Raw genomic sequence first — 514,472 nt, 5'->3', positions numbered from 1 at the left:
AGTATTATATTTTGTGGTCTCTTGTGGCTATCATAGTGTCTTGTTTCATAAAGTTGTTAATGCTCAGGAGTCAAGGCAGAAACTTTCTTTTTATTGTGTCTTAAATTTATGGATGCTGTGTGAGGGCTGAGGAATGGTTCCAGTAACAGTTGTCTCCCCTGATTATCTTCTCTAGTGGAGATTCCGTGGAAGGGGAGAGACCAGAGCCGTGGTTGAGCCATTTCGCATTTCACCCGCTTCAGTGCCTTCGTCTTTAATTCCAAATCATTTTATTTCCTGTGGCCAAAACGAGTCTTTGAACTTTGCAGTCTTTAATCAGAAGATTCATTATTCCAGAAACATGCCTAGTTTTATGATTAAAATAAGTCAGGCTGCACACATTTAATTTTTCCTGTAAGAACCCAGCAGCAGGCAGTAAAGAATCTGTCAAAGGTTTGCTTTTAACAAATATGGAGGCCGGCTACTTGGAGCCCTGAAGCTGTTGGAGGGAGTCCAGACTTAATGGATTTATGCATTAAACTTTCTTTCTTTCTTTCCTTTTTTTTTAAGTGCAGAGGGATTTTTAGGGGAACTTTGGAATTCTGCTTTTCTAAAAGCTCCTCTCCCTAGATTGGTTGTTTTCTACTGAAAGTAGAGTTTCATAATCCGGCACCTGTATTTACTTTGTGATGTGCTTGTTATTTTCCTATTCTTTTCTCTTCTTATAGGTTCCCTGAAAAATGAAATGGATTTCCACAGCCACTGAGGGGCTGTGGTCTGTAGTCTGAAGTCTGGGTCTTGTCTAGGTGCAATGGCTTTCAAAGGATATGCAGTCCTTGTCTTTGGGGGGGAACCTGGATCAAAATTTACTGGTCAAAATTCACCACTAGTTGGCAGCAAAGGAGCATTATAGCTTCTTACCCATAAAGGTAGGGGTTTGGATAGGCCTTGAGAAGGAAAATCAAGATAGGATTGTTGCTTGGGCCAAAGTCTCAAACCTTTGGTAGTGCTATAGATTTCAGTTTTCAAAAGGTCAGAAAGAATTTCTGCCGAAGGTACCTGTTTCAAATTACATCATACAATATCTTATTAAACATATTTTCGAACTATTTCTTCAATTAGCTGATTTTTATGACCTATCACTAAGGGGAAAAAATCAGCTAATGTAATAGTATATATAGTGTGATCCTGTTTGGTGGAACATTAGCATATATGTATAGGAAAATATTTGTATTGTGTATATATGTATATGTATGTGTGTACATCTATATGTATGCATACATAAATGTATATATGAGACTAATGGGATGTAGATTTTATTATTGCCTTTTTTCTAATGAGGAACATTATTACTAAAATGCAGATATTTACATGTTACTTTAACTCCACAAACTAGTCTCAAGCTTTTAGTGCCCTCTGACACTCTGTGAGGAATACAAAAGTGGCCTAAGTGGTCTAGATGGTGCCATGTCCTGCTTTCAAGAGAGCCTACAGCAAGCACAGGGAAAAAAACAGAGTTGTAGTCCTGCTTTGAGATGTGACTGGTTTTGGCTTGTGCAAAATATGGACCTCAGCCCCCTTCCCTGACCTATCTTAGCATTAGTGAGAAATTGGTCCTTTCCTATATGGTACCCTGGTGCTTACCAGCAGAAAGGCTGTTCGTGCTTGGGCATTTTATCTTAGTCACAGACGAAGGTGAAACCAAGTGGCACACATGGGGTCAAACCTTGACCTTGGCTCATTAGCATCTTGTACCACCAACAGATTTAATAGCTGATGTGAAATTTGTGAGTCGGTGGGAACATTCTGTGTATGAATTAGCACAGCTCACTGATCTTCATTCTTGCTTCAGTATTAGACTTTGGGAAGGTTGTTCAGTGGAACCACTCAATTCAAAACACCAAACGGTTTGACAAGGTTATTATAATCTATAAACTAGACTTAGTTAAATTTTAACACACCTAATCTATTTTTCCCTCTAGTTTTTAGATGCAACATCTTATCACATTAGCTTCAGATGATTGACACAGCAAACAGCTGCTAATTTATTCGTGTCGTGTCACTATCTATTTAGAGAGACTTTAACATACAGCTGTTGACACAATACAAGTCAGCACCTCTGTTGAAACTATGAGACTGTGACTTCACAGTATCTCTCCAGGGAATCGCTCACACTATGCCCTTGATGTAACGCACCATATTGGTTCCTTGGGTGTAGTTAGGGTTTATTTTGCCAATTTGTATGTAGAAATCACATAACATCCTGGTCCGTGTGAGCAGAGTAATAACAAGTACTAATGATTCCCGGGCACTTTGCTGAGTGCAAGCAGTTGATGGAAGTGCTTTAGGAAAGCGGCAATGTGTGGACCTGGAATGACATGCACCTTTTCCCAGGCTGCCTTGTGACAATAGGGGTGTCTCATCTTTCAGCTCCCATGGTGCAACAGATCTCCATGTAATTAATGTCACTCTTCTCTGTTTGGACTAAGGTGGTACCTGCTTTCTCAATAGCGATGACCTTGGCATCTTTATGACTATGCCTGATAGCAGGCTTTGCATCGACCTGAACTTGCTTTAGGAAGCCATTGGCATTTCTCCCTGTCCTGTGTGTGAGGCCATGCTCTGGAGAGCCTCTGGGCCGAGACCGCTTGCCAGTGACCTCCAGCAAGCTTCACTTCAGCTGTTCCCAGTATCTCTACTGCCACAACTTAACCATCTACCGATGTATTTTTTCAATTTTTACTTTTGGAAGTTGATAGCAAAAGCATGCTTTATCCGGTCATAAAATATAAATGAGCATACACATGTTAGCATCAGAGAAATATAACATAAAGTGGGAATTATAATTATGAGGAGTATTTTTTCTCCCAGAAATCTCTAACCTTTTCAGTTTTGAACCACTTTGGAGTCTAATAATAGCTAAAGAACTTCTTGTCAAAAAAAAAAAAAAGTGCACACACCCACATACACGGCAATTGTTGCCAACAAATCTACATTTTTTTTTTAAGATTTTATTTATTTATTTGACAGACAGCGATCACAAGTAGGGTCTTCGTGCATTCTCTGAAGTCGAAGCATGAACCAATAGTAGTGCACTTGGACCCATGTTAAGACCTTGCTTAAGACCTGCTTTTGTTTGTAGGACATTAACTGAGGTGAGGAGACTTGTCAGAGAGAGTACATGTCCTATACCAACACTCGTCAGCATGTGGGCTTCTTGGTGCTAAGAAGGACTGATCTTTCATGTGAAGGAGTATATGCAGTGACCCAGACCCAGATCGAAGGTGAATAGGTGTTATTTTCTGAATTGGGGGCAGATATCTTAGCGATTGGCCTTGGTGATTTATTTGCTGAATTGAGACACTGATGAACCTCAATGGAGGCGATGAGTGGTCATAAAGAACTAAATACTCAATATTGTAACCTTTCTTCCTCTGTTTCTTAATACACCACAGCTTTTTCTTTCTCCATGATTACTGATTTCCCTAAGTCATCTGGAAGACGTTTCAATTGCAAGTTTTCCAAAATACAGCCTCTCCTTTGGGAGGAGAAACTTTTACTTACTATTCTCTCCTTCCCCACATATTGTAGAATAGGTATAAAGTAACAGGTATTGGGGTGGCAAAAGGATTACTAGCTTTACTACCAGACAGAATACGTTTTTTTTTTTTTTTAAGATTTTATTTATTTATTTGACAGAGAGAGATCACAAGTAGGCAGAGAGGCAAGCAGAGAGAGAGAGAGAGAGAGAGAGAGAGAGGAGGAAGCAGGCTCCCTGCCGAGCAGAGAGCCCGATGATGCGGTACTCGATCCCAGGACCCTGAGCTGAAGGCAGAGGCTTAACCCACTGAGCCACCCAGGCGCCCCCAGAATAAGTTTTAAAACCTGACCTTGCCACGTAGTAGCTGTGTGTGACCTTGGTCAATGTCATGGAATAGCTCTGAACCTTACGAAGTAACATATATAAACAAGTATGTAGTTAGTCTCCAGGGTCCAATACATAATAGCTTTCCAGCCTTCCTTGTCTTTCTGAACCCTTCTGCTTTGAAGGCATAGGACAATTCGCCAATGTCAGGGGAAAAGGACTGAGGAATTCATTTGTTCATCTGTTCATTCATTAATCTGTTCCTTCAGTTCTGCAAACAGGCTTTGAGTCTTTACAGGTGTTAGGTACTAAACAGAAGGGAATAAGTTATGGTTTCTTTTCTCAAAGGAATTATAGCCGGGAGGCATATTCACAAGTGATTAACCCTAGTTGGCATGTAATTGATTCCCTAAATCCCCCACTGGGTTGAATCTCTTAACTAAGCCCTTTCCCTCTGGAAAGGTCCTTACTCCATTTTTAATAGCTAGGGTTTAAGACAGAAGGAACAGGGGGACATTCAGATTGTATTTCAGTCCTACAACATAGAGTGGGAAAAGGAATTGACAGATCCATTGTGATCAGATGGAAGGCTTGAAGCGAAAACGTGGCCTGTATTCTGCCCTGTAGTCTGATCAATGACTAAAACAACATCTAATCAATTAAAAAGTCAAATGATTAGTTTAGTCTAATCACATATGGATCTAAATAATGGGTAAGTTGAGTTTGCATTTAGTCTCAAAGCTTACTTCATATAAAAGTGCATGTCTGTGGTGAGAAATATGTAAATAGCGACCATTAATGACTTTGGTTCTCAAAATTCTTCTGGTTTTGAGTCATTCCTTTTGTGTGGATGGCTCCCTGGTAAGCATTTAGATACAAGTAAAAGAACATTAATTTGGCCCTCAGGGTTTGCCTTTTAGTCTGTGTTAGCTTCGTTAGTCATTTAACTTCAAAGAAATTATATATGTTCCAGGGAGAGTAGAGTACATTATTTTTAAAGACTTTAGTTGTTACTCTGTATATTTTTTTTTCTTAAAAAAGGCTCACAACTAGTAGTTTCTTATTTTCAAATGTTAATAAACTCAATTACAATTCCTTGCATTTGAAATGAGAAAATTATAAAAACCCTCCAGTTGCTCCAGAGAATGTGAAGTTTAAAATGTCAATGGAAATTAATGGAGATGGTTTGATTTTTAATTGTGGTAAAGCAAAAAAACATCTGGTATCTCAAAAAAAATTAAGAAGAAAGAAAAAGCCCTCTAGATTTTGGTGTTTAGAAGCTCTTAGAGAAATTGTGACTATTGATGAGAGTTTCACTAATTTTTTTTGAAACATTGTGAAACAGAGTACAAGAATCAACATTGTGGTTTTTTCCCCTATGATATTCTTCCTATAAAGAAGAACCTTGTAATGTAAAGGAAATCTATGCATGTAACTATAATATGGTTATAACATCATCAGATTTTCATTATTGAACACAATAAGGAGGCAATAAGAAGGAAAATAAACATTCAAGAATTTGTGACTATTTTTGAACTCTGAAAAAAAAATGCTTACCAGTTCTTCATTTCTAGTTTAGTCCTTTTCTTCACTAGAGTATACAATTTCTTTTTCTTCAATGGCTGTCCTTTAGGGTAAAGTCTCAAAGCTCAGTTTCTGGGAATTTTTTTCTCACTAATGTCTGATGGAGTTCTCACGGCGCTCCTCTCCAGGACTCTTTTCTTCCTGAGATAATAGAATGGTTTGCTATCTAGGAAAACACATCATTTTTGCTGAGAAAAGGACAGAACTTCTATACTTGGCAAGGGAAAACAATGTAAAATTCTAGGATTTTTCCTGATGAGGCCAATTTAAAGGGAGGGCATTTATACTAAATGCAAACAGTTGACATTGCCAGTAAACATGATAGATTTCTCCTGCTGTTATTACTGCTGCTGCTGTTTGAACAAAAGTTGTTCTGGTCACTATCCATCTTTCCTATTTAGAAAAAAGGATCCAATAGCTATGTACTAAGATTTGAAGCACCCTACTAGAGAAAGTATTTTGGGGCTAGGTCATTTTGGCCACATGGGGAGGCTGACAGATTCATAGTAACTCCAACCAAAAGTGCTCCTATGAGTCTAAAAGATTTTTACAAATCTATATAGTCAAGATTGACTTTCTTGATTTATGGTAGGGTTATATCTCAAGAAACTCATTTTAAGTTCAAAGTATCATAAATCAAAAATGCATTTAATGCATCTAACTTACCAAATGCCATAGATTAAGCCTGGCCTACCTTAAATGTACTCAGAACACTTCTAATAGCTTGCAGTTGGGCAAAATCATCTAACAGAAAGTGTACTTGTTTAAAAATTTGGAGAGAGAGGGAGTGCAAGCCAAGGGAGAGGTAGCGAGAGAGGGAAAGGAAGAAAGAGAACATCAAGCAGCCTCCATGCCAAGTGTGGAGTCCAATCCCAGCTGAAATCGAAAGTCAGACACTCAGTAGACTGAACCATCCACGCACCCTCAGAAGGTGTATTTTAATAAAGTGTTGATTACTTTATATAATTTCTTGAATACTGTACTGAAAGGGAAAAACAGAACAGCTTTGTGGGTGCAAAATGGTGGTGTGTGTATTGGTTGTCAGCCTTGTGATTTATGGAAGCCTGGGAGCTATGTGGGTTGCCACTGCCCAGCATCATGGGAGAACATCAGACCACCTATCTCATGGTAAGTGTTCCTGCCACAAAACAAACAAACCAACAAAGAAACAAAGGGCCACAAGGAAACTTTGGGAGCTGCTGGATATATCTATTACCTTAATTATGATGATGGTATCCTGGGCGTTTACATTATGTCCAAGGTCATCAAATTGTACACATTAAATATGTGCAGTTCTTTTATATCAATCACAAACTCAATAAAACTGTTGAAATGTTAAGTAAGAGAAGTAAGGTACTACTATGGACAGCAGCAGCAGCAGCAATAGTAGAGAAAAGAAAATTGAGAACATAAATGGCACCCTTCAACACACTCCGAAGATGAAAATCAATATAATTCAGTGGGAGCAAGAAAAACACCAATACTCATTTTAGAGAAGAAACTATGTCTGTTTGTAAAATCTCCCCAGTGAGTACTTGGTTTAGGAGAGGGAACCCCAGGAGGTGTGTAGAGTTGATCAGCATGTGGCTCTGGGAGGTTTCTCTTCTGAGGCTTCAGAGGAAGGATGTGTTTTGGAAGAGAAAGAGAAATTGGTGGATGAGGAGCCAGAGAGATTGCTAGTTCCATTCCTTCCTGCGAATGTAGGTTATCAGTACCTCTAAAACATTTCTTGTGGAGCTGATGATGGTGACCACCAGCCCAGATGTGAGTGGTGTGGAGGGGAGAGAGGAAGGGGGGGGCTCATGGACTCCAGGTGGAACTCCTGGTGAGTGGTTTTGACTTCAATGGTTTTGAATTCAGGTCAACTCTCAGAAGTTACCTCAAGGGTAGCTAACATCTCTGGCTTACATGACAAACCCAACTCACGTCTTGCCCCCAAATATCATTTTCCACTTCTGCCAGGAGCTTCACATTATCTTTATCACTTTCTTCTCTTGCTTCAGGTCTAGCCAGTGCTTGAGCCCTGGCAAATTTCTTATTCAACTATCAGCAGAAGTTATACATAATATCCCCAAACCAGGCATTTCTAACCCTGACATTTTTTTCCTTGCCAATTTAAATTGGTTTCTGGAGAGTCTGGACTACATTTAACATTTAAAGTTATTAAATACAGCCCACTCATGATCTTACTAACATCCAAGCTATTTAAAAAATATCACTGTCATTTCATGCAGAATTGTAGATACCCCCGTCCACTATTTGTTTAGGACAAACAGTGTCATTTTAATGGGCTAGTCATTAATCTTGCCTTCAGGGAAGGTTTAGTTTTACTTACATATGCTACTAGGAGAAAAAACGAGGTTATGCAGGTTAGGGGTGATTGATGAGGGAGTTTCATGGGCACAGGGATCCCCAGTAGAATAACCTGAGTTCTACACAGGGGTTCAATGTCAACCCAAGGTTGTTTTTAGACTAAACGACAGCCCTGGTTTTCATCAGTTGTTGGATCCTTTTATTATTGTTGTTTGCTTGTTCTGGCAGGAGATATTCTGCTGGTTGTCTGGGCTTTGTTTCCTGCCTTTGTTTTAATCAGGTCTCCTAGAGAAGGGAAAGGATTAGGAGATTCTAAGGCAGTGAATTAAATGACTCTTGTTCCACAGGTTCACTGCTAAGGGAAAAGGCAACAGTAATGGAACCAGATTCCATGTCTTTCTTATCTGCTAGTATCCTTGAAAATATTTCCAAGGAATTTGTCATTGGGATGTTGATGACTCTCCCATACCTTCTTGTTATTTAGAAAACTTAAAAGTCTTGTATTAACTAAAATTGTCTATTCTTTTAAAAATACATGCTAAGGGATTATCCTGATCAATGTAAACTGATCCAGTTATTCTGCCCAATTAATTTGGGTTTAGATCTTCTAGTTTGGACATTTATTATAATCAGATTCATTATGAGACAAGTGATGGTGCCAAAAGCAGGGGAAAATGGTGGAATGGAGAATAGAAGATAGTAGGAAGCATGCTAAATTAATAAGAGCATGGAGTTGATGGGGCAGGATCAGCATTGTCCATGAAAGGGATAACCACCTGTCCAGGAAGACATATGGGGCTGCGTAAACACTGGTGTGGTCACACCGTGGAGCAGGGGTCAGAGACAAGAAGAGGGGAGGCATTGACAGGGCTGTGACAACAGGTGGGTCTGAGATAAACAAATCACATCTTGGTGAGGAGAGCAGCTGGGCTAATCTTATCCAAGGCCTCTATCCAAGCTGGGAACTGGGGACATTTGTGACTCTAAAGACTCAAAGAACAGGCAACTGGTGAACACTCAGGCAGGCAGATGAGCAGCTTAACACCTTAACAGTTTCACAGAAACAATAGCCTGGTTTTTGGAGATGTCAGGCAGTCTCAGGCAATGAGGCAAATGTGCATTAGGGGAGAATGGAGGTACCAGTTCACTAGTGCTATCTACTAGACATGGCAGTGTGTCATGTTCCCTCTTGGCTTGCCTGTCTCCCCTGCACTACACTTTCTTGAGAGCAAGGTTGTCTTATTCTCCTTTGTCTCTACCTCTCAGGTACCATTCTTAGCATGGGTATATATTTAGGAAATTTAATTAAATGGATTCAAGCATGGACTATTTCAGGGGCACAACCTGGCAGCTTCAAGAACCAGAAGTCCCGTATCAGGGGCAGGTGGGACTCACTGTTGGCCATGTGCATAATTACCCTAGGGCTATGTCAACACTAGGGTCAAAGTTGGGCCTACACTCTACTTCCAGATGTGTGGTGGAGAACCCCTTAATAGGGTTTGGAGAGTAATGGCAGTGGGAATCTGGTCATTAAGTACATAGATTTTTTTTTTTTGGGGGGGGGGTGACTATCTCAGAAGGAATAAAAAGCATCCCAAAACTTAGTGACTTGAAAGAACATTTACTATTTCTCATGATTCTGTGAATTCCTCCAGCGATTCTTCCAGTGTGGGCTGGCCTGGCGGGGACTGGGTGGTCTGCAGTGGCTTCACCCACATGTGTGATGTTTGGCAGACTGTTGATCTGGGAAGAACCTCTGATAAGACAGTTTATCTCTGTTCTAAGTGTCTTGTATCCTTCCGCAGCCTACCTTGGACTTTGCACTTGGCTATCTCAAAGTTCCAAGTCTCTGCTTGCATTTCCTATTGTCCCATTGGCTGAGGCAAGACAAAGACCAAGTCCAGACTTAGGGGAGGAGCAATCAGTCCAATCCTTGATGGGAGGAACTGCAAACATCACACTGCAAAGAAAAGAATATGGAAGAATGGGAAGCACATGGGGCCATCTTTGTAATCTACTGCAATCATTTTCCAGATACTGTGTTTCCAGATATTTATGTTTCCATTCTATAGGATTATAAGGGATGGAAGAAAAAGAAGAGCAAAGAAGTGGGGACATTAAAGTAAAGCAAATACTCTTTTGGTGGGAGGCAAATTAATAATCCACAAAAATATATTTGCCATAGAGGGACAGGCATGGTTTTTGAATCTTCTCTTTGCTAAATAACAGATTTGTGTTAACCTGTGAACCATTTTTGTAATTATGGGCTAATCACCTTGTGTCTGCCAGGCTTTTCCAGTGTAAAGTTACTTCTTTCCATTGTCATACTCTGTTCTTTGGAATTGCGTCACTAAGACCTGCTTACACTCAAGAGGACAGGAATTAAGGTCCACCTTTTATGGGAACACTATCTACATATATTATATGGAATTCTGCTATAATGAAAACTTGTCCCCTTTTCTTATTTTTTAAAAATATTTATTTATTTATTTTAGAGAGATGCAGAGAGAGAGTGAAACAGAGTGAGTAGTGGGGAGAGGGAGAGAAGCTTCAAGCAGACTCCATGCTGAGTGCAGAGTCCCTACATGGGGCTCAGTCCCCATGACCATGGGATCATGACCTGAGCCAAAAATCAGTCATTGGAGGCTTAACTGACTGAGCCACCCAGGCACTCTTCCTTATTTTTTAGATGTCTTTTGGGTGTTACTAATGTCCCCCTTCTCATTCCTGATACTAATTATTGGTGCTTTCTATCTTTTTCTTGATTAGTCCTGTTGGGGTTTATGCATTTTATAAATACTTTCAAAGAAACTACTTTTAGATTTTTCCCTGTTTTATGTTCGTTTTCCATTTCGACTTATTTTCTTTCTTGTTTTCCTAATTCTACAGTCCTTACTTGTAATTTGCTATTTATTTTGTAGTTTTTTGAGATTGATTATGAGTACATTTTTTTTCAGTCTTTCTTCTTTGCAATATATTTATTCAAGGTTACAACTTTTCCATAAGTATGGGTTCAGCTGCAGGCCACAGTTTTGATATGTGTCCTTTTTACCTTAGCATTTAGTTGGAAATATTTTCTGATTTTCATTGTGATTTTTCCTTTGACCCATGGATTATTTGAGCTCATTACTTTCTAAGTATTTGGAAATTTTCTAGCTTTTTATTAATGTTTCCTAGCTTCTTCCGCTATGGCTGAAAAATATAATCTATGAGATTTCAATATTCTGAAATTTTTTGAGATTTGCTTCAGTCCTAGTCAGTGGCCAGTTTCAGCAAATGTTCCATGTGCAGGTTAATAGAGCATGTATTTTACACCCATTGGTTGTTCTGCCCTGTGTTTGCCAGTCATGTCAATTTGTCAGTTGTGTTGTTCAGTTTTTATGTGTCCCATCTGATTTATTGTTATCAGTCATTGAGAGAGTCATGTTAACATCTCTATAAATGTAGATTTTCCCATTTCTTGGGGTTTTGATATGTTTGACTTTATATATCTGTAGGCTATGTTATTAGGTGAGTATCAATTTCAGGTTGTTACATTTTTATTTAGCATTGACCTCTTATCTTTAGGAAATGTGCCTTTTTTTTTTTTTTTTTGAAATGTGCCTTTTTTAACCTAGTTATTGTGCCTTCCTTTCAAGTCCATAGGTCTGAATGTTAGTAGGGTCCATATCAGCTTTCTTTTGGTGAGTGTTCACATAATATACCCCCTGGCTTGTTTCTGCTTTTAAACTTTCTGAATCTCTCTTGCTTGCAATATAGTGGGATTGAAAAAATATCTTGTTTAAGAGTCTTTTTAATTGGGGCACTTAAACATTTATATTTAAAAACATATGGTGCATTTGGGTTTATATATATTATATATTATATATTATTTCTTTTCTCTTTGTCCCATCGGTTTTTATTCTTCTTCCCCCTCGTTTCTTGACTAATTTTTATTTATTTATTTATTTATTTATTTATTTTTAAAGACTTTATTTTTAACTCATCTCTATATCCAACGTGGGGCTGGAACTCACATGTGATCCCCAAATCAAGAGTTGTACATTCTACCTACTACCAGCACCCATTCTACATTATACCAGCCCAGCACCCCTTGACTTATTTTTAGATTAACCAAATTTTTAAAAATTATTCCATTTTACCCTTTATTTGCTTTATAATAAAGCAAATATGCTTTTGTTATATTTCTAATGGTTCCAACAGGAAATAAAATACATATCTCCTTAAGCATTTTAGGTCCTTTTTGGAACTATATATGGTACACTCATAGGTAGGGTGATAAAAACTTATGGTTCAAACCTATAGCAGAGAGGGCACTCTTCATTTTTAAAAAAGATTTATTTGTTTATCTGAGAGAGAGAGGAGAGAGGGACAGAAGGAGAGGGAGAATCCTCAAGCAGACTTCCCTCTGAGCGCAGACCCTAATTTGGGGCTTGATCCCAGGATCCTGAGACCATGACCCGAACCAAAATCAAGAGTCCACCACTAAACTGACTGAGCTACCCAGGTCTCCCGGCACTCTTCATTTTTGAAAGTGAGAGGGAAACTATTTGTGGTCATGTTGGAACAACAGCTATAAACCAGGTCTGTCATGGGCCAACTTTTTCCCAGGTCATTCTCTGAACAGGACACCCATTGTTAAAGACACAATATAAAATCACCGAGCACTTACTTTAACCGAGTGCTAGTTCTAGGTGTTGGAGAATCAAGTAAAATATGGTTTTTCCTTGTAGTTTTTTGTATTATGCTTTTCTACCTTCAAGTCCATTTATCTGAGTCTTTTCCTCACACCCATAAAACAAGTGCATGTGTTAGATGAGCAGGGAGAGAAAGGAGTATTAGTGTAGACAGAGCATAGAAGGTGGGCAGAGGGTCAGAGGATAAGGAACCCCAATCTGCATCTTGTGAGCAGATAGAAAATAAGGATGAGAAGAAAGCACTGAAGACGGGGGAAAGTTTTTATAGGCTGAGGTAGATGTTATCTAGAAGGAAAAATGAAACAAGTTACTGGAGAGGGAAGAGTTGAGGAGGCTCCTGTGGCGGGGAGAGGGGAAGGCTGAGACTAAGATTAAGATCCTTTAGGGAAGAGAGAGATGGATATCAGCATGCTGAGGAAGCTCTACCGTCTGTTTAAACACAGATGATGCCCTCCATTTGGAGCAATACACAGCAGGAAGACTGTATCTTTGTCTTTGGAAATACTGTTTTCCTTCCCCAAATCATTATTTGAGCCAGTCGGTTATGAGAGATGCTTTATTCATTACACTGGGGATAGCAAATAAGCTGTATCCATTTACAAAACTCTTGTCTGCCTCAGGAAACATAAAGAACTTGTGATCAATGTTCAGTGTAAACAGATTGGGAAGGAGGCCCTGAGCGATGTGATGTGTTTTCAGAGTTGTAAACTGTCAGTGAATTTTTATTGTGTGGGGGGTGTCTGTGTGTGTGTGTGTGTGTGTGTAAGTGTGTGCTGGGTTTCTTTTTTTTTTTTAGCTCTTTCATTCCCTATATGTTCGTAGTACTGAAGAATTCATAATAGCAGCAGTTTTCATGTGTTCAATAACATTATGAAAAACCCTCTTAGCTAAATTAGATAAAACTCAAGTTATCAACCTTCTACATCCACCCTGAGTCCCACCTGCCACCAGCCAGAAGGCCAAGGACTATCGTGTCCCCACATGTCCTATCAGAGAAGTTGCTTTTGAGAAAATGTACTTTCACAAAAGTGCCCAATTTAAATTGGCTTTTCTTCTCCCCCAGAAAAAGAAAAAAAGAAAAAAACAGCTTTTGTCAGGTTTTAGAAAAATGCAATAGTCTGAATCAAATAAAATTGCTTTGAATCAGTTCCTAAGAGATATATCTGCTGCTTCAATTCAGGCCAACTGATAATCTCACCTGAAGCGGGAGACAGATGGCGAGGGCAGAGCTAGATTGTTCTACTCTGCTTCCAGGCACAGCATTCCCTGGGAGGGTCCTGTGAGGGTTGGTGTGGGAGGTTTAAACTGATGCCTGCAGGATTAGAGGGTCCCATAGGACCAGCCAAGAGGGTCTCTGGTTACACAGGATAGAAGTCACGGGATAGAAGTCAAATGTGAACCAGCAGGAGGTGAGAGCACCTTATTCAGGGTATAGAGAGAGTGCAGGTAGAGATGGAGACTTAGAAAGGAAAGGAGGGAGTCTTTGTGTGGGGTCTGGGGTTTTTAGTGAGGGCCATTGTCTGGTGTATGTGTCTCCTCAGGCATCCAGGAGCCATGAGAACAAAGATGGGCGTTATTCTTTGGATCCAGGGGTCTTGCTGTGGAGATGACTAGCTCTGGTGGTCTGTAATATACGTATGGTAACTTCTTCAGGTCGCTCTCACCTGGTCCTTCCTTAGATTTTCTCTATTCTGGAGAAATCACTGACTCCTTGTCCCTCATGGGGAGGACATACATAATTCGCCTTACGCAGCATGTATAAAGTGGGGGTGTATGTTCTAGCAAGAACAGAAGCAAGGAAAGGAGCAAAGAGCAGGTTTTTGTGGAATGCTTCTGTTTCCCTATCTCAGTACTGCTGAGTGTCTCTCTGCATTCTGATAAAATCATTCCTGTTTCCTTTCATCTGCATTAAAATCACTGAAATCTTAGTCACCTCAGAAACATTGCCATGCAAACAGAAAGACAGAAACTCAAGTTGTCTGCATTTTCCTCTTCAGTTTGTCTCTAAATGCAGCTGTGTCACAGAGAGCAGAGTGTAGGGAGAAGGGGAGAGAATGGGATAGGGCAGATGGTCTGTCAAAGGATATGGATGCCAAGCTATAAAAATTATAAAGCATATTTTTTCATGACAGTATTAATTCCTTGACAGAATCCATGAGCCTTGATGTTGGCAGCTGTGAAAGTCCCTCTGGGGCTGTCACATGAGCGGCTGTTACCAAGAAGGCCCAACTGTCTCCCCTTCTCTTTCCTGATGGACACGCATAGGGTTCTGGTAAGTAACCTGTGGCTTCAGAGACCAGCGTCCTTTTCACCTTGGCAACTAAGCCCTCCCACAAGATTTCTCAGCTACAAAACAAGGTCTAGCTAAAGTGTGACACAGGCTCAAAAAGTTCCAAAATTTTCTGCTTTCTTGAAATAATTTTAAAGTGATTGGGACTTGCGTGTGTCTGTGTGTGTGTTTCTGTGTATTCTGTGGTTCTTCAAACAATACGAGCTTATATGTATTGACAGTTTTGTGGGTAAAGAAAAATCGGACAAAGACATAACTTGAGAATTTAGTTTTGAAATTCCGTGCTATTTCTAGCTTCTGAGGGACACTTATCAGTAGCATTTGTGATAATATTACTTTGACATCGTGCAGGACTTACATAGGAGAAAAGATTACATGGATCACTTTTCTATAACGGAGTTCTTTCTTGAGGATCCTACATTTTGCTTGGATACTCTGGCTGTTAGACAAGTGTGCTGTAAATTAAATGTTTTATCACAAGCATTGCATATTGTGAGGTAAGAGAATGCTAACATTTTAGTCCTTGTAAAGTTATAATTTTGGTTACAAATGATAAATCTCAACTCAAACTTTGAAAAAGGGATGCATTTGCTGGAAGCATATTTGGACATTTCGTATATTTGAATGAAGGGTTGAACGACGATGTCATGAAGTGTTGAGATACAGATGGACTTTCAGAGTATCTGACACCAGAGGTCTGAACACCCCCAGAAAGTTCTGTCACCAGTATTTTCTTCTGTTTCTCTCAGTTTGCTTAGTTCTCACCCACTGAACCAGTTTCCTACAGATGATCTTTTCTTAGAGACACTGAGGACCTGGAATGGGACAGCAGAGGGCACAAAGATGGTACCCCTGGTCTCCCTGTGTTCTGAAGAGGACTGTAGCCTGCCCTGAAATGTGTGTGTAATAGGAAGCCTGCCACTCTGGTCACACCTATGAAAAGAAGGTAAAGGAAGACTGGGGATGAATTCCAGCCTGTTGTCTCCACGGTGTGCCCTGGGGTGGACACAGCTGTTTTCCCCATGCGTTTCAGTCCTGTGGGACCATGACTATAAGCCTCGCTGGCCACCAGAGCCAGGCAGTCCACTGAAGTGCCTGGATAACAGGCCCCCAAATTGGGGCACCATAGGAGCATACGAACTCCCTTGTTGGGGATACCAGCAATCTGGAGTCAGGTAGCAAGAAGGTGTGAAAACAGCTCCTGCGGGCTTCAGGCTTTTGAGAGTCTCTCGGGAAACCCCTGCATGTGTGTTCGGTTAGATGCCTGCCCCTCAAGCCCAAGTTTTAAGATAAGTCAGCAGGCCTCTTTCACAGAAGAATTGGGAGCTTTTCAGTTGGCTGCCTCTGTGCTGAGTCCTGGTGGGTGAGTCTGTGGAAACTCTGTAAGAACTATTTCTTAGGGTTCCTGGGTGGTTCAGGCAGTTAGTCTGACTCTTCATCTCAACTCAGATCTTGATCTTTGGGTCATGAGTTCAAGCCCTGGGTTGGGCTCCATGCTGGGCCTGGAGCCTATTTTAAAACAAAAACAAAAACAAAAACAAAACCCCCACACAGAACTGTTCCTCGTTTCAGTATACCATTGTGGATCTCGTGGACAGAAGCACTATTGGTTTTCAAAGCTGGGTGTTTTGGAGTCTCATTTCTCAATTACAGATCTTAAAAATTGGGATATCAGATATGGGATTCAAACCCTTCACTCTTTAGGGAGAAGCTCAGAGTTGTGAGTTCCCTTCCAGGTGTGGGTTATTGTACCAGGGGTGTGATGTTTCCATAGAAGGAGATGAGTTCAGAATCCTTTTATGTTATCATTTTGAACAGGACTAATGTATCTGATTTTAAGTGCTGGAGAAAGTAATCATTAATGGAATGAAAAAAATAGGTAGAAATTCTAAGTTACTTGTGGATTATTGCCCCAACAACAACTATTTATTTATTTATCAAATGAATTTAGGGGAATTATGTCAAATGATATATTGGCAAAGAAGGTCAGGCAACCAAATAACAAAAACAGGAAAAAATAATATGAAATAAGATAATAATAAAATCACCTAAAGAAGACCAAATGTGAATTCTTCAACTGAAGGAAGAATTGATAGGCTAGTTAATAGGAGCTAAGATTACCTACACCCACTGTTATGGATCCAATACTAGGATAAACAAGCCTGTGGGGATAGAGTTATATCCGTCCATGAGATAATGTAGAACAGTTTTCTTTTTCTTTTGTGTCTCCTTTCATTCCAAATAAATTCACCTTAATTTGGGTGTCCTGGGGTCTTGTCTTTTTCTCTTCTTCTTTTTTTCATCCCTACCCATGGCCCCCTCAATCCTGCCCCCAGGGCCTTGGCTTTGTCCTCAGTGCAGGACCACCTACATAATTTGTGGAGCCCAGTGAAAACAAAAATGCAAGTCCCCTAATAAAGATAGTAAGAATTTCAAGTTACTGATAGCAGAGGCATTTATGTTAAACACAGGGTCCATCTGAGTCGGGACCCAGTGTGATTGTGTGGGTAGCTTGCCCAAGAAGCCAGACCTGCTTCCAGGTTCTGAGCACTTTTCCTACTCCATCCTTGAGGAGAACTGGTAGGATCATCCCATGCCTCTGGCTCTCTGAGACCAACCCAGGTGGGAGACAACTCCCTAACACTGGCCACCTCTCCTCCTGCGACCCACTTGAATTATTATGCTTGACTCTGTCTCCCAACAAAAGAACCACCTCCTCACTGGGCTTGAGGGAGGAAGAAAAGAAATATTAAGGTGAAGTCATAATTCTGTTTTGCTGAAAACTGTAAGATGGGAGACTAGATCACATAGGATTTTAAGCAATATAGTCTCCATTTCCGGGGGGTAATTAAATGAGCCCGAGGAGGAGGAGTCAAGTTCACTTTGATGATGTTATGTTTGGCTGTTACAATGAGATGTTGTTGAGTCGCAGCAGGTGTTCATTGAGGTGAAGAAAGAGTACCTTTCAGGTTTATAAAATAATTTTATGTCAATTCCTTTATCACTGACTAGAGATATTCCATAAAACCAATCACAACACCTGATAACTTTATCTTGTACACACTTCACACATGAAAAGCTCAGTTATTTAAGCCCATCACAGAGAAACTTTGCCAGCAGTGCCTCAGAGTAACTAATCAACTATCAAAGTCTGTGCTAACACTGCCACGCTGTAGTTGTTGGTTGTGTAGCAATCAGCATCCTTCACATTCAGTAGATGAAGTGCTTGATGGCTATTCTGTGTGTTGAATCACAAAGCAGCACACTGTTTTTCCCTTGAGGTCCCAGACAATTTTCCCTTCCTCCAGGATTTCCAGCCATGCGGACTGATTGTCCAGGAAGTGTACCACAGAGTCACAGGTGGGACTGGTTTCTGTGGCAGACAAATTGTTTACAGGTCAATCCTGGTGTGCAAACAGTGCAATATAATGTAAAAACGTGAACATTAGAGTTCTAGGACATTGGCTCTGCCAGTTAACTTCCTTTTCCCCTCTTGTTTGGGAATTTGACAAAAATTTAAATATCTTAGCAAATTCTAAAATAAAATAGCAAAAATCTCCTGCCCCCATCCTAGTCACGTGGCACAGAGATGATCCTCTTAATTACTTATTGGTTTAGTTCTTCTGGTTTCCTCCAGGATCCTAAGTGTTATTATTATACATTTAGGTATCTGTTCATCAATTGTAAATGTTATCTGTTGATTACCCCACAAAACTTCTCTCCCTGATTGTTACTCATTTTATTATTTATATTAGTTCTTTGGTCTGATAAGCTTCTTGCCTATCCAATGGAATCATGGCAGTAAATACCATATAGACTTGCTGTAAGAATTAAATGAGGTGATCCATGTAAATATTTACCACATTTAGTGCCTGGTACAAACCCGAGTATGCAAGTAAACATCAGTGCTGTGCCCACTCGTGACCTGTCTGTCCTGAGGCCCATCCTCACTCTCCCTTTGAGGCTCAGTCACCCTTTTCAGTCTGTGCTCCCAGAGCTATGTGTCTGCCAGTTTCTAGCTGGGGAGAGAAGCCAGCGAGAAGCCAGGTGTTTCTCCTCCCCTGTTTCTAAGTCAGGTGCACTTTTGACAGTTCTGTCTTTCCATGGCTTCAACCCCAAAGATGATGTATCTGTGCTTTCAGATTCTTCTGGTAAGGAGACCCGCAGGTTCCAATAGCACCACCTCATCTTTGTGTGGATAGCAGTGACCTCCCGAGATTGCAAATTTGTGGTCTGATTATTCCTTGTTTGGCTGTCCGGACACTTCCGTCTCCTCTGAAACCAAGTCTCTGTATTAAATGCCCTCATTAATAAGAAGCTCAGATGGTTTTGTTTCTCTAGTTGGAGGCTGACTGTTAAGATGTTACAAGTAGAAGCCTCTTCTCTAGTTTTTGTTTCATTTGGAGAAGCTTCCATGTGTATAGCGTTCAGGGGGTCTTATCCCCAAGGGGGACGGGTGACGAGTCTGATTGGTGACTTTGTGAAGAGGGAGAGTGATACATAGTTCATTCATCTCCTTCCCTTCTCTTAGTTCTTTGGGGCCAGCCAACCTGTAGAGAGCATGCATTTTGCTCTGCTCTCTGGGAAGGGGGGCCGGCCCCAGGGAGTGGTCCTGGCAGACCTGCCTGATTCTGGGTTGTAGTACAGCCAGGCTCATGGGTGCTGGAGACCTAACTCAGGTTTCCCAGTTGCTTTTTTATTCATAAAGTTAGTATTTTGCTCTCTTGTCAGACGACTCCCTACTGGTTCCATAATCAGGCAGAAACCGAGGTTAGCACTTGTTCAGCCTCCACACACAAGGCATGTTAGCTATCATTTTATTACAGTGGTGATGGCGACAGAAAGACTCAGCCTCAGCCTACTGCACCCTTCCAGGGCACTAACCCCCTTTCATGACATACAGGTTCCACTTGAGAGCACGGAGCTGAAGGGAAGGTAGGCTGGGGCAGCCCCACAGCAGAGGAGAGAGGGAAACGGATACTCACAAGAGAGGCACTAGCCCTCCCCTAGATAATCATTCAATTGCTTTAGAAGACAGGCTCCCAGGAGTTGGGTGTGATCTGCTGTGCCAGGTGATTTGCAGGTATGGTGAGGTTTCTGGGTGGTCTCACAAAGCTGTTCCTTAGATTTATCTCCAATGAATCGTGCTGCTCTGTCATTCTTTCCACTCCCACCTCCATGCCTGAATATTCAGGCTCTCGGGAGCCTCCCTTTCACTCTGCTTTATCAGTTCTTCTTTAGTTTCAGAAACGGCAACAAATCTCTCCTCCACAATCTCTCTCTCCTTTTCGTGGCCTGATTATAAATGTATTCCCTTTTGTTCTTTGCTTTCATTTCGAAGACTTTAGAAGGGATAGAAACTAAATGCATGTTCTTGGTATACAATCTTGAACCTGAAGCCTTCACTGAAACTTCCAGAATCTCACATTTCTTTCTGAGATGCAGGGAAAATCATACTGAACTTTAAAAAAAAGGAATCAGGGGTATTCTTTCGGCTTATTAGGAACTCAGTAAATGACAACTTTCCTTCTTATTATGTATGTGGTGCAGTTGGTGGTTTGGATCACTTTGGTGGTAATAAAAGCAACACTCAAGTGAGCTTTCATTATATGGGGACCGTTAGGACTGCTCTCAGTTATTCTAGAGAGTCTGGCTTTCTCTACTTGCAGGCTCCTGGGAAGACCACACTCCATCACCCTTTCCTGCCCCCATGCTTGCAGTTAGAGGTGTCCAGAGCACTTATTTTAGCCAACTGAATGTGCTTGGGAGATATGTTTGTTCATATTGCAAATGTGTTCTCAAGCTCTCTTAACCCTTGTCTTGGTGGCCAGAATATATCAAGGTAGTGGCTGCTGGATTTTCCTGATCCCTAGAAAGATGATTGGACCCAAGCTCACTCTCAGCTATAGTTTAGGAAAAAAATTAACCTTTGTGGTTTTAAACCTCTGAGTTTTGGGGGAATATTTGTTACTCAACATAATGCCGCCTATTCTAAATGATTCATATTACATCAAACCCTTCCTCCCCATTCTGAGCCTCCCTCCTCTTTGCAAATGTCCCTCTTTGTTCTCAGTGTTAAATTTCACTTTCCTCTTACTGACTTATATTCCAGGCACAGACTTAATTATCACCCTGCTTTACAAGTTGGGTACTAGGTTTTGAGCGTGGGTGTGACTAAAATTCTTATAATTTCCAATGCTTTAAACAATGATGACAATATCGGCAGCTTTCTGAGATGCTGTTTTGTAACAGAAAAAGTATGATTTTGAAATCAGACCAGAGTTTGACTCCCAGACCTACCAGTGGCTGTATTATCTTATGCATCTTTTTTTCATCTCTCCAAAACTTAATTTCATCATCTGAATGAAATAAGGATAGTAATATTTCACCCCTAAGGATTAGACCCTTTATTTTGGAAAGCACAGCCTCTTTGCATTCTCATTGTTCACAGGCATCTTCATCTAAGTTAGTGTTATTTCTGACTGTCATTGTGAGCAGACACTGAAGTCATATATTGCATTGAAGGTGCTCCAAAAGGTCTTGTCCTAAAATCCCATCCCTCTCAGCAAGCTAGAGGCATGTCACGGTCACCACGTTTTTGAGATAGGGTCAGCATTCTAAGATGCCTTGTGCGTATTTGGAAAAGAGGATAATCTGGTCATTTGCTCCCAGGCTGTAGAGATGGTTGTTCTTTCCTCCTGGTGATGTGATGAGGCAAGAGAAGTGGACTGTTCTACTGATGGAGGTAAATCAACCCAGAAAACATCCTGTTACACCCTAGCCCAGAATCATAGGTATCCACCTGCCTTAACACTCAAGTAATCACACGCAGAACAAAGATGTATTTGAGAGTGACTTGCTATGGCCTCTCTTGTACTGGTTGTGGACTGGGTCACGGCTTTGGTAAGGCTCTGTCTCCCTCTTGATTGACCCTGGTTCTCTAGGATTTGCATCTGAGAACTTGAAAGATTTTCCAGAATCCTTTCCCACCGTGGGCCACTAAATTTCATCTTGGTCTCAGGAAACCACTGAAAACCCCATTCTGCTTTTCAAATGGTTTTTGCTAAGGAATCCATTGTGCCACCCCACTTACCCCTAGATATGGCAGTTGGCAAGGGGAGAAAGTGGGCTGCTGAACTTGGACTGTTGGAATCTCTGCCAGAGCCTCCCTGACTATAGACCCCTTGAGGGGGCCAAGCCCTGATTCTGATCCTTGTGTCTGTGCTCCCAACTGGCAATTGCTTTGCAGGAGAAGCAGCTGCGGAGTCAACTCTTCCCAGTGTCCACATTTTCCCTTAACTCTCTACTTGTCCTGGCACCTCCCTACTGCCTTCACACGTATCAACTCTGTACATTATGTGTTTTTCACTCTTCATTTTTAACTTTGGCTTTTTTATTTATTCTCAGTGGGAGGCTGGTCTGTCCTAAGTTACCACTTCCCACCAGAAGAGTTACACTTTTGCTTTTCCTACATCTCTTTCATTTTGACCTAGTCACATTCTGCATGTCTAATTTTGCAATTACTTATATTACTTAGAAGTATGTGTTGATAATCTTTGGAAAATTGGAATCTTTGGATCCATTTTTGGAACTTTGGACTTTTGCAACCTCAATAATGTAGCTTATAGATTCCATATCCAATATTTCCAATTGTTCTTGATGATCTTTTTTAAAAAATAGATTTTATTTATTTATTTGAGAGAGAGCGAGCTCAAGCTGGGAGGAAAGGCAGAGGGAGAGAGAGGGGGAGAAGCAGACTCCCCAGTGAGCAGGGGGCCTGATGCACTTAATTCCAGAACCCTGAGATCATGACACTTAACCAACTGAGCCACCCAGGCACCCCTCTTGATAATCTTTACACACACACACACACACACACACACACACAAACACACATACATTTGGTATGCATACATGGTGATCTGTCCATCTGTCTTTCTATTTATATAGTTCTCTTAATGTGAAATATAGTATTACACATTACGGCTGTACTCCAATTCTTTTATACTTTATCTTTTGATTGATATCAGGGTGATTTCATTTTCTTAAAATTTTATTTATTTTAGAAGTATAAACAAGGATAAAGCACTATAAGATTGGTAGTGTACTAAAATTTTTTTCAAGTTTTATTTATTTTAGAGCAAGAATGAGAGCACGAGTAGAAGGGGCAGAAGGAGAGGAGAGAGAATCTCAAGCAGACTGTGCACTGAGCACGGAGCCCTGTGTGGGCTCTGTCTCATGACCCTGACCCTGACCCTGACCCTCTCAGAACCTGAGAGGAAACCAAGAGTCAGAGACTTAATTGACTGCATTATCCAGGTGCCCTCCTGGTATGTTAAAATTTTTAATAAATATTCTAAATTGCATTACACCATGTTAAAAAATAAAAATGAAAGATCATTTACTTTCAAAATTACATCACATGGTAGCAGCAACAAGGGAAAAGGATGAGGTCCCTAAGAGGTCTAATTACATTTTCTGGTTTTCTCTTCATGAGACACAGATAATTCCAACTACTGAATAAAGACTGAACTACTGTTCTTGTTCTTACTGAAAGGATTAGTTGGAGGAGAAATGAATTAGACTTCGCTTATGAAGAAATGCGATGATGATGTGAAAAAGACATTTAATTGATGACCTTGAATCATGAGGGGTAATAAGGAATATCAGTTATATTTTACCTGGACCATAGAGATCTGTTTTATATACTCCTAACATTTTCTTCTAAGTTTTGTCTTTATAGCTACTTTGGGTTATATTTTATCAATAGTTATTACTTAAATGGATCGGATATTAAAGGTAAATGATGTTTTAGATTTATGTGCTTTGTCCTTAGATCATGTATCAAAAGAGTCACCATTTTTACTGGACAGTTATAACTAAATTTTTTTTTAAAGATTTTATTTATTTATTTGTTAGAGAGAGGGAGAGAGAGAGAGAGCATGAGCACAGGCAGGCAGAGTGGTAGGCAGAGGCAGAGGGAGAAGCAGGCTCCCCACTGAGCAAGGAGCCCGATGTGAGACTGGATCCCAGGACTCTGGGATCATGACCCGAGCTGAAGGCAGCCGCTTAACCAACTGAGCCACCCAGGCGTCCCATAACTAAATATTTGTAAAGATGTATTTATTTATTTGAAATAGAGTAAGAGTGCAAGCTTGGGAATGGCAGAGGGGAGAGGAAGAGGAAGAGAATCTCAGGCAGACTCCCCATTGAGTGTGGGGATTGACCTCAAGATCTTAGAACCCTGATATCATGACCTGAGCCAAAACCAAGAGTCAGTCACTTAATTGACTGAGCCACCCAGGTGCCCACAGTTATAATTGAATTTGAGCAAAATATCCGAGAGTGGGAAGGGAGAGAGAAAATGAGATAGAGAAAATGAAGGAAAGAGGGGTAGAAGAAGGACCTAGAGACCGAGAGATGGATTTGACTCTATATAGATCATAGGTGAGAATGGAAACCTTTCTTACTGTTGTAATCATGAGGATGTCATTCTCTGTGTCCAGCATTAGAAGGCATACGAAATTCCTTAGACTCATTGCTTGATTGTGAAAGCATAGCTTTTTAAATTGATAGAAGAAAGTCTTAGTAGGTTACATGTCTATGGAACATGCCAATTCACTTAGCACTATGTATACAAAGTTTTCTTGAATGCTACATGTGTTGTTTCCTTCCCCAGATAATTATAAAATTGATCATCATGTATTTCAAATCAATGAACTTCTTTTGAAAGTGTTCTTTAGTAGGTCAGTATAAAAGGGAAAGCTAGTAATAGTACACCCATTGATAGGACATTCTAAAATAGAATGCATAAGGTCAGCATTATCTTCTTAGGGAAAAACCTGTGTGTAATGCTTAATATGTCTTTTTGCAGTAGCAAAAAGGAATTTTTGAAAATAATAAAATCATACCCTCTTTTCTTTCCTTCATCCAGTCCCTCTGCCTTTCACTTATTTTTCACAAAGGGTATATTTCTTTCTAGAAAGTACTTTAGGGGACGCCTGGGTGGCTCAGTTGGTTAAGCAGCTGCCTTCGGCTCAGGTCATGATCCCAGCGTCCTGGGATCGAGTCCCACATTGGGCTCCTTGCTCAGCAGGGAGCCTGCTTCTCCCTCTGCCTCTGCCTGTGCTTGCTCTCTCCCCTTCTCTCTCTGATAAATAAATAAAATCTTAAAAAAAAAAAAAGAAAGTACTTTAGTTACTTTAAAGTACTAGAAAGTACTTTAGCTTATTTTATTTAAAAAATAAAAAATAAAATAGCTAAAGTAATTTTATTTTTTAAAAAAGATGTTATTGATTTATTTGACAGAGAGAGATCACAAGTAGGCAGAGAGAAAGAGGTGGGGAAGCAGGCTCCCTGCTGAGCAGAGAGCCCGATGCGGGACTGGATCCCAGGACCCTGAGATCATAACATGAGCTGAAGGCAGAGGCTTAAACCACTGAGCCACTCAGCCCCAGTTATTTTATACTAATAAATGTTAATATGAAATTATTGAGCCTGAAACCAAACTTGGTAATTTTATTTACATTTTGTTCATTTTGATCCCTTTTTTCCTAAAACTGTAAAGGGTTTTAGGTAAGGTAAAAGTAAAATATTTTGGTTTTACTGGTAATAATAGGAAATGATGAAACTGAAAAGATTGAAACTAGAAGGTGAAGGAAGGAATAGAGTGATAGAAAAAAGGGACAGGAGTCCTTTGGTTCAAAATGACATGCTGAAAAACTTCTGGAATTAATAGGCCATTATAACAAGGTGGTAGGATACAGGATTAATATATGAAAGTCAATTGCTTTCCTAAATAGCAAAAATGAACATGTAGAATTGAGATTAAAAAAGTTTACATTAGGGGTGCCTTTGTGGCTCAGTGGGTTAAGCCTCTGCCTTCAGCTCAGGTCATGATCCCGGGGTCCTGGGATCGAGCCCCACATCGGACTCTCTGCTCAGCGGGGAGCCTGCTTCTCTTCCTCTCTCTCTGCCTTCCTCTCTGCCTGCTTGTGATCTCTCTCTCTGTCAAATGAATAAATAAAAATCTTTAAAAAAAATAATAAATAAATAAAAAAGTTTACATTAGAACCTTCCAAAATGAGGCACTTAAGTATAAATCTAACAAGATATGTACAAAATCTGTAAGAGGAAAACTAATAAAACTCTAATGGAAGAAATCTAAAAAATAAATAAATGGGGAGATAGTCCATGTTTGTGAAGAGGAAAACTCAATAGTCTCAAGATGTCAGTTCTTTCCAACTTGATCTATTGATACATTGCAATCCTAATCAAAATCCCCCCAAATTACTTTATGAGTATTGACAAATGGATTCTAAAATTTTTATGGAAAGGCAAAAGTCCCAAAATAATCAACATAAGATTGAAGGGGCAAAACAAAACGAGAGCCTCAGGTTTTACTCTACAGTTACTGTAAACTAATTGAGACATTTTTGTATTGGCAAAAAAAAAAAAAAAATAAATAGATATGCCAGTGGAACAGAATAGAGAATCTGGAAATAGACCCACATAAATATAGTCAAAGACTTCTTTTGACAAAACAGCAAAAGCAATACAATGGAGAAAAGACAATCTTTCTAATATATGGTACTAGAATGACTGGATATCCACAAGCAGGAAAAAAATATATATATAGACAGACTTCACACCCTTCACAAAAACTAACTCAAAATGGACCATAGTTCTAAATACAAAGGGCAAAACTATAAAATTCCTAGAAGATAACACAAGTGAAAATTTATGTGATGCATTGAGTAGGCCTTTTTATTTTATTTTATTTTATTTTTTTAAAGATTTTATTTATTTATTTGACAGACAGATATCACAAGCAGGCAGAGGCAGGCAGAGAGAGGAGGAAGCAGGCTCCGTGCCAAGAAGAGAGCCCGATTCGGGGCTCAATCCCAGGACCCTGGGATCATGACCTAAGCCGAAGGCAGAAGCTCCAAACCACTGAGCCACCCAGGTGCCCCGAGTAGGCCTTTTTAGATAAAACACCAAACACATCCACAAAAGAGAGATGGGTCGAGCGGTACTCCATTAAAATTAAAAGTGGCTCCGCAAAATAGAATATCAAGAGAATAGGAGACAAGACATAGCCTGGGAGAAAATATTTGCAAAGGACACACCTGGTAAAGATTGTTATCCAAAATATATAAAGAATTCTTAAAGCTCAACTATAAGAAAACACATAGATCAGCTGAAAAATGGGCCGAGGAGCTCAACAGACACCTTACCAAAAAGGACATGGAGATGGCAAATAAGTATATGGAAAGTATATGGACATCCTATGTGATCAGCGAAATGTAAATTAAGGCAATAAGATACCATCAGAATGGCCAAAATCTAGAACACTGACAACATCACACCCTGGTGAGAATGTGGAACAACAGGAACTCTCCTTAATTGCTGGAGGCAATGTGAAATGTTACAGCCATTTTGAAATACGGTGACAATTTCTTTAAAGAAAAACTCTTACCATATGATCTAGCAGTTGTGCTCCTGGGTATTTATACAAAGTAGATGAAAACTTACATCCACAGAAAGCCTGCATATGGACACTTGTAGTAGCTTTAATTATAATTATTAAATCTTAGAAGCAATGAATATGTCCTTTAGTAGAGGAATGGGTGAATGAACTGTGGGAAATGCACACAATGGAATATTATTCAGTGCTAAAAGAAGTGTGCTGTCTAGCTATGAAGAGATATGGAGGAAACTTAAATGCATATTACCAAACGAAAGAAACCCATCTGAAAAGACTTCACAGTGAATAACTCCAACTGTAGGACTTTCTGGGAAAAGGCAAAACCACGGAGTCAATAAAAAGATGGATGGGGGTGCCTTAGTGGCTCAGTTGGTTGTGTCTGACTTAGGCTCAGGTGGTGATTTTGGAATCTTTGGATAGAGCCTGGTGTTAGGCTCCCTACTTACTGCAGAGTTTGCTTCTCCCTTTCCCTATACCTCCTTGCCCCTCCACTGCCATGATCTTTCTGTCTCTCAAATAAATAGATAAAGTCTTTTTAAAAAGGTGGGGGAGCTCAGTGGTTGCAGGTGTGTATTTTTATATATGGTGGGGGGAGATGAACAGCAGAACACAGAGGAATTTTAGGGTAGTAAATATATTCTATATGACATCATAATGATGAATTTATGTCAATATACTTCTGTCCCAAACCATAGAATTACGATACCAAGAGTGAATTCTAAGGTAAACTATGAACTTTGGTTGACTATCATATGTCAGTGTAGGTTCATCCTTTATTTAAAAAAAAAAATACCATTCTGAGAACACTGTTGGTAATGGGAGAGACTATGCATGTGTTGAGATAGGGTGTATATGAGAATTTTCTGTACCTTCCTCTCTGTTTTGTTGTAAACCTACACATACTCTTAAAAAGTCCAAGAAACAAACTGAGGGTTTTGGAGGGGAAAAGAGTGGGGGGTTAGGTGAGCCTGGTGGTGAGTGTTAAGGAGGGCACGTAGTGTATGGAGCACTGGGTGTGGTGCATAAACAATGAATCTTGGAACACTGAAAAAATAAAATAAAATTTTAAAAAAATACCAAAAAAAGAAAAAAGTCAGGTTAAGAACAGCTGTGACTCTCCTTCCTTCTTAAGCAAACAATAAAATGATTTAAGAATGGAATGACCCATGTAGTGAAGTGGATGAGTGGTAGATTATAAATTTCTGGAAGGCTGAGGCAGATGGAAGCTTGTTGGAAGAGAGAAAGCAAAGAAACTGCTGCCAAGAACACACAGGATGGGGAATAGAATAAAAGAGAAAGCTGCCCAGGGAATGGTGAAAGGCTCTGGGTCAAGACGGGGTGGAGACCAGGGAGGCTGAGAAGTGTGAGGAAACACGGCCACCATGTTGCTCTGTAAACACATAACTGGAGAACTCCATTATCTTACTAAATTCAATGATGTGTCTTGGGAAAATAAGAGCAGCTAAATAAAGTTGGTACATGAACGCCAAATAAAGTTCTCCTCCTTCAGACATCTAGAGCCCACAGTATACAGACACACTCTGTGTCCAGGGATATACAGCTCCGACCTGACTTCTTCAGGGAAGGCAGACTACCCAGGAAGTAGGCTTTCTGCATGCTTATGGTTCATTGTTTGCTCTTTCTACCTGCTCACAAATCATGAGCAAACAGTGTATGGTGTTCTCTTCAGAGAAACGCCTCTGGTTGTTGGATCTAGAATATTATTGGAGTGATGTCACTCAAACCTGTAGATTTCTCAGGGTTACAGGGTGAATCTGTGTAAAATCTGCTAGAAATTGAGACTTTTTCTTTTCAATAATAAAGTTACTAATCAGTTTTTGTGGAAAATATACAATTCATTGAAATAGCACTACATAAAATAACTCTGTCTTTATCCTGAGGATAAATCTAATCAAGTAATGCAAATTAGCTTAACTAAAGAATATTGGTATCAAAATCTTCATGCTAAGCTATTCACTGATATTACCATTGGGAAAATTTTCTGAAAGCTCCAACATGATGAGATAATGTCACTAATAATAATGTGACAGCATGGGATTAATTGTAGTTAGGCAATAAGAGTGAAATGTAAATATTAAATTTATAATATGTGCGTTATGACATCAGTGACAAAATTCTGTACATAGAGATTTTACAGCTGTTCTAAAGCATTTCCTAACATTAAATATGGTTAATTCTCTGGAAATCCAACTAATGCAACATTTTTGTAATGGAGGTAGTAGTTTGAAAATTATTTAATTTTTTTTTCTTTTTCCGATATCATTAGTTCAAGAACCTGTAGGGGAATGATACTCGTTTTCTGGCTCTTATAAATAGGATTTACTATAAGAACATAAGATTGAGGGACAGGCATTCCTGGGCGAGAACTGATTTTCTAAATTCCTTTATCCCTGCCTCAGCATCTCACCATCCAAGGGGGGGGTCCTACACTTAGGGTCCTCTATAAGAGTTGTGTGGATAACTAATTTTTTATCTCACAGCTTTTGCATCACAGAAGTGGATTGATTTATTTTTGGAAAGTCATTGGTATGCAATCGCTGTTCAATGACAAAACAGAACAGTTGACCCTTGAACAACATGGGTTTGAACTTTACAGGTCCCCTTATACTTGGATTCTTTTCAGTAAATACAGAACAGTATTATAAAACTATTTTCTCTCCCTAATGGTTTTCTTAATAATATTTCCCTTTCTATAGCTTATTTTGTTGCAAGAATACAGTATATAATACATAAAACATACCAAAAAAAGTGTTAATCAATTGGTAATTCATCAGGAAGATGTTTAGTCAACAGTAAGATATTCATAGTTAAATTTGGGGGGAATTCAAATTTGTGGGTTGGTGCCCTTAACCCCCACATTGTTCAAGGGCCAACTGCAGTTGGTAATTAGTTACAGTGCTTTGCTATACATGAATCACAATAAACATCATCAACTTATGTTGTCCAGAAAATTGTAGGTCTTTCTAGACTTCCCAGCATTGAGTTTCTACCAGTTGCTCAAGGTGAAGAAGATTAAAGACAAAGTTTGACTTTTGGGCTTTCATAATGAGAGTGTAAATTGTGACCCCCTAAGATTGTCTGTGGAGGATTTTAATTGGATTCTAATCACAGTTGAGAACTTCATGTTAATTTAACTTACAAAAGGAAATGCAGCCCTAATTATGAAGATCTAAAAGCTAGCAGTTCCTCATTTAAGCCATGTTAATAGAATTATCTTTACTGGCTTATCATCAGGATCCCCTTTTCAAATTATAGCTGAATTCTATTAGTTTCTCTTTTCCTCTTTTCCTGCCTCTCCTTTCAGAATCAAGCTGTGGGCTTATTGCCCATCAACCATTCACCTACAGGTTTTAACATCAATTTTTGCCTTAATCAGTAATTTTCTTAGAATTTGAAAAAAAAAGATACCATTTCTTTTTTTTCCACCTTAAATATATAGAGTTTTTGTCAGTTATACTTCAGTAAAGCTCTATTTAATAAATCAATGAAGATTTTGTATTATTGAAATAATACAAAGGCATAGACATGAAAAATGATATCATTTCTTAGACATTTAACTGGAATTCTTTTAAAGAGGTTTTGCTGGTTAACAGGGGCCTTTGGTTATCCTGAAATTCAGTTCTTACTGAATAACTGCCTTCTTCTTTCCCTTCAATTGCCAATTTTCAGGTTGAGGGGTTGATTTAATAAATAGGCTTTTGAATAGAGAAAGAATAGATTTTTCTGGCCTTTGTGAGTGGACATAGATGAAATGTGTTATCCTCCTCTTCCTTCTCATGTTCATGTCATTATAGTAGCCCCTGGGCACGTCTTTGGGCTGGACACGATGTCCCACTGACACAACATTAGAAGTTTCTTTGCCTCCAGACCCACCCAGATGTCCTAAGTCCATCTCTGGTCTTCCCTGTCTTAGGCACAAAATCAGCACTTTATCCAAAAAAGTTCATCTTGTCAGTGTGAATGTTACTAGAAAAATCTGCATGAAGGAAGCTCATTGCTGCTGGGGTGGCATTGCTTGGGTACCATTTCATGGAATGTAGTCAGAAAAGAGATAGTTTGGAAATCATAAGCTCACCCTGATAATTTTTTTAAATTTATTTTTTATTTTCAGCATAACAGTATTCATTATTTTTGCACCACACCCAGTGCTCCATGCAATCCATGCCCTCTATAATACCCACCACCTGGTACCCCGACCTCCCAGCCCCCGCCCCTTCAAAACCCTCAGATTGGTTTTCAGAGTCCATAGTCTCTTGTGGTTCACCTCCCCTTCCAATTTCCCCCAACTCCCTTCTCCTCTCTATCTCCCCATGTAACTCCATGCTGTTTGTTATGCTCCACAAATAAGTGAAACCATATGATAATTGATTCTCTCTGCTTGACTTATTTCACTCAGCATAATCTCTTCCAGTCCCGTCCATGTTGCTACAAAAGTTGAGTATTTGTCCTTTCTAATGGAGGCATAATACTCCATAGTGTATATGGACCACATCTTCCTTATCCATTTGTCCATTGAAGGGCATCTTGGTTCTCTCCACAGATAATTTTGTTTCATTTGAGTATTAGTATTCATTAGTATTAGCATTTTAATTCTTTGATTTCTCAGTTGTGCCTTTTCGCCTAAGCTGAAAATCTTGTTTTTGACATTAGCCAAATTACTTATTTTCCTTGTTTTCATAATGTAAAAGAATAGTATCAAAATAACAAGATATTATTACTAACAATAACTCTACAAGATTTACTCTAGTAAAACACCAGTGAAATTTGAAATTTCTGGATCGTTCTTTTCAATCCTACACAACATCCCTCTAACTATGTATACGGTATTAAAAAAACCTCTCTATTATTAACCATTAGATATATGATTACATTGATTTGTTTTGAGTTGTCTTTAATTTTTAGTTTTTTTTATAAAGGTAACTCTTTGGCTTTTTTTTTTTTAATTTTTTTTTTTTTTATTTCCAGCATAACAGTATTCATTATTTTTGCACCACACCCCGTGCTCCATGCAATCCGTGCCCTCTATAATACCTACCACCTGGTACCCCAACCTCCCACCCCCCGTCCCTTCAAAACCCTCAGATTGTTTTTCAGAGTCCATAGTCTCTCATGGTTCACCTCCCCTTCCAATTTCCCCCAACTCCCTTCTCCACTCTAAGTCCCCATGTCCTCCATGCTATTTGTTATGCTCCACAAATAAGTGAAACCATATGATAATTGACTCTCTCTGCTTGACTTATGTCACTCAGCATAATCTCTTCCAGTCCTGTCCATGTTGCTACAGAAGTTGGGTATTCATCCTTTCTGATGGAGGCATAATACTCTATCCCCAGGGGTACAGGTCTGTGAATCACCAGGTTTACACACTTCACAGCACTCACCAAAGCACATACCCTCCCCAGTGTCCATAATCCCACCCCCTTCTCCCAAACCCCCTCCCCCCAGCAACCCTCAGTTTGTTTTGTGAGATTAAAAGTCACTTATGGTTTGTCTCCCTCCCAATCCCATCTTGTTTCATTTATTCTTCTCCTACCCACTTAAGCCCCCATGTTGCATCACCACTTCCTCACATCAGGGAGATCATATGATAGTTGTCTTTCTCTGCTTGACTTATTTCGCTAAGCATGATACGCTCTAGTTCCATCCATGTTGTCGCAAATGGCAAGATTTCATTTCTTTTGATGGCTGCATAGTATTCCATTGTGTATATATACCACATCTTCTTGATCCATTCATCTGTTGATGGACATCTAGGTTCTTTCCATAGTTTGGCTATTGTGGACATTGCTGCTATAAACATTCGGGTGCATGTGCCCCTTTGGATCACTACGTTTGTATCCTTAGGGTAAATACCCAATAGTGCAATTGCTGGGTCATAGGGCAGTTCTATTTTCAACATTTTGAGGAACCTCCATGCTGTTTTCCAGAGTGGCTGCACCAGCTTGCATTCCCACCAACAGTGTAGGAGGGTTCCCCTTTCTCCGCATCCTCACCAGCATCTGTCATTTCCTGACTTGTTTATTTTAGCCATTCTGACTGGTGTGAGGTGATATCTCATTGTGGTTTTGATTTGTATTTCCCTGATGCCGAGTGATATGGAGCACTTTTTCATGTGTCTGTTGGCCATCTGGATGTCTTCTTTGCAGAAATGTCTGTTCATGTCCTCTGCCCATTTCTTGATTGGATTATTTGTTCTTTGGGTGTTGAGTTTGCTAAGTTCTTTATAGATTCTGGACACTAGTCCTTTATCTGATATGTCATTTGCAAATATCTTCTCCCATTCTGTCAGTTGTCTTTTGATTTTGTTAACTGTTTCCTTTGCTGTGCAAAAGCTTTTGATCTTGATGAAATCCCAATAGTTCATTTTTGCCCTTGCTTCCCTTGCCTTTTGCGCTGTTCCTAGGAAGATGTTGCTGCGGTTGAGGTCAAAGAGGTTGCTGCCTGTGTTCTCCTCAAGGATTTTGATGGATTCCTTTCGCACATTGAGGTCCTTCATCCATTTTGAGTCTATTTTTGTGTGTGGTGTAAGGAAATGGTCCAATTTCATTTTTCTGCATGTGGCTGTCCAATTTTCCCAGCACCATTTATTGAAGAGGCTGTCTTTTTGCCATTGGACATTCTTTCCTGCTTTGTCGAAGATTAGTTGACCATAGAGTTGAGGGTCTATTTCTGGGCTCTCTATTCTGTTCCATTGATCTATGTGTCTGTTTTTGTGCCAGTACCATGCTGTCTTGATGACGACAGCTTTGTAATAGAGCTTGAAGTCCGGAATTGTGATGCCACCAACGTTGGCTTTCTTTTTCAATATCCCTTTGGCTATTCGAGGTCTTTTCTGGTTCCATATAAATTTTAGCATTATTTGTTCCATTTCTTTGAAAAAGATGGATGGTACTTTGATAGGAATTGCATTAAATGTGTAGATTGCTTTAGGTAGCATAGACATTTTCACAATATTTATTCTTCCAATCCAGAAGCATGGAACATTTTTCCATTTCTTTGTGTCTTCCTCAATTTCTTTCATGAGTACTTTATAGTTTTCTGAGTATAGATTCTGTGTCTCTTTGGTTAGGTTTATTCCTAGGTATCTTATGGTTTTGGGTGCAATTGTAAATGGGATTGACTCCTTAATTTCTCTTTCTTCTGTCTTGCTGTTGGTGTAGAGAAATGCAACTGATTTCTGTGCATTGATTTTATATCCTGACACTTTACTGAATTCCTGTATAAGTTCTAGCAGTTTTGGAGTGGAGTCTTTTGGGTTTTCCACATATAGTATCATATCATCTGCGAAGAGTGATAATTTGACTTCTTCTTTGCCGATTTGGATGCCTTTAATTTCCTTTTGTTGTCTGATTGCTGAGGCTAGGACCTCTAGTACTATGTTGAATAGCAGTGGTGATAATGGACACCCCCGCCGTGTTCCTGACCTTAGCGGAAAAGCTTTCAGTTTTTCTCCATTGAGAATGATATTTGCGGTGGGTTTTTCATAGATGGCTTTGATGATATTGAGGTATGTGCCCTCTATCCCTACACTTTGAAGAGTTTTGATCAGGAAGGGATGCTGTACTTTGTCAAATGCTTTTTCAGCATCTATTGAGAGTATCATATGGTTCTTGTTCTTTCTTTTATTGATGTGTTGTATCACATTGACTGATTTGCGGATGTTGAACCAACCTTGCAGCCCTGGAATAAATCCCACTTGGTCGTGGTGAATAATCTTTTTAATGTACTGTTGAATCCTATTGGCTAGTATTTTGTTGAGTATTTTCGCATCTGTGTTCATCAAGGATATCGGTCTATAGCTCTCTTTTTTGGTGGGATCCTTGTCTGGTTTTAGGATCAAGGTGATGCTGGCCTCATAAAATGAGTTTGGAAGTTTTCTTTCCATTTCTATTTTTTGGAACAGTTTCAGGAGAATAGGAATTAGTTCTTCTTTAAACGTTTGGTAGAATTCCCCCGGGAAGCCATCTGGCCCTGGGCTTTTGTTTGTTTGGAGATTTTTAATGACTGTTTCAATCTCCTTACTGGTTATGGGTCTGTTCAGGCTTTCTATTTCTTCCTGGTTCAGTTGTGGTAGTTTATATGTTTCTAGGAATGCATCCATTTCTTCCAGATTGTCAAATTTATTGGCGTAGAGTTGCTCATAGTATGTTCTTATAATAGTTTGTATTTCTTCGGTGTTAGTTGTGATCTCTCCTCTTTCATTCATGATTTTATTTATTTGGGTCCTTTCTCTTTTCTTTTTGATAAGTCGGGCCAGGGGTTTATCAATTTTATTAATTCTTTCAAAGAACCAGCTCCTAGTTTCGTTGATTTGTTCTATTGTTTTTTTGGTTTCTATTTCATTGATTTCTGCTCTGATCTTTATGATTTCTCTTCTCCTGCTGGGCTTAGGGTTTCTTTCTTGTTCTTTCTCCAGCTCCTTTAGGTGCAGGGTTAGGTTGTGTACCTGAGACCTTTCTTGTTTCTTGAGAAAGGCTTGTACCGCTATATATTTTCCTCTCAGGACTGCCTTTGTTGTGTCCCACAGATTTTGAACCGTTGTATTTTCATTATCATTTGTTTCCATGATTTTTTTCAATTCTTCTTTAATTTCCCGGTTGACCCATTCATTCTTTAGAAGGATGCTGTTTAGTCTCCATGTATTTGGGTTCTTTCCAAACTTCCTTTTGTGGTTGAGTTCTAGCTTTAGAGCATTGTGGTCTGAAAATATGCAGGGAATGATCCCAATCTTTTGATACCGGTTGAGTCCTGATTTAGGACCGAGGATGTGATCTATTCTGGAGAATGTTCCATGTGCACTAGAGAAGAATGTTTATTCTGTTGCTTTGGGATGAAATATTCTGAATATATCTGTGATGTCCATCTGGTCCAGTGTGTCGTTTAAGGCCTTTATTTCCTTGCTGATCTTTTGCTTGGATGATCTGTCCATTTCAGTGAGGGGAGTGTTAAAGTCCCCTACTATTATTGTATTATTGTTGATGTGTTTCTTTGATTTTGTTATTAATTGGTTTATAGAGTTGGCTGCTCCCACGTTGGGGGCATAGATATTTAAAATTGTTAAATCTTCTTGTTGGACAGACCCTTTGAGTATGATATAGTGTCCTTCCTCATCTCTTATTATAGTCTTTGGCTTAAAATCTAATTGATCTGATATAAGGATTGCCACTCCTGCTTTCTTCTGATGTCCATTAGCATGGTAAATTCTTTTCCACCCCCTCACTTTAAATCTGGAGGTGTCTTTGGGCTTAAAATGAGTTTCTTGGAGGCAACATATAGATGGGTTTTGTTTTTTTATCCATTCTGATACCCTGTGTCTTTTGACAGGGGCATTTAGCCCATTAACATTCAGGGTAACTATTGAGAGATATGAATTTAGTGCCATTGTATTGCCTGTAAGTTGACTGTTACTGTATATGGTCTCTGTTCCTTTCTGATCTACCACTTGTAGGCTCTCTCTTTGCTTAGAGGACCCCTTTGGCTTTTTTTTTTATTTTGAAATAATTTTAGACTTACAGAAGAAATTTAAAAATAGTGCAAAGAATTCCCATATATCCTTCACCCCAATTCCTCATCTAATATGAGTTTCTCATATTAGAAACTCATCACTTTTGCTTTATTATTTTGAGAATTCTTTCTACACATATGTTTAGACATTTTCCCCCTCGATCCATACAAGATGTAATGCCCCTTTACCACTAAATATTTCACATTGTTTCCTAAGAAGGACATTCTCATTCTGGCTCCATGTTCGCTTGTTGACTCCATCGTATTGTTCTTTCTTCTGTGACTTCCTCATTGTTTTCTTACCTCCATGGTCTGAACATTTTTGAAAAGTACAGACCAGGGGCATCTGGGTTGCTCAGTGGTTGGACCTCTGCCTTCGGCTCAGGTCATGATCTTAGGGTCCTGGGATCAAGCCCTGCATCAGGCTCTCTGCTCAGCAGGGAGCCTGTTTCCTCCTCTATCTCTGCCTGCCTCTCTGCCTATGTGATCTCTGTCTGAAAAATAAATAAATAAAATCTTAAAAAAAAAAAAAAAAAGAAAGAGAGAAGAACAGGCCACTTATTTTGTGGAGCATCCTTCACTTTGGGTGTGTGTGATGTTTCCTCATGATCTGATTCATGTTATGTATTAAACAAAACTCAGGAGTACCATACAAGTGCCATGGTGTCCTTCCAGTATATGGATGCTATCAGAAGGAACATGGTGGTTTTTGTCTCATCACAGTTAATGCTAACTTTACTTGGTAAGGGTTAAGTCTGCTGGGTTTCTGTACCACACACTAATAACTTTTTCTCTTTGGTGATTAATAAACACATTGTGAAGAGATATGTCTAAATGTCCTATTTATCATAGAATTTTTTCACTACTTTTAGCAAAGATTGGTGCTTCTTCTCTAAAATAATTATTTATTGGTTGCTTGATAATGAGTTTATAATTTTACCATTCTCTCTACATTAGTTAGCATTCTGTTATAAGGAAGATATTTTTCTCTTCCTTTCTCCCTTCTTCCCTTCTTTCCTCCCCCTCTGTCTCTCTCTCTCTCTTTCTTTCTTTCTTTCTTTCTTCTTGTTTTCTTCAGTTTGTAATACTGTGTTGTCACCATTACTTATTTTGCTGCTCATATTGTCCCAGACCGGTTAATGGGAGCTCGTTCATACTGACATTTGTGACCCTCTGCAAACCCCTGTTACTTTTTTAGCACTGTCTTTTAGTATTAGCTTTTCAGCATATCTTTGTTTGGGACCTGTTCCTCTTACATCACATGTAATTGGATCTTACTTTGAGAACCGAAAGGAAAATATTTTTCTTTTAATGGGTTAAGTTCTGCCCATTGATATTTATTGATATGACTGAATCATGTTGTCTCAGTTCTGTCTTATATTTTATGTTAGAGATATTATGGTATATTTGGTATGTTTTTTTGTGTGATTTATTTTCTGTGGTATTTTATTTTAAGAATTCTTTGGGTATTCAGGAAAGTTTGTATTTTTGTTTTAGTGATTATCTTTGTACTTATACGGTTTTTAATGCCCCTGGTCCCATATCTTTTCATTTCATCTTCTAATATGATTTATAAGTCTTTCATACAATGTTTAACTCCCTTCTCTTGTCTATACAATAAGCAATAACTTTTCCTGCTTCTTTCTACTTGTTAAAATTTGCTTTATTTCTATTTAACAGAGCATATAACACATGACATGTTACTTACAATATAGAACTTATTGTTCCTACTTTATCTCTACTAATCTTAAATAAACTTCCTTCAGTTTGTTTTGATGTACAGACAGATTTGAAATCCATTCAATCTTCTCCAAGCTGAAACTAAATGATTATTCAGCTCTTTATGGACATAAGCTTTGAATAAGATCATTTGCCTCCTGTGTATCTAGTTATACAATAATCTACCTTATATCTTGCTCCATACAGGTTTTAAAGGACTTATTGCCAGGCAAAAAGGGAGTAAAGAGAAAAGTTGAAGGTACATTGTCTATGTGAATGAAGTAGGTTTTAAGAAATAGATCTCAGTGAAGAAACTGAGAGTTTATATAATTTTATAACCTACGTGGATTCATACATCTTGGAGTCTTAGTTATGTGTATATTGATAAGGGGGGGAAAGACAGAACAGATAATTATTGAGCAGTTATGATCTGCCGTAGGTGCTGGACTATAAGGATGAGAAAGACATACAATATTCATGGCTTAATGAATCCTTATTCTAACGAAGAGCCAGACAACATAATTAAATAAATAAATATTGTTTGTAAACACATACACCATCATTATAAGAACAAATATGGAGGAGGAACAAGTAATAGGACACACTGGAAAAGGAGAGACAAAAATAATTGGTGGGAAATAGAACCTATTTAGATCTTAAAATCATTTGAACTCCTTCCAACATAAAATCTGAAGTAGCCATAGTGTTACAGTTTACTTGCAGAAAATATTCTTCTTAAACATTTATTAATTTTTTGCAGATATTTATTGATTATTAATTGTACAGAAATCATCTTTATTTGATCCCATTTAGTTTATGTTTTTTATTCACCAATAAAAGTCTTTATCATTTTAGATATTACATATGAAGAAGGTAGCAATTCATCACAAAACTAGCCAGGATGTGGAAAACAAACACATTTGTTTCTCTTTCTACTACTTGAATGTGCTCATAAGAAATCATATTGAGAATCTTAATTGTTCTTTCTTTATGAAAGATTAGAATGATTTAATATGATCACACTTACCGTGCCTAATAGCAATGGGTAAAGCTCTGAACGGCTAAGGATAAAGAAGAATGAATTTAATTTCATGAATTTAAGGCTGGCTCTTTGTTTTCAATAACTTACTGGTGATACAGTATGACTGATATTCAGTCATATTGAGCTTTTGGTTTTATTGAAATTATTGATGTAGCATGTAGCAAAGCCCAGGCAGAAAAAAAAAAAAAAAGCCTAATGAAGGCAGAATTCTCTTAGGATTGCCACTTACCTTGACTGTTATGATATAGTAGATGTACTGAATTCAGGCATCGATATATTTTGTAACATTATTTATAAGATGTTCTTTAACTTGGAATCTTATGAACATTATATATGATTTAATGTGAATGGCTAAATCAAACTCTGTAGTAATAAAATATAAATTTTTTTAAAAAATGGATTATAAAAGAGTGGATTCTAACCAGACTAGGTCCATGTTTTTGAGGAAAATCAGAAGGAATTAAAATTATGATTTTCTTTCAGGCTTGTGTAAGGCTAATGACATTTCAATACATGTACAACTGTCAAAAATAGCAAGTGTGGGGCATCTTATTTATAAATGCATAATTGGAAGAAGAAAGAACATCTATAATTTTATTACTAGAAACAAGTTTGTTAATATTTTGTTATACTTGTATCCAGTTTTTTAAAATAGTTAAGATGGCTATTATGGAGGGCACTTATTGCATGGAGCATTGGGTGTGGTGCATAAACAATGAAATCTGTTACACTGAAAATAAGTTAAATTAAAAAATTTAAAAAATATAATTTGAGCTTTTGTCATTTCATTTATTTATTTATTTTTTAAGATTTATTTAGGAGAAAGAGAGAGCAAGTGGGGGAAGGGCAGAGGGAGAGAGTCTTCAAGCACACTCCCTGCTGTGGGCGGAGCCTGGACTAGACTAGGGGGTAGATCTCAGGACTCTGAGATCACAATCTGAACTAAAATCAAGAGTTGGATGCTAATCCAACTGAGCAACCCAGTGCCCGTGAACTTTTGTAATTTTAATTTAGTGTCACACAAGAAACCTTTCCTCATGTTTATCGTATTTATATTTTGAATGGAGTTTCTTAAAGTTGCTACACTATCTCTTTATAACTATTCTTCCCATGAAAAATATTAACTTGAAAAACAGAAGCTAAGTTCAGGAGAAATATAGGTGACAAACAGTCTCTGGTGTACAATATTGGTAAACAAAACCCAAGAATTAATTGCAATAAAAATTTGTCTGTGTTGAAAATTAGATAGAAAAGGAGCTTACTAACAGAACAGAACTCAAGGGCCTATGACATACAAGGTCATTTTGAGTCGTGTCTAAAGCAATATTAAATGGCTTTTGCAATATCTTATCCTTTAATATCAAAGGTATATTGGTTGTACCATCTTGGTAAAAACGTCTGATACTATATGACATAAATAAACAGGATTAACTTTCATAATCTCCTGGATATGATTTCATGATAAAATGCTTATGTAGATGACAAAGGTGTAGAAAAGAAGTCAATGAATTTATGTATTTTTTCAATCTATTGTTGTCACTGCATTGAATTCCTACTATTAAATCTGACTTCAAGGAACTGCAGGATATTCAAGAACAGGACAAAATCAACATTCAGGGATGTAAGATCTTTGGCAGAGCTTTTTAAGAAATGAGATACCATCTAATTGCCTGTTCCTTAGCTGTTCATCTCTTGAAGTTCACATTGCATAGTTTTCTGCTGTGGCCTAAAAACAACTGTAATATGGGACTCAATCTTGTCAGCTAACTGTACAAGGCAAAAACATAGCAACTCTGCTGTTGTTAAGACCTGAGATTATCATCAAATTGAACAGGGAGATAAGATTGTTTTGTTAAATGAGAGAAGAAAGAAAATCAAGCCCCAGGAGAGAAGAGGTGTTGGAAATTGTTTTTGTGAAGAACAGAATCACTTCAGTTAACTGGAGAGAATTAGTGCTTCTGGTAAAGACATGTGCAGCTAGAGCCTGGAGAATGAAGGCCCTTGGGCAACCCTAGGAACCAGCTTTTCCCTCCTGGCCCATCTCTCACCCTCTGGGTGTCTCTTTCATTTTCTTCTCCAAGTTGAATATTAACTCAACTGTAGTCCACATCTTTTCAGCTTCTGTATACCTTCCCCTTCGGAATGTATTTGGCTCACTAGGGTCCCAGCTTGCTCTTTGGCATCCTTTTACCTTTGATTTCCAACTGCCTTAATCTCTTTAGTTCCCAATTCCCTATTCCTGTGAGGGTAACATGAAAGGCAAAAATCACATTTTAAAGACTGGCTACGCAGATGGTAGGTTTATTGGCCATTCTGTGATTTGGCTATGCTTGGGTCAGGTGACAGACATAAACATCATTATGTCTTTGGGGCTGTGGTGGGCTGTCTGTATTACTAGAGATGGGCAAGGAAACCTATAAAATGAGGTGCACTATATTTACCACATGTGCAAAAAGAATGATATCATGGTCAAATTGATTGATTTTGTACTGGGCAGTGGACAGACATTCATTGCCTCCCAGTGATCCCCACTTCCTGATATTCACACCGTTGTATAATTTCTTCCCCTTGAATGTGGGTGGGGCTGATAATTTTTTTCAAACAATAGAATATAGCAAAGGTGAAGGGATGTCACGTCTGTTGCTGCAGTATACAATAGAAAAAATTGTCTTGCTCACAGACTCACTTTAGGGCCTCTCTCTTTCTTGCCTGCTTTGATGAAGGAACTAGCCATGTTGGGGGTTTTGGATGATAAGGAATTGTGGATGGACCCTAGAATCTGAGGGCCATCTCCAGTACAGCCTGCAATAAGCCACAGCCCTTGGTTCTGTAGCTTCAAAGAAACAAAATCCTCCATGATCCAAGTGAGAAGTAGGTGGACTGTTTCCCAGGTGAGGCACGAGATGACTGCCTGATTACTGCCTTGCAGAGAACCCAGCAGGACTGTCCCTGGACTGCTGACCCATGGAGACTATGATATAGTACATGTGTGTTGCTTTACACTGCAGAATTTGTGGTCATTTGTTATGCAGCAACAGACAAGGAATACACACTGCTTCCTGGTTTAAAAGGCAACAGAGCTGACATAATTGGGATGCTAAAAACTTCAGAATCAGAGCCATCATAGAAGAGCCATGTTTCCTCTGCTTTTTCCACCATTTGTAACCTAATGTAACCTCTGTTACTCTCCATTTGACTCTCCGTATCTACCTCCCACACTGCTCTCTACCCATTTAGGCTGACCCATTGCCATCTGAGTTCAGGTTCCATTTAGGTTATGGGGACCCCAGCAGATGATGTACTGGCTGAGAGGAGAGGGAGCCACTTCCTTCTTTGATTTCCTCCTGCCAGGTCTTAGCACCTATTCCAAAAATCACAGTCTTCTGAGGTCACTCATTCTTTTTTTTTTTTTTTTTAAAGATTTTATTTATTTATTTATTTATTTATTTGACAGATAGAGATCACAAGTAGGCAGAGAGGCAGGCAGAGAGAGATAGAGAGAGAGAGAGGAGGAAGCAGGCTCCCTGCTGAGCAGAGAGCCCAATATGGGGTTCGATCCCAGGACCCCGGGATCACGACCCAAGCTGAAGGCAGAGGCTTTAATCCACTGAGCCACCCAGGTGCCCCCAGCTCACTCATTCCAACAATCTCTTTTTGTCCCTTTTGCCTCTTCAGGCCTGGGGGTGGTGATGGCTCCCGCTGTTCTCAGCTCCATAGTACTGGCTCATACCTTGATGCTTTCCCCAAACCCTTGATTCCTTCTTTGTAAATAGTCCCCCTATTAAAGTAACATCAAATTATCCACTTCAAGGGTGCTGTTTTCTGGTAAATAATACAATTTTTTCCATATAACCTTGCCCAGCACTAAAAGTGGATGTTTCTTTATGTAGATTCTGATTTGGAAGAAGGAGCTTTCTAAGGGAAGGAAGATGAGGGGGAGTACTGGTACTCAGTGCCTGCCCAGCTTGACAGCTATGTGTGAGTGGGGCATGTCAGGGGGTGAACCAGAAACATCTTCCTGGGGATCGTGCTTTGCACACTGTAGGCCTCGAGTGGAGAGCATGATGGGCTTCGGTTGTCATTGAAACCTGTGTGGAGAGCACTCCATTCTTTCCTAAAGAACACTGAACACAGGCTGACGAGGATTAGGAAGAGAAACTGAAATATCTCCTTCTCCAGAGACACAACCCCATGTCTGGACAGGCTGAGGTACAGGGCTGCATGGAGGATTCTTTGATTCATTTTTTTTCTCAGAGGTTTGGAACCAAATGCTAAAATGGCTGAATGCCACACATGGCATTCTATTTCAGATGTGTATGACACACAAGATGCGTCTGGGAACTCAACATGATATTTAGATTTTAAAAGAATCTGGCTTTTTCTTAAGTTCACAAAAGGTGGGAACGAGAGCAAGTCCAATTTAGAGGAGCTTTCTGATGCCTTGGGAAGAGAGTATTTCCCTCCAGTGTAGTACAGCTATGGGATTTGAATAAGCTGGGAGAATGCCATGTTGATGGAATAAAATATTTAGGGAAGCAGATGGGCTGGGAAGGTGTATATGCCCCTGCCCCCCCCGCCTTAACTTCCCACCCCCCGTTCCCAATCAAGGGTTCTGCTTAACCTTGATTATAGAATACTGGAGCCGAGATGGACCTAAGGGATTGACTAATCATCATTTATTCATCTTCCAGATGAGGAAACTAAGCCATTGCAAATTACATGGATTCATCTCAACTCACATGCTGTGTGTGAGTTTGGTTAAGCCTAATTTTCTATATCTGAGCAGATTCTTCTCCATCAGAATGAACTGGACCTTTACATAGAAATGCACACTCAGAAGTTACAGATGAAACTCAAACTAGCTTTAGGCCACTTTCTATGTTTTCTGTAAATCTGTAAGGGAAGAAAGGAGAGGGTCCTTAGCTAATGAGGAGAGTAAAATGTCATAGTGATCACTCTCCAGGCAGGTTACACAGGCCACAGCAGTATTACAGAGATTATCAAAGTGACCCAGGGGGTCCTGAGGGAATCTGGGCCTTCCCATCCCATTCAGGGAACAGTAACTGCTCAGCCTTAATACCATATTTTGTCTTTGGGTGGATGGTGATTGGGCTCTATTTATGTGTTCCTTTGAGAATGGTCTTGAGTCTCTCTAAACCTGGCATGACCTTCAGGACCAGGCTGCCCCAGGAAAAGTAATTCATCAATAATTTCTAAATATGCTGACAAAGTCTTGTCATACACCTAGATTTTAAACACTGTGTTTTGGTTCAAATTGCTAAATTATAATAGTTATTGGAGCAAGTTTTATATTTAATACTAATACTAACATCTAATTAGTTTTGAAGACCAAAGAGAAAAGATTTGTTACAGAGTGGTAATTTTATGTGAGGCTTGGAACTCCTCCCTCCTGAATAAGTTGCTCCAGAAGTACTTGCTCAAGATGTAGCCCCAACACACTCCCCCTCATACACACAGACACACACATATACACACTCCCTCTCACACATAGACACTCCCCCTCACATGCACACACACATATACACACTCCCCCTCACAAACACAGATGCATTTACACACTCCCCCTGACAGACACATACATATACACACTTGCCTTCACACATACACTCTCCCCCTCACACACACATTTACACACTCCCCCTTACATGCAGACACACACATACCCTCACATAGAGATACATATTCTCTCTCACACATACACACTCCCTCTCACACACCCAGACACACACATATACACACTCCCCCTTACACACACTGACACATACATTTACACACTTCCCCTCACATGTACACACACACTCCCTCACAGAGACACATATTCCCTCTCACATACACACACTTATACACATACTCCCTCTCACACACAAAAGTACTACACACTCCCTCTCACACACACAGACACATGCATATACACACTCCCCCTCACATACACACACACACACTTAAACACTCTCCCACTCCCCCAAACCCCTCTCACACACAGCCAAACTAACACATCCTTGGACTCACACTTTGGTGCTCCCTTCTCAGTGCAATGTTCTATCTGGTACATGAGAAAAATGTAATATGGTAAAAATACTTTCTTCTAGGCCCAAGCTAAATTTTCAGATAAGATGGATTATTAGTTGCTTATCTCAGTCTACAGCCTGATCTGTGTAAGGAATAGAACTGTCTTGATATTGAAAAATCAGTTAAATTTTATTATGACTGTCCATGTCAGTAATCAGAGTCAGTTCAGGGGAGAACTTTCCTCTGGTGCTCCTTGTGTCCTGGGCATCAGGGGCAAGGGGTTTTTCTCTATCTTTGTCTGTCCAAGCAACCTCTTTCACATCTGCCATCCTCCCAGGTCTGCCATTCTCCTGGGTCACATCTGTGTCATCCTTTATACCTAATCACAAGACCTCTTCTACTGAGCCTCTCTGCTACTTCAGGGACCCCCTCAGGGCACCTCGTTGTCCTTATGCCACTTCCTTCCACACTGAGGCACAGGAAATTTAGTGTGGCTATCTTAGGACCAAGATACCTACATTCTCCACATTGCTGTTTTTCTTCCAGAGCATTTCTCTTGGGAATAAGCTCATATATTCCTGAAAGTTTTCAGGATTTCTGTCAGACCCTACATTCCAGAAGCAGGTTGGTCCCTTCTCAGACCCCAGTCAGATCTAAGCTCTCCTTGCTCCTCCTTTCCCCATTCTCTCTGCTGCTGTGCCGCAACTTGTGGACTTTTTTAGTCTTGGGACATGGAAGTCCTGTCCAGATGCATCAGATATTCTCCGAAATCTATTGTTTATGCTCACATTGTCTTACCAGATTTTAGGCCTCTCTGTTTTGTCATCCATCTTTTGAGTTGGTGAACCTGTGTTGCTTAGATGCCCTGGGGAAAGAGCCAGAGGTAAAAGGAAATACCAAGAACAGAAATCCTTGATAGTATTTAAAAAATGTAATACCACCACAGAGGTATTACCCAAACATTTTATTTTGAAAAGTTCAGACTCCCAACTAAAAACAAAATAGTGTACACTAAAAAATGAGGCTTACAGAACTTCTAGAGTTGGACATTTCAGTATTTTAAACTGGGACACTGACTTGAGGTTATGCCATTACTTTTCTTTCAACCTGAGTGTTTAATAGGCACTTTAGACTCATAGTCCAAAAAGTTTATTTTTGTTCTCCCCTCAACAAAAGGGGGAAAGGCAGAGGCAGAGATTCTTCCATTAAACCCTTGTGTAAGTATCTCCAGGTATTGGGAAGGATGTGGAGAAAGGGGAACCCCCTTTCACTGTTGGTGAGAATGCAAACTGGTGCAGACACTCTGGAAAGCAGTATGGAGGTTCCTCAAAAATTTAAAAATAGAATTATCTTGTGATCCAGAATTGCACTGCTAGGTTTTTGCTCAGATGATATAAAAAAAATACAGACTTGAAGGGATATACGCACCCCGGTGTTGATAGCAGCATTATCTCAATAGCCAGATTATGGAGAGAGCCCAAGTATCCATCCGCTGATGAGTGAATAAAGAAGAGGGGACACATATACGATGGAATACTACTCAGCCATAAATAAGAGTGAAATCTTGCCACTTGCCATGACATGGATGGAGCTAGAGGGTATTATGCTAAATGAAATAGGTGAGCCAAAGAAGGATAAATACCCTATGATTTCACTCATATGTGGAATTTAAAAAACAAAATAAATGATCATGGGAGAAAAGAGAGAGAAGGAAGCCAAGAAACAGGCTCACTACAGAGAACAAACTGATGGTTACCAGAAGGGAGGTAGGTGGGAAATAGATGATGGGGGTTAAGGAGGGCACTTGTGAGGGCACTTGTGATGAGCACCGGGTGCCAAATCAATGAATTGAAACTAATATTATACTGTATGTTAAATAGCTGGAATTTAAATAAAAACTTAAGAAAAAAAAAGCTCCATCTCAAGTCCTGCTTCTGGGGAGTCCAAATTAAGACACAGATGGACAGTCATAGGATAAGGAAGTCTAATCCTGAGTGGGGGTCAGACGATCCTTCAGGTGTCGCTGGCATCCACCACGAGAGCAGTAGCTGTCACTCTGGGCAAGCATCGAGTAGACATTCTTTGGGCTAAAACACAAAGTCCTGAGGGACATGAGCTTTAGGTAATGAGTAAATGAAAGCGGGAAAGGGACAGGAGACTTGCATAGTCAAGTCCAGAATAAGGAGGAATGTCACAGAGGTCTAGGGAGGAGAGAATTTTATACGAAGTTTCAATTTACTCATTTAAAACAGAGGAGTTAAGAGGTGCCTGGGTGGCTCAGTCAGTTAAGCGTCTACCTTTGGCTCAGGTCATGATCACAGGATCCTGGGTCCTAGCCCCACATCAGGCTCCCTGCTCAGTGGGGAGCCTGCTTCTCCCTCTCCTGCTGCTGCTCCCCCTGCTGCTTCCCCTGCTTGTGCTCTCTCTCTCTCTCTCCCTCTCTCTGTCAAATAAATAAATAAAAATCTTAAAAAAACAGAATTTAAGAAATAAGAATTGATATGACTGTTTGACAGGTGGGATGTCACTGGTGATCGTTGTCTGAGTGGTTTCAGTGGAAAGGTAGAGTGCACAAGAACCAAATTGCTGCCAGTTGCATGGGAACTCAGGAAGTGGATACAGTGAGTGCAGACAGCGGGAGCCTTTAGTTACTTTTTTTTTTTACAGCATTAGAGAGACTTGGGAGCCAGAGGAAAGAGAACCAGAAGAGGATGAGAACTGAAAAGAGAACAATGAGACGTGAGTGGTTGTGGGATCAGAGGAGATCATAGACGCTAGCGTCAGGACTGTATTCTCCCCACTGAGCTGGGTCTAGCAGTCTCCTGGATATCATATTTTTAAAATATTTTTCATCCATTTCTCCATCCACTCACCCATTCATTCATTCATCAAACATGTTAAATACCTGTCATATGTCATTTTAAGCCTACTTTTTAAAAAAAGATTTATTTGAGAGAAAGAGGGAGAGAGAGAGACAGAGTGTGTGTGTGTGTGTGTGTGTGTGTGTGTGTGCATGAGTGAGGGGAAGGGCAGAGACAGAGAATTCCTCAAGCCCAATGCAGGGCTCCATCTCATGACCCATGAGATCATGACCAGAGCTGAAACCAAGATTCCAGTGCTTAACTGACAGCCACCAAGGTGCCCCAGCATACATTTTTTTTTTTTTTTTAAGTCAAGGTCCCAGTCCTGCAGAAGTTCATAACCTAGTCATTAGACTTTAGTGCAAAAATAGAAGCATAATCTCAAAGCAGTGCTGTAAGAAAGGGTGGAACGTGCTGCAGAAGTGCAGGGGTGAGGCCAGTGATTCTGATGGCGGATGACAAAATAACTTGCAAAGGAGATGAAGTTTGACCCAGGAATTGAGGGGTGGGTTTTAAATGTCATTTGGGCTTGAGAAGTCAGTGTGTGGATATGTGAACTGGGCCCCATGAGTATGATTAATTAGTTTGTTAAGAAGTCCATATTCTGTGTCAGGCATTCATCTTTCCCCTTAATATCTCAAGTACAAACTCTATTTGGATGTTACTTTTAATAAATGCTTTCTTGAAAAAAATCTATTACTAAGAACAGTAGAGAGAAGGTAAGAGAAGGAGAAAATGAGTAATTTTTCTTCTGGCAAGAGATCTTACAGTATTGTTTTCTTGGGTGGAGTAGGAAGCCTGGCCTATTAATACTTTTGAATGTTTTTTTTTTTAAATTTTTTAAAGATTTTATTTATTTATTTGACAGAGAGAGATCACAAGTAGGGAGAGAGGCAGGCAGAGAGAGAGGAAGGGAAGCAGGCTCCCTGCTGAGCAGAGAGCCCGATGCGGGACTCGATCCCAGGACCCTGAGATCATGACCTGAGCCGAAGGCAGTGGCTTAACCCACTGAGCCAGCCAGGTGCCCTATTAATACTTTTGAACTAAGCGGACACCTTTGCATGTTGCCTTCAGTAAACAACAGACAGATCTGTAAAATACTCAAGCAACTGACTGCCCCGCTCAGGCATGCCTTCTCTAATCTTTTCTTCCTGTGAAAATCCCACTTGTGCTGAAAACTCCATCAAGTTTCAGATCTTCCTTAAAGGCATTTCTGAAGTTACTCTCTCATTTCTGGTTCTACCAGAACTTACTTTCATTGTCATTAACTCAGGATGTTTATGTGCTTATGTTAAGACATCCTTCTACTGTGTCCGTTAAATGTGTTGATTGGCTCCTTAATGGGTTGGGGTGTGAGTAGTAGTGACTTTAAGAATCAGGCATTAGGGGCAGCTGGGTGGCTCAGTCAGTTGAGTGTCAGACTCCTGGTTCTGGCTCAGGTCATGATCTTGGGGTCAAGGGCTTGAGCCCCGAGATGAGCTCTGTGTTGGGCTCACGTTCAGCATGGGTACTGCTTAGGTTTTTCTCTCCCTCTCCCTCTGCTCTGTACACTATGTGTGTGCTCTCTCTTAAACAAACAAATCTTTTTAAAGAAGCAGGCATTAAACACATATTAATTAGAGACTCAGATATTATTTACTTGGGTATCAGATTATAAACATTTCCTTTCCAGTGATTTGGCATGACTTAATTCTGTTAAAAAGAATAAGAGAAGCAGCCAAGGTCCATTTTGTGTGTGTGTGTGTGTGTGTGTGTGTGTGTGTGTGAGAGAGAGAGAGAGAGAGAGAGAGAGGCAGAGAAAGAAGCAGATGGAGAGAGAGAACCATTTCCCTGGTGATTTCTTTCTTCCCTACTCCATCTTTTCTGTTCTTAGCTACTAATTATTGCCATCAGCTAAGGGATGAGAAGAGCCAACAATTTAAGAAGCGGTCCTTTTGTATTGGTTGGAATATGAAAGAGGAAAAAAAATTAAGATTTAGTTCTTATTTTATTTCTTCATCTCTCGTACATTTGTTTCTCAAATTCAGTGTGCATAAAAATCACCTAAGGTGCATATAAACATGCAGTGCCTTCGGGAGCCTCTTGGGTTTTCTTATTCTTAGTGTGGAATTGAAGTCCTAGAATTTGAATTTTAAAAAAATGTTTCAGGGAGGGGTACCTGAGGGGCTCAGTCGGTTAAGCATCCTGAGACTCTTGATTTCAGCTCAGGTCATGATCTCAGGGTCCTGAGATAGAGCCCCAAGTCAGGTTCCAGTCTTAGCAGGGTGGCTTTTTGAGATTTTCTCTCTCTCCCTCTGCTCCTCTCCTACATGTTCTCTCTGTCTCTCAAATAAACAAATCTTTAAAGAAAGGAAAGAAAGAAGGAAGTCAGTCTCAGGAATTCTGAGTGTTCAGTCCAGAGTCCAACCTTGGTGGAAACAGCTTCATCTGTTTCTTACTTCTTCTGAAAGCCCAAAGTGGACCTCAAACCCAGGAGATCAGGGAGGCTTAGTAACGTGGACCTCAATTCCAAAATTCAGAAATTTTATTCTTGAAGTTTGAAAGGAAATGGAATCCTAAATGTAAATACCATTTTTCAGCATTTTACCAGTCCAGCAGTATTCTTTTTACCTATGGTCATAGCTTAATCTCCAGTTGGTAGAAAAGAGTGTGCAGAATCTTGGCTACAGGAGATGAAGTGAGCTTGACATTGTTTGTAAAAAGGCAATTGAGACATTGTTTAAGATTGTGAGAAGCACCAGTCTGTTTTATTCAATGTGCATTACTCTGAACTGCCAATTTCTAGTTGGGAAGGGAGAGAAACAAACAAACAAACAAAATCACCATTAAAGAAAATTATGTTAAATGGACTTTTAAGAGCATACCCATTCCTAGCAACATCTTCATTATTTCAATCTCACAAAATTGTTTTTTGAGTCATCAGGGAAGAAAGGTCATGTGCCTGAACAGTGAAAGCCATCTTTCATTGAAATACATTTCTAATAATCAGACTTTACAACTAGAAACATTTTTAGCGTGTTTCTGAAACCAGCTCAGATCACGTTTAACGGTAAAATGATGCAGTGTAATTCTGGAAATGACTTTTTCAACAACTCAGAATCTCTTTTTTATGCTGTTTCATTTAAAAAAGTCACAGAAAATATTATTTCTTTTCCTTAAGTATCTTTCTTAAAAGAAACGTTTGAAGGAAACTTAGCATGCACAGTGTCGAGAAGTTCATCTAATACATTGTCAGTGGAGAGTCAGTGAAGAGGAACTGATGAGGGCCCATCAAGGAAGGATTCCCTAAGTTGGGGAAAGTAGGGGAACAGGGCTTGTTTACAAGTGAAAAAAAGACCCACATGGAGGCAAAGACACTTCACCAAGTAGTTTAGAGCTCTGCGCTACGGAGCCGTCTTCCTGGGCATGGTGTTAGAGAATGTGTGTGTTGACACAAACTCATAGATTCACTTAAGTGCATGACATTTGATTTCAGGAGACCACAGAGAGAAGCAGTGAAAGATCTGTAGCTTGTGCAGAAGATAGCTATCACAGATAAAGGAATATCTCTCACTGACATGAGTCCCGAATTACCAAAAGATACAAAGAGCCATTAAAAATTTTCTCCTTTCCGTAAATCTTCCCAATTTATCGAACACGTGGCATGTTCCAGATTCAAATGCAATTGCCAGGAAACCAGGCTTTGTTGTCTTAGCACTTGACCTCCCAGTGCCTGGAACAGTGTGTGGAAAACTCTAATTGCCCTGTAAATATTTAAGCCCTTGAAATAATTGGTGAACGCAGAACTCCATGCTGTGGAGGGAAAAAAAGAGGTCGGTGGCATATAGTTCTTATCTCTGTGAAGCTTACTGCTCTTATTTTTAGGGACTGGAGCAATTGAAGGGTAGATTATTTTTGAAAAGTGCACTCATGGTTTTAATAGAGTCCCTGCAGTCGTCAGTGTGCTCGTGGCTTACCCATGGGATAAGCCCATTTCTTCCTTTCCGCCATTCTGCAGCCCACTAGCATCTATCCTTGCTTAATGAGGAGCTACTGAAAATGAGATTAGGGTCCAGAATGTATTTGTTGGAGATGCTCAAATAGGCCCTGTGTATTTTAATGTGCATTTTAAAGTCTTATTAAATTCAGAATAAGAATCAATGTTGGGGAAGAAATCATACTAATAACACAAATTTCCTTCCCTTCTCGTAGGCAGTGATGTTGCCCTGCAGGCATTTCTGTTGGGTAAAACAATTTCTTTTCTCATAAAAAACCAAGAACTCACTTATACAATTGAGCAATCACACTTTGCTATGCAAATGGCAGTCTACGCAGTAAGTGAGTGAGTGTGTACCATATATTAGAAATACTCCTGTTATAATGGAGCCTAACAAATCATAGTGGGATAATGAGAGCCTGCTTTAGTAGAAGTAAACACTCTTAATATCCAAATACTAACTATTATTACTGCTGGACCATAGCCTATATTTATGCTATATTTAGAAAAGGATTCATATGTTTCGTTCTTACAGGGTTTCTTGCCAGTATTCCTGTCAGATCTCGTTAATTCTTACGCATCTGTAAAAGCTGGGTTTGCTTTAGATAATGGAGGGAAAGCCAATGTGGGAGAAAGAGAAATAATTCTCACAAAATTAAGAGTAGCCTCATCTTCCCTTTAGCTTGGAGCAGAAACCGGTTGGCAACAGTGGAGGCTGGGCAGATTGTATGGTTTAAAGTGGGAAGAGCCATTTTTATAAGTTATAATAAGAAACACATAATGTAAAATTTACCACCTTACCCATTTCAAAGTGTACGTTTCAGTGGCATTACATACGTTCACACTGTGGCGTGACCATCACCCCTGTCCATCTCCAGAACACTTCTCATCTTGCAAAACTGAAACTCAGTCCCCATTAAACAACAGCTCCCCATTCCCTTGTCCCTGCAGCCTCTGGCCACCACCATTCTACTTTCCGTCTCTATGAATTTGACTCTTCTTGGTACTTCATTACATGATTACAAGTGGAATCATACGGTATCTGTCTTTTTGTGACTGGCTTATTTCTCTTAGTATAATGCCCTCAAGATTCATCCATGTTGTAACCTATATCAGAATGTCCTTCTTTTTTAAGGCTGAGTAATATTCCATTATATGTGTACATGGCATTTTATTTATTTGTCTGTTAATGGACAGTCAGTTTGCTTCTACCCTTTGCCTCTTGAATAATACTGCTACAAACATGAGTATACAAACATCTGTTCCAGTCCTGTAATTAATTCAGAGGTGGAATTGCTGGATCATATGGCAATTATATTTTTAATATTTTGAGGAACTGCCATCCTGTTTTCCATAGGGACAGGAGGAGCTCTTCAGAGAAACTCAAAAATATCTAATAACCATGAAAACTTTCCTTTCCTCTTTTTCCTTTTTCCAAATTTAAAACTACCTTTATTTGTGGTTGGTCAGACTTTGATCAATCAGTAGAATTATGAGATTGTACAGGAGGTACAAAAATATGCCATTTAACTTAATTGCCCTCATATCATCAAGCTTTAAAAATACACATAAAAGTTCTACAGTCTTACAGTTTATAAAATATGAAGCTAAAGAGAGGATTTTAGGCTCCACAAAAAGCATTGCATCATACAATGAACACATACCCATTAAGCAATGATCTGTCCACAGAGAAGACACAGTGGTAGAGCATTTATTTAAAGATCACTTAAAAGTGAACATTTTTACCCACACCAAAATATCACTCTTTAACAACAAAACTGCTGGAAGGAGTCCATCCTGTGGAAGGACACAGTGAAACTTCTTCCCCAGTTTTAAAATGACCAGAGGTGTCACCCACAACAAATCCGATAGGCTTTTTAAGCAGGTTACAGTTGTAACTGGATACATTTCAGATTAAACATTAAATAAACATAAATAGGTTAAATAAATATGTCACTGCAAAAAGAACACTAAGTAGGCTTCCCCTTCATTCTTAGAAAGGGACACGAACTGGCCTACAAATGGTTGGTTTGTTTCACTGGGGCTATTTCTATTCATTTTGTCTGGAGTGGGTCTGCACGCCTCCTTATTCCCCCATCTGAGGAACTCTGTTACATTTCAGACGAGATCGGGCACGTTCAGGGTGGTATGGTCGTAGACTCTATTACATTTCAAATGAAAAATGAAAGCTGGTTTATGGGCTGCTATGGAAAATGCTACTTTCCAGGTAGTATTCTTGATAAGAGGGTAAAAAAATGACAGGGAGTAAAGTTTATTTATTGTTATAATGTCATGTCACCTTTTATAAAAATACCTGAGTATTGAATACCTACTGTGTGCCACCGGCTTTGTAAATATGGAACAATGGAATTTGTTTTGTGTTTTAAAATTAATATCTTTGATTCACTTATTTTTTAAAAAATATTTATTTATTTATTTGAGAGAGAGAGAGAAAACAATTATGGGAGGGGTAGAGGGGAGAGAGAATCTCAAGCAGACTCTGTGCTGAGCTCAGAGCCTGATGTGGGCTTGATCTCATGACCCTAATATCATGACCTGAGCCAAAACCAAGAGTTGGAAGGTTAACTGACTGATCCACCCAGGTGCCCCTTGATTCACTTATTTTATGTTTATTTCCATAAATATCATACTTACAAATAATGTCTGAGCTTACAAAGAAAAAACCATGCTCATATAATATACTATCATAATTTCTAAGTTCTCATGTTACAATATGTTATAGTAAGATCAAAGAGGCCACAATTAGTAGGTTAATTTTCAAGATATATATGAGAAAGCACACTTTTTTTTGACAAAATGTGTATTTCGAATGCTGTTCTAATTTCTTCTATGACTCATAAGTTATTTATCTGAATTGTTGATTTCCAGTTGAACTTCATTTGGCTGGATAATGTGAACTGTTAGATACTAATTCTTTGAAATTTGTTGAAACTTCTTTCATGTCCTAAAACATTGTTCTCAATGGAGATGATCTTGATTTCTTGTCATTTTGGCAGTTAAGACTTTTTTCTCCTCTATTCCCTGATTCATTGTAGGTGTAATAATTGAAAACTTAATGTGAAGATCTAATTTCTTCCTTGTAACATTTGTGCGGCCAAGATTTTGTCTTCTGTGCTCTGAGTGGTTGTGTGGTGGTAAATGTCTGCACATCAGGCTTCTGGCTTTGTCACATCTCCTGGGACAGCTGTGGGTTCATTGCTAACTCACTACTGGATTTTCAGCTCCCTCTTCATTTTTGGTCCCTGAGTTGTGTCTTATATTCTTGGAAGCTGAACTATGTATTTAAAGGACACTCGTTGAAATATTATCCATCATCTAGATGTTTTCCAGCAGGAAGGATTATCAGAATATCTATTCTACCATATTTCTGGAAATAGAAGATTCTTATTCTCCTAAACAAAGGGTTGACTCAATGTTTTGCACCATCAAAAGTAGTTATGAGTAGTTTTGTCTTTCCTCATTTCTTGTTTTCTTTTTTAAAGATTTTATTTATTTATTTGACAGAGATCACAAGTAGGCAGAGAGGCAGGCAGAGAGAGAGGGGGAAGCAGGCTCCTTGCCAAACAGAGAGCCTGATTCAGGGTTCGAATCCAGGGCCCTGGGATCATAACCTGAGCCGAAGGCAGAAGCTTTAACCCACTGAGCCACCCAGGCGCCCCTCTCCTCATTTCTTACTGATAATGATTGCTTATGGTTTGAACCATCATTTTATCCAAGGTAAAATTCACGTAATACTGAGTTTATGATAATGTTACTTCATTTGATTTTATGTTACCTAATGTCACATTACTTAATCTTCATGCTAATTCTTAAATATACCAATGTCATCATGAATTTTATTCTATTATCTTCTCTTCTCTTATGTTATCTTATCATGGTAAGTGTACTCTTTAATCCCCATCTCCCCACTTCCCTCCCTTCTGGTGGCCATCAATTTGTTCTCCATAGGTAAGAGTCTGTTAAAAAAAAAAAAAAAAAAAAGAATGTCTCTCTTTGTTTCCTTTGGTCATTTGTTATGTTTCCTAAATTCCACATACACATGGATCATATGGCATTTGTCTTTCTCTGACTTATTTCACTCACCATTATACTCTCTAGCTCCATGTTATTACAAATGGCAAGACTGTATTCTTTATTGGGGCTAATATTCATACACACACACACATCACATCTTCTTTATCCATTCATCCATTAATAGACACTTGGGCTGCTTCTCTAGTTCAGCTATTATAAATGATGCTGCAATAAACATGTACATGAATCCCTTTGAATTAGAGTTTTTGTATTTTGGGGGTAAATACCCAGTAGTGTGATTACTGGATTATAAGGTAGTTCTATTTTTAATTTTTAGAGAAACCTCTGTATCGCTTATCACAATGACTGTACCAGTTTACATTTCTATGAACAGTGCAAGAGGGTTCCTTTTTCTCTATCCTCACCAACACTTGTTTCCTATATTTTTAATTGTAGCCATTCTGACAGGTGCTATCTTCTTGTAGTTTTGATTTTCATTTCCCTGATTATCATGATGTTGAGCATCTTTTCATATGTCTCTTTTTTTTTTTTAAAGATTTTATTTATTTATTTGACAGAGAGAAATTACAAGTACACTGAGAGGCAGGCAGAGAGAGAGAGAGAGAGAGAAGGAAGCAGGCTCCCTGCTGAGCAGAGAGCCCGATGCGGGACTCGATCCCAGGACCCTGAGATCATGACCTGAGCCGAAGGCAGCGGCTTAACCCACTGAGCCACCCAGGCGCCCCTTCATATGTCTCTTTTGACCACCTGGTTATCTTCTTTGGGAAAATGTCTGTTAATGTCTTCTGCCCATTTTTAATTGGATTGTGTTTTGGGGGGTTGAATTATCTGTTTTTTATATATTTTGGACACTAACCATTTATGAAATATGTCAATTACAAATATCTTCTCCCATTCTGTACATTGCCTTTTAGTTTTATTTATTGTTTCCTTTGCTTTGCAGAAGCTTTTTTTAAAAATTTTTAAAAAATTATTTATTTTTTATAAACATATTGCAGAAGCTTTTTATTTTGATGTAGTCTCAATAGTTTATTTTATTATTTCCCTTGCCTCAGGAGACATGTCTAGAAAAATGTTGCTTCAACTGATCTCAGATGGATAACTGCCTATGCTCTCTTATAGGATTTTTATGGTTTCAGGTATTGCATTTAGGTCTTTAACACATTTTTGAGTTCATTTTTGTGTAGTGAAAGAGAGTTGTCCAGTTTATTTCTTTTGCATGGGGCTGTCCAGTTCTCCCAACACCATTTATTGAAGAGATTGCCTTTTTCCCATTGTGTATTCATTCCTCCTTTATCAAGGATTAATTGGCCATATGGTTGTGGGTTTATTTCTGGGTTTTCTATTCTTTGCCATTGATCTATGTGTTTATTTTTATGTCAGTATCATTCTATTTTGATTACTACTGCTTTATAATATAACTTGACATATGGAATTATAATACCCTCCAGGTTTTTTTTTTTTATGATTGCTTTAGCTATTCAAGGTCTTTTGTGGTTCCATACAAATTTTAGGATTATTTGTCCTGCATTATTTTTATTTGAGTTGTGAGAAATAAGGTGCTGCCCCAATATCCATAAGCAGCAAAACCAAAGTGGATCCCATGTATATCTGCATTCAAACACTATGTTGTCTTGTTCTTCAGTGTGGTTGCACCTTTCAATCTCAGTTTTGTGCCACAAACATTTATTAAATGTCTATGATATGGGAGCTATCATTTATTGTGTTTATATGATTGTGTGTGGTGCTGGGGGATAAAGATATATTAGAAACAGTCATTACTGTAAAAAAAACCAAAAAACAGAACTTTAAAACAATTTGGTAAATATCCAGAGATAAACATAGATCCTAGGATTGATATATCAACCCCCCCCCCCTTTTTTTTAAGTAAGCTCCACACCCAGAGTGGAGCCCAGCATGGGGCTCAAACACATGACCCTGAGATCAAGACCTGAGCTGAGATCAAGAGTCAGACACTTTACTGACTAAGCCACCCAGATGCCCCAAGAATATCAGACTCTTAATTATGCCAGAGCACTGCCACTCCCAATGCCCCTTTGTAAGTTACATCTTTTGGCTACATTGTCTTTTACAGATAAATATGACGAAGGAAAACAGAATTCCAGTTCCCCATAGAACAGTATTTCTCTCCATGATGTCTACAGTGGTTGGATACTTGTGTTTACACAGAGTGGTGGTCATGTATCTAGAACTGATAGTTGACACTATGGAAAGTTTAGATTAGAATGATGAGAACTGAAGATAGAACTTTGGGCAATGCCTAATCATTAAGGAAAGGGAAAAGAACAGCCTTTGAAAAGATGATCAAGATATGAGAAAAACCGGGAGCTGGTATCTTAGAAATCAGTTATGGAAGGAATAGTCAAGAGTGTCAGAGCAGATGAGCTTTTGACAAGGGGATTCAGCTTGTACTGAGAGAGTAGGAGAACAGGAGAAATGGAATGGAAGAAGATGCAGGTCAGGTTGTCTGCAGGTGTCAAAAGAAGGAAATACATTATCGTTGGAGGAGTGAGTCTGTTACATAGTCATGATTAAGGTTTTGATTTCCAGTGATACATCTGTTTACCTTGTGCTATAGTATGTGGATTTGGAATGAAACCCAGATCTCGTGCTCCAACTAGGCACACATACCTACCATATGTCCCTTTTCCTTATTTAATTCTGTTTTTGTTTCACTGTCATGACTGCTAGAATTGTGTGTGTGTGTGTGTGTGTGTGTGTGTGTTATTACATCCAACTAGAGACAGCTTGTAACCTAGGTGGTGTTCTATTTAACAGCCTGTTTTCCTCATGCTACGTGAAAGCATATTTTCTAAAAACAAATTGATTTTTTTTGGCCCAAAAGTTGTTCATTTTGTAATCTCCAGGTTTTTTCCTGTTACATTGTGAAAATGAAATAAATTAAATTCTGTCCGTAATTTCTTTCTTTCATTCTTTTTTTTTTTTAACTTCTATAATGCTACTCTGGTTTTATGTTGGCTAATCTCATGTTATTTAATCTTCATGCTAACTCTAAGATATACACAGCATGATTTTTATTTGAGTTGAGAGAAATAAGGCGTTGTCCCAGTTCCCCTAAGCAGCAAAACCAGAGTGGATCCCACATATATTTGAATTCGTGCACTATGTTTCATTGCTTTTCAAAGTGCTTGACATCTTTATATTTCAGGTTTGTTCCATAAACATTTATTTAAGTTTCTCTGATATGTGAGTTGTCATTTATTATGTTTATTTGACAGTGCTAGGCGCTGGGTGATAAAGATATATTAGACTTGTTATATGTTAACTGGAATTAAGATAAAAACTTTAAAAATATATATTAAAAATAATTTAGCATGCCTCTATTTTCCTCTGTAGACATGCAAGACAAAGATGTCAGCCATTTATATGAATACACATGGATTCTGGAAGAACCTTTCCTTAAACTTTAGTTTTCTATTTAAACTTTCTGTAGGTCAGTTCTGCTCTTCAGCTCATCTGTTGCTTTCTTAAAACATTTTGGCCATCATATATTTAATTTCCAAAACCAATATTTTTTCTTTATATCAACTTCTTTGGATTTTTGAATAAAGATGTATTTTGGCTTTCCCTGAGAATACAAATTAATGTTATTTTTATGTTTTCTTCTGTTTACTCTGTTAACTCTGAATCTTTTAGTTCTTTTCCTTGGCTTTGGGGCCTCTCTTGCAGTTCTTGATTTTCCTCAATTGTTTGGGCATATTTGAGTGACTATTGGCATTTCTCATTGGCCATTTTTGTTTGCTTATCGTGGAATATAGATTTCTGGTGATGGGAGCCTCCTTGTAATTGTGTAGGAAGCCTGGCAAGGATGTGAAGTCAGAAGCACAGGTACAGAAGGCTTATCTTCTAGATTTGGGTGCTCCGACCTCCTGTCTCCTCTGATCTGTGACAGTTCCCCTGTCTTCCTTTATCTCTCCTGTGACAGGTTAGAAGAGTACTTGGAAGCTGGACATGTCTGATGTTCTCCTTGTGACTACACTGGGGCTATGAACAGTTGTCTTTGTACAGCTAAAGAGCCCTTTTCTGTTTTCTGCTTCTCCACCAGCTGGCTAGTGTGGGGCTTTATCTTTTCCTGATTGTAATTCTTAAGAACCCAAGCTTTATATTTTAAGTTACTTGCCTCAGGGGACTCATTATTATTTTTTTAACACGCAAATCAGTGAGAATATCCTTTGTGTTGGTGCAGGAGACTAAATTTTGATAGTGTAGAAGTCAGAAATGAGATGATTTAGTCATTAGGGAGAAGTCCACATTTCACTGACTGTCTGATAAAGCAAGATGTTAAATAGCCCCTGTATATTCTCACCATCAGTGACCATTGGGCAGTTATGATTATAAGGTAGGTTATTTATGATACAGAAGTTGCTTTCCTTACCCAAATATGATTTTCCAAGCCTTTGAAACAGTCCATAAACCACCTGATAATTTGCTTCAAAGAATTTTCTGTAGAAAATGTAATTTAAAGAGAGAACAATCGTTAAACCCAAATCTCTCTCAACCTGATAGACAAGATACAGTTTATTTCCAGTGAAGTAATCTGAGTTAAACCAAAATACCATTTTCCAATGTTCACAGTAACTTGATTCAGCATCTTGAATGCAAATGGATTAGAGTGATAGAAGGGAAATAAGGCAATAAATTTAGGTTTTTGAAGAAGATATAAACTACGCATAGGCAACAACTTATGGATTCAGAGCCAAATTGATTACTTTTTGATATAGTAATCAAGTAGCATAGCTTAGCTTTTTGACAGCTCTTTTTCTCCTTTCTCCATGCGAACCTGAAAATTTATTTTTATATGTATGCAAGGAAATCACACAAAAATTCAAGCTGTAATTTGATCCTAGTCCTGATAATGTTAGGTGAGCAAGCAGTTTCCAGAGTGTCAGTTGAGGTAGATGGGTCACTGGGATATCTAGTTGTTGTGGTTGTTTCTGTAATATAATGATAGGGGCAACTTTATTACATTGTGGAGCAGAAGGTACAAGCCCACTTGATCTTTACTTGAATGACACAGAAAGGGTGGTGAACTTCAATTACTAAAAGAAACACAGGGTTCTCTCCAGGCTTTGTTTCTCACTGAGTCCTGGGACTGGGATAGCCACTTTCCTTGTGGGTTTGGAAGACTGGGCAGGAGACCCTGCTCTTCTATGGTGAGAACTATAGCGCCTCTCTGGCATTCTACCTGCCTAAATGGGGTTGTGGGTCTCTATACACAGTAAATTCGACTTGTAGTCATGTAGATAACTTGTAGTCTTGACATTTTCCCAAATAGTGCAGAATGTCTAAGTAACACAGCCATTGAGTGGCAATCTATCACATAGATGCAGACACTAGACAAGTAAAAGGTTTATTATGGTGCTCATACATCAGCTTTAGACTGAGAATTTTCCATAATCAGAATAGCTAAGGGTTATGGGTGCTGTGATCCATAGTGGATCCCCTAAAGGCCAGAATCAATGCTGATGTTGTCAGGGATGTAGCAGCTAAGAGCACTGTGTCAGCAATTCCTTGAGACTTCTGTTGAATTAAGGTGTGTGTGTGTGCATGTGCATGTACGTATGTGCATTTAAGTACGGGGATGAAAGTTTAATAATTAGCTATTTTTAGAGGGATGGTGATAAGGAGAGAAGGCTATATCTAGGCCAAAGAATACTCATCCCAGAAGTTCTTACTTACAGGAAGTTGTGTGCATCCTGTTGCTGTCCCTTAACAAAACCAATACGGTTACTTGTTGGACGTCTTGTGGACTAGAGTTGGCTTTATGCAGACAGTGCAGAAGCTCTTGGAAATAATAGATAAGGAAGGAAGCCTAAGATAGAGAACAGGGGAGGGAGTGGGAGGAAAAGTTTCCTGTAGATGTGTGGGGAAAAAAAACAGAAGGAAAAATATTGGCTATAAAACCTCAAAAGGAAGCTATTCTTAGCCGTTTTCCAGGTAATACCAATATACTAATCTGTGTCTACACTTAATTTGCATGTGTAGCCCTAGGTTTTAAGCCTTTCCTAGGAAGAAATTGAAGGTCTGAATGTAAAGCTTGGATAAAAAAATTAGTAATAATAACAAAATCAAAATAAAAAATTTGAAAGACCATGTTATCTGATGGAGAGCTAGATGGGATGGTGTAACGTAGTTTAGGTATGTAAGCATGTGGGTGCTAGTCCCTATATTAGCAGCTTATGAAAAATCCATCTCTGGTAAGTGTTATACTTTAGTTAATTTTGAGGGGCTTGTTTTGGGATCTCCTCTGTTATTAACATGGAGCACCGTAACTGGTCTTTAATTGTTGGTCAAATTCCACCTCTGTGAGTGGCCAAATACTTTAGGCAATGGCTTTGTGAGTCTCGGAAGCATGCAATAGCAAGTGGTATTAAAGCACACGTAGAATCCGAGAAAACCAATGAAATCGCCGTCTAATTCTAATGTCTTTTCTTTCAAGTGTTAAAGATATTTTCTTTTCAGTCCTCCTAAGTTGGTAAAATTCAGAATTACAAAATAATAAATGACTCTAGGAACAACAGTGGGAAACTGTCCCATGTTCCAGCTATTGGGCAAGGGTGGAAATGTACTCTCTGGGAGGAGACAGATCTGAAAATAAATGGTGACATGCAATGTGACAAGTTAAAATGTTTCAGGAACCTAGAAGAGGAATCCAGCAGCCTGTGGAGTCAAAGAGGACGACGCTAGTGAGAGTCTGAATGCTGAATGAACAAAGGGGAAAGGGCATTTGAGACCGAGAACATGGAAATTTCCTTGGACGAATGGCAATGGAGTTGCTGTGGCTAAAAGAAGTTGCAGCAAGGGGAAGAAGTAGGCAGTGAGAATGGAAAGGAAGACTGGGGCCAGTTTCCAAGATGTCTAAGGAGTCTGTGCTCTGTTGTGTAGGTGGTGAGGCAGTGAGACATTGGTGCCTGTTAGAGGTACAACTGTGCAAACAGAGTTGGGTCAGAGGAAGGAAATATCAGAGACAGGAATGCCAGTTGGGAGACTGTGGCTGTAACATGGTTAAGAAACAATGGAATCTTGAAGCAGGGGAATGGTTGTGCAAATAGGAAGAAATGGATGAATAACACTTTGAGGTAAAAGAGCCAAACTTGGTAAAGGTAGGTGAATGATAAGAAAAGAAGAGTAAAAATTAAGTATGAATTCCTTTTTTTTTTAGCCATTAGTAATTTGATGAAATAAAAAAATTAATAGATGACAAATATCTTGATTTTTTAAAAAAGTATATACTCTCCTTACAGAGAGTAAGAAAGTGAGGCTCATTAATGTAAAATGATAAAAATAGCTGAGTGTAGGTGATGGATAGAGGAGCGCTTATTGTTCTATTTTCCACTGTAGTTTAGACATCTTTTCTAAATTGCAAAGTTGCTGATGATTTGAGCTATTGATGTGTTTAAACCACATGGAACTAAGGGGTCCGTGGCAGAGGATGACAAGACGTTGCGGTGTTCCTTCCAGCTCTCCTCTTGCCAGTGCCAGAGCCCGGCCACTCCGTGTATTTTCTAAACAGACTGATGAAGAGAAAGCAGATTCAACACCTAGGTTTCAATTAACAATTCACATAACTTCACAATTAGACTATTTTGATCACACATTAAAAATCATGACAACTTCCACATACCCAGTACAGACTCATCCCCAATGATTATATTTTCACAAGATCCTTCTGGGCTTGTTTGGCCCTTCCTAATTCTATCTTGTGTCTCATCAAGTGATTCCCACCTATATCCAAATAATCAAAGACACATGATCAAACTCTTACATAGCTTTGTTTTACTCTTTAGTATTCTACTGTAAACTGCCAGTTTTTTAAATAGGCTGGCATAAATAATTCCTGCAGCTGAAATGTAATGAGTTCTGAAAATAGAAGTATCTCAAAATGTGAAGCCTTGACACTTCCATGTTTTTGAAACTTGTATACAATGATAGTTTGTTTTATATTTAATTTAGTTTGTTTACAAGTCACATTAAGGTGTGTATGTGTATGTGTGTGTGTGTGTGTGTGTGTATAATATATACAAAACTATATATACAAATAAATAATATATACAAAAAAGTCTTTGGAGGTATAGATATAAATATAGATAAATATAGATATGTTTATATCTATATATCCAAAGACTTTTTTTTTTAAGATTTTTTTTCATTGTGGCAGGGAGACACAGAAGGAGAGGGAGAGAATCTCAAGCAGACCATGCACTGAGCGCAGAGCCTGGTGTGGGGCTCAATGGATCTCTTGACCCTGAGACCATGACCTGAGCTGAAACCAAGAGTCAGATCCTTAACTAACTGAGCCACCCAGGTACCCCCAAATCCAAAAACCTTTATCTTAGTGTTAATATGTCCACAAAATGTGTTATACTATATTTTTTTAGGTTTTTCTTGTACGCCTACTTTAATGTAGGAGTGAGATTTTTGGCTTTTTGGTAACCTGAGATTAGGATCGTGTAGTATTTACTTGTAGCTCCCACTTCAACTTCTTTCCCACCCTCAAACTGTGGTGTTCTGCATATGATAGAAAGCAATGAGCCTATAGAATTCACCCAAGTTACCAGCTAGGATGGCTGAACAGAGATGAATATGATTGAATGTCCTAATCAAATAAAATAGCAACAATGCAGGTTTGGACCATTTCTCATGCTACCCATAATTAGATATAAATAATAAGTCATTCAGAGAGATGGTGGTGATTTTTATTTCATTCCTATAACTGAAACAAGTGGAAGTGAGATTTCTTAGGAGGTAGTATTTTTTTCTCCCTTCTTTTTTCCCTCCTTTTTTAACCTTTTCCATTCTTCTAGTTAAAAAAAATAACTTCTATTCACAGTTTTCATTTTGAGTAGTTGGACTGCTAATGTGGGCATCCATCTTTTGTTTGGGGGTGACTCCTACTTCTTTTTGGTCCCGCACTGTCCATTGATATTGACCCAGAGCCTTGGCATCGGTTCTGTGAATAGACTGAAGTTACTTCAATCCTCATTTCTATTGATGTATTAAGCATGAGAGTTGCTGGAGAAAGGATGAGAAAAATAGCAGAGGAGCCCAGGGGTCTTCTGAGAATGGTTGTTATTGAACAGTTTGGGTCACTGTTGCACTATTGCAACAGTGTGAGTCACTTTGAGTCATGTTGAGTAAATTAGAATGGCTCCATCCAACACTGGTTGTTGAGAAAGGACAAAAGGGACTTGAGAACAAATACTCCACTTGAGATGGAGAGAGTGTGACAGGAAGGATGGCTGTATTTGGCCCATGCCTCTGACATAGGTCTAGACTGTCGTATGTGTCTTGTTGTGTGGCTCAAGGCTAGACTCCTCCTGCATCAGTCTCGTCACTATGGGCATGATTCTGGGACAGTGATTGCTGTGTCAAACTTGGCAGTCTAATGTAGAAAATGTTTGTGAGTTTTCATTTTGTGCTTTCATCCTGTTTTGATTGAAGTTAGAAAAAATCTTAACCATTATCAGACATCAGATGTGAGCTGAAAGTATGGATTTTCTACCCTCCTCTTAGCAGAGATATTTACATAGGGAGCTGCTTTTATGTCCACACTCCTGTTTCTCTGGCCTCCCTTGAGAAATTCCTGTAGCTTACTATTATGGAGACCCCAGATAAAATAAGATTGGTTAATTTAATGAACTCATTATTTAAGGAGCCCACAGTGGGTATTGTTGGTTCTTTCCCCATCATCTGCCTAATTTTCTCTTGAGGAATTCACTCACTCCCATTTGATTATGTGGTTTGAGTGGCCTTGAAGTAGTCTTCAAGCTCCAGGGCTTGATCTTTTCTCCTTTTCCTCCTTCTCTTTCTTCTTTCATTTCTTCTTCTTTTTTCTTTTTCTTTCAGGGTTAGATCTTGATTGGCTTCAGAAAATTGAGATACCACAACCCCCAGATCACAGTGGCTGGGTCAGAGATAGGCACATAATCTACCCAGAGCCAGTGAGATTTTAGGACACAATCTCTGAGGCAGTCTCCCCACCACCCCGCACTGTGAAATCAATCAAAAGAGACTTTCCTTTTCCCAGTGCGTAAGAATGAATAAAGCTGGCTCTGGAGATAGGCAGCCACCAGGGACTGTAAGAAGAGAGTCTACTTAAGGTCTAAAAGCAATGACATTGACCCCCAAAAGGACAGTGGGACCCTGGATCCTTGCCAGATTTAAACTCTGTCATAAGTATTGAAATACTTCTTTTTAAAAAAAGAATATTTATTTATTTATTTGACAGACAGAGATCACAAGTAGGCAGAGAGGCAGGCAGAGAGAGAGGAGGAAGCAGGCTCATTGCTGAGCAGAGAGCCCGATGCAGGACTCGATCTCAGGACCCTGGGATCATGACCTGAGCCAAAGACAGAGGCTTAACCCACTGAGCCACCTAGGCACCCCATTGAAGTACTTTTCTATTCAAACCATTGTTTAAGCCCATTTTAATTGGATTATGAGTAAACCGAATAATAAACGCAAAATGTTTCCTAGGCTCAAGAAAATAACCCTTCACAGAGTTTTACTAGTGACAATAACATTTAAGAAAAAGGAGAATCATAGTCACAAGGAATGTAATCAATACATGCATAGGTCAGAGTTGGGAAAAAAGGGGAAAATATTTTTAGATAGTACATTTGTGCAAAGTGAGCAACTTACCTTGCCTCTCGTGGGGTCAGCATATGGTTGTACTTTTCCAGAGTTCAGATAAAACATACCCTTGAGATAATTATACCTTTGTTGTTAGAATGAAGGACCAGAGAGCAGAGTTGTGAGAAATAATTGAGGATTTGGGTATCTTGGTTTGCTGAGGACAGGGTGTCCTGAGTAGGAACTGAAGCAATACTGACCATGAAAAAATGATAGGTCTACTGCCAATTAGCTTTTCACTTTATGTACCATTTTGGGATATATTTAGTTCCTGTCAGTATTTAGTTCTGAGTTATCAAGTGCCTGAAGATACAGTAAGAAAATCCAGGGTGGTGAAGTGAGAGGTTGGGGACCAGATTCTGAAGTATGGTACCCTCATAGAAGTACAGATGAAGATATCCTGTCTGCCCTCCTGAGAGTGTTATTTTGACTCTGGGTTTTATGACTCTGTTTAGAACCAAGGTATGCTTTGCAGAGCAGAGTAAAAATAGAAATTTGTGTGTTTCAAATACAAGGTATGAATTATGACCTCATAGGCATGAACCCTTAATTTAAATTGTGGTAGATATGACATATAATGCTATCTCATTAATTTAGAAGTTATTAATCTTGTGAATCTCTCCAGAGATCATCAGAATTGAGACAATACAGACACAAAAAAGAAAAAGAAAATTTCTTTTCTCTTTGGAAAATAGAACAGTTTGACATGGTAAATACTATTTATAAATAAGTAATAAAAACTTTTAGTGGAAAATTACATATCTAGAATTATATTCTCCTATTCCAACTGTCAAGGCACATCTCTCTGGTTTAATTTTAAAATTCATTAAAAGTACTGCTTCCTTAGCTTAGGCATTACCATCTGGAATAAAGTTTGTTCTGGTATGGAATAAAAGGAAAACTTTTTTATTGTTGAAGAGTTAGACTGAAGATTGCTAATTCTAGAGTTTCATTCTTGAGAGAAAGAAGAAATGAAGGCTTGAGTTTTTCATGATAAAGCAGTTATTTTCAAGTCTGGTATTTAAAGTTCTCAGTATATACTTCCTAACTTTCCGTTTTACTCTATAATAAAAGTAGTACATCCATGTTGAGATTTTCTAAGCAATAAGAATTCCCTCACAAGATATATGGATATCCGTGGGGCCAGAGAATTTTACAACTGGAGTCTTAACCTCCACCTAATGGTACCAGCCATTCTTTATATCTCCATTGAGAACATACAGGAAAGGCTCTTTCAAGTGTCGTTTATGGGGCACTTGCATCAGTGAACTGGGGAGACTTCCTTTCTGGCTGGGTTGTAGGAAGCCACAAGAGACTATTGCTTCTACCCTGAAAATAATAAACCAGATTAGCAGCAAGCTATAAAATCATAGTTTTAAAAAAAATCCATCAGAGGACTGAGGATAAAAATGGACTTACATGAACTAAAATCCAGGGAGCTATTAAGTCTTCTGGGAGCTAAGAGACACATTATTCCTTTCATGCCTGGCAGAGTGCTGGGCATGCAAAGAATGTACCATGGACAGGGGCAGGGAGAAAACAGTAGAAGTTTGAACAAGTTTTTAATATATATGTTTGGACTGACAAGATAAGGACTGAGGAAAAGCAGCCACCGGAACCTGCAGAACCTGCACACACTCACTATTTCTTTCTTGTTACCCCTCACTTAGTGGGTATGGATGCCAAATGCCGGAGACAGGCAGGGGCACTGAGATAGAATCTTTTCAGAGACTTTGAGGAGACCACCATAGATGCAGAGAGGATAAATAAGAGAACATTATGGGCAACCTTATGCAATACGTTTAACAAATTAGATCAAGGACTTAACTAAGAAAATCAATAGGCAAATAAGTCCCAGACCCAGAAGACATAGTCAGAATCCACACGTATGATGTAATAATCAAATCTAGATATATTTAGAATTCCTACACACACAAGGCAAAAAAGCTAATATAAAGATGGGCAGAAGTCTTCAACAGACACTTTCCAAAAGAAGAGAATATAATGGACAATAAATACAAGCAAAGGTACTCAAATTATGGTTATCAGAAAACACAAATTAAACTATAATGAAGTACCATTTTATACATATTTCTATGGCCAAAATGAAAAAGACTGCTAATATAGAATATTGGGGAAAATATAGACCAGTCTTGTATATTAGTACTATTGGGATAAAATTACATAATTAGTTAGGAAAAATATTTGAAAGTATAAAGTTTAAAAAAAAAAAAAAGCATCTACCTAGGACTCAACAATTCTACTCCTAGGTGTTTAAACCAAGATACATGAAAAACATATGTCCACAAAAAGACTTATACACAAATACGAATAGTAGTCTTTTTCACAAGAGCCTCAAATTGGAAATGTCCATGACTAGAGAACAATAAATGAATTGACAGTACATTCATGTCACAAAATGTCACTCAGCTACAAAAACAAACACACCAGCGTGCCTGGGTGGCTCAGGCAGTTGGGTGTCTACCTTTAGATATGGTCATGATCTCAGGGTTCTGGGATCGAGCCCCTTGTAAGGCTCTCTGCTCAGCAAGGAGCCTGCCTCTCTCTCTCTCTCTGCCTGCTGCTCCCCCTGCTTGTGCACTCTTCCTCTCTGTCAAATAAATAAATAAAATCTTTTTTTTTTTTAAAGAAACATACCAATGATAGATGCTACTACATGGATGTCTTTCACAAACATCGTGAGACACACAAGATGGAATATATTGTATGATTCCATTTATAGGAAGTTTTAAAACAGTAAAATCCAATCTCTGGTTTTCCCCACTCTCCTCGATGTGGGAAAACTGAACTGAGAAGAGTATCAGGAAGTTGCTGAGAGGATTAAAATGTTCTATATGTTGTTTGGAATGGTGGTTTCACCAACTGTCAAAACTCATCAAACCAAACATATAACATCTGTGCGTGTTATTGTTCTACATAAATTATATCTTAATTGAAAAAATGGTATCATTGAAGAGTTTGTTTACAATGCAGATTCTTAGGCCCCACTCCAGAGAGACTAAATTAGAATCTTTGGGAATAATTCAAATGAATATGAAATTCTAAAAAGTGTCCCAAAGGTATTTGACATAAAGCAGAACACTCTCTTAGATGAATATATATAGAAATGGAGAGAGACTTCTTTTTTGAGACTTACTTATTTTAGAGAGAGAGTGTGTGGCAGGGAGAGGCAGAGGGTGAGGAAGAGAGAGGCTTAAGCCTACTGCGTGCTGACCAAAGAGGCTGTCGCACGTCTTGATCTCAGGACCCCCGACTGGAACTGAAACTAAGAGTTCCTGCTTAACTGATTGTGCCATAGGCCACCTCTAAAGGGATTTTTTTTTTTTTTAAGATTTTATTTATTTGAGAGAGAGAGTACAAGCCAGGGAGAGAGGCAGAGAGTCAGGGAGAAGCAGGCTCCCTGCTGAGCAGGGAACCCCACACAGGGCTTGATCCCAGGACCTTGGGTCATGGCCCAAGCCGAAGGCAGATGCTTAACCAACTGACCCACCCAGGCACCCCAGAGGGACTTTTTCTTAAGTAGACTTAGAAAGAGACTTATTTTTGTATAACGCTGGATGATAACCAGTGACAACTGTTATGAATTTCTTAACTCTTCCTCTGCCAGAGAGAGGAGTATATTCCAAGGCACACAGGATCTATTACCTTGAGGAACCAGGAATAGGAATAGGAATGAATGGTGGTTTTGTGGGACTGAAGTGCTCTAAGGTAGTAGATTTAAGTCACACCACTCTGGGTTAAATCTAGTGGGCTGGACTGGGACCTAATCAACATCATCTTAATTGCTAGTTTGAGACAATATATTCCCAGTTCTCAGCAATTGACTTACAAATGAACTTGGGAAACACAGCCAGTTTATTAAGTGGAGGGCAGCTCCTGCTGGGGGAAAAAATCCTTATTTACATGACAATTGAGAATGGGCGGGAAGAACAGGATGTGGAGTATAGATTTGTGAAGTGAGAAAAATTAGTCCACTGCAGTTTTGTAAGCTAAAACCCATCAATGGCAGTAACAATGTTCGGCTAATACTAAGTAAACTCTCCTTATGAACTCTCTTTCCCCTTGTGACAAGGAAGAAAAAAGCTTCCCAGACCTTAGTGAAGTGGATAAACTTCCAAATAATTGCAGTTGGATTCCTTTCTGTTCTCAGGCATAAAACGTGCAATGGGTAATGGGTAGAGACCTTTGGCCAAGCTATGAACCTAAGAACTTGCTGTTCAGGTTTTCCCTTCCACAGGAATTTCCAGCCTTTGGTTTGCCTTAAAGAATTTCACACAGAAAACTAGCCTCGTCTAGTATTTTAGGAGCATGGGGCTATGCTCAGACCTCAGCGAGCCAAACTTTAAGGAACAGACAAGAATATTTCAGGAATTCTCTTCCTTCTTTGAGGGGAAATGATATGACTGTGGTTGGCGGTTGTTATAAGTCCAGTAACCCCCCAGATCACTCTCCATACTGTTCCAGAGAATGTTCCAAGCCACATGGCTCACCTGTCATGTACCGGCAGGTTCTAGAGACTGGGAGTGTGAATTCTGGGCTCAAACCCCAGCACTACTACTTACTAGCTCTGTAACTTTGGGTATGTCATTTAACACCTTTCTCTACCCCCCTCCTCAGTTTCCTCTCTATAAAAATGATTTAATGCTGAGTACTACAAAAGGCTGGGAAAAAGATCTGGAAATTTCCTTCCACATAGGAGTTGTTCAAAAGACAGAGATGTTGACCCTTACCTCCTAAACACAGTGTTGATGGCACTTCCTAATTTGGCCTACATCCATCCTCAGCCCATCGCTTGCTCCCTAGAGTCCTACCTGAGCTACAGATGATTCCTGAATATTCTAGGGTGCTTCAGTACTCCAAGTCTCCGATCCTGCCTTCTTCCCTTTGTGTTTCTTTGGAACCGTGAGGAGACATTTGATTAGAGCATCTGCTTTATGGCACTCATTTGTCTGCCTGCCTCTCCATCCTAGATGAGTTCCATGGAACAGGGGCCCTCTGAAAGTCGACTTAGTCCAGACTCAGACCCAGTATGACATATTAGTGGCAACAGGAGTAGTTGAAGTAGTAGTGGCAGCCATAGTAGTAATGGTAGTTACAGAAATACTGTGCCATGAAGAGCAAACCATGACAATGAACACTTCTTACTAGTGATAAGCTCTTTACTTACATTATCTCATATAATTATCGCAATAACTTTATGTGGCATTAATTATAAGTGTCTTCTTCTACAAATGAGGAAATGAGACAAAGAGGTCTGGTATTTTGTGCGGTGTTGCCCCCTTCAGTAAACAGAAGCTCTGGGACTTGTCCATGGCTGGTTCAGACCTCATGCTCCCAGTCCTTGGTGTGTACTGTCTCTAGTACTCATTGAAAGTACTCATTGTAGTGGTAGGGGGTGAGGGGGTCAGTTGTGGGTAGACTGCCAAACCCTTTCCCCTTAAAACTGGCATTTAGAGCCAGTTTGGAAAACATTGGTAAACCATCTCTTCAGGTATATATCTTAAATCGATGAGGAAAATATGTGAGTGACCCATTTATGACAGTGATTCAAAAATGTTAGATTGCTGACCCAAGGTTAAGTCACTGGTAGAGTTCATATTCACCTGTAGCAATGGCGGTATCATTGTTTACAAATGATAAATTCTGATGTACAGATTTTCCTTGTCCCACCAATGAGCATAGTGACAAAGCTGGACATACATCTTGTCTTCTGTGAACGTACTCTGCTTTCTGTTTCTGTGAAGGGTTGGTAAACCTGTAGCTGTGTGGGACCCCATCAGTCTTTGGGAGGCTTCAGGCTCACCCGAGGTCAAGACCACAGAGTAGATGTTAGAAGTCACCTTGGAAGGTGTTCATTACTTGATTTGTGACATCACCAACCATATCCTGTCACTGCAGTTTAAAGGTCATTTACAGCAAGCAGTGAGGCTAGATTCCATTTGACCCTGAATATTGTGAAGAATTATGGAAACTAGACATTGATGCCAGAGGGAATATCGAGAGACAGCACCAGGAGAGAAATGGCAGAAGTCATTCAGAGATGCCTTGCATTTATAGTCTGGCTAGGTTTCCCTTATTGTTCAAGTCAGGAGGATAGCAGTCCCAGTCCCCGGCTGGCCATGGTTTGTAGCTCATGTAGTTTCTACCATGTATTCAAGACATTTTGATAGTTTTATTCCCTCTTAATTTTCTCCCTATAGATTGTATATTTAATTAGCTAACTTCTAATAATTCTGTCTCCTGTATTTCTATCTCCTATGTATTTCTACACATACACATGTGTGTAAATAATTTTACAAATTTTGGATTTTATTGTATAAAAATAAAGATATATACATATGTGTGTGTGTGTGTGTGTGTGTGTGTGTGTGTGTGTGTATTTCTTTTTCTTTGACAGCATATTCAGACCACAACTGATCGTCTAACGGATGTTTTACTTATTGAAAACACTCAAAATATTTCACAACACTAACTGTGTGCCATTACAGGCAAGGAGTCTAAAATGAAGAAGTCTGTCTGAGGTCTCTTACTTCCCTTTTATCCAAACTCGGTGTTAGAATTGACTCCAAGTTGTGGCAAAGGTTTCCCCTCCTCCGCTCTCACCTCCCTCTCTGAGTGTATCCCAGTACTTCAGCTGTGTTCCTTTGAGGAATGCTAATCCTGGTCCTTGCTTCCATCCACTTCATCTGAAAGTAACTCAAATTTGATTTTCCCTGCATTAGCAAATCAAATTATCAAAGCTCATCACATTTATTCTGCGATTATTTTTGAAGGTTCCAGGGTTCTCCTTTTCTCATTGACTAAGTTTTGCACTGTTAGTTTTTACTGTAGCATCAATTTCCAATTTTTTATCTATTCTTCCCTTTCCCAGCTCGTGAGTTTTATTCAATGCTCTAGTGTCATGGGGAGGTCAGATAAAGAAAGAAGAGAGCTCTAGACTGAAGACAGGAAGAATCAAGAGAAAATGTTAATATGGTTTAACTGTTTCTTACTCGACTAATTTCTCTCCTTTGAGGTTAGTCGTCCCTTTGTTCTGCTGCATTTCATTGGCCAGTTGATTTAAGTGAAAACAACTTTTATCAGAGGGTAAAGAAAAATAGAAATGTTTTCATGAATGATACCCCATGCTTAGTATCACAATTCAAAGGGCAGTCAAATAGCTCACTGAAAAACAAGTAGTGGCCTACTACTACTACTGTACACTACAGTGTGCCTGGGATTGTGCTGCAGCTGGAGCACAGAGTGAGGGAAACTTGCTTTTCCCTGACTCCAGGGACTAGTGAAACGAACAGGTAACACAAGGGCAATGGTGCAGTATGAGTGCAGGCAGGAGGGGAGCACAGGTGCTATGGAAGACGGAAGAGGGTTATCTGACCAAGCACCAGGATTTCAGAATAACGGTGTTATGGTGGTGGTGAATATAAACTCTTCTTGGACAGTCATGTTATTATCCATCAATGTATAGGATCTTTATATATAAATAAAGGTACACAGGGGTGCCTGGGGGCTCAATCATTTAAGCATCTGACTCAAGTCATGATCTCAGGGTCGTGGGATTGAGCCCTACACCGGGCACTGCACACAGCACAGAGTCTGTTTAAGATTCTCTCTCTCTCTCTCTCTCTCTCTCTCCCTTTGCCCCTCCCCCTGCTTGCTCTCTCAAACCCACAGATATATCTTTAAAAAAAAGTACACCAAGATGGTGTGCATAGAACGAATAGTTTTCTAGCCAAAGTGTTTGAATTTTGCTCCTTCATTCATATGTCCATTCTTTCTTGTTTATTTCTTATGTTTTGCACATAATTGCAACTCTTTAGATGTGGGGACTAGATATTTATTTCATACAAGAGCCATGAGACAGCCACCCAAAAAGGACTGTTTATTTTTGAAAATGCACTGGGAATTAATGACTCTGTGTCATTACCTTAATCTACTCAGAATTCCTTCGGCTAAGAGTATCCTGCTTATACTTTTCTGGGAATTATCATCTTAGAAATTAGTTTTGTTGCACAATAAGCCAGCTCAGAACTTGGTAGTTTATTTTTTTAAGGTTATTATTATTATTATTTTCTTTTATTTATTTTCAGCATAACAGTATTCATTATTTTTGTACCACACCCAGTGCTCCATTCAATCCGTGCCCTCTTTAATACCCGCCACCTGGTTCCCCCAACCTCCCCCCCCCTCCCCTTCAGAACCCTCAGATTGTTTTTCGGAGTCCATAGTCTCTCATGGTTCACCTCCCCTTCCAATTTCCCCCAACTCCCTCTCCTCTCTAACTCCCCATGTCCTCCATGCTATTTGTTATGCTCCACAAGTAAGTGAAACTATATGATAATTGACGCTCTCTGCTTGACTTATTTCACCCAGCATAATCTCTTCCAGTCCCATCCATGTTGCTACAAAAGTTGGGATTCATCCTTTCTGATGGAGGCATAATACTCCATAGTGTATATGGACCACATCTTCCTTATCCATTCATCCGTTGAAGGGTATCTTGGTTCTTTCCACAGTTTGGTGACCGTGGCCATTGCTGCTATAAACATTGGGGCACAGATGGCCCTTCTTTTCATGACATCTGTATCTTTGGGGTAAATACCCAGTAGCGCAATGGCAGGGTCATAGGGAAGCTCTATTTTTAATTTCTTGAGGAATCTCCACACTGTTCTCCAAAGTGGCTGCACCAACTTGCATTCCCACCAACAGTGTGAGAGGGTTCCCCTTTCTCCACATCCCCTCCAACACATGTTGATTCCTGTCTTGCTAATTTTGGCCATTCTAACTGGTGTAAGGTAGTACACCAGTCAATGTAGTTTTAATTTGAATCTCCCTGATGGCTAGTGATGATGAACATTTTTTCATGTGTCTGATAGAAGAGTCTGTTCATATCTTATGCCCATTTTTTGATATGATTATCTGTTTTGTGTGTGTTGAGTTTGAGGAGTTCTTTATAGATCCTGGATATCAGCCTTTTGTCTGTACTGTCATTTGCAAATATCTTCTCCCATTCCATGGGTTGCCTTTTTGTTTTCTTGACTATTTCCTTTGCTGTGCAGAAGATTAAGGTTATTATTATTATTTTTTAAAGATTTTATCTATTTTTTTGAGAGAGTGTGTGAACCAGGGGTGGGGTAGAGAGAGAGGGAGATACAGGCTTCCTGCTGAGCCGGCAGCCTGACATAGGGCTCAATCCCAGGACCCTGGGATCATGACCTAAGAGGAAGGCAGAAGCGAAACCAACAGAGCCACCCAGGTGCCCCTGAACTTGGTGGTAGTTTATGACAACAAATTTTTCTTTTATGCTCAGGGACCCACACAGCAGCTTCTTCTTGTCTGGACTTAACTCTAGGTTCCAAAGTGCTGGTTGGGTCCAGGACTCTTCCACCTGCCTCTCCTTTTGGGGTCCTGGCAAGGGGGAGCTGCTGTTTCAGGCCAGCTCTTCTCTGCCAGTGAGGTGGGGATATTTGGGACGTCCGGGAGAAGCATGACAGTGGCAGGGAGGGAAGGAGGAATCCCGGAGAAATAATATTACCTATCCTAGGAATAACGAAGCTAGAAGAGAACAGCGTATGTGTGTGTTGAGTGTGGCAGTGTGTGCAGTGAAGCACTGGAGGCGTGATCAAGAAATAAAGATGATACTTTTCAGTAAAATCCGAGTACATACCTGGAGGAATATGTAAAGTGAATGAATGGTCTTTTTTTGGTAGATAGGTGTTGCTGAGTATAGCTTGCCCAGTGACCAACATCGAAATTATGTCTTCCTGGGACGCCTGGTGGCTCAGTCAGTTCAGTATCTGCCTTCCGCTCAAGTCATGATCCCGGGGTCCTGGGATCTGAGTCCCGCATCAGGCTTTTTTGCTCAGTGGGGAGCCTGCTTCTCCATCTACCTGCTGTTGCCCCTGCTCATGACCTCTCTGTCTGACAAATAAATAAATAAAATCTTAAAAAAAGAAAAGAAAATGTCTTCCTCCTACTTATGTGAGCCATGTTATCACCTGTTTTTTAGTAACAATAACTTAACAAGATTTGCAGCAACACAGTTAAGGGTTAAATAAAAGCTGTAATCCCAAAATGCTATCAAATGATGCCTGAAATTTATGATGAAAACTTCAAATAAGACAGTAGCAACCAAAGAAATAGAATGAGAGCAAAAATTTATATTATTTCGCCTCCCTGGAAAGACTTCCCGTGTCCCCTTCAATGTAGTTTTCAACCAAACAGCAATTACAGCTTATTTTTTAACTTCCAGAAGGGACTGTATGAATTGTAGGTCTTTCTGAGCTTGTTAGAGTCCTTTGTTCAGCTTAAATTTGAGAATCAGCAGGATATAATAGTCTGTGTGTCTGATGGAGGATCTTTGTTTTGTCACTCAGTCTTCAGTAACTTAACACTGTTTCCACATTAGTAAAAGAAGGAGAAGGTTTCTGCCTAAGTAGCGTATTATAATTTTGCCATGTGTCTTTGTGGCACTATGAAGTTATTAAAACTGGTGTCCAGATAACCTCAGCAGTTACAGTTTTTAACTTCCATGGAAGAAACCTCATGATAAATGTTTTGATCTTTTTAACTTGCTTTGAATGGTGTAAATAATTCTGCGTACCAAGACAACCTTTAAAAACTACAGTAAGAGATGTTTACAAGATCAAACTATTTTATCTGCTAGGTCATGTCTATTTACCATCAAAACAGGCTCAGTGTGGGAGGAAAGAATCCCTTCCTTCTTTCTTGTGCCTCTTGGAAAGATTGGAAGTTGTTTATTTTATTTCAATTTTATTTCAAATAACTAATTTACATTAGTACTGTTCATTATTATTCAGTGCACTTAGACTAGAAGCAATCAATTTCATTTAAAATGGTATTATTATTGCATTTTATACTATTATTCATTAATATCCTGAAATTAAAAAGCAAAGAAGCAGAAAAAAAATAATCTATAATTCTATCCCCAAGAGTACTTGGTAACATTTCAGAGTATAAACTCCCAGATGTTGTTCTGTGCCCATGTTTAGAAGATTTTATCTGTTTATAGGTGCAGATATATTTACAAAATACTAACCTGCTATCTGTGCTGTTTTATAATCCATTGTATTCACCCAATCACATGTATAGCACAAACATTTTCCTTATCAGTGATCATGTTTCCAAAGTAATGCTTTTGATATATTCTAGCAGTTCCATTCTTCAGATATACTTAAGTAACTGGAAAATTTGTTTTTTCTTTGCTCTTCTATGATGTACACTGTGCATATCTCTAACAGGTAAATATTTGCAAACATCCTTATTTATTTTACTTGGATAAATCATTGGTGGTTGAATTAGTACCTTTATTATAGTCTAATTCATATATATATGTTTTCATCTTGTCCAGAATTTTCTAATCTGTTACATTGCTCTCTCAGTCCATTTCTATGCTGGTTCCTCACTCTTTTAACTATTATCAATATTATATTATCAGTACACAATTTTTAAAGGTGGTTTTCTCTCAGTGTTACCAGATTCCTCAGCCTTACCCAATAAATTAATTTATGTCAGAAAACCCATAGGATCAAGGATATTTATTTCTAATGTTTAACCTGTTTTGTTGTTATTTTAGTTAATGATTCATTAGTCAGTGCCCCCACAAAAGTGGGTAATGGCTAATCATCAAACTGTACATGCTGTTTTTCTTCACGAACTCCTTTAAATTTTCTTTCCTCTTTCTGCCCTCAAGGGTCATTTCGCAGTTGTCTACATTTTGATCCAATTCTGAAGCTCATTTGTTACCAGTTGTGCTTACAGAGATGTGATTTCCTCCTTCCCCTCATCCATATTGCTTTCTCATTTCTACCATTTATGCTGCTATGTCTCTCTTCATTTCAGTGAAGTCAAGTTCAGAGGAGGGTAGAATAGTAGACTTCCAATGGAGGAACCAACTGGCAGAAGACCCAGGGACAGGAAAGAACGCTTTCTAGGAGACTATAAACAACACGGTTTATGCAGAGTACATAGTGCATATTATATAGAATTGCAGAGAGATATAGATGCAAAATGAAGAGATTTTCCTTTAAGTCCCCTCCCCCGTCAGATCCCGTTTCTTGAAATCTGTCTCAGTGATACACTGGCAATGACAAATGTATATAGCTATCTGCTGAAGCATTGTTTTAAAGCACAGAATTGGAAGTGGCTGCAATGTTGATCAAAAGCAGATTGGTTGAGTGAGAAAATGGCATATCTGTATAATTGAGAAATATTCAGCAATAAAAGGGAATGAATGATGTCCAAGATCTGTTTTGTTTAAAGATTTATTTATTTTTGAAAGAGAGAGAGCAGGGAAGAGGGGTGGAGGGAGAAAAGAGAGAACATTTCAAGTAGACCCCCTGCTGTGCACAGAGGCCAGTATGGGTCTAAATATCACGATCCTGAGATCGTGGCCCCAGCTGAAACCAAGAGTCAGATAGGTGCCCAACAGACTGAGCCACCCAGGCACTCCAAAGATCTATTTTTAAGTAAAGACAGCAATTTGCAGGGGCCCATGGCTGGCTCAGTGTATTAAGCAGCTGCCTTCAGCTCAGGTCATGATCCCAGGGTCCTGTGATAGAGCCCCACATTGGGCTCCCTGCTCAGTGGAGAGCCCTTCTCCCTCTCCCTCTGCCTGCTACTAATCCTACTTGTGTTCTCTCTCTCTCTCTCTCTGTCAAAATAACTAAAATCTTAAAAAAAAATAAAAAAGACAGCAATGTGCAGAGTATTTATAGAAAGCATCTTTTTACACAATAAGAAAGTACACCTGTCTATTTACCTACCTACATATTAAAGAAGTATAAAATTAAAGTTAACATGTTAAGCTATGGGAAGGAACAGAACAGAAAGGACAAGTTTGGAAATGACATTTGTGTACATGTTCCTGGTATATAATTTTAACTTTGAAGTTACGTGAAAGCTTTATATAAAAAAAATCAAATCAAACCTAAATTTAAAAAAGCAATCCATTTTTTGGTTTGTTTTTCGTTTTTGTTTGTTTGTTTTTGTTTGAGAGAGGGAGGGAGAGATTGAGCATGTCCAGGGCAGGTGGAGATAGAGGGAGAGAGAGAATCCCAAATAGGTTCCATGCCCAGTGCAAGCACAATGTGGGGCTCGATCTCACAACCCTGAGATCATGACCTGGGCCAAAATCAAGAGTTGGACACATAACCAGCTGAGCCACCCAGGTGCCCTGAAAGGAATCCTTTTTATTTCTGGATCAGATCTTGAAGAAGTAATAGATTTAATACCTACTTTCACAATGTAAACAATTATAAAAGTGGAGAAAATGTATGAAGCAGTTACTTACAGGTACTGAAAAACAGACAGGGTATGGCTGACAGCTGCCATCTTGGAGGATAAGGGAGACACATGAGATGGGATCCACATTCACTCCAGCTTTCTACCTGCAGCAGTTTCCATAATGCAGCAGTGGGCAGTAGAACCTAAGCAGAGACCAGTGGGTGTCACTGAATTAGGAAAAAATAGATTGGAGCTCAGGGATTCCCAGGTTGCTAGAATTTTTGAGACAGGATATAGAAGGGAGAGCTCTGCAGAGTAAAAGTTCCAAAAATCCACATGAGTGTCCTTTGGAACCTTTTTTTTTCTTTTTTTCCTTAAGATTTCATTTATTTATTTTGAGAGAGAGAGAGAGAGCATGCACATTAGTAGAGGTAGAGGGAGAGAGAGAATCTCAAGCAGTCTCCATGACGCAGGGCTTGACACAGGGTTCAGTCTCACGACCCTGAATTCATGACTTGAGCTGAAATCAAGATTTGGCCGCTTAACTGGCTGAGCCACCCAGGCACCCCCTTTGGAATTTTAGACTGAATACTAATTTCATGTGTATCATGCAATTCCAGAAGATTGGTCTGAGAAGAGTTACTGGAGGATGGTGAGCTAAACAGGATATAAGAGGTTACACAATGCTTGGGACATGAGAATTCAGGGCAGTCAGAGTAAAGAAACCATGCTGAATATCCCAAACATATGTTTGAGACCACAGAAAGTTTATGCCTAAGGAGTAGGTTTATTCTCAAGTCTTAGAGCTGTCTGGTTCAAAATGGTAGCCTCTAGTCAGAGGTGTTTATTTAAATTTAAATGAAGTAAAATGAAACAAAATAAAAAATAGTTATTCAGTCATAGTAGCCACATTTTAAAACACTCAATGGCCACATGTTACTAGTGGCTATACTATTAAAGAGTGAAGATACATTTCCATCATCATAGAAATTTTTGATGGATATCATTGATTTAGAATAATGGTCACTTTAGACCTGTCTTGTCAAAGTGTAAAACCAAGTATTGAACAAAATACACCGTTCCATCAGTAATGAGCTGTCCTCTAGAAGAAAACACAATACTTTTTAATGGAAGAAGAAAACATCCAGACTTTCAACAATGTAGCACCTACAATATATAGTATCTAATGAAAAAATAAAATTGTGTATGCTAGAATTAGGAGAAAGGACTTAAAAATAGCTATTGCAAATATATTCAAGGGTTTAAGTGAAAGTATGGATTTTCAATGCGAATATAGTGACTACAAATGGGATCCCAGCTGAGAGATTAAAATTATAAAAAATAAACAAATGGGAATTCTAGAAATAAAAAATTCACTAAGTGGGTTTAATGACAGGTCTGGCCCAGTGGAATAAAAGAAATTAACATGAAGACGAGATGTTAGAAACTCACTGAAGCTAAACCACAGAGAGGAAAATACTGGGGAAAAAAAAAAAAAAAACAGAGACTCAGTGACTTGATCAAATACCATGTTTAACATACATGTTATTACGGTTCCAGGGATAAAAAAGACAGAAGGAAATTATAGCAGAAAAAAAAAATTGAAGAAAAATTTTCTGAAAAATTACTGAATTTGATGAAAACAATAAGCTCACACACCTAAGAAGCTCAGTTAACCAGAGATAGGATAAATACAAAGACAAACACACCAGGTTACATTATAGTCAAATTTCTAAAAACCAGAGATAAAAAGAAAATCAAAATTACCTAGAGAAAAAAAAAACATTATATACAGTAAAACAATGAAAGAATGATGACTGAGACATAATAAGAAACAATATTTAAGAGGGGAGACAATTCATTTTATACCTATAAAGTGGAAAATAGAGGGGCAACTCGGTTTCTCAGTGGGTTAAGGGTCTGCCTTCAGCTCAGGTCATCATCCCAGGGTCCTGGGAATGAGTCCCGCTGTGCTCTCTCTCTCTCTCTCTCAAATAAATAAATATGAAACCACAAAAACCCTGTCCATTTAAATTTTATATAAAGGAAGAAAGAGTCTTTAGACAACACAAGTTAATGGACTTCTATACGTCAGAACATCTTTTCTAAAGGGGACTTTTGGGCCTTCTGATGCAGCCTTTTGTGTTGGACAGTTGTGTTTTAATTGTCACATATTGGACCTTATCTTAATATAATGTAATCTAATATGTCTTCCCTGATGTATGAAGATAACAAAAAATGCACTTGAGTCTTTCTTTGATCAAGCAAAGAAGCCTCGTGCCTTTAATAGTTCCTCATGGGACCTGGTTCTAAAGCCTTCAACATTCTAGATGGGCTTTCATTTGTTCACATCCTTAACATACTTGTAGTCCCAGAAATCGATTCCATTCTCCAAGTACCATCTAACCAGGACCTTCCTTACAAATTCTGCAAAATAATGCTCTATAATAATCTGTTACAGCAGCATTAGTTTGTATAATTTGCAACTACATATATGTAATCATATACATAATATAATTTATTTGTATGAACGAGTAGTCAACTAAACCCCCTTAGTCTTTTCAAACGTAGTTTTGCCAAGACCTTTTTGCTCCATCCTGTTTTCTGTATTGCTTTTAGATGTCCGAAGTGCTAAATCTGAAACTGATTCTTCTACATTTCAGTCTTATAAAATGTAGCCCTCTTGTTGTGATCTGCATCTCTGTGTTTTCCAGGAAGTTTCAACTTTATTGTATCCCAAGTAAGGGATGAAGTTTCGTTTTGTTTTTAATGTACATTTCCTACTTTTCCACAGAAGTGATTTCTTTTTCTATTTTTTATATGGTATCAATGAAGAGTGTCGGTTTTAGGATATATAGACCAGATGCCTGTCCCGAGGTTAAGACATGAGGAATTATTTTAGGAGTCTTGATCTGTCCAGTTAATTGAGGAAAACAGATTTCCTTTAAACTGTGACCAACACTATCAAAGTTGATGAAATTAAAGGCTTCAGAAACAATGTCTTCTGGAAGCCCAGGGCTTCACTGGAACACCCGTCAGCTGCATCTGAATGAAAAGGAATTAAAGAGCCAAGACATTCTTTCCTAGATCCATTTCCCTTTTTTCTTTTACTCTGAGACTGTTAACTTGCTGGCTTAGCTCTGTTTGAACTGCTGTTGAAAGCGCGCTCATCCGACAAAGGCATTTTTGTATTCACTGTACAGATTTTTAAAAAGAGATTGATTTTTTTTCCCCCAAAGGTGAGAAACAAAAACCACAAAGTCTTTGCAGGGACTGCCCTGCCGTGGGTAGTCTTTATGGCAGCAGGCTTTTCAGTAACTCACTGTCAGGTTACCTCACACCTGTCAGCTGAAAAGCTCCACGGTTCCTTCTGAGCCCACAGTCATTACCCAGCATGCTGTGGGGCCCCCATCCTCTCTCTGGAGAGCGGCTCTGGAAAGAATCCGCTACCTGGGCTTCAGGGCAGCCATACGATCCTTAGGAGGAGTGGTGAAAGGAACATCAAAAGTTGTTCCCAAAAGTACTCTTCACTGAAAAACAGTGCCAAGGAACTAGTAGGGTGCCCGACTGAATAAAATTGGAAAGTAATGCACTCTCCAAGGCTAAAACTCAGTATCACAGGCTGAGTTTAGACTTTGTGGCTTGGAGGCAGCACGTACGACATATAAATCCTTATGTTCTGTGAATGTTCAATTAACACAAGGATGGAATTTTAAAATAGCCTTCTTTTAAGATAAATTTAACATACAGTGAAAAGCCCAGATCTTTTTAATATTGTAGTTAAATATACATAAGATGTACCATTGGAACCAATTTTAGGTATATGATTTTTTGGCATTAAGCACATTCACATTGTTGGAAATGCATAGATCTGAAGTGTACAACTTGCTGAGTTTTGCTAAATGCGCATTATCTGGGAAAACAGGATCTCTCTTTATTGTAGTATACGTTATGTTAGTTTCAGGTGCATAAAGTAGTGATTCCACAGTTCTACACAGGATGTAATGCTTGCCTAATCTACATGACAAAACCAACCACCAAACAAAAAACAGGAAGCACTTATAAATACAGAGAACAAACCAGTGATGGCCAGAGGGGGAGGGGTGGGGGTTGGGTGAAATAAATGAAGGGCATTAAGAGGTACAAACTTTCCATTATAAAATAAGTCACGGGGATGAAAAGTCCAGCATAGGGAATATAGTCCGTAATATTGTAATAACCTTGTATGGTGACGGATGGTAACTACACTTATTGTGGAAACCAGTATCTCTTTTGAGATATTCACATTTTTTTTTTAAAGATTTTTTAAATTTATTTATTTGACAGAGAGAGAGATCACAAGTAGGCAGAGAGGCAGGCAGAGAGAGAGGAGTAAGCAGGCTCCCCGCTGAGCAGAGAGCCCGATGCGGGACTTGATCCCAGGACCCTGAGATCATGACCTGAGCTGAAGGCAGCGGCTTAACCCACTGAGCCACCCAGGCGACCCGAGATATTCACATTTTTATCACCCTAGGAAGTTGCCTTATGTCCCTCAAGGGTAAAATTCAAATAAGAACTTATTTTTCTATTAAATGCTCTTTTTCACTAAAAAAGTCTCATAAATATAAAAAATATCAGGAAAAATTACTAAGATAAGTGTTGATACACTGAATCTTTAAGTGGACCAATGACACAGCGTGAGACAAAATTGAAAAGAAATGAGGTTTTTACAGCTGTAGTGCAGCTAGAAATTTCTTTTATGGTAATAGAAAGATTTTGAGGGTGCTATCCACCCCTATCTCCCACCCAAGTTTTTTTTTTTTTTTTAAAGATTTTTTAATGTATTCATTTGAGAGAGAGTGCACAAGCAAGGGGGGCAGCAGGCAGAGAGAGAGAGAGAGAGAGAGAGGAAGTAGGAGGCTGCCTATGGAGCAGGGAGCCTGATGCAGGACTTGATCCCGGGACCCTGGGCTCATGACCCAAAAGGATGACAGACACTTAACCAAATGAGTCACCCAGGTGCCCCTGACCTTGTGGTTTCAATAGGGATCATGGAAACACTAAAATAGTGGTGACAGACCCCACTTCTCATTATTAAGCAGGATCAATAGATGCCCATGGGTTAGGTGGGGCCTTACAAAAACATAATGAATGTGCTGGGGAGGTAGGGATTGAGCTATTAGGGCCAAGGAACCATTTATGGAGCTGATGACCCCTCAGGAAGGGAGTTGTTCCTATCTGTGTCATCTGGTGAGGACAGCTTTGGAAGCTTGGGGAAATGTTGGGGATAGGGCATGCTGGAAAATGCAGCCAACCAAGGCCAGTGGTGATTATGTAAGCTGGGTCCTTCCTTTGGATAGCCACAGCTGTGGTGGATATTGTGGCTGTCTCTGGGCCTTTCAAGAGGCAGGATCTGCCCAGCCTGGATAGACGCCTCCTACTACCCAGTTGTGCCATACTGCGTTTCCATCCGGCCCCAGTGCTTTCCTGGCTGCTGACTTGTAGATAGGGTAGACCAGGGAATCCTGTTTACTACTACCGTAATCTGGCCTGGTCTTCAGGGCTGCAGCTACTAGATGGCCCCACTGAAGGGATATAAGCTGCCCTAGGGTACCCATCCTTGAGAAGCAGCCTTCCTGAAGCAGGTGATTCAGGGTACGCTGACTGAGTGAAGACAAGAGAGGCCTATCTCTGCCACCATGTTCACCAACCAAATTTGCAAAAATACCAGAGTGATTACAAGTAGGAATTGGGTCAAAATTACCACCCTGGCAAGTTTTAACATCAGGAGAGTAAAACGTTGGCTTCTAAGTGATAAGAAAGAGATGTTTTCATCACTGGCATTTAGTAAATCAAGTGCCTATCATTCCAGGTGACTCCCTGTTCCAGCGTGCCCATGCGGAGGCCAGCAACCCCAGGGGTTCACTGTGGGGATAGATAGACTAGGAAAGTGGATGCAGTACCTGTCTACTCTTTTATCATGGAGATGTACCTCTGTGTGAGGGAGTTCCAAGGATGGTTAGACTGGCTCCCGCTGGTGCCGGTAGGGGCTCCTGGTGCAGCATGCTGGGCTGCCCCCTGAAGCCCTAGTACGTGGACTGCATAGAGCTGCGGGGGGTCTGGCCTACATGACAGGTGTTGGCTTTGCAGGGGCCCGTGCTCGCTATGGAGCGGCTGCACTGAGGGCTCTCAGTGGTTTCCCCATGACCCTTTGTGTCCCTGGTCAGCCACATGGTTCATTTTCTGCCTCATTGTTCAAACTAAAGTTTGTGAGAGCGGCACAGCTGAATGCCTTTCTTTGCCAATGGCTGAGGGAGTTTCTCTGACTTACTGGCAGCCACGCCTCACTTTCAGGGTGTCCATATCCCAGGAGGTAGCGTGGGTCAGGACTGGCCAGCCAGAAATATTCAGTGTAAAATCGTGGTGCCCAGCCGCCTGTCCACTGGCAAAATGGACATCAGGGTATTACTAAATGTATCCCCAGGGGAGGTGAATGATGGAAGTTCTCTTCTCCTCAGTGACTACTTCTTTTGATGAGTGTGAAAGATAGCTTCTGAAAGCTTTGGCTTTGAGTTATGCCGTTATTTTTGGCCATCAGCTTGGTTTCAGCAAAGAGCAGTGGATAGTCCAAACACACATGACGGTTGGTACAAAACACCAGAGAAATTTTCTTGAAAGAAAGTATTCTGTCTCATTCTTTTTTTTTTTAATATTTTATTTATTTGAAAGAGAGAGAGAGAGCATGAGTGGCAGTTGGTGGGGAGGGACAGAGGGAGAGGGAGAAGCATCCTCACCACTGAGCAGGGAGCCCAATGTGAGGCTAGATCCAAGGATCCTGAGATCATGACCCAAGTTGAAGGCAGATGCTTAACTGACTGAGTCACCCGGGCGTCCCTCTGTCTCATTCTTAAAAAGAAAAAGAAAATTCCAGAATTAAAGGTCATTTTCCAATATATTTGAATGAAACTGAGTGGGGCAGATAAGTTACCCTTACTACATCTTACTGTCAGTCCTCAGAATGAAGGGATGGGCATGGAACTATATTATAAGTGCTACTTTATTATTTATTTTTTTTCCCATTTTCATGGCCTCTACTTTGGGGACTATGGGACTGACTGTCTCGATCTGAGAAAATGGCAGATTCTGGGCAGGTTCCCAGGGTCACCAGCAACTTAAAATCCCCCACCATCTGGGTTCACTTGAGAAAATCCTCTTGTGCTTCAGAGTGAGGGGTGATGGCAGGGTGGGAAGGGGGCTGATTAGTGTGGACTTTTGGGGGATGTGAAGTTGATTGGGGGTGGGCCATGATGATTGTTTTGATGCGTTAGCTTGGCTAGACTGCAGTCCCCAGTTTCTCAGTCCAACACTAATATCTAGGTTTTATTGTGATGGGATTTTTCAGGTGGAATCAAAATCTCTAATCAGCTGACTTGAACTAAAAGAGATGGTTCTGGATAATCTAACTGGGCCTGCCCTTACCAGTTGGAAGACTAAGGTATCCCCAAAACAGAGAAGGAATTCCTCCTTTGTACAATAGCTTCCATTTGTACATGGAATTCCAGCTTCCCTCCCTGACCATTTGACCTATGGCTATGATGAAGTATTCCAACTATTACCTCCAGCTGGAGTCTAAATTGACTCAATCTAAGTAACATTTGCAGATACACAATGATATAAATATTGCCCATTGCAAAGTTCTGTGATGAGTTTGGAACCATAAAGAAAGGAGTATGGTCCTCTGTAACCAAACTCCTGACAGTGGGTGAAGACAATCCCACATCTCCCACAGGTTCTTGGCTTGTTTCTTTTTCATTATCATGTATTTCCTCAAGGTGAATTCTAGTGATGCTACTTTTTGTTTCTCATTTTGTGCTGTTTTTTTTTCCTTCTTCTTCTTATTTATTTTTTATTATTTTTTTTTGTAGCTCTGAAATTAAGGTTTTAGGTGTGGCAGAGTTCCAAACTGACATCTAACAAGTAAATGCAAAGACATGGGGTGGTGTAGTGGGCTATAAAATGGGCAATTATCTAAAGAAATAGAGCTGAAATAACTGAGAGTAACTTTGTTGTGGGATCCTGAGAGAGAAGTAAGCAAAATTTGTCATAGCTCTCGCTCTTCCTAACAAACACAAGTGAAAAGAAGAAGAGAAGCAGCTTTGGTGATACACCTCAACTGTACTAAGTACCCTATTGTATGTATGGAGTCTACCTCCTACTTCAGTATTACGTGTATGTTTTCTGAGAGCTTGTAGAAGTCAGTATTTAGGTCCGATTGACCTTTGATTTCAGGCCCTACCTCCCCGCATCTTCCCACCCCCACCCCGATCCTTATCCCTTGTCTGTCTGAGAATTTGTTACTCTGTGTTGTACAAAGTGGTCACAGGACAGGACACTGTACCCAAGACAACAGACTATGTCCCACTAACTACATTCTAAAAACGTTGTTGCATTCTTAACAAAAAACAATGTTTCTTCTAAAACATATCTCATTTTTGGAAATAAGCTCTTTCAAACACAATAGCAATATGATACCTAACAATTTCTTTACCTGTATAAGGAAATAGCATTTGTGGTTATTCTTTATAAAGATAGGATAGAATAATTTATGGTAGGAATAAAGTTGCTGTTGCAAAATCATTTAAAACTTGATTTTAGTTTTCAAATTTAATCAGAGATATTGCAATTACTACAGCTCAGGAGAAAAAAAAAGAAGGACCTTTAAGAGACTCTTCTTGCTAAAATTGTGATTACAAATAAATAAATAAGCACTCTTGAATTGATAACAAGGTTTTGAGATATTCAAAACAGGCTTATCTCAAAATAGGCTCTTGAGATATTTAAAAATAGGCTTACCCCATTAAGATTATTACACTCAGAGGCATATTCGAAAAAGAGTTTGGGAAAACGGATTTCTTGCACACTGTCATCAAATATTCATAGATAAAATAATTATGTGGAACGATAAAGGGATGATGGAAATTGAAGAGGGCTGACAATAAAGGAAACTGGACCAGATGATTATTCAAACTTTGTAAGAGAGATATTTCTCAGGGTTGGCATGAGGCTTAGACATGAGAATGGGAGCTTCTCTTTTTTAAGATTTTATTTATTTATTTATTTATTTATGATTTTATTTATTTATTTGACAGAGATCATAAGTAGCAGAGAAGCAGGCAGGGAAGGCTCTTTGCTGAGCAGACAGCCCGATGTGGACCTCGATCCCAGGACCCTGAGATGATGACCTAAGCCAAAGGCAGAGGCTTAACCCACTGAGCCACCCAGGTGCCCCTATTTTATTAATTTTTTAAAAGATTTTATTTTTTTATTTGTCAGAGAGACAGGGTGAGAGAGAGACCACAAGCAGTGGGGAGTAGCAGGCAGAGGGAGAAGCAGGCTGCCCACTGAGCCATGAGCCTGATGCGGGACTCAACCCTGGGACCCTGGAATCATGACCTGAGCTGATGTCAGACACTTATCCGACTCAGCCACCCAGGCACCTCTGGGAGCATCTTCTTTTGTAGCTTCTTCTAATTCTTGCCCCATTACTTGGCTGTGGTGGAATTAACTCCAAAATGGGTTTGCATCCTAGTCTCATTGCTGCTCTGTGGTCAGCAGTGTTCTCTGCAGCCTCTGTAATGCCTAGCCTAGTTCAGAATAAGCAAGGCCAACCGATCAGCTGGTGTCTGAGAAGGATGCCATTCCTTGCTAAAGGCCCCAGCATGCAGACATTTGAATTTTTGTGGTTTTATGGCTAATTCTGATGGGAAAGAGGAGGATTTGTGAAACTAACAAACTTCATTTATATGTGAGTATTTGTGGTAGAATGTAGGAAATCCATTTCCAAAGGGACTCTGTAGAAAGTTCTTCCTGTATGTTTCTATTTCCTAGTGCCTTCCCTGGGTGTCTGCTCCTTAGTCTCATTTGCCAGTTCTCTTATGACCCCACATTTTGATACCATCAAGGCTTGGTGAGTGAGCCTGGCATCCCCCTCACTGAAAAAGGCCTCCACACCAAATGATATAAAAGATCTCTGGCTTGCCCATGGAGTGGTTACTGTGTGAATACTTCCTGATCTAGACACCCGAGGGAAACCTACCTGAGTCAGTGCAGTTGTGGAGTAGGAATTCCTTTTCTGAATTGGCCAAGATCCCTATTATGCTACAGAGAAATAGATTTATTCTTTATATCGTGTTATATCTTGTAATGTGTAGATATATTCATAAATCTATAAAGTATGAATATATTTTAGGTTGTATATATACACAAATCACTGTATATAAGTAATGGCCTAGTAACTAGGTTTTATTATTTACTAGACAATCAGCTATGGATATGTGAGGGTAATCCACACAAATATGCCTAAAAAAGGATACTAATCATAATGAACGCAAACATGGTTTAAAAAAATCAATCACATGATATGATACTATATGTGGAAAACCCAAAAGACTCCACTCCAAAACTGCTAGAACTTGTACAGGAATTCAGTAAAGTGTCAGGATATAAAATCAATGCACAGAAATCAGTTGCATTTCTCTACACCAACAGCAAGACAGAAGAAAGAGAAATTAAGGAGTCAATCCCATTTACAATTGCACCCAAAACCATTAAGATACCTAGGAATAAACCTAACCAAAGAGACACAGAATCTATACTCAGAAAACTATAAAGTACTCATGAAAGAAATTGAGGAAGACACAAAGAAATGGAAAAATGTTCCATGCTCCTGGATTGGAAGAATAAATATTGTGAAAATGTCTATGCTACCTAAAGCAATCTACACATTTAATGCAATTCCTATCAAAGTACCATCCATCTTTTTCAAAGAAATGGAACAAATAATTCTAAAATTTATATGGAACCAGAAAAGACCTCGAATAGCCAAAGGGATATTGGAAAAGAAAGCCAACGTTGGTGGCATCACAATTCCGGACTTCAAGTCTATTACAAAGCTGTCTTTATCAAGACAGCATGGTACTGGCACAAAAACAGACACATAGATCAATGGAACAGAATAGAGAGCCCAGAAATAGACCCTCAACTCTACAGTCAACTAATCTTCGACAAAGCAGGAAAGAATGTCCAATGGAAAAAAGACAGCCTCTTCAATAAATGGTGCTGGGAAAACTGGACAGCCACATACAGAAAAATGAAATTGGACCATTTCCTTACACCACACACAAAAATAGACTCAAAATGGATGAAGGACCTCAATGTGCAAAAGGAATCCATCAAAATCCTTGAGGAGAACACAGGCAGCAACCTCTTCAACCTCAGCTGCAGCAACATCTTCCTAGGAACAACGCCAAAGGCAAGGGAAGCAAGGGCAAAAATGAACTATTGGGATTTCATCAAGATCAAAAGCTTTTGCACAGCAAAGGAAACAGTTAACAAAATCAAAAGACAACTGACAGAATGGGAGAAGATATTTGCAAATGACATATCAGATAAAGGACTAGTGTCCAGAATCTATAAAGAACTTAGCAAACTCAACACCCAAAGAACAAATAATCCAATCAAGAAATGGGCAGAGGACATGAACAGACATTTCTGCAAAGAAGACATCCAGATGGCCAACAGACACATGAAAAAGTGCTCCATATCACTCGGCATCAGGGAAATACAAATCAAAACCACAATGAGATATCACCTCACACCAGTCAGAATGGCTAAAATAAACAAGTCAGGAAATGACAGATGCTGGCGAGGATGCGGAGAAAGGGGAACCCTCCTACACTGTTGGTGGGAATGCAAGCTGGTGCAGCCACTCTGGAAAACAGCATGGAGGTTCCTCAAAATGTTGAAAATAGAACTGCCCTATGACCCAGCAATTGCACTATTGGGTATTTACCCTAAAGATACAAACGTAGTGATCCAAAGGGGCACGTGCACCCAAATGTTTATAGCAGCAATGTCCACAATAGCCAAACTATGGAAAGAACCTAGATGTCCATCAACAGATGAATGGATCAAGAAGATGTGGTATATATACACAATGGAATACTATGCAGCCATCAAAAGAAATGAAATCTTGCCATTTGCGACAACATGGATGGAACTAGAGCGTATCATGCTTAGCGAAATAAGTCAAGCAGAGAAAGACAACTATCATATGATCTCCCTGATATGAGGAAGTGGTGATGCAACATGGGGGCTTAAGTGGGTAGGAGAAGAATAAATGAAACAAGATGGGATTGGGAGGGAGACAAACCATAAGTGACTCTTAATCTCACAAAACAAACTGAGGGTTGCTGGGGGGAGGGGGTTTGGGAGAAGGGGGTGGGATTATGGACACTGGGGAGGGTATGTGCTTTGGTGAGTGCTGTGAAGTGTGTAAACCTGGTGATTCACAGACCTGTACCCCTGGGGATAAAAATATATGTTTATAAAAAATAAAAAATTAAAAAAAAAATCCATCACAGTTTTAGTAACTACCAAGTGATAACTCTTCACAAAATTTTACCGGATGTTTAATAGTAGAAGAAGTATGGACCAAAACGTTTTCCTTGATCTTTCAGCAACATAATATGGATTATCTTGTGTACATTAAGTACCACCATTGTTTCTAGGAACAAAAATTTTTCATATAGAATAACAATATCTGTATCCAAGGTGCCAGGGAAACAAAGGGCTAATGGTGCCTTAAATACTAGAGTGTAGAAGACCCAGAGTCTGAGGGCATCACTGGGAAGGCCACTTAGTCCAAACAAGGTCTGAATGCATTCAAGTGAGTTGATGTTTGAACGATGTCCCTCTGTTCTCTTTCTGAGGCACGGAAGTCTTGGGTCCCACTCCTGGGGAGTTCTAGTTTAGTCAGTGCAGTGTTTGTGTTAAAGAGCAACATGAATAAATGCACAGTAAAGTGTTAGTAGTTGATCATGGCTTCATGTCATCTGTTTATGCCTTTTCATAGAGAGCCAGAGATCCTGTGTCTAGTTACTATAGCTAACACATTAATAGTTAATGATGAACTTTCAATCTCCCAGTAGTGCGGTGAATTAATTTAGGTAAACTGTGTTGTCTTAGCTCCTTCAAATTACAGAGACTCTTGGCAGATAATGCTGCCTCTTCTTGCATGTTTCTTCTCTCTTTAGCGGCTACATGCTCCCCCAATCCCCTCCCTCACCCCCCATAGAATTTTAGGAAATTTCCAGTTCTCTGAGATGGATCTTAAAATCTCCTGAGCTCAGATGAGATTAGCTTTTAAAACCGATTCAAAAAACAGCCAGCAGGGTCCCCTGGGTGGTTCAGTAAGTTAAGCATCTGCTGTTGGCTCAGGTCATAATCTCAGGGTCCTGGAATTGAGTCCCACATCAGGCTTTCTGTTCAGTGGGGATCCTGCTTCTCTCTCTTCCTCTGTAGCTCCCCCTGCTCATGCACTCTCTCTCTCAAATAAATAAATAATTTTTTTTTTTAAAGCAGCCAACAGATGTCCAAGGAAACAAGGAGTTTCAAAAAACATTATTTTCAAACTTTTAAAAATTTTTTATTTTATTCTATTTTTTTCAAGTGTTAAAAAAATTCATTGTTTATGCACCACACCCAATGCCCCATGCAATACGTGCCCCCCTTAATACGCACCACCAGCCTAACCCAGCCCCTTAACCCCTTCCCCTACAAAACCCTCAGTTTGCTTCTCAGAGTCCATAGTCTCTTATGGTTCGTCTCCCCCTCCAATTTCCCCCAACTCACTTCTCTCCATCTCCCCATGTCCTCTGTGTTATTCCTTATCTTCCACAAGTAAGTGAAATCATATGATAATTGACACTCTCTGCTTGACTTATTTAACTCAGCATAATCTCCTCCAGTCCCATGCATGTTGATACAGAAGTTGGGTATTCATCCTTTCTGATGAGGGCATAATATCTATAGTATTTTAAAAATAATTATAGCGAAGTTTCCATTTGTTCTTCACGAACCACCCCTCTCTGTCAAATTAATATCTTATGTCACTGTAGCACAATGATTAAAACCAGGAAGTCAACATGGATACAGTAGCATAAACACAATCATAGACCTTATTCAAATTTCACCAGTTTTTTCACTAATATCCTTTTTCTGTTCTGGGATCCAGTATAGGATAACACATTGAATTTCATTGTCATTGGTCTTTAGTCTTTTCTAATGTCTGACAGTTCCTCAGTCTTTCCTTGTCTTTCATGACATTGCCACTGTTAAAGAGTGTTGTCAACAAGTCAGAATGTCGGTTGTTTTGTAGAATGTCCTTCAAATTGTGTTTGTCTGGTGTCTTGAAATTTGATTGAGGTTAGACATTTTTGTCACAAATGCCCAGAAATGATGCTGTACAGTTAGTACATCGTATCAGGGGTACCTGAGGTCTGTATGTCCTATTGCCATTGATATTAACCTGAGTCATTTGATTAAAGTGGTGTCTGTTAGATTTCTTTATTGTAAAGTTTCTCTTTTCCTTTTGTAATTAATAAGCATCTTGAGGGAGATACTTGGATACTATGCAGATATCCTAGTTCTCCTTGTTGTGATACCTCTAATTCCAGTCCCAAACCACAGGTTTATTTCTAGCCTTCCCTTATTCTTTGTTTACAGGAAATATGTTCCCTAGCATTGTTTCTTTAGTCATGAGAAACTTGGCTTTCATTATTTCATATACTTACTTATTGGTTTAATCCGAATATAAACATAAAATGGCTTCAGAATTGCTAACCAATACCCCTAGGAGAAACAAAATTACTAATTAGATTACAGTTTTTGAATAGACTGGTTTTTGTCTATAGCCTCATAATATCTAATCAACATATTGTTTTCTAAAGTTAGGTTAGTTCTTTTTCTCTCTCACTCCCTTTCGTGTGATTAAAATATTCATTTACTTAGGCTTATTTGTTATTGCTGACATTTCACTTGGGAATACCAACATTCTGGCTGGTTTTAATTGTTCACCTATTTTGTAGTATATGAAACATGAGGTTCTAAGAGTCAGAGCTGTACAAAAATATATGTTCTGAGAATCGTCACTACCTGTTCTTATTTCTTCCTTCCTTCTTTCTATTCTCTTAGCTCACACCTTCTGCTAACCTCTCTTTTCATGAAGTTTCAGGTTTATCCTTCCTGTGTCTCTTCGCACAAATGAACAGATCCATATTTATGGGCTCATATCAATTTGTTTCTCACTTGAAGGATAGCCTGCAGTCTGTAATATTTTGGACATGGCTTTTTTTACCTGACAGTATGTCGCAGAATCATTCTGTATCAATTTATAAAGATCTTCCTCATTATTTTCTGACAAGTGTATAGTATTCCATCATGGGATGGGCTGTACTGGATTCAGTTGCTCTTCTACATGTGGACATTTAGGTTGTTCCCATCATTTTGCAGTTACAAATAACACTGCAATGAATAAATATGTTCATATATTTTGATATGGTTGGAGGTATAGCTTCAGGAATTGATTCTTAGAACCAGGATTGACAGATTGAAAGGTGAATGCCTGCTTCTTTATAGAATGTCCAGTGGAATGTTTTATCATACTTGTAAATTGTTCCAATCTAGTAGGTAAGAAATGGTATCTCAGTATTGTATTAATGTATTATTTCTCTAATTATGAGCAACTTTGAGCCTTTCTATTTAAATATTTGAAGGCCAGTTTTATATCTTTCTGTGGTGAACTATTGTTTCCTATCCTTTTTGAAAATCACATGTTTCAAAAGAACAGTTTAAGGAATGCTTAAGAAGAGTGGTTTTGAGTTAGTCTTTACTCCAGTCCCATATGTAACATTGGTTACTTCAAAGATGAAGGAAGTTTCACTTTCAAAACAAATCAGTATATAGGGTTGGTTATAAATGTATTTTATGCATATGGTAATATAATGACAGTGTCATCCTCAGACTCAGAAAATTGAGGCCCCTGTTTTTGAGTCATACATTTTTCCAGGCTCAGAGTAGGCCCTCTTCCTGCCATGCCCATCTTCTTGGAGTAGGAATTCCATGGGGCAAGAAGGACAAGCCACTCAGAACTGGCAGACCCTTTCTAGACTATGCATGGAACACTTCAAGTCCATGCCCCAATTGTCTCGAATATAGCTACTAGGGCGGGCCCGGATCAGCCTATACCGGAAGCTAGCCTCCTAAGTGGAGACCATGCTTGGTCCCAAGGGGCTGGGGACCGGGAGGCAGACTGTGATTAGATATGCAGCAGTGGTGTGTACACATTTGTACATAAGGTCTCTCACACTGTGGGGTGGAGCTTGGAGTGGGAAGCTGGCTGCAAGCTGGAGTCCTCACACTTGTATCCATCTGCAGGCCTTATAAATGTTAGCAGCAGTTCCATGTGTTGAAATAGTCTTTCAGTAATACTGTTTAAAAAAATTCCTTGTTTAATTACTTAAGAAAATTAATAAGACATCTGCATGTCCCAAAGTGTGAAACATGTGGGATAAAATAACAACCATTTGAAAAAATTGCAGGGAGGCAGTGTCTTCAGGGAAAGCCAGGTTTTAACGAGCGCAAGAACGTTGACAGGAATGTTGAGAGCAGATGAAGAGAAAGCAGGTTTTGTGATCACCTACGTCTAATTCCAGAGGGATGGGATGGCATGGGATCCAGGAGGGATGGGATATGGGGTAAAATAAGTCAAGAACACATTTGAAAGGTGAGCATAATGTAAGAAATGAATTATGAATTTGGAGTGCTGGGCTTCTGCCTCCCTCACCCCTCCCTTCTTTCTTCCCTCCCTCCCTTCCTTCCTTTCTTAAGAGAGAGAAGCAGACAGAGACTGCGAGGGGCAGAGGGAGAGGGAGAATCTTAAGCAGGCTCCATGTCCAGCTGAAAGCCTGACGTGGGGCTTAATCTCACAACCCTGAGATTATGACCTGAGCTGAAATCAAGAGTCAGATGCTTAACCGACTGAGCAACCCAGGTGCTTCAGAATGCTGGGCTTCCTATGGTGATTTTTAAATAACTGTTGAGATATAAATCACTCATCACAACACTTACCCATTTAAAATACAGAGTTCAGTGGTTTGTCCTGCCTTGTATTCACAGAATGGTACAATCACTAACACAATCTAACTTGAGAACACTTTTATCATCCAAAAGACGTCCAGGACCCCTTAGTGCTCACTCCCCATTCTTCTCCCCTCTAGTGAATTAGTTAATTTATGGTAGTTTTCAACTGCAGAGCTCTGTGCATGCCTCATGATTTCTTGTTGAAACCCGGACATTTTAGATAGGAAGTTGCAAATCCTATCAAGCGAATCCCCCTTGCCTTCCCCCCAGAGTTTGTTTTTGTTTGCTGGCTGTTTGTTTTTCTTAATTTTATTGTTGCTGCTCATTTCTTTATGGACCTTCCTAAACTAATTCTGTGGATTCTGTATTCTTTGTAGTATAATATATAGCGTGCATTCTCCATTAATTTTTTTTTTAAATTCATGTATTTATCTTCATGCCTGGCTTCCTAGGGGTCATCAGAGATCAGCCAGTGATTGGCAGATTTCCTTAAATGCCTTGCCCATGTTTCTCCCAGCATATCTGAAGGTGTTCCATATGAGAAAGCAACCTTCAAATTTCAAGCAGTACACAAGACAGTTTTAGCTCTCACTACCTGCTTTGACAGGACTTTTATGCCCGCCAAGGGGTGACTACAGCCTTTCCTGGGTATGCACACAGCCTTGCATAATGGAAACAGCCTTCAGGCTCACAGGAGTATATTGGAGCTTCTTCAAGTTCCTTCTGCTCTTTTTATTTTCTAGGATATCCTTGTAAATTCACGGCCTGGCTCTTGTTTGCACCAAATGACATCCCAGCCAAAAGCTGTGATGTTGTCAGTAGACTCCTGTTGCTCTGTGAACACCATGGAGGTAGGGACTTGGTATTTCTGCTGAGCTGGGTTCTGAGTTAAGTCAAATAACCAAGTTTCCTAGGAACAGAGATTTTCTAGGTGTCTAGAAGGTTGGATAAGACACTGAACTTCAGCTTTTCTTAGAGCTCCAGGAGTGGGCAGCTCTCTGCTATCTGTGAGACCACTGAGTTTTCATGAGGCTGCTGAGCCACTGGACAGCACAAAGAGGAGTGAAGGGAGTAATTACATGTGAAAATGTTGTAGACCCCACGGTCTTACTGAGGGTCAGTGGTTTCTCTTGCATACATAATTTTGTTTTTCTGTGGCTTTGAGTAATTTTCAGATTTCTGAAATGGTTCATTTTAGTTTTTTTTCAGCATTTTAATAGTTTTTGTAAGAGAGTGATCTACCGAGATCCTCACACTCCCAATCTGGAAATGGATCTTTCCTACGGTAATTGACAGGGGCAGGCAAAAATGACATTAGGAGATAAGTCTCAGTAATCCCCAGATTAAAAAAAAATGTGGGAGAGTCTCCAAGTGTCAAGAGAATGGAGAGGAACCTTCTCAATGGCTGGATGAGCTCTGGGGGGTGGGGGGTAGTGTTGTCTCCATTTGACTCCACTTGGTGAAGTTATGGAGTCTTACAGATGAAAACATCTCTAGAGCGGGGTGGGAGGGATGAGGTGGCTGAATGATGGATGCTGGGGAGGGTGTGTGTTGTGGTGAGTGCTGTGTGCTGTGTGGGACTGATGAATCATTGACCTGTAGCCCTGAAAGAAATAAATAATATAATATATGTTAAAAAAAATAATAAAGTATCAAGATAAAAAAAAATCTCTAAGAAAATTCTGAAAGGAGGACTGGGAATTGTTTGCGCAGTTTAAAAGTCCATGGATGTGGCAGGGCTTTCTGGGTAAATCCACAAAACCCACCTTAGCTTTTAATATGCTTTTATTTGGGGTGGTAGCAACATGAAAGACAGAGATGCCTGCAGTGTCCTACTCGGTGTAACCCTAATCTGGTGTTAATATATTAGGGGGCTGTAGCATCTGGAGAAAAGATTTCCAGTTGGCAGAGGTGTGTTCCTGGTCGACTGGCAGAGGCCTCCCGTGTTTTAGTATACAGTCCTGTGTGTGGCTGAAGCTGCTCTAAGTAGAAAGGGGTTTATATTTGGTGTCTAGATAAGTTGTCTGAAATCTTACAATGAGTGATCACGTATCTGGTATTGGCTAAGGATGCATTTGATTTGATAATCAGGGAAACTGTACTGGGGATATTTGATTGTGGTTAAGTATATTTTGTGTTGACAGAATCACACATGGAAAGGGCAAATGGCTTTGTTAAAGCTGGAGAAGCCTCCTTCCCTTAAAACACGAAGTGGATGGTGTGCTGGGTGGCTCAGTCAGTTAAGCGTCTGCTTTCAGCTCTGGTCATGATCCAGGGGTGCTGGGATTGAACCCTGTGAGGTAGGGCTCCCTGCTCAACAGGGAGCCTGCTTCTCCCTCTCCCTCAGCCCCTCCCTCCCTGCTCATGGTTATTTTCTCTCTCTCTCTCTCTCTCAAAAAAAAAAAAAAAAAAGTGGATTAAGGTATTGATTTGTTCTCCCAGATCGACTGTAACAAAGTAGGCTCCTCTTTACTTCCTTGTGAACTGTATCCAAGCCTAAAGCATTCCCCACATTGTCATGTTTCTCCTTCTCCCCTCTGTTTTGAATTTGGGTTAGATGCCAATTGTGCTTTGGAATATAGAGTCATACATCAAGTTCTTTGCAGTGGTTAAAATATTTCATCAATTTATGGCTAATGAAAAATAGGGGCCTTTATTCCATAGGGCATTTTTCATCTTAGGAAAAAAAAATCTCAATAAAATTATTGTAAAATTAAGTGCCAGTGAGATTAAAATGACCCAACTAAGTGGCTGGGTGAAATCAAATTCACTTGAAATCAAATTCACTCTTAGGCAGAAAGAAATTTTACTGTAAGAAACTGAGAGAGCTTTGGTATTTAACATAAGAAAAGAGCTTTAGAAGAAACACAGAATTTCAGGAAGAAAGAGTGTCTTACCCTTACAGGCAATAAGAATATTGACAAACAAAAAGGAGCGACTGGTATGCTCCTAACAGGAAGAGATGGGCCTTATTTGTGGTAGAGTTGGAAGAGGTCCCTGGCTGATCTCTTAAAGGGAATAAAGGGATGAGAGAGGTAGATACCAGAGGCATCTCCCATGAATAGAGAGAAATAACATCAGTGTAGGTTTCTGCCATTACTAAAATGGCCCACATTACCCAAAGCCTGGAAAATTAAAAGATGAAGGGGAAGCAGGACAAGAGCACACTTCAGAGGACACAACACCCTGCACTGAGCCCTGGAAGGGACCAGCCTCTGAAGCATGAAGACCTGTGCTTCATGGCAGGCGTATGTTGAAGGTGACTCTCTTGCAGGATCAAACATGAGGACCAAAAAGAACATTCTCTTAGGACACAGCCTTCATAGGTTTACAGAAACCAGAGCGAGAGGCTTGGACCACAAGGTAAATACGCCTTTGTTAGGGTTCTGGTTGGGACATAAACACACAAGAAAGGGCTAGGCTGTAGGAATTGGGCTACTCTTCTCACAGTAGAGCTTTTCAAGTAGACTTCTGACCCATACAGTTTTGTGACACTAGAGAGCCATGGTTCAAGGTGACACAGAAATAAAGGTAACTTGAATATGCGGGCTGTGTCCTGTGATAAACACAGGGTCACTCTGGTGACCTGGCTTCTTCCATTTAGCAGTTATAGTCAGTTGCATTTCAAAAGGCAGGGGCATGTTGAATGCTACCCTCTGACAAAGGAGAAACCATGTACAGGAGGATATTCACACCACCCCCCCCCCAGGTTATAGGAAATTTTAATCACAATTTCCTAATGGGAGGTTCCTTCCATTTCTATTTCAATTCACAGATTTTAGAGCAAACATTGATAGAGTGATTGATAACTAGTGAAAGTAAGAGTCATTTTTGTGTAAGAGTCATGTTTCTTTCATTTCATAATTTTTTCTTGTTCTTCCAGATAACACTAAATTTCTCTATGGTGTTTATGTCTCTAGATTATGAAGAATATGGGTTTATCAGGATAATTCTGGCTAGAAGTAAAAGACCACAACTCAACAGACATTGTCTCCTAAAAATATACTTTTTTTCAGAAATAAGACATCTGACAGGATAGTTCTCAAAGTCGGTGGATACAGCAGCTCACTGATGTAACCAAGAGCCCCAATTCCCTCCGTCTTTCTGTTTCCCAATGCAGTGGATTTGTACTATGATATAGCAAAGCTGAGAGTGTATTTCTGGGAATTCCCTTCCCTCTATAGTTCCGCAGTGAAAGGTGAGGCAGCAACCACTTGGTTGCGAATATGCTGTGGTTGATCACACCTGTTTTCTCTGATCTGCTGACCCGAGTCCTCAGGGGAAGGGCAGCAGGTAAGTCAGCAGCTTCTCCAGCACAAATCATCTCCTTCTTCAGCTTTGCTGAGTCTCTGGGTAGATGTGTATGGCTCTTTGGTGATGGGTACCATCTTCTATAGGTTACCTGCGTGCAGCCTCAGGCTCCGGTGCTGTTAGAGACAGATTTTAATTTGTTTTCATGGATCCTGCTGTGTCTTTGATTAGCCTCTCTTCACATTCAGCTTTTCATCTTATTGATTTTTATTTTTTAAGATTTTATTTATTTATTTGAGAAAGAGAGAGCAGGAATGGGGCATGGGGAGAGGCAGAGGGAGATGAGTAGGCTGAGCAGGGGGCCCCTGGATGTGATGTGGGGCTCTATTCCAGGATCATGAAATCAGGACCCTAGCCAAACACAGATGCTTAGCTGACTGAGCTTTTCTTCTTAACTGCCTACCCTGATGACCTGCACTGATTTCACACCCGTGACCAGGTGCAAAGGAAATAGACCTCTTGCAAAGACTTCTTCACTTACTTTTTGATGATCCCTTAACCATTCCCTTCTGGATAGTTTTCTCCCCTAGCCTCTCCTAGAACTGTAGATGATTGAATCCCTACTATAAGTTCCTTATTCTGTAGCTCATATCAGTTTTGCTTCTCTGAATGAACCTTTACTGATAAAACCATTATCAGTGTCATGATTGGCTCCCCTGGTGGTTGCAAGTTGGCTGGTTCAGAATCAGGTGTCACATACAGACATGATAATACACAGTGGGGCAGGTATGAATGGTTGGGATTCATGTCCCCTAAAGCACTTGGCTTCACAGGGAAGGCTGGACACTGGAACAAAGTCAGGGACGTGCCAACAAGAAGGAAGGAGTTAACAGCTGTTGGGCAGGCTACCAGTGGAGTTGCTGGTGTTTTATAAAGGCTATGAAATTGGAGCTTGTACTTGAAAGCTCTATGTGTCCTTTGGATTCTGAAATTTTGCAAATACAAGATACATGAGAGGTTTGGAATTGGATTCTGAAAAAGCTACATCACTTCCAGCAGAAGATGGCATGGGCTGCTGAGGGTGATAAAGCAGGAAAGCAAATCAGCCAGGCATTTGACTAAGGATGTTTGGGCTCACATGAAGAAATAGAGAAATTGGCCAGAGAAGATTTTATAACTTTAATTTTGGGGGGAATTTAATTTCTTCAATGTGATAAGTTATTTTGCTTAGGGATATTTCCCTCTTCATTTTGTAAAAACAAAATGAAACTTCCATATTTGAATTTTCATTTGTAGGAACTTAAGATCAGGAGTTAATTGTTTTTTAATTTTGGAAACATCTGGTGCTTGGATTGTCTTGTGTTTATAGTCATTTTTGGTGAATTATGTTAGGTAACATAGCTAGGTATGCTTTAAGAAGGAAATAGAATATGAATTGAACTTTAAGACTAGTTGACTGTGTAGCCTTCAGATTAACTTAATTACTATCTTCTCCTAACCTATAGCTGAAGAGCTTCTAAGCCAATATTGAACTCTCATCTTACTCGTCCCAGGAGGTGCACACATAGAACTATAGCCCTGGAGACAATCCCAAGGGTCAGGCAGATCTTCTATAGCTTCTCCCTTGAGAGGAAGCCGTTCTCATGGTTGGCCATAGGCTTGGCTCTTACACATTAGGATATGGATCTGACAATAGGAAATGTACACATTCCTCTACCTCTGAGATTTGCCCTTCTTTTTCCACCTCTTCCTTCTGAAAGGAGGAGAATTAGCTAATGTGTTTTATTATTTAAAGACAAAGGATGGTAATAATAACAAAAAGTATGACCATTTGATAAAGATTCCCTCTGATAATGGAAGTGATGAAGCTTATAGATGTAGATCAAAAAGGAAGAGAAGTCAAATAAAAATGTGAAGACTACATAGAACAGAAAAAGAATGTGTAATTTTTTTATTTTTGTGCCATACTTCAAACCAGGCCATGTTTAATTAACAATGTTTATATTATGATGATTTTATAGTTGAATGAAGCTGTGGGTGCCTGTTTGGGGCACAGTGGGATAACTCAAAATCTCTGTGGCTTCAGCCATAAAGGTTTATTTTTTGCCCGTGACACAATCCAGTGTGGATCAGGGTGAGTGGCATTCTGCATTCTGCAGTCATGTGAGGTTCAAGGTTGTTCCAGCCATTGGCTCTACCATGTTTAGTGGCCTCTTCCATTGGATATAGGTGATGTAGAGAAAGAAAGGCATCAGAGGACTGCATGGTAGTTGCTATAGGTGGGTCAGAAGTGTTATAAATGATTTCTGCTCTCATCCTATCAGCGAGAATGGCTTCTATGGATGTCTCTGTCTGCTGTGGAGGCTAGAAACTCTAGTGTAGCTATGTAAGGAAGAAGAGGGAATGAGTCTGATGAGTGTTATAGGTTGAATTATGTTCCCTAAATTGTAGCTCAGAATGTGACCTTACTTGGAAATAGAGTAAAAGCAGATACTATTAATTAAGATTAGGCTATAATGGAGTAGGGTATGTCCTTAATCTAATATCATCATTGTCCTAATAAGAAGAGGAGAGCCACACTGGGAGAAGATAGCCAATGGGTGACAAAGTCGATATTGGAGTGATGATACTTCTATAATTATCCATCTAGGATTGACAGCAAATATCACAGGCTAGAAAAGGCAAAGTTGGATATTTCTCTATAGGTTTCAATGGAAGAAACTCTTGATGTGAGCCTCTAGACTCTAGAATTGTTAGACATTGTATTTCTGGTTCTTAAGCCACCCATTTGTGGTAATTTGTGATAGCAGCCCTAGGACATTAATAAAATTAGCACCTAGGAAACTCTGACAATTAATTTTGCTTTTCCTTTGTCAGTGTGTTCCAAGAATTATTTAATCATAGGTGATAGGAGAGACAATGGTTATAATAACCCCAAGACAGGAGTAGTTAGTACTGGGAAAGAGCTTTATCTCCCCACCTTCTGCACAGGTACATGGACCCTCTGTCATGTTCCCCCTAACATGTCACTAAGGGCTCATGAGACCCAAGTGAGACTCACCTGGGCTCTGTCTGCTATCCAGGTTTGTGACCATAAAGAATTCTGTGTGTGGAAAATGTACAGAACCAATATCATAAGAACAGGGGCAACACATTCTGTGTATACTAAGCAAATACAGTTGACAATGAAAGCAAAAATAATACAAAACTTCCTAATACCCTCCTGAGAGTCCCTGCTCCTGAGTTGTGTTACAATGAAAAAACACACTTGAGTCCTTTGCTCACAGGAACTAATTAGGAATGTTTTATGAGTATAATACTTAACCAAAACCATAATAGAAAATTCTGAATAGTTTTAAACAACTATTTTACTTTTTTTCTGAGAGAAAAAAAGCCTATGGGTCCCTATATACTTTTAAAAAATAACATATACTTATTTGAAAAGTTTAAACTTTAAGATTACTTATCAAATTATGTATATCCCATTCCTAAAAACTTATCATTATACATATGATTTTAGCCACTATTCTCATAAAACAGAGAAATCTCATAATGTCATTTAATGAGCACTGATTATTGTTCTATACAAGGAATTGTTCATGCATAGTATTTCCTGGAAAATTCCTTTGATCAATATGAACTTTCTGGTCATGGTATGATTTAGCATTGATAAATTGAAGAACATTAGTTTATTAACAAAATACACTAAACCTTTCTTATTTTTTTGTCCAGTAGAATATGTTTTTTAAAGGTCTTTTTACACTTAAAAAAAAAGATTTTATTTATTTATTTCAGAGAGAGAGAGAGAGAGAGAGAGCAAGCACAGGCAGGGAAAAAGGGGGTCCAGAAGGAGAAGCAGACTCCCTGCTGAGCAAGGAGCCCGACATGGGGCACGATCCCAGGACTCTGGGGTCATGAGCTAAGCCAAAGGCAGACGCTTAACTTACTGAGCCACCCAGCCACTGAGCCATCTACTGGAGTATTTTATACCGAGAGCAAAAGTCATTCTTACGGACATTTTCTTTATTTCTGTGAAGCTGTCTGATTATTTATTCTGAACTATAAAGAAGGATCTAATTTTAATATTAAGAGTATTAAATGCTGGATGAATAAAAGAAAGCGAAAAACCAGTCAATTAATCTTTATTTTAATATCCAGATATTAATTTGAATTCTTAATATTTTATTCAAGAAATTATAGTAATTCCAGGATGCCTGGGTGGCCCAATAGGTTATGCATCTGACTCTTGATCTCAGCTCTGGTCTTGATCTCACAGTCTTGAGTTCAAGCCCTGCATTGGGCTCTAAGCTGGATATGGAGCCTACTTAAAAAATATATATATCTATATATCTATATATCTATATATCTATATATCTATATATAGATATAGATAGATAGATGGATAGATAGCAATTCCAGTAAATCCAGAATGGAAATGTATGCATACAATATTAATACTAACAAATAATATTGTTAATCAGCTAGTCTACAACATGACTGGTTGCAACAAAGACACTCCCATGATCCCTGCTCTTACGGAGTAAATATTGGTGCCACCTGTATGTCCCCTGGGGATGGCATGGGTGCTGCTCTGTTTGACAGGCTTCATCTTTCCCAGGCCATTATAACAAAGTTTTTGCTTCTTCCCATTCCTTCCCGAGAACTTCTCTCTTTCTTCAAAACCCAGTAAGCACTCTGGGAAAATAAACAAGGAAATGACTGCAGAGATATAGTGAAAGGGAAACATTATCAGGAAAAGAACTAAGTCAATCCATACTATGTCTATAATCCTGCCATTAATCCAATGATTTGCACATACTTAATGTCATTAATAGTTTCCTGTATGTTCAATATTATAATATACATTCATTTAAGGCAAATTTCCTATACATTTAAAAAAAATGGGGTGTCTGGGTGGCTCAGTTGTTTGGCATCTGCCTTCAGCTCAGGTCAAGATCCCAAGTCCTGGGATGGAGCCCCGCAATGGGCTCCCTGCTCGGCTGGGAGCCTGCTTCCCCCTTTTCCTCTCCATCTTCTTGTGCTCCCTCTCTTGCTGCCTCTCTCTCTGTCAAATAAATAAAATCTTAAAAAAAAAATTATTAGTGCTTAAAAAGTTCTAGAGAACCCAGCATATATATGGATGCGTACATGTATTTTGTCACTGAACTTTTTTCTACTTATTTCCTCCTGTAAAATGGTTGAAATACTCTGAAGCAATAAAGTTTTCAGGGTGCCTGGGTGGCTCAGTTGGTTAAGCGTCAGACTTTTTTTTTAAAGATTTTATTCATTTATGAGAGAGAGAGCGCAAGTGAGGGGAGGAGCAGAGAGACAAATAGAGCCCCCGAGCTGAAGTTAGATGCCCAACCAGCTGAGCCACACAGGCACCTCTGTGTCAGACTCTGGATTTCTGCTCAGGTCTTGATCTCAGGGTCATGGGATGGAGGCAGGAGTGGGGCTGTGTGCTCAGTGGGGAGTCTGCTGAAGATGATTTCTCTCTCTCCCTCTGACCCCCCGCAACTCACTTGCATGCTCTCTAGATAAACAAATAAATAAGTAAATAAATAAAATCTAAAAACAAAACAAACAACCCCCCCCCCAAAATCTTGAAAGTTCTTTTCTCTTCATATTCCGAAAGCACTTAGCGCAAAGTGTTCTATGTGGCAGCCTCTCAGTATCTTTGCTGAGTGAATGATATGCTCGCAACCTGGTAGGCTTTAAAAAAATGTTTGTCGAATTGCATTACAACACTGCAAGGTTCTAGATTCTCTGGAAATCAGCTTATCCCTGCCCTACTTCCTTGGATGTGATATTGGCACTGTAAACTGAAATATGTCTTTATTGTTAAATTGCAATGAACACTTTATTGAAATCTCACTGGCAGTAAGCATTCACAGATAAAATACCCAATTGTTATGAGTCTCTCTGGAGTTGATCTTAACCAAGATACTTTCCATCATTTCAACAAAACTTAATGGCTTTAAATATTTTCACTTATGCTCCTTAGCATAAATAAAAATCATTCCAGAAGATGGTTTCTCCCCAGCTTAATTCTTTGTGCAATGAAGGAGTTATTCCTCTATACCATGGTCCATGGAATTTTTCCCTATATCACCTCAAATCGGAAGGCTTGTTTTGTTTTTATATAAAATAAATTATTTAAGAAAAAATTGCTCCTTTATTGTATCAGAATGTGTTCATTATAATAGAGATTTTTCTCTAGTTCATGGTGGAGGTTTGGTTATATAATAATAAGGAAAAGTGTGTCAGTCTTTATTTGCATGGATTTATTCTTTGCTGTGAGAGAAACTAGTGTTCAGCATATATATACTTATATTTTTCATAAGAGATAATTTTTATGTCTCTGCAAAGCCCCAACTAAATAGGTTCTAAATGTGAGAACTACAGGACCATACCATAAAGAAAACTGTGTGACTTTTCAGCTCTCTTGCTTTTCCTCTGCAGAAAAGAATAGGATTACTGGATACAGTGAAATGATGTGACACTTTTGCAACAAAACTAGTGACTTAATAGAGAGAAAGCACTAATTATTTAAAAATGTGTGAAATTATAGAATTTTTCTAAATTTTATTTATTTGAGAGCAAGAGAGCCAGAGAACATAAGCAGGGGGAGCAGAGGGAGAGGGAAAAGCAGGCTCCCCACTGAGCAGCAAGCCCCATGCAGGGCTCAATTCCAGGACCCTGGGATCATGACCTGAGCCAAAGGCAGACACTACCCGACTGAGCCACCCAGGCACCCCTAGAACTTTTGAATTAGAGTATCCCTTGGCATTCTTCTAGTCTAATCTCATTTTAGTAGATGGGGAAAATATTACCCAGCTGCAAATAGGCAGCTCATGAATTTGAGAATAAAAAGAGGTTTAAGGAAGATAATATGTATGTGAACTGCCTAGCCTCAGGTATCTAGTTCTTCCAGGAGTGAAGGTGGTGTGACGTTGGGGAAGAGATAGTTTAGAACCATAAGAAACTTCCAGGACAACTACTGTGAAGGAGAACAGATAGAGAGAAAAGGTGGCTGCAGTGGGAAAACAGACTTTTTTTTTTTTAAGATTTTATTCATTCACTTGACAGCGATCACAAGTAGGCAGAGAGGCAGGCAGAGAGAGAAGGGGAAGCAGGCTCCCTGCAGAGCAGAGAGCCTGACTCAGGACTCAATCCGAGGACCCTGGGATCATGACCCGAGCCAAAGGCAGAGGCTTTAACCCACTGAGCCACCCAGGCGCCCCAATAGACATCTTCTTGCTGAGTGCTTGGGGCTGACTGAAAGAGGTTCCTGCTTCTAGTTACGGTGGTTTCCTGTTTGTTCAACCATGTGGAAGAGATGAAGATATTTAAATTGAGTTTAAATTAAAATTAATTTAAAAGAAAATTAAATTCACCTTGATGGGAAAATGTCTCCACTTTTAACAGAAGTCAAACACTTGTGGGTTTTTTTTTTTTAAGACTTTATTTATTTATTTGACAGAGAGAAAGATCACAAGTAAGCAGAGAGGCAGGTAGAGAGAGAGAGGGAAGCAGAGAGCCCAATGTGGGGCTCCAACCCAGTACCCTGAGATCATGACCTGCAGCAAAGGCAGTGGCTTAACCCACTGAGCCACCCAGGAGCCCCTTGTTTTGTTTTTTTAAGAATTAAATCTAGCTGTCTCTGAAAATGGCAGACTTATGTATACTGACATCACTATCTTTTGAAGGCACATCTTGCCTGATGTGTGTGTACTCTGGGTCTCAAAGTTTTGACTGAAATTTTAAGTTGTGACCCATCTGATCAATGAACACCTGTTGTACACTCTGAAGGTAGCATGGAATGGTCTAGCTGGGGACAGAAGTGCCGCAATCCACCCACCCCTCCTAAGAATTCTGGCTAACATTTGTAATTTATGACATCTAAAGAGTATGTTTACCTTCTTAGGTATATGTCCCCAAGGACCTGCTCACACACATTCATAAGGAAAACAGTTGCGGAATTGTGTGTGGTAGTAGGGAGGAGAGCCTACATCCCAGAAAATGGTGCTGAATGAGAAAAAAAATCAGAATGAGATCTGTAGTAAAATGTGCATAAATCAAATGTATACACCAAGTCCGCATATTTTACAAATTTATTTATACCTATTAAATATATGAGGTATGTACCTCTCAGGGAGGTTTGGGAGACATGAAAGGATGAACAATGAATGACAAAAAATATTCTCAGGCAAGGAGCACATCTTGCATGAATGCACGGAGATTATCTGAGATGACTGTAGGAATTGGGTTTATTATAACTTTCGTATCTGAGGTCGCAAGAAAGAACAGAGGGGAGAAAGGACAAGAGAGGGAAAGAGGGAAGGTGGGAGAAAAAGGAAGAAAGAAAGTTCTGTAATAACACATAAATGTAGTCTTTGCAGAATGAGATGAATTGCAAGATTCCAAACATACCCCGTGGGATTTTACAGTTTACTGAACAGTTCACAAGGAGGTGCTATATACTCATTGTCTTTGCTCCCTTGCGCTTGTCTTCCTGTCTCCGTCACATAAAAGAAACGACAAATAATCCTCCATCAATCATTACTGAGATGGAAAGGAAAGCATGTAAGGGAAATATGTGAGTCCAAAGTTGAGCTTTTTCTTGAGAAATAAGTTTTGTCATTTGCAGATACACTGATATTCTGGATGTGCTGTTACATTTTCTAATTCACTAAAAATTTTGGCTAACATTTGTCATTTATGACATCTAAAGAGTATGTTTACCTTATTAGAGAGCGTGTCCATGTACAGCTCAGAATTAGAATAACTGGAAACCAGACGTCAGCTTGTTTAGAAATATTTAAAACACAGGCTACATACTTGCAAGCTCCAACCGCACAAAATGAAAACCAGGGGAGGAAATTGTTTGGAAAATTCATGTAGAAAATATTCTGGCAGATGTCGTGCCTGGTCCTTATTCCCCTTCAGAGCAAAGACATTGGTTTCCCTGTGGCTGGGAGATTATTGAAATCACAATGAATACTTTATTTCAGTCTTACTAACAGTATTCAGGGAGAAAGTACCCAATACCTGAATAGTTAAAACCCAGTTGCTCAGAGTCTCTCAGCTGAGTTCCTCTTGAGGCCTTGCCTTAGCTAGAGGGAGCTGCTTGTCCCCAGTGAGGTGCCCCTCCCTGGATCCGCCCGCATCCAAATGCCTGGTCCTTGAGGGCCAGGTCCCCAGGCCTCAGGGAAGAGCAACTGGGAGGGGCCTTCCCAGCCCAGAGTTTACTATGGGATGGATCTGCTGAGGTCTCTGTGGACACCAGGCATCCCAGTTTAGCTTCCTCCTCTGCCCAATCTCTACCCCCCAGGTGTACGTAGATCCTGAGCACCTGCCCCATTACAGCTCCTGCACCTGATTTTTCTCTGGAAGTCTGTTTCTCCGGGGACCCCAAACTGAGATAGCTAGAGAAGGACTTCCAAGTGAAGACAAACACTTGAGATGACATGGTGTCCTTTTACCAACATGCAACACTCACCACCTTCAGTCTGCAAAGTAATAATAATCACAACCATAACATTGATTCCATTCATAATAGAGTGCCTTCTTTGTGTCAGATTCCATATGAAACAACGGAATTACAGAGACCAGTAAGACATGGCTCTGGGCCTGGAGAACCTTGGGACAAGTGAATTTCTGGACAATTGTTAAAACTGAAATTTCCTTTTATCTGTGTATATATGTTTTTCATTTGACTTTTCTTACTTAGTCACAAGAATGTTGAGACAGTATCTGGAATATACTAGTAGTTTTACAACCACCTTTTAAAGACTGGAATCAGTGGAGAAGATAATAGGAAAATTTTGTATTTATATTGCCTGGAGTAGAAAAATCTAGCATTTATTTATTTTTGCCACCCATGACATGCTTTCAGATTACTTTTCCTTCAATAAGGCTCTGTCAGCTTAGGTTGCTAAGACCCAGGCAGATCTTCCAGGGAGCAAAATATCTACCAGGGATGAATAATTCAGAGGTGATCAAGGTTGAAATATTTGTATCAGGTTTTCTTCCTAATATTTAGCACTTTGAATGCAGCATATTCCAGAAGAGAATTCTATTGACTTTCCTAAGACTTCTCAAGAAAAATTGTTAATGAAAGTATCTCTCTGGGAAATAAAGAGGCAGAAGACCTTATGGAATTTATAATCAATCTGGTTGAAAGGAAAAAAGAAGATATAACCTAGAAAATTCAGAATACAGTTAAGAAACAGTACATGATAACTGATATATAATTATATGTATACTTATATATAATATGTAAGGTATAGTTCTATATTGAAAGTGTTAACTTTTTCAATATATATAAGGTCAAATATAGAATGAGGTCAGGTTATTAATTGAATATTTAATAAATCAATTAATCCCAGAAATCCCTGGGAAAGGGTGTAGGACAAAATCGTTCTCACTTCAGAAACTACAGGTGATGAAGGGGATGGTCGACGTGGCTGAGATAACTGGTCATTACAGTTGAAGGGACCCAGGGTATCAGACGGTGCAGTGGGGGCAGGGAGGAGTCTCTGAAATGCTGGAGTTCACTGGCGTGCTTCAGAGGACTCCCTTTCCTATGGCAGCCATGACAACCAAGGACACAGGCCCTTCAGGAGTGGAGATTTTAGTCATCCTACTCTGCAAGGGACAAGGACCACCTGGAGTTTCTGCTGGCAGCAGAGGAACATGGAATGTGTAGGAGAAAAGCAATAATTTTTTAAATATTATGACCATACGCCTGGTTTCAGAAACAAGGCCTAGAGCAGTATGAGTACTTCTTCCTTCCCTTTGCTGTGAATATATTTGCATATATATTAACAGTTCTTTTTTTTTTTTTAATCTTCCTTCTGTCTAACATGAGATACATTGATATAGATAATCTTACATTGAAGAGACCAGATACCAGAAAGGGAGTGATGAGTGTAGGGGCTACTTGGGCAATAAAAGTTACTTAAGAAACAGCAGGGGCAAGGACAGTCAGACCCCACTCTGTTCCCCGAAAGCAGGAAACAAATTTTCCACACTGGTCCATGATAAACTACTTACTGTAATAAATGTAGTTCAATTCTATACATTTTCAGGCATCTCTACACAAATGTATCACAGTGAAGAAATATGGGTGACTTGCGATACCTTACATAAAATAAAACTATTAGTAAATTTCAGAAAGTAGAAATTCATCTGTCCCTTGAAATACCCACATGCCCTTTTTACAAAGGCATAGCAAATGATTTATAAAATGTGAGTTTATTTTATGTAACTCTGCTGTTACACAGGGCATCACATTTTCACAGGGCTCTTTAAGGAGACAACAGGGAATGATAAACCGCAGGCAGTAGTGGTCCAGCCCTCCACATGGCCATTGCTGGACAAACCAGATGCTCCCTCACAGGTGTACACATCTGCAGGGGAAAGCACTGAAGTTTCAGAGGTGGACATGTGGGCCTTATTTCCCATTTCTAGTGTCTTAGGGAATGACGTGGCCTTTCATTTGCCGAAAGCAAGGCTTGTATTCTGGTAGCCCCATGTTAACTCTTTCACATGGTAAAGCGAATACCAATACCAGAATGACAAAGACAGGTTGTCTGCTTTAACCACAGCCAGTGAGGAGTGACTAAGGAGACTCCCTGTTGTCACAGACAGACAAGACCTCCTTAATACACAGGAGGCTTCTCAGTTTGTGACTCCCGGGCTAGGAAGGTCAGCTGCTTTTCCATTCAATCTAATGCTTCTGGGTTCCTACTAAAAATAAATCATGAAAAGCACAGGAAAGTTGTTTACTGAAGGGAAGTCTTAAAGAAGAGGAAAGAAGTGAATGTAGAAATTGCGAAGTTATATAGACCACTCTTTGAATGTAATTAACTGTCTTTCCAGAACTTGACAGCAATATAAGACAATATAAAACACAGCTACTTGCCAACTGGTTCAGATGATACTTCAATACCAGATGCACTTTTAGTCCCGTACATGAAACGTTTGGATGTTATTTGTGTCTATATGAATTGAAGCCACTAATACTCTTCTAGAGCAGTAACTGCACACCAGGAAGGACAAGACAAACATTAATCAAGGAATAGAGTTTCCCCAAGCTTGCAGAATGGAAAGTCTGTTTACACATCGTTTCCATACGCCCGAATGGGCTTCTTCACCAGAAGAGATGGAATAAGACATGGAGAGGTATGGAAAGGTTTCTGGAGGGGGAGAAGGATGCCCCCCACACCCCTGCATTTAGTCTTCTGCCCGTTCTACTTTGTCACATGCTTCTCCTGCTCTGTCTGGTGTCAGGGTTGTCTCTAAGAGACTGCATGAGGAGGGTGCTGTTTGTCATGACATCCTTTGGTGTATAAGTTCTCTGAAGGCCTCCTAGAAGGCTGTTTTAGTCCATGTATATAGGTAAGCTCCGGGTTATTAAGGAGCTCCTAGTAAAATACAGAAAAATGAAGAGCCAGCCCCAGGCAGAATGGTGTGTGGGTGGCTTCTCTTTCTGACTTATATCAAATGCCTATTGGTAAATTTCTTGAGAATTATCTGTCATTTGTTTTTCATCATCACCACATGCAACTTCAGCTACGTACTGGGAGTAATCTTCTACTTTTAGATGCAGGACATTCCTCTGTGTTAGTAGCATTGGCTACTCAGTACCCAAGGATTCCAGATGGGGTGCAGATAGATCTCAGTAAAGATGATGATGACACTTTATTTCAATAGTCCTTAATCAGCTGTACCTTCTCAATAAGGGTGGCCATCCTCTGCTCCAGAGACCCTCCAGGTTCACCTGCCCCTTCCTGCTCTGGAACAGCTGGGTCTTCTTTGTAGCAGCTTGGGGGTGGACTGGGCTGGCAAGAGGGAAGCACCCAGGGCAGGGCACCATCAAGATGGGGTGAGCCCTCTGCCAGAGCCCACCATTCTCGTCTACTTTTGGCTCTATGGGAGGATCCTTCCTTCTCAGACCTGGTGTTTTTTAAACCATTTGAAATTGTTTCATGAGTGTCTTCCAGATAGTGAAAAGCCAAGCTGAGGATAGAGGATCAAATTAGGTAGTAAATGGGTATGAATAAGAAAAAAATTAGTATGTAAATTGTACCAAAACCCTGTTTAAATGAATGTGCTTAGGAATGAAAATCCAATATATGTGAATATTTTTATATATATTGCACATACTGAATTTTTGTGTGTACATATACATATATGTACACATATTTACCTGTATCAATATACATATATTACACACACCAACAGAAGGGCTCTGAGTGATGACCCAAAGAAGAAATTTTAAGTTGTTCTCAGGAAGCATGGCCTCAAAATAGTTCTATAGCGTAAAAGCTTAATAAAATATGTAGTATCATGAATAAGGCCACTGAAACAATTCAGAAGAAAATGATTTAATTCTAAAAGTAAAGTTTGCAACATTCTAGAATGCTGTGCATTTGCTATTAATTGAGCAAATACTATATGCTCCGTGCTCTTCTAAGGGCTCTTCTAAGGGCTGAGGTAGAACAGTCAACAAAGCAGACCAAATCCCAGCTCTCCTGGAGCATAGGTTCTAGTGAGAAGAGAGAGGGGACAAATGAGCAAGTGTGTGATACAGTGTGAAGTGGTGATGTGCCCAAGGTAGCCAGTGAAGGGAGTGTTAATTCCCTACGTGTGGTTAAACTTTAAACAGGCTTCTTCCAGACGCTGGGCCCCTGACCTCCTTTGTTTTGGAGCATTGACTTTTCAAAGTGTAAATTATACACTGCCTCTTTGAGTTGTATAAATCTTTAACCAGCTTCTTGCCTGTTTTACTAGCCACAACTTCCTTTCTCAAGGACCTGAGAGCCATCCTTCGAAATGAGATTGTCCAGGCAGACAGTACCCCTAAATCTCAGTCTCTGTGGGACAGAGGAAGCTTCACCAGGGTGGCCGCCTTGCTCCAGCTTGTAAAACTCACCTCCTATTGCAAAGTGGAAGTTTTACTTTTCCTCTGGGTGAAGCCAATTAGCAAATACAGATGGCCTCAGGTCTCCCCGACCCAGCTCTAAGAAACTCTCCTGACCTCTGTTTCTGAGGGGATGCCATCTAGACTTGGTCTGTGTTCTCTCTCCTATCTCTGGAAATAGTCTCAGAATAAAATGAACTTCTGATTGCTCATTTTGTTTGGTGCAATTTTTCTTTAGCAAATAGATGATACCAGGTAAGGGAGTTTGCTAGGTCAGGGTGTGTGTGTGTGTGTGTTTAAAGATTTTATTTATTTGAGAGAGAGAGAGAGAGAGAGAGAGAGAAAGCATGAAAGAGGAGAAGAGGGAGAGGGAAAAGCAGACTCCCTGCTGAGCAGGAAGCTCCAGGCAGGGCTCGATCTTGGGACCCTGAGATCAGGACCTGAGCCAAAGTCAGGAAGGCAGATGCTTAACTGGCTGAACCCCTCAGGGACCCCTAAGGGTGTGTGTTGTTTTCTAAGAAGGTGATCAGAATAAAACCCTTTGATGGGTACTATTTGGGCAGAGGATTAGATGCTGAGAGTGAGTGAGCTGTGTGGATCTGCAGTAGGCAGTATTTTGTACACAGGGGATTATTTGCAGGTGCTTCTGGAGGTGGCAATGAAGCCCCTATGGCAGCACAGAATGAAGGAGGAAGACAGTGGCCGGCCTTAAGTGGTGGAGAGCCAGTTCCCATGAGGCCTTGCATGCCCTTGGAAAGACTTCAGCTTATATTTTGAAAGGGGTGGAAAGCTCTCAGAGGAAGGTTTGGGATAGAGGAGTTTAAAGGGATCTGGCATAGACTCACATGTAGCTGCCGCCCTGAAGAAAACAAAACGAGACTTCAGGGAAGCAGGGGGAGCAACCGGGAAGCCAGTCTGGAGCTGTTGCAGTGATGTGGGCAGGCGTGATGATGTCTTAGACAAGGGTGGAAGTCCTGGTGATAGAGAGAAGGGGCGGTGGGTGGAGAGATTCCGAAGGTGGAGAGGAGGCTTGGCCACAGAACTGGGTGTGGGGTCCAAGAGAAGGAGCCAACTCAAGGACGACTCCCAGGTGTGGCCTGAGCACACGCAGGAATGGCATAATCAAGGTAACACCCCCAGAAGGGCTGGTCCCGGGTTAGGCCCTTCCCAAGAGTCACCTTCTTGGGCTCTTTCAACATGCCTGTGGATTGTCTTATTTTTAGCGCTTTGAGAGGGGGAAAGAGAATTCCAGAGACTGTGAGTCATTCTCTAGAGACTGCACAGCTAACTATAAATGGCTGCCTTCATTTGGGTTTCCCAGAGAACGGAGCCTGGGACAGGACGTGGGTGCAAGGTGGTTTATTTGGGCAACAACTGAGACCAAGGATAGGTGTGAGGGATTGGGGAGAGTAAGGGTGGGTCAGGAAGAGCCAACGTAAGGACTTGTTACCGAGTTTGTGGGCTCTGATGTCTCCTCGAGACCTCTAGAACGCCTCCATGAAGTGTCTGCTGGAGGGATGGAAGGGGGATCTTTCGTCCATCCACGTGGCTCCATTCCTCACTAATTAAAGGGTGCAGGGGTGGGTGGGGCGGGTGGGACACTCTCCCCTCACTTCTGAACTTTGCCTGCATGTAATTCTAGAGTTCATTGTCCATGCCTGTTTGTCTGGAGAATCCCAGGGCAGGAAAAGAAGATTCTCAGCACCGTGCTAAGATCTTGATATATGTTCTCATTTAGTTTTCACAGAACCCAGGGTGTTCTATCTCACTCTGTGTCTCATATGTTTATATCTATCTATCTATCTATCTATCTATCTATCTATCTATCCATCTACCTATCCATCTATCATCTATCCAGCTGTCACTATCTATCATCTATCTATGTGTCTATCTGAACCTGAGACCAGTGAAACTAAGCAATGCTCACTTTCACCATCAGACTCACTGTTCAGGCCTCTACATAGTCCCACATTGCCTTGCAATCAGGGCAGGATAACAGGTTATAATCAGCGAATCTGGCTGCCAAGGGTAGCTCACTTTCACCTCCAGGATGGACACCTTGTTTCGCACGTACCCTGCCTGGATCCTTAGAGTTGACAGGGGACAGTGTAGATTGGGGAAATCAAGGTGATGACCTGTTGGTGCGGGGGTTGTTAGGAGCTCCATTCTGGGACCCCCCGGGGTGGCTCAGTGTGTTAACTGTCCTACTCTCAGTGTCAGCTCAGGTCATGATCCCACGGTCCTGAGATCAAGATCCACGTCAGGCTCCAAAGTCAGTGAGGAGTCTGCTCCAGATGCTCTCCCTCTGCTCCTCCCCCTGCACTTGCACGTGCTCTCTCTCTCTCAACAGCAACAGCAAAGAGCTCCATTCATTCTGAATCTCTCTGAGGTATCACCTTGGCAGGTCACCTCCACCTTGAGCTCCCAGTTTCCCCACCAATAAATGAGGGGTTAGGGGATGACCTGCAGGATCCTTGTGATTCCAATATTCTGTACTTCCTTAGCAGTTCTAATGCGTGTGCAATCCTAACCAATATATCTTTGTAGTGACAAAGAGGAAACTCCCAAGCTTTAAACAAAACTGGGGATTTTCTGAGTACTCTTCTCTGTGTAGGGTGCTGCATTCCTGGGGAAATCCATGCATAATCATGTGACTGTTTCCAGTTGTTTCTGTAAATTCACCTCCTTGAAAGCAAAGCCTATAACAGCTTTACCTCCTGTATTGTGAAAGTAACAAAAGCAATTGGGATGATGCCAGAATTTTTAAATGCTGATTATAATCAGTATTTGGGTACACACTTCTTTAGCTGGAGCCAACATTTTGTCTTAAAATTAATGATGCAAACCTCCAGCCAGAAAGCAAGCATAGAAAATATTCCTTCTTTTTTCTCCCATCTCACTCAGCTGTAATCTCTGTAATTATTTTTGTGATTCTGAACATTAATCTGTTGTATCAGAGACTAGAGGTCGGGATAGCGAAACAGTACACCATTTTCATAAAGATTATCAGACAAAACTGCAGTGGGTTCACACACAACGGCTTTTAGTATTTTGGCATGATAACGATTATAATATATTATTTTCAGTTAGCACCTTCAGCCAAGACATTTTCATCACTCAAGCAGGTTGAATCTGTGGGCTATTGAGTGTAAAATATGTTGTACTAAAAGCTTGGAGGAATGTTAATTTCTTCAGTTTAATTTCTAAAAGACAGCTCGGACATTTACTTGACAGGGGAGATTGCTAAATCCAGTCAAGCAAGAAACAATTATGTGTGTTTTAAAATGCAGAGGAAAGATGGATCAATTATCTCTTTGTTATTCCTCGTGGTCCTGCACTGACTGCCACTCAGGATTCAGAAGTTCATTCTGTCCATGTGAAGAGGGCATAATCTATCCTTATAACTGATGCCTTTGCTCCATTTCTTTTCCCATCAAGATTTCGTGTGAAAACCTGCTCCACCTGCCACTTGTCAGGGCCAACATAAAATTGTAATTAACTGTCAAGTATTGGTGAAAAAGGAGTGAATGCATGTTTCCCTTAAAATATTCAGAGATTTCAAGAGGTAAGCTCTGTGATTTCCGGTATAGAGATGGGGCCGGACAGTGCTCTGACCAGAATGGTTTTTGGTCTCGGTGCCAAAAGCACTTTGGAGCAGAGGAGGAGGGAGACCCTCTCTGGACCTGGCCTTAAAATATTTGGGACCAGAACTTAATATTTCCTCTCAATAACTATAATATTGGAAAAAGGTGTTTTGCGCTAAAGGGTGAAATTTTTCCAAATGTGGAGTTTCTTTCTCTTCCTGGGGATTGATGATGGAATGGTTGTACAACAATGTGAAAGGTTTAATTTCACTGAATTGTACACTTAAAAATGATTAAAATGGTACATTTTATATTATCCATATTTTACCATAATAAAAAACATTTCTCTCTACCTTTTTCCAAACAACAAAATAATGCAGCAATATATGAAAACTGAGTTAGATTAAACCTATTTGAAATGCAAGAGGTGGAAATTTTTATCCATTTAAAGTTAAAACTTGTCATTATGGACTGAATTTTATGTAGTATCTTGCTTTTTTGTAATTACAGTATTGATTTCTCTTCCATTGTTATGCTTTTATGCTGTGTGGTGTTTTTTTTTGTTTTTGTTTTTGTTTTTTTAAAGATTTTATTTATCTGACAGACAGAGATCACAAGTAGGCAGAGAGGCAGGCAGAGAGAGAGGAGGAAGCAGGCTCCCTGCTGAGCAGAGAGCCTGATGCGGGGTTCGATCCCAGGACCCTGAGATCATGAACTGAGCCGAAGGCAGAGGCTTTAAGCCACTGAGCTACCAAGGCACCCCTATGCTGTGTGTTATTATAAGGATTAAAACCCTAACAAATTTTCTTCTTCTTCTTTCTTTCTTTCTTTTTTTTTTTTTTTGAGAAGAACCTAACACTTGTTTCTTGGAAAGAAGGAAAGCCCCTGAGAAACACTTTTCTGGTTCTTATTCCAAAGGAGTGGATATGGATTGTGGGGATGGGCAAAATAAAGATTAAAATCCTGATATGACTGTAAACTGTAGGATGAATTCAGGCATCTTTTAAGTAACTGCTTAAGCTGATGAAGATTCCTGAGAAATGCAAGAGGACCAACTTTGGGTAGGGATTTGAATATTTTGTTGATATTTTAAAACTACCGTAGTGTCAGTTTGGGGCATCATTTTTTATTCAGTCAGAAGAAAATACTAAAATTTATTTACTAATATTAATGATGTATTTTTCATGTTTGTTTTGTCAGCACGTATCACTTAGATCTTGGCAACCCAAAGGAGAAATGCTTACAGTATCACCAGGTAGAGAGTGAATTCTTCTTCCTAATTGTAGAGTCAGTCATTTCCATCCAGAGTCAAATTGTTTTCACATTGAGATTCATGGTCTTTTATTTTTGAATTTGGAGCAGAAATCTGTGGTCTGGTCAGTGTATTGTCTTCGTCTGGAAACCTTGTCTTCTCTGGGAAATGTGTTCTCTCTTTGGTTTATGTTCTTCTGAGTCTTCATTCTCCAGCTACAGTGGACTGGCCCAGAAGCAGATGTCTGTCCTGATTTTTCCTATGGCTCATTGGCTCATGTTGGGCAACTGCCCCAGGAACAGTAGGAGAGTCTGTTTTTCCACGGGATGGGATGTGTAGGGATGGAAATGAATATGTGGAAAGCGTCCTTATGACCTGTAAGTCACTGGTTTCAGCCACCCTGAGACAGCTGTCCATCTCCTCATTGAGGCCACACTATTCTGTCAGTTATAACCCAGTTTCCTTCCATCACATTCCTGTTTGTGAAAGCCGTATCTCAGTTGACTTGGCTCTGGCACTTGCAAGTAGCAGTCTTGACTAATCCAAAGGCAAACCCTCTTCAGACAGGTAAATGAATTTTGGAATCAGAGTCCTTCGTCTCTTTTGTACCATGAGTAGAAATCCTCGGAAAATCAACATTTCTTATTTGTACATCCTTTGGGAAGATATCTAGATGCATAGTGCCAACATCTCTTATTGGAGGAAGCCCACCTTTTGGTCTTGTGGGCAGGATAGCAGGGGTGGTGAGGGTTTCAGCCCCTGCTGTTTGGGTTTCTAAGAATGGCAACAAGAATAAGTTACGTAAAGTTAATTTTAAAACAGGCAGAAAAGAAGTTTAATATTTTGATACAATCTCTCCGCGTCTATTAAGTCCTAGGATTTTTTTTTTTTTCCTGGTCGAGATTTAGGAATAAAAGCAAAGGCATTTTTATAGCCCCAGCATGTTAAAAATGTTCCAGTTTTTGAACAGCTAAAAGGCAAGTAATGTTATATTTTTCAACCCCTGTCACTTTAAGATGAATGTTCTTAGGATAAGTAGTGATTTTCACTCTAGAAAGAAAAGACCTCTTTTCCCTTGACCAAAAAAGGAAAAACAAAACAAAACAAAAAAACCTTCGAGGATAATTTTAAGTCTGTAGAAAGGAGGTTATACACTATAAGTTTCTTATATGCCTTCAAAGTTTGGGCATAAAGATTTGACCCTGTGAGATATTTAATTGAAAGAGATGAACAAATATCAACAAATAAATCCAATATTTTAAAAAAAACCACACACACAACTTTTCTTAGCAGTACATGGGAACAACAGTATCTCATTGTGCCTACCAATTACATAGGTTCCTTCTCATAAAAGCTATCATAGAAGGGTTTCTTTCCTCAAAAATCTGCTATGCTCTGAGACATGACCTGGGTACATTGGCCACCACTGTCCGGATGGGGGACTTGGACCCACGGTTGCACAGGCATGCTAAGACGAAGCACGGGATGTTTGGTGTGGGAAAACTTCCAGTAGTATGCTCTCTGTTGGAAAGAGACTGATGATCTATGTCAGGTCTCCTTTCCTTGGGATTTGGAATATGAGACCCAAGAGCACATAGCAGTTCAGCACAGTGAGATTGAAGCTGTTGTAGCTTCAGGTCTGCTAGGAGAGGACACACGGGATAAGCTGGGTCATGGGAATGGAGGAGTGACTCTGGTTGGGAGCAGAGTGTGTGGGCTCCTGGCTCTGGCTATATCCTGACTGATTTTCCTGTGATGCATAACACCAGTGAGCCCAACTCAAAAGAAGGTTTCCTCACTCCCTGAATATTCTTATACTAAGTCCATTTAACATTAAGGTGTCTTGAACAAGTCTATGCCATAGATTCTGAAAGACGCTGGCCAAGAAAATAATGCACATAGTTTATAACCAGCCACTTCCTAGCATGCTTCTAGAGGCAGAGAAATAGCAAAAATCAGTGAAATCTATTATCTTCAATGAAAATTAATAATAAATAGCAAATATATGGATAATACTCTATTGCAGGCACTATTCTAAAGATACAAATTTATTTACTCCTGATAACCCATCCCTATGAGGGAGGTACTACTATTGCCCTGATTTCATACATGAGGAAATTTGACCACAGAGGGGTTGAGTGACTTGCACAAAGTCACACAGTTGGCCAGTGGTAGGGGTTAGCCCGATACAGGGCTCAACCCAATGACCTGAGATCACGACCGGAGCCCAAATCAAGAGATGGACGCTTAACCGACTGAGCCACCCAGGTACCCCATGATGTTAACCTTTTCTTTTTTTACTTTTTTTTTTTTTAAGATTTTATTTATTTATTTGACACACAAAGATCACAAGTAGGCAGAGAGGCAGACAGACAGAGAGAGAGAGAGGTGGAAGCAGGCCCCCTGCTGAGCAAAGAGCCTGACTCGGGGTTCGATCCCAAGACCCTGAGATCAGATCTGACCTGAGCCGAAGGCAGAGGCTTAACTCACTGAGCCACCCAGGTGCCCCATGTTAACCTTTTCTTAAGTAATGCAACTCAACTAAGAAAAAATGACTCAACTAAAGAAAGATAAAGAATTTGTTTCAAGTTTCTAAAGTCCTCATGCCCTGAGGACTGTTAGGTCACAGATTTGGACACTTAGAGGTAAAAGAAGTATTGCAGATTAAATGTAAAAGAAAATTCATGGTGAGTATGAACCCTCCTGTCCTCCCAAAGATGGGTCTGATGCTCTTCCCTGGTCCTTATTAGCACTTTTTGATCACCCTAATTAAAGTGCTTGGCACCTCTTACTGTAACTACTGTCTCTGTGTTGGCTCTTGAGATGGACTTGTGGAACATGCAGGGATTGTAATCATGTTTTTCTTGTCTGACTGAATGGAGTTGGTGGTAAAAAAGGAGAAGAAAGTTAGATTTCTTGGACCCCTGAATTTGTGACTGAGATTTGAGTCCACTGCCTGTGGTGAACAATGTGAGATTTCTCAGAGTACCCACATGTGGCATTTTTCTGAGCCCCAGATTAAACACAGCCCAGTAGTAGAGTTGGGTGCCAAGTCACTTGGAGCAGTAACTTTGACGTGGTAGGAAATTGTGTGTAGCAGGGAGGGAGCATTCAAAACTTACAGCCATTGTGTGCTCCCTTCCATAGGAAACATTAAGATGTCCTGAGCTTCTTGGGGCTGTGGAAAGGGATGCCTGCTTGGTTTTCCCATTTTTCTTTCTTCTGCTTTCACCTAAATGGACTGGGGGAAGTCTGGGGTCTTGATAGCTTCTTGGAAAACACTCTGTCCTCTCTGCTCCATGAGTTCCAAGACTATCTAAGCTTCTATCTATTCCTCCATGCTGGGAGGAATGGGCACAACTCAGGGAGAAACTGTTATCTACAGAGTAGACATTCCCTGTCTTTCTTTTTAGCAGAAAGCTAATTTATTTGGGAAAACAATGTATCCAGCTAGAATATTACATTTCTTAACTCCTCCACTCCATACTCCTACCTAGAGGTGGCAATGAGATATAAGTAGAAAAGTCCTTGGATAAGACTTGTGGGGAAGTATGCAAAGACAACTGACTTACCTGGGAGGCTTTCCCCTTTTTGGAATGCAGAGGTGATGCCTGGAATGTTAGCAACATTCTGTGCTTGTGAGGCAAACTTGAATGGAAGCCAAAAACTAGGGATGGCAGAAGGATGAAGCAGCCTAGGCCCCAGATGGAGCTGCCCTAATAACCCTCTATTGCCTACTACTACTATTTTTTCACAAGAAAGAGGAAACTTTTATTCACAGGGTCACTTTACCTTGGTCTCTGTCTCTTGCAGGAAGATAGAGGTCCTTGTTTTATTTCCACATCAGTGGAACTAGATGTTCCACATCAGTGGAACACTGGATCAAGGTTCTAGTTCACGGTTCATCAAGGTTCTAGTTCCACATCAGTGGAACACTAGATCAACGCAGACTGAATGAAATTAGGGCCTACCATTAGAGAATTAACTACATAATTAGTGAGAGTTGCTCCTTTGGACATCAGACACCCCTAAATCTTGTAGCCCTGCTTCTTACTTACTCTTTGTCACCCAGTTGCTGGGACCTGTTCCGATTCAGAGAGGCCCATCCCTTTCATTTCTTCCCTCTCTTCTCTATCTGGTCCTCATGAATGGAAATGAACTGAAAATACCTTAACATACAAATGCATTTTCTGCAGAAATCCATCCAAGCCCTTATTGGGTCATTTACATAATTTTGCATACTTAATCAGAATACTTCTGTTCAAGTCACAACATTTGCATTTGGATTAATTCACAAGTGCTTGGGATTCCCCGTGGACAGTAATTAAACAGTTGACTTAGTTCTCAGTGATCAGGAGGCTCTGCCAAACGGTCCTTCCCAGAATAGGAGAGTCTACACCCAACCCTGTAAAATCCAATTTTCACCCTTATGCTCTTGGAAGCAAATGCTGGTCATTTAAAAATAAAAGTTGCATTTCTTTCTAGCTGGCCAGCCTTCAGTAATAATGAAGTGCAGTCTTAGAGCACCCCTCCACACAAATATCTTGGGGGGTGGGAAGTCCTAAGGCATTTTTATTGGGCAAAGAATGGAAAATGGGAATATCTGTGTGCACTGATCAAATAATACAGATTTAAAATGACAGACCATCACTTTGATAAATTTGGTGAAGGATATAATTATATTCCATTATATGAGAAAGAATAATTCCTTGTTATGCATGGCCATTGAGAACCTACCCCACTATCCCTTCTCTGCGGCACAAAAACTCAACTACCGATTCATCTCCTACAGGTTTTTTAATTCAGTGAACTCTTTTTTATATTTCTCCCTGATAAAATGTACTCTCTGCATAAAAAAATTTTTTCACATTGATTCCAGCCAAGATCCAAGAGGAGGTGAAGGAGAGGATAGCACAAGTAATTCATTTCAACATTAATAATATAAAGGGAGCCCATTGTTTTATACACTAAGAAAATTAAAAACAGTCTTCACTGAACTTGGTTCACCACTGAAACCTGCATCACACTGGAACAATAAACGTAAAATCTCTTAATGACAAGTAGAGGGAAAGAAAAAAAAAACAACCTAAATTCTTTCTAATTTGCATCCAGTACAGAAGCGTAGTATGCGAAGAAACAATAACACTGGCAAAAATACCCTGTTAGGCAGCTTTCTTTTATTTAAAATTTTCAAACTTAAGATGCTGTTAAAATTTAATTCAAAAATGTGACTATGAACTATCTCTAAAGACGAGGAAGTTACCTCAAACATGACCCAAGCTACAATGAAAAAAGGAAAAAGAATGAATGTTAATTTTATTTCTTTTGTAGGCCAGGCTTTTTGCCTTAGTTATTCCATTCAATTTTTCAGCAGTTGCATGAAAGGAATGACATACTTGTCACTATCATGCATGTGAAGACAATGAAGCTGAATTAGAGAGTTTTTCCAAGCGCGCATAGCCGGTAAGTGGAGGAGGTTGGTATTAAAACTATGCTGCTCAGACTCTGTAGCTCTTTTCACCATTATGTGTTCTGCCATTTTCCTATCTTGAAGGGAACGTTATTGTGTAAGTTCAAATAATTTTACAAGGTGATCTTGTGCAGACCGGTCCTCATAGACAGAGGGCAAGGAGAAACCAAAGAAAGAGAAGGATCACTCCAGACTGGTAGGTGGCAGTTTTAATAAGCAAGAGAACTTTAATAGGAGCCTCTCCTGGGTGGCTGCAACATGAGTCGATTCCACATCCACACTCCAAAACCTTAGAACTTTATACAAAGGCCTTCACGGAGCTCAGTCATGCATTCAGTCCAGGCGGTCTCAAGGCATCAGCCTTGAATCAGCTCTGGCTCTGAGAACGGAGAGCAGAATGTATGTATTCCAAGGACAGGAGAGCAGGTAAGGAGCCTCTGATTGCTTGGCTCCAACTCATGGGTCAGCTGGTGGTCATGTCCTCTCAATGACTTCTTCCAATGGACGTAAATTCTCTTAGGCTAATGCATAATCCAAGAAATTAGAGGCAAAAACAGAGAATATTGAAGGTTTTCCATTCCTAATATAACTCAGCAGTTGATTCTAGGTGGAGCACAGGGTTCTAGAACATGGCATAAGGCGCAGTGACCTCCGTCAGCTAGACACAGAAAGCTAGCTTTCTCGCACAAATCACAGAAGTATGTAAAGCCAAAAATAATGGTTGCAACTTCTGAAACAGGGGGCCCTACCTGTCAGACTGGTTGGACTTTCCAAATTGTGTTCCCATGTGTATTAGGGTTCTCCAGAGAAACAGACCCCGTAGGAGATAAATACTTCTCACGGGGTTGTTTACACCATCTTATAGGAAATTTCTTGGCTTTTAAATCATTCTGAGAAGCAGAGAAAATAGAAATTCCATTCAGAGGAGGCAGCATGTGGCACCACAGGACTGTGGCAATGAGAAGTTCAGTCAATAGCACGTCGCGGGCTGTGGGTGTTTTCTTGTAGTTCTTTTTTTGCATCAAAACAGCTGAAGTAAACTGTGAGCTGAATCACTTTTTGGTTGTTGTCAGGATGGACATGTTTTGATATATACTGATGTTTTAGATCTAATTTCAGAATTAGACCTAGTTTCCTCTTTTGAAGAGATAAATTTTTTAATGCTGATTTTCTCTAGGTAAAAACCACACAAGATACTAAAATGTGTGTTTTTACAGAGTCAACTTGAGAGGTAGCTGTTATATGTTAAGTGTAAATAATACATTTTACCAAGTCTAAATCTCAGGAGTTTTTTTAGATGCTTTTAATTTAACATTCTACTTCATTTTCATCTTGTGGCCCCCATTTGGGCCAGATGCCTGACTTTAATCTCCTTAGATTGGGTTCTAATCTGGATTTTAAGTTTCAGGAGATCTCTGTTTCACCAGGTATGGACTAGGTGCTGGAAGTAGGGGTGAGGTGGGGAGAGATGAAGGTGCACTTAGTTTTTGGTATCATCTGGCCAATCAGGTATCAGTTGAGGTGACCATCTCCTTATCTAAGATCTCTGTACCAATCAGTTGAGCTGCTGTCTCTTCCTCTTCTGAGTTACTTCAGGGCACTTATGTCTATCTGGGAAATGAACATAGTTTGTCTCTGTTTGATCTGACAAACGTATTTAAGAGATACTTTAAAAACATTTTTTTTTTTTTAGTTTAGAATAAATTTCAAGCTTCCAAAAAAAAAATTGCAAGAGTAGTACAAAGTACCCTGTATACTCTACCCAGTTTCACTAATTTTTAATATCTTGTCACACTTGCTTTATCTTTCTCCCTCTATAAAAACATATTTTTTCAATCATTTGAAAGTAGGTTGCTTGGATCATATCACTTTACCCCACAATTTCAGTATTGTGTATTGCAGAAGAAGAATATTCTCTTACATCTCCATAGTTTAGCTATTAAACTCACGAACTTTAACACTGATGCAAAACTTTAATCTACAGTCCATATTCTGATTTGTCAATATTTTATTTCCATCAGTTGTCCCAATTATGTTTTTCATAGTACTTTTTTTTCCTTGCCTGGGATCATGTATTGCATTCAGGTGTCATTTATGCTTACTACCATTTAATCTAGAACAATTAATCAGTTTTCCTTTGGTTCTCATGTTATGGGTATTTGTGAAAAATCTGACAAGGTTGCATCCCTCTATCTGAGATTCTACAAAGTACCCTCATGATTCAATGGTTTGTCTGTGTTTGCCTAGAATCCTGCATGGCTGACATTGGGCCCTACTGGGTGTCACATCCGGAGAATCATGGTTTTCATGTGGCCCTTGTTAGAGATGATAATTCTGAACATATGATTAAGATTTTGTGCTATTTCCCCATGACATCATTCTTCTTCTTCTTTACATAATTAATATGTATATCTCAAGGAACTATTTTGAGATTATATAATATTCTGTTCCTGATCATACCTACCCTCCCACCTATTGATGATGCTTGCCCGAATCAGTTTTAACCATGACACTTGCAAATGGGGATTTTTTGATCCATTAATCTTTTTTCTAAGTTGATATACTAGAGCAAAAGAGAGCTTTCCTGTGTATCTATCATCTACATATCTGTCTGTCTGTCTATAATCTGTATCCTCAGTAGAGACTCATGGATCATCATTTTATACATTCTTGATGTCCTCATTTATTTTGTTGATCAAATTGCCCTACATTTGGCCAGCAAGAGCCTCAAGCTTGTTTCTGTATCTTTTTGACATATTTCTTTCAATTTGGGGGCACTTTTAAAATTTGTGGCATAAGATGTTCCATTCTTTTCTTACACCTTCCTTGAACCAGCCCTGTAATCAGGGAAAAACGTTTCCAAGGATGCTTCTTATTTTTCATTAAGAATGATACCTAGAGGGATGCCTGAGTGGCTCAGTCAGTTAAGCATCTGCCTTCCGCTCAGGTCATGATGTCAGGGTCCTGGGATCGAGTCCCGCACTGGACTTCCTGCTTGGTGGGGAGCCTGCTTCTCCCTCTGCCTGCCACTCTCTTTCTCTCTCTGACAGATAAAATAAATAAAGTCTTAAAAAAAAAAAGAATGATATTTGGAAATCAATATACTCTGCAATATACTCTTCACTTCTAGTACCTTACAAAGAACAGTTAGAAACACACACACACACACACACACACACACACACACACACACACACACACAGAACTGTGAACTAGGAAGTGTTTTTGCTCACCTAATCCTTTGCCGTAAGTGTGACTGCTTTTCTTCCACAGTGAAACCTTGACTTTCAATGACATTAATACATTTACTCAATCTTCTAGTACACACAAAACAGTCTCAGAAGTGTCATTCCTACACTACTCCAGAACATAAACAAACCAATCAAGATTAGTTTGAAGCTCTTTATTCCTCTTTAGATGAGGGTAGATAGAGTCAAAACACAATGTCCAGAAGTTACTTCGATTGAATCTGTGGTTATTCCCTCAGGGTAGTCATATATTTCCTTGAAATAATGCATCTCATTATGAGTTCCACCTATTCTTGTTGACCTAATATTATTTTTATATGTTGAACATAAATATGATTCAAAAAAGCAAAACCACACCAAAAAATGCACTTAGAAAAGGATTTCTCCGTTTTCCAGGCTTCATGCTATTTTCTTTTTATCCCCAATACCATAGATTAAACCAATTGCATTATTTTCTAGTTTATCTGCATTTCTTTTGAAAAGTGAAAAAGAAAAAGACCATGTATTTTTTTTTTTTTTTTTTTTTTTTTGAGAGAGAGAGAAGGACAGCAAGAGAGGGAACCCAAGCAGGGAGAGTGGGAGAAGGAGAAGCAGGCTTCCCACTGAGCAGGGAGCTCGACATGGGACCTTGATCTCAGGACCCTGGCCAATCCCAGGACTCTGGGATCATGACGTGAGCTAAAGGTAGATGTTTAACAACTGAGCCATCCAGGTGCCACCCACGAATGCTCTCTTATTTTCCCTTTCATTTTCATATATATCTTAAAATCTTCAGGCTGTGAGTCATACTTAATAAGAGCCTCTAACAAAGATCACTTAGCTCTGGTTACCGCAATGATATCCTATATATCCTGGAAATCACTCTCATCATCTCATCATTTCATGAAGATATTTCTTATTCTTTTTTCACAGTTGCACAGTATTCTAACCATCATGTTTTCCCCTTTAGGTAGTTTCCAGTATTTTATAGTTTCAGAGAATGCTGCAGTGAATCTCCTATTGCTCAGGTATTTCTGTATTGTTGGAAATATAATTTCAGTGTAAATTCTTAGAGGAAGAACCAGGTCTCCTTGGGGAAATGCCTGACTTTGGGCTTGGAGCAGGGAAGATTTGAAATAATTTGGATATCTTGTGACAGAAAGTAAGAAAGTGCCCTGAGAGTGAGGGAACTACGTCAGGAAGACCCAGAAGTGAGCCCAAATGAGTTCCCTCTGGCCCCATCTGGATCAATTGGAGTTTCTAATAAATAAGCGTCCAAGGGTAATGTGAGCATAGTTCTGTTCCATGTTGACAAATTCTTGTCACAAAGGCTGTGTTGTGTTGGGTTGTAGTCCCACAAGCAAGGCGTGACAACGTGTGCTTCTCCTCTCTTTGACAGCAGATGGTATCGTTGGGATTTTGAATTTTTGTCAGTTTGATGATGAGAATTGCTCTATAGTTTTAATTTGCATTTCTATTACTCTCTAAGAGTTTGAACATCTTCTCATAGGTATTTTTACATTGTTTTTGTTTAATGTTTTAGTCTGTTTCCCAATTTTCTCTAGAATTTGTGGTCTCTGTTTTCTTAATTTTTGAAGTGTCGTTCTTTGTGCAGTAGGATATGAGTCATTTACCTGTCATATGTGTTGCAAGAATTTTCTTCCAATTTGTCATTTGGCTTTTGACCTTGCTTATGTCCTTTTTAAAAAGATTTTAGCCAAAATAAAGTACTTAAAACTTTTTGTATAGTAAATTTATCAATATTTTTTCTCTCCTTTTTTTTTTTTTTTTTTTCATATCTAGAGTTTCTGTTATCATTAGAAAACCTTCTTCCACTCTCAGGCCGTAGAGAAATTCACTCATGTTTTCTTCCAAAAATACATGTCCCCTGTATTACATTTAGATTGCTGAGGGATTGGGGCCTACCGGGAGAGTTCTTTTTTTCTCCATTGCATTGCATTAGCTTGTTTTATAATCCTCTTCCAATTTGCTTTCTAACATCTGCATTCTTACTGACAGTCGTCATTTCCCTTTTATCCCAGCATGATTTTCATTTCCTATTTGTGTCGAGGATGGGGTCTAGAAAGAGCTCCATGGGAGTACCTTCCGCATCTCGCCATTTAGGGCCTAGAGCAGTATAGTTGCTACAAACCAATAAAAATGTAATGTGAGTCAGGTAGTGTGTACATTTATGCCCTGTGCTAACCACATAACACCAAAAGTCAAAAGAAACAGGCAAAATCAATTTTAATTGTGTATTTAATGTAACCCAACATATCCAAAGATTATCATGTAGTACACACAGATCTGCTTATCCTGCTTAACTCTGCTTATCCTCATGGAAGATACTGTAGGTCAGAGCAGTTTATCTAGCATCAGGAACTTAGGACACTTGGTCCAGAAGGAAGATTTTAAATGATGATTTGTCAATTCTGTGACAATTTTGGAATCCCTTGATGAGACCCATGAAGGCATAAAGGCATAGTACTCCAAATAAGGGGCAAAGATCATACATGTGGGTTCCTTTTTTTTTTCTTGCAAGTGTTAGGAGTCTTCACGGTGATAGTTGGGACAGTTGTTTATGTGTAAGCCGAAGCTTTTGTACATTCCTGATGGTGGAAAGCTTACTTCTTTGGTGTGTGTGCTGACAACATCATGAGCACATATTAAGATTACACAAACCTGATTGGTTTTGGGTACCTTGATAATTTCAGGAAGGTCGTGGCCACTAGAAAGGAATCATAACGTGGGGGAAAAGGAGGAGTCATATTTAAATCAATCCTAAAGTTTTTAGAGAGATGACTGGGTATCATTTTCCATGTGGGTCAATTTCAGAACATCTACTTCTTCAAAAACAGTTGACTAGTCATTCTTAACTGACATAACAAGATTCCAGAATGAAGATTGTGTGCTGACACTGAGCAGTGTTTGTCCTTTGACCACTCTGTAGTCCAGGACACACTTAGAAAATGGACCATGGGTAATAAAATCACTGTAATATAGAATATCACAAATTGGAGGACAGAAAAAACAAAACAAAACAAAACAAAACCTCTTGCTGATAAATTCTAAAGGAAGTTCTAAGGCTCACAGAGTATTCTGTCTTGCATCTACAGTCTTTTGGGAATTAATAAAAGCTAAGGACACTGAGAAAGCTGCACATAAGCACATCTACACAATATTTGGTCACCATTTCAGGGTCAACTGAAGCCTAAGTGTTCAGGAACCCCAGGATGGGATGGGGGTAGGGCACTGATCCAGTGTTGTATCTTACTTAGAGCAAAATGTAACTGTAGTCTTTTGGCCTAAGAGAGACAGAGACAGCAAACTTCTAAGGTCAGAAAGAAATAGCCATCTTTACTTTTAGCAATTAAGGAACTAAGATCAGAATCTTGAGTCAACTTTTTTATTAAATACCCCTTCTGCCCAACAGTGTGAGGGGAAAGCTGTAAAGAAGAGAAATAAATACTTCTCACCCTCAAGGAAGAAAGCAGAGAATATGATAACATAGTCTGAAATCAAATGTGAACTGTTGTAGCATAGATTTACAATTAGACCAGACTGCAACATTATTTTTGTTTGTTTACTTTTATTTTTTGCAAATAATAAAAATAGTATTTTTAATGCTAAAAATTGAAATTTTAAGTATTTTAAGTACTAAGTATTCTTAATTTCTGTTTTATATAGAATATATTGAGAGGGCTTACATGGTATTACTTCTGATTTTCCATAAATAAATTGATAATCAAGGATCCTAAATTCACAGTGACGTTTTGCTAAAGCAGCCACCATTTAAAACTTACTTGCCTAGTTCCTAATGCTGTTGCAGAAAAGTTGCTTTATAGTCCGGAAAGAGCAGCTGCAGGTGAGCAGTCAGCTTTCCAAAGCTGTCTCCAAAAGGATGCTGTGTCTTTGGGCTAAGATATTCTGGGAATAAAAGCCTATTGACTTTGGCTGAACCTGATGAAACAATGTGACTGCTGACTGCAGCATGAACTTCTCAGAACGTCCAACGTTAGTGCTTGTGTTGCAAAGAAAGGCATTTTGTTTCGTTTTCTGACAGCTATGGATCCTGGAGAGTTGGTCTCCTGGGTCACTCGTGCTGAATGCAAAGTGAAAGTATTTTCTCTTTCCTCCTGGAACTTTACACAAATAAAAAACAGTGTCACAGACTACAGTCCCAGACAACCCAAACTCTAGCTCTAGTTACTTTGCATTTTCATAGAATGGCAATTCCCTGGAGAGACGTGGAGCACACTTGTCTTTTGTTAGAGCAGAGATCTTAAAAAAAACCTTCTGTGGAGAGAAGATACTGTTTGGCAACATAAGGACAAAGAGTGGGGAGATACAGTTCAGTTCAAACTCTACCGCTGGCTGCGTGGCCTTGGGCAAGTCTTTCATCCTAGAGGATGCTACTGTGTGCAGATTTAGTGGGAGGGTGAATGATTAAGGGGTCAGAGAGGTGTTCTGAACAGTGACGGATACAAAGTAAATATTAGCTTAATTAGACTATTTCTGGGGAGGCCTGGGTGGCTCACTTGGTTAGGTGTCTGCTTTGTCTCAAATCATGATCCCAGGACCCTAGGATCAGGCCCCACGTTGGTGGGGTGGGGCGGGCCAGGCTCCCTGCTCAACAGGGATTTGGCTTCTCTGTCTGCCCCTCCCCCTGCTCATCTTCTTTCTCTGTCTCTCTCTCTCCCAAATAAATAAATAAAATCTTTTTTAAAGGAGAAGAATATTTCTGGGGATGCCTGGGTGACTCAGTTGGTTAAGTGTCTGCCTTTGGCTCAGGTCATGATCCCATGGTGCTGGGACTGAGTCCTGCATAAGGTTCCTTGCTCAGTGGGGAGCCTGCTTCTTCCTCTGCCTGTTGCCCCCCCCCCCACTTCTGCTTTCTCTCTGACAAATAAATAAATGAAATCTTAAAAAAATTAAAAAAATAAAAAAAGAGCATTTCTGGAATTTCTCTCTTTCCCTTCTAGTGAACCATAAGAATAGCAATGCCTCCATAGTAATATGGAAATAAAAGAAAAAAATACAATAGCACCATAGTTGTTTAGATCTGCCTAGCATTGATAGGATGGAAATAGCCACAAAGGGTTTTCCCCAGTCTCGTGCTCCTTCTTCCAGAGAGGCTGCCTTTCCTTCTTCCAGAGAGGCTGCCTTTGCTGGTGGCAGCACCCATCAGCAGTAGCTGAAATAAGCCACAATAACCCCAGGGCGGGAAGTGTCAGCTCTCCATGGCAGAGCGGCACAGGGGACAATCGGGAAGGGTTGGGCTGGAGAAGACATCAAGGCAACAGGCCAGGGCATGGGCTGGAATGAGGCGGTCCAAGAAGGGCAGAAGCAAAGGGACAAGTGATCTGAGAACTGAGTGGCTGGGTATGGGACCCTGGGTTGAGTTCCCCTGCAGCGACACTCAAAATTTTGCAAGTCTGGAGTGGCGTTTGTGATGATTTGTGATGAAGGTGCACGTTAGCTTCTGTGGGATGCGATGGAAGGTGACAGATGAGGTTAGAGAGCTTCAGTACCCCTCGCTGCACTGCGCCCCCACTTCCCTGCACTACATTACCCTGGGGGATAGGACGCCCTCCTGCCAGGTGCTTGGCAGAGATTTTAGCAATATTGGGACTATTGGACATTGTTCTTAACTGCACCTTTTTTTCTTTTCGGCTTTATTTCATCTCATCTCTCCTTTTCTTCTTGCTTGGAGGAATTCACATGTTTAGATAAACTATTACAGGTAAAATGATCATCCCTGCAAATGGCCTGCTCCTTAAACAGGAACTCTATAAATATTTTTGTATCCTGTTAATAGCTTTCTTGAGTGCTTACTCTATATTAGGCACTGCATGAAGTCCATTATTTACAGTAAACAAGCCATTTAGTCCACATGGAACCTTATGATTGTATCTGTTGACGTGGTGATTTCTACAGAGGAGGATAATAGAAGATTACATGAGATGTAGTCCCTGAAAGGCAGAGCTGGGATGTGAATCCCTTGGCCTCCGAGGCCGCCGAGGCTCAAAGCCACCCTAACCTGCTTGGCTCCAGTCTGGGGCTTCTTGTGTCTCCCACAACAGCAAACCAGCCAGCTGGAGCAAAGCCCTTTTTCAAGGGATTTTACTAAAGCCCTCCATTGTAGCAGGCTGTAGATTCAGAAAACACCTTGTTTCCCCATCACTTTTTTTTTTCCTATTAAAGATTTATTTATTTATTTTGAGAGAGAGAGAGAGTGAGAGAGAGAGAGAGAAGTTCAAGTGGACTACCCCTGAGTGCAGAGCCCCACAGGGGGCCCATCTCAAGACCCAGGGATCATGGCCTGAGCTGAAACCAAGAGTCAGACGCTCAACTGACAGAGCCACCCAGGTGCCCTGCTTCTCCATCACTTTTAATCCCACTCTCTGAATGCATCACGCACCCTTACTCTCCCTGTTTTCCATTTTTATACATCATTAGTGTCTAAAGTCCACCTATGCTCCCTTCCCCATGCAGGCTTTTGGGCTTTCTTTTCGACTCTATTGTTAGGACTCTGCCCCCTTGTGACACCATGCTGGTTTTCTCACTTGTGTCCCCTCCGTAGACTTTGTCTTGTTGGCTCTTTGGGATTTGCTTCAGTCTGCTTGATCTCTCCACTCCAGGACTTGATCTACTTTCCTCAAGCAAGCCTCAGACCCTTCAGCTTGACCCTAGAAGTGAACCCCATATCTATCTCCCTTTCCTGATAGCATCCTTTTCAGAAAAGCCACCATTTCTTATGCAATCAGTTTTATTATTTCATAATTAGGAGGTTTGGGGTTGTTATAGAATCCACTAGTTAGGAAATGCATAGTGCTTGAACATGAAACCAGACTGTGTACATCTTGTATTTTTACTTTTTAGAGGCATGTATGGTGGATTTTTGTTCTGCCGCCTAATATTTTGTATGGTCTTGGGCATATTGCTTACACCCTCTAAGCCTGCATGTAAAACGGCAGAAAAAAGTCCTACCACACAGGGATCTTAAAAGATAAAATAATGCATTTAAAGCACTTAGCACAGGCCCTCACTAATTATACGCCATCAACAAACTTTTACTGTTGTCAATATTAATATTAAAAATTTCTGGCTTTATCTGACTTTCTTATAAGCCAGAGTTTGCAAGTCCCAATGACCTTAGTCCTTACAAACACATACACATGAGCCTCTACAGGAAATACTGATGTGAAGCAGCATTTTACCTTCTGGCATAAACCATGATAGACAAATTATTTGGACCTCTGATCCTGAGGAAAGTTAAAAAAATCTGTGAAATCTTCTACCTTGTATCAGAATCTTTCTAAGTAATAAGCTTCATTTCTCTCTATTTTGTGGGCTCCTATGAGTGGGAGGGGAGTGTTTTTGAAATCCTATCATCTCAGTTAGTTTCTGAAGAATATTTTCATAAAAATGAATCTTCAAAGATTCTCCACTAGCATATAGCTCAAGTTAAAAATTTAAGAGGTGGGAGGGGAAGACATTGAAAAGGGACCATAGTGATTAGTCAAATCCATTCTGTTCTGAATTTTTTTTTAAACAAAGCTCATTTTTGAGATAAAGGAAATAAACTTAAGGTAAGAAGACGAAGAGGTGACTCTTCAGGTAGATAACTTATATATGGAGATAGATGGATAGATGTTGCAGAGATGGGGTTGAGGGGGGAAAGAGGGGAGAGACAGAGAGAGGGGAAGACAGAGCTTCCAAGGTAGAATCCTATAGTAACTTCCTGAGTGTATCAGACGCTTTTCCATGTGATGTATGAGCACTGCATCTGACTCTGTAATGCTCTTTTCATTCTTTTTCTGACTTTGAAAAGTCTAATTCTATACCCTATGTATTGCAGGGAATGGATGATGGAATAAAACAAGAGTCTATAACACTAATTGAAGGCAGACCTGTGTACATGTTCAACTTTCAGATTATTTTTTGAATAGAAATACTAATACCCAAACATTTCTACTGTAGAGTTAGGTAGTAACTGATCATTTGTGAAAACCCTTTGTAAGCTTTATTACGTAGATAACAGCTCTATTCCTTTCCTTCTGGAATGAGCCAGCCTCCTTCCTTCCTTCCCTCTTCTTTTCTTTTTTCTTCCTCTTTCTTTCTTTCTTTCTTCCTTTTTCTTTTTCTTTTTTTCTTTCTTTCTTCCTTTTTTCTTTTTCTTTCTTTCTTTTCCTTCCTTCCTTCCCCCTTTCTTTTTTTCTTTCTCTTGTTCTTGCCTTCCTTCCTTTCTTCCTCTCCCTTTCTCTCCTTTCCCATCCCAGACATACGCCACTTTCTCCAGACCCCATGGCATCAGTCATGCTTCCCCCACCTTTTTTAGAATGTCTTTCAATCCTTGCCCATTTATCCAAGACTCTTCTTTTGAGACTCAATTCAAATTCTTGTTCTACAATATTGTCATTCTCTCCCTAACTCCAAACTCCATAGCATTTAATATCTGAACCATATGAATCATGTCATTTTTAAGAGCCCATGCTCTTCATTTGCTCTAAAATTCTGGCTTGAGTAACCCTGGATTAGGCTGATCATGCATTATGCATCCCACTGGTGATTATATGATTATTTTGTATGTTGAGTACAATGTTTAGTCTCCCCAACTAGATCATCATCTACTCAGAAGTAGTGACTACATCTTGTGTCCTTCTAGCAGTGCATACTCCGGCTTCTTCAGCTTTTCTTTTGTTTAGCAGGCTGGTAGACTTCAAAACACCCCCGACAAGCCCAAGTTAGTGAAGTGTATAGGGCTTCAATTCACTATTTTGTTTGTTGGTTTCCTTTTGTTATTTATGCACCACTTGTCTCTGTTGGAATCTAATCTCTCAGAAACACTGTTAAATAGCCAACACATCTTGGAAGAATGGCTAGCATTGACTATATGGGCTGGGACACACCTGGCTTGTGTCTTAGGAGCCAGACTGACCTACAATTGATTTCCCCTCTATTACTTCTTAGCTCTGCAATCCTGGGTTTAATCTTCTTAAGCCCTGCACAACATTCAAAATTTTAGTAGAGATTATCTTCCTAAGGACAACCTTTAGGGTGGGACAGAAGCTCTGAGGAAGTCCAGATGTATCTCAGAACTGGTGTTCTTCATTATAATTCCTCCTTCACCTGCACCCAACCCCAGGGGTAACTATTAAAACGAGGATTTTAATTGTAACAATTTCAGAAGGCTACTTGGGATCTTTCAGTAAGGGTTCTATGAAGAATAAATGATGTAGTACATGAAACATGCCAACAGTAGCAAGAGCTTACTACCACCCAGGCATGGTTCTCAGTGCATGCTGTTCATATCCTAGCTCATGAGAGGTTAGAAGAGTTTACTACAGCAGAGGTTAATGTAGATGGAGTCACACATCTAGGAGGTGGTGGAGTGTGGACTTGGATGTAAGCATTGCACTCTAGAATGTGCACTTTTAATCACTGTGTGCTCAGTATAACTGTGACTCAAACCTTGAAAGCATTGGAAATGTTACCTTCTACTCTTGTTGCAGAAAGTATAAATCCCCTCAAAACAAAATGAAATGAAAGATTTATATAAAAATATTGATGATTAAGGAGGACAGAGGATCTTTTTTTGCTCAGTTTAAGTAAGTTAAAGATAGACAACTCTTTTTTTTAAGATTTTATTTATTTGAGAGGGAGAGAGCATGAGCAATGGGGAGATGCAGAGGGAGAGGGAGAAGCAAACTCCCCACTGACCCGGGAGCCTGGTACCCCAAGATCATGACTTGAGCCAAAGGCAGATTCTTAAGTGATTGAGCCACCCAGGTGCCTCAAGATATAAAACCTCTTAACTGGGAAGACCATGAGAGCAGCATGGGAGACTCTGCCTTGCTCTTGCCTGGCAGCAAGAGAGGCTCACTTTGGTTGAAGTCATTTTATTTACCTCATAAGTAATGACAGCTTAGTAAGGAAGGCTTCACTCTTTGCTTATCAAGGTAAACTTGGCTGTAGTGTTCTTTGAGGTCAGGCAAAGGTTGAAGAGCTAATTCTTTTTCTGTTAAAAATAACCTTGTTCTCACAACTTTAAAGAGGTGATCCTCCCTGGGCTTAGTTATGAAGGTCCAAAGCTAATCTTGAGCCAAGTTTGAAAACTGTGTCTTTATTGATAAATAGCTCCTGTGCTCACCAACAATGCCTTGCTGCCTGTGAGCTTGCTAATATGTAGACTTCCAACTACTGACTTTAACCCATTAATTTTTGCTTTTGTAAATTCCCTAGCAATTTTTGGGGGGAAAAGTGTTAACAGATAACAGTGTTGAAGTTTATCAACTTGAAAGGCACTTTTCCATTGCTTATGGTGACCAGGTGCTCAGGGGAACCCCAGATGGACAACCATCTCTGGGGAAGATGGGAACAAACCCTGGGCTGCACCCACTCTGAGTTCCGCACCATGGTGCAGCCCTCATTTGAACATAAAACTATTTACTCTTCATTATTAAGGGATTGCTTTCAAACAGACATTTGAAATAAATGTCTTAGGACTGTCCCTCTATCTCTAGTTACAGCCTTATTTTTTCCTGTCTATTTTTTCTCCTTGGCTCCTCTGATCTGTTCTTTCTCATGGCACCCAGTGTACATGCCGTCAGCTAAGGAGGCCTCTCAGCTTCATGCTTCATGCTCTGGGCTCCACCTTCCCTTCTACCACCGAAAGGTACCTGTCACACTCTCTTCCCTGGGAACATCACCTTCTGCTGGCAAATCTGACAAGCTGATAAGGATTTGAGGTTATTAAGTGATAGCACCTAAGAGCTCACTCTTCCCAATGAACATATTTACATATTAATGGTGGCCTAGTGGTGGGTATTATAGAGGACAATTATTGCATAGAGCACTGGGTGTGGTGCATAAACAATGAACTCTGGAACACTGAAAAGAAATTTTTTAAAAAAGTGATTAGTATGCAAATTTCTGAAGAGTATCAAGGGACAGGAGGTGGGGGAAGCTATTTGAAGCACAACATTCAAAATTTTAGTAGAGATTATCTTCCTAAGGACAACCTTTAGGGTGGGACAGAAGCTCTGAGGAAGTCCAGATGTATCTCAGAACTGGTGTTCTTCATTATAATTCCTCCTTCACCTGCACCCAACCCCAGGGGTAACTATTCATTTGAAACCACTCTCCTGGCTCCAATTAAACATGGGGGTCATACGTTAACTACTCCCAAACAGGTTTTCAGTAACTGATAAGGGGAGACCCCCCCAAATTACAGAAAATAAAAACAATTTAAATAGTTATTATTTTTTTTTTCCAAAATAGAGGATTCCTGTACTAAGAATCTATATTATTATATGCTATTCCTAAAGGACTTGGTGACGCTTGGCAGGCATCTTGCTTAGTAGGATAGACGTGCTTGGTCCTTCCTAATCTTCCCTTGCTACCTCATAAATGCTCCTGTGGCCCTTGCCAATGGAGTGGGCATAGGTCGACTTGATTGAACCAGGTGACTCCTCTTTCTCCTGGCCCTAAGTGACTGGATCAAGGACAAACAATGACCCAAGGATGCCTTTCAAAAGAATTTGCATAAGAAGTGGGAATTAAAGACAGCTGGTGTTGTACACTGGAATCACATGGTGGCATAGAGTTGTGGTCAGAGCTGATGTCATGGAAACTAAAAGTCAGGAACAAATCAATGTCAGATAGAAGCAGGTATAATAAAATAGCTAACATTTTTCAGGTACTTACTATGTGCTGTGTAACTTATTTTATCCTCATGACAATTCATTTCATCCCCATAACCATCTTACAGGGCAAGTGTTGTTATCTCCATCATTAGAGTCTTTGAATGATTTTCCTAAGGCCACACATACACAAGTAAGACTCACCAGAACTTCAAATCCAAGTAACCTCTGGTTCCAAAGAGAGCTCTAGAATCTTCTAGACTATGTTGCCCTTCTGAGCCTTCATGGAGTGCTAACGACAGCAATAACAACAAAAAAGAGGACTTGTTCAATGAGGGATAGGGAGGAGCTGGACTGAGCAGATCAATTAGAAATTTATTGTAATGGTTCACATGAAAAATGATGAGGGCAGGAAGACAGAGATGGATGAGGAGACATCATTTTGTAGATAAAATAAATAAGAGCTAGTGATGAAGTAGTTATAGGAGGAAAAAGAAAAGAGTTTAAACATCATTAGGAGTTTCACATCTTGGGGGACTAAGTGAATGGGCTTATTTATTACACAAAATAGCTTTGAACACTGATTATATGCCATGAAGGAGAATGAGAGATGAAGTCTCTGCCAGAAGGAATTTCCCTTCTAGCAGGGGGTTCAGATGGTCCATAAATTCATACATGAAATAATTTCAGATGGTGACAGAATGCCAAGTCATTCAAACCGATGATGGGAAGAAAGTTGCAGTAAGAAGGATACAAGAGCTGCTTTAGGTGGGATGGTCAGGGATAGCCTGTTCTCAAGGTAACATTTGAGAGGAGACTGAAAAGTAGAGAAGCAGTGAATTGTGTGGAGGTCTGAGGAAATACATTTCAGACACGGATGGGGGTGCTATGAGAGGGAGAGAGGCAGGTGCATTTAAGGATCCCCAAGAAGGCCAGTGTGGTTGGAATACCATGAGTGAAGGAGAGTTAGCAGCACCTGCCATCAGTGAGTGATGCAGCAGCCAGATAATGTGGGGTCCTGTAAGCTTGAGTAGAAGTTGAGTAGCAGTACAGTGGAAGAATTGAAGTAGGAGAAAGACACAACTTGACTTATGTTGTGGAAAGATCACTCTGGTTGTGTTGGTGAGGAGCAGACTGCAGAAAGATCCAACTGGGAGCAGACAGACTATTTTATTGGCCATTTGTAGAGATGAGTGTGGTTTAGGCCAGGTGTTGGGAAGTGTGACACTGGAATATACTTTGAAGGGGAGCTGAGGGAACTGGTCAGTGCATTGGATGTTGGGGACATGGGAACATCAAAAGAGAAAAATGCGGAGTGAAATCAAGGTTGGCTCTTAGATTGTTGGTCTACGCAATGGACAGAATGATAGTGTCATTCACTGAGTCAAGGAAGTAGTTTTGGGGGGAGAAAATCAAGAGTTCTCTTTTGCCTATCAGATCTCTGAAGAGTAGCAGAGTATGTCACCCCAAAATAAGGCACTTTGACAGAAGGGTTATTGTGAGCTGTAGGCAAGTGAGATGAAGGAGATATAAGAAAAGCTCTCTTCATCCTACTATTTGCTTAAAGGCAGGACATACATTTTAAAAAAGTGTTCTTCTCCCCTCTACCAGGAAGGGACAACTTAATCCCCCAAATGACTTTAGACACTATCAGCCTGGTGAAGGCATGAGATGAATCTATGCAACAGGCTCTACTAACTAGCCTTTATCTCCTGCCTTGGAAGTCTAAAACTGCTCTCCTTTGTCCCATCTTTTCTTCACAAATGTATTGTTCTTTGTTGAAGATGATATACACATTGGAATTCTAAGCCTCTTCAGGAGTTGTTCGTTTCTTTCCTGGGTATCCCCTATGTGTACATAAGGCACATATGTTAATGTATCTGTGTTTCTCTTGTTAATCTTTTATTAAAAGAGTCCCATTCAAGAACCTGAAGTAGAAGGAAAATTATTTTTCCTCCCTACATGTCTAAACAAGTAGGCGGTTGGATATGTCAGGGTATTTCTGAGAAAGATGCAGACTGGGAAACCCCTATGTAAGTCATTGGAATACAGTTAGAAGTTCAAGTCCGGAAGATGAATGAGTCCTAAATTTAGAGATGGAGAACAGAGGCTCCATTGACCCCTGGGTCATTCCAGAATTTAGAAGTTCTGGAAGAGGAGGGAGTATGGCATAGAGCTTGAGAACGAAGCAGCCAGAGAAGCAGTTTCTGAGAAATGAGTAAGAGGGAATAGGGAAATTAAACACCAGCCAGAATAATGGTTAAATCTCACACTAGATTTAAAGTTTTCAATGACAACCCCCTAACAATAGGCTGATAACCAGAGCATAATTTTTCACAATTACTAAGGTGTGAAAATATTGTAGTGTGACATGCCCATTCTTTCACAGTGAACGTTGTGACAGTCATGAAATCACACCGAAAAGGCATTGGCTCCCGCACATCCTACAGAGCTTTCTCTCTTGTGTGGAGGGAACACAGCTTCCAGGTGTCATCTATGAGACCTAGGCTTTCTGTTGCCTCACATGGGATTCTCCAGTTACAGAAGGAGGGAGAAAGACAGAAGAAACTAGTATTTTTGAGCCAGGCATTATGCTATGTACTTATGTATTTTATCTCACTTTTACCCTTCAACAAGCCCATGAGGGAGGTATTGTGACCCTATTTTTATGCAGTAGGAACTCTGTGCCCAGAGAAATTAAGCAAATTATCCAAGGTCAAAAATTTATCGTGGCAGAGCTGGCATTAATATCCATCACTCTGATTCTTGGCCCACTTTTATTAACACATCATGTTACTTTTAAATGTACTTATCTCACAAGGCCCATTTTTCAGTACCTTTGCCTTGATGAATGAGAGAGATAAAAATATTTCATTTATTAGCAGTCCAGTATGGAGTTTTGTTTTTCCAACCAAATATTCCTCAGGAGGCATTCACTTCCCTGGAATAAGGCCTTTGGGTCTGGGATAATTTTGTGAGTGAGTTTTATAAAAATGTGCCTCAATTAAAGTAGGCTTGAGTCTCAATTTAATTATTTCTGCTAAGACACTGAAGAACACTGAAGCTGTCACTATAAAACACTCTCTTTCCCACTTTAATGCTATTCTTTGCCTCTCACTGCATTTTGACAGGAGTGGGTCCATTTTAAAGTAACCAACCTAAAATTTTAACAAAGCCACTGTGTTCTGAGGGAAATTGTTAATTTGAAAACCGAAGTTCATCTTGAAAAACTCTGAAAGATACTTCGTAATAATTTCGCTTAAAACAAAAATTGGAAGCCTCTTATGGGAACTGTGAAATGAGATTTCCTTTTGCAACAGAGCAAGGACCAAACGGTATCCAAGATTATTGCACCGCACTCCTGATGCTAGAGAAGTAACAACATCTCAGGTCATGGTAAGAATGTGGGGACTCATGAGCATTTTAATTAAAATCACTTATGTAAGTCTTTGAAATTCTGAAAGGCAAGGATGGAGGCTAGAAATCATCTAAGAAAATTGTTCCAACTTAGAAATCATGCAAGCAAGCACAGGATGGTTGTTTGAGTAAAAGCCTGGGTGGTGGGAACTCCAGAGGGAGAAGTGAAAGGCAGGGCATGAACCGGAAGCCAAATGTTGATAAGACGGAATTTGCATCCAAGATGGCAGCAACCATATTTGACTTTTTTTTTTTTTTTTCACTGCCTTATATTCCTGGCACACAGCAGGAATTCAATAAAGAGTTGTTGCATGAATGATGGAGGAAAGCAGTTCTTTTGAGTAAATATATTAATATATCTAAAAATACATTCAATTCAGAGAGAAAAATGTAGCTTTTTCAAACCATTAAAAGCATTTTCACACTCAATAAGTGATCGGACTTGAGTTTCAAGTGCTGTATCATGTGGCTCAGCTGTGTGAGGGGCACCAAACACTCTGTTTTCCTATTTCGGGGCACATCTCCGGTTAATGTGAGGATAGGGAGGGAAGGATTGCAAAAAGACATAGAGACAGAGAGTAGTTGCCAAGTTCTGAATGCAAGTGGACTGAAAGACCTAAAGGGGAGGTAGATCATATGACCCTGCCTTTACATTTACAACCAAAGAGACCTTTATCAGAGGTACTAATATACTGAAATTATATTTAGAAATATTACAGAATAAAGTAAAAATCTGTTGAATAGGAAAGATTTTAAGTAATGATTTTTTTTATTTATTTAAAAATTAATTATTTCTGGTCTAGTTTAAAGATCCCTTAGGATTTTCAGAAATCACAAAAAAACTTTTTCCTTCTTTCCTGCTAGGTTCTTGGGCTGGTCTAATAACTAAATCCACACAAGACAGTATCAGGGTAAAGGGCAGGCTACCCAGAGTGTACCACAAGGGCGTATTGATTATTTTGAATTGAAGCTTCTTGGGAAATAGCCTGTACAAGGACACTCGGACCCTCCCCTGTCTCTCTGAAAGCGTGAAATAAACCTACCATGTGGATTTGTCAAAATGGCATATTTTGAGGTGATGTATTCTTCTCCTCTTCAGGAAAAAATTCAAAATGTATACATAACCATGGCTTAACTTGGAAAGAAAAAATAATGCTAATGAGCATTTCAGAATTAAATTATTCTTTAGAACAAGAGAATTTTATTTAATTTCCTTTTTTTAATGATGAGATTTTGACAGTTGCCATCTTACTATTTTTTTAAAGGTTTATTTATTTATTTGAGAGAGAGAGAGAGAGAGGGCATGGGTGGGGAGGGCAGAGGAAGAGGGAGAGACAATCTTAAGCAGACTCTGTGCTGAGCACAGAGCCCAATTCAGGGCTATATCTCAAGACTCCAAAATCATGACATAAACCAAAACCAAGAGTCGGATGCTTAATTAACTGAGCCACCCAAGTGCCCCAGTTGCTATCTTACTATTTTAATATCATTTCAGTTTTCACAATTGGCCTACAAAATACCAAGAAATGATATTTAAAATCAGTAACTATTTATCTACTATCATGAAAATCAGGAGCTAAATTAAGTGCTAAATCATTATTCCAATTGATGCTGCAGATAAATGTTAATATTTGATTTTGTTGGAAGAGGTAATTGGAAAGGACATGACCTACAGTTGACCCAGTGGAAGGCTCCTCACCCCTCCCCTGTCCTTGAAATGTGCCTTTCACCCCCATTCCCCCAGGGGGAGCTGATCCAAGGACAGCCTTGAGAGAGTGAGGTGTTGTGGAGATCATCTGGATAACAGAGCTGACTAAACACCTTTAAAAAGGCTTCTGGAAGGCAGGTGTCTCCTCTCTTAAGTTCCCTTAAATATCAAACTTGCTACCTGCAGATCTGAAGACGTCTGCTTCTCGTCTCATCTCTCCTTGCCCTTTGTGTGTGGGAGACAGTCTGTGAACCAACAACTTTATGCCTAACAATGAAGAAAGTTGTTTTTGATGCTGTTGGACCTTATGCATTGGTTTTCAAGTCCTCTGAACAAACTCCTGACTTGTCAAGATCTGTTTTCTTAGGTTCCATTTCTTTTCTTTTTTTTTTTTTTTTAAGATTTTACTTATTTATTTGACAGACAGAGATCACAAATAGGCAGAGCAGCAGGCAGAGGGGGGGAAGCAGGCTCCCTGTTGAGCAGAGAGCCTGATGCAGGGCTTTATCCCAGGACCCTGAGATCATGACCTGAGCTGAAGGCAGAGGCTTAACCCACTGAGCTACCCAGGTGCCTCTTGGGTTCCATTTCTATACATCTTATTCTTTCCTAGCTAACAACAATCCTAGAGGAACCATCAGGTAGAGTTCATAGAAATGGCATGCCTACCTGGAAAAATGGCATTTTTGCGAGGCTCTTTCAAACCCAAAGCAAAATGATTGAATGGTGTTTTGTTTGTTTCTTTGTTTTTCAGGAACTATGAATGGGTTCCATCTCTGTCACTCTAAGATTCTATCCCAGTACGAATGAAACCTGTGTTTTCTGGGCTCCCTTTAACACAGAAAATGATGACTAGCATCACTTTTATAAAAGAAGTAAGTCTCATGATGGGAAGTGGACAGTCAGGGAGAGATTTTTGAGCAGGAAGGCTTACCTACGAATTCTTAGGCACTTTTTGGCAAAGAGATCCATAAAGATGGATGTGAACTCAAGTAAATAAATCTATACTTTGATTTTAAAGTTCACATCACAACTTGGTGACAAAAGATGATAGATTGGGGTCTGCAAGAAAATTCATCAACACTATCAACTTGCCTCATTTTACTCACATGCCACATTGTCGGTCTGCTCTCTGAAGAAAAAGTACTAGATTGATGATTCTTTGAAACTAAACATTTTAAGTGAATGTATTTCGGAAAGGAAATACCAATGTCTGACCAATATGAGAACCTTCATTACCTTAGTTCATAGTGACCTTCTAGAGCATGAAAGCCAATTATTTTCCATGATTCCCTCAAATACCATTATGGAGGGAGTGCTTTATTCCTTCACATCCCTAGATTGATTCAACTTTGACCAATATTTCAAGACCTGTACTTTTATTTCTTTCTACTGCCTATTCCACATAGCTGAATCTCAATGCACCTCCCACCAGGGACCCAGAGAGCCAGCTAGCTTTCCTGGACTTGAAATCAGGTAAAGTGCTCCTAAATTGGGAGATGTTAGCCACAGGGCATTGACTTCTAGTTAGGTGAATATGTTCTGGGGATCTAATGTACACTAGGGTGATTATAGTTAATACGGTATTATATACTTGGAAGTTGCTGGGAGAGCAGATCATAAATGTTCTCACCACAAAACAGGGATGATAATTATGTCAGGTAATGGAGATGTTAGCTAATGTTATGGTGTTAATCATTTTTCAATATCCAAATGTAGCAGATTAGCACCTTGGACACTTTCAACTTACATAATATCACATGTCAGTTGTATCTCAAGAAAGCTGGAAAAAAGTAAAATATTCCTAAATAATGATTCTGTTGGTCAGAGACATTTCTGTTTCTCAATCTTGTACTATATTTCAGAAACTCTAACACAACATGCAAAACATTTTTTCAATTTGTAGCTCTTTGAAATCCATTTTGTTTGTTTGGTTTATTTTTTTTATAAACAATAGCATCTGCGATTTGATGGAATATGGTATCTTATTTTATGAATGTTATTATGTTCTATTTATTTCTGGATTTACAGTGTTGACCTTAAACTCTTAAAGTTCATTTTTTTTGGAATGTAGATTTCTGTTCATTGCTTCAGTTCCTAAACCTGACTGTCTACTTATCACCTCCTATTAATAAATTTGAAATTCATTTTTTTTTAAACCACCTGCTTGAAACTTAACTCTTTGGTCTGTGCGTATTTTGCACCCATGGGGGAAGTGAACTTGGTGCTCTAGAGTCCTAGCTACATTCCTCCTGCCTCAATTCCCAAATATAGAAATGCCTTGATTAAATGTCCAGTGATGGTCAGGGATGGATGTGCAGAACTGAACAAAATTTAGGAATTTCGTGTCACTTAGATATGTACTGTAGAGTATAGGTTATATGTGCAGAATTAAAATAATCCTATATATACAAGGGTTGCTTCATGGATAAATATAAATACAGATGTAGATGTATTTTAATATATTTAGGGGCTCTTGATTAACGGGTGCATTTCTAGGTAATGTTTTTAGCGAAACAGTCAAAACAGTCATTTGTAAAGCAGACACAAATAGGCTGCATTGAAAATTTTCACTTTCATTAAGAAGGTGATTTATCCTTTTCAAAATGCTCTTATACTCATTAACTCCTTTTACCCTTAGCCATTACACTGAGCCACATATCAGCGCGGCCCACGCCATAGAGGAGCAAATTGCTCTGTAGGAGATGCTGAGTGCTTTGGCCAAGGCTATCTGGCCGTTAGGAGGAAGACTGTGCTATCAGAACTTGGCCTTATGGCATGTCACCCAGGAGCAACACTGCTCAGATGCCCCAGATATTCTCAGAAAGGACTCATAGAATTCACAAAAGTGACTAGAGAGTGCAACCTAAATAGGCCTAGACATTTTTCCTTAAAAAAAAAAAAAAAAAAAAGTCCCATTTGGGCACCTGGATGGCTTAATCGATTAAGCATTCAACTCTTGATTCCAGCTCAGGTCATGATCCCAGGGCCCTGGGATCAAGCCCCAAGTTGGGCTTTGAGCTCAGTGGACAGTCTGTTTAAGGATTCTCTTTCTTCCTCTCCCTCTTTCCATGCATAGCATGCTCTCTCCCTCAAATAAAGAAAGAAATCTTAAAAAAAAAAAAAAAAAAAGTTCCATTAAGTAGTTAGTACCCTAGATTTTAATGAATGGTGCTTTGCTATTTCAGACCACTAATGTATTTACAGATATATTGTCACTGTTCAGGGCTGCCTGGGTAAATGTTCAGTCAAGCAGCCGATTCTTGATCTCAGCCCAGGTCTTGATCTCAGGGTGGGGAGTTCAAGCCATGTTGGGCTCCACACTAGGTGTGGAACCTACTTAAAAAAAAAAAAAAAAGTCATTGTTCAGTCTGAAAGGACATGCATTTTTTCAAGCCTGCCTTAGACTTCCTGTCTTTGCACTGGACCCTTCAAACTGAAATAGAGTTGATTTTTATAAATTGAATGCATGTTCCCAAGTGTGTCCGTCTCTTGCCAACCCTCTAGGGAGCCATCCCAGCTGCTGGTAGCTGCACTGAGGGAAAGGAGGGAATACAAAGAGCTCTATAATGCAGTTACAATTGTTGCCCAAACTAAGAAACAGTTCTTGCTTCTAGAAGGGGTTAGTATTATGACAAAGACAAACAGAACGTTTTGCTTGTTGGAAAAAAAAAAAAAAAAAAGATAAAATAAACTAACACATATCGGGGCAGGGGGTTGCTTTAGTGAAATGGGTCCATTTTAGTGAAATGGGTCAAGGAACTCTTGTGCTATTTACTTTATTCTCTTATGTTGAGATAGTGTGACCTATTATGTATTATTTATGTAGGGGACCCTTTATTGATAACCCCCTCTTTTTACTAGTAATATAGTCCTTAAAAAATGATAGCATGACTGTGTAATAGAAGCTGTTTCCAAACATAGCTAATGAGCTCAGCTTAGCAACATCTAATGAATGATGCTGGTAAGTACAGGTGATCTAAGTGAATTTCTCAGCTTATCACTCAGCAGGCATTTGAGTGCTTTGCCCATGTTCCTAAATGCTCTGCTTATGTCATCAGGGAGAGCTACCTTTGGAAGGGAAGCCACATTTTTTTTTTTTTGAGTTAGCACATGAATTTCAGAAGTTATATGATCTCAGACTGTTAATCTGATCATAGGATAATAAAGCACTTCCAGTCTCAGAATCGGGTGAATGAATAAAATAAGCTATAGGTCTCAGAATTTCTGACTTTTAACTTTGGTTATGAAATCTACTTTCTCTACATATTCTCTGCCCTTATTCATATTTTATCCCTTTCAACATTGTAACTGTAAGATATAGTGTTAAACTATCACATTCTTCACATCAGTCAGCCTAGTCGGCAAACAGGTGTTGTGATGCCCAGATCTTGGTGGAATTCCAAAAGAATTTAGATACAAAATGGTTTTAAATTTCAACCCAGGGGGCACCCGGATGGTTCAGTCAGTTAAGCGGATAACTCTGGGTTCAGGTCGTGATCTCACAGTTGTGTGATTGCTCAGGGCAGAGTCTGCTTGAGATTCTCCCTCTGTTCCTCACCTCTCTCATGCTTGCTTTCTCTCTCTAAAATAAAATAAATAAAATCTTAAAAGAAAACTTCAATACAGAAATAAAGCACATTAATTTAGCAAAATTATACTGTATCTACTTTCCTCTTTCCTTCCTTCCTTCCTTCTTTCTTTACAATTTATTTGTGTGCACTTCCCTTTATACCAGCCAGGGCAATCAGATGGTAGTCAAAGGGTTATAAATACCTACTAGGGTAAAAGTAACTAACTAGGGAGAGCAAGGTCACAGATAGTAGGGAAGAGAGGAGCCACAGAATAATCAGATTTAAACACTGGCTTTATAGGGCAGGTTCAACTAAACACGAATATTTAAATTGAAAAGCAGGGCTTCTCAGCATTTTATTTCTATGCACTAATACAAGACTTGCAAATGATGAAATTACATGCACAATGAGCATGAATAACTTCCATTACTATCAGGGGCTAATATCTACCCTCAATTAACATGGGTGATTCTCTCAGGAAGTAATGTGCTAATCTTTGCCCTCAGATAATCAGGTCAATTTTGTGAATGAATATCTAAGGGCAATGTTTGAACCCTTTTTTAAACTTTAATTGGAAAGGTATAATATGTAAAAATGGAAAAGGAGTTAAGAAAGATATTAACAAATCAAAAGGTTCAGCTTTTGATAAAAGATTTCTGATTGTAGAGCTATTGCATTAATTACATTTACAGGATTATATGCTAACATGTCAACTTGAAATGTTAAGCGGTAAATTCACGAAGATAGAATAATTGTCTTCACTGATTCCTCCCTAAGCCACCATTCCCCAAATATCACAGCATTGTCAATACCTTGAAAAAGATATTGTTCTAGTGTAGTGATTAGGAAGTGGAAGTAGAATGAGACCAGGTGCAAGGTATAAATTTAAATATGAAATCAACTCAATGGCTCATGTTGATCTGAAACATTCTGGAAAATGTATTTGTCCTTGAAAAAATAATTTATGTAGATCTCTGGGATTGAAAAATTCTACCTCCCTTTCAAATGTGCCGGAGTTGGAAATACTCTTTGAGTATCTGAGTTTTCTGGTATAAATTATTCATGCTGAGATTAATAATTTATTATGTCTATAAATATTACTCATTCTAGATTAAGAAACATCTTATTCTGTCTGAATTATTGCTTACATTTGAAGGGCTGAAAGTGACACTTTAACCAGTGGTCTGGTATATTAGAATCAAAACATCCACATGAAAATTTGGTCTTTCAATTATCTTGTCTACATGGCAATACCAAACCACACCAAACTATTAAGAAACAATTAAATAATGATTGATGCTTAAATTTTCATCTTGACATTATTTATCTTTAAATAGGCAGTTTTTTTTATTAGCTATGTTTTCATTATATTTATTCTGTACGTGTGTCATTTTGATCAGTAGACATTATCTCTATCATTTGCCCATTCTAATTTTCTGTGGAAATAATCAGATCTATTTCATGAGAATAAGACTTTTTATTTTCACTTATCTTCTTGGCTTAAATTTTCTTGAAATGGGACTATCGGGAAAAAAAAAAGTCTTCTAAATGCTTACAAGTATATTATTGTTAAATAAATATAAATGTAACAATATAGATCATATTAAAGTATTATTTTTATGTAACATGTATTTTTATTAGAGAAAAGTGATTAGGTATTTGTAAAATCTCACATGAGGAAAAACGCCCTCTAAGTGTGAAATAGAAAACTATTTCTATTCTATTCTGTTCTACAAAACAGTAATGTTCTGTTTGCCAGAAGGCTTATCCAGTTGTGCAGGTGATAAATCACATTATTAAATGATGTATATGCCTGTGACCAGCACAAGGGCACTAGATGAAGGTACTGAGGTGGTTCTTTCTTATTTCCAGTGCATCAGTCTAATCTGGGAATGAGAAGAACACTTCTCTGGTCCCTCAGTCATGGTGTAATACATTCATTAGATGTAGTGTCCTGGCAGAAACATTTAAGATCCCAGTACTCTTTATACAAGTGATCCCCCTCACCCGCAATTTGGGCAGAAAACAGATGGTATTCGCAAATTGTTACTGTTGTCTTTGTTCTTAAATTCACACTAAGATCTGTTTGTAACTCTTGCAGAAAAATAAGTACATTTATTAGAACAAAGGGAACATACAACACTTGCTTGTTGTTTGGGATTCTGAACACTGACTAATTTCCATATTAGTACATGTATCTGTAGCCTAAGTGCAGTAGCAAACACCTCACATATCTCGGAGACTTAACAATAGAAAGTAATGCAATGTTTATTGTTTTCTCAAGTTTCCATCCAGTGTAAGTGGTTGGAGCAGCAGGGAAGCTCTGCTCTTTGCAGGTTTCTTTGTCATTATCACTAGGGTTGCTGCGGATGAAGAACAGAGGATTTTAATGAACTGGATCCAGATGCATGCCCAGCTCTTCTGCTTGCACACCGCTAGCTAGACTCTAGTCCCACAGTGATCCCATTTGCAAGCCAAGCTGAACGTGTAGCCTGACTGTAGAACCATGCTCTGAAGAAAAGGAAATAGGTTTCTTAAACTTTTAACCAGGTGCTGCCATCATTTACCGTTCTAATGACCAAATCTCTCATTCTTTCCACACAATCAACATCTCTTTAAGAGAGACAAACTAGAGGGCACCTGGGTGGCTCAGTCTGTTAAGCATCAGTTTTTAACTTGGGTCATGATCCCAGAGTCCTGGGATCAAACTCCACATTGGACTCTCTGCTCAGCTCTTCCTCGTTTTCTCTCTCTCTCAAATAAATAAAATCTTTTAAAAAGAGAAAAAAAGGAGACAAAGTAGACTGTCACCAATAACTTTATTCAGATCGATATCTATGTACAGCAGAGACCGCTTCATCAGATAACAGATGTGACTCCTTTATGAGTGTACAAAACCAAAAAATTAAGATACCAGTATTCCCCCTTGTGCACCCCAAATCTTTTCAATAGTGGGTAAGACATGTATAGGATGGTTATAATAAAAACTCTCATTCTAAAGATGCAGTGGTCCCCAGTACTCCTGGAATCCTGTGAATCCAAGAGATGGGTCTTTTTGGGTCTTGGGAGCATGGTTCTTACTGGTTACTGGTTCAGTTCTTAGGGAGAAACTCTTTCTTTCCTTCTTCCCTCCCTTCCTTCCTTCCTTGTTCTTATTGTCTGGTTGGTTGTTTTGCCCTGGCTGCTGCCTTTGCCTGGGGGGTGGAGTGAAGTTTTATCTTGCCGGTTGTCATCTGGCCACCACATCTGGGCATTGGCACGTGTTCCCTCTTAGGGACTGCATAGGTTTTGGAGTTTATTTACCATTTGTGGAAGGTTGGAGCCCATGGGATATTTTAGCTCTTGAATAGTCTTAAGTTTTTGTTTTTGTTTTGTTTTGTGTTTTTTGGGGTCCAGCGTTCCTTTAAAATGGAATTTCCTGAGCAAACTTAGAAGGCTTCTGATATATTCCCTTCTAGACAGTTACGTTCTTAATAAGCGCAGCTCTGTCAGTTTCCAAACCCAGCCTTCTCACTGGCTCGCCTCCCTCCATCCCTGTCTTCTGCTTTCCCTTCCTTCCTCTTTCTTTTATCTCCCGCCTCTCCTTCGTGTTGTCTGTTTTCTTTGCCTTTACTTCTTCCCCAAACCTAACAGTGGCTACGCCAAGGCTATCGGGCCTGAACAGAAGGTCTACATCCTTAATCCAGCCTTTGCTTGAGTTTAGCCAGGCTCTACCAGGTCTTTGCCTCTGAAAGTCTTTTAAAATCCTATCTTTTGCTGTGAAATTCAGAAGTAGTTAGCTTTTCCAAACCTTTAAATATCCAAAATTCTGGACTCTTATTCTATGTTACATCTGAGTATAACTTGTCTACTCTTCCCTGAACTTATCTTTTTCTCAAAAGGCTTTGCCAAACACAGCCAGGAGTAGAGTAGGGACTATGGCATATAATCTTCCACGGTACCATGGATGATAATTTTGCTGTCTGACAATACAGAACACAGACCACCATTTTTTTGAGCCTCCCAACATTTTAGAGCCTATCTGTGTTGTCCAGACAGCAGTCTCCTTCAAGTGAAGTAAAACATTTGGACTGGGGATCTCTCCAGCACCTTCTTGCTCTGAAGCGGTTGCCCAGCCATAGGCAAGACCCCTTTCCTGGCATGCCAAGAGGGGGGTTTTCAGAAACACATTCACTTCAAAATCCAAAAGAAGATAAGCAGAAAGCTGAACTCTTTGTAGTATCATCTGAATCTATTTTCAAAATTATCTAGAGTAGAGAATAAAGGGTCGATAGAAAAATCTTTTTGATTCACCTCATTCTTCCATCACTTAAAATGTCTTTTTCATTTCTTATTTTTTTAATTTTATTTTTAAAAAAAGATTTATTTATTTGACAAAGAGAGAGAGAGAGAGAAAGCACAAGGGGTTGGGGGTAGGGAGAAGCAGGCTGCTTGCTGAGCGGGGACCCCGACGCAGGACTCCATCTGAGGACCCTGGGATCATGGCTTGAGCCAAAGGCAGATGCTTCACTGACTGAGCCACCTTGGTGCCCCATCCATTGCTTGTTTTAGAAGAAACAAAGGAAATATGGCTCAGGGAAGGGAATTACACATGACTATGTCAAACCTTAAAGCACATCAATGGAAGTTAGAAAGGAAGAAGGAAAGGAAAGAAAGTTAAAAAAAGAAAGAATTATTTTTTTTATTTTTTTTTTTTTTTAGCAAAGCTCCATTTCCTGAACAAGTTGAGATTGAACTGCTCAATGAACTAGGAGATTAAATGTTTTGGGAAGAAAAGGAATAGTTCTCTAACTTAAAAATTGGCAGAGCATTTAGTTCCTGCAGAATACACAATGGGGCCATGTAAGCAGACCCTAGGAAGAGAGTATGATGTGGAAGAACATTAGTAACAACCAGTAAAAAACACCGTAGCTAAATGCAGTGGAGTGCAAATCCTGACGCAGCCCCGTACTACCACTAGCAATCACTAGCGAGTTACTGAACTTCTCTGTGCTTCAGTTTTCCCATTCATAGTATGGGGCTGATAAGGAGCATGCATTTCATAGGGTTGTATGGAGATTAAATGAGTTAATATTACTGAAGCATTTAGATCAGTGCCTGACATGCAGTAAGCACCTTATGTGTTTTTAAATTAGTGGAGTCAGTTGGAGACTGAGCCAAGATGAGAATTTCTGCACTGTCTTATCACTACAATTCCCGAATGAAACAGAAGTCAGGGAAGCAGCAAAAACAAACAGCCCAGAAATCCCAGAGGGTGAGCAGAGAGAGATGGAGGAGCCACTCTCAGCTTACATCAGAACTAAGGGAGGCAGGAGCAAGCTGACCCTGGTGCCACTGAGGCAGACCAAGCTCCCAGCTGTCCCCGGGACCCAGTGTGCCCATAAGTGGTCCTCTTCCACCATTCAGCAACTGGGCCTCCCACCCTTGCAACATGCTGGGAGGCAGTCACGGGACCAGCTCACATCATCAGGCTTTGCACCAGCCAAGAAGAAAATGACCAAAGAAGAGTGAAGCCGTCAGTCAGAATGTGGGGAGGGAACACAAAGCAGAGTCTAGGTGAAAAGTTTGGAATATATTAAAACAAAGTAAAACAGGATGCTTATTTTTAGAACTTCAGAGCTCTTAATTTACTAATGTATATTGCACATCTCTAAGAGAAGAGTATATGGTAAGCCGTGTTTTTTAAAATATATTTGACCATGAAACCCTTTTTAAAATTGACTATGTTGTGACATAGAAAACATATTTTGGAAATGCTGTCATAATCAATATGTCCTTCTATAAATATAATGATTTATTTTCAAATCCATAAAATTCTATTAAAGCATGATTTCGATCAAATGTCGATTCAGTTGTCACAATTAAATGATAAAGTTTAGTGCAAAATAATTTATATTTAAAGAGAGCCCCCAACATTACTAAAACAAGAGTCACCCTGGAAGATTTTCTCATTATCTGCTACATTTGAGTAGGCTTTGTGAACTTTTCATGCCAAGCTACTGTTGTTAAAACTAACAAAATACCATTTTTCTTCACAAAGTTGTAGATTGTTTGATGTGTTTGTGCCAGTCTACAAACCTCTTTTGTTCTTAAAATAATGTACCCTTTAGCAGTAAAAATTTAAGAATTTGATTGATATTTTAATAGTACACTTGAGAAAGTTTGATCTTGTAAACAATTCTGTTTTCACTTGTGACTTATTGAAAGCACGTCTATTTGACATAATCCTGAAGGAGAATTGATGTTACTCACAAAAAAGTGAATTACATGGATGCAAATTACTGTTGTAAGGTTGTATGCAAATTACATAGAATTGTATATATAGCTTTTCTCTTCTGTTTAATGTGATTTTATAAAGAATCAACTATATTTTACAGTTGTGGTTTTTCTACATATTTGCATGCTTATTTTATACCATTATTTTCTCATAAATTACTTGTAATAATTTTTAAAACAATAATGCTGGTGAAGGTATGAATAGCAGATTTCTCCTGCTTGTTGTTGGGTGGAAATGTAAGATGGTACAGTTTGCATGGAGGACAGTTTGACAAATATACATAAAATGTACATAAATACACATACAAATATACAAAAAAATACCCACACACTTCAGCCCATTAATAGTTAAATAGTTATTTGGGGAGAATAACTAATAGTCTAATACTATGAAATAGACTAAATGAATTCTAGAACGTTTGTATGTTGAAACACTAGATATGTAGATTGGGTTGTTATATAGTTATTTAAGTAATTATGCAGATTGTGTGTTTTTACATGTAAAGATTATAAGATCTCTATGATCTATTCCTAACTGGTAATAGCAGGATCAGTCTGTGAAAACACATATACATAGCCCACATCCAGCACCGTCACCAAAATAGTAATAGTAGCTTACCAAGCTGAAGTTGTTAGGATGGCTGTACAGTATTGTTGCTTTGATCATCTTCTATAATTTTTCCATGACGAACTTGGGTTATTTATGTGAAGACCAAACGAACAAATTATTATTTTAGGAAGAAAAATAAATCTTTTATAAAATTGTTTGTTTGATAGCCCTTTGCAAATAAAGCTTCCAGAGATGTGTGTTTTTAGTCAATAATTAGAGATTCATTATTCTCATATTGTTAGATGAACTTTTCTTATAACAGTGATTATGCTTTATAGAAAGTGAGATTTTGACATCAAAAAATGTACTCCTGCTTATGCTTGTGTGTTTCCTGGACTATGAATTATTCAATTTGCCCATCCTTCCATGTGATAAATGATTTTTAAATGGGTGATGTCCTTCTTTAAGGAGAAATTTTTGATAAAGAGGAGGTTTGGATCTCAGTCTAAGTGGTGGGAGTTTCTTCTTAGCACTTATTCTTTTTTTCCTCTTTAAGATCTTATTTATTTGACAGAGAGAGAGAGAGAGAGAGAGAGAGATCATAAGTAGGCAGAGAGGCAGGCAGAGAGAGAGGAGAAGCAAGCTCCCCACTGAGCAGAGAGTCCGATGCAGTCCCAGGACCCTGAGATCATGACCTGAGCTGAAGGCAGAGGCTTAACCCACTGAGCCACCCAGGTGCCCCAATTAGCACTTATTCTTGCTGGTCTTCCAAGAACATTGATTCTTTTTCACCTCCTAATATAAATTTTCAAATGTGGAGATTGTGATCTTGCCATATGACATGAAAATTGGCTCCTGGCCCACTGTAAACACGCAGTAGATGCTTTGAAATGATGATAGATTCAATAGTTTTTGATTGATGACCCACATCTTAAAGTAATCAGGGATTGTATTAGCCCCTGAGAGATCTGCCATAAAGGGTGGAATGCCTTTGATGGTCATAGTCTTCCTGTAGACAAAAGTCTTCTGAGGTTAGAAGACTGTGCTAGGCATTACAGCAAAAGTTACAGTTTATTTCCCTTCTTTCTTTATCACACTCATTTTAGACATAAGTAACCTGAAGTTCAGAGCATTACATGCTCCTAATACACAGATACGGGGTGAGAAAAGCTGGGTTGCTAAGCATTAAATTTGGTTCTTCATTGGATTTGTTCTCTGCCTTCTTGGTGTACCCTTTCCATTGATGTTTTTCCATTCCAATAATCCAGTGTCCATATATTATATTATGTGTTTTTTTCCCCTGGAGGACTTTCTCCTGACTTTAATTTCCTTATATCCATCTGACTCTAGACATGCCTGCTTTGACATCAACTAAACTTCTCATTTCCCCATTCTTCTTAATCCTTAATCATGATGCATGGGCACTATGGGCAAATAGTTTCCACACACAGAAACTTAATAATCACCCTGATTCCCTCCTCATCCTTGATAACTCTGTAATCCGTTGCCACATCATATCAATTCTATGTTACAAATATATCTTCCAAACCCATCCCTTCCCTTTTGTCCCCATTAGGAGACAGCATTTGCTATAATCCAGTAATCTTATTGTTATTTATATATTCTGCATACAAGCCTTTTATCAATCAATATATGATTTGCAAACATTTTCTTCCAGCCTGTGGCTAGTATTTCTATTTTTTAAATGACATCTTTTGAAGTGCAATAGGTTTTAATTTTTATGAACTCCAGGTTATCAGTGTTTTCCTTTATAGGTCATGCTTTTAGTTCTGTGGCTTTGCCTAACCCAAGGTCGCAAAGATTTTCTCTGTTTCTTCCAAAGCTTGTATAATTTCATTCATACATTTAAATCTGTGATCCATTTTGAGTTGTTACTATTGTCATTCTCTGTGTGTGTGAGTTAAATATTTTTGCATGTAGATATCCAATCATCTCAACACCATTTATTGAAAAGACTTGTTCCCCCATTGCATTATCTTCATACCATTGTTAAATATAAATTAACCACCACGAATATAGAGAACTGTCAATTTTGTTGTCTGTGCCTCTCGTGGTACCTATATGACATTGTCTTCATTACTGTAGCATTGAAGTAAGATTTGAGATCAGATAAAGGTCTCTGATTTTTTTCTTTTTCAAAATTGTTCTAGCTGTAGTAGGTCCTTTGAATTTTCTTTTAAATTGTTGTATCAACTTGTCAATTCCTCTAAAAAAGTGATGTTGGATTTTGATGGGGGTTGTGTTGAATTTATGGATCAATTTGTAGGGAATTACTATATTAACAATATGAGTCTTCCAATCCATAAACATGGAATGTCCCCTCTTTCATTGTGAGTTTCCTTAATTATTTCAGCAAAATTTTGTGCTTTTCAGTGAACAAATCCTACAATCATTTTGTTAAATTTATTTAACGACTTGATTATTTTTGGTCCTATTGTGAATAAATTTTTTTTCTTGAATTAGTTTTGGATGTTTGAGATGCTAGTGTATAGAGATATAATATTTTAGTGTAGTTATCTTGTATCCTGTGAGCTTGCAAAACTCATTTATTAGTTCAATAGGTTTTTATGGATTCCTTGGTGTTTTCTACATTAGGATTATATTATCTGTGCATAAAACCAGTTTTACATCTTTCTTTTCAATCTAGATGATTTTAATTTTTTTTTTCTTATTGTAATGGTTATACAATCCAGTACAAAGTGGAATGGAAATAACAAGAAGTCATTACCTTATTATTGCCTTGGGAGAGAGCATTCAGTCTCTTACTATTTAGTATGAAGTTCCCTGTGGGTTTTCTTAGGTTAAAGAAGTTACCTTCTCTTCCTGATTTTTGGGAGTTTTTTTAAAAAGTCATCAGTGATGTTAGATTTTTTTTTTCTTTATTTTATTTACTTATTCAGAATTTATTGATTTGATGGGGGTGGAGAGTGGTGAGGGAGGCAGAGCAGAGTAGGAAGGAGAGGAAAAGGGAAAGAATCTGAAGCTGACTTCTTGCTAAGTGCAGAGCCTGACACAGGGCTGTCTCATGACCGTGAGATGATGACCTGAGCAGAAACCAATAGTTGGATGCTCAACTATCTGAACCACCCAGTCTCCCCCGTGTTAGATTTTTAAAAATGAGTTTTCTGCATCTAGTCAGATGATCATTGCTTTTGTCCCTTTTGTATTTATTTTCTGTGTATTGCATTAGTTGAGTTTTACATGTTAAGCCAGTTTTATATTTATGGGATAAATCCCACTAAGTCATGGTATATGATCCTTTTTGGTTTTACTGCTTTATGTGTGCTAATATTTTATTAAGGGTATTTATAAATGTCATGAGTGATATTCATCCTTGGTTTATTTGTTATGTTTTATCTAGCTTTGCTATCAGGATAATACTAGCTTTATATATTGAGTATGAAAATATTCCTTCTTCTGCTTTTTAAAAGAGTTTGTGAGTTATTGGTATTGTTTCTTACTTACATGTTTGATAGAATTTACTAGTGAAGCCATCTGGGCCTGGACTTTTCTTTGTGGGAAGATTTTTAGTTACTAAATTAAAAACTTTAATTGTTAAAAACCTATTCTATTTATTCCTGAATTTATTTTGGTAATTTGTGTCTCTTTTTTAAAGATATATATATATATATTTTTTAATTTGACATACAGAGATCACAGGTAGGCAGAGAGGCAGGCAGAGAGAGAGGAAGGGAAGCAGGCTCCCTGATGAGCAGAGAGCCTGATGCTGGGCTCGATCCCACATGATCTGAGCCGAAGGCAGAGGCTTTAACCCACTGAGCCACCCTGGTACCCAGTGTCTTTTTTTAAATCAATTTTTGTGTTTCTTCTAAATTGTCCATTTGTTTGCATAAAGTTGTTCTTACTATTTCCATACATCAATGGCTTTATATGGAGCTTATCCCACATCACAGGTCATGATCTTGGGGTCGTAAGATCGAGCCCCACATCAGGCTCCATGCTTAGCACAGAGTCTGCTTGTCCCTCTCCAACTGCTCTTCCCCCTACTGGTGTGAGCTCTTTCTCTCTAAATAAAATCTTAAAGCAAACAAAAAGACCTTCATTTTCTGAAGTAGGCTTTTAAAGTTAAAAATTTCCATTTAATCACTGCTTTAACTTCATTTCATATATATATTTTTTTGGACCCATGGGTTATCTAGAAGACTACTGTTATATTCCAAACATTTAGTGAGTTATTAGTTCCCTCTGTTTTGATTTCTAATTTAGTTCTGTTGTTACTGGAAAACATACTTTATATGATTTCAATTCTTTGAAATTTATTGTTTCATGACTTGGTATGTGGTATATTCTAGAAAAAAAATTTCATCATGTGGTCATTGGATTAAGTGTTCGATATATGTCAGTTATGTGGTTTAAGTTCTCTGGATCTTTGCTCATTTTCTACCAAGTTGTTTTATTTATTTTTAACCCTGACTTCCTAAGGGTCGCCCCATGTCTGGATAGCTGGTTGTCGGCCGGTGATTAGGCAGAGGTTGTGTTCAGATAGCTGAAGTCGGGAATGCTTCTGTCCTCTGCCAGTGGATTTATGTGTGGGCAAGGGAGTGCATTCAAAGTTCAGTCTATTTTCAAGCATGCCCAGCTTTTACTTTCCTTTGGGTTCTTTTGTTTCTTCTCTACATTTGTGTAATCTTAGGGTAAACCAGAAAAATGTGGACACCTTGGTTCCCTTTTGGTCTCTGCTGTGTAGCCTGCTTTATCCAGGAATAAACCTACCCCAGCTATAACTGAAACATCAAGATAACAGAGTCATTGGCCCTTTTTTCCTACCCACCATCAAGACTGTCACTTTCACAGACAGTAGAAGATGCCAGGCGTAGGCATCTTCTTCTGTTGGGTGAGACCCTTCTATTGGGTTGACCAGTGCAGCAAAGCCACTGGTCCCAGTGGCCTGTTCAACTCTGGCAGAACCTCCGTGCTAACTAAGCGGGGGCTTGGTGGGAGACTGTAGCATGAATGCTAGAGCCTTCCAGTAATCTCACCTGAAGTCCAGCAGTTCTCAAGCATATGCTCTTTTCAGATTGCTGTACGTCTTTGGTCCATTTCTGCAGCACCAAAATGGTGCTTCTGTTAATTTTTCTCACCTTTATAGTTGCTCTTGGGGGAGAGGATTTGCTGACCTCCTTCCTCAGCCATAACCAGAAATCAGAGTGCTCTTTAATTTGAAGACAAAACATGAATAAGGAAGAGGCAGGATTTTCTCTCCCTCTAACTTCTTAGGGCTGTGGCAGGGGGTCGTGTGTCTGTAGCAGGAACGGTGTTTGCCAGAAATTAAGGAGAGAACAGATGGAAAAATCAAAATTATGAGTTCAAGATCGCACACCTATTTGAAGTGTAGGTGCAGGAAGGATACAAAGAGATGCTTCTGATGTATAATTCATGGGCCTCTATGGAAATGACTATGCAAAATGCTTAGAGAAGGCAAGGAAGGGATTCTTGCAAATGATAGTGCTCCTAGGCTGTCACTTGCATGACTAGTTCTTGTCAAGTGGGAAAAAGAAAACATCCCAAATGCCCGACTCTTAAAGATTTTATATTCCAGGCACAGAAGTCTGTGACCTTGGGCTCCCTCTTACATTTTTCTGGGTGACTCTTTCTACATCTTTCAAATGGGAATATGATTATATTAATAGAGGTGATGTCAGTCTGCCTAAAGTTAATGTTGGGAAAGCATTTTTAAGACCCTAGAAAAAAATAGGTCTCAAGTTATAGACTTCAGAGGATGTATTATTTAAACTGGCATTTTTAGATGCTTCTCAGTTTCTAATTTCAATATCCAAAATAAACATCCAAACCCTTACCACTACTTCTGTCCAAAAAATGGAATACTATGTAATAAATTAAAATGTAATGCCATAGCTACAGTTAGTATAAAAATACACTTTTATATTTGTTTATCATTTATAGATGGACCAAAATAAATGTGGTAGGGTGTGGGTGTGGGGCTCTGGGGGTGGGAGTGATGAAAGACGGAAGGAGGATCTCAGCTTTCCTTACTACATCCCCTCCAGCCCTCATCAAAAGGAATCTAGTCTTTTATGATGTTTCATGAGTTCCAAGGGGTACATTCGACCTGTAGTGAACTTCAGTGAAGTTCTTTTCTCTAATGTTACTCTCTTCTCGGATGAAAACTATAATTACTTACAGGTAGAATTCTCTTGAGGGTATGGCTTTGGGTGAGGGAAAATGAGAAGGGCAATTTCCTTTGCAGCAGGAAGGACATTTAAAAGATTATATATATAGATAGATATATAAAGAGATTTACTATCAGGAATTGCTCATATAATTATAAAGCCTGAGAAGTCCAAGATCTGCAATTGTCAAATTAGGGACTCAGGAGAGCTGATGATGTAATTTCAGTCTAATCTGAGTGTGTAATTAGGATAAGACTGATATCCTAGTTCAGAGACAGTCAGGCGGAGAGAAAGAATTCTTTCTCACTTCGTCTTTTATTCTATTGGTCTTCAATGGATTGGATGAAGTCCATCCATACTGGGGAAGGCGATCTGCTTTATGTAATGATTCCAGTATTAATCTCATCTAGAAACACCCTCAGACACACCCAGAAATAGTATTTGATATCTGGGCACCCTGTGATCCTGTCATGTTGACACATAATATTAATTACCACACTATTTCCTGAGTATCAAGGGACCCCCTCCCCAGAGACAGTCATAACCAGATAATTTTCTGACCACTTCCATTATGGGTACTGAAGGTTGTGGCACCCACCAAGGCATAGGGATTCTATTAATTATCCATTGCTATGTAACAAATTACCAAAAACTCAGAGACCTAAAACAACACACACTTATTATCTCATGGTCTATAGTTCAGGAGTCCAGACACGGCTTATCTGGATCCTCTGTTTTGGGTCTCCCACAGAGCTGTAGTTAAGATGTCAGCCATACCTGAGGCCTCATCTGAAGAGCCCCATTGGGGAACTGCCTGCTTCCACAATCACCTGGTATTTGGTGGGATTTGTTGTTTTCAGTTGTTGCACTGGGGTCCTTGTTGCTTGATTTCTTTGGCCATAAGCTACCAACAGTTTCTTGCCACATGTCCTCTCCAACATGACCTCTTGCTTCATTAAACCATGCAAGCCAAGAGGGCAATAGAGAGTCTGCTAGCAGACAGATATGGTAGTTTTGTGTTATCTAATCATGGAAGGGACATCCACCACTTTTTAAATATTCCATTGGTTGGAAGGATATCACAAGTCCCAGTCACAATCAAGGACAGCAGATAAGGCTAGGGCATGAATACCAGGAGATAGGGTCGTTGGGGTACATCTTGGACTCCAACTCTGTGATGTTATGACTTGTAATAAGAAATACATATTTGGTCTTCACTCCTGGTCCTGGCACAGAGCTCCCAGAACTCTTAGAATTTCCTAAGTGATAAGAGAGGTAAAGATTCATTTTGTTGTTTGTAACAAATCCCTATCAACCACACCTGTGTTTATGTTAATGAGAGGACTTTGGGATGGGGGCTGGCTGCCCTGGGAACCAATCAGGGGATTAGATAGTTGGCATTTTCAGCCCCCAAATTCTGGGGAGGTAAGAAGGGCTGGGGATTGAGTTTAGTCATTGATAGCCAATAAACTAATCAATCATGCCTATGTAATGAAGCCTCTCTAAAAATCCCTAAAGTGTGGGACTCAGAGAGCTTCCAGCATGATGAATGCATTGAGGTGCCAGGAGGGTGGTGCACCCAGAGGGGGCTGGGAAGTTCCAAGCCCCCAAACCCTTCCCCAAACCTTGCCCTATGCATCTCTCCTATCTGGCTGTTCCTGTTATATCCTTTTGTAATAAGTTGATAATAGCAACAAAATTAAGTTCTTTGAGCCATTCTAGCAAATCATCAAACCTAAGGAGGGGTTGTGGCAACCTCTGATTTATATAGTTTGGTCAGAAACAACAGGTGACAACCTAGACTTGAAATGAGAGTTGGGGGTGGGGAGCAGGGAAGAGAGGGCAGTCCTGTGCCACTGAGCCTTTATCCTGTGGATTCTGTGCTAACTCCAGGTAAGTAGTGTCATAACCAAGGTACATTTGTTGGATACCCAGTGAGTGCTGAAGAGTTGAAAATTTCTTAGTGTGGACATACTGCTACATGTTTGATGAACAGAAGTGTAGAGTTGTAGTAGAGGAGAAACATGGGAGAGTTTTTCCTCTTAAACTCCCATACTCTGTCAGGAAGGACCAAGGAAAATCATCAGCTCTGCTTCTACCTCATGACACTGCAACTCCTAAAGTGTGTTTTGTGTTTTCTGGTAGCTTCTCCCATCTGCCATGGGCTGGGATGCCTCACATTCCAGCTCCTCCCAACCTTTTCATCTTGCTGGGTTCCTCCTTACCCTTTCATTTAGCTTACCCCCTTATCTCAAACCAAACCCCTTCAGATTGTTAATGATTTTTCTGTGTCTTGCACAAAGGAACACATTTGCCTCAAGGTACATGCTCTCAGGGGGAGTGGTGAGACTGTGTCTGTATTTTTTTTTTTAATTTTATTTTATTTAAGATTTTTTTTAATTTGTTTATTTGACAGACAGAGATCACAAGTAGGCAGAGAAGCAGGCAGAGGAGGAAGCAGGCTCCCTGCTGAGCAGAGAGCCCGATGCGGGGCTCGATCCCAGAACCCTGGGATCATGACCTGAGACGAAGGCAGAGGCTTTAACCCACTGAGCCACCCAGGCGCCCCGAGACTGTGTCTGTACTGACGTCAGGCCTCCCTCTTCTGAGTGGGCAGAAGGCTCACTGTCAGCATTTAGCTTCTGACTTTTCTAGGGTACTGCCAGGGAGGCCAGATTTTGTTTGCATGTGCAAATCCACAACTCTGGTTCTGAATTCCTGTTTGTCCTGCCTGGAGGGCTTGATTACTCTCCTCATAATTTTTGAAACTTCTCTTGGAGGCATCTCACTCAGAGCAGCTGGGTGCCCTTCACATCACCCACCTTTGGTGGTGCTGGAGGGTACCTATGCTTGGCAAGTGGCTCCCATGAGCCAGAGTCTCACAAATATCCCCCATCTTTGTTCTGGACTTCTCAGATAATTTCATCAACTGCTGCCTATCGGTAGGTCTTGACTACTCCCATCTGCAGCATCCTTCTGAGGCAGCCATGATTATATGGATTATGCACCAAGACTCTGAGGACTTTTAACCCATTAAGTTGAAGAAATTAGTATTTGTCATCAGTGTATTTGACTCAAGTATGGCATTAATCTGTAGGTCATTTCTCATGACTCTAAGACATGCTTTAGTGTTTACTGATTTGTTTACAGTGGAAATACATTTGCTTCAATCTATTTAATCTTTGCATTGACAGGGGAAATCGGTGTTTTCCTAAATATTTACAATAATTCTTAAAAACTACATGGAACACCATTCTTATTCAAAGTCAAATATTGATTACTCACTAAATACAAATTGCTGTGTTGACTGATGTGAGCAACACAAAAAGGTATAGCTCTTTGTGTTATGGTTACAATTAGTTGTATCCATACAATTAGTTGTATGGTAAAAAACACACTCATAGTAAAAAAAAAAAAAGTTCACCCTGTAAGTTCAGGTTGCCTCCCTTGGTAACCCAACCTTCTTTGACAACCGGTCTCCCTGCAACATGAATCTGTATGTATCCATTCTTTCTTCATCCTTAGAGCTGAATCCAGTGGATTCCTTCTAGAAAACAGAATAACTCAGTATAATCAGATTGAGAATATTAGCAGAGGCAAAAAGAAACCAAAGACCACGCCTACGGAGGGGGGGCCAATGGGTTCTTTCCCTCCCCATTATCTTCTCTCAGCCCAACAAATGCTGAAGAAATCTGACGTGGAATGAATGTCTTTGATATGGCAGGGGGTAAGCACTGTCACACTGCCCCCCCCCGCAATTTCCATTACAAAAATTACAATTTTGATTCACAAAAATCATGTATAGGATGCATTTTACTGAAAATTCAAAATGGGACTCAAATCAGTGATACTCTCTCCACTGACGTTTGTGCATCAGCTGGGTCCTTCTTTGTCCTCTTGAACAGGCGGCTTCTTTTCATTAGAAGCTCTCAGTCGTTTGGGAGGAGCAGAATCATTTTTGTTGTGTAGATGTTGATTTCTGTGTTAGGAAAATTCTCTGAGAGCCATAGGGTGAGAGCCAGTCGCAGCCTTCAAGACATATTGTTCAGGCGCAGCTGGTGTGTGTGCACAGAGGGGTCATAGGGAGATGTTGTACAGATGTCGTTCCCTCTGACCTTTAGAGAAGTCTTACATTACTTTGTTGAGCGGAGCTGCAAATGTAGAATAGGGCTGGTTATTGCTCACGAAAACTGTGAAATAATAGAGCCAAGTGCTTGTTGGTGTCTCCTTTAGAAGAGGAAGAAACATTTGGAAGGGTCAAGTGAGTAAAGAAAAACGCAACATTTAATGAAAAGAGGCCGTTTCAGGCATAATTTCATGTGGATTTTCATATCTGCAGCGCTCTCTTTAGAGATTGGAGTTCCCTGATGGAAGGATTATATATCCCCTTTGGGGGACCAGAAATCAGGCATCTCAAAAGGAAAATCAAATGACTTTTCATCTTGCAGTTGAAAATCCTTTATTAGGAACCAGGGTCTTTAGAAGTGCCTTTCTCTGAATTAATTTTCATTTTCCAAAAACATGTGCAGGTGTCTGAGTCAGACTGAGAGAAAGCAGGTGTGGGGAAAAATAATTACCTGGCACCTCTCCGCACTTAATCTCATCTCAGAAGGATACCTGCAGAAGCCATTTGATAAAATTGTTTCTCAGGCCCAAGATGAAAGGTTAGGAGAGGTGAAAATCCATGATTTGATTTTTTTGTGCTCTTATCTCTCTTCTTTTTTTCCCCCTGTAACAATAGAACTTCAGTTATCAAAGGGCTTTCAAGTTTGAAAAGACAGCTGCTTTGGAAAAGCAAAACATTGGCTCTAGCAAATGAACATGAAAATGCTAGGCATCAGCTCCCACTTGCCAGAGGGAGTCAATATTGTAATTGCTTCTTTCAGAAGCCTCACCTGTTGGAGTGTCAGCCAGAGTAATACCTGAGCTGGGGGACACTAAGGACCATCGTTGATCTAAGGCATTCATTTAGAATCTGTGTTGTTCAATAAGGGGAAAAAAGGAAAGAACATTCTTAAAATACCATGCTGGGATACATTGCTACATGATAAACCAAAAGCGAAGTTAGACAACCTAAGGACCAATGTTATGTGGTAGGCAAAACCTTGCTAATAGGGAGTTTACTTAGTATTATGACTTTATATAATCTTACCAGGCACATCTCCGCCAACAATGTGTTTACTGGGTTATTTTTCAGGGCTTTGATCCATCCTTGTGTTGATGATATAGATCAAAAGATCCGTGATCATGCAACCACTGTTCCTTTCTGATTTCACTTTACAGAGATTAGTGACTGCTCAGGAACCTGGCCCCCCTCTTGCAGGCTCGTCACTTCTTGCAAGTGAATCACTGAGTCATGGCCGAATTGCAGGAATAGTGCAAGAATTTGCAGAACATTTAACAGGTTTACTGCAGATGAGCTAAGCATTCTAATTTGATAATGAGGCCTCTAAAAAAATTATATATGAGACAACATCCAGCCTCTTTTGTGTCTAACTTCATCGCTGGTGCATACTCTGTGCCAGCCTATGGCACTTTTCTCTCTGAGCATTTGCTCCTGTGGTTCTCCTCTGCTCACAATGCCCCAAGCTGTAGTCACATTCTCAATTATTAAAAATTTAAGGCAGCATAAGCTGCCTTCGGCTCAGGTCATGATCTCGGGGTCCGGGGATCAAGTCCTGCATCGGGCTTTCTGCTCAGCAGGGAGCCTGCTTCCCTCTCTCTCTCTCTCTGCCTGCCTCTCTCTCTACTGTGATCGCTCTCTGTCAAATAAATAAATAAAATCTTTAAAAAAAAAATTTAAGGCTTAGCATTTGTATCAACTCCTTCAAAAGGCAGTCCCTGTCTTTTTCAGGCCTGGGGCTTTGTGCTTCTTCTCTGCCTCTTAGCCTCTTGTACTCTCCACCACCAGGACACTAATGCAGTTACCTGTTTGCCTCTGTTTCCCTAGCTTTCAAGTTGGTCTTTCGAAGAAAAGCAGACATAATGTTACTCGTGTTTTTGTACTATGTCTGGGCAGCTAACACACAATAGGCACTCCATAATCATTTGTTAAAAGAAAGACTAAGGTGCCTGGGTGGCTCAGTCAGTTACGTGTCTGCCTTTGACTCAGGTCATGATCCAGGGTCCTGGGATGGAACCCCACATCAGGCTCCCTGACCAGTGGGGAAGTCTACCATTTCTTCTCCATCTGCCTCTCCCCCCCGCTCATGCCCTCTCTCCCTCTGTCAAATAAATAAATAAAATCTTAAAAAAAAAAAGTTCTGTTAAATCTGAAAACAATTAAAAAGTTATCACTGGAGGGCACCTGGTTGAGCATCTGCTTTCAGCTTAGGTCATGATATCAGGGTCCTGGGATCGAGCCCCACATGAGGCTCCCTGCTCTGCAGTGAGTCTGCTTCTCTCTCTCCCTCTTCCTCGGCCCTGCCCCCCCACTTGTGCTCACTCTCTCTCTTTCAAATAAATAAATACATAAATATATAAATATATAAATATATACATATATATTTTATGAGCTATGTGGCTGGTATTTATTTATTGTTCCTCTAGTATTTGGTTACTTTTCAAGAGGCTAACATTTTAATCCGTTTCTTTTAGTCCCCATGACTACACAACTTGAATATATGATCTTCAGTTGAACTATAATATTTAGAAATTCATTGATATTTCACTTTAAAAGATGACTCATTTCATCAGAAATTTTTCAAATAAATACATTTTTAAAAACTCTTTAAAAAGTTATCACTGGAAAGCTATTATAATAGATATTAATAATAATAATAAAACTTTGTAACATGACAAACTTAGCCATTTCTTATAAAACAATATAAAGCAATACTTTTATATCTTTAATATGTTAATAACAATATTTTTATTGTAAATTAATTTTTTTTCTGTTTTAAGGTTTTACTCTGATATTATTCTATTAAAATATATGCTGCTTAATTAAAAAAATTTTTCTTCTTTTCACATCATAAACTAAATCCTCAAATATTACCTATGATTGGAGATAGTAATGATATAATTAGGGAGTAGCTTTGTTCAAGCAAATCTGTAAGAAATAGATTCCTCTAAATGATTCCACCAAGTTAAAAGTATTCTGTCTACCCTGTGAGAAGGAATGACTTGTTTTCTTGGCATACATCCCAAATTTGATGTTCTACTTCAGTAACTACAGCCCTGAAGAACTTAAAAGAAGTAGCCATGCTATTTCTAGATGTACAGCAGTCTACTTTGTGATCTCAAGTAATTAAAACACAGAGTGAAACCTTTCAAGCGAAAGAAGCCAAATGTATGGTAGCTTTTTGTGAAATAAAAAGGAAATAGAAAAGCAAACAAGACTGCTCAATTGATAAGATGTCAGCAAAACAGTTCATTAGAGTGTGAAAGATATAGGCAGCATTTTTTTTTTTAACTGCATACCATACTACTTTTACCTTTACTCTTTCATTTCATTTTGGATTAAATTGGTCAGAGAGGTGATGTCATGCAGACATATATGTGAGAGATCATCTTTCCTCCTGGCCTCAGGAATTTTGTGGAATGGCTTCAGCGATGGTAGCACACTCACTCACTCGTCATTCAAGGAGGGAATAAGCAGCATCAGCTTTGTCTTTTCTTCTGACTCTTACTAGATCTGCCTGACTGTAAAGGGTGTACAGTCTGAATGTGGTGATTTGAATAAAAAAATGACCTACTTCTCTGCCTGTCCCTCTATCCATGTCCTTGCAATGTAACGTTCCATCTCTTCCCCTCAAGAGGTGAAGTCTATTTTCCCACTCCCTGGATGTAGGCTGGTTTTGTGACTTGCCTAGGTTAGCAGAATACAGTAGAAGTAAAAATATGCCCTGTTATCTTTGTTCTCTGTGAACCCTCACTGTGTGATAAAAGTGAGCCCAGACAGGGCTGCTGGGGGATAGGATTTGCCCCAGTGGAGGGCACCCTAAACCAGCCCACTTCCGTCCGACTGACCAGTCAGCTAGCCTTGGCTATATGGGTAAGCCCCGCCAAGTTAAGCAGAACTTTTGGCCACCCCACAGACTTGTGAACACAGATAAATGTTTCTTGTATAGGTCACTAAGATTCTGTAGTTATGTGTTACCCATCAGTGAGGAGACAGTAGAAAACAGAGACATCCTGTGTGTTTTCTCAATTGGCTGCAAACTCAGAGAGAGCAGAAATAATGTGATGAATTGATGCCCTTAAAACCCATGTCCAGACAATATTGTTATGGAAAGAAGTATTTTGCATGAATTCCATAAATTATATAATGTGTAGTCATGTATTGTCATTTAAACATATAATTATTATCTTAAGTTATAACAGCTGGCCTATCTACTACAATGTTTGGTTCAATTGTATCCAAAATTAAAAAAAAAATTTCCAGTAGACAGCAGAAATCTTAATGAATAATTGGCTAATTTATAAATTGGTAATATATATCCGTAAGTGCTTTTGAACTCATCATGAGGAAAGTGGTTCCTCCCATTTGTTGATGTATCCCTGGCAACCGATGAAAATCTGACCCATTTTAGGAAGAAAGAATTACCCTAAGTCACACATTTGTTTGTATTTATTTTTTAGATCACTTGGTAATATAGTTTTTTGTTTTTTGTTTTTTATTTTTCCCAGAGATACGTGTATTTTGCATCATTCACTTATTCAGTCCATCAGCATTTATCCAGCATCTGCCGGGGGCAGGCTACTACTATTGTTAGCTAAGGAACATGGCAGTGAACTATATATACAAAGTCATGGCCTTTACGGAGTTTATATTCTGGTGAGATCAGTAGACAATGAACAAATCTTACAAATAAAATGATTTGAAGGAAAGAAATAAGATAAATTTAGAGTGTAATGGAGAGGGATAGCCACTTTAGAAAAGGTGGTCAGGGTAGACTCTGCGAGGAAGCCATATGTAAGCAGAGACCAGAATGAAGGGAAAAGGTGAGCCATCCCATTATTTGGGGGAAAATGTGCTTCAGCCAGGGGGAACCACAATGTAAAGAAACTAGTACTTTCACAAAGAACATAAGCAGAGATGGTTTTCTTCTTACAAACTCAAATTGTTGCTCCCCTGATATATCTGACTCTTTGGGAGGAATAAGAGAGAAGCAAAATGGTGGCATGAGAAATAAGAGGAGAAACTGGGAGAGGTCTACTAGGTACTCATTCAAAAAAGAGCATATCAAACCCTCAAGGGAAAAAAAAAGAAAATAGTTACCTAGATATTTGCTTATCTACAATCATTGGTAAAGGGCATTTATTACTCGGAGCTATTCATATTGCAGAATTGTGATCGAGTGGTTGCCTATCATGGGATAAAAGCTGTCTATTGATTTTTAACCAATCCTTTGCACAACTTCTTTGATAAAGTTCAACTATCATTAAAGACTATCATTGCCCATTCTATAGACCAATATGTTCTATCTAGTTTCTTCAACTCAGACATAGTCTTTGTATTAATAAACAAATTCATTACTAGATAAATAAGTCAAATAATTAATAAGTAATCCTCTGTTGACATTAGAGTGGCAATACTAACCTGAGTACACTAACCTTCTCTTTATCTGAGATACTGAGTTGAATAGGTATCCCACAAAATTCATATCCGATGTCTAATGACAATGTGTGAATGTGACCTTATAGTCACAGTAAGTCTTTAGGGTCAAATGAGGTCTCTGTGATGTAATCAACTTAAGAAGAGGTCCCCCTGGACTTGAGTGGACCCTAAATCCATGATATGGATTGTCCTTCAGAGTCCCCAGAGGGACCATGGCCCCACTGATAACTTGATGTTGCACTTTGAGCCCTCAGAACTGCAGGAAATAAATTTCTGTTGTTTGAAGCCACCAAGTTTGTGGTGGTATTTTACAGCAGCTCTAAGAAACTAATATACCTGTAATTAAATTGTGGGGATACTCTTCCTTCTGGTTAGGTGACAGTGACTGTGCTTAGTTAATGGTTTTTAGAGCATGATAATATGATTAAATGCACTGAAAACTGAAGTCATTTTGAATGAAATATAGCATTTCATGAAAGAATTAGAAACATGGTAGGACGTTTCAGAGTCATCGTGAAAATGATGTAAATTTTCTGAATTTATGTTAAGTTTTGCTGTAAATAAACTGAAAGTAAAATGTTCTATAAAGCAGTAAAGAATTATAGTTTGGAAGGTTCATTTGTTTAACAGAAGCTTATTGAATCAGGCATAGCGCTGAGTGCTGAGATAAACAAATAAATATTTTTAAGTTCAATCTTTGCACATATACTTCGGTGTACTTCGATAATTCTCTGAATATTTCCTAGTTGTTTAGAGATATTTGTAGATTTCATAATACAACTGGCTACGCACTTGCCTTTCCCCCATTCTCCATGGGTAATTAAGGAATGAAGTAGAATGTCAATGAATATGCTGCCTCAAGAATGTCATGGCTAATTTTATCCCAGATGTTGTGACCCACATGTCAAAGGCATTTAAGAGTGGGGTAGGAAATAAAACTTTAGGCAGAGCCAGAGAGTAATTAATGCCGTGGTGTATGTCCTACCATGTCTGGTGAGGATATTAAAGACCTTTGGTTAAGTCAAAGGTTTGACTAATGTTCAGAGTTTTCCTGTTGGCTCTATAGCCCAAGCTAACAATATAGACCATTTGTCATTGTCGACACCTGAGGCAGCATTTGAAAATGTCCCTGACAGCAGCAGCAATCCCCTGAATAAAATGCTGTGTTTCCCAGCAATAATTCCAATGTCTCTACATTCTCAGTTTCTCAGGTCTCAGCCTCTCCTCTCAGAATACTTTTCGGAATACTTCAGCGGCAGGGAGCCGAGGTTGTGTGTACCAGGCTTAGGGCGGGGTTTGAATTTTACTAGGGCTCACGAAGATTTTTCTGTTTTGCTGTAAAGTGGACGGGTTGACATGGTGATGGTGAGATGCCTAAATTATAACCATAACCGCTATTTCTGCTTCTGTACCTTTGCTTGCTAACCCATGAGGAGATGGAAAATTACCAGCAAACTTTCTATAGGCACTCTGTAACCACACAACCCCGGCCCAGAATCGAACCTAGCAGAGTGGCCGCTCCCGGACCCCCACCCGGCTCTGGGCCGAGAGATAATATCCATCTGGCACCAGAGAAACCCCCACCCAGAACTGGACATGACAAAGTGACTGCTCCGGGACCCCCACCCAGCTTTGGTTACAGGAGATAATTACCATCTGGCACCCTGCGGCTTGACAGGGAGACCCCGGCCAATCCTGAGGAGACACATACCCTAGTGGTGCCAACCAAGCAGTTTGAAGAATGACAGCCCTTTGACCTAACTGATAATCTGTTCCCAGCCTTTTCCGGCTCTGTAGCGCACCAGTCATATTATAGAGTTGCTCTTTGATTTTCCCACGGTATGTAGTGATTTGTTACAAGATACTATGATGTATGCTAAGTCCCTGCCTCCCCAAAAATAGTGTATAAAAAGTGCTGTGATCCTGAGCTCAGGACCTCTTAGCGTCACCGGCAACGAGTGCTCCGGGGTCCGGGTTCGAACTCATAATAAACGACACTTGCTGTTTGGCTTTGACTCTGGACTCTGGTGGTCGTCTTTGGGGGGGTCTCAGAATTCGGGCACAACATTGGATCAATGGCAGCTACCATTATTTCCATGCTTTCCATATATCATGAGATCCTCGAGACTGAGGGTCCTGCATTGTTAATCTTTGTACACAATAGCATCCTAGTTCAATGCTTAACCCACGGCAGGAATTCAATATGTGTAAGTTGAATTAAAATGCAATATACATGATCGAAGTTAGATATAAAAGAAACTTTTTGTTTTGGATGAATTCTGCTCATTTTTGGGCTGAGTTATTGATGAAGTTCTAGAACCTAGGTGAGGTTTGGTGGGCTGAGGTCCGGAGCCGATGACCAAGAAAGAATTCTTGAGACATCTTTGGTGCAAAATGGTGGTTTATTAAAGCGCGGGGACAGGACCCAAGGGCAGGAAGAGCTGCTGCCCCAGGTTGTGAGGGATGGCAGGTTAGGTACCCTGGGGTTGGGGGAAGGTGAGGGGAAGGAAGGTTTCAATGGAGTTTTCATATGCTAAAGAGGGCCTACAAGGTGCCAGGATATCCAGGGCCTAACTGAGGCCTTGCCCTTGCCGCTTGATCAGTGTTGTCTTTAGACCAGCCATTAACATTAAGATAGTTGGGAGACTTTTTGGTGGGATGTCACAATCCTGCTATCAATCGTCTTTGTTAGTGAGATTTAGGACATTTGTAAGCCAAGGGAGACTCCTATCTAGCAGGATTGTGAGCTCTGCAAGTTAACTATTTGCTTATTGTTCATGGCAGTCAGGGCTGCCTAAGGGATGCTACACATAGACTGAGGGGGACTGAGGGGGAGCGGATGGAGAGAGGGGTGCAAGGCGCCAGCTTTTGCTTTGTCTTCAGCATTATCCTGGAGGAGAGTAGAACATTCCTTTTTTTTTTTTTTTTTTTTTAAGCTTTTAGAAATAGGAGATTTCTATTGTGCTTAGATGCTCAGGGACATTTTAACCTCTTCACCAAGTAAGGCTGCAAATCTGTTTTAGGATTCCATGTGACGGAGCGTTGGGGCCATTTGGTAATGTCTGTAGGAATGGAGTTTAAAGAACCGGAGCTCCTGTGCTACCCAGGTTTGGCCATTAAGGCACATTTGGCACCAACCTGTTTTGCCCTTTTGCTTTTTTTAAAGAAAAAAAATTGCAAGAGTGATTGCTTACCTGAGAAGTTGAAAAAAAAAATTCTAGAATTGGGTGGAAGAAATGGGAACATAGGAATGTTTAATATTCATTATGTCTTTTGAAGACTGTGGGAAGGCAGGCTGTTATAGGGACCACTTTTCTTTTTCAAGGGAATTAGGACCCAAACATAGATTTGTGTACTCTGTGTGTAGGCACATACTGAAAGTGGCTTTTTTCCACCTCTAAATAAATGGAGTTTAGGAGATAGAGAGATTTGGTCTCTGCTTTTACCAGGCAACAGCTATATATTTCAAGTTTTGAGATCATCAATGCTTGTCCTTGGGGCTGACATCCCAAGCAAAGTGGTGTCTTTAATGATGAACTCTATAGCCGTAGAGGTAATAATTAGCCCATTGAAATATGTTCAATGGGCTTTTTCAAATGTGTTTTTATAAAATTTCCTGAAGTTCTGGCTTTTATACTGCCCCAAACCTTAAAAGAACAAGAAGGAAACACAAGGCAGAGCAAGGTATTCTGCATATCGGCATATCTTTATTGTCTCTGCAGCCTACCTCTGTTCAAGCCAGCAGCTGAGCTCCCACTGTTTGTTTTCTAATTCTGTATGTTTGCAAGCTCTTGAAGAATTTTTTTTTTCTGTTTACCTCTTTGATTGCTCTGAATAAGATAAAATGGATTCTGTTGAATGCCAACACTGTGTGATTCAATGGATAATTGAATATAATTCCCCCCTCCTTTTTTTCTTTCTTCTTCTTCTTCTTTTTTTTTTTTTTTACTTTGCTGATAATCATTCCTCTTAACTAAACATTGTAATTAGCATTCTGTGTTTCTTAACAGCTGTTTTCCCGCTAGTCATCTTAAAAACCATAAGAGAAAAACTTGTATTTTTCTTCAAGTCATTTTTGTCTTCAGATCCCTGGGTTTAATTGTTTTTCTCATCTGCTGCGCTTCAGAAATAATTCTATTTTCATGTAATGCAACTTTAAATAATTTTTGAACAGAAATTTTCCTTCAGTATTTGTTTTCCTTCCAGTTTTTTTGCTCTTTTATTTCAGCACATGAAGATAATCTTCTGGAAGATTTTCATTAAACAAATAAGTTCTATGATTTTAACAGCTGCACCTGACTTGAAAATATTAAATTATGAGAATATAGATGAAAGTCATCATGTACTTACCAAGATTCTTTATAAAGACCATTCCATAGGTACTTTTACACAGTGTCTGTCTGCTGTATATTATTACTAGAGTCAGAGAATTCTAGAAAGATGTTATGATTTATCAAAATGCAAACTATTTAAGGCTTCATGGAATATACTTATTCCTAGAAATAGGTAAACCAGAATCAATTAAGAATTTCCGCAATATGATTCGATGCAGAAAACATTACTTCAGATAAATCTTTGCTGATTTTGTAGCCTAATGCAATGAGAGATCTATTTGGAATAGGCATCTAGTTTCATGCTTAAAGAAATTCATTTTATGCCATGGTTTACTTTGAGAAATGTTACAGATGAATGCATTGCACTATTCCTCAGCTTTTCTAGCTTTGCCTTGGTGTTCATGAATATTAATCACCTTACTTCCTCTTTGCCCAGTGATAGAAGTTACCAGAGGTCAGGCGTGTGGAAGGTACATCAATGCCTAGTGGAATGTGGAAAGTGAATCACGGAATAACAATCCACAAGAGTACCCTTTCCTCTGAAAAAATAATGGCCTCTCAATTGTGTCCAGATTCGACTTTCTAGAATTTATATGTATATTATAATTGGAAATTTACATTATCATGTATAGACGAGTATTTCTTGGCCCTTCTTCAGCTGCCTCCAATCACTTGAATTTGTTCTGCTTTCTAAGAAGCTTGGGTGCCTTAAATGTGATAAAAAAGCATTTGTGTGTTGGTGAAAGAATTCAAGAGCATAAAATGAATCAGAAAAACTGTAATATATTGCTTTAGGTAACAAATACTAAAAATAACAATTATATACATGAGACAAGCACAGTTTCATACTTTTAGACTCTTAGCTTAAATATTATTTGTAGGTTTTTTTTGTAGCTCATATTAAAATCCATGGACCTCGTTTAAAATAGTAAAGAACTATTGTGAAAAACCAATGTTTATAAAAATGTTAAACACAAAACTGAGGGTTGTTGGGGGGAGGGGGTTTGGGAGAAGGGGGTGGGATTATGGACATTGGGGAGGGTATGTGCTTTGGTGAGTGCTGTGAAGTGTGTAAACCTGGTGATTCACAGACCTGTACCCCTGGGGATAAAAATATATGTTTATAAAAAATAAAAAATTAAAAAAAAATTGTTAAACACATAAGGTGATTCTCTGATCTAGAAAGTTGGTAAAAACATTTTTTTTAAAAAAGATTATTTATTTATTTATTTGACAGAGAGAGATCACAAGTAGGAAGAGAGGCAGGCAGAGAGAGAGAGAGGAGGAAGCAGGCTCCCCGCTGAGCAGAGAGACCGAGGCGGGACTCGATCCCAGAACCCTGAGACCATGACCCGAGCCGAAGGCAGCGGCTTTACCAACTGAGCCACCCAGGCGCCCCGGTAAAAACATTTTTGAAAAAAACTAAGTAACCATCTTTCTCCAGTCCTATTTTCCAGGAGATATTTTTCAGCCTCTGAAGTTTGATCCATCTAATATATTGTCATTTAAATTACCACCTTAATAAACATATTCCTTGACTGACCCTATAAAAGCAGATTAAAATTGAGGGGGGATGGAAGGAAAAAATACAAAGAAAATGAAATAAGTCTTGAAATACTCCATTTGGACTTGGAGATTACTTGTATACATTATGATGCATTGTGTGTTCCATCAGAATTATCATGGAAAGGGGAGGGAATATTTAGCCTGATTCAGTTATCCTATACATTCTAAAGACAAGAATACAAATTCTGTCTATACCATTTCAAGTAGAAAAAATACATTCAAATCAGCTGCTGATGATTTTGCTCTCAATTATCCTTGTTTTTAAGAGTCACATGGTTCTGTTAGGGAAAAGTGCACCCAAGTTTGGAGTTGGGTGCCCAGGCTCACATCCTCTTGTCTTGGGAAAGCTGTCCAATTTTCTGGTCCTCTCTCTCCTCTGTGCAAAATGGGCATAGCAAGAGTATTATATGAAGTAATTCATAGGGTTGTTTGTATTAAGTGACACTGAAATGTATGCAAGGGCATTCTGAACATTGTAAGACAATATTATTACTATACAAATATTTTATTATTACTGTATGTACTAAAACAATCTCCAAAGGCAATGCATCATGAAGAAACTACTAGAGAAATGATCATACTGATATTCAATCCTACTTCTCTTTAGGAATCTGAATTTTATAGTGGATGAGACAAAATGATTAAACAATTTATTTATAATTGTATGGTCACTTAATGGCAGAACCATGAGTGTTTTTCTTATATATTTAGTGAAAGAGCTTAGCTACAAAGAAGTAATGGTGTGCTACAAAAAGAAAATTCTAAGAAATCTTGATAATCTGGCACTAATGAAATAAAATTATTGTCCGATTTTTAAATAAATACCAAAAAAAGTTATGAGGAAGACCTCTTTTAAAAAAAATTTTAAAATTAACATATAATGTATTATTAGCCCCAGGGGTACAGGTCTATGAATCGTCAGGTTTACACACTTCACAGCACTCACCATAACACTTACCTTCCCCAGTGTCCACCATCCAACCACCCTCTCCCTACCCCTGGTAACCCTCAGTTTGTTTTGTGAGATTAAGAGCCTCTTATTGTTTGTCTCCCTCTGGATCCCATCTTGTTTCATTGATACTTTTGAGGAAGACCTCTTGAAGTCCACACATTTTCATTCATCCATTTACTCAACTATTTAATGATAAGCTGTATATACACCTAGCAGTGTGCTAGAGAATCAAATGTTAATAGTATACAATTCTGCCTTAAGGCACTCACTGTGCAGTGAACGTGCTCCTTCACTTTAACATGTAAAGAACTGATAGTGAAAGGATATTTAGAAAACTTCCCTAAGACATTCTATATCCCTTCGGTCCAATACTGACTGCAAAATATCTTTGCGATTAGACAGATCAGTAAGACAAGATCGCTGCCTGCAAGGAACTTGCAAACTAGAGGCACTAGAAAATTCATATTTTTGCTCATGTATTTTAGGCAGATTTTTTTCCAGTGGAGTCAGGGACATTTCTGCTAAACCAGTGGTACTGGAATAATGCATTTCCTTAATATTCTGCTTCAACATTTACTGTAATTTCTAGAGAGATAATATAAATTCCACCACATTTCTGAATTGCATTTTTTCATTTGACTTTGTTTCCCAATGGAAATGGTGGGAGTAGACTAGTGATTTGCTTTATGGCAGTGAGACAGGGTTTACTTCTGAACCCACTCCTCCAGCCTACATAAAGGAGAACTGTTTATAGCTCTTCTGGATATGAGCTTTTAGAAGATTTGAATTGAACATTGAGCCCTCCTGATTAAAAACATGAATGCCAATTTTTGTCAGCCGAGTTATTAAATGTGGGATCAGGGGTGAGAAATGTCTAACTAAACAAGAGGTCATTAGAGTGGAGATGGTTCTGATGCCTTGGTAGACTACGTGAGCAAACTAGAATTAAGCCAGAGTCAGTGCACTTGAATCTGAGAGAAATGAAACATAAGAACAACCAATCACAGCAGCCAACCAGGCTTTCTCAATTAAGTCAACTGTTTAAGCTGCAGACAAACAAAAATTTCTTTGCACTGTAAAAACCTCCTCTCTGTAAAAACCTCCCCTAGTTCTGGCTGATAGAAGACTCCTAACCCACACCAGGTTTGGCAGTGCCCAATTCAAATAGGTGTCTGTACACACATAAATTATGGAACATTTTAAAATCTTTCACTTTCTCTTTTAATGGTTGGCAATACGTATCCTGATAAATAATTGAAAATGAGTATGATGTAAATTGGGCTATATCATTGATATTTCCTTTTCATTATGATTTTTTTCATTTGAACTTTTTAGGGAAGGTATGGCAAGTAAGGCAAAGATAATAAATGTAATTATACAAGGTGTTTTACCTAGAATGATTTAACTATCTTGTCAGGGACGCCTGGATGGCTCAGGCAGTTTAGCATCTGCCTTTGGCTCAGGTCATGATCCCAGGATCCTGGATCGAGCCCAGCATTGGGCTCCCTGCCCAGCGGGAAACCTGCTTCTCCCTTTCCTTCTGCCCTCTGCTATTGCCTCCACCCATGCTCTCTCTTGTACTCTCAAGTGAATAAATAAAATCTTTTTTTAAAATTAAAAAATTAAGTATCTTGTCAAATAAGTGAAATATAATTTTTGTCTTTGGGCTATATACATATACATATATTTGTGTGTATATATATGTACATATGTACATACATATATGTGTATATCTATAAAAATGAATGACTCTTTTGAGTGATCAATCCTGATTTTTCTAGATGTCTGATGTCAAAATACTGTAGTCAAGGAGGGCTAGTATAACATTTTTCAAGAATCACATCAAGTGTGACCTTTGTGTTAAGCCTTCTCCAGCTCCCATAGACAACTTGGTAGTTTTTGGCAATATGGTCTGTTATAACAGTTAAATTTTCAAGTTTAAAGAATGACGCTGAAACAGTTTTGCCGCTCCGATACTCTGTATGTCAGTAACCCACAATATGAAATTTCATCCTTGTATTTTATAAGAAATGCCACCCCCATTAGCTTACCAAACGTTCTCATTATTGATATGATTATCAATAACCTCTACTCTTTCAACCTCCTCTCACAGCCTTTTATTGCCAATTTTTTTTTTTTTTTAAGTTACATGAACATCATTCTAACTTTCTCAGGACCACAAATACATTCTTCATGCCACTTACTAACCACCAGCAAAACTGGTCTCCAAATGAATTGCATACTGTCATATCATGTCATATGATGATATGGTATTTTGAAATATTAGGGACATGTATGTGTGTGTGTGTTCTCATTATTTCCTATTTCCTCTACCTTTTCCTGGTTTAAGAGTCTTTAAACCAAGTTTTGTGTACTTATGCTTCCAGGTGGCATTGTTTTAATAGATAAATAAAAATGGAAGTCTTGATGATTTGATATTTACTTACTTTCAGATGGATTTTTAACGCACAAAGAAATTTTCTTGAGAGAAAAGGTGGTCAGAGTTTTGCTTGAAGACCCAAGGATTTTAATCTTTAATCTCCTCATCTTCATTTTATATAAAATGTCTCCTTTCTGATAATTTTTTTCTTGATTTTTCTCCTTTGGGGCAAATCTTTTTAAAGAAAACATTTACTTCAAGACTTAAATTTAGGTTGTTGCCATTCTACTCTCAAGAGTGGTTCCATTTTAAGCTTACTTTGTTCTTATGGAGGAAAAGTTATCAAATCTAGGGAGGTGTTTTGAGGTATGTTGAGTGCCAGAACAGTGCTTCTTTATTTCTAGACTTCCTGAAGTCATGGAACACAATGTGGCCCTTAATTCATTTAACTCTAATTTATTTAATTCAATTCAATGGATGCTAGGTGCTGAGTGCTGTGTAAGGCACTGGGAATACAATGATAACAATAAAAAAAAAATGGTGTTTTGGAAGGTGTGTGCTCTCTGTAGATGTGTGGAAATTTCCTCAATACGCCATAACCCTGAACGGTATAAAGGTCAGTCCATGGTCTGGTTTCTCCCATTTTCACTTAAAGCAAGGAAAGCTTTTCTCCAGAGCTGAGTGGGCTAATGCCTCCAGTTCTGTTCTGCTTCTTTTCTCAAACCCAGTGTCCCTAGGAATATGCCTTAAGTAGATGACCTACATTCTTCTCAAAGCAGGTCTCAGAGTTCTTTACTTAAGAGGGAGGCTTGAGCCCCTTGAAATGGAGGCTGCCTGTATTCTTTCTTTTTCTCTTTTCCTTATTTTACATTAAGTCTAGTGTTTCTTGGGCTTCATTGAGAAACCCTTATAGTTCTAGCTTTTGTTCTCCACCCCCCCCCAGAATATTATTAATCATTTAATTTGTTGCTTTTTAAAAGCCCTTAGTGGTCAAACAGTTTATACTTGTTTTGGTATAAGTAGCGCAAAATTAATTAATTAATTAATTGATTTAAAGATGTTATTTATTTATTTGACAGACAGAGATCACAAGTAGGCAGAGAGGCAGGCAGAGAGAGAGAAAGGGAAGCAGGCTCCCTGCTGAGCAGAGAGCCTGACGAGGGGCTTGATCCCAGGACCCTGAGGTCATGACCTGAGCTGAAGGCAGAGGCTTTAATCCACTGAGCCACCCAGGCACCCCAGAAGTGCAAATTGAAATTGTGTGTGTGTGTGGTTTTGTTTTTTTTTTTAATAAATTAGCACTGGATACTTTTTTTTTTTTTAAGGTTTTATTTATTTATTTGTCAGAGAGAGAGGGAGCAAGCACACAGGCAAACAGAGTGGGAGGCAGAATCAGAGAGAGAAGCAGGCTCCCTGCCGAGCAAGGAGCCCGATGTGGGACTCGATCCCAGGACACTGGGATCATGACCTGAGCCGAAGGCAGCCGCTTAACCAACTGAGCCACCCAGGCATCCCTTAAATTGTGTTTCTGTTTTTTGGTTTATCTTTGTCTGTTAGATGTCTAATTTGTGACTTTTATACTAGAAAATGATATTTTATTCTGAAAAAGATTTTTTTCAGAAAGTTGGCTGTGCTTTAAAAATACGTAAACAGGGGGTGCCTGGATGGCTCAGTGGGTTAAGCCTCTGCCTTCAGCTCAGGTAATGATTTCAGGGTCCTGCGATCGAGCCCCGCATCAGGCTCTCTGCTCGGCAGGGAGCCTGCTTCTCCCTCTCTCTCTCTCTGCCTGTGTCTCTGCCTACTTGTGATCTCTGTCTGTCAAATAAATAAATAAAATATTTAAAAAAACATGTAAACACATTAATGGATTTTATGTCGTTAGTTGACTAGATTTCACATCAGACACTATACTGTTGCCTACCATTGAACCATCACCAGTTTAATAAATTTGATCCTTCAAAATTAGTATTTTCTGTTCTCATAGTACTTTCCTGTTTGGGATTTTGAAACAAAATCATCTTTGTTCCCAGATTCACTGCTTTCATCTAAATGTGTCCATTCCATATTATGTATTATGTTCAACATTCACGTATTATATATAACATCTATGTCATACTCTAATATGTTTGATTTCAGAAATATTACATGGTTTGTACACACTTTGAAAATAATCTTCTTACATTTAAAGTCATCACCAGGAATAACGATATAATGCAGGAACAAAGACTGCCTGGAGAAATGAACCAGTCCTCCTACTATAACAAAATAAAACAAAGAAAGCTGAAAGAACGGAAAGTGAATTCAGAAAAGGTTATACTGTAAGATCATTGTTGGAAGACACTGGGTAGATTGCTGGGTGAATACAAAAGACATCAAATCGAAGAGAAAAAACACTATAAAAGAATGAATAAAATTATCACTTTTGTTGATGAAATGGTTGCATCTTTAAAAATCCAGAAGACACTATTAAAAATCAAGTAGATTTAGTAAAGGAATTTTATAAGATGCCTGGATGCAAGATAAGTACACATATCAAATAACTTTGCTCTTTTCACCAAGAATACCAATTCATCTGGAACTAAAATTATGAAAATAAATTTTTCCATAATAGTCTTACAATCATAATATAATTAAAAATCAAATAAACAAAAATATAAAAGCCTCAGTGAAGAAATATATGACATATAAAATGTATACATGTTAGTAAGTTATTCTTAGTTAGTAAGAAATATGACATATAAAATGTATACATGTTAGTAAATGTATACATGTTAGAATAATATTAACAGTAAGAACTAACAGAAATATATGCCAAATTCATACGTGAGAAGACAATATCTGAAAATGTCAATTCTCCTAAAAGTGATATAAAAACTCACTACAATTAGGGTTTGTATTCATTCCCCACTGCTGTATCACAAATTGCCTCTTTATCAGCTTAAAACACACTTACATTTATTGCCTCATTTAACGATTGTAGGTGAGGAGTCTGGCAAAGCTTAGTGAGGCTCTCTGGGTGAGTTTTTCACTCAGCTACTATTGACAGGTCAGTTGGGGCTGCGGTCTCAGCTGGGCAAATGTCCACTCTTTTTTTTTTTTTTTAAGATTTTATTTATTTATTTGACAGAGAGAAATCACAAGTAGATGGAGAGGCAGGCAGAGAGAGAGAGAGAGAGAGGGAAGCAGGCTCCCTGCCGAGCAGAGAGCCCGATGTGGGACTCGATCCCAGGACCCTGAGATCATGACCTGAGCTGAAGGCAGCAGCTTAACCCACTGAGCCACCCAGGCGCCCCCAAATGTCCCCTCTTCATCTCATTTTGATTTTTGGTAGGATTCGTCTCCTGTGGCTGGGGGACTAAAGTCCCCTCTTCTGTCTTCATTTTTGTGTTTGTTTTCTTTTGCTAGTTGTTGGTCAAGGGGAAGATTTTGGGCAGCAGAGACCTTCCATAGCACCTTGCCATGTGGCTTTGTTCCCTGGGTTCTCTCAGCGAGGCAGCTTCCTCTTTTGTGGCCAGCATGGGAGTCTAGTCGACTATATGTAAAGGCATAATCATGAGAGTGACTTCTCATCACCTTTGACATGAAGCATAACCGAATCATAACAATATTCCAATACTTTGGCAAATTGTATTGGTTAGAAGCAAGTCACAGGTCCCACTTACACTCAATAAGAGGATGATGATACAAGATGTGAATATGGGGGGCACAGTCGGGGCTGTTTGTCACACAGCTCAAAGAACACTTAAATTAAAATGATGCATCCTATTTTTAACATTCGTTGTTTTAATCACTAGCCTCACTGATGTAGCACAAATGAACTCAACCAGAATAAACGTCTGGCAGATTGTTTTTAAATTAAGGGCCTACCTATGGGGTACCTGGGTGTCTCAGTGGGTTAAGCTTCTGCGTTTGGCTCAGGTCATGATACCAGGGTCCTGGGATCGAGCCCCCCATCCGGCTTCCTGCTCAGCAGGGAGCCTGCTTCCCACTCTCTCTGCCTGCCTCTCTGCCTACTTGTGATTTCTCTCTCTCTGTCAAATAAATAAATCAAATCTTAAAAGAGCATATCTATAAGGTATCTTTGTAATTTTTTTTCGGGTAAAATAAATGAGGAAGAAAGATTATCTTTAAGTTATAATGCAGAATCCTGATTTTCCATAATGTAAAAAAATTTTCTTTCTAATAAAACAATTTGGGTTTTGCTAAAAATTGATTAATTTCTTTAGTAAATTGAAATTTAAGCAATCATATTTTTTGAAACTCAAATATTCAAATATAGACAATGCGTACTGAATTCATTACCATGCAATTGATATAGACTCGTGGCTTAATTATTAAAATCTTTTTTTAAAATTATTTTTAATAATTTAATTATTTTAATAAATTTTTAATTATTTTTAATTATTAAAATCTGTTTTTGCTATTTATTAGTTATGTTTTCATCTTGTAGTAAAATTAATTCTAGGGGCACCTGGGTGGCTCAGTGGGTTAAGCCTCTGCCTTCAGCTCAGGTCATGATCTCAGGGTCCTAGGATCAAGCCCCACATTGGGCTCTCTGCTCAGCGGGGAGCCTGCTCCCCCACCCCACACCTCTGCCTGTCTCTTTGCCTACTTGTGCTCTCTCTCTGTCAAATTTAAAAAAAATCTTTAAAATTAATTCTAGCTAAGCTCTAATTTTTTAATATTATAAAACTCAAGTGAATTTGTTTCATGCTTCAAATAATGTGACTTGCAGAAAGTAACTAAAGTCTTTAAGAAATTAAATGTCAGGGGAAATTATTATGCTTAGTTTCATATTAAACAGATCCACTAAAAAATGCATGTTTTAAAAAAGGTGAAACTATGCACTATTTCACATCTCTTGTCATGTCTAGGGCAAAGATTTTCATGGTGGCAAAATTTGCCTCTATTCCCCTCATTCCACAGTTTTCATTGATATGCAGAATCAATAAAATAATACTTTTGTCTCCTATTGCAAAGTCAGAATGTATATACGTAGAAAGCGTTAGATGGTGATTTTAAGGGATAATAGTACACTAGACATTATTATCGGTTTGTCTATACTGTTTCCAAATTAGTTACCTTGTATTTCACCTGTTCCTGGTGGATATCTTGACTGTTCTGTTACCAGACCAGAGTGGGTCTTCTCCTTGGTGAGTTAGACACAGAGACCACACCAGGTAGAGTTGCCTCACAGAGTCATAGTTATCTGTTCCAATAAGGAGATTGTGGGGAATAAGTTCCCAAGCTATAACTCCTTGAACAAGGGAGAGTAGGCTCCTTTTATTAGGGCTTGGGATGCATATTTAAGGACGGGTTTTAAGATTACAATGAGGCTGAGGCACATTCTGATTCATCTGCTCAGGTGTCTTCGTCCACTGTTTCATTCTGTTTCAGTAGTTTCTTCCTTAGTTCATTTCTAAAAGGTAAGATTGACAGTTAAGCACAAGTTTCTAGGTGTCTCCTGAGTTGGGAAGTCAGTTTGGAGTTCAGGGATGTCAGGCTGGTGACAAAATCCGTCCTCTGATTTTATTCTTCCTCCTCATTTCTTCACATCTCATGGGGAAAAGGTCCGTCTTCTGCAGCTACTTCCTGCTGGACATGGCTGTTGTCTTGGGGGTCAGCAGAGGAGCAGAACTGCTTCCCAGCTAGGCTGAGCCATGTTCGTATGTCCCGAGGTTTAGCCCCGAGGTGTTTGTGCCCTTGTGTTACTACCATCCGTAATTCTGTGGTCTCTGTGCCCTTGGTCACAAGTTGGACCAAACAGTTAAATGCATGAAGTCCAAAAAGTAGTAAGAGTAGCAGGATTATCAGCGGTGCCAGAAAGGGGAGAGACCACATGATGTATGTAGTGCCCTTTTGATAGCATGCCCGACCTCACCGGGAGGTCCTCCTCTTTGCATACCTGCTGAAGGTATGCAGCCAAGCTGCCTGATCAAAGATTTCCTTAATATGTACTTTTACTGCACCTGAGGTATCAATCCAGGTATGACATGAAATATTAACTAATGTTCAGACAGTAACTTCTATTGACAAGTTGTCCATGGTCAGTCTAGTGTAAGGTCATTCTGGACCAGAGGATATGTACACAATCCTTTTTTGATCTATGGGTGCTAACAACACATCCAACAACTTTTCCGCCCATGCACCCTGCTCTGATACTACCTATTACTTGTGTTCACTAGGGATTGTAGCTTCCAAGTGGTGCTTTAGTGTGCTACAGCTTTGGCACAAACTATGACACAAACTACTCTCAGCAAAGTGTTCATTTTAATATCTGAAGAGCTAAATCTTTGTACCCTGCCTCCAGAACCTGGTGAGGACCAGAAAACTATCCATTCTGCCACATAGACTCTACCCTGTACAAACAGTGAGCTGTGGAATTCATTACTGAACCGTCACAGAGAAAACGATTTAACCCAGGTGCAGCAAACAATAAGACTGAAGAAACCAGAAAGCAGAGCTAGTGCTAAATAGGCTAAAATTGTTACCAGATAAATCTAAGTTCCCCTGCCCATCTTCGAGTGCCACTGGAACAGAAGCTCTAGGTCAGTGAGTGTCTCACAGTTGTGTTTGTTGTTATCTAGCGTTGGTTGCACGTCTTCTGGAGTTTCTGGTCTAAGTGCCTTTTTCAGCCCAGGATGGTGGGTCCATGACCCAGCTCTCTCTACTTTTAGAGAAGAATGTGTGGTTAAGGGTATTAGGTGGGGCCCTTTCCACTTAGTTGATCTTGTGGTGAACCACTTTTCCAAGATTTGAGATTCACTCAATCCCCCAGGTTTATATGGGAGAAGCCTGATTTCAGTAGGCAGGAAGGCAAAAGTTACTATACTTGTTGAGTGCCTCCACTACTTGCAGATAGTATATGATAATTTATGATTAATATATATATGATTAGTAGCCAAACAAACTTTCAGATCTGGCAACAAGAAGGGAGTCAGAGCCTTTAGGAAGATGCCTCCCATAAGCCGTTTTGAAGGGGCTAAATTTTAATTTATTCTTTGGGGCAGCTCTTATCCTGGTTGAGAATTACTGATAATAGTTCTAACCAATTTCCTGTGTTTCTTGGCACAATTTTGTGAGGGTATTTTTCAGGGTTCTTTTAGCCTGTCCTTCCAGAATACCAGTTCAGAGCAGGCAGTGGCGCCCATTCTTGGCAGCACATGACTCTGACCCTGATAATAGCCCAGTTCAGAGATTCCCTGTACCTCTCAGTTACCTGTTCTAGTATCTGCAGTCACTTCTAGGACAGGGTGTCTCCAGTTTATCCTTCTGAGCCTTATGCCTTTCCCCAATCTTGGCTCGGTAAGTCTTTACTATCTGTTGGCTCTAGGATGCTTTTAAGGGATTGCTTTTTAAACTAGGTCTAGTCTTTTAACTTGTTTTCAGCAGATATTATCAGTTCTATGTTCAAAATACATCCAGAATTCTACCCCTTCACCACACTCACTACCCCTCCCCTGCCCTCGCCATCTATCTGAAATGTAAACCTATCTCTCCAGACCTCTTCATTGGATGGGGTTTCACTTTCTAGATCTTTGTGACTGGAGTGGACTTGATCACATGCTTTATCCCACTCAAACAGGTCGCTCTTGGGTCCGTCCCTGAAGCTTATTATAAAGGGATTTGCAATTAACCCAAAGTTAGGAATCCAAATATGGCAAAATCCAGACAATCCCCCCAAACCCACACAATGGCTTGTTGGCCCTTAGTGAGGCTAACTGACACGTTGCTATTTTCTTTTCTTGTGGAAGACCTCCTTGTCTCCTAGACACCCAGGTGCCCCTCAGTAGTACCATTTTCTTTTTCTTTTTCTTTTCTTTTTTTAAAAAAGATTTTATTGGGGTGCCTGGGTGGCTCAGGTCATGATCCCAGGATCCTGGGATTGAGTCCCACATCGGGCTTTCTGCTCGGCAAAGAGCCTGCTTCCTTCTCTCTCTCTTTCAGCCTGCCTCTCTGCCTACTTGTGATCTCTGTCAAATAAATAAATAAAATCTTTTAAAAAAAAAGATTTTATTTATTTATTTGACAGAGAGAAATCACAGGTAGGCAGAGAGGCAGGCAGAGAGGGGGCAGGGAAGCAGGCTTCCTGCTGAGGAGAGAGCCTGAATCAGGGCTCAATCCCAGGACCCTGAGATCACAACCTGAGCCGAAAGCAGAGGCTTAACCCACTGAGCCACCCAGGTGCCCCAGTACCATTTTCAATAAAGCATGAAACATATTTACTAACAAACCCAAATTTATCTTTAGTTTTTCTGTAATGAGATAAAAGTAAGTAAACCTATGTTTAGTTATCAGTGATTCAATAATTCACTTAAATATGAATTCAACCTGTTTTATCATCCAACCCAGCAAAACCTTAAAGTTTTAGGTCACCACACATTTTGGAAGCTTTATAAATTCACCTATAGACCTTTTTATCTATTCAGTGTACTTGTTCTTAACAACTACCCAAACAAAATCAACCACCATCTTAAGTCATTTTTGCTCACAAGTTTGTAATAGGTACACCATGAATTGAGATTGAATAGAAGTGGATTATCTGATTGTATTTGATGTTGATAATTCCCAAAGACATGCCAGTGTTCGACCAACTTGAACATACTAGGGATTATCCCAGATCATTTGAATTTAAAAAACATTTGGGTTAATTCCGATCTTTGTGTTTTTTTTAAATTTTATTTTTTGATCTTTGGGTTTTAGATTATCCAATCCTTACAAGTGCTTGCTTCAAACCTATTAAATAGAGTTCTTTTATGATATAATTTCAGCAATACCATCCAGAGGTTGAAATTACCAGATGGAGACTGACACAAACAAAAGCCTTTTAGTTGAGATTTGCATTTATTCTTTTTTTTAATTAAAATTTTTTCAGTGTTCCAAAATTAATTGTTTATGTACCACACCCAGTGCTCCATGCAATACGTGCCCTCCATAATACCCACCACCAGGCTCACCCAACCCTGCACCCTCCTCCCTTCCAAAACCCTCAGTTTGTTTCTCAAGAGTCCACAGTCTCTCTTAGTTTGTCTCCTCCTCCGATTTGCATTTATTCTTGACAAGTAGCCTTACAGAAGCTGCAGGGTAGATTTTGAGCACAGATTCTTTTCTAGATGCTTATCTTTTAAAAGGTCTTTTGGTCCCTGAGTGGGGGCCAGGGACACTCACCCACAATGTCTTCCTTTCTTCCCCTGGGTTGCCTCCTATGGACTAAAGAGCTATTGCCAGAAGGGCAGCTTGCCTTTCCATTATCTTGTCCTCTCTTCTGTTCTCCACCACACCCTAAAGTTTATCTGTATTGGCTGAGCAGAATTAGTGTTAGGACCAATAGCCAGTGTTTGAAGTCCTCTGTGGATATCTGGAGCATTTTGAGATAAGAAATAATTAATAATAATAATGTTATTATTATTATAAGTAATAATATTAATGACCACTTGACTCTTTTTGGTCTTGGGATCCCATTTCTATAAGAAAAGAAAGAAAGGACAAGGTACACAAAGGTCAAGCCGACAAGGTAGAGATTCAGTCTCCTGAAAGCAGGACAATTGTTTCAGGCATCCCCAACAGACCAGATATCGAAACCAAATGCTGACCAGGTGGGACAGACATTTCTCCCTAGACTGGTCACTGTCTGATGCCCCCATTTCACTGGGATAGAGCAACCAAGCCCCTGAATGGCCAAGTTGCATGGTCTTCCAACCCCTGGGGGTGTCTAGATTCTACTCCAATGAGCATTCAGTCCCTCATAGTATTTCCTGAAGGGCCCTGCTCCTGACTGTTTCACCACCTTGCCCAGACCTTGTGAGACGACTCAAAGTGGTAACACTTTAACAGCCATTTGGTGGGATGGGTGTCATATGCCTCCCTTGGGAGATCCTCTGAGCAAAAGGTCCGTGTGGTGCTAGGTCTCCCAGTAGGCTACAATGCCAATCTGGCATCCCAGGTGCCAAGAAGGGAGACTACCTGGAGGAGCCCACTCCTGCCAGAATAGCTTGAATGGGCTAGCCCAGGTACCCACTACTCTGACCACTAGAAACCAGGGGACTGGAGGGCAAACCCTCAGAAGGACAGCTATCCCATCTGGGTCACCAAATTTGTTACTGGACCACAATGAGTCCAGTCCTTAATGATCTATGGACAGAGACCACACCAGCTTGAGTTGTCCCCCAAGGTCATTTTCACTTCTACAAGCAGGGAAATCACAGGGAAAGCAGATTCCTTTTACTAGGGTTTGAGATGAAGATTCAGAGGGGTCTTAGTACAGTACCGTATATATTATTGATTTTTGAGTTAATAATAAGATTTCTTTAATTCTCATGCAAAACACACCTCCAAATGTCTACCTCTATGTGTATTACAAATGACATGACATCTCATTCACACTTTTTATGGGTGTATTTGTGTGCTGATGCCATCTTACGATCATGTAGAATTTCATCCTTTTGGCGAGTCACATCTTATGGGTTGGTAGTCTCTTCCATTGAGTTATTTTATGGGCTAGCTGTTCAGCTCTATCTGTGGATTTTTTAAAGTATATTTTATTTATATTTTATATGTATATAAAAATATATAAATATATATAAAAATAAATATATAATATATAAATATATAAAAAATATATAAAAATATATATGTATATTTATAAAGTATACACATTTTTAAAAGTATAACATGTATAAACAAAATTCACAAGTCATAAATGTGACAGATCAGTGATTTTTTACCTGTTGACACACACTCTATAATATAGATCAAGAAGTAGAACATTGCACTAGAGATTCATTCTTCCTGCTCTTGTTTCTATTTAAAATCACAGAATAGGAATCTTTTGTGTAAGGCTTCTTTCACTCAAAATTATGTTTGCAGGAATCATCCGCATCATTACCTACAGCAAGAATTTGTTCATTTTCCTTGCTTTAGTGTATTCTAGACAATTTATTTGGCCATTTTACTACTGATGTGTGTCTGGGTTATTTCCAGTTTGGAATCATTATGAAAACTGCTACTAAGATATTTATGTACTTGACTTTGGGTGTTCGCATTTATGCATTTCTAGGTGTACTTATTCCCTGGCCCTGAGGGTGGAATTGCTGCGTTTTAGGGTTGATGTATTATGAGTCCTCTTTCCCAGGTTACAATATAAACTCCTGCCACCAGTCTGTCAGTGTTTCGCCACCTTTGCTAAGACGTGGTATTATTAAAATTGACCTAATTTTAATCATTTTGATGTGCGTTTAGTTGTAAGTCATGCTTTTATATGCATTTTTCTGGTGACTGATGAGATTAAGCATCTTTTTATATCTTTACTGGATATTTGCATATATATTGTAAAAGTTGTCAGTTCATGGGGCAACTGGTGGCTCAGCCAGTTGAGCATCTGACTCTTGATTTTGGCTCAGGTCATGATCTCAGTGTTGTGAGATTGAGCCCTGAAACAGGCTCTTCATTGAGCTTGGAGATTGCTTGAGACTCTCTCTCTCTCTCTCCCTCTGCCCCTTTCTCCTCCTTGAGGACATGCACGCACTCTTAAAAAAAAAATTTCAATACAAATATTTTGAGTACTTGTCATTCTTACTAAATTAAAAAAATATATATTCAGGATATGAATCTTTAGTAAAGTAGGTAGACAGCAACTCTGTTTACCAGTCAGTGACTTGTCTTTTCTCTCTATTGTTTTCTTTTGATAAACAGAGGTAATTAATTTTTATATATAGATTAATTTTTTAGGTTTATTTAGGTTATAAGATTAATTTAGTAATGCTTTTTTTATGGTATGTTTAAGACATTGTACCTATCCCAAGGTCATGTAAATATTTCCTAATGCCTTCTTGCTGAAGGCCTTTTACATTTAGGTTAACAGTTATATGAAATTGACTTTTGATTATGGTATGCGTTAAGAAATCAATTTTAAAATTTCCACCAAATATCCAATTAACATCCAATTAATTAATTAATTTAATTAATATCCACTTAATATCCAAATGACTCAGCTCCATTTATTGAATGTAAACTCCTGTACTCACACGTTGGAATTGTCAATTTTATCATAAATCAGGTGTGCCTATAAGGTTTGGTTTGTTCTAAGATACTCAAGTTATTTAAAGTTGTTTAAAATATTACCTTATTAATTTCTATAGCTTTCAGTTATTCCGGATATCTGATATTGTAAATCCTCTGAATATGTTCTTTTTCAGTGTTTCCTTGGCTGTGTTTGGCCCTTTGAATTCTTGTAAGAATTTTAGAATGATCTTGTTAATTTCTACTTAAAAACTTGCCAGAATTTTTAATTGAGAAGTTGTCAAATCAATTTGGGCAAAAATCAATGTTTTTGCAATATTAAATCTAATCCATATATATAGAAGAGCCTCTCATTTATTTGAAACTTTAAATTTTTCTAGTTTTGCATACAGAGTTCTATTGCATGCTACTTTAGAATGTTCTTAAGTATTTGATGTTTTTCATTCTACTGTCAATTATATAACTTAAAAAATTAATTTTTGTTTATTGTTGGTATTTGGAAATTCAGTTGATTTTTATTCATTGGTTATATCATGTGATTGTGCTAAAACTATTTATTATGTTTAGTGTTTACCTCTATGATTTCTGGGGGTTTCTACATATAAAACACTTTAGAGCTCATGTCTTTTCTACAATCCATATACTCTTCTACTTTTATTTTATTATTGAAATGTCTAGGGGTTCTTATTTAATGTTGATTAGAAGTATTAATAGTGGGACTCTATCTTGTTCCTGATATCTGAAGGAATGTTCTATAACATTAAATATGAAATTTGCCTTATGTGTTGTAGATACATTTTTCAGTTTTAGGAAATTTGTTTAATCTATCCCTAGTTTGTTGGGTTTTTATTTAAAAAAACGTGTTAAATTTTATATTTTTCCCTTTCTGGATTTGATAAAAATTTTCTTATAGCAAAATAGCAATGCTGTAAGAAATAAGATTTTTACCTTTAGTGAATAAATGTCACGAATATGTTGTCTAATGATTTCATGTAAAAATAACCTGGAATAAGTCTCCTTTTGAGATGATATGTTATCCTTTTTATATATATTATTGGATTCTATTTGCAAATATTTTGTTTAGGATTTTTGCCCTGGTGTTTATGAGAAAGATTGGCTTATAATCATTTTTTCTTCTAATATTTTTGTCAAATTTTGGAATTGAGGTTTCATTGGTTTCCTAAAACAAGTTAGTATTTTACTTTTTATATTCCCTGGAAGAGATTTTGTCAAATTGGTCAAAATCTGGGGTGTCTGGGTGTCTCAGTTTATTAAGCACCTGCTTTTGGCTTGGGTCATGATCCCAGGGTCCTGGGACTGAACCTCACATTGGGCTCCCTACTCAGCTAGGAGTCTGCTTCTCCCTCTGCCTCTCATTCCTGCTAGTGATCTCTCTCTGTCTCAAATAAATAAGTAAAATCTTTTAAAAAATGGTCAAAATCTAGTGCATCTTTCTGAGTCTGGATTTTTGTGTGTATGTGAGAGAAAGTTTTTAATTATATATGCATTTAATTAACAGAAACACATGCACTTAACGTTTTCTATTCCCCTTGCATCAGATTTATTATGCTTTGCTTATTATATCACATTTTCAAATTTGGGTTAACTACATTTATAATAACCTGTTATGCTTTTTCTGCCTGTATGGTCTAGAATGATTTCATTTCTGATAATGGTGATTTTTCTTTTTTCATTTTTTTTTTCTTGCCAGGGGTTTATCTACCTTTTCAGTCTTTTCAAAGAACCACCTTTAGGTTATGTTGATTTCCTCTATTGTTTTTTTCCATCATTGATATCTGCTTTTACATCTGTTATTTCTTTGATCTACATTCTTGCTTCTTGAAATGCATGCTTGAATCATTGCCTATACTTCTTTTCATGTTTCTATTATGTACATTTCTAGCTATAAATATTCTCATTATACAGTGGACAGCTACATCATACAAGTTTTGTCATACTGAAATCACTCCGTGATTTATCTTTCACTCATAAGATATACACAAATAGATGTCTAATTTCCAAACATCAGAACTTTCTTATACCTTATTGTTGCCTGTGTCCAGCTTAATTACATCATATATAATTGAAACCATATTTTATATGACTGAAATCATACAGATAATTATTCGTACCCCAGTACATGATGAATTTTGGTAAATGTTCCATGTGTACTTGAAAATAATATGTATTCTGCCATTCTTGGGTGTAATATTTTATTTTTATAATTAGTTCACGATTGCTTATAATGCTATTAGTATCTCAGATGCATTTTCCTTAGAGAAAATAAATGGTAGATAAGAACATACAGTAATAGCATCAATAACTGTATCACCACCATACAAATTATGCTATGTTCTGTCTGCTTGTGGGTCCCAAAGCAATTTAACAAAGTTCACAGAAAGTATCTTTTTCAAAATCTGTTTTAGGAGGAGCTACTCCTGAATAGGATTGATCCTCTTATTCAGGTTTATAATCCAGAGCCCATCTTTGCAGGAATGGATACACTGTAATTCCCTAATTTGGGGCAGGAATTGACTGACACAGTAGGGATGACTGCTGGGGCCCGCTATTAAGTGGAAGAACTCAGGTTATACATGCTGAAGGAGACTTACCAATGGCTCAGTCCAAATCTCACACAAGATGAAGAAACTGAAGTCTCAAGTGCTCAGATCTCACTGTTACAGTGGGAAAAGCTGGACTAGAAGAAGACATCCTAATGTTCATTCCACTGATGGAGCCGAAAGCAGACAGAGAAGGGGGTAGTTATATAGATAAAATAAATATGTAATATGGTCCTCGGCACAGAATATATTAGGCATTCAAAAAATGCCTCTCTTTCCCACTCTGTCTTCTTTCCCATCCAAGGTGGTGTTTCTGTCACCTTCTATATGGAAAGGTAGACTAAAGTCACTTACCACAATTTCAGACTTCATGCTATCTATTTCTTTGGGAATATACAAGTTCACTCTCATGGTCTGAAACCATAAATAGTTTGTCATTAAATAAAGGTGTGTCCAAAATGTAAAATAAATCCTGTAGAATTGACAAAACAACTATACAATCAGAAATAAATGTAGAGCCTGAGTTTAGAAATTCTCTGCCACATACCAGGTTTAGAACTGCTTTTCTTGGAAAGCTTACATAGTCACATAGACAGAAAATTTGGCATATCATTCATTCACTTATTTTCCAGAGTCGTGCTGATAATTTCAATTTGTTTTAACTGCTGAGTTGAATTGATTAGTGTTTCTGATGCTTGAATAGGTTGCTAGCATGTAAGCAACAGGGAAGGAGATAAACAATGTCATGGATTGTTATGTCTTTGTATTTGATATATACTTAATTCTCGTTAATACTTTCCAAAGAAATCCTCACAGGTAATGCTTCTGTCCAAGTTTTATGCAAATAAATTACAACTATGGAATAAGTGAATATTTAATCCCTAAGTGCTTACAAAAAGGATTTTAAAGAGTGTTATTTTATTTTTTTAAAGTTTTAATTTTAATGCCAGTTAATATACAGTGCTATATTGGTTTCAGGTATAAATATAGTGGTTCAGCAATTCCATACATTATGCTGTGCTCATCAGGACAAGTGCACTCCTTAATCCCCATCACCTATTTCACCCATCCCCACCACCACCTCTGGAGACCATCAGTTTGTTCTCTGTAGTTAAGAGTCTGTTTCTTGGTTTGCCTCTCTCATTTTTCCTTTTGTTCATTTGTTTCGTAAATACCACATATGAGTGAAATCATATAGCATTTGTCTTTCTCTGACTGACTTATTTCACTTGGCATTATATTTTTTCTATGCTAAGTAATATTTTAAGCTCTTTTTTAGTTTTCAAAGTTGAGTTACTTGTCATTTTATCTCTTTACTTTAACATTACTTTAATATTTAGGCTTATTTGAAATAAGTCGATCAGGAAAAGACAAATACCATATGATTTCACTTATATGTGGAATTTAAGAAATGAAACAGATGGACAAAGGGGAAAAAACAGAGTCATAAAATGGACTTTTAGTGGTAGACAACAAACGGAGGATTGATGAAGGGAGGTGAGTGTGGGATGGACTAGTTGGGTGGTGGGCATTAAGGAGGGTACTTGTAATGAGCACGGGGGTTATATGTAAGTGACGCGTTGCTAAATTCTACTCCTGAAACTGTTATTGCTCTATAAATTACATAACAGGAGTTGAAATAAAAACTTGAAACTAAACTAAACTAACTAACTAAATAAAATTTAGGCGTATTGAAGAGGTAATGGCGGCCCTCCAGCCAGGTATTGTTGCTCGTGGTAGTGACTTCCTTTACATTCCTCCTTCCCTTTTCCTTATTTTCTCTGTCTACATTGCCCCCCATATTCGAAGTGGATTCTGGGGGAGTTATTATTCTGTGTCAAAATATGAAAAGAGGATTTAGAGGGCAGTATCTAGTCTTTTCTATATCAGCAATAATGAGAATGGTACACTGCAACTGTGTGAAATAATAAGGAAAACAATCATAGCAATAGAACTCAAAGGTCAGGATGCTTAAAAGGAGGAAAAAAGGAAGAATAGAGTAATTCTGCAGGCTAACTGACTTTTTGACTTTGGCAAGAAATTTACCCCTTCTGGACCCATTTTTTTGTTTATAAAGGAATTAGAATAAAAAATCCCAGGGACGCTTTTGACCGTAGGAGTCTATGATTCTCAGCTGAATAATGAAAACCAACCAGTATTTGAGAGTATAATAGGTGAATTATACCAGAGAGCAAATGTCTTACTTATGGCATTTACCTTTAATCAGACCCTCAACTCTTTTGAGTAAATGCTCAAGTAGAACTAAAGTTAATCTCTAATATAATTTGATTCTATGTGAAATTCTCACTATTATCTGTTTTTCATTTTTATGACATACAAGCAAAAAGGAGAAAGAAGACAGATTTCTTACTCTCCATCCAGTCTCTGGAGAGACAGAAATGGAGGCATGGAAGACATTTTGATTAGCAAACATAGCACATGTCTCATATGCCAACTGGTCTACCCCCAGCATTTTGTGTTCACATTTCTCTAAAGTAAGAATTCAACATTAGGTATATATGTAGTAGACTGGAAATGAAACTCCCAAAGACATCAGATCCTAATCCCCAGAATCTGTAAATGTTACTTTATTGGAATAAAAGGTTGTTTCCACATATGAATAATTAAAGATCTTGAGATGGGGAAATTCCTTTGGATTTTGGATGGGCCCTAATGCCATCTCAAGTGTCCCTAGAAGAGAGAGGCGGGCTAGATTTTACAGACAGAATAAGAGAAGCTCATGTGAAGGTAGAGGCAGAGGGAGTGACTGACAAGTGCCACACTTCAAGAAAAGGAAAACTGACTCTGAGGGCAAAGCCTTGAGCCCAGATGGCGGAGCTGTTGATGGAAAGGGCAGAACTGTGAGCCACAGCGGATTTTCCTAGGATTTGAAACTTTATGGAACTTTCCTTACTGGATTTTGAAATTACGTGGAAATGATGACTCCTTTCTCCCTTCCATTTTCTCCCTTTGGGAATGGGAATTGCTCTGTTGTACTATATACGCGTTCCACTATTGCATTTTTGGAATGAGAAAACTTTGTTTCTAGTTTCAAGGGTCCATAGATGCAGAAAAGTACCCCATGATGGATCATACCTAGTCTTTCACCTATCCTTGGTTTAATAATTTAGATGGCATTTGAGACTTTGGAGCTGATGACAATTGGATGCACTTTTACTTGAGTTGATGATTTTGAGGGATGCTGGGATGGGGTGAATGCATTTTGTGTGGGAAATGCATGTGAATTTTTGGAAGCCAGATACTGGCTGTAAACTGTGGTAGGCTGAAAAATGAGCCCCTTAAAATATCAATGCCTAATCTATGGGAGGTAAATGTCATCCTATTTAGAAAAATGTCTATGCAAATGCAATTAAGATAAGGTTCTTGACATGGGGAGATTATCCTAGATTACCTGGGTGGGTCCTAAATGCCATTGCTAGTGTCCTCATAACAGAGAAGCAAAGAGAGATCTGACTACAGAAGAAAAGAAGGTTACGTGAAGTCAGAGCAGAGAGATTGTAAGATTGGAATGATGTGTCATAAAACAAGTAATGCTAGAAGCCATTAGAACTGAAAGAAATAAGGAACAGATTTTCTCCTAGAGCTTCTGGAAAGCATGCAGCACTGCCTACACTTTAATTTTTGTCTGTGGTACTTATTTCAAACTTCTGTCTTCCAGGAATGTGAGAGAATAAATTTCTGTTGTTTTAAGCCACCACGTTGGTGATAATTTGTTACAGCAGGCAGAAGAAACAACTAAAAGTGCATAAAGAGACAAGCGATTCAGTTAGGCTAGACAGAGGATAAATGCTGAGATGTAATAGTCCCCCTAAGCTTATTTCCAGTCCCTAAGTCTTCACTAAGACCTCCAGGGTACCTGGAACTAACTCAAAGGGAACAGTAAGAAGCAGGGTAGACTTGAATGACCCTTTCCAATTAGAAATGTCTTGTTGGTTTTGTTTTCGACAGTTCTGGTACTTTAGAGACCTCTGTGGAGTAGAAGACTTTAGGCAGTTCTGTGAGAAACAGTTGGTAGTGTGACAGTTGATGGGGTGCATGGGGGTGAGACTATGGAGAATAAGGTTTCTGAAGACCAGACTAGAAAGCTTTTTTTTCCCTTAAGTTTTTGGAAGTCAGAGTCTGACCTAAATTCTTAAAAAATTTATCAGAATAGATTTGCTGAATGTCTTTATGTGTCCAGGGCCACGTGAAATATATACACACAGATTTACATGGGCTGGAGCAAGTTTCTTATTTATTTACAAGCTGCAACAAGTAACCTAAATGTAGGCATGTAAATAATCATTTGCTGGTGCAGTAGAGACTGTTAGCTCTTTACCACAGAAGCAAAACAAATCACTTCTTCTTGGTCTAAGTGTGGATAGAGTACTACACAATCTAGTAGTAGATTCAGTGCAGCATGACAGGGAAGAAAAGTACTGAAAAAATAGTAAGAGAAGGGCCAACTGTGGGGTGAGGTATGGAGGAAATCAGCTCTGGGCCTCTCCCAGCTGTCTGGTTTTATCATCCTTTTAAGTGACTTGCCTCTTGTGAAAATATAAAACATTCATCCACTTGAGCTTCCTGGGGGTTTCAGTGAAGGAACCAGTGGGAAACATTTAAAGTAGTAGACAGCAAGTTTCAGTGAATCAGATCCAATTATCAGCAATTTCAGAGTGAAGGTAAGAATTGTTGAGAGAAGCACATCAAAAGGAAAATAGGAGTTTTCATCCATAGAAGAGGTATTGTGCACTTCCTAGAAATTTTTAAAAAAGCCAAAGGAACTGCTAAGTAAATAAAATTTCCATCCTCAAATCCAGAACTTCTCTCCTATCTCTATAACTGTGCTCTTCTTGATTTCTCCATATAATATCTGCTAATGGCATTACTATATTCTCAGTTGCCCAGGCATGAATCTTAGAAGAAATTTAATTTTTATTTCTCCTAAGCCTCTGATATCAAAGAAGCAATCTGTTCTTTGTAATGGTGACCCCATGCCAGACACATTGCCAGGATGTGTTCAGCACCGGTGCATACACGCACAGGCTGCCTGCCCTTGGCTTATCACTTTCATGTGACCTTCAACCCAAGCTCACTGTTTGATGGCTTTTTTTTTTTTTTTAAGATTTTATTTATTTGACCAAGAGAGATCACAAGTAGACAGAGATGGGGAGAGAGAGTGAGGAGGAAGCAGGCTCCCTGCCCAGCAGAGAGCCCTATGTGGGACTCGATCCCAGGACCCTGAGATCATGACCTGAGCTGAAGGCAGAGGCTTAACCCACTGAGCTGCCCAGGCAGCCCCACTGTTTGATGGCTTCGCACACCAGTCTGTGGCTCATGCTGCCATTGGATGAAGCTAGCAAAGCCAGCTGTTGGTTATACTTAGTGATCCAAAGACATCCCTGACTCCCTTCTGCTTATTAATTGATGACTGAGCCTTTTGGTTATACATTTAGGATCCTCCACCATCTGAATCTAATTGCCTCTTCCAGCTTCGTCATAATGGTTCCTAAAAATAAAGTTGATGTTGTGCCAAATTTGAGAACTCTGAAGTTCAACCAAATTTTCTCTCTTATCTCTTTGCATTTCTTGTCACTTTACTCTAATTAAATGCTCTAATTTTCATGTAACCTTTGGAATTGTACTTTCTTAAGACCTAGTTTAGGTGCCATATCCTCCATGATAATTTTCTAAATTCCATTTATTTGAAAGAACAGTAAAGTCAGTGGGTTCTTAATTATTCTCACATTTGTAATCATTGCTTGTAAATTGTCCGAGCTCCTTTAATGCATTCTAACCTGTTTTGGGGCAACCCTTAGTCTTAATCATTTAAAATCCATCAATGAGCTTAATGGCTTGCACAAAAACTTAATAAATATTTGCTGAGTAAATTGGTTGTTGGATGAGTGAATGAGTAAATGTTTGAGTGAATTTAGTGAAGGCCAGTGTTTATGATTCTCAGATGCAATCAGGCATTGTAGTTGTATGTATGTGTGTTTGCATCTATGTGTGCAGGTGGATACATTATATACATATACATATACATGTAGTTGGATGTATACATATGTATCCACATACCTGTTTCTATATATAAATAAATACATACAGGCCTACACACAAACCCATATATAGTTTTAAAGTGACACACATTGAAGAAATTCAGATTTGACAGATCTCATATTGCAGAACTCATATATTAAATATGACCTGTACTATATATATATGTAATCTTAAAATTTTAATTGAATTTGTTTTGATAAACAGTCTGTAAAACAAACACACACACATATTTAACATTTTATTCCTTTTCAGATGGTACCTTTTAAGCACTTCTATAGAGAATCACACCGAAGACATTGGAATTAAGGACCATTCTTCCCTGTGTCCTGCATTCTCACTTTTTCTTGATTAGGGGAATGGGACTTATTTATTAATCCCCACCCCCTTTTCTCCCTCTTTTGGAAAATGCAGCATTTGTAGCAAATAATGATGTAACAGAGAAGTAACTGAAGCTGAAACAGAACATATAACCCATTATGGCAGTAACAGTCTGGAGGTCTAATGCAGTCCTGATATAATAAATATCAGGAGATGGTTGTTTTTCCGCATCACACCAAATGCGAGGTTCACTTTCTATAGGAATAGATGAACTTATAGCCTTGTCTATCTCCTTGCTGCTTTTCCATTCAGTTTACCATGTAGTGATTGTCTAATACAATGAGAAACAGGATATCTCCCACTGAGCAATGCCATGCTCTCACCCAGCTTTTTTCAAGGAGAAAATTGGACCAGAAAAGGTTATTAAAATGAAGTAGTACTATTATATATTGGAAAATGGTGGCGATATAGAATGTTTTTCAGCTACATTACATGAGTCTCAGTATAAAACCTCCAGCTTTCCCCCCAGCAGAATGATTTACATGTATGACTCACTTTTCTAATGATGTGTCCTATCTCCCTTTATCTGCTTGAAAACAGATGACCTAAAACAAGAAAACTGGTTATAACAGACAGTAAATACATGTCATAATTAGGGAAAGCAAGAAACACTGAAATAGCAAACAGACCGGGTTTACCCTTACTTTGAATTGTTATTTTGCAGAGACGCAAAAATAATTTTACATTCTTTAACATGGAGAAGGACTGTAAATAGTTCCCTCTTTTCTACCAAATCTCCTAGAGCCTGTGGAATTTTACAACCCATAAGGTATTTACATGCTCTGCTAATCTGATCCAAAACTAGGGCTTCAGTCCCTCAGGAAGCATTCATTAGCATTATAAATTAGCCCAGCTCTCAATTTATGTGTTGATTTACTTGTCTTTTAGCCTCTCTTTACTTTGAGAAGTAATTTGAAACCATTTACAATATAAACACACATATGGAAGTTAAACATGAGGACTGAAGTCAAGAAAATATGGAGGGGAAAAATGTAATAACATAAACACCAGGACATGCTAAATTTCACCATGAAATGGGGGTCCAAGTAAGGGATTATCTTCTTCTTGGAAGAGGCTGCCCCAAGGGAGAGGGGTCCGAAGACCTTAGGAGCCAATAGATTTTGGTAGAAGCTGAAACAAGCACATTGTAAGAGAAATTGCTATAATATTTTATTTTCTCTTTGTTCTTTCTGAGCATCTAGTTAATTCTTCTAATTGAAATATCCGACATGCCCAGTCTCAAGCGTGGTGAACCAAGAAAATAGTAGTGATAATGAGATGAAGTCAGCAAGTCTAGTCATCCTTCTCTTCCTGACTCCGGAACCTATTTTCAGATTAAAATCTGAAGGGTGTGGATTTCCTTATGTTGCTAGAGGCCACATTTCCCCTTAGGGAAAGAGACTACCACCAAGAGATCCCTAATGGCACATTTTTAGGTCTAAGCTTCCTGGTAACTAACACAGAGAAACATGACTTGTTGGAGAGTTTTCTTATCTGGGAAAATAAACAAATCCTACCACTTTAGAAGAGCAAACCTTTCCTCGGCACTACATTCTAAAAGGATTGACTTTATATTTTATTTACATTATACAAAAGATTTGAAATATCAAAGTTGATGAAATTTCTAACAGCAGGTTTGCTGGAGATGCAAGCTATTGTTTGATTTTTGTTTTAAACATAATAAAGCTTCAGGTTACAGTGTTAGATTATAATTTGCTAACCTCCTCTGCTCTGTGATTATTGGGGGTGTTGTTCGCCACCTGATCCTAGAAGCATGTGATTCCTGGATACTTTAAATGGTCTTTCTCATCTTTCTCAAGTAATTCTGTCAACTCAACTTTGGGATATCCTATTTATAACCCTTAGAAGAAATCAATGGAAAATGAACATTTCTTTAATTTTAATAAGGAACACATATTTAAAAAAGAGTTGGAGAAAGTGAAAAAAAGACAGATGGGAAACAGGTTGTAGTAACATTTACATTTAAGTTTTTTGCTGACCCATGATAGCCCTTTCTTCAAGTCTGCTTTCTTTTCTTTTCTTTTTCTTTCCCCTGGGATGTCCTTTTGGTATGATACTCTCCTAGGATGATTAATAATAATAACAATAATAATAAAATTCCAAAGAGCTATGGATAATATAAATTTTGACTAAGTGTTGATTATTTCTGAATGAGGACTTCCCTATTACACTGGCTCTTTCCATCACTATTATCTGAAGCCCATTTAGATGAATATTCTTTCCTTAGAGTCCCTAACATGAGCTGCATTAAAATGTAACAGCTTCCCACCTCTCTAAGACTCTCCACAAGGTGAACATAAATAAAATCAATTTAAAGTGTAATCAGTGCAGTTTCACAGCTTAGGCTCTCCTTTGTGTCAAGCTTTTATTTCTTAAAGAACACGAATATCAAAGTGATCATATAATGATTATTTGGTAAGGGCCCAGATATTATGCTTTTGACATATCATGGGGTTAATGACAATGTTATACAAGAGGTGTCAAAAAAAAACCCCAAATTTATGTCAGAGTTGGTTCCTCATCAACAGATCTCCTAATAAGTTTAGTTTTCCCTGAAGATAGTGAGCAGTAGGATACTAATTTCATACTAATTTTGATTTTGATTCCTCTCTATCATTAATTTATTCATCAGCAGTGACATGCCCTAAACTTCAGAGTGAATTCAGACCTCCAGAGAATGAATTAATTAGGCCAACACAAAGGAGAGTATGTAAAGCTTAGTTTTATAGCTCCTTTAAAATAGCAAATACTCATAATTAAACTCATTTATTTTAAGGATACTAGTATTATTTTTTACTTTATAGATAGATTTCAAGATGTGTTATTTAAAATATTGGAATAATTGTTGTTTCTTTATAAAATCCTCCCAATAAAAAGTAGTATTTATAGAGGTTATTGTCAGTGGCTATAATAAATAGCATTTTTCTTTTGTTCAATTTTTTTTTCTGCCAGGGGACAATGTATGACTTATGAATGGGTTTCAATATGACAGATTTGGGCACAGCTTTCTCTGTGTATGTGTGTGTGTGTGTGTGTGCCTGTGTATAGTAAAGACTTTAATTTTATCCATGGAGTGCTTTGACCTTTGCCTTTGATCACTGTTAGGTAATCTCTAAACATTTGGAATGTCATTCCTTGATGTGAGTGTTACAATTATGATTGAGAGTGGGGCTTGGCCATACCAGGTAGTCTAGGAATGTGATGTGGAGTAGGGGCTTTGGGTCACAGTTTCAACTTGACCTTTAGAGGGGCTGGAGATGGAGCTGAATAATGTGGACAGTCAACCATGCCTAAGTAATGGAGCCCCAATAAAGTCTCTGGACACTAAGACCTGGGTGAAACTTAGTTGGCATCATGATCATTGTCACTCAATGATGCTAGAAAAATAATGCTGCCCATGACTCCACTCTGAGAGGACAACTGGACATTCCACATTCAGAATTTTCCTGGACTCTGCCCCATGTTCCTCTTCCTGTGACTGACATTAACCAGTATCCTTTAGCTGTGATAAACTATAACCATTAGTATAACCAGTTTATGGAGTCCTCCATTATTTACCAAAGACTGTGCTTAAAGATATATAATTTCACTCTAAAATAACCTTCAATTTAGACTGGGATGAGTATTGTTGAGGTACTTCTATTCTTACTTCAGCAAATGTCATAAACTAAAGGTTAAAAAGAATGGCTATTAAGAACTCATAACATTTCTCTTATAGCAATAATGCCTTCAGTTGAAGACATGAACATTGAGATTCCAGACATAATTTCAGGCAGATGAGAAGAGATATGAGATACCTCTGGTGTTTTGTGTATTTGTCAAGTATTCTTGATTCTTCTACTTCCAAGCACATGGCTTTATTTTTTTCTATGCCTGCTGGGGTAGTGAGGGGCACTGATCTGTCCTGGCTCTGGAGTTGCACATTCAGGAGTCTTGTGTCACTTAGTGGGAGCACTTAGTTACCAGGGAAACTCTGCAGCACTCTGTGTCCCTCTTAGGTATTGGCTGCTTCATCCCTGTAGGTCCCTGAGGAACTATAATGAGCAGTGCACCACTTTCCCCCTGCAGTAAACTGGAAGTGGAGAGAAGAACAAGGTGTTTAAGCCATGACACTTTTTGGCTGAGTGTAACCTAGCCTATCCTGACTCATCGTGTGGATGGGTGGGTGATAGGGAGGGTGGGTGGTATATTTAACTGCTCATAAAGTCCCACTTCCTCACCCAGGAAAGAGTAGTAGTGATCATTATCTGGTTATTGGGACTGGTGGAAGGATTAAGTCATCACAATGTGTATGAAGTCCTTCATATGGAGCTCTTCGCACATTTAAGTTCTCAATCAATAGTCATCATCAGTGTGGCACAATTTGACATTATAGCAAGTCCTCCTGGATAGCTAACATAGAAAGTTTATACCATACATCTAATCATGCATTTCCAGATGAATTCATCATTGTTCACTGTCAAGTTATCAGTAAATTTTTAAATATTAATATTCAGCTAAGAAAGCAGTAGTAAGTCAGTCTGTTGAAAAAAGTCAAGATATTCTGCACTTCATGGCTCGATTTATCCTTTGACTCATCCACATCTATTCCCCTATTCTCTGTGGAAAACAGCATGACAAAGTTGATTTTAGAAGCTTCAGGATGAGGCATTCAGATGCACCTCCCCAAATTAACAGGTTTGTGATGCTGGAAAGTTACTTAAACCTTTTGACCATTAGGCTCCTCATTTAAAAAAAAAATGGCTAACACAACTTGGCTGATTAACAATGTATTTTGAGGGACTAATAACATCTGTCCCTATATTTATCGAGATCTAATCTCTTTATCATCTAATGTAGGAAGACATTAGGGTTCGAAGCTGGCAACCAAGGAAGAGTTCTTGAGATGTCTTTGGTGCAGAAAGGTGGTTTTATTAAAGCACAGGAACAGGACCCGTGGGCAGAAAGAGCTTCACTGGGGCCATGAGGAGTGGCACATTCTATACTTTCAAGTTGGGAGGGGGTTAGGGATGGTGTAAACCTCCCAGATATTTTGGAAACAAGGTTTCCAGGATCCTGAGGAGGCTAGCTATGGATGGGAAAGGTCATTTATTACTGTTCAGTAAAAACTGTCATGAGACCCTTCCGATGTATATCAGTGGGTCATATGCTTGGGGGATGACTGCCAACATGTATCTTGGGGGATAGAGATCAAGGAAGTTTCCAAAGGTATTTTTATATGTCAAAATAGACTTACATGGTCCTGGGGGTTGGGCTAAGATTGTCTTTTGCCCTTAGCAAAATATCAGCTTCCAGGCAGTTGAGTCCCTGGAAGAATGTCACTCTGCCTGTTGTCAATGGGCTATAAGTAGTAAGGATACTTAGTAATTTTTCTTCTGCCTTTGTTTCCCACATCATCATCTACGTAGTAATGGGTATCTCCTTATTTTGCCAAGAACTTCTCCTTTCTACTGAAGGCAACAACTCATATCACTTTTGGGGAACCATTCCTCTCCCTAGTTCAAACAGAGGATTCTAGTGGGCTCTGCCAATCCCATGCCATTCCCATCTCTACCTCTTCCACCCAATCCTAGCCATAAAGATGGCATATTACCCAAGATTATGCAGTCTTTGCCTGAAATTTTTCACATTAGAACTGGTAATGGAACACTGTCTCTTTCTATGTGATGACAGAGTTAGAAAGATGAGCCAGTACCTGCCAGCAGCCAGGGTCCCAACTTCATGGGAAGAATTGGTCAGAGAATAAAGCCATCACCACAAGGCCAGGAAGAGAGATGGAGTGGCCTGATGATGCGTGTGTTTTCAATTTTGATTGTTCTTGAATTCTTGTGACTTCCCTAGCCTGATCTGTTTGTTTATGTGAACCAATACAATTCCTTTTTGTCTTAGCTAGTTTGTCAGTTTTAGTTTTGTTTAGCTGCTTTCATTTTTTGATCATTTTTTAAGGGCACTTTTTTTTTAAAAAAATTTTATTCATTTATTTGAGAGAGCATGTGTGTGAGCACATGCACATGAGTGTGGGGGAGGGGCAGAGGGAGAGGGATAAGCAGACTCCACACTGAACAAGGAACCCAATAGGGGACTCAGTGCCAGGACCCTGGGATCATGACTGGAGTCAAAGACAGACGCTTAACCAACTGACCCACCCAGGTGCCTCTTGATCATTTTTAACCAAATGAACCTTAATATGTTTTAGTCCCTAATGCATAATGGTTGCTCAGTACATTTTTTTTTCCCTCTGTTTTTGTTCTTCTATCTACTTCATAATTTTACACAGAATAGCAGTTCCCAAAATATGGTACCCAAGACCCTTTCAGCTCAAGATCAAAACTGAGAGTTATTTGCTCTTTTTATTGTGTTGGCATTTGTACTGATGGTTCGAAAAAAATGGTGGTTAAAACTGCAGGTGCCTGAGACCAAATCAGGGCAAGGGCACCAAACTTCACAAGGAATAATTGTGTCTTTTCCTTCACACACTTGCAACTTGCAGGGGGTTAAAAAAAAAAAATTAAAATTAAAATTTTAAAAAGGAGTTAGCTAGTTTCATGTCATAATGTCCTTGGTGAAGCAGCAAAAATTACAAATTTTATTAAATCTTGACTCTTGAGTCATGCTTTTTGAACTTTCTGGATGATGAAATAGGAAGTACACAGTGAGTATTTCTGCTTCATACTTAAGTAGAGTGGTTTTCTTGAGGAAAAAACACTTGTAGGATTGAGCTGCAATTTCTCTTATTTTCTGGAACATGCTTTTTGTTGGAAGAATAACTGACAAACTAACTATAGGTATTCAGATTTGGCTTATTGCCTTAAGGACAATAACTGATAAAAATCCAAGCTTTCCAGCAAAAATTGGAATTCTGGAAAACTTTAATCCAGGACTGTGAATGTGACAGCTTCTCAATGTTAAAAGACCTTCAGGATGAGATTAGTGGTAATATAAGTGGATGTGATTTTTGGTATTGTATAATAAAATGTGTCAACATTTAGAAGATCTATGTGACTTATTGAACCAATAGTTTCCAGATCACCGAAGTACGCTGTTACAAAATCATCCATGGGTAAGGGGGTCATTCGCAGTGCAGGATGTATCAGCGGATTTTAATGTAACCAAGTATGATGTCTGTTAGTACAGTTTCAGATTTCTCATGGCAACAAACCTTTAAGAAAGTGCCACTTGTAGAATTGTTGTATAGTATTAAAGAAGAATATGTACAATTATCTTTAAAGACTATTAAAAATCTCATTCTTGGGGTGTGTGAGTGGTGCAGTTGAGTTTCTGACTCTTCCTTTTGACTCAGGTCATGATCTCAGGGATGCAAGATCAAGTCCAGCTTTCAGCTCCATGCTCAGTGGGGAATCTGCTTGAGATTCTCTCTCCCTCTGCTTCTGTTCCCTGTGCCCCACTCTCACATGTTCTTTCTCTCTCTCAAATAAATAAATCTTTTTTTAAAAATAAAAAATAAAAATCTCTTTCTCTTTCCAGTTACCTATCTCTGCAAAGCCAAATTTTTTTTCATATTCTTCAAGCAAAACACCATAGTGCAATTGGTTGAATGGGGAAGTAGATATAAAAATTGGGAGGGAGACAAACCATAAGAGACTTTTAATTTCACAAAACAAACTGAGGGTTGCCAGGGGGAAGAGGGTAGGGAGAGGGTGGTTAGGTTATGGACATTGGGGAGGGTATATGCTATGGCGAGTGCTTTAAAGTGTGTAAGCCTGATGATTCACAGACCTGTACCCCCAGGAGAAATAATATATTATACATTAATAAAAAAAAATTAAAAAAGAAAAAAAATGTAATGGTGATCTAATAACCCAGAAATTAAAGAAATTTTCAAAAATACAAAATAATAGTCATCCTTCTTACTGTTGTTTCATTGTTTAGAAAATAAAATTATTTTCATGAAATATTTGTTGGCATGTTATGTGTCTTTTTAAATGAATTAATACATAAACATCTTTTAAATATCTCAGTTTGAATTTTAAGTATCATGAGTACAGATAGGTAAAACCTACATACAAAAAGCTCTTTGGAATTCTCAGTAACATTTAAGAGTGTAAAGGTGTTCTGGGGTGCCTGGGTGGCTCAATGGGTTAAGCCTCTGCCTTCGGCTCAGGTCATGATCCCAGAATCTTGAGACTGAGCCCCGAATATGGCTCTCTGCTCAGCAGGGAGCCTGCTTCCCTTCCTCTCTCTCTGCCTGCCACTCTGCCTACTTATGATCTCTGTCTGTCAAGTAAAAAAATAAATAAATCTTTAAAAAAAAAAAAAAAAAGAGTCAAAAGGTGTTCTGAGACCACAGTGTTTGGGCAGCCCTGACCTTGAATGTCCCTTGTCTGTCTATTCATTCATTAGATGCACGTCTAGTGCCTATAAATACATTTTGATACTTGCATATATTTGTTCCTTCCTGGAATAATGCTAGCTCACTTTTGTAGCTGGAAGAACTCTGATCCTTAAAGACTCAGTTAAAAGCTTGTTTTTCCAGATTCTACCCTATTTTCCTTCATAATTACTTATAGAAATGCATATGATCATGCTACAATTAAATATTTTCTGCATGTCTGATGGCCCACTGTTCTGTGAGGGTTTGAAGACCAGGCATTCTCTTTTAATCACTGGTGCATGGGCACCTAGAAAAAGGTCCAGATCATCATGTGTACTCCCTATAAATTTTGTTCTTGAAGGCCTGAATTTTTAGGCTCAAGAGCTCCATCCTCTTTTGTTCCCCTGCCATAGAGCCCAGTTAATGACCATGATATTGGCAAAGTCATGTACTAACAAAGCCAGATGCCAGGAATTGAAGCTCATGGCCAGGCTTCAAGGGGAAACCAATCACAAAAGGACAAATGCCATATTGTGGTTAGAGGGAATCTGGAGATCTTTAAAGATTTCCGACATTTCTCAGGTGCCCATCATAGGCAGCTTCTACTTTCCCTTCACAGACTTTACCCATGAAGTTAAAACAAACAGGAGTTATTCTGAAGCACTCGGTCCAGGTAATGAAAAGAAAACCGCCAACTGGCATGATCTGTTGGAAGCAACAGAGACACATGGCATGAGGGCTTTTCCAAAACTTTTCTAATTGGATGAAAATGGGAACATTTCTCAAGATTAATAAGAGTGTCAAATCATGTCCAGCTGGCAACCCCAGGATCGCACCGAGTGTTTAATCACACGACATGTGAGTGTCAAAACAATGTTAAGCAGCATCCTGGAAACTCTGTTTTGTGGCAGGCAGCTCTTCTCCCAGAATGCCAAGCCTCTTCTCACCTGTGATTGCTGACCATCACCTAAGGCTAAAACTGAGAATAAATAGCAATGCCTTTCTGTAGAAAGGCTTATCCAAACGAAGCAAACATTACTTAGAGCCACAAGCCAATCTGACATCTTCCATGCTGTTCCCATCTGCTTCAGATATTCATACTGGACAGTTTTCAAATGACAGCAGATGTCCCAGCTAGAAAAAAAAATTAATCAGCTGAAAAGTATGTCATTACCTAGCTAATTTTTTAGTTTCAGAAGCCAGAAACTGTATTGCTTTTGGTTATTGCCCTGATGCCTCAGTGTCAAACCAACTCTCTTGTAAAATGAAGTGGTGTTTGCTTAGCTAGCTACCTAGAATTTGTTATATGAAGCATCTTTTAAACATAACTCTTCAGAGGAGGAGGTTGCATAGAAATTTTGGTCTTTAAATAAGCTCGGGAGAAAATTCTTCAGATTCATAAAAATCCTGTGCAGTTGACAAAAGAAGGCAGTGCAGTGTCAACTGTAAAAGACTTGAAATTTTCATCTTTTTTTAAAATCACTGCTCGTGCTTAGTGATCAACCGCAGAAAACAGTCTTTCTGTTTATTTATGTTCATCCACCGTTAGCCAATTTGTGTTCTGTATAAAATTAAAGGGAACATCAATAGGCCAAGGTCACTTATCCTTCTACCTCACCTTGTTTTTTGCATCAGATTGGATAAGAAAGGTATATTGCAACAGTAGACCCCAAACCTACCTGAAGCATATACTCGGTCTTAATAACCTAATGTCAGATTATCACAGCTTTGTAACTAAGGAAGATTTTTAAATATCTACTAGTTTTCTATCAGCCTGTGGTCTGGGAACTGGCAGAGAAGACCACAATACTTTCCATCAAAATAGTGAAAACCTTAGAATTCACATTCTTTTCTTTTATATTTTGTTTATTTGAGAGAGAAAGACAGAGATAGTGACAGAGAGCACAAGTGGGGAGGAGAGAGACAAACAGACTCCCTGCTGTGTGTGGATCCTGATACAGGGCTGGATCCCAGGATCCCAGGATCATGACCTGAGCTGAAGGCAGACACTTAACTAACTGAACCACCCAGGCGCCCCTCCCTTCCCTTCCCTTCCCTTCCCCCTTCCTTCCTCCCTCCCTCCCTTCCTCCCTTCCTTAGATTTACTTATTTTAGAGAGAGAGAGAGCATGGGTGTGAGAGGCAGAGAGAGTCTCAGGCAGACTCTGTGCTGAGCATGGTACCCAATGTGGGGCTCCATCTCATGACCCTGAAATCACGACCTGGGCTGAAAAAGAGTCAGACACTTAAACGACTGCATCACCCACATGCTGCAACATATGTTCTTTTCAAGTGCTCATAAGAGTGTTTACTGATTTAGAATCGTATTTCGGGACATAAAAGTCTCAATAGATTGATAAGAATTGAAGACATATAAAATGTGTCCTTGGACCACAGCAGAATTAAACCATATTTTCTCCCAGGACTTTATGGTGTGGGGTTGTATGTTCAAGTCTTTAATCCGTTTTAAATTAACGTTAGTAAATGGTGTGAGATAGTGGCTTAGTTTCATTCTTTTGCATGTGGGTTTTTCTAACACCATTTACTGAAGAGACTGTCATTTGCCCATTGTCTATTCTTGGCTCCTTTGTCGTAAATGAATTGATCATATGTGTGTGGGTTTATTTCTAGGCTTTCTGTTCTATTCCATTGATCCATGTGTATGTTTATGCCAATATCATACTATAGCTTTGTAACATAGTATGAAATCAGGGAGTGTAATGTCTCCAGCTTCGTTCTTCTTTCTCAAGATTGCTTTGGCACATGGGGTCATTTGAGGTTTCATACAAATTTTAGGATTGTTTGTTGTTTACAGTAGTTTAAGAGTGATTCCTCAGTTTGTCATAGCCTTGCAGATCTCGTGGCATGCACACCATTGCTCTTCAAAGCCAAGACATTTGGGGGGTTCATCTCAGGTGCTAGTCTTAATGTTGGGGCACCTAATGTGGGAGGAATGCTTTGTTCCTCAGGGAGGACCTCTGGGTTTTGAGTTTTCCCCAATGGTGAGTTACTGCAGTGGAGGTGGAATTTATGGACAGATTGTGTCTCAGCCTTTCTTACCTGCTCTAATGTGGTTTCCCTCTCATTTTCCTGATGAGAAGGATTTGCTCTGCCAATTTTAACAAAGGAAGAACTTTAATCTAGTCTAGTATTTGAAGTTTTGTCTAGGATTAGCAGCATAAAATCATTTGGGAGGTTGTTAGAGATGTGGAATCTTGCCCCATCCAGGCCTCCTAAAGTGGAATCTGTATTTTATCATGATGCCCTAGGACAGGGGTGAGAATCAGACCTGAGAATTGTTTGTAGTGACGGTGAGTAATTGACTGTGGTTCTCTGTAGATAGATAGGGCTCAGCCATACTTAGGAATGGACATACATTTGGGCTTACCTGTTCCCTGCCCACAGAACATTTCCCAACCTTCTGCCTTGCAAAATTCCCGAGAGAGTGGCTAGGTTCTGTTCTACTTTCTTGTTTTAAATTCCCTTATCTCTTTTAATATATTTAAAGTAATTTAAAATTGCTGGTCACTTTGCTTCAGAGACTCATTTGATAAAAGAGCAGAATAAATTACTCCCCATCCCAGAGATACACTTCTCCTTCTGGGATAAAATAGCTCACAAAGACATTGGTGGAGCAAAATCATTAAAAAAGAAAAAAAAGTCTGCAGGATTACAGATCTGAACAGAAGCAGACATATTAGAACAGATGGACCATGTGTTTTAAATAGAATTAAAATAACATAAAAGAGATTTATGCATCCAGCAATGAAAGAATACACACTTATTTAAGCACACATTGAATATTTATAGAAATTGATTATTGGGACTTAAAAAAAATTCACAATACATTTAAAAACATAGATCTCATGCAGATGAAGATCTTTGGTATCAAGATCTTTGGCCATAAAATCATCAATTTAGAATTAGATAATAAAAAAGTTGCTTTAAAAACCTTGAATATTTTGAAACAAAAATAATAATAAAAAAATCCTAATACATGGGTCTACGAAGAATTAAAAATATAAATTTAATCATTATTTAGAATTGAATGACTATGAAAGCTGTTTATCTCAAAAGGAAAGGTGTAAAATGGTATGATGAAGAAAATTACAGTTCTAAATACTTTATATAGAAGACAGCCTCAAAATTAATGATCTCTGTACTTTTTTTTTAATTTTTAAAATTTTTTTATAAACATATAATGTATTTTTAGCCCCAGGGGTACAGGTCTGTGAATTGCCAGGTTTACACACTTCACAGCACTCACCTTAGCACATACCCTCCCCAATGTCCATAATCTTGCCATCCTCTCCAGACCCCCTCCCTCCAGCAACCCTCAGTTTGTTTTGTGAGATTAAGAGTTTCTTATGGTTTGTTTCGCTCCCGATCTCCTCTTGTTTCATTTATTCTTTTCCTACCCCTCAAACCCCTCACGTTGCATCTCCATTTCCTCGTATCAGGGAGATCATATGATAGTTGTCTTTCTCTGATTGACTTATTTCGCTAAGCATAATAGTTCCATCCACATCATCGCAAATGACAAGATATCATTTCTTTTCTTTTTTTTTTTTTTTAAAGATTTTATTTATTAATTTGACAGAGAGGAATTACAAGTAGACGGAGAGGCAGGCAGAGAGAGAGAGATAGGGAAGCAGGCTCCCTGCTGAGCAAAGAGCCCGACGCGGGACTCGATCCCAGGACCCTGAGATCATGACATGAGCCGAAGGCAGCGGCTTAACCCACTGAGCCACCCAGGCGCCCCGTCAAGATATCATTTCTTTTGATGGCTGCATAGTATTCCATTTTATATATACACCACATCTTCTTTATCCATTCATCTGTTGATGAACATCGAGGTGCTTTCCATAGTTTGGCTATTGTGGACATTGCTGCTATAAACATTCGGGTGCACATGCCCCTTCGGATCACTACGTTTGTATCTTTAGGGTAAATACCCAACAGTGCAATTGCTGGGTCATAGAGTAGCTCTATTTTCAACTTTTTGAGGAACCTCCTTGATGTTTTCCAGAGTGGTTGCACCAGCTTGCATTCCCACCAGTGGTGTAGGAGGGTTCCCCTTTCTCTGCATCCTCGCCAGCATCTGTCATTTCCTGACTTGTTAATTTTAGCCATTCTGACTGGTGTGAGGTGATATCTCATTGTGGTTTTGATTTGAATTTCCCTGATGCCGAGTGATGTAGAACATTTTTTACATGTCTGTTGGCAATCTGGATGTCTTCTTTGCAGAAATGTCTGTTCATGTTCTCTGCCCATTTCTTGATTGGATTATTTGTTCTTTGGGTGTTGAGTTTGCTTAGCTCTTTCTAGATTTTGGATACTAGCCCTTTATCTGATATGTCGTTTGCAAATATCTTCTCCCATTCTGTCAGTTGTCTTTTGGTTTTGTTAACTGTTTCCTTTGCTGTGCAAAAGCTTTTGATCTTGATGAAATCCCAAGAGTTCATTTTTGCCCTTGCTTCCTTTGTGTTTGGTAATGTTCCTAGGAAGAAGTTGCTGCAGCTGAGGTCGAAGAGGTTGCTGCCTGTGTTCTCCTCAAGGATTTTGATGGATTCCTATCTCACATTGAGGTCCTTCATCCATTTGGAGTCTATTTTTGTGTGTGGTGTAAGGAAATGGTCCAATGTCATTTTTCTGCATGTGGCTGTCCAATTTTCCCAACACCATTTGTTTAAAAGGCTGTGTTTTTTCCATTGGACATTCTTTCCTGCTTTGTCAAAGATTAGTTGACCATAGAGTTGAGGGTCTATTTCTGGGCTCTCTGTTCTGTTCCATGGATCTACGTGTCTGTTTTTGTGCCAGTACCATGCTGTCTTGATAAAGACAGCTTTGTAATAGAGCTTGAAGTCCGGAATTGTGATGCCACCAACGTTGGCTTTCTTTTTCAATATTCCTTTGGCTATTCGAGGTCTTTTCTGGTTCCATATAAATTTTAGGATTATTTGTTCCATTCCTTTGAAAAAATGGATGGGATTTTGATAGGGATTGCATTAAATGTGTAGATTGCTTTAGGTAGCACAGACATTTTCACAATATTTGTTCTTCCAATCCAGGAGCATGGAACATTTTCCCATTTCTTTGTGTGTTCCTCAATTTCTTTCATGAGTACTTTATAGTTTTCTGAGTATAGATTCTGTGCCTCTTTGGTTAGGTTTATTCCTAGGTGTCTTATGGTTTTGGGTGCAATTGTAAATGGGATTGACTCCTTAATTTCTCTTCCTTCTGTCTTGTTGTTGGTATAAAGAAATGCAACTGATTTCTCTGCATTGATTTTATATCCTGACACTTTACTGAATTCTTGTATAAGTTCTAGCAGTTTTGGAGTGGAGTCTTTTGGGTTTTCCACATATAGTATCATATCATCTACAAAGAGTGATAGTTTGACTTCTTTCCCGATTTGGATGCCTTTAATTTCTTTTTGTTGTCTCATTGCTGAGGCTAGGACTTCTAGTACTATGTTGAATAGCAGTGGTGATAATGGGTCCCTGGTGTGTTCCTGACCTTAATGGAAAAGCTTTCAGTTTTTCTCCACTGAGAATGATATTTGTGGTGGGTTTTTCATAAATGGCTTTGATAATAGTGAGGTATGTGTCCTCTATCCCTACATGTTGAAGAGTTTTGATCAAGAAGGGATGCTGTACTTTGTCAAATGCTTTTTCAGCATCTATTGAGAGTATCATATGATTCTTGTTCTTTCTTTTATTAATGTATTGTATCACATTGATTGATTTGTGGATGTTGAACCAACCTTGCAGCCCTGAAATAAATCCCACTTGGTGGTGGTGATTAATCATTTTAATGTACTGTTGGATCCTATTGGGTAATATTTTGGTGAGAATTTTCACATCTGTGTTGATCGAGGATATTGGTCTCTAATTCTCTTTTTTGATGGGATTCTTGTCTGGTTTTGGGGTCAAGGTGATGCTGGCCTCATAAAATTAGTTTGGAAGTTTTCCTTCTATTTCTATTTTTGGAACAGTTTCAGGAGAATAGGAATTAATTCTTCCTTAAATGTTTGGTAGAATTCCCCCTGGGAAGCCGTCTGGCCCCGGGCTTTTGTTTGTTTGGAGATTTTTGATGACTGTTTCAATCTCCTTACTGGTTATGGGTCTGTTCAGGTTTTCTATTTCTTCCTGGTTCCGTTTTGGTAGTTTATATGTCTCTAGCAATACATCCATTTCTTCTGGATTGTCAAATTTGCTGGTGTATATTTGCTCATAATATGTTTTTATAATTGTTTGTATTTCTTTGGTGTTGGTTGTGATCTCTCCCCTTTCCTTCATGATTTTGTTTATTTGGGTCCTTTCTCTTTTCTTTTTGATAAGTCTGGCCAGGGGTCTATCAATCTTATTAATTCTTTCAAGGAACCAGCTTCTAGTTTCCTTGATTTGTTTATTGGTTTTTGTTGTTGTTGTTGTTGTTTCTTTCTATTTCATTGATTTCTGTTCTGATCTCTATGATTTCTCTTCTCCTCTGGGTTTAGGCTTTTTTTCTTGTTCTTTCTCCAGCTCCTTTAGGTGTAGGGTTAGGTTTTGTATTTGAGACCTTTCTTGGTTCTTGAGAAAGGCTTGTATCACTATATATTTTCCTCTCAGGACTGCCTTTCCTGCGTGCCACAGAGTTTGAACCATTGTGTTTTCATTATCATTTGTTTCCATGATTTTTTTTTTTCAATTCTTCCTTAATTTCCTGGTTGACCCATTCATTCTTTAGAAGGATGCTGTTAGTCTCCATGTATTTGGGTTCTTTCCAAATTACCTCTTGTGATTGAGTTCTAGCTTCAGAGCTAAAATATGCAGGTCTGAAAATATGCAGGGAATGATCCCAATCTTTTGATACCAGTTGAGACCTGATTTATGACCCAGGATGTGACCTGTTCTGAAGAAAGTTCCATGTGCACTAGAGAAGAATGTGTATTCTGTTTCTTTGGGATGGAATGTTCTGAATATATCTGTGCTGTCCATCTGGTCCAGTGTGTCATTTAAGGCCTTTATTTCCTTGTTGATCTTTTGCTTGGATGATCTGTCCATTTCAGTGAGGCAGGTGTTAAATAAGTCCCCTTCTATTATTGTATTATTGTTGGTGTATTTCTTTGATTTTGTTATTAATTGGTTTATATAGTTGGCTGCTCCTATGTTGGGGCATAGATATTTAAAATTGTTAGAACTTCTTGTGGGACAGTTCCTTTGAGAATGATATAGTGTCCTTCCTCAGCTCTTATCCTAGTTTTTGGCTTTAAAATCTAATTGATCTGCTATAAGGATTGCCACCCCAGCTTTCTTCTGATGTCCATTAGCATGGTAAATTGTTTTCCACCTCCTCATTTTAAATCTGGAGGTGACTTGAGTCTAAAATGATTTTTTTGTAGGCAGCATATTGATGGGTTTTGTTTTTTTATCCATTCTGATACACTGTATCTTTTGATTGGGACATTTAGCCCATTTACATTCAGGGTAACTATTTAGAGATAGGAATTTAGTGCCATTGTATTTTCTATAAGGTGGCTGTTACTGTTTATTGTCTCTGTTCCTTTCTGATCTACTACTTTCAGGCTCTCTCTTTGGTTAGAGGACCCCTTTCAATATTTCCTGTAGAGCTGGTTTGGTATTTGCAAATTCTTTCAGTTTTTGTTTGTCCTGGAAGCTTTTAATCTCTCCTTCTATTTTCAGTAATAGCCTATCTGGATATAGTATTCTTGGCTGCATGTTTTTCTCGTTTAGTGCTCTGAATATATCATGCCAGTTCTTTCTGACCTGCCAGGTCTCTGTGGATAAGTCTTTTGCCAGTCTAATATTTTTACCATTGTATGCTTACAGACTTCTTTTCCTGGGCTGCTTTCAGGATTTTCTCTTTGTCACTAAGACTTGTAAATTTTACTATTAGATGATGGGGTGTGAACCTATTCTTACTGATTTTGAGGCGGATTTTCTGCACCTCCTGGATTTTGATGTTTGTTCCCTTTGCCATATTAGGGAAATTCTCTACAATAATTCTCTCCAATATCCCTTCTGCTCCCCTCTCTCTTCTTCTTCTGGAATCCTAATTATTCTAATATTGTTTCATCTTATGGTGTCACTTATTTCTTGAATTCTCCCCTCTTGGTCCACTATTTGTTTTTCTCCTTTTTGCTCAGCTTCTTTATTCTCTGTCATTTGGTCTTCTATATCACTAATTCATTTATCCTAGCAGTAAGAGCCTCCATTCTTGATTGCACCTCATTAACAGCTTTTTAAATTTCAACTTGGTTAGATTTTAGTTATTTTATTTCTCCAGAAAGGGCTTTTATCTCTCTGGAGAGGGTTTCTCTAATATCTTCCATGCCTTTTTCAAGCATGGCTAGAACCTTGAGAATCTTCATTCTAAATTCTAGATCTGACATATTACCAATATCCGTATTGATTTGGTCCCTAGCCTTTGGTACTGCTTCTTGTTCTTTTTTTTGTGGTGAGTTTTTCCACCTTGTAATTTTGTCTAGATAAGAATATATGAAGGAGCAAATAAAATACTAAAAGGGTGCCAACGACCCCAGGAAAATGTGCTTTAACCAAATCAGAAGAGATCCCAAATCATGGGAGGGAGAAGGGGGATAAAAAGAAGTTCAGAAAAAAAAATTTAAAAAAGAAAACAAATAAAAAGTATAAAAAAGAAAAAATATATATGTATATATTAGACTGGTGACTAGAACAGGGTCATCCATTTAATTTTGGGAGTATTTTGGTCTCTCAGAAGAAACTACCTCCCAAAATTTTAAAGAAAACACAATGAAGGGATGGAATATGCCTATAAAGATGAAAAAAAAATTTTTTTTAATTTCTAAAAAAAGAGTTGATTAAGTAAGTTGGTTGGGAGAATAAAGAAAAGGAAAGTGGAGAGAATTTGCTCAGACTGGAGACTAAAACAGCCTGGAGCTAGATTTAGGGTATATTTTGATCTATTAGAAGAAGTTGTACCCCAAATTTTTTAGAAGAAAAAATCCTATGTGTATACAAAAAATAAATTTAATACAATGAAGGATAAAATATGATTATAATAATGAAGCTTCAAAAAAGATTATTTTTTTAATGAAAGGTATTGTTAAGATAAACTAGTTAAAAAAAACGTTAAAAGAGGGGCGCTTGTGTGGCTCAGTTGGTTGAGCAACTGCCTTCGGCTCAGGTCATGATCCTGGACTTCCAGGATCGAGTCCCACATCGGGCTCCCAGCTCCTTGGGGAGTCTGCTTCTCCCTCTGACCTCCTCCTTTCTCATGCACTCTCTCACTCATTCTCCCTCAAATAAATAGATAAAATCTTAAAAAAAAAACACATTAAAAGAGGAAAGGGTAAAAGTTAAAAAAAATTAGCAGAAGAAAAAAATTTTTTTAAATTAATTAACTGCAAGACTAAAGAATCATGGGGAGAAAGCCAGGAATTCCATGCTTTGCTTTCTCCTCCTCTGGAATTCCACTGTTCTCCTTGGTAAGTGAACTTGGTCTTGCCTGGATTTCTAGTTGATCTTCTGGGGGAGGGGCCTGTTGTAGTGATTCTCAAGTGTCTTTGCCCAAGGTGGAATTTTACTGTCCTTACCAGGGGCCGGGCTAAGTAATCTGCTTGGGTTCGCTTGTTCCCTGAATGCTTTCCGTAGAGTTCCAGAGGACGGGAATTAAAATGGTGGCCTCCCAATCTCTGGCCGGGAGGAGCCAAGAGCCTGGGGCCCCACTCCTCAGTGTGCCCTCAGAGAAACGCGCCCAATCGCTCCCATCTCCCTGGCCTCTGGCCTTGCTCTGAGCTCACCCAGACTGGGACCGTTTCAAGGTAACCCTGAGCTGAGAGCTCACTCCTTGGCTCTGTCTCTGTAGCTGACTTCCCTGCTCTAATACCTGCGAGCTCTGTGACACTCAGACACCCTGGTCCTTCTGTGACTCCGCAGGACCTGGGGCCATGTTGACCCCACATGGGCTTCACCCGGGTTTAGCCTCTGGAGCCATATCTGTCAGTGGAGGAGACTTTTAAAAGTCCTGATTTTGTGCTCCATTGCTCTGCCGCTTGCCGGGAGCTGGCCCCTCCCGCCGTGGTCTATCTTTCCGTGGCTTTGGTTTCACTTCTCCGCCAGTCCTACCATTCAGAAAGTGGTCGATTATCTGTTTCTAGAATTGTTGCTCTTCTTCTCTTTGATCTCCTGTTGGATTTGTAGATGTTTGAAACGATTTGATAAGCTATCCAGGCGATCTCCTGCTACCTGATGTCGTCTCAGCCTGCTACTTCTCCAGCATCTTGACTCCTCCCTGATCTCTGTCAATGTTTAAGTTTACATTGAAAACCCTAAGGAATACACAGATAAGTTATTTGAGACAGTAAGAGAGTTTGCAATAACAGCTGGACATAAGATTAATGCAGAGAGGCACATGGGTGGCTCACCTGGTTGAGTGTCTAACTTCTTGGGTCATGATCTCAGGGTCATGGGATCAGGTCCTGGGTTGGGTTCCATGCCTAGTGCGGAGTCAGCTTGGACTTCTCTCTTCTTCTCCTGCTTGCTCTCTAAATAAATAAATAAATAAATAAATAAATAATTTCAAAAAGATTAATGTAGAAATAGTACTACATTTCTACATATCAGCTGTAAATAACTAGGGAATGTAATAAAAGGAAGTGCACCATTTATGAGATGATCAGATTAGATATTCAGTAATCAGGAATAAATATAACAGAGTATGTGTAAGACCTATACTGGGGAAATTATAAAATCTCTATTGAGAGATACTGAGAAGAATAAATAGATGGGCAGGTATACCATGTTCACATTTAAGAAGACTTCATATTATGAAGTTGTCATTTCTTTCTAGATTGATCTTCAAATTTCATGCAGTGTTGAACAGGATTGATCAGGGAACTTAGAGATGATTCTAACATGTCCAAGAAGTATGTACACATGTGTATGGATGTATGTGCACACATGTGTATATAGAAGGAGAATAGTTACTATGACTTTTTACAAAGTGACGGAAATATGACAGGTTTTTTTTCATGGAAAGCGAACTAACCAATAAGATATCAGAAACCAACTGACGTCTGTAGGTATAGATATTAGATTTAGGCCAAAGGTAATATGTCCAATGAGTGGGGAATGAATGAAGGGATATTTCAATAAATTTAGTTGGAAGAATAATTTATACGGAAAAATGTTGAAATTGGATTCCTACCACACGTTAAAACAACCACCTCCATATAGATTTAGGACTAAATCTAAAAAACATAACATTTGAACACTAAAAAATATTGTAAGTGAGTATTTCTAGGACTCAGGATATGGGTGTTGTCTTCAATAAGGCATGAAAACAATTTTCTATAGAAGAATTTACAAAACTTAAAATACTGAGACTAATCACTTTTGTTCACCAAACTATCAAAGATTAATTTTCAAATTAAAGAAATCTTAAAATTAAGTTACAAACCAGAAAAAGATATTCACAATACACATAACTAGATTAATATCAAGAATATATAAGCACAAATAGTCCATCAGAAAAATTGGCAAAGGGAATAAATAAATGAAGAGCAGTTCAAGACTACTGGTCATCAAGGTAATGTAATTCAAAACCATGATTAAGTGGCATTTTATAACCATTCTATTGACAAAATGATACATTTTGTTTATACCAAGTGTAGCAGTCCACAGAACCCGCTATACTTTGCTAGTGGGAAAAGTAAATAGAAGTTTAAACCCACTATGCAGCCACTGTAAAAACATTTTTGGCATTTCCTTCAAAAGTCAATCATTTACATATGCAATGATTTAGCTGTTCAACATCTAGGTAAGGATCTATGAGAAACTCGCATATGTTAACAGGAGATATATGTAAGAAAATTCATGGAAACATTCTTTTCATAAGAGCAGAAGCAATTCAGTTCTTCTTGGTGGGAAGATGGAAGCAGAAACGGTGTTACATTCCCACAATGAAATACACAGGCTGTCAACATGAATAAGCTACAGTGAAACATAATGTGTGGTAAGGCTTAGTCCATAATAGTCAGTGGGGAGACTCCGAAAGGAGGAGGTAGAGAATGATACCAGTTTGTTTGTTTTAAAGATTTTGTTTATTTGACAGAGATCACAAGCAGGCAGAGATGCAGGCAGAGAGAGGGGGGGAAGCAGGCTCCCCGCTGAGCAGAGAGCCCAATGTCGGGCTCGACCCCAGGACCCTGAGATCATGACCTGAGCTGAAGGCAGAGGCTTAACCCACTGAGCCACCCAGGTGCCCTGAGAATGATACTGTTTTTATGAAGCTACAATTATGAAAAAAATCCTCTTAACTCTCTATATAGACATGATCTAACTATATATCTAGAAAACAATGATGCTCTGATGAAATCATCTATGGGAAGCGAAAACAATGAAATGATAAGCATGGCATTCAGAATGAGGCTACATCAGATAGGAAGGTCAAATGTTTAGATACAGGTCAAGATCTTGGCATTGTCTTTTGGTTGGAGGCTTTAGGCATGTTTGTTATATTATTTAAAATAATGTAGTAAATAGCTAATTAATTAAAATAGGCACATGAATGGATTAACAATGAGTCTGTATCATGGAAAAGGCTTATAATGAGTCTAACTTGATCCTAATCAAGGTCCAAAACAACAAGAAAAATAATCACCTTCAATTAGAATGAATCCACTGACAGTGAAAGTTTGAATGTGCAGGAAATTGTAGAGATACTATAGGGTGAGATCCATGAGAAGGCAAGAGAGCATTAGATGCTAAGTATAAGTCGGAGGATTAATCTTTCGTGGGATCAGTGCCATTCACTTTATTGACACGGAAGGGAGGGAGAATAAGATGTTCTTAGAATTGAGTAAGTTTGGCTGTTTGGTATATGAAGATACAGAAATGCCCACTACCAGAGGTTAGAAATTTAGGGTCTCCCCTACACAATAAATTAGTTCTCAGTCACTGAGGTGAATGGTGTAGTTTGTGCCTTTGGTTGGTTTGGGAAAACATGAGTGTCACCACTAAAGAAATGGCATTTCAGTGCATATACATACAAAAGCATACTTGATGGGAAAGAAAGGGTTTAAAATTAAGAAACATGCATATATACATTTTATTTTGGTTAAATTCAAACTTTTAGGAGGGGAATTATTTAAATTACTTATTGCAAAGAAAATCATTTGAACTAGGGTTTTTGAATATAAAATAGCGCACAAATATTTGCATATAAATTAAAGAGGTAAAAAATAAGATATTGAATGTGTATTTTATATATTAAAAAGGGAACAGCAAAGCTTCAGGCCATATGATTTTTACTTTCAAACTTTTATAAATATTTATATATTAAGGAAATAAGTTTATTTATAAAATTAAGACTTTTAAAAAAGTTAAATTACTTCAATCAGTATTCTCAGAATCAATCAGGCATTAAACCAGACATGCAGATTGAAAAGAAGGAGACAAAATTTTTTCAAGAAATGGTTTTAAAGAAGGCAAACACTTATTAACATATAAGATATCTTGGTGCTTATTTCAAAAAACTCCAACAGAGAATATAACAGTTTTACTTCATGTTATTAAAAAGTGTTTTCTCAAGATAAAACAAATTCTCTGTTACTTTGGGATATTTTGTTTATTCATTTGAAATGACAAAATGTCACAGCAGACTTAATTTAGGAGAATTTTATTCCTTATCATCTATTTTTGAGGTTCGTTACAGATTATATCTAATCAAGATTATTGTGGGAAGAAAGGTGTCCTTATTGAATGACATCTACGGTCTAGGCAAAATATACCCTAATGGCAAAATTCAGCCTGCTCTCTCTTTTGGAATACTCCAGTATTCAAGAATGATTTTCTAAAAATCAAAATAAAAGTAATATTCTGACATTCAGAGATTCAACTTCCATTGTCCATAGAGGAACTTCTATGGGTACCGAGCAATCCCCACTGTTGATGGTTTTTGTTTTGCTACTAGAAAGTAGAGACAGAGACCATGTGATAAGCAAGGCCCCAAATATTTACTCTGTGGCCCTTTACTGAAAAAGTTTGCCTACCCTGGATCTAGGGGATTGGATGTCTAGATATGGTACATAGAAAATGTTGTTATTATTATTTTTGTAAGAGAGATCATGAGCCTAGGAGCAGGGCGGCAGCGGGTGGGGAGGCGGAGGTTAGGGGGACAGGGTGGGGAAGAGGAGCAGAGGGAGAGTGGGAGATAGAGAATCCCAAGCAGGCTCCACACTCAGCCCGGAGCCCAAAGCAGGGCTGAATCTCCTGACCCTGAGGTTATAACCTGAGCCAAAATCAAGATTCAGATGCCTCACTGACTGAGGCCCTTAGGTTCCCTGAAAACATTAAATTTTCCATTGATATTTTCTCCATTTCAGAAGATAAGTTATCTTCTTACTTGTTTGAGGACTGCCCTTTAATCCCCTAAATGGCTGAGATTGATGGCAGGGTGTCTCACCCATCGTCATGCTTCAGACTTGATAACCACAATTTTATACAAATACTTCCTCAATCAGTATCTCCATCCCAAATACATGTATCTGTTTTTAACCACCTTCCCTCTGCTCGTGTCACTACACAAATTCTTCCTCTCTTAGCTGTGATTATTACCACCCAAATGCAGCCTCAGTTAACAACTGCAAGTGTCTGTCAGGATCTGGCATGTCCTACCTCCTCCATCAAAGTCTTTCTTCAACAGCTAAGTTCACACCTCGATTTTTCTTTTTTCCCATCCTTTTATGACATCTGAAAAATAGAATTATAATCATGATCACACATTTCTTACGGGGGCTTTAACATACATGTGGTATCAGTTGCTGATTGTACCCTCCAGATGTCCTGAAGATACTGTTCACTGCATTATAGTATTTTTTTTTAACACGAAGTTCCTAGAATAAATATCTGACTCCAGACTGAAAATAGTTGTTTCTACTTATCAGTTCATCTGTTTTAGCCTTATGCACACTGTTAAGTACCCAATTTTATTTCCTTTTTTGCTTTGAGTGCTAGAAAGTGTGTGAGTTCATCTTACATCTGTTCGTTGAGAACACTTCTGTTCTGACATCTATTCATTTTGACATATTAAAATACATATTAAATACCAAAATACATATACATATTAAAATATGTATAAACTACCATGTATCCTTGCTGGAAAAACATATTGTAAGTAAACAAAGCCTAAGTAAAAATAATACATTTATGGACTGCCAGTAATGTGCTAGACATTTTCTGTAGGTTGTGTATAATTTCTTTCTCTGATAATACTAATTATAAATGAATGGACAAACTCACAAACAAGTTTCGTGGGACCTAAAGCTTATTTAGGAACCCTTTTAATAAAAAGAATATGAAAAATATGCTACTCTTATAAACATCAAAAAACTCTGAACCATGTTATCCCTTTGATAGAAACCCACCCAGAACCTTGGAAGGAACAATTGCAAATGAGGCACCCTAAGTTTTATTGGCTCAAGGTCAGTCTGCTTCTGCATGTATGAATTGTTTATGCTGTGTGAGTCACTCTTTATATACACTATACCATGTCATGTTGGAATAAGCTTACAGGGAATTAAAATTATGATCGTCTGAGAGAACAGGATGGTTAACTTTATGTGTTCACCTGACTGGGCTAAGGAATGCCCAGAAAGCTGGTAGAACATGATTTCTAGATGTGTCCATAGGATGTCTCTTGAAAAGATTAGAATTTGAGTTGCTAAACTCAAAGGAAGGTCACTCAAAGGAAGGTAAGGAAGATCACCCTCTCAGTGCACATAGGCATCATACAGTCTGTCCAGGGCCCGAACAGGACACAAAGGCAGAGGAAGGGTGAATTCTCTCCTCCGCTTGAGTTGGGATGTTCATCTTCTGCCCTTGGCCATCAGTGTTGCTGGTTCTCAGGCCTTTGGGTTTGCACGGGGGCAAGGCCATCAGCTATCCTGGGCCTCCAGCTTGTGGATAGCAGACTGTGACTTCTCAGCCTCCATAATTCTGACCCAGTCCCTCATGATAAACCTTTCTGTATTTCTAAATATACTCTACTAATTCTGTTTCTCCAAAGAATACTCACTAATACAGAAAGGTCACTAATTTTTCAAGGTCAAAAAATTGATAGGTGTGTATTCGAACACTGATCTGTTTGAATCTGAAGCCCATCTAGTAAAACTTCATGTTTTGAGGACCTTGCATACCAGGAATTCTGCTAAGCATGGGGATGCTGTGACAAACCAGACAGATGGTATCCCTGATCTTATAGAACTTCTTGTGCTATTATTTCTATGAGAGGAGCTGGTCATTCAACTACTGATATCTTCCTTAATCTTCATGTTAAAAAAAGTAACAGGTTTACTATCTTGGTCTGAGGATACTACAGAAAGTAAGGTTAAAGATTTTTAGAATCAAACCTCATGTCTTTCCAACTGGTTTTCACTTCCTCTCCTCACTTGGGGAGCTCTTAGCCCAAGCTTCTTGTAAGACAGTAGGTTAAGATGTGTAAAGAAATCTGGAAGGTTAAGAAACTCACATTCCTGGATCTGCATCCCAGACCACTAGCTCAGATTTCAGGAGATGGAGGTGAATTTGAAACCAACCTCTGAGGTGGCCAATGCATGCAGACCCCATTCCACAGTCAGAAGAGCACAGCTTAAAAAAAAAAAAAAAAAAAAAAGAGCACAGTTTAAAGATAAAAATGAGATCACAATTATTCTGATATTTCAGAGTCAAAACCCAAAGTCTATTATTTACATTTAAAATTATTAACTGATCTGATCTTATAAAGAGGTTGTGGAAAACTTCCATTCCTCTCCTTCTTTCTGTGTGTTTCCTCTCCCTTCATTTGCTCAGCGCCATTCTGTCCTTGACACCCTTCTGCTGTCACTCATCGTATATTGGCATTCTCAGGGATCCACCCTCAATTCTTACATCTTATTACTATCTATGGATAATGCTGCCACTGCTGTGTGTTCTCCTAGGCTACTGCTCATAGACCATATCCAAGTTTTTGTTTTATACCCAGACCTTTTTTTTTTTCTTTGAAGTTTGAACCCCCTATCTCTAGTCAGTCCTCGATGGTTTGAATGACTCCAAAGACCTCATTTCCAAAGTTGACGTTAACATTTCCAAAGTTGAAGTCAGTGTTGATCTCCCAATACAAAAAATTTATTCCTTCTTCTAAATGTTCTGTTTCAGTTTTAATGAACTCACTACAATACATCCATTCACTCAAACCAGATACTGGGAAGTTACTGTTTTCTTCATATCCTCTCATTCTATATGTCAAATCCATTGGAAAAAATCCTTTTGATATTTGTTCAAGAAAGAAAGAAAGAGAAAGAGGGAGGAGGAAGGGAGGGAGGGAAAGAAAAGAAAGAGAAAGAAAGAAAGAAAAAAGAAAAAGACAGACTTATTTTTCCATAGCTTCTGTGTCCAAGGCCTTATGATTTCATAGTGATGTTATAATGGCTTCTTATTTGGGTAACTTTATTCTGGTACTATTTTCCTCAAAACCATTCTTCACACTGCTGCCAGGTTGATCTTCCTAAAATGTAATTCTGATCACTTACTCCCTTGCTTAAAATTCCGTAACAGCTCCCCACATCTGCCAGGAGAAATCCAAGGCCTCTGGCATGACAAGGTCTCCCTGCTGTGTACCTGTCTGGTCTCATTTCTCACCCTTCCGCCTTTGACACTCACACTGAATTCCTGGAAGGTTGTGTTCAGCATGCACTACATTTCAGAACTTGGCACATTTTATCCCCGCTCCTGTTTTGCTCTTATCCCTCTCTTTGTCCCCCCAACTTTCCTCTGTCCTTCCCTCTTCCTGAATCTGGCTTGTGTGCTGTGGAGAGTGTTTGAAGATTTGGAGGCCGATCAAGGAAAAAGATGATTGGAGGTGGCTGAAGCTTGCCAAAGCTTTATTTGGTTAGGTAGGCATAGAGAGCAAGCATCCCACACCATGAGATACTTCTGTGCGGCAGCCACCATCTAGAAAATGTCCTCCTTCAGCAGGACTCCCAAAGAAGAGGGTTCACGTGTCTGGGTGATGTTGCTCAGCAGCCTGGCAGGAAGTTTCTTTGTCAGACTGCTCTTAATGGGAACATCTGTTTGGGGGTTTTGATGGCCCTGTGGTTTTAGCTTATCTGTGGCTGACAGGCATAGGGTACAATTTTGCAAGACATAAAACAGGGAGACTCTAAAAATCTGAGTAATTTGATGATGTTTAATAACTGATGTGTAAAAATCTGAGTTTGCCACTGGTGGGCAAATAGGTCTCAGAGCACTTAAAGAAATAGGTAACCAAGGGCCAATAGACAGGGAGCGACTTTGGTTCATTTATATGATGGTATCTCTGGGAAGGCGACACCTTTATCACATTGTATTACTATTAGATTTTACTTGTTTGTGTCTCTGATAATATGAACTTCTTGAGAATAGAGGTGAGTTTTTACTCTTTCTTTCTTTCTTTCTTTTATTTTTTAAGATTTAATTTATTTATTTGAGAGAGAGACAGTGAGAGAGAGCATGAGCAAGGAGGTCAGAGGGAGAAGCAGACTCCCCAAGGAGCTGGGAACCTGATGCGGGACTCGATCCCCGGATTCCGGGATCATGACCTGAGTCGAAGGCAGTCGTCCAACCAACTGAGCCACCCAGGCATCCCTATTTCTTTCTTTGTATTTTATTTTATTTCATTTTATTTTGTTTATGTATGTATGTATGTATTTATTTATGTATTTATTTATCTATTTTATTTATTTATATATTTTAGAGAGCAAGAGAGATCAGGGCCGAGATGCAGTCAAGCAGACTCACCCCTGAGCTCAGAGCCTGATTCAGGGCTCAGTCTCAGACCCTGAGATCATGACCTGAGCTGAAATCAGGAGTTAGGTGCTTAGCCAACTTAGCCACGATGCACCCCAGCTTTTACTCTTTTAAACATGGACTTTGTTTGATACAAAGTGGGACACTGATACATGTCTGTGTCATGAATGATTTCATGTGTTCCCAAATTTACCCAGAGGTGATCATCCAAATGGATGTCTCAGGAAAGTTTCATGTATGTGGAGACACATGATTTAAGCTAGCTTAAGATTTGTATTCACGCAAGATCTACTGATACAATTTCAGTAACTGAAATCTTTAAAATTGAAGTAAAAGCAACTCCTTCCTGAAATACAATGTGTTTATAGAAATATTATCTTAAACTCAGAATATATACCAACAGGCCAAGGATATTTTGTTCAGATTTCAATCCCGCTACATTCTGGTAGAGAATGTTTCATACTTTGTAGCTACTTGCCCCAGAGACAACAGTGTCAGAGAATATTCAGCCTGAGGCCAGAGTGATTCCATGAGCAATAACCTGGCCTGTTGATTCATTTGGCATACTATGTTGTGTCGCTCATGATTTCCTTACGGTGGGAGGGTCTGAGAAACTTCTGAGGCCAGAGAGATGGAAGGAAGTTTTAAGGCTGGAAGAGGAATCGATTGTCTCCATCAAAGAGGGAGAGCAGACAGTTTACAAACAAGGAGCTGAGCCATAAACAGAAGAAAATTTAATTAAAACATGTAACTCGGGGTGCCTGGGTGGCTCAGTACGTTTGGTGTCTGCCTTCGGCTTGGGTCATGATCTCAGGGTTCTGGGATCAAGCCCCACATCTGGTCCCTGTTCAGTGGGGATCCTGCTTCTCCCTCTGCCTCTGCCTCTTTCCCTGCTCATGCTCTCTCTGTCTCAAATAAATAAATAAAATCTTAAAACAACAACAACAACAATAACCCATAACTATTTAAAATAGGAATAGAAATTATTGTTTCAACTCAGAGGCCAGAAACTCAAAGGAACAGAACTGGGTGATTTCATGCATGATTTGATTAAGATTCCAGCTCGTAGATTTGATTCACTTAGCTCTTGCTCTGGCATCATCCTTTCCCCATGTGTAAAAAAATAATTTTAGCAGTTCCAGTCTTCATAGGTCACATTGGTCATAAAAGTGAGCTTCAGGCTCCCCAGATTTCCAGAAAAAGTTCCAAAATTAACTTCTTGGACCAGTTTAGATCACAAGACCAACCCTAAACTTACTATTCTGTCAAGAGGAGTAGAATATTCTGCTTGGCCTCATGTGGAGCCCATCAGGATTCCCCTCAACTATTGTGAAATCCCCTATAGAAATCTGGGGTTGTGGAGATGGTTGCAGGGAATGGATGGGGCAAAGCAACCAGTGTTCCCTACAGAAGATGTGACAGGGAGGGGTCCTTGTGTCAGTTCAAGCAAATTCACTAACATTTTATATAGAAAGTATTACAATAAGCCTCCAGTTGGTTTGCTTAGTTCTTATCAGCATTTTATTTTAGATTAGTTTTTTTAAAGATTTATTTACTTATTTTTAGAGTGAGACAGAGAGTGCTAGTAAGCGGGGGGGGGGGGGGTGGGGGGTGGGGAGGAGGCAGAAAGAGAAGGAGAGAATTCACAAGCAGACCCACACTGAGCTGGAGCCCAAGTATGGGGCTTGATCCCAGGACCCTGATATCATGCATAACCTGAGCTGAGACCAAGAGTCAGGCTCAACCAACTGAGCCACCCAGGTGCCCCTTATCAGCATTTTAAGTAACATTGTTCCCCAAAACTATTTATACATTGTGTCTTTTATCTTGTTCATCATATGATTTTCCAAGCACACTGGCTTCATTTGGATAAGTTAAACTTTATTACCAGTCCAGTCTCATCTCAGATTTGAACTTTGCGTTGTCTCAACAACATACGGCTTAATTTTAGACATACTCGATATGATAATATACAAAGAGCTCATCAATTTAAGCTCTCATCCATATAGTGGTAGTGGCTAGTTCTTTTGCAAACTGGTTTTCAGTTAAATGCTTCTTCTTCAGAGATATATTTTAATCACCTCATCTAAGAGAAATCTTCTTATTATCCTTTATCTCAGTTCTTTGTTAAAGTTCTTATTACTTATCAGTCCATTTTTTCTAAACCTGCGGTTTAAGTTTGTGATTTTTCCCCTCTTCCCTCCCTCCTTCCTTTCTTCCTTCTGTCTCCCACTAGAATATAGTTTTCATCTGTCTTACCCATGGGCATGTTTCCAGCACTCAACACAGCACCTATCCCACAGGATATCCTCATCAATAGTTGTTAAGGAAGCTTACTGCAATTCCTTTTCCTGCTTTATTAGTGTGTATCCTGCTTGACCATGACTTACTAAGTAGTGGACCAAGACTCAGGTTTTGAAGACCATAGTTCTGCAAAAGAGAAAAGCTCCCATAATGCACGGGGTCTGGAGCCCATGAATGTAGCTCTTTGCATTGAGTTTTAACCAATGGAGTCAACCTTCACTGACATTTACAATGATCAGTTCTGAATAATGCAAATAAATTCTTCCATGGAGGAACATCTTATGTGAAAATGGAATGTATATCTCACTTTAAGTCTTAATATATGAGAAGAAATCATCTTAGAAATTGAAACTTTGCATTTGAAATATTATAAACCTGTTTAGTTACGGGGCTGCTAGGTGTCAAGAGAAAACACCACACATAGTTATTTTATGTTCCGAAGATGGTAATTTGACAGTCCCATTCTATCTGATTTTTCTGTTCTATCTTTATCAGTTCATGTCACATTTTATTTCACCATCTTACTGGGACAAATATATATGAGATCGTGTTCAACAATCTGCACGACCTTGTTCAGCAGATGAATACTGAGGAAAAATGGAACCTTGACTTTCTAGACAAAATGAGCTTACTGTAGCTATTTGTGTTATGGTGGTTCTTTTTAAGAGAATGTGTCACTTTTTATCGAATGAAGATGAGCTACATGAATAATGTTCAAATTCAAAAGAGATTAACGTCAATAGAGGCAGCTTGATTATATCTACCTTTTTTCTTTGTTCTTTTTTTAGATTTCTTGGGATAGTAGAAAATAAAATTTTGAAATATCTCTTCTTCCTTTTTTCTTTTTTCTTTTTTTTTTTTTAGATTTCTTGGGATAGTAGAAAATAAAATTTTGAAATATCTCTTCTTCCTAAATTCCTTAGATGTAAGAATATAAATTTGATAGAAGTATGTGAATTGGGAAGTAGATGGAGTCAGTGATGAGATATTTTCATGCCTGAAAGAAGTAAGATTTTGATAAAAATTCTTCCTACCTAAAAAATTCAGAAAGAGCATAAAAGAGAATTTTCCGTAATAATTCTAACATAAGTCATACAAACTAGCTAGGACCTGAATATATAGTTGTATTTACTGATGAAAAAGTGTCACATTTTAAATCTCTTTTATCTCATGACTTATATGCTTAGAATTTAGTTTTGATAATGTCATAATACTTTATTCATATTCACCAACAGTGGAAGAAACATAATGAATTTTATTTGTATAACAGATGACATGGATTATAGTTTTTATCTTATTTGGTCCTCTGGCCATTGGCAGCACAGATATTACTATCATTTTATTTCATACGAAGATATTCAAGGTCAGAGACAAGCCTGAAATGATAGTGGGCATGAATCTGGAAGTTTTGATTCTGGGGTCACCCATGAAGATGCTGTGTGTCCTTCTGGATGAAGTTCTGTGCATTAGAAGCAATCTGGGATGCCCTGATTTCCCAGTGTCACTCTGCCTGCTGTGTGGACAGCTCTACTGTGGTCTTTATGTTTTATTCCAATTTGTCTGTCCCATGCTCCATTGTCCATTGTCTCATATTCCTAGACACCATCTTCCAGCCATCTGGAGAATGTCTTCCACTGGCCACAGCCAGCCCCTTAGCCATATACACTTTGTTTCCTTCTGCCCTGCATCTTTACCACATGAGTCATCCTTTCATATTTGCCCTTGACCAAAAATAAGGAAGGTCTACATGATTTGTATTTTTGCATTCGAGAAAGCAGTGAATGATATCATATCACACATAAAAAAGAGGCTTTATTCCACTATAAGAATTGTCAGACAAAATCTGGGCTGCCTAGGTCAATTTAAATTTCAGATAAAACAGCAAATTTAAGTTTTAGTATAACTATATCCCAAGGATTGCATAGGGCATGCTTTGACTAAAGTACATATATATAGTTTATTTGAAATTAGAATAGAACTATGTATCCTATATTTTTATTGCTTAGTCTAGCAAAAACTCTGTTAAAGAAATAGGACTGTTTTCCAAGTCACCTCAGATCTCATTTAATAGTTTTAGTGTAGGAGGATTGTACAGATAGGGTTGGAATATGGGAAGACGACACACATGAGGTATTCACAAGTAGTCATTTTCCATGTCGAAAAAAGATCTTTGTTTCCTGTCCAGCAACTAACTGTTGGAGGATTCACTAAGATCACGTGTTGAAGCAGAATGCTGTGTGACAGACAGGACATTAGCCTGCTCCCCATTATTAACCTGGGAAGTGAGTATGCTGTGGAGTTGAAAATGTCCGTGAGAAAATAAAATCATGTTTTTGTGCCTCCAGAGATTTCAAATTATAAAATTTATGTTATGCCCCATGGCCGCTCTCCTGTACCATGTTAATTTTTTAAATTATTGGGTATCCTTCATCTCAATTTCTGACTTCAGTAAAGAAAATGTAAACATTGGTTGCATTTCAGGCTATCCTGCATTACTTCAGTACATCTGTGTGGCACTTCTCAAGTGTGTGACCCTGGGCAGACATCATGGTAGATGCAAGCCTGGGGTTTGCCGTGGAAGGTTTATAGTTTAGATGGGACTCATAACCAAAAAAGTACAGAGTCTTTGTTAAGTAGGGTGTCAATGAAAGACCTGATCTGCCTATTGTCTTTTCACTTTTCCGCCCCTTCTGTGTTGTGCGTATGAGCTCCCCATTTTTGTCTTCCTTCACTATAATTTCATTCTACTTCTTAAAAAGTTTCTTCACTTGAGATGCCACCTCCTTCTCAATCCTATTCTGAACACACTTTACTGTACAGTACAGTAGTAGATATAGGAGACTGTATCTAGTCTCCTTCGTGCAGCTTCCGGTGTGGCTTTTATTTCTGTGAGGATTATTCTCTTACACTAATTCAATCATATTTCACTTAGTGAGATGGACTGGCTTGTTCACTTACTGAGTAAGATACTCTTTCTCAGCATATCTATTGTTGTTAGGATGAATAGGCATTTTTAATCATTAAAAATCTGACATACTTGTGTCAATAATATATAAGTAATCTTATGATATTCACCAAGAAAGATCACTGCCTAGTGTTTCCCTGAGGTCGTTTGTAGGTATGAGTTAACAAGTTTCTTTTCTAAAATGTAGAATGTGGTCAATTTAATTACTTATTAATATTTATTTTGTTTCCTTAGAGGGATCCTTAGCACATGAAAAAAAAATGAGCCACTTTTTACTTGACGGTTATAGAATTAATTGCCATTAAAGCCCACACTTGGGAGGCATCTTAACAGAAATCTGAGTCCAGAAATGACAAAAACCAGGAAGTTTACATATCATTACATTATTAGTTCTGTTGGGGCTAACTCATTAGCACTCTGTATGAGTGGGGTTCTCCAAAACAACAGAACCAATAGGATGTGCATTTATTTTTATATATTCAAATATTCATACATACAGATATTGTAATAAATACAGATTTATTTTAAGGAATCAACTCATGATTATAGAGGCAGGTGCATCTCAAGATGTGCAGAGTCAGGTGGCAAGCTGGAGACCCATGGAATCAATTCTTCATTCCACAGGCCATCAGATATGAAGAATTCTCTTCTATTTGGAGGAGGGCCATTCTCTTTGTTCTCTTCAGTCCTTTCACTGATTACATGAGGCCCACCCACATTAGGGAGGACAATCCGCTTTACTCTATCTAGCTATTAAATATTAAACTCATCCAAAAACACCCTGACAGACACACTAAGGATTATATTTTAGCAAGTATCTGGGCATCCTTTGGCCTCGTCAGGTTGACCATAACATTAATCGTCTTACAGGTGCCAGAGTCATTCAGAAATACAATAAAAAATGGTTGCTGGAAATCTTTTAATGGTTGTCTTGTGGGGGACTTGTTTTCTGTATGACTGCAGAGCACTAAGTATATTACAAACATTCAACTTAACTTTGTGGGATTATACTTTATATGCTAAGAGCTAAAATCTAAGCAGACAGTGGTAGGCCTTGCCAAATTAATCAACTAAAATACCAAGAGAACTGGCCATTTTTTCCCCATATTTTTGGTTACAGCAGGTTATAAGTTGGATGACATGGTGAAATTATTCAGTCATTTTAATGATAGGGACTAAACTGTGTATGACTAGTACAGTTTCATTGTAGATATATAAATTTACACAAATAATACAAGGCATCTTTGTATTAATCATTTTTTAAAAATTTTCTGTACTTTGAGATGCTTTGACATTTGAGGCATTGCCTACCTGGGAGACTCTGGCTCTCCCAGGGTTAGCTAAGCCACCCAAAGCCCAACTCCCTCATCCACCTCCTTTACTGGATTCTCACAGGGCTCTTGCCTTCAATCTGTCTGGTATCGCAGGCCCCAGTACCAGATAACTCGGGATAGTCCCTGTACCTGAGAGCCCAGAGCAGTTGTTCAACCTAGCCAGTCTTCAATCCACCGTCACTTACTTGCCCATTCTCTCCTCCCAATAAAGGCTCTGCTGTGCCTTTCTTCCTGTTCCCCCTGCCTCCTGACCCAGTCTGGTTCTTCCCTGTGTGGCCACCCGAGGCATGGCCTCTCCTCTTGGGAACTGTAACAAGCATCTCTCAAGGGCAGTCATCTTCTAATCTGTTGGCCTATCACAACTGAATGATAGCAAAATCTACACTTAAAAATAGTCTTTTTTATTTTAAAGATTTATTCATTTATTTGAGAGAGAGAGTGTGTGGGAGTGTGGGAGTGGGGAGTGGATAGAGAAAGAGAGAAAAAAAACCACACTCCCCACTAAGCAGGCATTTTCACCCCCTCCACCGATGTGAGGCTGGATCCCAGGACCTTGAGAACATGACCTGAGCTGAAATCAAAAGTTGGTTGCTTAATTGACTGAGCCACTAAGGCACCCCTAAAAACAGTTTTATATAATTATATATTATGCATTTACATAAATGTGTGTTTTTATGGGTGTGTATTTGTAGTCACACTTTTACATAAAATGTCTCCAGTATTGGAATCACATGATATTCTTGTGCTGATATTACCTCCAGCAGAATTCCTTGAAATATTAAAATACAGATCCATAATTCTCCAAACAAATGCATATAAAGGCATTCCATTATATGAAATAATACATGAAGAATATTTTTAAAAATTGACCTGGGAATCTTTAGATAACATGAGTCATCAGAGAATTTATAAAGGGTCCTCCATAGGAAAGAATTTTAAAAATACAAGTACAAAATTAAGTCCAGAAGAAGTAAATACTTTAAATAAAAGCCACAGGATACCTAGGTGGCTCAGTTGGTTAAGTGTCTACCTTTGGCTCAGGTCATGATTCCAGGGCCCTGGGATCAAGCCCCACGTTGGGTTCCCTGCTCAGTGGGGTGTCTGCTTCTCCCTCTTCCTCTGCCTCTCTATCTCTGTCTCTCATGAATAATAAATAAAATCTTTAAAAATAAAATAAAATAAAAACCACAGCAAAGTGTAGATTTTGAAAAACTGTCAAATTCTACAAATATCACCCAAATCCAGAAAATAACAATAGTTTCATTAATTGCCTGACTCATCTCCATACATTTTTCTCTATGTTTCTGGAGAGCATATGTTTCATTGGCCTCCTCATGCAACCATGATGTTGTAATACCATTTTGGTATGGGGATTAAAATGATCACTCAGTCTTTGGAATAGTTTATCAGTAATGTTTTCATTTGTGAGAGTTTAGAGAATTTCACCTTTGTAGCTAACTATTAAGTGTTGTAGTCAAATTTGAGAAAAAGCATATCAAGTTTCTTTCATATGCAAGAGGTTTCAGGGCATTACAAGATTTTGTGCAGAGAACAGTTTTAAATACTCTTTCAATTAGCTACATTCATTAGCCAGTTTTCTATCAATATCCTCATTGTAGAGATATATTATGAATTTTATGTTATTTTCATCAGTCAGTATTGAAAATTAACCTTTTCTATTGTGTTCATATGATTCATTCTTCTCTATTAATTGAATTTATGGAACAAGCCCAAAGCTTATTCATTACTTGTGTTCACAGTTTATCTCTTCTTTTTCATGCATTGCTACTTTTGGTATGACCCGAAAAAAGAAAATTTTGTTATAATTTGCTTCCTGATATCAAACCATTTGTTTTAATTTCATCACTCATTTTTATGACCTTTATTTTGTCTTTCAGTTTTTCATCAGAATTTTGTCTTTGTTCTGTAAGAAATGAATTTAAGGATGACAAAAGAAAGAACTCTAAACCTCTTAAATTTTCTTACATTTTAAACAATTGAAATGCCCCAAATGTCCTTCTAAATTGCAGTTAAAATGGCATATTCCCAGTTTCCTTTTAGCTGGATTTCAGAAATGCTTGTGGCCACCTCAAGCCTCTTGATATGAGGAAAGTGGAACAGGAAGTCCAAGTGGAAAGAGACAGTAGCATTAGCCAATTGCAGCAAAAATATCTTACATTTGGGGGTTCCTGGGTGGCTCAGTGGGTTAAGCCTCTGTCTTCAGCTCAGGTGATGATCTCAGGATCTTGGGATCAAGCCCAGAGTCAGGCTTTCTGCTCAGCAGGGAGCCTGCTTCCTCCTCTCTCTCTGCCTGCCTCTCTGCCTACTTGGATCTTTCTCTCTCTGTCAAATAAATACACAAAATCTTTAAAAGAAAAAAAGACTTTAAAAAAAATATTACATTTGCCAGTTTTACAAAAACATGAGCATGTGACTGCCTCATGAAGGTTCTTCCCAGGGGCTTGGAATGGGACCTATAGTTTGGAGACCTAAAGGCTAGGCTACATTAGCCTCATAGGAAATCTCCTCTGAGTAAGACATGATATTTAATGAAAAAAATTCACATGCATCATTTACTTAATATCTTCAACTGTTTCAGAGGAAAAAGAGGTCACAGGTACCATTCCCATCTCAGTCCAGACTTGAAGAAGTTTCTAACCCCCACCACACTCTAGTTACACAAATTAACTCAAAAATGGATCAACAGTCTAAATATATGTGAGAGCTGAAACCAGACAAATCTTTGAAGAAAACAGTGATAAGTCTTCATGACCTTGGATTTGGAAGTGGATTCTTAGATATAATGGCAAAAGTGTGGAAAACAAAAGAAGAGACAGAAGAATGGACATCATCAAATTAGAAACCATTGTGCATAAATGTACACTATCAAGAAGGTGAAGAGGCAACCTACAGAATTTGAGAAAATATTTGCAAATCATATCTGATAAGGATTTAATCCCAAATAAATAAACATACCTGAAACAAACAACACAAGACAAACAACCCAAACAAAAAGTTCGTGAAGGATTTAATAGACATCTCTCCAAAGGAGATATCCAAGTGGCCAAAAGTACACTTATTAGTCATTAGGAAAATGAATATTAAAATCATGACATGCAATTCTTTTAATGGCCATACCTACAAATACATAAGTTTTTTTTTTTTTTTTTTAAGATTTATTAATTTTAGCGAGAGAGAGCACATGAAGTGTAGAGGGAGAAAAACTCGAGCAGACTCCTTGGAGCCCAACATAGGGCTCCATCTCGTGACCCTGAGATCATGACCTGAGCTGAAAATAGTTGGACACTTAACCAACTGAACCACCCAGATGCCCTGTATGTAATTTTTTAAAAAGAATGTGACCAGAGTTGCCTGGGTGGCTCAGTGGGTTAAAGCCTCTGCCTTTGGCTTGGGTCATGATCTCAGGGTCCTGGGATTGAGCTCTGCATCAGGCTCTCTGCTCCGCAGAGAGCCTGCTTCCTCCTCTCTCTGTCTACTTGTGATCTCTATCTGTCAAATAAAAAAATAAAATCTTAAAAAAAAAAAAATGTGACCAATGTTGTCAACAATGTATGAAAAAAATGGAAACTTCATGCATGGCTTATGAAAACGTAAAATGGTACAGTTGCTCTGGGAAACAGTTTGGTGGCTCCTCAAGCTACTAAACACAGAATTACATTAAGATCCAGCAGTTCCATCCCTAAATATATTACAGAAGCATAAAAAATGGGGATTCAAGTAGAGAACTGTATACCAATCTTCAATGCAACATTACTCACAATAGTTAAAAGATAGAAATAAGCCATGTACCTGTCAACAACAACTGAATGGATAAACAAAATGTGATATATACATACAATGGAATATCATTTGACCAGAGAAAGAATGAAATTCTGATATATGCTACCACATGGATGAACCTTGAAAATATAATGCCAAATTAAACACACACACACACACACACACACACACACACACACACACACGGACATATATTGTATGACTCCATGTATATGAAATATCTACAATAGGCAAATTCATAGCAACAGAAAGTAGAATCAAAGTTTCCAAGGGCTGGGAGAAGGGAGGGAAGGGGGAGTTATTGATTAATGATTAGAGGGTTTCTATTGAGGGGGATGAAAAGGTTTTAAAAATAGTGATGAGAATCTTAGGATCCATATTCATCAGGGATATTGATCTGAAATTCTCCTTTTTTATGGGGTCTTTGCCTGGTTTGGGGATCAGGGTAATGCTGCCTTCATAGAAAGAGTTTGGAAGTTTTCCTTCTTTTTCCATTTTTTTTTTTTTTTTTAAACAGCTTCACGAGAATAGGTATTATTTCTTCTTTGAATGGTTGGTAGAATTCTCCAGGGAATCTGTCAGGTCCTGGGCTCTTGTTTTTTGGGAAGTTTTTGAACACTGCTTTAATCTCATTATTAGACATTGGTCTATTCAGGTTGTCAGTTTCGTCCTGATTCAGTTTTGTTCATCATCATTAGCCATCAGGGAGATTCAAATCAAAACCACACTGAGATACCACCTTACACCAGTTAGAATGGCCAAAATCAACAAGATAGTAAACAACAAGTGTTGGAGAGGATGTGGAGAAAGGGAAATCATCTTACACTGTTGGTGGAAATGCAAGCTGGTGCAGCCACTTTGGAAAACAGTGTGGAGATTCCCTAAAAAATTAAAAATAGAACTTCCCTATGACCCTGCAATTGCACTACTGAGCATTTACCCCCAAAGATACAGATGTAGTGAACAGAAGGGCCCTCTGTACCCCACTGTTCACAGCAGCAATGGCCACAGTCACCAAACTGTGGAAAGAGCCAAGATGCCCTTCAGCAGACAAATGGATAAGGAAGATGTGGTCCATATACACTATGGAGTATTATGCCTCCATCAGAAAGGATGAATACCCAACTTTTGTAGCAACATGGATGGGACTGGAGGACATTATGCTGAGTAAAATAAGTCAAGCAGAGAGAGTCAGGAATCATATGGTGTCACTTACTGGTGGAGCATAGGAATAATACAGAGGACAGAGGGAGATGGAGAGGAGAAGTGAATTGAGGGAAATCGGAGGGGGAGATAAACCATGAGAAACTGTGGACTCTGAGAAACAAACTGAGGGTTTTGGAGGGGAAGGAGGTGGGGGAGGATGGGTGAGCCTGGTGGTGGGTATTAAGAAGGGCACATATTGCATGGAACACTGAGTGTGGTACATAAACAATCAATCTTGGAACACTGAAAAAAAAATTCAAAAAAATATAGTGATGATGGTTGCACAACAGTGTAAATGTAGATACTCCGGAATTATAAATTTCAAAATGGTTGAAGTCACGAATTTCATATATATCAATATATATATTTTAAATATAAATACAATATATCAATATATATATTTTAAATATAAATACATACATATATACATACATATTTATATATATATATTATATATTTATATATTTATTTATACTACCACGCCAAAAGAAAATTTAGAAAAGAACTTTGCTCAGGGCACCGGGATGGCTCAGTCAGTGAAGCATCCAACTCCTGCTTTTGGCTCAGGTTATGATCTTGAGGTTGTGAGATCACGCCTCAAGTTGGACTCTGTGCTTAGCGAGGAGGAGTCTGCTTGAGATTCTCTCTCCCCTGGACCCCTCTTCTCTCCCTCTCTTAAAAAAAAAAAAAGGAAAGAAAGAAAGAAAGAAAGAAAGAAAGAAAGAAAGAAAGAAAGAAAGAAAGAAAAGAAAAGAAAAGAAAAGAAGGAGCTTTGCTTCTTGGCAATTAATGAGCATGGAAGCAATTCTTATAAAAACATACTGAAATACCTCACTTTGTTTTCCTCTTAAATGAGAACCAAAGAAGGGTCTTCAGAGGCCTCGATGTAACCCTTGAGAGTTGCAGAGTTTCTCAGGGTGATATCAGTCACTTGACTTCTGTGGTCCTCAGCCCATAACTCGGCTGCCTCTCTCCCGCATTCAGCGCTGTGCATATAACGCCATATTCTTTTTGCTGCAGTAGTCATTGTGGTTTTAAAGATGAATGCTAAGGGCAAAGTTTCAAATGTGCTTGATTCTTTTATTCTCTTAGCAAATTATTATGATTTATACAAAGTTACTTGGGTGAGTCTCTGATGCTGTAATTGACAATTCACTGTAGTTTCTTTGTGGAGAAAAATGAACAAATCAGGAAATATACTTTCTTATTTTCCCCCAGATTGATACATACATACACACACACACACACACACACACACACACACACACACACACACACACACACATATATAAAATATGTATCTATATATATATACATATATACACACACACACAATACCTGTATTTGTTTTTTAAAATTATTGTTTGATTTTTAAAATTACAAACTTTGTTATTTGAAATTAAGAACTGTTGCGACCCTTAATTTTTTAAAGTGTGATTGGGTCACCATATGAATTCGCATTTGTTGCAGAGCTTCTTACCAAGTGGGACTGTCATATTTTTTTTTATTTTTTATTTTTTTAAAATATTTTATTTATTTATTTGACAGACAGAGATCACAAGTAGGCAGAGAGGCAAGCAGAGGGGGGAGGGAAGCAGGCTCCCCACCGAACAGAGAGCCCAATGTGGGGCTCCATCCCAGGACTCTGGGATCACGACCTGAGCTGAAGGCAGAGGCTTTAACCCACTGAACCACCCAGGCGCCCCTGTCATATTACTTTGATATATATTTCCTCTATTAAATTAGGTTCTTGGGATGGGGGAGGGTTACCAGAATCCTCTTGTTGCCAATTTGTAGAGAAAGCAAGCACACATCTTGGGAGCTGGGTTGAGGGGTCCCAAGACCACCCTCACACTCGGTGATTCGCTAGGAGGACTCACAGAATGCATCATATGGTCATACTCATGACTAAGATTTATTCATTACAATGAAAGGATTCAAAGCAAAATCAGGAAAGGGAAAGAAAGGCACATGGGGCAAATTCCAGAGGAAACCAGCTACAAACATCCAAGAGTCTTCTCCCAACAGAGTCATGAATAACATCCTTGAGCACTGAATTGTGACAACAAATGAGAAGTGTTGCCTCCTGGGGAGGCTGATTAGAGACTCAGTACCCTGAGTTTTGTTGGGGGCTGGTCTTGTACGCGTCCACTGCTGAGCATGTACCAAAACTCCCAGGAGGAAAGCAGCATGCAGCACAAACCATATTGTTCACAGCGATGTTTCACTACCAGGAGCACAGTAAGATGTTCTTAGCACTCAGGGAATGCTGGAAACCCATCTGAAACCCAGGCTCCCTGTCACCAGCCAAGGGCTCACCTTCCTTGCAAACAGGCCTTGCTCAGCAGAGCAGTCTTGGGTCTGCTAGGGAATGCTCCATGGCACAGGCGTGCCATGGATCACTCCGTTCCCAGAGCCTACAAGATAGATCAAGAATAAAGATCTCAGCGGTGCAAGTGAAAGACACTTTGCAGGTGGCTTCTTCAGTATATCCTGACAAAATTCCTCTCGTTTTCTATTTTCTGTGGATTGTCAATTGCTATGGTGATAGAACTGAGCAAGTGGGCAATGCAGACTTTTTACCAAAGGACACATTTTATTATATTATAAGTCTTTGTTTGAGGTAGATTTCAGGTCTTATTCAGCTTTATTCATGGTAATTAGCACACTTTATGTATTATATGTTTTACAGGTTTATTCATCTGGTTTTTTTTCAAGTGCCATATTCACAAGTAACTAGATCAACGTCTGACCCATAGTAGAAAATAAATATGTATTGATTGTTAAATGAATGACATGGACCATTACCATGACAGTACTTCATGCATTTAATATGAGTATTTAACATATCTTCAAATTGGTGTTGAACTGGTTTTTTGAACACATGCATTTGTTTTGTTTTGTTTTTCTTTTTCCTCTTTTGTTAGCTCTTGTACTTTCCAAGGCAGCTCAGGAACAATGATAACAACTAATTTATTATACTCAAACTCCTTAAGAGTAGGCTTCTTGTAGTCTGCAATGAATTACTAAGGATGGAGATACACACACACACACACACACACACACACACACTTATAAAAATCACCAATACACTTTTTTTTTTTTAAAGTTCTCAATGGCCGTTCATATCATAAGTTGAAAACAAAGTCCATCAATGTTGAGTGGTTTCTTCTCACTTATTATTCTATTCCCAGTTTGTAACAAATTGTCAAGAATATGGAGGAAGCTCAATGACATTTATAAAAGATTAATTTAAACCATTATCTAGAATCTTGTGCCTTCTCCTTAGGCTAGGCTGGTATATTCTTCCTAGCTATAGTCTCAAAAGAGAAGTGGTACTAATACCATCTTCTAGCCCCCAGGCATGATTGAACTAAGTTTCAGTGATTGAAATCACTGTGCCTTCAGTATCATGGAGCCACATAATAGTTAATAAATAATAATTATAACAGTAATAATAATAGCAAACACATACCTCTGACTATATATCACTGTTATACACCTTTTTAAAAAATTATTTCTATTAACATATATTATTTGCCCCAGGGGTACAGGTCTGTGAATCGTCAGGCTTACACACTTCACAGCACTCATCATATCACATACCCTCCCCAATGTCCATAATACAACCATCTTCTCCACACCCCCTCTTCCCCCCAGCAAACCTGAGTTTGTTTTGTGAGATTGAGTCTCTAATGGTTTGTCTCCCTCGCGATTGCATGTTGTTTCATTTTTTCCTTCCCTCACCCCCAAACCCCCCACTCTGCCTCTCAAATTCCTCCTATCAGGAAGATCATATGATAATTGTCGTTCTCTGATTGATTTAATTCGCTTAGCATAATACCCTCTAGTTGGCAAGATTTCATTTCTTTAGGTGGCTGCATAGTATTCCATTGTATATGTATACCACTTCTTTATCCATTCATCTGTTGATGGACATCTAGGTTCTTTCCATAGTTTGGCTATTGTGGACATTGTTACTATAAACATTCAGGTGCATGTGTCCCTTTGGATCACTACATTTGTATCCTCAGGGTAAATACCCAGTAGTGCGATTGCTGGGTCATAGGGTAGCTCTATTTTCAAATTTTTGAGGAACCTCCATGCTGTTTTCCAGAGTGGCTGCACCAACTTGTATTCCCAACAACAGCATAGGAGGGTTCCCCTTTCTCCACATCCTCGCCAGCATCTGTCGTTTCCTGACTTGTTAATTTTAGCTATTCTGACTGGCGTGAGGTGATATCTCATTGTGGTTTTGATTTGTATTTCCCTGATGCCAAGTGATGTAGAACACTTTTTCACATGTCTGTTGGCCACCTGGATGTCTTCTTTGCTGAAATGTCTATTCATGTCCTCTGCCCATTTCTTGATTGGATTATTTGTTCTTTGGGTATTGAGTTTTCTAAGCTCTTTCTAGATTTTGGATACTAGCCCTTTATCTGATATGTCGTTTGCAAGTATCTTCTCCCATTCTGTCAGTTGTCCTTTGGTTTTGTTGACTGTTTCTTTGCTGTGCAAAAGTTTTTGATCTGATGAAGTCTTAATAGTTCATTTTTGCCTTTGCTTCCCTTGCCTTTGGCGGTGTTTTTAGGAAGAAGTTGCTGCAGTTGAGGTCGAAGAGGTTGCTGCCTGTGTTCTCCTCAAGGATTTTGATGGATTCCTTTCTCACATTGAGGTCTTTCATCCATTTGGAGTCTGTTTCCATGTGTGATGTAAGGAAATGGTCCAGTTTCATTTTTCCTGCATGTGGCTGTCCAATTTTCCCAACACCATTTGTTGAAGAGGCTGTGTTTTTTCCATTGGACATTTTTTCCTGCTTTGTCAAAGATTAGTTGACCATAGAGTTGAGGGTCTATTTCTGGGCTCTCTATTCTGTTCCACTGATCTATGTGTATGTTTTTGTGCCAGTACCATACTGTCTTGATGAAGACAGCTTTGTAACAGAGCTTGAAGTCTGATGCAACCAACTTTGGTTTTCTTTTTCAATATTCCTCTGGCTATTTGGGGTCTTTTCTGGTTCCATATAAATTTTAGGATTATTTGTTCCATTTTTGAAAAAAGTTGATGGTATTTTCACAGGGATTGCATTAAACATGTAGATTGCACTAGGTAACATACACATTTTCACAACTATTTTTCTTCAATTCATGAGCATGGAATGTTTTTCCATTTCTTTGTGTCTTCCTCAATTTCTTTCTTGAGTACTCTACAGTTTTCTGAGTACAGATTCTTTGTCTCTTTGGTTAGGTTTATTCCTAGGTATCTTATGGTTTTGGGTGCAATTATAAATGGGATTGACTCCTTAATTTCTCTTTATTCTGTTTTGTTGTTAGTGTAAAGAAATGCAACTGATTTCTGTGCATTGATTTTATATCCTGACACTTTATTGAATTCCTTTATGAATTCTAGTAGATTTGGAGTGGAGTCTTTTGGATTTTCCACATAAAGTATCATATCATCTGCAGAGAGTGAGATTTTGACTTTCTTTGATGATTTAGATACTTTAATTTCTTTTTGTTGTTTGATTGCTGAATCTGGGACATCTAGTATAGGATAGGATAGCAGTGGTGATAATGGACATCTCTGCCCTGTTCCTGACGTTAGCAGAAAAGCTCTCAGTTTTTCTCCATTGGAAATGATATTTGCGGTAGGTTTTTCATAGATGGCTTTGATTATACTGAGGAATATATCCTCCATCCTACACTTTGGGTTTTGATCAGGAAGGGATGCTGTACTTTGTCAAATTCTTTTTCAGCATCTATTGAGAGTATCATATGGTTCTTGTTCTTTCTTTTATTAATGTATTGTATCACATTGATTGATTTGCAGGTGTTGAACCCACCTTGCAGCCCTGGAATAAATCCCACTTGGTCATGATGAATAATCCTTTTAATGTACTGTTGGATCCTATTGGCTAGTATTTTGGTGAGAATTTTTGCATCTATGTTCATCAAGGATATTGGTCTATAATTCTCTTTTTTGATGGGATCCTTGTCTGGTTTTGGGATCAAGGTGATGCTGGCCTCATAAAATGAGTTTAGAAGCTTTCTTTCCATTTCTATTTTTTGGAACAGTTTCAGGAGAATAGGAATTAATTCTTCTTTAAATGTTTGGTAGAATTCCCCTGGGAAGCCGTCTGTCCCTGGGCTTTTGTTTGGAGATTTTTGATGACTCTTTCAATCTCCTTACTGGTTATGCATCTGTTTACGTTTTCTATTTCATCCTGGTTCAGTTGTAGTAGTTTATATGTTTCTAGAATGCATCCATTTCTTCCAGATTATCAGATTTGCTGGTATATAATTGCTCATATATATTCTTATAATTGTTTGCATTTCTTTGGTGTTGGTTGTGATCTCTCCTCTTTCATTCATGATTTTGTTTATTTGGGTCCTTTCTCTTTTCTTTTTGATAAGTCTGGCCAGGGGTTTATCAATCTTATTAATTCTTTCAAAGAACCAGTTCCTGGTTTCCTTTATTTGTTCTGTTATTATTTTTGTTTGTTTTTGTTTCTATTTCATTGACTTCTGCTCTGATCTTTATTATTTCTCTTCTCCTGCTGGGTTTAGGGTTTCTTTCTTATTCTTTCTCCAGCTCCTTTAGGTGTTGGGTTAGGTTGTGTATTTGATACCTTTCTTGGTTCTTGAGAAAGGCTTGTTATCACTATATACTTCATCTCAGGACCGCCTGTGCTGTGTCCTACTGATTTTGAACAGTTTGTTTTCATTTTCATTTGTCTCTATGAATTCTTTCAGTTCTTCTTTAATTTCTTGGTTGACCCATTCATTCTTTAGTAGGATGCTCTTTAGCCTCCATTTATTTGAGTTCTTTCCAACTTTTCCTCTTGTGATTGAGTTCTAGCTTCAGAGCATTGTGGTCTGAAAATATGCAGGGAATGATCCCTAATCTTTTGGTACCAGTTGAGACCTGATGTGTGACCCAGCATGTGACCTGTTCTGGAGAATGTTCCATGTGCACTAGAGAAGAATGTGTATTCTGTTGCTTTGGGATGGAATGTTCTGAATATATCTGTGATGTCCATCTTGTCCAGTTTGTCATTTAATGCCTTTATTTCCTTGTTGATCTTTTGCTTGGATGATCTGTCCATTTCAGTGAGTCAGGTGTTAAATAAGTCCCCTACTATTATTGTATTATTGTCGATGTATTTCTTTGATTTTGTTATTAATTGGTTTATGTAGTTGGCTGCTTCCATGTTAGGGGCATAGATATTTAAAATTGTAGATCTTCTTGTTGGACAGATACTTTAAGTATGATATAGTGTCCTTCCTCATCTCTTACTCTAGTCTTTGGCTTAAAATCTAATTGATCTGCTATAAGGTTTGCTACTCCAGCTTTCTTTTGATGTCCATTAACATGATAAATTGTTTTTAATGCCCTCACTTTAAATCTGGAGGTGTCTTTGAGTCTAAAATGAGTTTCTTGTAGACAGCATAGTGATGTGGTTTTTTTGTTGTTGTTGTTTGTTTTTTTGTTTTTTAATCCATTTTGATACCCTGGGTCTTTTGATTGGGGCATTTAGCCCATTCAGAGCTAAATTTACATTCAGGGTAACTATTGAAAGATATGAATTTGATGCCATTGTATTGCCTGTAAGGAGACTGTTACTGTATATTGTCTCTGTTCTTTTCTGGTCTACTACTTTTAGGGTCTCTGTTTGCTTAGAGCACCCCTTTCAATATTTCCCATAGGGCTAGTTTGGTGTTTCCAAATTCTTTCAATTTTTGTTTGTCCTGGAAGATCTTAATCTCTCTTAATCTCTCCTTCTATTTTCAGTTATAGCCTAGCTGGATATAGTATTCTTGGATGCACATTTTTCTCATTTAATGCTCTGAATATATCATGCCAGTTCTTTCTGGCCTGACAGGTCTCTATGGATAAGTCTGCTGCCAATCTAATATTTCTACCATTGTATGTTACAGATTTCTTGTCCTGAGCTGCTTTCAGGATTTCCTTTTTCTCACTGAGACTTATAAGTTTCTATTAGATGATGGGGTGTGTACCTATTTTTATTGATTTTGAGGGGAATTCTCTGTGCCTCCTGGATTTTGATGTTTGTTCTGCTTGCCATATTAGGGATATTCTCTACAGTCATTTACTCCAATATACCTTCTGCCCCTCTTTCTCTCTTTTCTTCTTCTGGAATCCAAATTATTCTGATATTGTTTTGTTTAATGGTATCACTTATCTCTCGAATCCTCCCCTTGTGGTCCAGTAGTTTTTGTCTCTCTTTTGCTCAGCTTCTTTATTCTCTGTTATTTGGTCTTCTATATCACTAATTCTTTCTTTTGCCTCATTTATGCTAGCAGTAAGAGCCTCCATTTTTTATTGCACCACGTTAAGAGTTCTTTTATTTCAACTTGGTTAGATTTTAGTTCTTTTATTTCTCCAGAAAGGGTTTCTCTAATATCGTCCATGCCTTTTTTTGAGCCCAGCTAACACATCGAGAATTGTCATTCTGAACTCTAGTTCTGACGTTTTACCAATGTCTGTATTGATTAGGTCCCTAGTTGTTGGTACTGCCTCATGTTGTTGTTGTTGTTGTTGTTGTTGTTGTTGTTGTTTGTGGTGAGTTTTTCCACCTTGTCATTTTATCCAGATAAGAATATATGAGTGAGAGAATAAAATACTAAAAGGTTGGCAAAGACCCCTCAAAATGTATGCTAACAAAATCAAGAGACCCAAAACCGGGGGAAGAAGAAAGAGGAAAGAAAGCAATTATATATATATATATATATATATATATATATATATATATATATATATACATACACACACACACACACACACACACACGCATATATATATATGACTTGTGAATAGAATAGAGCCACCCACTTTATTTGGGTGTATTTTGGTCTCTTAGAAGAAACTACCTCCCAAAATTTTAAAGAAAGAAAAACTTATATACACACACACACATGCACGCGTACGCACACACACACACACAAATAAGGGTAAACATGATGAAGGGATGGAATTCGACTATAATGAGGAAAATTTTAAAAAATTTCTAAAAAAGAAACTGATAAGAGAAGTTGGTTGGAAAAAAAAAAGAGAGAGAGAGAGAATGTGCTCAGGCTGGAGACTAGAAGAAAGCCATGTGCTAGATTTAGGGTATATTTTGATCTAGTAGAAGAAATTTTATCACAAAATTTTTCAGAAACAATAAAAAACCCTATATGTATACAGAAAATAAGGTTAAATACAATGAAGGGATGACATATGACTATAACAATCAAGGTTTAAAAAGATTTTTTTAAAGAAAGGTATAGTTACGATAAACTAGTTAAAAAATGTTAAAAGAGGAAAGGAAAAGTTAAAAAAAATAAGAAAAAAATAAAATAAAATAAATTAACTTTGCAAGAGTAAAGAATCATGAGGGAAAAGCCATGAATTCTATGCATGGCTTCCCCTAGCTCTGGATTTCCTCTGTTCTCCTTGATCAGTGAGCTTGGTCTTGGCTAGATGTTCTTACTGATCGTCTGTGGGAGGGGCCTGTTGTAGTGATTCTCAAATGTCTTTGCCCAAGGTGGAGTTGCACTGCCCTTGCCAGGAATCCGTGCTAAGTAATCTTCTTGGGTTAGCCCTCGGAGCTTTTGTTCTCTGATTGCTTTGCATAGAACTCTGGAGGATGGGAATGAAAATGGCAGCCTCCCAGTCTTCGGCTTGAAGGAGCCAAGAGCTCAGGCACCACTCCTCAGTGTGCCCTCGGAGAAAAGCAGTCACTCCCATCTCCCTGGTCTCTGGCCCTGCTCTGAGTTCACCGGGCCTGTGACCAAGAACTTCTGTCTCTGACGCATGGTCCCATTAGGATTCTCTAAACCCAGCAGATTCCTGCCACGCTTCTCCCCCGGAGGAGGAAGGTGAGTCTCCCTGGATCTGCCACTTGTGAGGTCCCTGCTAGAAGAGCAGTGGCCTGTGGAGGTAGGGATGTTTTTTATTTCCATTTTGTAGGTAAGGAAACTGAGGAATCATGTGTGAATAACTTACTTGCTCAAGGTCACACACTATGTTTTTGAGTCTACTTTTAGAATCCACACCTTACTGCATGGTTGTGCTGTTTTTCTTTAATCTCCATGTTAGGGTTGTTAAACTGGATCTATGTTGCCCTTAAGTTTGGTCAGGCCAAGAGGTACCCATCCCAAGTTTGAGGTTTGGAGGAGGTAGCAAGCTTCCTTTAGATCTATGATGTGTTTTCTCATTGCCCTTTTATCATACTCTCCACTAGGTTCTTGGGGGGAAAAAAGAAAAAGAAAAAATAATTTTGGTGGGCTTTTTTTTTTTTCCCTCTACATAGTAACCAATGCATTATACTTTCATATTTCAGAATAGTTAGAAATTTATGTGGAGCTATGAAAGGAAAATAAAATCATTTTTATCCTTATTTTTGCAATTTAAAAGTATATCTACCTTTGATACAGACTTATTGTAGGTTTCTTTCATATTTCTGCATTCTATAAAAATGATATTTTCATCTGTGACATCTTAATAAAACACTTACAGTTGAAGTAACCATTACTTTTCCAAACCCCCAATTTTTAAGAGCTTTGCCTTGAGTGACAGAATAACCAACATTACTTATAAAATGGGGAATTCTCATAAAAATATAGTAGCTTTCTGGGTTTGTACAATTGTAATAGTTGTGACTGTTAAAAATAAGATAATATCTATGCTTCTCTCCCTTTCAAAATAATATTTTGGAGGGAATTGGAAGAGAGAAATTTTCTGTGTGATGAAAACTCAGAACAGTAAAGACAATGATCATCCCAAATGATGTACAATCATCTTGTCATACTTGAAGTTTGGATGGCTCTATTTATAGCTGACAAAGAACAAAACTCTGCCTAATATTTTCTTATGATATAAAACCATCATTTCAAAATATAAAAGAAATGGAAAGCTTTATTTATCTCTGTGGCTTACTGATGTGTCTTCTCTCTTGTTGGTAGACCTGTGGGCAGCTCAGGCCACCTGTCAGTGAGTCCAACCTCTGGGGTTATCGTATGAAGATAACTGAACAAAATAGTGTCTTCCAGTTTCTCAACCATCCATCCGGAGAGAGGAATCCATCATTGTCTATAACAGGATCCTTTAAATTAGGGCTGGGCTGGTCAGTTTTAACCGGGTGCATTTCAACTCTACTGGAAAGTACTGTCAACCTGGAAGACTCTTCACCTGTGTTACTGTGTATGTTGTTCTCTTGATCTAGCTGAGTAATGTACACAGGTGGGAAACCTGGTAACTCTTGACAGTTTGGGCATTCTGAAAATGGCTGGGGTCATAGGAGAAACAAAGATTCCTGATTCAAGCAAAAGGCCTAGCCTGCTGAATTATACTGCATTTTCTTGTTGGGAGCCATGGTAAATGACTGTGCTGTAAATCTGGATGCTCGCAGTACTGGTAATGGTTGATAAGTGTGTCACAGCTTTGGGATATTCAGCACACTGGTCTATGCTGGAGTGTCGACTGGGGTTCACAGTGTATTGAGGATTGAGGGCATCAAATTATAGTTTGCCATTTCTTTGAAAAACATAGGGAAGTGAGCAAAAATGGAATGCATTTTTATTGTGATACTATAACTTAGACTGTTTTGGAACTGATAACCTATACCTGTGCATTCCTTCTTTTATTTAGATTATGCCCCTATTTGACTACCTGCTGTTAATGTTTATTAGACACAAGAAGATGATGCTGAACACAGCATGGAGTAAAGTATAGGCTCTACACATAGCCAGACCTGTGTTTATTCATGTTTATTGATTCATTAAACAGACATTTGTGGCCATTTTATTAAGGGCAAACATTATTTCATATATAGGATAGAGCAGAGGAAAAAAAGGTTGCCATATCCCTAATTTTGGGTTAGTCATTTAACTTTTATGAACCTTTATTCTGTCATAAATATGGAACTATAATACTTAGTATCTACGTGTTATGGGAATAATATAAATAACAAATTTATTTGTCCCAGCATATACTAGGTAACCAAAATTTAGTTAAATTGTATTATTTATTTACTTATTTAATATTTTATTTATTTATTTATTTGACAGACAGAGATCACAAGTAGGCAGAGAGGCAGGCAGAGAGAGAGAGAAGAAGCAGGCTCCCTGTGGAGGAGAGAACCCGATGTAGGGCTCGATCCCAGGACCCTGAGATCACGACCTAAGCCGAAGGCAGAGGCTTAACCCACTGAGCCACCCAGGCGCCCTGTAAATGGTATTATTTAAATAATACTATCCGCAAATCATTTTATTATTATTTTTAATGTGCTAGGAATGATACCAGTAACGAGAGGAAAATTTAAAAATGTAAATTATTCACATAAAAGTGGTACAAATGATTTGTATCTATTTGCTTGTCTTATTAGATAGAGCAGGGACAAATTCAGAAAAACTCATTTAGGATTATGTTATGTCACTTTAGAAGGAGGATTTTTGTGTTTCAAACGAAAGGAAAAGTATTGTAATTTGATTTTTCTTCCTTGTGTTATTTCCACCCAACGCAAGGCATAGTGATGTTATAGTAAGTAGATTAAGATGGACCACATTTTTATATCTGCTTCAGTCCTGTGTTGCTTCTTGGTACTCAGTTACAATGATTTTGTAAGACATCAGTTGATTTTGAGAACTTGCAAAAGTCCTCCTTGTACCGATTTCTCCATTTGGGTTGAAACACATTGATGTTCAGTCACGTTGCTTTTACAGATATTGCCAAAGACTGAGTAACTACAGGAAACAGACATCTAGATTAGATCACAGACTCAGAACTGGACAAATCTGTATCCCATACAGACGCTTCAGGAGTTACGTCCAGCATTATGAAACAACGGACCTTCACAATCCCAGGGCTACACTTTACTTATTCTCATCCAACCCACTGCTCTGAAGTTGGGAAGCAAAAGAAAAACTGGATGTAGCAAATTATTTCCCTACGAGTGAAGTGAAAGCTTATCTCTCAGAAACAGAAGTTCTGTGGTCATACAAGAAAATGAGTCTAAACTAGACTCTTGTCGAGGCAGGAAGGTAAACAGTGGGAGATGAGGAGCAATATGGTGGTGAATGTGGGTGAGGAGAAAGCGTAGGGTGGTTTAGTGCGGTGGCGGGGGTGCTGCTGAGGACCAGAAGGGAGGTGACCTGGATGAACCTCTGAGTAGAAAGCTATCTCAGGTAGCAGTTTTTAAGTCTTCCCAGATGGCGTGATTAGCGGTGAGCTAGACTCATTGAAAGGGCAACTCTAAAGGACCACAGATTAAAATTTTCCTCTCAGATGGAGTTCCTCAATATTGTCCACCAGGTTGACCTAAAGTTTGACGGTGACCCTGAGAACTGCAGCCGGCATTTTTTATGCCTTCAGGGGTCTTGCAGATCTAGCTCCTTCTGGCTGCTTCTTCTGGAGAGCTCCACCTCCTTCTGGGTTTCAGGAATCCTCTCTGGAAATCCGATTTCATCCTTTTCCTTTTCCCAGTCGCATTTCAGTGACAATCTACTTAGAACTTAATAATCATCTCAGCTCTGCGACTTACACCATTGACTATGGAAAAGTTACTTAATCTGGGAATGAGTTCCTCAGCTGCTGGGGAGTAGTTCTATGGGATAATCTCCTGGATCTTTCTAAACAGTGAAAAAACAATATCCTAATGATGTATTCTTAGGATATTTTACAATAAATTGTTTATTATCCTATAATAAAGTGATTTAACTGTTATTCATCACTTCTTTTTTTTGTCATTCAGAAAAGAATTCTGAGAATTTGTTAGTATTTGTGAAGTTTTCAATCAACTGTAGAGCATTATACAATTGTGAGTTATTATTTTAAAACCAGGGATCTATTCAGATTTTGTGAAGATTGATGTTTATAGAATTTTATAAACAAATACAAAATGATAAACACTAAATTAGGAATAAAGATAAAGGTTTATTTAAAATGAGAAAAGAAATCGCAACAAATCACAAATACTAAGTTGCTGGCAATTACTACAAAATATACCAAATTCAAAATAATAACATAATAACTGTTACTACAGCATCATTATATATTTTTTCTTCTATTTTTAAGGTGAACATATTAGATTGTCTTTCTGTATAGCAACAATTTTATATTATTTTAAATAAAGGCAACATAATATTATTTCTAAAGTATAGAGAATAGAGTGATTCTTTTAGTATGATCATTTGTCTTTTAAAAAATTATTGATATTTGAGTAGTATTTCAATCAACTTTACAACATGTTATTGGCAACCACTGTAATTTTTAGGATTGTTTTAAAATTTGAGACAATCCATGTTCTCTATTTTTTTTTCCATACAGCTTAATCTTATACTGTAAGATTTGAGGATTTCAACATTTCTCCCCTCCCATCCCTTATGCCATTACTGTGAAATTTTAAAGGGATGTTGTCCTATCTTTCTTTCCTTTGTGGCAGTTTCCATTTCTTTGTGTAGATCTAAGTTTCTGACTTAGATTGTTTTTTATCTGCTGGAAGAACTCCCTTTAACTTTTCATCAGAGTAGGCCTGCTGGCATCAAATTCCCTGTTTTTGTCTATCTGTGAGTCTATTTCTCCTTTACTTCTTTTCTTTTTTTTTTTTTTTTCTCCTTTACTTTTAAAGACTATTTTCACTGGGTAAATAATTCTGGGTTAACAGGTTTTTTTTTTCTTTTATCTCTTTAATGTGTCTTGTCTTCTCTCTTGCATGATATCTGGTGAAAAGTCCATGGTAATCTTTATACTTGTTTCTCTTACATGATGTGTTTCAAGATTCTTTCTTTGGACTTGATTTTCAGTGGTTTGAATAGGTTATGCCAAAATGAGCCTTTCTTTTGGGGTATTTGTCCTGTCTGGTGACTTTTGAGCTTCTTGGATTTGTGGTTTGCTGTCTGTCACTAATTTTGGAAAATAGTGTGATGTTTTGGTTAATAAGAAGAAATTATGCATTTACTCCCCACATAGAGCTCCTAAAACTCTTGGAGTTTCCTGAGTGCAGAGCTAGTAGGGCATCTTTTGTTATGTTTAATGAGGCAACTTTTGGAAAGCTCCTAGGCAACCTAAGAATGGGGGCTGGTCATCAGAGGAACCAACCATGTGATGAGAGGGTTAAAATTATCAGTCCCACCCCAGACTTTCAAGGAGGAGAGAGAGGCCAGAAATTGAGTTCAATCACTAATGGCCAAAGATTTATCAGTCATTCCTATATAAGGAAACCTTATTACAATCCTAAAAGGAGGGTATTCAGAGAGCCTCAGGCTTGGGGAGCATGCTGAAATTTGGGGAGAGTGGCCAGCTCAGAGAGCACGGACATTCAACATCCCTTCCATGTGCTTTGTGCTATGCATTCCCTCCATCTGGCTGTCCCTGAATTATAACTGTTTCTTATAAATTGGTCAACTGGTAAAGTGAAATGTTTCTCTGAATTCTGTGAGCCATTCTAGCAAATTAATCAAAGCCAAGGAGGGGGTCTTTAGAACCCTGATCTATAGCAGGTTGGGCAAAAGCACCGTATTGACCGGATTAGCACTGGTCTAAAGTCTTACAGGACTGAGAATTTCACCTTTCGGATCTGATGCTATCTTAGGTAGACGGTGTCAGAATAGAATTAATTACTTGGTCTCATGGAAAAAAACACACACGCATTGTAATTGGTGTCAGAATCAGATCCAGCCATTGTTTCCTGAAATATTTATTCTGTTTTGTTCTCTAATTTCCTTTCAGGAGTCCAATGACAAGTATGTAAGACCTTTTGATACTGTTTCATCGCTTTTGGGTGATCTGGGTTTTGTTTTGCTTGTTTACTCTTTTTTCTCTTTGCATTTCAGTGTAGGTTATTTCTATTAACTCATCTTCAGCCCCTAATGATTTCCTAGCTGAACCATCTAATGAACTAGTCAAAGTTATTATTTTTTTCTTTTTTTTTTTTTAAAGATTTTATTTATTTATTTGAGAGAGAGACAGTGAGAGAGAACATCAGAGGCGAGAAGGTCAGAGGGAGAAGCAGACTCCCCTTGGAGCTGGGAGCCCGATGTGGGGCTCGATCCCAGGACTCCGGGATCATGACCTGAGCTGAAGGCAGTTGCTTAACCAACTGAGCCACCCAGGTGCCCCAAAGTTATTATTTATCTTTGTTATTATTTTCATTAATCCTAGCATTTTGATTTGAATACTTTCTTAGAATTTTCATCTCCTGGGCTGAAATTACTTATCTGGTCTTTAATGTTGCCTTTTTTCCCCATTAGAGCATAGCCATTTTAAACTCCCTGTCTGCTAATTCCAACATCTGCATCATAACCTGGTCTGAATCTGATGGTTGCTTTGTTTCTTTAGACTGTGCTCTATTTTTCCTACCCTTTTGTGTGTCACATAGTTTTTGGTTGAAAGGCAGACATGCTAAATAAGACAGTAAATACTGAGATTTATATTTTTTATGCTTAGAGATGAGCTTGCCTTTCTCTCTGCTGAGTCTTTAATGTGTGGGTAATGATTATTTGTAAAGTGAGTAAATATAACCATTTAGAATTTTGTGGGGTGATCTTCATTACTTTCTAAGTAAATGATGTGTGTCGTGTTGAGTATAGTGTACAGACAAAAACATACATGAACTTTAGTCTTGGAATATAACAGACTATACCTAACGACAGTTTAAATATTACAATTTAAAAAAAAGAAGAAAAAAGGAAGGTCTGTGTTTGACCAGGAATTAGAAGTTGGGGAATGACAGCAGGGGACAGACAGTATACAGTATGGAGTTTCTGTTTGAGATCATGGAAGTCCTGGAAATGGACAGTAGCGATGGTTGGACCACTTGCGAATGGATTAATTCCACTGAATTATACACTTTAAAATGAATAAAATCACAAATTTTATTTTATGTATGTTTTACCATAATAAAAAAGTAATTTAAAAAATAGCACATGTGTGAATGCTTGATTCTCTGTGGGACTTATTTTATCACAATTAAAGAATCACAAACTGTGTTTTATGAAAACAAACTGTGTAGAACGGAATGAGGTCATTGCTTATAAAACCAGGCCTTGTTCAATGGTCATAAAATTTACTGAAGCAGAACTGAGGCTGCTGGTTCTCATTGTCCATACTCCGGTTGCTTTACAACCTTGTGCTCACACCTTCATGTTCGGTTTGTTAGTTTTCTGCCTGGGAATATTCTGATTTTCTCAATGCCTTTATTTCTTTGGTTCTTATTTTATGTGTCCAGTTTTGTCTTATCATGCATGATTCTTTTTTTTTTTTCTTAAATCCATGATTTGGACAATCAGAGGTTTTAGTTTCTACTATGATCAAAGAATTTTTGACATTTTGAAGGTTTTGTTGATCTTCTTCATTTTTCTATATATTTCTGGCTTCTACTAGAATACCTCTCATCATATTTGACTCTTTGGATTAATTTATAATTCTGAAAATATACAAATATAATCTGAAAATAAACATACCCCCAAATAATACAAATGCATCTCAAGATTATTATTTTGTATTGAGCTATGTAATTGTATATATGAATTATTATTATGCTACAAACATTGGTCCTATAATATGTGTGTGTGGAGATGTACAGATAGATTTATTTTTCCTGTCTTTAGTTTTTTTTTTCTTTTCTAGCCTCACTGAGGTATAAATGACAAAGGAAAACAAAATATATTTTAAAGTGTACAACGTGATGATTGGATTTATGTATATATTGTGAAATGATTAACAATCACGTTAACTATCACATCTGGTACCTCACATAATTTGTGTGTGTATATGTGTGTGTGAAAATACTTAAGATTTATAGACAGATTCTTTCTTATACTCTTTTGCTGCATTGTGGTTCAATGTTGAATGTCATTTCATCTCAACCATCAGAATTTGTCCTTGTTTTTAAGAATTTACATTCTTAAATATAAAATTAAATATAAAAATAAAAATCTTCTTATTGTATCTGAAGTATCACCTTTTTTTCTTTTTGAGGATCAGAGGAAGAAGGAAGGAGAGAATCTTTTTTTAAAAAAAATTTTGAAAGATTTTTATTTATTCATTTGATAGATGGAGATCACAAGTAGGCAGAGAGGCAGGCAGAGAGAGAGGAAGGGAAGCAGCCTCCCTGCCGAGCAGAGAGCCCGACGTGGGGCTCAATCCTAGACCCTGAGATCATGACCTGAGCCAAAGGCAGAGGCTTAACCCACTGAGCCACCCAGGTGCCCCAAGGAGGGAGAAAATCTTAAGCAGGCTCCATGCCCAGTGCAGCGCTCGTCATGGGACTCAAACTCAAAACCCTGAGCTCATGACCCGAGCTGAAATCAGGAGTTGCATGCTTAACTGACTGAGCCACCCAGGGGCCCCTGAATTAGCACTTATTCTTAATGACTTGTTAAGCTTTTATTTCTTCATTTTTTATGATATAATTGTACTGAAATTGCAACAAAGTCTAAGCTCATTCGCTTACTACCCAAAAGGCCAGTAAGTTAAGAGGCAAGATGTTAGGACAAGGAAAATGACTCTCTTTTTTTAAGGAGAACCAAGGAAATGATGGACTATTGTCCCGAAGAACCATCTCTCCAGGCACAAGATGTGAGCTCCTTTCATGTTAGGAGGAGGGGGAATGGGGGTTGAAATCAAAAGGTGCCTGACATCCGTAGACATTGGGGAAGGAGGAGTAACTTCTTTTCCCTTGATCAGTTGATCTTTGTGTACAGGAATCCGTTCAGGTCGTTCCTGTAACTCTTAAACATGGCATGGTCATTTCTGTATATACTTCCTTATCTCCTTCAGTCAGGTTGGTTTTGGGTAAAAACAGATTTTTTTTTCTTTTCAAATCTCAACTGTAAGCAAAATTCCTTCAATGATTAACATGCCTATGTACAGGGCTAAGCAGAAGTTTCTAAGCTGTAGGTTATGGCAGCAAAGAAAATAGTGTCAGACATGCTAAGTTTATCCCTGTTACAAAATAGAGCAAGCTGTATATAATCCCCTTAAATGCTTCAATATCTTTAAAAAACTATTTAGAGCAGAATGGGTTATTTGTCTTTTATTTACAGGAGAATTACTTTAGAAACCTCATGCCTTAGGATAATCTTAAATAAAAATATTTATTCAATAATGTTTTATATTCGAACAACTGGATATTTGATACCTTTTTTGTTCTTAACAATTTGACTTTGACTAAACTTCAGCTATTATTTGATTAGCAATACTATGGAGGAGATAGAAAAAAAGACAGGATAAGTGGCCAAGATTGGGGTGGGGTACAGAATTAAAACATCTTAAACAACATATTCCAGATATAGAAGAGGTTAGGAACTTACAGTCATCTGCTATGAATTTGAGTAGCTAAATTTACATTACACAACCTAATGGCCATTGCTGTGGAGCAATCTGTAGGTTCACAGAGCTTTTGTTCACCAAAGTAGGACATAGTCCATATGCTAGAAAGGAGCTCATATTTACATTGTGCCTATGCCATGTAAAGCGTATTTCTTAATTTACCTTTCAAAAACAATTCTGCTATGTAGGTATCACATTTCTATTTTACAGGTATTGCACTGGGCCCAGAAGTGTTAACATACTCTGTGTTTCAATCAGCAAATGGTGGTGGAGACGAGAGCCCAATGCTCACATGTGCTACCCCAGGAAACCTTTCCATCTGTGGACACCCTCCATCTCTGTTTACAGATCATGGAGCATTAACCAAGTGAGTAAATTTTTGGTATAGAGAAAAGTGAGTACTAGAACCCTGTTATGACACAACCAATTATTATATTCTGTTGAGATATAATCATAAAGAAATCTGTTTCTCGATATGCCTTTAAATCCTACATTTAACACAACTTTCATAGAAGGGTTCTATTATATTTGACCATGTAATGAAATGCTTACATCTTTGATTATCAATTTATTAGTCTAAAAAAAATTAAGATTATTTTTTTAGATCTTTTTAGGTTTATCACAAAATTTAGAGGAAGGATGAAAGATTTACCTTATACCTTTACCCCCACATGGATATGTCCCCAGCATCACTCCCCAGAGGGGTACATTTATTGCCAAGGATGAACTTACACTGACCTATCATAACCACTGAGTGCACAGCTTACTTTAGTGTTCACTCTTGGTGTATAGCCTATGGTTTGGAAAAATGTATAGGGTCCCATACATTATACAGAGTATTTTCACTGCCCTAAAAAGCCTCTGTGGGGGCACCTGGGGTGGCTCAGTGGGTTAAGCCGCTGCCTTGGGCTCAGGTCATGATCTCAGGGTCCTGGCATCAAGCCCTGCATCAGGCTTTCTGCTCAGCAGGGAGCCTGCTTCCTCCTCTCTCTCTGCCTGCCTCTCTGTCTACTTGTGATCTCTCTCTGTCAAATAAATAAATAAAACCTTTAAAACAAACAAACAAACAAATAAATAAATAAAAAGCCTCTGTGTTCTGCCTATACAGCTCTCTCTCTCTCTCATCCCTGGCAAACACCGATCTTTTCGCTGTCTCCATAGTTTTGCTTTTTCTAGAATGCCGTACAGTTGGAACCTTCAACATCTTTTTAAAAACAAATATATTCCGTTCTTCACACTGATCTTTCTCTCTTTTTCTGCAATATTTTCAGTCAAATAAATACTCTAAGGCCTTTGCTCACTGATGTTTTATTCCCAAAGCCAGCTCACTATGTGTTTTATGAAAGTGAGTCATAATAATCTTAAAGTTTTGGGTGAAGATGGAAGATTTCACACTGCCTGTGTGAGTATCCTTCTCACTTCTTCGCCCTCCCCTCCATGTTGAGTTAAGCATCAGGCTTCACTTGACAGGTTCTCTGACAGTTTCTTTGGCGTAGAGAACTGAGTCTATTTGGAAATTCTTGAAGTGCTTCTTGAAAAAGATAAACTGAAATCTACCTACCATCCCAATAGGTCTGGGAATATACACACTTGCTACTTACATATGTTTTAAACAGTGTCTTCAAAAATCAGAACATTGTATTTGCATTTTGGGACTTCCATTATAAATTTTAACAGGAAGATATAGTTTTAATACAGTAGCACATGCTTGCTGTTTTGAATCTTATTTGCATCCCAGAAATGCAGTGAACTGTTTACGATAGTCCCTCCTGAAATTTTGAGACCAGGTAACTTCAAAGTACCTATAAGTTTCCAGGTTGGGAAAAACAGATTAAAAAACAAAGTGCAGGTGAACCCTACTGGTTTGCTTTCTGCTTTGCGTTAAGACTGTTTTCAGTGATGATTCATATATTACTTGAAGGCAACGTGTTTGCATCAGTGACTTGACGTGCAGTAAGCCCTTGAAATTATAGGGAAAAAAAAAAGAAATTGCTTATTTCCAGCTATTATTGTTAAACCATTACTAATCTGATTTCATGTGGCGGGGTTGAGAGAGGAAGCCAAAGGAAGATGAATGGAGGGTAAAATGAGTGGAAGAGTGGAATTAAGGTCATCGACATAAATGTGTTACAGCATTTAAAATAGCACATCCATAGTGTGTGTGTATATAATTACTGCATATATTTATGTTGATGCTGTTGCTTTGATCTGAAACTATCTTTAGAGGAGTGTAGATATTTTCATCCAGAAACTCTTTGATAACGTGTTCCAGTCCTTCTCTAAAGTGCTTCTTCCTCAGTTACCTCCAAGTAGACAGATGTCTTCAGAGGACGCTGTACAGTACCACATTGTAGCCAGTTGCTAAATATATCCTTTAACATTTTTATCATATTCTGGATGAAATCTGGGAATTCAGGACGTCTGAACAGACATTCAAGGATCTCCTTTCCCCAACTGTCAACTGTACCAGAGGCACTGAATTACTATAATTATTTATTCTCACCATACAGATTACAAGGAACAATGTAATCTGCTCCTTGAACTATTGACCCTACATCAATTTTCTAAACTAACAGCACACAAGACATAGCAGCATTGTTGTAAAATAAGACCTTCAGGGAATAGACATACTTATCATTGTGCTCTGTTCTTAAAGACTGCAAGATGTGATTTTGAGATTTATTTAGGAGTCCATTCCTTAGGAGATACTTGGATACAATGATAAAATCCTCTTCCCAAATGGCTCATAGAACTCGAGATATCTTTACTCATTGCGTGTGATGTGTTATAGAGGAATAATGGGGTCGGAACCCTATTATCATTTAATAAATAGATGGGAAAACACCTTTGCAAGGTCACCCAGACAGTGTAAAAATAGTATCTTTTATTTCTCCACTTACAACTTTCGCCTTTTTGTCATTTGTCAGTGTCAAATGACACTGATATGGTTAATATGTCTATTTATTCATGTTTATATGCCAAGAATAATTCTAAATCCCCAAATTAAAAAATAAAAAAAACACCAACTCTGATTTTTGATTGAAGATTTAAAAAGAGTGACCTCATCATTTTCACAGAAAATACTGGCAGCTAATATATAATTTTGTCTCAATTCCTCTCACGTTTGAATAATTGGTACAGAACAATAAAAGAAAACATCACCCTTGAGAGCCATTGATATTTTGCACTCAGCTAATATCGTGAAAGCATCTTAATTATATACAAAATCCTCTCAATCAGGAGCTTGCACTTGAAAAGAAATACATAGTCAACTGTTTCTGTGTTTATGAACCAGGGCAACCATAGGCTTATCTCTGTGTGGCATTGGAGTTTTCACACATGATACAATTGCACATTTCTTTTATCTTCATAATTATTCTCTGATTCTTTATTGACAGACTTGAAGGTTTTACACATAGGGATCCTGAGAAATGCTGAGTGGCTTATCTAAGGTGGCAGGGGTACTCTCAATGCCGTGGAGAGGGCTGCTGAAATTTGGTGTTGCTTACGTATGAGTCTGGGGGAAGTGTCCTATGAATGAAATAACGAATGTGGAAGGGCTTTGGAAAATGGAAAGTTCTGTACAATTTTCTCTTTTTTATCTTTTTCTCTCCCCTTTCTTTATGAGTAATACATATGGATTCCATCGCAATGACAAGCGATGACCTCGTAAAGAAGGGTAGGATACCATTTCCTGCTTGGTATCAGGGTGAATCAGGGTTGTTGAATGTAGGGGAGATGACCTGGGGAGGGGGTACTCCAGCTCCCCCTTCCCTGGGTGTGACTGGTGTGAAGCTACAAAGCCTATCTCTGCTGGATGGCCAAGGAGCAGCCAGTGAACAAAGCCAGCAACCACATGGCAGGAAAATCAACTTCCTCTTCTTGGGCGTCCTACAGCAGGTCTGTGGGTAGCCGGAGAAGGCTGTTTTAATGCGGACTGTGAAGTCCTCCTGTGTGGAGAAAGCTCTCTCTGTGAACAGAACAGCAGCCCAATCCAGCAGACGCTTCTTCAGAGGGTGGGAATTAGGTGGAAATGCACCTTCTTTCTAACTTTTCAGTAACATTTACTCATACCTATTTTTATTTTGCTTTGCATTTGTCCATTGAGAATTAGTTTTACCAGAAGATATTGTAGAAGGTAGCCTTATATCTTTTGAATAACTATAAATACTGGATGTCTGAAGCAGTTCCCTCTTTCATAGTAGGAGAAATTCTCTTGACCTTGCAATCAAAAGAGCTCCTTTATTTTTTGTTTGAGCTGCCAAGTAACAAGTGTGATTGTGGAAGATAACTTTGAGGAGGAGTAGAGTCTAATAACTAAAAAAAAAAAAAAAAACAACAACCACCACCTACAATTTTCAATATACTCTATATTACTTCCATTTCCCCCCAATCGAGTTAGCATACTCTTAGCTTCACAGGCATTTGTGTATGTCTCAGCTTTATAATAATAATAATAATAAATAGATAATGCTTTTATAGCGCTTGCTTGCTACTGCATGCCAAGTCCTTAGCCAAGCATCATATATAGAGGGCGTCACTTAACTCAATAGTTCCTGAGGTGAATATTGTAATTATCAAGCCCCTTTTACAGAGTGGGAGACTAAAGCACAGACAGTTTTAGTAATTTGCCCAAGGTCACCCAGTTAACAACTTCAGAGTCAGAACTGGAAGCCAACGAAAGACCAGGAAGCCCTGGTCTTACCCTCTGTGGTATGCTGCTTTTACTGCCTTGGAGAACTTCCATTCTGACAACACATGGACTAGGGATTTTGAAAGCTAAACACTTTAAGAGAGTTACAATGTAATGTGATCATCAACTCAGTATGGAGCAGATTAAATTTCAATGAGAAAAAGATATTTGACCATTATGTTCATTCTGTAAGCCTTTTTTTCCACGTTGTCAAATGATACTGTATTTTCATTATCATTGTTCCACTTTCATGCAATATATACCTCTACTATGAAAGATTTGAGACAAACAATAAAATCAACCCAAATGCAGTCACAGTAACGTGGAGATCACTGCATAAATCAGTTCTTTTTTAAAATTTTTTGAAAAAATTTTAAAAGATTTTATTTATTTATTTGACAGAGAGCGAGCACAAGTAGGCAGAGCAGCAGGCAGAGAGAGAGGGGGAAGCAGGCTCTCCACTGAGCAGGGAGCCCAAGGACCCTGAGACCGTGACCTGAACCGAAGGCAGATGCTTAGCTGACTGAGTCACGCAGGTGCCCCATAAATAATTTCTTTGCAAATTTTACATATCATGACATACAAGGAAATTATATTTGTACAATTAAGTATAAATGTTTCAGCCTATTTGGAACATTTTCATAACTCATACAGTAAGTATACATATAATAAGTATACAATAAGTATACATACAATAACATTTTCATAACTTATACAAGTTGGGACAGTCTGTCCTATGTTAATACGATTTCATATACGCTGCTATACATTTTTCATCATTATTTTTAGTCTATATAGTCCTGTATCAATTATATGCCATGCTTAAATTAACATTTATTGATGACAGTTTTGATGATTTCCACTGTGTGTGTGTGTGTGTGTGTGTGTGCACACGTGCATGCAATTGTGATAGTGGGTGGGCAGATGGAGAGGGAGAGAGAGAATTTTAAGCAGGCTCCATGCCCAGCATGGAGTTTGATCTCATGACCCTGAGATCACGACCTGAGCTGAAATTAAGAGTCGTACACTTAACTGACTGAGCCACCCAGGTGCTCCCATGGTTTCCACTTTTTAAAATATGCAAACAAAGTTTCAGTGAACAACTGCAATCATAAAGAACTTAACGTTAAAATTTAAATTTAATTTTAATAAAATTAAAATCTTAGAACACATTTTCTTTAACTATATTTCCAGAGGTGATAACCCATTCAGAGTTATGAATTAGAATGTTTTTATTTGTAAGTAACAGAAATCTAAGTAAGCTGGCTTTAAGAATACAGATGATGGGTGTTCTTGGAGAACCAAAAATCCTGTTTGATTAAAGTTCCGAGTCTGGCGACCTAAGTCTATTTTTTTCTTCCCTTTCTTTCCTTCCTTCCTTTTCTTCCTTTTTTCTCTGGCAACTTTTCCTTAGTCTGGATTCCCTTGAGGTAGAAAATAGTATTCAGTAGTTCTAGATACCTCAGCATATACAACTATATCCAGAGGAACAAAAAGGCTTTATTGCTATAATTCCTTGGAAGAGAAGGAAAAAAAAAAATCTTTCCTTGAAACACCCAGCAAATGGGTCCTTTAGTCACACTGGCATGTGGCCATTCTCAGGCCAATACCTATGATCAAGGACTGGGACTAAGATGATTCTCTTGGTATAAAAGTTAGTGTTTGGTCATGACAGCACCAAAATTAAGACAGATTTTTGATTCATTCGTGTACTAACAGTGCTGTAACAAACCATCTTAAATATACGATGGCTGAGGTGTAGGTGCACCTGACTGGTAGTTAACTCTTCACTAAGAAGTGTGTCAGGAACCCACGTTTCTTCCATTCTGTGCCTCTTCCACCTTCAACATGTGGTTTCTAAGGTCACCGTGCTCACTTACCATGAGCCAGCTGACACAGGGAGGGAAGTCTGGAGAATCTAAGGACCAAGTTTATGAAGCCATATAATTTCCATTTACGTCCAGTTGGCTTGGACTCAGTAACTCAGCCCCATCAAGCAGAAAGGAGACTGGAGCAAATATTATAGCTGTGTGCCTGACAAGAAGAAGATGCAGGTTTGGTGAAGAGCATGGCAGTCTGTGCCCCACTTGGGCTAGAGAATTACTCTGGACACCTATAGCTAGGATGGTGACATCTTTCCTCAAAGCCCATAGTCTGCATGAAAATACTGATACTTTTTTCTTCTCTTGTTTCTGGTGTCCTTTTCAAGAGAAAAAAGTATCAGTATTTTCATGGCTGTCACTTACACACAGACAAATTGATCTCTCCAGATTCCATTTCTATAATTTTTAAAGCTATGTAGGCCATTCATTTTACCCCATATGGTCCTTCTGTATTTTCCCTTATAGTCCTTCTAACTACACTCTTAGTGGCATTGAATAAATGTACTATTTTTACTTCATCTAGACCAATCTTGTAGATTGTAATTCAAATATTTTTAGTAATTTAGCAAGTTAAGAAATTGTAGCTTTTTATTGTTTGAGTGCTCATTTCTTTGACTATTAGCTAAATATATATTGTTGTTCATGCCTGCTTCTGATACTAATTCTATTTTTCTTATGTACAGTGTGTTAATATTCTCTTCCACATATTAGAGTTTAGCTAAGACCCATAGTATAAACTATGTTTGGAACAAAACTTAACAATTTTCAACTGTAAATTATAATTATACTGAATATTACCCCAGCAATGCTATTTGCTAAATATATCAATCATATAAATTAACTATTTATTACGGTGATTTATTAAGGCATATTGCATTTATACCCATCTTCCCTAGATCTAAAAAAAAAGACATTTTTCTCTTTTTTTTTTTTTAAAGATTTTTTTTTTTAATTTATTTGACATGGACAGAGAGAGAGCACAATCAGGAGGAACCTCAGAGGGAGAGGAGAGGGAGAAGCAGACTCACCGCTGAGTGGGGAGCCTGATGCGGGGCTCGATCCCAGGACCCTGGGATCATGACATGAGCCGAAGGCAGAGGCTTAACCCACTGAGCCATCCGGGCACCCCAACATTTTTCTCTTTGTCCAGTGACAAATTCTTTTGGTTCTAACAAGGCATGAATTGTTAGTTATCCTCATTTATTATTTGTCCTCAGCCTTGTCCTCTTCCTTGTTTTCTTTGCCTTAGGTTAGAAAAGCTAAGACTGTCTGGCATATGGCATATGTTCCCCATATTTAACAACAGCAAAAACTGAAAACCAAAGACAGAGTTTCTTCCTAGCTCTCTGTAGCCTTCTCTCCTCCCCTGTTTTCTTCCTTCCCTTCCATGAACAGTTTGCAGGCACTCTCTTTTTGACTTAACCTCCTACTCACAGTCTACTTCAGTTTCCCTTCTTACCAAACTACACAAGGAAAGAGATCTCAATATATCGGTCACTCACTCTTGACAGCCATTCTCAGTGGAAGTGGTTTGGTCCCACACCCCTATGGTTATCATGGTCTACTTTCTGAAGCTCTAGTTTTCAAAGGCTAATGGGAAAGCCCTTTTCTTCTGCTCTGCCTTCTCTCAAGGCCCTCGTTCCTCTGTAACTACTATTTGAATGGACATGGTTCCATTCTTTCCTCGACTGTCATTTCTTCTGACTACATAGTCCCTGGGAAAACATTCCACTTTTACGGCTTTAACAACCTCTTTCTCTTTATTCTCAACTCACTCCTTTACTGATATCCTTCAGTCTCCTGGCTTTAAATATCATCTCTAAGATTCACACATTCCAGATGTATATTTCCAGCCTCTCTTGCTCCCACACACTTGTAAATTCCACACTCTTGTAAATTACATTGCCCCATGATATCTCTGTGTAGGATATCTGAGTTTTTATGATGGTTAATGCAGTCTTAAACTAAATAGGTCCAAAGCTAGATTCTTCATCTGTTTCATTCTCCAAATATGCTCCTCCTTCAGTCTTCCTCATGCAAATATAAAGCAGTCCCATCCTTAAAGCTGCTCTGAAAAAATACATGGTACTGTCCCATATTCTTCTCACTGTATCGCATTACACACCCATTCTGCTAGCAATTTCTGTTCTATTACCCTCAAAATATGTCCAGAGATTAACATCTTATCAGCTCCCTGCTATCATCCTGGGGATTAAGCCACCAATACTTTTTGCCTGGATTTTAAATGCAATACCCTTCTAATGGGTCTCTAGCACCTGCCGTTTCTGCCCTTCAGTTGATAGTGTCTTAAAGATAGTCTCTTTTAATGTCTTAAAATGATCAGTTCCTTTCCATAGAGCAAAAGCTGAGGTTTTGTTTCTTGTTTTGTTAGTACCACCAACTGCAACTGCAACTCCCACTGCTCATTCTCTTACCTGCCTTCCTTTGTTTTGCACCAGCCACAGGGTAGATGAGAAATAGTCCCACCTCAGGAGATTGTGTTCATTGCTCTGTCTGCCTGTAATGTTCTTCCTCCCATATCATTGCTCATTTCTTCCTTAGTTCCTTCAGGGATTTATTCAGACATCTCTTTCTCAGTGAGGTCTTCCCTCTCGCTAGATTGCAAAGCAAGGATATTTTATTATTTTACTATTGTATCTCTAGAGCTTAATAAAGGAACTTCCCCATAAGAACAAATGCTCAGTAAATAAGTGGTAAATGAATTGATCCTATTCACTGATTTTTCATTGGCTTCTATTCATACGCACATGTACATGTATATATGCCTATATGTGTACATATATACACACATAATATTTACACACACATACATACATATGAATATACAAAACTTACCTTTTCTATCTCATAATACCTCAAAGTGAAGATATTCTGAATTGAACTCAGTACCATTTGCCTGATATGATGCTTCTTTCATTTTTCCTATCCAATATGCCAGAAGTTGCTGTTATTGGATGAATATGTTCTGGAAATCTGCTGTATGGTATGGTGACTCTCGTTAGTAATCCTGTATTGTGTACTTGCAATTTTTTAAAAGAGTAGATCCTGAGTGTTCTCATCACACACACAAAATAACTATGCCAGTTGATGAATATGCCAATTACCTTAATTGTGGTAATCATTTCCCAATGTAGATGTATATTAAATCCTCACATTTTATACCCTAATATATACAATTTCTATTTGTCAATTATACCTCCATAAAGTTGGGGGGTGGAGAAAAAGAAAGAGGAATGAAAAAGTAGCTTTAGAATCCTGCTTTACTCCTTCCCCAGGATACCAATAACCAAGCATTGTTGACTCTACTCCAGAATATCTCTGAATTATTAGCTACCCCCTCTTCTGCCACAATTGCTGTAACTCGGGCCTTCCTTTTCTCCAGCAAATAGTAGCTTCACTTCCCATTTGCTTACATCCCTCTTCATGATGCTGGAAAGCAGTGTATGTAACAGTCTTACGAAGGGGAAGTGTCCTAAAGGAGGCTTTGCAGAAACGTCTGCATTGGAATTTTCAGAGGCAGTCGAAAAACACTGCCAGGGACCCGATTGAGTGGTACATTGGGCAGCACAAGAAACCAAAGGAAGCTCGGATCTTTCACTGTTACCAGTTTGGGGTTGGTTCTGTTTTCAGGGAACTAGCAACAAGTGATCTTTGAGTAAGTGAGGATGAAGGAAGACATTTTGTAACTTTTGTGAAATGGATAGAAGCGAGTGGACAAAACATTGATCCAGGTATTTGAGATGATAAAGGTCAGAACAAATACACAACATTGAACAAAATGTAATCGTTTCTGCCCTCAGACAGCTTATGGTTTAGTGAAAGAGACAAGTAAGGGATTGCACGTACCAGCACACGGGCAGTGATGACTAAGAGCTAAGTTGCTATGAGGATAGAAACAAAACTGGGGGCCCTGGGTGACTCAGTGGGTTAAGCCCCAGCCTTTGGCTAGGTCATGATCCCAGGATCCTGGCATCAAGCCCCGCATCTGGCTCTCTGCTCAGCAGAGATCTTGCTTCTCCCTCTGTCTCTGCCTGCTGCTCTGCTTACTTGTGCTCTCGCTCTCTCTCTCTCTGTCAAATAAATAAATAAAATATTTTAAAAAGGATAAAAAGAAACAAAAAGGGGGAACAGCCAAGAAGTGGGGCATGAATTGTATGTGGATTTTAGAAAGAGCTTCTCTGAGGAAAGTACTCAAATTTGAGCAGAACCCAGAGCATGAGGAGGAGTTAGTCAAATGAAGAGGGAAGGGAAAGGCCATTCAACATGGAAGAAATGTGTGTGAGGTCCTGGAGATACGTGAATGGAGGAAAATGAGCTCCAGAGAGCGTTGCTCTGGATGAAGTAGGAAGAGAGCCAGGGACCATGCCTGTCAGTACCTTGGAGCTCATGGTAAGAAGTTTGGAATTTGCTGTAAGTACAGCAAAATTCCATACATAAGTCACCCCTACTTAATCCCCTGGTAATCCCTCTGGTGGCTACATGGCAAATAATTTGGGTGAGGGAGAGTCAGCACTCTACAACACTCTGGGGCTTGTGCATCCCTTGTGGATATTCTGAAAATCCAAAGTCTTTTCCAAATATCTAGAGTTTCTACCTCATCGATCTCAGCTCTAATCTGTATTTCTTATCATTTCATTTCTTCTCTTTTCTTTTCTTTTCTCTTTCCTTTTCTCTCTTCTCTTCTCTTTTCAGAAATTTTATTTTGTTTATTTGAGAGAGAGAGCTAGCAAGGTGGTGGCAGGATGGGGGGTAAGCTTAGCAGACGGACAGGAAGAGGAATCCTCAAGCAGACTTCGTGTTGAGCTTGAACCTGATGGAGGGCTCATCTCAGAACCCTGAGATCACAACCTAAGCCGAAATCAAGGGTCTGAGGCTTCACCGACTAAGCCATCCGTGCACCCCAGAATCTGCATTTCTGTTAAGTGCCAGCGGATGCCACTGCTGCTGTTCAGTTTAACACATTTTGCATAGTGAAGTGATGATGGCAGCAACAGAGAAATTTTTCTGTGAAGACCTTATTTTCCTGTTTATTAAGATAAAAGCAGCCATTTTTTAATGGAACAACTTTTCAGTCAGTTCCCTAAGTGATTTGATCCTTTCTATAGTTTTATTTCTTTATTTTAAGAGATTTCTTACATGATATCCAAGGAGGAAAGACAGATTCCCTCTCTCTTAGGCAATTTCTTTTCTTTTCTTTTCTTTCTTTCTTTCTTTCTTTCTTTCTTTCTTTCTTTCTTTCTTTCTTTCTTCTTTTTTTTTTTGAGATCTCAAAGAATGCACAATGTTTTGTCTGGTTCTCATTTCATTAAAATTTGAAATTAAAACATAGCATTTATCCCCCCCCCCTTTCTTGTTATAAAAATGTTCACTTACTCAATTCCCTGCCAACATGGAGATTGTGGTTTAGGCTTTTCTTTCTTTCTTTCTTTTTTTTAAAGATGTATGTATGTATGTATGTATGTATGTATGTATGTATTTTAGAGGGAGAGAGAAAGAGCAGGATGGAGGGGCAAAGAAAGTCCTAAGCAGACTCTGTACTGAGTGCGGAGCCTGAAGCCAGATGTGGAGCTCAGTCTCATGACCCTGAGATCACAGCCCTGAGATCATGAACTGAGCTGAAACCAAGGGTCTGGCACTTAACTAACTGTGCCACGTAGGCACCCTGTGGCTTAGGCACTTTTGACAACTAAATTCAAACTCCCCATAGCAGGAGAGATGCAGTGGTTGTATAAATAAACATCCCATGTACGAAACTAATTGCACATTGTGAGAAAGTAATTGTGTTTCCTCCCAACACATGACTTTAGTACCATTATTACGTGCATATTATGCAAATGCGAACTATTTGAGAAATGTCATTTAAAAGAAGTCCCGTATTTACTTAAAATATGTTTTTGATCACTACATATGTCACCATATTAAGAAGCAGCAGTGTTGGTAGTGGGTAAGCAGCTCAGTGTGAGGATAAAATGAAAAATACGTCCATGTATACACTACCAGTGTCACGGTAACTCTATATAATTATTTTCTGTTTTCATTACTTTAACAGTTTGAGTCTATGGTTGTAATTAAGAATCTATATCTAAATTTTACCTCTTAATATTTGTTATAAGTAAAAAGCTGCTCTACAAGAAAACACTTACTACAGTTTAAAAATATTATCTTAATGATTGTTATTTAATGCTTAATTTGGCTGCTCAGCAGTATTTTTTATAAATTAGTCCAAATTAGTTGCAAACACTGATCCTCTCACTATCACAGAAAGCAGAAACTGACCTGCATCCAGGTACTCAAAAACTTTGATAATAAATATGTCTCGCATATCTTTATGTGATTCTGCTTTTCATTATGCAATCTGAAAAATCGTAAAGAAAATCACTGGTGCATGTGTATTTACCTTAATTAATCAGAGTAGAGTCATATTTTTAAAGTACTCTAAGAGAGACCGTGCTTCCTACAAAAGTCCCCATGTTTGAAAGACATTTCATTTTTGTGTGGAAAATTGGTAGAAATTCCACCAATGACAGATTCATTTAATTTTCCTTTTTTTAAAGTGAGGTGTAGTTGACATACAATGTTATAGTAGTTTTGTGGGTACAATGTAGTGCATTGACAATTTTATATACTGTGTGGAGATAACCACAGTAAGTGTAGCTAACATCTGTTACCATACAATGTTACTACGATATCACTGACAATTTCTCCTATCTTTTCATCCCTATGAGTTATTTATTTTCTAACAGGAAGTTTATGCTTCTTAATCCCCTTCACCTATTTTACCCATTCTCCCACACCCCCCTCCCGACCTTTGGTAACCAACACTTTGTCCTCTGTGTTTATGAGTTTTTTTCATTCTTTGTGGGTTTTTTCCTGTTTATTTCTTTTGATCGTTTTCCTTTCAACACCTAAAGAAGATTAATCAAACTGCAGGAAAGAAGGGGTCAGGGGAGGATTAGGTAATGAGAAGGAAAGGCAAGGCAGGCCAGGGCTCCTTGGTGAGGCCATCTGGGCTGACGGAGAAGAGCATAAGGCGAAGGAATGCCTGGAGCTGGGAAGGGAGAGGGAGGCCAGCACATCAGAAAACAGAGGAAGAGGGTTAAGTGGTGTCAAAAATGAGCTTTTCTTACAATTCAATTTTACCTAAGACAACCTCTCTTCTTTTATAGTTATCATTTATTTTCAGCTATACTGGGCCTTCTCTCTTTGGCCTGGAGGGTCTGGCAGCATAATGTTAGCATGGAGGAGCATGGCCCAGAGGCCCATGAGATGAAGAGAGGTAGTCTGCCCAGAGATGCCAGAGAGTGGGGTGCTAGGTTCGGAGGGCATGCTGACAGGTGTGAAGGTCCACCAGCAGTGTGCCTGAGGATACAGAATGTTGGGGTATGTAGGGAATCTGCTTGGCTTGAGCAAATGAGTATACTGATCACATAAGTCAATACATTGACAATGATGAGGAAAACCAAGTTTACCATTGTTGAAGAAGGTGTTTACAAATAAAGCTAAAAAGAATCATGAAGTGTTGGATTGAACTTGGAAGTATTGGTATGAATCAATGGTTAAAATAATCCATATTTATGTTTATGTCTGTATCTATATGCAGAATTAGAGATGTATGTAGGTACCTGTGTGTATGTGTGTACATGTGTGCATGCACATATACATGTATTTCCTGGCTGTGTCCACTGAATAGGCCTAGATACTTAAACACTCTCGTAGCAGTGAGCACAATAAGTACATTGTACTTGGTTTCTAAATACAACCCTACAATGAAGGACCCAAGACTGGAGAAATTGTTGAGACCCATTTCTCTTAGAATATCTTGTTGTGCCAGAAAGTGAGGAAATGCTTAACAAATGATAAGAACAGGTCACAATACCTGTTTAGATACTCTCACTGGCCAAATTGAGGAAGTTGGAGCTTCAAAATGGATAATAATATGATGGATTACAACCTATTGAATAAAAATTGGAATTTGTAATTTGTAAGTCTACACTGATACTGACCAACTGAAGGAATCAGTAGGCACTTGAGAAAAAGAAAAGCTTTTCCTTACAGAAGAATGCTAATGATAAATGTAAGAAAAATAATGGAATAGATAGACACCATGGGCCCACTATCCCTGTGGTAATTGATTCAGGAAGGGTGGTCAGTGGGAACCCAGCAAGTGGATGGTGGTTTGATGGCAAGTGGGATATTGACATAATCCTGGGCTATCTCCCTATACCTTGAATATATCAGTTACAAAAAGAGAGAGAGGAACGGGACTATGTGGAGAAGCCTGGTCGGAAGAACATGACCAGGTGTTAAAGGTTAACCTCCTCCACTCGTAAGCTATTTCACCATCATGGGCCTCTGATGGGAAGCATGGAGAAAAGTGTGGGATTTCTTTGGTTTCCCTACCAAGAAAACATGTTTTGAGTCTAGTAATGAGGAAACCTTAGGTGGACCCAGATTCAGGGTCATCTGACAATATTTAAGATCTATATTCTTTAAAATTGTGAGGCTCAAGAAGAACACAGAAAGATGGAGGAGGTCTTCTGGTTAGGAGTCATGACAAATAAATATGAGAGGTGTTCTTAAATGGAATTCTGAACCCGGAAAAAAAAGAAAAAAGATTTCACTGGAATCATTGGTGAAATTTAAATTAAATTCTAAGGATTAGAAGATAAAGTCGTGTCATTGATGATGTCCTAATTTGCAGGGTTGTATCACGAGAATAATGAGACATCAGGACTATAACTTGCTCAGATGATCCAAAGAAAGGCTAGTAACAATGGTTATATACACACATACATTATGTGTGAAAGCAAAGAAAGGTAACAGCTGGGGAATTCTTTGTATATTCTATTTAAAATATGGTGGTGTTGACTAAGATCTATAGGTGCGATTGTGACTTGAAAATCTAACTCAGGATCAATAGTCATTACCACATTTCAGCACACCGGGGGCTTTTTGCTAGCATTTGCACTGTTCTCTGGAATGCCTTTCCTCATTTCTGACTTGGCTTTTAAATTGGACCCGAAGTCTTCTTGACAATGTGACTCTATTTCTCAGACTTGTGATGTATCAGCCCCTAGCCTTTCCCAGCCACACAGTCAGGCCAGAGCCTGTGAAGTTATTTCTGAGGACCTATCCCAGTGTATTGCTGCCTTTGCTGCTAGTGATTCTAAGCGAGAGCCCTAGCAGAATCACTGGAAGTGAAAGGGTATTGGCGTTGGAAGAGACCTTGCGGTATGATGCCATCCAGCATCATCATTTATATTTGTATTCGTTTTAAAGCTGAGCAAACAGGACCCCGGAGAGCTCAAGTAATCGCTCGCATTTCACCTACGTAATTGGTGGCAGAATCATTATGAATGCCCTGGTGTCTGACTCCTCATTCAGTGCTCCTCAACAGCTGCTATGTTCACAGCTTTCAGTTCACAGCCTCATAAATCTAGCTGTTTGACTGAAAAGCCAACATGCAGTGGCATGCATTTAAACTTACTTGGATGGCTTGAACTGTCCAAGACTGCGAGAATTTTGAGCCCAATGGCCTTGGCATTGTGTGGTCTATGCCTTTAGGTCACCACACCTGATTCTTTGTTGCTTCTCTGATGTTCCAGGAAAACTCCAGCCCAAAGGCTTGTCTTAGTTGCTGCTGTAGTAAGATACCACAGGCGAGTGGCTTAAACACAAATATTTATCTTCAGAGTGTGGAGGCTGAAAATCTGGGATCAGTGTGCCAACATGGCTGAACTCTGCTAAGGTCTCCCCTCCTGGCTTGCCTCTGGCTACTTAGTTATTGTGTCCTCACATGGTAGAGACAGAAAGAGCTCTGGTCTCTTTACCATCTTATAAGGACATTAATTTCATCACGGGAGCTCCTCTCTCATGACCTCATCTAAAGCTAATTACCTTGCTAAGGCCCCACCTCCAAAAGCCATCACATTGGGAGTTATGGCTTCAACATATGGATTTGGTGGGAGACACAGACTTTCAGTCCACAGCAAGTCCTTTGTTTGGTCCTTTGTTCTTATCGTTCCCTCTGCCTGGCGTACCCTTCCTCAGATAAGTTTTGGCTGACTTCCTTTTAGTCATATCTCCCCCTCTTGGTATAATATACACTGACTACCATCTTTAATTCTGTAAACTGCACCACCTACTTCTCCACCTTCTCTGATTCCCTTAGTTGGTCTACCTTTTTTTTTTTTTTTTAAAATCAGCTTAAAATTTATGTATTGTGTTTCTTATTTATTATATGTTTCCCCTATTGTAATATAGGATCCAGAAAAGGAAAGATCTGTGTTTTATTCACTGATGTATCCCAAGTGCACAGGTCAATGTCTGGCACATAATATATGCCCAATAAATATATATTGAGAGAGTCCATTGGAATTATTCCATCTATCTATGTCTAAACCAATCGCTGGAAAAGGAAATAGAATTACTCTGATAGGTTTAGTCAGGTAGTTCTCAAAGTATGGCTCCCATTACCTTCGAACTGCTTAGAAATACACATTCTTGTGCCCCACTCCAGACCTACTGGATCAGAATATCTGGGTTTGAGGCCCAACAATTCGTGTGTGTGTTTAAGATGGATTCATTGGTGGGCTGGTTGATTTGTTTTCAGAGGGTGGGGGCAGAGAGAGAGAGTGAATCTCAAGCAGACTCCATGCTGAGCACAGAGCTCTATCCCATGACACTGAGCTCATGACCTGAGCCCAAAATCAAGAGGCAGTGGCTCAACTGACTGCACCACCCAAGCGCTCCCAACAGTTTGTGTTACAGCAAGCTATTCATGTTGATTCTGATTTAGGCTTAAATTTGAAAGGCACTGCTTTTTGAAACCACTGACCCCTAACAGCTATCTGAACTAAACCAGGGGCAGGTGGGTAGGCAACGACAATGTGTGCCACAAGCCTTTCCATGTTTTTAAATCTGTAGCTAATAAGTACGCTCTTGAGAAATGAGAAAAATCCTGCTCTGCAAAAAACAGCCGGACTGCAAGGAGCATCTTCAGGGTTGTGGCAGTGGGGAGAAATCTTGGCTGTGATGGGAGAATGGCTGGGCTAAAACTGGCCTACATCTCTCTCTCCTACTTCTCCAGCTTGTCCTACACTATAGGAGGCCTAACCTTTGTCCCTCTCACTCAGAGAGAGTGGCCACTGTGGCTCTCAATCCGTCACTTCATATCTCTGTGCCCGCATTCTCGTTTTATTTATTTATTTATTATTTTTTATAAACATATATTTTTATCCCCAGGGGTACAGGTCTGTGAATCACCAGGTTTACACACTTCACAGCACTCACCAGAGCACATACCCTCCCCAGTGTCCATAACCACACCCCCCTTCTCCCAACCCCCCTCCCCCCAGCAACCCTCAGTTTGTTTTGTGAGATTAAGAGTCACTTATGGTTTGTCTCCCTCCCAATCTCATCTTGTTTCATTTATTTCATTTTATTTTTTAATTAAAAATTTTCAGGGTTCCAAAATTCATTGTTTATGTACCACACCCAGTGCTCTGTGCAATACATGTCCTCCATAATACCCACCACTAGGCTCACCCAACTCCCCACCTCCGCCCCTCCAAAACCCTCAGTTTGTTTCTCAGAGTCCATGTTCTCTCATGGTTTGTCTCCCCCTCCAATTTCCTCCAACTCAATTCTCCTCTCCATCTTCCAATGTCCTCTGTATTATTCTTTATGCTCCACCAGTAAGTGAAACCATATGATAATTGACGCTCTCTGCTTGACTTATTTCACTCAGCGTAATTTCTTTCAGTCCCGTCCATGTTGATGCAAAAGTTGGGTATTCATCCTTTCTGATGGAGGCATAATATTCCATTGTATATATGGACTATATCTTCTTCATCTATTCGTCTGTTGAAGGGCATCTTGGCTCTCTCCACAGTTTGGCGAGGTGTGGCCATTGCTGCTATGAATATTGGGGTACAGATGGCCCTCCTATTCACTACATCTGTATCTTTGGGGTAAATACTCAGTAGTGCAATTGCAGGGTCATAGTGTAGCTCTATTTTTAGATACTTAAGGACTCTCCTACACTGTTTTCCAAAGTGGTTGCACCAACTTGCATTCCCACCAACAGTGTAAGAGGGTTTCCCTTTTTCCATGTCCTCTCCAACACATGTTGTTTACTGTCTTGTTGATTTTGGCCATTCTAACTGGTGTAAGGTGATATCTCAGCGTGGTTTTGATTTGAATCTCCTTGATGGCTAATGATGACAAACATTTTCTCATGTGTCTGTTAGTCATTTGTATCTCTTCTTTGGAGAAGTGTCTGTTCATGTTTCTGCCCATTTTTTGACATGATTATCTGTTTTGTGTGTGTTGAGTTTGAGGAGTTCTTTATAGATCTTGAATATCAACCCTCTGTCTGTAGTGTCATTTGTGACTATCTTCTCCCATTCCGCGGGTTGCCTCTTTCTTTTGTTGACTATTTCCTTTGCTGTGCAGAAGCTTGTGATCTTGATGAAATCCCAGAAGTTTATTTTCGCTTTTGTTTCCTTTGCCTTTGGAGATATATCTGGAAAGAAGTTGTTGTGGCCATGTTGAAGAGATTAGTGTCTATGTTCTTTTCTAAGATTTTGATAGATTCCTGCCTCACATTGAAGTCTTTTATCCATTTTGAGCTTATCTTTGTGTATGGTGTAAGAGTATGGTTGAGTTACTTTCTTCTACACATAGCTGTCCAATTTTCCCAGAACCATTTATTGAAGAGACTGTCTTTTTTTCCCACTGTATATTTTGTCATGCTTTATAGAGGATTATTTGACCATAGAGTTGAGGGTCCATATCTGGACTCTCTACTTTGTTCTACTGGTCTATGTGTCTGTTTTTGTGTGAGTACCATGCTGTCTTGGTGATCACAGCTTTGTAGTAAAGCTTGAAATCAGTCAACATGATGCCCCTAGCTTTGCTTTTTTTCTTTTCAACATTTCCTTAGCAGTTCGGAGTCTCATGCAAATTCTAGGATTGTTTGTTCCAGCTCTTTGAAAAATGCTGGTGGAATTTCGATTGGGATGACATTGAAGGTATAGCTTGCTCTAGGCAGTATACACATTTTAACAATGTTTATTTTTCCGCTCCATGAACTTGGAATGCTCTTCTATCTCTTTGTGTCTTCTTCAATTTCTTTTTATGAGTGTTTTGTAGTTCCTTGAGTAGAGATTCTTTACCTCTTTGGTTAGGTTTATTCCCAAGTATCCTATGGTTTTTGGTGCTATAGTAAATGGAATCAATTCTCTAATTTCCCTTTCTATAATTTCATTGTTAGTGTATAAGAAAGAAACTGATTTCTGTACATTGATTTTGTATCCTGGCACGTTACTGAATCATCATATGGGTTCTAATAGTTTGGGGGTGGAGTCTTTTGGGTTTCCCATATAAAGTATCATATCACCTGCGAAGAGAGAGTTTGACTTCTTTCCAATTTGAATACCTTTTATTCCTTTTTGTTGTCTGATTGCTGTTGCTAGGACTTCTAGTACTATCTTGAACAACAGTGGTGAGAGTGGACATCCTTGTCGTGTTCCTGATCTCAGAGGGAAGGCTGTCAGCTTTTCCCCATTGAGGATGAAAGTTGCTGTGGGTTTTTCATAGCTAGATTTTATGAAGTTGAGGAATGTTCCCTCTATCCCTATACTCTGAATCATTTTAATCAGGAATGAATGCTGTATCTTGTCAGCATTGCTTGTCAAATGCTTTTTCTGCCTCAATTGAGAGGACCATGTGGTTCTTCTCTCTACTCTTATTGATTTTTTCTGTCACATTGATTGATTTGGGAATGTCAAACCACACTTGCGTCCCATGGATAAATCCCACCTGGCCATGGTTGATAATATTTTTAATGTACTGTTGGACCCTATTAGCTAGGATCTTGTTGCGAATCTTGGCATTCATATTCATCAGAGATATTGGTCTGAAATTCTCCTTTATGGTGGGGTCTTTGCCTGGTTTGGAGATCAGGGTAATGCTGGCTTCATAAAAAGAGTCTGGAATTTTCCTTCTGTTTCTATTTTTTGAAACAGCTTCAGGAAAATAGATATTATTTTTCTTTGATGTTTGGTAGAATTCTCCAGGGAATCCATCAGGTCCTGGGCTCTTGTTTTTTTGGGAGGTCTTTGATCACTGCTTCAATCTTGTTATTAGATATCAGTCTATTCAGGTCAATTTCTTCCTGAATCAGTTTTGGAAGTTTATAGGTTTCTAGGAATGCATCCATTTCTTCTAGGTTGCTTAACTTATTGGAATATAGCTGTTGATAATAATTTCTGATGATTGTTTCTATTTCCTTGGTGTTAGTCATGATCTCCCTTTTCATTCATAATTTTATTAGTTTGGGTCCTCTTTTCTTTTAGATTAGTTTGGCCAATGGTTTATCAATCTTATTGATTCTTTCAAAAACCCAGCTTCTAGTTTCAATGATGTGTTCTACTGTATCTCTAGTTTCTATCTCATTGATCTCTGCTCTAATCTTATTATTTCCCTTCTTGTGTGTTGAGTTGACTTAATTTGTTGTTGATTCTCCAGTTCTTTAAGGTGTTAAGAGAGCTGGTGTATTATGAATTTTTCAATTTTTTGAGTGAGGCTTGGATAGCTATGTATTTCTCCCTTAGGACTGCCTTTGTCATATCCCATAGGTTTTGGACCAAAGTGTCTTCATTTTCACTGGTTTCCATGAATTGTTTAAGTTCTTCAATTTCCTGGTTGATCCAAACATTCTTAAGCAGAGTGGTCTTTAGCTTCCAAGTATTTGAATTCCTTCTAAACATTTTCTTGTGGTTGAGTTCCAGTCTCAAAGCATTGCAGTCTGAGAATATGAAGGGAATAATCTCAATATTTGGTATTGGCTGAGCCCTGATTTATGACCCCATATGTGGTCTATTCTGGAGAAAGTTCCATGGGCACTCGAGAAGAATGAATATTCTCTTGTTTAACGGTGGAATGTTCTGTATATATCTGTGAGGTCCACCTGGTCCAATGTGTCATTCAAACCTAAGGGTGTATCCTTAGGTTCCAAATGGATCTCTTGTAGACAACCCTGTGCTGTTTTATGGGAGTGTTTAGGCTGTTCACGTTGAGAGTAATTATTGAAAGATACATTTTTATTGACATCATGTTGCCTGTGAAGTCCTTGTTCCTATAGACTGTCTTTGTAATTTTCTGTTCTCTGGCACTCTTGGGTTCTTTCTTCTTTTATAGAACCCCCCTTAATATTTCTTGTAATGTCATTTTGGTGGCCACATACTCTTTTAAATCTTGCCAGTCTTGGAAGTTCTTTATCTCTCCAACCATTTTGAATGTCAGCCTTGCTGGATAAAGTATTCTTGGTTGGATGTTCTTCTCATTTAGTGCCCTGAATATGTCTTGCCAGCCCTTTCTGGCTTTCCAGGTTTCTGTGGACAGGTATGACGTTATTCTGATGGACCTTTCACTGTTCTTAAGGAATCTTTTCCCTCTAGCTGCCCTCAGAAGCTCTTGTCTAAAATTATGATTTGTCAGTCTCACAATCAAGTGCCTTGATGTCTTTTTAGATTTATTAATCTTGGGGGGTTTTCTTTCTGTCTCTAGGGCAGGAATGCTGGTTCTATTCCTCAGACTGGGAAAAAGTTTCATCCAGGGTTTCTTCAACTTTTTCTTCTAGTCTTTTTTCTCCACCCCCCCCCCCCAGGGATTCCAATAATTCTGACGTTGGAATGTTTCATGGTGTCACTTATTTCCCTAATTCTGTTTTCATGGCTTCTAAGTTGATTGTTCCTGGCATCCTCCTGATCCTTTTTCTCTATCAATCTGTCCTCTGGATCACTAATTCTATCTTCTGCCTTGGTTACCTTAGCTGTTAGAGTATTTAGATTAGATTGTATCTCACTGATAGCATTTTTAATTTCTTCCCCGGTGGCTTTCACTTCTGCCCTTAGAGATTCTATGTTGTCACTAATAGTTTTCTCCAACCTGGCCATTGCCCAAGGAATTGTTACCCTGAATTCCCTTTCCAACATACTGTTTATGTCCATATCCTATAGTTCTGATGGAGAGGGCACAGTCTCTGAATTTTTCCTCTGTTGGGTGCTCCTCCTCCTAGTCATTTTGGTGAGAGGTGATCGAGGAGATGTGTAGCTGAGTATATCAACCATGATCCAGGCAAGGTAACCCCTGGAATGCTTCTGAGCAATCGGAGGTCACCACCAAAAAGAAAGAAAAAAGAAAAAAGAAAAAAAAAAGAGAGAGACAGAAAAATAAGAAGAATAGATCCAGGCAGAATGGGCCCCAAAGGTAAGATTTATAAGGTATAGAAACAAAAATGGACAAACAAAAAGACTGACAAAAATAAATGGCAAGAAAAAAAAAAAAAAGAACCCAGCCAAAATGAACCCAAGAATAAGATTTATTATATAATACCAGAACAAAAACAAACACACAGAAACACTGACATAAGAAAAAGACGGAGGGTGGTTATAAACCCTCGATGTGGGTGAGGAAGGTTATATTGGTTCTTCCTGAGTGTATGTTGATATCTTTGCTAAAGGACTCAACTTTCCAGAGATAAAGGGAGATTAAAACTGGTTTAAATATAGGGATAGTATTGATTAGGGAAAGACGATTACCTTGAAGTTTTTTCCAAATGTATATTAAGAAAAAATAGAAAAGAAAAAGAATGAAAGGTCCCCCAATGATAGGTCCGTGATCAAAGGAGTGAGACTGATACAAAGCGAAAGTCAAGCAAAGCTTTATTTTGCGCCAAGCATCAAGAATCAAACCTACTGTTCAGGGCCGCCTCTTACAGAGACGGCGACCCCTCCCTGCCCTACAGACTAACTTTTATAGAGCAGAGGCCATGTGGTTGAGCCTGGCCACACGCAGGTGGCCAATGAGATTGTAACACACAGAGAAAGCTGCACAGTCATGCTAGGTCACACACAGGTGGCCAATTGAATTACAATTCACCCCATAGTAGCTATTTGAACTAGCCTATCACCTTGGTCAGAATTAGTGCCCAAATGGTGGGGCCCACACTCCTTGGTAGCTAGGGAGAGAGTATGCGCGCCCCACTGATTGGATGTCTTCACCTGGCCCAACTCATCCCTGCATCCGGGCTCTGTTATGTCTACCTGACCTGACCCACCCTTGTATTTGGGCTCTGTTATCTGGGACTGGTCGACCATATTTTACTGGTTTCCTGGACTTGCTTTTAAGTAGGTTCCCCTGGGGTCAGGGTCAGGGTCAGTTTAAGTTTTACTACATAAACAACAAAATCACTGTTTAACCAGATGGAATCACTCTGGCTAAGTAGTGATACAAAGAACATATGTACATATATGAAAAAATTTCAAGTTAAAAGGTTATTATGGAATATGTTGTATTAAACCTCTAGTTGTAATGGTAAGTAGGTTAAAAAAATTAAAAAGAACATGAATAGTGGGGACAAATTAAAAATAAAAGTTGTATCTATGAGATATACAGGTTCTAGGGCAATAGTGGGAACTTAATATATTGTTTTCCCTAGATATTGGGGTTTTACAGTTTCATGGGGACCCTGCGGTGGTTGTCCTCTCATTCTTTCAGCTGGCTTTCTGGGGAGGAGGCTGCCATGTTGTTTTTCAGGCAGTCTTGCTTAGTTGAGTCCTCCTGCTTCCTATCAAAGGGCTGGGCTCTGTGGAAACTGGCTTTTCAGTCTTTTGTTCTCTGGAGATTTTTGTTCTTTGGTGGCTTTTTGCAGCTTTGCGGAGGTTTAGTGGAAAGCAAACTGCATCCAGACCTCCATCTCTGAGAGAAGCCTCAGTCTGTTCCCCTCTGTGTGGTCCAGAACACACAGACTCCCCCTCTGCAAACTCTGCTGAGCTGTGCACCCTCCCACAGGCAGTGCACGACCCCAGTCAACATCTTAGGGGGCGCCCGAAGTGCCCGCTTGTCTCTGTACCCCTGTGCCAATACCGCAAGCAATATTAGTCCAGGGAGCTCACTTCCAGTGGTTGCCTTTGCCGGGACTGCTGTCTGGGGTCCAGACCTCAGGTTTTCACCATGGCATTGTGACTCGGCCAGTCCTACAGACTGCTGGCTAGCGCCAGCACAGTTTTCTCAGGCATGGGTGGGGAGCGGATCAGACCCCATCGCGCAGTGCGCAAAAGTTCTAGGGAACACAGGCTGGCATCATTACCAGACTCCCTCATGCAGGGCCGGGAGTGTTCCCAGTGGAACCCTAGTGCAAGTCGAGCAACCCCAGAGTCTCCCCTGCACTCTCTCTGGCACGGGTGTTCACCGGGCATTGGCCATCCTGGGTCCGTGGGCTTAGGTCCGTCCCCTTGACCACCTGATTCCACCAGTTGCCCCTTAAGACCTTTTGCTCTTTTTGAGTGCTTTTAACCAGACTCCAAGGTAATGCTGGTCCCCAATCACAGGGCACTTTTGTATCAGGGTATTACTTTCCAATGGGTCACTTCTCGTGGCTCCCTCCCTCTTCTGTTTATCCTCGGATATCAGTCCAAGCGTTCCCACTTTGCTTTACCTCTTCACTGATGTCTTCTGCCCCTGTAGAGATCCAGAAGTGCATAATCCTACATCTCAGGCTGATTTCATGGGTGTACAGAGTGTTCTGGTAGACAGTTAGCTCACTTTAGGGGACCGGCTGAAACAGGGTCTCCTACTTCTCTGCCATCTTGCCCCTCCTCCCCTTCCCGTGCTCTCATTTTAAATGAAAGCATTGGGCTACATGATTTTCCAGGTTTCTTTGCATTAGTCTTAGATTGGGCAACCTGGAGAAGGCCATCTAAGAAAACACCCCCATTTTAACTCAACTCCAGATTTAATCAGAAACAAGAGGACACAACCCAGGCTCTCTTTTGGAATCAAGATAGGTTATTATTAATCTGTTTAAAGATTTTTTTTTACTAATACAACAGCTATTTCTTGAGATCCCACCCTGTCAGTCATCTTGCTATTTGAAGTCACTAGAAAGAAAAGAAACAGTCCCCTTTCTTGAAGGACATATAGTCTAGTAGAAAACACAGGAGTAAACCAACGTGTGGTAAGGGAGCAAGATACTAGCCGAAGGCATAAGGCAAGCATGAACTGTCCTTGTATTGCCAGCACTTAAAGGCAGAGAAGTCTGTCACTCAAGCATTGTTTATTAAGGAGAATCAATAATCATGTAAAGGCTTGACATTTAAACAAAGAGAAAATTTAGTGAAGGCAGGAGAGTGTTACGCTTGCTTCTAAAATCAGAATGGCTTTGAGTGATTTTGTAATTGACTTTCCTGTTACTCTTTTTTGCACCTTCCGATGCCCCAATTAATTTATTTAAAAGGTATCTGCCATTTTCCTTATTCTCTTAATAGGAACATGGACTTTAGTTCAATTGACAACCTCAGGCACCATGGTGGTGTGTTCACTATGGGTAATTCCCAGGGCAGGAGGCTCAAAACAGGACAGCATCAGGGATATGCCTCTCTTTTTCTCCACATTGTGACAAATTTAGGGGACATCCACATAAGGTGGTCAGGCTGTGTCCTGGGGCATGGTGAATTACACGTGATTTCACATTTTTTAAAAGATTTTACATATTTATTTGAGAGAGCAAGAGAGAGCCTAAGAAAGAAAGAGAGCAAGCAAGAGAAAGTACGAGCTGGGGAGAGGGCAGAGGGAGAGGGACAATCAGATTCCTGGCTGAGCAGAGAGCCTGACATGGGGCTCAATCCCAGGACCCCGGGGTCATGACCTGAGGCAAAGGTGGACACTTAACTCACTGAGGCACCCAGGCACCTCTGATTATCACATTTTAAAGTATACTTTGATCAAACAGGTCTTATTCTTGCTCTAAATTATCCAGGAATACTGAGAAGCCGTAGCTACCGAGAAAAGGAGTAGTAGGTGTAATTCTAATCTGTGCTAATTGATCTCTCATTAATCCTCCTTAGTTTAGGTATTTTTGGTGTTCCATAAAATTAATGGACTTTCATTTAACTGTATTAAAGATGTACAACTAAGTAAAATACCTAGTCCATTTGATCTGAGATGAAAGTCTATTAATTTGTGCCGGTAGCATTCACGATGAGAAGAAATCTGACTGTGTCTGTGGAATATCTTGCTGTCCACCCCCATTCCTTTGTAAAAATTTCCCCCATGGCTCTGACTCTGGTTTATGTAAGCCTGGGTTGATGGGTGGTTCTGGGGAGTCAGGTCCCCAGGCTGGCTTTTCTCAGGAGACTGGGAACATACAGGATACCTCTTCCCATTGAGGTCCACTGTCCAAACCCACTGGAAGGCTTCCTCTACCCTTTCTTTCTCTTTACAATTCTGTTTAATCTGAATTGCACCAGGATCTAGATAGATTTTGTAGTGCCATTTCTCCATGGCAGAAAGAAATGTGTTCTGGGAAAATTTTGGCATGTATGTACAAATGCCCGTGCACACACAAACATACACACACACCCCTCTTCCAGGGAATATTCCTTACAAATGTTACATGCACTTGTTGGTCCTTATTGATGATGTGCACAATGTTTATTAACAGTCTTGTCAGTGAGCGGTGAGGTATTGATGGCATCACCAAGGGACAAAAGTGAAGTTCCCATCACTTAATAATTCCTTCCAAAGAATCAGGCCACAGTAACCATGAAGCAGTTTATTAGCACACCAAATGTGAGACTACATTTTGAATTCTAGCTGTAATGACATTTTGTCTAGAGGACATTGATTTTGTTTTACCATGCTGCTTCTGGAAGTGTAAGGGAAACAAAATTATGATTCAAATTACTAACATTAATGAAAAATCATTTCATTCCTTTTTATTACTTGGACCGGCACCCGGAGAGGAGCTCTGCCGAGACAGGAAGGCAGATCCACGCTAGCCATCTGTCAAGTGCTTGAAATTATAAAGTCACGGGGGGTAACATTTAATACTACTCACCATGCAGGACCTACTTTAGCCAAGCTAAATAACAGATTTTTAAACGTGGAGAAGAGCTGTGAGTGTCTTATTGAAAGGGCTTTTGGAAGGGTTATAGTTACAGGTAGTTCAAAACTGTTGACAAGTGAGGTTGGCACAGCTGAACATTTGAGACCTGTCAGCCCTAACACATTCAGAGCATGACATCCCGGATTGAAGGGAGGTGAAACGTATTCAATGGATGCGCTGTCTTTTTTCTCCCTATCGGTTGACTGAGCTTTGCACAGGGTGAAAATAAGTATTCTACGTGCTATCTGTCACAGTCTGATGCCCTCACATTGGATGTGATCTGGGTATTACATTTCAAACTTTCCCACCGACTCCTTTTATTTTCTGTCATAAGTGTGCTGGATATAGATATGAGACCTTAGAGACCTAACCCGAGTTTCTAAGTCCAAATTCTCCTCTTTGGGGAAGACCTTTTGGGTTTATCAGTCAGAATTCTGACCCGAGGCCCAGAACCCATAGAGATAAGATTTTGAAGACAGTGCAAGGAAGGAACAGTTTACAAAGGTGTGTTGAGGGTTTAGGAAATCAGTAGGGGGATGGGGAGGCATTCAGGGACTAGTGACTGTGGAAACTGGGAGTCCTTAGGAGGCTCAGGCTGGGACCGTGGAGAAGTGGCTATCTAGTCCCACAGATGCAGCCACCTCCAGAACCAGATGCCAGAATAAGGAAAGAGCTAGGGAAGAAACACTCAGAACTCAGTCTTCTGCTACTGGCTGGTCTCCTGATGTATCCCACCGGCAGAACATAATAGGAAGCGAAAGGCAAGGTGGCTTGGGGGATGAAGTCACCACGGTGTCCCCAAGAATACAATGCAGAGAATGCGAAAGAGTGAGGTGTAAAAGAGTGAGGTGACAAATGAGGCTAACAACTGTAGTGGATTAGACTGGATAGAAGGGGGGCACCTGGGTCGTTTAGTCAGGTAAGCATCTGACCCTTGATTTCTGCTCAGGTCATGATCTCGGGGTCATGGGGTGGAGCCCAGTATCAGGTTCCAAGCTTGGTAGGGAGTCTGCTTGAGATTCTCCCTCTCCCCCTTCCCCTTCGCCTATTTGCATTCTCTCTCTCCTTCTCTCTTTCAAATCAATCAATCAATCAATCTATCTTGGGGGGTGGGGGAGAAGAGAACATCATGAGTAATTCAGTCTCCTTTTGCACTGGTTCTGAAGAGTTAAGCTTACCTGGTCAGGAACCAATACATGTCAGTTGAAGCCCTTCTCTTTGGCTTTACATGAAGGTATTATATTCATTTTATTTATTTATTTATTTATTTAAAAGATTTTATTTATTTATTTGACAGGGAGAGATCACAAGTAGGCAGAGAGTCAGGCAGAGAGAGATGTGGGGAGAAGCAGGCTCCCTGTAGAGCATAGAGCCCGATGCGGGGTTCGATCCCAGGTCCCCGAGATCATGACCTAAGCAGATGGCAGAGGCTTTAACCCACTGAGCCACCCAGGCCCCCCAGTATTATTTTCATTTTAAAGTGTATGGAGTCAACAGAAGGGTCATTGAGAAGAAGGAGGCCCACATGATTGAAAGGGCTATACAAACTGGGGACAGCAGCTTATCTACATTTCCATCCACCAATTTCCTTTCAGTCACAAACAAACAAAGAATTATATTTAGGAAGTTGGGGCAAGTATCCAGTCATTGTGGGACATAGAAATGTTTTGAAAGAAATTCAGTCATTGACAGGGGTAGGGAAACATGGAGACTCTTGACTGTGCTTGGAAGCCCAGGGATCATGCTTAGAGATTCAAATACCAGCTGATGGCAGAATAACTTTTGACTCTTCTACATGGTGAACCTAGTGTTGCCTGAACCAGTTCCTGCCCTGGTCAGGATTGGCTTAGCACCAGGACAAGATTAAGTCTGGAGCCAAAAGTCACCAGTTACCAAAGCTGAAAGTGGGGGAGGTGCACAGCTTAAGCAGCTACAACCATTCTTTTTATGCGAGATAAGTGCTGTCTGATGGCTCTACGGTAAATTAGTCCTGTGACATTCTCAATTAAACACATTCAGATTTCTTAAACATATCTTAATCTGACCTCTGAGGATGAAATAAATAATTTTCAATACACTTCAATGACTATGGCATACAATTGTTGATCTAGACATTACCTTTCTAGTGTTTTAATAATTTGGTTTTGAAGAGTCAAGATACCATTGTTTTAATTTTTAAATCATATTCTATATTAGAATATTTTTAAGTCAGAAGGTACTCATTCAGAAAAGTCCATGATACTATCTTTAATTAAAACATTTTGGTTCCTTATTTAATAAAGTATGACAAATGTAACAAAAATTAATTCTGCCAACAATGACACCTACTGAATGGGAGTTCTGTCTTTCTGGTCTATAAAGTAGTTCAGACTGGAAAAAAAATAAGCTTATTTTATAAATAAAAAGATGTAAATTGACCTAATGAAAAATATGTACAGCCTATTTAACACCATACATTTTTTGGTTTGTTGAAGTTAGTCCAGATACACTATAAAAATAAATGAAACCTTATGGCTTTCAAAAACATCTTTTTCAAGATACACATCCAACAATCAGATTGTTTGATAAATGTTTATTTGTTTAGAATCATTACATATGTTTATGCTATTTTACATATCACTCATACATTATATAGTTTACTAAATCTATATTTTTATCTAGTTCCTTTACCTACTTTAGGATTCCTTTAGATATCTCTATCTTATTGCCTGTATTCATGAACTGTAAAAATTTTAACATTTTCAAAGTCGTGTTTGCTACTCATCCTCTCTGAGAACAGGAGGTTAAAATAAATGACGTATTTTCCTGATTCTAAGAAGGTTGTAAATTGCACAATGAAGCAAATGCTTTCGCTGTAAAATGAATGTACCAATTAGAAGAAGCATATCTTGGTTTTCACTTGTAAAATGGTGCAGCCACTATGAAAACAGATTGGCAGTTTCTCAAAAAGTTAAACACAGAGCTACCATATTGACCCAGTGATGAACTCTGAGTTATATACAACCAAAAAATTGAAAGCAGGGACTTGAACAAATACTGGTGCAGCTGTGTTCATTGCAGCAACATTCACAATACACAAAAGATGAAAAAAATCCTCAATATCCATCAACAATGGGATAGATAAAAGAAATGCAGTATACACGGAATATATAACACTACTGAGTCATGGAAAACAATGACATTTTGACAAATGGTACAATGTGGCTGAACCTTGAAACCATTGTGGTAAGTGAAATCAGCCAGACACAGAAAGACAAATGTTAGGTGATTTCACTTACTCAAGGTATGTAGAATAGGAAAATCCATAGAGGCAGAAAGCAGAATAAGGTTACCAGGGGCTGCAAGGAGAGAAAGAGAAGTCATTACTTAACGAGTACAGAGTTTACAGATGTTGGGGATGATGCAGTTTTGGAAATAATGGTGATAGGAACACAGCGTTGAGGATGTAATTAATGTCGCTGAACTGTGCACTTTTAAAGGGTTGTAGTGATAAAATTACATATGTGAAATACACACACACACACACACAAATTTTAAAATTCCGTTCAGCTTACTCTAACAAATATTTATTCATAAAAACTATTCACGGCCCTGTCATTTCCCTCTAGACTTTTACGTTCTGATATGATGGACGACAAAGAGTTCTAAGAAATGTAAAGAAGGATTGGTATTGGTTTGGGGAGAACTGGGTAATGCAGAAAGGACCCGGTGGATGATTAGGTGGGGTGTGAAGGATATCTTAAATACTAATGACAGATATAGCCATGCAAACAGAAGAAACATAATGAGAAGGAACATTGCGGCAAGAAACTGTTCATCTTTAAAGAAGCACGGGGTGCTCGGAAAGAAGTGAGAAAGAAGGCTGCAAGTGGAGAGGCATTTTGAGAAACTGAAATTATGGAGCTCTGCTGCTGATAGTCTTGTGCTTTTTGACACTGGACCGATTTCCCTTGTTATCTTCCACTCAGTTCTATGGGAGACCAGGCATGGTATTGGTACTATTAAGAAAAGATTGAAATATAAATTTCCTAGCTTAGTGCCATGAATATCCAGATGCTTCTATAACATTTTGTGATTAGCTCTTCTTGAGCTTAGGGGTCTTATAAATTAATAACTGTGGTGGGTGGCAGAATGCCCCCACCCCCAAAGGTGTCAATGCTATAATCTGCAGAATAGGAATACAGATATATTAAAGTCATGGACAAGAGCAATTCAATTTAGCATATAGAACTGAAACTCAGCTGACCTTAAAATAAGATTATACTGTACTTTCTCAGTAGGCCCAATGTAATCACAAGGGTCCACCAGGGCAAAAGAGGGAGGGGAAGAACCAGAACCACAGAGAACACCACGAGAACAATCTGACCAGTCATTGCTGGCCTTGAAGGTGAAAAAGGGCTGGTCAAGGACTATGGGCAGCTGGTCAAGGACTATGGGCAGCTTCCAGAGCAAGGAAATGGATTTCCCCCAGAAGCTTCCAGAAGGAATGAAGCTCTATAACTACCTTGAATGTAGCCCAGTGGTACTCATTTTGGACTTTGGACCTCCCAAACTGTAAAAAAATAAGCTTGTATTCTTTTAAGCTTGCTATGGTGGCAAAAGGAAACTGATTCAGTAACTCATACAGAGTAAAAGAACAGAGACCTTCACTCTCTGCTTTACTTCTTAAGGCTCTTCTCTAAGGGGATTAGAAGTGTTAATTTTACTAGAATTTTCAACCTCTGCATTAACAATGGTTCTGGCATTTTAGCTAGTCCTTGTTGTGGGAGGCTGCCCTGTGCATGGTGTGTGGTTTAGCAGCATCCTTGGCCTCTACCCACTAGATGCCAGTACCTTTTCAACCCAAATTGTGACAACCAAAAATGTCTGCAAATACTGTGCAGTATTCTGTAATGGATCAAATTTGTGCCCAGTTGAGAACCACTAAAGTAGACCCTTCCTGAGGGATGGGAGTTATCACCAGTGTTCTTGATTTTTTAAGTAATTATTTTTTAGAGCAGTTTTAGGTTCACAGCAAAATTAAGGGAAAGACACAGAGACTTCCTATATATCCCCTGCCCCGACACATGCATAGCCTCCCCTACTATCAACACCCCACCCACGAAAGTGCTACTTATAAGAGTCTTGATATTTTTACTTTCAACTCAATGTTGCCCGAAACCTTCAGACTCGTAGAGATTTTAAGACTATAGAGATTTCCCCCAAAAGGCAGTATTTTCACTGTAATTCTAAGATGAATTAGTCAGGCCTTGCTAAGAAAAATGGATGAGGGAAGAACCCTGAGCTCTGTTTGTAAATCAGACCCGTCTCCATCTTTGTTTCCTACAAAGAGCCCAAAAAGACAGAACAGTGATAGACTCCTGTGACAAAAGAGGAGATTTTCTTCAATTGAAACAGGATTTGAGAATTAAGGAATGGATTTTGTGCAAGGATGTGGCATGAAATACTTCAGACAAGGCTGTTTCAGGGGACCCAACATTTACTTCAGGGGAGTGATGTCATCAAGATGGTGCCATTGGTATTCCCAACTTCAGTCTCCCTCTAGAATACCAAATAACGGCTATCCATAGACAAGACTCCATTGTGAGAGGGCACAGATTGCATGGAGCACTGGATGTGGTACAAAAACAATGAATATTGTTATGCTGAAAATAAATAAGAAATAAATTTAAAAAATTTAAAAATATATATATTTGTAGGACAGTTTCAGATCTACAGAAAAAAGTCAAAGGCTAACACAGTGTCCCCATATACTTCATGCCCACCTTCCCTTTATTGTTAACATCTTAATGGATATAGTACCTCTGTTACAATAATTGAACCGATATTATACATTACCATTAACAAAGAAAAAAAAATAAAAATAAATAAATTAAAAAAGAAAAAAATAGAAATATAGTTCTTCCTTAAAAGGTGTTCTATTAAAGGACACTATTAAGAAGCCAAAAGTATTTTATTTTATTTAAATGCAGAGAAATTAATTATCTTGATTTGAACAATTTAAAACCCTATAAGATCTATGTAATAAAGTGTTTGACCCATTTAAAAAAAAAAGACAAGAGATAACAAATGCCAGCGAGGATATGGAGAAAAGGGAACATTTCTGTATTATTTGTGGGAATGTGAATTGATACAGCCACTATGGAAAACAGTATGGAGGGTCCTCAAAAATTTTAAAGCAGAACTATGTTACAATCCAGCCTTCCCACTTCTGGGTATATATCTAAAGGAACTGATATCCACATTGCCATATTTATTGCAGCATTATTTATAATACCCAAGATACAGAAATGACCCCCAATTGTCTGTCAACAGATGAATGGATTAGATGTATATGTGTATGGATATGCATGTGTATATGCATATGTGTATGTATGTGTATGTGTATGTATATGTATATGCGTATGTATACGTATTCACACACAATAGAATATTGGTTAGTCATTAAAAAAGGTATCCTGCCATTTATGACAACATGGATAGACTTCAGGGCATTTTGATAAGTGAAATAAGTCAGAAAAAGATAAATATTGAATGATCTCATTTACATGTAGAATCTAAAACAGAAACCTGAACTCATAGAAACAGAGAGTAGATTGTTGGTTGATTGCCAGGGGCAGGAAGTGAAGGATGAAGGTGGTGAATGGGTATAAATTCTCATTTATAAGATGAATACATCTGGGATTTAATGCACAGTGTGGTGGCTGTAGTTAACAATACTGTATTATATGCTTGAAAATTGCTAAGAGAGTAAATCTTAGAAGTTCTCACACACACACTGAGAAATCCAGCTATATGAGGTGATGACCATGTTAACTTACCTTCTTATGGGAATCACTGTGCAATATATACATATGTCAGATCATCAGGTCGCACACCCTAAAATTAGAAAGTGTGTGTCAGGTCAGTTGTATCTCACTAAAGCTGAAAAAAAAATTAGAACTTTTTTTAAGAGAGTAGATCTCATGGTAGTGTTCTTACCATATACGAACCACATGATGAAACTTTTGGAGGTGATGGATGTCTTTATCAGCCAGATAGTGGTGATGGTTTCACCCACGTATGCCTATGTCCAAGCTCATCAAGTGGTGTCCATTAAATATGGTTTTTATTTATCAATGTTGTCTAGCAAAGCTGTGAAACCATGTTTACTTTCATCTGCTTCCTTGGGCTGTGTCTCTACTGCTCTGGTTTTCTGACTGTAGCTAGGTTGTGACCCTGTTGGAGCACGTGACAGTGTATCTCATGATACGAATGCATGTCACAATGGCAGCTGTACCCGGAATGGAAACCAGTGCATCCACAGGGCTTCAAGGGGAGCTTTTCTGCTTTAGGTATTTTTCATGGCCTCTACCGTATGGTCTACCTGGAGCCTGCTGTTAGCAGTAGAACCAAGCCAGGGACTATGCCAAGTTTGCCAGTGAGGCAGACTGGGGATATGTGCATTTCTGAGTGTGCAGGTTCCCGTGTGCCCTGCTGAAGGCAGCCTTCTCATTACAGTCAAGGCCAAGTAGAAAAGTTTTAGGATTTTCTATTGTTTATGTTGTTTCCTTGGCAGGTGCAAAAAATGGAGGACACATGGTTAAGGACTGATTCAAGTGTGTGTGTATGTGTGTGTGTGTGTGTGTGTGTGTGTGTGTGTGTGTGTGTGTTGTAGATGCAGCCAAGCAGAGGTTACAACCGAGTGGTCAGACCCCATCCATGTGTGGTCAGAAAATCCCCTCCAGCTGACCCAGCCTTGGAATGACATAATTTGGATGTCAGTATAGATTCCGATGGGCAGACAGGGGTGGCAGGAGTATTACTGTGTGATCAGCCTCCATGTCTCTTCCCTGTTTCCTGGTCTTGTTAGGTGACATTCTGTGGAAATGCACCTGATTCACTTTGCTTTTGCCTGTTGGGGTTCCTGTATCTTGTTCTCTCAGGTGAACTCCAAGACCCGTTAGTGCCCTGCTTTCTAACTTTTAAGACTTAGAAACCCCTTAACTGGAGAAATAGACCCCACAATGGTCTTTGTGACTATTTAATCCTTTTGATTGGTTAAAGCAGTTTGTTAAAGCTGCTACATTAGGAGATTATCAACTGTGATGAAGAGGAGAAAGTAGAGGAGGTGGACCTGGCCATGACAAGGACCTTTCTCATGATAGAAGCTTGGGCACAGAGCTCCAGTCTTGAAACACTACATCGAACGACTAAGACTAAAAGAAGCAGCCCAAAGAATAAGAGTCTTCAGCTTCAGATTTCTAGTAAGGTCTATTACAAGGACTTTCCCTCTTCTTAACAAATGGCTCATAGAAGCTTCGGGAATTTTTTTTTTTTTTTTTTAAATCAAACTCAGACGATAGGAATCTGGCCAGCCTCTCGTATACCCAGTCACTGAACTTCTATGAGAATCCCTTTTTCCCTTAAGTAATTTAATCCTTTTGGAGATGAAACTGTTGAATGAAGCCCATTTGCCTTTCCCCAGATTCAACATATTAACTCTGTACTTAAGGCCTTCCTCTTCAGAAGTAATTCCAGGGTTTGAAGCTGCCGTGGACCCAAAAGGTAGGTCCTCTCTCTTCATTGTCGTGTTGCTGAATTTAATCCATGACATTTAAATGTTAATCATTTTATTTCATTTGCCATGCTCCCATGTGGCAAAGGGTCAAAATTAGCGCTGAGACAACCAGAGATTAAATACAACTCTGAATTGTCGGAGTGGTTTAATTTTGAGAGTGGTTTAATTTCTAACTGTGTTTGAAGCTCAATTTAGAATTTCCATCTCTGCAGATCAACGGCCAGGCTGCACAGCAGACCCTGAGTGGAAGGCTGATATTTCCTGTAATTCCTCTGCTCTCGAAATATCTAAGCATTTTACAAATAAGCGATTTGGTGCTGGATTTACAAGATCTGTCTGGGAATAGAGGGGGATGGGGATTGGTTCTCAGTGAAACTACTGGACAGAAAATGATATTTAACTGTCTTTTCCATTACTTGAAGCACTGGATTTTCATTTCTGCATTGCCTTCTTTCAAGGCTCAGGACTTTGCCCATTGGGAGGGAAGAGATCGGATGCATATTTAACAACACTTTATTTGAAAGCAATAAAAATTCCTTTGATAGTCTAGACTTTTAGAGAAGCAAGAGACTTCCACTTGCACTGTCTCACTGGTTTCTCTCAACCATCCCCAGGGTACACGTTGGGTATGCCAGGCCGTATATGTTTGTGAAACAACAGAAGCCCTTGCTCTGGCAGAAGACTCCTAACCTCGGGGTGTTTTCTCTCTCTTTCACCACTTCTAAACTTTTGGCTTAGGCAATCCAGGGGTCCTGTCTGGGCCTCGATTCTCCCATGTGACCTGGGATGCCTGGCAGCAGGATGCTCCAGATCATCTGTGAAACCCAGCCAGCTAGCGTGGCCAATTATAAATGGCCTAATGAGGACCAGAATCCAGCTCTTCTGAGTAGGCAGAATAATGGCCTCTCAAAGACAGCCACATCCTAATCCCCAGAACCTAGATGTGTAATTTACAAAGTAATAGGTGCCTGCGAAGGGCTGGTGTAGATATAGTTAAGTGATGGATCTTGAGATGGGAGAGATTACCCCAGATGACCAGGGGTATTGATAGACCCACCAAGGTCCTTATAAGGGAGAGATGGGAGGGCAGAGTCAGAAGGAGAAGACATACATATGGAAGCAGGGATCAGAAAGAAAAGAAGAGAAGATGCTGGTTTTAAAGGTGGAGGAAGAGGCCACGAGGCTGGGAATGCAGGTGTCCTCTAGAAGCTAGAAAAGCCAAGGAGACAGATTCTCCCTCATAGTCTCCTGCAGGAATGCAGCCTCGTGAAACTTGATCTTAGCTGAGTGACATTGATTTTGGATTTCTGACTTTCGTGAATGTAAGGTAATAGATCCGCGTTGTTCTGAGCCACAAAATTCATTGCAATTTGTTATAGAGGCAAGAGGAATCAGATACTATGGCCTTCAAAGCAACTAATATTTCAGGATAGTGCTATTACTTACACTGCTTCATTATTTTACATATCTATTTCTATATATATTCTCTATATTAGCTGCTCTCAGAATTAACATCTTTAAATAGCTTCATTTATTCATTTTCTACTTTCCCTTTGGTGATTCCACGTGGAGGCTAAGAAGGACCCTAGTGGTCTCGGTTAATGAGATTTACTTGATTTGTTCAATTCATAAAACACAGCGGATAGCGGTGAATAAAGATAATCATAGATGTGGAAGACAGAGCAGGAAAGGCCATATTGAAATCTTGGCTCTTTGAAGGCAGCACATCTGTTAGGAGATACCATCAGAACTAGAGGAAACTAATTTGAGAGTGGGACTGTTTTTCCTCATCAATTGTTTACACAGCTGGTGATTCAGGTCACAATGCCAAGTTTCACTTTGGTGAACTTGGCTCACCAGAAATCACTGAAATGGTCACATTCATTGAAAGATTCGTGACAGAAGACATGCAGGTGATCTTACAGCACCTTTATTTTAGAGTTAATTCCCAAGAAACAAAATCATTCTAGAGCAAGTCATTTTACATTAAAATTGACATAACAGAGTTAATTGCTTCAAAGCAGTGAAAGGGTGACAGAGTAAAAGGTTGAAGTGTATTTTGACTAACGAGTGAGCCCACATAGATTAAATATAGCTTCTTTATTTTAAAAAGGAACTTTATAAGTTTCTCTCCTTGGGATTTTAGAGGAACTCGCTGGGAGAATGAGATAGGAAGATAATAATAGTATCAGCATTTTCTGTGTGTGTGTTTTAATGATTTTTTTTCAAGGTTAAAGTTTCATTTATTTTGTGGAAATGCCAGTGGAAGCACAATTTCTCCTGTGCATTCCCACTTCCCTCAGCCCCTTCTCCAGCCTCAGAGGACAGACAGGATGAAAAATTTGGTGCTGAGCATTTTGCCCAGATGCCCTCAACAGAGAGGGGTGGGTAGTAGAGCTTTTAGAAACCAATGGTTCTTGAGTCTGGCATATGGGGTTGAATCTCACAGCCCGTACAATTTTCTACTAGTTCAGCTTTGGGCAAGTCCCTTGACCTCAAGGAGACTTCCTTTCCTCCTATGGATTAGGAAGACATTAAAACCAATGCCTACTTCTCAGGTTTACAGTGGGGATTACATATGATGATATGTGTGACCTGCTTAGGGCACATGGTGAGCATTTTATAAGCTGGCATTTCTATTCCCCAGGAAAGATTCCATCAGGACAGTGCTTTCAAGCACTTCTTCATGATAGAATTGTAGGTGCTATGGAACTCATAGAAGGTTCCCTGTCAACCAAAAATCTATTAGATTATCTTGGGAGGCTAGACATATAGCAAGTTAAATAGCAAGAAAGAGTAGAGTGGTATTGGAATGCCGACAACTGGGAAGCAAATGAGCTGATAAGATGCCTTGTTTCAAGAAAAAAAGTCTTCAGTAGGTATTTTAAACTTGCTGCACCAGTTCCTCTCCCTTTGATTCCCTTGTAGTCCCATAATGTTATTTACAGAGACAAAGGCCATTGTTCCAGGCTCTGTCTTCTCTTGACCTATTATTAGGTTCACCTGACCTTATTGTCTTTAATCTTAAAATATTTTATAATAGCTTTTTCTCATCAGTGTAATTAGATGGAGTCTGGATTCTTTATCTTAATTCTAAGACACACCTGAGTTCATTTTTTCATTTGTTTTAATGTGTCATGACTTAGGATGATGTCTTACAAACAACACTTTAAATTTGTGAACCTCAAGCAGGGTTTTGTCATTACCAGGGGCCCCACGAGTCCCAGGGTGGCCACCTGCCCCCAGAAACCTGCGTGCTGACCAGGCCAGGTGGCGAGGCCTTGGCTTGCTTGTTTGCAGGACAGCGAGAGCACTTCTGTCGTCTTAAAGGTTTTTCTGATTGAAGCTTTAATGGAGCGTTATTTATTTATCAAGGCCTCTTTGGCAAGCTTGGGGCACCAGCAAAGGGTAGGAGGGATGTGGGACCGATGCCCCAACCCCTTATACCCCTGAGCGGGGCAGGGGTCCCTGAGCTGTTCTTTGCCCTACTCCGAAGGAGCTGAGGCCCGAGCGGTTTATTTATTGGGAAAGTGAGGGAGGGAGACAGACTGACTGACTGACAGCCATGGGTGGATCAAGGGGGTGGTCCCTCCCCAGGGGGTCACTGCAGGGCCCCAACTTCCCCCCAGGATGGATGTGAGATGGGAAAGGTGAGTGGGGGACCTTCACTGACAGGGTGGGCAGAAGCGGTGGGTGAAGGGTGCCACTAGCCCAGACCACGGGGCCCCTCTGCCCCACTTGTTGCTCTTCTTGGGTCTTCTCAACTTCTCCAGCACATTCACCACAATGACAAATTTATGCTTGTGCCCCTCCTCAACCATCCAATACCAACTGGTCTTTCTCTCCTTCTTTGATGAACTCGCTTCATTTTTCAATAACACAAATGAAGAGGCTCTCCCCATCTGCCCTTTATGAAACCTGTGGATCCATATGTGTACCAAGACACATTCTCTGTCTTTCATCCTTCAGATATTTACTAAGGGAGGCTGAGATCTGAGTGAACGAGCTGTAGCATCTCAGTGACTTCCTGTGTGTGTTCCTTATCTTACATGAAATCCAGTCCAGTGGGGCTCTTGGTTGGCCTTCTGGGCAGCTATCCTCCCACCAATGGTTTTGAGATTCAGATCGATTTCCTGTTGTGAGGCCGCCTTCAACACATGGCTTCTGTGGTCACCAAAGAGGCAAAGAGTGATGGTAGACAAGGCTTTAAAGCTCCAGGTTGGAAGTGACACTTAATTTCTGTGTTCCTTTTGTTGCAACCAATACCATGGTCCTGTCTAGGTGCAAGACACATGGAAAGTATAGTTGTATGATCAGAAAGAGGAGGTAGCTTGGTGAATGGTTGGCCACATTGAGGATGGAGTATTCCTTTTTTTTTTTTTTTTTTTTAAGATTTTATTTATTTATTCAACACAGAGAGAAAGAAAGTGAGTACAAGCAGAGGGAGCAGCAGAGGGAGAGGGAGAAGTAGGCTCCTTGCTGAGCAGGGAGCCCGATGTGGGCCTTGATCCCAGGACCCCGGGGCAGAGGTCAGCTGATGCATCCAAAACCAAAGAACATCAAAGGTTTCCAGCCAACCAAAGAAGCACAGACAGATTCTTCCCTAGAAGATTCAGAGAGAAACATCCCTGCCAACCCCTTGATTTCAGGCCTGTGAAGAACACGTTTCTGTTGTTATGTCACCCAGTTTGTGGTAATTTGTGAGGGCAGCCCTAGCAAATACAGATGGTCACTCAGAGTTGTTTCAGTTGAGGCAACAGGGCCAGGTTCTTGTACACTCATGCTGACTGATCATTGGATGCAGTCTGTCATGGCAAGGGGTAAAACCTGGACTCAGGACCTTTCTGTGGCTGAAGGCAAGTGGTAGAGAGACTGTGAGTAGCCAGCAAGTGGTGTTCCCAGCAGCCAAGAAAATGCACCCCTCAGTCCTGATAGGGAATATGAGTGGCACACACAGATCTACTTGGTGCTGGGCCACTTGAATCTATTTACTCTATACAGTAAGTTGATAGGCCTTGTGGAGGGCTGGCTTGCTTCTCTAGGGAGTTTACCAAAGGGAAACCAGAAGGATGGGCTGTAGCACTCCCTGCAACAGCTGCTCTTGAGAACACAGTGGCTGCTCTTTGTCTTCTACAACCTACTAGAGATTCTTCTGCTCTTGCCTCTCAACACTGCTGCCCCACGGACTACGGAGAAAGTCCCTGGGGAGTTGCCGAACCAACTCTTTCCTGTCCCCCCCACCTCCTCAACCCTACCTCCTTCTGCTGATTAGTGTCAATACTCAGCCAGTTGGGTTTCACCTGCCATCACCTGAGGAACCTGAAGTTGATCAGAGAGCAGCCACACCATCAAGCCCGGTGGGATTTTTACTAAATACTCTGTAAAACCACTCCCCCTGTGGGAAGCACTGGAACTTTGCAATCATGGGAATGTGCTTTAAGTCTACACTGTCTGTATAGTACCAAACACTTAGATGTGGCTAATGTACCCAAACAACTGGATATTTAATTGATTTTATTTTATTTATTTTTTAAAAGATTTTATTTATTTATTTGACAGACAGAGAGATCGCAAGTAGACAGAGAAGCAGGCAGAGAGAGAAACAGGCAGAGAGAGAGTAATAGGCAGAGAGAGAGAAACAGGCTCCTCGCTGAGCAGAGAGCCTGATGCTGGGCTGGATCCCAGAACCCTGAGACCATAACCTGAGCCGAAGTCAGAGGCTTAATCCACTGAGCCACCCAGGTGCCCCTTGATTTTATTTTAATTCATTTAAATTTAAATAGACTCAGGTGGGTAGTGATGGGTAGAGCTGTTCTGGCCATGTGATGTCCTGGCCCTTTTCTCATTATGTCCAGTGCTTGATCCACTTTTCCTGCTCTCCAGCTAGAGGAGGTGAGATTTTCTTATTATGCTGCCAATTCACCATGCATTGCATATCAATCACCCTCCGCCTTTTCTTGTCTTTTCCCAGCAACTTGACCATCCGTGGCCTTGCTTGGCTTTTCCTATCTTCACAATGACCTTCAAATGCCTGAGATGAGGTATCTGCTGATGTTTTTTATCTTTGCTTTTAGAAGAAAACACCACAGATTGAAACGAGACCTCTGGTATGCCCTTCCCTGTTGCCATTTCGCTTCCCCTTCTCATGTCCAGAGAAAACTGATCTCGTGAAATCAGTGTCACTATTTCCTTGTAGAATATCATCTATCATATGTAACAATTTATATAAAGGGTGACAAATGCTGTGTGTCCTTTTGTGATTTACTTTTTGAATTCAACATTATGTTTTTGAGATAGTTATTTGAATAATATTACAGTGTGTTTATCTGTTCCATATTTGATCAACAATTTAGTTATTTATAATATTGCAATGAAGAGTCTTATCAGTATATCTCCTTGAATATATATATACATACACACTCATATATTTTGAATATATAAATTCCTCTGGTTTAGAGTATGAAATGAGAAATGGAGTCACTTCTCCAGTGCAATACAAGCTTACAGGATTTGGCAGATTTATTGCTAAATGTGATGCACAAGCTCACAGTCCTATCGGCAGTATGAGAAATAATGTTTAGAATCTTTACCTACAATTAATATTATCAGACTTCAATTTTTTTTCTATTCCAACAGGTTAAATGTACCAATTATTTAAATATGTTCTTCTCTGATTTTTAGGGAGATTGAATACCATTCCATTTGAATATTGGGCATGTGTTATATTACCTATTCATATCCTTTCTGCATCTCCCTATTTTTTGCTTTATTAATTTATAGGAGTTATGTTTTACATATAGAGCACCGTACCTCTGTCGTGAACGTGGACAAATTTTCCTCTTCTGAAGTTATTCACTTTACTAGTTGTGCCTTTTTTTTTTTTTTTTACACCATTGTAAAATAGTCACACTTACCACTGCACCATTATTATCATTGTCATGGGGTTACTGTTTGTCCTTTTGTTGTCCTGCTGAACAAATTCTTTCCTTCAGAATCATAAAAATACCCACTTACCATCACTCCTGAGTATTTAACGTGAAGGTTGTAAGTTTTGTTTGTTTGTTTGTTTGTGGCTTAATTGCTTCCTTTACTTTTATGTACACTTAAATAAAAATGGTTAGATATACAACCTACTTGAAATTGATTCTGCTGTCTAGAGAGTGTAGAAGCGCTCAGATTTCCCTACGGATAAATAGTTATCCAAACATCACCTATTTCATTGTGCTTTCTTTCTCCAGACATCTGTAATTCTCTTGCTACCATAGATTTCATTTCCCTAGTAGCATGGATGTGGGTTCAGTGCTATTCCAATAATGTATTTCTTCTAAACCTGCAGCAAAATCATGGGGAGTGGGGAGAGCAGAAAGGTTCTTCCTTTTTCTTTAAACTAGGAGACCTCAGGATGCTCTCATATGTTGTTGATTTCATGTATATTATTAAATCTTCCATTCAGGGTACATACTGTGATGTCAAAAATTGGACTAGAAATAGAAAGTTTGCAGAGACAATAACAACCTCTGAAGATATCTGCTACACCTACCCTCTGATGTACACATTTCCCTCTTCAAACTTTCTTTTCATCCTATTGCCACTCAACTACAGTGGGCTTATAAAAGATCTCAAGTGAGAAGATGTGTTTTTTTAGTGCAGCATAGGGTGGGATAGGAGGAAGTCTTATTTGTATAGAAATGGAATTTTAAAATAGTATGTCTAAATTAGTCAAAAATATATAAATAATAATGAAAAGATACAACACAGACATCTATGAAAACTAAATGTGCTTATCAAATAAATTCATACAATATAATAAAGAGCCTGACATTAACAGTCTTTGAACCTTGCTAAAAAAGTTTGTTGGCTTTGTTTTTTGTTTTGTTTTGTTTTGTTTTGTTTTTTAGTGTAGTTGACATACAGTGTTAACGTTGCTAAAAAAGTTTGTTGGCTTTGTTTTTTGTTTTTTTTGTTTTGTTTTGTTTTGTTTTTTAGTGTAGTTGACATACAGTGTTAACGTTAGTTTCAGGTGTGCAACATAGTGATTCGATATCTTTATATGTTCTATCTGTCATCATAAAACACTATTACAGTACCATCAACTATATTCCTTATGCTGTGCTTTTTTTCCCCCTGTGACTTATTCATTCCATAATTGGAAGACTGTATCTCCCAGTCCCCTTCACCCATTTTGCCCATTGCCTCAAACCCACCTTGTCTTTGGCAATCATCAGTTTGTTCTCTGTATTTGTAGGTCTGATTCTCCTTTTTGTTTGTTTACTCATTTGTTTTGTTTCTTAAATTCCACATATAAGTTAAATCGTATGGTATTTGTCTTTCTCTGTCTGACTTATCTCATTTAATACAATATCCTCTAGGTCCATCTCTGTTGTTAGCAAATGGCAAGAGCCCATTCTTTTTTATGGCTGAGTAATATTCCATCGTGTATATATACACCACATCTTCTTTATCCCTTCATGTATTGATGTACACTTGGGTCTCTCTCATTTTGGCTATTGTAAATATAGGGATACATGTATATTTTTGAATTAGTGTTTTCATATACTTTGGGTAAAAACCCAATAGTGGAATTGCTGGGTCATACAGGGGTTCTATTTTTTAAAAAGTCTTTGAGGAACCTCCATACACTTTTCCACAGTTGTTGTACCAATTACATTCCCATGCACAGTAGTGAGGGTTCCTCTTTCTCCACATTATTGCCAGCACTTGTTATTTCTTGTCTTTTTGGTTCTGGCTGTTCTGGCAGGTGTGAGGTGATATCTCATTATGGTTTTGACTTGCATTTCCCTGATGATGACTGATGTTGAGCAACTTTTCATGTGTTTGTTGGCCATCTGTATGTCTTCTTTAGAAAAAAACGTCTATTTCGGTCCTCTACCCACTTTAATCAGATTATTTATTTTATTTGATGTTGAGTTGTAGAAGTTCTTTATATAGATTTTGGGTATTAATCCTTTATAAGATATATCATTTGAAAATATCTTCTCCCATTCAGTAGATTGCCTTTTGATTAGGTTGAGAAATATGTTTTGTATGAGCAATCAAACAAAGTAGGGTGGTCAGTGGATGCAGTATAATTCACTTAAAGTTCAACTATATTAAAGCTTCGAAGTACTGTTAATTATTAGTTGTTTTATAAGAACTTGGCATAGCTTCAGGAAAAGCCAGTGTTAGACAAGACCATTACAAATAACCTTCCATTTGTAGTCCAAAATGTCACTTCAGCATATCTAATTCAGTTTTCAAAATCATTCACATTTAATATTTTTATTTAATAGGCTCCTGACTATGTGGTTAGGAAAAGATCCTAATATTATTTCCTATTTTACTGATGGAAAAAATGGAAATACCAAAATACTTATGATTTGGAAATGAATACGAAGATGTGGTATGGTAGAAGTCAGCATTTATTTTTCCTCTTGCCCTTGCTTATTTTACAACTTATGTTTTTGTCATTTTACCTCTGGTATTATTCATATTTTCCTTACCTATAAAAATGAATTGTATTGCTTGCCTGAACAATAAAATTATCCCTTTTAATAGCTAAGAAAATAAGGTATTTTGACAGTAATCCTTCAGTATTTCTACCAGAATAAATGTTCCATTTATTTCTTTTAATATAAACAAATAAAATAAAATAAAATAAATGGCTAATTTATTTCTCTCCAAGCTGACTTTGGTTTGTTCATATCCCCCTGGACCTTTTACTCATTTCTTCTGTTTCCCCATTGGTCAACACATTGGCCTTTTGCACTTCTAATAAGTTACATATTGAGGAAGGAGATGCAGTAACTATTTGATTCTTGTTGCTAACACTAAGAAAAGTCACTCTAGTAGAATGTTGATGCTTTTATCTAAAATGAGATTTCTTTTTTTGAATTACCAGTGAATTTCATTTATCATAGTATCTCTGTCCTCCATTACCACAAGTAACAGAGTTGACGCTCATTTAATTATCTTTTTCAAATATGCAGGTTGTTCCAGAACTAAACTCCTATTAACTAAGAGAAATGGATATTACTGTAATTGAATAGCTAAATTGGCAGAGAACATAGTATACAAGATAAATTAGGAAGCAATTGACAGTAAGTACTATTTTTTTCCCCCCTGACACCAGAAAGACAGCATGAAGAAAGCCAATTAAATTGAACATCTCATCAACCTATTAACAAGTATACAATTACACTTCAGGGTTTATCTTTCTAACATTTGATTTAAAGCACAGTGTTAGCTAAGGAAGTGATATATATATATTCATATTTTGACTTGATGGCTTGTATCTAAATAGCCTGCCTGTTACTACTTTGCCTGGGAATTTAAAACAAATTAAGTCAGACCGTATGAAGGTGTCTGATACACTAGATAAGAGATAAGACTGTACACACTGCAGCTCTTCAGGTACTATATGGTTTTCAGACCATTCCAGAATTAAAATTAATTTGGAGGGTGTCTGGCTGGCTCATCGCTTAAGTAACTGACTCTTGATTTTAGCTCAGGCCATGATCTCAGGGTCCTGGGATTGAGCCCTGCATCAGGCTCTGTGCTCAGCAGGGAGTCTACTTAAGATTCTCTCTCTCTCTTTCCCTCTCCCTCTGCTCCTCCTCTCTCCCTTTCTCTCTCTCAAATAAATAAATTAAATTGAGGGGCACCTGGGCAGCTCAGTGGGTTGGGCCTCAGCCTTTGGCTTAGGTCATGATCCCAGGGTCCTGGGATTGAGCCCCACGTCAGGCTCTCAGCTCAGCGGGAAGTCTGCTTTTCCCTCTCTCTCTCTGCCTGCCTCTGCCTACTTGTGGTCTCTTCTCCCTCTGTCAAATAAATGTATAAAATCTTAAAAAAAATTAAATTGAATACTGAGTGATTTTAGGCTAAATATGTACTTTTTGGAACTCCACATCCCTAATACTTCCATGTTGTCTTGTACCCAACACACTTCATTCCTTCACCTTCCTGGTCTAACTCTTGAAGTCATTTGGGTATATTATTGCCTGTTCTGGATAATTCAGATCTTCACTAAATACTTAAGAGCCTCAACGGCTGTTTCTTTGGGGGCAATTGTTGCAATCACAGCTTATCACTTGATCTACCTGAGGTGTCATTTTCATAACCAGAAGACCAGAACAAAGAATTACGTACTAGACTGTCCTTTATAAAAAGTCCAGGAAAGAGAAAAAAGTAAAAATAGGGAAAGTGTTTTTTTTTTCTCTTTCAATTATTTCAAATCAAACTAGACAAAACAAATTCACTTTTCCCCTGAAGAAAAAATAAATAGTACAATTAAACCCTTATCCACCCCCCCAAATCTGAAAGATGTTTCCTATTGTCTTAACGATGTCTCATTTGTATATATTATCCTTAACCCTGAGGCGATGAGACAAGCAAAACACTCGTTCATTCAGTCATCATTCCATCACACAACACATTTTACTTGACATGAATAGGTTTGTGGATATAGCATCATGGGTAAAACCAGAAAGGGACCCTGCCTTCACAAAATGTACAGTCTACTTAGAAGACCACATGTAAGTGAAACGATTACACACACACACACACACACACACACGACACTTGTGCCAAATGCTCAAGCAGTGCATGGTGCTGTGAGAGCCTATAATAGGGGCATTTGAGTCAGTGAAATTGACAAAAACTTCCTTAGAAGGTAATACTTGAGCTGAGACTTTAAGGATGAGTAGGCATTAAGTAGCTAAAATTAGATGTTCAGATGGATAGGCATTGAAGGGCTTTTGAAGGAATAGCAGAATAGGAGGCTGGAAAGGTAAGCTGGGTAAAATATCAAAATCCTGAAATATGTGGAGACCCCCTGTGATTTATTTTCTAAACTGGCATACTTCTCCAGAGGAGGGAGCTATCAGTAATTATGACAAGGTAGTTGGTATAGAGGGGACTGGGCTGTAAGTCATTCTGTCTCTCAGGAGGCTGACTCTTATATGCCACAGGGTGTTGTCAGAGGTCTTTTAAGGGGGGCAGGAAAATAATAAGAGAATTTTGGAAAGGTTGGTATGGCATCTCTGTGAAGGTAGGTATGGCATTTGCCTGGCCTTTTTGAAATCTAAGTTACTATTTTATGTATAAGTCTTATTTATCCTTTGGCTAATAAACAGTTTTCCAAGTTCAGCTTATTTTAATGAAACAAAATTTAATTTTCATTTAAAGTGGCAGAATTATTTATTAAAGTTTTAACTATATAAAAAAAGATGTGTATGGAAATTTACATGACTCTCCAGATATCTGGAGAAGACATTATTTTAATCTGCTTTAGGTTTTTATATTTTTTAAAGATTTATTCATTTATTGTTTTTACTTATTTATTGCGAGAAAGAGAAGGAAAGAGAGCCTGTGGGGGTGCTGGTGAGGGGCAGAGGGAGAGAAGGAGTCTCAAGCAGACTCCCCGCTGAGCAGAGCCCAGCTCATGGCTTGAGCCCATGACCCTGAGATCATGACCTGAGCCAAAATCAATAGTTGGACTCTTAACCAACTGAGCCACCAAGGCACCCCTCAAAGTATATATATACCATTCCCCATTTAGGTCCACACTTATCTATTGTTTATACTCATTCTTTTTTTTTTTTTTTTAATTAGTAGACTCCATCACCATCATGACCCTGAGATCAATAGTTGCATGCTGTACTGATTGAGCCAGCCAGGTGCCCTTCCACTTAACTCTTTAAAACCACCTTTGCCCATGTTTAGAGTAAGTCTCCATATTTCCTGAATACCTTTGTTCTTTATTCAGTGTTTTCCTATATAATCTATCTTCTGTCATCATTCTGGGATATTGTAGCATCATACAGATGCTTTTTTGCTCTGTGTATCAGGAAGAGGCTGTAAGGGGAAGAGAGGACTACTGTGCAGAGGGAGAAGCCAGAATCAGGACCAGATAGTCTAGGGTGAGTGGGTAGATGCATTGCATTTTGAACACACAGAAGTTTGGATAAACAGCAAACAAAGACATATTAATGAATGAATTTTTGAGAAGTGTATATACCTTTGGCCAAAGAAGGAGCTGAGATCAGCAGCTGGGGATTTCATGTGGCTTTGAAGGCCAGAGTTGGATTGACATGCACATTTCAGTTAGAATAGCTGTGGAGAATTGACAGTTCCTCGAAGTCTTCAGGTTCAGTAACTCTCATCTCTATCCCCTCAGTGTTCCTCACTCATGGTGCCACAAGGGACCTTCTACCTTCATGATTTTCTCACGAAAGCTTCCCTCCTCTTACCTTTGTCTCCTTCTGCCCTGCTAACTCTCTTCTGTATGCCTGTCTTTCCCCTCTGCCCCCCTGTTCCTCCAGGCGATCAGCTATCACGTGTGTATCTCATCTCAGGTAGACTCGTCTTCTGATAGTCATTTTGCAAATCATTCTGCAGCACATCTAGGCCATGCCTGTAATGGCTACTTGATTTGTTTTTCATTGCCCTCAAAGGTCCAATCCTGTTTTCCAAGATGGCCTCCCTTCCTACTCCCAGGAAAAGAGAAAGAACCAATTTGATTTCAATTTTTAAAAGTTTTTCCTCTTCCACCTCAGAGTTCCCCAGTGTCATTACTACCAATTACTCTACCTTCCTAGTTACACTGCCTACGTTCTTACACTATAATATGATTGCTCTAGTCACCTCTTCCACTTTTCAGCACTTCGAGTAATATTCCTTCCTTTTACCATTTTACTGCTTTGAGCTGCACTTTCTTATTATTTCAGCAAATAAGGTTGTTCACATCTTTGCCACATTTCCAGAGAAGTTTTGGCTCCTCTCCCGACTGAAGTGAGAATTATCATGATAAAATCTATGACAACAGGTTCTGTTCAAGTTCAAGGAAAAGGAAACATATGGGTGGTTGACAGCATGCACGTGTTACATACACCAGGACCACCCGGGAGGAGCCACTTCTCAACCACAGACATTGGTTTTATTTATAACAGATAAAGACAATTCTCTTTTAAGTCAGTTTAGGAAAATGGACGATTTGAACAAATATATTTATTCTCAGTATGGAGGTATTTTCAACAGACAGTTTTGTTCCCCAAATAATTTTTGATTAATCTTTAGACAAAGCAGCATTGCTAAGAGATGTTTTAACATCTGATCTGTCCATGGAACTGACATTCAGCCTTTGTGAGCACAGCGTGATAGTTTTGCCAAGTGAGGCAAAGGTCAAGGCAAGTGTCTATGGCAGGATCTGAACCTGGATGGGTGGTGTACGTGGACAGAGTAAAAAAGGCAGAGTAGGACAGAAGCAACATCAAAGCGCTTGGGATGAGTCCCACATCTGCTGAATTATTCTCTGAGACTCGTAGTCTTATCCTCTGTACTCATGCTGTCTCTCTCATCTCTTTACTGCCCCTCCCACTGAGGAATACCTCCCGTTACTTGCAGTACAGGACTTTGAAGGTATCAAAAAGAAAATTCATTATTGCTTCAAAAAGTTTATGATATGAAGATCGTTAGACCCTTAGAGATATGTTGATTTCTAATTCTATTCACTAAAGGTTACTCTAAGAGTTGGAAATATTTTCTTGGTGAAAAAAAAATACAGTTCACTTCTCTCATACAAGTAGTGGTCTTGGCATTTTATGACAACCTTACAGAGTTCATTTAATACATTTCAACTGCTTCCCCTCACCCCCGGAAGGAGCCTTTGTGTTTAGGATGTGAAACCCCTTCCATGATTCCTGCCGTGTATAAATTTTGTGTAGAGGAGACTTGAGTAAACCAGTTCCTGCAGATAGTCCCCACTCCCTTCTCCTTCCTCTACAGTCTCACACTTGGAGAAATCACCTACTCTTCTAGGTTCACATCCCATGGCTGCACACATAGAAGATCCCAGCCTTCTTGTCACAGGAAATGTCCACTCTCAGGTCTCAAAGTACACATTCAACCTTTACAGTTCTATGTAACCCTTTCTCCATAAATCAGTATGCATAATATCAATCCCCATGCTCTCTCTATTAATGGGTCCTACAAAAATTTGAATTCTTGGTCCATGATGAAAATGCCGACACACAGGTTTTTATTTTAAAACATTTACTCGGATAATAAATGATACCATTTGTTTCATCCGGACAGCTGGAAGACCTGAGGCAAGTTACTGCTGAGGTTTGGCTGTGTAGCTCCCTACAGACTCCCGGACCCTGAACCCAGACTGAGTCTACACATCCTGCCGAGAGCAGTCTGTGTGAAGTGACTTTGTCAGACCTAAGGGGTAGCCTCATGATACCAAACCAACTTTTGTGATCAAATGCTCTTGATATTGGATAGAGAAGCTATTTAGAAGCTTAGTGCTTTTTCCCTCCAAAATTACTTGTCTATTAAAAAAAAAAAAAAAAAAGCCTCTTGCACATTTGCACCGGATTGAAAGTTAATAGAAAGTTCTTCCTCTAGGTATCTCTTCAGGTGATCTGCCTTAGAGGCTCCAAATTAGATTCTCTCCTCAATTTCCTTGTCTCTTCTAAGGATATTACCATTTTTCCAATTACTTTCACTCAAAACCTTGGAGTTCTCTCTGACAGATCTCCCCTTTTCTCAGTATGTCAAAAAAATTTTAAAAATTCTCGCTATTCCCCCTGACACCTTCTAAATCCGGGCCTACGGTGATTCATTTTCATTCCACTCAGCACACTGTTTGACTCGATTTCAAGAATATTGTCCTCACACCAAAACTCATCTCTAATTATGACACCAAAAAATCTCTCTCACGCAACATGTTGTTCCTCTGCTGAAAAATCTAAATTGTGCCTCTATAGTGTTCAAAATGCAGACTCTCCTTGCAAAGGTCTCTACACTCTATTTGCCCTGTTTTCCATCGTATTTCCCAGTCTTGTTCAGTGTGGAGTCTCCACTCTGATAGGGTCAGTATCTTTATTCGCCTTGAATCCAGTGTTTTTTGTTTTTTGTTTTTTTCTTCTTCTTCCCTTTTCTTTAAATTCCTTTTATTTTTCAGTGCGCTGGTTCTTTACTATCTCAAATTTCCAGTTTACACAGCTTGGTTTTCAACAGGCTCTCAACATCTCTCATCTCCTACATTAACCCCAGCCTTACTCTAAATAGGCACTAATTATATCTTAAACAGGGTGTTAGTGTTGCATAGTGAAACACTTCCTGACCACAGGAATCTGCTGGATCCTGGAGGCCTCGGGTCCTGACAGGTTACTCCTGGTTACCTACCTCTTCAGTCTTATCCTTGGTTTCTGAGCCACAGACTGTTCTCTCCTTTTATGAAATCTGACCACATATAAAAATAAAATTCCTTATCATGCTTCCTTTTGGTCTCTTTGTGTGATTCTAATCCAGAAACACAGTCCTACCCTAAAACTGAGCCTCCTTTGGATTCTCTTGGTCATAACAACTCCATATTAACATATGAATGTTTTCCCTTGAACGAAATGGGCTGAAGTCTCTAAGTCAGACACAGATTCATTGAAACAGACAAACCAACAAACCCTGCTAAGTTAGTTACTATCTGAAGCAACATGTCACAATGAGGTGGAATCCTATTAAGTCTGGTTTCTTCATTCCATCCGGTTATTGAGAGCCTCAGACTAAAATGATAAGCTTTAATTTTGGTAGAATCCCTTTAACATGAATGTTGTACATTCGTAAATTTTTTGAAGGCAAAAACAGCCTTTTTTTTTTTTTTCCTGTGTCTTCACAAGCCCTGGTAGAAAGCACAATACCCTTTAATTATTTTACAGTTTTATATTAATTATGTAAGACAGGGTTTAGCAATATGCAGCCAATAGACAAAATGTGAATCACTGCCTATTTTTGTAAATTAAGTTCTATTGGCACACAGCCATGACCAATAAGTTACATACTGTTGTTTGCATATTGTCTGTGACTGCTTTTCCCCAAGGATTGCAAAGTTGAGTAGTGGTGACAGAGACCATATGGCTGCAAAGTCTGAACTCATTCATTTATTCAAGTTCATTCATTCAGATTGTTGGCCAAATTCAGTCTCCTGTGATTGTGGAACTAAGGACCCTGTTTCCTTGCAGACCATCAGCTGAGAGGTTCTCTCAGTTCTTTATGGCCACCTGTGCTCTTAGTAACATGGAAACCCCCAACCCCAGACCCACCAAGTTTCTATGAATTCTATGTTCCTATGAATTGGCAAGATTCAGTAACTTTTATTCACTTGTCAATTTCTATATTTATTTATTTATTATTCATTTATTGTATATTTATTTAGAGAAAAGTTTGCCTTGCCCAGTTATAAGAAGGCACTATGACAAAAATGCCTATATGCTGAGAGCCTTCTGACATTGAAATGATCTGTATCACAAGACAGCAATTTTTGAGTTCGCAAGGGAAAAATGACAACAGTAAAAATAATCACTCAAGAACCAAAGCTAATTTATCCTCTTCTGTAAGGTTTTCCCTACTCTTTCAGCAAAGTTGATGTCCCCTCCTTTGTACTAGAAAATATCATTATATGGGTCACCTGGGTGGCTTAATTGGTTAAACGTCTGCCTGCGGTTCAGGTCATAATCCTAGGGCGCTGGAATTGAGTCCCCACATCGGATTCCTTGCCCAGCAGGGAGGCTGCTTCTCCCTCTGCCTGACGCTCCCCTGACTTATCTACTCACTCTCTCACTCTTGCTCTATCTCTGGCAAATTAAAAAAGCCTTAAAAAAAAAAAAAAGAAAATATCATTATAGCAAAGAAACATTCATGGTTGTTTCCATGTTTGACTTTCTAGTTATGAGCTTTACTGGGAGGAGGAGTCTATTTTGTTCATTTCTACTCATTTTGATACTTAAAAATAGAACTAAGTAAATGCTCGGTGCTTAATAATTGTTGGTTCAGGAAAAGGATGAATGGATGGTTACTGTAAGTTAGAAACTGCAATCTAGTGAAGGATTGTTTTCAACATTTCTCTTCATTTTATTCCTTAAATATTTTGCAGAATATTCTCAGTAAATGAGCTAACCAGGCACAGTTAGAAAGGATGACACAATTACTAATAATTTCATTACAAAATAGATATTAAGATGTTAATAGATAAACTCAATTAATTGAATATAATGGTGGGATAATTACTGTCTTATTTTAAAAATAATATTGTTGCCTTTGTCAAGCAGGTATGCTGTAAATATCAAAGATAGGCATGGATTGGGATAGAATATTGTTTTATCCGGATATAAGAAACCTAGTATTCCCATGAAGTGGGTCATTTGGCAAGTTTCAGTAACTTTTAATCCCTTGTTAATCTATATATATTTTTGTTTTTGTTTTTCTTTGTTTTATTTTTTATTTTTATTTTTTATAAACATATAATATATTTTTATCCCCAGGGGTACAGGTCTGTGAATCGCCAGGTTTACACACTTCACAGCACTCACCAAAGCACATACCCTCCCCAATGTCCACAGCCCCACCCCCCTCCCGCGACCCCCTCCCCCCAGCAACCCTCAGTTTGTTTTGTGAGATTAAGAGTCAGTTATGGTTTGTCTCCCTCCCAATCCCATCTTGTTTTAACTATCATTATTTGATCATTGATCAGGGACTGGATTATGTACACTTACTTTTTAAAATATTTACTGGGGAACCTGGGTGGCTCAGTCAAATGTCAGACTCTTGATTTCAGCTCAGGGCTTAGGGCCATGGGATCAAGGTCTTTGTCAGGCTCTGTGCTCACGGGGGAGTCTGCTTGGGATTCTCTCCCTCCCTCTCCTTCTGTTCCTTCCCCTCAGCTCAAGTGTGTGTGCTTTCTCTCTCTAAAATAAATAATTAAATCTTAAAAATTTATCCAATAACTCTTTGAAATAAACATGTTTAGTTTTCTTTTGTGGGTTAGAAAATTCTTACAAATGTATAATTTGCCATAGGTGGAATAGCTAGCCTAAAGAGGCCAGATCTTGTTATCAGCATTTACTTTTTCCTGTAACTGACCGCTAAGGTTAATTCAGTTAAATCATTTAATTCTCCTGGAAAAGTATGTGTTCCTTTATTAGTCAATGCATATTGCTATACAAACTACAAAATTGGTGTTTTCGTTTTCTATTGCCATCCTAACAAATTAATGCAAATTCAGTTATTAAAACACACACACACACACACACACACACACGATCTCACAGATCTGTAGGTCAGAATGCTGAGCCTAGTGTGGCTCAGCAAGGTTCTTTGCTTAGAATATCACAAGGTCAAAATCAATTTTTTGTGATTTATGCATTCTTTCTGGAGGCTTGGCAATGAATTTGCTTCTGAGCTCATTCATTCAGACTGTTGGCCAAATTCACTCCCCTGTTGTTGTGGAAACAAGGACCCCATTTCCTTGCAGCTATCAGCTGAGAGGCTCTCTCAATTCCTTATAGTCACCTGAGCTCCTAGTAACATGGAAACCCCCAACCCCAGAGCCACCCAAGTTCAATCAGCAGCAGCTCTATGGAATCCTTCTCATGTTTGAGTCATCTCCCTGACTTTGCCTTTTGCCACCATCCAGAAAATTCTTCCTCTTTTTAAGGGCTCATGGGATTAGGTTGGACCTACCTGGATAATCCGGAAAACCTCCCTATTTTAAGGTTCATAGATATAGGTGCATACTTTGCCCTGTACTGTAACATATTGACAGGTTCTGAGGATTAGGGATTGAATTTGGGGGCTATCCTGCCCACCACACTTGCCACAATACCTTTCTTAGATAGAGAATTCTTGGAAGATGTCAACACTGGCTTAATTATGCTGCAGTAAGAACCTCAAAATCTCAATGGCTTATGAAAACATGGTTATGATTTTATCAAAGTTTGGTTGCTGCCTGCCCTGCATTTTTCTTCTATCTAAGACCTGAAGTGACAAATCATCCTTTATTGGGAACATTACCAGTGATCCTGTCAGAGTAAAAGGGATATAATGAGCCACCCAATGCTCCCGCCCAGAAATGACACACATCACTTCTTACACGTTACTGGCTGAAGCAAGTCACATGGTTTGTGTAACCCACAACTTTTACCACCAGCCCAGAGAAAGTCAGTGCAAAGAGGAAAATAGGATATTTGATACAAAATAATATAATCTATGATGATATATACAACTTCTTGTCATTGCTTGATCTTCTGTTTGACTAGTTCTCAAACTACTCATACTGGTTCTCACTGTGAGGAGATGATACATTGTATCATAAGGATATTTTCATTCTCAGCACTGAGAATACACATAGACTATATAGATGGTCAGTGCCTAGAGGGATGAGACAGTTAACAGAAGGAATGCCTTTAGAAAGAACACAAGTAAGTCAAAAATTATGAACATATTGTAAGGAAAGCAAAAAAAGGGATCTTGCCTATATTTTCCAAAGCTCTACATAGAAACAAAACTAGACAGCAGCAAGAAATAATGGAGGAAATGCTGATCACCTTCCAAATTAGACATTTTAAATGTGAAGGATTAAAGTTGAATTGTGTTATATGTTATCTAAACAATCTCCCCATCTTAACTTTTGAAATCAGCATAATATTGCTCTAATCTTCAAATAAATACCAGGGTTTTTTGGCTTGTTTTTTTGTTTTTTGTTTTTTGTTTTTTTACAGAGGGAAAAAAAAAATTCCACAAAGAGTTTCTAACATTTATTTAGCATCTCCCTTAAGCCTTATCTGGTAGAATGAAAGTTCTTGCTTTCTCTTTATGCTTTGCACCAAGCGCAGCTGGGATCATTAAGGATTAACACTGTGCATTATGGTCGACATGGGTAGGGTGGCAGGGGGAGCCTGGAGCTGGAAGCTTGTCTGTATGTAGGGCTGCAGGTTGCTGTGAGGAAAAGACATTGAAGGAAGAAGCTACTCTGTGTATTCCTGTTACCATTCATTTATGTATTAATCCATCCTACAAACAATTAATATCCCAATAGTATGTTGAAGACTAACATATACAAGGTTTTTGTTTCATTTATTTATTTTTTTATTTGACAGACAGATCACAAGTTGGCAGAGAGGCAGGCAGAGAGAGGGGGGAAGCAGGCTTCCTGCTGAGCAGAGAGCCCGATGTGGGGCTCCATCCCAGGACACTGAGATCATGACCTGAGCCGAAGGCAGAGGCTTAACCCACTGAGCCACCCAGGTGCCCCTCTTTTTTTTTTTTTCTTAATGGAGATTACAGAGATATATAAGAAACTGTTTTGAACTTAAAGAAACATTTGATCTCTGCTGTTTGGGGCTCCTTGGGACTTTATGTCAGTGTCAACAATTCAGTTGACTTTTACATTATGCAGATCATTGTTAAATATTTATTAACTCTAACCTTCTTGTGCACACTTGTGGTTTAGTAGTGCCCCCTCTTTGAAATTCTGATTTCTCTAGTAACTCTGAGCGATGAAGCCCCACTTCTTTGCTCCTTTAGGCCTCCTTTTCAGGCACCTGTTACAACACTCCCTATGACTTGTGGAATTATATATGCTATCCTCCTGCCATAAAGTAAGAGAGCATTTAAGGCAGGGCAGGAGTCCCTGACTCACTGTTGCAATGCAGACCTGCTGCTCCCAAAGTTTCTTGCACTTGGAAATGGCAACACAAACATAACAGCAGCAACAATGTCAAATTGAACTGTGTTTTTATGGATTGAAATTCTATAGTAATGCAGAATTTTACAGAAGCAGGCTATGTCTAGAAGCACTATCAAATCAAAAGAAATAGTAAGTGTAAGTCATAGATTTTTGGAGTTAAGCTATATAGAATAGTGTTAAATGTCAGTGAGAATGGGGTAAAAATGATGATCTGCTTCTTTTGAATTAAAGATATAGAGTAAATTCAGATGTGGGAATGCCAGGTTAGAGAAGACATGATTTCTTTTTAAAGATTTATGCTAAGATTTAGCATTGTATCAACCCCAAGTTTAACACAAATTGTAGACACACTCCAAGAGACACTTCCTAGACAAGGTGTCTTGGCCTGGGATTCCCAGAAGGTATGCCCCGAGGCAGAGGGTTTATGTGTTATTACTTTGTTGGAAAGTCCAATCCAAAAGCAGAAGTGGAAGGTAAGTGGACTGAGACAGGGAAGGAGGGAGAGCCAGCACAAAACTGAGTTACAGAGCTGGCCACTCTGTAACTGACTGCTTGGTATGATGGTGCCACACAGTTCAGCACCCACTCGAAAGGTGAAGGGGGATTTATCTACTAACCCCTTTAAGTATTATCTACCAACCCCTTTTCCAGTTGGTTAAATGTTCATCCTGCAGGGCACTAACCTCTAAACTCCTAGATCGTGCTGTGTGAGTGAGCACGAGCACCAAGCAGGATCCTGAAGCAACATTGAGAGGGTATCCCGTGATGGTGGGCTAGAGGCGTGCCAAGAAGGCAAGATGTAAGTCCTGCTGACTGCATGTGTGTGGAGACGGAGCCCACTATGGGCCAGGACAAGAGGGAAGGGAAGTCAGGAGCCTGGGAGGGATCTAAAATCTGCTTTGGGACTTTGCTGGAACAATGTATTTAGGATTTATTGCCCATCCTTTACGAGCTCACGTAGTCTATGAACACGAATCGCTACCCTCTATCCTCCAGATTCTAAAAGGGGAACATTCAACTGGACCTTCAGGGCAGATTTCTAAATGAAAAAGTTATAGGTTATAAGTACTAAAGTGAATAAAGTTCAATACAATTTTAAGTAACTGTTTTATCAGCTCCTTAATTCATAGAAACAAGCGAATAGTTTTCATTTGGGATTAGGTCCAAAAAAATCACTCCTTAAAGCCCAAATAAAATGGTAAGAAAATAATCCATGTAAACGAAGAAAAGAAATACTGTTGCTATTTTAATTTGGGATCTGTAAGAAAATCTTGATTGTTAAGGATGAATGCAACCACAAGTATGAGATAAAACTGTCACTTTAAATCATCTGATATTGCAACTTACAGTGGTGACAAGCAGGTTTGCTCACAGTGCGTGCGCTCTATGCTTTTTAAAATTCTTTCATTAATTGTTGAAGGTGTATTGACAGGTACAGTTCTGTGCTCAGCCTATTTTAAAAGTAGTAATAAATATGTCATTATCTTATAAGATTTTACAGTATAATGGAGAACAGATAACTAAGCAAGCAGTTATGAAACTATGCAAAGTGACCTGGTAGGAGTGAATAAAGGGAATAGGCATCAGTAGGCGGGGTACCACTTTCTGGCTACTAGGTCCCAAGGGAAGACTTGAGAGGAGCTGATAACCAAACAGAACTTTAGAGAAAAGCTGGAGCCTGATGGCCATTTGGCATTGAGGAGGGAGAGTTGGGAGATCTCTTTGGGGGGAAGGAGTGGGTACCGAGGCCATTTTAGAAAAATGTGACCTTCAGGGACGCCTGGGAGGCTCAGTGGGTTAAGCCGCTGCCTTCGGCTCAGGTCATGATTCCAGGGTCCTGGGATCGAGTCCCACATGGGGCTCTCTGCTCAGCAGGGGGCCTGCTTCCCTTCCTCTCTCTCTGCCTGCCTCTCTGCCTACTTGTGATTTCTCTCTGTCAAATAAATAAATAAAATCTTTAAAAAAAAAATAAAAAGAAAAATGTGACCTTCAGAGAACCAACCACAAATAATCATTAAGGCCGGAAATATAAATAGGAGTTATATCAGGAAGGGCAACCCTAAGGAGCTTTCATGCACAGATGCATGACTCACTGGAAAATCTCTAAGAAGAGAGTGGGACATTCAGATTTGTGTCTTTGAAAGATCACTTTGACAGTGGAGTGGAGATAGGAAAGTAAGATACAATGTGGTTGCTGTAACCTAGTAAAGAAACAGCCTTAAACTGAGATGTTAGCAGCAGGGATGGAGGTATGTGATTCATTTTATGAGAATCCACATAACTTGGGGACATACTGAATGAACTGAATGAGGAGAAAAATGAGTCAAAATTTCTGGCTTGAGCAACTCACTGGGAGGTATTATTATTCACCAAATAAGAAATGCCGGAAGAGGCACAGGGATAGGGGAAGGGATCTTGCGGGATGGATGCAGAGAATAAGACCACGTGAAAGGATTTCACTTGTATAATAATATTTAGTGATTATTTTTTGTCAGTGGACTGAGCCAGACTGACTTTATCAGTGTATTTGAAATAAAGTAATTAATTTTTATGTGACTCTACTAATAAAATCAAGATTAACATGAAATGTTCATGGAGTTAGCCAATCATTTAATCCACACAAATTCCAAACTTTAAGCCCAATATTTATCATATATGCAATTCTGAGTTGTCTATTTTTCTTCTATAGCTATTTGTAAATAGATGTTGAAATGTATTTTCATGGACTAAGTAGAATTTATTTATTATTTTGTGCAGTAACAGCACAGTGATCTTACTGATTTATTATCTGATTAATATTCATTGATGGATTTTGCCTGTGGTCATTATTCTGGTGAGTTTCTGCTTCCCTCTGTGTTTCTGTTTATCTATTTGTCTGTCTTTCTGTCGGTCTATCTATCTATTTCTATATCATCTCTATCTCTCCTTTATTGTTATTTATTTATTTATTTATTTATTTATTGGGCCCTTCTTTACTTTCCAGTACACACAACACTCCAGGACTATCTTGTGTTTTTCCTGCAGTCCTGGAATCAACAACTTCGCCAATGAGCCCATGAGCCCTGGGTCCTTTACAGGTGCATGGTGTTTAGAAACAAAGATGTAGGCACAGGATATTCTCATTGTTGCAACACCACTTCTTCAAACACCTTACAATGAAGAGAACTAGGCTATACGTGACTTCATAATAGCTCATGCATACACATACAACTGCATTTCTGTGTCTATTGGCATAAATATGTTAAATTATGAGCCCATATTAAGATCTCTGATCTCAGTCCAGCGCCAGAGTTCATTCTAGCCTTCCCATTTTTCTTATTTTTAACTTCTTTCTTCAACATTGAGAAACCTTGCTTTAATTATTTACCACATTGTACTAATCTATTCAACCCTGGTATACAACTAAAGTAATTTTAGGATTCATAATCCAAACCCTTGTAAAAAACAAATTTACTAGGTACAGTACAGTGTTTGTGTAGAGTCCCTTTGTTTTCTTTAGCCTTACATTATCTAGTTAAATCAGCATTTTTTTTTTTTTAGTTACCTAAGTTGTTTCTTTCTTCCCCATATCTTTAAATAGGATTATGTGATTCATTGGTAATGCAATTTTTTCACAATCTGGTAGGTCTTTAAAAATTAACATATAGTAGAATTCACTTTTTGTAATATACAGTTCAATCAGTTTAGACTAGTGCAAGGAATTGTATATTCATTATTATACTTCATACATATCAATACCAACATGTCTAAATTCTCCTGTGCTATCCCTTCAGAGACAGCTACTGACCTCAGCAATCACTGATTGCCTTAGAACACATTTTTTTGTTTTTCCTGAGTGTCAGAAAAAAAAAAATGGAATCATAGGATATGTAACTTTAACGGTCTTGCTGCTTTCACTTAGCAAAATACATTTAAGATTCATCCATGATGTGTGTGATTAATACCTTGCTTATTTTATTGCCTACTATATATGTATTCCCAAGTATGAACATATGCTTTTATTTCTCTTGGGTATAGAGCTAGATTGGGGATGGATTCTCTAAAGATCCTTTAGAATTTTCTATATAAACAACCATGTTGTCTGTGAATAGAGACAATTTTATGTTTTTTGTTTGTATGACTTTATTTTTCTTATCTTATTGCATTGGAAAGAACTTCCATTATAATGTAAAATAGGTGTGGTAAGAGAAAACATCCTTCTCTTGTTCCCAAACTTAATAGAAAATTTTCATTTTCTCAGTTAATCATGATGTTAACTCTTAAGTATTTCCTAGATGCCTTTTATCAGGTTAGGAAGTGCCCTTATGTTCCATTCACAGGTTGCTACAAGTTTTTCATTTGTTTTATCAAGAAAAGATGTTGAATTTTGTCAAATGATTTTTTTGTATTTAGAAAGTCATTTTTTTTCTTTATTGGTATTTTAATGTGTTGAATTACATTGATTTTTGAAAGTTGAAGTAGGGTACCATAAACCTTTTTTTAGTTTTTATTTAAATTCCAGTTAGTTAACAAACAGTGTAATATTAGTTTCAGGTGTACAATTTAGTGATTCAATACTTACATACAATACCTGGTGCTCATGATAAGTGGACTCTTTAATCCCCATTCACCTATTTAACCCAATTTCCCATCCACATCCTCTCTAGTAACCATCAGTTTATTCTCTGTATTTAAGAGTTTGTTTCTTGGTTTTCCTCTCCTTCTTACCCCTGTGATGATTTGTTTTGTTTCTTAAATTCTACCCATTAGTGAAATCATATGGTAATTGTCTTTTTTCTGACTAACTTATTTCACTTAACATACTACTCTCTAACTCCATCCATGTCATTGCAAATGGCAATATTTAATTCTTTTTTTATGGTTGGGTTGTAGTGTGTGTGTGTATTTCACCTCTTCTTTATCCATTCATTAGTTGATGGACATTTGGGCCTTTCCATAATTTGGCTATTGTAGATAGTGCTGCTAGAAACATCAGGGTGGATGTATCCCTTTGAATCAGTATTTATGTATTTTGGGGTTAATACCTAGTAGAGCAATGGCTGCATCATAGGGTAGTTCTATTTTTAACTTTTTGAGGAACCTCCATACTGTTTTCCAAAATGGCTGCACCAGTTTGCATTCCCACCAGTAGAATAAAAGGGTTGCCCTTTCTCTGCATCCTCACCAACACCTGTTGTTCCTTGTGTTGCTGATTTTAGCCATTTTGACAGGTGTGAGGTGATATCTCATTGAAGTTTTGTTATGTATTCCCCTGATGATGCATGATGTTGAGCATCTTTACATGTGTCCCTTGGCCATCTGGTTGTCTTCTTTGGAGAAATATCTATTCATGTCTTTTGCCCATTTTTAAACTGGATTATTTGATTTCTGGGTCTTACATTTTATAAGTTCTTTATATATTTTGGATATTAACTCTTTGTCAGATACATCACTTGCAAGTATCTTCTACCACTCTATAGGCTGCCTTTTTCTTGATTGTTTCCTTCACGGTGCAGAAGCTTTTTATTTTTGTTTATACTTTCTATCTCCCATTCACCTTTCAACAAATTGCTTTATACTTTCTATCTCCCATTCACCTTTCAACAAATTGCATCCATACCTCTCACCTCATATAACTCTCCTATTAAAGTAATGGTCTTCATACTGTATCATCTTTCCACTCCTTATTTTATATGCTACCTATTAATTATGAACACACCTTAGATCTGTTCTTTGCTGGTTTTCTATTTTTATTTTATGGTCACTGCTCACCAATTTCCCTTGTCCATTCTACAAGTGCATGCATTTCTTAGAATTGCTTTTCTTTCTCTGTGTGCTTATTTTATTTGTTCATTTGTTTGTTTACTCTCTAAGTCTATGTCTTCAGAAATCCTATACATGTGGGTGACTCTCAAACCTGAATCTCCAACCTAGAATTCTCGCTGGTGAGCTCTATATCCAGTACATTTATTTGGATATCATTGAGTAATCAAATCACCAAACCAACAAATTAACCATGCTTCTTTCAGTTCCCTGTTCCTCTCTGCCTAAAAGATATTAGCTGTGAACTCTAAGCCCAACTTGCTTTTCTAAATTAATTTTTTATCTCTCCCTTACTTATACTCTTAGCTTAATCATGCAGATTATTTTCCATTCCTAGATAAAATTACATCATGCTATTTCACACCCCTGAACTTCTGCACATATTGTTCCCTCTCTCTGTAAAGTTCTTTTCTCTTTAAGTTCCTTCTCATTTTTAAAGCTCAGTCTATTTCATTTTCTTTCTGAGGCCTCAGACTTACATCTCTCTGCACTATTCTATGCCAGGATAGTAATGATTTACTTGTTTGCATTTTCATTGTACATATCCATAGCACAATATTATGCTGTAATAATGTCAGTTTCCTGCAATAGTTGATTTACATATTTACTGTACACACGCACTCACACACACAAATACACATCTTAACTATACATTGGGAGGCCAGGGACTAAACTGATCCCTTAGCACCTGAAAAATGCCCTGCCACATATTTGGCAATACATGCATATTTGTTTAAAGAGTAACCCTAGTCATGGATCTAGAGTTTTGTCTTTGTGAAGGCAATCTTGACGTCTGCAAAGTTCAGCAGTTTCATTTTGATTCGGACCCTCCTAAGGTAAATTTTTTGTGGGGATATGGCTAATAAACTCTGGTGGAAGGATCTCATTGTGCTTTGAAAAAGAGGAAACTGAAGCAGTAAGCTGGGGTGTTGAGGGCTGAGTTAGAACCCAAGAACATTACATAAATCTAGGTTAGATAAGGACTTTATCTGCATGGAAAGGTTTTTCAGCTATAGAGGGCACCGGAAATGTGATAGGGTTCTGCCAAAGGGGTGCAATGGAGAGGCTGCCAATAGCACATATGCATCATTTTAGAGTTACTGTCCCTCAGCTAATGGCTTCCTATATCATATGGCTCTGTGAAAAATTTCTGGAACTATGGGTCTGAGATGACTCACATCCTAAAGATTAAGTACCATTTCTAATGAACTGATGACTGATACATCATAAAACCAATGCTGCATCACAGCCCAACTTCCTTCTCACAAATGTTTTGAAGAGTCATTTCTTAAACTTTATTCCTTATGCTTAAGGAAAGCTAAACTTTTGATTTTATATTTTAAGACCTACATTGAAAAATAAAGTATAAATGCAAAATAGTTTTGTGAGTCATTTGCTTAGTTATATTAGAATATGGGCCAAAGACAAAATAAGGGTCAAAAATCTCATGCTGGAAAAAGAGCAAATTATGAATCAGCAATGTTATTTATACTTATAGTCTTAAAATCAAGGTCATTTTTTTTCTGGTAGTATGAATGAAGCTCTGATACAAACTACAGTAGAAAACTCTTAATTATTCTTCACTGAATTTACTCTCTGGATTAACTGGCACTGTGTTCCCTGTCTAAAGGGTAATGACTTGTCTAAAGGGTAATAATGACTTCAGAACACACTAAAACTTGTGACTAGAAGACTATGCTATGCTCTCAAATAGGCACTGGCAAAAATGGTCCTTGAACAAAATTCAGCCTACTGCTTGTTTGTGCAAATAAAGTTTTATTGAAACACATCCAGAGCCATTTATTTGCTTGTTATGTATGGCTACCCTTGTACTAACACAGCAGAGTTGAATTGTTGTAACCAAGATCCTTTCAGCCACAGAGCAAAGGTATTTATTTTTTGACCATTAACAGAAAGTTTGTCCTCCCCTATACTAGAAGATTTCCACTCCCTGAAATGTATGAAGCAATTATCTTGTTCCTGATCCTTAATTTCAGTTTTGTTATTGTAGATATTCATGTAAAAAAAAATCCAGGATTCTAAGATTCCTTTACAATTTTCTTCCATTTCTTCTCCATGCCATGGAAACTGAAGCTTAAAATTTGTAAACAGCATATTACAGGTGCAATTTACACAAACATACCAGACACACACACACACACACACTCAAATGATGTGGAACTATCATCAGTAGAAACATAGTCAATGACCAACCTTGGCCTTCCACTGAAGATTTTCAGACATTTTCCATTTTTACACCCGAATACTTGTGGTTTAGGCATTAAGAAAAAAAAGCCATTTACTGAGCACTAATGAGATAACAAAATTATCCATTGATTTACCTGTGTTCAAAAATAGATTAAAGTTGATCAATCTCAATCGAAGAACCACCTCAAACTATAGATCAAATGTATTTAAAGTTTACTTCCCTTCTAAGTGATAGCACAAAAATCAGGGCAGAATCAAAATAAATTTTAAAATTATAAATCACAAGAGCCTCCTGTGGCTAAGCAATGAAAACTTACAGGTTTTTTCTTTTGTATTGTTGAAGTTATCAGAAAATCACTAAGCCTTAAGACTTTCAGATTTTTCAGTGTGGTTTATCTTTTCAAATTTACTACTCTCACAGAAATCAGTATGGGTTGATTTTAGGTCATTTGAAGGTTTTCATGGATTTATACGTTGTGTTACATACATAAAGAAAAAATACCTTACGTGAAAGAGCATTTCTCTGCAGTTTTGAAGAAATTGTCATTTCTGTACCACCTCATGTTATTACTGATTCAACTGGATCAAGAAACCCTGGAAATGTTGAAAGAGATGATTATACAAAGAAAATTCTGAGCTATATTTTTGAGATATTTAGAAGAAAATTCTTACAGAATTGTTAAACGATCACCGTATACAGCATAGTGTTTGCTTTTGCTATGGTCGTGGAGAATGAGACCCCCAATAAATTTGTTAAACCTTATGGAAAACTTGGCCTAAGATTGACAATTCTACAGAAAAATCCAGTCCTACAAAGAGATAACAAGAAGGGGCACCTGGTGGCTCAATGGGTTAAAGCCTCTGCCTTCGGCTCAGGTCATGATCCCAGAGTCCTGGGATTGAGCCCTACATCGGGCTCTCTGCTCAGCGGGGAGCCTGCTTCCCTTCCTTCTCTCTCTGCCTGCCTCTCTGCCTATTTGAGATCTCTGTCAAATAAATAAATAAAAATCTTAAAAAAACAAAACAAAATAAAACCCAAAGAGATAAGAAATGTATGTTATTTATTAATCTCAGACACAGTGAAATTCCAGTCATGCATAGGAAGATGATATACATTGAGGGACATGATTATTTTTCATTAAGAATAAAGTTGAAATAGTGCAGTGTACAAAAGAAACAAACCAATCTAAGTATGACGAAGGAGGAGGGGAAGAAAGAGGGAGAAGATAACAAATTGAGATAAAACAATTTCTCGAATAGGAGCCAGAGCAATTTGTTGGTGAGAAAAGAAAAGAAGAGTTTAATTCACAAACATCCTCATTTAAAAATTTGAAAGCTCTGGGGGCACCCGGATGGCTCATTGGGTTAAGCCTCTGCCTTCAGCTCAGGTCATGATATCAGGTTCATGGGTTCATGGGATCGAGCCCCACATCGGGCTTCCCCCCTCCCCTGCCTGCCTCTCTGCCTACTTGTGATTTCTCTATGTCAAATAAATAAATAAAATATTTAAAAAGAGAGAGAGAGAGAGAGAAGAAGAGGGATGATGAGAGGTCAAATCGCCTTTAGTGTCACAGGATAAATTTGGTAGCAGAACATCTGCTTTTAAGTGCTGGTTCTGTTCTCTTTCCATCCGTGTTCATTTGGACAGCTTACGTCCTTCCTAAACTTACTTTTTCCCTGGTTTTCAAAATGGCAGTTAAAAAGATTTCTATCTCAAGGTGTTGACGAAGTCATGTATTGGAAATTGTTTAACTTAATCTAAGTGTATTTACTTGGGCAAATGACTTAGCTTCTCTGAACTTATTTTTCTGTTCAGCTAAATATGTGTTCATCTCTGCATTCATTTCTCTGATCACCTTAGCCTCTCTGAACAATGATCCTTGTCTTCTCAATTCATAGAGACCTCCATGTTTCCCTAGGGTTTCCTTTTCTGCCCCGTGGCATGCAGACTTCCAGGCAGTGACTTGACATGATGGCTGGAGTTATTTTGCCTCCCTTGTAAATAGCTGTTTCATAATTTTTTTTCTGGGTTATTAGTTTAAAAGAGTGGGAGAGAAATTCTGACAACTTTTAATCATTTCATGGACAAAAGTGGACATCTCAAGTATTCTTTAATGATTTATTGAATAAATGTGTATTTAATTCCTTATCAAACACGGCAGAGTGCTCCTGTATATGATTTGGATATGAGCAAGATATAATCTCTTTTTTCAGTATCTTAAAATCTCAGGGTAATACAAAAACAAAAACAAAAAGAGGCCTAAGTAGAATGTGATGGACTATATACCAACAGGAATATGTTACTTATAAGATTATTTGCAAAATGAATGTCCCAATGACATCAGCTGATTCTCACTGAAGACATGGGAGAAGCCTTCCCTGGGAGGTGATACACCTAAGACTTGACAGAAAAATGAAAATCATTTAATAGATGGAGAAGAGATAGCAAGCCTTCATTAAGTCTCCCCTAATCTTTTCAGTCAGAATTTGTTGCCTACTCTTCCATATTTTGTTTTCATATTTATGGTATCAATTATGCCTGATTGCTTTGTAGTATGAGTGTGTGGGTGACTAACTGTATCACTTCCCAAACACTAGGCTCCTTGAGAGCAGCAACTACATCTCAGATGATTCATCTTTGCGTCTCTCTCCTTCAGGTTTAAGTTTAAAGTCCCCCTAATCTAGTAATGAATCTTCTGCTTTCTTGCTACATGCAGCAAAAATCTGAGATAATATTTATGAGATGAGGCAGAAACTTGGTGTTAAATTCAATAGAGGATAAAGCATCAAGGAAGGATCGATAGCATCAAATATCATTCAATTACAGGTCAAATCTCATTAAAATATGCATGGAGTGGTTTGTCAAATTATCTGTGTTCTACTGTATTTGTCATATTAGGAAATTCTTAAGATAAGCAGACCAGAAATAGACTTTTGGTAATCTTTTCACTAATTGGAGATGTTTAATGTTGTATAGTATCTGCTTAACAAGGTTTGACTTTCATTAAACTTCATTTATGTGGATGTTTTATATAAAAACAGACTGATGCTTACTTACCATGGTGTGAGAAGTTTTGAAAGTAAGGTAGGATGTTTAGTATCTGTGAGGGACATTGAAAGAGGAGAGAGCAGGAAAAATATAGAAACAATTACAACCTTCCCATTTATCTGATCTGTAGAGCTTAGGGATAATGTGAATTAAAAATGGGAAATTACATATTAGCGTCTCAGTAGATCATAAAAATTATGTATTGGGCTAGAAAGTTTTCTTTTGAATCCATTAATAGAAATGTAGAATGAGGCACATTTTCTCTCATATAACTAACACATATAGTTCTGGACAAAAATATAATTAATAGAGAGGTGTTACATTTTTTAAGGGAAGGAAGGTGTAATAGAATAAGAGTCGCCCTAAGATATCAAGTCATGATCCCTGGATATGGAAATGTTGTTTTCTTTGAGAAAAGAGTCTTTGCAGATGTGATTACGGTCAGGATCCTGAGATGCGGAGAACGTCCTGCATGATCCAGGTGGGCTAGAGATGCAGTCCCACTCGTCCTCTAAGAGAGAGGCGAAGAGGGAGAACACGGACAGAAGAGGAGGCCATGTGACCACAAATGCAGAGACTGGGATGATGTGGTCACAAATCAAGGAATGCAGATAGCCACCAGCAGCTGGAAAAGACGGATTCTTTCTTAGAGCCTTCAGAGGACACCTTGGTTTTGAACTTAGGGCGTTCATAATGGTGAGAGAATAAACATCTACAGTTTCTTTTCTTTCCTTCCTTTCTTTCTTCCTTCCTTCCTCCCCCGTGCCTTCCTCCAGTCTCCTTCCCTCTCTCTCTCTTTCTTTCTTTCTTTTTTTTTTTCAAGATTTTATTTATTTATTTGACAGAGAGAATAAGAGAGCCCAAGCAGGTGGAGAGGCAGGCAGAGGGAGAAGCAGGCTCCCCACTGTAGGGAGCCCGATGCCGCATTCAGTCTCAGGACCCTGAGATCATGACTTAAGCTGGAGGTAGACGCTCAAATGACTGAACCACCCGGGTGCCCCACACATCTGTAGTCTCTAGCCATCCAGTTTGTGGTGGAACAGCTCCATAGAGCTAATACAGAAGTTTTATAGATAAAGACAATATGAACAATTAAAATATCAACATGAATTTTTAATTGTTGTATAATATAAACAGGTAATATTGTAAACACTAAGACTGAAATAAGATGTAATTTACTGTATAATGAGAGTATGGTTATGAATATAAACATGGGAAAACTGAAGTCTGGATAGAAGAAGCTAGATTAAAAAAAGATTAAAAAAAAAAAAGGGGGGGGGAGGAGTCAAGATGGCAGAGAAGTAGGAGGCTGAGACTGCTTCAGCTAGCCGGAGATCAGCTAGATAGCTTATCTAAAGATTGCAAACACCTGAAAATCCATCGGCAGATCGAAGAGAAGAAGAACAGCAATTCTGGAAACAGAAAAACAACCACTTTCTGAAAGGTAGGACCGGCGGAGAAGTGAATCCAAAGCGACGGGAAGATAGACCCCGGGGGGAGGGGCCGGCTCCCGGCAAGCGGCGGAGCAACGGCGCACAAAATCAGGACTTTTAAAAGTCTGTTCTGCTGAGGGACATCGCTCCAGAGGCTAAGCCGGGGCGAAGCCCACGCGGGGTCAGCGTGGCCTCAGGTCCCGCAGGGTCACAGAAGGATCGGGGGTGTCTGAGTGTCGCAGACCTTGCGGGTATTGGAACGGGAAAGCCGGCTACAGAGACAGAGCCGACAGTAAGCTCACAGCTCGGTGTTACCTTGAACTGGTCGCAGGCTCGGTGAGCTCGGAGCGCGGCCGGGGGTCAGGCAGACGGGAGTAACTGGGCGCTGTTCTCTGAGGGCGCACTGAGGAGTGCGGCCCTGGGCTCTCGGCTCCTCCGGGCCGGAGACCAGGAGGCCGCCATTTGTATTCCCGTCCTCTGGAACTCTACGGAAAGCGCTCAGGGAACAAAAGCTCCTGAAAGCAAACCCGAGCGGATTACTCACCCCGGCCCCGGGTAAGGGCGGTGCAATTCTGCCTGGGGCAAAGACACTTGAGAATCACTACAACAGGCCCCTCCCCCAGAAGATCAACAAGAAATCCAGCCGAGACCAAGTTCACCTACCAAGGAGTGCCGTTTCAATACCAAGGAGAGCAGCAGAATTCCAGAAAAGGAGAAAGCCAAGCACGGAACTCATGGCTTTTTCCCTGTGATTTTTTTTTAGTCTTGCAGTTAATTTAATTTTTTTTTCTTTTTTTCATTTTTTGTTTTTTTTTTTCTCACATTTGGGTAAAATTTTTTTTTTAACTGTTACCTTTTTCTTTTTTAACGATTTTTTACTAGTTTATCTAATATATATATTTTTTTCTTTTTTACATTTTTCTTAGGTGTTTTCTTTTTTTTAAAATTCTTTTCTTTTCTTTTTTTTTTTTTCTTTTTTCTTTTTTTTTCTTTCTTCCTTTTTGAACCTCTTTTTAACCCCTTTCTCCCCCCTCACGATTTTGGATCTCTTCTAATTTGGTTAAAGCATTTTTTCCTGGGGTTGTTGCCACCCTTTTAGTATTTTACTTGCCCCCTCATATACTCTTATCTGGACAAAATGACAAGACGGAAAAATTCAACACAAAAAAAAGAACAAGAGGCAGTACCGAAGGCTAGGGACCTAATCAATACAGACATTGGTAATATGTCAGATCTAGAGTTCAGAATGACAATTCTCAAGGTTCTAGCCGGGCTCGAAAAAGGCATGGAAGATATTAGAGAAACCTTCTCGAGAGATATAAAAGCCCTTTCTGGAGAAATAAAAGAACTAAAATCTAATCAAGTTGAAATCAAAAAAGCTATTAATGAGGTGCAATCAAAAATGGAGGCTCTCACTGCTAGGATAAATGAGGCAGAAGAAAGAATTAGTGATATAGAAGACCAAATGACAGAGAATAAAGAAGCTGAGCAAAAGAGGGACAAACAGCTACTGGACCACGAGGGGAGAATTCGAGAGATAAGTGACACCATAAGACGGAACAACATTAGAATAATTGGGATTCCAGAAGAAGAAGAAAGAGAGAGGGGAGCAGAAGGTATACTGGAGAGAATTATTGGGGAGAATTTCCCCAATATGGCAAAGGGAACGAGCATCAAAATTCAGGAGGTTCAGAGAACGCCCCTCAAAATCAATAGGAATAGGCCCTCACCCCGTCACCTAATAGTAAAATTTACAAGTCTCAGTAACAAAGAGAAAATCCTGAAAGCAGCCCGGGAAAAGAAGTCTGTAACATACAATGGTAAAAATATTAGATTGGCAGCTGACTTATCCACAGAGACCTGGCAGGCCAGAAAGAGCTGGCATGATATTTTCAGAGCACTAAACGAGAAAAACATGCAGCCAAGAATACTATATCCAGCTAGGCTATCATTGAAAATAGAAGGAGAGATTAAAAGCTTCCAGGACAAACAAAAACTGAAAGAATTTGCAAATACCAAACCAGCTCTACAGGAAATATTGAAAGGGGTCCTCTAAGCAAAGAGAGAGCCTACAAGTGGTAGATCAGAAAGGAACAGAGACCATATACAGCAACAGTCACCTTACAGGCAATACAATGGCACTAAATTCATATCTCTCAATAGTTACCCTGAATGTTAATGGGCTAAATGCCCCTGTCAAAAGACACAGGGTATCAGAATGGATCAAAAAACAAAACCCATCTATATGTTGCCTCCAAGAAACTCATTTTAAGCCCGAAGACACCTCCAGATTTAAAGTGAGGGGGTGGAAAAGAATTTACCATGCTAATGGACATCAGAAGAAAGCAGGAGTGGCAATCCTTATATCAGATCAATTAGATTTTAAGCCAAAGACTATAATAAGAGATGAGGAAGGACACTATATCATACTCAAAGGGTCTGTCCAACAAGAAGATCTAACAATTTTAAATATCTATGCCCCCAACGTGGGAGCAGCCAACTATATAAACCAATTAATAACAAAATCAAAGAAACACATCAACAATAATACAATAATAGTAGGGGACTTTAACACTCCCCTCGCTGAAATGGACAGATCATCCAAGCAAAAGATCAGCAAGGAAATAAAGGCCTTAAACGACACACTGGACCAGATGGACATCACAGATATATTCAGAATATTTCATCCCAAAGCAACAGAATACACATTCTTCTCTAGTGCACATGGAACATTCTCCAGAATAGATCACATCCTCGGTCCTAAATCAGGACTCAACCGGTATCAAAAGATTGGGATCATTCCCTGCATATTTTCAGACCACAATGCTCTAAAGCTAGAACTCAACCACAAAAGGAAGTTTGGAAAGAACCCAAATACATGGAGACTAAACAGCATCCTTCTAAAGAATGAATGGGTCAACCGGGAAATTAAAGAAGAATTGAAAAAAATCATGGAAACAAATGATAATGAAAATACAATGGTTCAAAATCTGTGGGACACAACAAAGGCAGTCCTGAGAGGAAAATATATAGCGGTACAAGCCTTTCTCAAGAAACAAGAAAGGTCTCAGGTACACAACCTAACCCTACACCTAAAGGAGCTGGAGAAAGAACAAGAAAGAAACCCTAAGCCCAGCAGGAGAAGAGAAATCATAAAGATCAGAGCAGAAATCAATGAAATAGAAACCAAAAAAACAATAGAACAAATCAACGAAACTAGGAGCTGGTTCTTTGAAAGAATTAATAAAATTGATAAACCCCTGGCCCGACTTATCAAAAAGAAAAGAGAAAGGACCCAAATAAATAAAATCATGAATGAAAGAGGAGAGATCACAACTAACACCAAAGAAATACAAACTATTATAAGAACATACTATGAGCAACTCTACGCCAATAAATTTGACAATCTGGAAGAAATGGATGCATTCCTAGAAACATATAAACTACCACAACTGAACCAGGAAGAAATAGAAAGCCTGAACAGACCCATAACCAGTAAGGAGATTGAAACAGTCATTAAAAATCTCCAAACAAACAAAAGCCCAGGGCCAGACGGCTTCCCGGGGGAATTCTACCAAACATTTAAAGAAGAACTAATTCCTATTCTCCTGAAACTGTTCCAAAAAATAGAAATGGAAGGAAAACTTCCAAACTCATTTTATGAGGCCAGCATCACCTTGATCCCAAAACCAGACAAGGATCCCACCAAAAAAGAGAGCTATAGACCGATATCCTTGATGAACACAGATGCGAAAATACTCAACAAAATACTAGCCAATAGGAATCAACAGTCCATTAAAAAGATTATTCACCACGACCAAGTGGGATTTATTCCAGGGCTGCAAGGTTGGTTCAACATCCGCAATCAGTCAATGTGATACAACACATCAATAAAAGAAAGAACAAGAACCATATGATACTCTCAATAGATGGTGAAAAAGCATTTGACAAAGTACAGCATCCCTTCCTGATCAAAACTCTTCAAAGTGTAGGGATAGAGGGCACATACCTCAATATCATCAAAGCCATCTATGAAAAACCCACCGCAAATATCATTCTCAATGGAGAAAAACTGAAAGCTTTTCCGCTAAGGTCAGGAACACGGCAGGGATGTCCATTATCACCACTGCTATTCAACATAGTACTAGAGGTCCTAGCCTCAGCAATCAGACAACAAAAGGAAATTAAAGGCATCCAAATCGGCAAAGAAGAAGTCAAATTATCACTCTTCGCAGATGATATGATACTATATGTGGAAAACCCAAAAGACTCCACTCCAAAACTGCTAGAACTTGTACAGGAATTCAGTAAAGTGTCAGGATATAAAATCAATGCACAGAAATCAGTTGCATTTCTCTACACCAACAGCAAGACAGAAGAAAGAGAAATTAAGGAGTCAATCCCATTTACAATTGCACCCAAAACCATAAGATACCTAGGAATAAACCTAACCAAAGAGACACAGAATCTATACTCAGAAAACTATAAAGTACTCATGAAAGAAATTGAGGAAGACACAAAGAAATGGAAAAATGTTCCATGCTCCTGGATTGGAAGAATAAATATTGTGAAAATGTCTATGCTACCTAAAGCAATCTACACATTTAATGCAATTCCTATCAAAGTACCATCCATCTTTTTCAAAGAAATGGAACAAATAATGCTAAAATTTATATGGAACCAGAAAAGACCTCGAATAGCCAAAGGGATATTGAAAAAGAAAGCCAACGTTGGTGGCATCACAATTCCGGACTTCAAGCTCTATTACAAAGCTGTCATCATCAAGACAGCATGGTACTGACACAAAAACAGACACATAGATCAATGGAACAGAATAGAGAGCCCAGAAATAGACCCTCAACTCTATGGTCAACTAATCTTCGACAAAGCAGGAAAGAATGTCCAATGGAAAAAAGACAGCCTCTTCAATAAATGGTGCTGGAAAAATTGGACAGCCACATGCAGAAAAATGAAATTGGACCATTTCCTTACACCACACACAAAAATAGACTCAAAATGGATGAAGGACCTCAATGTGCGAAAGGAATCCATCAAAATCCTTGAGGAGAACACAGGCAGCAACCTCTTTGACCTCTGCCACAGCAACATCTTCCTAGGAACAACGCAAAAGGCAAGGGAAGCAAGGGCAAAAATGAACTATTGGGATTTCATCAAGACCAAAAGCTTTTGCACAGCAAAGGAAACAGTTAACAAAATCAAAAGACTGCTGACAGAATGGGAGAAGATATTTGCAAACGACATATCAGATAAAGGACTAGTGTCCAGAATCTATAAAGAACTTAGCAAACTCAACACCCAAAGAACAAATAATCCAATCAAGAAATGGGCAGAGGACATGAACAGACATTTCTGCAAAGAAGACATCCAGATGGCCAACAGACACATGAAAAAGTGCTCCATATCACTTGGCATCAGGGAAATACAAATCAAAACCACAATGAGATATCACCTCACACCAGTCAGAATGGTTAAAATCATCAAGTCAGGAAATGACAGATGCTGGCGAGGATGCGGAGAAAGGGGAACCCTCCTACACTGTTGGTGGGAATGGAAGCTGGTGCAGCCACTCTGGAAAACAGCATGGAGGTTCCTCAAAATGTTGAAAATAGAACTGCCCTATGACCCAGCAATTGCACTATTGGGTATTTACTCTAAGGATACAAACGTAGTGATCCAAAGGGGCACATGCACCCGAATGTTTATAGCAGCAATGTCCACAATAGCCAAACTATGGAAAGAACCTAGATGTCCATCAACAGATGAATGGATGAAGAAGATGTGGTATATATACACAATGGAATACTATGCAGCCATCAAAAGAAATGAAATCTTGCCATTTGCGACAACATGGATGGAACTAGAGCGTATCATGCTTAGCGAAATAAGTCAAGCAGAGAAAGACAACTATCATATGATCTCCTTGATATGAGGAAGTGGTGATGCAACATGGGGGCTTAAGTGGGTAGGAGAAGAATAAATGAAACAAGATGGGATTGGGAGGGAGACAAACCATAAGTGACTCTTAATCTCACAAAACAAACTGAGGGTTGCTGGGGGGAGGGGGTTTGGGAGAAGGGGGTGGGATTATGGACATTGGGGAGGGTATGTGCTTTGGTGAGTGCTGTGAAGTGTGTAAACCTGGTGATTCACAGACCTGTACCCCTGGGGATAAAAATATATGTTTATAAAAAATAAAAATTAATTAAAAAAAAAAAAAAAAGGAAGAAGCTAGATAGCCTGGTGATCTGAAATGAAACTCTGGGAAGACAGGTCTACTTTGATTCTAAAAGACCTATTCTTGGAAAGTTACGGGTATGTTTAACATTATCAGTTAAATCATGTTGCAAGTGTCTTGTGGTTAGTTCTGGGGTAATATGTCAAATACATTGATTATTAAATTTTCCTAAGGTGTACTGTATTATCATTTGAAATTTATTTCACCACTCTTAGACGTAATTAGAAATAGATTATTTGCATTGTTTGGGTCTAAGTTTATATTAGTCTTTCAAAATAGTACAATTTTAATTGGCAGTTCAGTGAACAACCATTAAGCTATGAAATGAACGTCAATGAATTTGTTTTCCGTGCCCTTACTAGAAATAACTTTCTCCCACAGTCCAATATGATTCCACGATATCCTGTTGTGTGTAACTAAAGGGTTGAGAAAAGACCTGAACTGTGAGAGTGGATACAGCATAGTTTCATCTGGAGACAGAAACTGGACACCAAGAATAATGGGGCCTCTGCGATGCTAACTTTATGGTCACATTTTACTCTTTCACTGACCCAGGTGTTCAGTTTTTCAAGTGACTAAATTTTAGCTCTGTGTTAACTTTTATCTAGTCAAGTATCATTTTTACTTGGATACTATATTAGTCTGCTGTGGCTTCCCTTCACAAACATCACAGACTGTTCAGTGTAACAAAAAATCGTTTCTCACAATTCTGGAGCCTGGGAGTCAGCAGGGTTGGTTTCTTCTGAAGCCCTCTTTCTTGGTATGTAGATGATGGCCTCCTCCCTGCCTCTTCACGTGGTCTTCCCTCTGTGTATGTCTGTGTCCTCATCTCCTCCTCTTATACAGACACCAGTCCTATGGGATTAGGGTCTATCTCCAAGACTTCGATTAACCTTAATTTCATGTTTAAATACCCTCTCTCCAAATATAGCCATGTATGAGAGGGGATAGGACCTTAGCATATGAATTTGGGAAAGACACAGTTCAGCTGTCCAGATAGTTACATCTATATAAAAAATGTTTGTATTTGTGCATTGTAAAAATACACACATTCGCTATGTAAGGGTAATTAGTTGTGGATAAAAGATACTGTTTATCTATGGTTCTACCATGTGAAAAAAATTAAAATTCCATATTTATTTTTTTCTTGCTCTTCATTGTACAGATTATGGAAATGCCCAGCTCCAAAAAGACAGTGATATTCTTTAGTGATATATTATACAAGAAATATTGCAATCCTCATTCACTGCAAGGTATGAACTGATATTTCTTCTCAGTGCGAGCGGAGAATTCAGATCAAATTATCCTCTGAATTCAAAGTCTACCTTATGGCCAATGGGAGTTCCAATTGTACTTCTCTTAGACTGGATGATATCACCACTGGTATTTAAAATCTGTTGACTTTTGCACATATAAGTCAAATTTTTTAAAAGAACAGGTTTTGACACTTTCTAGGCTATATAGTGCAGTGTATTAAAAAATACTGCATATTAGTGATTTATATTACCAAGTAACTTTGGAAATTCTGGTTGAACAAAGTATTTCTACATTGGGACATTTCTTAGAGTCTTTGGTTTTCTGAGGTTAATGTTGAAGTATACAATATGGGGCATTTATGAAACTAATTCAGTCATAGAAAATTTTGTGGAAGGAGTATCTTATAATGTGCAGTGGAAAGCAATAAGGATGGAGAGTCTTCCTTTTACTACATAATATCCTTCCCTCTGTTAAAAATTTATGGGTATTCATTTTTTTCACTTACCATATGATTTAATTTATATATATATATATTTATATTTGTTTATATGTTTTATTTATTTATATGAATATATATTGTCATGCATCCACAGACTTAAAGGTTCGATGCTGGATTTTAATTTTTCAGCTATTTAGAAGTTGTGAACCCAGGGAGTAAGCGACACCTCTGGAATGGAGGGGGAAGAGTAGAGAGCCTCAGACTGCACGTGGGTGGTCGGGGAGGTAGGGGGAGTAGCAGGATAGGCAGTAGTTACCATGTAAGACAACCATGCAGAGGACTGATCCAAGGGGCTCACAGAGTCAGGATTAACACTGTTTTCTAAAATTATCATCAACTTGAAGAGATTTAAGATAACAATTACTGGGCTATTAGCATTACTTTTATGTGAGGAAACTGGATTTCAAAACAATTTTTTAATTGACCCAAAAGACAAACAGCTACTAAAACTCGTAGACAGAATTCAAATACAAGGTTTGTGTTTTTTTGTTTTGACATCACCACTGCTTTCAGTCTACTGCTAACCTAAGATTTTGAACCAACTTAGAGAACCACAGAGTCATAGAGGTTGATAATGGCTTTCTGAGTACGCTTCCCATATCTTTAGAAAATTTGGAAGAGATACTGGTTCTTAATCTTGTAGTGAATGGTAGTGTTTGTCAAGGGGTTTGCCCAAGGTCACCTGGCTGGTTAGCGGCTAGGTTAACACATTAGCTTTTCCTATGAAAAGCACATTTCCACACAATCTACCAAGTTCCACACTTTTACACAAAGAAATATTATCTAGTTACAAAGTGTTATATTTGCTAGGGAGCACTGCAGTTTAAATTCACTATTGTTTATGAATTTTCATAAGTTTAAAGTTAGAAAAGATCAGATTACATTGGCCCAAATGAGTCATTATAGATAAATTACATAAAACATGTAAAAATTTAAAGGTACAAGGTAGAAAAAATTTTAATAGATGCAGTTTTGTGATATAAGACTGTAAAATATTAATTTTGTCTTCGAGGAAAGATACACAGCAACTTAAAGATCAGAATATGTGTTTCGGCTCTCACTTTCTAGTGTAATTCTGACACGTTCTATTTGTGAACAGAGTCGATAGATCACTTCTGTGAATGTCAACTGTGGTTGCTTCAGTGAAACAGATATTACTGCTGGAGAAAAGAGCCAGTATTCATTAATAAATCTCAAACTTTAATTAAACTATTTCATAATTATTACTTTGCCTAGATTTCAGCCATAGTGATTAAAAAAGCAATAGTATTTATTATTTATTATAACATTATGATTTCCAGTAATTTGTAAGATTAGTAGACCACATAAAGACTGTTAATAGCGGTATTTGTAAAAACATACCAGAATGTTTCATTTGAGATCTAATTAAGGCAATCCGTGAAATAATTAAAATAAACTCACACTTTGGGGGGTAAAAAAGAGAGAAAAGAAAACCTTTCTCCATTTGACATCTCAAAGCTGAAGCAATTTCAGTCCTTTTCATTGAAACAGCTTCTTTTGCTTAATAAAGACAATATTAAAAAAGATGAGGTTTCACATTTATTCCCTTCTGTCTTCTAAGGTCTTTATCATTATGCATTATGACTGTAATCTCTAGAAACCACAGGATCATTATAGTAAGAATGAAATAACTAGAACATCATTTTAGACACATGCTGCAATCTGTAAGCTCAGTCAAAATAGTTTTCGTGATGTGGTTACTTGAAATTCAGATTTAAATCGCTACTCATCTACACTTTGAAATGGGACAACTTAAATCCATAAAATTATAGTTAAACAATATCATTTCAATACTATCCATCATAAATCATTCCATATTTAAAAGAGCTCTGGTAAATAATAATTTAACAAATATTTCCACATCATATTTTATACAGCTCTGCATGTGTATCAGTGTACCAATCCAGATACAACTGTATTTAATAAATGAATCCTGGAGATAGAAAAAAATTATCTTCTCTATCAACCTGGTAGTAATATGGATAGCAGATTGAAAATAAAGTTTCCTTTGCTCCCCCCCAAATAGTGCTATATGGCACAGAGTAAGGAGAAATCAGGACAAAGAGAAATCGGGACAGTTGAGGTTTAATTCTTGAAGAAGTTTCAATTAGTGATACAAGAAAAGAAAAATTGCTTCAGTTCCCAAATCTGAGTGCTCCTACTTGTCAGATAAGGTAGGCAATCTACACCTCTCTGATGGCTGAGTTGACCACAGTGTTGACCATCACCCCCACCCCAATCTTCCCACCCTTCCCAGCTTTACAAAACCATGAAACGACTTCTGTCTCTCTAAATCTGACTATTCTGAACATCTGTAAATGGAATCTTACATGTGTGGTCTTGGTGACTGGCTTCTTTCGCACAGGATATTTTAAGTTTCATCCATCTTGCAGAATCTGTTAAGACTTCTGACCTTTTTTTATGACTGCATAATACTCCATTATGGTGATAAACCATATATTTATCTATTCATCAACTGGTTGATAACTAGGGTTTTTTTTTTCCACTTTTCAGCTGTAATGAATAGTGCTACTATTAATATTCATGTACACACTTTTTTAGTAATATTTGTTTTTATTTCTTCTGAGTATTTAACTAAGGAGTAGGCTTGCTGGGTCCTATGGTCACTCTATGTTTAGCCTTTTGAGGGAAAGCCAGACTGTTTTCCAAGTGCATCATTGCATATTTCTGCCATCAGTATATCAAGTTTTCTGTGTTTCCACCTCTTTGCCAACACTTGTTATATCTGGCTTATAGCCCCGGGAAGTGGGTGTGAAGTGATATCTCATTGTGGTTTTGATTTGTATTTCTTTGAGAACTAATAATATCGAGTATCTTTTCATGTGCTTATTGTTCAATTAAATATCTTCTTTAGAGAAATGTCTATTCAAATCATCTGTCCATTTAAAAATTGGTTGTCTTCTTTTTTATTGAGAGGTCAGAGTTCATTGTATATTATAACTATAAGTCTTTTAACAAATACATGATTTGCAGAGATTTTTTTCTCGTCCGGTGTTGTTTTTTCACTTTACTGATGGTGTCTTTAGAAGCACAAAGCTTTTAATTTTGATGAAGTCCAATTGATGTATTTTTTGCTGACTCTGCTATCTTGCTTACTAGCTTACCTGCTTACTTGCTGTCACAAGTAAGAAACATTTTCCCAATCCAAAGCTCAACTGAATTTGTAATTCTCATCTTAACATGAACTTGGAATAAAAACCCTTACCACTGAAAAAGTGCTTAGACCTCCAGATCATAGTTAGAGTTTACGCAATGACATAAAATCTCATTCATGTATACTTTCAGTGTTTATATCACAAACTTGGATAATAGTTTATACAAATATAGATGTCTTATATATATATAGTTTAGGGTAATTTAACTATCAACAACTTTTTTGTTTTAATGAACTTTTAGAAGTTTTAGATTTACTACATTATTGTAGTACATTTTTTCACAATTAATGAACCAATATTGATGTAATATTATTAACTAAAGTCCATATGTTATTCATGTTTCCTTATTTTTACTTGATGTCCTTTTTTGGTTATAGGATCCTACACAGGGGACCACATTACCATTAGCTATCATCATGTCTCAAAGGGAACTCTTCACTGTGACAATTTCTTGAGCTTTCCTTCTTTTTGATGACCTTGATATTTTTAAGGCATACTGGCCATATATTATGTAAAAATGACCCTCAAGCTTTTTCTTGATGGATTTTCTCATTATACTGAGGTTCTGTCTCCTTGGGAAGAAGACTGCAGGGGAAGAAGAAGATGCCATTTTCATCTATCATAATAAGTAAACGTACTATTAACATGACTTCTTTCTCATTACATAGCTGTTCTGTTCACTATTCTAAATCTCTGACCTTTCCACTTTATAATCATTTTGTCTCTCTATACTAATAGTTTGCTGGGATTTCAATTGAGAGTGCATTGATTCTATAGATCAAGTTGGGTAGAAATGATATTGTAACAATATTGTGTTTTTCAATCTGTTTGTTTGTATCTAATTTCATATTTCAACATTTCATAAAATCATAAAACATTTCATAATTTCATAAAATAAACATTTATAGTTTAATGGTTTCCAAATATATATATCATTATTACTATTCCTTTATTGCTAGTGTATATATTTTTTAATTTAAGATTCCATTTATATGTTTATGGTATATAGGAAAGTAATTGACTTTTGTGTATTGACCTGGCTATTTTACATTATTAGAATCAAAGGTTTTTATTTGTTCATTTGTCATTGTTGTTGTTGTTGTTGTTTCATCAGGAGGTGGGTATGGGGTAGATTCTTTGGTACTTCCTACATAGACAATGATATTGGTAGATTGTTGAGGAGGAGTGATAAGGGAAGACATAATTTCTTATTCCCAATCTTAAAGGGGAAGACTCTCTTACCACTAAGTATGATGCTTACTGTAAAACTTTTGTAGAAGTTCTTTATCAAGTTGGGGACTTCCTTCTATTCCTAGTATACTGAGAGTTTTATAAATGGGTGCTGAGTCTTTCTAATGATTTTTCTATGTCAAGTTCCATGTTCATATGATTTTTCTTCTTTACCCTGAGAATACAGTAGTGATTTTAAAATGTTGATCCAGCCTTGACTACCTGGAATAAACACTAATTAATCATAGTGTGTAATTATTCTGATAAAATTCACCAATAAGATCATCGGGGGTTGGTGGCTTTTTAAAGAAATGCTTATTAATTGTTGATTCAATTTAATAGATATGGAGCTGTTCGTATTACCTGTTTCTTCTGGCATGAGTTTTGGTTGCTTCTATCTTTTAGGACATTAGTCCATTTTTACTAAGTCACCAAATGTGTGGACATAGAATTGTAATAATCCTTTTTTATTCTTTTAATGTTCCTGGGATGAATAGTGACAACCTCTCTCTCATTTCTGATTTTAATAATTTGTGTCTTCTCTTTCCTCGGGTCAGCTTGGCTGGAGGTTTGTCCATTTTATCTATCCATTCAAAGTTTTTAGTTTCATTGAATTTATTGTTTTCTTGTTTTCAATTCACTGATTTTTGTTCTAAACTTTACTTTTTATCTTCTTCTGCTTTATTAGGCTTGATTTTATCTTATTGTTTTAGTTTCCTAAGATGAAGACTAAGTTACTTATTTTAGGTTTTCGTTATTGTCGATATATGTGTATGTCATAGTATGAATTTCTATCTAAGTACTGTTTCTGCTACATCTCACAAATGTTAAGTTTTATTTTTATTTTCATTTGGCTGAATAAGTTTTATTTTCTCTTTAAGACTTATCCTTTGATCCATATGTTAGAAGTATGCTGTTTAATCCCCAATTGTTTTGGAATTTTGCAGCTATCTTTCTGTTATTGATTTCTAGTTCATTTCATTATAGAGTAAAAACATATTTTTCCTGATTACCATTTTTCAATTGGTTAAGGTGTGCTTTATGGCTCAGAGTATCATCTTATCTATATTGGAGAATGTTTCATGCCAGCCTGAAAATAATGTCCTTGTTGCATGGAACATTCTACAAATGTCAATTAGATTAAGTTCATTGATAGTACTTTTCAAGACTTCTATATCCTCACTGATTTTCTGTCTGCTTGATCTATGAATTATTGATGGGGAATATTGAAGATTCCAACTATAGCAATGGGATTATCTGTTTCTTCTTTCAGTTCTGTGGGTTTTTCTCTCATGTATTTTGACATTCATTTATTAGGTACATGTACACTTGGGGTTGTTGTATCTTTTCATAGCACTGACCACTTTATTGTTATGTAATTCCCCTCCTTAATGCTAATAGTCTTTCTTGTTCTAAAGTATGATTTGGCTGTGATTAATATAGTCTCCCCAGCTTTTTTTTGCTTAGTGATAGCTTGGTATACCTTTCTCTATCCCTTTACTTTTAACCTGTGTCTACATATCTAAAGTTTGTTTGGGTTTTGTTTTGTTTTTTTCTTTTGGTAGAAAGCATATATTTGGGTCTTGTTTTCCTATTCATGCTGATGACCTGGCTTTTAATTGCTGTATTTATATCATTCATATTTAAAGATAACTTTGATATTCTTGGGTTCATATCTACCATGTTTGTAACTGTTCTCCATTCATAGAATATTTTGTTTTGCTTTCTTCTCCTTGGCTGGGCTTGAGTAATGATATAATTCAACTTTATCTTTTCGCATGTCAGTTATACTTTAAAATAATCTACTGGTTGCCATGATCATAGGTGGGCTAACATATATACTCCCTCTAATCACACTGTATTGCTTTCTGTAGAGTACTGATATATTACAGCAGAATATTCTCAATTCCTTCTTCACATCCTTTATGACATGAATGTCACTCATTTCAGTTATCCATATACTATAATCATCCAATACATTGTTACTTTCATCACTTTAAATAGAAATATATCTTTAAATATGTAAAGGTAATAAAATAAAATATTTTATTTCCATTTATGTCTTATTGATGCATTTAGTTTTTTCAGGTAGATCCCACTCTCTTACCTACATCATTTTCTTTCTGCTTGAGGAACTTCTAACATTTATTGAAAGAAGGTCTCCCTGGAGATGAATTCTCTCGGTTTCAGAAGTCTGAGAAAGTCTTTATTTCTCCATCAATTTTTTAAAAAACAATTTCCCTAGATATAGAATTCTAAGTTGGTGGGAGTCTTTTCTTCTTTCTTTTAACCCATTATGTATCTTGTCTCACTCTCCTCTTGTTTGCCTCATTCCTGACACAATGTCTGAATAACTGCTTATTCGTTTCCCTCTATAGTTAAGATTCCTGTCTCCCCAGTCTTCTTCCCAAACTTTCTCTCCTCTGATATTTCAAGACACCTATGTCATACTCTTTAAAGTCACCCTGCAGTTCTCGAATGTTCTGTTCTGTTTCTCCCCCTCTGCTATCCTTTTTTCTCTTTGCATTTCTGCTTGAAGAGTTTCTGATTCTCTCATTGGCCCCGTCAGGAGCACTGATAAACCTGTGGAAGGCATGCTTCATTTCTGCTACCAAGTTTGTTATTTCTACCATTTCCTTTTGATATTTTCTTAGAGTTCCCATCTCTCTGCATCATATTCTGCATATTATCTATTCTTGCATTTTTAACCTTCCTAAAAGTTTCTCCCTTGTTTTCCTCCCCCTACGGATCTCTGTTCTAATTCCCTGAAACCCTGTTGTCCTGTTGACTATGTTTTTGTTTTCCCTTCCTTAATTGCAACAGAGAGGCCTAAAAGGGAGGAATAATGGGATAATGCTCTGCAAAAGTCTTTTACCCTGAAGGGGGAGCCTTTGTTAAAAAGGATCCAGTGTGTTTTACAATGATGACTCTTTCCTTCCCCCTGCCAGAGCCACGATGAAATTTCTTGAATCTTCACGAGGAAAACCCGGTGTGGTTTCTGAACATAAAAGTCACAATACCTTGGCCCACAGCCTGTGCCCCTCAGGAGTCTCTTACTCTCACACAAGCTCCAGCAATTTCTCAAAATAACCATTAAAGTACTCCTATTGGTTTATGGGTCCAGTGACTTCTATCCCAGGTAAGCTGATGTCACCTGAACCTCTCTAGATTCTCCGTCTTCCCAGATTTTGGAGTAGTTACTCGTTCTGTAACATCATTTCTTTGAATGGCCCGGGAAAAGTCATTGTCCAGGAATTTCTCGTGCAATGAGTGATGACCTCTAAGAATTTTACATGTTGGAGCTGAAAGCAGAAGTATCACTAAAGATTTTATTTTAAAAACATAAGAACTTTAAAGGTTAAAGTAATATGTCTAATATATCTCTCTGAGAGACAGAGAGAGAGAGATTCCTCCAAAGACTAATACACTTTAAAGACTAAGAGTCTAGGTTTAATTATGACTATTTATAACCATTATTAAATAAGAGATGATTAGCTCATAGAGTTAATTTATACAGTGAATAGAGGTATAGCAATAGAAATCTACATAGTATAAATAAAGGCAACATGGGTAGACAAGATATAATCATAAGAACCAGTTTTCATATTTTTGCTCTTTGTTGATTTGATGGCTGCAAGATAAGGTGATCCCTATAATCCCGGCTTCCTGGTGTCCATATCTGTGTGTAACCCCCCACTCAATGAAGGGAGAATCTACAACCTGATTCTAATTAATAATATATGGCACAGGTGATGGAATAGCATACCTATGATTTTATTACGCTCTATAAGAATACATCTGAGCAGACTGTGAGAGAAAGTGAACTAAATGATTCATTAATTCATTCAGAAATTCATTCATTTCTTAATGAAAGGGAAGACACAAGGTGTCATGTTCTGAACTGCCTATCTTGAGGGACCTGTGGCAGGAAACTGTGGGTAGCCTGTAGAACTTAAGGCAACAGTCTGCAAATGGCCAGGGCCCCAGGTTAAGGTGAATTGCTGCCGAATATCTCATTTGGTGTGAAAGAGGATTTTTTTTGCCCCAGTCAAGTCTCCCAGTGAGAACTCACTTTGGTCGGCACCTTGACTGCTGTCTTGTGAGCCCCTATGTAGAGGGCCCAGCTAAACTGTGCTCAGAGTCGTAACCCACAGAACCTATAAGCTAATATGCATTATTGTAGACCATCAAGTGGCACTAAAAATCCAATACAGTTGATAACAATGCTGATGGATTGATCAGTCTGAGAAAATTTTCAAAAAATAAAATGTAAGGGACTTGAGTAAAATAGAAAAAAAATAGGTGATTCAATCAGATTTTTACATTGAGGGATTATTGTTTGATTCAAAGGAGACCGGAAAATTGTTGTAATATATATTAAAATCTAGAGACTCCAAATGGAAATTTTATTTTTATGCTGTAGAAGGCCCAGGTGCTTTAGGGAATGAATGATTGTTTTGTTTGATACAGTAGAGTGGAAAGAGCACTGCTACAGGTTCTCAATAGATAGGATTTATGTTAGCTGTTACTGTTGCTCCCCAGATGTTTCCAGCTTTGCAATTGTACTTCCTGACCTCCTTGTGAGTCAGGAATGGGATCATGTGATAGACTCTGGGTTGACATGGTTCATTTTGTGCTGAAGCACTTAATTACTATTTCAAGATCTTCTGTCCCTGTTACAAAAAATGGTAAACTACAGATTGTAGTTGCTCCATCAACCTGGATTCTTAAAAAAATTTGATGAACAGATCCCAGCTATCAGCTCGTGAAGGACATAGAGCATGAAAGGGAAATGTACTTTCATGTTAAGTCACTGAAATTTGGGGTTTACTTTTTGCTGCCCCCAAAAAACCTATGCTGACTTATAAATGATTTGCACATCTGCTTTTCAATTTACTAGCTGTGTGAACTGTAGCTAACCACTTAGCTTCTTTATTCTGTTTTCTTAGCTGTATGATTGGGGAAATAATAGTATCTAGCTTTTAGAGTTATTAAGACTAAATGAGACCAACTTTTTAAGTGGAATGGTGCAGTTCTTGGTATGTAGTAGCTGTTCATTGCTCTCGTCACCTTGTAATCCTCTGATCGTATGATGTGGCCTTGCTTCTGAAATCCAGTTGGCCAAAGCAAGAAGGGAAAGGATTCACAGAACACAGAATTCATACCAGTAGGTCCAAAGTTACCAACAGAGTAGTTCCTAAAGGTAATTTTAGTACATTATCCCTTTGTATTCGAAGTGTTCGATTTTTGCTGGATTTTATGAGCACTCTTGATTTGACTATTGAATTCCATAGAAAGGAATGTGTATGTGTATTTATTTTTATATTTTTTACTTTGTGTGGAAAGTATTATGTTGAAAGACCCCTGCCCTGGAGAGTCCCCTCCCTTAAGAGATAAATAGGATGGCTTTAGATGTCCTGACAGCAGCCCAGGGTGGCACATGTGCAATTATCAAGACAGAATGTTGTGTGTACATCCCAGACTATCACAGGACTAATAAAGGATATGAATGCCCAAATTAAGGCCCTACAAGATCCTTCTCTCTCTCTCAGTGAATGGTTAAGTTCCTGGTTTGAAGGAGGACTATGGCCAAATCTCCTTCTCGGGCTTCTCATTCTTATCGCCTTATTAACCTTAATATGTTGCTTTGTTCAGTGTTTCTCTACTTGGTGCCGAGACTCCATTGTTACAATGACTACACCACGACAGACGATCCTTATCGCACGCGAGGACGCCTCTTCACTGTCAGCGCCGGATTCAGCTGCCTCCACCTTTCGTAACTCCCCTATAGATTCCTCCACTGATCAATGTTGACCCCAGTAGGTAGGGACAGCTCTACGCCCCTATTCAGCACGAAGAAGTTATAGAAGATGAAACCTTCCACCTTCAACCACCTTAAAGATTTAAGGGTCAAAATTGTTCAGGGGGGGAATGATGAGGGAGCAGGAGGCTGGCTGAGGACAAAGCAAAAGCTGGCGCCTTGCACCCCCTCTCCACCCACTCCCCTTGGTAATATGTGTGACATTCCACAGGCACCCCTGACTGCCATAAAATGATAAATAGTTAACTTGCTGAGATCGCAGTCCTGCAGGGCGGGAGTCTCCCTTGGTTTGCAAATGTCCTTGAGATTTACAACAAAGAAGTTACCTTATCAATAGCCCAATTTCCAGGGACACAGAACTCAGTTCCTCAAGCCCTAATGTCACCCTCCCCTCCATAAAACACCGAAGGAGGCGGAGGTAGAAGGAAAAGTAAATAAAGTTGAATTTCTTCTAAACCTAAATCTCATTAACAAGGATGCTTGATGGCAGGAGTGTGACATTCCACCAGGAGACTCCCAATTGTCTTTACTTGATAAGTAACCAGGCCTTCAATATCCTGGTAGTGCTTTTTTCGCATGCGTAGGCTAACCGGCCAGTTCTGCTTCTGTAAGATTGCTTTGTCTGCTTTCGTGCGGGTCCCCTGACCCAATCCACTGACGCCAAGTATGCCTGTTCAAACTATCAATCAATCAGCGCCGTCCCCTGCAAAACTTGTTTGTACCTGTCTATATAAACCCCGCTTTCCCCTCGGTCGGTGTGCTCGGTTAGCTGGAGCTGCCGACCACCCGCCGGTACCTGCGTCCCAATAAACCTCTTGCTGTTTGCATCCAGTGGCAGTGTTGGATTCTTGGGTAAGGGGATCCGCGGGTCTTTCAATGTATCTGTACCTACATACATATATATACACACACACACACATATACATGTATACATGTATATATGTACATATACATATACATACATATATATATAAGGACCTATTTTATATTTTTATTTTAGCCAGAGGCTTCCATTGAGTTTAAACATTAACTTTGTTGTTTAACCCTTAAACTGTCCCTGCTCCCCTTCCCCCAGGGGATTCACTTAAAAACAAGTCCCAGAAACCAGCTCCAGGTAACAAAACCCAGATACAAGGGTGGGTCAGGCCAGGTGGAGACATCCGATCAGTAGGGGGTTGCATACTGTCTCCCTAGCTACCAAGAAGTAGGGGCCCCCACCCTTTGGGAACCCTTTTTGGTGCCAATCCTAATCAAGGTGTAATAGGCTGGGTCAAATGTCTACTAGGGAATTGTAACTCAATTGGTCACCTAGCATCACTATGGAGTTTCCTGTGTGTGTTACAATCTCATTGGTCACCTGGGCATGGCCAGGCCTGACCGCATGGCCTTTGCTTTTAAAAACTAGACTGTGAAACAGAGAAGGGTCACCCTCTCTTGTAAGAGGTGCGTTCCTGAACGTTCGGTTAGATTCTTGATGCTTGGCATGAAATAAAGCTTTGCTTGACCTTTGCTTTATATCAGTCTCGCTCCTTTAATCATGGACCCATTATTGGGGCATAACAATATACATATATACATATATATACATATATATATATTTAAATTTATCTATCTCTGTGTTTACCATCTTGGAAAATAAGGACATACTGTTACAAGGAAGGCAAGCTAAAGAGTCAAGAAGGGGAAAAGAAGCTCAAGTATTGTGGCTACTTTGAGGCAAAATCTTATTCTTTGAATGGTTCTGCCTGCTTGTATCTTCTAAACTGCATTATTTTCCTAATGTCACAGATAGTATTGGCCAAGTGAGGTTTGACATTTTACATACTCTCATGTAAGACTTTTCAGCTGTGTTTACTTGCTAGAAAAGCAAAAACATTTTCAGGCAATTTCTTAGGTTCTTAGTATGAAAACAAAAGACAGAAGTGATCATGCAAAATAAGAGTAATTATTAAATCACATAACTGAGTGAGAAATATGCATATTAAATTTTTTGAGAGCCCATTTTAAGTTTGAAAAACAATGGAACCAGATGTGTCATGAAGTGTGTTCTATATTACCAGAAATTATGTGAAACCAAGATCTGCATATGGCTTTTGAGTGTTTTTATATCCATTATTTTATTTTGTATGGAAAACACTCATGGGAGATATGCAAGACAATCTTTCTTGCCATTTTATGTATGAAGCTGTTATTTAGAGTAATTAGATAACTAAGCCAAGGCCCCAGTGAGAGTTAGCCCGTAAGCCCTTTGTTCCTCTTTCAAAGCTTGTATGTGGGTGGGGGATGTTCTGAGGCAATGGTAAACCAGCTGGGGTGGGGGAACGACTCAGGGCATGGAATTACCTCAAATTCCTTATTCAGCCCATTATTACCACCAACTCTTTTCTGTCAGTTTCCAAATTCTCATGTTTTATTTCTCCAATATTTTACCACTTTAATCATTTTTTTAAAAGATTTTATCTTTTAGAGAGAGTAAACAAGAGAGGGAGCATGAGTGGGGGTGAGAGTTGGAGGGAGAGGAAGAAGCAGACTGCCTGCTGAGCAGGGAGCCCCCCTGGACCCTGAGACCGCACCTGAGCTGAAGGCAGATGCTTAACTGACGGAGCCATCCAAGCACCCCGCCACTTAAGCATTTTTATCTCACATCTGTGTTCTACAGAGAGACAGTGAAGTGCTTGAGTTAGTGTGAGCTCTGACTCTAGGCTGACTTTGATTTTTAAGCAACTTGCAGAATATTTAGTGATATGCCTTATTGTCAGAAAGACCTAGTTGTAGTTACTAAGTAGATGTAAAATTCAAGAGATGTACTAATTCTTTATCTTCCTCATTCTCAGCTTCTTCAATGTTAAAGATTCTATTCATTCATTCATTCATTCATTTATTTGTTTACTTATTTATTTAAGGGTTTGGGGAAGGGGCAGAGAGAGAGAGAGAACCTCAAGCCGACTCTACACTGAGTTGGGCCTGAAGCCCGATGCGGAGCTCAATCTCATGACCCTGATATCTTAACCTGGGCTGAAACCAAGAGCCAGCTGCGCAACTGACTGAACCTCCCAGGCACCCCATCAGTTTCTTCTATTTTAAAATGTGAGCATCACATAGTATATTTGACAAGGGTGCTTTCCAGAATTAAGTGAAATTCGAAAATGTAAAGTGGCTAGTACGGTGCAGATACATAGTAAGTGCTTTGAACATGTTGGTTATTTTTATTATTTTATAATTGGTTATGATTATCTCTTTCTGACCCACCCCTTGCTTCCAGGCTTGTCCCTCTTTAGTACTTGTAAGTCTATTCTTGACCTTTGTAAAAATAAACGAAGACCAAGCAAATGAGAAAAGCAAAGCCTATTTATTCCAATCCTGCTGTAGCAAGGAAGTCAGTCAACATCACAGACATTTTAGCAGAGACTAAAGATAGGCAGGACAGTGGGAAAGCTTATGATTATAATGGGAAAATGGGAAGCTTCAGGTATGTCCTGATGGTAGGCTTTTTGCATGGGGAAGCTACAGAAAGGTTAACTATAAGGAGGGCACCCTGTGGGTAGAGAAACATATTTGGTTTTGTCCAGATGGTTCTAAGTAGGAAGCAGGGACATACATTAGAAAAGCTGTCACTTAGTAATCAAGTCCTGGCCACTTTGGGCCAAGTTTACAGTAGCTATTGTTTGAGCTCCTGGATTATTACTGGAGAGAGCAGTCTGTCTTCCTGGCCATTGTCCATTTGTATTTTTGGTCTCTCACCTTCCTCTCATAGTGACACATCTAAGCCACGAATGGTAGAGGATGACTTCTCTGCTTAAAACCCTTCAATGGCTCCTGTGTCTCCAGGACAGATTCAAAGGCTCTGGGCAGGGGACTCGAGGATGTCCTGGTCCTCCCCCTTTCTATGTTTCCATCTAAGACCACTTTTGCAAGGAAGTGCTGCTGTATCCTCCACCAAGAACAAAACCGTTCACTTTGCCATTGCACACGTCGTCAGCTCTGCTCACGATGGTCTCTGCAGGGAACACCCTCCATCCCACTGCTCTTGTCTTTCCCCCAGTTTTCCGCTCAGCGTGGCCATCTTTCCCCACAGCCTTCACCCAAAGTCATTAGGCTCCTGGTCTGTGCTCCTAGAACACTGTGTGCAAACGTCGGCCCCATGCCTTCCCACATCACACTGCAATTACATGTACATGTTTCTCTCTCCCCGCTTCCAGATGGTGATCTTCCTGAAGGTAAAAACCACTTTATGTGCCCTCTTTCTCAGACTTTTGCACGCTTCCTGGCACGTGGTTGAGGTACTGCACTGAACAAGAGCAGGGGATTAGAACCAACATTTTCATTTTCTGACTTAAGCCTGAGAGTTTCTTTTTCTTTCTTTCTTTTTTTTTTTTTTCCAATATATCACATCTTATGAAAATGTGACATTAAAAATGAATGCTGGAAAATAAATTCAAGTGGTGGAGTGGAACCAAATATGATTAAGACATTTTCAATCTGTCCTTTGTGACATTTTAGAAAATGTCTCTATTCTGAGGTTAAGTATCACTTGAGCAGTCCACAAACTGCAGTTGGAAGGCAAAAGCTGTTCTATGCCTGACAACCAAGAGCAGATAATGGGGTTCTTTCCGAAACATTTGTTTGTGTCCCGGAATGCAAATACTTGCCATTCTTCTGATGAAGACTTCAGTAATGAGGACATTGGCACACTCAGGGAGGAGCCCACCTTCAGGTGAAGAGAGGAAGCAAATCTTTTCAAAGGGAAAAGCGGTATGAAGGACCCTACATTAGATGATGTATTCTTTCCTTTTTTTTTTTTTTAAGATTTTATTTATTTATTTGACACGGAGAGAGTTCACAAGTCGGCAGAGAGTCAGGCAGAGAGAGAGAGGGGAAGCAGGTGCTCTGCTCAGCAGGGATGCTGAGGCAGATGCGGGACTCAATCCCAGGACCCTGAGATCATGACCTGAGCCGAAGGCAGCGGCTTAATCCACTGAGCCACCGAGGCGCCCCTAGATGATGTATTCTTGAAGGGGCTCCTGCTTTTCTTTTTCCCTTCCCCAGGCCACTGTTCTCTCACAGGTTACAATTGTCCTAAAACTGCTGTTTCCATCTGTTTTCTTGCCACTTCCATCCAACTACCCGCAGTTCCACAGTAATGCCTACTTCTAGTCATGGCATTCATCTGCTTGAAACGTCAGAGCTCCTTGTGGCCCCCGCTATGGGCTTGTGCTGACGTCATCTGCCCTGTGTCTACAACTTACAGTTTCATTTCTCGATCACTATCTAGCCTGTGACTTGCACTCCAGATAAATTCATCTGTGTACTTTTCCAGAGTACCTTGCATGAAATTTCTTAATTTGAAATTTTCTACCATGTCTGTAAGGATTCGCTGATCTCTTTATCTTAAGCTTCCCCAGATTCACCTGATGGGGGCAGGAAGGAGCTTCTTAAAAATACAGATTTCTTGTCCTGGAGGCAGCTTCAGCATTTCTATAAAAAGTACTTATGGAAGACATCCTCCTTAGAGATTTTTAGGAGTGACAGGGCTCAAAAGATCTGTCTTAATGTGCCATCAACACATTATAGACGCTGTTGGTACTTGGAATGGATGCTACAGATAAACGAAAATAGCAGTGTTTCCCAAAGGCATTTTTTTCTGACATTATGTAAGAAAGAACAGTGTTTGAGATCAAATACTAATTATTATATTTATTTGGATTTGTTGGGCTTTAAGGACATTGATGATAACATCCAAATATATAGTCTTAGAATTTTGGGTGCGTCTAGAAGCTGCATTTTCGGGAGACACTCAAAGTGATTGCTTTTTAGACTAAATTTTAAGAGCCATTGTTGGAAATAATCCAGCATTCTTCATAACTTTCTTTTGGTTGGCAGAACTTTATACTTGGGTAATTATATCCTTAAATTGATTTTCAATGACACAAGGGGCCATGTTTTATATGCCTTTAATCTTCCCAGAACCTTGCGAGGATGCTTTTTAAACCAGAAGGAAACTGCCAAATGGTAAATCCTTAAGCTGTAAAAATGTGAGAAAACATGTTGAATAACAGGATATTTTAATGCAGTGTTATTTCATCTAGAAGATATATTTTGGGCAAAAGTTAAGTCAGCCCATTATTTGTGGCCACCATAGAGAAGGAGAAAGTTTAGTATTGATTGACCCATTCAACACACAGTCTGGCAGAATGTACATTAGAAGATTTTGACTTGGAAGACTCTGTACTTGATGTCTGAATTTCTTGCAAGTGAAAGTAATTGATATATGTCTGCAGTGGGTGTGTTGACAGTGAGAGAAGATATATTCAGTCCATGCTGAAAAGCTTGGACCATCCTGGCACACAAAAGAACCTACAAAACAGAGGAGTGAGAGATAAAAGGAGAAATAAAGAGGACGGAGATAGATTCAAGTAGCAAAGTTCCCTACATCAGGAACTTACCAACTTGGAGTTAACACCAGGCTGAAGTGTATCTAGAGTTGTACGTTAATTGTAATTCAAAGCTCTTGCTCTCTTAATGGTGTGTCTTTTTTTTTTTTAAATGTAGATACTATTATTTAAGTAACTTGTAGATGACCTTAATTATACACTGAATTTCTAGGGGAAATCCCTGTTGAATTTGTAGAAAACAAAGGCAGCTCTACAAAGTCTCAGTCAGGGAATGAATACAAACCCCTGTAGTACTCCACAATGATGACCACCCAATGAGCTAGATGGATTCCCTTGTGGTTGGGTGTTTTGATTGGAAGTCTCATTACTTCTTTATCATTAGGTAGCAAATGTACTTCATCCAAATTGGATTAATCAGTTATCTAATTAAAAGTTATATAACGTGTTTAGCAAGTGAGAGACTTGGGGGAAGAGAGGATGACCAATATTGATGTACATAATTAAATCAATCAGATTTGACAAATTGGATAAAAAGCTCACAGATCCAGGGATGTGATTTATGCCCCCCCCCCCAGAAACATAATGCAAAATAAAGAGAAATTCTTTCTGAAAATAAGCCCTACAATTAGTCATGACCATTTCATGCTGTACTATACCATTTAGCAACCTCATTAGGATGTTACACTTCATGAATCTGGAACAAGAGACAGATCATTTGTTTCACCGGGGCATGGTCTCGCATGCTATTGAATGTGGCTCCAATGTGATGCTTCATTGCATGCATGTATTATGTATGAACAACATGGTCTATTAGGAATGTCCAGGATTCCCAAATTTGGTCAGTTGTTCTACAAATGGTGATCCAGATTTGAAAAAAAAATAAGACAAAAAATGTGAATCTAAGTTTTAAGTAGACAGCTATGGACAGCATGAATCTTAAATATTTGCTTTCTTTTCCCAATTTAGAGGACAAGTATTGGCAATTGCAACTCCACTTCTCCCACTTGCCCCTCTCTCAGGTATGGCAGGTGTGGCCGCCAGGCAACAACACCCTCTTCCCCCACTAACATCATTTTGTAGATCTTCTTCACACGGTTTTCCCGTAGCCACGACCCATAAAATGGACCAAACCCATTTTCCATTTTGAATTTACTGTCAGTTTTACATCATATTAGAAAACTATTCAACTCTTACATTTCTGTATTTCTTATCAATTTTTGGCTTCAGTAATACATTAGGTATTAAAGAGAGTGATCAAATAACTATAGAAATGATGAATAAATGAGAATAAAATTAATAGAATTTAGGAAGGGAGTGGGGAACACACCCTAAAGGGCCAATGTCACTCATTTCTTAAAGAAAATCCTAGCTTCAGAATTTTCTCTGAATTCCAGGCACAACACTTTGAGGTGTGCACAAGAACGCACAAGAAGATTACAATGTAGCCATTTACATCCGCTCAGAACTGCAGCAATTGAGTGACATTTGCTAAATTAGAACCAGAAATGCTTTTTTTCTTCTCTGCCCTCTCATTGCTGCCACTAGCCCAGCACCAGACCAAATTGCAAAAAGTGTACAATGTCCCTGAGGCGCATTCTTGTGTCTTCATGTTTCCTGCCACTCTCCGCTCTCACTGTGAGCCTTTAAGTCAGCCAACGTGAACCCTGGCCACCGAGCTGGTAGAATCCAAACAGAAATAAGATCTCAAGAGTCCTGCTTTATCTGTGGCTTGTATGTGGAACCCTCTTCCCTTGTCAAGTTTTGTACTGTTTCTTTGCTTGCTCTGGTTGCCCTGTCTGCTGACCTCTTGTCTCCTGCACCCGAGATGCCAGTTTTCTGGTACTGACCACCGCTCTTCTGCTGGGTCACAGATTCCTGCTGCCTTTCCATCTATGCTTGCTTTTGACTTCTGCAGTGAATAATGCAACTCTGCACTCTACTGGGATCCCTTAGCCAGCCGGCACTTCTTCTAAATTGCCATTCATCTCACAACCGAATAGAATATTCTTTTCTTCTTAACCCAAACAGCTTTTCTTTTCTTTACTTTGAAAAAACAAACAAACAAACAAACAGAAACATACAAAAATTAAACAAAACAAAACAAAAAACCCAACAAACCAACAAACAAACGGAATCTCTTCTCAGGTCCCAACATTTCTTTGGAGTGTTCTCATCTGTCAAAGTAACACTGGTTTTGGAAGCTGGCGTCCCTGCTGTCCACAAATAATGTGGATAGGTTGACTTGTGACATGCAGTCCCACTATTTTGGTTAGAGCTTACTAGATGCACCTGCTTTTTGAAACACACTCTCCAAGGAAAATCCTCTAGACTTTCTAAAACCAAAGTTTACATTTTATTTATATTTCCTTGGTTTTAACCATTTTCTATTCTATGATCCCCCTGAAGATACTACATTCTATTTAATTGTCATTTCTACTGAAGGTGCTCTTGGATGTGATCATTTCCCAGTTCCCTTGCTTTTGGTGACCTTTTTGGTTTGAAGAATATTGTTGAGTGTCCCTCAGTAGGGATCTTCCTCTTCCTGATGTTTTTCTGATGATGAGACTGAGGTTATGAGCTTTGAATAGGAAAACCACAGATACAAAGTGTCATTTTCTTCATGTCAAATCAAGGGGTGCATACTATCGACATGACTTCTTGCTGTTGATGTTAATCTTGATCACCTGGCCAGGTAAGGTTTGGCAGATTTCTGCACTGTAAGGAAACTACTTTTTTCCCTCCTTATCCCCAGTGTGCCCTTTGGAAGGAAGTTCACTGCACAGCACATACTTAAGGAGTAGGTAGTTATGGTCCACCTCCCTGAGAGCAGAACCTCTACATAGATCTTTGGAATTCTGCAGGAGATAGTTGTCTTTTCTTCTCCATTTAATTGTTTATTCCATCATTTAAAAAAAATATCAGTATGGACTCGTGGATATTTATTTTATACTTTGGGTTATAATCTGACACCATTTTATTTATTTTGTCTTTCTAATTGTTTCAGCTTTGGTATATTTCATTTTATAAAGCAAAGAGTAACTCCTCTGATGGGGATCCCACTTCAAATTTTCTCTAAAGTTTGGAGGGAGAATAAACCAGACCAGCAATTGAGGTGTTTGAATTTGGGGTTTGGGCATAGGTTGTAGGTGATGTCCTACTTTATAATAGTGGAACCCATGGTCACTGTGAACTGTGGGATCAAAACATCATGCTTCATATATTTCTATTGTCTAAGATCTTAGAGTATTCTTGGTTCATTAGGGAAAAAAAGTCTTTGGGCTTTTCCTATGCTTTTATATTTCATGAAGACTCTATTACCTGCCTATTGAAATGGACAGCCTGTGCCTCAGGAAGACATTGAGTGAGCACAGAACAAGTCAAACCCTAACCCTTCCCAAACGAGAGGACTGACACAATCAGTGGACATACTACAATTAGATGCTCCAGACAGAAGAATGGATAGTCCTGGTATTCTTCATACTCATAACAATAAACACATTCCATTAGGAATCACAAAACATTTGATTAGCTACTGAATGCACCCATACAATGCCTGGTGATGTAGTAAACACTTAGTAAATATTTACTGAAATAATTAATGATATTTAGAATGTATTCTTCATTTAAAAGTGTCTTATTTATTGTATTGATTAAAATGCATTAACTGTACTAATCTCTGTTCGTATCTTTCTGAGTTCCTTTTATCACATACCACCTACTCCAGTCTCTCCAGGTAGGCATCTAATAATTGTTAATTTTGACAAGATTGCAGCTATGTAGAAACTATACTCAGCAAAAATTTCTGAAGAAATGTACCAGAATGGTTGATTGTCACTGTTCTAGACACTGGACCTGGGGATGATTATCAACTTTATTCCATACACACACACACACACACACACACACACACACACACACACACAGGTATGTATGTATTCCCACATTTTCTATAACATATTCTCACATTTTGTATAACAAACCTTCATTGCTTTTGTAATGGTTAAGCATGCTTTATTAAAAGAAAATAAAAATTCCTCTACTGCTGATACATTTGGCCAGTTAGTGATAAAAATTTTGTGCCATATTTTGGTTCCCTTCCAATGCAAGCTAAAAAAATTCTAACCATGGAAATTTAGGTAAGAAACAAAACTATTTAAAGCATCACCGAGACTTTATCCCCAATATATCGTGTCTATTAAAAAAAAAAGAATACAGATTATTATGTCTTAATCTCTGGTAATCCATGGAAATCTGTAGTAAACCTATGCTAAAACCAAGGAAATAGTTGAAAAAAAAATCACAGTGCAACTAGGGATTCTTCTCTAACTGTGGCTGTCAAGTTTAAAGCAAAGTAATCCATTTTCAATAGAGTCAGTCTTATTAATTATATGAGTAGTGTTCTCTTCTTGGAGGGTTATTTAGATAACCCTCCAGCATTATAGTCCCACCACTGTCATTCGGAGATGGGGCCAGGCACGCTTGCACTCTGAGAAGTGTGCCTATGATTCTGACTGAATTACTACAGGTCAGAACACTGTGCAGAAGTGGATTTGGGCACTAACCCACAGGAAGCAAGATACTTAGTATGCTGCTAGTGCGCTGAGGTTTTTCTTTGAAGTCTGTTCAAGGGACATTTTTGCTTTCCAACCTAAAAGTTATTCTCCTGGTTGGTGCTTTGAGTTTACCAATTTGTGGAGGTTATATCCAGAGCAAAGCTACAAAGATTCATATTCAGCGAGCATCTAAGACCTTTGTCAAACACCACCACCACGCAGAGATGATGTAGGGCAGAGGCGAATAGGCTTACAAAGATGGGAGAATCAAGGACACTGTACATTTAAGTACCCTAAATTTATACTTTACTTTTATCCTTTAATATAAAAGTTAATGTATTACATTATAAAAATATTTGTAACCCTCTCCCATGCAAGTCTTTCTGTTTTTGGATATGGTGATGATGATGGCGATGATGGTATTTTCTTTGAACCGCTTTTTAAAACTGAAGAATCATTGTCATGCAACATCCTATTAGTTTCGCGTGTGAATCATAGTGATATAATATTTTTATGCATTAAAAAATGATTCTTAAATAAGTGTAGTCACCATCTGTCACCACACAAAGTTTGTTGATTTTTTGCTTGTTTTGTTTTTGGCTTTTGATTTTTTTTTTTTAATTTACTTATTTTGAGAGACAGAGAGAGCATGAGCATGGGGAGGGACAGAGGAAGAAGGACAAGCAGACTCTCTGCTGAGCATGGAGTCTGAGGTGAACCTCGATCCCACAACTTGAGATCATGACCGGAACTGAAATCAAGAGTTGGACTCCCAACTGACTGGGTCGCCTAAGCACCCCTGTCACCACCACCCTTGTCACTACAGAAAGATTTTACAATACTATTGACTATATTCACTACACTATATCCCCATCACTTTCTTATTTTACAACAGGAAGTCTGAACATCTTCATCTCCGTCACCTATTTTGCTCATCCTCTCACTCCTTAACCTCCTCAGGGAGCCAACAGTTTTTTTCCCTACATCTATGAGTTTCTTTCTGTTTTATTTATTTTTTAATTTTTTTTTTTTTTACATATGAGTGGAATCTCTCTCTCTGTCTGACTTGTCATCATGCCTCCACACACAAAATCCCCAGTGTTAAACTGGGGCGAAGTCAGCAATAATCTCTTATTGCTTTGACATTTGCCCCCATGAGTAGTTGCCGTACCTCCAACCTTGGTCCAGAATCTGCATTTACTTTTGTGAGTTTGTGTTTCAGTGATGTTCCTGAGAAGATCCAAGGGTAACCATCAGTTCACTCTCCCATTTTGGCATGAATCCTCTTTCCTCTGCTACCAGGACCAACACCACTGTAGATACACACTGGATAGGGTCCAAGTAGTGGTGCATTCCTGGTCTCTGAATCACCAGCAGGATGATGGAGCCCTGTGGTGTGGGAAGAAGCCTGCTTCGACCATCAGCTGGCTTGGCATCTTGTTACTAGGGCCTACACCCCAAAGTCTCATAAGAGAGAAGGGCTCTTGGTTTGGCTGTGCAGCCCCTTCTTCAGTAAGGATTGATAAAAAGTCTGTGAGGTCTCACGCAAGGGAACAACTGATTCTTGAGACAGATGTGGGAGGCATTCTCTGCTTCCATCCCATCCAGAGCTCAAGCTCCTTCCATCAAAATCCCATTCCCATCTCCAAAGTTAATACATCATCCCCTAGATTTCCATCATCCACAGGCTTGACCAGGGCTGTGGGTCCCATTCCAACTTCCGCTACCTTGCAAGATGAGATTTATATCAGAGAACATTATTTTAGTGCTAACTTTATTCATTATTCACTTCCATGAGCATACACAATCCTTACCTCTCTGAATTTCCATTTTCTCATTTGTAAAATAGGACAGAATCCCTGCCTGGGAAAGCTATAAAAATGGCATGATGTATCACTAGCAATATTTAAAGCACTATTTGACCATTATAAACCTTGTTAGCATTATAAGCATTACCATTATATGACAATGTGTTAGGGTGACTCAGTGAGCTGAGAATCCTCTGGAAGAGCTCAGGCTCATTTTCCTAGCAGCTCCCTCTGGGCCTGCTGCCCGAGCACCCACCTGCTGCACCAGCACCTGGCAGAGAGTGGTGCACTTGGGCTCAGAGGGAAGGGCCAGCGTCCTGACTGCCCTGTGAATCGGGTACCGTAATCGTGCAATTTCTCCAGGATGACTCTGCCGGCAGACTTGTGCTTTGATGCACTGCTCACGCATTTCCCCTTCCTGACTTGTGTCCAGCCTCACTCAGTTCGCCAAGATGGCTGTTTCCGTATTAAGGTTTTATCCTTTTCCCTCCCCCATGTTTAGTCGAGTATAGCCAAAGACCAATAAACTTGCCCTTTATTCTCAGATCCATTGGCAATTCAGAAGCCCATTTACTGAGGGCTTTGTCCTGCCACTTTCTGTTAAGTGGAGGTAGAGGAAATGCAGGCGAAGGCCGCTCACACTGACTCTGACACTGCATTTCAGAGCCCACACGTGGCTGGAGAGAACAATCATTAGACAGGTCAGGCAAGCTCTGGATTTCAATCTGAGGAGTCTCACTGAATTTGAATTAGTTTCTGTGGTTGTGAGGGAAAGCTTGCGCCGTGCTATTCCATACCAGTGACAGAAGTCATAGAGAAAGGGGCAGGTTATTGGTGAGGAATCTGAACGGGGGCCTAGTCGTGAAAGAGATCCTTCCACTGTGAGGTGTGCCCTATAAAGATCTTCCTCTTTTAAAAATTCATTAAAGGGTCAAGGGGCGCCTGGTGGCTCAGTCGGTTAAGCATCTAGCTCCTATTTCGGCTCAGTTCATGATCTCAGGGTCGTGAGATGGAGCCCTGGATGGGGTTCCGTGCTCAGAAATGAGTCTGTTTGAGATTTTCTCTCTCCCTCTGTCCCTCCCCCAGCTCATGCACATGCATGCTCTCTCTCTCTCTTTCTCCCCCAAATAAATAAATCTAAGAAAGGAAGGAAGAAAGAAGGGAAGGAAGATAGAAATTCATTAAAGTGTCAAACCCAAATGCAGATTGGAAAAACGCTTGCAGAGAAGTAAATTATAAGTAGCGTCTTGTCTGCTTAGAACAGAGCCAATGCATGCTTACAACAAATGTTTATTCATGGATGCTTGATGTGTGTCCAGCCTGTTCAGACTGAAATGTAATGGGATTGGAAGTCTGAAGTTCATTTAAGTGGAAACAACCTGCGTTACTGATCTTCAAGTGACCTTGAAATACTATTTCACCTTTTGAGCTTCTGTTTTTCTTGGAAATCAAATGGAATAATAATTCCTATTTACTTGATAATTAAACGATATTTTTCCTATCACCTTGGAGTTTCAGCAAAAGCTGCAAGGCAGAGAACAATAGGTGATAAGTAATCCCCTTTCATTCCAAAGGTAAAGCTGAGCAGAAGCCTAGGAGTCCCTCCAGGACTGACTCTGACCTTCAAGCTCCCATCTCAGTAGGCCTATAATGACAGAAGACTGGAGAATCTGGGAAGCATTTGTGGGAGTACGAGTGTCAGCCCAGGGGCAATGCTAGAGCATTTTCTGTGAAGGAGTGAGGGGTGTGCTCCCCAAGCTCAGTTCAACTTAGAAGGGAGAGAACTCAAGAGGCTATTCACAGAGTTGTCCTGACTGGAGGTGTGCAGTGCACACAGTCGTGGGTGGGGGGGCAAGGTGAGAATGAAAGCTTGAAGTGTGTCCTGAGAAGTGAGGCCATACCAGGGGGTAGTGACAGAGCCAGCATGATGCTGGGAGTGGGAGGCACAGAGAGTGAGGAAGGAGGATCAGGTGGGGCCACACTCTCACCCGCCGGGCAGGAATACTTCCATCTCTGGGTGCCAGCGGGGTGCTGTTAAATGCGGTGGGTCCTGGGACAGGGAGGTGTTTTTATTGTTGGGTTTTGTGTGTGTGTGTGTGTGTGTGTGTGTGTGAAGATTTTATTTATTTGTGAGAGAGGGAAAGAGAGAGCACAAACGGGAATGGGGGCAGAGGGAGAAGTAGACTCCCCTCCGAGCAGGGAGCCCAACTCAGGGCTCCATCCCAGGACCCTGAGACCAAGACCTGAGCTGAAGGCAGAGGCTTAACCGAGGGAGCCACCCTGCTGCCCCGGGACAAGGAGGTTTTAGCAAAGCTGACTGTGGAGCTGGAGCTGGTGACAAGGAAGCTTTGAGAGGTCAGGCAAAATCCAGTGTGTGTGTCTGGAAAGTACCTCTCAGAGAATCTCACCGGCTCTCCAACACACAGCTTTTGAATTGAGGGTACTGGCAGCCGAAAGCATCAGTGTGAAAATGTGTGAGCAATTTCCTTCTACTTCTCAGCCCTTCCACCCCCTGGGCACCTGTATCAAGTACGGGCTCCCTGTGCTGATCAGAAACTCAGAGGATAAGCATCCAGGCTGCAGGTGCACACCTAGGACGTGGTTAGCACTCACAGGGAAGGCTCTTAGACACGTGATTGCAAAGGCTCTGTGAGAGAGGGGAATATCGGCTTAACATAGAATATCTCCACAGAACTTTTAATATTACTGTAATAGGCACACCCCTGAAAAATTCGTCACGAAATGGATTTCTTTATAGAGAATAAACTTGGCACTCGATCCAACAAGAATTCTATTGCCCGAAAATTTTTTCCTAAAACTTTACTAAGGCAAATAACTTATTAAAATCACAGAAGAAGAGATACAGAAATGGACAAGTCGCAAAGGTGATTCTATATCATTTAGTTTATTTTCAGTTTTGGTTTATTGGTGTTAAAATCCAAAGGAAAAAAAAAAAAAGGTGTGTAGGTAATATTGAACAGAAAAGTCACTTATCTGCCCCCAAATATCTCTTCCTAATTCTTCTTATTTTTTCATACCATCTCTTCCAGTATTTTTGAAGTCACATCTTCAGGGATTTTATTTGTTTATTCAAGTATTGATGGATTTCCTATATATTGTGACCTTGATGGACTTGTATCAGAGCTCGTGTGCTGCACTGAAGGAGTGCTTGGTGAGGAACAAGGCAACAGTTCAGTAGGCAGCCACAAGTCATTAAATGAGGGAAAGCTTGCAGAACATGCATCACTACCCAAAACAATAGGTAGCACTTTAAAAATATATATGTTTTATTTTTTTTGAGAGAGAATAAGAGAGAGAACATGAGTTGGGGGGAGGGACAGAAGAAGAGGGAGATACAGACTCTCCACTGAGCAGGGAGCTTGAAGTAGGCTCTATCTCATGACCCTGAGATCATGATCCTGAGCTGAAACCAAGAGCTGGACGCTTAACCAACTGATCGACCCAGATGCCCCAGTAGGTAGCACTTTAATTTTATAGTAGAGCCGATAGTAAAATTGGCTATGTATTTTGCTATTTTCTTCTAAATATGTTATAGTATCTAAAAAACAAGAGATCATGTACTCTGATATCCTGAGTTATACTCACTCAACCAGTTTCAAGCCCAGAACGTTGATTCTGAGGCATCGGAAGAAGAATATGCATAGGCCATATATCCTAAACCCTTGCAGGAACCCCCACAAAAATGTATATGATCCCTTCCATGCACATTGAACTTACATAGTCCTGTGGGTCCTATCCTCAGACATCTAAACATTTTTTCCTGATGGTATAAAAAAGGTTAAGTGTAGAGATTATTTTTCTTGACACTGCATCAAGAAAATGCTTTTTCTTTTTTTTTCTTTTTTTTTTTTTAAAGCTGGAAAATATCTGCTCTACAAAGAACTGAATGGTGTGCAACACTTTTCAAAACCAAATGATCCCCGTCTTACTATTGACTGACTATTAGAAATACTTCATTTAAGATTTTTTAAATCAGAGACTCTCATTCCCAGTAATGTCAAATGGGGGTATTCAGATCAAACCTTCAGTGAAAATGCCTAGATACTCCTTGAAATTATCAAATTGCTAATAAGAAAATAAGGTGCTCCTTGGCCAACATCTAAGAGGAAATGAAGGAGAGTAAATAACCAGGACATTGGGGTGCCTGGGTAGCTCAGTGGGTTAAGGCCTCTGCTTTCAGCTCAGGTCATGATCCCAGGGTCCTGGGATTGAGCCCCACATCGGGCTCTCTGCTCAGCAGGGAGCCTGCTTTCCCCCCTCCCCCCTTCTCTGCCTGTCTCTCTGCCTACTTGTGATCTCTCTCTGTCAAATAAATAAATAAAATCTTTAAAAAAAATTATATATATATAAAAAAATAACCAGGACATCATATGACCACATGCTCTTTTTTTTTTTTTAAGATTTTATTTATTTATTTGACAGACAGAGATCACGAGTAGGCAGAGAGGCAGGCAGAGAGAGAGAGAGGAGGAAGCAGGCTCCCTGCTGAGCAGAGAGCCCAATGCGGGACTCGATCCCAGGACCCTGAGATCATGACCTGAGCCGAAGGCAGCGGCTTAACCCACTGAGCCACCCAGGCACCCGACCACATGCTCTTTAACCTTGAGGTTATTCATGGATCTCAGCAATGGTGGGCCCCTGGTCTGTCTGCTCAGAGAATGCTCTACCTTAATCCGAGATCTCAAAAGGCAACTCTCAAGTAGAGACGACTTAGGTCTACACTTACACCTCACCCACCACAAGGGCAACAGGGAAATGGTCGCTTTGCACCTTTGTTGCATTTCCACAGAAGCTGACTTTAGAGCCAGAATTGAGTGCAAATAGTTTATTGGCAGGTGTAGTGGATTCTGTGTTATGGAGCTTATATCCCCTCTTCAGGAATGACACACGCATTTCACTATGCCTATGAATGTGGGCTGCAGCTGGCTCTCAGGTGAGTCCCTCTTCAGGAGCTATACTCAGCTGAAAAGAGTTCCTCATGAGAGCTCATCCCCTCTCTGGCAGCAGCCCACATTCAATGATTCTATGCAGGGGTCTCTGTGGAGATACATAGGCCTGCCATCTTTGTCTCAGTGTGGGAAATGTCTGAAGGCCTTTCTAACTCTGGAGCTCCCTCCATGTGGTGTCACCTGGGGCCTCAGGTACAATCATGTAAGGTTCAACTTCTCTCCTCTGCCCAGTCCGGCTTGGTCTGTCTTCACATATGGAGAAAGTACTCTGCAGTAAGCCTTTTGTATATAAAATCTTAGAAAACCGAACTGACAGGAAGTGATTCCAGAGAGTGAGGATATGTGCCCGGGAAGGGAAGAGGGTCAGTGTAAGTTGTGTAAAGCAACTGATTACTGCTCAGAACAACTGTGACTCGGTCTCCCTGGGGAGCCTTGGGACACAGTGCAGAACTTTCCTAAGAGGAAGAAGGAAACAAATATTTTCCACCAAGTTCCATTCATTGTTGATTGAGGGTTGTTTTCAGAGTTGTCAGCTGTCATGTCCTCAGCATCTCCAGCCTATCCACAAAATATATCAGCACTCTCTCATGGTCCGAGGAAGAATCTCTTACTTGGTATAAGATGCTACTGTCATGAACAGAAATGACGCAGTACAGGCAGGATATCAATGCCATTTACTATACCTTGATTATAGGAGAGCAGAGTAAAACAAAAAAAAGGAAGCACTGCACCCCAAGTGGTTGTGACACAAATCCAGTCCTGACGTGGATTTACATCTTCCTCACACATTATTTCTCTGTGGTCCAGGGAACCTTATATAGGAACTTCCTTTAAGTGGCTCTAGACTGATAGTGCCTCTAAGACCATGACAGAGGGAAATCCAAATCTGCTACAAAGGAATACTCTGCCTCCCTAGATCTGATAAATCTCCAGCTGTACATTTTAAAGGAACAATATGGTGAAAAAAGTAAAAACAAAACAAAAAAAAACCAACAAAAAAAGGAAAAAGTCAAGTTAAGGATGTGCAGTGAGGGACAACCTGTAAAATAATAAAAAAGAAAATTGAGACTCATAAGGACTCGAGATATCAGACTTAAAATTGATTATGCAACAACTAGGTTATTATGTATGGATGGAAAAAATAAAAGATTGAGTGTACTTGCTGGATAGAGAACTTTCAAAGATAACTAAGGTAAAGAAGATGTGGTCCATATACACAATGAAATATTATGCTTCCATCAGAAAGGATGAATACCCAACTTTTGTATCAACATGGACGGGACTGGAGGACATTATGCTGAGTGAAATAAGTCAAGCAGAGAGAGTCAATTTTTGTATGGTTTCACTTGTGGAGCATAAGGAATAACACAGAGGACATTGGTGAAGGAGAGGAGAAGTGAGTTGGGGGAAATCAGAGTGGGAGATGAACCATGAGAGACTGTGGACTCTGAGAAACATACTGAGAGTTTGGAGGGGTGTGGGGTGGGGGGATGGGTGAGCCTGGTGGTGGGTATTAAGGAGGGCGCGTATTGCACGGAGCACTGGGTGTGGTGCATAAACAATGAATTTTGGAACACTGGAAAAATAAAATAAAAAATTTTAAATGTTGTAATAAAAAAGATAACTAAGTATAGTTGAGAAAGGAGAACTTTCAGAAACTAAAATTAAAAACAACCTGAAATTCAATCCTCAGTGGAAGCAATAACAGCTGAATAGAACCTGCTGACAGGAAAAACAAGGAAGTGGATGAAGGGTCAGAAGAATGTTCAAGAAGATAGTATAGAGGAAGAAAAGAAAGTGGAGACTATGAAGATGTGGCAAGAAGATAAGGAAGGTGTGCATATAATTGGAGAGAAAAGGGAGAGGTTGACGTATATTTGAAGAAATAGTAGCTAACATTTGGCCAATTTGATGAAACCTATGAACTGACAGATGAAACCTATGAACTGACAGATGCAAAAATCTCAGAGAAACCCAGGAAGAGAAATATAAAGAAAATGATATCAAATGACATAATCTACTGTTCAAAACATGTGATGAAGAAAAAAACATTTTACAATATGCAGAGGAAAATAGGATATTATATACAGAGGAACAAAGATAACAATTACAAAAGACTTCTGTAAGAAACCAGGAAACCTGGAAAGGACAGAATCTTTGAAGAATTAAAAAAAGAGATCGTATTATAATTCTATACCCAGAAAGAATATCTTTCAAACATGAAAGTGAAATAAAGTCGAATGAAAGAAGCATGACCAGCAGTCCTGTCCTACAAGAAATGTGAAGTAGTTTCCTTAGGCAGTAGGGAAATGATATTGCATGCCATTTAAGTCTACACGGAATGATTAACAGTAGCAGAAATAGTAAACTGAGGCACAGGCACGGGACAGAATACTAGTCAGCCAGAAGAAGGAACAATCTACTGATGTACACAGCAATGTAAATGAATCTCAAAAAAGATTTGCTGAATGATACACCATCATATTGTTTCATTCCATTTACATTAAGTTCTAGAACAGGCAAAACTAGTCTATAATAAAAAATAGCAGAATAGTACCTTTTTTTTTTTTTTCCCTTTGGAAGTGTAGGCACAGGGATTGACTGCAGAGAAACATGGATACTTTATAAGTTTGTGGTAAGAGTTCATATGTTCATAATAGTTGCATTTCAGTGGTGTATGTAGTTTTTAAAAGTCAATGTATACAACAGATCATTTCGTTTAAGTAAATTTCACATCTAAAGAGAAAACTCTAAACAAGTATTGAGCACTAGTTCATAATATGCATTCTGATTACCTATATGGAGGCCTTTGTATCTGCAGTTTACTTTGAAATGTATAAAGAAAGAGGATGATTAACAGATTACACAAGAGTAAATAGCTGGAGGATAAGTACTTGATAAAACATATAATAATTTTCTAAGATAGAATCTAAATCAAAAGCATACAAGTATTCATTGTGAAATTTGTTTTGTTCTATAACTGAAATTGTTCATAATAAATTTTGAAAAACTACCAGCACAAAGTAAAAAATGTTAAAACCAAACTTATAAATCTTTTAGGAGTTAATCCTGGAAATGCTTTTGTGACATTGTGGATTTCTTGTATAGGACAGGACATAAAAAGAACAAACCGTAAAAACGATGGATTGATAAAATCAACCACATTAAATTTAACAGCTTTTCTTTATCAAAGGACAGCATTAATGGAGCACAACCATGAGCTACTGGATACAAGGTGATATCTGCAACACATATAATTGAAGAATTAGCTTCCAGTCCATACAAAGAACTCTTTTTTTTTTTTAATCAATTTTTAAGAAATGGTCAGATAACACAATACAACAAGGATTCGGCAGGCAAAGTAATTGGGTAGGTATTTCACCAAAAAGGCAGTCAAAATAGTTAACTTAATAATTAATAGATACAAATTAAAACCACAAGAAGATAGCATCTCAGCAGACTGTGTAAAATTACAAAGTATAAAACAGATCATGCTATTGAAGATGTGGACCAATGAAATTATAATGCAATATTTGTTGGTATTTGGTGAAGTCACTTCAGAAAACTGTTGGGCATTATCTAATAAAGTCAAATGAAAGCACATCCTATGGCATAACAGCTCCATCCCTATGTGTATATAGTAGAGTAAATCTCACGTATATATACCAGCCTGCATATATAGTAAGTTTTAGGTCAGCAGCTTTGTATACTTTAGCACTTTCCCTTAAAAAAAAAAAAAAAAAATCCAACAACTAACCAACCAACCAACCAGCCAACCTGGAAAATAAACATAATGATGAACAAAGTATCAAGAAGCAAAACAAAACAAATGGTACAAGTTACTCAGTAAGAGTTCAAAAATACTGGGGTGCCTGGGTGGCTCAGTCATTAAGTGTCTGCCTTGGCTCAGGTCATGATCCCAAGGTCCTGGGATCAAGTCCCGTGTTGCGTTCTCCGCTCAGCGGGGAACCTGCTTCTCCTACTCTCACTCCCCCTGCTTGTGTTCCCTCTCTTGCTGTGTCTTTCTCTGTCAAATAAATAAGTAAAATCTTAAAAAAAAAAAGGATTCAAAACTATGTGTCTTTTTGAATCTATATTGATTTTGAATCTATAATTGATTCAAATCTATATTCTAATCTATATCTATTTTGATCTATATCGATTCACAGTGCATACCTAATTGGTAAAACCATACAGAACAAAATATGAAATGATTATGACCAAGGTGAAGATAGCAATAGCAATAGCGCTGTGATTGGGCAGGACTCACAATGGGGTTGGGAGGCAGGGTACCACTGCTGGGTCCTGGCAATATTCTATTTCTTGACCTAAGGGGCATTTACGTGAGTGGCCATTTTATTTGTTTCCTTTTTTTTTTTTTAATGTACAAATGCATGTTTAATTCACTCCTCTACATTTATACTATATTTCATAATATATTCTGTTTTTTAAATAATCCAATATTTTTGATAATGTTATTCTGTATTTTCTTGTTAGTACCACAGAATGATATTTTTCTTGGATAAAAGCTTAGCCATGACTGTCTTTCTGGGGGCATTTAGAGCCTCCCCCCACACCCACACTTCTTCTATTGGATGCTCTGAGGCAGATGAGGGAAACCCAAAAAGGGAAGGCCAAGGACAGACTTGCTGCCACATCACTGATGATTTGCCCCCAAGAGACACAATTTGGCTCTAAACCCTGGTGTATCCCTCCAGCATAGATGTCCGTTTTGCACTAAGAGCACCCTGTGATCTGGCTGACCTCATATGTACCATTCCACCACCAAGATTCTCTGTCACATTTGAGTCTGTCCTCAAAAGTATCAGAATTAGTTCCTGGAGCTGCATAATCAAGTAATAATAATAATAATAGTAGCAGTATAATAGTAAATAACAGTTAACAATAAACACTCTTGAAAAAACAGCTAATGCTTACTGGGCACTTACTCTAGGTGGGGAGTGTTTTGTTGCTTTACCTGTCTTCCTTCTTTTCATTTCAGTGTTTCTACAAAGTAGGAGCAGTTGTTTTTCTCATTTTATAGCTTGGGAAACTGAGGCACAGACCAGTAAAGTAACCTGCTCAAAGTTACAGAGCACAGAGTAGGTAAGGTATCAGAGCTGGGTTTCCAACTCAGATGTTTGCCCCTGCACTTGGCTCTCTTGATTACTATGCTAATTGGTAAGAAGTTAATTTTTTGTTTGTTTGTTTGTTTTGTGTGGGTTTCCCTACATTGTATTTATTTATTAGAGAGAGCAAGAACACACAAGCATGGGGAAAGGCACAAGGGGGAGGGGGAGGGAGAGAATCTCAAGCAGACTCCATGCTGGGCCTGGAGCCCCAAGAACCTGAGATCACAACCTGAGCTGAAACTAAGAGTTGGAGGCTTAATCAATTGAGCCACCCAGCATCCCAAGAAATGTTATTAAATAGCATTACTTTTTACACCTGTGTTAATGTTATTTCTACTACAACATAGGGAATTAAGTATATACATTTCAAATGTTCATCAGTGGTTGCACATAAAGTACTTCTTCAGAATCAGTAGTTACATGGTTTGATAGTATGTGTGGAAGAAGTAATAATAAGGGGTGAGGGGCTTTTTGTTTTTATTTTCATTTCAGTTAGTTAATCTATAGTGTTATATTATTTTCAGGTGTGCAATAAGGAATATGTTTTGAATCGAGGTGACTAATGTCAGATTCTAGATAACTTCACTGCCAAATGATAAACAGCTCCACAATTCTATAAATAATTTAATAAATTAACCCTCAGTTATATAAAGACGGTTCAAATGCCAAGCTGAATAAGTTGACTACCTCCAATCCAAATGAGCCTCAGAGGTTAAAGAAAAAAAAAATACTTATTTATCTTGTGGCTTTCACTTATCTCTATTTTATTTTTCAGTAGCCTAATACAGATACCATTTTCCCAGATCTCACATTAGATGTTGCCAGAATGTTTACTTAATGGTTGTTCGATTTTTTTTTTTTTTTCTGTTTTCGTTTTTATAACAAACTTGGTTCCTGGCTCTGTGCTTCCTATTATTAATGAGGCCAGCATCACTGAACGGCTTCCAGACCCAAACATGAGCACGCTAACAGCGCACACTTCTCGGGGAGGCTTGGGAACTCACCCAGAATGCGAATAAGCTGGCTCTGTGCGAGAGCTTCTCCTGTGAGGTGGGGAGGCAGAGCGCCAAATTCTGCCGGTCTGAGGACTATCCTTCATGCATAGGGTTTCTACAAAGTGCTGGAATCAGGAGTTAAAAATCCTTTAAAATTATACATCAGCCCCCTCCACAGGCTTAATGTGAAATGATCCAGCCCCACTTCTGGGGCTCTTGATCCACTGGGAGCCTGAGAACTCATTTACTGTGAAATGTAGAAGAGAACCAAAAGCTCTTACTTATGTATTTGTGGGAAAGTCATGAAAACTAAATGCTCCTCCTGAAATGTGTGCCAAAGGAAAAAGACAAGCAAGCTTTGTTGGCTTTGGGCCAATAAACAGTCCCAAGCCATCCCTGGCAAGGGCAAGTTAGTCTGAGCAGGAGCAACAGGCAAAAACTTCACCACTGATAATAAAAATAAGAGAAGAGGTTGCATTAACCAGGCACCTGCTCAGTTAACATACATTGCTACTTTTGCTCCTTATCTGTGGTTTGACAAATGAAGAAACAGAAATTAAGTTTTATACCCAGAGTGAAACCGATAGCAAGTGGTTGAATTCAGGTTTCTCCAGATCCCGGTAAATTGCATTCACCAAACATCACCTCCCCCCAACTTAATTTAGCAATCTCTAGCCTCACAGTGGGCATCAGGAGACCTGCAGTTCCCTTACGCTTTCTCATCTGTCCACCACCCTCCTCCTTACTTAGCTGCCACTGACTAGCCGTACTCCTTCAGAAAAGTTGCTTCAATTCTCTGTCTTCGATTTCTTCGGTTGTTTTTGTTGTTGTTGTTGTTTTCGTTTTATTGTTGTTGTTTTCAGGATTTACTTATTTATTTGGGAGAGAGAGGGAGGATGAGTGAGCATGGGGAGAGGCAGAGGAAGAGGGAGAGAGAAACCCTAGCAGACTCCTCACTGAGCTTGGAGCTGACGTGGAGCTTGATCTCAGCACCCTGAGATCCTGACCTGAGCAGGGACCAAGACTCGGATGCTCCACTGACCGTGCCACCTAGGAGCCCCTCTGTCTTAGTTTTCTTATCTACAAACAGAGACTAACAAATAACAATACTCACTTGACAGGGTTGTCACCGGACAGCGCATGAAATAAGGTTATAAAAATACAGCCCTTTGAATAGTGCCTGAGGCGCAACAAAAGCAATTGAGATTCTTACTTCACGGAAAACAATTCAAAGAACACTTCCTTATGCGCTGTCATCTGGCCACACCTGGTATCTGCATCCTGTGCCGGACCTCTTGTGACTGTGGTGAAGGTCTTTGCTCCTACCTAGAGCCAATTTGCCCACTTTTAACCTATAACGCATACCCTCCTCAAGGTCATGACTTCAGCTATTCATTCTTTTCTCTCCATGCATTATTAAAGCTGCTTCCCCTGCTGGATCATGCTATTAACATAAGGATGTAAGTCCAACATCTTTCATTAAAAATAAACAAAAATGCCACAGTCCCTTCAGCTCTTGACCCACAGATGCTGACGGGTCAGGTCCGAGGATCTGGACGGGGTCCCATAGGATCAGCTGGGAGGCTGGAGGAGTGTCTGGGAGACTTGGAAAGGAAAGGAGCACAAGTGTTCGGGGGCTTGGAGTTTTGACTGGTGATTGTGGTCTGGTGCACGTGTCTTCTTGGATATCCAAGAACTGGTCAAACAAGGACAGGTATTCAGGTGTTCTCTGTACGTCACTTATGCCCTAGAGCCGGGGTCTTGGCATCAATGTATTTAGAGTCAGTGGTCTTGGAGAGTATTTATGGCAACACCACCCAGTCACTCCTTAGATACTATCTCTTGTGCGGGCAGACTCCAGAGAAATCAATAACTCCTTGACGTTTACAAGGAGAACATACATTAAGGTATGTGCAAGATGGGGTTGCAGGCCCTAGCAAGAAGTGAGGCAGGAAAAGAAGCAAAGGAAAACACAGCTTTTGCTTTCATGGGGTCCCTTCCATGTCTCTATCTCACCATTTGTGTTGCCCCCAAACCCCTTCCCTGAAACCAGACTCTGTGAAAGGATCATAGGTTTATGGTGGTTGGTTTCTCCAACTTGTCTCCTTTCTTCCTTATATTCCAATTCATTTTCCTCCTTTCTCTTTCCACCAAACCACTCTTTCCATGGTCACCGCAGCATCCGTGCTATTAATCCAATAGTCAATTTTCCCTTCACCCTGCTTGATTCATCAGTATATGCTGTATCTCAACAGGACACCTGGCCCCCCTCAGTAGACTCTCTTCACATGGCTTCCAGGACACCCTACTCTCCTGATTTTTCTCCTACTGATCTGGCGTGGCAGGTTTCTCCTCATCTGTTCTAAATGCCCAAACGCTACAGTGTTCAGTCCTTGGGTTTCTGATTATTTTCCTTTATCTGCTCTCACTCACATGGTGACCGTTTCCAGTGTCAATGCTTTATAATGTCTTCTAGAAACCGATGGCTCCCAAATGTACATTTCTAGTCTGCCCCTCCCCTGAGCTCCTGGCGCAGATTTCCAACTGTTCACTCAGTATATCCTCTGGGATACATTGCAGTCCTTTACTCTTTTGATTTTTTACACCTTTAGTCAGATCTCACCACCTCAATTCCATCTTCCTTATTTATCCAATTTAAACTTTCAACCCTGCCTAACCTCAGTTTTACCCTTTCCCTGTTTTTATTTATTTATTTTGTTACCGGAAAGCTTAACACCATCTGGCATCCTGTGTATTTTTTTTTTTTAATCTATTGGTTTCTTCTCACTTGCCTCCAGTGGAATCTAAGCTTCATGAAAGTATACAGATTTTGATTTATTGTATTCATTGTTTTATCTACCAGATTGAAGAATATTGTACAACATAATTCTCAAAAGTAAATACAGAAAAAATGACTAAAGGTTCTGTCTCTTCTCTCTATGTTCTATTGATGTACTTCCCAATTGTGAACATTCTCAAAATATGTTTATTCCATTCTTTAAAAAAAGCTGCAACCTACTTATAAAAAATCATTTCTATTCCACATATAAATAATATACTGTAAAGAGTTAGTTACTTGCACAAGATTGGGCAGATAGTCCTAAGTCCTATCATTCCAAATCTGTACTATCGTAATTCATTGAAAATATAAGTGGTAAATTCTTGCTTTATGAAATTTGTAAAAAAATGTCCCTAAACTTTTGTCTAATAGATAGTGATTTAAAAAAAAAAAAAAATGAGGAGGGTCTACAAATATCCGGAAGTATTTTCTTCCTTTCTTTCTCAGCATTTAAAATAGATTCACAAAAGATTTTTGAGTGCTACCCTGCATACACTGGAGATGGAACAGTATGAGATTTATGCATGGGATTTATTTGTTTCTTCATTTATTTTTTAAGTATTTCCAAGCCCAGCATGGAGCCCAGCACGGGGCTTGAACTCATGACTCTGAGATCAAGACCGGAGCTGAGATCAAGAGTCAAGATGCTTAACGGATTGAGCCAGCTAGGTGCCGCATGGGATTTATTCTTAACAATTTTGTTATCTCTGGTCCATATATAGTTTTGCGAACTGCAGATAGATGCCTGCCAGCCTTTTTATTGATGATCACGTTCAAAATAACTTGTTGTTAGCCAAGACTTTAGATTTGCAAGATCATTTGGTTTTAAACCATTGAAAACTATCATTTGAATGCTTTCCCTAGAGCTAAAAAGTGGCCTATTAACTTTTCACAGAAATGCACAGAACCAGGCAATACAAAAAGGAAGAAAGTGCTGTTCGCATCGGTATAAAGGATGGATTGGGGCGAATCCGGTGTGATTCGAGAGCAGGTGTTAAAGCGAAGGGACTTTACGGTCTCTAGAACAACAGTGGGATGCATCCCTGTTTTTTCACTATTTATATTTCCACTCCTTTCATATTTCTCAGATGTTTCTAGTCTCTCATTACTTGAGTCTTTCCCAGTTCTGAATTCTCCTTTGACTTTGATTATAGGATATAGTTGAGAAATTACATAGTAGGCATAGATACTAATAGGAGGTTCCCACTATTTTTAGGCAAAAGCTTGTTGCTTCCTTTTTTTGGACACAAATTTTTGACCTTCCTTTAATTGCACTGATTGTCTCTACCCCAGCCCGCCTTCTCTCTATCCATTGTCTGGGAGGTCAGCACTGCACTGCAGCTGCCTCGTTTATATAATTCAGCAAATGTTCAGAGAGACCAAACTGTGAACACAATTGTTTCTAGCTGTAAATAGAAGCAAGTTGCTTTGTGTGTTTCTGGGTAATTTCGTCTGTGGTTTCCATTCAGGTAACGTCACAAATGTTCTTGTCTCAGAAACACTTTACTTCCTCCCTCTTTTGCCGCTGTCTGGCTAACACGTATGTGGTTCCTAAACTTGGCCGACACTTGTATTTAACTTGGCTGATTCTAGCCCTTCCTTCAGTCCAGCTTTGTGTTATACATACCACCTTTCCGTGCACTCTGTAGAGGAGGAAAGGATTAGAAAGGTGGCAGGCAGCAAATCACACAGGAGCCATGGACTCTTGAGACAGACACCATTATTTTACTCACTCTGGTGACCCCGCAGCCTTAGCGGAGTGCCTAAAGATTGTGCAAGTAGGTACCTGCATTTCAGGACAGTATTTTTTTTTTTTTTTTAATCCTGCCACACTTATCACAGCGTGAACAAAATGCACATCTCTGCCTGTGGCCTCTTTTTTTCTATTTTATTCTCATTTGTCTCTCTCTCAGGTGTCCCGTCCATGTTTGTACTTCCATAGCCTAGACTGTTACAGCAATAAGCTTTTCTCAATCTATTAGTCGAGTTAACGCATTATAAATGGTTTAAACTATATAAACCAAAGACCTCATCAAAATTTTTGTTAAAATTTTTGAGAAAAATATTTAAATTGCTAATCAGTGAAACAATAATGACTATCGATTGATTAGCCAGTAACTAGTAACTTCATCCCGTGGTAGTGGTACTAGTTCACGTGCATTACCTCCGTTAGTCCTCAAGACGGCTCAGTGGGAAGAATAATGTAGAATGAGGCATATGGAGTGGTGAAATAACTTGTCAACGATCCCAGAGATATCAGGAAATGGAGTGGAATTCCAACCTGTGGTGTATCTCAATACAGAATTTTCTCTCCTTACTCTAAACCTTAATTCTTCGAAGGAGGCTATGTTACAGTCTCTACCCTTGCCGAGCTTCACAGGCTGGATAAAGTGTATCCGAATCCCAGGCCAGGCAGAGCAATTCAATTCAATCATCTCTATTTTGAAAACATGTGTAGGACATCACGTTCCTCTAGGGAGTTTACATGTAATCATGACTCTGTGTCTTTCCATATAAAGGTTAAAAAAACAAAAGCAAAAACCCTAAGACAAGAACAAGCAGGACTCTAGTACAAGAAGATGATGGTAAATTCGGTTAAGGATGCGTGCAGTGCCCTGGGGAATCCTAGTACATGTAGGCAGCAAATCTGGAAGGAAGGAGCATCTTTTGTAGAGAATGCAGCTGGATGGGGAGAGAGAGAGAGAGAGAGGGTGCGCCAGCAGTGTTCTTGCTCACAGTGTTGCAGTATCTTACTTCGTGGGCAGGAGTCCAAGAAAGGGGATGAGAGAGGAAAGAGAGTAGCATTCCAGCAGGAGAAGGGATATGAAAAGAGTTGCAGGAATGAGAAGTGCACAGAGCTCTGAAAGCTAGCCTTGGATGACACTAAGAGTGCCTGGAGCCTAATTTTTGAAAAGAAAAAAATCTGATTAAGTAATTTTTTTTTTTTTTTAATGTATCCTGAGAAGAAGAAAGATGTTAACTCCGAATACAAGAGCAGAATGCTGTATGTCTGTGGTAGCAGCCGGGGGAAGGTCAGAAGGCTTCCGGTCCTGAGAGGAATACACAACAGCCCAGAAATAACCGCGACCTTCTTAGGGTACAGGATACTGAATTTTAAATAGTATGTATTTAATATCAACTTTATTGATATGTATAACTTTATTTAATGCCATTTGTGCTGAGGTTGCACATAGCTAATTACACTAGTGTTAACAATAGCACAAATGTCTCATGGAGCACATTTAAGGATCTAGAACCAGGGGTGCCTGGGTGGCTCAGTCGGTTAAGCCTCAACTCTGGATTTCAGCTCAGGTCATGATCTCAGTGTTGTGAGATGGAACCCCACCTCTGCTCCTCGTTCAGCTCTCCCTCTCTCTCTGCTCCTTGCTCCCTCTCTCTCTCTTGAAAATCAATAGAATCTTGAAAAAATAAAAATAATCTAGAACCAGTAGGCAGTAAAGGCTCCCTGGGGGCCGGCAAAGGGGTTCATCCTTAAATTAACATTTTATCTTTATGCAGCTGCCACTTGGGAACTGCCTAAGTAGATGACTCATTTCATTTTTTGAGGTCACCCTTTTATTGTCAGGGAGTCATTGGTGTTTTGTCCTTCCCAAAGGTCCACCACTCCCCACTTCCAGAGTATTAATTTAAATGGAGCCACAAGAAGCAGGGGTCACAGAGCAGGCTGAAAGAAGGAGCTGTGTCATTCCTTCAGAAATTTTGGAAAGTGAATTTATAACTGCGACAAATTTGCAACTGTAAGCAACAGAGAGGCAGATTCCAAGTATAATTTATAGAGTTTTCTCGGTTTCGTTTGTTGTTTGGTGAGTTAAAGCATGTTGTGTTCAAATACTATCCTCAAAGAATAAGAATCGCTTTGATGCATTCTGTTTTATGTCTATTGCAACACCATACATGCTGGGGAACTTTATAAATATTACTCTAATTAGAAAGTCTTTAATATCTATTGCTGTAAGAGACTCAGAAGCTTTTATTAATTCATGATGAGATTCAAGCTAGATGCAGAGTTATGGGGATATGAAGATTCTTAAGTATCTTTGGCTCCAGATCTCTTATGTAATATAGACTATAGTGGAAAAAAGGACCTTTCTACAGTTGTATCAAACAATCAGTCAAGAGGGGTACCAGGGTGGTTCAGTCAGTTAAGCATCCAACTCTTGATTTCAGTCCAGATCATGATCTCGGGACTATGAGATCGAGCCCTGTGTCAGGCTCCGTGCTGGGTGTGGAGCCTGATCTAGGTCCTCTCTCCCTCTCCTTCTGCCCTTACCTGCTCCCTCTCTAAAAAACAAAACAAAAACAATAATAAAAAACAATCAGTCAAGAAACTTGGATTGAATATTTTTTGTAGTGCACAGTACAAGGTACAGAGGGGTGGGGGAAAAGAATAAGGTGTAAGTTCTACAGACTTACAAACTAGCATAAGGGAGGAATATGCTTTCTTTTATGTTTAAAATATGACCACAATCACTTTTCTCTAACTGGTACTTTAAAACCACCAGCTCTGGTGGGCACTGTTTTTGCTTCCATTTTGTATTGGTGAGAGTGCAAAGTAATTAATGTAACTCTTAAATTGTCCTAGTCAAATGAGAAAAAAATGTATTTATATATTTATATTATTATATTTATATATTTACATTATTATATATAATATTTATATTATTATATGACTATATATATATGGTCATTTATTGAGAAGAAAACAATTTAACTCTAAAAAGGACTTTTTTTTTTAAAGTACTGAATCTCTGCTCTTCAGTCCTCAGTTTGAGATAAGCTGGAGACTGTTAATTCATTTCCATCTTCAATAAATATTTTCCTTTTTAAAAGTATGCTGTTTGAGCTAGCTTATGAAACGATTGTGTTCCATGTTGAAATTGCACATAAACACACAAATTTAACAAAACAAAATAAACATGATTATTGATTCCCCCGATGGACAACAATATCCAATAGCATGTGCAGATAGCTCCCGCAGGCCAGTTTTCTAGACTCTTCTGTATAATCATTGTTAATATCATTCTTTAAAAAAAATTCATACCTTGGGGTCCCTGAGTGGCTCAGTTGATTAAGAGTCTGACTCCCAGTTTAAGCTCAGGTCATGATCTCATGGTCATAGGATTGAGCCCTGTGTCGGGCTCCATGTTGATTCTGCTTCAGATTCTCTCTCTCCCCTCTAATTATCCCCACATTTGTGCTCTCTTTCTTTCTAATAAATACATAAATAAAATCTTAAAACAAAACAAAAAAACCCCTCATACTTTCCAAGTTCAGTCAAGAAAGTTAAAGAGAAATGGAAAATTTATTCTGAACTTTTAAAAAAAAATTTATTAACATATAATGTATTTTTATCCCCAGGGGTACAGGTCTGTGAATCGCCAGGTTTACAGACTTCACAGCACTCACCATAGCACATACCCTCCCCAATGTCCATAACCCCACCACCCTCTCCCTACCACCCCCCACAACCCTCAGTTTGTTTTGTGATATTCTGAACTCTTGAAAGGGCATTGGTTCACTCACAGTTACCGCTCGTCCGAAATGCTAAATGACGCTGATGTACCTTGTGATAGATAACACAAGATAAAGAGGAATATTGAGACTTCTTACTGTATGTAAGTTCACATCCTTGCCATGGAGGGCACTATTTTCTAGGTTTTCAGTGTTAAGAATTCTATTCCTCTGATCCATAACTAAAAGACTTAAAGGACTCATATTTATGAATAAAACTCATAAGATAACAATGTCAGTTATCAGAGAAGTGACGCTTCCATGCAGCTGGATAACCACTGGTCTCCCAATTGTGCTAAGTTTGTAAATATGCCTTTGTAGGATCTCCCATAGCCACTAAACGCTTGGTGATATTGAATGCTCCTAATGCCTCATCACATAGAGCCAGGTTGCGATTGTTATACCAAAATCCCACATCAAAACCTGTTCGTCAAAACTTTCTCTCAGGAATCTGGAAGCACATTGACAGATATCCACTATCAATCTCCACTGATAGTTGCTCTGTGCATGCCACCCCTGCAGTTACCGTCACATTGCTTCAAGCTGATGAACCGTCAGTAAGTTTGTTTAGAGTGGCGTGGAGGGATGAAGACAGCCAGATAATTAATTAATGAGTTAGAAGACAAGCCCAAAGAATTCTCTTAAGAAGTGGAAGAAAGGTATATATAAACCAGAGACAAAAGGCCTTGCTAAGTACTTGCTTTATTAGAGAAGAGATAAAGATACTTATAACTCTAAGAAATCAGTAAACTCACCTATAGGCTTTAGGTTAAGCTGCTACTGTAAGAATGAAAATATAATGTGTAACTTTTTTTGAGAGAGAGAGAGAGCGAGCACTTGAAGGGCAGGGGGAGGCAGAGGGAGAGAGAGAGGGCGACTCCTAAGCAGCCTCCACGCCGAGCATGGAGCCTGAGGAAGGACTTGATCTCACGACCCTGGGATCATGATTTGAGCCAAAATCAAGAGTCAGGCGCTTCACCGACTGAGCCACCCAGGTGCCCCTAATGTATAACTTTTAAATCAGCAGCATCTAAGTTGATTTATCTGATAGAAAATATAAATGAAGAAATAACAAATAGAAACCAAATATTATTAGATGAAAATATGAAAGGCATAACTAAATCTTAGTATAACAATAAACATACTCGTTGTTAACAAGTTAAACTCTCTACTTAGAACACAGAGATGCTTGGATTCATTTAAAAAAATAAGAGCCAACAATTATAACACACGAAAGAATAAAAAGATGTACAGTTTGAAATAAGGACAAAACTAATATTGATGATAAGAAATTTTGATGAAAAAGCATAAGAATGGACTTCAGATGGCTAGAGTATGAGGAGATACATCTGAGAAGATTAATGTTCCCCAAAAGGTGCCAAATGTAGAAATGGTTCTCAGTTGTCAAGTTGACCAAATGCTGTGTTGTGAGATGCCTGTTAAGGCTCCCTGTCCAGTGTTTACTCATGGTCTCATGAACAATGTGGCTTTGGTGAAAGAGAGAAATTATGCATGGATGTAATTACATTGGTTTTCCCTCACCATGGCTGAAATGGCTGTCACCACTACTGATTCCTAATCTGCAAGGCATAGAGACAAAGCTGAGGCCCCAATGAAGCACCATGCCATTTAGCCCTCCGAAGGCACGTTGCTTATATTGATGAAGGGGAAAATAGTTTTCCTTCAGGAAGGGGAGAAAGTGGTTTGTCCCTTCAAGAGTTGTTTATTCTAGATACAGAACTGCATACTTTGACCACAAAGAGTCGGCCAGTGTATCACCATCCACAGAATAACTGAATGCCTTATTCCCCATCAAGAGTGTCTCACACAATTCTCCTGAATAAGGAGCTCAGGTTATAAAGAAATAAATGAGATAATCAGCTCACAGCCATGGGATTCATTGATGTTATTCTGCTCCTGTTAGCCAAAAGCACCTGAGCTAATAGGATGATGAACAGGTCATTCTATTCTAAGTATTGAATTTGAAATATTGAATACTTAGTTTGTGCAAGGTTGTATGCTATCCTCTGAGACGCAGCATATACTCTGAACAGGAATTGGTATTTGGAACCATTTCTCTCAGAGCCAGATCCCATGGCTCTAGAAACCAAAGGTGAGATGTAGGAGTGAGATGCATGATTCCCTGTCATATCTGGCCTAACTCATGGCTTTTTTGCTTTTTATCCTGTAACTTTGGTTAGTTGCAAGGGGAAAAAATGCTTCCATTGGAGGATATACAATAGTTGCATTGAAGTGGTGACTGAGATTGCCACCTGGCCATTGTGACTCCTTATGTCACTGAACCAATAGGTACAACGAGGTGGTTACTGTGCTGACCAGATTATTACCTCTGATTATCAATCAAGCGGAAATTGGATTCCATTATACAATGGGTATTGGGAAAGAAAAGGAAACATGCTCTGAGTTTCCTTCTAGTATTTCCAGCCCAATGGTAAAATGTAATGGAAGCCTACAACAACCCAGTAGCAGGACCTTCAAAAATAAAGAACTAGGTCACTTCACAAATTAAAGATTTCAGACAACTGAGATGCAGACTAAAGGCAAGAGAATAGGGGTTGGTAGTGGATCAGTGAAGTTACAAATACCAGTTATCTTCTCTTGACCAGGAGCAGAAACAAAGACCACTTAACTACCCATGTTCCCTTCCTTGCTTTTATAAGAATATCTTTTCACTTATTTATAAATTTCTCTCCATCTGTGTGACTGACTGTGTTCCAGGTACTGACCATATAGCTTGGAGCAGAACAAAACACACCTCCCCGCCTGACCACACACACACACACCAGGGGGTCTGACCAATAATAACTGATCAAACAAATGGGTACAAAATGTACTAACAGATAGTAAAATGTGCCACAAATTTTTTTGCACTGATTTTCTGTTTAATTGTTCCTTAAGTTGTTTTATTAATCAGGAAAAACTTTTTAAAAAGATTTTGTTTGTTTGTTTGTTTGTGTACTTGAGAGGGGGAGGAGCAGAGTGGGAAGGAGAGAGACAAACAGACTTGGTGGTAAGCACAGAGCCTGGTGTGGGGCTCGATCTCATGACCCACATGACCAACCCTGAGATCAGGACTTTAGTCAAAGTCAAGAGTCAAATCCTTAACTGACAGAGCCCCAATCAGAAAACACTTTTTGAGGAGTTAGGCTGATTCCATATGGAATATATATGGAATATATGGAATTGGATTCAATATGGAATATATATGGAAGCATATATAAATAGGTAGTTGTGCGCACGTCTCACACACACACAGACACACACACACACTCTATGACACTTTACAGATTTGTCTTAAAAAGTGAATTATTTCAATCATTTGGTGCCTGGTCTCAAACTCTTTAGGACGCCAGTCGCAGCCAACCAGACAATAAGGAAGCCATCAATCTGTGGTAATGAAGATACTCATTATATAATTCATTTTCCTTTATGCTCCTTACATCAATCTTCTCTGAAGATCCATTAAGATTGAGTCCAAAAATTCATTCTCAAAGGAAGGTCAAGGCACTTCAGAGTGCAGAAGACCACAAGGTTAACATTAAGAAAATATGTCATCTCTAAAAGCTTTGTTGGTTTTGGTATCTCAAATCTCCTTTCTGTGGGTTAGTCCTGAAAAGAATCCTCAGGACTACGTATACACTGACTGAACCATTGTGTTTGTAAACGCCAAGAAGTCTCGATAGACTTCTCCTGTTTAACTTCTGAACTGAACAGTTTTCCATCCCTCCTCCCCATGTACATCTCTGTTCATCAGTCTTTAGCTTTTCCTGGGCACCAGAAATAACTGGACAAGGCACCTTAAGAAGACCACGGTATTTGGCAAACAAATGTAATATGAGGAATTTTGTTAAATCTACTTTTGTTCATTGTCAGTAATTTAATTTTAAACTCAAGATCTACCCTTGTGGAGGAGTAAACAGTTGAAGAGTGATGTCAGAATCTGATAGTGCATGAAAAATTGCATGTTAATCCTTTTGGTAAATTTCCTTTCCTTTCCTTTTTTTTGGGGGGGGTGTCAAATTTCAACCTACTCTTTCTAAAGAAGAGAACAATGAGAAACAACTGTCATTTCTAATTCAGTATAAAAAACAATGTCCTTCCATAGGCTGTGGACTTCTCACAATACCTTTCAATTATTTTGACCAAGAGTTGACTTTGGAATCATTATTCGGAAATTTAATGAAAAGCAAGCAATTTCAGCTGGGCACTTTCTAAAAATTTCATTTCATTTTGTTTTAATTCCCGTACAGGTGACATACAGTGTTAGATTAATTTCCAGTATACAGTATAATGATTCAACAATTCCATCAGTGGTCCCCTGTGAGGGACCCAGCACAGATCCAGCCACTAGAGGGCGCTATTAAAGGCAGTTGGGTCCCTGCAGACTCTCGAGCTTCCTGCTAATGGTTCCCTGTATCCCTATCATAGTCATGTCTGTTTTTAATTCAAGATAGTTTCATTTCACATTTCACGTCCAAGTTCCTATCCTGATCATTTTAGTGTATATAAGAGAGAGTGTATATAAGAGGCTGAATGGAGGAGAATTTCAGGATTGCTAAGGCTTAGAGTTGGCAGCCAGAAATACGAGCCTTCAGTAAAATTAGAACAGTAATCTGGTCTTATCCCAAATTGTGCCACATTTCCCTTCTCTGTCTCCACCCCCCTTCCATTCATCAGGGAACCGTTGTTTTTCTCCTATTCCCTTTGTTTTTCTCCCACTACCCAAAATCTTACTGAAGATTCCATACTCAAGTCTCTTTGTTTCAAAATTATTCCAAATTCTACCCTGTTACTGCATCAAAAAAGAAATAATTCAACAAATTGTGTACAGAAAAGTATATGACTAAGTTACATTTCATTAAAGTTTGAAATAATTTTAGTCACAACTGAGGGTTCGATATATAATAATAAGCTTTAAAGAACACCTATTATTTAAAGAGTTATTTCACAGAATATCCTGTGATGTAACTAAAATAAAACTTTTCCATACACCTTAAGTCAGAAATATTGGCAGTGAATTCCTTTACTGATAAGTATATTCAATCTATTTCTGAAGCATAGGAGGCTTTTATATTTATTGAAGTTTCACTAGATATTAGATAATTCACATGCATTATTTCCTTATTTATTTATTTATTTATTTATTTAAACAACAGAGTAGGAATCTCACTCTACATGCTCTGGTGTGTGCAAGAAATGTGAATTTCTTCCTTTTTAAAAATTCAGTTTATTTTAGATTTCTGATCTTCATCTGTCACTGATGAGCCTGTACTACAGGGAAATTCAGTCTTGGTCTCTCCTCAATGTTTGATTTTCACTTCGGCCCCAAGGTACTATTCAAAATCCTAACACTGGACATTGGAGAGCCCCCTGGTATTGCCTGAGGACGCCTAGCCCCACCAAGTCTTAGCTTTCCCCATTGCCTTGATGTTCTCTGCTTCTAGGCCACTCTTGCAAAAGAGAAATCTTTCATGGGAATGGCAACATGTCTACCTATGACACTGCAGTCTCCCTAAGGGCCCTTCCACGCATTTTTGCTTGGGGGTTGCTACCTTACACTGCTTGAGATCAGGGTGGGGAAGAAGGTGCCCAGATGCTTGGGTTAATTCACTGACCTGGCTCTCTTCTTCTCCCCCTGGTTTCAGGGACACTCACCTTCCTGCCTCTCACTTTATATACATTATCACTCTTGCTTATAACCTACCTCCAGAATAACCAGCAGAATGTCTTTCATGGCATTAGGCCCTTAGAAAATACAAGAAAAGCCATTTAACTCAAGTAATTTTTCTTTATACCTTGGCTAAATCACAGAGACACAAATCGTGAAAACACACTGTGTGCTTGAAATGCATGAGAGGTATGGAGAACAGGCATTTTACCTTCCTAACTCAGACTTGTCCCAGGGTGACATAAGGGATTGACCGCACCTTCCTGACTTCACCTGGTGCCAAGAATAAACATCTGGAAAGTACAAGGCACACTTGAAAAAAATATGTAGGTAACATTGTAAATAGTGTGAGTGCATGCGTTTCATAGGCACACTTGAAAAAAATATGTAGGTAACATTGTAAATAGTGTGAGTGCATGCATTTCATAAAGCGGAATTCAGTACTCTTGATGACTCCCTCTCTCTCTCTCTTCGATGTTCTTCCCCTTGGCTTTTCTCATGCCATCCAGGATAGTAGCTTGCCACTTCCCTTTCTTGCTGTCCCGTCATGGTGTTCATTGCTGGTTCATTTTTACTTTGTCTCTGAATGTTGGGGACCCGCCAGGCTCAGTCTTTATCCTGTTCTCTTCTCTGTCTTACAGTATCACGATCCAATGATTTAAAGTATGATACACATTCTCACAACTTCTACTTTTTCTCTCTCAGATGCTTCCTCTGAGATCCAATTTAACTTACAATTAATTGCCTTCCTGACATTTCCAGGAGACATTTCAAGCTAAATCCTTGGTACATCTCTTTCCAGATCTTTCCTCCCTTCCTTCCAAATCTCACTTGTCTCTGACTCTTCCCTTTCTTCATCTTTCACATTGAATGCTCAGTGGTCCTTAATTCGTGGTCCAAAATACATCTCAAATACAGCCTATATATATATATATATATATTTATCTTCATGACAGTTGGGATTTGATGGTCTATTTTGCTTAATGTTGGGGTCCTAGAACATGGAAGAGTGCCAAAGTACCTACTAGATGCTTCATAAATAGTTTTTGAATGAGTGTATGAATGAATGAATGAATTCAAACAGCAAATACATTGTGGATTATGTTAGAAAAGCAAGGTCTTCTAGAGTTTCTCATATTTTTTGCTTTCCAATTAGAGTTCTGAGTTTAATAAGGCTTTTCCTTGGTTTTAAAAACTTACTTCTGCACCTATAGAAGATAGATTGTCTATCTTCATCTATCTATCTATCATCTGAATGTCTATCTATCTATCATCTGTCTTATCAATATGACATTAGGTAATAGAAGTTTTGTCTGAATTGCAAGATTAAAATCGGTATTTCCACTGAGGAACTAGTAAAGTAAACATTTATTCATTATTTTATCAAATATTATATATGCATAAACCTAGAACAATAAAAGACCATTCGTTAAGTGTCATGGGATTCCATGTGTTTATTTAATCCTTTTTTTGATCTCACCCTTCCCGTTGACAGAAAGATGGGGAATAGAATATGTGACACCGACCTAAATAATCCGGCTAGATTAGGCAGTGATCCGAACTGGGGTCAATTGAGATTTTCATTCTGAAAATGAACTATCTCATTAGATTTAACTAGTTTTCCAAATTAAAGCAGCCAAAATGGTCCTTCTCTGTCTAACTTGCCTGAAGTACACAATATTCCTTGTTTGCCGTGTATTTTCATCAATATGAAACTTAAGAGAAGTGGTATTATTCTTCCACCAGTGTAAAAATGGAATCCAAAAAATAACTCTGAGAGGCCATTTCTATGTAAATTCGGATACAAAGCCTTTTGTTGCTTCTTTTTTAATGACTTGAGTTTGATGCCTTAATTCATTATTTAAATTTCAGTCATTAAAGGGGATAGAAAGATTTGTTTTTCTAATTTCATTTCAATATAATATAATCATGCCAGAGACTGAGTGACAAAACAAGAGGTAGAATCAGAAGGTGGTAATTGTAGTACAGGAAAGATTTCTCTATATGGTGATATGGTGAATTCTTAGATTATTGGCATAGGAGGAAGTGTTCCCATGGTTTTAAGCTTTGTCTGCTGGCTAGCTCCTCGCTCGGTCTAGGCAACAGGACCACCATGTCTCATGATGTGCACACTCTTCCTTGTGTCCAGACCCATGTATCCCTTGCACTGTGTGTGCATTGATGGTAGGGGGAAGGTCAATGGATGGCAAGCTTACCCAAGTCTGTATTGTTATTTTCACCATTGTTGTAATTCAGTCCAGCCCAGTACTGTGAATCTGGTCAGCTAACATGAAATACACTTAAAAAAGGGCTTCCACGCGGAAGATACACCACACGTCTGGGTCACCTTGGATGCTGCCTCTAGTGGCTTCTGAGCTCTCTTCCATTTATCTTTGCAATGGTGAACTAACTCTGTACTTTAGGGGTTCCATGAATCCTCAGGATAAAGTTCAGATTTTTAACGCAGCTCCCAAGACCCTTAATTACCTGACACAGGTTTCTATCTCCAGATGCACTTTTGGCCTCTCTTCCCATGCTCTCTGTTTTCAGGTCTGGCTCGCTCTGCTTTCTACTGGTGTCTCTCACCAGTTGGTCCTGACTCTCCTCTTCCCACTGTGAGCATTCACCTGGATGGTTTCATCCTGTGGTTCTCAACTGAAGCATTCCTTAGTCCTTGAAGGTCAGTCTCTGAATTAGGCACCCATAACAACTTTACTTTCCCTAGTCTGTCTTTAATACACTATTGTAAAGCATTTTTCCTGTATTTTCTGGAAGACACTGATTTTCCCCTTTGTTGCACTCACTATATTTTTCTAGAACATGTGCTTGGAGGAGGCAATGGCCAGTGGTGTGCCGGAGAATGTTGGAGAGCTGATTACATGGAGAAAAAATCTAACAAAACAAAATAAAACAAATGACAAGGTAACCACCCTGACTTGGGATTGTTTCTGTGGTTTCATGGCCAATTCCAAACTATGGATGGGCCGCTACTCGTGCATGCAGTGCGCCTTCTCCACGGCCTCGCGGCCCGCCATGACATGGCATCTGGAGTGAGACTTGAGACAAGACATACACACTCTGCCGGCGGGCCAGCTCCAGTAGATCAGTGTCTGTACCTTCAGTGTCTGGTCCATGCTTATACATGTTAGATGCTCACTAAGGAACAATCCACTTACTATACACCAGTTAGAATGACAAACAACAAGGAAACAAGGAAATAAACAACAAGAACAAACCCCACAAAAATCTATCATACAAAGTGCTTGCGAGGAGGTAGAGTCAGGGGAACCCTTCTATATTGTTGCCAGGAATTCAAAACCGAACTGCCAATTTGAAAGCAGTTTGATAGTTTCTTATGAAAATTAACATATGCTTCCCATGGAGGCTGTCAATCCTATCACTACATACGCATGCCAGACAAATGGAAATATGTAATCCCATAAAAACCTACATGAAAGTTTATAGTGGTTTTGTTCATAACCCACAAAACCTGGACAAACCCCAAATGTCCTTCAGTTGATGACTCTACAAACAAACTGAGTATGTCCACCCAAGAAAATAATAATAAAACAGAATATCAATATATTTGCCAACATACGCTACAAATGCATTATGCTAAGTGAAATAAGTCAGATTCAAAAGAGTAGAAAGTCTGTGATACCATTTATACGATGGTCTGAAAATCACAAAATCGGGATAGAAAACTGTTTTCCAGGTGGTAGGCGTGAGGATGATGCTGAGAACAAAAGGGGCACAGAGGACATTTTTGGGGTAATGGAAATTTTCTGTATATCGATTGCTGTGGTGATGACACAGCTGACGGTGTTTACTGTATGTAAACTATACCTCAGTATGCCAGACTGGGGGGAGAAAAACTATTTATGAAGAGAAGGAAGGAAGGAAGGAAAGAAGGGAGGGAGGGGGAGGGGAGGGAGGAAGTCTGAAGCCTCACTACTAAGCATATGGTTGATTTTCTGGCACTTCCCTTAAAATGCAAAATCGGTATGATAAAACAAGAGGCAATATTCCAGTTTATATTAATTTTACATTATGTTGCTCTGAGTTATCTTCTCGTAGTCAAGTGTATCTGGTATAAAATGTTAGCAGACATGACAGGTAAAACTCTGATGGTGAATTCCTAAGTAATCAAACGGGTTTTGTCTTGCTTTGTTTTCCTTTTGGCTTCCCGTCCTGAGTACGCTTAACACCAAGCCCCACCAGCAAAACTTGGTCTAAAAGTCAACCCACACTCTGCAGGAGTCGGGCTGAATCTACTTCCTACAGAAGAAAATGGCCCATTTCTCATCAGAGATACTCAATGTTTCAAAGTGAAACACAGTGACGGTCAGTCAGGTAAACAAATAAGTAAACCCGTCTATCAGCTATATCAAATTTTGGCCTCAGTGCCCTTCAAGAGATGATATTAGGAGGAAAAAAAAAAAAAAGAAAGTTGCAAAAGAAGAAATAACCAGCTCCACTCCCAGGGCGGTCACGCCACGGGCATTGCTTCGAGCAACAACACATTAGCTACAAAGCAGAGCACGTTTAATTGCTCCCTCCGGCACTGGAGATCTGTAGCTTTCAAATTTCCCTCCTCTATTAAAGTAAATTCCTGGGACTTTTCTACCTTCTCTAAAAACGACGCCTTAAAGGTTGAAATTTATTTCCCGTCGACCTTTCTGGAGCACCAGTTGCTGGAGCCCTCACCGTTTCTGACCCTCCATCTGGTGGTCTAAGCCTTATGCAAGTATGCTTGCCTGCATTGTTCCAGGAAATGAGCCAAATACAACTTTATTGGAATATCAGTTATATTGTGTTGCTTTGCATAGAGACCAAGTTTAGTTAGTAAATTTAAAGGCCTGCAAAGTATTTTAAATAATGTCTTTGTACAGGAGTGCCTGATGGCTCAGCTGGTTGTGTGTCTGACTTGGTTTTGGCTCAGGTCATGATTCAGGGTGATGAGATCGAACCCCATGTCGTGCTCCATGCTAGGCATGGAGCCTGCTTAAGATTCCCTCTCTCCCTCTCCCTCTGACCCTTCCAACACCCACCCCTTTGCTCTCACGCTCTCTCTCTCAAAAAATAAAACGGAAAAAAATTTATATCTTTGTGCATAATTAAGAAGTATAATAAGAATTTGTCATAGCAAATACAAATGCCTCAAAAGATAGGAATGGTAATTACAAAACATGAACATATCAACTGTTTTCGTTAACCACCTCATCATTGGAAAAAAACAGCAAAAAAGGAGCATTCCCTTTTTTTTTTTTTTTTTTTTTAAAACACCGTGCTGGTAAGTAACTTTATTGCTATGACATTTTCCCAGATACAGTAAGAGGGGACACTGGTCTATATATCCGTCTCTAGTCAGTTTCATTAGCAGAGGGCAGCTGCTGCGGGTCTGAGGTCTTCTGAGGACATGGAAACAGTTGCATTTCTAATTCTGAAAACCGTGCTAAGGCTTTTGGAGACAGCACCAAATACTACAGCCCTCAACAGCCTCTCCAGAACAGCAGCAGTTCCCCTATACTGTTCCTCCTTTTGCCCATGCACCAGCATTATCTCTTGGCTCACTTTAAAATATATCTGGAATGCCGAATTTGATAAAACAATATTAGATTATTCTGTTGCTTTCAGCAAACATGAAACATGACAAAAACTACATGGAGTGAGGGATTTTTGACTTTGAGATCTAAATATGAATTGTCTACATAAACATTGCATCTGAAAAAAGCCCCCAAAGACCTCTAAAATCACAACAATCATTTGCAAAAACTTTGCATTTTTCTCCAATCGATATGAAATTCTCATACAACAAAATGCAGACTTTAAGCATATCACTCAGTGAGTTTAATGCTCACTCTTTGAAAGACCTGCCAATAAAGAGATAAACCATTATCTTCATTCCAGAACGTTCTTCTATGCCCACTTTCCATTCCCCTGCTTCATGCTCAGAGGTCACCATTGTTTTAATTTCAATCTAGTTTCCATTCTTAGCTTTGTATGTTCCAGAACTTTACAAATTTATATAGATTTCATTATTAATGTGCTCTTTTGTGTCCTTTTCCTGATATTGTTGGGCGCATCAAGAGTTCATTCTCCTCCTCCTCCTCCTCCTCCTCCTCCTTCTTCTTCTTCTTCTTCAGATTTTATTCATTTATTTGACCTAGAGAGAGAGAGAGAAGGACACGCAAGCAGGGGGAGTGGCAGGCAGAGGGTGAGGGAGAAGCAGGCTCCCTGATGAACAGGGAACCCAGTGTGGGACCCGATTCCAGGACCCTGGGATCATGAGCTGAGCAGAAGGCAGGTGCTTAACGGACAGCCACCCAGGCGCCCCATCAAGAGTTCATCCTATTTCATTGCTAAACTGCCGTTTGTTTTTTTTGTTTGTTTGTTTGTTTGTTTTTCCATTTAAGTGTTGATAGACATTTGAGTTAATTGCAGTTTGTGGACATTTTGAATCAAACCTTTATGAAAGTTCACATATAAGTATTTGGGGAGGGCACGTGTTTTAATTTATCTTGGGTAAATGTCTGGGAGTGGAATTGCTGGGCATGTATGTGATTCACTTTGAATGGAGTGCCAAGCTCCTTTCCAAAGCAAAAGTTCCAGTTCACGCTCCCAGCAGCAAAACATGATGATTGTTACACATCTCCCTGATACTTCATATTTCTGGTCTTTCAAACTTCTAGTCACTTAAGGAGGCTTAATGATCTCTCACTATGCTTTTAACTTGTATCCTCCCCTCCCTTGACTAATGACATTGAGGATCTTTTCAGGTGCTTATATTAAGACTTTCTCTTCCAAAGTGTCTGCTCAAGTATTGGACTGTTTATTAAACTGGTTTATGGTCTCTCAGTCCTGATATGGTGATTTGCACCCTCTCTCTCTTCTTGATCACTGCAGCCAGGTATTTATAAATTTTGTTTCTCTCTTCAAAGAACCAGCTTCTGGTTTTAACTATCTTTCTTGTTGTCAGTTCCTTATTTTGTTTGTTTCTGCTCCTATCTTTATATCCTCTTTCTTCAAATTACTTTTTATTTGTTTTGCTTCTTTTTTCCTCTAGCTGCTTAAAATGTAATCTATGGTCATTGACTTTAAGTTTTTCTTCTTTTCAATATAAACTTTAAAGCTATAAATGTCTTCCAAGTATAGCTTAGAAGCCCCCAAATTTTGATGTTTTATTTTCATTGTTATGGAGTTCAAAATATTTTTATAATTTTCTTCACTATATAATTTTCTTCATTCATATAATCATTGTCTTTGATTCATGGATTATTTGTAGATGTTTGGGAATATTTGTGGGTTTGCTACTTATATTATTGTTATTGATATTTCATTTGATTCTACTGTGGCCAGAAAATATTCTTCATACCACCTTCAGTTTCAATCAGTCAGACTTGTTTTACAGCCTACCATATAGTCCATTATAGTGAACACACTATGTGCACTTGAAAAAAATGTGTATGCTTTTCCTGTTGTGAGTTTCTAGAATATTCTATAAATACCAGTGAGACTGAGGCCTGGAAATTCTTTTATCTGGGTGTTTTTACTATATAGTTGCATGAAAGATGCAAAAATACTTAAGCCTTGTAGATACTACACTATAATAAAACCGTTCATAAAATTATATAGCACTATGCTCTCTCAAAAAAAATTATGTTTAGTTCTTGCATTCAACTACCTCATTCTCCAGATCCTTGGGCACAATTTTGCAAAAATATTGCAATTTATGTTATAGTTAACACAGACTTCGCAATATGTGTTGGTTGCTTCTGTCCTCTTGTTTTGGCAAAGCCAAGTGTGATATTCATATCTTGAGCAGTTTCACTACTAAATCCTGGAAATATGCCATTTTGTATTTGATATTATTTTGTTTGTTGATTTAGTTTTTGTTTCCAGGTGGAATAAGGAAATGATTCTCTGATGTGATGATGGATCTAGACCCATGGTTGACAATGGTGTATGTCACATATACCCACATTTTTTACTTGTTTTATATGGCAGGGGACGGAATATCATCCCTTATCCAGTGGGTTAGAATCTATTACTATCTATTATTATTACTCCTTTCAATGCTTCAGTTCTCCCAATTTTTGCCAGTAGGGGCCCCTTCGATGTGGTCTTTGTGTGTTTTTGACATTCCTATTCTTATTGGAGCATTTCTTTGTTTGTTGGCACAAGAAGATGTTCTATGCTCATCTTGTATTCTCTGAGCCATTTTATCAGCTCAGCCATTTCTTCAGAGAGAACTGTTTCCTTTTATCAGAGCATGGTACGTAGAGATTAAACCGAGGCATGCACTATGCTCACTGCTAATGCTGTGTCCAAGTGTGTGTGCGTACACACATCCAGCATACATACCTCTGTATATCTACCTCTAGCAATTTCTCTCCAACACCACGGGGATCCCTGTAGTTTCCTCCCTTTCAAACATGTCACTCCTTTCTCAGCAGAGAGAAACCTACCTCCTACTATCCTTACTATATTTGCTTTTTTGACCAACTCCCCTGTGTAACAGCTGTCTCTCTCTCTCTCTCGCTGTCAATATTGCTGGACTTTCTCATGGACACCCTCTTTACCCATCTTCACTTCAACACTTCCTTGTGGTTTCCCCCCACTTTTTTACCCATTCCAGGAACAGAATATGGGGCAAAGCAACAGATTCATACACACATGGCAGTTTTGGTGCATAACAAAGATGGTCTTACGGACCAAACAGAAAAGATGAAATGATTAATAAATGATACTGGGACAACTTTTTTTCGATAGGTGAACAAAATAAAAATGGATCCTTATTTTGTATTTTGTGCACAGATGTAGTTTATGTAGTTAAAGTCTTATATGTGGAAAGAAAACCTTCAGGATTATTAGCTGCAATGTAAAAGAATATCAATATGACTCCAGGGTAGAGAATCGCTTCATAAGACATAGACAAACACAAAAAAAAATCAAAGACAGATTGAAAATTCATACTTTAAATTTTCTAAAAATATTTTATTATTTGACACAGAGACAGCGAGAGAGGGAACACAAGCAAGGGGAGTGTGAGAGGGAGAAACAGGCTTCCCACTGAGAAGGGAGCCTGATGCGGGGCTGGATCCCAGGACCCTGAGATCATGACCTGAGCTGAAAGCAGATGCTTAATGACTGAGCCAAGCAAAGCCCCATACTTCAAATTTTTAAAAATACGCACACATACCACCTAAATATTGTGAAAATATAAAACTAAGTCATACAACATCAGAAGATATTTCTGGTTTTTTAATTAGAAGAGAGGTGTAAATTAAAATATATTAAGAACCTTTGTCCCTAAGCTGGAAGAAGAAAAGTCAGCTAATAGAGGAAGAGACAAAGCATGAATAGGATTTATCAGAAGAGCAAACACAAATGGGAAATAAACACATAAGCCTGTTCAACCTCACTATTGATTAGGAAAATGCATATTGAGTACACAAAAAATATTATTCTAAATCCAATAGACCAGGAAAATTACAAAAGCTGCCCAATCCAATTATTGGAGATAATATACTTAATGGTAATTCTTACTGTTAATTTTAAAATATATCTGGTAAACCCATGTTGAAAAACAATTTTCTTGTGAAGTTGAGTCTACTTTCCACTCCTAGCTATTGCCTTCAGAAAAACTCCTGCACGAGTGCTCCAAATGCTAATTTCAAGGGTGGTCACATCGTCACAAGTCATTATAGAAAAACAAGAACTGCCTTAAATGTGCATTAACCAACCAATTTAAAAATAAATGATGGTTTTGTTGTATAATCAAAGTATACTCAGTAAATAAAATGAATAATAGCTATATGCATCATAAAACATTAATCATAGACAATCACTTTTCTATTTTTTTTGTTGTTAACATATAATGTATTATTTACCTCAGGGGGACAGGTCTGTGAATCGTCAGTCTTACACAGTTCACAGCACTCACCATAGCACATAGCCTCCCCAGTGTCCGCCCCCAGCCACCCCATCCCTCCCACCCCTCACCCTCCAGCAACCCTCAGTTTATTTCCTGAGATTAAGAATCTCTTATGGTTTGTCTTCCTTACAAATCATGTTGTTTCATTTTACAATCACTTTTCTGCCTGAAAAAGAATTGCAGAGGTATGTATACAGTGTAATTCCCGTTATGAAGTTAAGAGCACATCAAACTAAATACTAAATACATTGTTAATAATGTGTATGCATATATATAAATACATGTATACTAAATAACAGATACAATATACATGCCTAGAATTAATAATGTATTTAATATTTCATTTTAGTATTACATTTGTGATTACATATGTACACATACACGCTGCCATTATACATCGACATAGTGACATATATACATAGAAACATATATAGTTACATCTATATAAATAGGCATATAGATCTAGAGAGCTATAAAATTTGTAATGAAAAATCATGGAATATTCTTCCATAAGATTCTGGATTAACATAATATTAACATAATATTCAGGATCGCGGTTTCCCTGGGAGGGAGGAAAAAAGATAAAGTTAAGGACGGGAATATAGGCACATCAGTGATAATGGAAACGAGCAATGTCTTTGCCTAGGTAGTAGGTACACAGCTCTTCCTTCATTGATAGCTGCATTACTATATAGTGATAGATGACTATATGTGTGTCTTTTACATTTGCTCTTGTGCACTGCGACTATTATATAATATCCTCTAAAATGCTTTTAAAAATCTTAAATGGGTCCTTCAGCCTCAAATAACTTTGGGAAAATAAACACTTGCCTAAATATCAATGATAAAGGAATGAAAATCATAAAACTACTTTCAAGGTGAAAAGAAAATAAATTGGAAGAAAATGTTTGTTTTGCTTTTACTGGGAAACATTAAAAAACACGTGGAGTATCTGTTCCTTATCTGCCAAGGTTATCAAAACTTAAAATAAATCTATCCTAAATTAACTCACTGTTCAGACCAGTGTAACAACGCAGAAGTTTCCCAGGAAGGAAGTACAGTTCTTCCAAGGGACCATCTGATTAAAGGAAACACATTTCTTGGGAACAATAACCCTTGTCAATTACCATCATGGGAGCTGATCTGTGTGTTTGAGGATGACAGGCTCTGTGCAGCCTAAAATAATTCCGCTTTTTGAGGGAAGGCAAAAACATGCAGGTGTTTTGGTCACCTTAATTTAGAGAGCACTGGGATTCATTTATGCAGGGGTTCTCAGCTTTCTTTTACCCGTTAAATTAACATTCTGCTTGGTGCAATTATAGTTTTACTTTGGGTTCAGTAGGTACAAGGGCACTCATCATCTGTTTCGTCTAATCCCAGGACTCTCTGTGCTCATCCAGTAAATATTTATGGAGCAACTATTAGTTTTCAGACTTGAATTAAGGTCCCAAATTTCAACTTTCTCTTCATTGTATGTAAAATACTGATTTTGCTGGCTTTTCTGCTTAGGATCAAATTAAGGGAAATATAGACCTAGATTTTCTTCAGTTTGGGGTTTCTTAGTGGGGTAAGTAACTCTTTTATGTTTTCTTCCATGTACGAAACACATTTTAAAAATAAGACAGGAGAATCAGAAAGAAGGAGATCCAGCTGGAACCTTATTACTAACAGGACACTTGTTACCAATAGCTTAATCAAAGAACGTGGCTCAGTACTGTAGACACCTGGTTTTTCTAAAGGACTCTCGCCAGCCCACAGCTGAATTTACCCTACAAAAATCACAGAAATGCCCCGTGTAGGGGCAGACCCTGCGTCACAGCGGAGCAGAGAGCGGCGGTACCCTCTTTGCTGTTGGGGCACATCTGAAACTGACATAAACCCTGGGGAAGATAGGTGGGTGTTCCTGCCGCTGCTCCCTGTGCAGGTAAGTCAGGGAGATGGGAGGCCAGTATTCCGCCCAACGTCTTCCCCTTGGCATGTTCGTTTCCTAAAATGTTGGGAGCAATGCTCTCATCTTCTGTCCCTGCTGTGGGGACATTTTTGGTGTCACAGCTGGGGAGGGAGCGCTGTGGGATCTGATGAGTAGAGGCCAGGGATCTATTGACCATTCTACAATGTATGGGGCAGCTCCCTACAAATGGGAATTATCTGCTCCAATATGTTAATAGCGCTGGGGTTGAGAAGCCCCCTTCTAGTTTTGCTGGGAGACCTATTTCACTGTGGCAAATAGCTAAATCTTATATTCGATTTGCACTGACCTAGATGTCTGATTATTTACTGAGTTTCTAATATGGTGCCAAGATGCTGTTCTAGGAGCACGGGTGAACAAGAGACACCAAAGTGTTACTCTGGCTGGAACAACAGCGAATATACGTATACTGGAGCGCACACTTGTATCTGATATACAAACCCAAACATACTCTTGCACACACTCGTACCCTCAACTTTTCAGTTCTCTTCTGTGGCTACTTAGCTGTTCTCATCCTCCTTTTCTTCTGTCAGGCAGATAAACGATGAGATTCACCTGTGTGAGACGCTTGAGTAGGTAAATCTGAACTATAGTACTTTTTGTTCCCAGAAATGGAATACATGTTTGGGTTAAGATTCAGCTTTGCAGTATGCTGGCTTTAGGGATTGAGAATATCTTTTTTTTTTTTTTTTAATTTTTAAAAATTTTTTCAGTGTTCCAAGGTTCATTGTTTATGCACCGTACCCAGTGCTCCATGAAATATGTGCTCTTCTTAATACCCACCACCAGGCTCACCCAAGCCACTCCCCCTCTCCTCTCCAAATCCCTCTCTTGGTTTCTCAGAGTCCAGACACAATGCTAAGATCATTTTAATGAAGGTAACTTTCATTTGCAACCTGAAGCTTTTATTGGTTATGTCGAGTTAAACCTGGTATATCTTAAACATGTGCACAATACACCAAGCTGTCCTCTAAAGCATGACTGTAACTACTGGAGGAAAGCACACTCTTCTCAAAGCTTTAAGGCTTTTTAAGTCAAATTTGCTAAGGAGCTGAGCTGCAGGTGGTGTGGCCAATGCTGGTTACCCGCTGGCAGACTCTGGTCTTTGCTCAGGAGTATCTGGGAATCTATGAAGGTCAAAGGGCTGAAAACAAAAAAGCAAACAAAAACACCTGGAAACATTACCATTTGGATAATTCAATATCATGATTATTATTCACTATGCTCAATCCCATGAAAACTTCAATCATGCCGAATTTGGAGTCACTAGTCACAATTTTTTTTCCAAATTAATTACCAAGCACAATGCTATGACTAGGTGCAGTCTTACTTCTTTGAATTGCTCTTTTCATTTTTGTTTCTTGCAAATAACCTTTTCTATTCCTCCTCTATTTGTGTTCCTACTTTAGCCATTAAATTGCATTTTCCTAAATATTTGCAAGTCACCTCAAGAACAAAATCTAGACTTTTGTCAGCAAGTGTGTTGTAAAGGTTGGATGACTGTGTGCTTTATTTAACCCAGATATAGTCATTATCCAAGGGTTATCTGCTAGCCAACCTCCCCAGATGGTATAGATAACTGAGTGAGAAATCTTGTGACTTTTATTGTTCTTACAAATTTTTCTTCCTATTTCAATTTCTGTTGAAAGAATGTGGTACTAGCTCTTTTTACACAGTGATTGGTGGCTCTTACTGGCAAATAAAAGATGGCAAGGGAGGATTACAAGGAAATAGAGATGATTCAGTTCAATCTCATCTAAATAATTCTGATTTACCTCATCAGACTAATTCAAGTGGACTTTTTTTTTTTTTTAAGATTTATTTATTTTGGAGAAAGAGCACCAGAGGGAGAGAGAATCCCAAGCAGACTCCCCACTAAAAAGACTCAATCTCATGACCCTGAGTCAAAATCGAGTTGGACACTTAACTGACTGAACCACACAGGCAACACCCAAGTGGCCATCTTAATGTAATTCTATTTTATTTGAACTACATATATAAGTGTATATATAAAATACATAGTAGTATTCCTATAATGTGTGTATGTATATGTGTATGCACATATGTGTAGCTGAATTTATAGTTATCTGTTTAAATTTGGCCACGGTAAATGATATTCACTTGTGCTTGCATGTGACATCCCCGGAGGTGTTATTTTCTGATGAATAGTTACTGCTACATATATTTAATGAAAAGTATAAATATATTTGTTTTATATGTAAAATATTTAAATATCCAGATGATTACTATGACCACACTTACAACCTCTACATTGACCAAGAAGGAGGACTACAACAATCGACAATTACATTGGCAAACTTTTCAATGAACATTTGAGGGAAAATATTACCATATGGAACTCTATGAAACAATAAGCATAGATATACAGGTATTTTTATTATATGATATACCAGCTGGTTTTATATGCATAATAGATATAATTTTGAATTATAAATCTGGTGCCTGGCTTCTTTTGAACAAGATCGGTTTTTGGTTTTCATTTCTTTCTTTCTTTTTGTTTTGGTTTTAATTTTTAACCTCAGCAGTTATTTACAGATTCATTTCCATTACTCCGTGTTTATATTTTCAACTCCTCCAATTGTACTTCACATTAGTGTATCTACTTGACATTTCCACTTCTCTTGCAGTTAGGAAAGGTCTAGAACTGTAAGTAAATATTTTTCTCATTATAAATATAATACAACATTCTACTTGGGACTTAATATCATTTTCTTCCCCTACTGCAGAGGAAAATGTTTTGCCTAATATTTTCTCTTTAATTCAAACTAATATTGCATTTCTTTTTTGTTTGTTTCAAATTTTTATTTAAATTCTAGTTAGTCAACATACAGTGTAATAGTAATTTCAGGAGTAGAATTTAGTGATTCATCACTTAGATTCAACACTCAATGCTCATCACAACCAGTGCCCTCTTTAATGCCCATCCATCAGCCATCTAGTCCATCCCCTGCCCGCCTCCCTCCATCAACCCTGTTTGTTCTCTATAGTGAAGAGTCTTTTATGGGTTGCTTTCCTCTTTTTTTCCCCCCCTTCCCTATGTTCATCTGTTTTGTTTCTTAAATTCCACTTATGAGTGAAATCATATGATAGGTCTTTCTTTACCTGATTTATTTCACTTAGCATAATACACTCTAGCTCCATCCATGTTGTTACAAATGGCAAGATTTCATTCTTTTTAATGGCTGAGTAATATTCCTGTGTGTGTGTGTGTGTGTGTGTGTGTGTGTATGTGTGTATGTGTTTAAAGATGGATAGGTTAGGGGCACCTGGGTGGCTCAAGTGGGTTAAAGTCTCTGCCTTCAGCTCAGGTCATGATCCTGGGGTCCTGGGATTGAGGCCTGCATTGGGCTCTCTGCTCAGCGGGGAGCCTGCTTCCTCCTCTCTCCCTCTGCCTGCCTGTCTGCCTAGTTGAGATCTCTGTCAAATAAATAAAATCTTTTCAAAAAAAAAAAGATGGATAGGCTATGTTATGGATAAAAATGAATATATAAATATGCATATTTGTATATGCCACATCTTTATCCATTCACCAGTTGATGGACATCTGGGTTCTTTCCACAACATGGCTATTGTTGATAATGTTACTCTAAACATCAGAGTGCATGTGCCCCTTTGAGTCAGTATTTTTGTTTCCTTCAAATAAATACCTAGTAGTGTGATTGTTGGCTCATAGGGTGGTTCTATTTTTAACTTTCTGAGGAAATTTCGTATGTCTTCTCCAGTGGCCACACCAGTTTGCATTCCCACCAAAAGTCCAAGACTTTCTCTGCATCCTCAACATCTGTTTTTTTTTTTTTTCCTGAGTTGTTAATTTTAGTCTTTCCGACCAGTGTGAGGTGGTCTCTCCTCATGCTTCTAATCTGTATGTCCCTGACAACGAGTAATGTGGAGCATCTTCTCATGTGTCTGTCCAGTATCTGGATGTCTTCTTGGCAGAAATGTCTGTTCATGTCCTCTGCCCATTTCTTAACTGTATTATTTATTTTTGGGGTGTTGAGTTTTAGAAGTTCTTTCTAGATTTTGGATACTAACTCTTTATTGGATGTGTCATTTGCAAATATCTTCTCCCATTCTGTAGGTTGCCTTTGAGTTTTGTTGATGGTTTCCTTCCACAGTGAAGAAAATCAAGAAAGCTAACATTGTGTTTTTTATAACACATTTACTTCAAGTAAAATATGAGAAGCCTCAGTAAAATTACTTCCCTACTTCTAGATATGCTCATCCTTGAAGTACATGATTGACCAGATCATGTTTGAAGAGGTCATTATCATAAATAATATACACATACAACTACAATTTGTCTTTTCAGTGATTACAAAAGAGGGGGCAAGTTTAATTTTATTTTTTCATCTTTATTAAAATATAACTGGCATATAACATAACAGTTTAGTTTTAAATATAAAGATTATAATCCAAAATTGCAATTACCTATCAGATTGTGTGTGTGTATGTGTGTGTGTGTGCGTGCGCATGTGTGAATGTGTGTAAGCACAGGGAGCATAGGGGAGGGTGGCTCATCAGTGAGAGAATGGAGTTAGTGTGTTTTCCTCAAGAGGAAAAGAAGAAATTGTCTTTCTAAATTGAAATGATGTAGACCAAAAAGTAAATTAAAGCCTGTGGGTTTTTGGAATTTACTTCAAAGGAATTTGTTTCTAATACCTTGTCATCAAAACTGATTTGCAGCAATTAAAACAGAAAGCAAGTGCTGTGTGATTTTTCTTGTCTATCAGAATCCAAAACACAGGAAATTTCAGATAATTTAATAAACATAAAATGGGATGATAAAAGAAACCCAATTATGAGAATGAACACACTCAACCATCGGCAAGTAATACTGGGATAATTGAATAATTCTAAAGAGTTTGAATGGCAAATTTTAAATAGCAAATCATTTAATGGCACTGCAGAATGACTGGAAAATAAAAAGCCATTGAGAAGAACATTATTTGAAAGTTTATAAAACTATAAAGTTAACTTCTGTAAAAGAGAATCCACAAGATGCAAGAATATAGAAATTGTGCTTCAGTGAATATGAGCCAAAAAACACAATAGTTAACTACAGGTGGGTTTATTCTGGTCACCAAGGCCACTCTCTGTTTAATTTCTAATATACTGAATTCAGTTTGGTTTTGCTTTCCTTCCTTGAGCACCCTTACTGAGTTTTCACTTCTCTTTACCAAATGTATATGAAAGAACTTATCTTGTGTTCCCTATTATTTTTGCCTACTTTCAGTCTTTTTTTTTTCTATTTTTGTCTGATATGTCAAATTCCATATGCTTACAAACGTATGCTACCTTATAGTTGCATGTGTTTCAGGTTCTCCTTAGATATGTAAATATGTAATGGGAGCCAAGTAAGTATGGGACATAATTCTTCTCACATTTGTCTTTTCTAAGCTTAACTGACAAGATATTTCCTTGCATACCCAAGAAATTCTATTTCTTGTTGTTCTTTTTCAGTGAAAAAAATTAAATTTTTCTCATTTGCACATTCAGTGATTAAATTTTGTTTTAAATAAAGCCCTTTGAGGGCTTTCAGTGGACAGCATGGATTTGTTCACAACTAACCTTCAAAAAATAGATCTTTGATACCATGGAGGGATTAGCAACCACAGTGGGATATGTTGTCCCGATCCAATCAAGAATTGCAATTATAACATGATCTGAGTGCCTCTGTATGCCAGTATCTTAGACTCATTCCCATAAAAGCAAGGCACTTCTGATTGCTTTCAATTCATTGCTCTCACACACTTGGTTAGCACATAAATAATTTTGTTCTATGTATCAATCTGAATCTTTGTTCTTCATCATTAAAGTACCATATTTAATTATGGACTAGTTATTAAAAAAAAAGCTGAGGATGTCCAATTCTCCATAGATTTTTATGAAGTAGCCTATTATAATAATTTCAAGCTAAAATCACTCCACGGTCTCTTGGACAGCTGAAATCCAATATGCTATCTGCAATTCTAATCATAAACATTAAAATATAGTTACTCAACTTTAATAGTTCTTTGTAAATACCATCATCTTCATATTGGCAAACTATATTATATACATCATTAATCTCGTTCCAATCAAGTAATTGAAATGCAATTTTAAGTGATTATTTTTCCTGATTATGAACTTGCACTGGAAGACAAATAATGTTCCTTCAGTGCTTTCTCCTTCTTGACTTGCTATATTCCATGACTGGCTTATTTTTCTTTCCTAAGATGAGTACAGAAAACATCATCTAAGTTCTGAGTATATTTCCATCAGGTGTCCAGGTGATGCTTTGGTTCTCTAAAAGTGCTCCTTTTCTGACCATGAGATTGACTTTTGCCTTTTTCCTTAAGAATCTATCATGGCTAACTCACTGAACTCTACCTCTGAAACTAATAATAAACTATAAGTCAATTAATTGAATTTAAATTTGAAAAAAATATTTTAAAAAATCTATCATGGCTTCCCTTTGCACAGTATATTGGATCATAGATCTTTCTATAGGCTTCCTCGTAATTGACTATCATCAAGATACTGTGACTACTCTAATTAACATTTCATCTTCCATTTTATACTTATCAGTGCTTCTTCTGAGTTAATTTGTTCTACCCCTTACAGTATCCTCTCATAATATATTTAAAGATTTATTTGTCAGAGCACAAGCAGGGGGAACATCAGGCAAAGGGAGAACTAGTTTTGCCACTGAGCCGGAAGCCTGAAACGGGACTCGATCCCAGGACCCTGGGATCAAGACCTGAGCCAAAAGCAGAGGCTTAACTGACTGAGTCACCCAGATATCCCTCCTTTGGTAATATTTTTAAACAGTTGGTTTTTAATTTTTTTTTTCCTGTTCTGTTCCTTAAGAGAGAGAGAGAGCATGCACATGTGCATGTGAGCCATGGGTTGGGAGAGGCAAGGGAGAGGAAGAGAGAGACTCTTAAGCAGGCTCTGTTTCCAGGGTGAGCCCAATGTAGGGCTCGATCTCCCAACCCTGAGATCATGGCCTGAGCCAAAATCAAGAGTCAGACACGTAACTGACTGAGTCCCTCAGGCATCGCTATTTTGGTACTATTGCATGTGATCCAAAGATACACCGGTGTGTGTGTCTTGATTCTTTTAACCATATCTTTTATGGAGCAGATGAATTTAATTTTAATAAGATCTAAGTTATCAGTTTTTTCTTTCATGGATTAACCTTTTGTGTTGTATCCAAAAACTCATGGCCAAATCCATGCTTACATAGATTTTCTCTTAGGTTTTCATTTACAAATTTTGTAGTCTTTGATTTACATTAAGGTGTTTGGTCAACTTTGAGATAATTTCTGTGAAACATGTAAAGTCTGTGTCTAGATTTTTTAATTTTGCCTATGAGTGTCCAGTTGTTCCTGCACCGTTTGTGGAAAAGACTACCCATTATCCAATAAATTGTCCTTCTCATTTGTCAAAGATGAGTTGCGAATATTTATGTGAGCCAATTTTTGGTCTATTCTCTTCCATTAATTTGTGTATGTTCCCCTTTGTGTTTAGGCAAAAAAACTTGAGCCATCACTAAAGAAAAGTGGTGAGAGTTGAATATTGCCTGGTTCCCAGTCTTAACACACTCATTTTTCCTTCTGCAGTTTCTAATCTGATGTAATTCTTTTCAATGAGAATCCGTTTTAGTAATTGAAAATTTTTTATATGTAGATATTCCACATGTTTTCTTTTTTTATATCTTTCATTTCTCTCCTCATGTGAATATTATCTTACATTTTTTAGCAGGTAGGACATATTTATATGAGCCCTTCTAATACCCTTTTATGGTCATTTCTGTGTTTCTACTGACTATTTTTTCTTCCTGATTATGTGTCTCATGTATTCAATATATTTTCTTTACTGGCTGGAGGAAATTTAAATGACTCTTGGTCCTCTCGGTGCTATGGGAATTATTAATCCTATACCTCTGATAAAAATTTTTTATCCCTCAGAAATTTTTCTTGCCTGGGTGTAGGTTTTCATTCTATGCCTTCACACATGTAGGTGTGGTGTGCTCAGCCAGTGACTCAGATACCTGATGACTTTTGTCTCACAAATCCTAGACATCTTGTCTTCCCTAAACTTTAGTTTCTGTTTCCTTACTTTAGCAGAGTTGCTGATTTGGTTTTCACATAATACAGCAATTATCTCTATATTTTGAAAGTACACTTGGCCCTTGAATACTGTGGTCACAAGTCACAAGTACCAATCCCCTGTAGTCGAAAATCCACCTATAACTTGTGACTTCCTAAAAACTTAATTATTAATAGTCTATTGATGAGAAGCCTTACTAATAGCAGAATCTCACATATTTTGTATGTTATGTGTCTCTATACTGTATTTTTATGATAAAGTAAGCTAGATGAAGACAATATCATTAAGAAAATCATAAGGGATGCACCTGGGTGTCTCATGTCAATTATGCATCCGCCTTTGGCTCATCTTGTGATCTCAGGGTCCTGGGATCAAGCCCCAAATCCAACTCCCTGCTCAGTGGGGAGTCTGCTTCTCCCTCTGTCCCTACCCCCACTTTTTCTTTCTCTCTCAAAGAAATAAAATCTTAAAGAGAAAGCCATAAGGAAAATATGTTATAGTACTGTATGGTATTTATGATTGATTGATTATGTAAATGGACCTGTGCAGTTCAAATCCACATTGTTCAAGGGTCAAATGTATTAGCAATGGCAGAATATCTTTCATTTGCTTTCATTCTCTTAACAGTCATAGTTTCGTGGTACAGAATATCCAACATTTGAAAACAGTCATCTCTTAATTTTTTTTTTTTTTTTTTTTTTTTTTTAGTTTTCTAATTGTTTCTAGTAGGAGAGTAATTTTGTACCGTGTTACTCCCTTGATGTTCTGAACTGGGAATTACTCTGAATACCTCCTTTGAAACTTCTTCCAGTATTGGGAACATTTTCATACCATAAATACAAGTTTCAGAATTTGAAATCACAGCTTATTTCTTATCTTTAAAAAATTTTGCATAGGCATGAAACTTAAACTTTGTCAATTAATGGTTTGGAAAAACAATGAGAGGAAATCCATGATCAGTAAAATTAGTTTTCTGGATAAGGTTTAATAGAAGCTTCTGAATGTTGGATATGGTGAGGTTATAGTTTCTGAGTAGGTACACAGCTATCTACCATTACCAACAACAACTGGGTTTAGCCTGGTGCAATCCCATCTCAAAGATATAATTAGTTTTGAATTTGCAGTGCTGTTAGAAGCAGTAATTTAAAAAAATTGCACAGCATATAGTAAACTATTGATAATTAGTAACTTTTATTATGTGATTAACAGTCATGGCATTTATGAAAATCAAGAAAAAACTAGATTTTATTTTGTCTGGACTAATTACAATTCTTCATGACTCTTTCCTTTCTTCCCATTCTCCCTTTGATGAATGCGATGGGTTGGCTCCTCCATTCCTATTTCTTCTCATGGCCTGTGAACTTAATTGAACTTTGCAAATTAAACATGCATTCAAACGGCAAGATGATTTTTTCCCCTTAGTATACCACTTTCCCTAAAGACAAGTGATGTTTAAAAAAAAAATCACCTGAAGAGAATTGATTCTTCATATATGCAACTCGGTAATCTTTACTGTCCCTCAAAGAGGCAGTCTTCTACTTTACAAGCCTCTGCAGCCTTCCCTGAGTGAGTACTCAGCCACGTTAGTAGTATCTAAATCATTAGTGTTCTGCATTTATATATCCTCCTCCACTGGGGGAAAATGGGGAAGGCACACCAGCATTAAATTATTTTCTTGCTGTGCCACAGTTATGTATGAATGATTGCATTCTATTTTCTGCTATTCGTAGGGTGTCCCTGAAGTCTCACCCTGAAGGCTATGAGTTCCAGTAAAGACCTCTAAAACTTTACATTGGTTTTTATAAAGACAGCTTATTTTTTGGGAAAGAGACATATTTCTTTTTAATTGAACTTTTAAAAAAGATTTTATGTATTCATTTGACAGAGCACAAGTAGGGGGAGAGGCAGAGGAAGAGGGAGAAGCAGGTTCCCCACTGAGCAGGGAGCCCAATGTGGGGCTCAATCCCAGGATCCTGGGATCATGACCCAAGTCTACAGACTGAGCCACCCAGGGGCCCCTATTTAATGGAATTTTAGATTGATGAGTAAGTTCATCCATGCCTGTGCTTATTTCATGCGCTCATATTCTGTGTGCAGCATTATAAGGAATAACAGAAGGCATGAAGCACTACCATCATATTCTATAGGAGTTTGTATTTTATGTTCCATGTTGGCTTAAAAATGACTTTTGTTTTATTCTACCAGAAGTTCCAAATCTCTTTCTCTTTCTAAATTTTGTGTCAAAATGCTTTTACTCTATATTTCAGTGCTGGATCAAAGAACGTAGCATCAAACTTATTCTGAGACCTAATGCAAAAGTTCTCTAGAGCTGCCTTGTGGGTTTCAGAATGATTCTGACATAATTTGAATGAAATTAATGCAGTGTCTCTTTTCCTCTGGAAATACCTGATATCGTTTCTATCTGGATGTAGATAGATAGTGATAGATGTTAGGTACATAATATATATACCCAGACCCACACACATATATATATATATGTGATTTACTCACCTGTGGGAATTTGTTCTTCCTAGATGAAGTACATCAAGTTACAGAAAAACTATTCATTCATAAAAAACATGTGTGTAATGTTACAGGTTACTAAATAATGACATTGCTCTACGTGAATTAAATCTAATGCAACAGATTTGATATTTTAAAAATTATATAATTTCCCTGAACATGTTAACCTGTTTTAATTCAATAAGAAATATCTGATCAGTAAAATTATAAATGAAAAATATATCAGGTTTATGTAAAAGAGTCATATTCCATTAATAACATTTCTTCTGTTCAGGAGACTGAAGATTTATACAGAAATAAGGTTTAGGCCACCTGGATGGCTCAGTCATTAAATGTCTGTCTTCAGCTCAGGTCATGATTCTGGGGTCCTGAGATTGAGGCCCGCATTAGGCTCCCTGCTCAGTGGGGAGGCTGATTCTCCCTCTCTCTCTCCCATTCCCCCTGCTTGTGTTCCCTCTCTCGCTGTGTCTCTATCAAATGAATAAATAAAATCTTTTTTTTTTTAAGTTTCTGTTTCCTCATTTTTTGTTTTTATTAATTGAAATAACTCTTAGAAACACAATCAGTAGCTTATTATCATATTGATGCTTTACCCCTCAAGCTTAATGCCTTCTCTTTTGCTAATTTATTGCTTTCTGCTAATTATTTACATTTTACCTTTAGCATGCAATGTAAGGAGGGAGTATGTAAAAGTGATAACTGCATGCTATAAGGAATTATGAAAAAATATATATATCCAGTTTGTTCTAAGAGAGTATCAGTTGTGATTTAAATGTTACAGATTTTATTCTTAAATTTTTAATTTCACATATAATGTATTATTTATTTCAGGGGTGCAGGTCTGTGAATCATCAGTCTTACACAATTCACAGCACTCACCATAGCACATACCCTCCCCAATGTTCATAACCCAGCCACTCTATCCCTCCCCAACACTGTCCAGCAACCCTCACTTTGTTTCCTGAGATTGAGACTCTTCTGATTTGTCTCTCTCCCCAGTCCCGTCTTGTTTCATTTTTTTCCTTCCCTTCCCCCCACGAGCTCCCCCCTGCCTCTCAAATTCCTCATATCAGAGAGATCGTTTAATTATCTCTCTCTGACTGACTTATTTTGCTTAGCATAATACCCTCTAGTTCCATCCACGTCATTGCAAACGGCAAGATTTTGTGGCCTTTTTTGATGGTTGCATAGTATTCCATTGTGTATATATCCCACATCTTCTTTATCCATTCATCTGTTGATTGACATCTAGGTTTTTTCCATAGTTTGGCTATTGTGGACGTTGTTGTTATAAGCATTCTGGTACACATGCCCCTTCTATCACTGCATTTGTATCTTTAGAGTAAATACCCAGCAGTGTGATTGCTGGGTTGTAGGGTAGCTCTATTTTCAACTTTTTGAGGAACCTCCATACTGTCTCCCAGAGTGGCTACACCAGCTTTCATTCCCACCAACAGTGTAGGTGTTTTTTTCTGCATCCTCACCAGCATCTGTTGTTTCCTGACTTTTTAATTTTAGCCATTCTGACTGGTGGTGACTGTGGTGGTATCTCCTTGTGGTTTTGATTTGTATTTCCCTGATGCCGAGTGATGTGGAGCACTTTTTCATGTGTCTGTTGGCCATCTGGATGTCTTTGCAGAAATGTCTGTTCATGTTTTCTGCCCATTTCTTGATTGGATTATTGGTTCTTTGGGTGTTGAGTTTGATAAGTTCTTTGTAGATTTTGAATACTAGCCCTTTATCTTATATGTCATTTGCAAATATCTTCTCTTGTTCTGTCAGTTGTCTTTTGGTTTTGTTAACTGTTTCCTTTGCTGTGCAAAAGATTTTGATCTTGATGAAGTCCCAATAGTTCCTTTTTGCCCTTGCTGCCCTTGCTTTTGGCCATGTTTCTAGGAAGAAGTTTGCTGCAGCTGAGGTTGAAGAGATTGCTGCCTGTTTTCTCCTCAAGGATTTGGATGAATTCCTGTTTCACACTGAGGTCTTTCATTCATTTGCAGTATGTTTTCATGTGTGGTGTGAGGAAATAGACAGCATGTGGCTGTCCAATTTCCCCAGCACCATTTGTTGAAGAGGCTGTTTTTTTGACATTGGACTTTCTTTCCTGCTTTGTCAAAGATTAGTTGACCATAGAGTTGAGAGTCCATTTCTAGGTTCTCTATTCTGTTTCATTGATCTATTTGTCTGTTTTTGTGCCAGTACTGTACTGTCTTGATGATTACAACTTTGTAATAGATCTTGAAGTCTGGAATTGTGATGCTGCCAACTTCAGTTTTGTTTTTCAACATTCCTCTGGCTTTTCAGGGTCTTTTCTAGTTTCATATAAATTTTAGGATTATTTGTTCTATTTCTTTGGAAAAAAATTGGTATTTTGATAAGGATTTCATTAAATGTGTAAATTGCTCTAGGAAGCATAGACATTTTCACAATATTTGTTCTTCCTATCCATGAGCACGGAACGTTTTTGCATTTCTTTCTGTCTTCCTCAATTTCTTTCATGAGTACTTCACAGTTGTCTGAGTACAGATTCTCTGCCTCTTTGGTTAGATTTATTCCTAAGAATCTTGTGGTTTGGGGTTAGAAATAGTTTTGGAAAAGAAGGCCAAACATTGGACCCTAAAATCGAAGCATAAATAGGAAGAACTAAAGGAGTACAAAATGCCATAAAATACTTTCCATTATTTACAATCCAAATAAACTAAAACAAAATAATTATTATTTATAATTTTATTAAATAAAAATAACAAATGAATAATGCATCAAAATGTGACCATCCTTTTCATACTAAACCCTCGATATTCCTGAGGTCAAGATATATGGCATCCAACTCCCAAATTATCAATGGACATTATTTTATCATTTCAATATTTCATGCTATATTATTTTCAGTAATTTACTTGTGTGGATATTCTTTAAATTTCTTAAATGGGAACATTAATATCCACTTAGCAGTGTCTTTAAATGGTATAACTAAGAAAACACAAATGCATTTCACTTGTACCTATTGTAAATGCCTACACATAGAAGCCAAGAGCTAAAAACATAACCTTTGCAAACAAGCTTCTTGTTTTATATATTACATTCCCTTCCCCCTCCATCCTTCCCTTATTGCTTCTTTCCCTCTCTCCTTTCTTCCTTCCTTGCTCCTTGTGATGGGTATTTATCGAGTACCTATACCTGCCCTGACTTTTCCAAGGCACTGATAGCAATATAACAAAGAATAAAGCAGATTTTATCTACAAGAAGATTATACAGTATGTTGGTGTGACCCTGAATTCCTCTCAGCCCCAACCCCATGTACTTGGGGAATAGAAAAAATTTATTGTTAGAGTTGACCTGTGAAATAAACATATATTGGATGAGATTAGCTATTTGCAGATGTCATATTAAAAGACAAAAATTTTAAGGATATAAAGAGGAAGAAGAAGAGCTTGACAAATCTGAGTACTAAATATCATTTAAAGTTGCAGCCTAAATCATGGTATCTCTTTATTAAAAAAAAAAAAAAAAAGTTGCTGTAGCCTGAAAAGTGTGTAGTACCAAAATAAACATGTTGAAGCCTAATTCCAACGTTATGGTTTGGGGGGCAGGGCTCTGGAAACTGATTAGGTCATTAGGGCAGCGTTTTCATGAATGGGATTTGGGCTTTTATAAAAGAGACCCTAGAGAGCCGCTTCACCCCTTTCACTCCCTGTGGACACAGCGAGAAGACTGTGTATGAAGCAGCTCTCGCCAGACACGAAATCTGCCAGAGTCTTCACCTTTCACCTCCCAGCCTTCAAAACAATGAGCAATACATCTCTGTGATTTTTCAGTAATCAGTCTATGATGTGTAATTGCCGGAGCCCAAGTTGACTAAGAAGCCCGTATAGGTCAGCAGTACATGTGGGCGCTCCCAAGGAGAGTCTAACGCCCACTGTCTGGTGGGAAAGATGTACTGCCCTTTTCAAGGTTTTTTCCTTTTGCTCATTTTACAACTTAATTAGTAATCCCACTATAAATAAGTTACTTCCATTACTTAGTTAGGTCCTCAGTAAACATCCTTCTAAGTATGGATGCCAGAAAAGTCAATAAAAGGAATGGTCTCCGGAGTTGACAAGACCTGTGTCTCATCTCTACTCTCCCAGGTGTGCATACCTTTAAGCGACCTCTTATTTTTCAGATCTGAAATTGTCCCTTCTTCTCAGTTCTTTCATCACTAATGATTTTGAATCCAGACCCCAATCTCTAACTCTGGAAACACTCTGCAGTTTTCTTTCAGAAAACGTAACAAAATTAAGAACTTGTCATTTGTTCATGACATAGGTAACAACTGTGTCACCTGCTACGGGAATGTGACTTCAATGGACAGAGTTTGTTTTGTCTACAACTATGTTTCCAGTGTTTAGCACTCATTACCTGGTATATGGCTGGCATCTAATAAATAATATATTTTGTTTATTCTAAGAATTTGTCTTCAGAAAAAAAGTCACCATTCATATATATATGTATATATACAATTTCATATGTATATATAATTCCATATGTATAAGTTTATATATATATACTTACATATATATATACACAAACTTTCCAATGGATGCAAACAGTAGCAAAATGAATATATAAAGCAATTGAAAGGCTTGTTCCAATTTTGAAAATGTGAAAAAGATTTACCTTAAAAAAAAGAAAATATGTAATTTATTGGATATGGAGAATTATAGGTTATATAGGGTCAGTAGTAAGAAAAAATCACAATATTCAAAATAAAGGGTAGATGAAAAGGAATAAAAAACCTTGGAAAAGTAATTTAATATAAATGTAACCAAAAAAAATTTTTTTAAAGATTTTATTTATTTATTTGACAGAGATCACAAGCAGGCAGAGAAGCAGGCAGAGAGAGAGGAGGAAGCAGGCTCCCTGCTGAGCAGAGATCCCAATGTGGGGCTTGAGATATATATATATATATATATATATAAATTTTATCATTATGTTAGCCACCATAAAATACATCGTTAGTTTTTGATGTAGTGTTCCATGACTCATTATTTGTGTGTAACACCCAGTGTTACATGCAATACGTGTCCTCCTTAATATCCATCACTGGGCTCACCCATACCCCCACCCCCTCCCCTCTGAAACCCTCAGTATGTTTCCCAGAGTCCATGGTTCCTAGTGGCTCATCTCCCCCTCTGATTCCCATACCCCCTTCATTTTTCCCTTCCTTCTCCTAATGTCCTCCATGCTATTCCTTATGTTCCACATATAAATGAAACTGCACGATAATTGTCTTTCTCAGCTTGGTTTAGTTCATGTAGCATAATCCCCTCCAGTCCCATCCTTGTCAGTGCAAATGGTGGGTATTCATCCTTTCTGGTCGTGGAGTAATATTCCATTGTAGCTCTGGACCACATCTTCTTTGTCCATTTGTCTGTTGAAGGGCATCTTGGTTCCTTCCATCTTTGCCTATTGTGAACATTGCTGCTATGAACATTGGGGTGCATGTGGCCCTTGTTTTCACTATATCTGTATCTTTGGGGTAAATACCAGTAGTGTAATGGCTAGTTTATAAGATGGCTCTATGTTTAACGTTTTGAGGAACATCCACTTTGTTTTCCAAAATGGCTGTTCCAACTTGCATTCCTACCAAAAGTGCTAAGAGGGTTTCCCTTTTCCCATATCCTCTCCAACATTTGTTGTTTCCTGCCTTGTTACTCTTTGCCATTCTAACTGGGGTAAGGTGGTATCTCAATGTAGTCTTGATTTGAATTTCCCTGATGGCTAATGATGATCATTTTTTTCATGTGTCTGCTAACCATTTGTATATCTTCATTGGAGAAGTATCTGCTCATGACTTCTGCCCATTTTTTTGACAGGATTATCTGTTTTTTGGGTGTTGAGTTTGAGAAGTTCTTTATAGATCTTGGATATCTGCCCTTTGTCTGTAGTGTCATTTGCAAATACATCTCCCATTCCGTGGGTTGCCTCTGTTTTGTTGACTGTTTGCTGTGCAGAAGCATCAATTCCATCTTTAAAATCAACTTTGGACAATGAGGATATCCATGACTGAATATCCACAACTCTTAATTTAAGAAAAACAAACCATGAAATCAAGACTTGCATACAAAAAAATTCACATGCAGTTATACAACTGAGTCAAAGATTTATAAATATCAAACAATCCATTCTATGCAACAATGACAAATAAATGTAAAGTAGAGCAATGGCATGGTATTCCTAAAAGAATAATAGGCTGTAGTTAATATTTAGCCAAGAATGAGAACATATTACAATATGTGGGATAAGCTTATGCTAATTTTTTTTTTTTTTAATCTGGAATTCAAATGAAATGGGATGTCTGTGTTTTAACTGGCAACCCGACTAGTAACTAAGTGAGGGCTTTGGTTTTCTTCCTGAGTGAGTTGGGGTATCACTGAAATAATGGAGTGATATGGTCAGACTTAGGTTTTGAAAAATCGTTCTCCTTCAAGAGATTGACTACTTCTTAGTCTATCTAAGAGATAACTACTTCTTATTAATTTTTGGATTAGTCTTTTATTGTTTTCTCTGCAAAAGTTAAGCAAATATGTATGTAGGTATTTATTTTTACCTCTCTCTTACATAAAAGCTTAGTCAAAAGGCAACTTAATCTCCAAAGTAGAGGCAGGATTGAAAAAGAAGCCGATGAAGCACTCCCTGCATCTGTTAAACACCTTTCAAATGGTGTTTTTTTGGGGGGATATGATTAAAGCCAAAATAAAAATTACTTAAAAATTCACATTTACATTTGAAATATATTTATTTTAGATAGAATTACATACTTCTGTAATCATATTACAAGGTGGTACTCAGCCATTTGTGTACCATTAATAAATAAAATAAAAATGTAAATACATTAACATCTTTATTTCATCTTTATTCTGTCTTGTAAGATATATAATATTACTTTGTGAATATAATTGACAGCAGCCAACATGTAAATGAATTAATAAATTAAGAGGTTCTTAATGCTCAAACTGTTTTGCTGATGAGATACAATAAGAAAAGGTTAGAACTATTCTAAATGTACAGTTTAACTTACCTTCTTACTTTTTTCTACTACACTTTCTTTGATCCCTAAAGTCCTATTTCCAATACTTTAATTCTATTTTTTCTTCTTACACACAAGTTTGACTCCTTCACGTGACCCAATTTTTCCACTTCCTAGCTTGAGTTCTGTGACTCAATTTTGTAGAGGTTCCATAATGAATCTATACAAATTAAGTTACATCAGATCTACTGTCAGGAAGAGACATTGAATGGACTGCTTTCAAAACTTAACTGCAAATGCATTGCCCATTTAGATGATGCCATAAAAAGAGTGCTTATCAACCTTGATCTACTTATTGGGATACAATGGAGAAGAAGATATCATCATATTTAGTAGTTCGGGGATTTTTATTTTTTGAAACTGAGTTCTATGGCACTTACTCCTTTATCCCACCACCATGTCCCTTTAATCCTTTTGCTTGAGTGACCAGACTTAATGTATTGATTTCTTGCTGACAGAAGAAGGAATCGTATGAGTGGGCAATCTCTTTTTCACTCAATCAAACAATTGTTCTTAGTTACAAAATTGGCAAAGAAACTTCATACTGCTTCTGAGCTCACACTGTAAGTATCAGAGAAACAACTGGGTGAGGGACTAAGAAAGTCTTCCCGAATGTTTTGTAGAACAGTTTGTTTCTATATTGAGCTACTTTATTATTTTTTTTATTTTTGTAAGTGGAAGGGATATTGTAAGGACAATACTTGGATTAATAGGAAGACTACATTTTGAAATGTGTATTCACCTTTTCCACAATAAATGCACAGTAGAATACAGAGCTTTTCCATCACTCCTAAAAGTGTCCTCATGCTTCCTTGTGGTCTGTCCCTCCTGTCCTGTCCCTGCAACATCAATCTATTTTTTGTCAATATAGGTTAGTTTACTCTTACTATAAAGCTACAGAAATAAAATCAGACAGTATGTACTCTTTCTATGTCTGATTTTTTTAAGTTAGCAAAACCTTAAGCATTACCATGTTGTTATATTTATCAGTAGTTCATGCTTTCTTATCAATGGAATCTATTTCATTCTTTTTTGTTGCTGAGTCGTATTTCATTGCATGGATGTATTGCCTTTTATTTATCCATTTATCTGTTGATAAGAGATTTAAGTTATTACTTAATCTTTTAAGTAGCCATGGGAAGAACAGACCATGTCGTGGTTGTGACTTAACTTTTTAAGAAATTGGTGAACAATTTTACTTTCCCACCAGTAGGATATAAGTGGTCCAGTAAGTTCAGTTCCTCATGTATATTCCTGATATCCTCAGTCTTTTTAGTTTGATTTATTCTGATAGTGATCTTATTGTGGTTTTTATTTGCAATTCCTTCTGTGGCAAGGAACTGCAAATGGTCTTTAGTCAAGCGCCAACAAGAAAATGTAGCTTTTTGTCATACACCACGTGGAAGTGAATTTTGCCAAAAGCAGTTTGAATTTGGAAGTGGATAATTCTCTAGTCAAGCCTCAGATGAAACCACACCCCAGTCTAAAACCTTGAGAGTGGGAGCAACTCGAGGGGTCCATCGGTTAGGCCTCTGCCTTTGGCTCAGGTCATGATTCCAAGGTGCTGGGGTGGAGCCCCACCAGTGGGCTCTCTGCTCAGTGGGGAGCTTGCCTGTCCCTTGGCCTACCAGTGCTTGTGCTCTCTCTCTCCCTCTCTCTCTGTCAAATAAATAAAATCTTTTAAAAATATTAAAACCTTGATTGTGGTAGTAAATAACTAATAGATGAAGTATCTGTTTGTGTCTTGTCCATTTCTAAAGGACATAACACAAAATTTATCATTGCAATCATCTTTAAGTGTATAACTCAGTGACATTTGGTGTATTCAAAATGTTGTACACCCATAATCACTATCCCATGTCCAGAACTTTATTACTATCCAAACAGAAACCCTGTTGTCCCCCTAAAATAATAGCTTCCACTTCTTTCTCTCTCTAGTCCTCTGATAGCCACTATTATATTTCCCTTCTCCATGAATTTGCTGATTCTAGTACTTGATGTAAGTGGAATCCTACAATACCTGCCTTCTTGTTTCTGGCTAACTCCACTGAGCATAAGATATTCAGGTTCAGTCTATGTCGTAGACACACGAGTACTTGAGCATCATGGCTGAGTAAGATCTCCCTTGTCATGTCCCCATAGGCAACCATGTAAAGTTGATGTATGCAAATAAAAATGAAAACACACACCACTTGCATTGGTTAAATTGCTTCCTCCACAAAGATATGTTGAAGTCCTGACCTTTTGGTTCCTCTGGGTGTGACCTTTTTTGGAAATAGGGTGTTTACAGAATAATCCATTTAAGATTAAATCATCAGGCTGGCCCGCAATCCAATGTGACTCTTGTCCTTATAAGAAGAGGAAAACACTCGGTGAAGACAGAGACCCACAGAGAGAAAGGCCCATGATGACACAACAGAGGTTGGGGTGAGGTAGCCAGAGTCCGAGGACCATCCCGGTGACCTGCCACAACCAGCTGCTAGCAAGAGGCACAGAGATTCCCCCCCACCCCCCAGAGTCCCAGAGGATCCTGGCCTTGCAGACACCTTCGTTTGGGACTTGTAGCCTGCAGGACTGGGAGAGAATATATTTGTATTGCTTTATGCCATCCAGTTGGCGGCACTTTGTAAACAGCAGCCCCAGGAGTCCATACTTCAGTATTAGAAATTTTACCTTTTTTAAAAAGATTTTATTTATCTGACAGATCATAAGTAGGCAGAGAGAGGAAGAAGCAGGCTCCCCACTGAGCAGAGAGCCCCATGTGGGGCTCGATCCCAAGACTCTGAGATCCTGATCCCGAAGGCAGAGGCTTAACCCACTGAGCCACCCAGGTGCCCCAGCAATTTTACTTCTTAATGGGACTAAATAGAATCCCTTTTGTTATCCTTGTTTTTATTGTCAAGTATTGTTTGCTGATCATATGTTACATTTATAGTAAATAATCAAGTGAATAGTGTAAAAAAGAGAATGCAAACTATTAATCTTCCATTATGCTAGAAGGGGCATTTGTTATTTATTTTTTTTATTCGGCATTTGCTTCCCTTTGAAGCTCTATTAATCTGCTTTTTCTGTTCTTCTATTCCAATTAATGAGGTATTGTAGTATGAGATTCTCTGCTCCCCAGTTTACAGGCTGGAGGAGAGAGCTCCTACCTCTTCCCACCCCCTGGTAGCCAGAGCCAAGTATTGGACTTGGCCACACTAAGATGCCGCTTCTCGGGGTTTTGGGGGGAGGTGAGTCTGAATCGAGAGAAGCAAAGCCAGCACACTGAGCAGTTCGTGTACGGTGGTTTCCATCCTGCAGGCGCTGACAGTATCTTGCAGCAGCAATGGCAGCAGCATCGCAATTGGGACCTTGTTTAAGTCAGTAAATACCTTCCAGAATTACCCTGATATCTGCGTATCTTCCACATCCAGTCCTCTAGGCGTCTGTCAATTCTATGTTCTCCAAATAGCCCTTCGACTAATTCATGTCTCTGGCTACAGAAAATCAGAGCTGGCTTTTTTTTTTATTGTTTGTAATTTTTACAAGTATATACATAAGAAAAGTTCTGAGATTCCAGATTTCCCAGTAACACTGCCATCAAAATACTTCATATTTTGGAATTCTGTATGATATTTTAATTTCTTTATGATATTTAACCAAGACTATTTTTATGTATGCCAAGAGAAATGTTAAAATCTCTTTTTTTTTTTTCAACTAGAGGGTGACTAATTAGTTTGACTAAGTCTTTTTTACTGGTTTAATAATACCGTTGTCATTGAGGAGAAAAGTTAAAATCTTTAAAAACTTATCAGATATAATTACTGTGATACTCCATGCAGTTCTTATATGAAAAAAGTTCTTATATGAAAAAAGATGTAAGTGATCTTTTCAGTGGCAAACCACTGAAAGCCAACTTCTGGGGTCCATGTTAAAGTAGTAGGATTGAGAATAAGAAAATAAAAAGTTCCTAAGTTCCTACATTCCTCAAGGTACTCTCCAAGCCCCTCTCCCAAGATACAGTGCATTAGTCTATGGCCGTAGCACTCTGAGCACAGCAGATCTCCTCTGATCTCAGGAGCCAAGATATAATGTATGAGAAATGGAGACATTTCATTACAGATATGAGTCTAGTGAAGATAGTCCTGAAGGCTTTGAGCTGGGAGTTATATTTATAAGTGAAAAAAATAGTATTAGAGTTATGTAGAAAAAAATAACTTTGTAAGTAACCCTCAGTTAAAGAACTGTCAAAAGCCGGGGGTCAGGGTGGGGGGTGGGAAGGAAGAGAAAGAGGAGGAGGAGGAGGAAGAGGAAGAGGAAGAAGAAAACAGCCGGATTATAAAGAAACAATAGCATTTTGGGAGGATATAATTCTCTTTAAGAGTTCAGACTTTCTAAGTGAGGTGTGTACATTGTGTTGAATATGCGCGTGTGAATTATTTATCCTTAATCCTGTATTTCCTGCGTGACACCTGATATACTGGTTCTTGATGAATTTCCTTTGAGCCCTGATGTTCAGACACATTTCTGCTACACTGTATGAAGTTCTGATTGCCCACCCCATGAATTCTAAGTTTACAAGCCTGGATTACATTTTTTTTTTTTTTTTTAACATTCTGTGCTCAAACAATTTATATTTTCCATTTGACATTCTCCTAATTCTGTTAAAACCACTTTTGAGATGTCTAACTGGCGTCAGTCTTCCTATGCCTCAATCCTACACTGTTTCAGCACTAACTAGAATTTCCTTCACTAATTTGCTCCCTTCCCTCTCAAGTTAAAGGTCATCTCACTCATATTTGAAGACTCACTCTGCTTCATTGGTGTCTCTCGGGTGGCACTGACCATATTCCTCCCTGTTATAATGGCTTTTATGTAAGCCTTACCTCGTTCTGGATTTTATAACCTAACAGACCTTTGGTGGATGGCAGTGGACAGCACAGGGTACATTGAGCTCACATAAGCAGGCAGAGGCCCTTTGAACTCACATAAATTTCTCTCACATGCAGTTATTTCTGTGTGCTTCCTATGGCCTGTTCTTTTTTCTACAGAAAACAGGGACTATACAACCTCTCTTTCATGCACTGTAGTGTCTGTGTTTGTACCTAACGTTAGCTCACTGAAATAACTCAAAAAATGTATTTCTGAGCAATCCTGCCACACTAATATCTTGTCTGGCAGAATGATAGTGGATTAAATCCATTGGGCTCTAGGCCTCTGATTGGTGCCCTGAGCATATGAAAACTTGAGTTTAGAATATGGGTCTTAATCATCTTAATCAGAATATTGATTGGCAGCTTTTTTTTTCTTCTCACAGAAACTTGAAGCCAATGCTTAATATTTTAAATGAAAATTAAGCAACTCCATGTTGCTTACATATAGTAATTGAGTTTAAGGTAATATGCTTTTCTCTGATTCCCTTTTCTTCAGGTGACAAAAATTCAGAAGTGTATGAGAGTATTTACTACTCATGGGGCTTTCAACCCTTTAATAAAGTCCCACAAAATAGAGAATACCAATTCTGTGCAAGTGAGATACACTTTATTTTTTTTATTGTTAATTTGGGTAGAGGGGACACATGATGTGATGTTAGTGTCAGATGTAAAACGTAGTGAGTCGGTCTCTTTATACTTTAGGCCGTGCCCCCACAAATGTAGTCAGTGTCTGTCACCATTACAAGGCAGTTACAATACCACGACTGTATTCCCTATGCTGTACCTTTTATTCCCACGACCTACCCATTCCGTAACTGGAAGCCTGTTTCTCCCACTCCCCTTCACCCATTTTGTTCATTCTCGCCACTCTCCTCCAACTGGCAACCACCTGTTTGTTCTCTGTGTTTGTAGGTATGATTCTGCTTTTTGTTTTCTCATTTTTATTTTAGGCTCCACATGTGAATAAAATCAGAAAATAGAAATTCATATGATCTGATCATTCCACTACTGTGGATTTACCCAAAGAAAATGAAAACACTAATTTGAAAAGATAATGCACCTCTATGTTCATTGCAGCATTACTTAGAATAGCCAAGATATGGAAGCAACCTAAGCATCTATCCATAGATGAATAGTTAAAAAAGAAGTGTGTGTGTGTGTGTGTGTGTGTGTGCGTGCGCGCACGTGCGTGTGTGTATATGAATATTACACAGCCATAAAAAGGATGAGGTCCTTCCATTTGCAACAACATGGATGGACCTGATGGGTGTTATGCCGGGTGAAATAAATCAGATTAAGATACAGTTTTGAAATACAAATTTAATATTATAATTACAATAAAATATATAATTATAATAAAATTATTTGAATGGAATAAGTATACTGTTTGACCAAAAGCCTCTCACCCCACTTCAATGAACTAAAACTACAAAAACCCAAACAAAACTTAAAAAAAAAAACCTATAGTTCCTTCAAGATGAACTTGAAATATAAAATAACCAATGATATATAATTTGCAGCAGTTCAGGTATTAATTACAATCTATTGACTATCTGATTTGTAGAACTGTTGGGAACTCATCTCATGAGAACTACTGTCATGGCAATAGAATCATGCAGTTACTGGGGTGATATTGATTTAAAGAACTTGAAAACCGTAAAATGTATAACCAATCTTTAAGTATTAACAATTTTGTTACTTTTTCTTATTAAAAGATTTTATTTATTGACAGAGATCACAATTAGGCAGAGAGGCAGGCAGAGAGAGAGAGGGAAGCAGGCTCCCCGCTGAGCAGAGAACCCGATGTGGGGCTTGATCCCAGGACCCTGGGATCACGACCTGAGCCGAAGGCAGAGGCTTTAAACCCACTGAGCCATCCAGGTGCCCCCAATTTTGTTACTTTTAAGGACATTTTAAAATATGTAAATATCTATGATGATCAAAGAACACTCTTGTATACTTTTGCAAGGAGGTCTATAGGATAAACTCTTAACGGTGAAATTTCAGCAGAAAAGGCATATGCAATCTTTCTTTTACTGACATTGACATATTTCATCCAAATATATTCCAGCAATGTATATTTATATTCAATAGTATGTGTCTAACCACACTCTCTCCAGAGGGGTTTTATTAAGCTTAAAAAATGTTCGCCAGTCTTACATATAAAGAATCTGACCTCTTTTCTTCTTTTTCTCCCCAGATAGATCCCACTCATTTTAGCACTCATATTTTCTCAAACAAACTTAACTGTCATTTTGTGTACACTATCTTCTCCCAAATGCTATCTTCGGTATTTTCATTCAAGTCCCATAACATTTATGGACATATATGGGGGGGGCATTGACCTTTTAAAAATAAGTCATTTTTTTCTCTTTATCAATGCATTCTATTTCTTGTTCAGTAGAGTTTTGATATTCTTATATTGCCAGTAAGTACATTTTCCTTACCATGAGTAGACAGGGATAATGTTCCTGATGATGAACAAGTTTAGTCATCTCAATGTCAGTGAATACCTCAGTATTTTCGCTGCCCGTCTTACTCCTTCAAGACCATTAGGCTCTTAAAGAGTATTTGCTCAAAGACATTCCAGGTAAATAATTTTGACTATGATCTAAGATTTAGTACCAGCTCCTTATCTGTTCTTCTATGCAGAGGACCTAAACTCGATTTTGCGTAATCCTTTAGAAAACATTTTACCCCTTTGACCCAGCATTTAAAATGGAAGGGACTGATCTAACTCCTTTTCCCTGGACTGTGAGTGCAGCATGACCTTGCTAAGTAGGGGGACTTGGCCTAGACAGTTAAATCTTAACTAAACGAGCTTGGGAGCAGGGAAGAAGTCTAATTGCCAACACAGAATTTCAGAGAATTTTTGCCTAGACTGTTACATTTGTTATTCCTTTATTCGTCTAACTGGATGTTCTAACCACTATTTTTCTGCCTTAGCTGTATTTTTATCCTAAATCACTGTTTCCCTAGGGGTGAGCCAGAGGTCAGAGGGCACTCATGGCAGCGTGCACAACCAGCTGGACTTGAACACTTGCTTTGAAAATGTGAATTTGTTCCAGTACAAGTGAGCTACTAGGGAACACTTAGAGCATAATAATGCTCACCTGTGATTTTTTTTTTTTCTGTGGGAAATACCAGGTGAACACAGAAAACTGCACTGCGCTGAGCCCAGCAGTGTAGCAGTGCACAAAATGTACACATGAACACGCTGTGACCCACTCCCAGTGACCTCGGTTTACCGCGGGCATTATGAGCCACACAGTCCCCGTCTGTTGTTACAACTTCCCGTCTGTTCTCAAATCCCGTTCTCTCCTCCATCTCACCGCGGCTCCTGAACTGCAGCCTTTCCAACAGCCTCTTCACCAAGCAGATTTCGAGTCCTTTTCAAGTTAAAGTATCTATTCTATTTGTTGCATTATTTATGTATTTTTTCAACATATGTGAAGCTCTGCTATGGTTTCTATTAGATTTTTTTTCCCCTGTATACTGATGGAGTTTTGAGTGTTGTGCCCTATCCCCTACTCTTCTTAGAAGCCCCCTGGTGTTACTGTTCACTGTCACATAGCACAGCAACCATTAGGAATGCAAAGGTCCCCTTATACCAGAACTGATTGTATGTATTTATTTATACCATAACTGTATTTGTGTATGTATGTATTTATTTATACCAGAACTGAATGAACCTTTCACCTTCAACTCTAGGCTTATACATCAGGTAGCACATTGCCCTCTAGAACACAGTGCCTTACACAAACTGGGTATTTGCTACAGATTTATTGCAAAAAATAAATATACCTTGTTCATTCCTGTTTCCATGCCTTTTTTTATCAAGGCTTCCCACCTGAAGGGCAGTTTTCCTTTCTCTCTCCCTAATCAAATACTAACCAACTTTTAAGATAAATTTAAATTTCAAATATTATGTTGCATCTTTTTGATAACCCCAAACAGAAATGATAGCATCTTCCTCAGTGTTTATAGTAAATACTATTTGTGCCATATACTTAAAATCATAGTTACTATAATATTTTTCTCTTATTGGAACTAGCACCTTACTTTCTCAGGTGTATTACAAATTCCTTGGGAGGAGGTTAGATGTCTAGCCTGCCTTATATGTCTCACCATGCCAAGCAGAAAGCATTGAAGATGATCATTATTGAATAAATATTTGGGGGTTTTGGTCAAAGTGGTAGATCTGCCCAACAATTATAAAAAGTGAAATTCATTAAGTGTCCGTGGAAGCCAGAGAAACGCCTTGTGATAAAAGGATAAACTTTGTTTTTTGTTTGCAAAGAGGAGGAAAAATATTAACATATAGTGATTGAATACCAAGACAGTTAAGTAGCCACACTCTTAACAAGCAATCCTTTCAAAAGTATTTCAAAATATTGTAAACACATGAATAGGTTCTCTCTGATTCTCTTCTTTATACTGGGCTACAGGTTTGGTTTTGGTTGGTTTTTTTTTGTTGTTGTTGTTGTTGTTTTAAGGTTTTTTAGATGTATTTATTCATGAGAGAGAAAGAGAGGCAGAAGCAGAGCAAGAAACAGGCTTCCCACTGAGTAGGGAGCCTGATGCAGGGCTCCATCCCAAGGACCCAGGATCATGACCTGAGCCAAAGGCAGATGCTTAAACATCTGAGCCCCCCCAGGTGCCCTGGGCATGACCTAGCTCCCTGATGGCCCTCATAATCCCTCTTTCTCTCTTGAACTTCCTACATGGCCACTGAGCTCACAAATAGTCCCCCTTTAGTAAGAGGGGCCCTAGGACTACACCAGGCTAACATACTTGGTCTCCTCTTCTTGTTCTAGAGCTGGTAAGAATGTTTTAGATTCACTTTTCCTCCCAGAGCTTTGTTAAAATCCAAGATTAAGTTTAGATTTAAGGAAAACATTCTTTTTTCTTTTTAAGGTTTTATTTTTAATTAATCTTCATACCCAGCATGGAGCTTGAACTCACAACCTGAGACCAACAATTACAGGTTCCACTGACTGAACCAGTCAGGTGCCCCTAAGAAAGACATTCTTAAAATAGGAGAAGAAATCTCTGTATCATGTGGCTAAGTACACTGAAATTTTATACTGCATTTTAGAGACAGGTTTCAGCTACTGATAAAGTATGACTTATCTTCTACTGGAAGGAATTATTCTTTTTTATAGAACACCTATCTTTTACAAAATCTATGTACATTTGCTCACATTTCCTCAGGCGCCTTAATTCAGAGGTTCTTTATTTCGGACAAAACAAATTATATTACATGCTATTACTACCTAAGAATGGTTCTCTAGTTTGTACATTCAACGACAGCTAGAATTTATATATATGTTTAGGTTTGTAACTAATTTGTAGAAATAGTCTTTTTTTCTTTCAATATTCTAAAATTCTGCTTTGTCTCAATTTAGTAGTGTAAAACATGATACTTTTAAAAAATATTTTAAAATCCCATTTATAAGTCCCAAGCCCTTATCCTGAATCTCACATATGAACTGTACCTGCAGTTACACCAAATGAACAGGGCTGGTGGATGCAGGAAGGAAAAGTCAAAATCTGTACTTCCCGATTACTGGCTTGACAATGTTTAAATCATGGCAAGTTGAGATTTCACAACCTAAGAGGAATTCTGATATGGTTGCTGTTCAGATTTTGTCATTATGTCGTTGTTTCTTATGTCTACTAGAGGCTGTTTAGAGGAAGAAAAGAAATTAAAGTAAGTCATTTTGTATGATGAGGGGATGGCTCTGGCCATTATTGAAGGGTAAATTGAAAACGTGCATGAAGAAAGTTAATGAATTTTAATCAGTGACCTTGTCTCCATCTCTCCCGTTCTAGTTAGGACATTTACATATCCCCAGGAAGCTGATAGAAAGTAGGACTCTAATCTAGTCAGTATTGATAAATTTCAGTAAGTCATATACAATTGTTTGTTAAAATTATTAATTTTGCTTGCATAATGCAGAAAATTTGCCTGATTGGACTGGTCTCTAAATCCCTTAAATTCACTTAATGGTCTGAAACGAGAACTTCTAAAGTCCCTAAATTTAGGAATAGTATCACCATCACATATGGGCGGTGGATGGGGTAGCCGGTTTCTTCCACTCTCAGAGTTGCTGTGCACTTTTGTCTCAGAGGTATAAGCAAGTGGATATTTTATTAGTTAAAATGGACCATAAGTTATTTTCCCACTATGTCAGTGAAAGTATAAAATGCAAGTTGTAAAATATGTATCCAAACTAATAAAACACGAGCTCCATGTAATGTCTAGTGACATTAATACTTTGACTGTCACCTATTCCTGTGGGTTTGTATCAACCCTGACTCATGATAATGAATGTAAAAATATGCCACAAAATCACATGCATTATTCATTTTTGCAGTAATAAATAGATGTTTCTTTCTTCCTCACCATCTGAATTAATGAAATGAAAAGTAACTTCTTTTACAATTAGGATTCATTTGTTAGAAGTGGGTGTACCACTGGCAGTCTCCACAATTGGTCCTCCACGTATCAGGATGATTTAGGAGCAAAGAAGTTGTGAGGTGGAGTTTATTTATTTCAAGGAGGAAAGTAAGGAATGATCTCAAAATTATTTGCACAAAAACAAGTTTGAGGACAAATTTACTCTATCTGCAGCAGAAAACATTTCACTGGATTCTTTGCAAAAAAAAAAATTATTAAAAAAAATTAAAGGAAGGACCTAAATTTTCTGACTCTCTGGTCTGTTGTGGAATAGGTGCCTCAGCATTCTGAACACTTCCTTGGGTACGTAGGACGTATGAGCTGCATTGCAAGCTACAGCCCTTCTAGAGTACTCACAAGGGAATGTCTAAGGAGGTGTTCATTTGTGAAAGTCCAAGAGAAAGGGAGACTTCACCTTGTCACAAGTCAATCTCTGGCTATTACTGTAGGCTCCCTGAAAAAATATAATATTCACTTAGCAGAACAGTAGAACAGCTTTGCCTGATCAAAGAAATCAAGCAGTAGTTCTTTGCCTGAGTTGACCTCAGATACGGCAGTGCGTCTGCCAAGAGCCCCTAAAGCTGGATGTGGTAGTTAATCAAGCATACATCTAGGGCACTGAAGGTCTCTGGGACATGGCCAGTAGTTACATACAGTCTGCAGCTAGAAGACTGCAGGATAAACAAGAGAGGTGGCACTAGAAGGTGGAAATTTCATTTTATCCGACAAAGTTCTCCTGCCCCAAATTAAATAATCTTGAACTGGCAATTAAAACTCTGCTCTCTGGAGTTAGGTGTTTTTATGAGAGTTTCATATGACATTTGCTTATTGTGAAATCACATTTTCACGGGGGATGTCTTTTGGGAATTTTAGTAATCTGCCATCAAGTAGCCAAACAATGCAAAAAACATGTCCTTGCTAAGAAGGTCATTCTATTTCTTTATCAGCTCTGGAAATGGACCAACCCTAACGATCCAACTGTGAAATGTGGATTTACAGTATAGAGTAAACTGGTTATGTGATTCATTTTACTTTGCTGTGCTGTGTTGTCTAACTCCCATTTTGTGTGTGTGTGAGAGAGAGATTGGGGTGAGCTACCAAAGGCACTTGGGCCTCCAGAATACAAAAAAAAAAAAAAAGCTTTTGAGTTTTAACAAGGTAAAAGTAGAGAGCTCCATGCATAAGCTTAGTAGTTAAATCAAGTTAATCATGTCAATAGATTTAGCATATACTAGGAATTAATTGGTTACCGAGGAAATAAATTCTTTAGAAATCTAAAGAATAGCTACTGATGGTTTAATTTATTTAAATGCAGGTATCTATCGAAATCTTTAAATAGGGTCCTGCAGTATATGTAAGACTAAAATAAATGTCTCTTGTTAAATTAGAACCTTGTCCCTTTTAAATTCGATTTAATAAAATAAGTCCACTCTCTGCATTATTTGTTTGTTTATTTATCTTAAATTATTTATTTATTTGACAGAGTGAGTCAGACAGCACAAGCACGGGCAGAGGGAGGAGAAGCAGGCTCCCTGCTGAGCAAGAAGCCTAATAAGGGGCTGGATTCCAGGACCCGGGGCTTATGACTTGAGCCGAAGGCAGAGGCTTACTTAACTGAGCCACCCAGGTACCCCACTTTCTGCATTTTTTAAGTGATGTAATTACTGAGAATATGAGCAAAGGTGTTAAGTGAGGCTGAAATCTATAAACCAATTAGGGCGTGGTGGAATCATTTCAGGCTTGGGCCATTGTGTTCTGGGATTAGAATGGTGATCAGACCTCTCAGTATATTTGTGATGAAAATTATATAATATTTAACTATTGTTATTGGGGCTAATCCACAAGGACTGTAAGCAATGAAGATACTTTGACATTTTAATCAAGAGGATTATGCTACAAACATAATCTTTGCATTTCAACCACATTTACAGTCATGATATGGTCAGTAACAGTGTTAAATACAGTGTGTGTGTATAGTATTGACTTGCAATTATGGCTTTTCCTCGTTTCTTGCTTCAACATTCTCCCTGTTGCAATTTTTGGAAAATCTTCCATTTATAATGTTTAAAAATGTTTGGACTTGGAAAACATCAGTGTTTCAAGCAGAAAATGGTAATTGTAGAGAGTATCAGGAAACTATTAGAAAGAAACATGACCATTAGAGAAGAGTAGGTTTAGGGTATGTTTTTAGCTGAATCTTCGTTTCTGAGATGGATGTGAACTAAAGCCTTGAGCTCTAAAGCTGTGTATCGATTAATAGCTTCCATTCCTTCCTTCTGCAAACATGTATCAAGGACTTATTCTGTGCTTATATTCTGGTGTAGTGACACACAGTAACTATATTAGCACACATATGAGTAGACTGTTTGTCAGTAATATGTGACAGTAGTTTTTCTCCATGGGTTAAGTCTGGCTGGCATGTGGTCGAGACTGTACATCTTTGTTGAATGAATGGATCTTGTATATTTAGTGGTAAAACAAATGCAAAGCTATGTCCATGTGGAATTCATCATTTTTATCTTAAAGTGTGAATAAAAATTTACATTTTGTAAGAATTCGCCCTGATTGTTTGTAATCTTGGCAAAATAAAATGAAGTTAAATTCAAGATAAAATGAAGAAAATTTTCATATAAGAATTTATATTTAAATTGGGTCAATGAAACAGAATTTATGGTTGCATTTTAAGAAGTTCTTAGAGCCTGAAGACAACATTGCAGCTACAGAAGCCAAAGTATATTGTCGCTTTGATATAATATTCCACTAGCATCAAAAACAGCAGATTTCGGCTAATTAGCTGTTTTTTAAAAAAAAGGTTTTATATACTTAAATATAGAATGGAGTGAAAAATATTTTACATCTAAATAGTATAGATCTCATTCATTTTTAAGTGAACAAAAAATAAACGAAAATATGCAGAAAGAAAGACTCATCACTCTGCAAGCCAGTGAAACATTATACATTATTGTTCCTTCCTATCTATCTCTGTTAGTCTTGATCCCCATCTTTATTCATGGAAGGAATTCATAACTGCTAAGAAATATATAATGCATTAAAATGCATGATTAAACAACCTATCTGTATTTTAATATGTAATGCAACTTCTAGCCCAATTTTAATTGCTTATAAACTTCAAGTAAAAGGAAACATGTTCCAAGAGGCTCTTTTATTCCAAGTCACTGATAACATGAATTCTCAGTATAAATATTAGTCATTCGATGACAAGCAAAACAGAGGAATGCTCAACCAGATCACAGCCATCACCCAGTGTCTAATACTGATTCTGTAACCTCTCTTGAAAAATGAATATTTATTCATTTGAGAAGATTTTTTCGGAAGCGGGACATTTGGGAATGGATACTTGACTGTTAGAATGCATGGGTGACTTTTTGCTCAGTTATCGTTCGGGGAGCTTGGTAGCCATGCATTCTTAGTACTCTAGCTTCATGACCTTAATTCAGTTTAGAGCTATTTTCACTAAGTATAAAGATGAAATTCTTTTAAATTTAAGTGATATCACTAAAACTCTCCAAAGATACCAGGGTTAGGATCTGCTGAGTTTTACGTCTATTTTGTAATTTGGCCAAATTTCAAAAATAAGCAAAAAATACTTCCCTAGTCAGTGCATTTCCAAACTGCTGATAACAATGCCAGAGCCAATGCTCCACCCGTATTCAGTGCAGCTGTAAACCAGGCAAGACTTGAGCTGCGGCGACACCAAGAACATAGTGATATATTGAAGGCCAAGTATGGTATTGATGTACTTGAGAATTCTTAAGAAGTGGATTTCTAAAATAAGAAGTAAATTGTTGGGGCACCTGGGTGGCTCAGTGGGTTAAGCCTCTGCCTTCAGCTCAGGTCATGATCTCAGGGTCCTGGGATCGAGCCCCACATCGGGCTCTCTGCTCGGCGGGAAGACTGCTTCCTCCTCTCTCTCTGCCTGCCTCTCTGCTTACTTGTGATTTCTGTCAAATAAATAAAAATATTTAAAAAAATTTTAAAAAAGAAGTAAATTGTTAGTAGAAAACTTGTTATGCCCAAGGAAACTTGCTAATAAAAAGTGTAAGCCTTCAGTCTAGGGAAGAATCCTATTATCAAATGAGTAAATCTCTTCCAGGACACCTCTTCTACAAAACTAATATTTGCTAGAGGATGAATATTTAAAGATGGGGGGTATGTGTCTTGAAAGCAGAACTGAATGATTCAGTGATCTGGGTCATGTTCACAGACGTAGAATCAAAATGCTCATCGGGAAACTCCTATGAACCTAATGGAAGCAACTAATAATTTATCCAAAAGTTGTGCTCAGGAGTTTGCCACCCCATTGCTGCTTCCAGGGAGTATATCAGTCCTCCAAGGTTTGATTCCTCCCTCCCTTCCTCCCTCCCTCCATCCCTTCCTTCCTTCCTTCATATTTGAAAGAGAGACAGAGAGAGGAGGGAGAGGGGCAGAGGGAGAGAGAATCTCAAGCAGACTACCCTCTAAGCAGGGAGCCCAAGGCAGGGCTCCATCTCCAGTCCCTGAGATCATGACCTGAGCTGAAACCAAGAGTCAGACACGTAACCAACTGAGCCACCAGGTGCGGCTTTGCTTCTTTTCTTTCTGGATATCAAACAGAAGCACAGGTAAGTGGGAATGTGGAAGAGGGGATAATGCAGTTATCCTGGTGTTGGTATAAAGAGAGACCAGTACCCTTTAATGCATAACAGAAATTAAACTTTAGGGGAAAAAAAAAAACCCAAAAACAGATATGATCTTACATGTTGGCCTCATTGTATATTTACTATTTACTCAAATTAAGGTTATTTATTGTAGTCTGCTGCTTTTAAGGTAGATTTGCGAGCAGTTTTCAAACACCATTCCTTGAGCAAGTATTAAGATAATTCAAAATATTTACTACAGTGGGCTTGGTGTTTGCTTTCCTTAGCTTAGTGTACCACTCACTTCTTTTTGCATTTATTTATATTTTTATCTCAAGAGATTGATTGGAAAATTATAAGAGATCATAACATTTTAAAACTCATGCAGAAGTCTTAAAATATTAGCATTATGTAAAGCTGGGGAATCCTATAAATGCAATGTAGAAATTCAGATATTTACTAGATTATAAATAGTGTGAGTTGACTTTTGGCTCAAGATGTTGGGAAAAACACATGTGAATAGTAGAAAAAATTAGGTTTAAGCAGTTCAAAACTTCCTTGATCTTGATTTTGGTAATGGCAACACAGACAAGCAAAAGTTAACCACATGTCTCTGAGACCTGTACCTTTAATCCCTGTGTAAAATGAAAGTATTGCAGGAAGTCAACTTCCACTGTTAAAAACTTATTACTCCTCTTTTTCTTATTCTTAAGAACATTCAATTTAAGAATATTTGAGAATGTTTTAAAATATGACATTATTCTTATTTTCTAGAAAACTAAATAAAGATCTTGTCTCAGGATAAAACTAAGTTAAAAGATATATAAAAATCATAAGGAGTAACAAATAGAAAAATACTTGTTAAAGAGATAGTCACACTTAAATTTTGTACAAGTAGAAAATATGTTTCTTTTTTATTTTTTTTAAAGGTTTTATTTATTTATTTGACAGAGATCACAAGTAGGCAGAGAGGCAGGCAGAGAGAGGGGGTGAAGCAGGGGCTCCCTGCTGAATAGAAATCCTGATGCCGGGCTTGATCCCAGGACGCTGGGACCTGAGCTGAAGGCAGAGGCTTTAACCCACTGAGCCACTCAGGTGCCCCTAGAAAATATGTTTAAATACCAACTACCAAGCCTATCAACTATTCTTTTACAATTACTAAGGATTAAGGATCCGTAGTAGATTGCATTTAAATATGCGATTCTAAGCCCTGTTTTTTACATTTCCTCAAATGGATGGCATGGTCTGTAGCCAAGTGTGTGTATTTTCTTAAGAAGCTTAATGTGTAGAAAGAAGCCAGCTCCTTTCCAAATTCTGAGCTTTGATTTATCCACAATAGTAACCAAGAGAAGGAAAGTCACTGATTCGTGTATGTTAATCCCCAATTGAAATTCACAGTTTTCCATGCTGATATATTAGTTAAGAGGTTACTTTCCTTTCCCACCAAGCTCAGATATGGGAGCTAAGCAAACACATGAAAATTATAAATACCACAAATTTGGAATTTACTGTGTAAGAACCCATAATCCCTAACACCAGGCTAATAGAGCTCCTTATGTGCTATCGAAAGAGGGGGAATAAAATAATAAATGCAAACCATAAATAAAGAGAGTGTGTTCTGTAATAGAACACATTGTTTTCAAGTACCGTAGAGAAATTTGCATTACTGCAGTATAAGCTAAGTGAATACTCATAAAATTCATGATTTGATGTTAATTTTAAAATAAATGGGTGATTCACAGACCTGTACCCCTGGGGATAAAAATATATGTTTATAAAAAAATAAAAAATTAAAATAAATGGGTGTATTTTTAATCATTAACACAGGTAGTAAGCTTAATTCAAGATATTCTATTTACCCAACAATATGTAGATATTATTTAATTTAACAGGAAAGTCAATTCCTTTTCTTAAGGTAGATATGGAAAGGCACTTGAGAAAGTACCTGAATAGTAGAGATGAGCTACAAAGATACGCTGGTGCCTGCCTTTGCGCTCTCTTGCCATTTGAGTATTAAGGGAAAATATACATCTTATCTATACAGATCTCCTCCTTTGAGCCAAGATCCATTCCGGGCGATGAAAGAAAATTTAGAGAGCGAATGTGTTATTGTCTCAAGAAAATTAGATAAATCCTAGAATCAATGAATGAGAAAGATCAAAGAAAACACAAGATACGTCTTCTAGTATAAAGCATGAGCCATGTGAAAGAAATATTAGAAAGCTTTGGAAGTTATCAGTAGATGTTCTTGAGAGCTAAAGCAACACTTCGTAAAATAAAACATGGTTGCTCTGAGGACACACAAAGCCCTTAAAGGTAACCCGTGTATACTCTCGGGAGATGAATTTGCGTCCTCCACACAAAACCCAGAGCTCTCGGGCTGGCAATGATCAGTTCATCTCCTGTGGACTTGTGGATGTATGTAATCCTCTTAGTTTTCTTTCTTGTCTCACTGAAAGAAGCATTCCTCCTTTCAACACCCTTTAAATCATGCTACCTTTCATCTTAACCTGGCTCTTTCTGCCACAGGAAAAATATTCACCAGCTTTCTATATTTCTATATGCATAAGCAATCTTATTTGGCCAAAAATTAAAAAAAAAAATTAATGTTCACCTCAAAATAAAAATTAGGAAAGTAAGAGTTTGAATATTGTACTTTGAATATACTAGAAGTGGAATAATACTGACCAAAGTATATTTGAGTTATACTGAGTTCTTGACTCACCAAAAAAAGAAAAAAAGGTAATGTAAATCTTCTTCATAAATGCTCTAAAATAATTTCATACTTTGATTATCTTCTCTGTGCTTTTTATTAGCTAGTATGTCTCAGTCACCTGTGTTTCAATAACGGGTATGCTGGAGTTTGCTTTATTAACATGAAAGAAATCAGATGGTGAATATAGAACTGGCGTATTACTTGAATCACTTTTTATATTCTATCAAGGAAATGGTCTTTCATGCCACCGCCAGTGTGTCATTAAAATTAAAAATGATAATTTTCCATTAGGCCAAGAAATATGGAGATTGCTGGGAAATCAATTAATAGATACTGAGGTCCTGAACTGTCCTTATTAACAGCATTTCTCAGCACGCATTGCTCCAGAGTTGTTTTAGTCAAAAAACCACTTTCCAGCAGCTGCACATTTCCATACTTGCCCTTACTGCTTTTGTTCTGTTCTGTGGAATCCTATGGGGGTAAGAATTTGGAGGAAAGAGATAATTTGAAAGTATTGTAAGTAGTACAAAGGAAAGACATTCAGCTGGACCTGGTTCAGCTCAGCACTAATCAGGCGGTGCGGGGTACTCCCTCAGTGACCAAGAAGATTGCCCAGGGAACAAATCCTCATCACGGTGCTGGTAGGTGAAGAGCATTTCCATGCTACAGAGCAGCCACTGAAATATTTACTGGTCAAGGGAAGCAGCTTATCTAATACAGCATTCAAGCAAGCGATCGGTTTTCCTATTATAGAAGAAAAAGCAGTAAATTGTTCAGTTGCTCTGTGGTGAGTTGAAAATCTAGCAGTAGTTTTGAGTAAGTTGATCAGAGACCATTTGTTTACCCAAGGGAATTGATTCAAATAAGAAAATGTCTGATTGTACCAATGACCTGAGAGATCATTTGGGTGGCAGAAAGCTGTCTCTCTCTATATCCGTATCTGTAGACAGATATTTACTGGATAGATAGACCATATGCCTCTACAAGAGTCATTATTGACCCTTTGGCATGCATTTTCTGAGGGGAAAAAAAAGAATAGGAGAGAAGGAAAAAAACACAAACCAAAGCACATTTCTTCAGTATGTCTTGGTCTCAATTTAGACTTGCTTCCAAGACCCTTCTCTGAGGTGTCCCTTCAGATTACTTGCTGTGAATGCCAAGCACATTTAGTCCCAGTTGTCTGTCCAGGACAGGGCTGAGAGACCACTCTGACTTCCAGAAACAAAGCAGCTGAGTCTGTGAGAATTTTGCAGGGCTCAGCGAGGAAGGGAGAAAGAACTATTGTCTTCGGTTTTGCAAACCAGGATTTCTAAAAATTTAGAGAAGAGTTAAGCATGGCTTGATTTCAAATTTCCATCAGGGAAGTTTTATTCCTGGTCTTTGTGGACAATAAATGCCCTTCCTTTGGCTCTGGACTGAATTTATCTAATAAAGAAATAAGTACTGGAGTTGCTTCCATTCAATTGTTTTCTTTTTTCTTTTTTTAAATTTTTAATTGAATTTTTAATTTTTGTAACTTGTTATTGTATTTGTCATAAACAGTTTATCCCTAAAACTGATGAGAATTATAATTTCAAAAACATATCTACTATATTCTGCACAACACGGTGTCCTAGACACTGTGATAGGTGTTCGCATACATTTGTTCTAATCTTTTTAACAAAAGTTTTAGGTAGATATTCATATCCCCATTTTTAACATCCAGGGATGTAAAGTGATAATCATTTTATTTATTCATGCATCCTACCAATATTTATTAAAACTGTATCTTTGGCAGATAAGAAATATAATAGAAAACAAATTCTTGCCTTCATGAGATTGATACTTTTGTTTTTGTTAGGAGACCGGAATATCCCATAGTCAAATAAAATAATTACAAATCATAATAAAAGTTACAGAAGACATAAAATCAAATAAAGACCAATGGGAGCAACATCTTTACATGGAATGGTCACATTTAATTTTTTTTTTTTAAAGAATTTATTTATTTGAGAGAGAGCGAGTTAGAGATCACATACACAAGTGGCAGGAGAGGTAGAGAGTGAAGCGGACTCCCCACTGATCAGGCAGTCCAATGCGGGGCTCCATCCCAGGACCCTGAGATCATGACCTGAGCTAAAGACAGACGCTTCACCAACTGAGCCACCCAGGTACCCCTGGAATGGTCACATTTAAAAACCAAAGAAACTGATAATTAAAGAACAAGTTGATATGTAATTTGGGAGAAATGACATGATACACAATGTTGGTCCCATGTATGAAGACCCTGCATAAGATGAAAGTGGGACCCGTTCAAGGAATGGGAGAAAACTGCGAGTGTGAGCGGGTGAGGGACAGGGGCACCTTTGTGAGAAGTCAGGTAGATAACTGGGTGTACCTTCAAGTAGGGTCTTCTCAGCTGGAAAAGCATTTCAGTTTACTGGAGAACCTCAGGAAAATCTCATGGTCTTCTTTAGATTTTTAAGAACACCAGTCCTGCTGCTGGGTGAAAAAGAGCACGACCCCATCACAGAAGTCACGAGAGTAAGTGAAAGGAGGCCTGGAAGCCATCCCCGTCAAGTGACCTCACTTGGCTGGAAAAGAGAACAAAGACGAATTAGACCAGGAAAGGGAAGTGGTATGAATGGCTAAAACATTAAGACCATTTCAAGAAGGAGAGAGTGGCCATCTCTGTGAGATTATGCTGAAGTCACATTATTTGAAGACAAAAAAAACGAGATCATGAACAGCACTGATTATATTGAAAAGTTTTAGAAGAGGTAGGGGAGGGGTGCCTGGGTGACATGGTCAGCTGAGCATCCGACTCTGGGTTTCCACCCCGTCATGGTCTCAGGGTCGTGGAATCGAGCGCCTTATCAGTCTCCATGCTCAGGTGAGATCTACTTGGGATTTCTTCTCCCTCACCCTCTGCCCCTACTCCCACTCACACATGGGCTTGCTTGCTCTCTCTCTAAAATAAATAAATAAAATCTTTGAAAAAAAAAAAAAAGACGACTAGGGGATGTGGAGGGGGTCAGTATCATCTGCTGTATCAGTAGGACGGGCTCCTCTCTACCAGCCCTGTGGTGTGTGATCTGATCGCAAAGCCTGTACTACCCCTTGCTGTCTCGGACCACTCCTGGTACTAACTGAGCAGTGCCAAGTTCTCGAGAAAGTAGAAGCTGAGATGAAGCTCTGAGTGCAAAAGTTACAGTGAGGATTCAAAACCCTGCCCTCCTAAACCAAAGAGACCACTGAGGATCATAGAATCAGTAAGAAAAGAAGAGAACAAGTTTATTTCACCATCATTGGCATAATCAAAATCTTTCTTCCTTTGCTAGTGATCATTTCTATTTCTATTCATCCAACAGAGACTGTAATTTCTACCATTTTTTTTTTACATTTGGTTCCACATATACATTGCTTCCTCTACTTTCTCTACTTCTTCCTTTTGAAAAAATGTCTTTACAGGTGTCATGTACTTTTTATTTTTTTTTAAAGATTTGTTTATTTTAAGAGAGAGAAATAGCACGCATGGCAGGGAGGGGGTAGGGACAGAGGGAGAAAGAGAGAGAATCTCAAGCAGACTCCACGCTGAGCACGGAGCCCCACATGGGACTTGATCCCACGACCCTGAGATCATGACTGGAGTTGAAGCCAGGAGTCAGAGGGTTACCTGACTGCACCACCCAGGTGTCTGTGTGTGCACTTTTGATTTTCCTCTTCCCTTTCTTAGTCTTCCAACTCTCCTTTGCTGGCTTTTCCTCCCCTCCCATCCCTCCAAATCTGAAGTGTCCCCTATGGTAGCCACGAACCACATGAGTCTAATGAGACTTAAGTCAATTAAAGTGATTAAAATTTTAGTTTCCCCTATCACATGTGAATCACATTTTAAGTGCTCAATAACCAAATGTGGCTATTGGCTACTCTGTCACTCCTGTTATCACACAAAGTTCTACTGAACAGCGCAGGATATGGGTGACTCAGAATTTTCACTCCTATGTCTACTAAGTATTCCACACCCAATACATCAAAATCAAAATTCTGTTTCCTCCTTCACCCTGATTCTCAGCATCATCTCTATCTCATTAAATGCCACCAGTAGAAACCCAGTTACTCAAGCCAAAAATGTACATGTTATTTTTGCCTCAAAATACCTGGTGTTTTGCTTACCATCTGGTTTTAAACTTATCAGCCTATCCTGTGAGCTCCACCTTAAAAATGTGTCCAGCAATCAACTGCATCTCACTGTCTCCATTGCCAAAATTCTAGACTCATCTACCTTCATTCATTCTCACCTACTGAAATTCTAATTTGTGTTCATCCCTCTGCACTTCCCTTCCACACTCAGTATACACCTAGCAACAGAGTGATCTTTTAAAAATGTAAATCAGACCACATCACTTGCTTTTCAAACCCTCCAATGGCTTGCCAGCATGTTTGGAGTACAATCCAAGGTTTTTGCCTCACTTGTAAATCCTACACGGGATTATCCTTTCCTAAATCTCATACTGCATACATGCTCCTTCTGCCTCCACCCACCACACACCCTTTTGCTCAGCCCCACTGGTTTTCTTGGTTTCTCTAACACTTTCCTGCCTCAGGGCCTTTCCACAGGTTGTCCTTACTCTCTGAACTCTCTTCCCCAAGATAGTCATTTCATTTATACGTTTACTTTAATTGGGTCTCTTATTTTTTTTTAATATTTTATTTATTTATTTGACAGAGAGGGATCACAAGTAGACAGAGAGGCAGGCAGAGAGAGAGAGAGAGAGAGAGAGAGAGAGAGAAGCAGGCTCCCCGCTGAGCAGAGAGCCCGATGTGGGACTCGATCCCAGGACCCTGAGATCATGACCCGAGCCGAAGGCAGCGGCTTAACCCACTGAGCCACCCAGGCGTCCCTAATTGAGTCTCTTTTAAAATATTGTGTCGGGACGCCTGGGTGGCTCAGTTGGTTGGACGACTGCCTTCGGCTCAGGTCATGATCCTGGAGTCCCGGGATCGAGTCCCGCATCGGACTCCCAGCTCCATGGGGAGTCTGCTTCTCTCTCTGACCTTCTCCTCTCTCACCTTCTCACTCTCTCTCTCTCAAGTAAATAAAAAAAAATAAATAATAAAAAAAAAATAAAATAAAATATTGTGTCTTCAGAGTGGTCTTCCATGAAGACATTTCCTCCATCCTGGTGGGTTACTTCTACCCGTTGACTTTTTTTCCTTAGAACTCATCACTGTCTTAAGTTCTGTTTCTTTACTTATGCTCTCTCTCTCCAAATAGAATGCCAACTCAGTGATGGCTACACCTTTCTCTTTCCCATTCACAGTGTTGACACAGGGTGTGTGCTCAGTAAATTTCTGTGGAATTAATAAGTGAATGATGGCATTATCAAGGGATTTCAGAATGTGAATAAAAGGGAAGATAGTCCAAGGAGAGTTGCATCTTCGGGACTTTGCTGGACCAGTGATAGGATATGAAAAGAAGCATTCTTCTGATTAATGCTACGAGAGATAAAATCTTATTCCTTTCCTGTTTGCCTGGAACAGCTGTGTGGTTCTTGTTCTAATATGAACCTGTGCGTGCTATAGGCTCGAGGCTGTGTAAAATGTGTTGTTTTAAATGACACACTTGGATGTGAGCAGTTGTTATAACGAACAGCTGCTAGATGTTCTATTTCTCACTGGTGCCATAAAACTAAGAACAAAGGTATAACTACGTTTGATTTCTTCAAGCGGTACCTGACTGGTCTACCCGTGGAAGATAACCTCTGTGGATCTCTCTGCAGATGGCAGAAATTCTAGAAAGTACAAAACTGCTGATATTACAGGGAGCTATTTAAAAAAATATTTTTTGTGATAATTATGATGGTGACATCTATACATAACTTAGTGTTATTAGTTGTATAATACAGAGCTTTGTGTTCACGATACTCAGTAGTCAAGTTGGTTATTTAAAATGGTACAGATAATCTAAAACCACCTAATTAGGTGGAACCCTACATTGTATTATCTGTAGGAAAGTTAATTATATCCACTCATTTCACATGTTTTTATAGGCTGGTAAAAAGGAAATGGAGAGTGCTTTCTGAGTGCCTCAGTGGGTTAAGTATCTGCCTTCGGCTCAGGTCATGATCCCAGAGTCCTGGGATCGAGTCCGGTGTTGTGTTCCCTGCTCAGCGAGGGTCACCCTCTCCCTCTGTTCTTCTCCCTTGATCATGTGCACTCTCTCTCTCTTTTAATAAATTTTTAATAAAATCTCTTTTTTAAAAAAAGGAAATGGAGAAAGGAAAAACGATTTTTTAATACATGAAGGGTTAGTATTTATATAACTGAGGGATGTAAGACTTAGACTCTCATTTATAGTTTTTTCTTCTCTCTTCCTATTTCCCCCAGTTTCAGAATTCTAGAATAGCTTATTCTCCTTCAATTACATGAAATAAAAGAAAAGGGGTTTTAGTAGTCATTTATATTCACATGGCTCATTTGATAAAGTTAGATTGACTTTAAGTATTATAGAAGTCAGCTCTGCAACAAAACAAAATAAAACATGAAGGTAGTCTACAGATTCTATAATATCATTTTTTGTAATGAAGTTTGGAAGGTGCGTTAGTAATTTATTTTCTGGAAACCTTGCTACCCCTTGTTCAATATGTATGAACTTTTATTCTGTGTGAGAAAAATCACTCATTTAATTTAGACCTATTTAAGGCTTTGATGTTCTATCTACATGATAAAACTCAGGGAAAATAATCCATTTAATATTTTTAAATGAGAAAATGGATATGAAAATGCAGGCCCAGAAACATTTTAGCTTTGAAATTTAAAATTGGAAAATAAGAATTTTTGTTTTTCTTCCTAAAGATCATGGTTTGCAAATGGCAAGATTTCGTTTTTTGATCGCTGCATAGTATTCCTGTGTGTGTGTGTGTGTGTGTGTGTGTGTGTGCACGCATGCACGCATGCACCCTCATACTGCATCTTCTTTGTCCATTCATCTGTTGATGGACATCTAGGCTCTTTCCATAGTTTGGCTATTGTGGACATTGCTGCTATAAACATTCAAGTGCATGTGCCTCTTTGGATTACTACGTTTGTTTTTTTTAGGGTAAATACCCAGTAATGTGATTGCTAGGTCATAGGGTAGCTCCATTTTCAACTTTTTGAGCAATCTCCATACTGTTTTCCAGAGTGGCTGCACCAGCCTGCATTCCCAGCAACAGTGTAGGAGGGTTCCCCTTTCTCCACATCCTCACCAACATGTGTCATTTCCTGACTTGTTAATTTTAGTCATTCTGACTAGTGTGAGGTAGTATCTCACTGTGGTTTTGATTTGTATTTCCCTGATGCCAAGTAATGTTGAGTACTTTTCATGTGTCTGTTGGCCATTTGGATATCTTTTTTGCAGAAATGTCTTTTCATGTCTTCTGCCTATTTCTTGATTGGATTATTCTTTGGGTGTTGAGTTTGATGTAGATGGAACTAGAGGGTATCAGGTTGAATGAAATAAGTCAATCAGAGAAAGACAATTATCATATGATCTCACTGATATGAGGAATTTGAGAAACAACACAGAGGAACAGAGGGGAAGGGAGGAAAAAATGAAACACAGTGAAACCAGACAGAAAGACAAACCGTAAGAGACTCAAACTCAGGAAGCAAAGTGAGGGTTGCTGGAGGGGAGAAAGGTGGGAGCAATGGGGTGGCTGGGTGATGGACGTTGCAGAAGATATGTGCTATGGTGAATGCTGTGAATTGTGTAAGACTGATGAATCACAGACCTGTGTCCCTGAAACAAATAATACATTATATGTTAATTTTTTAAACTTTTTAAAAAAAAATGTAATGGTTTGGAGCTTCGATGCTAACAGATGACTCACTGCCTTAGCCATTCGTTCTTAGTTTTCCTCCCCAGAACTACATGGTTTGAATTGTATAGTTTTATGATTCCCAGTATTTTAGTTTTTGTTTTCAGCAGTGCCATGCTTGGAATATCGTGATCCAGAATATGAATCTCCAAAAGGAAATCACCCCAGGGCACCTGGCATGTTTGTTGTCTGTGGTTTACTTACTATGCATGCATGGTAGCAACTAGAATTGTAAACCAGCAATTTTACCTGCTCAACTCCATTTTAGCTTTAAAAAGTGAGTGATCATGCCACCTAAGAAGTACAGAAGTAAAGCCCAAGGAGAACCACACAGTAAGAATGCTATTGTCAAGGTTTTTTTCCCCCTTAACCCTATAGGAAGTGCATAAAGCTTATGAAATGCATAAGCTTCATACTTTTTATACAAATGAGCAGCATAGTATATTGGAAGGAGTCCCAAAAAGAAGTCAGGCACCTTGGAGTTCAGCTCCATTCCTGCTTCTGAAAGGCTGTGTGGTCCGGGCGAAATGCTAACCCTGTCTTGTCATTAACTTACATGTGAGAAAAATGAAGGGGAAAAAGAGATTTCTTTAATGGATATGGGATTTCTGAAGTCCAGCGTATGAGTTTATCTGAGCCTAGAGCCAGTGTCTGCACTATCAGGAACAAATACATGTGGCAGAAAGAAAAAAAAATGAATATGATAAGAGAAGATCTTTGTGAAACAAAATTGTATTCCACCCTTTGGGAGAGACGAGATGTGTGTTCTTTCAAGTTCATGCATGTTCTAGGAAGTCTGCTTTACCCTCATCAGAAATTAATTGTGACAGTTCCTTTGGCCAACCACCCCCAGCCAATACATCCCCCAAGGTTAGAATTTAATTTGCAAAAATTGAAAGAAGCTGTGATTTCGTGACTGTAAGAAGTTATGCAGTCCTCTAACTAATTTAGCAATCTTAAATTTAGGTATCCCTTTCAAAACTGACTGTATAAATCTCCACTTTCTAAATCCTTTTTAAAGTAACTCCTTCATCTCCCTGCTGGTCCATTCATTACCGAGCTCAACAAAATATTGACCGGCAAAAACAAATAACATTTGAGAACTGCACCATCCTATTCTTGACCCATTTAGTATGAAGTGTCATTTGGAGGCTAGTCACTAAATAAATAAAGCTGTTGTTTTAGTGTAATGATGCTTTGGCAAGATGATGCTTGCCCTATTTTTATTTTATTTATTTATTTATTTATTTTTTAGGGCATACCCGTGTTAAAATAGTTCAGAATCTAAATGCTGCTCCCTTAGGATAATGCCCTCTAATTCCATCCATATTGTTGCAAATGGCAAGATTTTGGGAGTGTTAATGGCTGAATAGTATTCCACTGTGTATATACACCATATCTTCTTTATCCATTCATCGGTCGATGGACATCTAGGTATTATGCTAAGTGAAATAAGTCAATCAGAGGGAGACGATTATCATATGATCTCTCTAATATGAGGTGTTTGTGAGGGCAGGGGTTCCTGGGGGATAGGGAGGGAAAAAATAAGATGGGGTCAGAGAGGGAGACAAGCCATATGAGACTCTTAGTCTCAGGAAACAAACTGAGGGTTGCCGGAAGGAGGAGGTGGGAGTAATGGGTGGCTGGGTGATGGACACTGGGGAGGGTATGTGCTATGGTGAGTGCTGTGAATTGTATTAAGACTGATGATCCACAGACCTGTACCCCTGGAGCAAATAATGCATTATATGTTAATTTAAAAAAACAGGGGGAAAAAAAAAAGAAAGAAAAAGAAATGTTGCCCCCTAAATACATCAGCATAGCACAGATGCCAGGGTCACTCTGTTGTTCCCTCAGGCTAAGCACTTGTCTCTTTCAAAGTTGCTTCTTCAGTGCCAGAACATGGTCTTGGGAGCTTGGCCCTGGTTTTGCCATCGATACAGCAGCATCTGATTTGCAAATGGCGTTTAAGTCCTGGTTCTGTTCTCCAGCATTGCCGGAGAAGGACGGAGGTACAGACTTGGAGCGAAATCTCTCCTACATGAAGGGGAAGGAGTTAGCTTAGTTTTATGATGATTTCTGCCACGCTCAGCCATCTGTGAAAAGCGTTCTTTTGCTGGGTTGTGAAGTGTGCATTTATTATCTACTTACCCACTACTGAATTGCTTAACTTGATTATACACCAGCAATTCAAGCACTTTGTTGTAGTCATATGGAGAAGAAATGTTTTGCTTATAACGTTGGCCTCCTGACATTGGTTTCTGCTCGATAGAATCAGAGCTGGCAGCCCTGTTTCAGGAAGTGCATTAGTCCGTGCTCGAAAACAACATATCGTTGAGAACACGTGTCACTCTGGCTTCCTTAAAGCTTGACTTGAATTGCCATATGGTCAATGTGACAGATTGAGTGATCATTGAATATTGACGGGGCCTTGGTTACAGAATCTATGGTACCCCTGCCAATTTGGTGTCATTCTAATGACATTCTAATGGCACTACTTTCCAGTGTATTTCCAGGCCAATCAATTTTAGTCTTCCCATCTATAATCACATGGCTTTTTATAATGTCAAATATATGGTCTAGTTGGAGCTTCCTCTCTTATCTGCCTCTTTCTTCTTACCACCCAATGCTGATTCATCATCCAAGCCAAAATGTTTGCGATATCCTGCATAGGGCAAATTTTCTCTCTTTCCTTTGTACAGCACAATTCATGGTGGCATCCCTAATATCTAGCTGAATGCCTGGTGTGTACTGTGTACCTGATAAGTGTGAATTACGTTGAATTTAACACTCTTTTGTAGACCAATGATTTTCATGTCTGTGCTTCAAAATATACATCAATATCTGATTTCTCTAATTATTCTCTCTCCATTCTTAGATCTCTTTACCCTGGTACTGTCTGCATGGACTACAGGTCTGGAAGTGTTTTATTATTTTCTACCTGTTTCCATATTTCCAAAAACATTGCAGAACTTTGCAATGTAGGGTGTTCTACTCAGATTTCTCATTACTTAATATACAGCACATTGTATAATGGCCATATCATGTATTCTCTGATGGCAAGATACAGAACCCAACAAGAAAGCAAACTGTCAGGATTTTTATATACTCTTACTAGGAAATGGACTTTTATTTTCTACATTCCACTTCCATTTCCCTTCTGATCGATTTTCAATCCATAGGATACTCCCAATTCCCAGGTACTATTTTCTGAGGCTATGGACTTAGTAAGCATCATGCTTCTCTGAATAGAGCTAATTTGATGTGCCCAGAACAGCATGATTAACTGTGGAATGCACTGCTTTATATTCAGCTGGTTAATGAGTTTGGTTTTTCAATGCAGAGGAATGGTGCCAGCAAGCAAACTTTAGGAAGTGTGCATACGCTTTTCTATTTGCTGGGTTCTACTGATTCATCAGAATAGGGCATTTTCCTGCAATCCGTCCTGCAGGCCCAAAGCAGATCAACATTCCATCACTTACTGATTTCAAATTGCCAATTTATCGTTAAGTTCAAAAACTCGCTCTGTGTTACTTTAAAAATGAATTAGAATCTTTGATGTGCCAACATTTGTATGCTTTTGAAGTGGCTAGAAACTTGATAGCATGTTTTCTACAACTCCTAACAGGATTTCCAGAGTACAGCATGGTATTGGCACACATAGCCATTTAACATTCTAACACTTTATAACTAATTGAAAGTAGGGGATCTGATTTTGCAAGGAAATACCCAAAAAAGACACCGCACATCAGAAGATAAACAAGGTTTGGTTGAAAGCATTCCACACAACTGTTAATGGAAAAGTTAGAAGCAAAACTACTGAGCTGATCTCTTAAAGCAGAATTCTAAATTACAAAGTATAAAAGATTAATACCATGAGAAAGAATAGAGTTCTGTTGCAGGCCTGCAGTCAGAAGTCAACCCCCACACTAATACAGATTTTGCAGAGAAACTTTTTTAGTTAGGAGCTTTTTCTAGAAGTTCCAACTGTGTTACTTTCTAGTGCACATGGGAGTTTCTGGATCACCCACAGTTGATGAAAATGTCTCTTCCCCCCTGACAAGGCACAGAGCGAGCTCCATCTGGGGCCAGTGTGAGGGTTCTAGTTCTGCTTGGAGCCCAGACAATTCTCCACCTGCCAGTTTACAAGCACATTCACAGAAATGAAATCTTTAGACACAAAGGCATGAAGTCGACCTATTTCCTAATCTAGGGAGTCCGCTGTATTTCAAGGATTAGTGAATATGCCTGCCTGAGGAAAATGCTTTCTCATTTTTTCCCTTCTTCCTCTGCTAACCAAACAGAGTCCAGACCCAAGCCACTGAAAGGCATCCTTATAATTAAACCATTTTCATCGCCTTGACATTTGCCAGAATTATTCTGATGGATTGCTTTTTTTTTTTTTTTAAGATTTTATTTATTTACTTGACAGACAGAGATCACAAATAGGCAGAGAGGCAGGCAGGGAGAGGAGGAAGCAGGCTCACTGCTGAGCAGAAAGCCTGATGCAGGGCTCTATCCCAGGACCCTGGTATCATGACCTGAGCCAAAAGCAGAGGCTTTAACCCACTGAGCCACCCAGGAGCCCCTGATGGATTGCTTCTTTAAATTTTTTAGAAGTTATCAATAGCAAATTAAGTATCAACAAGTCTGGATCTTTCTATCACAGGTGGGAAAACAAAATGGGAGAGTTTTGACTTTCCAGAAGACTTAAAAGAAATCATTTGTGCTTTGATCTCCTCCATGGCTAAGTTCTCTGATGATTTTCTAAAGATACACAGACTTTATGGTCCCACTGAAAAGGAGGTCCATGGGGTGCTCCTGAAATCACAATTTTAATAAAAGAGTTCAGAAAATTGGCCATTTGCAGTCAGTATATTCCCCAACTGCCTGGGGAGGGGGAGGAAAACCTCACGTGTGCCTCTGGCTGGTGCAGAGTCTGACGCAAGGAAGCGCCTTCAGGTGTGCTCCTCTAAGGTGAGCAAAGCTGGCCTTTTTATGGCACAAATAGTGACATTGTTTTTGCATTCTTTCTGTGCTTAGACTCAGAGGCCAAGGGAACAATTCTGGATCATGGCATGTCACAAAGCTATGGTGTGATTCTTAGAGATAATTTTGTGCCATAGTTCTCAAAATAGAGACTTGGAATCCCTTGGTTCTAGGAGACTTTTCCTTTGTCACACAATTAGGGACTGTAGAGAACAGTGTCAATATTCTCGTCTCTCAGCTGAGTGTCCTTCACTGTGCCATGTGCTTTTCTTGTCCCAGGAGACAGTCTCTTGTATTTTAAGGGAAAGTCTATTCCAACAAAGCTTGTCTTCCAAAGTTACCCACTTTCTCCAGTCAAGCACCTATAGAGTTCTGTCCACAATGTTTTGGGGAATCCCAGCAGTAAGAGTTGACTTAACTAGAGAGTACATCTAAGGTGGCCATATCTCCAACCTAACAATGATCGCGATAGAGTCTTTGCCAGTAGTGCCAGAGGAATCAGGATTAGGGTTCTCTCTAACACATCACTTCCTTGTACACAAATCTTCGCCAAATCCCTGTGAACAAAGCAACACATATCTTAAGCTGCTATTTATTTTTTATATATTTTTTTAATTTTAAGTGGATTTTTAAGGTCCTCTAGTCTAAAAGTCTTAACTGTACCCCGCTTTTAATGAATTGGTTGTTGGACCCCATCTCACCTTACCTTCCACATTCTTTTCTCTTGAAATCCTATAAAACAGTAAGAATATGCAGTATAAATGGACACACAAGCAGAGAGAGGAAAAGAGGTGAAAGGCAGAGACAGACGGAGAGCAGGAAAGGCTACTAGAAAATTGTGGGAGGGTGCTCGTTCTCCCCTAGACAAAGAGCCTGGCAGGTATAATGCTTCCTATTTCTCTTATCTCTGTAGATGTTCCTTGAATTCGCACTGCATTTTCTGAAACATGTAAATATCAACGTAAAAATGTTATCCCCAATGCACTAAAACTAACAAACATAAAAACGTGGATATATAAGAGCCATAACCAGGTAGACTCAATATGTGGATGTTCACTTTTGCAATGAATAAATAAATTAAAATTTCAACTGAAGTTATTACTCAGGGAAGAAGTGGTGAGCTACCTAGTGTTTTTTTTTTTTTTAATTTTTTGGTACAAAGAACAAATTGATTTATTTTTGCATAATTAATAGGTTGTTTGGCATCATGTAAGCTGAATATTAAATAAAACATTTGGGCATGGCTGTGAGTATAACACTGAATTCAATATCTCCCTCTTGGACTTCAAATTATAAACACCACCAACAACCCTATTCCAAGTCCTGCTATGTTCTTATTATCCCTCTCAGTATTAATATTATTAAGAATTAGCAATGGCATAAAAACTCATAGTATTAGGACTCTATCACCATAATTCTCTCTTGGGTGAGATGAAAGTTCCTTGCATTAATTTTGTTAATCTTAGAGGCCCATGGTACTTTAATATCAAAATTCTGAGAGAAGTAAGAAAGAGGAGATTTCTTATTAAATCCTCCATCAGGCAATTTCCAACACATATGAGTACTGCGGAATGCATCAAGGTTAGAGCACTGCTCCATTTCTTACTTATCCAGTGGTGGAAATCACTGCGATCATGAGGTTCCATATTGTGATGATAGCGGCTGAACATTATGGGGTCCACTACGTTTTTTTTCTTATTGTCTTCAAATAGTCTCCTGGGGGGGGGGGCACAAAGGCAGTGAAATGTGTGACAGATGGGAACCCAGATGCAGAGCCAAGTCACAGAGGAGTCAAGATTTCAGTGGAGATGGATTTGGTTGTGCTCCTGGGGATAGAGATTAAACCACTCAAACTCACTTGAGTGCCCAGAAAAAGGAATCAGATTAATTTTAGGTCCACAGAGATGGAGACAAAAGTTTAGAATCTACTAAACAGACAGGCATACAATTAATAAAGAAATCAGATGTAAATTTAATGTGCTAAATGCATTAAATACCTAAATATGAAATTAAAATTTGCTTCTATTGGGACATATGCACAATATTGTTGTATCATTGTTCTCAAAGGGAAGTAAATGTTCCAAATACTTTTGTTCAATTACAATTTCATCATCATTCTCTACTTCCCCATTTGTGAACGGTCTCCCCTATCTACACGTTCAGTAATGTATAAGAAAACAATAAGAATTATAATATCAGCATTCACACCAAGGCTCCTTCAATCTCAAATTGAAACAAGTGTTGATTTGTATCATTTAATAGTATTTGAACAATTTCTTCTTCTGTGAAGAAAATCTCTTAACCTTTCCTTCCTTCCTTCCTTCTTCCCTCTCTCCCTCGTTGCTTCTCCCCCCACCCCGCCTCCCCCCTCCCTTCCTTCCTTTCTTTTAGAAAATAGTAAAATAGTGCCAGGATTAAAATATAATTGAAGTATTTAATTCATGGCTAGATTTATCATCTCCTGACATTTCAGCACAATGAAGAATTTGCTTAGTAAGAAATATGCTGGTCCTAAAATTTTTACATACCTATTTTAAAGTATGAGCAGAAAGTAGAGCTCTGCAGTGTGTTCATTTAGTTGCATTTAATGATCTCAAGCTAGAGGGGGCGAAAACTCCCATTTCCTTAAAAGGTCTTAAAATGTAACTTTAGTCAAAATGTAACATGAATGTATGCAATCTCTGAATAAACAGGCTTGTTCCAAATGCCCATCCCAGGACCTGCTGTGACGTGATAGGCCCATGCTCAGGTGTGTGCTCCCAGGTGATGATTAAAGTGGAATTTTGGCCTAAGAGTGGGACAGATGGAGAAGTGTGGGCGGATAGGAAAATACTAGTTACAGAGACATATGTATGAATTTGTGTGTGTATTGATTAAGATACCAATGGGTAAGGCATTTCAGACAGCTGTCTAAAGCCAAAAGAGATATTAGTTGGGAAGCAAAGAGGTGAATCTTAAGTCTGGTAAAAGGAAAGCTTAAAACTCAGGTGTCAGGGACTGTAAACTCAAATTTTACTAACAAACATCCCTTTCTGTTTGTGTGTGTGTGTGTGTGTGTGTGTGTGTGCACATGCGCATGTGTGTGTATGCACGTGTATAAGAGAGTCCTGGTGCTTACAGTTCCCTGATACAAATAATTTAAAATTTATATGCATATGCTATCCTAAATTATAGGGATAGCTTCCCAAGGACTTTTATTTACTACGTATTTCTTTAACAAATTCATATTATAAATTCCCACTTACTGCCTTGTTTATATATTGCCCAACTTCTCAGAGCGGGGAAAAAGATTATTCTTTAGCTGTGAGTTTAGGATTGCTTCTTTCTCCAAGACTTAGAACTGCTAGCTGTACTAAATCTCTCTGAATAAATATCTTGTATCGACTGAGGAATAAATAATGCTGTGAAACTCCTTAAATCCTGTGTAACTGTTTCAAGAGTCACATTAGCATATTACACTTCCTGCAAGTGCATCCTTCTTTGTTGTTCTTTACTGAGCAGAGAACAAGAGGTGTTTCCTTCTCATATTAGCAAAACCTAACCTTCCTCCCTACCGTGTTTTCAGGACTGGATGATTCACTTGTGTTCTCTTTAATTTTCTGCAAGCTAAAGTGTAGCATTGCAGAAAGAAGAATTTTAGAAAGGCATTCTGTGACATAAGACAAAATTGAGGTGGCTAAAGTGGAGAACCATGAGAGGGGTAGAAATTTAACGCAAAGAGATTTTGGTTCTACTAATGTGCAAAGCATTATCTAGTGTTTCCAATTCATCAGTGTACAAGATAATTCTAGTTCATGCTGTAGATTTGCCTCCTTTAGAAACTTTATCATTAGACAACATAAGGTGTCAAGTCAAATCAGCATTATAAGAATAATAGCTCTAAACACTACCAAATTTTACCATTTATGCAAAGGATACAGGCCACTGAAAGAAACAGGAAGAAACATGGAAAAGACTGAGACCAACAATGCAGGATCCCTCTCTTCTTCCATTACCACTTGCTCTATTTAAAAATTAACATGTGAAAATCTAATAGATCATCAGGGCATCATTTGCACAAAGTGTGTCCTTTGTATGGACCATGTCCTTTTAATATTCCATTAACCTTGGGGCGCTTGGGTGGCTCAGTCAGTTAAGCATCCATCTCTTGATTTAGGCTCAGGTCATGATCTCAGGGTGGTGAGATCGAGCCCCATGTCATATTTATTCTGCTTAAAGCATTCCGTAGATAAGGATTTTCGCATGGACTCTGCCTTGTCTAATGGCAGAAATACCAACAGTGTCCTGTCATCCACCTTTGTGCAAGGGGATTTGACCCCATCACCTCCTCTTTTTTCTTTTTTTCTTTTTCCTTTCTTTGGCATTCCCTGTAAAGAGGAAATAGACTGCAGACCTTCCACCAATACTTTTCTTTCCAACCATAAAATATCTCTTCCTTCTCAAAAGTTTGAACTATTCAAATTTTTTATTATAAAATAACTATACAGACATAGCAATTTTGAAAATCACAAAAAAAAACCACTGAAAAACAAAAAGTGAAAAAGTTCACGCTTCTACATCTAGTGATAACTGGTAATATATGTCTTCTAAAGTTTTGTGTTTGTAAATTTGCTTTTTACTTGTCATTATGTTCTAAGCATTTCCCAGGGTATCAAATTTTCATTGCATGGTGTCCCAGTGTATATATCTTTTATCTCTTATCATTTTCTCCAGTATAACTTGTTTATGCTAATATAACACTTTATTGAGGATTTTTAATCATATACCATTGGGTACATCTGCTTATTTTATTTGATAAATTCCTGTATGACATATGCACAGGGAATGGGTTTTAATTAAATATTATGAAATGTTCATATAAAATTACACCACCACAAGACTGTGGTCGTGCCATTGGACCATAACTCTTTTATAATTGAATATTATTTTTGAGAAGTATCTGAACACTAGTGTGTTAATATTATACCATTTTCCATTTATTTGATTAATGGTATGGAAAAGTATTTTAAATATGTATTTTTATTCTTATGTTTAAGGAGTGTGGATGATTATTTTACTCATGATTTTCCCTAAATGCTCCTTCAAGACGTCTGCTGAATTCATACCAATATGAAGGAACACCTCACTTTTAAGAATAAATAGTAGGGGCGCCTGGGTGGCTCAGTGGGTTAAAGCCTCTACCTTCGGCTCAGGTCATGATCCCGGGGACCTGGGATCGAGCCCCACATAGGGCTCTCTGCTCAGCAGGGAGCCTGCTTCCTCCTCTCTGTCTGCCTCTCCGCCTACTTGTGATCTCTGTATGTTAAATAAATAAAATCTTAAAAAAAAAAGAATAAATAATAAAATTATAATAAGTAATATTTTATAATAAAAATCTTTAAAACAGTACATTTTATAATAAAACTGCATGCTAATACATAATTATATGTAATTACACAGTGTATTTATATATCATACACTTCTGTAATAGTTATGAATATATTATACCTTATACTACGTATTTTATATATTATTATGTTTTATAAGAATATTAAATATAAATTGATACAGGAAAGATGTTAGGGTTCTAAGCCCATAGCCAAGAAAGAACTCTTGAGATGTCTTTGGTGCAAAATGGGGATGTTATTAAAGCACGGGGACAGAAAGCTACACTGGGGTCATGAGGAGTGGCCCATTATATACTCTCAAGTGGGAGGGGGTTAGGGATAACATGAGTCTCTAAGGGATTTTGGAAGCAAGGTTACAGAGACCTTGAAGGGGCTAGCTATTGTTGGGAAAAGGTTATTTTTTACCATTTAATAAAACCTTAGTCATGAGACCCTCCAGATGTGTATCAGTGGGCCATATGCTTGGGAGGTGATTGCCAACATGTATCTTAGGGGGTTACAGATAAAGGAAGTTTCCAAAAGAATTTTTATGTGTTAAGTAGACTTACAGGATCTTGGTGGGGATGAGGATTTGAGCTAGGTTTGCTTTTTGCCCTTAGCAAAGTGTCAACATCAAGGAGGCAGTTGAGTCCCTAGAGGAATGTCACTCTGCCTGTTTCAAGGACTTGTCAGTTCATTCTAGATAGTAAGAAAATTTAATAATTTTTCTTCTGCCTTTGTTTCCCACATGCACATATTGATGTTTACATTATATATTTCATAGTTTATAAGTATTAATTTTGTATAACATATACTACATAAAGCATATTTCTTTGATGGGCACCTGGGTGCCTCAGACAGTTAAGCATCTGCCTTCTGCTCAGGTCATGATCCCAGGGTGCTGGGATCAAGCCATGCATTAGGCTCCCTGCTCAGCGGGAAGCCTGCCTCTCCCTCTCCCACACCCCCAGTTGTGTTCCCTCTCTCACTGTCTCTTTCTCTCTGTCAAATAAATAAAATTTTTTTTAAAAAATTGAAAACAATAAAATGGGTAAAAATATAAACATAAAACCCACAAGAAAGTCAAGAAGAATATCCAATAAACAGGAAAATATGTTCAACCTCAGTAATGTCTAGGAAAATTGAAATTACTAATAAATTAAATAGTTTTTACATACTAATTTAAATCATTAAAATTTGTGATAATGTTTAATGTTGGCAAATTGCATAGCCCTCCAGAAATCCTTATGTATGGTCTCTCCACCTTGGAGGTATAACTAATCTAGCATTACAAAAAAAAATATATAAATATATATATATATTTTTTCCCATATATATAATACATACATACATATTATATATTTGAAGATATATACAGGAGTGTCCATAACAGCATTGTTAGTAATTGTAAAAATTATTTTGAAAATAGGGATTCCATCAATTTGCCACAAATTGGACATCCCTAAAGGAAAGAGTTTGCAAAGGGAAATGAATGAACCAGAATTATCCCTTTAACACACTTGACTCTCACAAACATACTTTTTTAAAAAAGATTTTATTTATTTATTTGAGAGAGAGAGAGCATGAGAGGGGAGAAGGTCAGAGGGAGAAGCAGACTCCCCGTAGAGCTGGGAGCCCAGTGCGGGACTCAGTCCTGGGACTCCGGGACCATGACCTGAGCCAAAGGCAGTTGCTTAATCAGCAGAGCCACCCAGGCGCCCCCCAAACATACCTTTGAAAAGACAAAAAAAAAAAAAAAAAAAAGAGTTGAGATTGTTATACAAGAACTAAAACAGAAAAAAATCATATTAAATATAATAGTATTGTTTCATACTCATTTCATTTTGTTTAGTAAAAGTTCTTACTTCAACTAAACAAGTAACCAACAGTGGTTACTCAGCAGGGAGGTGATGGGAGGTGGTAAGAAAGCAAATATACAACGAACATATAATTTGGGGGCATATATTTATTCTTAAGTTCTCAATCTTGCTATCTAATTAGTTTTTCTGCCTATCTGGAATCTCTCTGTTCTCATAACATTCTCCTCAGGCTCAGTGAACGCCAGCTGGAAAATTCCACTTGGCCACGTCAAAGTGAAGTCATTGAGGAATAACTTCCTGTGTGTTTCTCAGGGGAACAGGCGAAGTGCCATTTTGTCCGTTTTCGTGTCAATCAACAATCTGATTTGCTGGAAAGCTGAATGTCACAGTGCTTGAGAACTAGTTTCCATTCCCAGAATCTCTGCTATGTGTCCTCAGTGTCTCCGCACTCCCTCCTGCCCCCAAATCCTCTAAAAATCCTTCCCTGCCTGTTTCTTTTTTTTTTTTTTTTTTTAATTTTTATTTTTATTTTTATTTTTTTTTCCAGCATAACAGTATTCATTATTTTTGCACCACACCCCGTGCTACATGCAATCCGTGCCCTCTATAATACCCACCACCTGGTACCCCAACCTCCCACCCCCCGTCCCTTCAAAACCCTCAGATTGTTTTTCAGAGTCCATAGTCTCTCATGGTTCACCTCCCCTTCCAATTTCCCCCAACTCCCTTCTCCACTCTAAGTCCCCATGTCCTCCATGCTATTTGTTATGCTCCACAAATAAGTGAAACCATATGATAATTGACTCTCTCTGCTTGACTTATTTCACTCAGCATAATCCCTGCCTGTTTCAAAACACTTTCTTTAGAGGCTGTCTTCTCTACCAGTTCCTAAAGAGAAGACTTTCTCCCTTTCAAGTTTCCTTGCCTGAAACAACTCTTTATACATTTTTTGTGTCTTAACTAAAAAGTCTGTTGGCAGTTCCCTCAGGGGTAGTATCTGGGGGGAGGGGATGTTAATCAAGGATAGATTTTAATTCCCCTCTCCTTGCTTACGGTCAGGTTTTCCCAAAGCTCCTCCTTCCCTCTCCTCCAGGTAGCCCCCTTGGTTTCTCTCCTTCCATCAGCAAACTGTCACAACCTTCTCCAACTTTGATTCTCAGCTCCTGAAAGCTTTTGGTCTACGACTCTGTATGAAGGCTACACATGCTCCCCCTTAGGCTTGGACTTGGGTAGATGCTGTCATGGCTACAAGTTCCGTCATTTTCTTAGGGGGATAAGTTTCTCTTCCAGTCTTCTTACTCACCCCCAACCAGATGTTTTCTGTGGTCTACCTACAGTGGGAGAGTTGTGTAGTCAAGACGGCATGGAGGCAGTGGGGAATGCTTGGCCATGGGGGCTTGGGGAAAATGCGTAATCCTTAATAATCCAAGTGTCAGCAATAGAAATGCTACTGACCAGATCAGTGTGAGAGGGAGGAAGTGCATTAATGCCCGTGCGGTGTGCACTCTGTCCCTGGATTTAGTTCTAAGGACATTTCCTTCAGGGCTGTTCACTGCATTTTATTGTTGAATACTCTGCATGAAACATAGTGAAGTGTGAAATGGTCAGTTATAATTGGATAAACAAAGTCGCTTAGATAAAATATTGTTAAACTGTGTGGCTGGCTGTTTCGAGTTCACTTCTCTTTATCTCAAGACGGGGTGTAGAAGGAGTGCAATGATTTGGCACTTTCGGAAGATGATTTTATGAACAAATTCACAGTTGCCAAGACTGAAAGACTTTGTAAGTCAATTTCATGCTGAGTTGTTTAAAACCATTTTCACATCAAACATTTCATAACTTTCTTACTTTGCAAATACCATCCAAAGTTTGAATTCCCCTGAGGTAGACCTTGCATGGTTTAGTTCTCCTTTAATTCCTTTGGGGAATTAATTTAACCTGTGAAAATACTCTCAAACATTCATACTGTTAGAGTCAGGAGGGGATATCAGGATATAATTTTAAATGCCTTTCCATACATAACTCTGAACCTTGAAATACATACCCTACTTTGATGTATGTCCTGTGTTTGCTGAAATACCATTTATAAAATCTGCAATTCCTGCATTGACTGAGGGCTTTACTGTTTCTTACTTGAGATTCTCTAGTTGATAGACGTATTAAGAAGTGCCTCTCTCACATTGTGTTAGAAATAGTTCTGGAGTATTTTGTTCCTTTAGGTCATAACAGATCTGCATTTCTGACAATGTAAGAAATGGGACATCTGTCCTGCCATTAGAATTTTGTTTGGAGCTAGTTTTACCCAAGATTGAGAAGCAAATGAACTTTTTTTTTTTTTTTATCAATCTATTCATTCTTCAACTATAATCTGTCAACCTTCACATATCCTCAGTCATCTTTGTGGAATTTATTTTTTTAAGATTCTATTTATTTATTTGTAAGAGAGGAGAGCCCAAGCAGAGCGATCAGCAGGCAGAGGGAGAAGCAGTCTCCCCACTAAGCAAAGAGCCCAATGTGGCATTCGATCCCAGGACCCTGGGACCATGACCTGAGCCAAAAACAGAGGGTTAACTGACTGAGCCACCCAGGAGTCTCCTTTGTGGAGTTTTGTAGACTTCATGGCTAGGAGATCTAGGAATGTAAAAAGCTTGATGCAAACTATGGCTATTATCTCTTTGATATTTCTAAAGAGATTCGTGAGCAAGCAGCAGTGGCAAATGGAATTACCTTCCCCACGTGTTGGCTGGTCTGCCTACCCTCCAAAACCCCGGATCTACTACCATGGCTGGCAGACACCACAGTGTCTAGCTCAGGCAGAGATGCGAACTGACTGGAGGGTAGAGGAGAGGCGGGGAGAAAGAAAGAGAGAAAGACAGACGGCACTGAAGCAGAAACAAACACCTAAAACGACCAGTGAGGGTGAGAGGGGGAGACAGAGAGCGAGAGAGAGCGCGAGAACACACAATTAAAATTGGAGCTGTTGGGGCGCCTGGGTGGCTCAGTGGGTTAAGCCGCTGCCTTCGGCTCAGGTCATGATCTCAGGGTCCTGGGATCGGGTCCCGCATCGGGCTCTCTGCTCGGCAGGGAACCTGCTTCCCTCTCTCTCTCTCTGCCTGCCTCTCCATCTACTTGTGATTTCTCTCTGTCAAATAAATAAATAAAATCTTTAAAAAAAAAATAAAATAAAATTGGAGCTGTTTGTGAAATAAGCAGAAAAGACATTAGTCATTAGTTGTACCCACGGTCCTTAGCAAATTATCCATCATCTAGAATTTTCTTTTTTTAAATTTTATTTATTTATTTATTTAAGAGCGTGTGAGCGAGCTCAGGAGCAGAGGGGATGAGCAGAAAGAGAGGGAGAAGCAGACTCCCTCCTGAGCAGAGAACCCATCACGGGGCTTGATCCCAGGGGCCTGGAATCATGACCTGAGCTGAAGGAGATCCTCACCTGACTGAGCCAGCCTAGAGCAGGATGAGAAGAACCCTACAGGTCCTTTTCCTTAGCTGTCAGAGAAGGTCTACTGACCGTTGTCCAGATGCTAAGATGTTGAGGTGGTCTGAGAACTCTGTTTATAGATCATGACCTCAAGCACACTAAACAGGCTTGTGATGAGATGTCTTAAATATTGGAAAGAAAATGTCTTTTTTTTTTTTAAATAAATTAACTTAGATTGAAAATAAAATCTAGTTCTGCACTTTATATCAATTATTCACCTAGGGTCATTTTTCACTTTCAGCCAGCAGCCAGTGTATTATAGTTCCATTAACCTGTCACCAAGAGGATTTCTTCTGCAAATATTGTGGGCAAAGTGTGTGTATGTGCACATTTGCTGTGTGTGTGCACATGAGTAAATAGGGTATGGAAAGGAGATAAAGACCATTTGGTCACTTTTTTCCTGTATCATTTGCTTGCAAAGGAAAAAAGGAGATACGTGAAGACTGGCCTCCTTGAAAGTCTAAAATTGTCTCCCTGGAAATTATCTTTGCTTTTTAAATAGTTGTTTATGCCTTGGTGACTAATCTTTCTTCAGCTCAGAAAAAATAAAATATGTTGAAATAGAAAAAGACTGAAGCTTGGTTTATGAAAAGCTGAAAATTTTATTTAAAAACCCAAGATTTTAGAGTTAAATCAGTAATTTTTGAAAACCAAACCTTGAATTGAGGTCTGGTTTTCCTTTTTTTTTTCTTTTCTTCCTGTTTCTGGAAATATGTCTACCATTTATTATTCTTCATTTGTAAACAAATTCGGTATATTTTAGCAAACAGCACAAAGGTGTTAGTTTTGTCCAACCACAAAGTTAACTTTGCACTGATTAAGCGCATTCTAGTGTAACAAGTTTAGGGAAATTTTAAAGTTGAAAAATTGTACTGTCAAATTCAGTGGGGGGTTCTAGTTCAAAAGAAAAGTAATATGTTTTCCTGATAGTTAATTGAACCAATTTGAATAACATACCTCTCTGTATCAAATAATTTGGTAAAGGGATTAGAAATTTCAATGGATATCCTGTTTGAATCTCTGGGTAGCATTAATAAACCCATATACTATGGATTAAAGTGTTAGAAGGAAGGTTTTATCAAAGAAAATTGTGTGTGCTGCTATCCAAAGAAAGTAAATGAATAATAGATGGCAAATAAAACAAATATTCTTACAAAAGCATTGATAAAATCTTTTTTCCTAGCTTCTCCATTTGCTGTTGCTAAAATCAGAAAAATTAAAAAAATAATCACAGTTCTTTGTTTGCTGTGGCAGTGAGGGTGAAGAAGGTGCTGGAAGAAATCACAGCAAAGACTTCGCCTGTGTCTCTCCCTGCTTTGATATAACCCTCCTCCATTTGCCTTAGGAGTAGCATGATTTTGAAATATGGTACCAAATGCATAAGCAGTCGATGCAAAACCAGCACTTCTGAAGAGTAACTGAAATGAATGAATGGCAAATCTGCTTTTGACATCTCTATTACCTTTCTGTCTTCCATTAATTTTACTCTTCCTTAGTGTGAGATGATAAATATTGATGTCAACAAGTTGCCGTCTATTTCCATCTCCGAAGATGTGCCATTTATCAGTCTTCTGCTTATAATCCAACTGATGCAAGATCTACCCACCAGGAAAGGATAATTTATCATAAAAATAAAGAATGGAGATCATTCAAAGTAAGACCTCAGGGCTAGTGACTAAGATCAGTGTTCCCTTATATGTTTTCAAATAGCTTTTGTTGATCTGAGAGAGACTAATATTCTAACAGTTTTAATTTTGAAGGCAAGCTTTGAAATAAATTGACAATTCATTGGCAAAAATTTCAAGACACACAGCTGAGGATCCTGAGGAAAAATATAAACTTTGGTTTTAGAAGACAATGGTTAAGAAATTAGTTAATTTAGGTCATTTTTTTTTTTTTTTTACTGATTCATTGATCATTAATTCTTTCTTTTTCAATTCTTGAGTACCCTTCCATATGATTCTGCAAATTTTTTTCTAATTTTTATGTCTCTTTTATGACAAATAGCGTGTGACCTCTACTTTTATGGCCGGGGTCCCAGCTGGATGATAGCTATGGGATGGAGCTATCCACATGAATAGTGCCCCCATGGGATGGAGCTATCCACATGAATAGTGCTCCCAGAACAGAATCCAGAGAATGCTGGTGAAATAAAATGTTAGCAGGTCTGAGGGATTTTATAACTGAGTTTATCAGACCTTCAGTGAATAGTTAGTCCTCATTTGATATAACTGGTTGAAGAAACAGGGAAATTAAGAAAGTCTGTCTAACTCATTTTGCGAGTACATGGGTATAGCAAACCCAGAGAATGAAAGTATAAGAAATCGTTGGACCAATTTCACTCTGAACATCAGTGCAAAAATCCTAGTGACATACTATCTTGCTGAAGCCATAATGTATCTGAAATATGTTATAATCATTCAAGATGAATTCCAGATGTGCCAAAGTTATATCAGACATTAGACCAATATTATCCACTATATTAGTAGATTAAATGAAAGAAATAATTGAAAGATAAAATGAGAGAATGCTGAAAGTAATTTATCTCTTACTCAGATTAGCCAATATTTAACAGTCTGACAATAGCAAGCCTTGGCCAGGCTGCTGGAAAGAGCTATGATTCTTTTACTTGCTGGTAGAAAGATAATTATAACACTCCTCAGACACAATTTTTTAATACCTTCCTTTAACCCAGGAATTCCATTTCTACACACTCAAGGAAATATGCTTAGGAATGTTCAAAGTATAACTCTTTTTTTTTTTTTAAAGGTTTTATTTACTTACTGATTTGACAGAGAGAGGGGGAGAGAGGGAGAGAGAGAGTGAGCAAGCACAAATGAGCACAAGCAGGGGGAGCAGCAGAGGCAGAGGGAGAAGCAGGCTCCCCCCTGAGCAGGGAGCCAGATGTGGGGCTTAAGCCAGGACTGGAATCATGACTTAAGCTGAAGGCAGATGCTCAACTGAATGAGCCACCCGGGTACTCCCAAAGTATAACTCTTTATAATAGCAGTATTGGAAAAGAAGCTAAAGATCCATGAACAAGGGATGGCTGAAATGCGATATGCTGGTATAAGGGGTTATGTGATCACTAATATGAGTCTCCCCAGTGTACGTATTTCAACAAGAGTAACAACTCTTGTTACTTTTTTCAGAAATGACCAAAAAAAAAAAAAAAACCACAAAACTGCTGAACAATTCAAACTATAGACTAATATTGATGTGAAGATAAGAAGCACACCAGTCCTAAGATTTCATGGAGCTATTTGTATGCAGACTTTGTAGAAAGGAGTGGTCAGAAAAATCCCTACTAATGTCAGGATATTGATTACCATTAAGGAGACAATGAGGGTTGGACAGGTATGGGTAAATGGACTTTAACTCGGTGTGCAATGCTTTATGTCTTAGATAAAGTCTGAAGCAAGTAAGACAAAATGCTACTGTTATATTTTAATTCTGGGTGTTTAATCGATGATGAACGTTGTCTTATTCTCTGGATTTTCTGTTTATGAGAAATAGTTCATAACAAAACTATTAAAAATAATCTAAAACCCACATAATAACTTACATGAGCCTTTGAAATGAAATAAATTATACCACCACTATTGAGTATTTTACAGTTAAAGGATTCAGGAAATAATTCCCTATGGACTGCCAAACTCTTAGACTTCTTCTGACCGCCATTGAAAAGATACAGCCAACTGCTGCGTGATCACTTGGCCCCCAGTGATCCCACAAATAATTTTCTTCCTCTCAAAAATGCTACCACTGTTCACTTTTCCTGATCAGATGCTTCCTCCTCAGTCCCTTCGATCCTTGCTGTTATTCTTCCCAACCCCTCATACCCAGATATTCATGAAAATCCTCTAAGTTCTGTGCATAAAATGTCTCCAGAACATAGCACCTGGAGGGGTGCTGGAGGGGCGGTTGTGGAGGGAGTTCTACAGTAGCTTCAGGTGCCATAGCACCTTTTAGAGGAGACTTTTTTCCCACCTGCTTTTGCTCAAGGCCCAGAGCCACTGTCTTTCTGAAGGCTGCTTCTTCTCCTGACTTAAAGTTCTGGACACTATCCTCAACTAAAATGTAAACTACTCCAGGTTCTGCTTGCCCTATAGCCTCCTTGACCTCCTTTGCACCTATGCCAAAACTGGTACATAGCAAGCATTTAACAAATGCTAGTTGAATAAAGCTATGACTTATTTCCACAACTGTTGCATGATACCATTTTAGAAAGTTTCCTTTCTTTGAATCTACCATCATTCCAGATTATATTCTCCTGATAATAGGGGACAAAATGAAATTATTTTAATTTTTTTAAAAAAATCTCTAATGGAGCCTAATCATTTTGTAGATGAGTATTTAATATATATGTAATATATGTAATATGTGATATATTCCAACTGACCCTCTTTTAAAGGTAAAATGACATTATAATATATATATTTCTATATAAATTGTATACATGTGTATTTATATACAGTATACATGTGTGTGTGTGTATAGATACACACACTGAGAGAATTATCTATTTATCTTCCACGCCTATTTATCCATCTGTCAAGATTTTCCAAAATAAGCCTTATATTATTCCAACACTATTTCAGTAATCTCAGAGTGCCTTTTACTCCTTTTTAATTAAAGAAAAAAGTGATTTGTAGCAAAAATCAAAGAGTTGCTAAATTTCAGGAAAAAAAATTTGTTCAACAGAGCTGACTTCCTAACAACTGTTTTTTTGCCACTATTAACAAGACAACTATGAAAGTTACGAGAATATGGATGCAGTAGGTGTTTTGACTGCAACTTGAAACATCTATTGATTTCTATTTTCCCGTTCTCCCATTTCTCCGTAGGTATATATTTTACTAAGCACTGTGTAGATAGTACAACTTACTAGGTATATAATTAGTTTAAAATAGCACTTATAACTTGTGCTCTTTGTTTTGTATTGAAACTTCAGCATTTTAAAAGTATATCTTTAAACTGATTCTATGTTAGCTTTGCACAATGGCAGTATTGTAGCCAATGAAGTTTATCCGAGGCACAATTATTACTAATTGAAATTGATTCTGTTAGTGAGCCTTTCCATTCCTGAGGGGATTTTTTTGTTTGTTTGTTTGTTTTGTTATTTGTTTTTTTTTTTTTTTTTTGGTATGATTGCTTTTTGAACACCATTCCATTGCAACGTTTCCCTCTTCTAGCTTGTGCTCACCTGCATTGGGTTGTCATTTGTCAAATGCTTGTCATTTGTCTTATTACTTTAAAGCATTGAGTTGATGTATACTTTCTCTAGGGTCTCCTTTTTTACTACAATTCATCTTTGAATGGAGAAGATCTTTGTGGTACTCTGTGCTGAGGAGTGGGCTGGGGTAACCCAAGGCAGGTGGCAGCTCTGAATCCAATCCCTTACCCCACCACCCCTGCTAAAATCATGTCATTAAATTTGTCATGTTCTTTGATTCTGGGCCATACTTTCTAAGGTTTGAGTTTCCAGGGTGGTTCCTAGAAAAACCCCCTAAGTATAGTAATTTTTGTTGTATTCTATATTCTTTATGGAGCTTTTTTAGATTGTAAGGGGAAAAAAGTTGCAGTATGAGTTCTAACTCTCCTAGACTCTAGCATGAACAGTCTATACGGACATTTCCTCACATCTTCCAGGACCTGCCTGTGTTCCTCTTTCGATGACCTAATCAAGGGTATGTTTACAGCTTTAAGAATTAACAATGTCATTTCCTCTTAGACAAATCTGTGTTTTTGCCTCAAGTCTGAGAAGGCCTATATTGGTTCCCATTCTCTTCATTTTGGTTCAAAGATGACAGCATGTGGGGGGTATATTGCATAAGTGGATGGTTTCAAGTCCTGTTTTCAGCCTTGTTTCATCGGAGGAGGTAGTCTCCATTTTAATCAGTTTTGCTGTTTTCAGTGACTTTTTGAAAGGGAAGTCTCTGGAAATCCATAGCAATAATTTCTCAGTTGGCCTTGGTACTGCCAACTGACTTTTCATTACAGAATTTTCCCTGACTTGTAAACTTGTATACTGACTCTGCTATCAGTTCTCCTGAGAAGGCATGCCACATCTCAGCGGCTGGCAAGGTGCATCACTTTGCTCTAGGGATCCTTTCTATTTGTCTTTTATCATTTTCCTTTAATGCAACACTGTGAGAGTCCACATAATTTTCTTCATTTGTTGGTTAAATTTTCCATTTTTGCCTGGGATTCACTTGCATCTCTAGGAATTAGCATAATGCCCTAAAAAAAAAAAAAGAAAACCTCAGGAGATCTGTGAGAGGAACTCAATGATTTTATGAATTGTTTGAATGAATAAATTGCAGCCATAACCACGAGAACATAACCATGTAACTTTGCAGTAAATACGTAACAAGTGGCTATTATATACCAGGGATGTTTCTAGTGGCCAGAGATAGAGTACTGAGCAGAATGAACTTGGGCTCCCCACCCTCATGGAGCTTGAATATTATGTAAGTATAAGAAAAAATCTGGTACCTGGGTGGCTTAATCAGTTAAGCATCTACCTTCAGCTTATGTCATGATCCTAGGGTCTTAGAATTGGGTCCCACATTGGGCTTCCTGCTGAGTGGGGGGTATACTTCTCCCTCTTCCCTTCTCCCTTATTCATGATCTCTCTCTCTCTCCCCCAAATAAAGAAAGAAAATCTTACAGAAAAAAGAACAAAGAAGCATACTGACACATACAGAGATGCAAGGAATATAAATCTTTTAGGACAAGTTTGTTATTTTACTTACTGATGGATACCCAACAATTAAGACAGTAGATACAATAAGTGTTGAATAAAATTTTATTGAATGAAAATTTAGGGAAAAGGTCAGGTAGTGGTGAGTGCCATGCAGATAATCTGATTGGGATGATATACTGATTTATATGCTGTTTTATATTGTCTCCAGTGAATACCTTTTTGAGGAGATAACTTATTGGTTGAAATCTCATGCAAGACTCTTAAGGCATTTATTATTTGAAACTGAATCTCCCATAAGATTTTTTAAAATTAGGGGCGCCTGGGTGGTTCAGTGGGTTAAAGCCTCTGCCTTCGGCTCAGGTCATGATCCCAGGGTCCTGGGATCAAGCCCCACATTGGGCTCTCTGCTTAGCGGGGAGCCTGCTTCCTCTCTCTGTCTCTGCCTGCCTCTCTGCCTACTTGTGATTTCTGTCTGTCAAAAGAAAAATCAAAATCTTAAAAAAAAAAAGATTTTTAAAAATTAATATATAATGTATTATTTGTTTCAGGGGTACAGGTCTGTGATTCATCAGTCTCACACAATTCATAGCACTCACCATAGCACATACCTTCCCCAGTGTCGATCACCCAGCCACCCCATCCCTCCCACCCCCCAAACCCCAACAACCCTCAGTCTGTTTCCCAAGATTAAGAGTCTATTATGGTTTGTCTTCCTCTCTGGTCCCATCTTGTTTCATTTTCCCCCTTTCCCTTACCCCCACCCTGCCTCTTAAATTCCTGATATCAGCGAGATCATATAATTGTCTTTCTCTGATTGACTTACTTCGCTTAGCATTATACTCTCTACTTCCATCCACGTAACTGCAAATAGCAAGATTTTGGGGGGTTTTGACGGCTTCATAGTATTCCCCCATAAGATTTTTAAAGAAAAATCAAATTTTTTAGATAGCCATGTATGCCCCCTATAAAGGTCTGTCTTTTATCTATTTTTTTACTGTTACAAAAAGTAAAATAAGCAATGCTGTTTTGAAGTCTCTAAATGTACGAGGACTTGAAATATTTAAATTTAAAGGGATTTAAGGAATCAGGAAATAGGAGTTTCCAGTGTACAACTCAAGAACTAATGCTGGTGGGACTTGGTTTATTCTCTTCCCTTCAACAGCTTGTTAAAGACTCTTTATTTTAGATGTTTTAACTGCCTCTATTTCTATATTTTAACTATATCTTTCTAACTAAGAGCAGCCTTACATTTTTCATTTTTTATTTCTCTGTTTTTGTCTATATCAGTTGTCTTAACATCCCTATTGCTAATGCTGGCACAAGAATTGGTGTCCTGATTACCATTGACGGCCCCTTAACATAAAGAGGTCTGATTTTGCATCTGAACATTTCTGTCCATTGAAAAGACCGAGGCTGGGTGGTTTAGGTAGAGTTATAACAAATGTTGCACCTGTAAAATCAGTCTCTTTGGAGGCACATGAGACAACATAATGTTTGTGGAAAAGATGAGACTATCTGCTGTATTCACTGGATTGATGTTATGACCCCAGAATGTTCTATGCAGTTGGTCCTGTATTCCAGCAACACCATTATCCCGCTTCTGTTTGGCACAGGTACCTTTATTGTTGACCTTTAGATGACATTCTCAAAAACTAGATACATGTGTCAAATAATTATTGAAGCCTATTGTGGATTTAGTTTCCATAAGCGTTCCTACATCTTTTTTTCAAGTTTCCCATCAAAATAACTGTAATATATATAACGTTAAAGGCCCAGTGGCCTACCAGGTCAAGCACGTATGACAAATGTTAATATCCTGGGTGCAAAGAGTACATCTTTTTACTTTTTTCTGTATATCTACCTATTTTGAGCTCTCTCTCCACTTAAAAAAAAAAAAAAAGACACTTTTCATGTACTGGGTTCTACCTAAATGCTTAATACACACTAATGCATTTAATGGTCAGAGACAATCCAGAGGAGGTTTAAGTGTAACCTTTATGTTGCAAATGGGGAATGGAAGCCAAAGAGATAGCACAAAAACATGACTGAGGATATCCAACTAGGAAATCCTTGGCAGGGGCGGGCTGCAGCCTTCAGTACTGGCATCCTTTTCTTATAGTAACTTAGACAGGCTTTTAAAGAAAAAATGTATAGTCACTTTATCCATGCTTTTGAATCACATCTGCTATCATTTTAAAAATTTTTCTGAAAAATTCAGAATTCCTGAAGAATTCTGATTTTTTATTTTGGCTCACTGTATGTGGAAGCTTCTCCATGGAAATTTATCACTTTATCTTTTTCATTTTGCACTTTTCATCTGTGTCCTTTATTTTATTTTTTGTATAGGAGAAATGAATTTAGACTACACATATCTAAGGCTTGAGTCATAAACGTGGATAGGAAAATATTTCCTTCTTAAAATTTTATATAAAAACTGATAGTGTCTAATTCTTTTTTCTCTACAGCAGCATATTTGCTTAACGTGTTCGGTTCTCTGGTATTGTCATATTAGTAACCTGTAGTAGTAACTCATACTCATTTTGATACAGATCTAATGATATAGTGCAGTCGCCTTGGCCTTGGACTGATTTATCAACTTTGTACCCACATAATCATTGACAACTTGGCGTTCTTTTTTTTTTTAATTTTTAATTTTTTAAAAATTTTTTATAAACATATAATATATTTTTATCCCCAGGGGTACAGGTCTGTGAATCGCCAGGTTTACACACTTCACAGCACTCACTATAGCACATACCTTCCCCAATGTCCATAACCCCAACCTCCTTCTCCCAACCCCCCTCCCCCCAGCAACCCTCAGTTTGTTTTGTGAGATTAAGGGTCACTTATGGTTTGTCTCCCTCCCAATCCCATCTTGTTTTATTTATCCTTCTCCTACCCCCTTAACCCTACATGTTGCATCTCCACTTCCTCATATCAGGGACAATAACAATCACATTGGTCTGTCTTTCTTTCTTTTTAAGATTTATTTTCTTTATTTCTTTATTTTGCAGAGAGAGAGCGCACAAGTAGGCAGAATGGCAGGCAGAGGGAGAGGGAGAAGCAGGCTCTCTGCTGAACAGGGAGCCAGAAGCCAGTCTTGATCCAGGACCCTGGGATCATGGTCTGAGCTGAAGGCGGGCACTTGATCGATTGTTATTGCCCACATTGGTCTTATTTCTTATAACAATTCTTCCTTTCCTATTGGCTCATTCTTGTGATCTTTCTCAACCTTATTTATTTATCATCCAACACAATCACCCCTGAATTTCCAAGAGAGATTTAAAGAAAACACTATGTTTGGGTGAATAGTTAATTGGCATTTTCAGAGCTCTACAATGCTGCAAACATTTTTGTTGTTGTTCTTCCAAACATTTTAAAAAATATATTTATTTATTTGAGAGACAGGGAGAGTACAAGCCAGGGGAGGAATGGGAGAGAGGGAAAAGTAGACTCCCCATAAAGTGCAGAGCCCAACGTGGAGCTTGATCCTGGGACCCTAGGATCATGATGTGAGCCCAAGGCAGATGCTTAACCAACTGAGCCACCCAGGTACTTCTGCTGCAAACATTTTTTTTTTTTTTAAGATTTTATTTATTCATCAGAGAGAGAGAGAGCACAAGCAAGCAGAGTGGGATGCAGAGGCAGAGAGAGAAGCAGCCTCTCTGATGAGCAAGGAGTTTGATGGGGGACTCCATCCCAGGAGCATAGGATCATGACCTGAGCCAAAGGCAGCTGCTTAGCTGACTGAGCCACCCATGTGCCCCTGTTGCAAACATTTTAACACGCATTTCTCTCTTGTTTCTCCTAAGGTTGTGAAGTTTCTGGATAGGTAATGTTATCTCAGTTTGCAGACGACAAGATGGGGGGGGGTCAAACTGTGTAAGTGACTTAATATCATATAGTGTATAATATCGTATAGTTTATAAGCCCAAATAATCTGCCCCTACACCATATCACAACATGTCTCTTCATATTCCCTTCTTACCCACTAGTCAGACATCAGAAGACTTAATTGTTGCAGAATGCTAAAAAATAGATGCAATAATTTGAATTCCTGTTACATTTCATCCCCTTTAAATGGTAGCCGGGTAAATAGAGAAAATAGATGGAAATGGTTTCCAGGTAGAAGGGTCTTTGGAATCAGCCAGTCCAAATATATCACTTCACAGATGTAAATACCACACACACACACAGACATAAGCACACATCAACAACTCTGATGATTCAGAAGACTGTATATTTTTGAACGACCGCAATTTGCAAATGTTATACAATTTTTTCCCAAAGGCAAGTTAATTAATATTTATTGAAGAAATGAAATTAAGGAAAATTTTCTTCAGGACTCTAAGATATTTCTGAGCTACATTTAACACTTAGAGAACAGTCTGGGTTGACAAAGCCACATGAGGTCCGTTTAAGTGGCTTACAGATCAGGGAGTCTATTTTTAAACCCGAGTCAGCTTATCACTGGAATGAACGTCAACAAGAGGATTCTAGTCACCACATCTAGTCTTGCAGGTAAGAACCAATCCTGCAGTTTTATTTCAGACATTTCTTGAGCTTGAAACACTTTCATCTGGATTCGTGGCCTGAGGAATAGATAACTTTTGTTAGAGGAAGTGACCAGGACAATCTACTCTGATAGCACCAAATCCTCTAAACCTTCTAATCTTAATATCATGAACTTTCCACTACTACTAAAATTATCCTTTTTTAAAAAAATTAACATATAATGTATTATTTGCTTTGGGGGTATGGATCTGTGATTCGTCAGTCTTATACAATTCACTGCACTCACCATAGCACATGCCCTCCCCAGTGTCCATCACGCAGCCACCCCATCCCTCCAAACCTCCATCCCCCAGCAACCTTCAGTTTATTTCCTGAGGTTAAGAGTCTCTTATAGTTTGTCTCCCTTTCTGGTTTCATCTGTTTACTTTTCCCTCCCTTCCCCTGTTATCCTCTGTTTCTCAAATCCCTCATATCAGTGAGGTCATATGATAATTGTCTTTCTCTGATTGACTTATTTTGCTCAGCATAATACCCTCTAGTTCCATCCATGTCTTTGCAAATGGCAAGGTTTAGGTTTTTTGATGTCTGCATAGTATTCTATTGTGTACATATTCCACTCTTCTTTATCCATTCATCTGTTGATGGACATCTAGGTTCTTTCCATAGTTTGGCTGTTGTGGACATTGCTGCTATAAACATTCAGATGCACCTGCCCCTTCAGATCACTACCGTTGTATCTTTAGGGTAAATACCTAGTAGTATGATTGTTGGGTTGTAGGGCAGCTCTATTTTCAACTTTTTGAGGTACCTTCATACTGCTTTCCAGAATGGCCGCACCAGCTTTCATTCCCACCAACAGTGTAGGAGGGTTCCCCTTTCTCCGCACCCTCACCATCTGTCATTTCCTGACTTATTAATTTTAGTCATTCTGACTGGTGTGAGGTGGTATCTCATTGTGGTTTTGATTTATATTTCCCTGATGCCGAGTGATATGGAGCACATTTTCATGTGTCTGTTGGCCATCTGGATGTCGTCTTTGCACACATGTCTGTTCATGTCTTCTCCCCATTTCTTGAAATTATCTTTTTTTAATCATTAAATTGAAGACTTAAAGACCAAGTTTATATTTGCAGATGTTTTCTTGGAGGTAATAGACAAATCATTATCTTCCATTGACATGATTATGAATGTTCTGAAGTAAGTCTATCCATTATAAATTCTGGAACCACAAAGAAGAGTGGAGAAAAAGCTTTCAGTGGGTGGTTGTAGTTTATCATCAAAATTCTGACTTAGATATGCTCCTCAGGTAAACTGGGCAAGACCTGGGCAGCTCTGGGCAATTCGACACATTTGGTGCCAGGAATCAGCAAGAAAAGGGATACGATCATGAGGAAAAGATCCAGGAAGCACATGTAGGTGATATCATAATCCTGTTTCCTCTAGCTCAGCTGTGGTTTTACATGTTTGCCTGTTTGTATTTTTACTATGGTAAAGATGTGCTATATAAACTGATGTAAATTGAGAACTTGTGGTTTTCATCATTTGTGAGTAATGTAGGTGAGTAACTATAGTAATTTGTAATTTTCCTGAATCAAGTGGTTGGGACTGGGACTGAGACACTGAGAGAGTCATAAGAGACGTCCATGTGGCCATCCTCGTTCTTTTTTTTTTTTTTTTTTAAAGATTTTATTTATTTATCAGAGAGAGAGAGGGGGAGAGAGCAAGCACAGGCAGACAGAATGGGAGGCAGAGGGAGAAGCAGGCTCCCTGCTGAGCAAGGAGCCCGATGTGGGACTCGATCCCAGGACGCTGGGATCATGACCTGAGCCAAAGGCAGCTGCTTAACCAACTGAGCCACCCAGGCGTCCCGCCATCCTTGTTCTTATGTCTGGCTGGTCATATTTGCCTTCATCATCTTGTGAGCAGTAACTCTTCTGAAATAGTATTTAAACAATAGTCAGGATTAAAAAAAAAATGTTTAAGAAAGGAGTGATTCTTAGCTGGAACAAAGAAGCATGAGATCTGTTAAAAAGAGGATACACAGTGGTGATTCAGATCCGTTTTATGAATTAACCAATATGGTTTCGTTATGCTCCATAATGAAAGAATAATTTTCAAAAATCCAAAGCATTATGGTCAAGGCAGTTTGCTGAAAGTAAAGTAACACGTTTGTTTTTGGTAATAGGCTATGTGCAGAAACATAGAACAGTTGCCAGAAATGTAACTGAATGCAGGTCAGAGATCTGAAGAAAGCCTTTGGAGATATTCTGGGGCAAAGGTCTGAAGTTTTTCTATTCTTACATCAAACTATATTATGTAGGATGTCTTTTTTCTCCATAAATCTGTTTGTGAAGATGAATGCAAATGTGTACATATATAATTTTTTTTGTTTTGTTTTCTCTTGAGCTGGAATGAAAATAACTTTGGTCAAAAAGATATTCATAACATTGGTCCTTGGAGTGTTGAATTGTGTGGATGGGGCACTGCTTCTGAAAGTCAGAAGCTCGTTCTCCTCTTCTTCTCCACTGAATTGGCAAGTGCATCCAAACACGGTTCTCAATACCACATTGTATCCCGAGGGAGGAAAGTAATGCTGTGAAAAAGGGGCTGACACATGATGAATTACAGCACGCAGAAGTCACTGTGATCCTAATTATTCCCTCCACTAATTTCACAGAAAATAAGCTGAGCAACTCCCTATGCAGAAGCTTCAATTCAGTAATGATTAAATCATACGAATTTGGGAAAGTAAATCAAATCCTTTTTCAGTCAGAGTAAAACCATCCTCAGATAAAAGGAAAATCACCTACTAAATTAATAGTAAGATTAGTTGTGCCAAATGTAAAACCCTAAAGTATTTGCAAATAGGACACCTTCTAAATATGAAATGAAAGCCTAAGCAATCCCTAAGTGGTGTGGGCTCTTTCTAACTTATTTTTCTTACTGCAGTTTTAATTAACATAATCCCGTTACTGTCTGCCTTATTTTGCTCCATAGCAGTTACCATCTAAAGAATTCATTTCATTTTTAAAAACTTACTTACTGCTTTGGCTACTGATACTCTTATTCCCTGACATTTAATTGCTGGTATTTGATTTTTTTCTTCTCTTTAGAAGCATACTTTAAAAGAGCCTACATAAAATTAGTTTTTAGGTATGATCACTGCCAGATTCTAGTATGCTGGTTTTTTACTTAAAGTACAAAATAAAGATTAGTAGAGCAAATGCAATATGGTTTTCTCCATCATCTCTTTTGTCTTAAACATTTGTGTATGTGTTTATTTACATACACAGTTTGTTACTAAAACTCTTCTTCCCCTTGTCTATCCCCTGCAGTGGGGTATAGTTAATAAATAATGGGGGAAATTTTCTCTTTAAATTCTTCTTTCAAACTTAAGACTGAGTAACAAATGCATGAAATTAAATAGTTTCTTTTATACTTTAACCCAATATCACTTAATCTAGGGATATTTTATCAGTGGGAGATAGCGATATCTTAATTTTTAAACAGATGTTCTAGAAATCCCTTGACCTGTCAATTTTTAGAAATAAGAATATTAAGAAACAGTAGTCCTAGTTACTTTTTATTAGATGCTTGAATCCCTATGATGTCCAAAAACTTTATATAGTTTTTCAAACTCTGAGTGTTCTAGTTATGGTATTGCATGAGAATTAAAAGCACAAAGGAACTCTGCACCATGCACACTAGTGGGCAATTTACTTTTTTCACTTTTCTCTGTGCCCACAGCTGCAGCCTCCCCACAGGGCATCATGTTGCTACCAGCGCTGTCTTCAAGGTCTGTTCACTGCTCATGCTGTCTTCATCACCTTCTTCAAAGTTTACCCAACCCTCTCTGTTGCTGGGTTTCAATACAATGCCAACATTTCATGAGTTTGTTATGGCGGCACCCAATTTCTCACTTCTAAGCTCTGTATTAGCGATCGCCACATAATGAATTACCCACCAATTTATCAGTTTAGAACAATAAAAATGAATGGTCTCACAGCTTCTGAGAGTCAAGAATTGGGAACTGACTTAGTTGAAGGTTCCGGATCAGAGTCTCGCAGGGCTGGAGTCATCTGATAGCTTGACTGGGACTGGAGGATTGTCTTCTCAGTTCACACACGTGGCTGGAGGCCACAGGCTGCAGATCCTCGCTGTGTATGCCTTTCCATGGGCCTGCTTCAATGTCCCTGTAGCATAGCATCTACCTTTCCCCCAAGAAAGTCATCTGAGAGAGAAGACAGACTGAAGGGGGTGGGGGGAGAGCCCAAAGAAGAATCTGTAACCTTTTACAGTCTAGATTGGGGAGATCCACATCACCACTTTCACCATAATTTATTTATGAGAAATGAATCACTAAGTACAGACCATACTCAAAAGGACAGGAATTAAGCTCTGTTTCTTTGAAGGAATAAGAAACAAAAAATTTGTAGACATATTGGAAAGGACTAGAGAAGGATTTAAAAAAAAAAATGGTTGAACTTTAAGAAAGAAAATTTGGCATATGTATGAAAAATAAAATATACTTTCTTTTGATCCTCCATTCCACTTCTAAACATTTTCACATAGAGATCATGAGAAAAATGGAATATATATATATATTTTCCATTTTTTACTATTATGTAAAAACATGAAAATCAGTATTTTAAGTGTAATCTTATTTAAATATGTATGCAGTATGTATATGTACAGAACAATTACTGGAAGAGCGTTTACAAATGCATTTGCATTTATGAATTTTAAGGTATAAAAGCAGGATTTTATTTTATTTATTTATTTATTTATTTATTTTTAAGATTTTATTTATTTTATTTGACAGACAGAGATTACAAGTAGGCAGAGAGGCAGGCAGAGAGAGAGAGAGAGAGAGGAGGAAACAGGCTCCCTGCTGAGCAGAGAGCCCGATGTGGGACTCGATCCCCGGACCCTGAGATCATGACCTGAGCCGAAGGCAGCGGCTTAACCCACTGAGCCACCCAGGCGCCCAAAGCAGGATTTTAGATCATTTTTTAACCTCTTCTTACACATTTATTTTTTTGATTTTTAATGAGTAGGTGTTAACCATCATAGTCAGAAGATAAAACCAGTTTCATTTTGTTAAAAACAATGACAAAATCAAAATGGTAAATAATCTGTATGTCTACAATGAAAAGTTTTATGTATGTCAGTAAAACAATGTAAAGAGAGAATACTAAATTGTTATAATTACTATAATGATTTGGTATTTCTTTTCTTTTTTTTTTTTTTAAGATTTTATTTATTTATTTGACAGAGAGAGATCACAAGTAGGCAGAGAGGCAGGCAGAGAGAGAGAGAGAGAGAGGAGGAAGCAGGCTCCCTGCTGAGCAGAGAGCCCGATGCGGGACTCGATCCCAGGACCCGGAGATCACGACCTGAGCCGAAGGCAGCGGCTTAACCCACTGAGCCACCCAGGCGCCCCTGATTTGGTATTTCTAATTAATAAAATTAATTAGGAGAATCAAGACATTAGACCTCAAAATAAGTACAAACAGTTTAAGTAGAAAATATTTATAACCAAGGACTTATAAGTTTCTAACCTCATTGAACATATATAGCTCTTATTTTAATGATCAGTCAGCAGCATGTGACAGACTTTAAGGCCTTCATCCTTGAAATTGTTTTTCCCATTGATTTCTGATACATCATATTCTTGTGGTTTTGATTTTGTGTTTCCTACCAAACTGGTAGTTCCTTTTTCTTACCTGGGAGCTTTTTGTTGTTGTTGTTATTTATTTTTTATTTTAAACAAGATCAAGTTTCTCCAAAACCAGTGGGCTTAATAATGCCTACATCGGTGGGAGAGGAGATGTTAAGAATTTAATTTGTCCAAGAGATAAAGAGATGGAAGAGACAGGACATTATTTTTTTAATCTTTTTAAAGATTGTATTTATTTATTTATTTATCTAGTAATGAACTTATTTATTTGAGAGAGAGGGAGTGAGAGAGAGAGCATGAATGGGGGAGGGGGCAGAGGAGGAGGGATAAGCAGGCTCCCCGCTGAGCAGGGATTCCTCAGACATGGGGCTGGATCCCAGGACCCTGAGATCATGACCTGAGCCAAAGGCAAACACTTAACCAACTATGTCCCCCAGATAGGAACTTTAAGGGGAATGGTTCAGGTGGACTCACTGTCTAATTCTTAATTCAGGCAGTGTTTCCTTGGCAAGTCACTTTGCTCACATGAAGTGTATTTGATAGAACACTTGATTTCTCAAGTCAAGTGGGTTTGAATGATCAATTTTCAAACTTCCTGTACATCACAATTATTTTGGGACCCTAGAAAAAAGACCTGTTATTTGATTTCACCACCTAGAGATTCTGATTTAATACTTTTGAAGTGTTGCCTGGGATGTTCACCCTTGGCAGGCTTGGGCACCCAGATGGCTCTCCCTATGATGCTGAGTTATTCATGTGCCTGAAGGTCAAGTTTGTCATGACTGGAAGAGCATTTCGGAAGATGTAGTTAAATGGCCCTAGCCCCCCACCTGGCAGGACAGTCTGTTATAGCAGGGAATGAAGATTAGATGGAAAGGACGGTGACTGTGACAGCTTCTCTTTCAGTAGGGTGTAGGACGAACAGAACAGACATGGATCTGCCAGGGCCGTCAACTGGGAAAAGAAGGGGAAAAAAGAGAAAAGCTAGTATGCACGAGGTTTCTGGCTCTTAAGATTTATGAAAATCCGGGTTCAAGGAGCCAGACACCGAAAGCAAGAACAAGCAGAAACCAAAGAAGACACCAAAACACTTCACTTGTTGGAATTCCAAGATAGAGTTTATTCCACTTACTTAATTGTTTTAAAGATATAAACGAAAGTTATAAACTCCCTAAATGCTGTGTATATAGCCAGTTGAGAAGGAGGTGACAGAGACGGTACAGAAACTATTTCACCAACGATGACTAAGGATTTTCCACATAATTTAAAAAGAAAGCAGGCAAACTAATGAAATCCAGAGCAGGGCAGCCATGAAGAAATCCACATGTAGAAACATGATGGTGAAGTAAGAATTTTGCAGTAACAACAGCAAAACCTTAAATTGCCTTTTTTCACTTTTTTTTTTTAATAATTGAGATATAAATGAGATACATTGCATCAGTTTCTGTTGCACAACATGATGATTTGGTACACACATACACTGGCAAACAATCACCACAGTAAGTCTAGTGAAATCCATCATCACACAGAGTCACATTTTCCTTTTTCTTATGAGAACTTTTAAGATCTACTCTTGCAGCGACTTTTAAATATACGATCCAGTATCATTAAGTGTAGTCAACTGGGAGCTGACTCTTATCTTCAGGACTAATTCGTCTTGTAACCGGGAGTTTGTACTTTATGACCACTTTTATTTTTTTAATTATATTTTCTCTACTTAAAATAGTCCCCAACGGTCTATTAATTTCCAAAACACCAGTGTTTGCAGTGAATTCTCAGAAACATTTTTCGAGAGTGCTCATGACTTTACAATTTAGCACTAGGCCATCGTTATGTAATTACTCCAAGACCGTCATTTCCTGGTGAGTTACAGCTATTTCCACTTTCAAAAAGTCAGGCAGTCTGTGAGATGACAGGAAATAAGGTTTTGCCAGCTTTGGAATAGCCAATCAGAGGCTGTCTTGCAAAGCAGGCTTTTTTTGTTAATCCAGCTCAAGATACCATGTACCTAATTATTACATGTCTAGGTGGTATATTTTTGATTGAAGGTACGTCCTTTAAAATGTCCAGCTCTGGGAATAGCATTCAGACTCTTGGTGGAGAGATGCATGTTTATCTTATTTACCCTGGGTTCCTGTGCTCAGCGTGCCTGCCACTCAGTTTCCATGTGATTTGAAAAAGACCCTGGGGAATTTTATTTTCCCTTTGTTTACGCAACAAATTCAGGATGTCCGTCTCTGGGTATTGCGCACCTGTTATTACTAACACATCCATGAATATCAGTCAGTCACAATAAAAGGAGTATTGTGCTCTAAATGCTATAGGGATTGTATTTTCTGATTAAAAATGCCATTGAGCTAAATCCTTTAAGTTGAACTGTGGCTTTCTCAAGAGAGAGCATGAATCATGAGGTCTTCAGAACACAGCTCTTGTTATGTGTGAACACTGGGGCAAAGCTTTTCCTGACTTTTGAAATTTTTATACAGCTACACTGACTATAACTTCATGTGTCACTTTTCAAAAAATTTTTTTTTAAGTTCTGAGTATGAACTTCTCAATACAAGCCTCCTTTTGGGGAGCTTTAAAGGCTAAGAGCCCCTGCCAGTCTTGCTGAAGGGCCTCCGAGCGTAGTTTCAGGGATAGAAAAATCACAGGCTTGTAGAGTTTGGGGACCTGCACAGTTTCTTTAATACTTAATAGGTTTGCAGAAAATTCATGTCTGGTAGTAATACAGTAAATCAAGCTATTCACCAGTTGAAAACAACTCATTGTTAAATGTTGATAAAAGCATCAACAAATAAATTTGTTTGGATAATAAGAAGTCATCATGACTGAATGTAGATTAAGGTACCCCCAGAAGGGTAAAGTCACTGAGTTCTTCCAGGCAATTACAAAAAAAGAAAAACAAAAAACTGTGTTGGACCCTGTGGGCTCTTATGTGAATTCACATCATCTGGATTTTGCAGGGCCTTCGATATCTCTCAGAAACAAATGGAAATCCTCATTAGAAGAATACAAATAATCCATCCTTGGTTCTAAAAATAGACTATCAATAATTGTACAAGGAGGCTGGGCAGTGTAGATGCTGATCCGGCCAGTTGTGTCTGCTAGCTGGCCGTTAATGAAGCTGAGATTCCATCTTCCCACAGAGACTGGGAGTCAGAGGCCCCTTGGCTGATGGTCACGTTCCCAAGCAATGGTTTTTAGGTCCTTGAGAAAAACTACTGAGTGGTTGGAGATACAGCCCAAAGACACAAAGGGTGCACAGTTGCAAGTCCTTTTTAGAAAATGTTCTAATAAGCTGTGATCAGAGGGCCTGTCCTTGGGTGTTGGCTAGAAGCAAACTAAACTCTTTTGGCAGCCTTGAGCTTTCTCCGGCAGGAATTTTAAGAGGGGCTGGGTCATGTGCAATGTTAAGCTATTGGAAACTATGTATTATTTTTAAGTATTTTAATGGGAGAAGAAGTGAATGGGTAAAATCATTTGTGGGTCCTCCCCCCAACAAATCATTTTGCTTTTTTATAGGCCGACGTTAAACCCTAGTTGAGAAGGTGTTTCGGAGGAGCCTGGTAGAGTTTGTTCAGACAGAGAATCTCATTAGTGTATTTTAACAAAGTTTTTTTGTTTTTTGTTTTGTTTTTTAAGACTTTATATTTTTGACAGAGACAGAGCACACAAGTAGGCAGTGGCAGTCAGAGAGAGAGGGAGAAGCAGACTCTCTGCTGAGCAGGGAACGCAATTGTAGGACTCAATGCCAGGACCCTGAGACTGTGACCTGAGCTGAAGGCAGACGCTCAACTGACTGAGCCACCCAGACGCCCCTTTCTACGAAGTTATACTAGGTTCGCTATATATCTTTATGTTTATGTTAGAAATAATTTATCTTCAAACTACAAATAAATCTATCTTTAAAACATCACTTTCAAAGTATTTTTGATGGTTTCTAAGATCTCTTTTAAAATCTTTTGTCTTTTGGGGCACCTGGGTGGCATGGTTGGTTGAGCGTCCAACTCGGTTTTGGCACAGGTTGTGATCTGAGGGTTGTGAGGTAGAGCGCCACGTTAGGCTCTGTACTCAGCGTGGAGTCAGCTTGGTATTTTCTCCCTCTCCCCCATCCCTCATCCCTCTCCCCCACCCTGGCTCTTTCTCTAAAATAAATAAATAAATCTTAAAAAACAAAAATAAAAACCCCAACAACCTTTGCCTTTTATATTCTCTTAGTTCACCAAGATGTTTCTACCTGTGGATTTCTTCATGCTGCCCTGCTTTGGATTTCATTGCTTTCTTTTTAAATTAAGTGGAAAATCCGTAGTCATCATTGGTGAAATAATTTTCTTTTCTCTACTATCTCTGTCAGCTCCTTCTCATCTGGTTATGTATGCATCCATTTAGGGAGTTTATAACTTCGGTTTATATCTTTAAAACAAGTAAGTAAGTGGAATAAACTCTATCTCAGAATTCCAACAAGTGAAGTGTTTTGGTGTCTTCTGTAGTTTCTGCTTATTCTTGCTTTCGCTGTCTGGCTCCATGAACCGTGGATTTTCATAAATCTTAACAGCCAGAAAGCTTGTGCATGTTTTGTGGGCTTTCAGAGCAGTAAACTTTCATTGTAAGATGTTGATGGTTACCTGTAACTAAAAATATTGAGATTTTTACAAATAGAAAAACTACGAATACCTGATATGCATGTATATGTGTATCTGTGTGAGTACACACGTGTGTGTAACAGAGCAGAGTGTGCTCTGGGTATGACCGAGTGGCTTCCCATCCAAGTACTAACTAGGCCCGACCCTGCTTAGCTTCCGAGATCAGACGAGATCGGGCACATTCAGGGTGGTATGGCCGTAGATGACCGAGTGGCTTCCAAAATAAAAATCCAACTTTCCCATTTATTATTTATTTATTTATTTTTAAGATTTTTAAAATTTATTTATCAGAGAGAGAGAGGGAGAGAGCGAGCACAGGCAGACAGAATGACAGGCAGAGACAGAGGGAGAGGCAGGCTCCCTGCCGAGCAAGGAGCCCGATGTGGGACTCGATCCCAGGACGCTGGGATCATGACCTGAGCCAAAGGCAGCTGCTTAACCAACTGAGCCACCCAGGTGTCCCCCAAATTTCCCATTTAAAGTCCTTGCAGCATAAATGTTAAGAACGTAAGAGAAAACTCTTTCACTTGGGAGTTTTATGATTGCCAACTCTTCTACTCTGCTATTTCATTAAATCCACGTTGTTGATGGTAAAATCAAGCTCCTGGAGGTTCAGTGTTTATCTGTGCACAGTAACACGAACGGCCAACCCCCCTGTTGCACAGCGAACCAGCTCGTCTGCACAGGAGAACTGCATTGGTTATGGAAATGAAGCGATGTTAGTCTCTATATCAGAGGGCGCTTTCTCCTTCTGTGATATTTGTAAATTTCCGACCCAAATTGTCAGGGATTATAAGACGTTTTAGCTTTCTAAGTGTACTGTTGAACCAGTCTTGTGTACTTTCTTAAACTGTGTTGGTAACAGGACCTTCTGTGCCTGTCACCGAGATCACTTAACACTATCTCACTGCCAATGGTTCTGCTCTGCTTTCCTTCCAGTGCATCCTCCTGGGCTGCTCTGTCTCCTAGGAATCTCCCCGAGGTCATCTTCCCTACCTAGTTTCTTACTATAATTGTTCTCGAGCCCTGGAACTGTCAGGAGGCATTGCGGGTGTCAAGGGGAAGCACTGTCAGTGATAAATGCGTAAATCTCCACTCTGTCCCTCCGTCATCTGCAGCAGGGATGGTACAAGGGACACTTGTGGGCTGGGCAGATCCATTCCAACCGCTAAGAACACAGAGATTCATTGAGGAGATGCTGAAAAGGAAATAGTTCTGGCCACGAGTAAGTGATAAGTTTTTGTGGAAATAATTTAGAATGTTCTAGAGATGTAGAGATTGTACATCTACATCTAGAGATGTAGAGGAGATGTAGAGATGTTTATTGGCCTGATTTTGATAAGTCAGAGGCTCAGCTTATTTTTCTTTTAAGAGGCTCAGCATTTTAAACTAATATTTGTTTGCAGTAAAATGTATCCTATCATCCTGTCCTTGAATTTACAGTTTAATGGGCCTCTCTTCTTTCTGATGAAAAGTCTTAAAATGTTGACAGAAGCCTCTGTATCAGAGCAATTTACATAAGAGAAAAATAAATATTCTTTGGTTTCATTTAGGGACTTCTAAATTAAATTGCATTTGATAAAGTCAATTTGAAAACCAGGAATTCTTAAATGTTAATGTTATGTTTTTTAAAGACGTCTTTTTCTAATGGGCTGTATATTTTGAGCAGTTTTAGGCTTATAACAAAATTAAGAGGAAAGTACAGAAATTTCCCACTTATTGCTGCCTCCACACATGCATAGCCTCCCTTGAATGGTACATTTTTTGTCACAAAGATGAACCTTCGTTAACACACCACAGTCACCCTCTCTCTGCAGTTTACCTTTGGGTTCACGCTTGGTGTTGTACATTCTGTGGGTCTGGACAAAGCATGAATCCTCTGTGTTCTGCCTATTTTTCTCCATTCCACCTCACCCCCAGAACCACTGACCAGTTTTTTATCTCCATAGTTTTGCCTTTTCCACAATGTTCTATAATTGAAATCATGTGACATATAAACTCTTTAGACTGGCATCTTTTGCTTAGTAAAATGCTTTTCAGTCTCTTCAATGTCTTTTCATGGCCTTAATGTTCATTTCCTTTAAGTGCTGAAGGATACTCCATTGTCTAGATGTATCTACCATAGTTGATTAATCCATTCACTTACTGAAGGACATCTGGTTGCTTCCAAGTTTTGGAAAAATATGAGTAAAGCTTCTATAAATATCCACCTGTAGGTTTGGAGGGGACATAAGTTTTTACCTTTTTTGGGTAAATACCAAGAAGTGTGGCTTCTATATTATCTAGTAAGAATATGTTTAGTTTTGTGAGAAACCACCAAACTTCCTTCCAACATGGCCATTTTGCATTCCCACCAGCAATGCACGAGAGCTCCATATCCTTGCTGGTGTTTGGTGTTGTCATTGTTTTAGATTCTGGGCATTTAAATGGATGTGTGGTAATATCTCATTCTCTAATTTTCATATCCCCGATGACATATGGTGGGGGGAATCTTTTCATATGCTTATTTGCCATCTGTATATCTTTTTGATAAAGTGCTTGTTTAGATTTTTGGCCCATTTTTAAATTTGAGTTTTCTGTTTTCTTATTGTTGAACTTTAAGAGTTCGTTGTGTATTTTTCATAATGGTCATTTGCTAGATATGTATTTTGCAAATATTTTCTCCCATTCTGTGGCTTGTCTTCTCTTTCAATTGATATTGCTTTTTGCAAAGCACTTTTTAATTTTACTCTTACTGGAGTCCAGCTTGCCAATTATTTCTTTAATGGGTTTATCATGTCTTTGTTGTAACTGCAAAGGCATCACCATACCCAAGGTCATCTCTGTTGTCCTTATGGAATCTTCTAGGAGTTTTATAATTTTTTTATATTTAAGACTGTGATCCATTTATGTTATATTTTATTCAAGACGTAAGATCAGTATCTATATTTATGCTTTTGCATGCAGATATCCAGTTGTCCCTACACCATTTGTTGGAGAGACTGTCTTTGTTCCATTATATTGTCTTTGTTTCTTTGTCAAAGATTAGTTAACTGTATTTATGTGAGTCCATTTATTTATTCTACTCTAGTGACCTATTTGTCTATTCACTTGCTAATACTATCTGCTTGAGTATTTGATTACTATATTCAAATATTGGCAAACTAGAATTAATTTATCCTAATTCTTCAATTGTTAGCTGTCTTAACTTTGGAGATTGCAATAGTATGCTGTACCACCTGTTTTCTTTCTTTCTTTCTTTCTTTCTTTCTTTCTTTCTTTCTTTCTTTCTTTTTTTTCTTTCTGAGAGAGAGTAGAGAAGGAGGGGGAGAATGTGTGCAAGTTAGAGGGTGGGAGGGACACAGGGGGAGAGAATGGGAATCCCAAGCAGGCTCCACACCCAGCATGGAGCCCCACATGGGGCTTGATCTCATGACCCTAAGATCATGACCTGAGTGGAAATCAGGAATCAGACACTTAACCTACTGAGCCACCCAGGCGCCCCTGTACTACTTATTTTTTGAATGATAAAGGTACCTTAGAGTATGTAGCAAAAAGCTTTGCATAGAGGAAGTTGATACCTTGATACTGAAATTGAAGATATCAGGTGGATATGCTTGATAACATTTAATGCCACATTATATGGTAATCTCTCAGTGTTCCCCTTCTCTTTCTAGAAGTTAGTAACTTCACTGGCCTATAGGCCAGATAAAAATTTGACCTAAGATAGAGGCCCTCTTTAAGAAATGCCACCATCTCATTTCCTTTAATGTAGACCAATAGCCAAGGTCAGGTCTCAAACAGCAGAAGTACTATTCATGCTTGTCTCAAGCAGGCTATGAAGGCACGCACCATGAGCTGTGTCTTTCCACAGTGTCAGCTTTATTCAGTCAAAAAGTTAACAAAATTGTAAAGCAGGTTCAGATTCTAAACTCAGTAATGTTTCACTACATATTGAACTTGGCTTTCTTTGTCCACATCACACAAAGCAAAGTACAATACAGAGTCACATAATGGATGAGATACAACAAAGGGTAAGCTAACAAACCAAATGTGAAGTCAGGCCATGGATGCACAGTTGCAATGAGGACTTGGTCCCACTGGGTCAGCTCTTCTTACTGTTACACAGTGGAGGATCCCTGTTCTGTTCCGAGATTGATTGCGCAGAGCCTTTGGTGGGAGTTGCCTTTCTGATGCACTCAGATATGGAAGGGTTGGTGTCTGGAGAGTCTAACGGTTTGCTGGAAAAGTCCTCCCTTCTTAAAGGAGTTTAGTATATGTGCTGCCGAAGCGAGCACTCTTAAAGGAGTTTAATTAGTCTTGGGCAAAGGCCTCTGGTTAGTGGATCTGAATGTCATTAGCCTGTGCTACTGTCAACAGTATTTGGTCTTGGGTGCAATGTCCTTTTCTGCCTATGATACTGCCTGACATGAGGGACTCCATCTTGCTCCCTGCACTGCTACAAGACAGAAAAAAATATCCATCACATTTTGGTTAAAAATATTCACCAAAACAACCACAAATTCCAGCAGATAGATGCCAGCAGGAACTAAGATCCTGGGAGGGACCTAGAGTGTGCTGCTTCAGGTACAGTGATGAAATATAAAACTTTACATGGGGTTTTACTGAAATAAGGTCTCTTATGACACAGATTTTCACTTCCCAACTAGCAAGTATGGTGATGGCTGTAATGTACTGCTAGAATGGTTTCTTAAAGCTTGTGAAGAAGGTCGTCTGCACAAATCAGGTAGAGGTACTAGGGGTCCTGTAACAGAGTACTAAAGGAGGGGTGAAAATGCCCAAAGATCGAGGCACGTTAGAATAGATTTATTATGTGATATCAGAGAACTTTCTAGATAATCCTTTCCCCAAAAAGGCTCAGAATATGGTTACTCAATAAAGCATTAAAAAATTCCCTAGCACAGAGAGAATATTACTATTGAGAATCTCAGGGATAACTAGGCCAGGATGGCTGATAGATTTTTCAATGAAACTCGTCTTCCAAATGTCAGCAGGAATGATAGAATTCCACAATAGCAGCAAGTACTGTCAGAAGAAGAGTGGGTACATTTGCTGTAAGAGGACATAAGACAAGAATGGAAACCAAGGGCTCTTGAGGTACAGGCTTGTTACATCTCTTTGGATTGGGGAGATAGTATATATGCAATGCTTGGGCATATTGCTTTGAGTAAGTTTTACTGAAAGTGAGCTCTTCAGTTTCAAGCTAGAGAAAAGCAGCCCTGCTGCTAGGACCATGTGAATAGGCACATCCCATGGTGTGAGAGCTATCTGGGATAGGTAAGGACGCTGTCTGTACTCTCTAGAAACCCCAGTTAGAGAGCCACAGCATAGACGTAGGAATCAGAAGCAAGGCCATGTCATCTACAGCAGAAGACTGGTTACCATTCAGAAAGCAGCTCCTGGCTTTGGTGGCATCAAACACACAATTTCTCATCAAGGACTTTCAGAAGACTATGCAACTAGAGCTGTCTGTCTTGCAAATGGTAGGCACAGTAAACTTATGACATTGGATAGGCACAGTAATAATCCAACATGTGACGAAAATTGTACCTTTGGAACTGGTTCATGTAGGTTCTTAGGGCATTAATGAGAACACAAACAAGGGGCTCTTGCCCCTATGTCACCTACCCCATTGCACAGACATCTTTCCTCTAGCTTATAGTTAAGTCCCTTTGTAAGATTACAACAAATTGATCATGATGAAGGAAACCTGGTTCAAAGAAGATAAGTTCTATAGGTTGGTGTGATCAGAAAGTGATTGTTACTATAAAACAGCCCAAGTCAGAAGGAAGTAAAGGGGAAATCCTCTTGTGGGCAGAGATTTGAAATGGACACACAGTGTAAAGGGAAAAATGGCTTAAAGAAAGAAAATACCCTCTTGGGCAGGGGAAAACTGCTCTAGCTAATCTATCAGGCTCCACAAAGGCAAGATTGGAAGATTAGAGACGAGGAAGATTGAGGGCTAGATGGATCCATGGAGTTGGCACAAAGTGTGTGGATCTTCATCCTTCCATCAATGTCCACGAAAAGGTGCCCTCCACAGCGGAGCAACTGAACAACCTTGTAGGTAGAGTGAACAGAGCAGAGGAAGTCCTCCAACCTCTGTCCTCAGCCAGCTTTGAGTTTGGTGTTTATTTAAATATTTATGACCTATGAATGGTGTAACCTTGTAAACAGAGTTGGAGGCTACTGATGGTACATGAACATAAGAATAGTAGAGAAGATACTTAAATGGCTGGTAGAACATGGAGGAGATGACTATCAGCTCCATTCTGGGAACCTGTATCCTTTTTATTGTAGGCCATGTTTTTAAAGAAACTAATACTAGCTGTTAATAGGAAGACTTTTGGAGAAAAGGAGGTGGTCTTACATGAATGAACCAGAGCCGTACAAGATGGAGGCTGGAGCAGATGCTGTAGGTGCCCAGTACCCGGCTCCTCAGCCCTTGTCTATAAAGCTGAAGGCTCAGCTTAAAACACATCTGACTGAAGACATTTTTTTTTTTTTTCCTGGCTACAGGAACAAGCTGGGCTTGAGTAGAGGATAAATGGTAAGTGCCAGAGATTTAAATGTGGTACTGGCCCTCAACTAAAGAAATATGGTGACTGAGAGATAAAACCCCAGTTTCTTCATCACTCATTAAGGATCGCTCCAAGGCATGAACTCTCTGTTCCCCAGAACTCCCAGCGCTCGTGAGCTCCCTTTGCTCCGAGTGGCTTGATAAGGCTTTTTATGTTCTTCCCTTTCCTTCCTGGGATCACTAACCAAACAAACCATGAAACCATGGTCTCAAGGTCTTCTCAGAGAATCTAACCCAAGACACATACTTGGGTACAACTTATCCTTTATAATTTGAAGCAATTTCTATTCTAAATTTTATGTAGAAAACCTTATTTCATACCTGAGAAATTTACGTATGTCCTGATTTTCCCATCTAGATCCTTTTTCTCCGTTACATCCCTTCTCAGTGACATTAAAATAAAAAAGACTCAAAATACAAAATAACAGTGTAAGAATTATCAAAATCACTGTGGTATGTCAAACCTGCTGCTTGGAAAATTCAGATGATAAATTTTTACATGTTTTCCTCAATTGTTGCCCTTTCAAAGAATGACCTTTTTTGATGCAAAAGTATTTGTGAGCCGATTAAGTACCATCCTCTAAAGCTATGTTCAGTTACAAGGTAATGTAATTAGGTTTTGTGCAAAGATATGGAAAAGGATGCTTGAATATGTATCTACTTACCTGAAAGCTAAAAAAAAAAAAAAAAAAAAAAGGAAAAAGGCCCCCCAAAAACCTGTTAGATTATAAAAAGTGTCGGTAGAGTTAATTTTTTTCTAGTTCAGTCTTCCAAGTTGCATTTTCACCTCTTGAAAACTTTTTTTGAGAGAGAACTTGATAGTATTTATATGTGAGTGGCTCTTCAATTTAATGCTTTTAAATGCATTTGCCCTCTGTAAAATGGAGTAGTTTATTTTATGGAATAGTAATTAAAATACTGAACATGATTGAAAAACTCCTACTTTTCATGAATTTATGCAAAATTGGGATTGCAATTAGTTTCAGGACTGTAAAGTTAAGTGCTACAGTCCATTAAAACTTATGAAATCATGTCAGCTTGACTAAAACTGAGTCACCAGGGACTAGAAATGAGGCGCTGCTGAATTTTACACATAACATTTGAGAAAAGTTATGAGCTATTAATTTTACATCATATTTTACTAAGCAAATAGAATTACTAATAATGAGGAATAAAAGCCATTGATCTTTTGAGCATATGTTGGATTTTGTTAATGAAATCGGACTTCTTTGAAAAAGTAAAAACTTTGAAATACATGTCCACCAAGTAGTTCTTGTATGCTCAAAGTCAAAATCATTTTCTGCTAACCGTAACCATTTGACTTTTGAAAGAAAACATCATCATGGTAGTGTGGGAAAAAATCTATTCTAGATCATTTTCTGTTTGAATTTGTAAAAGCTTTCATGTGGGTACTTTTTAACATGAAGATTTTCCATCTCAGAGTTTATTTCATTTTTTTAAGATTTTGTTTATTTTAGAGAGTGAGAGTGCACCTGTGAGTGGGGAGAAGGTCAAAGGGAGAGCGGGAGAGAGAGATCTCTCAAGCAGACTCTGCTGAGCATGGAGGGCCCAGCTTGGGGCTTGATGTCACAGCCTGAGATCATGAACTGAGCTGAAACCAAGAGTCAGACATGCAACCAACTGAGCCAACCAGGCACCCCATCTTGGGAGTTTAAATACAATTCTTCTTTCCTATTTTCTTGTTTCCTTAAATATTTCCATAGATTTTGCTTGCAAAGCAATGTCAAGGTAGGGTTTTCCTCATCAAGTAGCTCAAGTGGGTTTTTGCCTGCATTAAGACCTACAGAACATTTTCTCTCAACCCCCTCTTAATTTCACCTTCTTCCTGTAAATTTTTGACTCCATTATTTATAATTTCAACTACTCTCCTGGCATATTTATTGCCTCCCTTGCCTCACTGCTTCAAAGGCATGGGCACATGGCAAAAAAAATCTGAGGAGAAAATTCAGACAACTGAATTAGATCGTATCTTAGCGTTGACTTGACATCCTTGATGTCACCTTATTTAACATCTTTCATGATCAAACTCCCCTCGGATCACTGAATCCATACCGCTGCTACCTCTGTTATCTTCCTCAGGATGTGACCTTCCCTAGACCCTCACACAGAAAAATATAACACCATTCGTCATCATTTTCTAGTGGCTACAGCTGTTAGTTATTAGAGCGAAAGTGTATGAGTCTTTTTTATTTTTTTTAAGATTATTTATTTTTGTGAGAGAGAGAGAGAGAGCAAGAGCACAGGAGCTGGGGGGAGGGGCAGAGGGAGAAGCAGACTCCCCACTAGCTGGGAGCCTGACGCAGGACTTGGATCCCTGGGATCATAAGCTGTAATTGACTGAGCCACCCATGTGCACCAAAGTGTGTCTCTTGAGATCCTGAAATGTGACTAGCAAGCTAAATTATACTCTAAATGTAAATGCTTCAATATTTTTTAGATAGACTGGATTTGACTTTATTGAACAGATTAGGGTCATTTGTACTAGTGATCTGTCATTCATAACCTCAGAAATCGGTTTAACATTCAGTCCTTTCTTTCCCCTAGAATATAGGCAGTTACATTTGAACTGTAATTTTATCTTTGAATATATTCTGCAAACCATCCTACATAAAATGAAATAAACATGTAGCCCGAAATTATTTGAACTATGATTCAAGTTTCTTTAAAAAAATATCTGCGTGTGTACCCCTACTTGGACACCGCCGACTCAAGGTGATTTTAATTATTACTTAACAGGAAGTCTCTTTGAGACATTCTAAAGAAAATTTGTTTATATCTGCATGTCTGTGTGTGTGTGTATACAAACATTAATGTACAGATACACACACCTACATGTCTTTTTGTGGGCTCATACTGATCATACTGAACATACTAAGACTCAATGTCTTCATTTTATAATGGAGTAACATAATTATTGCCATGTCAATACACCCGCATTTACTTCATTCTGGAAAATGATAGCTTATATTTCCTGAGAGTATTCATGGGAAAATACAAGGGCAGTAACCCCCCAAATTTCAATAGCTCAAAGAAATAGGAACTTAGTGCTGGTCAGAGAGAACCCAAATTTTTGTAAATGAGCAGGTGACTCTTCTCCAAATATGATTCAGAAACATAGGCTCTCCCTACTTTGGGACTTTGCGAGCCCCGGAGACTCACTAATGTGTTGATGCCAATAAACATCTAGATTACCTTCAAGATGTCATTTTGGATTTTATAGAAGTGTTGAATGTTGACACAATATTTACAAAAAAGTGTGAAGTAATAGGAAGTTTAGAAAATTCATAAAGTATAACAGGGAAATTTAACCATGATTATTTCTATAATTTACTTCCATATGTAAATATTTAAGGATAAATTTTCTATGCCATTTTCAACAACATGTATAATGGGGCTCAAAGCATATTTAACATTTCATATATTTCTAGTACTCTGAATCTTTTTCACTTAAACTTATGGGAGCATTTTTTTCTCTTAATATCATTTGCATTCATGATTTTAATACATGCTTAACAATCCACTTTGTGGAGCTAAAATTATTTATTTAATTAGTATCCTTTTGGAGGTGATTCAAATTTATTTTGGGTTTATTTTCTTTTTAAGATTTTATTTATTTGAGAGAGAGAGAGAGCATGAGAGGAGCTAGCAGGTCAGAGGGATAAGCAGACTCCCTGCCGAGCAGGGAGTACAATGAGGGACTCTATCCTGGGACTCTAGGATCCTAACCTGAGCTGAAGGCAGCTGCTTAACTCCTTGAGCCACCCAGATGCCCTGTTTTGGGTTTGTTTTCTAACACTGATAAGAGGAACTTCATAAATAATATCCCATGTTCATCATTAATCACTAATGATTATTTTAAGTAATTATTCTGCTGGCATGTCTGAGGCAAAGCATATCCATATTTCTTTTCCAACCAACCAACTTCCTCCCTCTCTCATTTCTTCCGTCTTCCTGTCCCTCCCTGTCTTTCTCTTTCTTTCTCACCTTTCACAGATACTTTGATACCTACTATCTCTGAGGCACTGAGGCGTAGATTGTGAGAAGATATATTTCCTCCTAGAACTGGAGATTTTGCAACCTAGTTTTGTAAGCAAAATAAATGTTAACATCTCAAAGATTGGTCCGTGTTTTAAGGTTGGTGAGAACGAAGGTGCAGGCACAACTGAAAGTTGTTTGCCTTTTGTTTACTCTCAGTTTTGCAGTAGAGTGCAAGGGGTACATGTGATTTTAAGAATAGAAGTAAGTCGCTTGGCTTCGCTGGTTGCTCTCTTTCACAGAGGCAAGCCTGAGACAGAGCTCCATTTCTGCTGCTGTGTGGGGGACAGACTGGAGGATGAGGGAGGTGACGCTCTATCCAGACACAAAATGACGGCCATCTCTACGATCTCTCTAACAGCGGAGGTGTGGCCAAGAAAGAATACTGGACACATGTATACCGAAGATTAACAATGGGCTTTGCAGAAGTTTGCTATGTGAGTAAAGGAAGAAAACCAGGGTACTTGGTGGATGGTGGTTCCAACTGCAGAGATAACGAGGACTGAGTTGTGAGTTTAGGAAAGAACACTGAGAGTTTCCTTTGGACATTTTAAAGTAAGGTGTGTAGGAGATCATCAACTGCAGGTGTGAAAAAAAGTCGCTGGATATTTCAACCCAGACTTCAGGAAAATTGATACAATTGTGACAAAATTGTGAGAATCATAGCAAATTGTGGGTGCTTGACATCATTTAGAGACTGAACGTCATAAAAAAAAAAAAAAACTCAGGAATGAATGCTTTTATAGAAGTCAAGAGGAAGGAGTGATTGATTATATCAGTTTTACCAGAAACTTGAGTAAAAGCAAAGAGACAAGCTCTCACTGGCTGGGGAGATAAAAATATATCACCTGTCATTGTGTAATTGTCATTTCCAGGGCTTCACTGCACTGTGTGATGAAAACCATACTAATGACAGCTTTCCCGTAATGAGACAAAAAAGCAGGCAAGGCCAGACTTCTACACACAAGAAGGGGAAGGTAAGTTTTTGGACCCCGAATCCAGTTACCGTAGGAAGACCCAGAAATTTGGGTACATACTAATGTTTCCTATGATATTCCTGAGCCTTCTATTCTCAGAGAGTATGTGGCTTTGTGCTTAGATACAGAAAATAGTTTTCTGACAGAAAAGGATACCCATCACTGAAGTGGCTGAAAATTTTGAATTGGTTTATGGGTCAATGAAGCAATTTGCTCCCATGATTTAATATATAATGAACTGTGATAAATTTCTTCTCCATCCCAAACCCCACAACCAGATGTTTGAAGATATTTGAGGAACACATGAGGGGATGTTAAAACTTGGGAAATGGGGTTACTGGGCAAAAACAGCATTCTAGATATTCCCTAATATGGGGGGCAGGATTTAGGCTTATGAGATAGCCATTGAATTATTCAAACTAGTGAATTTATCCTAATGACTTCACTAAAACATAGGACTTTTCTGAAATATTGTAATCTATGTAATTACCTAAATTGCAAGGGAATATCTGGCATTTTGTTGAAACTTTTCTACTATTTTTCAGGGCTAGTCTCTGATAAAGAATTAAAGCAAAAAAAGAAAAAAAATTCAAGCAGGCCAACTCAACATGAAAAAAGATCTATGTGTATTGTGGGGAAAAAATTATAAGCCACCTCTAATTTGGGCAATCTGAGCATGTATGAAAACACCTTCTACAGTATACTATGATTTGGTCTGTAATAGGTCTCAGAACTTGACTTCAGTAATCCAGATGTCATTACAATCCCAGGGTTGTTGGTTTACTGTCCTTGAATCTGAAACCTTGAGTGAATGATATATAAAATAATCAAAATGACGATCACTTCACACCTTGGACTCTTTCCTACAGAGAGAAGAAATTAAAATCTCTTATTTGGAAATTCTTAAATAGGTGAAACTAGATTTCTATTTTTGTTCACATTTTTTCTAGCTATTATGTATCATTTGACAGATTTAAAATTCATAGACCTCTTAACAGTCCCTTGGCCCAAGACTGGCCATTGCTTCCAACTCTACCAGAAGCTGGGTGACTAGAGCCCCATGCTCAACTTAGCAGGGCACCCATTGTTAACAGTGTTCTCTGGTAACTGAGAGCCAGCAGAATCATTCCTAGGGTAGTCTTGAACCCATTTGATCCTGAGGAGCTTGGTTCTGTAGCTTTATAAGTACTATTAACCAGATGGTGAAAAAAGGTATTCTTTCTTATGGAGAGAAACACAAATTATTCTCACTATGTAACTATCCTTGGCCATTTCGAAACAAAGCATGTGTTTTGGGGCAGAACAGTAAGAGCTTTGAATATCAGCGAGTACCAAGACAAGTCATTGCTGTAGTTTACATCCCTTAGATTGAGAGAATCTGTAATTTCTGGAAATCAAACCTGTATTAACAGGGTTATAAAGTCCCTTTATGATAAAACCCAGGTAAAAGGAACAATACTGGAGCCAAAAAAAACAAAACAAAACAAACAAAACAAAAACAAAAACAAGAAAACCCACCTCCACTCAAATTGCTGTCATCACTGCCACTAGAAATACCTTCATGGATGCATCTCATGGCACATTTTTGCCTTTAACTTTCCTGGACAGCTTGACAGCATTTGACACTGCTGATCTCTTCAAAACTTCCTATTCTCTCAAAAAGTCTATACCTTGTCCCTTGTTCTCTATTTCCATTCTGTGAATTTCTCCATCGATAAAATAGGAGTGGCATGAGTACCTTCCTCTCTCACATTTCCCATATCAAATCATGTTCATTATTCTGTCAAACTAGCTCTAAAATTTTTCTGTACACTCAATCCCTAGTATCACAGATTATACTATGATAGTAGCTGCCAAGTTGATCTCGCATTTAATATGGCCTCCTATTAATCTGCTCCTCGGTCTGCTGCCAGAGATCTTTAACAAAGTCACATCTGACGACCTTAGCACCTGCTTATAACACTCTGACAGCTTTGCATTTCCTTTGGAAAGGAAAATCATACACGTGACCTTTACCATCTCTATTTTCACCTCTGATTATCTGCTCAAATTCTCACCATTCCTGCTTTGTACTCTCTAGCATTCTATTGTGAATTTTTTGATTCTCCAAAACGTGCTGAGCTCTATCTTAAGACTTTGAATATATCATTTCCCTGCATACAACATTTCATCTCCATTTTTAGGGTTTTTTTTTTAATATTCAGATATCGGGTAATAAGCAGTGATATACAATTCCATAGAGAGGGCTTTTAAGATCACTCAGACAAGGTAGAATATTGTTCTCTTGACTGGAACCCACCACATGTGGCATTATTTGGCACTGTCTTCTCCATTGCAATAGCTAAAAGCTGGAAATAACTCAGATGTTCTTCATCGGATGAAAGGATAAACAAACTGGTATATCCACGTCATCGAATTCCACTGAACAATAATGAAAAAGAATTTAAATATGCAACATTTTTGTGATGATGGATATGTTCTATATCTTGAGTATCTCAGTGTCATTATCCCAGTTTTGACATTGTACTATATAGTCTTGCTAGATGTTATCATTGGGGGAAGTTAGGAAGAGACTACAGGGACTCTCTCTGTTGTCCCTTCTTACAACTGAATGTGAGTCCATAACTGTCTCCAAACAAAAAGCTTAAATTAAAAAATTAAAACAATGACACTTTCAGATATGTGTAAAACTTCCTGCCCACAGAAAGCCTATTAAAATAAACTAGAAGAAAAATTAAATTAAATTAAAAAACTATAATAGGTTGTGCTCCGGACAAGAGAAAAGAAATCTAGGGGGAAAAAAAGTAAAATAATGTGTCAGACCTTAGGACAGAATGAATTTTACCATATTCTAAAAATTATTCTGTACAGCTAGCATATTGTTTATACCAAATCAAGACAAAGATAGCAGTAATAAAAAAGGAAAGCAAATGCATATATGGCTATCTTATTTATCAAAATATAAAGTATATCTACCAAAACTAAGTATAATAAATAAAATCTAACAATATATTAAAAGAATAATGTGTCAAGCATTTCAGGTGTAGAAGAAAAAAAAATAGCATTAGAAATTTTAATTCAGGGGCACCTGGGTGGCTCAGTGGGTTAAAGCCTCTGCCTTCAGCTCAGGTCATGATCTCGGGGTCCTGGGATCAAGCCCCGCATCGGGCTCTCTGCTCAGCAGGGAGCCGGCTTCCTCCTCTCTCCTCTCTCTCTGCCTGTCTCTCTGCCTACTTGTGATCTCTGTCTGTCAAATAAATTAATAAAATCTTAAAAAAAAATTTTTAATTCATTATATATATGTGAAGAAGAAAAATCACATGCCAAAATGTATTTCATGGAAAAGTCAGCACATTTTTGCTATACTTAAAATTGATCTTAACAAGCAAAAAAATAGAAATGAACTAAAAAGAATTAATGATACCTATCTTCCAGAAACCAACACTAATGATTATATTAAATGATAAAATCATAGTTCCCATGTTTCATTCCTAGTTTTAATGCAACTAGCTTTACCCATTATTGTGTAAAATTTTGGTAAAGTTTTGATTAAAATTATAAGACACTACATAACAATTAGAATAGACATGAATTACTTGCAGATGATAGAATTTTCTACATGAAAAATCAAAAGGATAAATAACAATTCAAAATAATCATTGAAACATTTTCCCAAATAAAACTAAAAAATCAACAACTCCTCTTAGATTTATCAGAGAAGTGAGGTCATGGGGTAAATCATTGTCCAAATATTGGAAAGACAGGCAGGCAGATACTCAGAGAATCAAAACTTCCTGTAGCAAAGACTCAGGAGAAGTAGTCTTCATTGGAAACATTAGGCTAAGAAAGCCTGAATATAATTGATGAATTGCTAGTGGCTCAGATTGATCGAGTATTGGAACTAAAAACTGCATAGGATCATAGGACAAAAGAACACTTTCCCTATGTCCACACTTTACCACGTCATTACAAAAGACCTATTTGCCAGTCATACTAAGTGGCAAAAAACACAGTTTGAAGAGACTGAAGAAACTTTAGAACCAGATTTATTTATGGCAGGAATGTTGAAATTATTAAATCAGGTATTTTAAGGGGCGCCTGGGTGGCTCAGTGGCTTAAAGCCTCTGCCTTCAGCTCTGGTCATGATCTCAGGGTCCTGGGCTGGAGTCCCACATCAGGCTCTCTGCTCAGCAGGGAGCCTGCTTCCTCCCTCTCTCTCTGCCTGCCTCTCTGCCTACTTGTGATCTCTGTCAAATAAATAAGTAAAATATATTTAAAAAAGGTATTTAAAAAATAGCCCAAGACCTATGATAATTATGCTAAGAGATTTAATGGAGAAAAAAGACAATATGCAAGAACAAATAAATGCCTTAAGTAGAGAAATGGAAATTCTAAGAAACAATCAAAAGAAAATATAAAAAGATCAGTAATTCTCTATTAAATCAATAAACTGTGATACTGCTGATGGACTTACTAGCTGATTATGACTGAGGGGAGAATCTCTGAATTTGAGATTATGACAATAAAACTTCCAAAACTGAAAAGCAAAGAAATAGAACAGAAATATGCAATAACTGAGACAACGCTAAGGTTATATACACACACATAAGGAGACTATCAGGGGAAGAAGGGCAGAAAGGAACAAAACCAATATTTGAAGCAATAATGACTGAGAATTAATGTCAGACACCAAATCACAGATCCAGAAAGCTTGGGGGACACCAAACAGGAGAAATGCCAAGAAACATGACACCTAGGCATACCATGTTTAAATGTCAAAAAAGCGAGTAAAGAAAAAAAAAATTCTGAAATAATCCCAAGGTGTGTGTGGGGGGATACATTATGTGTACAGGTATTATAGAAGAGAAAAGACAAAAATTGTAGCTGACCAATATTCAGAAACCACTCAAGCAAGAGAAGAGTAGAATAAAATGTTTAGTGTTGGGGAACAAAAGAAAGAAAAGAAGGAAGGAAAGAGAAAAAGAAGCAAAAACATAGTTAGAATTTTGACTGTGCCCTTAGACAGATTAAATTTATTTATTCTCCTAAGAAGGTATTTTCTATATTGGGAAGTTGAGTGTCCCAGAAGCAAGGTGATAATTCAAATAATTTTTTAAAGGTTTTTTTTTTGTTGTTTTTTGTTTTATTTTGTATTGTTTTTTATACCCCCCTCTCCTAGTATCCCAAATCATTAAATTCTGTGCTAAATCCATCTGTATTTATGGCTTCCAATAAAATATAAGCAGTATAAACATTTTATCTGCCACATCCCAAGATTTAGAGTGATTTCTAAAATGTGTATATCATGTCCTACAGTAGTTCGCAAAAATGCCCATTCGCTCACAAGAACAAAGCTTCCCAATAAAAACTTAATAGAGTAAATGGGTTTACATTCCCCAAAAGTCATTTAAAGTTATTTGGGAAAGAATACTTCCTAATTAGCATTTCAATTGTTTCCCTTTGAAACAAAGCCGTTCACAGCAACTTTCATATTGAAAGCCTTAGGAATTCCTAATTTATATACAGACTGCTAAGACAAGGTTGTCATACCCCAGCAATCTCAATGGAACTCGTGAGTTACAGGGCTGTCACTTGTGCTTTACTGAGCTTCCAAAGAGCTGCACCAGGTTACAGGAAAACTATCATGTGCAAGAGAGATGCTCTCTGAACCACGAGAAAGACAAGGAAATAAGCCAATCTGCTCTCACTCCAAAATTCTCCTTTGTCTCCAGCTCATCTTTATTTTTTTTTTAATTTTAAAAAGATTTTATTTATTTGACAGCACAAACGGGAAGTGGGAGAGGGAGAAACAGATCCCCCGATGTGGGGCTCCATCCCAGGACGCTAAGATCATGACAGGAGCCGAAGGCAGACACTTAACTGACTGAGCCACCCAGGCGCCCCTCCGTAGCTCATTTTTACACATCCAGCACTTAGTACCTGAAACCCACAGAAGCTCCATAAATAACATTCAATTGGAGAAGACTGAACTGAGCTGATGTCTCTAGAGACATGAAAAACCCAGAGATCCACCAAAACAGAGACTGTAGGACTTAGGGTTGCTCACAGCGGCAGGGCTAAGAAGTGACATTTGGCGACATCTGATGAGGCAGTGTAGCCCTGGACTAAGAATGCCCCAGCTCTGTCGCTCCTGTGACCTTTGGCAAATCATCTAAACTCTCTCTGAATCTCACTTTTCTCTCTGATGTGAGAGGAAGAAAAGGAAAGTTAGTTTTCCAATTGATATCACTCAGGTATGAGATTTTATTTCTGGAATTTTTGCTTATAAAAGTCATTCTTGGAGAAAGTAGGGGACTTGAGGGAAGCTTCACTTCAAAATGTTAAGGCATAATGACCATGGTAGAGGCTGCAAAACCTGTTATTTTGAAAATGCAAAAGTTGCTTTTGAATATGACTTTAGGGAAGCATATCACTATCACCGCATTCTCTTTTTGAGCAGTTGCTCCCAAATTCAGAAACCAAGACCTTGGAAACTCTAGGAAGAATATACAGATACCTACCTTGACCTAAGAATGGATAAAAATATATGAAAATAAATTGGGTCTCACATATATATGTATACACATACACACACAAAATAGGCATGAAATCAGAAAGAGAAGCAATATTACTTTACTGTTCTGATAGGATTGCCTAGTAGGGTTGAATCCTCAGAACACGTAAGAGAAGACACTGAACCCGAGCATAGAAAATGACAGTAAAGGTAACCATGAGAGTGTGTGAGACAGGATTATACTCTTGGCCCATTCTGAGAAGCGGAATGAGGGTCTTGCTGAGTTGTACATGTATTTGAGAGCGGGGTGGAGAAGCTGCCTCTACATCAAGTAGGGAATATTAAGACCCTTCAAGGTATATTGGAGAGAATTATTGGAGAGAATTTCCCTATTATGGCAAAGGGAACAAGCATCAAAATCCAGGAGGTGCAGAGAACCCCCCTCAAAATCAATAAGACTAGGTCCACACCCCGTCACCTAATAGTAAAATTTACAAGTCTCAGTGACAAAGAGAAAATCCTGAAAGCAGCCCGGGAAAAGAAGTCTGTAACATACAATGGTAAAAATATTAGATTGGCAGCAGACTTATCCACAGAGACCTGGCAGGCCAGAAAGAGCTGGCATGATATATTCAGAGCACTAAATGAGAAAAACATGCAGCCAAGAATACTATATCCAGCTAGACTAACATTGAAAATAGAAGGAGAGATAAAAAGCTTCCAGGACAAACAAAAACTGAAAGAATTTGCAAACGCCAAACCAGCTCTACAGGAAGTATTGAAAGGGGTCCTCTAAGCAAAGAGAGAGCCTAAAAGTAGTAGAACAGAAAGGAACAGAGACAATATATAGTAACAGTCACCTTACAGGCAATACAATGGCACTAAATTCATATATCTCACTAGTTACCTGGAATGTTAATGGGCTAAATGTCCCAATCAAAAGACACAGGGAATCAGAATGGATAAAAAAACAAAACCCATCTATATGTTGCCTACAGTAAACCCATTTTAAACCCGAAGATACCTCCAGATTTAAAGTGAAGAAGTGGAAAACAATTTACCATGCTAATGGACATCAGAAGAAAGCAGGAGTGGCAATCCTTATATCAGATCAATTATACTTTAAGCCAAAGACCATAATAAGAGATGAGGAAGGACACTATAATATATTAAGACCCTTCAAAATATGTAGATCATGGCTGAGCCCTTATATCCCCTGAGGGATATAAGATCAAATCTTTATCTGAATCTAAATTTATCTGGACTCTAATGTAATTCTATTATGTTTTCTTCAGATTTTTAGGAAACTAAATATAGCCAGATATAATTTCTGTTATGGTTAGTAGTATCTTTGGGTCAGAAAGGTTAAAAGAAAGTGGACCACTTCTTGCATCATTCCTCTTCCCTACCCACATCACTCTCATCCCAAGCAAGTGGTAACACAACAGAGGTTGAAGGTCCCAGAATGACAGATTATCATATTATTAAGATGTCATAAGCAATCCTCACCCATATGAGCCAGGGAATTGATGAAACATAAACTCATAAGGTCAAAGATGTAAAGCCATCACATGCTAAAGGTGAGGAAATATCACAAGAACTTTCAGTCATACTATGTATTCTCTTGTCTCTCTAAAACTATTTATATGAATTATATACTACAATTAATCATCAAGTTATGTTCCCCACCATTCCTAGATTCTTTCCTGTAATTCCAAGTAGCTCTTTTCTGCCACAACATCTTCAAATGCAGAACGAGGGTGCCAGTCAGAGCAGTATTGTTTCTTCGAATTCCATTTGGACTCTCTAAGGTAAATTCTACTAAAACTAACACAGACAGTGTTTAAAGAAACTGTAATTAGTAATCCCCACAAGTGAAAACTTCAAGTATTCTATACAAAATTCATCACCTTTTTTATATTTCAGAATTAAATGAAAACTAGGTAAGGTTTCTCTCAACACTTTCTAGAATATAATTGTTAGTATCTCAAAAATTTCAAAATACTTATCTTTTCCAGGTTTATGTACCTCACATGTAGTATAGATGCATTTTGAACCAAAGTTTGACGTACTCCTCTCCATTGTGTATGTTACGTGTCTCCATTCATCAATCCCTTTTGAGTATTTATATTCCCTTTCATTTGCCAAAAGTTGGAAAAGTGTATGGACACATTAAAGGACTTCACTTCATGACTATAGCATATCTTAAGATGGTAAAGAGTACTTTATCCAATGCATTCCTAGGTCTTCTGATTTGTTTTACTAGGTTGGTATTCTAACAAAGCCAATATTTTTAACAAAGGAAAGAATTTATTAGGTGACTCTGATATTTAAGGATATTCTTGAAATGGTGCTAATTATTCTTATTTCCATTTTCAACTCCCATCAAAATGCAGATGATCCTTGGAGAATCTCCCTCAGTGGAATGGACCCTCATGGACCACAAGCTGGCATCTGTTGATCCCATTTTCTGTTGTTTCATTTGCTCCAACTGGAACAAGACATTACAATCAGCCTGGATTTCAAAGGAAGGTAAGTGTGTAATAAGGGATTTGGGAAATCAAAATTGAACTAAAAGTAAGATACAACTACACACCCATCAAAATGACTAAGATTTAACAATGTAACAATTCCAAGTGTCATCTAAAATGAAAATTGTAAGGAACAAATTATGAATACCTCTTAATTTGAAGATGAGAATGGAAAATACTATAACTCCTTAGGAAAAAAAATAATTACTTTAAAGATAAGCATATACTTACTGGATGTCCCCATAATTCTACTTAGGGATGTACTCAGAGATGCCGTATGTCTGCACAAAGATTCACACAACTGTTCTTAGCAGTTTTATTTATAGTAACAAGAATTGGAAACAATTCAAATTTCCATCAGCCAATGAAGGGACAAATTGTGTTGAATACTATATCCACTAGTCACTAGTGAATCTTGAAAAAAATCATGCTAAAAGATTCTAGGCATTAAGCAGAACTTATGATAGATACCCTTCATAATTGGGGCACCTGAGTGACTCAATGGGTTAAAGCCTCTGCTTTCGGCTCAGGTCATGATCTCGGGGTCCTGGGACTGAGCCCCACATCAGGCTCTCTGCTCCACGGAGAGCCTGTTTCCTCCTCTCTCTCTTCCTCTCTCTCCCTGCCTGCCTCTCTTGCCTACCTGTGACCTCTGTCAAATAAATAAATAAAATCTTTAAAAAAAAAAAAAAGATACCCTTCATAATTTAGGGGAGAAATAATTTATGATGACAGAAAGTGAATCTTTGGTTCCCCGTTCTTGGGGAAGTTAGGGGAATTAACTGACTTCAAAGAGGCCAAAAAAACCTTTTTGAAAGTAATGGAAATGCTTTACATCTTTCCTGTGATGATGACTGCATGAGTGTATACGTGCATGTATACATTGAAAATGGGGTACGTTATTGTATGTACGTTATGCCTAAAATATACATGTGATTATCTGATTTTCAAAGACATAGCTGGCCTTTTTGTCTGAAATTCTTGTATTGCTTTTCCATCATCATCTCTAACAAAGAAATCAAGGAATCAAGATGCCAGTCATGTCAACTCAACTTGAATTCAATTATCATTCGTAATTGGAAAACAACAACATTCTCAGGCATCACTAATTTGGAAAAGATTGAAACTTGTAATACCATATCATCTACAGTTTACACGTAATTTGGTTTGTGATACATGTTGGAATTCAACATCAGGACTCAAAATGTCACTTTAACCTTAGGTATATTTGTTTACTCTTTCTCATTTTGGAATAATGAGTGAATACAAGCCAGTGATTAAAAAATAAAAATGGCAATCACTTCAAAACTTAAGCTCTTTTCCCAGAGAAGAAACTAAAACTCTTATTATGAAATTCTTATGTAAATGAATCTGGGATTTTGTTGTTCATATGTTCTCTAGGTATTGTTATAATTAAAAATATTTAAATATTGCATACCTCTTAATAATCCCTAGGCCCAAGCCTGGCCTTTGCTTTTGACCCTCCCAGATATTGCAAGGGTAGAGCTATATGCTCAATAGGAAACAAATGGATAAAATACATATTATAAGTACAGAATTTCAAAACATCTGCACATTTCCAAATTTATGAATTTAATATTCCTAATGTAAACGTTTAACATTGAATCAACTAAACCCACCTCCATAAATTGTTTGCCCTCAATCCCAAGCTTCAGCTGGGCACACACACTCTTGGTCTGACTGTCCCCATTCCTCTGAATCCTGGCTTCCACTCAAGCTGCTTCAATGGCTCGAATGTTTAAGAAATCTGGAAGAATCCTACTTGACAGGAAACTACTATAATGGGACATCACAGATAGCCAGTTTGCATTTTTGGGTTTTTTCCTGTCTTTTATTATCAGAAACACTTGCAAGAATATAGAAAAATTGTCTCAGAAAAATCATTTGTTCTCGTTGCTACTTCACTAACTGCTTTTATGCAGAGTGGCAACATAATTGGTAGCTTGGAGGAGATTCATAATGTCACGCACGGGAAACTGTTACCACTTCTGAAGAGTTAAACAAAAAGCAGAAGTGAATGAAAAGAGCTAATTTGGCACACAAGTACACACACACACTCTCTCTCTCTCTCTCATGCTCTGGGAAAGGAAGGCCAAATAATGAAAACTCTAAGGTTAAGTAAAGTTGTTGTTTTGGTGATGCATTTAGTTAAATTATTTTTAAAGGCACATTAGTATCTGTGCTGTAGCTGCATCATGTTATCATAGGCTGTTTTCTGAAGTGTATTAGAAGATATTTAAGTATTTCCTGATTGATTAATCATGCGCTAAATATTCTTATTCTTGAAGTCCCGTTGACGTACAATGTTATGTGGATTTCCGATGAGCTATATGGTAACTTGACAATTCTATAAATATTCTTCCTTATAGCCAATCTAAGATTATTTTGAAAAATTTTTAAAAGATTCTATTTATTCATTTATTTGAGAGAGAGCACAGAGGGAGAAGCAGAGGCAGAGGGACAAGCAGACTCTGCTCTGAGTGCAGAGCTGATGCAGGGAGGGGTGAAGCTCTCTCCCTAAAGCCATCTTTGTGATGAAAAATCAATATTTTTTTCTTTCTTTACTTTATATATTTTCTTAAATGAGATTTTGGCAACTTGAAGAAATGATTAAACCAATACTTAAAAATAGCTCTTTTTCAGTATAGAATTCTCCCCAGATGGATTTCAAAAGCTGTTTGGGTCACTACAAACAGCATGAATTTAACCAGAAACTGAAACATCCTTATCATGGATAATGAGGAAAGCTTTCAGTTGAGCAGCATGGTGCTAGTAATTTATATATTCACTCAAGAAACATTAATTAAAATAAAAACAATAAATATTAAGCTGGAGAGATCAATTTTTAAAAAAAATTTATTTATTTGACAGACAGAGATCACAAGTAGGCAGAGAGGCAGGCAGAGAGAGAGAGGAGGAAGCAGGCTCCCCGCGGAGCAGAGAGCCCAATGCGGGGCTTGATCCCAGGACCCTGAGATCATGACCTGAGCCAAGGCAGAGGCTTTAACCCACTGAGGCACCCAGACGCCCTGGAGAGATCTATTTCTAAGCATTAATTGTATACAAATGTATTAAATACAAAGTATACCATTACTATCAACACAAGTCATTAGTACTCACTCCCAGAATATTATTAGGCCAGTGAGTACACTACAGATTGAAAGAAGGCACTGTTTCTTGGTTTGCCTCTCACTTTCTCTCTGTATTTCCCCTTTGCTTCCTTTTTGTACATTTCCTAAATTCCACTTATGACTGAAATCAAATGGTATTTGTCTGTCTTTGACTGATTTATTTTGCTTAGCATTACACTCTCTAGCTCCATCCATGTCACTGTAAATGGCAAGATTTCAGTCTTTGTTTTTTTTTTTTTTTTTTACAGCTAAGTAATATTCCATTGTGTCTATATGTACCTTATCTTCTTTATCAGTTCATCAATCGATGGTCACTTGGGCTATTTCCATAATTTGGTTATTGTAAATAATGCTGCCATAAACATTGGGGTAAATGTTTACCTTTGAATTAGTATTTTTGTATTCTTTGGGTAAATAACAGCGCAAGTGCTGAATGGTAGGGTAGTTCTATTTCTAATTTTTTTTTAAAGATTTTATTTATTTATTTGACAGACAGAGATCACAAGTAGGCAGAGGCAGAGAGAGAGAGAGAGATGAGGAAGCAGGCTCTCTGCTGAGCAGAGAGTCCGATGCGGGGCTTAATCCCAGGACCCTGGGATCATGACCTGAGTCAAAGGCAGAGGCTTTAACCCACTGAGCCACCCAGGCGCCCCAATTTCTAACTTTTTTAAAAAAAATCTTTTTGAGGAAACTCCACACTGTTTCAGAGTGGCCGCACCAGTTTGCATTCCTACCAAGAGGGTTCCTCTTCCTTCACACCCTTGCCACCACCTGTTTCTTTTATTATTGATTTCAGCAATTCTGACAGGTGTGAGTTGATATCTCACTGTAGTTTTGATTTGCATTTCCCTGATGATCAGTGACATTGAGCTATCTTTTCATGTGTGTCTTGCAGAGTATGGATTTTCTGTAATTTATTCAATCATTCACTTGATCATGGATTTTTTTTTTTTCTATTTTTGTTTGGAAGGTCTCTTACCTTATTCCTGAATGGCTGTCTATATTGTAGGTATTTATTAGTTTTCTATCGTACAGTTTCCAAATGTGCTTCTTTAGGGTGCCCTTTATCTAATCTGTTTCTATACTTTGGTAGCCAATTCCACTGAAGATATGAGTATCCTTGTCAACAAGATGAGGCCCAGGGAGCAAAATGTCCCTATGAAGATTTGTATACACGTTTTCATGTGAACATAGTTTACACTGATCTAGGATAGACATTTATGAGTGTGATTCCTGGGTTATATGGTCGTTACATGTCTCTTTATAAAAAACTGCCAAATTGGGTCCCAGAATGGCTGTACCATGTTACGTTCCCACCGACAAACAGTGTGAGCTCTAGCTTTTGTACATCCTCACCAGAAACTAGTGTTTTCCTATTTTGTATTTTAGCCATTTTGGTAGGTGTGCAGTGATAGGATTGGGTTTTTGATTTTTATTTCCTCAGTGTCTAATAATGGGAAACAACATTTTCACATGCTTATTTGCCATCTGGATATCCTCTTTGAAGAAATGTCTGTTCATGGTTTCTGGTTTTGTTTCTGATTTTTTGCTCATTTTCTAATTGGTATGCTTTTATGTTGAGTTTTTAGAGTTTTAGAAAATATTCTAAATATAAGCCCTTTATCAGATATGTGCTTTACAAATATTTCTCCTAGTTTAGAAATTATTTGTTGATCCCCTTCACATGGACTATCACAGAGCAAAATAATTGAATCTTGATAAGGTGCTATTTGTCAATTTTTCATGTTATAGGTTAAATGCTTTTAATATTCAAGTGTTCATGTTTGTTATGAAAATTTTACTAAGCATATAATGCTGATGTAAATCTATTTGCCAACAGTATTTTTAGATATTTTTTGTTGTTTTCTTGAATCTTTTTGTTCCTAGAAGCTCTTAGAAATATCTCTTTATCCTTAATGTCCTTAAACATCCTTAGAATTCATCTAGACATACAGATCTTTTTTATTTAAAAAAGTCTTGCTAAATACTTGATGATCAGTCAAGAATTTATGAATTTATCAGGTTTTCTTAAATGTATGTCTCTCCTCTATTGACTCATTTCTTCTAGAACACTTAATGGAAACGTGTTTCAGTTTGGGGGTCTAACCTCTATCTTTTACCCCCCCTTTTTTTTTTTTTTTGCTATTCATATATATTTGATTGTTTTTCATAGAGGAAAACTTTCTCCACACCATCTTCCTGGCAAATTTGTATTACATTTTGTCCATCTGGCACAGAAGCCCACTCATCATAGTTATAATTTTCATGAAATCTTAGTGATTATTTCTCATGAATGTAAACTTTATTCTGAAGTCCTGCCCTGCTCGTCTTGTTGTTTCCTAGGATGTGGGTGCTCATTTATTGGCTTTGTGATTATACCTGTTGGAAAGCAATTTGGGAAATTGTGGCTTCATTTAAGGAAGGCGTCATATACATCTCTGATGCTTATACTCTATTCTGTTTGAAGGAGGATGAACACAGCACCTGAACATACTAATAGCTGGCTGGGTACCTTGACTGCTAGACCTCCCTTCTTTTTCTCCAGGTGTAAGGAGAACCACCCTGTCTTTCTGACTCAGGCTCATAGAGTCATGGCTCCTGTATCTGCCTGCAGGTAGAATGTCCTGCAGGGCATCAAGCATCGGGTGTAAGGTCCATCCGTAGTGTGACTACTTGTTTGCTCCTTCTGTTGCACCTTGGCTAATCATCTGGCCTTGGCTTCAAGTCTCCATTCTGCCTTCCCTCGCTGGTCCTTCACTTCTGGGTAGATTATGCCCGAAAGCACGCCTGCTACCCCGTTTCACGTTTTCCATGAGTACTTTCTTATGGGAAATATTCTGGGGTTCCATTCCTTGAGTTAATTTCTTCTGATCTCCATCTTCCAGGCACATCTCAAAATATCTGGTTCCTGACGCTTCTTTTTATATTCCAGCTTGAAGTGTGTGTGTGTGTGTGTGTGTGTGTGTGTGTGTGTCTAATTTATTATTCTACCAGGTTGGAGAAGAATCCAATAACATAATCTTTGTCTACCAACTTAGTTTATAGACTGTACATGAGCCTGGAAAATCGACTTTCCATTAAAAAACACTATTTGGATATTGACATGGAGACCACAATTTGAAACGGTCATGTCAGGAATCCCTTTATATATGTGACTGTAAAGGGGATCAGGCTGACATTCATCTGAGTTTGTGGCTGTCTGGCTAACTGGTGTATCACAGGCATAACTCTTGCATAGCCCTGGGGGATAAATAGGTAAGGAGTCCTGTAAATGACAATACTCGTTAAGTGGCAATAGGTTCGAGCATGTAAACCATTTTTCCAAAGAAAATCTCATATAGAGTCTCAGCATCTAGGTTGAGACCAGAGAAAGGTGTAGAAATTCTGGCTGAAGTTCTTTTCATTCATAACAGGGCATCACCCTGAGGCTCCTGTCAGGAATATTCAGGCTCCAGAGGGCAGTTCGACATCCAAGATTACAGTGATAATATATTTGCTTAAACACACATTCAAAAACAAACCAGACATATTTTGGTTCCAGAACTCTTCTCCTGAATATTGCAATAATATTTTGCATTTGTTTTGTCTTTATTTTCTGTGAAGTCCAGACTATCACAGAGAATTAGATAGGAGAAGAATAATTTTTTTTCCTTTTTAAATTTTTTTTTATAGGTGTTCTTGTCTTTACTAATAAGTACCCAAGAGACAAAACTGCCCAAGGTAATATATTGAGTGCCAGCTAAAAATAGTAGTCCTGTGTTCTTACCATAATGTATGACTATTTTTTGAGTAGCCAAAAATGGGAAGAAGTTTCCTAGTCATTTAGAATACTCCTGGTAAAGACCAGTAAAGATCTAGAGATACAAGGTATTTACCCTAAACTAAGTTGCTATCTTAAAGTCATGAGTTTGCAATTTGAATACTGTCTTTGAAGCTTGAAGGGAGGGGTTCAGGACGGTTGTTCCTCCCAGAATGAGTCACTGTGACATGTGGATTATTTTGAACTGAAGGCAGTTGAGACCCTTTGTGCTTTAAAGAAACATTTGATCCTCCTTTACGCACATAGGAGAATCTAAATTGGGGGTCTTTCCCAGAATGAGGGTTATTAACAAAGATAAATTTTGTCTGAGTGACACATCTGTATTTTAGGGCAAACATCTAATTACCACACATTTGTTTTCTTATCAGCCTCTGAAATGCATTCCTCTCCTCTGATATCCCAGGCCCCTACCCCTTCCTCCTTAGTTCAGAATGCCATATAGACCTCAATTTGCCTGTCTTTGGAATTTCCATGTCTATGTGGATTTCCAGTACATACACTATTAAATTTGATTTTCTCCTGTTAATCTGTCTCATGTCAATTTGATTTTTATTCCAGCTAGAAGGAATTTTCAGGGGACAGGAATTTTTGCTTCTTGAACCAGCTGAAAATTGGTATTGTCAAAACATTGATAAATCACTTCAGAAAAAGTCAAATGATTTTTAGGCAATTCAGATTATATTTGAGAAGACACTAGATCAGCCAGCACTGTAAATGTGTGAATTATTGTTATAGTCCTTAAACATTATATAATGTATATAGCCATTGAAGAAGAGCAACATTGCAATTGCCTTTTTTTTTTTTAAATTTCTTTTCAGTGTAACAGAATTCATTGCTTTTGCACCACACCCAGTGCTCCATGCAATCCGTGCCCTCCTTAATACCCACCACTTGGTTCCCCCAACCTCCCACCACAAGCCCCTTCAAAACCCTCAGGTTGTTTTTCAGAGTCCATAGTCTCTCATGGTTCACCTCCCCTTCCAATTTCCCCCAACTCCCTTCTCCTCTCCATCTCCCCATGTCCTCCATGTTATTTGTTATGCTCCACAAATAAGTGAATCTCTCTGCTTGACTCATTTCACTCAGCTTCATCTCTTCCAGTCCCATCCATGTTGCTACAAAAGTTGGGTATTCATCCTTTCTGATGGAGGCATAATACTCCATTTTTTATATGGACCACATCTTCCTTATCCATTTGTCCGTTGAAGGGCATCTTGGTTCTTTCGACAGTTTGGCGACCGTGGCCATTGCTGCTATAAACATTGGGGTACAGATGGCCCTTCTTTTCACTACATCTGTATCTTTGGGGTAACTACCCAGTAGTGCAATGGCAGGGTCATAGGGAAGCTCTATTTTTAATTTCTTGAGGAATCTCCACACTGTTCTCCAAAGAGACTGCATCAACTTGCATTCCCACCAACAGTGTAAGAGGGTTCCCCTTTCTCCACATCCTCTCCAACACATGTTGTTTCCTGTCTTGCTAATTTTGGCTTTTAAAATTGCTTTAACCATATCTAAGCAAATAATTCTGCCCTTGGCCACTTATTAACATTCCCTTCAATACAAAATAATTTCAATTAACATTATTCTTGAACCAAAGAATGTGATAAGGTCATCTTCTTCACTTACTGCATATGAACCTAAAAAATTATTCAGCTACAAAATGTAATTGGAATGTTTGTACAGAGATGATAACTTGGTGTAGAGGTCTGTGTACTTTTTTGGTAAAAGGCCAGTAGTAAATATCTCAGCCTTCACAGGTGCCATGGTCTCTGTCCCCATCGCTTTGTGCTGCTGCTCTAGTACTAAAGCCCCAGAGGCAAGACACAAATCAATGACCAAGACTGTGTAACAATAAAACTATATCCACACAGACAGCAGGCTGATTCTGACCGGCGAGCTATGTTTTGTTGACCCCTGACACAGAGTATTTACTCAGTTTTGCACACAGTCATTCAACAAATATCTATGGAGCATCTATACATTCCAAATGGGTATTAAATCCTAGGCAGATGAAAATATGTGAAATATTCCAAACTTTAAATTGATTATAGTCTGACATGAAAAACAGAGACGAAGTTACTGTAATAGATAGAGAGGAGTGTTGGATACAGGCTTGCATGGGATGTCAAGGGAAGAGAGAACTCTTAACCACAACTGGTCAAAAGATGAAGGGGTATTTGCAAACCCCTTGCTGCATTCATAGGTAAATCCACCTTCCCTACAGTTCCCCAAGGCTTAGAAACCCAGTTCACACTGTAAGGATCTATTCAGGCAATTCAACTACAAAATCTTTAACTTATGGGTGAGGTCTTGTCTGCAGGAGTAATCCCTTAGATAAGCTTTCTAGGGCCTCACAGTGAACAGCAGTTGAATGAATTGGTCCCTTCAGTTAAAACTCTTAAACTTCAAATATTGTTATTTGCTAGCTGGAGAAATGTGATTACGTGCTTTGGAGTTATGTTTTCATATATCTTATGTATCTTATTTTTTGGGTAAGGCAGCCTTGTTCATAGCTCATTTATATTTCTGTTATGACAGTTACCATATCAACTATCACGTATCAGTTTATATATGTGTCTTCCCTTCAACTTTAATCTTCTCCAAAAGATGATCACTTCCTTGGTTAAGGTCCTATAAGTTATATGGAACAAAAAAGAAGAACACTTTCAAGCTTGTATATGTAAAAGGAAAGTTTTCTACAATGACTTGTTCTTCAAAATTGGAAATAGAAGCTAAAAGCATCTCTTGCGTCCCCAGGGCCAGGCCTGGAACTGAAAAGACCAAGCCAGATGCCTAGGTCCACAGGCTTGCTTCCCTTTGCTTCCTGTGTTTTATCACCTCATTCCCTGCAAAATGATTTATCAGATATTCTATGTTCATACATGGTAGAAAATAGTTGCCTCTGTCCGTGTTCCATCATTAAATAAAGTCAGCTCTGTCCCAAATCCAAACTCCTGGGACTGAGGATTTGGTTCCAGATGAGGTTTGGTGTCCAGCCCTGAGCCCTTCTGCCTTGCCTGAAAAGCAGGCTTCTACACAGCACGATCGTAGAATGCGTGCACCCCTTTTGTCATGAAGGATCCATTTTAAGAGAAAAGCGATTTAGGCCAAGAACAGTAGTTGAACTATTTGTTTTCATCTCCAGGGTATTGTGCAATGCCTGGAACACCGAAGCGATCCAGACTAGAAATGACTGCTTCGAACTAAGGCGATGGCAATGAAGATGGTGAGTAGCAGATTGGGTCATAAATATTTAAGAGGCAGGATTTGATGATGAATATAGGATGTGAGCAATGAAGAAGATGGTTGAAATGAAAGGACATTTTTATGTTGTGGATTCAACAAACACAGAGTCCCCTGAAGAGACAAGATTGCATGAGTTGCTCATTAGGGTGTGGAATTTTAAATTCTGTTAAATATTCTCCTGGTGGGTGAGATAAATGTACTGTGTAATGTAGAGGGACATGTGTTCATCTCTGTGGGGAATCAAGTGATTGGATTAGGTAGAGACCCATTCTCTCCTTCTAGCTTTTTCTCCCCACCCCCCACCCCATCCAATTTTGCTCAGCAAAGGAGGCTTTTCCGGCTAGACGCAGAAACAGTGTACAGGAGTACTTACAAAGAGAACTATGAGTCACCATAATTAAGCCAAGTAGGGGACGGAAGTGCTAGGCCAGCACACACTGATTTGTATGGAAGTAGCTGAACATTTTCTCGATTTGGCTGATAAATGCCACTCCTCCAGTTTTAGGGATGAAATGATTTCCTACCACCTTTGCATCATTACTTCTTTCCCCGGGGCCTGAGTGGGAACATAGAGCTGCAGATGAATGAATCAGAGATTGTATTTAAGACATCCTTGGCATAGAATTTCCTGCTGAGAATCTAAACTGAATACTTGCTTCGGAAAAGCAATTTTAAAAACTTCTCTGAGAACAAAAGGGCAATCATGGTTGGAAAAATTGTAGTTGTTATCTGTGCGAGTGCGTGTGTGTGTGTGTGTGTGTGTGTGCGCACAATCATTTGCCAGAACTGCTCACAGGACTGCCTATGGAAGGGATGCTGAAGGCGTCACATGGGGGAGGGCTGTGAAGCTTTCTCCACTTTCTGGGTCTCCTACTTTACCTGTACCTCTCCAGGTTGACCAACCTGGAAGTGCTATGAACCCCATTCTTGTGGGTGTGTATGGAAGCTTGTTATGTAGGCATCACTGATTAAGCCCTGGCCTTGGTGACTGATTAAACTTTTGTCCTGACCCCTCTCTCCTCCCTAGGGGTCAGGATTTGGGTTGAGAGTTCCAACCCCTGACACAGTGGGTGCCTCATCTTTGGAGCTTTCCAAACATCACCTCATTAACACAAATGCACTGTGGTTGAAAGGGACTTATTATGAATAACAAAAGGCCTTATGGTTCTTATCGCCTAGGAGATTCCAAGGGTTTTTAGAGCTCTGCCAGAAGGGAATGAAGACTGAATATATATTTCTTATTAAAAGTCACCATATCACATTACCCTTTCTGAAAATGTATTATTTCATGCATATTAATTGTTTGTATGTGTGCATCTATTTTTGTGACAATAGCTCCTAGAGACTGATCCAATTTATTTGAATTTTTCAATTAGCTGATAATAGCAAGTTTTTATGGGAATAATAGTAATTATATTCTCTAAATGGACCTATTCTAAATTCAAATTAAGATAAAAACTGAGTGAAAAACGACTTACTGAAAAAAACTATCTTGCATTCTAGTACTTCAATAACTAACTCATTTCACATTCAAAACACGAAAGCAACATAGTGCTACTTAAAATTTTTCTTTTATATTTTCTGCTTTTATTATGAGGTGAATG

The 514,472-nt window shown here is 38.6% G+C and overlaps 1 protein-coding gene, 1 long non-coding RNA gene and 1 pseudogene across 2 annotated transcripts; all 3 read left to right on the top strand.

Moving 5' to 3' along the window:
- Positions 1–27,869: 27,869 nt before the first annotated feature.
- Positions 27,870–301,747, top strand: LOC116573599. Its single transcript, XM_032313763.1, has 7 exons — positions 27,870–27,938; positions 38,667–38,718; positions 98,064–98,171; positions 262,504–262,660; positions 298,311–298,390; positions 300,210–300,316; positions 301,613–301,747. Exons 1-7 carry the CDS (start codon positions 27,870–27,872, stop codon positions 301,745–301,747), a joined length of 708 nt encoding a protein of 235 aa, XP_032169654.1.
- A 163,682-nt stretch (positions 301,748–465,429) lies between these two features.
- On the top strand, positions 465,430–465,556 carry LOC116573838 (annotated as a pseudogene).
- Positions 465,557–493,040: 27,484 nt separating this feature from the next.
- Positions 493,041–512,848, top strand: LOC116573626. The gene is made up of 4 exons (XR_004278896.1): positions 493,041–493,062; positions 493,501–493,602; positions 502,513–502,648; positions 512,768–512,848. It is a non-coding gene; the product is annotated as an uncharacterized LOC116573626 (long non-coding RNA).
- The last annotated feature ends 1,624 nt before the right edge of the window (positions 512,849–514,472 follow it).

The sequence above is a fragment of the Mustela erminea genome, chromosome 14 (assembly GCF_009829155.1).
Source record: "Mustela erminea isolate mMusErm1 chromosome 14, mMusErm1.Pri, whole genome shotgun sequence".
In the NCBI taxonomy this organism is placed as follows: Eukaryota; Metazoa; Chordata; class Mammalia; order Carnivora; family Mustelidae; genus Mustela; species Mustela erminea.
Note: the sequence above shows the minus strand (reverse complement) of the source record. Positions and strands in the feature narration are given on the sequence as shown.

Coding starts and splice junctions, on each gene's coding strand:
- LOC116573599 (XM_032313763.1), top strand. CDS start 27,870: ATGATGAATTTATGTCAATATACTTCTGTCCCAAACCATAGAATTACG. Junction 98,172..262,503: donor GCTCTGTGAACACCATGGAG/GTAGGGACTTGG, acceptor TCTATTTTACAG/GTATTGCACTGGGCCCAGAA. Junction 300,317..301,612: donor TCGTGACAGAAGACATGCAG/GTGATCTTACAG, acceptor TGTCATTACCAG/GGGCCCCACGAGTCCCAGGG.